The sequence below is a fragment of the Hippopotamus amphibius genome, chromosome 6 (genome assembly GCF_030028045.1).
Source record: "Hippopotamus amphibius kiboko isolate mHipAmp2 chromosome 6, mHipAmp2.hap2, whole genome shotgun sequence".
In the NCBI taxonomy this organism is placed as follows: Eukaryota; Metazoa; Chordata; class Mammalia; order Artiodactyla; family Hippopotamidae; genus Hippopotamus; species Hippopotamus amphibius.
The window spans coordinates 59,886,245-60,462,960 of NC_080191.1; the positions used below are offsets into that span (position 1 = coordinate 59,886,245).

Here is a 576,716-nt window from a genome sequence, read left to right on the forward strand (position 1 = left end):
GGCCTCACCTAGCTTATGTAAGAAATATATATTAGTGGAGTCCTGAATCACTCCACTAATACTTGGGCAGAAAAGTTGAACTGTGTGTGCTTCTTGGTAACTGTGCTACTGTAATTTTCTCCAAAACTGAGGTATCTGCCATCAGACAAAATGTAACAGCCTCACTCATTGTTGCAGGTTAATGTCACTGCTTGCGGGAGATGCTTCCTCTCCTCTTGGAGACTCACGAAAGCACAGCCTTTGATAATTAATCCTGATAACACCAACACAGAGACCCAAATCCTTGACATAGTACTCAGTGACTCAGCAGAAAGGAAAAACATCTCACTTGCATGTGATAAAATTCTATAAAAATGTGTATTTTTATTAATTTTCATGAGAAATTTAACTATTTGGAGAAATTTTATATTTTCCCTGGCTGATTTCCATTTGTACTTCAATGTTTGTTTTAAAGAAGATACATGAAAATGAGGTGAAAATATACAGTGTTCTCCATGACCCAAACCTGGGAGAGAGTAAATTTTGCCCCAAGTGAAATTGCTGAATTCAGTGGATTTTAATTACTTTTGTCCCCATGGGCTTCCCCCCCCCCTTCATTTCTTATATGTTCCCTTGTAGGTTGCAAGGATTAATTTGCAAGCTGAGTCCCACACTATCCATGAAACTAAGCAGAATGTATGACAGGTGAGGTGCCTAGGTGCCACCTTTTTTTTTTTTTTTAACTTATTTTTGGCTGCGTTTGGTTTTTGTTGCTGTGTGTAGGCTTTCTCTAGTTGAGGTGAGTGGGGGCTACACTTTGTTGTGGTGCTCGGGCTTATTGCAGTGGCTTCTCGTGGAACATGGGCTGCAGTGCGTGGGCTTCAGCAGTTGCAGCACGTGGGCTCAATAGCTGTGGCTTGTGGGCTCTAGAGTGCAGGCTCAGTAGTTGTGGTGCACAGGCTTAGCTACTCCGAGGCATGTGGGATCTTCCTGGACCGGGGATTGAACTGTGTTCCCTGCACTGGCAGATGGATTCTTAACCACTGCACCACCAGGGAAGTCCAGGTGCCACCTTTTGAGCAGCTGAGGCAGGTTTTTTCCAGCAGCAGCCTATGTCATCATGATGGAATGAGGGGCACCTGTGGTCATGCCATGGCTCTGCAGGCCCTGGGCAGCAGCTCCCTTTCTTTCCTGTCATTAGAATCCTTGTTTGTTGTAGAGACAGGCCGCTGGGCATCTTGTGAGGCAGGTCCCATGCCTTATTTTTCATTCCCAGTTTGTTCAGAAACCATATTTTCTTGACTCTGAAAACAACAGCAGCCCACAGACACATTTTTACAGGGCAGCAAGAACTTACCAGAATACATGCTTTTTTGTTTTTTTGAACGAATCCCAAAGCTTTGGAAGTTACCCCTCCCTCCCCACCACGTTTTCTCTATATGCTCCATACTGTTCTAATAGCTCTTGTGGTGGCTGAGATTCTAAATGTAAAGCTTAATGCTCAACCAGTGTAAGCAGCATTCTTACGGGAGCCGCCTTAATGTTGGCTTACACAGGAAATGGAAATGGCTTGTGTTATCCATCCTTTAAAAAATTTCTAGTGCTCAGCCTCCATGAAATGGATTGCTTATGGGGAGATAATGTCTGTTCTATTCCTTTTTAAGTCTGTGAAAAATGTCATCCTGGTTAATAGGGTGATTAAAACTCTTTATGCTCCAGGAGATAAATGTGATTATGTTTGTCATACTCTACCCAAGATAAAGACAGCAAAGAAGGCAAACTTGAAATTCCATAACATTTCCTCTCTTCCATATCCAGGAACATTCAGAACTCAGTACACAGATGGTACTTCACATAAAGAATAACATTATCTGTTAAACATTTTTCCTTTCCATTAACCAATTTAACAATATGCCTCTGGTATAAAAGGAACAGACAAATGACTACATCTTCTGATATCTGAGTTCTGACTGTAGGAAAAAACCACTTTAGTCATATTGCTTGTTTTTCTTCTAACTTTCATCTTTGTTACTTCATTTTTGCTTTTAAAATGCAGCTGGAGCCTATGCTTGTTGCCTGTTCTAGGGAATCTGTCCCCATCAACCTTTCCTCAGCAGGTGATTCACCATCATTCTTATGGGAGTCCCCCACCATCCCGCAAGGACAACAGATGCACATGGAACGTGTTTTGTAAACATGAGGCATGTCACACAAGCGTTCACTCCTTTCGGCCTCCCACGCCAGGCCCTGTGGGACCAGCACACACCCACCACCCACCTAGACTCAGACTCATAATAGAGACAAAGACCTGCTCAGTTTTGCTCCCGCCTTTCCTTCCTTCATTTCATTCAAAAGCAGAGAGTTAGTTAAAAATGAAAGGTGGGTGAAGCGTTTCTGCTACTCCACATACCCTGATAAATTTCAGTCCTCTTCTTTTAGTCTCGGATTTTGAACAGGTTACATGTGAATCCCAGGTGATGATTACACCCGTTCAATTAATTAGCACAGAAATTTTAACAGGGTAACATGGTCCAGAAAAAACGTTCTATCATGCACTTGACATTTCATTTAAAATTTTTTTCTTAAAATTAAAAGGTTTCATTATAACATAAGTTTCAAATGTACTTTATTAAACTGATTGCTAATTAGGGCCTAAGCAATTACAAAGAAAATACACAATGATATTCAACCAGAGGGTATTTTTCTAGACATACTGACAATATTAAAAGTACTTTTCTTAAAAAATTTTTTTAATTTACCTGAGACTCAATACTCAGGTATCTTTCTGGTTAAAAATATTTGTTAAGATAGGTGATAACTGGACTATTTTTGTATTGACAACAGATAAAACTATAAACTGTCTGTCAGTGTTTAGGGACCCAGAACCAACTTGTCAAAAAAGTACATTCTACACCCATGATGTCATTATTATTTTCTCATGATTATCCTTTCAGGTTATCATAATCTGTCACTGGCTTCTTGTCTAAGAATTTACAGGACCTTAAGGTGAGGCTGTCAGGTAAATAACTAGCACATACAAATGAAAGACTGTGTTCAGGACAACAGAGCCACGTGCACTGCCTGATGGACAGGATTCACCTATGAACCCGTCACACAGGAGCAAGTCCTCCAAGTTCTGACACCACATACTGACAAGAATGGCTGTTGAAACTTACTTAATCAGACACACTGGGGGACTACTGCTGTTAGGAGTCTGTTTATAAAGATTTTCCCATTATACGTTATAATTTTTTTTTTCAGGTAAAAAAACTTGGTTTCAACTATTATAGTCATAAAAGTATTTCTCCTGGGATTTCCTCCACATAGAGAATGTATCCATATAATTATTTTTATTTTTATTTATTTATTTTTTAAGCTCTTTATTGGGAAATAATTGCTTTATACTCTTGTACCAGCTTTTGAGGTACACCGAAGTGAATCAGCTGTATTTATACACGTAATTATTTTTAAATAGTCTTCCTAAATTTGGGAGAACTTTGCCTCCCTCCAACTCATCCCCCCCACCCCATATGAACGTAACCAAATCAGTCGTAAAGTACAGCACACAGAAATGACTGTCGGCTCCTATGAGGACACTGAATGCCATCCATCCCATAGGTTCAGTCAATAATCTGCATGTGTTCCCTTTGCTGCTGTGGCATCTCCAAAGCCAGCCTTTCCTATAACAATCGTTCAGGACTTCATCCACCACGCTCGTCTCATTTAGATTTCAATGCTTCCTCCCACTCAACAGCCGATTCAGAGTTCTTGGGAATTGCTGGAAATATTGATTGCATTTTACTTCGGAAGTCTTTCATCTGAAAGATGAAAAAAATCAGTCATCAAATGTTAAAAGATGGGGAAAAGAGCCAAAGCAATTAGAGACGGACCCCGTTGCTGACTGACTGATATGTTATTGCTGTGGGTACTAAGCAAAGGAAGACCAACAAAAGGTAAAGACTGTCCTCACTGCCTTGAAAGACAATGAGACATACTTCTTTTCTTCTTCCAAGTATAAATCTATTGGACCTTAAATAACATAAAACTCCACTCTAAATCTGAAGGGCAACATGCTCTAAATCATCAACCCTATTTCCTACCAGAAGAACGGTATGTGTTGTTGGCCTTCATATATAAAGATACAGATGAGAATGGGATTTCTATCTAAATAAGTGAATATACTGAGGCCATTCAAATTAGAAGAATTTTGGCACCAGACGGAAGGAGTGAGAAGAAACTTAGTAGGGGCTAATTAAAGAAGGAATCAATGAATGGTAGACAGAGTAGAATGTTTTTATGTGCCTGACAGAGTTGAAAAATCTCTGTAGAGGTTTTCCCAGCAGAGGGTGATTTGCAGTCCGAGAGTCAGAGCAGGAGGTTGGAAGATCCTGACATGCCGTATCAGCTCCACCTAAGTGCATACCACTCTGAGGGAGGGGACACTGATTTAGGGAGGCGGACAGTCTTTACCTTAGATAATACTAGCTCCACACTGTTTGATTCATTCTTTTCACCTAGGTGGTCCTGTCCTGAAGATAGTATTTCAGAAGCACTACAACACAGCATTGCAGTGTTTTCTCATCAGCCATATCCCAACCATTATTTCTCAAGGATACAGATCTCCTCAGATTTGTGAAGCTCCCTGGACTCACAGCAGCAGTAAGTCATTTCTTGGAGTGATTACTTTGAGAGTTGGCTAGTATTTTTTTTTTTTTTTTATGTTGATGCTTATTTCAATTTGAAGCTGAATCCTTATACTGTTTCCAAATTCAGGTGGTACATCCTATTTGGGACTTGTAAGTTCCTAGGCATTTACTCCAGTCATTGTAGCACCGCTGTTAGCACACTCTGATATCAGATAGACCTCTCTGTTCAAAGCCCAACTCCACTACTTGAGAAATCTGCTTACTCTCTCTGAGGGGTAGTTTCCATGTGTGCAGAATGGAGATAATTACCTGCTTACAGAGTTGTGAGGATTACGTGAGATAACGTACCTAAAGCACAGCACCTGGTAGTGCTCAATATTTATTAGCTGTTGTCACTACAGCATCATCAAAATATGTAGTATGTTCCAAGAATAAACCTCACATGGATACAAATATGGTATGTGTGTCAAACGCATTAATTTATAATTTTGGTTTAAATATTCTGATACTGGAAGACATATAAGGCTTCCCATCACATGTAGTCTGTAGGAGGTCCATTGCCAACCATCTCAACATTTGGGTCCCAGACACCAATCTTGAAGACATACACACACATCCACAGCATGTGTGTCTCTCCCTAACCCCCCCCCCCCTTCCGTGCAGCTCTCTAGTCTGTACTGTGATAAACCCTTCGTGAAAGGTTTTCAACTAAAGGCAGTACTGTATCCCTGGGGAGGAACTGAAAATGTAGTTCTAAATAACAGTTCTCAAATAGAGACTCCTGACAGTTTGGCGGTCACAATCACAGGGGATTAATGTTTGCACTGGGTGGGCGTGGGGTGGCGGGTGCTAAATGTCTAAGATGGCCCACAACAAGAACTGCTTTGTCCAAAATACCGAGCGTGCCCCTCCTGAAGACTCGTGCATAGACTTTTCTCAGCGGACAGACATCTCTGGCCAGGCTATGCTACAGGCTGCTTGGTTCTTTCCCTTCACCTTTCTGGTTGAACATCTGTTACAACTGAGCCTAAGGACAGTTTTCCAGTGGGATATCAGACAGCCAGGACATGAACAGAATCATTTACTGTCCCATCTTCTCAGGGATATGGAACAAGGTCAGTGGCTGAAAAGGCAGAAGCTGGGACACTTGGATGATGCCTGGGTAGGAGAGTGCAGAGTGGCTGCTCTACCTCAGCATGGGAGGTTGTGTTCCCATTTCCTCCTCCTGGCCCCATGTTTTTTCTTTCCACTAATTTCCCCAGTATTGCTTACTTGTTCTCAGGGTCATAAGTGAGTAATTGAACCAATGGAACGAATCATATCTGAAAATTAGCCAACTAGGAAGAGACAGGCTTCAGAGCAAGGAGAAGGAAGGGAGACAAGTAAGATAAAGAACACCACTGAGCCTGCTTTAATTTTACAGTTATGGGCAAGTTCAGCCAACATGGCAGAGTAGAAAGACCCTGAGCTCACCTCCTCTCACGAGCACACCAAAATCACAACTAAGTGCAAAACAACCATGGATGAAAAGACCAGAACCTACCAGAAAAGGTCTTCTACAACAAAAGATGTAAAGAAGGAACCAAAACGAGATGGATAGGAATGGTGGATATAGTTAAGTCCCATATCCCCAGGTGGGTGACCCACAGACTGGAGAATAATTACATTGCATAGGTTCTCCCATAGAAGTGAAGAGTTCTGAGCCCCATGTCAGGCTCCCTAGCCTGGGGGTTCTGCACCAGGAAGACAAGCCCCCGGAGAATTTGGCTTTGAAGGTCAGTGGGGCTTAATTTCAGGAGTCCCAGAGGACTAGGGAAATAGAGACTTTACTTGTAAAGGGTGCACATAAAATCTCACATGCTCCAGGATTCAGGAGGCAACTGCAGCTCACCCTGGGGACACAGACACTAGTGGCAGCCATTCTTGGGAGCTCCTTCTATCACTTGGATACTGGTGCTGATGGGGTCCACTGTGGAATCCTCCCTCTGGCTTATCAGCGCCAAGACCTGACCCAGGGCTGTGATGCCTCAGGCCAAGCAACTAACTGGGTTGTGGACACAGCCCCACCAATCAGCAGACAGGCTATCTTAAGACCTCCTGAACCCAGTTGCCTTTAGACAAGGCCCTGTCCACCAGAGGGTCCAGGACCCAGCTCCACCCACCAGTGGGCAGGCACCACCCCCAGAATGCCCTGGCCCTGCCCTCCAGAAAGCCTGTTCTAGCCCCTGGACCAGCCTCATCCACCAGGGGGCAGACACTATAGATGCAAGAAAACCACAATCCTGCAGCCTGCAGACTCAGCCTACCACCAGCAGGCCAACATAAGCTTTGGGACACCCTGGACCCTGTACCCAACTGTGTCAGGAACCATCCCCTCCCACCCCCCCAACCAGTGATCTGACACCAGCTTTGAGACCCTTGGGCCCTGTAACCAGACTCCAGCACTAACCCCAGGACCTGGCGTCATCCATCAATGGGCTGAACAACAGCCCCAGAATCTTCTGGCCCCTGACTCCACATACCAGCACTAGCCAGCACTAGCCCCAGGGCCCCCTGACCTTCTGCAGTCAGTTGCCTCAGGACCTGGCCCTGTCAACCAGCAGTTGGCTGCTTCCACACAAGGCAGGGTCTGGTAACCAGCTGAACTGGGGGCCAACCAAACCTACCAGACCACCCACACAGTCAGCCTGTCACAAGAGAAGGACCAACCGTAGGGGAAAATCCTAGAGCGTATAGCTTGGGTGACCAAAGGGTAATGCGTTGCTGGGATGCTTCTCCAAGGTCGGGACACATAACTAACCTGCCAAATACATTAAAACAAAACAAAACAAAAAACAGGCAGAATGAGGCGACAGAGTAACATGTTCCAAAAAAAGGAACAAGATAAAATCCCAGAAGAAGAATGAAGTGAAGTGGAGATAGGCAGTCTACCTGAGAAAGTGACCAGGGTAGTGACTGTAAAGAGGAACAAAGAACTTGGGAGATGAATGGATGCACAGAGCAAGAAGCAGAAGTTTTTAATGAAGAGAAAATAAAGAACAACCAGAGATGAAGAATACAATAACTGAAATGAAAAATATACTAGAAGGAATCAACAGTCAACTAAATGATACATAGGGATAGATCAGTGAGCTAAAAGACAGAATAGTGGAAATGACTGATGATGAACAGAAAAAAGAATAAAAAGAAATGAAGACAGTTTAAGAGACCTCTAGGATAACACCAAGCACACTAATATTCACATTATAGGGGTCCCTGAGGGGAAGAGGAAGAGAAAGAGAAAGGGGCTGAAAACATATTTGAAGACATAAGAGCTAAGAACTTCCCTAACCTGGGAAAGGAAACAGCCATAAAAGTCCAGAAAGTGCAGAGAGTCCCATAAAGGATTAACCCAAAGAGGAACACACCAAGACACATAATTAAAATGGCAAAAATTAAAGGTAAAGAGAGAATATTAATAGCAAGGGAAAAGCAACAAATAACATACAAGGGAATTCCCATGAGGCTATCAGCTGACTTTTCAACAGGTACTGCAGAAAGGAGTGACACCATATATTTAAAGTGATGAAAGGGAAAAACCTACAACCAAGAATACCCATTAAGACTCTTTTGCAGATTTGATAGATCAAAAGCTTTTCAGACAAACAGAAGCTAAAAGAGTTCAGCACCAAGAAACCACCTTTACAAGGATGTTAAAGGAACTTCTCTAAGCAAAAAAGAAAATGCCACAACTAGAAACATGAAAATTACAAAATGAAAAGCTCAATGGTAAAGGAAACATACAGTGAAGGCAGGAAATCATCCACACACAAAGCTAGTAGGAAGGTTAAAAAATAAAAGCAGTAAAATCATCTATATTCACAATAAGCAGTTAAGAGATACACAAAAAATTCAGATGTAAAATATGATATCAAAAACAGTAATTGTGAGGGGAGGAGGACAGAAATGCAAGGTTATTAAAATCCATTTGAAATTAAGGGGTCAGCAACTTATATATATATTTATATGTATATATTATAAATTTATATACACACACATACACACAAAACTATATATTTATCAGTATATAAAAACCTTATGGTGGGACTTCCCTGATGGTCCAGTGGGTAAGACTCTGCACTCCCAGTGAAGGGGCTCCAGGTTCAATCCCTGGTCGAGGAATCTGAAACCTGCATGCTGCATCTAAGAAGTCCACATGCCGCAACTAAAAAAAAAAAAAGATCTCGCATGCTGCAACTAAGACCCGGCGCAACCAAAATAAGTAAATAAAGAAGTAAATATTTACAAGGCCACAGTGATCAAGACAGTATGGTCCTGGCACAAAAATTGAAAGGAAGATCAATGGAATAGAATAGAGAACTCAGAAGTAAGCCCAAACACATATGGGCACCTTATCTTTGACAAAGGAGGCATGAATATACAATGGAAAAAAGACAGCCTCTTCAATAAGTGGTGCTGGGAAAATTGAACAGCTACATGTAAAAGAATGAAATTAGAACACTTCCTAACACCATACACAAAAATAAACTCCAAATGGATTAAAGACCTACATGTAAGGCCAGATACTATCAAACTCCTAGAGGAAAACATAGGCAGAACACTCTATGATATACATCAAAGCAAGATCCTTTTTGACCCACCTCCTAGAATAATGGAAATAAAATCAAGAATAAACAAATGGGACACCATGAAACTTAAAAGCTTTTGCACAGCAAAAGAAACCATAAACAAGACTAGAAGGCATCCCTCAGAATGGGAAAAAATAATTGCCTACGAAACAACGGACAAAGGATTAACCTCCAAAATATACAAGCAGCTCAGGCAGCTTCATACCAAAAAAGCAAATAACCCAATCCACAAATGGGCGGAAGACCTAAATAGACATTTCTCCAAAGACATACAGATGGCCAACAAACACATGAAAAGATGCTCAACATCACTAATCATCAGAGAAATGCAAGTCAAAGCCACAATGAGGTATCACCTCACACTGGTCAGAATGGCCATCAAAACAAAATCTGGAAACAACAAATGTTGGAGAGGGTGTGGAGAAAAGGGAACTCTCCTGCACTGCTGGTGGGAATGTAAGTTGGTACAGCCACTATGGAAAACAATTTGGAGGTCCCTTAAAAAACTACAAATAGAACTACCATATGATCCAGTAATCCCACTACTGGGCATATACCCAAAGAAAACCATAATCCCAAAAGAAACATGTACCATAATGTCTATTGCAGCACTATTTACAATAGCCAGGACATGGAAGCAACCTAAATGCCCATCAACAAATGAATGGATAAAGCAGATGTGGCATATATATACAATGGAATATTACTCAGCTATAAAAAGGGATGAGATGGAGCTATGTAATGAGATGGATAGACCCAGAGTCTGTCATACAGAGTGAAGTAAGTCAGAAAGAGAAATACAAATATTGTATGCTTACTCACATATACGGAATCTAAAAATGGTACTGATGAACTCAGTGACAAGACAAGAACAAGGATGCAGATGCAGAGAATGGACTGGAGAACTCGAGGTTTGGGGGGGTGGGGGGTGAAGGGGAAGCTGAGATGAAGTGAGAGAGTAGCACAGACATATATATACTACCAACTGTAAAACAGATAGCCTGTGGGAAGTTGCTGTATAACAAAGGGAGTTCCACTCGAGGATGGATGATGCCTTAGAGGACTGGGATGGGGAGGGTGGGGGGGAGTTGAGGGAGGGAGGGAATATGGGGATATGTGTATAAAAACAGATGATTGAACTTGGTGTACCCCCAAAAAAATAATAAGTAAATAAATAAATTAAAAAAAAAAAAACCAACCAGAAAAAAAAAAAGTAAATATTAACAAAAAAACCTTCATGGTAACCACAAACCAAATACCTGTAATAGATATACACATACACAAAAAGGAATCCAAACATAACACTAAAGACAGTCATCAAGTCACAAGAGAACAAAAGAAGGAAAAAAAAAGCCTTCAAAAACAACCTCCAAATAACAAAATGTCAATAAGAACATACATATCAATAATTACCTTAAATGGAAATGTTCCAATAAAAAAAACAGAATGGCTGAATGGATACAAAAACAAGACCCATGTACATGCTGCCTACAAGAGATCTGAAGACACATAAAGACTGAAAGTCAGGGGATGAAAAAAGAAATCAAAATAGAAAATAGAAATCAAATCAAAGAAATCAAAATGCAAAAAGAAATCAAAAGAAAGCCAAGGTAGCAATACTTATACCAGACAAAATAGACTTTAAAATAAAGGCTGTTATAAGAGACAAAGAAGGACACTACATAATGATGAACAAATCAATCCAAGAAGAAGATATAACAACTGTAAATATATATGCACCCAACATAGGTGCTCTTAAAGACATAAAGCAAATATTAATGGACATAAAGGGAGAAATTGACAGTAACACAATAATAGTAGTGAATTTAACACCCCACTTACATCAGTAAACAGATCATCTAGACAGAAAATGAATAAGGAAACACTAGCCTTAAATGACACATTAGACCAGATAGACTTAATTGATATATATACAGAACATTCCATCCAAAAGCAGCAGAATACACATTCTTTTCCAGTGCATATGGAACAAGATAAATCTATCTCCAGGATAGATCATGCTTCCACAAAACAAATCCTGGTAAGTTTAAGAAAACTGAAATCAGATCAACCATCTTTTTGGACATGAACACTATGAGACTAGAAATCAACTACAAGAAAAATAAAACTGCAGGAAACAAAAACACATGGAGGCTAAACAATATGCTACTAAACAACCGATGGATCACTGAAGAAATAAAGGAAATTAAAAAATACCTAGACACAAACGAATATGAAAACACGATGATTCAAAACCTATGGGACACAGCAAATGCAGTTCTAAGAGGGATGTTTATAGTGATATAGCTTACCTTAGGAAACAAGAAAAATATCAATAACCTAACCTTACACCAAAAGGAACTAGAGAAAGAACAAAGAAAACCCAAAGTTAGTAGGAAATAAATCATAAAGATCACAGCAGAAATAAATGAAATAGAGCTCCCCCCCAAACCCCTCCCCAACTCAACCAAAAGATCATTGAAAATAAAAGCTGGTTCTTTGAAAAGATAAACAAAATTGATAAACCTTTAGTCAGACTCATCAAGAAAAAGGTGAGGACCCAAATCAATAAAATCAGATATAGAAAAGTTACAACTGACACCACAGAAATACAAAGGATCATAAGAGATTACTATAAGCAACTATATGACAATAAAATGGACAACTCAGAAGAAATGGCAAATTCTTAGAAATGTATAATCTCCCAAGACTGAGCCAGGAAGAAATTGAAAATATGAACAAATTACCAGTAATGAAATTGAATCAGTAATTTTAAAAGGCCCAATAAAAGCTGGCTTCACAGGTGAATTCTACCAAACATATAGAGGAGTTAACACCTATTCTCAAACTATTCAGAAAAAATTGCAGAGGTACACTTCCAAATTAATTCTGTGAGGCCAGCATCACCCTGATACTGAAACCAGACAAAGATATCACAAAAAAAGAAAATTACAGGCCAATATCACTGATTAATATAGATGCAAAAATCTTCAACAAAATATTAGCAAAAATTCCTCAAGAAAACTGAATCCAACAATACATTAAAAGGCTCATACACCATGATCAAGTGGGATTTATCTCAGGGATGCAAGGATTTTTCAATATCCACAAATCAATGTGATATACCACATTAACAAATTGAAGAATAAAAACCATATGATCATCTCAATAGATGCAGAAAAAGCTTTTAACAAAACTCAACATCTATTTATAATAAAAACTCTCCAGAAAGTGGGTATAGAGAGGACATCCCTCATAATAAAGGCCATATATGACAAACCCACAGCAGACCCACAGGTGAAAAGCTGAAAGTTTCCTCTAAGATCAGAAACAAGACAAGGATGTCCACTCTCACCACTTTTATTCAACATAGTATTGGAATTGCACAGCAATCAAAGAGGAAAAAGAAATAAAAAGAATTCAAATTGGAAAGGAAGAAGTAAAACTGTCACTGTTTATAGATGTGGACATGATACTATACATAGAAAGTCCTAAAGATGCCACCAGAAAACTACTAGAGCTCATTAGTAAATTCAGTAAAGTTGCAGGATACAAAATTAATATACAGAAATCTGTTGCATTTCTATACACTAACAATGAACTATCAGAGAAATTATGGAAACAATCCCATTTACCACTGCATCAAAAAGAGTAAAATACCAATGAATAAACCTACCTAAGGAGATAAAAGACTTGTACTTGGAAAACTGTGACAGTGATGAAAGAAACTGAAGACAACACAGATGGAAAGATATACCATGTTCATGGATAGGAAGAGTTAATATTGTTAAAAATGACCATACTACAGAAGGCAATCTACAGATCAATGCAATCCCTACAAGATACCAATGACATTTTTCACAGAACTTGAACAAATAAGTTTAAAATTTGTATGGAAACACAAAAGGATCCCCGATAGCCAAAGCAATCTTGAGAAAGAAGAACAGAGCTGGAGGAATCACACGCCCTGTCTTCAGACTATAATACAAAACTACAGTAATTAAAACAGTATGGTACTGACAAAAAACAAACACACAGATCAATAAAACAGAATAGAGAGCCCATACACACACAGTAATACTAATCAGTCATAAAAAGGAACGACATTTTGCCATTTGTAACAACGTGGATGGACCTAGAGAGTATTATGCTAAGTGAAATAAGTCTGACAGAGAAAGACAAATATTGTATGATATCACTTATATGTGGAATCTAAAAAATACAAACTAGTAAATATAACAAAAAAGAAAACAGACTCAGATATAGAGAACAAACCAGTGGTTACCACTGGGGAGAGGGAAGTGGGGAGGAGAAATATAAGGGTAGGGGATTAAGAGGTACAAACTATTATGTATAAAATAAGCTGCAAGGATATACTGTATAACATAGGGTATATGGCTACTATTTTGTAACTATAAATGGAGTATAACATTTAAAAATTATGAATCACTATGTTGTACACCTGTTACTTACATAATATTATACATCAACTATACTTCAATGAAAAGTTTTTTTTAAAATAAATTTATTTATTTATTTATTTATTTATTTATTTATTGGCTGCGTTGGGGCTTCTTTGCTGCTCATGGGCTTTCTCCAGTTGTGGAGCAGGGGCTACTCTTCATTGTGGTGCATGGGCTTCTCATTGTGGTGGCTTCTCTTGCTGCAGAGCAGGAGCTCTAGGAAAGTGGGCTTCAGTAGTTGTGGCATGTGGGCTCAATAGTTGTGGCTCACGGGCTCTAGAGCACAGGCTCAGTAGTTGTGGTGCACGGGCTTAGCTGCTCTGAGGCATGTGGGATTTCCCAGCCCAGGGATCAAACCTGTGCCCCTGCATTGGCAGGTGGATTCTTAACCACTGTGCCACGAGGGAAGCCCCCAATGAAAAGTTTTTTTTTCTAATTTTATAGCTGTGGAAATGGAAACCTAGAGTCTATACTTACACCCTACTTACAAACAGGGCCTCAAGTTGCTTTCAACAATAGGGCTCATAGAAAGTTTTTAAGCTTGAACTATTTATACTGTATGGATAGTAAATGAAAACCTTCAGTTTTTTCCATCTGTTTCAACTGCTGATATGCAGATCAGAGGTGGTGGTCTTATCAGTGATACTCTAGCACAGGCCAATAAAACATTCCCCTGGTTAAAAATATGCTTGACAAAAGATTTAGGGATTGAGTACATTTTAAGTAAAAATGGTTATAAAATAAATGTACTGAATTCCACAATATTTACAGCTATTGCCACAGAACCATCCCCCTACCCAAACACCCCCCTAAAATTTGGTGAAGATGGGGCATGCTGGGAACTTGAGTCTCCATCTGGCAACTCAGTTTTACTCTGAAGCATTTTCCAAACTCTGGGATCTCCTTCTTGCAGTCCTCCTCTTCCTCCTTTCCTCTCTGACCAGGGAGAATTTTTCCATGGTTATGGATCACAAGCCTAACCTTCTAAACAGGGCCACTGTGTACTACACAACTGCAGGGGCTGTTCTCCACAAAGACTAAGACACAAATGGCACTTTCTAGGCAATGAGCCCACTGCTCCAAGAACTTCATCCTTAATTCCCAATGTTCGTGTCCAACAGTGCTAGGTTGTAATACTATCAGAAAGTACCTCTCTAAGGCAGCAGTTCTCAAAGGGTGTTATGACAGTTGAAAAATGTATTACAAGTAATTTGTCACTAATATGGACATTCTGATTGACTTTTTAGATATCAGAATAGATTCAAGACCATGTCTCTAATAATGTTACTACTTTCATTCACACTGCAACAGCTTTTTGAAGGGCGATTTAACCAGTATGCCAGGAGTGAAACATGGGATGTTGCTATACACATTTACCATGCATGTCTTGGCAAGGAAAAAAACAACATGAAAACTTTGGGTCTACTATATAGTGTGCTGAAAAATTACTTAAAAGCTGCGGCTATGTCCCCAATGTAATTAATTTGAGAAAACCCTCACACCATCTATTCTAATAAATAGACAGCTATTGGAATTAAAAGCTCCAAATTTTAAAATGTCTTTGCCATTGACTAGCTCATTTTAGCTTCAGTTTTCTCACTTGCAGGTACAGGTCTGCTGCCAGCCTCAGTGCTGAAGTTAGAATAAGGAAAGCTTTATAGGACCAACTGATGAGAAAACCTTCAGATATGCCAATAATTACAGTGCCAACGGTAATTTTGAAGAACCTGGAAATTCAGCTTCTTTATAAAACAGAATAAGATTATAAATGTTCCCTGAACAGGAATAATAATGTCTGCCATTTGAGATCATCTATGTGCCAGACACGATACCAAGCAGTAGGCTTTTATTTAGTCTTTACAATTCTTTTTGGCAGAAATGAGGACCACCACTTTACATATGAGAAACCGAGGTCAGAGAGGTTAACCTACCCATGGTGATCTGGTTTATGAGTACAACTGCCTGACTGATATCCAGGCTCTTTCCCCACAACCATTCTGGTTCTGTGACCTGGAAAGACAGGGCACCTCTACAACCTCTATTCATGTGCCAGCTTTCACTAAAAATGACTTTAAAAGCCCATAATATATACCTCTTGCAATGGTGACCATGTTATTGAGAATGCTGTGGCAGATTATTACCAATGTTCACTGATAACCAGCACTCATCTGCTTCTGGATACAAGGTGGTTATACTTCTCTACCCTCTTGAGGTTAGGTAACCATCTGACAATTCTAATGAAATATGAGTAAAAGAAATGTGTCACTTTCAAGGTGAAACATATAATTACAAGAGTTCGATTCTCCAGGGCTCTCTTCCCTTTCCATAGCAATCATGGAAACCTGTGTTGCTGCAGTGGTGCCTCAAGATCAAAGAAACTTGAGGTATGAAGCCAGCCTGTGGAGGGCAGCTTCCCTAGAGAGTTGCATAAACCCAGTGAATTTTAGGAGTGAAATAAACCTTTGTTATTTTAAGCTACACAGTTGGAGATTACTTTTTACTGTAGTATAACCCAGCCTATCCCGACTGACCTAGCTGGTGAAGAGAATTACAGAGCATATTTAAGGCAGGCTCTGATCTCCTTCAATATTATATTAAATTTGGCTGAAACATGGCTGAATAAAAACTCAAGGGCTGGACAAAGGGGAAAAGAAACTTGGTGCAATTAAGCTTAAAAAAGGTTTTAGAACCACTTGGAACAACCAAACCACCACTCTTCCCACCTTCAGGGAGCTTGGCACATCGATTAATCCAGTTACATGACAGAGCTTCCTGGGTAATCAGAACATTCTGACATTTTCAGTGAAATAGTATGGTTTAATGAAATAATATGGGAGCTCTGATCAGCATGGTTAAGTAAAGGGTTAGTTTTTTGGGGTAGATCACTGTCCTATGTACACTTGATAAAACTGAACTAAGCAGGACTGGCTTAGAGAGCACATGCTGGTACATTTCTACTTTGATTAGGCCTGTTGATATCCACATAAATCCTGAGATATGTTTGAACATACCATATAATTTATTTAATATTCAAATGTATTAGAAAGGCTAAAATCTCATGTTCTAAGTAATTAGTACCATTATTTGGGTAAAGGTCAGACAAGCATCTTTACTTTCTCCTAAACTTTCACTGTATCACATCCATACAGCCTAGAATCTGTAGTAAAGTCAATTGATTTAGGAATAAAAAGTGAACATATAACTTTCTGAGAAATACAATCCCTAAAGTACACATTAAAATGGTCAATTTTTATGACAATGATTAACAACAGGGCACATCAAAAGCAAAAGCCTTCTGTTAATGTGAAGTAAACTGAGCAACTGGGATGACCCTGAAATGTCTTAGAGCCAGGGCACACTCTGCAGCTAAGACTCAACCCAATAAGAACAATTTATAACATGCTTCTTGATTTAATGTGCTAACAGGTCAGGTTCACAGTTCTAAAATTATTTCAGTCAGGCTTTATTTTTAGTAACTGTACCACCTCTGACTGTCAGGCCTCTTTCTAAAAGCTTTATAATTTACTGCATTAAATACTTTATAATAGCTACAAACCAAATCACTATTATTTTCATATTTTACCTAATGATCCTGCTTCACTGGTACACATACATGAGCATATGTGCGCGCGCGCGCGCGCACACACACACACACACACACACACACACACACACACACACAAGCACACAAAGGACCTGCCTGCAGCTCCCATCTTATGATGTCTTTTTAAAAGCCTGGCTAATAGGTTGTCACAGGGGAATGAAGACAGCTGATGGCTCCATTACAGAAAGTGCTTCTGTGTATATGTTTATTTTCACATTGTATAGGAAGTTTTACAACTTTAAAAAAATAGTATATAAATGAACATAGGTTTAAGCTACCCAGAACAAAAGAATGAACATGTACTTAATGAAAAGAATCAGAATTTCTGTAACAAACAACTGCATCCTACTTCTTTCAGAACAACTGGCAACGACATATATATACACACATAGAAGGCAAGGACTGGTACATCAGTAGTACGAAAACACCTTCTTTGATTCAGTCACTTAGGAATTAAGAGAAAAAAAAGTATAATCCAGCATCTGGATGCTAAATAAAGGGGAGGGGGAGTGCTAAATAAACAGGGGGGGTCACTCTACCCCTTCCCCTGTTACCAACTTTTAGGAATTCAAGTTTATTCAAAAACTGGACATATACAACTCCGTAACTACTATCTTTTTTTCAATGACTTCAGAATGATAGCTTTAAACAACTTTAAAACTTGAGCTCCTTTTGAATTTCCCAAAGTGTTTTTGCACTCTTCTGCAGATGAGCCTCTTCTTCAGGGGCCAACTTTATTTTTATAAGGTCGGTAATACCACTCTCTCCCAGGATACACGGAACACTGAGGAATACTTCTTCATTTATTCCATAGAGACCCTTAATTCTGGTGGAAACTGGATGCACTCTCCTAAGATTCTTCAAAATACTTTCTGTTAAGTCAGCTACAGACAGGCCAATGGCCCAAGAAGTATAACCTTTCATTTTAATAATTTCATAGGCACTAGCAACCACATCTCTGTGAACATCTTTCCACTGCTCAGGATCTTTATCCGTTCCTATATCTAAGTTCAGATCCTTCAGAGGGACACCAGCGATGTTCACTCCACTCCACACAGGAACACTTGAGTCTCCATGCTCTCCAAGGATCCACCCATGACAGCTTTCAGAATGGATACCAAGCCTCTGCCCGATCAGGAATCGGAAACGGGCAGTGTCCAGATTACAACCACTTCCTATAATACGGTTCTGGGGAAATTCACTCAACTTCCAGGCTACGTAGGTTAAGATATCTACTGGATTGGAAACAACAATCAGTTTGCAGCGAGGGCTGTACTGAACAATACTGGAAATCATTAACTTGAAGATGGTCACATTTCGCTGGACTAAATTAAGGCGTGTTTCTCCTTTTTCCTGGCGTGCACCTGCTGTGATAATCACGAGGTTGGAGTTTGCAGTGACAAGGTAATCTTTGCTGGAAACAATGTTTGGCATTTTCACGAAGGAGCTGCCATGCTGAAGATCCATTGTCTCACCCTTCAGTCTGCCTTCATCAACATCCACCAACGCAAGTTCATCACTTAAGCCTTTTAAGAGGATGCTGATAGCACAGGCCATGCCAACCGATCCAGTTCCCACAATGGAGATCTTACTGCAACGAACAGGCTCCTCTGAAGTGAAATTCTTCATAAGCTCACACTTGACCGTCGCCATCTTGGACGCGGGGGCGATGGGCCAGGCGCCCCTGACCCCTGCCGCCGGGCGGGGGCTAAGCGCCATTCCCGGGCACAGGAAATTTGCTCTCACAGCGCCCACTCTCTGGCTGGCCCGCAGGGCTCCGATAGCCCAGCTCATGGCTACTCACTCAAGACGTGAAGGAAGCGAACGAAAGAAACCGACAGGCAGCCTTAGAAGCTTCAAAGAAAAGACCTGTGACGGTTGACCGTTTCCTCAGCCCGCTAATGCGGCTGCGCGGAGCCGGGTCCTTTGGACGCCCATCGGCTTGCTACTGCGGCCGCGCATGGCGGGCACAGCGCGCGTGGCCCCGAAAGGGCCCCCTGAAAGTACTTCCTGTCCTGATGTGGGGGAGGAAGCGTTTCTCTGGCAAATGAACTCTGGAGTTAAAGTTTTATAATCACGAATTCTCTCCAATACTTAGCATGTATAATGGGGCAACCCAGATCCTTGGGATTACTGATTTTCTGTTTTTACTACATATACCAAGTCAAAATATTTCCATTAAGTACAGACGAAAATAAGCTTAAATTTTCTTAACTGTTTTCCTTCCAGGAATAGTCATGTGCGTATCCTTTGTCTCCCAATGGCCTCCTGCACCATTTCCCTGCATCTGTTGGAAAACTGGGGCTCCTGTTTCCCGCTGTATCCAGTTCGAGAACCTTCTATCTGGAAAGGCTTGCACTGCCTTTATGCCAGAGGACCGCAACTGTGGGGAAGTCGCAGGATCCGGACAAGGGGAAGGAGCTGACTGTGACCTAGTCAAACAGGAAGAACTCATAGGGAGAGGCTGCTACGTCTCTCTCCTGACAAAGGAAGGCTCCCGATTCAGAGTACCGGTCAAAGGCAACTTCTCAAGTAGAAAGATGATGATGTAGCCTAATATTAAAATGAAGGTGTATCTTAAATGCCCTTAAAACAGCAAATTTTGACCAACGCACAAACCAGATTATTGATTAAAGTAGTAAAATATTAATTAGCCAGTACAATATGGCATCAGTAGATCTTACTTTCCTCTGCATTTCTCTGGTCAGTCTCGTGAACTTCCTTTTAAATTTTTAAGGAAATAAAAGCTTTACATCTGATGAAATGTGTAAATAAAAGTCAAAAAAAAAAATGGTACTCTCTCCTCTCTTACATGAACACAACTTTGACCATGTAATGATGTCTCAAAGCTTTCCTGTCCCTCCAAGAAAGCAATAGGCTCTCCCCTAATGGAGCTCTTGGTACACACAGCCTCCTCACTGGTCAGAAAAAAAAATTGTGTGTAAATGTATAGGTGTGTGTTTGTGTATATGTATACATATATATATTCCATTTTAGAATACCAAATCTTGATGAAATGAATATTTTATGTTCAGGACTTGAAAAGCTATTCTTATTCTTCCTGCCACTGAACTGCAGTCCAGAGAGGAACAATAAGCAAAGGAGTTGGTGAAGGGTGAGAAAAGTGTGGTGGAGTTCCTCCAATCCTGTTTCAGTGCAACCTGCTGGCACCCTGTTTAGATGGTACAGTACAAGCTCATGACACACAAAATGGTAAAAGCACCACATACATGAGTTCTCTCCACCCTGGTGGTCAGATTTATGGTAACCATTTGTCAAAAAGTAGAATCCTTTAAATGATCTTTATTTAATGGTGGCTGACATCTTAGAGGAATCCTCTTAAAAGATGAACTTTTGATAGCTATTGTTTCTTTTGTCCCAGTAACAGCTTGAAATGTTTTAACCTGATGCCTGTTCCCACCTTCTTCCTACAATGAATGATTCCTTTGACCAGTCAAGTCATTTTCCTTATAAGTGTTCTTGAGGATGAAATTCAAGGACATAAAGACTCAATTAGATGGCTTCTTTCTAAAGTAATTTTCTTTCTAGAGTTTGAACCTCTTCAGAAATACAATCACTGTGACAGCTGCCTCTTCAGTTTTCCCCCTTAGCCACAACTAAATCAATTTTGAGAAAAATAACACTCTCTAAAATAAAAATATCTCAAACAAAGCAGCTTTTTATTTAAATGAGTCTTGAGATAAGAAGAACTAAAAAAGATGAAGAGATGACCTAGGTCTACCCAAATATGTGGAAAGCCAACTATAGCTAGCCAGCTGCCTAATGACCTTCTATCTTAGGTGGCTCATTATTCCTTTAGAATGGAAAATCTAACTCAAATTATCTATTCAAAATTCAGTATAATATTATAGCTGATGGCAGGATTATGCCCTAATACTTTTGGTTACACTGCTTAGGAGGGAGGAAGCAGGAAATAAAGATGACCAGCAAGCGTCCAGCCCAAGAATGGTTGTAAACTAAGTCACTCTATTCCTTCTACCTGGACTCTCACCTCCAGCTCCCCATGCCCTTTTCCTGTCTAGTTCAGTTCAAATATTCCATCCTCTCCTAAGTCTTCTACAACTTCCCAAGGAGAAATGACTTTAAAAAATCCACCACGAGTGTATCGTGTACCTCTCTCCATCACATGATTTAATGCACACAATTAAAAGTAATTACTTAGGAATTTGTCACTCCAAAGGCATCACCTTTTATTTAACAGCATATCCCTATCCTCAGGAACAGAGCTTGGTACATAAATAGGGATTCAGTAAATGTTCGTGGTAGAAAATAATGAGGAAATAACTGCAGAAGTGAGTCAGGTAACGCTAGAGGGCTAAAGGTGAGTGAGATGGAAGGCAGGGCTGGAGCATCCACCTGGGGCTGGAGTTCTGAATAAAGGGGTAAAGAAAATGGTGCCTGTTTGTGGTTTCTTAGCAAGGTTGATGCATAAATTTCAGATAAAGCTATGAATAAACTAAAAGATTTCTTAATTACTTTCAAAGCTAATGCCTACCTTTACCAACTTAGAACATACAAATTAAAAAAAAAAGAAAAACTCTACAGTGCTAGAAACAGTAAAATAAATATGCAACGGCAGAAGGAATATTTTTATCCTTCAAAGTTATTTAAAATACTTTGTCCTATGGAAAGCTTTCTTAAAAAAATTCGTGCACAAAGCCCTTGATTTGGAAAAAAATAAAAAAAGAAGATGCAATGAAAGCAGTGTTAATATAAGCTATAAACTCACCAGCATGCAAGTAGAGCATTATATAAACAATTATTTTAAGTCTTGCAATTTGAAAACAATAAAATGCAAATTGTTTTTTTTTTTTAACTAGTGGGCTGTGATTCTACTGCTCATAAATACTAAAATCTATCTAACTTTGTAATCCTCGTGTGGGGGTCTTTACAAACAGCAGTACCTCAAAGTCTTTTCTTTTGTCAACAATACTGGGACTGCTGGGGGAAGGACAAAAGCAGGGCCACAAAGCTTTGTCTCCTGAGTAGAATAAAGGTAGAATGTCAATTCAAAAACCAACTGTGGCACTTCCTATTTATGGTATTCAAATACTGTAACATGAATTGCCAAGCTCTTCTAATAAGTTACCCAAATTTCACTTTTGTTCTTTAAAGGCATCATCTTACACATAATTTTTAATGCAATGTAAAAAAGCTGCTTTATTAATCATTAAAAAGGAAAAAAAGGAATTATTTTAATGTGGCACAAAACAGGAAAAAGAAATTAAAATTCATTAGTATATGTTTAAACATCCTAAATCGTATCTAAAAATTGAGAACGTTTAATTTTATCACTATAGGCTCTAACTGCATAGGTGCTGTTTTACTAATTCAGCTTATTTATTCTCTACAATTGAATTAATAGAAAAAATACTGTAGTCCTCAGTTACAATATCTTTACTCATCTGAAAAAAAAAAAGACACAAAGACTATCTTTGTGTATGGAAGTTACTTTCAACTTGAGGTAGAAACTTAAGTTACCATTATAAACTCCAAACTGCCAAAACAGGTTAACTCCACGTTGTAAAGGTTAAAAATGTGCCTCCAGTCTCCATCTAGGCAACAAAGAGGGTCAGCAGCAGCTGAGAACAGTGAAGAGAGGAAGGGATATTCCAGGTGGGGGATTAGCAAGGACAAGGCTCTGTGGCCAGAAAAAACATGGCCTTTCAGCATGGCTAGACCTCTGACCGTGACAAAGCCTGATTAGAGGAACAGCTAGACTCTCACCCGCAGCACTCCTGACATTCTGAACCAGATCATTCTTTGTGGGCCTGTCCTATGCGCTGTAGGATGTTTGGCAGCATCCCTGGCCTCTATCCATTAGATGCAAGTAGCTTCCAGGAGTTATGAGAGCCAAAAGTACCTCCAGAGACGGCCAAATCTCTTTCTGGGGTGGAGGTGGGCAGGTGGGACACAGCAAAACTGCCACACACACCTCCCCAACCCCCAGTTGAGAACCAATGAGTTAAAGAATAATCAGGGGACAGATCACACAGGGACTTATAAACCACTTCAAGGAACCTGGAATGTATTCTCAAGGGAAGAGGGAGCCACTGAAATGACAGAAGCAGTGTGATCGGATTTCATCCAACAGACGTGCACTAATACCTCCTCTGTGCTGGGTGCTGTTCAGGTGCTGAAGATGCAACAATGAACAGAGTAAGTGAGGCCGCCACTCTCTTAGAATTTATATTCTCTTAGCAAAGACAGACAAAATTTTTAAATGGTCAATATAACTTCATTTTACAACAAGTATTGTGAAAGAAAGAAAACAGGATAACATCAGAGAGGAACTGAGTGGTGGGAGTGTATTTTAATTAGATGGTATGGGAAAGCTTCTCTGAGGAGGTGAAATAAATTTGGGTTGAAACCCTGAATGGCAATGCAGAGCCAGCCATGCAAAGACCCAGGGAAGGAGTTTCCTGGGCAAAGCTAGAAAGGCCCTTTGCAGAAATAAGGCTGAAGGAACAAGGAGGCCCAGGGCCTAGCAGGGCCAGGTGGGTGTGGGGGGTGGGAGGGGTGATTGTGGTGGCTCAAGATGAGGTCAGCAAGGGAGGTGGGGCTACATCCTGTGAGACTTCCTCAACAGAGATGCTGAGGGTTTTTAAATAAAGGAGTGCCATGATTCGACTTATATTTAAAAAAATACCTGTGTGAAAAAAAAATTCTAGGGGAAGTAAAGGAGAGGCTGAGATACTAGACAAGAAACTATTTCAATACATCAGGCAAAAGATGAATGGAGGTGGAGAGAGATGAAAGAGCCAGGCTCTGTTTATCAGCAGAGCCAACAAGCAGGACTTACAGTTTAGATAAAGGGAATGATGGAAAATGAGAAAAATCTAAGATGATCCCCTGCTGGGTTTTTGGCCTGAACGACTGGGGGCATGGGAGTGGCACTCACTGAAATGGGAGAGACTAATGCAGGGGCAAGTTGGGGAGGAGGTGAGGAAACCAAGAGTTCTGGTTAGGATGTGGGGCTGTGACATGCCTACGAGATACAAGAGATGGACCATGTGCAGTTTCAAGGCAAATCTGAAGGTCAGTCTGCAGTATATATTTGAACATTATCAGATTGTGCAGATTGTTTTTAATGCCAGGGACTAGGTGAGAGCACCAAGGACTGAGGACAGATGAAGAACAGAAGAGTCCAAGTATGAAGCCACTGGACACTCCAAAGCTTCAAAGTCTGCCGGGGAGGAGCCAGCAAAGGAGATGCACAGAAAGAGCCAGTGAGATGGAAGGGGCAAAAGCCAAGAAACAGCGTTTCATGGAGGGGAGGATGCTCACTTGTGTCAAATGTTGCTGAGAGGTCAAGTAACAGAAGGAAAAAGACAGGACCTGGACCTGGCAGCAAGGAGAGCACTGACAACCCGACACCAGCAGTTTCAGGGGTGCTGGGAAAGAAGCTGGACTGAGGAGAAAAAGGAGAGGAAGTGGAGACAGTGATCACAGGCAACTCTTTCAGGAAATCTTGTCTATGACGGGAAGCAGGCAAATGGGCTGGTAGCTGAAGGAGGATGAGGAAGACCAAGAGAAGACTTCAGAGGTGGGGGAAACTACACACGTCTCTCCACACTGCAGCAGAGGCCAAACTGACCATCAGCAAAGGCTGAGGATAATTACGGAGCGAGGTCCTTGGGTAGACGGGGGTGGGAGGCGGCTGAATGCAGCATGGATGTTTCACCAATGGTGACATAAAGAAAGGCAGAGTGAGTGGTACAGCTGCAGGCGGAGGTGTGGGGAAGATGAAGGCCAGCACGTTCTTGCAGTCGTGTGGAGAAAGGACTGTGGAGGGGCAAGGTGGGAGGCAGGGAGAAGGGACATTAGCTGTGATGAGAATTTTGGGCAGGAAGGTGCCCCCAGCTACAGTGGCTGTGGGGGTGGAGGAGCAGCAAGACTCACTGACAGATCAGACACAGAGGTGAGAAAGAGTGTGGTCATGAGTCAAATCCAGCTTTTCTCTCCAGGCAGCACTGCTAGGTGATGGATGCTGCTGCCAGTCACTGCGAGGGCCCCAGGAGTACACTGGGGAGTGAAATGGGGGATAAATGACAGTTCAAGTGGAAACACACGACACCGGCAGGACATCCAAGCATCAGTGTCCAGTCAAATGGGCCCATGAGCTAGGAGCAATCCTGGCAGGTGTCTGCATGGGGATGAAGCCACTGGAATGGATAGAACCGTGGAGAAAATACAAGGTCAAAGAAGGAACCTGAAGTAAACAGGATGGTGGGAAGTGAAAAACAAGAGCCAAAGTAGGATCAGGAAAAAGTACAAAAAGAATAAGAACTATGAAAGCCCAGAATCTATTAGCACAGAAGCAAATAATAACTGATATATCTGAGTCATCAAGAAAAAGTGAAATTATGTTCAGCACAATTTGCCTTGTGGAAAGATATACAGCACATTAAAAAAAAATTGGTTTTCTCCTTAAAACTGTTAGAAGTATTTTAGTCAGGAAAATTCAAGAGAACATTTCATATTCTGATGTACTGATGAATTAATAATATATAAATATATCAGCATATGCATTTTTTCAGTTTTAGATATTTGTAAGTAACCAACCAGTAATAGGTACCTTTAAAAACAAAGCTTAAGGGAAAAGCATGTGCTATGAGGTCTTCACAATGTTTTGGTTAGAGATATCTGCTCACGTGAGTCCAATTTTCCATGCTCAGTATAAGAAAATAAGGACAAAGGAAACACAAGTGAAATCAAGGCCACCTTTCCTCCAGTGGAGTAAGACTGGGAACATTCTTGAGGTGATGAAGCCTGATTTGTGTCAGGCCTGGAACAAGAAGGCTTTTATGGCAAAGCTTATCTTTCCTGGTAATTGTTGCACATTCTTACTTCACAAAATGCTTAAAACCCTATTTTATTTATAAAAGGAAACTGGTGGGACAGTTTGGGTTCCCCCCAACCCTTGGCTAAAAAAAAAAGAAAGAAAAAAAGGAAAAGTACATCAGTCATTATCTCCCATTTTAAACTGAGCAAGCCCCTTCGATTCGGTCTCTCTGTCACCAAATTGCTGCTCCATATTCACACAGAGCGCCTCTCACCACCGGATGCCAAGCCCATGAGAGCTGCAATGGAATGGGAAATAAGGACTATAGAGATGTACTTGTCACCTCAGACCTGAATCTAACTGATGCACAGTGCCACTTCTGATTAATTTTAAAATGATTCCAGGAAAAACATTCCTCAATGCTTAAGCTGTTTGAAGGCCCGAGAGCTTGACAGAGCTATCTCTGCAAGATCGTGATGACTGAGTTCTGGGTGGTCTAGGAAGTACCATCAGGAACAGGAAGCAAGGCCACTCTGGCTGCTGACGCACGGTAATCAGAATAAGAAACTGAAGCTTTCTTCCTGGGGGCAGAACTGGTAGAAATCTTTGGAAGCACTGAAATTAGATTAGGCGCAGACACAGAAGGGAAATGTTTCAGCCACTTTTCAGACTTCCCCTGCAGAGCACTCAGAAGTGGCTACCATTAAACAATTTGCCAGGAGATTTGGATTTGTTTTTAATCTTTGACCTAAACCAATGAAAAGTATAGAGCATGAAGTCTACTTCCTTCTTAGATATCTTAGAAGTTAAAAACTTTTAAGATTTTCCATAGTTTTATTTTATACATGGGGTTCAAGCATTCATCCTACAATGCTGCTTTCATTTGAAATAAGTAAACACAATGTAAGAATAAATGTACTTAATACAAGATACACCAGAATGTTGGTAAAACTGAAATCAGCAAAAAAGTCAAAAGAGATTTGACTGTAATTAGCAAAAGCCCTCAAGCTGGTCACAAAGTAATTAAGAAGTGAGCCTAAATATTAATATAAAAGTATGCCTAGCAACAGCTACAAAAAAGAGCTGGAGAAAATGAATTTTATTAGTTTGCATCCAATATTGTCCCAGAGATAAGGTATAATATTACTTCTTTTAAAAGATATTTCTTAGAATACATACAGATAGCCAACAGGCACAGGAAAAGATGCTCAACACTGCTAATTATTAGAGAAATGAAAATCAAAACTACAACGAGGTACCACCTCACACTGATCAGAATGGCCATCATTAAAATGTCTACAAATAAAACAAATGCTGGAGAGGGTGTGGAGAATAGGGAACCCTCCCACACTGTTGGTGGGAATGTAAATTCATGTGGCCACTATGGAGAACAGTATGGAGGTTCCATAAAAAACTAAAAATAGAGTTGCCATATGATCCAGCAATCCCACTCCTGGGAACACATCAGGACAAAACTATAATTCAAAAAGATCCATGCACCCCTATGTTCATAGCAGTACTATTTACAGTAGCCAAGACATGGAAACAACCTAAATGTCCATCAACAGATGAATGGATAAAGATGTGGTATATACGTACAATGGAATATTATTCAGCCATAAAAAGAATGAAATAATGCCATCTGTAGCAACACAGATGGACCTAGAGCAAAGTAAGTCAGAAAGAGAAAGACAAATACCACATATCACTTATATATGGAATCTAAAATGTGACACAAATGAACTTATCTACAAAACAAACAGAATCAGACACAGAGAACAGACGTAGCTGCGGGGGTGGGGGGTGGGGTGGGATGGGCAGGGGAGGGTTGGGAATTTGGGACTAGCAGATGCAAACTATTATATAGAGAATGGATAAACAACAAGGTCCTATTGTATAGCACAGGAAGCTATATTCAATATCCTGTAATAAACCATAATAGAAAAGAATTAAAAGAAAAAAAAGATCTTTCTTTGAATAGGGAAGTCAAATGACAAATTTTAGAGAAATATTTAAAATATGTATGTTTTAACATGTTTTACTTTTAATTTTTTAAAGAAAAAGAAGTCTGGGCTTTTGAGAAAAAAGCAACCTATATTAGATGAGGAGGCAAGACTGTGGCTGGAGAGTATTCGTGACTCCAATCACAGATTATTTCCATAAAAGCCTTTACAGCAGCAAGGTCTTTAAAGAGAAGCAGTAAAGGAAGAAATTTTCCATCCATCAGATTGGCAAAAATTTCAAAGCAATAAAAGCTACTAATGGCAAGGGTGCTAGGAAACTTGTATATATTGTTGATATCTTCTAAACTGTATAAACTTTCCTGGAGGGCCATTTATAACAGATACCAGAAACATTTTAAAAATGCATTTTGATTCAACAATAACATCTGTCTTTAGAACACATTTCTTAACAAAGAACAGTACAAAAAGATGTATGCCTATAGAGGTTCACTATGGTGCTTGATAGTGAAAAATTATAATCTAAACGCTTTTGGCTAGAGACTGATTAAGTAAATTATAGCATACAATTGAGTACCACATAGCCATTAAAAGTGAGGAGATTTATATATTCTACTGTGCAAAGATGTTATGACTATTCAGTGAAAAAAAGTTCCAGAATAGTACAGTAAAACAACATTTATATACAATTATATGAGCATGCCTATAGGTCTAAAAGGATGTTTCTACTATAAGTGATTACAACTCAGGGAGATTTTCTGGTGATTTTTGTTTTTGAACTTTTCTACACTGATTTTTTTCTTTTTAAACAATGAATACATATTTTTTACAAAAAACAAAGCCATCTTTGTTTAAAAAAAGACACGTCCTAAATATATTTTTTCTTTAAAAATAAACACCAATATATGTAAATAAAAACAAATACCTCTTATCCCATGCTAAAAAACAAAACAAAACAAAACAACCCTCCACTTGTAAGTTAATTTTAAAATTTAAATCTCTGGACAATTTAAATTATTTCACAATAACTGAGAATGTTTCCATTCATAGTTTTATTACTATCAATGTTTATAGCTCCTGTGAAGACAACTGTAAATGACATGTAAATTTAACTGCACCAGATATCATGAATATATTCTATACAAACCACAGTAAACATCTGTAGTGGGTGATTCTGACCAGTATTTTGAGACAATCTCACTTCAAACAAATGTAGAACACGAATCCACTAGATATAAAAAGCTATAACAATTCCAATCATATCTATCAGGAATTTTTTGTACACCTTATGTTTTTCCTTTAAAGGGAAGAAAAGAAAAAAAAGACAGTCTAACCATAAATATGCTCAACCTCTCGATCAATACCTACTATAAATAATAAAAGGTAAAAAAGTTAACATGTAAATAACTGTAGGTGGCATGGCTTTTGACAACCGAGAGTTTACCAGTTAGTATCACTTTACTTTCTGCCTGAAGAGCATTTATCTCCACTATTCTCTAAACTTAAAACATCTTCTCTAATAAACTAATCACATCACCATGGTGTGCACTCACATGGCCTGAAAGTGTCAGTCTCCCAGGATCATTTGCACAGCTGCATTAGGGAACCATGAATCCACAGTAAATGTTCATTCTTTTCACAGTTCAGTTCCTGTGATAAAATTAATGCCGCCTCAATCATAATCACGTGATAAAATACCATAATTCAAAGTAACTGATGAACTCATTCTGAGCAATCAGGCCATGCCCACAGCTGGTCAGCAGGGTGGACCTGGTGCGGCAATGCCAGGCTGGACCTGCACTGATTCCTATACAAAAGCAGGAAGGATCCCATTTTAAATCCTGGGCAGCCTGATCTACTTCAATCAGCTGACAAGATAGCTTCCACTAGCTCTCCTTTTTTGGAACCTCTGATTAAAAGATCTACCATTGTGTAAATTAAAAATTTTTATTTATATCTGATGTATTAAACATGTTCCATGTGAATGAAATTCCACACTAATTATGAATAAACAAAGAGTAAATCCAAAATATTCCTAATAAACTGAAGAGCTTTGTTTTAAGCATTTTCAACATGCTCCCTTTCAGGCCAGGAGATGTAGCTGTGAATTAAAACAGGGAATGCAAGCTGCTCTCGGTCAGCCACTAGATGGCACCCTTTTTAATAGAACTGGTTTACATTGGAGATTTAAGCAACTATTTGACACTGGAATTGATTCTGATTTACATGTATTTTTCTAGAATGATCATCTCAATGACTTACTAAGTGCACAGACCAGGACCATTTTTTCTCAACATTTTTTGACTAAAACTTTTCCTTCCTCATAGAAACATGACATTTCCTAATAAGTGGTAGTAAATAGGGATAAAAGTTCATCACTGGAATCAGGGCAACAGTTATCATCAAAACTCTCTAACTGCATAACTGAAATATACTACACTGCTCTCCACAAGCCTCAGGGCAGGGTCATATAATAGGAATTTCCTTGGAAAGTCACCCATGATGCTTAAAAACCTAAGCCTTACATACTAACAGTCCACTGGGGAGCCCTGTCTTAGGTCAGTGCCAGGCTCAGAGAAGGCCCACAAATGTCTATTTTTTTTTAATTAATTAATTTATTTATCGGCTGTGTTGGGTCTTCGCTGCTGCATGCAGGCTTTCTCTAGTTGTGGCGAGCAGGGGCTTCTCTTGTTGTGGAGCACGGGCTCTAGGCACGTGGGCTTCAGTAGTTGCAGCACACGGGCTCAACAGCTGTGGCTCACGGGCTCTAAAGCACAGGCTTAATAGTTGTGCTGCATGGGCTTAGTTGCTCCGCGGCATGTGGGATCTTCCTGGAGCAGGGAAGGAACCCGTGTCCCTGCATTGGCAGGCAGATTCTTAACCACTGCACCACCTAGGAAGCCCCCACAAATGTCTTTTGAATAAACAAATTAATAAACACCACTGCTATCAAAAGATGTGTCCTAAAAAATTATCAGTGGGTTCATTTTTCTGTGAGACTTCTCGACGTGGAAATCAAACTGACGTGCCTAGTGACTTATATGTAGGGAGAAGATATGTGCATTCTCTTGTTTTGGTTAAAGACATGAAGATGCAATATAAAAGGATTCCAAGTCTCCATACACTCAACAGTGCCAATCAGAAAAGAATCCCCACCCCCCAAATATTTTATTTAGGTAATAATCCTCTTATCAGTGACATAAAACAAAAAAGTTCATATTCTAGAAACTAAAATAGCACAGTCTAGCCCATAAAGCCCAAGTTTTCAAGCATATAATTTAATTTAAATAACCAAATTTTGTTGGTCTATGAAAATTTGGATTGATTCATTATGACTATTCTAAATCAAAGACTTCATATTTTCAAACACCTTAAAACTTTACTACTCCATTTATGACCTACATTACTAAACTCTAGAAACATTACCTATCAATTCCATGCACTCAATGTGAAGTGATAATAGACTGTCATTTTTATAGAAACTAAATACTTAATAACTTTATTATTATTTGCATGGCCCCCCAAGCAGATTTCATAAGTAGTCAAGGAAGTTTCGTGGACTCCTAGGCAGTTGTGCTTTATAGTCAGCATAAATTAATAAAAATAAAATCTTGGACTATTTTTTAGAAAGTAGTATTATTGTTAAAGGAATACATATTTAAGAATTACACAGAAAAGTAAAATAAAAAATTCACCCGCATGCCCATAAACAATTCACATATTATCACCAGACATATTTCCTCCCAATCTTTTCCATTTGCCTTCAAATAACTGCTCTCATATAATATGAGGAAAGAATGGCTGGTCCTATACCAGACTGAGGTCAATTATGATGTTGGGAGATGAGGTCCACATTGAAGATACCCAGTAAAACCTGTCAAGTTATCAAGATTGTGTGGATCACACCACAATCAAAACCAAATTCACTACCTCTCTTCCCCTTGCCCTGGCCCCTTCTACCTACTCCTTTAATTCCCATCTTAGCTAAAGGAGGTAAAACTGGAAACAAACTAGGTTCTGCAGACCATCAGACCTGGCTTCAAATCTTGACTCTGCCAACTACACGCTGTGTGATCTTGGGCAAGTGCCTTACCCCGAGTCCCTATTTCCTCATTTATAAAATGGGGGATATTAATACCTGCTTCATAGTTATTGCGAGGATTAAATAATCTTCTATGTCTAAAATGTCTGCTACCATGTAGGAAATGGAAGAAGAGATTTTATATTGGTCAAAAACAAAATTGAGGTAACAATAAAAATCATCAAAACTCTTCAGTTACGGGTTTTCTCACTTTTTCAAGTAACCCCTACTTTATTGTTACAAACTATGACTAGCAGGCAGTTACTTTAAAAATAAAGATTAGTCAGACTAAGAAAAAAAGCAACATCTGTTTGTCTATCAGTTTATTTTGAGTGAAAAGTACAATAATGCCTATATAGTTATGATTAAACTAAATGTGAAAAATTCAATAATAATAATACCTACAACTCCAGCAATGGCCCCCTCCCTTGCATTAATTCCCCCCTCCACTGAATCACTCCTTTTAACAGATATGCTGTTAATTCTCCCAACTTAAAAAGAAAAAAAACTGTCTGGATTCCATTCACCCTTGTAGCTACGAACCCATTTCTTTCTTCCCCTTTACAGCAAAACTCAAGCCTTGCCCGTACACACTGCCTCCAATCTCTCTCCTCCATGCTCCTTCGGATCCACTCCACTCAGGCTTTACCCACCAATGACCACCACATCTCAGCGAACTACCAGTTCTCATCTTACGTGACTTATACCCCGCATCCACCTTCTTGAAACATTTTCTTCACCTGGCGTCCAAGTCACCATTCTTCTCGTTTCCCCTGCCTCTTCAGTAGGGAAACCTTCTCCTCATTCCTCAGCCTCTAAGCCTTAGGAATGCCCAAGAGCTCCTTCCTCAGACCTCTTCTCTTTTCTCTCTACATTCACTACCCATGTGAGCACATCTGATCTCATGGTTTTAAATACTATCCACATAGTGATGAGTCTCAATTTTAGATCTTCACCTTGACCTCCCCCTGAATTCCAAACTTCTATATCTAACTGCTAACTTGACTCTCCACTTGGCTATCTAAAAGCTACCTCAAACTCACAAGTCCCAGATTGAGCCCCTGACATGATCCCCTAATATCTGCTCCTCTCAGGTCTGTCCCATCCATTTTCCAGTCATTCTGACCAAAAGCCTGGAGACATCCTTGACTTGACTTTTCCTCTCACCTCCCACATTCGATTTATAACAAGTCCTTGTTGCCCCTACCTTCAAAATATATTCAGAACCTCTTTTCTTCAACTCTACTGCTGCCACCCATTCTAAGCCACCACCAATTCTCACCTGTCACAAAGATCCACAGAGCTTCCTACCAGTAGTTCAAATAAAAAGAAGCCAAATATTCCAAATATACAGTTTTTAGCTTGGGGTCTAAATTACACACACACACAGGCACTAGGATATTTTTTTCCAATAACGTGCACACACATTAATAATTTAAATAATAATTTTAAAATGCTTTAACTATTTCACAATGATGTTTATATACATGGATGTCAAACAGCAAAGAAAGTTGTTCCAAATTAAATAATTTTACTGAACAAGTAGCTCCTGCCAATTTATATAGAACAAACATTTGCTATGAATTAGTAATTAATTATATTCGGAGTTCCCACCACCTTTAAATATTTAAATTATTTATATGATTTACTAGTAATGAGAAGCTACCTAGTTATTAGTAAGAATTTAGTCAATTCTGTCATCACTTCACAAGACAGTGAATAAACTATATGCAAATTTGAAAATTTGGAAGATTTAGACCGCACAAAGTAGAATACACATTCCAGATACCAATTACAGGGCTGTAGTTACTTACACTGTGAACTCCTAAAGCTTTCCAGACTGCGAAGCTGATCACACCAACCCCACACCAGGCATACAGTGAGCCCCACCCCAGGGCTCGCAAGGCAAGGGAAGACCCGCTCTGTGGTAAGGCAGCTGTGGCCACACTTCCCTGCAATGAAGACAGAAAGGTTCAGGGAAAAATCATCACTCTGAAAGAATAAATACTTGGAGAGTGTTTGAAATTAATGACTCTCTGTGTCAGCACTATGATATTGGGAAGCCAGACCAACCCAAGTTCAAATAGCAGCTTTGCTACTTAATAACTGCATGACAAGTCAAAACTTCTCTGACAAATACTTGAGTCTGCAAGGCACTGTGCTAGGTACACAGAGCTACTTCTGACAAAACACTTCAAACCTGGGAGGGGGGAACACAGACACCTAAAACTTAATTATGATTGAAATAGAAAGGGCAATGAGAGAACTGCATATACATACAGGGCACTATGTGCCCAGAGAAGGAGGATACCTGATCTACTTGAAGGAAGGGGAAGTTTTAAGGAGAGCTTCCTGGAAGAGGTGAGCTAAATCTAAACTTGAGAAAAGACTTGTGATGTAATTCATTATGAGGACTTTTAAATATTTATGCAAAATGGCTGGCACATAGTAGAAATTCAGTTCCAAGCAACTATTAATGAGAAACTAGAAAATAAAGAGTAACCCTCCTCCCAAGTTTCAAGATATAATATTAAGGTAAAAATCTATAACTATATTAATTGGACAACTTGCAGACTATAGCATAACGAACCTGCCTAGAAAAGAATAAGAATGTGATGAGCACTGCAAAAAGGAATAACTGAGGGAGATCCCTGGTTGCCTAGTGGTTAGGATTCCAGGCTTTCACTGCTGTGGCCCGTGATACTGGGAAACTGAGATCCTGTGCACCGCCAAAGGAAAAAAAGAAATATCCTCCCCATCATGAAAAGCACTGCAGTGGGGGGAGGGGGAGGTGTGCTGTAAAAAGATACTGGGAGGAATGTAGTACTAGATTTCTAAAGTCTCTTTCAATTACATGAGCTGGTAATTTAAAATGTAAGTTGACAGTGTATTTTTATGTAAAATTTTAAACTTTGAAATAAAAAACAAAGATACTCCTCCACTGCACTGGTCATACACTCACTGGAGGACAATATCTAGCATTAGCGTCTACAGATTTAGAAGGAGCCCATGATAACAACACAACATTAAAGGTCTGACAAACATGAAACATGAAAGGAGCTAACAAATTAAGTTTTTGTAAAGTATGGTGATATCCTATGGATGTGGTGAGCTTTTTCCATATCTATTGTTTTATGAATAAAACTGCACAAGTGGTATTCACATGCTAAATGCTTTTTACTAATGACACATGATTAAATTAAACTGATCAGAAGGACCAAAGCCACATTTTTCCTTATACTGTTAAATGACCATTAATCTTATTTTAAATGAGATTTATTTTTAAATAAGATTGCAGGACTGAAATCTCCCAGGGATCCTATATTTCCAAATACTATATCATAGTCAATAATTTTATATATGTATATACACATAATTATATATATATATACTGCTCCTTTACTATATGACAAGCACTGTTCAAAGCATTTTGCATGTATTAATTCATTAAGCATTTTACTTAACCCCACTGTGTGAGACAGGTACTATTATCCTCATTTTATTAAAGACCAACTAAGGCAGAGAGAAATTAAATAACTTGTCCAAGGTTTCACAGCTTATAAAAGCTAGAGCACTTCAGCAGTCTCGCTTTACAGACTAAATGAAATTTGCCATTCAGTCATTTATCACTTCTGATTTTAAATAAAACACCATACAAAATGTAAATTAAAGTATCTTTTTAAGCGAAAACAAATTATGGTGTAAATTAGAATAAAAACCATCATTACTTAGGATAATTCAAATATTTACACTACTGAAAGTAGAAAAAGCAGTGACAATACTTACGGGCCTACTTGAAATTTAAACTATGGGGCATTCACTTATTCCCATTGTTTGACCTGAATATGAAATGTAATTTATCTTTTAAAAATTTTTAAAAGGAAACTGTAGAATATAGGAAATATTAAGAATTTATTATCTTTCCCTGTGAGCCTGTCTACTAAAACACATTAAATATCAACAAAAATAGCCAAAAACAATAAAAAATTTAACTTCCTCAAAATTTGAATCTTATTTTTTTCTGATTATGTCATTGTGGAAAATTTGGTATGTATGAAAAAGCATAAGAATGAATGAAGGGAATTCCCTGGTGGCACACTGGTTAAGAATCCGCCTGCCAATGCAGGGGACATGGGTTCGAGCTCTGCTCCAGGAGGAAGCTACATGCCATGCGCAGCAACTAAGCCAGTGAGCCACAACTACTAAGCCTGCACTCTAGGGCCCACGGGCCACAACTACTGAAGCCTGCGTGCCTAGAACCCGTGTTCCGCAATAAGAGAAGCCACCTCAATGAGAAGCCTGGGCACCACAACAAAGAGTAGACTCTGCTAGCAGCATTTAGAGGAAGTCCAAGTGCAGCAGCAAAGACCCAATGCAGCCATAAATAAATAAATAAATAAATAAATAAATAAATAAATAAATAAATAAATAAATAAAGCAAGCCTTAAAAAAAAAAAGAATGAATGAATGAAAAAAACCTCCATTTTATTATCCAGTAAACCACGGTAAAAGCATTTTGACATATTCTCCCTCTTCTTGATTGTCTGTGGACATTTTAAAAACAACACAATTAAAATGTTTTTAATCTTCAACTTTCATCCTCTCATAGCGTCAAGAACTCAAATATTTTTACTGGTTACACTGCATTGATTTATCATATTTACTTAGCCATTTGTTATTAATGTATACTAGTTTCACTTTTTATACTAATTTTTTATATTAAAAACTTCTTTTATATTAAAAACACTTATCTGCATTTCTGATTAAGTACTTGGGGAAAATTCCTCAAATTAGAATTACTAAGTGGAGAAGCATGACTATTTTATAAGCTGACAGGCACTACAAAGTGTTTTTCAAAAGGTTGTACTAAGTTACAACGCTGTTTTATGAGGACCATTTCAAGTTAGTCTGCATTAGATGGTCTCAGTAAAAATAAACACACAAAAAAGAAATCTTTGAAATTTACATAAGACTATTTATAACTGACATTTCTATTGTTACTAAGAATATCTGTCCAAGTTACTATGAGCCAATGTTTACACCTTTTGAATTGCATATTCATATTATTTGTCCATTTAAAGTTTTCTGCTTTGTATATTCTTCCTATTTTAATGTTCTCTGAAGCCCCTATACCTATCATATGTGCCATCACATTTCCCTAGTTTGGTTTACGTTTATTCTTTTATTTTAGCTTTTTGTTTGTTTTAGGTCAAAGATGCATTTTAATGCTTTTAACATTACTAAAACTTCCCTCATCCAAGTCACAGTCATTTCTCCTTCCTTCTAGTTGTATTGTTTTGTTTATATTTTTTTACCCCTAATTTTTTATTTCAGCTGGTACTTATTTTAGTTTTAATAGAAGCTGATAACTAAAGGGAGTTTACTTCCCCAATAGCTTAGCAACTGCCCCAACCATTCTATAGGTTAATCCTTCTCCCAATTTAGTTGAGAAGATTACAGATAGAGAAGTTTGTTTCTATTTTCATGCTATGAATTGATTTTATGCCAGAATCACACAGATTTAATCACAGAATCATAAAGTCTTAATATCCAGAAAGTACATCATACTCATTACTTTTTAATCAAAATTTCTATACTGTTTTTACCTATTAATTCTTCCAGAAAAAACCTAGGACGTTTGTCAAGAGTTCTCCAACTCCCATTCATTGGCATTTTCATTAAAATGACATCAAACATTAGCTAACTGGCAAGAGACAGCAAATTTATAACATCCCGTCTTTCAACTGGAAATACATTTCCATTTACTCGTCTTTTTCTTTTTAGAATAATTTTCTTTATATTGCTCAACCCATTACTTAATAAAGGTTTTCTTTCAACGCATGCATTTGTGATTGGGAACATTATTCATAGTACATGGAAACACTTTGTTTATCTGTATCCCCATGCCTAGACCTAGCAATCTTATCTAACGACACACTTTTTGTAGATATATCCTGGTCCCAACCAGATTTTCAAGAGATTTTTCTTTAGCCATTTTCTATTATGAAAACAATATACTACTCTCTAGTCTTATTCCTTTTTCTCATGTTGCTATAATTTCAGCAACAGATCTCACACAAATGTACTAATTTCTAATTGGCTTGCACTTTCATCCAGAAGCAGTATCATTAACAAAATATTACTACACCAGGGTCAGTTTAAGTGCTTTTGGCTTAAACTTTATCTTAGAAACTTAAATGAAAAATCCCTTATTTCCCTAAGAAAAACAGAAATGATATATGTATTATAGATATACATAAAATTTTAAAAGTCTACATAAACCTACATTTGTTTTGCTAAGTAAAAAAGGTAACTGTATAAAAATAACCCTTAACAACACAGCAATACTCCCAATAAAATCTTAGGTTTGCCAAACTTTCAGATTAAAAAAAAAAAAAAAAGGAACATGCTGTATTTGTATATCAGTCTCAGAAACTGATTGTGAGAGGAAATGAGTTATTATCAGTTACTGTCTACATACTTCCAAAAGTGAATTTTAGTGGAAATGATGTTAAAAAATTGATCTGTTCTTATTATTAAGTTTTTAAAAGTATAGTCACAAGCTTTATCTGCTGGAGTTATACATCACATGACCTTCATACATCCTGCTAAGAATTTTCAAAATGAACAGACTGACACTGACTGCAGGAAAAGACTGACTTGCCAACAAATAATGTTGCTTTAAAAGAGCTTTAGATATAACCACATATGCTAGTCACATATGTATAAATGAAAGCTACATTTTTCTTCACTACCACATTGTTTACTTTTTTCATTTAAATTAAAATGAAGGCATGTGCATATGGAAGTTGATTTAACAAATCACAATGCAGTTATGATACTTAATATCCAAAATAAAACAGAAAAATTATTTTCTATTATTTTGTATTTATAATACCTCTTTTGCTTAAAGACATGGGTGCCCCTTATCTTCTATCTATTCTTAACACAAATTAATCTGTTATTCACAGGTGCAGGACCTATCAAGAACAAATTGTTTAGTTTGTCAGAAAGTCAACTGCTTACCTAAGAATAAGGTTCATGTTTTTAGGGCTTTTTTTTTTTTTTTTTTTCAGCTTAATCCTGGGATGAATTTGATATAAATCAAACTAATATTTAAAAAGAATATTCTCCTACAGAACATTCTTATAGGACACATTTTGCTATATTCTTTACATCATAGAAATAGCTGTGCTGTTGGAACATAAGCAATATATATTTTTTAAAGATTTATTTTTATAATTTCTCAGAAGTTGTACCTGTATCAGAAAGATGACTCACCCTTACAGTCTGTTCATTACCTAAATGGGTCTTGAAATAACTCAGTTATGTGAAGGATATTTAACCTCCAAAACAGAGGTTCTCAAACTTCCTGGTCTCAGGATCCATTTATACATGGATCCCAAAGATTTCTGATTATGTGAATTAAAATAATCTTACAAAATAAAATATTTAGTGCAAAGAGAGGCAATGTTTTACACTTTTGTTAATCTTTTAAATGTCTGGTTTAATAAAAGACAAATGGACTTTCATATATATGCATCTATATTCAATCTGTTGCAATATGTTTTTTGGTTGAAGTGTATGAATGAAATCTATCCTCATACAACTACGTGGTTGGAAAAGGAAGGAGTATTTTAATAGCTTCCCTTCTTTGATACTATACCCAAACTCAACAAAGTTTCTTAAAAAATTATCTGCAATATGGAAAATCATAGCAATGAGTTTTGTACTTTATCACGTTAAAATCCATCCGTCGATTTTGCATTCTGAATGGAACTCTTGATTTTGCAAGATAACAGTTATCTTTCCACTGTTGACATCATTTATTAAATATTTAAAAATTACATCATTAATATCCCTATCAATCTCTTTAGAAAAGTCTTTAAGTGTTTGAGCAGCACAATGGCAGACACAAGTTTTCTAAAATCGAATTTTTACGTAAAAGCTGGGGTTTTATCAATGGCAACAAATGCTAACAACTGCTCACTTCAAGAGAGATTCATTTTGTTCATTTTGCAGAAAATGTCTACCAAATAACTACTTCTGAATAACTATAGTTTGTCAGTTGCTCTTTCAAGTGAAAATAATATGCCATGAAAAAAAGTGGCTAGTTCATTCAGTGTGTAACTCAATCACACAACTGCTTTTTCTTGAGAAAAACTACTTTGGTATAAAGCAGAAGTGTTTTATGTGTACTTCCCATTTCTTCACGCAGAATATTAAAGAGATTATGTTCAAGGGTCAAGATATTAAAAATAAATAATTGTACTGCTTCATCGAGGATACACTTATGCAATGATGGCTTTAACCACAGGTGCACAGGAAGGAAGAATCCAACGCCTGCTAGTATAATTTGGGGCCACCGCCTCGACAACAGCAAGGCACCAACAGTTTTATCCTCTATTGTTTCTGTACCATTAGTGCAGGTGTCTTAGCAGCATTATGAAAATAATTGACTTTACAGACCCCCAAAGGGTCTCAAAGATCCCCAGGGTTCTTTGGACCACAGTTTGAAAACCACTGTGTTAGATCATAAAGGCCATGTGTGATATCAAGTCTTAAAACCACAAAATAGAATATAAAGCTATGAACATGTTAAGTGCTTTTTTTTTTCCTGAGAGAGACTAGCTTTCATCAGATTCTCAAAAAGATCTGTGACCCAAAGGTTATCATGTTAACCTGGATTTAGAAATCAACCAAAACTCCACTATTAAAGCACCACTATAAGTCAGGTTTCACTGATTTCTGCCACAAGATATATATTTCTGCTCTGAAAATATTCCATGACATAGAGGGAAAATGACCATGAAGTTCATAACAGTGATTTGGGAAACTCCATATGCACCCTGAGTATTCTGAGGGGAACCCAAATGAACTTTAAATGTGGTCTCTTGCAATTCTTAAGGCTTAAATATGATTATTAGATTATTAAAGATAAATGCAAATCAAAAGGAATTCAACTGGTTTATGATTTTTGACATAACACTGTTCTTCCAAAGCAAAATCAAATTGTAATTACAGGACTTCCTAGGTGGTGCAGTGGTTAAGAATCTGCCTGCCAATGCAGGGGACATGGCTTCAATCTCCGCTCCAGGGAGATCCCACATGCCGTGGAGTAACTAAGCCCATGTGCCACAACTACTGAGCCTGCATGATGCAACTATTGAGCCCGTGTGCCACAACTACTGAAGCCTGCGTACCTAGAACCTGTGCTCCACAAGAGAAGCCACCACAACGAGGAGCCTGCACAACACAATGAAGACTAGCCCCTCACTCGCCGCACCCAGAGAAAGCTTGTGTGCAGCATTAAAGACCCAAAGCAAATATTAAAAATTTTAAAAAAATTATCAAAAAAAATTATAATTACATTGTTATTTGTGTGATTATTTGTTTAACACAAGAACTAGCTTTTTGAGGGGTACACATGTTTTGTTCATTGTTGTATATCTCTTGCACCTAGCTAGCACAGTGCCTGCAAATAAAACATTCCAAATAAACATCTGTTGAAGCAATAAATTAACAGATAAATAAACCACATGAGGCAGGTATGGCAGAGAGAAGACGATACAGAAGAACCACCACAATGGGAAGAAAATTTCTCATCAGCTGGGGAAATGACTTACATTTGTCCATGACAGCATGACTGCTCAATCTTGCTCATGGAATAAGGACTTTCTGCCCGGAGGAGGTTATAGTCATTTAACCAAAATGTATCGAGCATCTACTGTGTGCCAGGCAACTTTCTAGGGAGTGGAGTTGCTGCACTGTACAAGCATGGTTTCTGGGTTCAAGGAGCTGACCTATGTTTTTCATCTATATTAAGATGCACTGTGGGGACTTCCCTGGTGGCACAGTGGTTAAGAATCCGCCTGACAATGCAGGGGACACCAGTTCAATCCCTGGTTCGGGAAGATCCCACATGCCGAAGAGCAAATAAGCCCATGTGCCACAATTACCAAGCCTGCGCTCTAGAGCCCACGAGCCACAACTGCTGAGCCCAAGTGCTGCAACTACTGAAGCCCGTGCTCCTAGAGCCTGTGCTCCACAACAAGAGAAGCCACTGCACCAAGAAGCCCATGCACCACATCAAAGAGTAGCCTCTGCTCTTGGCAACTAGAGAAAGCCTGCGCACAGCAACAAAGACCCAACACAGCCAAAATAAAAAAAATAAAAAAAAAAAACTCAGCCTTTGCAATCTCTAAAGTGCCTAGGGAACATTTAAAACAAACAAACAAACAAAAGATGCACTGTATTTCATCATCCTAACATCTCTGAGACAAAAACTCCTCTTGCAATGCTGTCTCAAGAATTTAATTGGCATCTTTTTATCTTTTTTTTAGTGGTACATACAATACTGGGGCCTCTTACAACTGAGAATGATTTACCTAAATTTAGATTTAATGTCATGTTGTGAATAGGAAATGTACAGGATGAGCTTTCAAAGTCTTACTCTGCTACAAATTTAAAAAGCACATAATGGGTTTCCTAGGTGGGGAAGTGGTTAACAATCTGCCTGCCAATGCAGGGGATGAGGGTTCAATCCCTGCTCCAAGAAGATCCCATATGCCGTGGAGCAACTAAGCTCATGTGCCACAACTATCGAGCCTGTGCTTTAGAGCTCATGAGCCACAACTATTGAGCTCATGTGCCACAATTACTGGAGCTCACACATCTAGAGCCTGTGCTCCTCAACAAGAGAAGCAAGGGCAGTGAGGAGCCCGCCCACCAAAACGAAGGGTAGCCACCCCCTCACCGCAACTAAAGAAAGCCCTGCGCGCAGCAACAAAGACCCACCACAGCCAATAAAATTAATTAATTTTTAAAAAGGCAATGTGAGACTAAATTAATAAATCATCTATTATAAAAATTGATACAAAAAGTAAAAAGCACATAATTACTTCCTTTTAAATGAAAATAGACAGTTGATTAATTGTACACTTCTTGAATCTATGAGGTGCGTGTTGGTTTACTTCTTAAAGTAATATGAAAGGCCATCAACACTCTCTTTACTTTTCCTATTCAAAAGAGCTGCCATTGATCTGGAAACAAGAATAGTGCTATGAATGAATTTCCGTGTCACAAACCTTATTGAACCATTCAGGACTTTTCTTTTTAGCCAATGATAATGTTGTAAAAAATCCAGCTAGCATTCCGGCTGCAGCAACAGTACCAAGGAAAATTCCACCTGCCAAGAGTTTGGGGGGTAGGGCATGGAGGGTGGGGAGAGAAAAAAAAAAAAAACTGATGTTAAAAAGACGGACACAAGTAAGTTTCAGATACTATTTAAAAATCACTTTTGAAATTCGAGAAAGGATGGCTAAGCAGCTCTTGGCGAAGTTAAATGACAGCAGCTGTGAAACCTGCATGACCTCACGATCTCTGGCTCCTGAGGCCATTCTAAGGTATCAGTCCCAAGTGCAGAGAACAGGCGCAGGGTCCCTTCCCCTCTTCCCGGGACAACGGTGTGAAGTTTCTCCCGGGAAGGAAAAACAGACAGTGAGAGTTAGAAAAGGGAGAACACGAGAGAAACCGCAAAGTGAATGGGTGGAATGCAGCACTTAGAGAACAGCTCGCGGGACCACCCCACGAGCTAAACTCAGGGCCCCAAGGAAGGTCTCCCTGGGTGGGGTGGGAATGCCCGCTACAGCGCAGGCTAGGGCCCCGGGTGAGCTTACCCCGACACCCACACCTTACCACACCACACCTTTAACCAGGAAAAGCCGGTCGTCGGTGGACGCCGTAGCCTCCCGCCGAGAGGACGGCTCTGCAGTCACACCGGCCTCTGTCTCCATGCTCCCAAGCCTCCACTACTACATCCGGCGCCAACTGGGCCCGGGTGGAAGCGAGGGGGAGGCAGAGGAAAAAGGTTCCGCTGCCACCTCCCTCTGTGTAACCTGAATAGCAGTCCGGTAAACGACCTCTGCCCCCCACCAAACCCCCTTTCCTCCCCCGCGCGCCGACCGGGCAGATGCTGTGGCTGCACTCTCGGGGGGTGAAGGAGGGGGAATCTTCCAAGGCTGTTAACCAGGAAGGATAATTTGCCTGCTCCAAGGTGATGATCGCTGCACTTTAATACTGTGTGTACTAGAAACTGCTCAGCTCTGACTCTAGGAGGCAGTGAGGGGTCGCAGATTGCTAGCCCAGCCTGGTTAGAGAACCCGCAGCTCATTTTCCAGATCATCCTCACACTATGTCTGGGGATTTAGCCGGCGTTAACACTTCAGGATACTGAAAAGTTGGCCTCAGTCTTTTCTCTGTACTTTGCTGGCAAATTTCGTAATAGTTGTCACTTTAGGTGTAAATGCCAGGTTTTATCCCTGGAAGACTGCCAGCCTATCAGCCGTGTGGTGATGCGCTTCCTACCCCACGGTTTGATTGATCGGCCAACCCGAGGGGACTGGGTGGCCAGCATGCTGAACTGAAGTGAGTGGCACAACCCCAGCGGGGAGAGCAGAGGACCACCCTAAGGAGCTGCTAACACGGGACTTCAAGGCTGCCCTAGGGCCGCTCGACGCTGGCGGCCAGCAGACAGAACCGGTCTTCACAGACTGGGAGGCTGATTTGCAAACGGTGGTGGATTCAGTAAATGGCCATTGAGAGGAGGAGGCTGGTAGTCATAGAAAACCCTTTCAGCCTCTCAAACACAGACACATGACGTCATCTTTTAAAATTAAGCAATCTGTCATTCTTGTTTATTCTGAATGACAACAACTAAAGCCAAGAACTTCTTGAGGGTGGGGATGGAAATCTGTATTCATTTTTATATGCCCCAGCTCTCAAGGTATTACCTGGTCATGTGTAATAAATAAATTTGGGTGAATAAGTAAATGAACACATCAGTTACAATGCAATTAGTAGCCCAAACCTAGGCTCAGGTCCTTGATCACTTCTCAGCTATGTGAACTTGATTGGGTTATTAGACTCACTTATCTCAGTTTCCTCACCTGCAAAATAAAGAAATTGATAGTACTCACCTCATAGTGTTGCTGTAAGAATGAAATGAAGCAATGTAGGTAGAGTTAGCACAGTGCTTGGCACAAACACAGTGCACCTTAGCTCTAGTTATTATCCCCTTTGAATCCAGTAGCTGTTTTGCAGTATTGCCTATAGAGATTTTTTAAAAATTATAGATGCCCAGGGCCTACCACTGGAGGTGACGGCTCTGAAGGGCCAGGCAGAGCAGTTTAAAAGCTCCACGGGGCTTCTGATAATGAGCCAGGTTGAGCACTACTGCTCTGTTCAAATTTCTGAGTGGGAGGAATCACAAAGAATTTAACTTTGGATACTTTGGAAGCACAGTGTGAGAACCTGAAAGAGCCCTTTAATGTGGAAAATGCTGTTTTAATTTGTTGAAGGTCCCGAGACTTATCCTTTCCCCTATACACAATGGTGACCATAGCAGCTAACATTTATTGAGTGCTTTCTGTGTGTCTGGCATTGCCCTAAGTGCTTCAAATAAATTATCACATTTAATCTTCTCCATCATGGACAAAAAAAAAAAATGTTGCCAGCCATTCCTGTAAACAATGTTGCCCTCCATCAAGCCATCAGCCACTGCAGCCATCCCAGTGGTGTGCCCTGAGGGGAATTCAGGATGTAGAAACACAGGTTACTGGCCCTAGTTAGTTAAGGTGGGTATCAAAGGAATAATTTCAATGATCCCAGATGCTTGCATCTTCCCATACATAGAAAAGCACTAAAGTCATTAACTTGAGATGTCTGGGTTTTGTAATTAGCAGTAATCTTTTGATGTTTGACTGCATGTTTGTTTGTTTTTCAGCAATAACTCCTAAATATACCGCCTCCTCCCTTATCTCTTTCAAACAGTTCCTCAGAGTTATCTGAGAGGCTGAGTCCCAGGCTATAGTCCTCAGTAAGGTCCTCAAATAAAACAGAATTCAACTTTTAGGTATGTGTTTTCAATAACACCATAAACTCTGAAAAACTAACGTGCTCAATGCACTGAGCTGTTAAGTAGCAGAGCCAGGATATAAAAGCAGCTCCATCAAGTCCTTATGCACCCCTGAGGGGTCCTCAAGCTTGAGCTTGATAACTGGAATCACCTGGAAGAGCTTGTTGACCACAGATTGCTGGTCCTCAGTTCCAGAGTTTTTGATTCAATAGGGCCAGGGTGGATTTTAAGAATGTCTAACAAGTTCCCAGGTGATGCTGATACTATTGGTTCCACTTGGAGACCTTCTCTCTGCCTTATTTACAGTTTACACTTTTAAAACCCATATACACAGATCAATTAGCCATCCTGAAATCAAATTAGTAAATTAAAATACTTCCAACAAACAAAAGTCCAGGACTGTTTTAGCATTTGGAATTCTGTTCTCTCAAGACTGTTTAGAGAGAAAAAGTGCTGGCTTCTCAACTCTCCCTTCTTTGCTATTCCCCCCAAAAAGCACAGAAATGTTTTTATTTTAAGGATTATATTACTATTTACTGTTAGAAGAGAGAGAAACTTCTTTAAATTCAGGATAGTTACAGTGTCCTGGACTCTGGAGCCTGTCTCCATTTTGAGACAGTAACTATAAACCCTGTTGGATACCTGTCTTTTTATTCCTGAGGATGTGCTTCACAAATTTCTACCTCCTTTCCAACTCCCAAAAGTAAAGGACAGGACTTCCCTGTGGTGCAGTGGTTAAGAATCTGCCTGCCAATACAGGGGACAGGGGTTTGAGACCTGGTCTGGGAAGATCCCACATGCCAAGGAGCAGCTAAGCCCGTGTGCCACAACTACTGAGCCTGTGTGTGCAACTACTGAAGCACACCCACCTAGAGCCCGTGCTCTGCAACAAGAAAAGCCACTGCTATGAGAAGCCCGAGCACTGCAATGAAGAGTAGCCCCCACTCTCCACAACTAGAGGAAGCCCACGCACAGCTATGAAGACCCAACACAGCCAAAAATAAGTAAATTAATTAATTAAAACAAAAAAGTAAAGGACAACTTTCCTCCTTCCTACATGAAAGCTCACTTTCCCAGTAAACAGAAGGCAGAGAGGCGGTTAAAGCAAACCAAAGGGTAATCTTTGCCTTAGAGAGCACTTTGCATTTTGAGGATCCTTGTCAGATACATACCTTGGAGAGGAGGGGCTGAGAGCTACTTGGACAAGGCGAGCTTGTGGGGGGATTACAACACCATCCCTCACTGGCCCCAGCCTCCTGTGCCTTGTTCTCTCTCAGGTCCTGGGTGATGGTGATTCCAAGGCCTGGGAAACACGCCTGGTGCAAGCACAGAGAGTCCCTAGCCCAGAGATTAGAACCACATTCCAGACATCTCAAGTTAGAATGCTTAAAGAAAACATATTTTAAAGACAATGTCACTCGTATTTCTACAGTGCACACAATTAGGTATTTCAGGTGCAATCTAAGTAACTGGTCTGTTCTAGGAACCCTGAAATCTCACCTAGACTGTTTTCTATGGAAATGCATGATACAAGCTCCAAACAGGAGACATTTGGAGTGTCTTTGCAAGACAGTGACACTAGTTCTGAAACAGCTAGGCAGAGCATTTCCAAATGGAAACCAGTGATCAGAAAGTTCCTAAGTGGTGCACCATGCAATGCAAGCAGGACTGCCTTTTCAAAGGAAGTGTGAGTCCCTTTTAGAAAAATGTAATAGAACTGTCTTGCAAGCAAAAGAGGCAGCTGGGAAAGCAAGTTCATCTGAGACAGCCTCTGTTGCTATTTTGGTGTTTGTTTTAGTCAGCTCAAAGGCCATACCAGTGATGCCTCTGACCACATTCTTATTTCAAACCTTTTGGCCCCTGTAGATTCTATTTCAAATTCTGACAGCTAGAAACCTGTTAGTATTGCAGTTCCCAGAATCTGGGTAGCCCTAGCTGTAGCTAGTTCTAAACACGGATGGGCTTTCCCCACCAACTATTTTTTTAAAAAATATTTCTTGGTTGATTCAATTTCTCCCTGTTTAAAGTATGAGGTTGAATTCTTTTTAAAATCTGATAAGGATCACATAGGATCCTTGGTAGGATCATTCTTCTCACTGCTTCTTGGTGTAAGGTAGCTGTCAAATATGCAGTGCAGAGATCTTTAAAAATTATCACCTAATCAAGTGTGTGCATAGAAGAAAAGATCCACTGAATCTTACACTGATTTATTAACAGAGGTTACCTTGAGGGGAGGGGGAGGGGAGACTTTCTAATTGTATTTCTTCTACTTTCTTCCTTAATAAGTAAAATAATGACGAAAGCAGCATTTTTACATATTTCTATAACATTTGAATAATTTCTAACAAGGTACTCGTTATCTTCATGAAAAGGGGAAAAAAGGAAAGAAAACAAGTACTTTAAAATATATCACCTTATTTAAAAGATGGATTTTTCTGTTTAAGTAGAAATATTCTGTAGGATTCCAGAGTAACTCACCAGACTCTCCAGCAGGATATCCAGTGACAACACTCTTGGAAATCGAGGAGGGAAGAGTGAGAAGCGTGTGTCAGAAGGAGAGACTCCGGGCTGGCTGAGAACCCTGGATGGTATTTGCATCCCCCAGGGGACCACCAGGGTCTCTTGAACGCTTCCCAATATCTGCTCTGGATTCCCAAAGTGATAGCTATTTCGAAGTGCACGGCAATCAATATCATGCAATATAAATGCTAAGTATGGTAATAATTCCTCTTCAGTGAGCCAAAACTAGACTTCCAAAGCTTGAGTCTCGTTACTCACTTCCAGCATCTCACTCCTTATCTCTTAGAACTGTAGTCTATAACTGTCCCAGGTTGAATAATATGTCTATCTCCATCACAGTAAATGAAATTTGCCATTTTAGGTTCTTTCATTTTTTCTTTATTATAGAGAGTCTTTTTTATCTTTTTCTATGCTATCAGTTGAGTTGTTATTGCTAATGATAGACCAGAAATCGTTTTGAAAACTGTTATATTTCATCAACCACTAGATATTTTCTTATGAAAGAGTGAGGCACATAATTTCCTCTATGTTCCTTGACTTTCTTATGAGGATCAAATATGATCACATTTGTTCAAGTATTTTGTAAATTGTCAAGTATTCTGGCAACATAAAGCACGATTATTTTTAGTCCTGTGTGTGTATCCCAGTCATAGAAAACCCTTTAACATTGCCAAAAGTAAAATATCTTTCCATTTATGCCAGTATTATCATTTTGCCAGTATTTCATATACAGCCCCATGTTTCATTCACACTTACTAAGATCCGTGATACCAACCACTAGTGTCATTAGTGCTTATTATGTGTATCATGTTTATTTTTATTAATTATCCCCTCTTATTCTGATGTATTAAAGACCATAAACTGCCAAATGACTGAAAAACAGGTTCTCACATGTGTGATAAAAGAGTGACTACATGAACTAGAACAAGAAAACTTTCTTGACAAAATACTATGTTTAGATTGACTTTAGTTTTCATTTATCAGCAAGTATTAACTGAACACCTATTATGGTCTTGGCCCTAGATTTAGCGTGGTGAAGTCAAGAGGCAAAGTCCTTGGTTTGTTGGAGCTTATAGTTTCATGGCCCTCGATTTTCTAAGTAAGTGAGAATTTCTTCAAGGCATTTTTCAGTTTCAACCGTTGTGGTTGATATTCTTTCCAACCTGTATTTCTTCTACTTTCTGCCTTAAAAAGTAAGATATGGGCAGAAGCAACATTTTCTTCTCTTGGTTTTGAAATCTGCACTGCTTGAGGTCACCCCTCTGAATATTAACTATGATTGCCCAGGGAGCTGTCGTGAGCCCAGGAGATTGGTCAGCATCTGTGCTGAGCTGTGGGATCTCGGAATTCAGAGCCGGGCACGTGGGAAGGGGCTGGTTCCCAGAAGTGGGCTCAGCAACTGCGACCCCAACAAATGACTCAGAAGCAGGTAGGCTTGTTCTGGGGGACGAAGCACATGCCTAAGGGGTCACAGCGAGAGAGAGCTTCACTCCAGGTGGTCTAGCTGGGAGATGAAGTGGGAGGATTTCTAAATCATCAACATGGCATCATGAAATCCAAGGCAGGGGAAAGAGTTCAGAACTTCAGGCAGGAAGGCTGGCATTAGCAAGAAATTTGTCCATGGATAATAGGTCCTGACCTTGGGCAGCACTGAAGACCCAGAGATGGTAATTGGTCATTGCAAGGCACAAACCCAGTTAAAATAGCAAGGGCACCAAAAAGAGACCATGGTCAGGAGCCCTGCTATCAGATGACAAGTGCTGTGATAGAGTCAGTTGGACTCCATGCTGAGTCAGCAAAATGAGTTGAGATGCCCAAGGTCCATAAACAGAGCCTGATCAGGTCAAGATGAAGGCTGTCTTCAGCCCTACAGGCCTGGAGGGCTGGAGGAGAGGGAGGGAAGCAGACAGGACCCCTACCTTATTTGCTCGACTAGTTCATTTGCACAAGGTCCTCCATCTGCGGGGGACAGGTGGAACTGGAATCCAGTCTGCAGTCTGCTCGCCAAGACTGGTTCCCTAGTGCAGAGACGCAAATGCCCCCAGGAAGGGGCAGTTTTTCTCATTCACAAAAAGATATCACATGGGTCAGTACTGGCTTTGGAAACATATTTGGAAACTTGATTTTCAGAAGGTGGAAACCAATTTAAAATATCCCAACTGATAGGAGTATATCTCTTACCTTAAGTGTATTTAAGCAGAAAAAAAATCTTGAGAAAGATTTCAAAGTATCCAGGACTAGAGTCTCATAAACACTTGTATGACTAAATAAGTGCTAAAATGCATATATATTCAAAGTGCCTTTGGAATTCAGAGAATAAGTCAGAAAAATGTTGCTTCCAAAGAGTGCTAGCATGCTCAAACTACTTGCATTTACACAATTTGAAAAAATATACACGTGGCCTTTGGGTGACTTTTTATAATTTTGACTCACCAACTGTTGTGCTCTCTATTTAAAAGAAGTGTCTGTGGTTACTTCTCACTGGGCCGTATACTTTCATTTTAGTGACATATTTTACTGAAATTTGATCCTTTTGATTTACTCTCTCATATAAAAGTAATAACCTCTTAGAATGGGATTATATATAGCATGATCAAATATTTCACTATATAGTAAATTACATGTAATTTAAAAGAGAGTGTTTTATTTAGGTCAGCCGTACAGGGCCCGATGCCCTTTTAGAAACATTCAGAGCATTTGATGGATTCATTGCTGAGTGCGCTATAAATAAATACAACCTCAAATTCCAGACAATGAAAATGTGCTAGGGGGTACATCAAAGCTACCACCATTAATGACGCCTCTTTCAAGGTGAGAGAAAGAGCCTGGACAAGTTGTCTGGAGGCCAGGGTCAAGTTCCCAGCCCTGCCAGGCATGGGGCATGATTGTCTCTACGTCTTTTAATACGGGCTTCATTGTCCTCCTCTGTAAAGTGAGGGAAGGAGTGAATAGGCCAGCACTCTTCAAAGTATGTTTCACGGTGTGTCAGTTCCAAGAGCTGTTAGGTGCTACCTAGGAAAGAGGGGGGGAGGGGCTTATGTTCTAATAAGTTTGTCAAAAAAGATAGAACAGGTTGCTTCGCTTCAGGGCTTCCCAGAGTCTTCAAAAGAAGGACACATTAAGCAATGATTCTGTAGGAAATCTGACCATGGAACCCTTCATTTAGGATCATCCTGTATACTTTATAGTTTGAGAAAGTCTGAACTAGTTGGTCACTAGGATTGTTTCTACCATCTCCTCCTCCTCCACCCCCGACTCTATGATTCTAGCTAGGTTTGGAGAAATGAGGCTATTCCGTTTAGGGGCCAGAGAGCAATGCCTCCCTTTCTTACAGCTCAAGGTCAAACCTAAAATTTAATGTCTCCACCTTGCAGTTAATCTGAACCCAAAGGGTGGTTGGGTTAGTGAAGCCCAGATTTCACTCAGGGGTCAAAGTTTTAATTCTACTTGAGCCAAAAATAACATCTCACTTTCCCACGTCAAATTTAGAGCTATTCTTCATATTCTAAGAGAGAAGAAAGAGAGCTATTTATTGGGGGTAAGGGAGGGAAGCCAAAAGGGTCATGAATAATCTACTCATTCCAATCAATTAGGAAAAAAAATGCAGTCCCCAAAGCACATTCTGAATTAGTATAGTTGAGAAACCAAAAATAGACTGACTTACAGTAGAATTAGATTTACTATTTCAAGCCCTGCTATATATTTATCCTTATTTGGTTGCTTTTCACAGAGTTGCATGACTATGGAAATAGGAGTGACCTTAAGAGGTCATGTAGCAGATCATCTTGTATCCAGGAAGGATTTCACTCAAATTCTCCTAATTATAGATTCAGCAGCAGGTTCATCTTGGCTCCTGATTGTAGAGTAACTAGTTGGCTTTGGCACGTTCTACATTATACATAATTTCTCTTAAAGGAATGCTGTGTGCTTCAGGCATGTGAGTAGCACGTACGGGAGAAATCCAATTGTGTGTTGTATGCCAATTACAGCCTCAGCTTCTGGGGAAAATGACCACAGGAGTTCCACCTGCAGAGATTTCTATGTTTCATGTCACACGATCACGTGACCCAGTTACCCTGGCCAAAGCAAAATGGCCCAGGACCACCACAAGGCTCAAAGACCGTCATCTGTAGGCCAGCAGCTCTGCCCAACAGGAGTCTCATTCATTGCGTGGTTCCCTGGATCTGCAACACATATTAAAGCACATGATTTGACTACTCCCTCTCTCCTGAAACTGCTGCTCTCTCTCCTCAAGTCCTCAAGCTATCCTTCAAGGTCTCCTATTCAGCTCCCCTGCCTCTGGCAGCCACATTGTCACTAGAGTGACCTTTCATGGTGCTGTCACTAGCCCTGTGGCTTCTTTGCTAGAATTGGAAAATGTACCCCTCTCTAACACAAAGTTGTTTTCCATTAGTAGATCATTGAATAGCTGCACACCTGTGCCACATGCTTTCCCACTCACACGCGTTCTGGAAGCCAAGGTCCATGCAGTGGCCCTGAGCTGAGTGGCGCGCTATACTTCCTATTATTACTGGCAGTGAGCTTTCATACCCCCAACTCCACCTCAAGCCCGTCGTGAATTTCACTCCAGGAGTCATATCTTATTCCAGGGCCTGGCTTTCTCCCTGTTCCACTACAGCACTGCATCCATAACCCACCCACATCATTGATGGTCGAACAGAACCATTATTTACTGTAAACTTACTTCAGTAGACTTTTCACAAAGTTCCTTTTCCAATAACTTTATCAACAAGGTTGGTTGTATTTGAAGCTTGTGAGCACCTATGCCCAAAGAGTATTGATTTATGTCGCACCTGGAAGGAAACACCTGAGGCTACTCTGCAGCTCTCTGTCCTCAGCTCTGGCCATTTCAACCTATCTGTAGGTAACTTGGACCTAGATCTAGAAGGCATGTCTAGTAAATTTTACCTTAGGCACAAAAATGGAAGGTTTAATGATTTAATGAATGAGAGAAATGTCTCAAAATTGCTTAGGCAGAGTAGAACAAATGTCAAAAACAAGAAACCAAATTTTTCAGAAAATACAGAAGTACAGGATGGGAGTTTGGGCTTAAAGAATTTCCTGTGAAAAAGACATGCCATTTAGTTGGCAATGATGCTGAAAAAGTGCAGGTTGCGTGCCTGCCTGTGAGGGGTCTGCCTGTTCAGCCCTGGCACACCTGGTCCATCTCTGAAGGAGCAGCCTCAGAGAACTGGCAGGTGTAGGGGATGGTGACTAAAATGGATGGAAATCTTCACCATGTCATCTGAGAAAAAATCATTGAGAGAAAGTGCTAAAGGAGGAGATCGAATCTCCCAGAAAACACAGGGAAAAGGTAGACTAGGTAGATTTCACCACTATAGATAAGAACATTCTGAAAATTTGTAATGTCCCTGAAATGGAATCAAGAACCTTGAATTATATTGTTTCCTATCCCTAGGACTTTCCGAGCAGAAGTCAGGTTAATATCTGATGGAGATGAACTAGAAGAAATTCCTGCCCTTGTGACAGGTTAGAACTTCTAAGAAGCTTATGTCACAGGATATAGGCCAACTCAGCTCTGCAATCTCTGAAACTTGGTTTAGTCAGCAGAGCAAGAGCAGATTTATCTCTTGGGGAAGAATGACATTAATCAGGCTCATGAGTCCGAATACCAGTTTAACAGTATGTAATCAGAGATATGGTAAGAACCATAACAGGAAGCCAGATAACAATTGGGAGGTTATGTGTGTTTCTACCCCCTCGGTAGGCTCTGGGTGACACCCCTCCCCCCCACTTCAGGCTCTGGCAGATCAAGGACACAAATGACAAGTAAGGAAAACTTTTAGAATGAATCAAGGAGTCAGTAAGGTGGCCAACTGTATCATCAATCTTATAAATATCTTTAGCTTTGCTGCATATTAGTTATAACTGATTAAAGTACAAAACAGAGAAAAAAGACCCCACTCTGTGTTGATCACAAAACTTTACTGACACACGAGAGAAAACTTGAATATACCATATCTCTGGTTCAGAAAACTTACCTGTACAAGTTGTCAATTCTCAACTTATAAATTTAATGTGATTCCTGTTGAAATCCAAACAGGATCATTTAAAAAACTTGACAAAATGATTCGAAATTCATCTGAATAATAAACATTCAAGAAAGGTCAAGAAATTTTTGAAAAAGCAGTATCATGAATGGGGACTTGCCCTGAAATGTTCAAATGCATGGTAAGTTACTTTAGTTAAAGTACTAACCATAACAGGAATAGCTAACTAGATCCATGGAACAGAATAGAAGTGTATCTAATAGCTTAGTAAACAATTAAGATCGGGGAGGGTGGGGGGGACTCGAGGGAGGGTGGGGGGCGGACTCGAGGGAGGGAGGGAATTCGGGGATATGTGTATAAAAACAGATGATTGAACTTGGTGTACCCCCCCAAAAATTATAAATAAATAAATAAAATTAAAAAAAACAAACAAAAAACAAACAATTAAGATATTTCAAATCAGTGGAAAAAGTCCAAAAATGGTTTTGGGACAACTGCCTTGTTATCTGCAAAAAAGGTTTAATTTCTATCTCATGTTACAATGAAACCATAAACATAAATGAAATAAAATACAGATGACTATCTACTGGAATACATCTTTGAGCTGGAAAATTTTCTAAGCATGGACCCAAAGAAATAAATATAGACCAATTTCACCATATATGTCTTAAAACTGTTCTATGGTAGACACTGCAAATTTCTCACTTAATCCCATCTCCGCTTCACCCTTGTCTGCCCCTCACTTGCTTCTGGGAATAGCCATGTGACCCGTTCTGTCCAATGTGCATAAGTAAAAGTTAGCTAGTATTATCTCTTCCTCCTCTGCCTGGAACAGAGGCCAGATGGCTAGTGCTGCAGCAGCCATTTGGTGACCATAAGATGACACACAAGAGAGGGCAGAGATGTGAGCCCTCACACTGTCAACCCTTTGAACAAGTTCCAACAACTTCCTCTCTATGAGGTGCTTGTTATATGAGATAATAAGTCCTCTTTGTTTAAGCCAATGAAGTTGGTTTCTCTGCTATTTAAAATTCATTCCTGAGTCTGAGCTAAGGCAAAATACCATATTTCAATAAAAGGCAAATAAACGGGGAAAAATATTTGCAATATATGTCATAAAAGTTAATATTCCTATTGATGTAAAGAACTCTATAATAAATAGATAGATGGATGAAAAAATGGGAAAGAATATGAATAGGAATATAAAGTTCAAATGTCTAATAACTGCATAAAAAAAATTTCAGCTTCACTAGTACTCAGAAAAATATAAGTTAAAATAATAACCTAATGACATCATCTATAAAAATTGGCAAACACTGGAACAATTATAATATTTTCTGGAAAGCAATCTGGCAAAATATATCAAATGTCTTGGAGTGTCCGTGCCCTTTGGGAATCTGTGCAGAGAAGTGGTTAAAGAAGTCCAAAGATTTGCTACAAGGCTGTATCCTGCAGTTCTGCTGGTAATTGCTGGCATCCAAAATAAGGAAAACTTTCCTTTCTGCAAACCTTGCCTCTATCAGCTTTTGAGCGGTGAGCAGCTGGACCCCACTTTCGGTTATGCTTTCAGGCCAGCTAAAGACAAGCCTTACAGTTCTAATGGTCCTTCTGCTTTTAAGGTGACTGCATTTCTCTGTTCTGATCCAGTCCAAGTGACTTAAAGTTGAACTCTCTGAAAGTAATCTTATTTCCCCGATTTCCAAACTTCTGGGGGAAGATACAGGTATGCTTCATGGTAGCCCCTAAATATTGGCTGAGAGGCAGATGTTGGATTCCTATAGAAAGATAATTAGGACTTTGCCTTACAGTGGGAAAGCAAATGAGGAATAACAAAATGATCTTTTGATAACTTGATTCTGTGATCTCCTGTGCTGACTTCTAATTTCCCATTTAGCATATTTCTTAATACATCAAGCCATGAGCAAAGATTGTATTTCCTTTACTGTATTTCTCAATCTCGTTTCCAAGCAATACTAAAAATGCCTATTTCCCTTAAGGCAATTATCATCATGACCTTGCAAAAGCTGCATGTGCCAGCTGGAAATTCTTCAGAATTTCTTTTTTAATGATGGAAAATATTTTATTAAACTAAGAGCATGACTGATAGGGAAGTAGGTTGCATGGGAAAATATTGAAATGTGTTATAATTACATCTATCAACCAGGGTCCTAGAAGGAGAGAGAAAACCTCTCAGGTGGTTCAACAGAAGATTCCTTAATGAAGGGACTCTACAGAGGAGTGAGAAGGGTTGAGAGGTTGAGACACCAGAAACGAAAACAGTGGGAAGCTGTTATAGACCCTGGGCCTGAAGGGAAATGGGGGGCCTAGTGAGATTTGGACTCAGGCAGGAGGCGCTCACCCTGGCAGAAGGATGAGATGTCATGGAGGGATGTTGCCACTTGCTGAGCCAGGCACCAAAGCATGAAAGGTACAGGGAAAAATTGCCCTGCTTCCTGCCTCCAGAGTCCTCCGATGGCTCCCACTGCCAAATCCTTTCAGAAACCAGCTGAAAGTGACCCCACGAGAGCCCTTCGGAGCATGGAGAAAGGCAAGGAGGGAGAGGAATGGATCTGAGGGCACAAGTGGAGAATGACCATCTCCCTCCCTAAAGGGATGTTTTGTTCTTTGAAAGGAGATAACACATGAGGACCACTTTGGCGATGCTTAGCTCTGCATCCTCAAGTTTCATCTAGATATGTTTTCAAGAACGTATCATTTTCAAGAGATACTAAGAGAAAAAGAAAATCAAGCCTACTGGAGTCTCAGAGAAACATAGTCTGATGGACTGAATGTTTGTGCCCTCCCCTCCCAAATTCGTAGGTTGGAACCCTAATCTCCCAGTGTGATGCTATTTGGAGGTGAGGCCTTTAGGAGGAAATTAGATTTGGATGAGATCAGGAGGATGGGACCCTCAGGATGGAGCTAGTGCTCTTGTAAGAAGAGGAAGAGACCGAAGCTTGCGCTCACTCTCCACCACATGAGGACACAGTGAGAGGGTGGCCGTCTGCAAGCCAGGAAGTGACCCCGCATCCGAACCTGACCCTGCTGGCACCTTGATCTCAAAATTCCAAGTCCCCAGAATTATGAGAAATAAATTTCTGTCGTTCAGCTGTGGTATTCTATCACAGCAGCCCGAGCTGACTAAGACACATACCTAAAATTAAAAGTGCATCTATTGAAGACAGTAGTAGGTGTTTAACCAAGCACATGCTTGGTGCCAGGCACTGCCATGTGCTTTACCTGAATTCGACATGAGGGAAACCGTTGTCCAAGGAATTCTTCCTCTCTTGCCCCAGATCACATAGCCAGCCAGAGTGGAAGCTTCTATCCCTGGAGGGCAGGCTGTTGGAACCAGTGCAGGTGCTGCCAAAAACCAGCGGGCCCCACGGTGCTAATGCCCAGGCGCAGGGGCAGGTGTCAGGGTCCTCAGCCACAGGAGGGCTGTGTGGATCACAGAGACCACTGGGGGGCCCATGGTTGGCTTGTTATCATCTGGTTTCTCTCTCTGGGGTGATGGTAGGCACATGGTGGGTCTTGCCCATCACTCTCTCCACGTTCCCTGGCACACAATAGCTGTTCAATAATGTTTATAAAGCGAATACGTGACTGACACCTGATAGAATCGATGTTTGTAACTTACATCCTTTCATCCAAACACCTTGTGCTCCCTTTCATCATGGGCAAGCCTAGCTAAGTGTTTTTAGAGCGGTGGTTTTGGAAAAGGATTTGAGCAGGGAGAAAGGTTGTTGCTTCTGGTCTGGATTCCTGAGGTCAGTGGCCCACTAGATGGCTCTGCCAGGGTGCTGTGCAGCGGGGCCGGCGTCATTAGCACGATGACAGAACCAGATGGCAGCACCACACGTGCAGGACCAACCAGACATCATTTAAATGTCTGTAAGAGCTGAGGCCTGGCCATAAGGAAGATCAAAAGAATTCAAATTCTGACAGGCAGTGAGAGGTTAGAGAAGGTTAACTGAAACCTTAATGGGGATGCAGGTTTCCATTACACCCCATCAGGCAGTAATGTTGAAAGAAGATTCGGAATATTAGGTCCTGCTGCTAGGACCAGGGCTTCAAGGTTAACACCCTCTGGAAGGTGAGGACTTGAAGTATCTGACTACAAAAGCTCACAGGTCCACCACTGCTGCAGATAGGATTGTCTGGGGTAAATGTGGGCTCTGACAAATGCAGGCTCCTCCAGGACACACTGCCTGGCTAATAAGTGATTCCAACACCTTGAGAAGAAACCCAGGTTTGGGGGGATGATGAAATCATTCCCTCAGTGGGTGAACTGTATTTCTAGCCCTAGGAAAGTTTAGAATTAGGCATGGAGTTGTCGAAGTAAATCAAACCAACATATTGATACTTTTGTGTAGCTCAGGAATACATGCAAAATCATTGAGGAACTCTGGGTGTGCTTGGGTTTCACTATTTGTAATGAGGGAATTGGATGAATGAGCACAAAGACAGACTAGCCTTGTGATTTCAATTTTAAATGTGTAATTAAGTAATTGATTTTAGACTTACGATTTAAATTAAGTACAAAGATTTGATTAAATTTATAAACAATATTGGAATGTTTAAGTGAACTGAAAATCGCAGTATTTACAGGTTTAATTTATTAGATTTATTAAAGTTGTCTAAGTACTTGGAAAGGCTTTGCTGCTTAGGATAGGCATTTGAAGTAGTTCAAAAAAAAACTGAATACATTAAATTTATAACTGCAGTTTTACATATTTGAGGGAATTTAATTAACCAAGATGTAAATGGGAGTGATTTTTTTAAAGGAGTTTAGTCTGTGTGACTTGATATAATTGGTCATTAATGAAAGAAAAAGTGAAATTAATTATTCTTGTTTTACTAGATGTATAAATAGACTAAGAGTTATAATTTGAACTTGGAGGTGCAAGGAAAACTCAGTTTGAAAATCTGGCATAGCTTCCTTCTTTCCAGTTCCCTAACATCTTTGCCCAAGAGGCTCTGAGGTCCCTGAGGCTTTATAAGATCTGTGGTGGGGCTCTCCATGAGGTCTTAGTGACAGGCAGTGATATATGCCACCACCTCTCTAGAATGGATCAGGGACTTACACTGCTTACAAGGTCAAAAGGAGATCTGGCTCTGCCTCTGGGCAGGTGCACTTAAGAAAGCCACACATATTCTTCCTAAAAAGAAATATCCTCAGAAACAGGGGCCAGCATTGGATAAAACCAGACTACACCTGAGAGATCCCAGGATACCTCAGCCTACCAAACTTGCCCACTTTATGCTTTTGCCCAGATCAGAACTCTGGCCCTAGAGTAATATTAGCTATTGCTATTTGTCCAGACACCATGATCACTTAACTCAGAGGTCTCTAGTTCATATGGTAGCTGTTCTAAAGGAATTATAATTTGTATTTTAAAGACAATGAGCATTTCTCAGCTTTTAATCATGCATAGATCTGGGGCCTGACATGACATAACAGAAGGTACACTCACCTGTATCTCTCCTACCTTCTTTACATCTCTATCTTTTTTATGTTTCTATTTCTTTCTTTTTCTTTTCACACTACACTCTTCTGTTGCCCTGTCTTCTATCCTTTTTTAGTTTATTTTATCTTAATATACTTATAAGCAGTATTATTGGTCTGCTCTGTCTCCTTGCTTTATGCTCCAGATGACACACTGCTTTGGTAGTCATTTTTAGGTTTTGTCTATATCTTAGTTCTTAGTATGATTGTCTGATTTCATTCTGAGAATCTTCAGTCTGTCTGGTGGTACTCTAGCTCTTTATTATATTTGATCCTAGCTTTCAACATCTCCCTGGATTTGTGTTTGTGTGTGTGTGGTGTTATTTGTTTGTTTGTTTGTTTTTGCTTTTATTTCTGTTTTCTTCTGTTTTGGTTTTGAATTCCTGTTGGTTTTCTCTTTGAATGTCTGAGAGTATACTGGGGTTCTTCTGGCAGGTCTTTCTAGTGCCTTATGTTCTATTGGATTCAGTATTTGTGTGTCTTATACATGTATGCGTTTCCTTGACTTAGTATTTGTTTGACTCAACACTCTGCCATTAGTCTGGGGCTTGGACAGTCTTCTCTGAACCCCTTTATTGCCAGGACAAGCAACCTCTGAAGTTTGAACTACCATGAGAAAAAGAAACACCATGCAAGCAAAGGAGCAGGAAAAAAACCCACAAGACCAAATAAATGAAGAGGAAATAGGAAAAATGCCTGAAAAAGAACTCAGAGTAATGATAGTAAAAATGATACAAAATCTCGATAACAAAATACAGAGAATACAAGAAACAGTTAATAAGGACTCAGAAGAACTAAAGAACAAACAGAGCAATGGACAACAAAATAACTGAAATTAAAAATACTCTAGATGGTATAAACAGCAGAATAACTGAGGCAGAAGAACGAATAAGTGAGTTGGAAGATAGAATGAGGGAAATAAATGCCACAGAGCAGGGAAGAGAAAAAAGAATAAAAAGAATGGAAGACAGTCTCAGAGACCTTGGTGACAACATTAAGCACACCAACATTTGAATCATAGGCATCCCAGAAGAAGAAAAAAAGAAAGGGTCTGAGAAAATATTTGAAGAGGTTATAGTGGAAAACTTCCCCAAAATGGGAAAGGAAATAATTAACCAAGTCCAAGAAGTACAGAGAGTCCCATACAGAATAAACCCAAGGAGAAATACACTGAGGCACATATTAATCAAACTAACGAAAATTAAACACAGTGAAAAAATATTAAAAGCAGCAAGAGAAAAGCAACAAATAACATATAAGGGAAAACCCATAAGGATAACAGCTGACCTTTCCGCAGAAGCTCTGCAGGCCAGAAAGGAATGGCAGGATATACTGAAAGTCCTGAAAGAGAAAAACCTACAGTCAAGAATACTCTACCCAGCAAGAATCTCATTCAGATTTGACGGAGAAATCGAAAGCTTTACAGACAAGCAAAAGTTAAGAGAATTCAGCACCACCAAACCAGCCTTACAACAATTGCTAAAGGAATTTTTCTAAGTAGGAAACACAAAAGAAGGAAAACACCTATAAAGACAATGAGCATTACTCAGCTTTTAATAATGCATAGATCTGGGGCCCGACATGACATAACAGAAGGTACAATCATCTGGCTGGCAGTAATTAGAAATGGAGTGACATATTTTGAGCCAAGGAATTAAACAGCCCCCAAAGGGAAGAGTCGGTACTGTAAGAATGACACACCAGCTATATCTCAGTCATCCACTGGAATCTCCAGCTACCCTTACACTTGGATACATAAACTACAAGCAGCATCTCCAAATACACACCACAAGTCAGAGAAGGACTAGTGTGACATCAATGTGATAGGTATCCAGTAAGAACCTATTGAGATGCTTGGACACACAGGGGTTACACCTGGTCTCTCAGAGCTGGTTATCCACATAGTGATTTTACTTAAGTTGAGCAAAGGTAAAACCTAAATTATGTGGATTCTAATTAAATGGGCAGGGACTAAGTAAAAGATGCTTTCCTCCATGGACAGTATAATTTATTTTTGACCCAAAATTGGAGTGGTATAATTGATATGCATTTGAACAGACTCTCCAAAACTCACTCATATCCTTTCGAAGCACCACCTTGCTATAACAGATATGGAACACGTCTGTAATTTTCGAAGGCAATCTAAGGATTTCCAGTTGTTAGCTTAATTTCTTAAAAATGTACTTAACAGTAAAATATATATATATGTGTGTGTGTGTGTGTGTGTGTGTGTGTATCAATAAGGCCATCTTTTTCATCTACCAATTAGATGCACTTTCCTGGAGTAGGACGTGAGATGGGGGCCATCCTTCCCACGCTGGTTGCCGCTGCTGACAAGCAAAGTTGTGCACAGAGGACTGAGTTTATTCTGAAATGTCCAGTCACTAGTGTTACGAGTTTTGAGCACTTTTGTGAGATGGATGGCTGGTTTCTGGATATCTGGATTGCAGCTGTGGTGGGGTGTTTTTGAACTCAACACTTCCTTGATGGTCTCCTGCAGTTCACCTGCCTGATTGTGGCAGAGGTAGAACTCCCCAGGAGACCTATTTTGCTGGTCTTGCTTTGGGAGTCATTCCTGGAGGTCAGCCTGAAGAAGGCTCCGCCAGCCTCTCAATAATTCTTAAAGCCTGAATTCCCTGTATTGAATCTCTTTCTGCTTAAGATAACTGGAGTGGTATCTGCCTCCCGGCTCTGAACTCTGACACAATGGGAAGGAGAAAAGGAGCCAATTGAAGGAAAATCCAAAGGAAGTACTGATAGGACTAGACACTGTGACACGGAGACAAGGCAATGAGAGGTGCCTAAGGAGGTACTTGGAAATGAGCAGCACCGTGAACACATGGGGAGGTGAGGTTTGTTCAATTTTAGACTCTGCATTTGCCACGTTAATCGGTCATGTAAGGGCAGATGGCTATGGAAGGACTGAAGAGTGACAGGGACTGGGGACAGATATTTAAGACATCAGCAAAAATCTAGTAACTAAAAGTACGTGGGGTTAGATAAATTCCTTGAAGAAAACATTGTGGAGAAAAGAACTGAGAATCATTCTTTAATATTTTATATTTTTATGCTTTTAAAATAGGGAATTCCCTGGGACTTCCTAGGAGGTGCAGTGGTTAAGAATCCACCTGCCAATGCAGGGAACACAGGTTCAATCCCTGCTCTAGGAAGATCTCACATGCCATGGAGCAACTAAGCCTGTGCACCACAACTATTGAGCCTGAGCTCTAGAGCCCGTGAGCCACAACTATTGGGTCTGTGTGTCGCAACTACTGAAGCCCGTTCACCTAGAGCCTGTGCTCCGCAACAAGAGAAGCCACTGCAAAGAGGAGCCCTCACACCACAATGAAGAGTAGCCCCTGCTCGCTGCTACTAGAGAAAGCCCATGTGCAGCAATGAAGACCCAATGTAGCCAATTAATTAATTAATTAAAATGATAATAACAATAATAAAGATGAAATAAGACATTTCTAGGGAAAAAAAATAGGGAATTCCCTGGCAGTCCAGTGGTTAGGACTTGGCGCTTTCACTGCTGGGGTGTGGGTCTGATCCCTGGTCAGGGAACTGTGATCCCACAAGCCACATGATGTGGCAAAATAAAAAAAAAAATGTTTGTTTAAAATAAAAGTATAACAAAGTAAAGGGCACACATCTTTGATACTCAATTCAATGAATTTTTACAGAGTAAACTCAACTGAATAGATACACATATAAAACATTACTGTTACCCAGAAACCTCCCTCATGCTTCCTGCCAGCCAAAAACCTTTCCAAAGGTAACCATTACTCTGATTGCTCTCACTGCAGATTTTTTCCCAGTTTCTGAATTTTATAAATGAAGTCATGCAGTATGTATTCTTCTGTATCTGCGCTTGGGTTTGTTTTTTTTTTTAAACTTAGCATCGTATTTGTGAGGTTCATCCATGCTGAGCATTTACCAATAATTTGCTCATTTTTACTGCTGTATAATATTCCATTGCATGCCTATCCCACAATATATTTATGTATTCTACTCTTGATGGGTATTTGTGTTATTTTTAACTTGGGCCATAATAATGAATAGTGTTACAAAGAACATTCTTCTTGCACGTGTCTTTTGATGTGTTTCTGCTGGGAGTATAACTAGGAGTGTAAATTTTGGGGAATAGGGTATGTGTTTAATAGAGTCTGCCAAACGATTTTCCAGAGTGGTTTCTTCAGTTAACTTTTGCTGCATCACAAACCACCTGGAAAGGTGCTGACTTAAAACAATGACTTGTTGTTCTTTGGGTCCTCATAGCGGACTGAACTTATCTGGGATGGTTTGTTTGTGCCCTGTGAGTGTCGGCTGGACCCAGTCCTACATTAGCAATCAGCTGGTGGCTGGCAGCCTCATCCGCTTCTCTGGCAGTCGGCTGGTTGCAGGAGAGATGGAGCTAAGTGAACAACGAGTTGCTCGTCGTCTGGCAAGCCAGCCTGGGCGCATTTACTTAGGGATGGTAGCAGAGTTGCCAAGAGCAGTAAAGGAGAGCAAACTCCAACATACCAGCTCTTTTCAAGCCTGTTCTGGTATCACATTTGCTAATGTCCCATTGGCCAAAGCCTGTCACATGGCCAAGCCCCGGTTCAAGGAATCTCCATAGACCTTTTGGAGGAAGAAACTGCAAAATCAGTTGCAAATCCTATGTGTCAATTGCAAATGCACACACAGATGGAAAGAATTTGCAGCCATTTAAAAATCTGCCACAGTATTTGTTCCAATTTTACGTTCCTACCAGCAATGATGAGAGGTCAGTTTCTTATGTCCTCACCAATACTTGGTATTACCAATCCTTTTCATTTTAGCCATTCTGCTGGGTGAGTGGTGGCATTTTATTGTGTTTTTAATTTTCACTTTCCTGGTGACAAATGCTATCAAATACCGTTCATGTGCTGATTAAATATTTGAATGTACTTTTTTTGGAAGAGGCTTCTCAAGGCTTTTGTCCATTTTTAATTGAATTTTTTGCCATCTCAATTATTTATAGGACACACACACATTTATATTCATTGTTTATGTATTCTCACAGCTTGTTGCTTGCCTTTTCATTATTTTAACGATACTTCTGATAAACTGAAGTTCTTAATTTTAATAAAGTCCAATTTTCATCTTCTACTTTACATTTAGTGTTTTTTGTGTCTTATTTAAGAACTCTTTGCCTACCCAGGCGATGAAGATATTGTTATCTTCTAGAAGCTGTACTATTTTACCTTTCACAGTTTGATCTATGATCCATCTGGAATTGATTTTGAGGTGTAGGTAGATGATTAAGGTTAATGTTTTCCCATATCAGTCCACCACTATTTATTGAAAAGACTACCTTTTTTTCCTGAAGTCTCTGGTATATTCCGATGACTTCTATTTTCCTTCACCAATAGCACAGTTATTGAATTTAGCTTTCTAATAAATCTTGATATCTGGTAGTGGAAGTCTTCCAAGTGTTTTTTCTTCATCAAGATTGTTTTCACTTCTCTTGGCCCTTTGCATTTCCATATAAATTTAAAAATCAATTTGTCAATTTCCAACTTGTCAGTGACCTACAGGCGTTTGGCGGGGGTTGGGAGATTGCATTGAATCTATTGATTGTTTTAGATAGAATTAAGCCTTAAAAATTTGGTTCTTCTAATCTTTGAACTTGGTATATTCTTTCATTTATTTAGGTCTGTTTAAAATTCTCTCAGGAATGTTTTGTAATGTTCAGTGAAGAGACCTTGTGCATTTGATTCATTCCTATGTATTTCGTTCTTTTTGCAGTTATTGTAAATGGTACTGACTTTTAAATTGCATTTTTAAATTTTTTGCTGTCATAAAGAGAGTGTTTGCCTCAGAGCTGTTTTATTGTTGCCTCTTTGAGGGTAATATGTCTTTTTTTCTCTATTTACTATTAGGATTTTTTCCTCTTTAACTCTGGTTTTCAGCAATCTTACTATGACATGCCTAACTGCAGTTTGGTTTTGTATTTTCTTGCTTAGAGATTGTAGAACTTCTTGAATCTGTGGCTTGATGTCTTTTGTCAGTTTAGGGAAATAGTTTCTGCCCCGTTCTTTCTCCTCTCCTGGAATTTTAATTATACGTATGTTAGAATTTCCCACTGTGTCCCATATATCTATTTCACTCTTTTCATGTCTTTTTTTCTTCTCTGTGCTTCAAATTGGATTTTTGAACTGACCTATCTTCCAGTTTGCTAATTCTCTCTTCTGCTTTTAATCCATAATTAAATCCAGTTTTTTAATTTTCAATTCAGTTTATTGTATTTTTCAGTTCTTGAACTGCCATTTAATACTTTTTTAATAGACCCCAGTTCTTGGTGATATTCTCTGTATTTTTATCTATTTCCATGACCATTTCAATCATAGTTATTTTAAAGTCTGAGTCTGAGTGAGACAGGCCTGGGACCTGGGACCTTCTGCTGCAGTGCTACAAAGTTTGCACCTGGACACACCTCTTCTTGAGCTACAAAATACAAAGAAACTATATGGACTAAAAATAAATGCATGCATGCAGCAGTTGGGGCAAATTCTGGACCCAAAAGATACAAAAAGAACCCCCCCCCCCCCAGCTGCTATTTCTGAAGAGCCTGGAGCAGAAACTGGGTGTCAGGAGCAAAAGCAGGGTACTGCACATGTCCGTCTGTACTCAGCACCACAAAGCAGTGGGCAAAGCACCTAAGCCACCCCTCCAGCCCGATCCCTAGACACACCCCTACCCTCACCTCATGTGAGGAAGGAGCTTGCACCCCCCCTTGGGGAGCAAGCAAGGGAACCTGTTACTTGTTTCCGCTCCCTCCTGCAGGAGCCCCAGTAAAGCCTTGCCTGAATTCTATTGATTGAGGAAGGCCAAGAACCCCGGTAGGTATCATGAGAACCTCAATGTGTGGATCACATGTGATTCTCTTTCTCTTTCTATTTATTGTATTGGCTTTTTTTTTTTTTTTTTAATCTCTTGAAGTTGGGTCCTGGATCATATTTTCTGGCATACCTGGTAGTTTGGGTTGAATGATGCACATTGTGTATAAACCATCATAGAGACTCTGAGGATTACCTTCCCACGAAGAAGATGTACTTTATATCAACAAGCACATCGCCTTGGTCCAATCAGGGGCTGCGCTGACTAGAGGTGTTTCAGGTTTTGTAAGGGCTGTTTTATCTCTGAATTATCATACCCTTCCTCCCAAGGTGGGACCCTTCAGGAGCCTCGATTGAAAGTTTAGTTTGTGTGCCAGGACCCTGCATTTGTGGAGGGTCCTGAACTCCAAGTTTTGTCTTCTTAGCTCTAGGACCACTAAGACCATAGTGACTCTTTTAGCCTGAGAAGCTGTCTGTTGCTCGGTTTCTTCCTTTTGGACTGTGCCTGCTTAGTTTAGGAATCGGTCAATGCCTTGAGGGAAAATTGTTCAGGGACTGTGGGGCTCACTTCTCTAGGATGCTGGCTCCTCAAATCCTTTCAGTTTGATAGCCCTGACTTCCACTTTTTGTCTCGCAGCCTGGTAAGACTCCTGCAGCACTAGATTGTTTATCATCTCTGTATCTATGTATCTATCTATGTATGTATCTATCTATTCTCTACACCTTAGCAAATTCCCTGGGGAAAATAGCAGTGGCAACTATCTGGTTCGTCACAGTGCCTTTTTTTTTTTTTTTTCACTCCGGGATCTCGACCAGAGCTGCTTCAGTCTGGGCTACTTCGGTTACTCTCTGTTGTTTTCAAAACTGTTTTATTTGGAGGGGGTGTTTTCATAGATGTTTTTGTTGGAGAGTTAGTCTGATACAAGCTACTCATTTGTAGGTGTGAGAGAATTTTCCCCTTCCTTAATGTTTAAAGAAGAATATTATGTTATCAGAAATATGTATTATGCAGAGGGAAAGTTCTTCTGCTCCTGTGCAAGCATCACTCAATTCTTTTGTTCCTGTGCAAGGTTTCTTGAGATGCTTATGTGTCTTCTGAGCCTCACTGCTTTATTTGCCTTTTGACCTTAAGCAGATCTGGAGAATTCTGACAATTTGGTCACAGCTTTTGTAACATTCCATTAGTCACTGGGGACCTGAAGTTCCTCAATCTGCTCTCTAGGGAATAGAAGGGTTTCCATGGCTGCTTAGCAGCTGGCAGTGTGGCTCTGGAGCATTTGATGCTCCCCCAAGAGGGCAGAGATTCGTCTTCAGACGCCATTGGGGTAAAGTATGGGTTTGTGTCATCCAAGACTCAACAAGGGCAACTGGCTTAAATAAATAATTTCCTGTTAAGATATGGCCGTTGTTGTGCCTAGGGAAACGGTTTCCATAGGAAACAATAATAAAAATAGCATTATTTTTAAACTGAGAAGAAATGACACTTTGGTATCCAGATTTTAAAATAACACGGCATAGCAGAGAAAATGTTTGAAGATTCAGCTGTTTTGGTTTTACAGCATCCTTGCTGCATTCTTTAGATTACATTACATGGAACCACAAAGTGGATCATACTCCAGTGTTCACGTAGTGCATTCTGGTGAGGTTGGAAATAAGGGGTGTGAGTGGGTGGTGGTCCACCCTACTCTTAGGAACAATTAAAGTTGCAATCATTTGAGTATCTTATAAGTATAATTTAGAGATAAGGTTTTTTTTTTTCAAATTATGTAATCTTCACTGTTCTTAAAATTAAACTCCTCTTCTGAAGAGATAGAGAAGAGGCAGTTTCTTGTAACCTGTATATATTTGAAAGAGGTATTGAAACATCTTCAGCCTTTCCTATAGGTCAAAAATATGAAAGCGACACTGCAATCAAATGTTTCAAAGCCACACTGCAATCAAATGTTTCAATTTTTTGTCTGCTGAAAGGTTTTCTTAAGTTGTTGAGGTGTCTTTCAGCTGAGTTATCAACCAACCATCACGAGCTTTTCTTATCAAAAGAAATAATTTGTTTTTGATAAGAGCAAATGACTCCAACGTTTCTTCATTAGTTTTGACTTGTTTTCTATAGGTATCCAGAAATTACTCTCTGCTTAAAGAAATCATTCTAAAAACATGTCCTTTCCCTGCCAATTACGGAATTACAGACATCTGATTATGAGCAATGTGAATAGCCTTGTTAATATTTTAAAAACTGATTTATTTCAGTGATTACTTTCTACTTTTTGATGGAGCAACTAGAGACAGATTTAGAGGAAGCAGGGTCAGATATGGGAGCTAGAGAGTCCTGGGAGAATGTCCAGATGAATGGACTCTCCCATCAATGCTCATGTCACCCTATAAGAGGTGTGAAATTGACCACACAATCCCTATATCCTCCAACTTTAAAGAGACAAAGAATTTTAAATTTTTATTTAACAGACAACAATTGAAGGTAAATTCAAATAACACCTCCATCATGGGACAGAGCTGTGCTCAGAAATGACTCGAGGGTGAATTCTGGTTGCCTCAGACTGTGCCTCCCCTAGAAGCTGGTCCACACAGCACTCATAGATACCTATCCAAAGGGAAGGGGGCTCTTGTCCTTCACTGAAGTTGCATAACCAGGTTATCCTTGCCACAGCTGTTCGGCGATCAAAGCCTGCTTTGGCATCTGAGCATCTGAGCATGCCCAGCTCTGTCTGCTATTGCTAAAGAATTTCATTGCCCTGAGGGAGACATAAGATGATGGGAATAAAAAGAGGTTGGTGCTGGCAATGCTTGGCTGTTTAGGGATAGCTTGAAAAGAGCCTGGAAGAAATAACACAAAAACAGATGTTGTGATTTTGTGGTAAAAGGAATCTTCACATATTACAATTCTTCCTACGCCTCAAAAAGCCAGAGTGGAAAGCTACCTCGTTTCCGTCATCTTCTGGTTGGCCCAGCTAGGAGTGACCATCTGAACCCTCTCACAGAGCATTAATGTGCCGCTTTTAGGTGCTGATAGCGCTCGGTGTGCCTAATTTGTTTTACCAGGTGCAGGCTCCTCAGGGGGAGCTGTCATGTCTAAAGTCACTTTGTGCCCTCTGTAGATCCAGAAATGACCTTAATCAAATCATTTATGCGATCTCAAGCAAATAACATAACTTTTCTATGCCTCAGTTTCCTCAATAAAAGGGGGATATTAAGTACTTACCTAATTGGGATTTGGGGATTGTATAAAAAATTAAATAAAAAATAAGTGAAGTGTGTCGTATGCTGCTAGGCCCATGATACACAAATACATGTATTGTTATATATGTATATGATCGTGTGTGCGTGTGTGTATAAAATCATATTGTATATATATGATTGTCATACGTGGATGATATGCCATTCCAGGGCCACCTGGCTGAGATGAAAGAAGAAAGAGCAGTGCCTGGCACACTTTCTAAACACATACCCTCTCCTTCTCTCTCTTCTCTTTCTATTTAGTTTTTATTGTGTCCTCATCCCAAGGGAACCTGGCTAAGAGGTGTGGAAATGAGACAAGAAAGCATGTCCCCTGGTAGTCAAAGAAGCTTACAAACACTTTCTTGTGACATTGGGAGCCTTTCTAATAAGCAGTCTTGCTGGTTGCTGTCATCCTCTGTGCTGCTCTAGAGAGGCTACGAAGTGATCTCATTGTCAAGGCCTTTGGTTTATAGAAACATCTTTGCTATTAATCAAAGACTATAGGCTGATATCACACACTAGACTAAGTCCAAAAACATCTCAGACGCCATACAAAATAGCGCCGCTTGGTACGTGTTGCTAAGGTACTCTTCTCTGGGTTTCTAGGGTAACAGGCATCTCAACATCCCCAGGTTTGTATTCAGGCTGTTCCTAGTATGATGATGACAGTCTGCTGCTGTACCGGAAGAGCTGTAATTTTCGTCACTCTTCATGACTTTGCTGCCTTCCTTCCTTCCTGCCCATTCTTTCCGCAAACCCTACAAACTGCCCTCACCACTCCTTCAAACTGTTCTCAGAAGGCCGCATGACCTTCTCATTTCCAAGTGCAACATCCTCCTGCTGCTAAACTCCGTGCAGCCCTTCTCTGCAGCGTTTCACACTGGGTAGCGCCCTGTGCCTCCTAAAAGCTTGCCCTTCGTTGGCTTCTCTGGAATTATACTCCAGGTCTTTTTCCTCTCCGGATGATCCTCCCTTGCTGCCTTTGCTCGCTGCCACCTTCTGTCCCTTAAATATCAGCATTCCCCAAGGTTCTGCCCTGAGCTACATTCTTTCCTTGCTCTATATATTTATTACCACTTGAATGCATCCACTCACATGCTGATTAAAATAATAGACCAACACAGAAAAGCCTAACAGAGAAAGTATAAAAAAAAAAAAACACACAAAATATTAAAGGTAACGTTTGTCATCTGTCCATATTTATGATATAGTTGCACGAATTTATCAAAGTGGGATCATACTGTACATGTGTTTCATAGCCTGCTTTTTTCAAATCAATAATATGGTTTGAATATTATAGGTAACACAGGATTTTTGTCATCATTTTAAGTGTACCATATTTATTAGTTGTTTGCTAGGGCTGACGTAATGAAGTATCACAGACTGGATGACCTAAACAATAGAGCTTTATTTTTCCACAAATACGGAAGCTAGAAGTCTGAGATCAAGGTGTCAACAGGGTTAGTTTCTTCTGAGGTCTCTCTCCTTAGCTTGTAGATGGCCATCTTCTCCCTGTGTCTTCACACAATCTTCATGTGTGTGTGTCTGTAAAAATGAATTAGGACTCATCATTTTAAAGGCTATATCTACAAATACAAGCACATTCTGAGGTACCGGGGATTAAGATTTTAATATATGAATTTGGGTGGGAGAGGACACACTTCAGCCCATAACACATATATTTAAAAAAATAATTCTTCATACCATTTCCCCCCCAAATACTTAAACAATGCCATGAGAGTTGTCTTTCCTCCTTGGTTTTGGAATTTTCTTCCCTTGCCTTTGATTAAGGATGAGTAGAGTAAAGGTCCAGACCAAATGTCAGGTTCCACATTAGTTACAGTGTTTCTTTATCTGTGGCCCCTTGCTCTACTGCGTGCACTATCATTGTGACAATTGTCTGCCTTATGGGAGTGTCCTTGGTTACCTTCTGGATGCTACTTTTAATGTCAGAGACTAGTTCTTATGCATCTCTGCACTCCCATAGTCTATAGCACATGCCTAGAAGTCTAAGGATAGACGGATAAGATATAGTTCATTAATCTAACTCAAACTTATCTTGGGTGCCCAAAGCTTTTAAGGTTCAAACCTTAAATTTTTCATGTCATTTAGATTCCTCTTGTCTCCTTTTTTCTTCTCCATTCTCCTCTTCTATAGATTTTTTTTCAGCCTACAAGAGATTTTCCAAAGCTTTGCCTCAAGCTCACTGAACATCTGTGTTAATCCAGATAGTTAGATTGGTTTCACTATTAAGATGACAAAGCTAAAAAAATGGAATTTTATTACCTACTTTCCCTTTTGCCAGGAGGATAATAAATATTTACCAGAGGAAAGCTGATTGAGATCATGGTAAGTTTTTCTTGTGGTGATGTATTTACATGTGGACAGAGCCATCGTGGGGGCTTAACAATATTGATTTGTAACTTAGCACTTTAACCTATTTACATTTTTCTAGTAAATTAAACATTTCTTCCTTTCCAGGTATTCCTTCTTACCTGTGCTATTTTGCCTAAACCTCAACAATCAACCATGCTAATAAAGTGCTGCTCTGTTTCTGAGTATGTGGATGTTCCTCATCAACAGAGGACAGAGCCAGAAAGAGACTCACTAATTATAGAATAGGAAATGTCAAAAGAGAAAGTCCCTTACATTCGGTGGTTTCCAGAGGATAGATTTTTAACTGAGAAAATATATTCTTTGGAAATTCCCTCATTCATTTCAAAACAAACTGGGGTATGGAAATAAAAAGTAATCCTGTTCTTCCAAAAATTATTAAGAACTACTGCAGGAATATAAAAAAGTTCAGGTAATAATATAATAAAGATATAAAAACTCCCTCCTATCAGTCATACAGTTTGAACTCCTGATCCTCTTTTTCTTCTTTCCTCCCTCCTTCCCTTGTAAAAAGAACAAATATCCTGAATTTTGTGTTTAGCATGCCTTTGGATTTTGGGGGGAGTTTTAGTATACATTTATATATGTATATAATCACAAACTATATATTATTATAATTCATATAAAAGATGTCATATATTTGTGACCTTCAGCAAATTTCTTTTTTCACCCAATATATTTTTTGAAATTTATGTTATTCTTATAGTTTTAATTATTTCATTTCACTCTATATAATATTCTATTAAATAAATAGCTCACAATTTATTTATCTAGTCCCCTACTAATGAACATAAAGTCTATTACAAGTTTTAATTTTTTTGTTATTTAAAATACAACAACAATGCTTCAGTGAATGCTCTTGTACCTGTCTTCTTCCTAATACTACTAAAGGCCTAGATGGAGGCAGTATATGAGAATTCCATTGTTTCACTTCCCCACCAGCACTGGTATTGTTTCAGTGATGGTTTTTCATCATCATCAACATTTACATAAAGATTGTGACAAGTATGCATATTTTAATCCCTAGAAAAACTACTAAAAAAATAAGGCAAAGAGGAATAGATAAAAAGCCCATCAATGAGTTAAAATGGGATATTGAATTTTTTTTGATAAAACCAAAAGAAGGTAGGAAAGGAGTAACAAAGAATCAAAGTATAGATCAGACAAATAGAAAACAAATAAAAATGGTAGACCTAAATCTAATGATATCAGTATTTACATTAAATATAAATGTATTAAACACTCCCATTAAAAACAGAGACTGTCAGACTAGGTAAAAAAGCAAGGCCTAAGTACATGCTGATTAAAGGAATTACTTTTATATAAAATTTCAGAGGGGTTGAAAGTCAAATAATGGAAAAATATGTACCATGCAAACAATACACATAAGAAAATTGAGCTGGCAAATTAATACTATAAAAAATTGACTTCAAGACAAGGAATATAACCAGAGAAAAGAACACTTATAATAACAAAATAGCCAATTCATTGGAAATATTTAACAGTTAAACAATTATAAATGTATATGTTCCTAATTACAAGGCTTAAAAACATGAAGCAAAACTGACAGAGCTAAAGGGAAGGTACACAAATCCTAATCATAGCTGGAGATTTTAACACCTACCTCTCAGTAACTGATAAGACAACCAGAGAAAAGAGTAAGGGTATAAAAGACCTGACAAAATTATCAGCCACCTTGAACTAGTTGACATTTGAAGAACACCACACATAAGAATGGCAGAAACACATTCTTTCCAAGTGTACCTGGAACCATAATAGGCTGACCACATGCTTGAAAATAAAACAAGTTTCGATAAATTTAAAAGGATTGAAATCTTATAGAGTCCGTTCTCTGATCACAAAATGATTAAATTAGAAGTCAGTGACTCTAAGATATTCAGGAATTTAACAACTTAGTTCTAAGTAAACCATAGATAAAGTAAGAAATTACAAGGACCACTAGAAGATGCTTTGAATTATGATAATATAGATACAACATACGAAACTTTGTGGGAGGCAGCTAAGGAGGGTCTTAGAGGGAAATTTATAGTTTTAAATATTTATATTAAAAAAGAAAAAAAGGTTTACAATCAATATAAGTTTCTACCTTAAGAATCTAGAAGAAGATGAGCAAATTAAACCCAAAGTAAATAGATGGAAGGTGATTATAATGATAAGACCAGATATAAGTGAAATAGAAAATAATAGCTAACTTAAGGCAAAAATTTGGTTTTCTGAAAAAAATTGATAAAATTGATAAACTTCTAGCAAGACTGATTAAGAAAATTGCCAGTATCTACAATAAATGATCTTATGGACATTACATGAATAATGACAGAATATTATGAACAAATTTATGCCAATATATCCAACAACTTAAGTGAAATAGAAAAATTTCTTAAAAAATATAACTTACCCAAACTGACACAAGATGAGATGAAAAATAATAGTAGTTCTATATCTTTTGGAGACATTGAGTTTGATATCTTTTCCTCAAATAGAACTCCAGAACCAAATAATTAGTGGGTGAATTCTATCAAACATGTAATAAATAAACAATACCAACTCTTCCAAACCTTCTCAAAAAAATAGATGAAGAAACAATTCCCATCTTATTTTTATGAGGTCAGAAGAATCCTGAAATCAAAACTTGACAGAGACATGACCCCTTCCCCCCCAAAAAAACCAGTAGCCAATTACCCTCATTAACATAGATGTAAGTTTTTTCACAAAATACTGGTAATCCAGATCCAACAATGTATGAAAAGGACAATGCATTTTGAGCAAATGAAGATTATCTCAGAAATGTAAATTTTAGCATTCAGTTATCAGTCAATGTAATATGTCATATTAACAGAAAGGAGAAGCAAATCATCTCAATAGGTGCAGAAAGAACATCTTACACAATTCAGCATCCATATAGATAAGAACTCTCAGCAAACCAGAAGTAGAGGGAAACCTCCTCAACCTGATAAAGGCATCCATAAAAATCTGAAAGGTAATATCATATTTAACACTGACATAGTTGTTGCTTTACTCCCAACATTGAGAACATGCAAGAATGTGCACACTTTTTTTTTCTAAAATAAAATAAAATGAAAAGAATGGTAAACAGAAATTTAACTCTAGTTTGCTGGTTTGCTTTTCATCGTGGCACAGATTAGCAGTTCCAAAACCTCTTTTTTTTTGTATTCGAGACTTGAAGAAATGAATAAATACATTGAGAAAATGGAAGGAAGGAGCTTCAAGTACAGAAAGTGAGAAGCATGCATTATAGCCTGTAGTTTTCGATCAGAAGTACATGTTATCAGTTTGAAAACATGGTTTTTAGCATTGAGAAAAATAAATATCCATACCTATGTTTTACTAGATATAGAAGTAGACAGAGATATATAAACACATATGCGTTTTCCACTAAAAGGAACTAGGACCCCTTGGAGAAATGACAGATTGCAGGGCTGGGACAGGAAAAGTACAGGGGGAGCCTGGAACATCTGATTGAGTCAGTTAGGGAAGCAAGTGCTCAAGGAGTGACTGGGTCATGTCAAATTACACAGGAGTTAGCACGAAGGGGTTCATGTTAGCCAAATCTGGAACAGTTTGAATGTCAAAATAACTATTGATAGATTATGGTTATAGTTATTGTTTATAACTAAACAATAGATTATATCCTATTGAATAATAAAAGTATCTATGGGGCCATATTGATGTAAATAAACCAGTGAATAGATAAATAAATGGGGAAGAAAAGAAAGGTCTTTCTTATGCCAAGAAAAGTGGGTAAGGGAGAGAGAGAGGGAGGGGGAGAGAGAGAAAGAAAGGAAAGAAGGAAGGAAGAAAGGAAGGAAGAAAGGTAGGAAGGAAGGAAGAAAGGAAGGAAAGGAGATAGAATTAAGAAATCAATAGATACTAAAATTAGTAGGTGAGAGTGTGATGAAGAACAAGATATTTACAGGCTTTGTATTTATTAATTACAAAGAGAAATAACTTTATACTGGAGAACCTGGTGGAACCTCCTTACCCTAGCAACCAAAATGAACATTACGAACATTGGGAAAAACCAGCATCATGGACCTTTGGACCTGATGTGGAGAAAGACATATCACTTCCCATCAAAAAAGCATAACCTGATTTTTTTCAACATATCTAAATGAGCTAAATAAAAAGGTGGAAAACAATCCTAGCTTATTCAAAACAAAACACTTGTACCTAAGTTGTTCCTGAAAAGACATGACAGCTAAAGTAAAAGTTAACATTTTGAAATAATTTTAAACCCAGAAATAAGTCTGTACTAGAACAACTTAAACTGTCTCTCAAGGTGAAATATTACTACAGGAACAATAGAAAGTTATAAAATGAAAATTTCTTGAAAATATATTTGTACCCTTTGTCTTATTAGATCATCTATAATTAAGAATATCCCCAATAGTTTTACACCGAAAATAGGGATAACCTTCAGGTTTCACTAATGTACAGTTATGCAGATGTTTGTAGGAGAATAAGGACACACTGGTTTTCTAACTTAGCAATCAACTTATTGACCTCTTGAAGAAATCCTTCCGAGTAAGTAGACACACTTATAAAGGTCTCAATTTCCTCTTGAAAGAAAATGATATAAATGGTGAAAACTGATAAGAAAAGGGAAAATAATAAGAATACCAGTAATACCTGCTTATGAATTTACTATTAACAAGCACTTTAAGATATTTTTTTGATCTCACAACCAACATTTGAGGTGGGTAGGTTTCAGTTATTCATTCCAATGAGGTTTTTCTTTCCCACAAATGCCAAGGATGCCAAGGAAAGTTTGTTCTTGGATTTGGTTTCCATGTATTCATAAAATAAATAAAAGTCAAACAAGTTATTTTACTGACTAGCTTTAGTTCAGAAATAACATTAGACATTTCTCAAAATCCATTCTCTACAGAGGAGAAAAGAAATTTCTGAAATTCACTTTGGATTCTTTTGGAATTCTTTCTAAGCAGCATTTTTAGTTAAGAGAAGTGTTTCTTTGTTTTGCTCACATCCTTTGAGGAGCAAATGGGTGTTGACTGTCCAGATGTAGGTGTTTTGAAAACCAGGCTGGGCTCTCGCCATTGCAACCAGATTAGCAGAACTCAGAGCTTTAGTCTCCTGCGTCTTTCTGCAAGGGTTCAATCTGAGGAGTGGTAGAATTTTCTCTCACTGTCCATGGGAGGCTTCTCCTTTTCCTGTTATTTTACCGGTTGCTGTTCTGTTGCATATTTGACAAGTAATCAACTAAATAGTTTTGGAGGATTTGTACTTCATAATTTTTGTTTCTTTAAACCTGAGTGCATATATATTTTTTGCTTCTCAATTAATAAATGTCTGTATTTTGGGGTGTCGGTTTAGCCTTGGGCTGGAGGTACATTCCAGCTTTATCTCGCACCTGCAGCTGGAAGCAGTATGGACATGCTTCTTCGAAATTCTGTGGGGGAAATGCAGGCCTCAGGAGCAGCAACACGTGTGACCTAGGCAGGTATCTTGTAATTTCAGCAATGCTGCATTCATGCATGTGGCTAAAACCTGATGAGAGCCTCATCGTGGATTATATTGTGAAGAAACAGCAGACAAACCCAAATGGAGTCACACTGTACAAAATTAGTGACCTAAACGCTTCTAAAATGTCAAGATCAAGAACCTAAAAGAAAGGAGGTGGAACTGTTCCACATTGAGGGAGTAAGTGCTGGGTATGAACTTGGGCTAGATCTTGAACTAGGAAAGATGAACTATAAAGGACATTATTCAAACAATGGATGAAATTGGATTATGGACTGCATATATGTGTGTATATGTTTGCTTACAGTTATATGAGCCTGGAGAAGAATATATACTAACGTTGGTTACTTGGACAAGATTAGAGGTTGGGGATGAAGGAGAAAAATACCACACTTTAGAAAGGCATAGAGTGAAGAGCGCGCATGACATGATTCCATTTTTGTTAAATGATATGTGTGTGTGTGTGTGTGTGTGCATAAAATGAATTACATAAGGATGGTCAACAAAATGTTAGATTGTTATCTTAAGGTGATGGGAATTTGAACAACTTTTACACTTTTCATATTTATGTGTAAGGTAATTTTTTGTAATCCAGTGTTTTCAACGCACATGTATTATTTTTTATTAAAATCATAAAAAGTAATTTTTCAGTGTTAAAAGAGCCAAGGAAAAGTCACCGGGGAAATTATAAGAACATTTTGGATTAAATTTTTTTCTGCCTCATCCAATTTTTTCTTGCAGTGCTGAGTTTATTACTTTAAACATTTTATGTGTTTTGACCTAAGATGTTCCCAGATGTGTTGAGCACATGTAACAATTTGAGCAAACTCTCTGGATTGGAAGGAATTAGTGTGTCTGATTTTCTGAGGAATTTTGTTTGGTGTTCGAACTTTGGCAATTACTTCCTGCCACCCTTGAACTCTCAGAAGAAATCCCTTTCTGGCATTTTCAAAGTTCTCCTTCTAAGAACAGATACTTTGACTTACGTACTTTGACCACACAGGTGCACATTCATCTTGGCCTCGAAAGCTATACAAGTGATCTGTATTGGGATCTGAATGTCTTCTGCCTTTCTCCTGGCTGCCTGGAGGTATTCTGAGAATGATCCAGGCGGATTTGTGGAATGCTTCGAGCTTCTCATATGAAAGGAACAAAGCTCTAATTTTATTAATAACGTAACCCCTGTTGTTGGTAGACCCACCGAGGCAGATGAGAACAGGGAAAGACCCGCCGGAATCAAAGCTACCACCAACACTCAAGGTAGGGCCGGCTTGGTGCTCTTGGGGCTCACAGTGGTGATGGCTGTGGTAGCTTTAGGAAGGTGGCCCAGTGTAAAGTATATGAAGTGTTAATGATCCCAGAAGTAGCTGCCAGCTAATAACAAAGTTCAACTTCCTCTCCCCTCAGATGGGGAAACTGAGGCAAGTACTGCACCACCTCCCACAGTTGCCTGGAGGGTCTGAGCTCGAGCCGCCCACGATGCATGCAAGCTTCATAGGCTCGTCCCTCCCTAGCTCACTTCCTAACTATCTCAGCAGTGTTTTCTGGAATCCTCTCCCAAGTAAACAACTTGCCTTTGAATTCTTGTCAATTCCACTCTAACTGGAAACATGTGTTTTCCCACCCTTCTCATATCCTTGACATACTAACCTCTCTTGTCCTGCCTAACAAATTGTCAGAGTCCTGGAGTTTCACTTTGCTACAGTCTAGGCCTCAGAGATCTCCCTTTCTGCTGAAATCAAGATACTCTTCCCTACTCAGCTGGCAGTTAGTCAGACACAGCATACTCTTCCACTGTGTAGTGTAACCAAACACACATACCTGGCCGCCAATCCTGACTGTTACTTACCAGCTGTGAAACCTTAGGCAAATCACCTAACCTCTCTGATCTTCAGCTTTCTCCTCTGTGAAAGATAATAATCCTCGCCTCCTCAGGTTGGCCTCTTGATTTAATAAACTAAATGTATAAAGAACCAGGATATTGCCTAATACTAGAAGATATTCCAGAAATCATAGTGATTTTTATTACATAATTTTCTTCCATTATTTACTTTCTAATGTGTCTCCATCTTGCTTTCCCAAATAGACAGTAGCTTCTCTGCCATTTTCAACTTCTTTTTCACACTGCCTTGCACATGACAGGCACTAAATAATTATTAGTTATCAGTTTTCTAAAGCTTTAAATCAGAAGATTCACTCTTGCAATTCAAGATTCATTTATGAATTATTTGTTATTGTGAGGCATCCTCAAAGAATTTTTAGCAGGTTCCTTCTTTTCTGGGCCTCAGTTTCCTCATATGCAAAACAAGTGTTTTGGTCTATAATCCTAGATGCACCGAGGTCCTTCTAGCACTAAAGTTTGGAAGCTATAAACTCTCGAGGGCAAGTACTGTATGTTACTCTTCTTCCTGACACTTCCACACTTATGACAATGGTGGTCATAGATTAAGTGACTTCCCAGTGCATGGAGAATGGATTCCAGATGCCTCACCCAGCCTCCCCTCTTACCTTCATCCTGTCCTTCACTCTGTTCCAGACAGACTGTGTTAACTTTGCACCCCTAGAATTTTCTAGGCTTGATCTGCCTTGAGGTCTTTGCACTTGCTGTTTCTTACCGTTTGGTTCTCTGCTCAAATGTCTCCTCCATGGAGGTCTCTCATCCCACCCCGGTCTCTCTATCCCACAACCCTGCTCTGTTTTTTTGTCCATGTATTGTCTCTCTGAAATTGTCTTGTCATTGTCATTTATTTCCTTTTCTTGGTTTGCATTTTATTTGCATTTATTGTTTTTTCTCTCCACCTCTCCTTCTAGCCCCCAGATATAAATTTCTATCTTGGATCCTTTTACATCCCTGTTGCAAAAAAATACTTAGCACAGAATAGGCCCCTAAATAATTGAGAAATGAGTAAATAAACTCTACCACACCTTATAGTTTTTAGGTGGTGAGCTAAAATCCATGGTTGTCATGCCAGGTTCTAGTGAATTTCTTTAAGGGGAAGCTGAGATGAAGCGAGAGAGTAGCACAGACATATATATACTACCAACTGTAAAATAGATAGTCAGTGGGAAGTTGTTGCATAACAAAGGGAGTCCAACTCGAGGATGGAAGATGCCTTAGAGGACTGGGGTGGGGAGGGTGGGGGGGACACGAGGAGGGGGGAGTCAAGGAAGGGAGGGAATACGGGGATATGTGTATAAAAACAGAGGATTGAACTTGGTGTACCCCCCCCCAAAAAAAAAATGTGTCCGAAGCTAATTAACTGCAATAGGTCTGAGTAAACACGGAGTAGGAAGAAACAAGGAATTCCTAGGAAGAGAACTGCAGTCATATCAGCTTATCTAGAAACTGCTTGCAATGGGAAATTTAGAGATAATTTAATTAATTAATTAATTTTTGGCTGAGTTGGGTCTTCGTTGCTGCACACGGGCCTTCTCTAGTTGTGGAGAACAGGTGCTACTCTTTGTTGCAATGCATGGGATTCTCATTGCGGTGCCTTCTCTTGTTTCGGAGCACAGGCTCTAGGTGCACAGGCTTTAGTGACTGTGGCTCGTGGGCTTTAGAGCATCAGGCTCAGTCGTTGCGGCACATGGGCTTAGTTGCTCTGAGGCATGTGGGATCTTCCCGGACCAGGGATTGAACCCGTGTGTCCTGTATTGGCAGGTGGGTTCTTAACCACTGCACCACCAGGGAAGTCCCTAGAGATAAGTTTTAAAGACATGATTAGTTTCTTTTTGTTACGGAAAATTTCAAGCATAAACATGGGCTCTCTTGTGCACTGTGGTAGACAAATCCTAGGGTGGCTGCTCATCCTAGTAGTCACAGCCTGGCACTCTCTCTGAGTGTGTGAGAAACCTGTGACTTGCTTTCTAACCAACAGAACACGGCACATTTGATGTCACCCCTGTGTGACTGCTTTGTGTTATATGAGGTTCCATCTTGCTAGCAGTTTTGCTCTGGAGACTCTTCTTGCTGGCTTGATGAAGTAAGTGGCCATGCTGGGAAAGCCCACTTGACAATGAACTCCAGGTGCCCTCTAGGAGCTGAGGGCAGTCTCCAGTGGACAGTCAGCAAAAAGCCAAGGGCTTCCAGTCGTATAGCTACAAGGAAATGAATTCTGCCAGTGACCCAAGTGAGCATGGAAGCTGATTCTTTCCCAGCTGAGCCCCTAGATGAGTGTGCAGCTTAGCCATCACCTTGATGGCAGGTGTGAGACCCTAAGCAGATGACTCGAGTGCCTGGACACCTAACCCACAGAAACTGTAAGATAATAAATCTATGTTGTTTTAAGCTTCTAGGTTTGTGGTAATTTTCTGCCATAGATAATTAATACAGCTATATCTATCACCCAGCATTAACAATTTTCAAGTTTACCAATATTGTTTCATCTATATCCTCATGGTTTTTGGGGGTGGATGGGCTGGAGTATTTTACAACACATGCAAATACTTTAGTATGTCTAACAGAAAAGGACTATTAAAAAGCATAACCATGATGCCAGAAAAATTAGGTCTGAATTGAGAAAAAGAACAGAAATCTTTTTTTAAAGCCACCATGTCAATGCATTTAGTGTATATATATATATTTTTAATAAATTTATTTTATTTATTTATTGACTGCATTTGGGTCTTTGTTGCTGCACACGGGCTTTCTCTAGTTGCTGCGAGGGGGGGCTACTCTTCATTGTGGTGCGCAGGCTCCTCACTGTAGTGGCTTCTCTTGTGGAGCACGGGCTCTAGGCGTGTGGGCTTCAATAGTCGTGGCTCACGGGCTTAGTTGCTGAGTGGCATGTGGAATCTTCCCAGAAGCAGGGCTCAAACCCATGCCCCTGCATTGGCAGGGGGATTCTTAACCACTGTGCCACCTAGGAAGTCCTGCATTTAGTATATTAACTGGACACCTGGAAGAAAGGTGCTTGCAATAAATTGAATAACATCCTGTTAATCCCATGAGCTAAAGGATAGGAAAGCATGGGAGAGTTTTCATTTGAAATGTCTGAGGCTTGCCAATTGTTTTTTTAAAAAATACTATAGCCAGAGTACTTAATTGTCCCTATAATGTGCTTATGTCATACAATATCTAAAACGATTTGAACCCATTTCTGGCTAAGATCCTACCCATTTCCCTAATCTGCTTTAGAATGGACACTTGTAAATACCATTTCTATTCATAACTCCTTGTAATTTCACGTCATACTCTAATTGTCATACCCGCCACTTTTTCCTTAGCACAGGAAGCTCTTCTCAACTGGCCCCAGTTCTTTTCCCTTCTTGGATAAACCAGTCTCATCTCCCTTTGATACTGCTCACCTAGGCAGTGCTTAATAAGGGAAATTCTCACGGCTCTGAGTTCAATCCCATCTCTACCACCCGGGCTCTTTGTGATCTCTGGCAAGTAGTTGAGCGTTCTCTAAGCTGGATTCAATAGTGCCTCGCAGGGTTGTCGTGAGGATTAGATAAAGAACGTGTGTAATGTGTGATGTGCCCATCACAGAAAAGACGCAGCCGTCCCCCACCATTCTCTTTGTTGGTTTCCATCTCCAACCAAAGAACATCAGAACACTCAGCACCGCTCCTCTCCCGCCCTCGTCGCGGAGGATGCAGGGATTTGTAGTTTTTTGGTCCCCTAGTCGCATTTCCTTTCGGAGCCGGACCGCGAGAGGAAGAACTACATATCCCAACAGGCCGTGAAAGGAAAGTGGGCGCGGAAAACCGAGCGTCCCCGCCAGGCAGGCTTCGTTCTCGCGGCCCACCAGCTGTGCCCAGGGCGGGAGGGCTTAGACCCCGCGGCAAAGCCCGGGCCGAGCGCCGGGGCCGAGCGCCGGAGCCGATCCGCAGGGACAGTCGGGCTGGGAGGGAGACCAGAGCGGGCGGCGCGTCCGCCGCCGTGGGAGCTCGCGGGGGCAAAGGAGAGAAATAAAGCGAGCAAATTGTGAGCGCCCGTGTCGGAAAAGTGAGAAAGGGCAGGGATGCAGCAACCCACGCAGAACCTGACTGCCATAGGGTTTGTCCTCCGGGAGGGAGACAGGGGCTCGAGGGGACCCAGACCGCTTAGCTGTCCCCTCCTCCCCGCGGGAAGCCTGGAAGCCCGGCCTGGAGGCTGGTCGGACACGGAGACCCCCGCCCGCAGCCCCCATCCCGGAGTCCAGCCCGCCTCGTGCAACGCCTCCCCATCCTGTCGCCGGGGCACCAGCTCCCCATTCCCGGGCAGCTGTAGAGCCCCCGCAGCTCGACCACGCGCCCCGCCGGGGGAGGGAGAGGAAGAGTCGGGGCGGGCGGAGGAGAGTCACCTCTCGGCGCCGGTTCCTCAGGTCCCCCGGAGTCGCAAGAATGGGTTTGCGTGTTGCTGCGTGTATGCGTGTCCCGAGGCGACAGCGGCCGCCGGGAATAAACCCTGAGAGGCGGACAGAAGTCTGTGGGAGAGCGCGCGGCGGGGCAGCGGGTGCCGGGCCGGAGCGGCCCCCGGGCGATGCCGGAGGGAGCCCAGCGCCCGCCCCGGGGCCTCGCCTGGCACGCCGGTGGGGACAGGGGCGGGGGCCCTGTCGAGCCCGTGCGGGCTTCGCCGGCAAGAAGGAGGAGCCGGAGGAGGAGCCCGGCGGGCGAGGCGCGGGCCACCGCCCACCGGGCCGGGAGGAGGCGGACCCGCTCCGAGAGCGACGCGCGCGCCGGGGCTCAGCCTTGCAAACAAGTGTCTGTGGCGCTCGCTCCGCGGCCCTGAGACGCGCTCCGCCGCCCCCGGCGGCCCTCCTTGCTCCGCGCCTGGCTCCTATGGGGCAGGAGGGAACCAGGGAGCCCCTAGCCGCGCAGCCCGCGAGCCGCCGCCGCGACCCTCCGCCCAGGCGGCCTGGGCAGCCCCGCGCGGGGGCCGCGGACTCAGCTCGGCTGTCAGGCGCGCCGGCGCGGGGTCGCCGCGCGAGCAGCGCCCGGGCTGTCGCCGAGCCCGCTCCTGACAGAATAACGTGCTTGGTTTCCCCACCCCTGGGAGGGGTTGCCGGGGCCGCGAGCTGCCTCCCAGTTTCCATCGCTCTCTCCTGGGGAGGATCCGCCGCCGGGAGGAAGGATTAGAATAAACCTGACCGAGGCGCAGAAGTGGCTCCCGAGGAAGCCGGCGCCGGGGCCGCCGCCTCGCGTCCCCTCGGGGCGCAGCGCTCGGGGGTCAGCGGGCCGGAGCCGAGGCGCGGCCGGCGGGCCGGGGGCGGCGGGGCCGAGCGAGCGCCTGTGCGAGGGGGCGGGCGCGCGGCGAGCCGGGGGGCGGCCGTACAGCCCCCCGCGCCCCGCGGGGCCCCGGAGCTCCGGCGCGCGGGCTGGAAGCGACTGAGGATTGCCGCCGCGGGCTGCGGGCGAGCATCGTCCCTCTGGGCAGTGGATCCGGCTATGACAGCTGGGCTCCCCGAAGGGTTAACCTGGGTGTCTTCGGCAAAGTTGTCGCTGAGCCGGGAGCCCGCGTAGGGGCCGCGGCGCCGAGGCTCGCGGGGCGGCCGGGCGGCCGGCGGCGGTCGTGGCTCGGCGGGGCCCGCGCGGCCGGGGGGCTGCTGGGGGTGTGCGCCCCCAGCCGGCTGCCCTCGTGGATGCCTCCCGGCGGCGGCGGGCCCATGAAAGACTGCGAGTACAGTCAGATCAGCACCCACAGCTCCTCCCCCATGGAGTCGCCCCACAAGAAGAAGAAAATCGCGGCGCGGAGGAAATGGGAGGTTTTCCCGGGAAGAAACAAGTTCTTCTGCAACGGGAGGATTATGATGGCCCGGCAGACGGGCGTCTTCTACCTGACTCTCATCCTCATCCTGGTCACGAGCGGACTCTTCTTCGCCTTCGAGTAAGTGGCGGCGAAAGCTCCCCGACGCCTGGCACCCCTCGCCTCCCCGATCCCTGGCCCTCCCCTCGCTACTTTCGTTTTCTAGAAGCCTTTATTGTATATTGTTATATAATGCAGACCCGCTCTCTCTCTTCTTCTTTCAAGGGTCTGTTTGCTTTTCGGCCCCCAGGGATAACGCACCTCTGGGTCGGGCTCTGGGAGTGGAGGAGAGGGGAGAGGGGACACTCGGAAGGTGTGCCGGCCTTGTTGCTCCCCAGCGTTGAGTGGCACCTCGCAGGTGACTGATTCTTGGCGCTGGTCCCACTGAGTTTGGATACTAGCAAACCAGCCCAGGTGCAACCTTGTGTAGGAAGCGGAGATGAGGCAGATCCCTAAGTCAGGGATAAGCAGAATCGACTTCCTTTCCTGCTCACGAGCTGTAGGGCATGTTGTTAAGTTCATTTTACTAAATCTTCTACATACCTTCGCCGAATAACTAGAAATCCTGGTGATTTTAGGTCTCAGAGTGTAGGCCATCCCATGTGGCTTGGAAGGATAATTTCGTTTTTCATTTTCCTTAGATGTTCACTCTTGATCAACTATTTCTCGTTTACTGTCAGGTTTCTGAACTCTTCACTTTGAAAAAAGTTTCAATAAAAAATGTTTCAAACAAACACTTTCCTCTCCCCTCCCAATATTTGGGAACAGGTAAAAGGAGACTGTAGGCCTGTTCAGGAAGGGTATGACACTGCATGGTAACTTCTGATTCCAGAAGCAATACTTTGGGACTTTAGGGCTTTTATCTGGAAAACAGTGCATGGACGTCTTGGCCTTTTTCAGGAAAATCAAATTGGCCGGTAATAACTATCCTCCTGCCAACTAATGAAAGATCTTCTTACTTATTAATAGTATTAGATAAAGTAGTTTAACCACATTCCAAAATCAGTTTCATTTGCTCTTATTGGGTCCAACATTTGCAATGCAGCTTCTTATGTAATTCTTGGTACAGTATCTTATGGTCAATGAAACTTGTAGCTACTACCCCCTCCCCAGTTAAAAAAAAAAAGCAACATATTTATTGGGAGCTCTTTGCTTTTCCCATATCCTGGTTATTATGGGGCAATATACTGCTTCTGCTTCTGTTGGCTAGGGTTAATTAAAACCTTTTGTGTATAGTTACTTTTGTCTCTGGTAAGTGTTAATAGGCTCTGATTTTGTGCCCGGTGTTTGATATTCCAAATGCTGTCTCAGTCAGAAATGGATGAGCTGTTGATAGTGTAATACTTTTCACGTAAAGCCCTCTGACTCAGGGGAAACATTTTGTATCGGGACATTGTGCTATGATGAATAATTTTAACAGGATTGAGTTAGAACAGGTGAGGCGAGAGATCTCAGATATAAGCTATTCACCTCCCCCAGCCTTTCTTCCAGACAACACCTCCATTTCTGACTATGTAAAATTTCCAGGTCTCTCCTAGAAGTTTAACTTTTGTGCACATTTGAGACTAGTTGGTGGAGTCTATCGGGGGACCTGGGGACGGGAGGGTAAGAGTGTGGGGAGGCTTTCGGAAGGACCGGAGACATGCCCTGTTGCTCCTGCTGCTGCTCCCCTGTCCCCATCCAGAGCCACCCTCTTGTCCTTACAGACCCGGGGAACTGGAGGAAGGGGCCAGAGGTTCTGGGGGAGTTTGCAGTCTGAGTCATAATAAATTCCTGCACTGACATGATGATGCCATATGGTTGAACAGAAATGCCATCCTTCTAATGGTGGCTTTCATGACAGGTGGGCCCCTAGATAGAGCATATTCACTATATTCCTAATGTTGTGAAGTTTTGAATGGATCTATGTTGGCATCTTTGCTCTTTTTAGCAATGTGAAGAGTGGAGAAAATGGATTAATTTTGTGGTTGTGTTGCAAAGCTTCAGCCACAAGTGTGTTTCATGTAGGATCGTGGCTATTTCATTTTCTCTATATACCCACATCCCCACTGTATGATTAGGGGTCCCCTCCAGTTATTACTCACCATCTCTTACTTTCTTCTGTCAAACATTGCTTTTAACCAGACCATCATAAATTCATTTTTGCTACTTCATCTCTGTGTGTGTTTCTTCCAAGAGTTCCCCAAAGTCCTCACTAGCAGGTTGTTAGGGATCTTTTTCTGTGTCAGCTTTGTGTTAACGGGTGGCTGTAGGAATAAACATGTGCGCTGGGATTTTATTAGCTACTGTCGGCAGCTTCATTTGTAGATCGGCTCCACGTGTATGCGTGTCTTTGGTGTCCATGAGCATCTCTTCAGTTAGGCAATTTGAAATTTCAAGAAAAGAGGCTCATCGTAGCATGATTCCTCAGTTGCAAAAAATCATAGGGCTGCTCAAACCGTAGAATATTATGTTTTGGCAAGGATATTTGCCATTGCCATTGCTTTTAAGTTCTTTACCATTGCTAACGCCAGAGTGAAATGAAATAACTTTGACCCAATTAATTTGATAGAGACTCAGAGAACCAGTTAGTCTCATGTCACATGCATAGGAAATGAAATGCCAGCAGGCTAAGAGAGATCAAGACAGAATGCCAGTTTTGTCTCTCACTGTCTGCCTTCCTTCTGTCATTCCTTCCATTATTTATTGAGCATATACTATGTAGTTGCCTATTTTGATTAATTTCATGTCTAAATAACTTTAATATTAGAAGAATTTGTTTTCAAACATTAGGGTCTGTTTCTCTATACTGCAACACAAAGGCAAGTATGAAATTTGAAAAGAAGACATACGACTTCTAAACTTAGCTTTAGACCTCCTCTTCCTGCAGCTCTTCTCCACTCCACCTTTCCTTCCTGTCCTTAAACAGGACAGGGAAATTTGCCCAGGAGAAGTGGACTTCTTAGAATGCAGCAATAGGTGTTGGTACTGTCTTCAGTCCTGGGAGAAAGGCAGGGTAGAATGATTGTTCCCACCTTGAAGATGAAGTGACAGCCTTGGAGAGGTTAAATAATCACTGAAGATCACATACTAATTAGTGGTGGGGCTTCTGACTGGAAAGCCTGTGCCCTTTCTGAAGCTCTGTGCTGCTCCTCCTCTGAGTATAGGCTAGTGGTTACAGGCATGTATGCATTTTGGAAGGACAGAATCCAAAATTCTTCCCAGAAGTATGACCCTAGACAAATCCGTTGACTTTTCTAAGCCTTAGTTTCCCAATCTGTTAAATGGGATTAATAATATCTACATTTCAATGTGAAGATTAAATGAAGTGTATTTAATACAGCATCTGATACGCAGTACTCATTAAATGGTACATACTATTGGAGCAGAACTTAGAAACAGCTTCCCAAGGACTCTGGTCACCCTGTTCTGAGAGCCTGTTGAGGAGGGAGTGTGTGGATTAGGAAGTAAGCATGACAGCAAGCAAGCGTGACAGCAATAGCATACTAGGGCTGAAAAAATGCAGAACTGTGTAGCCTGCAGTTAAAACAGAGACCTTTGCCTGAGTCTGAGGAGCAGCTTTGCTCTTACCCCTCTAATACAGACACTGAGCAAGGGCAGTGAGGAAGCCTACAAGAAGCAGGGACTGGATTTTATCTCCATTTTTGGAGCTACCATCTCAGGATGGGGAAGACAGTAATAAAGTAACTAGAAGCAACCTGAAGCAACTCTCCAGTCTTTGTCAAGTAGGGTGGGGCTGTTTATCTTTGGGCATCTTTTAGTCACCATATGGGTTCCTGGTCCAAAGTGACAGCCTTTCACGGCTGCGTTTAAGAGGCAAGGGTGGGAGCTGGTTGCAGTGCTGTCGAGACATCTCACTGCTCCTTGCACTTATTGAGGGGCTGGCACATCAAAGACTCCCTGCAATGTCCTCATTCTCACACCCCCTAGAATTGCCGTTTGAAAAGATCATTGAGCATTATCAATTCCTTTCTCTCTGACATACACACACATACAGCTCACTTTTGTTTAGAGTTGAAAATTTGAAAAGAAAAAAAGTCTTTGGTCCTAAAGTATTGACCTTTCATGGTCTCTTGATCACAGGGGCAGAAAGAAGGAGATGAACTGGGATGCAGATGAGGTTCCTGTTTCCAGAAGCATCCCCCAAGACCAGGGGAGGCCTGCTCAGATCTTGGACTTGACTGTCTCCCAATTCTGTGCTGTCGGCACAGACAGTTTGGAGATGTTACTAGGGAGGAAGCGCTTGAGAGTGTGGCAGCATTCTTAAATTTCTCCTCACCTAGAAGTCCATTGGTGATTCTTTAAAAAAGCCATATTTTCTTCTCTCTTGTCCTCCCTTCTTCCCGTAGTCTTCACTTCTTTCTCTTCCTCTTCCTTCTCTTCCGTTTTCTTCTTTCTTTGGCTCATCCCCTCAATAATTGATAAATAGCTGGTAGTCAGTGGAACTACAGTCAGCTTGCCTTGAAGATGGAACGGGGACTGTCCCCATAGACAAAAGTGCCGTTTCCAATAATAATGTCTCCCTTTTAGATTGGAAATCCTTTACTATCTAGTAGAGGGTACTGCCCTTATAATAGGTAAAGATCTCTCATCTTTTCTCAACTGTCCTATTCCGAACTGCATCAAGTTTTCTATCATCTCAGAAAACGTCTGGAAAGTGTCCCATCTTCGTCTGGCCAGCTGCTGGCCATGCTGTTCATCGTAGAATACCATGGGGTTGAGAGTAGGTGAAGGTAGGTGACCATCAGCACCTTACACAGAACCTTCCCTGATAACATAGTAAATGGTGTCAAGGGCACTCTGTAACCCACTGTGGCTCCACAAGAATTTTAGGTGGCTTCAAAACCTCATTAATGGCCTCAACATGCGTACACTAACCCATTCATTTATGTGTGATTAACACATGTAAATTCCATGGGCGTAGGGGCTCCATTTGTTTTATTCACTGACGTTCCTCCAGCAGCTAGAGTAGCACCTGGTACGTAGCAGGCTCCCAGTAAGTATTTACCGTTTAATGAAATAATGGTAAAATTGAAACGCACTGAAAAATAACTTCCATGTGCTTCGGCTTTTCGTTTTGTAAAGTTGGTAACAATAAAATGCATGATTAATAATATCTTATAGAACATATTTGCCTTAGAAATGTTGATTAGCAATGTAATTCTTCTGAATTCAGAGTCAAATATCATCCCTTTTCAAACGCATCAGTTAAAGCAGAAGAAATAAAGATTTTCTTAGTTACTTAGAAAACTAATGATAGAGTTGTGATGGTCTCTTCACTAAGACTTCTTTCTATTTTCTCTTTATTTTTAAACTAAACACTTTAAACAAATAAAGCACTGTGTGATATATAGGAAGGTGACCCAACAACCACCAGCATCTAGAATAATTTTGCATTTTATAGGTTCTTGACTTTGGATACTTGAATTTATGTAATAGGACTTTTAAGGATTCTGTTGACTGCTTATATTTCACTGTCTTCTCTCAGCTAGTGGGAACTAACATCAACTTATGCAGAAAGGACTCCTGTAGATTCCTGTAACAGGGTAATGATGGTTAATTATTCAATGGGCTATATCTACATAACCTGGAGAATTTTCTTTTGCAGTACAATGCTGCACATAATTTATTCAAGGCAGAGTTATTGTGTCTTAGCAAGAGAACTTAAATTAAGGATTTCAAGGAAGTGTGTTCATTGTTTTGTAGCTGAGGTTATTAGGAAAGGGAAAACAGTGGTGGTCAATAGATGCTTATATTTAGATACACCCAGAAATTTGAATCTGATAAAATGTCGATTGGTTCAAGTAAGAGTTGGGGACCTTCTGAATGCTTTTGTTTAGTTCTTCAGTAAATATAGAAGTTGGTCCCAATTCAAACTAATTTTTATAAACTAGATGATTTATTTCTTCAATTTCGCCCATTTAAAAAATATAATATTAGATTGATACAGCCGATTATATGTAACCCACATGCAAGTTTGAAATAAAATACTATAAAGAGCACCCATGAAACTACAAGAACCACATCAATACCAGGGCTTTTGAATCTACTTATATCCTCTGGGTTTCAGCCCTGTCTCATCTTCCTGCCCCTGCCAGGCGACATCACTACCTAAGCTAGCCATTTTTAATGCCGTGCCTTTTTCCCTCAAGATTGTTGAATGTATGCATTCCCAAACAATAGGTTGTTTAATTTGGCTTATTTTTCTATATAAAAAATATAAAGAAAATGTTCTTATATATAAAAAAGTAATGAAAATCTTTTATTTTAAAAAACTCTCTCTTCCTCCTCTCCTCTCCCTCTTTCTGACCTGTTGAAGAGTAAGTTACAGGTCACACTTTTTTATATCCTTATTTTTCAGCATGTAATTCTTAAGAAAACGGATGTTCTCTTATTCAAACACAGTATTAGTATCAATTTCAAGAAATTTAACATGGATACAATAGTCCACATTCAAATTTTGCCTTTGTCCCAATACTAGTGGGTTAAAGTTTGTCATCATGATATTTGTTTTCTATTTATCTAATATGTTTTTTTCCTCTTTTCTGCCTTCTCCCCTTCTTTTAGGTGAATTACATATTTTTAGTTTCCATTTTATTTCCTTTAAAAAATGTGGGCTGTGTTTCTTTGTATTTTTTCAGTAGTTGCTTAAGAGATTAGAATATGCATTTTTACTCCTTAGTAGTCTACCTCCAAATAGTGATATTGTACTTCAGAAATAATATAAGAAACCTATAATGTTATAATTCCACTTCTCCTACCCTTTGTACTCTTATTGTCATATATTTTATATCTGTGTATGATACAAACCCAGTAATATTATTATTTAAAAGCAGTCAGTAGTATTTAAAAGAAACAGAAATATATATACATATATAAAATAATTATACTTTAAAACAAAACCTATACAAACATATAAAATCTAAAACTCACATACATTTGTACATATATGAAAGAGATAATTTTAAATAGAATTTTATATTTATCCTCACATATTTATCATTTCTGATACTCTTTATTTCTTTCATCTGTATTATTTCCCTATGGCCTAAAGTACTTCTTTTAGCAATTTTTGTATGCAGGTCTGCTGGTGACAGGTTCTCTTAGTTTTTGCTTTGACAATGTTTATTTGGCCTTTATTTATTTATTTTAAAATTTTTATTTATTTTTTGGCTGCGTTGGAACTTCATTGCTGCACGCAGGCTTTCTCTAGCTGTGGTGAGCAGGAGCTGCTCTTCATTGTGGTGCATCAGCTTATTGCGGCAGCTTCTCTTGTGGAGCATGGGCTCTAGGTGCTCGGAATTTAGTAGTTGTGGCTCGCAGGCTCTAGAGCACAGACTCAGTAGCTGTGGCACATGGGCTTTGTTGCTCCGCAGCATGTGGGATCTTCCTGGACCAGGGATCAAACTCATGTCCTCTGCAGTGGCAGGTGGATTCTTAACCACTGCACCACCAGGGAAGTCCCATTTTGCCTTTAAAGGATATTTTTGCTGGATATAGAACTCTAGTGTGACAGTTTTTTTCTGTCATAACTTGGAAGATATTGGCCCATTGTCTTCTGGCCTGTTTTGTTTCTAATGAGAAGTTAGCTCTTATTTTTTTGCATTCCCCCCAGTATGTAATGGGTGAATTTTTTCCCAGGCTGATTTTCTCTTTATCTTTTGTTTTTTGTTTTCAACAGCTGAATGAGGACATACTGAGAGATCTGTGGATTGATGTGTGGAAGTTTTGGACATTTTTCATCCATTATATCTTCAACATTCATGTCGTGTTCTCTCTCTTCTCCTGGAACTCCATTTATTTATACATGATACCATCTTATATAGTTCATCACATCTTGGATTTTTTAAATTTTTTACTGTTTTTTTCTTCTATCTCTTTTGTGTTTCAATTTGAATAATTCCTATTGGTTTGTCTTCAAGTTTACTGATCTTTTGCTCACTGTGTCCTGTCTCTGATGAATGCTTTTTGATACCTTATTTTTTATTTGGAGCATTTCTGTATTTGAAAAATTAGTTTTTTAACACTAGTTTGAAAAAATAATTTTCATTCTTCTGTGGAAATTTTCTGTATATTTATGTCTATATTTTCTACTGGATCCTGTAACATTTTTTATAGTTATTTTGGAGTCCTTGCCTAATGATGCCAGCATTTATCACCTCTGGGTCTGTTTCTTTTGGCTATTTCTTCTCTTGACTATGGCTTACAGTTTCTCCCTTCTTTGTGTTTCTCATGATTTTTGATTGCATGTTAGGTATTATGCAGAAAAGAATTGTTGAAACTTCAGTAATTTAAAAGGGCCAGTAGAGTGTGGGCTGAGTCAGTCTCATTTGTAATTGAAATGGGTGTGGGCTTTGGTGATGCTTTAGATTCATCACTGACTTCAGGTGTTTTGAGGGAAGAATCAGAACTTTCCCTTTAGCAGGGATTGGGATCTGAACCCTGGCAAAACTCTTTATGCTTCACAGCCCAGCACCAGCTTACTGACCTGTGGAAGATTTGCTTTTCAGCCAGACGGCCAGCTTTTTTGGATTATTGGAGAGCTTTCTTTGCAGTCTTGCCCCAGCTTTCTATACCTAGGACATCTTTTTTGCCCAGCTATTTGGTCCCCACTTTTGGACAGCTGCTGCAGTGCCCTGAGTGAAGGCCTGAAGTGCCTGAGAGAGATTTTCTCATTTTTCTATGCTCTGACTCCTGCCTTACCCTTGGTGAAGGTCCCTTAGGAGTCAGGGCAGATGTCTCTCAGCTCTCCTGCCCTATCCAAGCCTTTGGTGTATTCTTGCTATGTGTTTGGTGAAGATCTGTGGGGAAGGGTGGGTGGTGGTGCAGACCGACTCTGTGGCTGGGTCTCCTTGGAATTCTAACCCACATAGCAGTCCACATGTGGCCGTTAACCTAACTAAAATTTTGCCGGTTTCTCCTTACCCCTGTCTATGGTGGATTCCTATTCTTCCTGCCACTTCTCTAGGAATGAAAGCTGCTGTTGGCCTTTTTTCTTTTGGGAAGGGTTCAATACGTTGAGACTTCTTTGCACCCTCAGCTCCCTGATATATTTTTAAAAATTGCTTTTGTAGCATATCTGGCTTGTTCTCGTTGTTAGAGTGGAAGTGATTGCTCTTATAACTTTCAATTTATGGGGTTTTTTTTAGCTTAATGTTGTGTTTCTCATTTATGTTGTTGTGTATATATGTAATTAGTTTTTATTGCTATAATATTTGGTTTGTGTAAATATGCTCAATTTATTTTCCTCGTACACTTTCTAATATTTCTTTCCTCATACTCTTTCTAACATTTCTTTTTCTGACTTCTCACTGATTCTTGGCATTTACTATCACTTTATAGGGTAGAATATGCAAGGCTGCCTCTGCGTGGGTTTTGATTTCTTCTTAAGGATGTCCCAGCAATGACTATGACGTCTAGACCCAAATGCTTATGCCTGGGTAACTGAGAGAGTTTAGCATGGGATGCAATCTATTATGCTTTTACATGATGATAAAATACTTATCAAAATGATAAATCATGACTATCAACTTGTCATTGAAGTTGTATACAATTAAGAGCAATGTTTAAAGAAATATATATCCTTATGATGAGTGAGGTAACTTTATCACAAATTTCATCTTCATCTTCATAGTTTGGTTTGATGCTAGTTGTCATTGATTTTAAGAGAAAGCTTTAACTTTTCCCCCTCACTTACAATACTTTGGGTTTGGAAGCTCTTCTCTCATCTCATGCCTAACTTAGATACAGAGCCTCAGAGTACCTGTAATTAAGATTCTGTTACCAGACTCTTCTCATGTAGCTGGTTTTTGTTGACAGTCCTGCTAGAAGGATTTCTGCTGTACTTGAGAGAGAAAAATCTCTTCCCCTGCCATGATCAGGCCCAGGATGAAGAGAAACGTGACAGCTGTGTGTGTGTGTGTGTGTGTGTGTGTGTGTGCGTGTGCGTGCGTGTGTGTCTCCTTTTCCCTCGACTCCATTTCTCCAATTTGTAGAGGTTGTCCTATCCTTAATTTAGGCCTGTTTTGGCCCCTACCTCCTTGACCCTTCATCCGAGAGCTGTCATACCATTAGAATAGACTTCGCTGTCCCTCCAGGAGATTTTTGGAGTAGACTTGCTTTCAATTGTGAGACTGTTTTATTTTAGAACATTTTAAGGAAATTTGGACAGAACGAACCATTAAGAAATGTGACTTTCCGTACATCTTCAAATGGGCTTTGCAAACTTCTGAGTTCATAGATCACGGGGGCTGATCTTGCTGTTGAGTCATCAGAAAACGACAAGGCTGGCAGGGTGGCTGATAGAGGAGGGTGTAGCCAACGGCCCTCTGGGCTGGATGTGGTTTGCCTGGAGATAGTCTTATCAGTGGAGGAATGGCTGGCTGTCTAACTCACTTGGGAAAGAGTTTAAGCTTTATAGTCTGCTCTCTTTTGGTGGTTTTCAGGCACTTCTCATAAAAACAGAGAAACAGCTTATTTTAGCACAAAACACTGGAGTCTGTTAGGGGCGTTAGTCCTACTTACTGCAAAGGGAAGTTACTGTCTCTCCTGTACAGACAGCAGAACTAAAAAGGGTCCTCACAATGTGTGTTCCTGGCTACTTCCTTGACAAAATCCAGTATCCCTTTTTTTCAGTTTTTCTTTTTCCTTTTCTCTCAGTGGTTTAAGAGCCTGTGACTACTTTTACTTTTTTTGGAAACTTTTTCTTCCTTTAGCCTCTAGGATGTTCATCTTCTACTTACCTTTAGTTACATCTTTTTCTCCTGTCTTACATCTGTTCTGTCCTCCTTGCCCTTAATTACCTTTGTCCATTCCCTGTCTGCCTTTTTTACTTTCTCAAGCACGTTTGAGTCATCATGGTGACACTCTTACCTCTTCCAATGTGACTTCATTTCTCTCTCTTCCCCTGCTTAAAGCACCTGCCCTCTCAACTTGCATTTCCTCTGGCCTGTGGAGATCTTTACTCAGGTGCCCTCTGATGCCCAGAAGGCCAGGTGTTGAAAACCAAATGCATTGTTCATGGCTCCATCACTCTCACTAAAGAAAACACTCCTGGTCCCCAGAATTCATCCCGGAAGTGTTCTCCCTTTTCACCCTCCTCACATGTAATACTTTGTCATCACACTCTACTAATCTTTTTCTTTAATGTCTCTTAGGCTGTATTTTTCCTACTTCCATACTTAATGTGGTGGGTTTCAAACATATTCACAAAATCTTTAACTCTCTTCCCATTAAAAAAAAAAAAAAGAATGTATTTCTTCTCCCCTTGAATATGGTCCAGCCTTAGAGACTCAGTTGTAAAGAACAGAACATGTCAGAAGTGATGCTGTGTGATTTCTGAGGCTAGGTTAGAAAATGTGGTAAAGCTTCCGCTTGGTGCATGGGTGCTCGCACTCTTGCTGTCTCTCTCTGCCTCTTTCTCTCTCTCTTACTTGGGACAGTGTACCTTGCAGCCCTGAGCTGCTGTGTAAGAAGTCTAGCTACATAATATAGAGACCATGCACAGAGACTCTAGGCCACATAGAGATAGAGGTGCCACAGATGCCCTGCTGTTCCAGCCTCTGGCAGTTTGTGTCTTGATGGCTCAGAGGCCAGAGATGTGAGTGAGTGAGCCTTCATGTGGTTGCATTCCCTGCCTCCCCTGTCTCTGAGCTACCCTAGTGGAAGCTGAAAGGAGCAGACCTGAGCTATCCCTGCCCAGCTTTGCCTACATTGCAGATTCGTGAACAAAATAATGTTGTTTCAAGCCAGTACGTTTTGAGGAGGTTTATTAGACAGCCATGGTAACTGGAAAACTTCACCTCCAGAACTTCTCAAATGAAGTTTGAGACTGGGCTGGAATATGCAGCCGTCAGTGTGTGCCTGACAGTGCTCAAGTTCTAGTGCTGGAGTTAGAGCCTTTAAGTGGATTCAAGGCTAGCTGCTCTCACTCACCTCCATTCCAGCGTGCCCTTGAGCAGGAGAGAAAGGAGTTGCAGCTAGATAAGGCATCCACAAGTGTGCCAACCCCAGATCTCCCTTGGGAGAGGTGTCCTTTGTGGGAAAGCAGTTTGAGTCGCAGTGGCCTAGGCCCTCATCACCCCGGGCCACTCCTGGCTTTGTTTCTCAAGTTCCCTTCCACGCTGTATTCGTTGCATTTATAGTGATAGACTCACATCCCCATTATGTGGAAAAGTAAATCCACACAAAACTTAAAATTGGTGTTCAAGGACTTTCTAGATTTCTCCCAATTTATTGAGTAAATAAATGAGAACCTCTATTCTCTAAGAGCTCCCTGTAGAGCATTCCCATCTGTTGATTTTGGAGAGGGTTGAATGTGGAAACTCGGTCATGGTAGGGATGCCTCCCTGACACTGTTGTGAGCCAGCATGTTTACTCTTCCCTGTTATTGAGAAGGCCAGGGACCTGGCTAACCTGCCATGCTTTTGACTTACCCAGGTCTTTCCAATAACAGCCAATGGTGACCTTGTATATGCAGAGCTGTGTTGCCCTAGAAGTGGGCACTAGACAACCAGTGACTTCCAGTGATCTGATCTTCCAGATTTATATGATCAATGCCATTTATCATCTTGAATGGTACTATTTTGGGGTCTTTTAATGCCATGAATTTCCCATACACACATCCTTGATGGCAGATAAGGGCATATTTGAACATATAAGCCAAAGTCAAGTTAAATTCTGCAGCTATATATAGTCTATTTGTCTTTCTAACCAGGGAGAAGAATTCTTTACTCAGATTATCTCACAGTTACCAACTTGGTATAAAATTTCCTGCTTCTTTTTAAGACAGCAACTCATGCAAATTAAATTCCAAAATGGTCCCAACACACACATTCAAATGATAATTTCTACTCTGTTTAGGAGACCTACTGAGTTTGTGTTTATGTTCCTAATCCATTAGCTTTAAGCATACTTTGCACAGATACTTCAAAAGATATGCTCTTGTCTTTTTGAAAATAAATTGATACTGAAAGTTAGAGAACTCTTCATCATAAAATTATTTAGTCAGGATTAACATTGAATAGCATTGTACAAAAAGAAACTTTCTTCTTTGGCTCAAAATTTTAAAAAAGGTAAAAAGCATTATTTTAAAGCTATATGCCTTTATTGAAGTAGGAAACGATTTCCATTCTATTTTTTATTTAGAAGTTGAAGTGGCAGCCAGAGTCCCATTCATTTAGAACTGAACTCTTCCGCCTCCTGGCTATGGGTGGTTACAATTGATCGGGAAAATGTCATCTCCTAGAACATGAGATTAATATTCTTCATTCTAAAGAAGGTGTGAAATTATTGATTTCAGAATGCTGTGTGGGTTTATTCCTACCACCCAGAGTTGGCCCTGATTGTTTTCAAGAAAGATCTTAAGCTTTCCTGAGCAGGAGCCCCAAATAAGCATAAAAGGGGAGAGTTGAAGTGTGGAAATAAGTGAAGACTTGTATTCCTTTCTTCTCATTCCCTTTCACCCATATGAGTTTTCTATTGCTGTCATAGCAAATTACCACACATTTAGTGGCTTAAAATGATACAGATTTATTATGCAACCATTCTGTGGGTTAAAAGTCCAACACAGGTCTCCCTGGACTAAAATCCAGGTGTCAGCAGGGTGTTCTCTTCTGGCAGCTCTAGGAGGGAGTCCATGCCGTTGCCTTTTCCAGCTTAGAGAGCTGACATGTGGCCCCCGCTCTCTGCCTTCAAGGCCAGAAACGATCCCTCTCTGGGTGCCTTCCTTCCGTAATCACACCTCCTTCTGACCACAGCCAGGAAAGGCCCTCCACCTTTAAAAGCCCATGTGATTAGATGCGCCCACCCAGATTACCTAGGACAACTCCCCCACCCCAAGGCCTTTAATTTAATCACAGCTGCAAAGTCCCTTTTGCGATGTAAGGTAACATATTCACAAATACCAGGGGTTAGGACACGGATGTCTCTGGGCGGCCATTATTTTGTCTGTTACACCCCCAATCCTTATAATTTCCATATTAACTGGACTTGAAATGCTGAAGACTTTTATACACCCTCAGAGAAGGGCTTGTTAATCAGACATCGAAAAATGGGTGCATGAAATAGACCCCTTGATTATTTGCAGAATTCTGAGGAATTCCGAATGAGATGAGGCAGAGTATCTCAGGGATGGGCCGAACTTGACTCACCTGGTTCATGCCACAGGTAGCGTCCCTCGGGAAGCCGACTCTGAGACAGGTTTGCCTGTAGAGCATTCAGCAGGGAGCACTCTCGGATGAACACCCGTGGGGAAGCAAAGGGAGGAGCACCGGGCAGACAAGTCACTATAAAGTCTCCGCCAATCTTGCCAGCCAAGGGAACAGGCCTTTATACCCCTGCATTAACCAGCAGTAGATGTCAGCTGCCCCAGGAAGGGGGCAGGATCTCTGGTGAGACCATTCTCTCCAGCTGCAGGCGGTTTTCTGAGAGAGACTCGGCTGCAGGCTGGCCCATGCCAACATTCCCAGCAGCTGGGGGAGTGCGTGCTTCTGTCCTGAAAGAAGAGGTGGTGGGGTGCGGTCGGGGGTTTGGGAAGGTTATCTGTCTGCCTGATGAGAGCATCCACTACAGTTAGGCACAGCTGAGTGTTGCAGATGGGTCAGCAGCCTCGTGGGATGACCCAGGCTTTGGGGACAAGCCAACTGCAGGGGTAAAAGGGAATCCAGCCTGGCGGGTCACAGACGGGATCGGGGTGGCCCAGTGATGTAATTCTGTAGAGTTTGGAAACAGAGACGGGTGTCAGTGGAGGGCAGGGTCTCAGGCCCAAGGCTGAGGTTCAACAAGACGCTTTGTGCCAGGTGGGGCTCCGGTGCTGGAGGGTTGCAGAACAGGGTGTCAAGCACAGGGAATCGGACGAGACCAGGGTGGGGATGTGGTCCTAGGGCTGCGCGCAGTGTCGGCGTGGAGCAGCAGCCTGCTGGCAGAGGGGAGAGCCCCTGATGCTGGGGCGCTGCTGCTCTGTCCCCTCTGCGTCTGCATCTAAGGGCCAGCCTGCGTTTGAGGGTGGAATAGGGAAACGAGGCTGGAAACCAGGCTGAGCTTGGCACATAACAAAATTTCTTTCTCAGTGTGTGATAGACCTGTCTCCTCCAAAGAAGATTTTTGAATATTTCATTGTTTTCTTCCCCTTTCTCTACCCAAGACAGGATAATGGGAGTAATTAGTGATGCTCTAGAAAAAGGCTTGAAGAAGTACTTTCTCTTCTGATTCAGGAAGACTGTGGAAATATTTTATAGGAACACAGTACATTGTATCAAGTGAAACTATTTCTTCTTTGCTTTAGAACAAATGTCGCCCTTCTTATTTTGCATTAGAAAGGCATTTTGTAGTTACGATGATTCCACTGTCAATAAGGCTGCTCTTAGCATTTACATTGACCGGCTCAACGGAAGAGGAAAAGTTCTGACTGTGTATTTGTGTGATAAACATAAAGTGCAGGTTTGGCAAATAGCTTGCTTACTTTCTCAATATCCACAGGTTAATTCAGCCTCCAGAGAAAAAATGGTTTTACGTGAAGTGTCTAGCCTGATACGTTGAGAAACATAATGGGGACATGTGTGAGCCTGGGTGCTTTTTTAGAGGGAACCTAAGGGGATGCTCTCTGCCCGCCTGGTTGCTCAGACCTTGCTTTCCTGATCACAGCACTTAGGCATATAGATAAAATCATCCCTCTTCACAGGAGCCTCATTTCCATTCCTTCAGGCCACCTATTTTTTTCCCATATCTTTCTTCATGAATATTTCATTCTTATTTTACTTTTGCTAGTATTTCTTGGTCTCTTTACTCAACAAATATTTTAGTAATTTATTTCATGCCAATTACAAGGTGCCATGTGTTGGAGTTGTGTATAAGACATATATATAGGTAAATTAGGGTGCTGTTATCTGTTGTCAGGGCCCAGGTTAGTATTTTCTATATTTAGAGTATAGAAATACCACATTCTAGTGTTTTCAGTAAGCACCATGCCATGAGATAAGAAATAAAGGTATTTGCATCATCTACCATGTGTAGCTGTGTGTACCGTTGGTCCTCCATCCGTTTCTACAGAGTCCACATCCATGGATGCAACCAACCGCAGATAGAAGATATTCAAAAACAAATTCCAGAAAGTTCCAAAATGCAAAACTTGAATTTGCCACATGCTGGCAAATATTTACATAGCATTTACATTGTATTGGGTATTATAAGTAAATCTAGAGATGACTTAAAGGGTACAGGAGGATGTGTATACTGTACCATTTTATATAAGGGGCTTGAGCATCCTGGAATTTTTGTATCAAAGGGAGTCCTGAACCAATCCCCCATGGATACCCAGGGTTGATTATATATGCATTTTCTTCAGATAGGCTTAGACCTCTTCTCATTATTTATGCCTTTTCCCTCTTAAGATTCTTGTTTCAAAGGTACAAGGGCAGCTGTTGTTATTGTCACTCGTATGAAGAAAGCGGACCCCCCCAGAAGGTTAATGGATTTGTGATGAAGGAAGATTGGAACCAGCATCTCCTTGTCTTCCGTGTACTTTGCTCCACTGGAGTGGGCTTCTGTGCCCAGCTGGTGCTGACCCAGACCAGGACTCTCCCACAGCTGCATTCCTTTGCAGGTCACAACTTTCTTGAGGCCTTGCCGGATCTTCCCCCTCCTCCATGGACCCCGTCCCAGGGAGCAGGCTGTCTGGATGGCCCCGATCCTGACATCACACACTGTGCCTGCTGTAGGCCCAGGCCCAGGGTGAGCCCCCCGCAAATATTAGTCAGATTACTTTGAAAAGGGATAGGGATGGTGGTGTTTGGTGCAAGGAGAGTTTTGCTCTGAATCAATTGTGTTGTCACCATCAGGGCTGGATTAAAGAGTTTCAAAAGCCAGAAACACTAAGAGGTTTACGTGGCCAGCCCCCTTCCCCACCACCGAAAGTAATGTGTATACCAAAATAAATTGTAAGACACAAAACTTATATTTTTCCAATTCCAGAATTCTGAGTAAGTTCGTTGAAGCTGAACTTTTCTCGTTTTGTACTCCCTTGTCCCAAGGACATCCCAAACCATTGTGTGGTCTGCCCTCGAGGTAACCCGGTGGAGGTCTCACCCTGGAGAGTTGTGTTGGGTGGCGCCAGGGGCCAGCACAGCCCTGCAGGGCTTTCCTGGGCTTCAGTCCTGCTGCCACGCTGAGCTCCCACCTGGAAGGCAGCGATGGGGGTGACGCCTGGATGTTCCCCCTGTACCCGACACCCTGAACTGCGGCTTTTTCAACCTTTAAGAGAGTGACCTACACCCAGCAGTATGTCATTGAGATCCAGGACACACACACACAGATGAAAATTTCACAAAGCAACGCTTCTCTAACCAGGCACTGTGAGCTCTAGTCTATTCTACTCTATTGTTTTATTCTAGAATATTTCACTTAAAAATGCTTCTTGACCCACTAAATTGATTTCATGACCCACAGCCTGCACTCTGAGAAACACCATGGCCACAGCCTAGCACCGGCCGTACACTGCTGCCCCGGGTGCCGGGTCCCCATGCCTCCTGTCTTCATTCCCCCTCTCTCACCCCACTCCGCCCGTGCCCTCCACCTGAGTTCCTCCCACTTCCAGCCATGCCCTGGGGAGGCCACACACAACCCATCTTTCCTGCTCTTACTCAAGCCTGCTGTGTTTCTCAAAGCCTTCCTGACGTCCCAAACGGTGACTCTTCCCCCGTGTCTGGCGGGGTGCGGTGCACGCCTTCCTCTCTGCGGCTGTCCCATTGCCTGTCCCACTGCTCTTCTGCTTCTGTGCATCTGGACTGGTGGGTGGCACACAGTAGGCACTAAATCAGTGCTTCCGGAACTGCATTAAAACACTAGTGTCCTTGTGTGGAGGGGCCAACAGAAAGCTGCCTTTCAAGCTTCCTACATCCATTTCCAGGTCTGCGTCCAGGCGTGGAGTGTTTGCACTAACCTCCTTCATTATTTATGGGTCTGATGCTGAAGCCTTTCCTCAAGAGGCATTGCAGTAACACTTAGCAGTGACACAACGTTTAGATGTAGAGGTCAAAGATATAGAAATGTTGGTGTTTCAAATAATGGACTTTAAAAAATTTTTTTAGAAGCACAAAAACATGTAAACATGTGCTTTTCAAAATAATGCTTTTTTCATGACTATTGTTGACTCTGGTCAATCTCTTGGTAAGCTGTGTTCTAGAATTTTACTAGCTATATCCAGGAATTGTTTTCTTTTACTTCTGATCATATAATGGCAGAATTGGTACCACCCCCACCCCCACACCCCATTTTGCAGATGAGAAAACTGAGGCCCAGGAGGCTAGATGATTCACGCAAGGTAACACAGGAGGCCTAACAGCAAAGGCAGGGTGAGAATGTATGTCTTCTGATTGCCAGGCCGGGGCTCCCCTGCCCGTCATCCCTTCTTGACATAAGGAAGGTAGTGAGGGGGAGTGTGAATTTCTCCACCCTCATAACTATCAATAGATCTTGTCTTCAACATGAAATTCTCTTGAGAACTTCTCGTTTTAAGCTTATATTTCTTCCTTGGGAAAAGTGATGAGCGAGTCACTATTTCATCCCTCATTTGAAGTTATTAATATTCTCAGACTGGTGATGTGTACACATGGTTGCTTCCTGAACTTGACTTATCACTCTGCACAGTGAAAAATCATGTTCCTCTTCACCTGAGTTCATAGATTTGTCTTTATTTTAGAGCACCTACTTTCATTAAAAGTCTAAGCACATACAAGAAAATGCAAATACAGTTCCTAATAAGCACTCTTGGATGGGAAGGGGTTTTAACAAAATTTCTTCGTTTTGTCCTTTCCAGCAAATACCATTTTCTTGTTGCACAAGCTGTGATGAAAGTAAATAACCTTCTAGGTGATGAACCAAAGAATACATTAGGTGAAATTTGTGGTCATTTAGTTGGGTTAGGATGAAATAGTCACTGATGCTTCTTTATTTTTTCTTCCATTTTTGTTTTTAACCCTTACCCAATCTGCGAAGGAGTCTGTTTGTTTCTTCCCTGCCCCACAGACCCACGGCTCCTAGAACCCGGAATTCCTTCACTGTTGTTCCCTGCCTTAAAGATTCAAAAGGGGCATGGGGCTGGCCTGAGAACTCTGCCTGCGTTCATCACATTATTTCTGTGGGAAAATGCATTCCCACTTTCAAACAAGCAGCATAGGAATTAACTTTGGGGGCTGCCTATTCACCAAAAAAGAAAGCTCATTTCTTAGGAGCTGATTAGCTAAGCAGAGCTCATTAGCTTAGCTTAGTTTAGCAAGTATGATCTCATTAGCTAATGTGACACCATAACATATACACTCTGAACCACCACAGTAGATCGCGGAGAATGAGAGGTGGCCAAGGAAGGCAGTTTGCCAGCTGCGAGGCTGCAGATTCTGGGCTTCTGCTAGACCAGCGCCAACCTGTGCCCAGATGGACGCCTGGTGCAGAGGCACAGTGCAGACACAGCCTGAGGACGGTTCACGGTGGGCCTGCCTGTAAATGCCAGGTACCTGCGAAGGGCTTTTGTGCATTATCTTACTTAATCCTCACACAACCTCGACAGTAGGTACTGTTATCAGTCCCATTGTACAGGTGAGAAAACAGATTAAGTCACAGATCATTAGAGCCTGTTGTCCATAAAAATAGTATTTGCTGAAAGTGGCAAATGGATGTTTTTGGGGCTGAGGGGAAAGGTTTGTGTCCTTCTATACTAATTAGCAGGGCCATTATTCAATATTCTTTGCTTTCTTAAGACGTCCCAGTGCTGACAGAAGCCTTAGTAGATATTGTGAGTTGCTTTATTGAGAGTCTGTCCACATTTCTCTCAAAAGTGCAGCTGTCTGACTCTCAGTTTTCTCCTCTAAAAATGGGATAGCAGTAGCCTCTGGCAGTTTCCTGGCAGTGATTGGCAGAAACTGTTTCTGGAGCATTTAGCACCGTGCTTAATTCACACACACAGATGACTTGTTTTTTAGTATATTTTTAGATTTACAGAAAAATTGTGAAAATAAGTAACTCCTTAGTTTGCTTGTTCATATTTCGCCTCTTCCTTGTATGCTCTTTAGGCATTGACAGACTTTTCTTATCGGGAGGTAGGAGCTCATGAATGAATTCTTTTTTAAAAAATATTTATCTTATTTATTTATTTGGTTGCACTGGGTCTTAGTTGTGGCATGCATGTGGCATCTAGTTCCCTGACTAGGGATTGAACCCAGGCCCCCTGCATTGGGAGCACGGAGTCTTTTTTTTTTTTTTTAAAGGTTTGTTTGTTTGTTTGTTTGTTTATTTTATTTTTGGCTGTGTTGGGTCTTCGTTGCTGCGTGTGGGCTTTCTGTAGTTGTGGCGAGCTGGGGCTGCTCTTTGTTGTGATGTGTGGGTTTCTCTTGCTGTGGCTTCTCTTGTTGTGGAGCATGGGCTGTAGGTGCTCGGGCTTCAGTAGTTGCGGTGCGTGGGCTCAGTAGTTGTGGCTCGCAGGCTCTAGAGCACAGGCTCAGTAGTTATGGGAGTACAGAGTCTTAACTGCTGCACCACCAGGGATGTCCTCACGAATGAATTCTTTATGCACTGCTGGCATTTCAGGAAAAAAGATATACCCAACTAAATTAGAAGTGGTGGGTGAAAAAAAACAATTCTCCCAAGTCAGTCCATGCAGTGCATTCTTACCCATATGCCTTCAGAGATGGTGGAGTTCAGCCCTGGCGTGTGAAGAGCAACGAAGCTGAATCTCCTGTTTCATTTACTTATTTTCCCAGCTAATTAAAAAAATATATTTGAGGTCACTCAGGAGTATTTTATCTTAGGGTCTGAATCCAGAAATGTGAAACAAGGAGAGAAACCCATCTGGGAACGTCTTTGCATTGCCAAGATCCCATGCAAAACCTTCCCCAAGCGGGTTCAAAAATGTTTTCTAGTGTTCTTTCCTTGTTTGGGGTGTAGAAATTTGGCCAGTAAACCTGACCAAGAGACTATACGGATGGTGATCATGATTTGCAAAGTGTGTTGTGTTGTTAATAACTACACTACACATTTACATAAGGAACTGAATTGCTGGAACTTTGAGCAATGATTTACACGAATAGAAATGATTTTTTATTATAACAGGCTAGCAATGCTTTCACTTTACAAGTGAGGCTGTGGTTCAGTGCTTAGGCATAATGATCGACTTGAAAAATAAAGCACTGTGCAAACAGGAATTTTTTTATGATTTTGTAATAATTCAGTGTTGGGGAGAACAGGTGTGCACTGCTACATGAAGACTGAGTCTTAGATGGGGTATCAATTGAGAATTCTGGATAATTGCTTCCCAGCCCCACCCCTACTCTGACCCCAATCTTTTCCTCTTTATTCCCTTTTCTGTTTGGAATTTGTCACCCTTGGCATCATTTGTTGAGTTAAGCCTTGTCCTTTTGAGGGCATGCTCTTTTAAATATTAATTCCCAATGGGAGAGGTAATACATTAAGTTTGTATCATGCCAGCTCCAGAGTGTGTGTTAGTTTATCACTTTCTCACCAGGCCTGAGGCTCTAAATAGGAAGCTGCTTTGGGGGATGGTGAGGGCTGGTGCAGAGTTTGATTTGGGAGGGAAGGGCACTGAGAGGTGCACAGGAAGATGAAGAGGTGGAAAGAATTCCAGAGTCAAAGAGACTTTTGTGTCTGTTTGGCCATTCCTGACCCTGTGATGGGTCCACAGGTTTTACTATAAGTGGGATCATGATTATCATGTTGAGTTTATAATGTTGATAGACTAGGACATTGAATTCATATGCCTTTGGTTGAATATGATTTCATAAAAATTCAGCTCCAAGAGCTGGATAGAATTTGGCTTGCTGAGTTAGTAGAGGGCCTATTCCCAGACTCAGAAGGAACACTTGTTTAAGCCAGAGGTTCCCCAGCAGCATCCGGATTGATTCATTACTAACTTATAGGGCACCTTTGTGTAAATTTGAGAAAGTCATTCCTTCAAGATAATTTACTTCTAGCTGTCAGAAAATTATCATTACATAAATATTTTTATTATAACAGACATTTCTCTGCTAGAAAATTATCAAAATAAAGATATAATTGTATGATATCTACAGTGTAAATAGTGCCTTTTAATTGTAGTGCTTTTGTTCAGTGTGCGAACTGTACAACTGGACAGGCAGCCCCGCTTCATTTTTCTCTAGTCTTCCTCTTTCTTTATTTCTTTGGCAGCATTGACTCCCCAGTGACCTAACAGCCTGAAGTGCAGAAAAGACTGTGCCTGTCTGAAGGTCAGAAAGACAGGCAGGGAGAAGGAAGATACCTGCTTGTCGAATACCCAGGTATCAGTCATTAATGTATGTGTTGGCTTTTCATTTAAGCAGAACCAACCTGAAACCTTGGCTTAGAAATGCCCTGGACATATAATAATATTTGCCTAAATGTAACAGGCACCCATTATGGGCCAGGAATTTGGATACCTATCACTAATCCTTCCAACAAGTGGCCCTACAGTGTAGGCAGTTCCTCTGGCTCAGAGACAGTAGGCAGTTAGCTCAGAGACACCCATCTAGTAAGTGGCAGAACTAGGAAGTGGGCTGCAGACCTGCTGTCATCCCTTGTGGACATCACCCTGCCTTCCCCACTGCCTGTGCCAACTCAACAAGGCTGAGCTGTCCTGTAGCCACACCTCTGGGACCAGGGTGGTGCCTTGCCTCCCCCTTTCCTGCATCGCCAGTGAGTACAGCATCCCAGAGGTGGTCTCTGGGTAGGGAACCCTCCGCCCTATAGTCGTCACTTGGATAAAAGTCCCATTGCATGTTCTTCCTAGATTTTTGCTGGCCTGATTTCCCTTTGCTAAGCCAGAATTTATTGGATGCAAGAAAACTTCCCAGCAATCCTTTAGGAGGAAAACTAACTCTTAGTGTTCTTCCCATTGTGAGATTAAACTCTCCAAATAATTTTTTTAGACTGCCCAGACCAAGCCACTTTTCATCTGAGAGAACACAGTAGTTGTCTCAGCCCTAAAGTAAAAGCAAAAAAAAAAAAAAAGTGACCTCGGGGTGTTTTGGCCACATGATTATAATAAAATTGATAAAATTCATCCTCAAGAAGGGCAGACCTGGGTGCTTCTGTGTTCATTTAACTAGTCTGATGGGACAAACACTTCTTGTTTGCCTGGCTCCATGGTCCATATTTATTCCAGGTTGATTAGGATGGCATGTGAACTTAGAAGTAGGTTAACTTTGATTGGGTGGGTCGCCTGGCTAAATAAACTCACCATCTACTTCTCAGAAATCAAATGATCAGGAAGTAGGTCGTTTTTATGTGAGTCCTGTATGCTCTAGTAAGTATTGTCATGTCTCTAGGAAATATGAAAGTCTTTCCTCAAGAAATGATAAGGGCCAAATGTAGAACTAGGCTCAAGAAGGGGTCAGATTTTTAACGATGTTGAATCTTTAAGAAGTTGTTTTGTTGGAAGGATCTGATGTGTAGGATATATGTCTGTTTTATACATCAGCTGGGATTAGGTTTGCTGTGGATAATAGAAAACACCCATATAACTGACTTAATCAAGATAAAAGTTTATTTTTCTCCCATGTAAAATGTTGTAGGTCAGCTGTGCAGGCTGGCCAGGCAGCTCTGTCCCACAAGGTCTGCAGAGACCCAAGCTCCTTCCTCTCATTCTTTCCTTATTCCCTGGGATGTGACCCTTGTTCCTGTGATCAAGATGGCAGCCAGAGCTCCGGCTATTGCATCTGAGTTCCAGGCACCAGGATGGAAAAGAGAAGAAGAAGGGGCAAAGAGGAGCCCCCAGCTGCCTCCTTTAGAGCTGCTGCATGGCCTCCCTACTCACATCCCATTTTCCAGCTGCTGGTCACCGGGTCCTACCTAACTGCAAAGGCAATTGGGAGATGAGTCTGTCCTGAGCTTCTTTGTGCCCTGCTCGACCTCCTGTTTCCGGGGAAGAAGAGGCAAACAGATTCTGAGGAACGACCAGTCTTCCTGGTTTGTGTCTGGGGAAGTGGCTGGGTTGAATTCATAGGGCGGCAGTGGGTGGCACCTTCTGAGGCTGGGCTGGGTGGGACATGAGATGGGCCCTCTGTGGCTTTAATGCGAGGAGCTCCTCAAGCATCTGATTTTGGAAGCTCTGATTGGATCCCGCCTTCCAGAGGCCAGGCAGCCGCAGGTTACCCTCCACTGTGGCTGGTGCAGAAAGCCCTGCTCCCCTCTGCTCTTCTCAGCAGATGCAGGTCCTGATCTCTGAAGTGACCTTCTCTCCTCCGCCCAGGAGTCTGAGGGGGCCCGGCCCTCGCGTAGTCACTGCCTTCCTCCACGGATGCTGACGGAGCACTAGGGCACAGTGGGCGACGAGAACCACGCGTCTGCCGCGGAGCTCACGTCCCCGTGGGCAGGCTCCGGAATCCGGGGCCTCATTGCCCTCAGCCTCCTCCCTTCTTCCTTCTCTTCACCTCCACCATCATCCCATGAAAGTGTTTCTCTAGGGGCGCGGTGGCTGCCCCGTGGAAAGGGTTTCTCTCCCCCTCCTGACCACAGTCCTAAGAGGCGCCTGGTGCTTCCGGGGAGCGGGGCTGGCTTGTCAGCGCGTCCCCAGCCGCGCTTCACTGGCGGCTTCTGTTCGTGGCCAGGAGCCTGCCGGACCCTAGGGCATCTGTTTTACATTTCTGGTTTGGGGTCCTCTGCGTCCCAAAGGTCAGCCAAACTGCAGTCATGAAATATGTTGTACTTACTGTGTAATCACGCTCCAGGGAAGGTGGGAAAACAAGGGTAGGACGCGCCACATCCTTTGAGTGCTATTCTGGCATAGGGGATACCTGTCTAGTCAAATCAGCTGGATTTGTTACAGTGCATTTGAAAGAAGTGATTTCTGAGTGAAAAAGTAAGAATTTGTGTATAAAAGTTTGCAGACCTTCGAGCTAAAAATAGTTTTTAAAAAAACCTCATCACAAACTCAGTTATGAGGCACCTTAGAAGGAACAGGATCTGGGGACTTCCCTGGTGGCGCAGTAGTTAAGAATCCGCCTGCCAATGCAGGGGACGTGGGTTCGAGCCCTGGTCTGGGAAGATCCCGCATGCCGCAGAGCAGCTGAGCCCCAGTGCCACAACTGTTGAAACCCTGTGCCCAGAGCTCATGCTCCACAACAGGAGAAGCCACCACACTGAGAAGCCCACAAGGAAGAGTAGTCCCCCCCACCCTCCTCTCTGCAACTAGAGAAAGCCTGCGTGCAGCAGTGAAGACCCAGAGCAGCCAAAAATATAGAAATACATAAAATAATAAATAAATATTAAAAAAGAAAGAACAATCTCTGCAGTAATAGCTAGTAAGGAAGTAGAGCGTCAGAGGAGTCCAGTTCTCTTGGAAGCCTGTGTGGGGTGGCAGGTGAAGGAACTGATGGATGTAATGTTAGCTGCCTTTAGCAAGATACTTGACTCCATCTTTAACACCATTAGCTGGGGAAACCGCCCAGGCCAGTGGCTCATACACTGCAGTTGATCAAGATTCCTGGGAAGCTTTTCTTTTTTTCTTCTGTGTTTTCCACTTATATTTCTGGCCACTCCTTTTTGGCTTTCTTCAAAGATACTGCTTCTTCCAAGAGCAACTTAAATGTTTATGTTCTCTTAGATTCTGACTTGGCAATCCTGGTCAATTTCATTTTTTATTTATCAAATATCTGCTTTCCCTCCCGGGAGAGGATTATACTTCTCAACCCTTCAGAAGTCAGAACTTGTGACTTGCTTTGACCATGGAAATGTGAGCAGAAGATTTTTTTTTAATTAATTTTTATTGGAGTATAGTTGATTTACAATGAGGTGTTAGTTTCTGCTGTACAGCAAAGTGATTCAGTTATAAATATACATATATCCCATGTAGATTCTTTTCCCATGTAGGTCATTACAGAGTATTGAGCAGAGTTCCCTGTGCTATATAATAAGGATCCAGTAGTTCCTTATTAGTTATCTATTTTGTATGTAGTAGTGTGTATATGGGAAGCTTTCTTTTTTTTATTAATTTTATTTATTTATTTATTATTTTCGGGGGGGTACACCAAGTTCAATCATCTGTTTTTATACACATATCCCCGTATTCCCTCCCTCCCTCGACTCCCCCCCCCACCCTCTCTTGAGTCCCCCCCCCCCCCCATCCCAGTCCTCTAAGGCATCTTCCATCCTCGAGTTGAACTCCCTTTGTTATACAACAAATTCCCACTGGCTATCTATTTTACAGTTGGTAGTATATATATGTCTGTGCTACTCTCTCACTTCGTCTCAGCTTCTATGGGAAGCTTTTTAAAATTCCATCTTTTGGGTCCCACCTTAGGCCTAGTGAATCAGAATCATGGGGCTTGGGTTGTCGTAGTAAGAGTAGTGATAAAACTCAGGAGATGCTATTTATTAAAAGCTGTCAATGAGTGGAAAAATTATTTTCAAAATCCCCATGGGTTATGTACTGTTTGATGCCATTTATATAGCATTCTTTTTTAAAAAAATATTTATTTGTTTTATTTATTTATTTTTTTGACTGCGTCAGGTCTTAGTTGCAGCACGCGGGATCTTCGTTGAGGCGTGCATTGCGGCGTTCCGGCTTCTCTCTAGTTGTGGTCGTGGGCTCTGTAGTGTGCAGCATGCAGATTCTCTCATTGAGGTGCTTGAGCTCAGTAGTTGTGGTGCATGGGCTTAATTGCCCCTCGGGATGTGGGATCTTAGTTCCCCGACCAGGGATCAAACCCACATCCCCTGCATTGGAAGGCAGGTTCTTTACCGCTGGACCACTAGGGAAGTCCCTATGTAGCATTCTTTTTTTTTTTTTTTTTTTAATTATTTTTTTGGGGGGGTACACCAAGTTCAATCATCTGTTTTTATACACATATCCCCGTATTCCCTCCCTTCCTCAACTCCCCCCCACCCTCCCCATCCCAGTCCTCTAAGGCATCATCCATCATCGAGTTGAACTCCCTTTGTTATACAGCAACTTCCCACTGGCTATCTGTTTTACAGTTGGTAGTATATATATGTCTATGCTACTCTCTCACTTCGTCTCAGCTTCCCCTTCACCCCCCGCCCCCCCAAACCTCGAGTTCTCCAGTCTGTTCTCTGCATCTGTGTCCTTGTTCTGGTCTTGTCACTGAGTTCATCAGTACCATTTTTAGATTCCATATATGTAAGTAAGCATACAATATTTGTCTTTCTCTTTCTGACTTACTTCACTCTGTATGACAGACTCTAGGTCTGTCCACCTCATTACATATAGCTCCATCTCATTCCTTTTTATAGCTGAGTAATATTCCATTGTATATATATGCCACATCTGCTTTATCCATTCATTTGTTGATGGGCATTTCGGTTGCTTCCATGTCCTGGCTATTGGAAATAGTGCTGCAATAAACATTATGGTACATGTTTCTTTTGGGATTATGGTTTTCTTTGGGTATATGCCCAGTAGTGGGATTACTGGATCATATGGTAGTTCTATTTGTAGTTTTTTAAGGAACCTCCAAATTGTTTTCCATAGTGGCTGTACCAACTTACATTCCCACCAACAGTGCAGGAGGTTCCCTTTTCTCCACACCCTCTCCAACATTTGTTGTTTCCAGATTTTGTGATGATGGCCATTCTGACTGGTGTGAGGTGATACCTCATTGTGGCTTTGACTTGCATTTCTCTGATGATTAGTGATGTTGAGCATCTTTTCATGTGTTTGTTGGCCATCTGTATGTCTTCTTTGGAGAAATGTCTATTTAGGTCTTCTGCCCATTTGTGGATTGGGTTATTTGCTTTTTTGGTATGAAGCTGCATGAGCTGCTTGTATATTTTGGAGGTTAATCCTTTGTCCGTTGTTTCGTAGGCAACTATTTTTTCCCATTCAGAAGGTTGCCTTCTAGTCTTGTTTATGGTTTCTTTCGCTGTGCAAAAGCTTTTAAGTTTCATGAGGTCCCATTTGTTTCCTATATAGCATTCTTAAAATGATAGCATTGTAGAGATGAACAGGCAGGTGGTTAGGGATGGGGAGGGAGTGTGTGACTGTGAAGGGCAGCAGGAGGAGTTACTTTGTGTTGCCAGGACAGTTCTATATCTTCATTAATCTATACATGTGATTAAATGTCTTAAAATTATATGCAATGACACATCAAATAAATGAGTGCATGCAAAAATGGTGCAATCTGAGTAGCATTTGTAGTCCAGTTCATAGTACTGTGCCCACCGCCTTCCTTTAATTCTGTAAGATGTCACTATCAGGGCAGGTTGGGTGATGTGTACTTTCTTGCATAGAAAGTAAGATCTGAGAAAAGAAGGTTAAGGAAAACAAGAAGAGGAGGAAGAGAGAAATGAAGAGGTTGAGTACTCTCTGCACTATTTTCACAACTTCTTGTGAGTCTATAATTGTTTCAAAATAAAAAGTTAAGTACTTTCCAGCTGCCTGTGATGTGCAACCACTGGTTTAGAGCCCACAGTCACTGGATGTGTGTGCCCTTGGTGGCTGGGGTGGATTAGTGTGAAAGTGGGGAGGGGGACAGGAAGATTAGCCTTGGATCTGATGTTTGTCGAATATATTGTCAATAGAATACACTTTGCAGTGGGAATTGTCTTAGCCTGGAGTGATCATTGCCTTCAAAATTCAGGTGAAAGTGATGATACAACTAAAGTGGCTTCAGTCTACTGGAGAGTGAAGGGTCATAAGTTCGAGAGCAGCTGGGGGTGGAAGGAGCCCAACTGATACACACAGGTTGGAATCCGAGCGGAATCGCATGTCAGATTTTGGATGTGAAGTTCTGGGAGTCAGTTTGAAGGACAGCACCAGTGAGCATGAAGACTTGGAGAGGAAGGTCTCCAGGAAAGGAAAAAGGGTATGGAGATGAGTATTTTTTGCCCCAAAGGTTACAGATCTAACAGCTCCCAAATCTACGTGTTTTAGAGGGCCAGTGGGTTAGCTGTTTGGGATTGTCACCAAAGTGAAAGAGATTAGCTGACACTTCTGAGTGACATTAAAGTGAGGCCTCAAGGAATAAAAGTCTTGGAAATGAAGTGAGAGTGAACGAGGGAGGGAGAGAATCCTCTTTTGGGGAAATGTTTAAAATGCCAAGAGCAGTGCCTGGTGTACAGTGAGACATTAAATCTTTATAGAAGCAATGGTTATAGGGGGTCCTACTGGGGGGAGGGGAGGGGCAGCCAGATAATTGAGCTGCCTATCAGGTCAAGACTTCGTCTTCACGGCATCCAACCCCTGGATGACATCTCTCTAAAATACAGAGGTTTGCCTATGAGATGCCACCAAAGATCTATGTGCAGAGAGTGAGTGAGAGCTGACAGACACCCCCTCTTCACACCTCATCATTTTCATCTCATGGGTACTTACAGTTTCTCTGATTCGGTTTTACCAATACTCAATGGTGTGATGTCACTGCCTTAGACACTTTGTCTCAGGAGGGGAAATTCTTAGTTCATAGCTTTAAAATTACCTGAAATAGCAGACAGTGTTCTTTCAGAATGATATTTTTTAAAAATTCTTTTTAAGGTATCTCTCTTTTAGAGCATTTTTTTTTTCAAGTCAGAACGCAGCCAAAAACTTCTCACATTCAGATACTTAGTGGGAAGGATGTGTGGGTGATGGAGAGCTTTCTACACTGCTTTTTCTAAAATGTCTTTTTCTGTCTCCATGGAACCTCAAAACTCTTCTTTATCCACAAATCATTCTTGTCTTTCTCCAGAAGTGTTGTGCCTGTACTCGGGGTTTCACCAGTGGTGATTTCTCACGGACACTCTGCTCGATATGGGTCACAAGTTTTCTGTCTATTAAATGCCACCGTATTCCCTGCCCTCAGGCAAGGCAAGGGAGTGCAGTAGTGTGGAAGATCCCGTGAAGGTTACCCAATGCATTTCTTTCTGTGCTTGTCTACTGTTCACAGAAATTAATGCACCACTCACATGTGACAGACGGATTGGGTTCCATGGTGACTCCCCGCCCGTGACTTGGGAACTTGCCCGCATTCAGTGATTGCCTTGCGAGTTTACTCGGTATTTTAATGTAAATACCTGTGGCACTAAGGAAAGCGCATAAAGTCAACAAGAGGTTTTGGATGTTTGTATTCTAGGAACCCTCACAATTATGCGTTTGATCTTATTTGCGCGAGGCATTGGAAATTAACTAGCAACCGAAACAAGCAGGGTCCTTGCACTCGTGGGGCGTATAGTTTGAGGGTTGTGTTAGTCTGTAACCTTGGAGAAGGAGAGGAAAGGGATCCAAAGTACAAGGAATTTATTAGGGAAAATGCCCTAATAGGGGAGAAAATGGGGAAGGAGTCAGAAACATGGGAGAGTCTTTGGACCTGCAGGTCTGACCCCAGTGAAGGTAAGAGGGAGATAGGCTTGTGTAGAAGCATCCTGTATGGTCTAGGCAGGTTTGGCAAAGCTGTTGGAGAGTCCTTGAGTCAAAGTCAGAGGATGGGATGCCAGGTCTCCCAGGAAATGGTGTGTCTTCGTGTTTTTGCTGCTCTCAGCCACTGACTGGGGCGGCCCCCTAGGAGCCGTGGCCCCCGGCATGCCCACACCCAGATGGACTTCCAAGGGCAGCAGCTGGGGGTCTCCTCAATCCATTATGCTCCCTTTGTGGGAAGTGCCTTCTCAAGGCTGCCATGGGATGGGCAAGGGTATTAACAAAAAACATATGAAAAACTGTAAAATCAGAGCTGCCATGAACTCCAGCAGAAGCCAAGCATGCAGTGTTAGGTAGAAGCATGCAGTGTTAGGAAAATGCTGTGGGGCTATCTGACCTGCGGGGCCTGGGGAGAGGGGGCCCGGCCAGGGCAGGCTTCCCCCAGGGTGCTGAGGTCTGAAGAATAAGGAGGAATTAACTAGGAAAGCTGGGGAGGGAGGAGTGCTCTTTTTGTGGCACTTGGCAGTGATGACTCTGGTCTAAGTGTGGGAGCTGACTGGAGGAGCAGGAGTGGGCGGGGGGTGGGGGGAGAGAATCAGGAGGCTGTGGAGGAAAACCAGGTGCGGCATGGAACAGGTGGGGCAGAGGAGATGGAGGGGTGATGGCCTCTTGGAGGAGGGAGAGTGGACTGTGCTTAGATTGGATGTGGGGCTGAGGGTCACAGATGACTTGCAGGTTCCTGCTTTGTCAGTGGATGGTGGGGGTAGTGGGGTGGAGGGGAGAGAGAGAGCGAGAGGGCGAGCATTTGGACTTGTTGAGCTTGAGATGCTTTTGTCTAACCTGTGAGTTATCTGTGTCTTGCAGGAAGCGATGCATCTGAGGAGAAAGTTTAAAATGTAGGCGAGGCCCCCTGGGACGTGAGAGGTTGAGAAGGGGAGGATGTCACAGATACTGAGAAGTGGCAGAGCAGGAGGCGGAGGATAAGGAGGGGCTGCCGTGGGACACGGACAGGGAAGAGGATGTTTCGAGGAGGGGTGGTCAGCAGAATTGAATGCCGTGCTGAAAAGGACTGCTGGATTGGGTAGCATGAAGGTGACCTTCACCAGGGCTGTTTCGGTGGAACGAGGGTGGGGACTCCAGCTTGGAGTGGGCTGAGGAATTAGCGGGAGACTGGGAGCAACGAACCCTTTATAAGTTTGGCCGTGAAGGGAAGAATAGCAATAGGTCAGCAGCTGGAAGGGGGAAGAGGCCGAGAGGCTTTTTTTTCTTTTTTTTTTTTCCTTTTTTAAACAGTAGAGACTGAAGTATGTTTACAAAGATCCAGTTGACTCTAAGAGGACGAGTAGGTTTATTTGGCAGCGTGGGGTTCCTGAGAGGGAGGAGAGGCGGGGTCCAAAGCCCAGGTGGAGGGCTTGGCCTTGGGAAGAGGGACACGTCTCTGTGAAGCCAGAGAGAGAACACAGATTCCAAATATGGAGCTGACAGCGGTCAAAGGTTTACTTTAAAATTCCCGTGACGTTCTCATGTGCCCTCTCTGACCCGGTACATTTACCTTGGACTTGAGCCTGAATGATGATAACAGTGTTTCGTATTTAGTGCATAGACCCAACTGCATATGAGGAAATTATCCTGTGCTTTTCGGGGAGTATTTCCTGTAGCTGTTAACCTTGGTGATGATGCATTAGACAAAATTAAGCTGTACAGTTATACCTTTAAATACTAAGTGCTAATAGTGTTTACCAAGGAAGGGGGAGTAAGAAAGAGAAGGAGAGGAGGAATGTGGTGGACCTTTTCACACTGACCAGAGCAGAGGGCAGAAACATGCTAATAGACATCCACTCCCACCCGGTTGTTCAACCCGCCAGCCTGGTTTCAGGGGATGGGGGTTGGGGGGGTCACTGTTGAGCTTTAAATGAACCTGGGGCTGAGGCTGAATTGCCCTCACACTTGCTGGAAGCCTCTGTGGTGAATGAATTACCTGCAGATTCTGCAGAGTGGTAGCCGGGTACCCCATCTGCCTTGGGCGCGGGCCTTCTTGGTGGAAACTGAGCCGGTTCTCTTGTTTGCTTGGACTGACTTGACTGTGTGAGGAAAAGTCGTCACCTGAGATAGGAACTTCCAAGCACCTTGATCAGCCCATCGATTTCCAGGAACCAAAGACGTGGGCTTGTTAATGTGACAGAACTTTGAGCTGTGCTTCCTGCCCTTCTTTCGAAAGTAAGGGACTATGATAATCTCTAGTTGCCTCCTTGTTGCTGCAAGTTGGGAACAGACTTACCGACTAATAGAGAACAAACTTGTGGTTGCCAAGGGGGATGGAGGAGGGAGAGGGATGGACTGGGAGTTTGGGGTTAGTAGATGCAAACTATTACATTTAGAATGGATAAACAACAAGGTCCTTCTGTATAGCACAGAGAACTATATCCAATCTCCTTGGATAAACCATAATGGAAAAGAATATAAAAAAAGAATATATGTATGTGTATAACTGAGTCACTTTGCTGTACAGCAGAAATTAGCATAACATTGTAAATCAACTATACTTCAATAAAAGTAAGGGAGAAGGTCTAGAGATTGCTTCAGAAGTTGGGATGTCAGGCACTGGGCAGGAGACGAGTGTTTGACCTGTTTCTCTGAGAATAAAATCTAAAGCGACTTCAGAGACTCGAGGGAGTGCTGGGTTTCAGTCCTGGCCCTGCCGCTGCCCACCTGTGTGCCTGTGGCCAGCTCCCTTTCCCACTCTGGGCTTTGCTTTTTTAATCTGTAAGAATGACTGAATGGGAACTTCCCTGGTAGCACAGTGGTTAAGAATCCACCTGCCAATGCAGGGGACATGGGTTCGATCCCTGGTCCGGGAAGATCCCGCATGCGACAGAACAACTAAGCCCATGCACCATGACTACTGAGCCCGTACGCCACAACTACTGAAGCCCGCGGGCCTAGAGCCTGTGCTTCACAATGAGAGAAGCCACTGCGATAAGAAGCGAGCGCACCACAATGAAGAGCAGCCCCCGCTCACCACAACTAGAGAAAGCCCATGTGCAGCAATGAAGACCCAATGCAGCCAATAAAAAAAATTAGTTAATTTAAAAAAATGACCAAATGGCCTCTGCTATTGTCAAACAATCTGCTGATATTGCCTTTATTGCCCATTTATCAAAGAGCTTCACAAGGGATAGGAAAGTAAAAAAACCACCACTCTCAGATGAATTGATGGAGGCAGAAGGGGAGGGGGAGTGGTAAATAAAGGATTAACAGACCCCTCCAACATGCTTCTTGAATAAAGAATAGTAATTGGGTCATATCAGGGATTTTATAGAGCAGGTGGGATGTGCTTCATAAGAGAAAAGCTTACTAGAAAAGAACTTGTCAGAAATCTGATGTCCATTTTGTAAAATCCTGAAAGGCTTTAGAAGGATAGATTAAAAGTTGGTGGCCAAAAGAACTCCAAGGGAGGTATACTTTTCTAACCTGAAAAAATACCAAAGACAACGTATTCAGTCCCTCCGTGGTTCCAATCCTGGGACAGGAGGCAGCCCTGGACTCAGGGAGCTTGTCTCTGTGGTTTATGAAGCCGTGAGTGCAGGACTTGAAATTTTAGGCCTCATCAAAGCAGATGACATTGTGGTTTAAAAAAAAGTGTGCATTTTGCTATTTCTTTTCACTCTCCAACTCCTCTTCCTCTCTTTAACATTCAAACCAGTCTTGCTTCCTTGGGAGGTTTTTTTTTTTCCTTTGCATATAATCGGGCACACATTTTCAAATTTCCAAAACTGTTTATTTTTCTTGAATCACTCAGAGGTACTGCAAGGAGGCAGGTCAGCTCACTGTACAGTGAACCTATATAAAGCCATAAAGTAGGTCACACTGGCATATTGGGTACAGCTTTACCTGCCTCTTCTCCGCTATGGAAGTAATTGATCCAGAAGGACCCACGTGGAGTTCTTAAGGATTGTTCCTCCTATTCCTAACGATCCTATACATTAAATAATTTCACTTAGATGGGAGATGGTGTGGTGGGAAAGGGGAGGGGTTGGGGGGAAAGATGCCTTTCTGCTTTCAAATGAGCTTCTTTAAGGCCCGCGCACAATTCTTCGACGAAGGCTAGAGAAACAGTTCTTGCCAGCCAGCATTTTAAGTATGAAACCAGCGAAAGAAGAACCAAAAACGGTTGAAGAGGTCACACTGCTTTGGAGAGCTGAGACTAGAGGTCTGCAGACAGATCACGTGTTACACACCCTTCGGTGTGGCTGGACAGTGAGTCAGTTACTTTCACGTGGCCAGGACTTTCATGTGGCCAGGACTGTCTAAGGAATCTTCAGATGGAACTTCTTGTTGATGTGATGGAACCACTGGCTGAAGTGGGATGGTGGAGCCCTACTGTATGAGATACAAGGCCATTTAGACGGGTTTATTCAACGGGCAGTTGTTTTTATCCTCATTATTACCTTTGCTACTACCACCACTGCCCCGGGACCAACTATGAACAATATATGATTACTTCCGTTTGGCACGGGAGGACACCCTGACTCAGAGTCACCAAGGCCCTCATCCAAAATCACTCGCGCTTGTGAAGGGGCAGGCTCAGAATCCCATCGCAGATTTGTCTCTCTGCAAATTGCCAGACACCTTGCTGGGTTCTGGGGACACCCCAGGGAACAGAACAAGCCCTGGCCCCCAGTGGAGCAGTGTGGGGGTCCAGGAGGGGAATGGAGGTGCAGACAAATGAGCAGCGCAGAACTAGAGAGGGCTGAACTAGGAATGGGGGCGGGGAGAGGCTCCTGGGAGAAGGGGACGCCCCAGGAAAGGCATGGAGTCAGAAGAGAGAGGGAAGTTCGGATGAGAAAGCTGATGCGAGAGCTTCAGTCAGGAAAGCTCCCTGCAAAGTGGGGATCACAGCCCCCACCCCCAACTGTTACTATGCATTGGGGCAGGGCTATTTTTTTCTCTGGTGAGTTGAGCCACTGTGTTTATAATAACTCCATTGGAGCATAATTCAAAATTGTTATCTGTGCCAAGTGAATGTAGTTATAAGTGCCCCATGTGTAAGCTGCGCTCTAAAAGTGAATCTGGCAAACCAAGTAAAACCTGGATTGTCTTAAAATTATTCTTAAAGTATTATAGGCAACTCTTGTTTCTCAGGGGGTAACAATGTTGTGGCTCATTGGAAATAGTTTTATTTGGCTTTGGACTTTGTGTGCATTTGGAGTGTATCTTTTAAGTTTATTTTGTGTAGGGTATGTGAAAATTAATTGGTAGTTCCCTGATTCATCCTGACAGCAGGTAGCCAGAAAGATTATAAGGTTTTTGAGGACAGGGACTAAAAGGGCTAAAAAAATGAACATTTTTCTATGGCTAACCTTAGAATGCATACATAAAGTCTGACTTGGATGAACTTCTAGGCACTAATTTTTTATACGTATATTATCCATGCAAATTTCTGTGGATTGTCTGATTGAGTCCTTTGGTCTTTTTGAAAGTACTTTTCGTCTTGATTTTAAAAATTATGATTAGTACCTGCTACGATAAAAAATTCAAACAGTCCAGAGGCTATCAAATGAAAACTAGTTCACCTCCCCTTTGCTGCCTCTCCCTCATTTGAAACCATTAGCAGTTTTACAGTGTCCTTCCAGAAATGTACATGCGCGGGCGTGTATGTATGTGCATGTATATATAACCGTGTGTGTGTATGTGTATATGGGTGCATACATATATATATAATGCACATGAGATCATACCATATATACTGTTCTGTACCTTGTTTTTTGTCAGCTAATCACGTATTTTGGGTATCTTTCCCTATTCCCACATATAGAGCCCCTCTCTTTTTAGGGACCGCATAACATTCCATAGTAGGGACGGACCATAATTTACTTAGCCAGAAAGGACTTCTAGGTTTCCAAGTTTTTCAAGCTATTATTAACTAGGCTGCAGTAAACATTCATGTACATACACACTGGCACATAAGTGTGACTTTTACTATAGGACTGTATCAGCTAGTTCCATTTTCTGTAACTAGGACTCCAGCTCCTAGTTACAGAAAATGATGCCTTGCATTGGCTTATGTGATAAAGAAGTCTGTTATCTCCACAAGAAGAAGCAAGGTCAGGCAGGCTCCAGGACATGTTGGTTCATCCGCTCCATGATGTCTCAAGGGTGCAGGCTCTTTCCTCCTTTGCACTCACTCTCTGCGTGGTCCCAGGGTGGCCACACTGATTCCAGGGGACACATCCAGGGCAGTGGTGAGACCCTCGATTCCAGCACGTCCTTCCCAGGATGGGGAAGCCTTCCCTAGAAGATGCCTAACCCATCCCATTACCCAGTCTTATACCGCTCACCAGCCATGGATGGGGTGGGGGTGGAATGTATGTTGAGAGGTCAGCTTTCATACTCACAGAAAGGATAGAGTCCCACAAGTGGGGTTACGGGGTCAGCAATTTTAATGCTAAATTTAAAACTTGGCAGTATATTCCCAAACTGCCTTATGAAGTTGTGGCCCCAATTTATACTTCTGTAGGCATAAGTCAGGGTTAGGCTGTTGTTCAGAAAGTGTTTATGGAGCCAAGAGCGTCGCACTTTGCTTTTTGGAGCGTGTCTATGAAACGCGACATCTTTTTATTTACCTGTTCGTTATCAAGTGTGTGTGCCCTTTATTTGGAAAGGATGACCAAAGCAGTGGGGGAAAATGACAGGTTAAAAACTGTAGGACTGGACGTGTGGGTGGACAAGACTTATTGGTACTTCAAGGGCAGAAAGAGGCCTTTAAATTACTGATACATGAAATACTCCATGACTTTGAGTGCCTTTTTACTGCACAGGGAAGAACAGACTACTACTCCCGTCCTGCTCTCCTGCCCTCTCCCCATCTCCACTCAGTGTTCCAGAGACATTTTAGTGAGTTCTTCAAAGATACCCATTTTGAATAATTCACCAGGTGTATGTTTCTGTGTCAGTCAGAGCCCCACACATGTGGTCCGAGATAAGAGCACTGAACTGAGTAGGGAGTGCTGGGGGTGGGGGTGGGGCACACTTTAGTGATTAGATCGCCGCGTTGGGGTATTGAAGAGTTCTGAGTGATTGAATTCTAAAATTCTAGGATGCCATACATAGTGTAGTCCTTATGCTAAATTTAAAATGCGCTCAAGGACTTGGAGGCCATTTTGTGGAGCTGCAGTCTCGAACAGGCAGGGAAATTCAAGGGTTTCTTTGCTGTTGGGGTGGTAGGCTCCCCAGGTGGGCAAAAATAAGGAGCTTAAATTTTCTAGCTTCTTCCTCCTGGGTTGTCCCTCCAGTCTTTGGTCTGTGATGATAGTGTGGTACATTTGTTACAATTGATTAACTGATCAACCCATATGGATACATTATTATTAACTGAAGTACCTGGTTTATGTTAGGGTTCACTCTTTGTGTTGAAGTGTTGTATGGGTTTTGACAAATGCATGACATTCCAATGTTTGAGGACCTTCAGTTTATCATTAGTGCTGCTGGTATTGTAGAGCCTAGAATAGAAGTTAAGAAGACTTTGTACGAAGAACTTGGAGTCTAAAAGTTTTCTATAAACCAAGGTACAAGCAAACTGCCTGCTCAGTAGACTGTGAATTGTTAGATTACTATGTGCTTTGAGAGCTTGATGGAAAAGTATTAAAAGAAGAATAATAACTGACATTTGGGTTGTATTTGACATAATTATCTCATCTGAACATTCATTCATTCAGCATTTATTGAACCCCTTCTAGATTTCAGGAGCCTTTTAACAAGTCTTGGAAGAGATGATGTATTTCCACTGTGCAGGTGAGACAACTGGATGAAGGCGAGGAGTAACTTGAACCCATGCTCCTGGTTCTCAGTACAGAGCCCTTTCCAACGGGCCACACTGCAGCCTGGTGGGAGAAGCATTTTTCAGGCAGCTGGAGACCCTTCTTGGGATACTGTTAGCTCAGCGGTCTTAAAGGGATAACAGTAGCATAGGAGGGTGGGGTGAGGGCAGAACCTCAGAAAACTCTCCATGTTAAGATGAATGTGGACATCTGTCTAAGTGTTACCGTCAGAGGAGCAAAACAAACTTTTTTCTTTGCCAGACGTTTCCCATACCTGTCTAATGCATGTTTCAGGATTTTTTTTTTTTTTTAACTGCATCTCCATTTCTGAATTTTGTACCTCCATCACACCCATCCCAGATTTAAATGAATAGTAGGAGACCAGTTCACTCTTGGCGGAGTTAAACTCAGTCTCTGGTGTTGCGTTACCCAAGGAAGCAATTAGCTCTGATTATATGGTGGGAAGATGTTCTGTGGAAGGTTACTAGTCTTAATAAAACCAAAGTTAATTAAAAACTTCTCGTGGGTCATTATTTGAGCATGCTATGTGGTCTATTTTCATTTAATGGTTTTTAAAGATGGCTGGTGTTTTTCAGGTCGTGTGCCGCCCACCCTCGCTAACAGAGTGGGCAGAGTAAATTATTCATGATAACCAGGAGGAGGAAAAGATAGTATGTATGAGGCATTTGCATAGACCTATTCTGTGCTTTTCTGTATTTTTGTATTTTCATTTTGTGTTTCTAAATTTTGTACCTTTTTAGTCTGTCTTTTGCATATTTCCTTGTAAAACAGAGTGGCTCTTAGCATAAGACTACACTGGTGGCCTTTTGTATGCAGGAGCACAGATCTGTGTAGTTTTAGGAAGAACACAGCTGAAATGTGTGCACTTTCCTTACTTTACTTCCCTCTTTTTAAAAAGCAGTTAATTTACTTTCTTATGCATTCCTCTTTTCAGTTGATAAGGAAATGTTTCTCAAGGCCAAACAACTAGACTGTGAGATTATGTGTTTGTAAAGAGGCACACATACCTTCCCTCAAGGCAGCTAGTACTTGAGTGGGGAGAATTTATTGCCATTGACATTCCTTAGCTTAATAAGGTCCTGAAAAATGGGATTGACCTTGAATTCTGCTGACGTCTCCTGAGACTGTAGGCCTTACTTTTTCCACCTCAAAAACGGGTTAAATGAAGCCAACTGACAGGAATGCTTTCTAATGAAGGAACTGACACTGACATTTAAGTGTTAGAGGCTTTTTATTTTGCGTGCAGGAGGACTTTTGAAATTCCATTTCCTTTTATTTAGAATTTGTGATCATTCACATGGGGCCTGGGAAGACTGAGGCATTTCATTTTTTCCTAGATTGTAAATAAAATGGGACAAACATGATCCACAGGGGAAGTATATGAAATATTTAAAAGAGCAAACTGTTTTCAAACTCCTGAAGTCTGCTTACCCCCTGAAATTGAAAGTAATAAGCCTGATTGTATTTTTTTTAAATTTTATTTATTTATTTATTATTTTTGGGGGGGTACACCAAGTTCAATCAACTTTTTATACACATATCCCCGTATTCCCTCCCTTCCTCGACTCCCCCTCCCTGAGTCTGATTGTATTTTTAAAATACATAATTAAAGCTTCCCTTTTATTTAATTCAAGTGGGTGAGGCTTTACTGAGTATTGCAGGGTTTCCTAGGCATGATTCTTTTTAGCTAATATAGCATCTAAGTTAGATTGGATGGAGTACTCTGATTTCTAGATATTGGTGGAAGTCTGAAGAGACTTTAAAGCATTCACTTGTTACATCTGAGGTTCTTTGACTTAGGATAGTGGCAAAGTCTCTGTTTTGTAAATCAGGAGAATGACTTCCAATCTGCCGGTTAACTTCAGAGAAATACAGCTTCCAAGTCGCTGAGTCCGGCTAAACTCTAGGTACTCCAAATGCCATCTGTGGGTCTGCATCACCTAGGAGCTCATTAGGGCTGCCACCTAGGCCTGCAGAATCTCAGGCCCCACCCTGACCTGCAGACTCAGAATCTGTACTTACTAAGACCCCCAGCGACCTGCATGCAGGTCAAGTTTCAGAGCACGCACCAAGGCACCTCGAGCCCAACCTGGCAGACCTTTGAGGTAAGCTGGGTCTGAACTTGCACTAGCTTCTTTCACCTGAGTTTTAACAGACACATGCCTTGTGCTGAAAACAAATACACTTCTTCTTCATATCAAATAAGACATTCACTGAAATAATTTCTGTAGATGTTTGAGAGGCAACCACTGTGTGATGTATTTAAACTCACTTTGTTCTGTTTGAAAATGTGTTGGAGAGAGTTCTGAACAGGGTAAGAAAGCAAATCTTCAAGGGAGACTGCCGCTGACAGAATGACAGACAGTGGAGGTAAGGATTTTTGTTGAACATTAAGGATTTATTTGTATATTAAGTAGGAAGGGTAAAGATACACTGATGGTGTCCAGCCCCAGTGAAAGTAAACATTGAGTCCGATGAGGTCAAACTCAAGCATAATCACTGCCCTATTTTTTTCTAGTACAATTTTGAATTGCAAGGGAAAAGAAAAGGCAGACAGGGAAAGAACAGGGTCAGCAGGCTTTCTGAGGCTGAAACCATCCTGTCCACCCAAGATCTATGCCGAACACCTAATTAACAGAGTCAGAAGGCAAAATTGGTGCTTCTGTCAGCTGTGGACAAACAACTAATTACAAAGCCTTTATGCAGGGCATTGTTAAATCTGTTCTAGGCCCAAGTCCCAGAAATACTGCCACAAGCAGTGATTTTTAGTAAAGAGGGGATACATTTGTAGGAGATTTGATTAATCATTAAATATGCAAACCCTAAACCAGGAGTCATCATTGGCCATCTCTCTCGCACCTCCCATGTCCAATCGATCAGCCATGTCCTATGAATTTCACCAAGTTAATATCAGATACACCCCTTCCCTGCATTCCACTCACCCAGGCCCCGCTTTCTTCAGCCCTCACTGGGACCACTGCAGAGTCCAGCTCACCGCCCCCGCTCCCACCAGCTCCATCCACTTCACTCTTTCAGGCCTAGCCACACTATAGCCAGAGGGATCTTTTCATATACACTCTGAAATCACATTGTTCTCAATTTCTAAAAATTATTTTTTAAAAAAATTAATTTAAACATATCCCGTTATTTTTATTGGGATTATGTTATGTTTATAGATTAATTTAGGAAGAATCAACATCATTATGTTGTTGATTCTTCCTGTCCAGGAATAGACTTTTCAAGTCTTCTTTTATGTCTTCCAGGTTAATTTAAATTGTCTTCATTTAGTTTTTGTTACTTTTATGCTTAAGAATTTTACTGTGTTGTTCCTAATATAAATGGAGCCTTTTGTTTCCAGACCTCTTCTAACTGGTCATTGTTTGTATACAAGCAAGTCATTGATTCCTACCGTCTTGCTGAATTCTCTTATGGTTTGAATAGTTTCTTAGTAGGTTCTTTTGGGATTTTAGCTGTATGAGACTATCACGTGCAAATAGTGACAATCTTACCTCTTTTTTCCTGATATTTAAAACATTGTCTTTTGCTATGTGACCTTTTTAAAAAAAACATTTTATTTATTTATTTATTATTTTTTGGCTGTGTTTGGGTCTTCATTGCTGAGTGCAGGTCTTCTCTAGTTGTGGTGAGCTGGGGCTACTCTTCGTTGCAGGGTATGGGCTTCTCAACGCGGGGGCTTCTCTTGTTGAGGAGCACGGGCTCTGGGGCATGCAGGCTTAGGTAGTTGCGGTGCATGGGCTCAGTAGTTGTGAGTTGCAGGCTCTAGAGTGCAGGCTCAGTAGTTGAGGCGCACGGGCTTAGTTGCTCCGGGGCATATGGGATCTTCCCGGACCAGGGCTCGAACCCGAGTCCCCTGCATTGGCAGGCAGATTCTTAACCACTGCACCACCAGGGAAGTCTCTTTTCCTGATTTTTAAATCTCTTAGTTCTTTCTCTCCCTCAGCTGTGTTGGCCAGCTCCTCAGAGACCAGTGATAGTGGACATTCTGTCTTATTCCTGAGTAGTGGAACATTACTAGTGTTCCCATGCTAAATGCAGAGTTTCGGGTTGAGATAAGCTTTATTTTGTCATGTTAGGGAAGTATTCATCACTACTTCATTAATGAAGCATTTTTACAGAGTGATTTTAAAAATTCTGACCTGATTATGTCACTCCCCAGCTCTGAGGAGGGAACTATTCTCACCTGTGTCCCAAGGGCCGGGTGCTCCCCAGACTCATCCAGCCAGTTGCTTCTAGAGAATGCCTTGCTCCTTCCAAACTTAAGACCTTGGACACCTGTTTCTTCTGCCTGTAAGGGTCACCGCTCTTCTTCCCACCCCAAATATCTTTGCCTGAACAGCTCCTATGATCTTTCTGAGCCCATGTCAGTAGTCACTCTCCCATGGAAGCCTCTTCAGTCCCTCAGCCAGACCAGATCCTCCCCCCAGTGCCCTGCCCCCTTCCTGGAGAGCCAGACAGAGTCAGGTCATGTGGTGCCTCAGGCGGTGAGTCCCAGGGCGGACCAGGGTTAGGAGGTCAGGAGGAGGCCATGATGCTGGTTCACGTTCTAACAATGAGAGCTGGGTGTCAGGTGATGGTCCTGGGGTGGGAAGGAGGGAACCAATGTGCGAGGTGGTGTGGAGGTAAACGCTATACAGCTCGACCACTGAATGGAGACAGAGGTGGGGGACAGGAAAGGGACACCTAGGGTGCCCTGAGGTCACCTCTTGGATGACTTGATGATGCCGTGTGCTGAGATGGGGATTTCAGAAAGAGGAGCAGATTTGAGAGAAAACGTGGTGAGTTTGGTTTGGACGTTATTCCAGCAGGCATTTACGGAACAGCTTCGGTCATGCCAGGTGCTGTGCCAGGCGCTCAGTGTTCCATGGGACATGACAGACACGGAGCTGTGGACCCGCTGAGTTGGAGGGGCCTGTAGGGCCCCTGAGAGGAGGAGGATGCCGGGGTGGCTGGGTCTGCGGGTCTGGAGCTGAGGGGAGGGGTGGCTGGGGAGTCGTCTGCTCTGAGTTAGGATGGGGAGAACCCAAGGAGCGTGTCGAAGAGCCAATCAAAAGAGGATTTTGGAGAAAAACAACTTTTAAGGTGAGGGAGGAGCAGAGCCTGCAAAGGAGTCTGGAAGGAACTGTGATGAGAGAACAGGATGACGAAGAGGATGGGGACCTGGAAACCAGTGAGGAGGGAGTTCCTCGGAGCAGGAAGTGGAGCCCAGAGTCAAGTCCTACAGAGGGGGTGAGCGAGGAAAGGGCTGGAAGGGTCACTGTGCTGGCAGCTTGGAGGTTACCGGTACCCACAGCAAGAGCGTTTTCAGTGGACGTGAAGTGGGGGCGTCACTGTAGGGGGTGAAGAGAGACGCTGCAGGCCGAGGGGAGGAAGGTGGGGGCTGCAGATCCTGCTCACACTAGGGCAGGAGGAGGCTCAGACAGCATCGGAGGAGAAGGTGACAGTCAGTCTAGAGGAAAAGGTAGAGCAAGTGGGCAAGGGAGGCAAGAGCTGGAGAGCAGGGGCCCCAGGGAGGATGGAGGGAGCGGGGGAAGGTGTCCAAGGCAGGAGGTGGGGAGGGTTAGCCTTAGCCGGTTAGGGCCACCCCTGCACTGAGACAGGAGGAAAGGGAGACAGGAGAGGGGATGATGGAGGGGCGGCTGATGGCGTTCCCACCTCATGGCCTTGACTTTCTCAGTGTTGTCAGCGGCCAAGTGAGAAGAGGTGTGAGGGTTGAGGGTTTCATCTTTTGAAGCCTCCCTTCGTGGAATAGGGAGGGAGCTTTCCAGAAGCGTGGCAGGATTCCTGGGCCTCCAGGATTGGAGACTGTTCACATCTGGGGGAATCTGCTCTGCGCTCTGTGGTTTTCCCCAGCAGGGGCTAGAGGCGTGGGATGGTGTGTAGATGGGGATGGTTGGCTTGATTTATTCAAGGATGGACGATTTAGCAGAGAAAACGAGGGACCAGGAGGCTGGAAAGCTGAAGACAATGGCAAGAGAGAAACCAAAGGGATGAAGCGTGGGGTGCAGGCCGGCAGAGGGAAGTGAGGAGAACAGAGGGGTCCACAGGCCTGGGGAGTGTATTGAGATACCAGAGTGAGAGCCGAAGTGGAGTGTACTTCAAAGACAGCAGATGTGCCAGGGTTATTAATCCTGCAGAAATACGGTGTGAACCTGACCACCGTCCATTAGCATGTGGAAGCATCTTTTAATCAAGATCTTGTTTACGATGTTGTGGGCCATGATGAGAAAGGACTGTGCGTGGGGTGGGGTGCTCTACTCTTCCTCTTTCCTCGGTGGCGGCGTAACGGGTGAGTCTGGTCAGACACTCCTGGGAGGAGGGCCAGTGCGGTGAGAACCCCGAGTTCCTTCTGGGGAGTTGTTCTGCCACCAGTGTGCACCGTTTTCAGCGCCCCGCCAGGACAGCTGCTGGGAAGACTGGCAGACCTCTGCGGGGCCTTCCAATGTGGCCGGACACCGAGGGCGCCACTGTGGGGTTGGCTTCCTCCCCTCGCGCGGGCGGCACCGCACAGGGCAGAAGGGGAGAGGGCTTCCTGCTCCCATCCTCTGGCACGCCCGGCCTGGTCAGCTCTTCTGTCGTAGGGAGCTGCCCGGGAGAGTGGGCTGGGTTTGCAGAGCAGGGTAGTGTTTTGCTAAACCAGTGATCTGTGAACTGGTATCCATCTAAAATTAGCCTGTGAAAAGATAAGCTTTAATATGTGTCATTAGGTGGCATGACAAGTAATTGAGAGTGAAATTTCTCATTAAAAAAAAAATCTCTGTGCAAATCAGGCCCTCTTACATAAAAGAAAACGGTGGGGGTCTTTCTCAGCTGCTCTTTTCAGCGGCCCCTGACGCTGCCGGACAGCGGCCCCCAGTGGGTGAGCGCGGGGAGAGGCCCCTCTGCTTCGCTTGCTGCCTCCAGCTCAGGCTTGAGGAGGTTGTGGACGGAGAGCAGCCCTGTTGCATATTCACTAGTGACCGTCCCGTCAGTGCTGGATCATTCCTGAAGTTCATCGTGGCACACGTTTAGTCATTTGGTGGTCTGGCAAATGTTCTGTGTTTCTCCCTACATCAGGTCTCATCTCCTGACCTTGACTGGGTCTTGACCTTGGTTGGGTCTCCGCAGTCAGAGGTCTCCACGCTCAGTGCTTGTTTGCCAGGCGCTGGTCTTCATTGTTCTGGCCCCTGGCTTCCAGCTTGAGTGATGTTCGCACCTGTGTACCTGGGTGACAGGAAGAGTGAGTCACGGTTTCAGTTTCCCACATCCAGTACCTTTAATTCCTTCCCTTCAAGGGATGACGAGATTGTGTGTGTGCCTGGGAGCGGGGAGGGGAGAGGTGGGTGAAAGCTACAGTCGAATGACTGGGATCTGAATGGTCTGAGTCATGTCTCCCTGTGTGGATCGTGGTGGGCAGGGAAGGAATGATCTGGGGGTGACTGAGGCCTGGAGGAGGTTTCTGAGGCTGCCCTCCTTGGGGCTGGATGGTGAGCACTTAGACACGGCCATCGAGACTTCTGGGTCACATTTTTCCAGCTGAGAGGTGGAATGCAAAACTGGGTCATGAAATCAGTTTAATAGGTTGCTGGTCACAATTAAGAATGGAATAGAATAGAAGAGACTAGAAGAGAAGAGAAGAATAGAATAGAAAGTAGAGTACATCTCCTTTGATAAGGGTAAGAATTGTTTTGTAAAACTTTGTTTCAGTTGTGTGTGTGTGTGTGTGTTTTAGGCTGTGATGTAAAAATGCATTTATTGCTATGGTTAACGGTCCCAAAAGTTTGAAAACCACTGCTCTAGATGAATGGTTGTCTTTAATGAGCTGTTTGGATAAGGATTGAGGAGTATTTATTTATGTGTGTATTCCCTTCCCTAATATATGTAGCATATCTTAGGTACTTATGTAGACAGTTATTTGTGGACAAAAGAAAGGAAGGAAAGGATGAAAGAGAAGAAAGGAAGAAAGGGGAAGGGAAAAGGAGGAAAGGGAGGAAGCTCTGATTTCATAGCCCTGAAGGGTTGGAATAAGGCAGATGTGGGGATCATACTTCATTCCTCAAGCTCATGCCAAGATCTCAGCAACCATCTCCCTTCTTTTTAAAAACAACTTCCTGAGAGACCTGGAAAGTGACTCAAAGAAGACGCCATAAGGATGGGTAGGGGTAACCAGCTCCAAACCAAACAGCCGAAGGTCAGTATAGTAGAGGACCATCGGGGCAAAGGAAATGTCTGAGATGTTCTTGCCCAGGGCGTATGTAATCTCTGCTCAAGAGATCTTGATTGGGGGATACGGTGTATTAAGTTCCTATTGCTGCTGTAACAAATTGCCACAAATTTAGTGACCAAAACTGCACACATTTATTATCTTACAGTTCTAGAGATCAGAAGACCAAAATGGGTCTCTCTGGGCTAAAATCACGATGTCGGCAGGCTGCGTTCCTAGTGGAACCCCTGAGGGGGATTCTGTTTCCTCGCTTTTGCCAGTATCTGGAGGCTACCACATGCCTTGGTTTGTGGCCCCTCCCTCTAGTTTCAAAGCCAGCAATGTCCGATTGAGTCCTTCTCATGCTGCCTTCTCTCTGGTTCTCTCTTTCAGTTTTCTCTTCCACTTTAAAGGACTCAGAGGTTACATCTAGGATGTAACTAGACGGGATAATCTCCCTATGAGCTGATTAGCAAACTTCATTCCATCTGCAACCTTAATTCCCCTTTGCCATGTAATCTAACATATTCACAGGTTCCGAGCATTAGGATGTTGACATCTTGCAGGGGCCATCATTCTGCCTACTGCGTGTGGTTCATTCTAAGATTGCCAGTCTTTGGTGGCCCCTGCCAAAGCTTTTGTATTTATGTGGAGTACAGTCAGCCTCGGCATATGTGCCATGCGCATCTCGTGGATGTGATAAATAGTTCCATTCATTCCGAGCAGGGTAGTGGTCCCAAGGGAAAGGCTGATCTGACAGCTGAGCTTGGCTGGGTTAATCATACAGCCAGGTTGTGCGATGCTCTTGTGTGGTGCTTGGCAGAGCTGTCATAGTATTGCTGATCTGCTTGGTGAAGTTGATTGTAAACAGCAGCTCTCTTCACCAGGCTCACCTACTCCCACCTGCCAGATTATGTGTGGAACACAGGGTGAAACGGGTGTGAGTATGGGTAGTAGAAACTGCCTGCGTCAGGCTCTGGGCAGTGTTACTTGCATTTAATCTTCAGAACAGCTGTCCGAGGTTGGTGTCATTACTATCCCTATTTAGAGAAGAGGCAAGCAGGGTTCTAATTCATCCAGTAGGTGACTCAGCTGGTCTCAGCGGCAGGGCCTGGGTTCCAGCCTAAAGTTCTCCTCTTGGGAACCACAGAGAGGGGAGATGAGTGCCAGGCTCCTAGCCCTGGATAGGAGTTGTTGGGTCAACTGTGTACTCAGGTTTCCCACCGCCATAGAGGGGTTGATAGTACCAGCATCTGTATCCCATGCAAGGTGGTGTGTCAGTGATGGGGGAGAATGAAGGGGCTGCTCCATGGATGAGAATCTGTTTTGATGCCTGAGGATCAGTGGCCTAGCAGATTTGATGGGGGTTAAGGAGCAAGTTTCTACATTATTACTGGTATGACATGTTGAAATCTCTTAACTGTTGAGAGTATCCGGGGTTACTTCAACTTCTTAGGAAATTTAGTCTGAACTAGTGATCACAATAAACCAAACAAGTTACCTGACATTTTCCTTTTGGCTTTACTTTAAAAGTAATTTTTATTGGAGTGTAGTTGCTTTACAATGTTGTGTTAGTTTCTACTGTTCTACAGCAAAATGAATCAGCTATCCCTTTGGCTTTTTAAAGAAATATTCCTTTAGGGTCTTCCCTGGTGGTCCAGTGGTTCAGACTTTGTGCTTCCACTGCAGGGGGTGTGGGTCCAATCCCTGGTCTGGGAACTAAGATGCCCCATGCAGTGTGGTAGTGTGGTGCAGCAAAAAAAAAAAAAAAAAAAAAAAGGAAGGAAATGTTCTTTTAATTTTTCCCGCTTGGACTCTTGGAAATGCTCAGCCAGTAACAATCTACTGAAGGGCTCACAAGTTGGCCTCGTGAGAAGCCATGGGAAGAAGCAGAGTTCACTTGCAGCTTCTTTCTGTTTGTGGTGAAATTTGAGTTTGAGGCTTCTTGTGCTGTGCATATTTGATTTTTAAAATAAGTGGAAAACATTTTAGGCAAACAAAAGAACCTTGGCTTACTCATCTTCGTATCTCCAGAACTTGACAGAGTGGATGCGTGACAACTGTGTTGAATGAATAATCACATTATTCATTCCTTTATTAGTAAAATATCACTTGAGTAAGAGGCTGTGGGCAACAAAAGAGAACAGGGTAGAGCCCTTACTCCAAGGAGCTTCCTGTCTCACAGATGTATTTGCCCAGTGCTTTTTCTAAGGATGTTAGTAGCTGTATAGAAAGTGGAAAGCTTATGGAAGGGTTCATAAGTCAACTGAGATTTGCCTGCGTTGCTGCTTTGCTGAACAATTTATTTCCTTTGTCTGGTAGCCTTCCAGCAGGAGGTGGTTTTTTTGATAATTTCCATTATAATGTAAATTATTTTTTAAAAAATATTTATTTATTTAGACTGCACTGGGTCTTAGTTGTGGCACGTGGGATCTTTGTTGTGGTATGTAGATTTCTTAGTTGTGGCATACAGACTCTTAGTTGCTGCATGCAGACTTCTTAGTTGTGGCATGTGGACTCTTAGTTGCGGCATGTATGTGGGATCTAGTTCCCCAACTAGGGATTGAATCTGGGGCCCCTGCATTGGGAGTGTGGAGTCCTACCTATTGGACCACCAGGGAAGTCCCTATAATTTAATTTAAATTTGACTTCCTGCGAGGTAGAATTCAAGGTGTTAAGATTGCACCGAGGCAGACCTGCTTTGTACTAGAAATCTAACTGACGCTATTTCCACGTGATTTTGTGAACAGCAGAATGGCTTTCATGCCACTTAAGCCACTGACACAGCCAAATGTTTCAACCTATGGTGACCGCTAGGGTAATGCAGAAAAATGTAGCAGGAAAAGCACCTTTTCCACGCTTCTTAAAGTTGCCATATACTCGACATTTAAGCATGTGCAATTTCTTGAGACCATTTTTATGTTTTTGAATCCAGATGGTTGTTCCAAAAGGAGCACTGTCCCTGCTGATCAAGTGGGAAGTAAGGAAAAAAGTTTCCTTCTGCATTAAAACCTACTTTGGAGGGCAGTCTACTGTTGTTGTCATGGGGCTGTAGCATCTCACCTCCCAACAGGCAGTGTGTCTCTTTCTAATGAGGATTTTAAATGGCCTGTGGTCACTTTTCTTTGAAAACCTTGTCATGTGCCTTAGCAGATGGCGAGTTTGCATTTGGGCATGAAATCTAGCACACTGCTGGCACGATCACTCTATTACTTGAGACTTATTTGGGTAATAAGAATTTATAATTGAATTAAGTTGGCCCTTATACCTAATTATTTTAATTTCATGGGGGCACACGTTTGCAAGCTAAATGCCAAATACCATTGTGTGTCTTTCCTGATAAGGAAAAGAGGGTAGTTTTCTTTGAATAATTATAGCCCCCTCTTGGATGATGCTTTTTATTTGCCTAAATGCAGAAACTCATAGATGTTCTCTAAATAATGGAAGAAAAAGGTTTCAAAGGAGTGACTAAGACAAAACCAGAGACTTAGGGCTCTCAGAGCCTGGCCTGGGGTGAGACATTCAAGAACAGTTGTCTAACTACAGCTAACTTTTGGGCAAATCAGTTAACCTTCATGGTACTATTTTGTCTGAGTTACAGTGGGGGGAGTGGATCCAGGGTCTCTTCCGGCTCTGAGGACTCTCTAGTTGCATGACTGTGCTGCTGGGAAGGACAGGTTTTGGTAACAGCAACAGGACAGAGTGATGTGTGCAAATGTGCACAGACGCACCCACTCATGATTCAGAGCACAGCTGGTGGCGCTCAGTGACCTTGACAAGCGTCCTTTCGGATGGAGACATTAACAAGCTGTGACATGACATGTGCTGTGAAAATGGAGGATGCTTTGATGTCTTCCAGTTGGCCGGCTTACATCTTTCCTGAGGGAGCGCTGGACTTATGGGTAAAGGAAATAGCAGCGACTGGGGAAAAAAAAAAAGAGGTCCACTCCCTTCCACACTCACACTTTGTTCCTGGTAATTGTATCCGTATGTGACTGAGCCAAGTGTACGCCTCGTCATAAATAGCTTCCAGCCCACGTGGTTTTCGACACTGTCCAGAGATGTGCTAAAGGGTATTGGAAAAACCCACCTCTGAGATGAGACAAACTCCAACAGCGAAAAGAAACTAGGAAAGGAAAACAGTATTGTATCTAACACATAATTATTTGCTGATAATTTAAAAGAGACGCTAGCTTATAAAATATATATTTATATATGATAGCTCTGTTATATTTTGAGTTGAGGGTCATGGAGCTATTCTGATGCTCTGAGTAGACTGAGATGAGGGGACTGCAGAGTTCCCATCCCCCGAAGCCAGGTGAGGACCCCCGGGAGCTGAGGCCTGCTACACTGGGCTGGCTGGTGGTTCATATCAGCCCAAACTGTGGCCAGAGTGATCCTAGCATTCTCCTTTCTTGTGCTCTGTAAGTCCCCATGAGGACTTACTCTGATAAAATGATTTCAGCCTGGTTGCCACTTCCCCTTAGCTCCCCCTGTGATGCTCCTAGGTGCTCTTAAACATTGTATGTGGGTCACTGAAAGCACAGTCCTGTGAATCATTTAGGCCACAGTAATAGCTGCAATAGGGCTTTCTTTTACTATCCCCTTGGTACTTTCGAAATGGATCTTTCACCCAGTTTTATTCAGTTTATCAAACTTTGGTCTGTGTGGATCAGGCCACATGAAGATGCACACTCAACAAGCTTTACACGATAAGGAAGAGCCAGGTTACAGAAAAAAATAAAAAGAGCAGCTCTGGCCTCCTCCATTTATAGTTCCGTGGAGCCATTTGCTTAATGAAACTGGACCAGCTCCACGACAGAGAGAATCCTTGTGACATGTTTTGTAAGAGACCTGCAGGGTTGGCTGTAGTCTCCGGAGAGGGGACCTGCTCGGGGTTGCCGTTCCTGGACTGCCAGCAAAGCCTTTACAGCTTCCTGGGTTTCTCCAGCAGCTTATTTTTTTTGACCTTCACACAAAGACATAATGCAAGTTGTTCTGCCATCACTGAGCACAAGGATCTCCACCCTGGGGCTCGTAGAAGTTTGTGCTCACGCAGGAAGGAATTGCCCCATCAGGTCCTCCAGGTGGAACATATGTTTATCCCTCTTAATTCTCATATTGATTTTAAGAGCTTTGCAGATGGGGAACTAAGGATCTGTGAAGTCACCAGGTAGCAAGAGGTAGGTCTGTATAGGGTGTGACTAGCATACACCTTGCTTGTGGGGAGCTTGCCTCCTAATCTAGGGAGATTAGGTAGGTATGTAAATTGGGGGAAAAATGCGTGCACATGTGGAGATGTAAGTGAGAGAGGGAGAGAAGGGGGTGTTCTGGAAAGTTCTCACGGAGTAGGTAACATTGGGATGAACCTTCTTCAGGAGAGGCGAGGACATAGACAGGTATGTGCTTGGCCAATGTCTGTCTCTGGGATTAGACTATGAGCTCAGTAGGCAGGCGACCCCCGTCACTCCTTTCTTCCTCTCTGCACTGAATCCTGAGGGCCTGGAGGCGAGGCAGTGAGCCCGGCACACGTGGGTGGATGGTCTGTGTGTGAATGGGCACTTGGCATGGATGTGGGCACGGCGGGTGTCTTATGCAGGGAGAACAGCATGGGTGTGAAGAGATGGACAGGGTCTGGTTTGTTTTTCCTGGTGTCTTGGGCAAGGAGAGGGTATGAGGAGTAGCGGATGAGGCAGGACAAGGGTTAAAGGGTCTCTAGAGGCCAGTCCGCAGCGTCCTGCCAGGGGTTAGCCGTGGAAGAAATCCTCCCCTTCTTCCTTAGTTGTAAAATGGAGATAAGGAAGGTACACCCTCTTAAGACTGTTTGGAAGATGAAGTAAACAAGATCTGGCAAGTGTCTAGCACATACTGACCCACGGTAGGCTACGTGCTCCACAGCAGCTCGCTGTGACTGCTGTTCTGAATTCACTGGCCATCGGGAAAGTGTTGCCTGCGTTGGTGAAGTGATGTGATTGGGGCTGAGCTTTTAGGTAAATTAGTCTGGCAGCAGCAGGATGGTTTGCAGTGGCGGCAGAGGCCCCACAGGGATGCAAAGGTGAGGTACTAGGCACTGGACTAGCCCGCCCAGGTGAGGAGTCATCAGGACTTGAACTGGGGGTTCTGGGAAGAAGGTAGTGGTGGGTACAGGTGCCTGAGACCTCACGGAGGCTGAATCTCCAGGACTTGGTGATTCGCTAAAGAGAAGGATGAAGGTTGGAATCTGAGCCCCGAGGGGAATAATGATCCTATTCACGCCAAGAGGGGACCCAGGCAGGTTTGCCTTGGAAAGATGATGTGTTCGGTCTGGGTTGTGTGGGTTCCATGGTGTGTGTGGACTTTCCAGATCTAGAAGTTCCGGCATGTTAGGAGATGCCATTCTAGAACTCTGGAGGGAGGTCGGACAGGCGAGTACAGGGAAATCACCTGCACAGAGCCCCCGGAGAGGGGGCTGAGGACAGGCCCGAGCTCCTGAGAAGGGGCTAGAGTGGCAGGTGGTGGGGACCAGGAGCAGAGGAGGCTGAGAAGGGGCGGGGGGACTGTGTTTGTGCATGTGAGACGGTGACAGCAACTGGCCCTGCTTACATGGCCCCGACCTGTGACCACCGTGGTACGTCCCAGTGCAATCCAGGCCTTTCTCATAATCGATGTGGCCTCACAGAGGGCCGGGGAGCCCGGGGCACTGCCTCGGAGCCCCACCGAGTGCCTTTTGCCGAAGGCTCATTGTTTTCCGGTCACACAAAGCTTTCCACTGGACAGCACATTTTCACTTTCAGAAGGCACCCACGCAGACAATACGGGACACCAAATTAGGTTAACGGATGTGTCCTTCCTTCCTTAAGGAGGCCATGTCCCCTCAAGAGGATACCTAGATTCTCTTTATAGAGGCGTCGTGTGCGCTGAGCCATGCTCACGGGCCGCTTGGACAGGTCTTCATTCCGTTCTTGCCCCAGGCTTGAATCGGTTTGTCTTTGCAGTAAGATTTAAGCTTTTAATATTTTTTAAAAAAAGTAATGAGCTCCCCTCCCAGAAAAAGTCCTGTTTGTGCCTGTACACAGCGCCTGGGTCATTGCAGTGGATTCACAGATCCCCTGAAAACCCCAGTTTAAGAATCTTTCCCTTAAAGACTCAGTCTCATTGTTTCCATGTCACTAGTAGAATGACCTCCTACCGTCAGGGTAAGATACACTAAAATTTTGCATTATTGGAGGCCACTAGCTCTTCTAGACAGCTATATTGTTGACTACAGTGGGATAATAAATTTATATATTGAAAACTGGGAAAAATAGTCCTGGCTAAATTAATAGACCTCACTGTTTCTATGGGATGGTGGAGTAAAAAAATACAGCCAGGTTTACTTCTTCTTTATTTTATAAATTATTTGATTTTTAAATATGGATTAAGCTAGTTAAAAGTTATGTGTACTGAACTATTGTGTAATTTGTTATTGAAGTAAAATATACATGACATAAAATTTATCATTTTAACCATTTTAAAGACTATAGTTCAGTTTTAATTAATTCTATTGTGAAAATTTTCTAAATCTTCAAAAAGATATGAGAAAGTGGAAAGAAGTATAAGGAAGTATTTACCTGGAAAAATATACTTCTTGAACTGAGTGCTAAGGTGTCACAAATTTGGGCTTCCCTGGGCAAGAAGAAAGGAAACAATTAAGTTAAGAATGCTTATGGGGACTTCCCTGGTGGTGCAGTGGTTAAGAATCTGCCTGCCAATGCAGGGGACACAGGTTTGATCCCTGGTCCGGGACGATCCCACATGCCGCGGAGCAACTAATCCTGTGTGCCACAACTACTGAGCCTGAGCTCTAGAGCCCGTGAGCCACGACTAATGAGCCCATGTGCTGCAACTACTGAAGCCCGCATGCCTAGAGTCCATGCTTCAATGAGAAGCCTATGCACCACAAGGAAGAGTGGCCCCCGCTCACCGTATCTACAGAAAGCCCTCGTGTAGTAACGAAGACCCGACACATCCAATAAGTGAAAATAAAATAAATAAATATATTTTTAAAAAAAGAATGCTTATGGGAAGTTCTCAGAGATTCTAGAAATAGAATTAGTTTTTTTATATGGAATGATTGTTTTTTTTTTTTTTTTTGCCAGAGGTGTAAGGAAATCTCTAAGGTAGCCAAATGAAGAGAATTTTAGAGATTGTAAGATTAAAATCTGGACTTTGAGTTGCATTTGGAAGTACGGAAAATCAGTGAGACTCTTGAAAACATATGTCAGCTGTAGAGAAATCTCTGTGTTTTTCATCAGCTGAAGTTAACAAATTATCTTCACATTTATCTGTAGCAGAGCACAATGCTAAAATCCCATGTGAATTTGCAAATGTGAGGATCACCATAGTAACATCTATATTAAACTTTACATTTTAACATTGTTAGTAAAAATGCTTGTGCCTTTATAAAAGGGCTTTCTCGGGGAATAAAGTGATATTTCCCCTCCTACTATACCACAGGATATTCCTCCCTTGTTCCAGGCATTGTTTTTGAAATCCAAAAGTCTGGATGTCATATTAGAAGCAGCCAAAATATTGGTGTTGGTATCAGGAAGTTGGAATGCTATTTCTAAAAGCAGTTTGAGCCAAAGTTATGGAATTTATGGATGTATTTGGCTAAGGGGAATAGTAGGGGATGCGTTGGCCAAATATATTTTATAAGTGATAAATTCAAGATTTTGTCCAGACTATAGTGAGTTCCAGGAGCTGAATTCATCTAGAACTGGGTATTCATGCTGAGTTAGCTGCTTCACTGCTCAAAGAATCGTATTGCCAATGGAGAGTCTTTATTGCAGTGAATTACGAGGGTCATGGAATGACTTTTTTTTTCTTTTAGTACCCTGTCACTTAGGGTTGGTACATTTCCCCATCCAAAGAAACTTTGTCATTTGCTGCATTTAAGTGTAGCCATTTACATCTCTTATTTCCTGCTAAAATTTTCCTTTGTTCATTTGCAGAACATCTTAGGGCCCTTCAAAAAATGGCAACTACTATTGCAGAGCACTGGAAATTACTTTTAAGAATTTATAGGAGATATGAGAAGCTTTGTAAAGATTGGAGAAGGACTGATTCTAAGATAACTCTTTTTAAAAAGAAAAGGAGAGCTGCCCATGGGTGTTGATTTATGGTTTAACTTTACTGGGGAAGGCATCAAATTAGGTAAGTAAGCCCTCTGCACACAGGGTCCTGAGACTCACCGCTCGGACTCCAGGAAGAGGTGAAGGTGCCAGCCTAACCCAGCATCTCCATAGGAGAGACACGTGGAACCCACTCAGAAAATGCTCCTCACTGGACCAAGCCCTGTGGAAGGGACAGGAAAGTGAAAGCAGGGTTCTTTCCTAGTCCATGCACAGAACCTACAAGACAAAGGAATCATGTGTGAACAACAGAATAACGAAAACTAAACTCCTTGGGATCCAACAGAGACGTGGGAGGGGGAGAAGCAGCCATCTACTTGGGGTTCACTAGGTCTTTTTAGTCTTCAGAGAGGAGAGAGGAGCTGTGGTTAGGAGCATGCTGCCTGGGTTCAAATCCCGGCCCTACCACTTTCCAGCTGTGTGACCTCTCTTACCTCAGGTGAACTACTTACCTCAGTGGAGATAATGATAGGACCTACCTAAGAGGACTATTGAAGGATTAAATTAGGTAATAAAGTGCCCAGTTCACAGTGTGTGGCATGTAAATATTTGCTAGAATTATTTTGTCACCTCATCACGTGCGTCAAGAAATCCAGACTTCCTACCTAAGGCCCCTGTTGCTAAGAGTGTGTTTAGCTTATTGATCTTCGGGATTCGGGGGCTTCTCCCAGGGAACCTCTACAAAGCTTGTGCCAAGTGGATTGAGGAGCCCTAAGAGACTACCCGTCACTCTCAGGGTTCTGAAATTTCAACACGCGTATTTACAGAGTATTCACTCCCCCAAATACTGCACTTGCCAAATATTGGTTATGTTATTTCTTGAGGGGTATTTCCTCATGCCTCCGATTTGCACAGAGGAGGAGCTATCTGAGCAGGCAGTTTGCATCAGAGTAAGGGAGACGGTGCCCTCCTTCCTCCCTCCCTCCCTCTCCACACATAGTGTGATGTGCTGGGTGAGCGAGAGTCTGGTTTCTCGCGTTATCCTGATTGACAGCTGTGTGACCCAGGGCATGGTATCCTTAGCCCATTGCGTGGATAAGCCTTAGTTTTCTTATCCACGCAATGGGCTGATAATGATGTTTACCTCATAAAATGGGATGATTAAAAAAAGATGAAGCTTCTGTAAGATGTTACCATCAGGGGAAACTGGGTGAAGAGTACACAGGACCCCTCTGTACTATTTTTGCATCTTCCCGTGAATCTATAACTATTTCTAAATAAAAAGTTAAAAAAATAGAAAAGCATGAAAAGAACTTAGCATTGTTCTTGGTCCACAAGTGCTAAGAAATTTATTGAGTATGCATGTGTATTTATTGAGTACGGATGTACTCTACTAAATATTTTATAGGTATTAACTCATTGCATCCTCAGAACACCCCTACGTGTAGGTCCTAGGGTTACCCCCATTTTGCAGATAGGGAATCTGAGTAAAGGGAAGAGTGGGCCACTTCACTTGGACCACTTCCAAGGTTACCCTGATGTGAGTGGCGGGCCTGGTGGCCGGCTGCGGAGCCCAAGCGTCTGCCACCGTGCTATGTGCCCCTCCCCGTGTGCCTCGCGTCTTCTGATGGTAGTGGAGCCCTCCATCTCAGAAGCTACGCGCGCATCTTTCATTTGTAATTCATGCAGGAGAAGCGAACCCTTTTACGTGCCCTAGGATTTGAATGTGCACTCATGGCTAGTGACACTTAACATGTTTTTGGTAACCTGGGTGAAATAAAGGTGATAAATGTGATAACATGTTTATAACATTTACATATAACACCATGGTGAACTTGTTCGTATTGTGAAAGATGAGAACAGAGTTCGAAGTGGCCTTGAAAACTATGTACTAGAAATTATTCATCAAAACAGCAGAGGCTTGACTGAGACTAGTTAAAATACAACTGCTACACGGAACGGGGGAGACGGGCAAGGTCACAGGTTTGCTCCGAGAGGTCTGGTCCTCTTGCTGGGTGCCAATGAAGTGCCTTGGGGTTTCCTTGAAACAAACATACTTAGTATATTAATAGCAGCGTGACAAGGCCAGATCGGGGAGTTATCTTCCCTGGGGCCATTATCAGGCTTTTATCATAATACTATGTTCAGTTTTGTTATGCAGTTTCAAAGGTAACGTGAAATTGTCCGGAGCAGAGCAGTAAAAGTGATTGTGGAGGCTGTTGTAGCCATGGCAGCAAGGAACCTAAGAGACAGTGACCTGCGACCCTGCTCTTACGCGAGGTGTGTGAGGGTTTCTTCTTTTCCAATTAGTGGCTTGAACTTTTCTTTAAAGAGCATCTTATTGCCGAGTTACCGTCACCTTGAAGTTTGTGCTCAGACAGCGCCTGCTCGTTTCTCAGCTGTTGAGCAGGAGCACGTGGGGAGGTCCCCTGGTGTTCCCCACGGCCCATGGTCATCGTCAGGTCTGATCACTGTTATTATCGTCTCTGCTTTATAAATGTGGACGTGGGTTCCCAGGTGTACTCCAGACGGCCCCGCTTCTCCGCACTTTCCTCCAGTGATTAAACACTGAAACACCCTCCATTCCCAACTCCAGGGAGTGGTGGCCCTTGGCAGTTCCCCTGTTGCGTTCATTCTGCTTCATCCTGCATTAGAGAACGTGCATGTGCATGCGACCGGCCCTTATCGCAGCCTCCCCTGCTGCCTTGCATCAGGCCCCCATCACTATCACCTCCTGGCGGCTCTCTGCCATCCCCTGACCCCGTCTCCAACCCTGTTCCCAACACAGTGTCCAGAGTGGTCTTTTAAAACAGAAGTCCAATCAGGTGGCCCCTCTGCTCAGAATCGTCAGAGCCCTTACGATTGCTGGGAGGTCTGCGTGAGCGCACCTGTCTGAGCTGCCCCAGGCGGCCTCAGCCCCCACCCTCCTGTCTCCACGTGTTCCCCAACACCCAGCCACTCTCCCACGGGGTCCGGGCACTTGCTGTTCCCTTGGTTGGGAAGCCTTTTGCCCCAGATGTCCACATGGCTTATTTCCTGTCTTCCTTCAGGGGTTTAGTCAAATGTCACCTCCTGTTGCACCCCCAGCCCTTGGCCACCCTCCCTGAAGTGGAAACCCCCCCCTACACTTCATAGTCCCCCTCCCTACTTATTTTTTTTAAGATTTATTATTTATTTGTTTGTTTTTGGCTGCATTGGGTCTTCATTGCTGTGCGTGGGCTTTCTCTAGTTGCAGTGAGCGGGGGCTGCTCTTTGTTGCGGTGCAAGGGTTTCTCATTGAGGTGGCTTCTCTTGTTGCAGAGCAACGGCTCTATGCATGCGTGCTTCAATAGTTGTGGCATGTGGGCTCGATAGTTGTGGCTTGCAGGCTCTAGAGGTCAGTCTCAGTAGTTGTGGCGCACTGGCTTAGTTGCTTGGGGGCATGTGGGATCTTCCCGGCCCAGGGATCCAATCTGTGTCGCCTGCATTGGCAGGCAGGTTCTTAACTATGGTTCTAGCAGGGAAGCCCCCCTACTTATTTTGAATCCTTTCTTCTGATCACTATCTAATATAATATATGCCTTACTTTTTTATCTTAGTACCTCTTTCCATTAAAGTGTATGCTTCTCAAGGGCAGAATTTTAAAAATCTCTTTTATTCTCTACTGAATCTTCAGTATCAAGAATGGTGCCTTGGAACAGTAAGTGCTCAATAAATATTTGTAGAGTGAATGATTAGTAATATTGGTCATAATCCGTGTAAGTCCCCTGAAGGCAGCTTCGTGGATGATTAATGAGACACACCTGTTTTTGTATCTCCTGTGGAACTTGGCACCATGCCTGGCATGCGGGCTGTCCTCAGTAAATATTTGGTACCTTCAACTGGCAGACAGGGCAGAGTCTCCAGGTTGGGAAGTTGACCTGTTTGCAGGGAGAGAATTGGGCCATTGACTTATTGGAGTCTTTTCTGGTTCCAGGGTCTTTAACGATTTCAGTGTCAACCCAGAGTGAACCTTACAGTCCCCAGAGTTCTGTTTCTGCCCTCTTTTTTGTGTCTGTAATAGTTTTGTGTCTTCAAGTAAGATGCTAGTGGAAGTTGGAAAGAGGGGCCTAGCAACCTTTTAGAAGGTGGAGATCATGGCAGAGGCGGAAATTAGATGTAGAATTTGTCTGGAAGTATTGCATGTGACTCGGATCATTCTGGGCTTTGCAAATTCTGCATTCTGTCCCAGCAGGTTTCTGATATTTGAGAAGAGAGCTCTTCAGCTGGAAGTTGTTTCCAGGCAGACACCAAATACTTGTTCTTATTTCCAGATTTCTGTTAATTTGGTTATTTGTTCTCTAAGGCTGTAGTCTCCCCATTGCTTACTGCTTTTGCAAGTGCTAGATTGGCAGATGTGCTGTGTGGGAGTAAGGAAGGAAAATCTCCTATGTTAATTTCTCTCTGACAAGCACGTGTGCAAATCTAGACACAGGCTCTGGTATAAAAAAGTAAAAGATGAAAGAAGAAAAAAGAGAAAAGTTTCCATTCTTGTGTGTGTGTGTGTGTGTGTGTGTGTTATTTCCATACAGAAAAGATCCCCTGTTTCATGGAATCCTATGTTCAAAACATGTGTGCACTTTATCTTTTTCTTCCTCACATGTAGGGTTTTATTAGGAGAGAAGGTCCCTCAGTATCTCAATTGCAGTAGCTTATTAATGGAGAACATTGGGAGAAGTAAAATTGTTAAATGAAAAATAAGATGAAGTAGCTCAACTTGAGAACCATGGGCACAGAACTATTAATAGTCAATAATGTATGTTGCATTCATACTCAATGTCAGCATCTCTGCCTGCAGCTTTATGTGCTTTTCTCATTTATTCCTCACAAAAAGCCAGTGAGGGGGGTGCTCTTACAGATATAGAAACTGAGGCTTAGAGAGGTCTTTGTTCAAGGTCATTCAGCCACTGAGTAGTAGCACCACATGTTCAAAGCTGGCTGCCTGATGTCAGAGCCTGTGTTCGTACTTACTGCACTACACTTCCCCAGTACGTATGGGAAAGACACATAGTGATGTGAAAAGTATTCTTCATCTAACACCTCTCCTCCCCAGCCTGCTTCACCACTTTGCACACCTAAACACACATAGCAGTAGTACCATTTACTTTGCAAAAAATGAAAATAACCTGTGATTACAGGGAAATTTACATATCTTACAGCAACAGGTTAGCCTAGCACATTCCTAGCATACAGTGGTGCCTAGTGAATACTTATGGAACGAATTTTTGGATGAACGAGCTTTGATAATGGTGAATACCAGAATGTCCAGATTAAACTAGAGAGGAAGCTTAGATAATTCAGTTTTACTTAGCACAAACTGGTGCAAATGATCCAGCAGTGCACCTATTTAAAGAATATTTCAAATCCAACTGTTTAATAATAAATGCCATTGGGACTTTCTGGGTGGTGCGGTGGTTAAGAATCCGCCTGCCAATGCAGGAGACACGGGTGTGATCCCTGCTCTAAGAAGATCTTACATGCCTTGGAGCAACTAAGCCCGTGCACCACAACTACTGAGCCTGCACTCTAGAGCCCGTGAGCCACAACTATTGAGCCCATGTGCCACAACTACTGAAGCCCGTGTGCCTAGAGCCCGTGCTCCACAACAAGAGAAGCCACGGCAATAAGCCCGTGCACCACAATGAAGAGTAGCCCCTACTCGCCGCAACTAGGGAAAGCCCATGTGCAGCAACGAAGACCCAGCGCAGCCAATACATACATACATAAATAAATTAATTAATTAATAAAAACAAACAAAAGCAAACAACAATAATAATAAATGCCATCAATTTTTGGTGACCATCCAGTTCTTTGTGTGGTTGAAAATAGTTCAAGCATGTTGAGTGTCACCGTTGGTCCCCTGGGCCCTTCCCGTGAGTCATTGCAGGACATGTGCAAGGAAGGTGAAGATCAAACCCTCTAGTCATGTGACTCAGGCCAATACATGGTCAACTTTGCTACTGTAACACACAGTTCCAAAAGCGCAATGGTTTTCAAGAGTGAATGTTTGTTTCTTGCTCAGGTAACACAGGGCTGCCCTTCGGGCTGCAGGTCCCCACATGGGTTTTCTCTTCCAGGAGCAGCATTTATCTTGATAGACTGTCCTTATGGGACAAGGCAGAAGCAGGGCACCACACAGAACCACAACACTGAATTTAAAGCTTCTCTTCTGAGGTGGCCAAGGTCACATTTGTTTGCATTCTGTTGGCCAAAATAAGTTCCATGGCTGGCCTGGACCGTGGGGCTGGAGGTATATTCTGGCTACAAGGACACATTGCAAGTCGAGTGACAAGGGCATGGTGTGACGTCTCCTTGGGGACGGACGGACGGTGGGAGGCGTGGTCTACTCGGGAGAGGCTGCCAGTCTGCACCTTGTCTTTGCCCGTGTCAGGGGAAGGTCTGCACGATGTCACCACTGGGGTTTAGCTATTTGATCTTGATTTGTAAATATGCTCAGTGCAACTAAGTTCACAGTTCCTTGCTCTCACTTCCAGTATTTGAACTCGCTGTGGGAACTGCTGTGGGAACTGTAGGAAACAGTGAAGTGATGGGTTCTCTGGTCTCTGGTGTAAGAAGCTCTGAGAACTGTTTTGGCTTGAGACATGTGACCATGACTTTCCCAATACTTGGGGCCCAAGTGTTCAGATAAGTGTGTGCTCACGCCATGCTGAGGCAGCAGGTGGCCCTGGACTAAGAGAGCCAGCGCCCGGGAAGGGAGGCGGTGGTGGGCCAATGGGACTCGATGGGCGCTGGCCGGGAGGGAGGCAGGTGGCTGCAGGGCAGAGCGCATGGCTGCAACTTAGGATCCCTGTGTCACAGTTAGGGCACTGGAGCTGATCAGGTCAAGTGGGAGCCACAGGATTAAGTAGGCAGGGTGGGAAGTGAACTCATCCTGGAGATCGCAGCTCTGGTGTGTGGATCTTGGGTGCAGACTTCTTTGGGAATAAAGCCATAATGTGCACTGCTGTTTAGCCGCAGGTAAACTTTTCAGAGCGATCTGGAGTCAACTTATTTAAATAAAAGTAAATGGTATTATTTATTCATTTATTCACAATGCTCAGAATTCAGAAGGGACAAAAGAATTTTCAGTGAAAAGTCTCTCTTCTCTCCCTGTCTCCCAACTTCCTTCATTTCCACTCATGAGGCCATTGTTAGTTTCTCATGTATCTGTCCTTCAAGAAACCCTTCGTGCATGTACACAGGACATGTTCTTTGTTGCTGGGAAAACTTCCTACAGAACAAAAATTACATTAGAAATGAATTATGCTACAAACATTATGTTGAATCTTCCAACAGGTGTTATGTTTGAACCTATTTGTTTCTCAGTACAAAAATTTTATTACTCTGTATACTATAGGATAAGTATTTTGTGGCAGTATAAATGTCTTTGCTCTCTAGTTAAATAATGTAAGAAAACAAAGTTTGTAAAAAGGGGTAGCACTAAAAATGGAACTACCATATGACCCAGTAATCCTACTACTGGGCATATACCCAGAGAAAACCATCATCCAAAAAGAAACATGTACCATAATGTTCATTGCAGCCCTATTTACAATAGCCAGGACATGGAAGCAACCTAAATGCCCATCAACAGATGAATGGATAAAGAAGATGTGGCACATATATACAATGGAATATTACTCAGCCATAAAAAGGAATGACATTGAACTATATGTAATGAGGTGGATAGACCTAGAGACTGTCATACAGAGTGAAGTAAGCCAGAAAGAGAAAAAAAAATACCGTATGCTAACTCATATATATGGAATCTGAAGAAATGGTACTGATGAACCCAGTGACAGGGCAAGAGTGGAGATACAGATGTAGAGAATGGACTTGAGACGCTGGGCTGGGGTGGGGGGCGAAGGGGAAGCTGGGACGAAGTGAGAGAGTATCATAAACATATTTACATTACCAACTGTAAAATAGATAGCTAGTGGGAAGTTGCTGTATAACAAAAGGAGATCAACTTGATGATGGGTGATGCCTTAGAGGGCCAGGACAGGGAGGGGGGGAGGGAGTCGCGGGAGGGAAGGGATACGGGGATATATGTGTAAATACAGCTGATTCACTTTGGTGTACCTCAAAAACTGTTACAAGAGAGTAAAGCAAATATATTCCAATAAAGAGCTAAAAAAGGAAAAAAAGGGGGTAGCACCCATCCAAGTACTGAGTGTGCTCAAGTTTACCCTTGGCTTTGCAGTTAACTCACCATACAAATCCTTTATCCTCTTGGTGCCTCAACTGTAGTAACTGTGAAATTGATGAAGTGATACTTGTTATCCAGCCTCAGAGTAGTAGAAGCAGGGCTCTGTTGAAGGCATATGTAATATGCATGAAGTTATTTGAAAATGTCCACATGCTACATTCATTACCGACATAGGAACTGTGGCTGTTATCAAAGAATTAGTTTGGTAGAAGAAAGATGAGTAGATTAGAAATGGAATACAAGAGCCCTCTTTCCCGTGCCTTCAAAACTCCTCACAGGTTCCTAAGCCCCTTTCTCCTGGTTGCCTGTTTGTCGATGGCCAAGTAAATATTATTTCCATTAACTAAAGAGAAAAAAAATGTTTGCAATACATCATTCCCCAGGCATTTTGCCCAGGGCTCTCTTTATCCTGATGTATAAAGCATTCCCTGGCGGGCACCAAATAATACGCTTTTGTTGCCTCTGCAGAAGAAGCCTGCAGTCACCCCAGCCCAAGGCCCTCCGGTCAGGTACCCCCAGAGGAACACTTTGCTCCCCTCTTTCTGGCTGGTTCTCAGCAGGTGCCCTCTTAGAGGTGCCCCCTGCCCTGGCAAGGCTTCTGGTGGGGGTTTTTAAAAAGCCACAATTCTGAAACTTTTTCAAGGAGGACTTATCCAGAACTTGGTAAAAAACAAAAACAGAAACATCGTTGGAGAAAAGCGAGGGGGTCATTTCCTCTGTTACCAGTTTGAGGCCAACTTAGGTAACTGTCCCCAGGCCAGGGTTAGGGTCACTGCCGCCAGAGTGAGGGGAGCCCTGTGGACCCTGCCTCTAACCCCACTCCCTCTGCTGTGCTCCAGCCCCTCATGTCTCAGCCTCAGCGTTCATTTGAGGGAGAGGAATACAGACTTAAAAGAAACCAGGTTGTGGACTTTGAACAAGATCGAAACATCAGCCAGGGAACCACCAGGACTGTTCACTGACCCTCAGTGGCTGCTCTCAGTGATGGCAAAACCCATCCATGTGGAGAAAATCCACACAGGTCCAGCGTTACAGTGAATGACTGAGAGACTTTTCCAACCCAACAAGCTGAGATGGATTAGCTGCTTGTGGATATTTATGGCTTCTATTGATCTGATAGCACTCTGTCCAGATTTGCTAGTGTCAGAATCCCACTTATGTCCTTACTGGCTGTGTGACTTTGGGTAGAACCCTAACCTCTCTGGGCCTCAGTTTTTCTCTTCTGTAAAGTACAGATAGATATCTGTACTTTCAGGGTTATGTTGGAAATTAAATGTCAACATAGGTGAAACTTTTAGAACAGTGCCTGGCGTATTGTATGCACCGAATGAATGTGCCTGCATGAATAAATATTATTTTATTATTTTTCAGAGTCAGCTAACATTTATAAATTTCTTCCGTATGCCAGGCTTTGTGCTGTCTTTATATAATACTTCATTTATTCCTCACAGTGATCTCATGAGCTTTATTTTTTATAAGTGAAGAAAATCAGGACTGGAGGGGTCAAGAAACTGGTCCAAAGTCAAACAGTGGATAAGTGGCAGAGTGAAAGTTTTAATTTGTCTCTGATTCCAAATTCCATGCTTCCAGAATATTATTGTGGACAGTCTCTACATCCACAATGAAACCGCTGTTAGTGTGACCTGGCTGACAGCAGAACCTCAGGGTGCAACTCTCCATTTCCACTTCTGTAAAGAGATGGGGGATTTGGTTGTGGGCACCAGGAAACCACTGTTGAGTCAAGCAGTTCTGAGAATGACACTACTTGTTCTGAGAAAGACTCTGAGGTGATACTCCAGTAAGGGGATGTTTAACACTCTTGCTAAATCCAGGAGAGTCAGTGAGAATTTTCCCACTTCAGTTGCAGAAGACACTTTATGGGCAGCCTTTGGTAGCAAGGCCTTCCTGGGCCATCGTTTCCCTATTGAGGGTTCCACCAGTGTCTGGTCGGTCCTACGAGGATGAGACCAAAGCAGGTGGAGGCGGGACTGGTGGTCAGAGAAGGGCCAGGCAGGAGGATCAATGCAATGACTGAGGCAGAGTCCGAAGGGAACACAGAGCCAGAAGTTGGGTTCAGCACAGAGGCAACAAGGGCCCCAGTGGGAAGAGTCCCTGTGCAAACCAGAGTTGAGGGCAGCGATTCTGAGCAGGTCGACAGAGGCGGGGCCTGCAGCAGGGACCAGGGGACACTGCCAGTGACTTCTGGCAAAGGGGGGGTGCACACACACACAGAGTTTATTTATATACTTTCTATAAAACTGTTTAAAACAACAGCTCCAAATTAATGGAGATAAATTACCCAGAGGGATGTTACTTTTGCCTCTGCCAGCTTCTTGCAGCATTTTTGATTGGACAAGGCCATCACAGTTTATTAAAAATAAACAAAAGCAAGTTGGGCTAGAAATAGATGAAACCTTGGTTCTTTTGTCTTGCCCTGTCTTCTTCCTGTTACGTCTCCATTTCATGTGGTTGTCTGGCCAAAACAGTTTCTATTTTTAAAGCAACAGAGGGTGCTTTTGGGCTTGGGTTAGAGAGGCCGGCACGGGTGTGCCCGCGGTGCCGTGCTGGGCTTTGGCCCAGAGTCCCCGCACAGCTTCTGCCGTCTTGGGGTAGAGAACGAGCCACACGAGTGCAGGGAGAGTTCTTTTAAGCCTAATGTCCTGGAGAAATTATTTGGAAAGTCTATTAAAATAGAGTCTGATCTAAACGTGAAATTCCCTTTTCCACTTTTTGATCCCAGGCCTTTAATGTTGTTTTTTTAAAAAACTATATTTAGATGCAGAAAAAAAAATTAACTGAGGCAAGATGGTTTTAGTTTGGAAAAAGCCTGATTGAGAGGGGGGTAGGGTTAGGGTGTAAGACTAAAAGCTTCCAAATGCCTAGAGTTTAGTAGTTATGAAACCAGGACATCAAACAATCTCCTCTCTCAGCAATTGCTCCAGCACGAAGCCGTCTCTGGGGCCAGCGCCCCTTCAGCAGCTCCGGCTCCACACACAGTGCTGACCCAAAAGACTGAGTCAGTGCGTGGGGTGGAGTGAGGGAGGGCGATTGCAGGTTTTAGCGATTACCTTTTAATTTGATGATACGTCTGTTTATAAGCTTATTCCAAAAAAACTTGGAGTGGCCATACTTCCCTTTTACTTCCTGCAACCAAGTCTGAATGTGGTGATAGTCACTGTGTTAGAATACTTGGCCTCTGTCTGAGTCCTTACCTGGGTCTAGGTACCCTGTCGTCTAGATACCACCTCCAGAAACTCATACATTATTACCTAACGCACACGCTGTGTTCACGCTCAGCTTGCAGTCACCGTGTACCTACGTCTTGTGCACAGACAGATTCTATCCATTCCTCAAACCCAGCTCAATCCCTACCTCATCCCAAATGTCTTTCTTGGCCCTTCCATTGGCAGATATCACTTCATTTTCTAACTCCTTGATATATTGTCTGCATCACATGACTTGCTGTCAGAATTATATCCCGATATAGTTACGTATACGTTTATAATTCATATATGTAATATACATGTACATAGATATATACATTTATAAACATGTATGGTCTGAATATAATACTGTTATACCTGCTGAAGGTTTTATTTGTGCATTTAGTCTCCAGTGCAGGCAAGAGAGGCCTCTATTCTGGGTTCAGGGGTCTCTGCTCAGGCCCTTCTGTTGCTGTGTGTCTCCCCATGGGATCAGATAGACACACCTCCCCCTTATTATAGACTGTACTCTGGGTACTCGGGACCTGGAATTCCTTGTCCAAATGACCTTGAGCCCACGTTCAGAGACCCTGCAGGCTTTTCCCCGTGCTCCAGGGTGTCACTGAAGGGCCTGGGGGCCAGGGTAGCTCTTGGAGAGGGTGAGAGGGGTGAACAGCACTTGAGTGTGCAGGCTGGGCTGTCCTTACGCACGGGAAAGGGAATGGGGCCACGGAGGGGAGGAAGGGGAGGAAGACCAGGGCTGGGAGCTGGGCCAGGAGTACCCGGCAGTCCAGGAGTCCTAAATCGGAACTTGGCCTTCCAGGTCCAGGTGGAGAACATTTGTGAAGGAAGGAGGAGGCACACATTTCATTTGAGTTTTTACCTTGATTTGTAACGTTTACATATTAGGTATAGGATGAGTGGTCCTCAACACCACAGATGGTGGGGCTTTTCTGCCCAGTGACACTTACAAGCTTTTCCAGCAGTGTTTAAAAATATTTTTTATTTGATTTCTTTTCATTGTGATGCCTAGTTCTGACTTTGAGTAACTGAAAGGCAATATTTGGGATAATTGCAGAGCGAAACTTTGTTCTACCATGAAGCTCATTTTTCTACCAAGTGAGTATTTTTTCCTGTCTGGAATATGTGTGGTGAGAGGATAAAATTCACTATACCTGTTAAATGATTACATTGAATAAAGCAACCTCATAAATAATAAAACAAAAATCATTTTGCTCAATATGCACTTCATTTCAACAAAAACTATTTTTCCCATCTATGTTGCATTCACCTCTGCTTACATATACCGATCCTAGTCTCCTGCTAGTCCCCTGCTAGTCTCATCTTTCACTGTTAATTACCCAGGAGTCGTTATTAAGCGTGCTGAGCATGTGATCAGGCCCAGTGAACAACACCTGAGGTCCCTGCTCAGCTTCTAGTCATGTGCTTGGAACAATGAAGGACAAATAAAAAATTTAATAAAACTTCAGATTTTATGGCTTCAGCTATTGATGCCAAAGTGGACTGTCAGTTTTTTGAAAAGATTATTTTCCTATTTTTTTTAAATTTGAGAACTTATTAGTATATTAAAATAATAAAAGTGAAAGTGCTTTTATTTATAATTAGCCCGTTTCATTCTCATAAATCCTTAAAGGGAGACACTGTTATCCCCATTTTATAAAAGAGAAAATTTAGGCTCAGAGAAGTTTAGTGACTTGCCCAAGGTCACACAGCTATGACTCAGAGGGCCAGGCCAAGAGTGAACGTCATTTGACTTTGAGAGCAGGCCTCTTTGGACGTACCTTGCCTCTCCCGGGCACCTAGGACTGCAGTCTTATCATAAATAATCATAAATATTTGTCAGAGAAAGATAAATTTCCTGTGCAGTGAGGTTAGGCTCATAAAGAAATAGGAAGCTTCAAACCATGAAAGATTTGGGTTCTTCAAGTAGATTCAAGAGTTTCCCACCAAACGTAGGTTTACTTGAAAATTAGATTAAAAAGGAATAGAAAGAAAATGCGTTGTATATTATATGACTAGTATTCAATTTCCTTTTAAACCTGCTTTAAAATAATCATATTTATTGAGATTTAATTGACATAAAATAAAATTCACCAATTTGCAGTGTATGGTTGGGTGAGTTGGACAAATACGTTCAGTCCTGAAAACATCCCCATGGTTACAGTGAAGACTTTCTGTCTGTCATCTTTTGTGCTCCTTTGAAGTCAGTCCCTCCCTTGCCCCGGCAACCAGTTTCGCTCTGCCACTGTAGTTTTCCTATTCCAGAATGTCACGTAAATGGACTCATACCAGATGTAGTCTTTTGTGTCCGGCTTCTTTTACTTACTTTGAGCCCACTTTTAATTGTTCTTACATTTACTCTTCTAGTCCTCGGGGCACATGAACTAAACCTTACTCTCCAGGGGAATCAGAAGGCTCCACGATGCCTTCTGACTTCTTACTGACGGGAAAATTCACTCCAAAGGGTCAGGCACCCCCGGCAAACCACTACTCTGAATTTTCTCCTGTACATTAATGGGCTTTGTTGTCAGGCAGATTTGCAGTTTAAATTGCAGCTTTTCCACTTTGTAACCATGTGATCTTGAGCGGCTTTAATTTCTCTGGGCCCTGGTGTTCTCACCTCCAAAGTGGGGATGATAATAGTATATACCGCAGAGGACTGTTTTGAGAATCAAATGAGATTTCCGATGTAAAGCACTTAGCAGAATGTGGCCCATCATAAGAATGAACATGTAACAATGATTATTTAGACACAGCCTTTACATCTGCTTTCTGTCTAATCAGAGACCTCTGACTAGGTGAGGTTAAGGAAATGACCCATTTATGGTATTTCTCAAGCCAAATGAATTTGCAGATTTTTCCATAACAGATCGTGAACCTTATCTGATGATACTTTATAGACACATGGTAACAACTTCAGTAAATATTTATAAACGTTAGCAAATAAATGTATTTGAAGAGGAATAGTTCCCCAGTCCATGAAATACAGTGAAATAAGAACTAAAAGAAGAAAATCACCAACTTGTTTCACGAACTTCAGGAATTCCCGAACACTCAGTATACCCCTCCTTTCATTTTTTTGTAGGCTATTTTCTTTGCAAACTGAAGGGCCTAGAACTAACTGGCCCCATGAACAGATCAATCTTACTACTTCAAGAGATAAATGAAAAAGCCAAACCAGTTTCTGAAAAAGTCACATATTCACTGCAAGTCTATTTGTGCCTCTTGACAGTTGCATCTCAACACCCCTCCTCACCCCTGACTCAGGTCAGCTAATGCAGATGTACAGATAACAATAAAGTAGAAGGCAGCTGTGCTTCCCATAAATGTTATCCACGGAGATTCTTGTGTCAGATTTCCTCAAGGCGTATGCATGATCAGCACTTTATTGAACCCGGATTTTAACTTACAATATTATGATTCTCTGCATGCAAAAATTTGCTGGTGTTTTTATTTCATAGTTATTGTCGACTGTGGGAGAGACTTTGATGTCAAAAAATCTGGTCTTCCGTTTGTGTGTGTCTGCAGAGGCTGATCGTGTCTTTCTTCCCGGGTATGATCTGACCTCCTGTCAGGGTGGAATGTTGAGATGATGAACTAGAATGCCTAGGCTTATGATTTTCAAAGAAAGCAATTAACCTTTGCTGTGATCTTGACCTTCATCAGAGCTTACAAATGCTAATCCTTGGTGCATCTTCCTTTGACAAATTTAGCACAAATCAATATGAGAAATAATAACAATTTTTGAGGCATTTGGAAAAGTGGCCAATGGAAGAACAATGACCTTGTCCATTTTCCCTGTTGTGTGGTGTCTGGAAGGAGAATGCTGAAGTCCAGACCTGCTCCTGAACAAGAAAGCAGAGTCATCCTATGAGTTGGGCTGTGAGCTCCACGAGGGCAGTGTATCCCCAGGTCCCAGCACCGTGCCATGCACATAGTAGGCTCTCTATTCAATAAACCTTTTCATAAATATGTCTTCATTCAGTGAGCATTGACTAATAAATGAATACATGGAATGAGGAACTAATAGATTTATCTATTGCTGGACTACAGTTAAAAAAATTATTTAAGAGAGCATTTGGTTTAAGTTAAACCAAACTCATTTCTTTAGGGCAATGGAAGAAGCATTTGACAGAATTGAAACAAAAAAAAAATCTCATACTCAGATTATTGTCTGGAAGCCTTGTTTCTTAGCTATTCGTTATTGAAGAGGGCACATGCTTTTAAGGGGAAGTGAAAAAAGCAGAGTGAGAGAACAGAAGGTACCTGCTGGAGTCCCCAGAAATGTGGGGGTCACAGAGGATGCTGACGGTCCTGGGCTTCTGTGAGCTCTTGTGAGTGGTCCAGAAAGTTGGATGGCCCTGGTGCTGCTGGCCGACTTAGCACCGTACTGATACTGGTCAGCACATTCTTCTTTTTTTTTTTTTTGGAGGTCTCCACCCAGACCTGACCTTGGACTGGACAGATTTCCAGCCTCTGACTTATATTTTACTGCTGTTTCTAAACTGCCTAGCTACCGCCTGTACTACTAATTTCCTAATGCACTTAGTTTTTCCCTACAAATGGACTCACTTGAAAGGACTTAAATTTGTCCATGAACTGCTTAAACCATCTGCTTTATGAGTCACCCTTTGGGGAACACTGGCTTACTCATCTACAACCTGAAATATCCCACCTTTGCTGAAACTCCTCTGTCTCTAAGCAATAATATCTCTGATGTAGGGTTTTTTTTTTTTTGGAAGAGTATATGTGTGTGCGTATGTTATATTATGATCTCGTATGGAAATTGCCTGACAATTATGGATTTTATTTTTTTTAAAGATTCAGGGTCTTATGCTAATTTTACAATACAGTACCCCCCCATGTTCTAAATGCTATAATTTCATTCAGTCTTTGCTTTTTATAGAGCTTATGATTTCAAGGAAATGGGCTTAGATTTCATAACCTAAATTAGAAATAAAAACGTTAGACAAATCTCATAAAAGATTGCTAAAACGTAGGAAGTGTTCTTTTTAATAAAGAAACTGCAGTTGATCCTTAGAGGAGGGTAGTGAACTATCTTTGTTCTCCTGCCCCTCCCCCGTTACCTGTTATATTTAGTTTTTTACATGATAGAAATCTCCTGTTCTACAGAGCTTCTCTTAGGAGCTGGATTCATTTAGGATAACAGCAGGCACTGTTGATCTTGGTATCTCCAGGTTCTAAGGGGCATTTTCTTCAGGCAGGAATTCCAAAGAGATCTCTGCTTTTCATCTATTTTCTTTTGATTCAGACAGACACTGTCTGCATGTTGATCTTTTTAAGCTTTATGAAATCAGAATGACAGGGTATCCGTACGCAGAAAACTTGACAATTCTAGATTCAGTCTTCTCAAATCCCTCAGAATAAAGCTTTAAATTCTCACGAACTGTTAACTTCTATTCTCTCCTGCCACTGTGTGGTGACTCTTGAACCATCCAAGGGCTTTGATTCTAAGGCACATTTTCACACAAAATTGAGTGTTTGACATTTTATTATTTTGTTCTGTACTAAAAGGGATCGTCTAATAATTGGTACCCTAGGCTTAGATTTTACATTGACTAGTTATCCTTGACTTCGACTTCATTTGTTCAGTAAGTATTTATTGAGCACCTACTGTGTCCCAGACACAGTATTAGGTAGTAGAGGTGTAGTACCTTTCCTTCAAAGACCAGATGGGTGACTAGCTGGCCCACCTGAACTTCTATTAGATTTCATTCATTCTAAGGCCATTGTTTTTTTTGTTTTGTTTTATTTTGGTTTGGGACCATGGTTGACTCACATATTTACTACTTACTTTTGGTGGCCAACACATTCTTTTCAATTCTGGCTCTGAAAATAGCCCTGCTTATTAGTTGACAGCTGCTGTTCCAAAACTTATGCTTATCTCAAGGGTTTTAAGTATGGGGTATATAACTTAGGTTGAGATTTGTGAGCAATAGAAAAAAGTCATTTGCTTTGCAAAGTCCTCAAGGCCACAGACTCCTTGTTGTTACTAGCTGTAGCTGGCCTACATTCCCAAGATTCTCTTGTAGTCCAAGATGGCTGCTCCAACTCCAGCCATCACATCTGCATTTCAGCCACCCAAATGGTGAAGGGTCAAAGAAATAAGGTTAAAATAAATGCATCAGCCATTTTTAAAGCACTGTCTACTTATTTTTCCTGTCATGTTCTCAACCTTTGCTACTTATGAGTGTACTTTTCTTCTAATATGAAAGAGTAATTTTCTGGCATCTCTTTAAATACTCTATGGTAATAGGTCACACACTTTAAGTCCAGAAGATCCTTGGATGTGAGAGAAGTTTATCCAAAAAAAAAAAAAAGAAGAAAATTGCAACATAATATTACAAATTTTTTAAAAGCTTCTAATGTATCTTTAAACATGAACTGACAAAACTAAAAGCAAATACTAGGAATAAATGCTCCCATTTTTCTTCCAGCACATTAAAATGCCTCTGAGAGTCTTGATAGTTTTCTCCACATTAACGAAGGAGTTATTTGATGGCACCTGCAGGCCAAGATGGTGTTTTCTTTTGCTAATGCTATATTTGATACTGGCATTGGGTTTAAATGCTCTCTAAGCTACAGCATAAGCACAATATTGATTTCAGTTGGACTAGAGAGCATCCTTTTGTAAGTGCCTTTGACAGCCCTGGGAGCAATGCCGTTGATTACTCTGGGCTAAAAACAGGCTTCAGTCTAGGTGTCACCCATCTTAACAACCTTATTTATCGCAAATTGAAGAGCTTTGCCTATACCATCTTTCTCCCTGCATGTCTATGGCCTATTGTTTCCTGGGGGTTGCTGCCAGCCACTTTGAAGGGCAGCAGAAAGCTTTTAGAAGCGAAACGAGCTGGATATTTACTGCAGTATCACTTTCTTCCGTAGTTCTTGAAGCATTTCCCAGTTTGCATTGGCAGGATGCAGGAGGACCACAGGGGTTCTGACGGCCACTTGATGCAGACAGTCTTGATCTTCCGAGACGCATCGTCTATGAGGCAGCAGAAGTGTGCCAGAGACTTGTGAAGAGGGCAGAGTGATCCGTGAGCATGTCTTAGGGGAGGAGGATTCAGGAACAAAAAAAGGACAAAAGCAAGGGAAGCAAGCATCTGGACCTTGAGGGGTCATGGTGGCAAGAGGGGTTCCTGTTGAACTGTTGTCCCTTTTTATCACCACCCTTCACCCCCCTCCCCAAATGAAGCAGGTGAATCACATGTGAAATTCCCACCAGGCTTCTTATAGAGACTGATTTTCCTCAAACGCTGTTTCTCAAGCCTGGAGGCCTTGATGATGCTGTCTTTTAGTTTGTTTTTGTTTTGTTTTCTAGCTCCCAGAGGTGCATTGAGGATGCCGGGCTCCTGGGCAGGAGTGTCAGAGCTCGTGGCTTCCCCACTGGCCTGCTGCTCTTTTCTGCAGGACTTGGGCCATGTCGGGGCGATTGTGATTTGCTTTGTGAGACACAGAATGTAATCTTTCTTCCTGTCAGCTGGGGATACAAGCGGCTCTTGTTAGAAGGAAAATGACTGTGGAACACAGCCTTTTCCCTCAGATAAAGCAGTTAGTTTTAGACGGGGAGTCAGAGGAACATGTTGGCCCATTGTGTGTCTGAGCGGAGCTCTCCCCGGCACTTATCTCAGTGTCAAATGACATTCTTTGATAGCTACCATGTACCAGTCCCCACCCTCTTAATCTGACTCGTGGGGGAAAGAAGAGAATTAACTGCAGGCCTCAGAGAAGGAACAGAGGAAATGGGAGTTTCACTGTGTTGGCGATGCCTTGGTTTCAATTAGAGTTCACTGATGTTTGCAGATTGCTGCTGCTGTTGTGAAAACACATCCTCTTCTTCAGGAGGAGGCCTGCTGCTGGCGGGCAGTGTTTCCGGATTTCTGCTTCCCGAGGAAGCCTCTCAGGCCTGTGGCCCTAGATTCTGAACAGAGGTGCTGGGTGAGGGCTTGAGCAAAGACTGGTCTGGTTGTGCATCAATTCTATTAGCCATTTGATTTTGTAATTGATCTCAAGGGTCTAAAAATACTCTCTTGGTATTATCTGTTGACTCGCTTTAATGCAGGTGCCAGTTTTGTAGTTTGTGGTCCAGGCTCATCCTGTAGTTGAAAGAGCACTGGGAGTATCAAGGCCCAGCTGGTGGCCTGGGCTCTCCGGAGTCGATACCATGTAACTGTAGGTGAGCCCCCTACCCCGTGGAAACTTGGTTTCTGCAAAATGGGCAGGATGGCAGCTGCTCAGTGCAGCACCCAGAGTTGCTAAGGGCATGCCATGATGTAATGTAATTGAGAGCACTTTAAAACCGTCAAGAATTAAAGAAAGGCAAAGCATCGCCACCCCCACCTTGGCCATCTATGTTTCTTCAGAGTACAGGTGTGGGTAGAGGAAGGAATCCATCGTCAGCCTGCTTTTTAATCACTTTTTTTTTTTAAGTTTGGAAATTTGCCAAGGAAGGAGGAGGGTTAAGAAGAGTTTTACAATTATTTGTAAAATATTTTACAACTATTTACAATTAACCATTTTTGGTTCTGTCCACCTCTACTTTAAATTTTCATGAAATAAAGTAAAAAGGCTGAGTTGTCATCGTCATTGATGCTTGGTTGGCAGCTGAGTTGGCCACAGGTGGGGACTCAGTGGTCGATGAGTCTAGTGGTCAGGGTGATGGGCCCTGGGCTTCCTTGACCACATGGAACATAAAGGGGGTCCAGAGCTATTCCTGGAGCTCAGAGCAGGAGTATTAGTTGGTATCATAAAATCTGTTTTGTAGATTGGGTTCATCAAAGTCATTTGGGAATGATATTTTCTGTAACTGGAATATGAAATTGGTGATTTGCTCTAAGGAGTCTAGAGGAGAACTCTCCTATAATGTTTTAAAATGGAAATAAAACTTGCACTATTCTCCCTGTAGCCTTTGCCTTTGCCAGCAAGCAACAATACATGGAATTAAGTAAAGTTATCACAGTATTCACGGGAATCCTTACCAATCATTTAAATGCTATATCTTCACTTTTTTTTTTAATCAACTTGGAATTATGGAAATGTAGTTTTTCTGTCAACTGCTAGTAGGTGATATTCATGTCAAAGATTATGCCTGCAAGTGAATTATCCTTGGCCCTGGGATCTCTTTGGGATCTGATTCCACACAGATTCTGTGCTTTTGGTTTTAGTTGTTCTGAGGGGGTCTCATCCAGTGGTCACTGCCCGGCCCCTCCTGCTCCCTGCCAGCCAAATGCACCTTTGAGGGAGGGACCCCAGTGACAGAGCCTGGGCCTCCATGCTGAGCTTTTACAGTTGGGGGCCTGAGGCTGTCTCTGTCATGGTGACAGACAGCAAATTTGGACAAGTTAAAACACAAGACCAAAGAAACCACCTCAGAAAACCCTCGTGAGTACATCTGCTTAGACTGGCTTTGCAGGAAAGATGAATAAACAGCTGGTGTCTGTCTCCCCACCCCCACCCCGTATACTTGGGGCTGTTTCTCCTCTTTCTGCAGTCAGTGTTTATGAGAGTCTGGTTATTGACATTTGTTTATGTTTAAGCCTAGAGGAGTGTCTTTGTAGAGGGATAGATGCAAGGAGTGTTATTCAGGGGAATTCTGTGTGATTGCTAACAGGAGTCTTTTTTCCTCTTCATAGTTCCCATGGTGATTTTTTTCATTCAGCATAGCATTGATCTTGTGGGTTTTAATTAGACTCTAATAGTCCCTAGGAGCAGAGAGTGTTGTGATTCATTAGTAACTTCTTGTATTTAATATTTGTTGACAGTTACATAAAATGGTAGAAAATCTGTTGATACCTGTTTTGTTGCTTAATATCATAACAGGAATATAAGGGTGCCATGAAAGGAAAACAAATTAACAGTAAACGATTTTGCTTTTTTTTCCTCTTGAAAATGTCCATCCAGAATTCCTTTGGGACTACCTAGTAAAATGCTGGTTTTTGAAACTCATAAAAGTAGATAGACCACAGAGGTCCTCAGTCTATGGGGCTTAGCCTGGGGTGGCTGGGGGTGGTGGGGTTACTGCAAGGGGAAAAGAATCCAGTGTTGTCTGTAAACAATAATTAGATACCATATGTATGTATGTGTGCTATTACGTTTTTTCAAGTGCATGTAGGTCCTGTTGTGACTAATAAAACAAATTCAATTTAAAAGCATCAGGGAATTCACGATAGCCTTCTATAATTATGTATTTTCTCATTAATCAAAAGATATAAAATATAACTACTACCATATGGAGATACATAATTTTTTAACATTAAAAACAGTTCCTATCCTTGAAATGGTCGGGAACCACTATCCTCAACTACCTACCAGAGTAGTAGTGTTGATCGCATGTAAACCTACAGATCCGTAGGATGAAGGTATTTCTCCAAAAGTGTCTATGGATAGGACTTTCTGGAAGACAAATCAACGCTCATTATTGCAGAAAACGTGCCTTACAGCTCCTGCTGTTTCTACATTTAGAACCCTGAATTACTGTTTGATGGTGGCCCCAAGCCTCGTAAGCAGAATGAGTCCCTCATTGGCTTCTCCCTGGGGCCTGTGCCCTCGCAGCTTCTACGATGTTCCCAAGTGTTAGTGGGGAGACAATTCCTTGTTTCTCTGGTGGTGACCAGAAGTTTGGAAACTTTATTGAAGGGGCGATGGGAGTTATAGAAGAATAAGAGATCTTCCATCCTGTGACAGGGAAGCTTGACCAGGCTTTTGCCATGTCTGGGCGTCAGCTGCTGATGAACGCTGCCCGGGATGTGGGAAGGGCTGGGGTTGCAGGGGAGCTTGGGGCAGAGGCAACTGGAGGGAACCTTGGGATTGGAATCTCCAGAATGAGCAAGCCCAGAGAGGCTGGCCGGGGCGGGTGGTCTGTGCGTCCCTAAATGGGGTGCAGAGGTGGCTAGGAGAGGGGCGCAGTTAACGGGCAGTAACTCCACTTCTTCATTCCTTCCGGTCGATCCGTCAGCATAGAGCTGTGACGTCTTTTAAAAAGATGTGTTCCTGTGTCTACTTCTCCAGAGGTCACTGTTGACACCCACATAGCAACTCTTGCATTCCTATGACATGGAGTTTTGAGGAAGCTTGCAGCTTGAGGAATAAAAATACAAACTCCGAGTCGGAAAGGAGTCATGTAGACGTCATTCAATTCAATTTCCCAGCCGAGGCAGAAATTCTTCTATAGAAAGGCTTCCTAGACGTCTGGAATCTTCCTAGGAGTCTGGAATCAAGAGCTCTGGATCGATTGGAATCAAGAGTGCTAGTTGTCACTTGCACACTTGAGTGATACAGAGGTAGAAAATAACATGACTAAAACTGGGCATCTGTGTAAACATATCCTGTTTGCTTACGACTGGGGAGGCGTTAGAAAACCTGAGTGGCAGGGTTTCAAAGGAGCTGGGCCGATGTGCCCAGTGCAGCGCGGAGCACTGGCCTTGTGCCTTCGGTCCATGGTTTTCTGCAGCTCTGTTTCTCTGTTAGCAGAGGGTGGTAACAACAGGAGGTAGGCGAGTAATTCCTGCATCTGTTTTTTCCTGTTTGGACAATGAATGAAATGTGCATGTGCTCAAGAAAGCCCCTTTTCCTGACTACCAGCCACAGTGATTGGCTTAGCAAGAAGCCAAGTTAAATGCTGGCTAAAAGGCACATGTAGTCTGTAGTGGAGAATCTGATGTCATTGCTATGCACTTTTGTTTTTGGAGTCTGAAATAACACACGCATTCCAGGGGCCTGGGAAATTCCCAGGTGGCCACCGCCATAAACACTATCTCATTGAATCTCATTAAGCTGTGGTAGGGGGTCCAGGCTTCTAACCTATATGGGATCTATCTGGGGGAAAATGCTGCTTGTGGGCAGAGTCTCCTGGGGCTCTGTGAATACATTTGATTTAAATTTCTCTTCCTCCTTGTTGAATGATGACTGTTACTAAAAATAGCCTTAAAAGGGACCTGAGGATACAGCTGTAGCAAGACACAGGAGTCAGGCAGATCACTGTGGATTTTGAAACTTTGCTTTCCTGAACTTGTGATTCTGCAGTTTATTATCGGCCCCCGACCCATGGCTCATGGTAGTCCCACAGGCAAAGGCATCTGGATTGGTAAGAAGCATGCTCCCTAGTCATGCCTCCCAGTTTCTAGTTATTTCTATAAAAGCAGCAATATTTTGGGTTAGGATCTTTACATTAGAGGCCCCCGCCCCCACCCTTACAGACACATTTTCCTTCTGGATATGAAATAAAATACGGGGTTGTCTGTTGTAGTCTGGGAATGTGTGTACCAATGACAGTGCTTCAAGATGGGAGGGCAGGGCAGGGAGATACTGACCACAGCTAGCCACCTCCCTGCTGTGAAAGACAGCTAAGGAGGACAGAGACAGAAGGATAATTTAGGATAATTAGGACAGTTTAGGATGATTTTCATGCTTTAGAAAAAATGTTAAAAGCCCTGTTGTATTGGGTCCTGGACCAGCAGGTGACATGGCACCAGGAACAGTATGGCAGGGGTGGCCCACCAGCAGCCTGATTTCCCTTGATACAACCCCACCACCTTCGTCGCAGCACTGCTCACAATTGCCAAGATATGGAAACAACCTAATCGTCCATCAGTGGATGAATGAATTTCTTAAATGTGATATATACACACAGTGGAATATTATTCAGCCTTAAAAAAGAAGGAGAGACTTCCCTGGCAGCACAGTGGTTAAGAATCCACCTGCCAATGCAGGGGACGTGGTTTCGAGCCCTCGTCCAGGAAGATCCCACGTGCTGAGGAGCAACTAAGCCCGTGTGCCACAACTACTGAGCCCATGTGCCACAACTACTGAAGCTTGTGCGCCTAGAGCCCATGCTCTGCAACAAGAGCCACTGCAATGAGATGCTCGTGCACTGCAACCAAGAGTAGCCCCCACTCACCACAACTAGAGAAAGCCTGTGTGCAGCAATGAAGACCCAGTGCAGCCAAAAAAAACAAAAAAAAGAAGGAAATCCTGCCATATGCAACAACATGAATAAACCTGGAGGACATTATGCTGAGTGTCATAAGCCAGACACAGAAGGACAAACATCGCAGGACACTGTTGTATGAAGAATCTCAAATAGACTCATAGAAGCAGAGAGTAGAATGGTGGTTGTCAGGGGCTGGAGGAGGGGGAAATGGGCAGTTGTTGTTCAAGGGGCACAAAGTTTCAGTTATGCAAGAGGAATAAATTCTAGAGATCTGCTGAACAACGCTGCGATGTGGTTAACAATACTGTGTTATACACTTACAATGTGTTAAGAGAATAGGTCTCGGTGTTCTTACCACAATTAAAAAACAGTAGCAATGAATGGATAAAGAAGATGTGGCATATATACACAATGGAATATTACTCAGCTATAAAAAGGGATGAGATGGAGATATGTAATGAGGTGGATAGAACTACAATCTGTCATACAGAGTGAAGTAAGTCAGAAAGAGAAGGACAAATATTGTATGCTAACTCACATATACGGAATCTAAAAACAGTACTGATGAACTCAGTGACAAGAACAAGGACGCAGATACAGAGAATGGACTGGAGAACTCGAGGTATGGGAGGGGGCGGGGGGTGAAGGGGAAACTGAGACGAAGCGAGAGAGTAGCACAGACATATATATACTACCAACTGTAAAATAGTCAGTGGGAAGTTATTGTATAACAAAGGGAGTCCAACTCGAGGATGGAAGATGCCTTAGAGGACTGGGGTGGGGAGGGTGGGGGGGACTCGGGGGGGGGAGTCAAGGAAGGGAGGGAATACGGGGATATGTGTATAAAAACAGATGATTGAACTTGGTGTACCCCCCCAAAAAAATAATAAATAAAAAAAAAATTAAAAAAACAGTAGCAGAACTCAAAAAAAAGTTAAAAAGATGCAACTCACTGTGGATCCATGATTTAAAAAAAAATTTTTTTTTTGCCACAGCAGGCAGCTTGTGGGATCTTAGTTCCCCAACCAGGGATTGAACCTGGGCCTTGGCAGTGAAAGCGCTGAGTCCTAACTGCTGGACTGCCAGGGAATTCCCCATCCCTGATGTTAACTCTTCTCTGAGCTTATGTGTAGTGTCTGCCTCTTCAATCTCCTATGCAATGAGTTTCTTGGCTTTTCCACCACCATGTAAAGTCAGCTCTTTTTCCTACTTATCTTAAATTTACCTCCTTCACTTCAAAGTGGTCTCCTTAGCTCTGTGATTTCAGAAGTGGTGGTTATGCCCTGTCCACACTTTCTATGCTTTCCTACCATATTTTCTGCTAGTGTGGACTGTAGCTTTCCATGAGATGACCTCTGTTATGTGTACAGTTGTGGATCCTGAGAATTTCAACAGCAAAATTACCTCAAAGCCATAAGCCTGTATTATGTTCTGACTTATAAGGTAGACTTTGTTTTTCTTTCTCTATGTTGCTGTTAGCCTGTCTTCTACCACATCAGGGAAACGAAGCAGAGCAGTCTCTTGTTCTCTGAGTTTTTACTGACAAGGGTGCTGATTCCCAGGACTTTTTTTATATATATATATAAATATCTGGCTCTTTTTGGTTACAGAAAGAAGTTTTATATTCTCTTTTTTAAAAAAAGTTTTTAATTGAAGTATAGTTGATTTACAATGTTTTGTTAGTTTCAGGTGTACAGCAAGGTGATTCAGTTATATATATTTTTTCAGATTATTTTCCATTATAGGTTAATACAAGATATTGACTGTTTCCCTGTGCTACACAGTAAATCCTTGTTGTTTATTTTATATATAGTAATGTATATCTGTTAACCCCATACTCCTAATTTATCCCTTCTGCCCTTCCCTTTTGGTAACTGTAAGTTTTTCTATGTCTGGGAGTCTGTTCCTGTTTTGTAAATAAATTCATTTGTTATTTTTTAGATTCCACATATATAATATTTCTCTTTCTCTGTCTGACTTACTTCACTTAGCATGATAGTCTCTAGGTTTTAGTGTATCTATATATCACATCTTCTTTATCCATTCATTTGTCAATGGACACGTAGGTTGCTTCCATGTCTTGGCCATTGTAAATACTGCTGCTATGAACACTGGGGTGCATGAATCTTTTCAAATTAGAGTTTTCGTATTTTTGGATATATGTCCAGGACTGGGATTGCAGGGTCATATGGTAGCTCTATTTTTAGTTTTATAAGGAACCTCCATACTGTTCTCTGCAGTGGCTGTACCAGTTTATATTCCCACCAACAGCGTTGGAGGGTTCCTTTTTTTCCACACCCTCTCCAGAATTTATTATTTGTAGACTTCTTGATCATGGCCATTCTGACCAGTGTGAGGTGATACCTCATTGTAGTTTTGTATATTCCCTGGCTTCTAAAGCTCTCTTTGAGAACTTCTTTGGAAGATTAAGCATATTTTTGTTTTGCTGCACAACATAATTCTCAGAAACAACAATTGATTGTGTTCATAAACCTGCCTCTGTTTGACGTGCCTCGCTGGGTATCCTTGTAGCCCTGCTCTGCTTTGGAGGGGTCAGCTCCCAGCTCTGTGGTGGAGTCACCCACTGTGAGGTGCCAGTTGTGTGCTATGCAGTACAGATAGCTGGTGCTGTTTTAGTTGTTTAATTGTGACCTGCACACAATTACTAAGAAGAAAATGGTTCAATATCCTTACTAACGAAATTTCCTGAAATCTCATGAGGATAAATGATGCTGGGTAGCAGTGTCTTTTCCAGAGCGAGTCTTGAGGCAGCTGAGTTCAAGTCGGTAGATGCACATTATATGAGAGAATGTTAATTATTATATTAGTCATTAGATACACAGACACGCATAAGAGCATGTGAAATGTCTGGGAACTAGATCCTTCGGTGGGAAATGCTTAGTTTGCAACATGGATACCTGAGACCATAAGAAAACAGAAAATGTCACAGCTGACTGTTGTCTCTTTGGTGTTCGGGCATAAGTAGGGATGTTGACCATTGAACGTTGTTTCCCAAGCCCATGACCTTGATCTTATACTATTGAATATTAATAGTGATGCTTTACTAAACTGCCCTCCTACCCCCTGCCCAACACCTCACCGGAAGAAAATGGTTATTGATCCTAGAGGGAGAATCATCCAAAAAGGAAATAATCCAAAGGATCCATCCAGCTTTCCTGCTCTAGATTTTTCCAGGTGAAGATGGCCATTTGGACTGATGTAAAATAATTTTTACATGAATGCTCTTAGATGTAAAATAATTCTCAAGCTGAGCAGATGTTGCTGGAGCTTTGTTTCACTCCCCCCACCCCCAGCTATTACTGATCAGATTAAAAAAACCACTAATGATAAAATGTTAAAAATCATAGTAAACAAAGATTTTTTTTTTCAAAGCAGTAATAGAAATTCAGTCCATGCTTAAATATTTCATCATTACAGCCACAAATATATGTTGCAAATCTTTCATCTGGAAGTTCTGAAGTTTTTAGAGATTGATTAGAATCGTTCCCAGCTCTTGAGAAGACTGCATCCTGGAATATTCAGTTTGTATGTATATTTTAACACATGTACTTTTGTAACTTTGTTCTTAAAATATACATACTGAATAATTTCTTTACCCTCTTCTACTCCTATGACTAAATATATTGATAGTTCATTTAGACCAGGAATTATTAAATTTTTCTTTTGATTAGATATTCCACTTTTCAGTTTTGTACATCGGGGTGTTCAGTAAATATTATTGACTGGTTTAATGATTACATCTACTCTTCAAATTACATTTGTAACTTATGAAGTAGATTTTAGGGTGAATGTATGTGAAATTATTATTGTCCAAATTCATTATTTTTTCCTCTTACCATGAATGAAGATTTATGAAAAATAATCACATTCTCTTTTCCTGTCTATTCAAATTATCTACCATTGTTTAACAAACTACTCCCAAACTTAGTAGCCCACAACAAATTTTGTCATACTGTCTCATGGCTCTTTTGGTTGACCTGATTCTGCTTTGGGGTTAGGATGTTTCACGCAGTTTCAGTCTGAAATTGACTGGGCTGTAAGCTCATGGCTTCTTTGTGTGTGTGTGTGTGTGTGTGTGTGTGTGTGTGTGTGTGTGTGTGTGAGAGAGAGAGAGAGAGGGAGCGAGAGGGAGCAAGAGGGACTCCTGTGTAGATATGACTGGAACAGAGGGAGGCTGTGTTTCCACGTGGCCTCTCCACATGGCCTCCCCACGTGGCTAGCCTCGGCTTCCTCACGGCTTAGTGGTCCTGGGTAGTCAGACTCCAGAGGCAGCATTCTAAGAAACCAGCAAGACTTCTTATGAACCAGCCTTGGGAATCCCAGATCAGCACTTCTGTGACATTTTTTTGGCCAAGCAAGTCAGTAAGATGGACCCAGATTCACGGGGAGGGTGGTTAGGCTTTATCTCAAGTGGCAGGGGCAGCAATCTTTAATCTACCACATGACATGGTGAAAAGTAGAATTAAAAAAAAAAACAAAACATTTTAACGAGATCGCTTATTGGGTTGGACCAATTAATGAAGAGACTTTTTGTTTGTTTTAGAAAAGCACACACATGTTCGGTTCTCCCATTGTGCTGTTAAATTTTAGATTATGGCAGTTTTAGATTATGTTTACCTAACCTGTCACAAGCCCAGTAGAGTACATTTAGGTGCCCGCTTTGAAACGGATACCATCGCATCAGTTCTGAGGTCCTGACTCACTGTCATTCATGAGACCCTTTCTGAGAATTTTCTCCTTGAAAACAGAATTTCTAGGGGGTAGAATGCAGTAAAAATGTCCAAGCCCATCAAGACAGTAACCACCCCATAACCACACATTTCCCCCAGGAACCACGAACATTGTGAAATGAAACAAAACAGGCTAGCTGGAGCCCTTCTTTCTGGGAGGAACTGCTTTGAACCATGATATCCAGAGAGTTAGCATTGTTTTATTTAGCAAGAGAGGGTCAGAAAAATAGAAATCTCCCAAGGCTGGTCTTTCATGAGGTATTCTGAAGCTGTCGTTAAAATGTAATGTACTAAGATATTCTGTCCCCGAGGGCAGCTTGGTCTCTGTGCCTCAGTCTTTCTCCAAAAGTCTGAGCTGGGCATTTTAGGCTTGTTCTGCCTGGCCTGGTCCACAGCCCCCTCTGAGCCCACTCACAGCTCTCTGAGGGAGAACTGGGCAGGGGCCTCTGCAGCCTCTGGGCTGCTGGCTCCCATCTACCTGTGTGAACCTCTCTGCGAGGAATACTGGTTCCCATGGCAACCCAGGGCCTCAGTTTGCCACACCACCCTCTTGGGACACTCGGCGCATACTGTCCAGCCATCTGCTCCACGGTAGCATCGTCCACATAGACAGAGAGCCTGTTCCTTGGGGCCGCGTCCCTGGGGCTAGGCCCGTGCCTGGCACATGGTAGTCATCCAGGCAGTATTTGCTGGCTAAGCAGTAAGAGGCAGAAGTCACATCTGTGGTTTTTAAAAATATTGAATTAATTATAAAAACCAAAATAGGAAAATTTCAACTAAAACTCAGGTATTTTGGCTTTTCCTGAAAAAAATATGAAAACCTGGCAACATTGGGCCTGAGGGGCAATAATTGGTGGGAGCTGTGCAGTGGCTTTTACAGATGGAAAAACTTCAGAAAAGTATCCTAAGTGCATTTATTAATCCACTGAAGAATTATTAAGGTAGTTTAAAGTTAGATACATGGATACCACAGTAGACGTGTGCTGTATAGGCTATCTCCTATTCATGAACCCCGTGGAAGACACTGGGCCAGAGATAAAATAAAATGTTTTTGGAAAGCAAAAACAATAGAGCATCATCTTTGGGCAGTAAAGGGTACTCACACACAGATTATGATGACTTCTGAATGTGAGGAGGGCTAGTCAAGTTTTGTTTTAGGAGGAAAGTTCTTCAGACCTTGCCTGGAGAGCTGGGTGAGCGGGCATCACTCGCCTTTGGTAACTATTGGTGGGTTGCCATGTGGGCCTCCCCCAGAGACGCGAAGGCCTTGTGTGTGAGAAATGTGTCCTGTCCATTTCTGTGATTCTCAGGTCTGTTCCCACACCTGACACAGCATAGCTCTAAGTCCTCACAATCTCCCAGAACCTAATTTAAAAGCTCCAATTTGTGTGTCCCCACACCCAGACTCCGAAAGTCTGGAGTAGGGTCCCGGAATCTGCTTCGATGCTTTCCAGAGCTTGTACCCAGTAGGAAGGCCTTCAAGCTAATAAGACTTATGAAGAATTTAGCTGTAAACACTTTCTGCCGGTCTGTGCTCCTCACGTTTTGCTGGTAATCTTTGTGTCTGCTGGACCTCTGGCCTCCAAGCCTCCTCCTCCTGCGGACCACCCCCACCCCCACCCCCCTCCCACCCACACACACCTGCTTCTCTCCTGGGGCTCCCCAGGGACACCGGGTTTACATTTCGCAACCAGCCCCCACAGAGGGATTCCAGCAGATGCCTAGAAGTGGGTTTGTGCTGGTTAAAGCTGTCTCATATGAGAAGGGAGAGATTATCCCAGGAGGGAGCTATTTAAAATTAAGAGTTTGAGGGCTCGAAATAGCTGGGAAAATGGCTGCTTTTGTGCAGGAAGCTGAACCTGCTTTGCTGAGCACAGTGGTTATAAAGCACCCGGGGAGAGAAGACAGTCTTGGAAGTTGTAGAAGAGGGAAGGAAACAAAAGTTTAATCATTTCAGCCTCGGAACACGGCCCCTCGGAGCCAGTGCGTGCACATTTTGTGGTCTGACACAGGACAGCTGATCTCGAAGATGCTCGGCAGCCCGCTGTGTCCATTTCCTTACCTGTAAAATGGGCCTTATTGGGGTGCCTCCTCGTGGGTCAAATGAAATGCTGTGGATGAAGCCCACCATGCTGTTGTTATTTTTATGATCAGAGAACACAGGGGGGATTCCTGCAGATGCAGACTGTCTCCCCGGGCATAGAAAGAGCACTCCCATCGCTGCCCGGCCCACTCTGCCACCAGCAAAGGAGCCTCTGGTCAGGGCGGCTCCTGTGTGCAGCCAGCTGGAGGGGTGGTGGGGGCCCCGAGCCCTCTGACTGGTGGGGGCTGACAGTGTGGCAGAAGCCACTGGACAGAAGCGGGTGCCCCACGGCCGCAGGCCCGTCAGCCTTGGAGGAGACCTGGGCAGTTAATACAAGCTTAAGACCAACATACCGTCAGCTGGGCATGTAGAGTTTCCATCCGGGGCCGTGACAGGTCATACACAGAGTGGTGAGTGTTTATTAAATGACTGTGTGTGTCTCCAGGACCAAGAGCTGCGATTCCTACTTTGACCTCAGACTATCCTGCTTGACCCAGCATATAAGTAGAGTGGAGGCTTGCTCTGGGGATAGAAAATACAGTTTTAATGCCAGAATCTACATATACTGTGTGAATTTAAAAAAAAAATCAATCTAGAGGTGATTTTCTCCTTTTGTCATTCACGCCTCTTTGCTTGATGGTACTTTTCTAGGAAAGGCAATTGGAAACACGTGCTCTGACGATAGCACATTTCACAAACTTTTTACAGAAAAGTGATGAAGGGGCTAATGGGAGAGGTGGTCCTTAAAGGTGTATAAAAGGGCGGCTTTGCTCTTAGGAACTTGTCAAGTTTCCCAGCATTTCTTGAACCAGGTGCAGACGAAACAAGTGCCACGTTTATAGCTGGCAGCGTTGATAGGAGGTGCTTTGCTGGACCATGGCATGCTGTGTCGCTTTTCTGAATCAAATTAATATTTTGTGCTTTGAAAAGCAAAGATAATGAGATGATTGGTGCTTTTGAATATCTATGGCTCGTTTTAAGATCGGTATTCATTTTTGATTTCTGAATATATTCCCAAGAATCCATAAATGTAGAAACTGCCCCAAACCATTTGTATTTTGTATTCCTTGGCCTTTATTGGGGAAATTTCTTATATTTTTTCAATACATATATATTTTTTTCTTTTAACCTTATAAGAGAAAAACTCTTTTGGCTAAACAGTCCATGTTAGGCAGATGTCGACAGAGATGGATTCCAATAAAGATAAAAGTTCCAAATAATTATTTGCATTTTTTTTCCTCTATTTTTGGCCTATATGGACCCACCACATAGCTCTGGATCACATAGCTGTCATGTTTATTTACATATAGGAGGCTGTAACACTGTCTTGTGGCTCTAGGATCTTTGTTATTTATTTATGTTGCTGCAACAAAAAAGGAAGAAGGGCTTTTCCCACTCTTTTCATTACTGTATTACTTTATCATACTGTTGTACAAGTGATATTAACTTTCTTTTGACATAGGCAAAATAATTAGCAATTCCTGTTGTATTTTGGTGCTGTGATTTTTATCCTACTAGACTTTAATTCAATACCCTTTGCTGTTCAGTTAATATATCTATTTACATCAGTTTGACTTTAACACAGAGCTCCTAGGTAATTAAAACAGTTCAGTGCCACATCCTGGATTAATGAAAAGATCCTAATTTAGGAGCATGTCATTGTACAACTTTGCATGAAACTTGGAGAACTTTGCTCAGGAGTTTGCAATATATTAAGTCTTCAGTAGCAGTCATGATGCAGAAAAGTTGGACAATCACAGAGTTTTGTATTATTATGTATTATTTGATAGCATATATGTAAGTTATGAGGCAGAGTAATAAAACGAACACTCATAAATCTACCGTCTGGTCCAACTAGAAATTTATCAACAGGCTGTGTTTCTGTTACAACAGTTCACAACCTTAGACTCTTACCTCTCCCCAGAGTTAAACACAAGGGTAATTTTATTATTTTTTTAAAAGAAGGTAATTGTAGGTTCAAACTTGAGACTTGTTTTTACTTCTCCTTCTGAATCATTTTGCTGAAGTTGACTTTCCATGAAGTAGATGATGTACACCTTGATCACTGGTTTTTACTAGCCTTGTACATACGTGAGATGGACAAAGAATGGTACCCTAACTATTTCTAGAGTTTCCATGAAGCACACTATTTTGTCAGGATTGTAGTGAAGTTCCTGTTTCTTAAATCTGCTGTTAGTAATACTCTGAGTATCAGAAGCACTAGAAAGTTTATCTTTGTGTCCATAACATTTAGTATAAGGCCTGGGACTTAGTAAAGGCTCAGCAAATGTCCATTATATTTAATAAATTAATAAAAGCTCATAGGAAATTTTTAGGTAGAAGACTGTTCCAGTACTGTTTCATTTAAGATCAGTTTGGGCATGTGAAATCAAATATATATACTGTATATGTGTGTTCTTTTAAACTGTGAATTATGAATGGTCTACAAGTGAGTCAAATCCATGACTCCTTCAACCCAGTGGCACCAAGGGGTGGCCTGTGGGGAGACTGCACTGGGTTGGAGACCTCTCCTTCCGTAATCTCTCTATAGTCCATCCATCAGAAAGGCAGCATGGTGTTGGGATTAAGAGCATGGACCTTGAAGCCCAACTTCCTGGGTTCAGGTCCTGGCTTAATTGCTAACCAGCTGTGTGATCTTGGGTAAGTTACTTAACCTCTCTGCACCCCAGTTTCCTCTCATGGGAAATGAGGCTATAGTACCTATCTCATAGGGGTGTTTTGGCGATTAAGGGAGTACAGTTATGTAAAGCTCTTAGAACTATGATTGACACAGCATAAGTGCAGTGTAAGGATTTGCTATTGCTTTATGTGCCTAACAATGTTATTTTTAGGTGGCTGTCCCCATCCTCGCACTCGCAGCAGGGGGAACGGAGGGGTTCTTCCTCTCGGGCACCCGGGGTGGCCTCTCGAAGGGCCCTGGGAGCGCCCTCCTGTTGGGCTCCAGGGGTTGGCATTTATTCCCCTCCTCCCCTGCCTTTTCTAGGTTTCCCTCAGTCCCTTTTACAGAAGAATCTCTCAGAGTTTAAATAGATTTTTAGCCACTGCTTTCGCCGGAGTCTTCTGAGCTCACAGGAGGTTGGTTTTCTTTCTTGAAGGTGTAAACAGAAGTGGCTAGGAGGTGTTTACCTTTGAACCTGAGCATGTTGTTAGGAGGGCAGATATGTCTGGGAGAGAGTTCACTCCACCACAAATGTGTATCAAGTGGGGTTGCACAGGGCAGCCTCATCAGACACGTCCCTGTCCCCTCCCGGCTCAGAGGAGCCCTGGAGTCTCAGGGGACGTGAGGATGGAGTAATTTCTGTAATTTCAACATGAATCTGATAAAGCAGGGCTTTCTACCTCTGTGAGTCGAAGCAGACAGGCCCTTATCAAGTCAGACTGTGCTCACAAAAGGAGGAGAAAAAAGAAGTGGCTAGTATTCTCCAGGGGACGAGGGGGCTTGGTTTGGTGACAGCCGCGGGAGGGCCACCTGCACAGGAGCAGCGTGGCTCCCAGGGGCCGGGGAGCAGGGAGAGGTGGCAGCAGGAAGGCCGCCGGCAGTGCGTGCTGAGGCAGCTGGTCCACCCACTCCCAGGAGTCCGGCTCCACTTGACCTGGAGAGGCAGCCCCCGTGGAGTGAAAAGTCAGGGCACTTGCTGCAGGGTCCAGAGAAAGCATTTTGTAGCTGATGCTTCCGTAACATGGGGTTCATCTGATGCCACCTTCTCTGCCTCGGGCACGGGCTGCTTGCTTAAGAGCAAATGAACTATTTTAAGAACGTGTGCTGTTGGGTTCCATGGTGTCCCAAGTGTGGGCTTTGGAGAGGTCCTGAGGCTGGGGGGAGAGTTTTGTCACTGATGCTTTTTCAAATCGCCTGCCCGTGGCGGCGCCAGGCAGCAGACACTTTCAGTTGGGTTCAGGGTTGGCCTTAGATTCCTCTTGGACGGCGAACCTGCTTGTGGCTGCACTCTGGTAACTGAGGTTTCTCTGGATCAGATGCTCTTGAAGGGCCCTCTGAGGAAAACGGTTTTAAGAAAAGCCCTCTCCAAGGGTAGCTGTACTGTCACTGGGCACATTAGTCCTCTTCGGAGTGTAAATAGCAACCACTTGGTGTTCCTAATTCTGCGTTAGACGCTCAGATGCAGAAGTTACATGTTTGAACAGGCTTCCCCATCATTTTTACGTGATAAAATAGGCAATTTTCATATTACAAGAAGAAAGGTGTAAATATTGTATATTCCTTATTCTCCAACCTTGGAAATAAAAATTTTTTAGGAGTTTGAAATAAAATTTGTTGTGCATTGTTTATTTTTATGTTATTTTGTTATGCGAGAGAATCATAAAATTGTCTATGTAGGTTGAAACAGGCTGGTGACAAACTCTGACGATGGACTGTTCAACCGAGAGCATGATTTTCTATTCTAGCCTGGAGCTGACCTCTGTCAGCCACAGAACCCTCTCAGCTCTGACATTTTGTGTATACATACACGTTTCAACACTCCCACCAATTCTTCCCACATACAATGCAGAGAGAGAGTTGATATTTTATTGTATTTCATCTAAATAATCTCTGGAAATGTGAGGTAATACTTTCTGAAGATGAGCAACTTGTGTCTCTTAAGGTAGTGTTTTCATCTTATTTTTTCTTCCTTTTCTCTGAAAGTCTGCATAGAAAATGGACAGTTAATGAGAGAGAGGTTGAGGGTTCACGAGGACCTAGATTGCCTCCACACACAGGGTAACCAGTTGTACAGTGAAGTGTTGGTCAACAGCAGGCCCTGCCTGTCTTCCCGGCCTCACCTCCTACACCCTGCAGACCTTCTGCTTTAATGACCTGTTCTAGTCTTTGCTTTGTGAACATTTCTCTGCACCTTCCCACAGAGTTCACGTTGTTCCTACACCTAGAATCGTTTCCCCCATTACTTTCCTTTTCCCTTCCTGCCAAACCCTACCACGTGTACTTGTAGAAATTTCCCTGTAGTAATTATACCTAACACAAATGTCACTTCCTCCAGGAAATCTTCCCTGCTAACTCCAAATGGAAGCAAGTATTAATTATCTTTTTAAGGACTTTTATTGAGATATAATTGATATACAGTAAACTGCATATATTTTAAGTGTACAATATGATATTTTTTTTCTTATTAGTAATGTGTATATGGCAATCCCAATCTCCCAGTTCATCCCACCCCCCCTTCACACCTCCCCCCACTCCAGATTTTCCCCCTTTGGTGTCCATATGTTTGCTCTCTGCATTTGTGTCAGAAGCGAGTATTAATTCTTGATACTCCTTTATTACCTGTTTTTTGCACCATTCTTAGTGTTGATAGTATCCAATGCTTGCAATTGCTGTTCAGTCTATCATCTGTCTACATCCATCTCTCCCATCTGTCTTTCAATTAGCTATCTATCAATCCATCAACTATCTATCACTTGTCAATCATCTCTCTCTCATTAGATCTTTTTTCTTTTTTTATCTGTATTAGACTAATAAGTGAAAGATTCATAATCTAATCACAAATGTAAATACACCCAGATTTCTACATGATTAGGATTAACAAGAGGACATTAGATCTTAAGCAGCTCCAGATACATGGCTTGGTCCTGAAGAGAGATGTCCTTGATTCAAGAGTGGGGCTGACACTGGGCTGTGCCCAGAGGCAGGGGTCTAGACTGAGGGTCTTCAGGGAGTATCTCTGGCTTATAATACCAGGTAAAAACACCAGAGCCTGCAGTGACCCTGGGGGATAGGCAGGCGGTACCCACAGTCCACAGATCGTGGGACCAGCCAGGCTGTGTTGGGAGCTGCACTCAGACAGGTGAGAGGAAGGAGCCGGGGTGACCAGGGCGTCCTCAGCTGCTGTCAGCCTCAGTGGCTTTTCGCTTGGGACAGCTCTGGGTTCTGGGGGCTCCCCTCCACCCCCGGCCAGGGCACCCCCCTACCCACGGGGCTGCTTTTGCCCTGGGCGAGGGGCTGGGGTCTTGGCCAAGGCCGGCATCCAGCTGTTTCCCCTCCCGGGCAGCTGGGCTTTCGAGAGCTCAAATGCTGGCGGCTCCATGGCCCCGAGCATGGTTCCTGGCAGCTGGCGGAAACGCGGCCCATCTCAGTTCCGTTACTACCTTTGTTTTCACCTGGACGAGCGTGTTCATTTCTGAGACGTGTGTTAGGTTCAGCTGCCCATAACCACTCATCATCAGGATACCTGACTAGTCCTCAGGTTTCAGGTACAGCCCTAAGCCACCTTGTCAAAGGAGAAACAGGTTTTTGCTTTTTATTTTTAGTTTCTTATGGTTTTTATTTTTTCAGCTGTATTTCGGGCATGTATCAACATATATACATATATAAATAAGCTTATATATATGTTATTTTGTGCACTCCTTTTCTCTCACATATGCATTATTCTGCACCTACCTTGTGTTACTTAATGAATTTGGAAGTCTTTCCTCGTTATTACTTAAAGATCAGTCTCATTTCTTTTTTTTTCATGCTGCATGGTATTCCATTGTGTTAAATATCCTATTAACTTGGAATTCTTAAGTTTATTATCTCCTTTTTTGTTATTATTCTAAACAGTACTACAAAGAACATCTTTGTTATATAGGTTTTTTTTTTAAACTTTTTTATTATGGAAAATTTCAAACATACACAAAAGTGGAAGGAGTCGTGTAATAAATCCCCATGAATCCATCAGCTAGGAAACAGTTTTCATTCCTTTTGCTTCTCTCCTGCTTGCTTGGTTATTCATTTATTTTCATCCATAGTATGGCCTGGGTTGCGTGGGGCTATAAAGAGGAAGAAGATGTGGTGCCTGGCCGTCCTCTGAGCAAGTCCAGCAGGCTCTGCCCTCCACAGGTGGCGTCTCTGGCTCCATCCTTGTACTGCCCCCTGTCAGGAGCCCCCCTGTGACCCTGAGCTCTGAGGGCAGGGGGAGCTTGGGCAGGCTCTACACGCCCCAGGGCAGGTTGTACACCTGTGTTCAGGGGAGCTGCCCCTGGTTCAAAGCCACGGGGCTGGAGGATTCCTGGAGTGTTTCCTCTTTCTGTTGGCATCTTCTGTGGCTCTTCATAGAGCAAAGCAGTTTTACCAAAGGTGTGATCACAGATGAGGTCCAGAAGGACTGAGGGCCTTCAGGTGGCCAAATACTGTGCGAGGGGCCAGGGGTCCTGGCCACACAGTGCTTACACTCCGGTCAGGGAGGCAGTCACTGAACAACTGAGGCGGCAAGGCTGTAATTATAACTCGTGATAAGAGTCACTAAGAAATGTAACAAGATGCTAAAGAGAACACCTGGGGAACTGGGCTTGAGTTCCTGAGGTCCTCCTGGAGAGGTAACATCATTTAAAGGTGTGAAGGTGGAGAGAGGCTGTGTGTGTGTGGAGCTGGGTGTTCCAGGCTGGGGGTGGGGGGTTGCATGCCTCCAGGACAGGCGGGGATGAGAGGACCGTGGCTGGAGCACGGAGCCCTGGGGTGGCCGTGGGAGACGACGCCCACCAGGGAAGGCCTTGTGGGCTGTGCTCAGGAGTCTGGATTTTATCTTAAGTAGGATGAAAAGCCATCTGATGGTTTTGAAAGGATCATTGTGGCTACTGTGTGGAGAACAGATCTATAGGCAGACGTGTGGGCTGTTGTCTGTCTGCCTCTCCCGAGTCGCGCTGACCCTGGTCCACTGTGCTGGCCTCCGTGCCGGCATCACCAGGCCTACGCGTCCCGTGGCTGTTGGGGGATGGGCCAGTGGGAAGCACTGCTAGTAGACTGGATACAGGAAGAAAGAGAAGTTGGGGGAGTTATTCCTGCGTCGCTCCCAGCGGGCAGCAGCCAGGCGGTAGTTGAATGTCTGCCACAGGCCCCAGCCGGGCAGGCGGCCTCCCCTGTGCCTGCTGTGTCCCTGAGTGCCTGTCCTCTGCTCCCCTCCGGCCCAGGGCTTGGAGTGGCTTCTGGTTATTGCCAGAATAACCTGGGGCCCCTCACCTTCTCTGGTTGGTCCCTTAATTCTGCCTACACACTAGTTAAGAGCCCCTTTGCTAAACTGTCCCCAGCTCCCCTTTTTGAGTGCCAGATGCTTCCCCTTGGGACCCTGCCCTGTAGCGAGGACAGGTGTGGCAGAAAGGAAATCAAGCAGGAGGCTGTTGCGATATCCCAGGTGGGAGATGCTGGCAGTTTGGGGCGGGGTAGGGACAGTGGAGATGCTGGAAGAGGGGTTGGATTTAGGGTACGTTTGGAAGGTTGATTGTGGCTAATGACAGCAGCCACCAGCACGGAGGTGACTGTCTCTGCAGGACAGGCAGTGGGACTTTGGGACTTTCCTTGGTTTCCTGACCTTGCGTTCCAGCTGAACCACCTCCTCTTCTTATGCTGAATCGTGGTGTGTGTTACTCCATTTTGGGGGTTCTCTACCCTTGACCTCGGCACCACAGGTCCCTAAAGTACCATACACCTCTGCATGACCTTGAAGCTCTTTGCTATGTTGATGTGTCTTTCAACACGGTATTATTTGGATGGTGCTATTCAAGTTGCTTTTAAGTTATCTCATTGTTTAGAAATAAGAGTGGTGGAAAGAATTATGTTTATAAGCTCTGCCTAAGGTTTGTGTGGCTTGTACAAGTTAGACTGGCCATGTCGTGGTGCTCCCTTCTTGCTTTTCAAATTTCAGCTTGCAGACATTGGTTATTTCCAATAATTTCCATCATTATAATTGAACTAGTCCAATGAATCTGGAGCCTATGAGGGCAAGGACCTTATCTGTCTTATTTGTTGCTTCAGTGCCAGCCCTTAGAACTGTGCGTGGGACGTGGTTGGGGCTCAGTAAATAGACTGAATACCTACGTGAGTTGGCCATGAAGCATCCTGCTAATGGGGTGGACCCACTGTTTCCTGTCACGCTCACGTTTTCATCCCACTGAGGGTGCTGGCCGGGGCGGGTTGGGGGGGGGGCCTTGTGGAGAGGCGTCATGGAAACTGCATTTCACAGTGACTACTGCCTTTCCACCACTGCATCACCAGTGTCCCTGAGTCAGGTGTTTTAGGACGTATGTGGGCAGAGAAGATTGGAATTCAGAGAATGCGTCTCAATGAACTGATTAAGCAAGGCAACCTTTTTGCTTTTCATAACTTGATCAGTTCTTGGCACGTGACATTCCCATGGATACTACTTCACCTAGAGAACACTCACAAAAAAAGTGATTTCACAATCTTTGTATTCTGGGAGTTGGGGTTTTCTGGGAAATTACGCCGAAGTGTACACTTGGCTCCTGAGAGCAGCCGATCGGAAATGTTTGGCCTGAATGCCTGAAGCAGAGTGAGGACACCTAAGAAGTGTGTGGAACATTCTAACGTCCGTATTTCCTGTGCTGTTTCTCCCCTAAAATCAGCTACCTACGTTCAGGTTCATCAGCACTCTCTTCACCAGCCTGTCAGTGCCCCAGCTTGATTGGCCTGACTTGTGGCTCTCCGCGTGAACCGTGTGCTCCATCCTCAAGTCTGGATCTGATGACATCTCATGATCCTCAGAGCGCCTCCAGGCAGGATGAGGCAGGGTGTGAGTGAAAGCCCGGAGCCGGGCAGCCGCCAGCAGGCTGACTGCGTTTGTCGTCACGTTCTTCCGGCCCGAGCCTCTTGCAGGGCATCCCGACGGTCCTGAAACAGTGTGTTTCCTCACAGCAGCGAAGCAGACCCCGCCATCCTAGCCCTTCCGTAATCACCTCCTTTTTAGAAATATTGGCTCCCTACCTGCTGATGCTCTGTAAGCACTTCAGTGCGAGCCTGGTGCTTTGCAGGAGGTTATGCCTAACAAAACAGCAGCTCTAATACACGGCATCTGACTGGGAGCCTCGGGCCATGCAGTATTTGTCCATGAAGTTCATCTTCCTAAGAGAACAACCCTTAAAATTGGATGACGTGTTCTCGTCAAGCTTTTTTTTTCTGAACGGGTGAGTTGTTTTCTTTTATACAAAATCACAATGGGAAGAGGTCCAAGCGATCATGAGCTCACAGAAATACATAATAGTGATGGTCCTACTGAGATGTAGTACCACCCCTAAATCATTTCATTACCGTGACCGGCCAGTTCCTAGAATCCCGTATGCTGGGAGGGCGATGATTACTGTTCCTGCCGGAAGTATGGAAGTATGTATAAGAGGAGCTGGTCAGGAAGGGAGGCTGTGGGTGGGGCCCTGTGCACCCCCCTTCCCTTCCCTGCTGCGTGTGTGTGGACACGCTTGCTCCACGAGGAGGCTAGGCTGCTTTATTTGGAGGCCTTTGAGATGATGCCTTAGTGTTCCCTTTATTTCTGTTATCTGCTAAAAATCTTTCTGTGTAATGAAAAGTGCAAAGGCACCCAAGGGTTTTGGGGGGCACAGACACAACTGGAGAAAACTGTGGCCAGAAACCCTCCCTTGAAAATTCCCTACGGCATTAAAATCAGACATAGTGAAGCTGAGAGAAGTGGGAAGATTTGGTTCCTTTCAAAATAACATTGATGTTAGAATATAGACCCTCAGACCTAGAAATGAACTTGAGCTCCACCCCTCCCCCCCCCCACCCCCACCCCATCCCCACCGCTGCCCTCCCAGTTAGGAACTTCTTGGATAGGTGGGGAGGTTTGGGCCTGGGGCAGAGAGCAGTGCTGGAGTATTGCTGCAGGCCCCTTGATCTGCTTTCTGGAGGGGTGAGTGGGGGGTCACTTACTGTAGAACTCCCCAGATCCACCCCAGGGAGGCAGTTTTGTTTGTAGAAAGGTTTCCACGAGGAAGTATAGGAGCAAGAAAGTTTAGAATGTAATTTCCCTTGTCCTACTGGTATTTCTTGTATTTAAAATGTTCCTTCCTGAGCCTTAGCCAAAATGTTACTTCTTTAGATTATTCCCATTTGTTTATGTGGTTAGGCTTTTGTTTTTGTCTTTTGTTCTGCTTTCCTGGCTTACCCTGGCCTGTCCTGGGCTGAAAAACATGCTTTTCCCACAGCGATTTTGTGTGTCTGTATATGATGTGCAGAGTTCCAGTGACTAAATCTTAAAAAGCTAAATCTTTTAAAAACTTATAATTAAAATCCACACCTGTATCTCTCCTATTTATGATCTCTTTTTTTCCTATTTTGGCACTTAGGAAATGACGTGACTGTATTTGTTTTCCAGCCAGTGGTATTATTTTTCGATGCTGCTGGTTACGTGAGGGGCCTGGGTCTCTGCATGACTGACTCCTCTTGTGTTCTTGGTGACTCCTCTCTTGTGTAAGAGCCGTCACATCAATACAGCCAATGACGTCACTAAGCATATCTGCCTAAGCCTGGCCACACAATGGTACTCAGCTGTTACTGGAGTTCTCTGTGTCCTGGTTAAACTTGCCAGGACGAGCATCTCCTGTCTTTATTATCTTGCTCAGCCGACAAACTAGTTGACACATCTTCCCGTTAAATGAAGGCCGTGAACAGGGTGAGTGTGCATATTCCTTCCAGCTGTGAAATCCTGCAGTTCTGATTCTTGCGCCTCTTTGTGTGCTTTAGTTCTCCAAGTGGGATCTTGAACCATTTATGTGAATTTTCATTCTCACTTCAACATAGAGAGTGCCTACAAAATGCTAGGAACCGGGGTCCAGAAGCAGGAGATGCCAGCTGTGCTCTCAAGGAACATAGTCCAGTGGAGGAGACAGGAACAAAATCGGCCCCGGGAGCGGGGAGTGTAATCAGTGCAGAGAGCAGCGTGCGGCTGCCGCCTTGGCACACTCAGGGAGCTGGAGGGAGAGCCTTTCCAGAGGAGGTCGTGCTGGAGGGACATCTTGAAAGAGAAACACGACTGAGCCAGGCAGAGAAGCAGGGCCGGGCCGGGATGGGAAGGCTGGGTGAGGCTCAGGGGACAGGATGTGCACTAGGTAGGGTGCTGCCCCTCCACGTCAGGACAAGGGGACCGTGGGAGGATGGCAGGAGTGGGCTGGGGGTCTGGATGAGAGCGGCTGCTGTTTACAGCATGCCTCAGCTGAGTGAAATAATCCAGGTCAACGTCATTTTGCAAGTGAAGATATTTTTTTAAAGCTATTTTATTTATTTTTTTGGCTGCGTTGGGTCTTCGTTGCTGTGCGCAGGGTTTCTCTAGTTGCAGTGAGCAGGGGGCTACTCTTCACTGTGGTGCGCGCACTTCTCATTACAGTGGCTTTTCTTGTTGCAGAGCATGGGCTCTAGGAGTACAGGCTCAGTAGTTGTGGCACATGGGCTTAGTGCTCTTGGCATGTGGGATCTTCCCAGACCAGGGATCGAACCCATGCACCCTGCATTGGCAGGCGGGTTCTTAACCATTGCGCCACCAGGGAAGCCCCTGCAAGTGAACATATTGAGACTTAGAAAGGTTGAGTAACTTCCAAAAGGATGTATAAGTAATAGTTAAAAGAACAGAATTTGAACTTGGGTTTTTGTGAGACCAAACCTCAAGCCCTTTCCTCCATGCAGACTTCTTTCTGTCCCTCCCTCCCTTCTCTGTGTCTCTGTCTCTCTCAGTCTCTGTCTCTGATGGGGGATGCAGAAACACCCCTTTCCCCCCTGGCCCTGGCTGCCTTGCTGGGAATGTGGGTTTCACCCTTCAGGTGATGGGGTGGATCTGAGAAGGACTGCAGGAAGTGGGAGGGTGACATGATTAGGTAGGAAGGTTGGTGGGGAAATGGCAAGTGATCTGGGTCAGCTGGTCTGTTCTGCTGGGGTGGACTCAGTGCCAGCCATGCCCTGGCGAGAGCGTGAGTGGCATTCAGGGTCGCACAGACCTGGTCTTCTGTCTCCCATCCTCCATTAGCCTTCTTGTGACCTCAGACCTCAGTTTCTTTGCAAACCTATGGGGGTGAAAGAAAATCGAAAGGGAAGAAAGAAGTAACATCCACCTGTAGTTATTGAGCCTTTGCTGAGCATCATACCAGTTAACCCTCATAACAGCTCTGTGAGGTGGAAACAGGGAGTGTCCCCAGGGCACAGACACGGACTTGCCTGTGACCACACGGTTTGTAAATGGTGGGGCTGGGATTAAACCCAGATCAGAGCTTTTAACCTCTGTGCCTACTGCCTTCTAGAAGCAGGGGGCCTGGTGCCTGGTTGGGAGTTAGAGCTTCTATCAATATGATTATAGTTGTTTATTATTATTCATTTTTATTATTTTATTTTTATTTTTATTTTTACTTTTTTTTTGGGGGGGGTACACCAGGTTCAATATTCATTTTTATTAGACAGAGGCTGAGAGCCAGGCGGGAGCTGAAGGAAGATGGCGGAACCCAAGCTAGCGGCCTTGTGACGGCCGGCCAAGGGTTTTCTCTTCCCCTGGACCCTCTCTCACCCGAGGTGGGTGCACCAGGGCTGTTTTCTGCTCCTCATTCCAGGCCTCAGAGGCTCCCTCAGGCACTTCCTCTGCCCATCCAGCTACAAGATGCCCTGGGCCGGGGGCTGCGTGTGGGTAGACCGTCCCTTCTGCTTCCTGGTGGAAGTGGACTCCTCAGGAGTGGACTCTCCCACCTGCAGTCCTCGTGGGATCTGAGATCCACACGGCCCCTTCCCAGGCCTCACCAGCCCCTGCCACGCACCCCCGCCACCTCCTGGGCGTCCTCAGCACCCACTTCTCTCTTTCCAGTCAGTCCTCACCTGGCTGTTGGCAGCTGACTTGCTTGTTTAGTTCTGGGGAGAGGAGTGTGGAAGAGGGTTTGGTTTGGAGACAGTGTTTGCTGCTCTTCTTCCCTCCACTGTGATCTGGCTCAGGCCTGGGAACCTCCCACCTCGGAGCCATGGAGCCAGACTGCTCTTTGACTTGAGCGCAGAGAATTCAGGGCACACTCTCTGGGAGTCTTTGCATCTGAAATCCACTTCCCCTGTGGCCCCCAGAATCCTGAATTGGGGTAGGTTGTAGGAGAGGGTGTAGAACTCATGTTTATTTAATAGGCACTATCTTGTAGAGAAAGCCAGAAAGTTTAACTCGAGATGTCTTGAGTAGTGTACCCTTTTAGAGCTTACTTGTCAGATCCCAAGTAGTCACTTCTTTCGTTGCAGTGGGTAGCCTGGCTTTGCAGGGGGAGAACCGCGTCTTCCTTGGCTCCTGCTGTGGAGGGCCCCCGGGTCATGCCATGTTATTTCAGCATTCACTGCCATGTGACAGTTACCTGCCTTCAGGTAGGTAGTGTGTGGCTGTCCACAAGGCTGATTGGACCTGGTAAAACATCTTGGAGTTTCTTTCATGACGTGGGTTGTGCTTTAAAAATAGCACATGCATTTGCCTGGACAGGCGTATCTGCCAAGCCCAGGTCAGCCTCTGTCTCCCCTCCCAGGAGTTTGCATTCTGAGCAGCGGTCATGCCACCTATTTAATTTCCATAAATTAAGTGAGTATGTGTGTCTTGTGAGCATGAGAAAGAGCTGTTACTCGTTTTGATGGGTTTACAGGCCAACCCGACCCTGTGCTGCATTTGTTTACTATAGTCACTTGACGGTGTTTGGCACACGTCCATGGGGGGAGGGGCAGGGCTGTCAGCAGAACTCTGTCCCGAAGGGTGAAGACGTTTACCGGTTGAGGCTGTAAGCAGCCTGCCTTATCCGGTTCACAACTAATTCTGAAAACTTAGAGGGAATCTCAGATGGCTCATTTTAGTTTTATCCTTGCTTTTCTCAAGTAAAAATATTTAGAGCTGAAATTTTTAGAAAATGAAAACAACGCTTGGAGACTTAAATTGTAATGTTAACCTGATATACAAAACATACTCATGTTGTGGCTGCTTTCTTTGTAAAAGTTGTAATAGCCTAAGGCATCACCAAAGAAAATCCCCTGACAGGAAGTGTTCATTCTTTTTTTTTTTTTTTTTTTGAAATTTGCAAGAAAAAAATGGACAAGAGTTTTTAAGCACCTTTTTTTCCCCCAGTTGTTTTCATTGAATGGTTTAAAAGTGTTATAATATTATTCTCATTTCTTAAACGTTTTAAATTTTACAAGGTGTTCAGGGTAGAATGTAATCTTGCTGAGGCATTCTGGTGTTGGTGGCACCTGGACTTTGAAATGGGGATGGTGGTTATTCTTGGGAAAGGGGCTGGATTTTGTAAAGCTAGAAGCCAGAGCACTGCCTGACTGCACCAGACCTGGCTGGGCACACTGGGGCAAGTCTGAAAATGCTTAGGGTCAGAACAGAACACCTTGGCTTTTTTAAACCCACATGTATTTCAAAACATTGTCATGAACAGTGTTTGCTGGATCCTACAACATCCTTGGTGAGGTGGTCAGAGCAAGTATTCTGTTTCTATGCACTGAATCTCCAGCTCAAAAAGGGCAACTGCCTTTCTCAAATCTCCAAGATGGGTCAGTCGCAGGGCTTGGATGCACTAGTGACTTACATTTATTCCATAAACGTTCGTTGAGCATCTTATGTGCCAGGAACTAGGCCTGTACAGAAAGTGGGCCTGAGGAACCTGGCTGTCGAAATGCCCTGCGAGGCTCCCCGATCCATGAGAACAAAGTTTCACAGCTTGGGCATCTTCATACACTCAACAGAGAGCTACTGACTGCTTCCTGGGGGGTTAGCAGGAACAAGACCCCCGCGAGCCACTCCCTTGTGGAACTCACAGTACAGTGAGAAACAGAGTGAGAGTAAGACCACACAGTGAGAGAAGGACCCCCACATGGGGATGACATAGTTACAAACATTTGGGGGTGGGGGTGGGGAAAAACCTCAGATAATCCATGGGGAAGGCCTGAAGGAGGAGCAGGGGCCGCAAGGTGGTGGCTGGTAGGTGGCAGTGTGGTCAGGGCTGAGAGTGCACAGGTGACGGGGCTGGAGCGAGGCTGCAGAGCTTTGGTTTTCCTCCCTGGGGGATGGGAACCCCTGAAGGATTTCTGGGGGAAAGCAGTAGGGTCTCAGATGTGTGGTTTTGAGAGCTCGCTCTGTCTGTTGAGTGAGGAGTGGGTTGGATGGGAAGAGGGGCTGAAGGTGACATTACAAGGCTGCTGCAGCTGTCACAGGAGGGGCGACAGTGACCTGAACAGGATGCTGGTGGGGGAGGGGAATGAAGAGGAGTGGACGGATCCGGGAGGTAGAGTCTGTCTACTAATGTCAGTGGGATGGATGGGGAAGTGAAAGAACGGCAGAATCAAGCGTGACCCTGGGTTTCTAGATAGAGAAACAGAGTGATGTTTGTGCCATTACTGAAATGAGGAAGTTGGTGGAGGAGCAGAAACAGATCTTTTATGGGGGGGGGGGAGATGAAGATTTATGAGGGTCTCAAAAATTACTTTCGGTGTCTCTACACAGATCGGGTCATTGTGTGTTCACAGTTTTCCAATTCTGTTTTACACGCTTGAATTTGAATTAGGAAAATTACTTGGGTCCTTTTATCCACTTAATAAACTTAGAAAGTAATTAAGCAAGCATGTATTCTACGTCTGGCTGCACGGCGCTCTTCAAGGCACCGGGGTCTGTGGGCCACCAAGAAGCAGCAGATGTGATCCTTGGCCATAAAAAGCTTTTAATCTAATTAGAAAGGCAAGGTGTAGCTACATGAAACCAACACATAATTTCTACTTGTGTGATCCAGAAAATTCTAAAGCAACACATAATCAAGTACATAATGTAGGTCGGATTGTATATAACATGTTGAGAGAACACACATGCAGAGGAGAGTTTGGGGCACATTTGTTAAGTCAAGAAGGGGCTCTTGGAGCAGTTGGGGCATGAGTTGGACTTTGAAGGGAATGTCCTCGTATGGCGGACAAGAAAGTTAGGTCCCCTTGGTGAGGGTGTGGAAGGGGGAGAAAGTGCACGAATAAAGCCACAGAGGAGGGGAACAGGCAGATGTGGGGACAGTGATGAGAGAGACAGTAATAACTTCCAGTTGGTGAGTACCCATAGATACCAAGCACTGTGGTGGGGGCCGTACCACAATGATCTCATTTAAATTTTAAACTAATACTGCAAAGGGTGTCCCTCTTTTACATGTAAGAAAAACAAGACTTAGAGAAATAAATTATCCAGGGTCAGGTAACTAATGACTTGTACAGCAAGGATGCTAGCCTTATTCCTTTGTAATTTCATTCCTTCCTGATGAGAAGAGGGGCCATGGTAGGACGTTCAGGAAGAGATGAAGATGGTACCCTTGCTTGAGGAAGGTGCGGGAGCTCCATCACTGGAGCTCCCTAAGAGCTCGTTGGAGGAGATTGAGTTTGGAGTTGATTCAGTAAGTAATTTGAAAACTTCCGGTTTCTAAAGCAGCACCATAACCCTGTGGCCAATGACATCCATGTAGGTAAAGTGGTAAAAATACAGACTGGATGATCACACAGGTGATCACAGAATGTCGCAACATTCTCAGTGAAGTTACGGGCAAGACAATGATGGTCCCTTGAGTGCTGTCACTTAAAGTTCTTCTGGAAGAGATTGCCAATTCAATTAGATAAGGAAATAAAGGTATAATGTAGTGGAAAGAAAGAGGCAAAATTATCATCATTTGCTAAAGGTGTGATTGCTTATCTTTTTCTAGGAAGAGAGTGAAAACTCAAGAGAACCGAAACTGTTAGAGATGACGTGAGAGATACCTCAGATGGCTACTTACAGACTTTTAAAAAATGCTTCCTTTATACATGACCAATGAAAAATATAATAAAAATCATTCAAAAATTTAACCCAATACCTAAGCAATTTATACCTAGGAAAAACTTTAAAGAAATGTTCAGTACTCCTGGGGGGGAAAGTATAAAACCTAATGAGGGAAATAAATATGTATTTGAATAAATGGAGAATTATATTGAGTATTTAGATAGAAAATTAAATGTAGCAAAGATGTCAATTCTCACCAAAGTTAATATATAAATTTAACAGAATTCCAGTTGACTTACAGCATGATCTTGGGGCAGTTGTATTTTTAAAATAATTCTTGAGTTCATCTCAAAGAAAAAAAACATGTGAGCATATTTGGAATAACTCTGAAAAGCAGGTAATGAGGAATGGGAGGATGGGGGCATTTTTGTTTTAAAATGATTAAGTTTTTAATTTAATAATAATTAAAGCTGCGTGGTTCTGCTTCCAGGAGAGACAAAAAAGCCAATAACACAGAATAAGACCCAGAAATATGTAAGAATTTATTATAAATTCAGTAGGTTTATGATAAACTATACATCAACTCTACTTAGATTAAAGTTTTAATTTAAATAAGTGAGAATATAAAAGAAAAATAGCAATGACTATTTATATGATATTGGGTGTGAAGTAGGCACTTACAGGCATTACATGAAACCCAGAAAAGTTTGGTAAATTTTACTACAGGAAGTTTAAAATTTGTGTAAAAAACCCTTTTAAGTTTAAAGACAACAAAGATAGGAAACTGTTTGCAAGATACTTGTTACACAAAAAATTAATATCCTGAGACCAAAAAGACAAAACATTCACTTAGTAGAAAAACAAGTGTATTTGAATACATATGGGCCAGTTCACACACAGAAAAGAAATGCAAATGACTAATAAACATGAGACACTGGTTAGCCTTATTAACAATCAAAGAAATGAAAAAGAGAGTCCACTTTTCACCTGTTAGGTTAGCAGGTGGCCACTGTTGAGAGCGTGGGGGAATGGGCACTGCTTCTGGGTAGATTTGTTGGTGCAACAGTTTTGGTGCACATGCAGCAATGTCCATCACAAGTTAAGAGGCAAAAAAAGCACATCCTTGACCCTAGTGTCCCATTCTAGGAATTTATCCTAAGAAAATACTGTTATTCAAATGAGCAATGCGATCTGGACGAGGCTTCTCACTGAAGTATTGTTTATAATAGAAATGCCCAAACATTCCCAATGCCTGACCAGCATTTAAATCGCAAGTTCCAACCCAGTACAGACAGAACGATGCTCCTCTTGGTTTTACCCAGCTTTCTAACCATGTCTGCCTGGTGCCACACAGTTGTGTCCACCCTCCCTTCCTCAGCCCCCAGCAGGGAGCCTGCAGGCGGCAGCGCTCTGTAATGTCACTTGAGCAAACCCTGCTTTGGCCGGGCCCTTCAGTGCCAGTGAGAGTGTAGCCTGTTGCCCTGAAACCATGTTCATGCTGCTGGCCTGCCTGCAGACCCGCCCCACCCTCTCCCACGTGAATTTCCCCCCATCTGCCTCCCTAGAACCTGCCGCATTTTATCACCCTGCATAACAGCCTGCTCCCCTAGTCTTTTACCACTTTCTGCCTGAAACTGCCTTGTTCCATGTGGAAAGATGGATGGGGTGGCAGCAGTGGGGGATGTGTGAGGTCCATGAGTGGTTAGAGCTGGGGGAAGTGGGTGAATGGGGAGGAGCAGAGCGGTGGGGGTGGGGGTCTCTCCTGAGGGTGTGTTCCCAGGGTCCAAGGTGCAGCGGCCACGGTTGTAGTCCTGATGAGTTGTCACTTCGTGCTACACCACCACATTCAGGGGTGTGTGTTTTCACCTGCAGGGGGGACGTGCACATGAGAGGAGGCCTATGCTAAGCAGGGCCAGGCATGCAGAAGGTCCCATCACTTTCTCCTCTGGGTGAGATTTTGTCTTTTGGTGAAGATAGAGACCACATTGGGAGCTTTTTCTGTATTCTTCTCAGAGTCAAGGGCAGGAACCACATTTCTTCTCTGCTCCCCCTACCCCAGCACCTGGAACACTGCTTTGCATGTAGTGGGTACTCAATCAATATTTATGGGGTGATTGATTAGACTAGGTCAGTGTCCCTGGAAACGGAAAGAAAAGAGAGGATGGTAAGGCTTCGTAAATGGAAAAACCATGGGACTTGATGCATACATTTATAATGAGATCATATAGGTTTCCTCTTTTACTTTTTTAAATCAACTTCTGTGAATGAGCTGAATGTGACTTCTATATTAAAATGTAATTTGCTCAACTCAGAAATCAAAGGCACAAATCAGCCATTTTGGTGGGGAGTCCCCAGGCCTTGGGCCCCTCCACCTGGCTCAAGTCTGTAAACAGATGGGCACTTTATTGACATGTGGCCTTGGCTGTCACCCCACTAACAGCTCTGGCTCAATAAATGGGCAAAGAAAAGGGAATTGGAGTGAACGTGATGGATGTGCGCTAGGCTGAGAGTGATTGTAACGGTAGCATCCGTGAGTAGCGAGAACCTCAGCTGTCATCCTGAGGATTCATTATTTTGATTATCGGATTATCTCTTGTGCTGATTTGCCACTTTCAGAAGCTCCCAGAGCTCACCCACTTCAGCAACTGCAGGGGCTCCCCAGTTTCTGCCACAGGGAGTGGCTCGCAGAAGCCAGGGCACACCTCCCTGCCAGCACCACCTTCCCCTTAACCATAATGGTGACACTTAAGGGTGAGACTTAACTGGGCTAAGTGTCACCTCATTTATTCCAGGCAGCGGCCCTCCAGGCAGGCCCCACCTCACAGGGGAAGAAAACCAGCCCCTCACTTTACCTCCCCTCCCAGCCCCTCCTTCCTAAGCACAGGTCTCCCCACCTCCACTCTGGAGCCAGGTGGGTCCTTTCCATGGCTGAGCCCCAGCTGTCACCTCCCTGCTCAGAACTAGTGGTGGCTCCTTCATGAGAGGTACTGGGTCCCATCTGGACCACCTCCTCTGCCCCGCCCTGCCTCCCCCTGCCCTCACTCTGAGTCCCAGCCGCCCTGCCCTTCTCTTATTCTAGAAACCTTGCCGCTGCTTCCCACCTTAGGGCTTTGACTGCCTGTGCAGCCTGTTCCCTGCCCTTCCCCTCAGCCGTCCCTTCCCGGGAGAGGCACAGCCAGGTCTAGAGTTGGGGGAGTGAGTCTTGGGGGCAGAGTCTGCTCTTATGTAGATTGGGGAGCTGACACCTGAAAGGAAGCTCTGTTCTTCACCCATTTAATTCACGTGCTAAGTGTCTGTGATGTGACAGACCCTGCTCCGGCTGCTGGGACTGTCACAGTGAACCCAGCAAAGACCCCGCTGTCATGCACCTTACAATCTAGGACAACGGAGAACTAAATTCGGGACAGGACAGGCAGGTGCTGAGACGGAAAGTAAAGCCGGTGAGGTGCTTTCGAGTAGCGGGTCAGGAGAGGGGCATTTCAGCTAAGATGGCCATGAAAAGGCCTGGAGGCGGCCTTGCAAAGGGACCTCTGTGGAATGAGGGAGTGCTCCGCGTGGCGCGCATGGCTAAAAGCAAAGGCCTGGCGTGTTCTTGGAGCAGCAAGAAAGCAGGAGGGGGCAGTGAAAGGATGTAAGGACATATGGCAGGATAGGAAGCTGTGCGTCAGAGTTAGAGTCTGGATTTTATTCTGAGAGGAATGGGAAGCCATTGGAGGGTTTTTAGCAGAGGAGTTACCTTGTAGGTGTTAACATTTCCCCTGGCCCTTGAAAGGGCAGAAGCAGGGAGACTGTTGAGTTGCTCTTGCAATAGTCCAGGCAAAGATAGTGGAGCTCGGACCAGGCCGTGTCAGGGGAGGTGGGAGGTGGCACACATGCGGTGTGGTTTGAGGTGAAGCCACAGGCTTTGCCGAGGGATTGGATGTGGGTGTGGAAGGAGCAGAGTCTAGGATGAGAGGAAACGCAGATCACTGATGATTCGATGGGATTTCTTACTCTGTGCCTTTCCTTGTGATTTTTCCCCAGTGCCCCGCGCCTCCAGGCTGGGTTGCTCCCTTGGCTTCACATCCCTTTTCTCAGGGCACTTACGTCAGTGTTTGCTTGTCTGCTAATTAGTGTGACAGCTCGACTACATCTCTCTTAGCGAACTGAGGTGCCTTAGAGCTGAGCTGCTGCCTCCCCCTCCTCCTGCCCTCTCCTCCTCCCTCCTCTTTCTCCTCCTGTTCCCCACTCCTCCCCTCCCTCCCGGCCCCACACCCTCCTTCAGTGTCTGGCTTTATGTCTCTAGAGCCTGACACAGCGTTTGGCACATAGCGGGTTTGCAGCAAACACTTGAATGAGTGAATAGATGAACAAGGCTTAAGAATGAGAGGTTAGGGAACTTGCCTACATCACGTAGCTGGTGAGTGTCTTTGGACACCGCTCTTCACCCCCACCCCCGCCCCGCCCCAGGACAGCTTCAGGGGCAGCAGTGGGATTTCCAGATGCAGGTGCGCATTTGTCTTTGCCCTTCGTCATAGCTTCGAGTCCTCTCACAAATGTGCGTGCTCACTCTCTGTCTCTCCCCCCCCACCTTCTCTCCCTCTGTACCTCCCTCCCTGCACCCCCATGTGTTACCTTCTGGAACACCGACCACCTCCCTGATGAAATGTTTGTCTTCCTGTGTCACCCTGTGATGCGCGATTGCTCCCCCTTTTAGGAAATCTGCCGAATGCATTCTGTGTCCCGTCAGGGCTGTAGCCTAAATTAGACCTTCCAGCTGTGTTTGGGTTTCGGGCATACGCATGGAAACGTCTATTCCCTTCGCTCTCTCTGAGCAGCCGCCGTGTAGGGGACAGAAGGTGGCCTCCCTGAGGCCTCGGTGCAAGGACCGCTCCTCTTTCTCCTCCTCCGGGGAAGGCCCAGCTGCACCCCCACCCGGGGTGGGGGGGCTGAAAGGGACACCGCTGTCCATGGAGGGTCCCACAGAAGGTGGCAGGCGGGCAGGAAGCTCAGGGTCAGGGTGAGGAATTCAGTCCCCCAGAGAAGGTCACGTCATGGGAGACAGGGAGATGGGCGCCAGGCCCTGTGTCAGAGTAACCGCGTCCCCCTCGGACCAGAGGACAGGGTGGGGGCTGGCGCCCTGCGCCGCAGGGGCCCGCTCAGGTCAGGAGAGAACGGAGGTCAGGCCCGTGACCCCGGGGTGGGGCTCTGCAGTGACCGTCAGGACACACAGAGGAGGGAGCTTTGTTCCTTTGCTGCGGCTGATGGATTCAAAACTCCCTGAAGTGTGCCGATCAAACATATTTTCTGGGGAGAACAGTTAACTATATAAAGCCCTCCCCCCGAGGGACCTGTCCCTGTGAAACTCAGCAGAAAAGCTTGAGCTGTGGATGTGACCCTGGGGCCGGGGCCACCACAAGGAGGATTTCTGAGTCAGCGGCTCTGGAAATTGGTGGAATTCTACCAGGGAGCTCCCCTCCCAGTTAAGTGATGCCATCCCCGGGGGTCCTGGGTGTTTGGGGTGCAGAAGCCTCTTCTGGGAGGCGGCTTCTTGGTGTCCACAGCTCCAGGTCCAGCCCTCGGTCTGGGCAATAGGCTGGCACACCGTCAGCCGCCTGTCCTCGAGCTGGCAAGTCTCCGGAAGTTGTCCCGTCGCCAGGCAACTTCACTGGCTCCTCTTGTTCAAGCCCAGTTCACGGGTCTAATCATCAAACCACAGCAGCAACATATTTAGGTATCAAAGCTTTAATGCCTGAAAAGAGCAGAATCAGGGAGTGTGCTTTGTTTGTAAAGATGCGTGGTCCCTACCAGAGCCTGGCAGGGTGCTGACTTTCCAGTGGCTGAGGACATGTCCTCAGTTGCTTCAGCTCTAAAGCAAGTGGGTTAAGCCTGATCATTTCTAAGGTACCTTAAAGTCCCTCAATTTTTAAAAGGCCAGAGTCTGTGGGAGGTTACCTTCATGCTCTTTGTGACGTGATGGACCCTGCCCGCCAGCTGGTCCACAGGAGGTGGGAGATACAAGGTCCCTGGATGCCTGTCCCTTCCCTGGCCTCTCCTGCCCCCTCCTCTGCCCCCACCCTCCCTGGAGGCTCTGCAGGCCTCTATGTAGACATCCGGCAGCAGTGACGGCGATAATATGGATTCTTCTTTGAATCTTTCAGCCTGGAGGGGCCGGGCGTTTGTTATTCTTTCCTTTTGAAAGATGGCGACCTGAGATTTAGAGAGGGCGGCCAGGAAACAACACGTGGACTGGAATCCGGGCTCCTGAAGCTCTTTCCCAATCCAGGCAAAAGGCCCACAACTGGAGGCAGATTTTTATAAAGAGGACTATAACTTACCTTCCTTACAGATTGGAGCCCCTTTGAGAACACTCATTCCCGTCAAATCTTTTGTTGCAATGCAGTTTGCTTTGTTTCATTAAGGAAGTTCAAAAGGAAATAACTTTCTAAAAAATCCAATAAATTTGAAAAGAGAAAATGTTAAATTGCATTTTGTAGGCTGTAAGCTCTCGAATCTATTTCATTTCCTGAATGTATAATCTCAAATGCGCTTTATATCCTGATTACATATCCTGTGTTTAAATAATACCAGGGACAGCCAAGCCGATCGGCAAGTGATAATATGCTCGTTGACAACTTGAAAGTTTCTTCTTGTCTTCCTGGCCACAAAAGACTGTATTTTCCTATTTCATGTTTCCCTAGAAATAACATAACTTGGAACTGGTATCTCAGCTTCTCTCTATAGCAGTGTTACACTATTAAATGGGGCTAGGGCCTCCTAGAGTGCCTCTTTCGGTTTGTTTTTCTTTCCTTTTTAAATGGATGTGGGAAAAGTGTACCCCAAAGGGATTGAGAGGTTTCGCAAACACTCTGCCGCTCTGTCCAAAGCTTCTGCTTGTAGATTTCTTGCCAAGCACCGAAGTGCAAACGTATATTTTGGAGCATTTAAATAAGCTCTAAATTTGTTGTCATAGGTAACTATGAGATTTTTTTTTTTAAAGCAGTCTAAAATTGGAACAGAAATTTTCTCCTCTTTCATTTGTTTAACAAATGTTTGTGGTGCATGACCGCTGAGGTACTCAGAGAAGGAGGTGTAGTGGAGGTGCCCTCTGGGGGGGACTCAGGATTTTATCAAGAGGAGGAGGCAGAAAAGGATGGCATTAATAAAGGTATAGGAGGAGGACAGTGCAAGCATTATGGGGAGATGTTGTGAAGTCTGAGTTAATGATTGTAGCTTAATTACGGAGGTGGTCCTGGAAAGCAGGTTGGGGTGTAAGGAAAGCCAAGGAGCCTGTGCCTCATCTGGCAGCAGGGAGCAGTTGAGGGGTTTGGAATAAGGGGGAATAATGACCAATATGCCCATTAGTGAGAGAGATTTGGTTCTGAACCCTGAACCTCGCCTGGGCGGTGGATCTTCTGCTGCTGGGACCAACCCCAAGTGAGAGGGAGAGGGGTCCATGGGACTCAGCTGAACCAGCCCTCAGGGGCTGCTGAGGTGGGATAACCAGGAGTGTGGTTGAGAAGAGATAACGGAGGGAGAACGTGGACGCGGAGAGAATGGGACAGGATGGGGAGCAGCAAGGCTCCAAGGGGATGAGGCAGCAAGGAGGGGCCACTGCAGGGTACGGGCTGGGTCGAGCGTTCAGACCTGAGGCTGTAGACAGCAGCCAGTATGTGTTCACTAACCCGTGGGCCTTCTAGGACTGGGGCCACCTCTGTGCCGCCTTTGGGCTGCTGGCCCTTCTTCCACATATGTCCACAGTGGCGCTCAGCTCACGGTGCTATGCCAGGCTCTCTTCTGATTCAATGCTTGGTGTATCTGCAGTGGGTGGTGCAGGCAGCATGGAGGCTTGGGGGGCCCAGGCTGGACAGGGAGCGCCTCCTAGGGTGCTGTTTTCTAGCACTGTCCTCCTTATGTTGTGTCTTAGTCTGTTCGGGCTGGTATAACAAAAGTACCATAGAATGGGGGCTTGCAAACAAGAGAAATCTGTTTCTCCCAGTTCTGGAGTCTAGGAAGTACAAGATCAAGGCTCCAGCAGATTTGGTATCTGATCAGCGTCCACTTTCTGGTTCTTTTTGCTCTGTCCTCACATGGCTAAAGAGGTGAGAGCTGTCTGGGGTCTCTGTTATAAGGGCACTAATCCTGTTCACGAGGGCTTCATCCTCATGACCTAAGCACCTCCCAAAGGAGCTACCTCCAAATACTATCGCACAGGCGGTTAGGTTTCAACACATGAACTTTGAGGGCAGACACCATGTTAGGTGGTGGATAGGCTTATGGATTGCTAAACTAGATAAGCTTTTCTGAAAAACAGCATTCTAAAATTTTAAACCAGTGTTTTCACTAGGGAAAAAAAAAAGAGGTTTCAACATAAAACACTGACAAAAAAGAAGCCTGATTCCTTGCTATTCATTATGAACCATGTATTCAAAAATGTATATAATGATGATGAGCTAGACTTTTATATTTTCTCATTCTAAATCTGCAAATACATCTTGAATTAAATTTCAAACGCTCAAGTTCTCCATAGTCATTTTTGCAGACATGCTTGCAGCAAGTCCACGTTTTGTGTGTCACTGCCTCGTGTGGAACTCTGGAATGTCCTGAGACAAGTAGAAGCTAACGTTTCTTTCCACTGTTTCCTTTTTTTTAAAGGAGAGATCAGAGAACCTTTAAAAATGTTTTTCTCAGGGTGAGCTCCAAGTTTGCATCATCGTTATAAACATTCTGTAATGAACCCACCAGTGTTTACGTGACTTCATTTTTATTTGAGTGTGGCAGGTGGGTATGCAATAAATGTTTCCTGGATGTCTTCATGTGAGATTTGCTTTAAGAGCAAATTGCATGAACTCAGCAAATAAAGTAACCAACATTCTTATTCTTTAACATCTATAACATTCTTATGCCAGTAAAGGCTGCACTTAGAGAAGACAAAATAAGCTTGGCGCTTTCATCTTGCCTCTTTTCTCTCTCTCTCTCTCTCAGTAAAAGATAAACGAAGGAAATGCCATTTTAATGGTTCCCCACCAGTCAGGCAGCATGGGGGTGGAGGGTGTTTTAAACATTCCCACTCACCACAGAGTGCCTGTGAAAGGGAAGAAGCTGCACAGATCACCGCGATGCCTACCGAATTGGAGCTGGTGTAGTCAGGAGGGGCTGCTTCAGTAAGAAGGCACCAGCAGACACTTCTGTGCTTCTGTCAGACCAAAGATAAGGCCACACCAAAAAGCATCTGTGGTCTGCCTGCTCCTGAAGCACATCTCTTTGTATCCATCGTATCACGTCTATACTTTTCATGGCCAGGAGTGCCTGTTCTCCTGGGAAATCTGGCTTCTCTTCATGCTGTATTCTTTCTTGGAGCCAAGAATCACAGACCAGGTCCCTGCAACTTCTGGGACTCCTTCTCTATCTCCCTAGTGTCATTCTGAGGGACAGAAGGTCAAACCAAGCACAGTGACCACGTCGATCCACCCACAACTGTCCCAGGGCCTATGCAGGTAGATCGTGTGTGGCTTGTAGGGTATGTGGGCAGAGGAATGACATCAAGGGTGGGTCCACTGCCACTCTGGAGAGTAAGTCGCCTTCCCTCATGCTGTCAGGGTTGAATTGTGTCCCCCCAAAAAGATAGGCTGAAGTCCTAATCCTTCGAACATACTCTTATTTGGAAGTAGGGTTTTTTACAGAGGGAATCAAGTTAAAAATGAGGTCATTAGGTTGGGCACCAATCTATAATGACTGGTATCTTTATAAAAAGGGGAAATTTGGACACAGACACAGACATTCACAGAAGGAAGACCATGTGAAGGCATACGGGGTGCTATAGTCTGAATGTAACCCCTCCCCCAAATTCATGTATTGAAATTCTCTTGCCGCGTGTGATGGTGGTAGAAGATGGGCTTTTAGGAGGTGTGAAGGTCATGAGGGTGGAGCCCTCATGAACAGGATTAGTGCCCTTATAAAAGAGGCTTCAGAGAGTCCCTCATTCCTTCCACCATGTGAGAACACAGAGAGAAGGGGCCAGCTATGAACCAGGAAGCGGGCTCCCACCAGAATGTGACCGTGATGGTGCCTTGATCTTAGACTTCCCAGCCTTCAGAACTGTGAGAAATAAATTTCTATTGTTTACAAGCTACCCCGTTGGTGGAATTTTTTTATAGCAGCTTGAACAGACTAAGACACAGGGAGAAGATGGCCACATGACTAAGAGTAACACATCTACAAGCCAAGCAACCCCAAGGACTGCTGGCAAACACCAGAAACTAGAAGAGGCAGGGACCTGTGCTCCCCCAGAGCCTTCACAGAGAGCCCGGCCCTGCCAACACCTGAATTTCAGACTGCTAGCCTCCAGAACTGTCAGACAATAAGTTCTGGTGTTTTAAGTCACCTGGTTTGTTGTACTTCGTGATGACAGCCCTAGGAAACTAATATACACACCAACTTGCTAAAGCCTGCAAAGGGCTTCCTTTGACACAGATCACAGACACCAGGCTCATGATTTCCTTCACCACTTCCTCTTTATCTCTTCTTATCGGCCCTTCTTGTGAACACAATGACATACAACATTTTGTGGGTGTAGAGGTAGGGCGGTGTAGCAAAGCGGAAAGCCAGAGGTTATTCTCTCCGCCGTGGGTAGCATGGACCAGGGAGAGTGGTGAAGAGTTGCTGGAAGCCTGCTGCATACAGGGACCAGGCACCAGGGGCCTTGGAGGGTGGAGGCTGGGTGGGAGAAGCCTGGCAAGAAGCCAAGAGTCTGCTCAGAGTAGAGTCAGATCAGGCAGGAGACTGGGGGCAAAATACAGAATAACTTCATGACTTTGAATTTCAAGCCTCTCTGGTTTTGAAAATTATTCCTTGCCCTGGAGAGTGAGGAGGATGATGGTAATGAGAAAAGTGGGAAGGAATTTACATTTTAGGAACAATTGTGGGTTCCATTGCCAACATTATTAACTTCAAGAATCGGGAAGGGTGGAGTTTTTAAATCTCTGGAAGTTCAGTAATTATAGAGAGCTTGGAAGGTATATACAATTATTTGAAAAGATGATGGGATTTGGGCTTTTATGGATTAGGATTCAGAGTTTTTACCATGCTGTGAGTATTTCCCCCTCATTTTGGCAGATGAGGAATCTGAATGTCGGTGACTTGCCATCAATTATACTGACAATAGTGAGTCAGAACCGGAATCCAATTTTCATGGCTCTTCTACCTGCCAACAAATATTTTAAAGTAATTACCGTGTGGCCAACACGGTGAAACCTACTTTCTTCTTTCCATAGCTTATAACCTCATCAAAGGGGCAAAGCCAATCTCCCAGAGTGTTTGATGAAGACAGTGAGGAAATAGAAGGCAAGAGGGTCTCTGTAGATCCTTACACCAGAAGACTTAGAAAACTCGCCTTTTGCCATCTGTATCCTGGAATCATAATCTTTGTCTTGTCTCCTGAACTAGTGATAGGAAGAAGCTTTGAAAGCTGTAAAATGCACTATTAGTGGAGAAGTGTTATTAGCAATAAGGAGTTCAGAGAAGTGAGGAACTGGTGTGGACTTGAAGAGGCAGATTGAATGCAGCCTTTGTAGTGGGTATGATTTTGACAGAAGGTATTTGTGGCTGAGGAGGGCGTCCAGGACAAAGGACCATGAGCAGAGTTGGGAAAGTGTGAACTGGGGACTATTTTGATCAGTTGACCGGTTTGGCTGGGGTGGGGAGTTACTATGCCTCTTCCAGCCAATATTTGAGGTCAAAATCCAAGTCAGAGTGACTCGAGGGACTTGGGGCAGAAAAGCACCATTGTAGATATCATCATTGCACTGATGATTATTTTTTATTTGTGAAAGGTCTTTAAGGCACATTATCTCTGGAATCTGGTAGCAAATGTCTGCCCCGCTGAGCATGGAGGAAAAGCATTTCACTGCAACAGATGTCACCACTCTACTCGTCCTCCCTCTTGTCCTCCTTTGTTTATTTCTTTTGCATGTATAAAACGTAAAAATAAAAAGTAGAAAATCAAATAAAGGTGATAGTGTATGTAAAGAATAGTGCCAAAACATCTGTTAACTTAAACTCGGGACTTTATTGTTAAAGCTACCCATTGCTTCTATCTGTGTTTACTTTGTGTTGATTTTAATGACTGTTATACAGGGATAGCCGGGCAGATTTTGACCCCATATGCTCAATGTTAATTCGATTCACATGGGTTCCTAATAGCTTTGGTAAAGTGGAACTGTGTTTGACACTGTTTTTGTTTGTGGTTAGATGTTGTATTCAGTTCTGAAAACTTGAAAAAAAAAACCCCCAGAAAATGCTGACAGCCTGCCCAGTTTTAATCTCATTCGCCTCCTGCAGCACATAAAGCTCTTGCAGCTAAACTTCCCCTGGGGATCAGAGAACACTTTTGGTGTGTGGGCACTGCTACGGGGTCCTTTGCCAAAGAGCAGCATTTGGTCTGACCCCACCAGTCCAGACTGAACTCACCAGAGGCTTCAGTTACTGACATTCCTTAAGGACGTCGTTCTTTACGGGAGGCTCACGGGATAAGAGCGGCAGGAAGGCTGTGTGCCGTGGCGCATGATGGACCGGTTTTTGCTATGTGGACCATCCTAAACATACAAGTGACCACCCGCTTACAATTATGGTATAATATAATATTCAGGAAGTAGAGATTTATTGGAATTTTGCAACTCTTAGGTCTGCAGGTTTTAGGAGATCAGAAGATTCATTCATTCGACAGATATTTAGTGAGGACTGGGCATTGTTCTAGGACCATGTGCTAGCAATGAAGAAGATAGTGTCTCTGCTTTCAGTGCGCTTACGTTCTAGGATGGGTATTACACAGCAAATCCACGGATAGATGTGTAATGTAACATCACGTGATGATGGTGACTGTCAGGAGAGATTACGGAGGCAAAGACAATAGACCGTGACTTGGGGAAATCGGGCTGTTTCAGATGGAAGAGCTAGGGAGGCACCTTTGAAGAGGTGACACTGAGCAGAAATACGAGAGAAGGGAAGGGTCCAGACTTTTGAATATGTGGGGGAAGGGCATTCTAGAGAGAGGGGACAGCAAGTGCAAAGATCCTGAGTGGGATGAAGTTGGCCTCTTTGGGGAATGGTAAGAAGGTCACTGTGACCAGAGTGTGTTGAATGAAGGGGAACGTGATAAAGATGAGGCCAGAGTGATAGCCAGAGGCCAGTTCAGGGAGGGCCTTATAGACCACGGTGAGGATATTAGATTTTGTTTTAAGTATAATGGGAAGTCATTGAAAAAAATCCCTAGCCACCGTGCGGAGAATAGAGTGTGGGGAGCACAAGAGGAAAGAGGGAAGTGCAAGAGCTGTTGCAAGATTCCAGAGGAGAGATGAGGGTGGACTTGACTGGGGCTGGTGACGGAGGACATAGGTGATAGTGGGAATGAGGAAAACTTTGGGGGTTGACGTGGTTTGTTGGTGGACAAATGTGGGATGTGGTTAGCCAGGGGAAGAGCTTTACTCTTATCCTCCAGTTAGTGATACCTGCAGGCCACAGTCACTAACCCCCACCCCACCCCTAGCCCATCGCCCTGGAGTGAATATGATGCATGGTAGCTGAGTCCATGAAGAATCATCAAAGCCTTAAATGGCTTTTGAAATTTTAAATAAAAATTTAAATTTTAAATATGATATATTTTCAGTGAAGAATAGAATAAAGATTTTGCTAGCTTTGTGTCACCTTTTAAAAAACCTTTCCTTAGCAACCTTTCAAAACCACAGCAGATGTTCCCTAGAAAAAGAAAGTAAATTGCAATTTCCAGGAAGAAGAGACCCATTATGGTGGACTCATTAAGAAGTTCATTATTTAGTGTATTGGGAAGACTGAGTTTAATTTACAATTTCTTCTGCTGGATAAGAATCGTAGACAGAATCAGGACAGCTAGTGGTGAAAAGAAAGCAAATAATGAAAATTCAGATTTTTCTCTCCTCAGTTCTGGCATGTGAAATTTTAAATCTCAACTCAGTGTTGGGTGGACTCATTTTGGATTTCCCGTTTCCTTTCCTTTTGTTCTGTTATTATTCCTTCCTTCCTCCAAAGCTGATTATCAGATTTTTCCCCTGCAAAAAATAATTCAACATACATTATATGGTTTCTAAATTTTCTAAGACAACTATGGTATTGATTTAGGATACTTTTGTAAAAAAAAATGTGTAAAATTGAAATAATGTGATTTGGGGGGTGAGATGGAGCTATATGTAATGAGGTGGATAGAACTACAATCTGTCATACAGAGTGAAGTAAGTCAGAAAGAGAAGGACAAATATTGTATGCTAACTCACATATACGGAATCTAAAAATGGTACTGATGAACTCAGTGACAAGAACAAGGACGCAGATGCAGAGAATGGACTGGAGAACTCGAGGTATGGGAGGGGGCGGGGGGTGAAGGGGAAACTGAGATGAAGCGAGAGAGTAGCACAGACATATATATACTACCAACTGTAAAATAGATAGCCAGTGGGAATTTGTTGTATAACAAAGGGAGTTCAACTCGAGGATGGAAGATGCCTTAGAGGACTGGGGCAGGGAGGGTGGGGGGGACTCGAGGCGGGGGGAGTCAAGGAAGGGAGGGAATACGGGGATATGTGTATAAAAACAGATGATTGAACCTGGTGTACCCCGAAAAAATAAAAAATAAAAAAAATAAAAATTAAAAAAAAATGTGTAAAATTGAAATAATGTGATTTGGGGGGTGTTAGCCACTTCTTAATCTTTTCCTGAATAAATAACCATCATGGGAATCTGCTCTACTCTAAATTAGCTGCATCCTTGAATGTTTTTTTTGTTCTTTAAGATTACATTTGTAGCCTGCTATTAGATACATTTCGTTGCCCTAAATGAAATGTAATATTTAAATGTGGATATTAAAACTGTCTCAGCTCTTGTTTTGTATCCATGAACACGTGACGTTAGAAAGAGTGCAGTTCATGTTCAGAGTGCTCCTGGGTGGGCGGTGCCAATATTGTTTTATTTGGGGATGCACAGAGAAGACCAGCCCCCTGGTGACTGGTTTCCTCACACACAGATCATGGATTTAGCCATTTACTGGTTCTTGGTGCTGGTAGCTTTGCCCACAGCAGAGTATCCGTGGTTGGTTTTACGATGAATCTGATTTGATAGCAAGGTCATCGTTCTTCAGCTGACATATGTGTTATTCAGATTCTCCTTTATTGATAAGAATATAATTTAATAAGGTTTTACTTCTCCCAAAGAGGGAAAAAATTTCCAGAGTCTTTAGGACGCAGTACTCTTCTGGGCTGGTAGGGATTCTGAGGCTGAAACTCACCTTTGACCACACCTGGCCACCGTGACCATCGGACACGTGCTCAACATCAGTCATTGACAACAGTGGCTCCATTTATGGACTGCTTAGTATGTGTTGTAAATCCCCCCAACATTCTTGCAATGTTGTTCTTGTGACAGAGAAAGAAAGTGAGACTCAGAGAGCAAATGGCTCTCTTAGGGCCCACGGGAGCTGCCAGCAGGACCAATGTCCACACTGGGTGGAAAGGAGGCTGCAAAGCAGAAGACAGCGTAATGCTTTCCTTTAGGATATATACACCCTAGAAGGGAAGACCCAGAAAGTAATTATATGAAGCTTCAAGAAGGCAAGTCTGTATAAGCAAGAACACCACGACTGTGTATGAGCTGCCTGCTTCACAGAAGTGCTGTGAGAGAGTGGATAAGAGAGCAGTCAGACTTTGGTAGCATCAGTCAGCTTTTTGAGGAGATACCTTGAGTGGAATTGACTTAATAACAACTATCCTGAATGATCCTTTGCAGGAGGTTTCAAAGCCTGCCTTGGTAATAACGCTTGTGCTCCATAATCCCAGGTTTCTGAATATCATCCCTGCACCTGATCCCCACCTCCCATCGGTCACCCGTCCGCTAACGTGGTGACAATAGGGGGTATCAGTTATTCTACATGCTCCCACCTTTTTATTTACAGTTCTTTGCCAGTGTCAGAAATGCCATTCGTGGCTCATAGTTTTTTGTTGGTTTTGTTTGTTTTTAAACCACATCACTTGTTTCAGGATGCTTTTGGTTGAAGTTTCAACCTGGTTGAAAGCCAGGTTGGAATTGGCGTAAGCAACAGGGAAACCTATTGGTTTGTCTAAACTGGCACCCAGAGATAGAGTGATCCAGTATTGATTCATCTGGCGGTTCAGCAGTGTGATCAAGGAACCAGGTTATTTCCATCTGTCTGCTCTGCTTCCACATAGACAACTTTATTCTATGATTAGTTCTCCTTGTGGGAGCAGGATGGCTGCTGGGAGCAGGTGGGTTCACACCCCTCCTCTTTCACATCTAGTGTCAGATAGATCCTGGCTTCTCATTGCTGCTTGTAAGAGTATGGAAGGATTTTCCCAGAAGCCTCCAGTAGTCTTCTCTTCGTATTTCCTTAGACGGACTCATTTCATATCTCCACTCCTGAACCAATTAATGGCAAGAGGGGTGGGATTGCCTTAGACCATGTATGGCTACCTTTTGAGCTGAGCTTAGATCCGCAAGCCACAGGTTGCTGCTTACTGGGGGCGGAGCTGAATGACTACAGAGTCAACAGCAAGGTCCGTTACACGAAGACACAGAGCCACCAGTGTTTTCTGATGTGCCCTGTTGTCCATCCTCACAGGCAGGATTTTGGACTGTTGAATAGTTTGATATGCAGTGCTACAAAATGAATGGCCAAAAATTATTAGCAGCCAGGTGGTAGACAATCTACAAACATCAAAACAGGCTCAGCCTTATTAGCAATCAGGAAAATGTAAATTAGGATCATAGTGACATACTATTTTGCCAATTTAAATTGGCAAAAATTAAGAAGTCTGAGAATATGAAGTGTTGGTGATGACGTGTGTGGGGAGACAGGACCTCTCACGTACTGCTAGTGGGAGTGTCCTCTGGGACCATCACTTTGGAAAAAAAAAGTTTGTACTATCTAAGTAAAGTGGAACATGCATGTACCCTTTGACTTAATGAAGGTAAATACACATTTATAGGTACATATACTAGAAAAAATTGCAATTTCTCTGAGACACATTTGAGAATGTTCATTACAGTACTTCTCATAACAGCAAAAAAACTGGAAACAATCTAAATGTCCCACAACAAAGGAAACCTAAAAAAAGAGAGAATATATGTCTACTTATCAGTGATTCACTTTGCTGTACAGCAGAAGCTAACACAACATTGTGAAACAACTATACTCCAATAAAAATTAATTTAAAAAAATAATAAATGTCCCAGAATAAGAGAACAAGTAGATGCACTGTGACATATTCACACAAAGGACTATTATGCAACAGTGGAAAATGAAGAAACTACAGCTGCTTGCAACAACATGGATGTATCTTAAAAACTTGATATTTAATTTTAAAAAGCGAGTTGCCAAAGACTACCTAAGTGAAATACCATGTTTATAAAACTCAAAAGCAAGCAGATTTTAAGCAGTATATTGTTAGGCTACATCCATATGTGGTAAAACTATATTTACAAGCAAGGGAGGGGGGACTTCCCTGGTGGTGCAGTGCCTAAGAATCCGCCTGCCAATGCAGGGGACATGGGTTCAAGCCCTGGTCCAGGAAGATCCCACATGTCTCGGAGCAACTAAGCCCATGTGCCACAACTACTGAGCCCACGTGCCACAATAATGAAGCCCACGCGCCTCGAGCTCATGCTCCACAACAAGAGAAGCCACTGCAATGAGAAGCCTGCGCACCACAATGACGGGTAGCCCCTGCTCACCACAACTAGGGAAAGCCCATGCCCAGCAATGAAGACCCGACGCTGCCAAAATAATAATAATAATGTAATAATAATAATAAGTAAAATAATTTTTTAAAATAAATAAATAAAAGCAGGGTGGGGGGGGGCTAGTTGGGAAGGCGAGATCCAGGAAGAGCATCACGTTACCTCCAATGGCTTTGATAATGAGATCTAACCCTTATTGTGGTAGAAACCGGGGTGTTTCATTTAGGGCTTCATAAGTTTGTATCCATCTATCTGTATTTCTATATGTCAAATATTACATAATAATTTTAAAAGTATAGGCTCCTGAGCTCTTAAGCAAATGTGATTGGTTACAGTAGAGTGACAAAGTAACACGATTCTTATAAAAGGAAGCCATGTCTGGTGGATCAATTAATATTCCATCAGGGAACAAATCATCATGTGGTTGGGCGCACCGGCCGCGGTCATCTATTTAAACCTTGGAAAAGCCTTTGATTAAAGACTGTCATAAGTTAAGATACATAAAGACTATCTATCTTGAGTTATTAAAACCCTGACATCATTGTGGGTTGGGGAAGTGTTTACTCATGGTTAGGGAGGCAGGGATCAGAAGTAAAAAATAAGTGAGTTTTTAAACAGGAGGAATAAATGAGCCTTCCTCCAGAAGTGTAAGTTTTCGTTTCTGTGGTGGCCAGTCAATAGTTACTCTATAGGATATTTTTAATGAATGATTTGGAAGAGGAGTACACAGGCAAGAGAATCCCCTGGTTAGAGGGAACGCTGAATGCAACCTGGTGAAACCCTGAGCAAGTAAGGTTTAAGCTCAAGATCAGGGCCTGTTTGGCTCAGAAATAGGGCAGGTGGGCCTTAGTGTAGACTGCCACCTGTGTGCTAATTTCCACTTCTTGTTCAGTTCCCCTGGGCGTAAATGCTTGGTGGGAAAACACTGTGGCTCCTGCGGTGAAGGGCTTTTGCCAACTTAACCTCTCGTAGAATATTCTATCCTACATGCTCTCAATGGTTAAATAACAAGTTCCAGTTCTCGTGAAGGTGGGTCTTCTGATGTCATTCACTTGATTCGGCATAGTCTTTCCACGTCCCTCTAGAAACTTTCCACGTCTCACCCAACGTAAGGTCTAGACCAAGCCGCGTTCAAGTCGCTGTCTCACACAAATGACTACATTGGACAAGTGTGATTTTGTCAGTCTCTCTCTCTGTGTCCCCATGAGTAAAATGAAAGGGTTGAACTAGATGATTTCCTTTTTTTTAAAAACAGGAGAAAAAAATCAAAGTTTAATAATGTGTATAAATGGAGAGACCCAGAAAAACTGAAACTGCTGAACTAGATGAATTCTGAGGTCACTTTGAAATCAAAGCTTCCGTGACTCTGGGAATCTCTTTGTCAAGGGCCACGTGTGCCCCCGCCTCTCCCAGGGTCGGCGCGAGGCTGGTGTCCCTTCTTCTGCCACTGCTGTTTGTGCTTCGGGTGACGCAGGCCTCGGTGACTCCCTGCAGACGTTACTTCTCCTTCACATGAATTATATTCCAGGGACCTCTCCCCAGACTATGCAATGATAGTAAACTTAGCAATGACAAGCTCGACCTTTCCAAAATCTTTCCGGAGTACATCAGATATAGAACTTAGTTGGGGTGGGAAAAAGCCCATTAGTGAGTCTTCATGTGCTCAATTATGCAAAACTAATCAATAGATGAGCTTTATTCGGGTCCAGGGGAAATGTCAGTGTGAGCTACTGTCAGTAGCCAAAGGGAAGCAACCCCCCGGGTACTGAGTAGTAGGTACCACTGTGCCTCCATAAAGCTCCCCAAACAGCTGTGTCTGTAGACCCAGAGGGAATGAGGTGCTTGAGAAGTGGCACCTAGGACAGCAGAGGTCTGGTTTGCCCTGAGCTTCCTGCTCTTCAAAGGTTCTCAATCCTTGGTGTCCAAAGTCCCGCAGGCTTGAGGCATGGGTGTACACATGGGCGCGTGTTAGTTTTCTGGTGAGCTGTCCTCCCTCACCCACATGTTACTTAACCCCTCAGCACTTGACTGTGTGGCCTTTTCCAGAACTTTCTCCTCCTGGCTTTCTGCGGCTGCTGCTCTCTTGGACGCTCCTCCTACTTTCCGACTGCTCTTTCATGGTCACTTTTCTTTCTTGGCCCGTCTCCCAAAGTTTGCTGTTTCCAGGGCTCTGCCACTGGCCTGCTCTGCAGTCAGCAAAAGGAGAAGCACATGCAGACTCAAGTGGGTGTCGCAGGAAGCAGAGGGTCACTGAGGACCATGGGCCTGTGCAGATGGCAGCAGGCACGGTGCATGTGCCATGTCCACTGTGTGACCCAGAGCCCTGCCTGGCAGCCACACCCAACGTGGGCCAGATGTGGCCCCCGGGCCCCCAGTTTCCAGCAGCATCGCACCTCCTCGAAAACCACTGGCACTTCAGTAACTTCAGCTTTATGCGTGCTGCCTATGTTTTTGCCATTTCCTTGAACATTTTTTTCTCTTTTTAGTATTAAAAAAATGAATGATATAAATGATAAATTCTTTAAAATCAAAATTGACCTTTGTGGTCTAAAAATCAAATCATGGACAGTGACTATCCCCAACTCCACCCTCACCAACCCCAGTCTTCATCTCAGAGCCGAGGCTCTTACCTCCTTTAACACAGTGTTGTCTGAATTTGCTTCTAAGGTTCAGATCTTTTTGTGTGTGAGTCCTAGAGCCACAGTGTGGGGGCACAATGGCTTGGATTACTCACCTTACATTTCTACCTGGATGGTGGTTCCATTTCCTGCTAGGGCCAGATGGGATTTTAAGGTGTAAAGCGAGAAGAGGAATCACCCTGGGCCAGATATTTCTCTCTGAATATATTTGCTTCCTGGTGTCATTTTCTACAAAACACAGCTAACCATTCTGCTTGGAGTGGAGTGGTGGTGTGGTGTGGAATAACCGGTTAGCGAGCAGAGGAGAAGAACAGTTTTATATAATAGTATATCCACTTGCAGATATTGTAAATGTCCAGCAGATTTAGTTTCCATGTTTGTTTAGTGCATATGTTGAGTGTCCTTATTTCTTTACATGTTGTGAATTTCTAGAGGACCCAAGGATGTGTGTTTCCTGTCGCAGCTAGAACAGTGTCATAAACAAATGCTATTTTAATAACGGTTGTGTGGTGTCATATTCATGATAACTGATAGAGAAGGTGTTGGTTGTACCTGTTAGTGGTCCTGATTTATTAGACACAGATGCACAGACGACGTGCTCTAGATACGGAGGTGATGAACTGGAATGTTTCAAAGGGAACAATAACCTACACTGAGGAAGAGAGTGATCCGCACTATTTTAAGTGCATTATTTGTATTAAGTAATACACAGTCCCCTCCTGCCTAGATCCGTTTATTTATCTTCATTTTAGAGTTGAGGAAACTCGGGCACATGGAGGTTAGGCCCCTGCTTAGCTCGTGGCCACGTATTCCTGGGGAGCATCGGCAGCTCTGCTCTGGATTTGGCCGTTTCCTTCCTTAGGATTTTTATGATTCATCATGGTGCGACATTTCTGCAGCAGGTAGAACACAGTCTGTGCTTCGAAACACATTCAGACACACACCGTGGGCTTCTTTTGGGAAAGAGCAATAATAAGTATATTGCTTACTTTGAAGTGGGTGAACTTGTTGGAACAAATCAAAATATATCTTTCAGCATCGGTATCGTCTCATTTCTGTACTCATCAGAATATAGGATTTAAGACTTCCCTGGTGGTCCAGTGGTTAGGACTCTGTGCTTCCACTGTAGAGAGCACAGGTTCTATCCCTGGTCAGGGAGCTGAGATCCCACAAGCTGCGCAGCGAAAAAACAAAACAAAACAAAGAATATAGGATTCGACTACACTAAATATTCTTAAAGTGTTCTTATCATCATTATTGATGAGTTACATATTTTACATATTACAGTTAAATATTTCTCCTGACCTCAGGAAATGCCTTGCCTGTGTTTCTGTCTTTGTATACAATTAGTATTTCATTGCCAATGACAAAAAGTTCAAAAGAACCCAGAAACAAAACAAAATCCTAGTATTTGGCACATTGAATAAGGTATGTGTGTAACTGTCATATCAGTGTTCCAAAATAAAGCTTATACGGCATGTCATTAAATAATGTATCCACTTCTAAATAAGGCATCGTTGATGCTGTTATTCTTAAGGAGATTCTTTAGCCGAGGACACCAGGAGAGACAGCCCAGCTTGTTTGTTACATCTTGCTGTTGAGCACAGATTGCTCTTAATAGCTCACTGTTCTCTGTAAGATGAAAACAAAATTGACTGTTCAGCACCGTTCTCCTTCTCTTTGTGTCATTAGCTTCCATAAACGTGCACTAAAATCTCAGGAACTGCCTATAGGAAAGATGTTTCACAGCTGCCAGTAAAGCCAGCGTCAGTCATTTAAAGAGTCAGGGTCAGATCTGATGGTAATTCAGCCATTTCTGAACATTCACACCATCACTTTAGCTGTTATTGCGTCCGATTACAATCTGTGTCCCACTTCAGATTCTGTCAATGGAAACAGACTCACGGCTCCTTTTGCCTTTGGCTGTTAATTATTTACACTGTACAGGGCACCTCACTAAATGCCATACATCTTTACTTCATCCAATCTTCCTAATTACTACTGGAGCATTACACTATTTGTGTATTATATACTGTGTTATCATTGTATATGATTATTATTGCGTTTGTTTCACAAGTTAAGAAACTGAGGTTCAGAGAGGTTAGGTAACTTGCCTGAGAGACACAGCTAGTGATGGAATCAGAGCTCAGAATCCTGGCCTTTTCGGATCTGAAGATGAAGCTCCTTACCTATCCATCATGCATCTGGAAGAGAACTTAGAAGCATCGATTTCCAGCTCCTCGTTTTATGGACGAGCAGTCGTGGCTCAGAGAAGAGTGGCATGCTCTGGGTCTCACTCGTGTCTCCCCTACGCTCTTCCCACTGTGGCACATGACGTCACAGTCCCCGCCCTTTCTCTGACAGGGGCTGATCGTTCACATCAGTCTTCCTGAATGAGTTTGCCTCACCAGAACTGGCTCTGCCTATAGGAGCAAAATGAGCTCAGTTTTCATTCGCAAGTGTGAAAAATGTAGATTCAGAGATTAAAAGAAACAAATAGCTGGGATGTAACATATAGAAGGCAAGTGGTTATAAATGGATTCTGGGCTCTCAGATGCCTTTGGGAATAAGCAAACAAGCAAGCTAATGGTTGTTAGGCCAGCGCTGCCTAAGGCTGCCCTCCCCACTCGGGGTCCAGGGTGGCGTCATTGCCCCTGTGCAAGGGGGTCCCGCCCGCTGTCTCTGTGGGGATTTCCATCTCTATGGTCAGAACCTTGGCATGACATAACTTTGCTCTTTTCCAACGTCCTTGGTCACTTTCACCTGTGCTCACAGTCCGCTGTGCAAAGAGCAGACCCCAGAGGCCCCCCTGTGGCTGCCATGATTTTGGGCTTCCTGTAGGGGGCACGGATGGAGGGCTCTGCTTTAGGGGACAGTACAGCAAAAATATCCTCAGATGAGATTGTTGTTGTTATCCGGATCTCACCGAGAAGTCGGACTGGAGAGGGTGCCTAGGATCCGCAGAGTAGTACTTAGTTTCTCTGTTCATTTATGGGCAGTGGGACAGAGGAGCGATTCATGACAAATGGCACACAACTTGAAGGAACCCCTGAGGCAAGAGGCAGACCCCTGACTCTGGCTGTTTGAGCCTTGAAGCCACTAAAGTCTTGCTGACCTTGACCTTGGGTAGGTTGACAAGCTCTGTTGCTGCAGGGCAGTGGGGAGTGGCCACCTATGATACCAGTATAGAAAACACACCTTGAGTAACTGGTTCCAAGAGGATGGGCGCGTCTGGGGCGGGAGCTCAGGGGAGCTGAGCTTTGGTGGCGTCTCCCCCGTCCAAGGTCTAGTTCTTGACCCAGCAGGTCCAGGAGCTCCATTTTGTCACTGTTTTCAGAAGTGTTTGCGTCAGGAACCTTGCAGGTGTCTGTGGTATCAAGAGGATGTCAGTCAGTTTAGCGCGGGTGTTTTATAGTGACAGTATTCTTCTCACCTGTCTGGTGTGTCCCGGGCTGGGGACATTGAATGTGTGGTTGGAAGGCGGTTGGCAAGTGGGCAAAGAGAGCGAAGAGAGAGGTGACCTTAAATGACACGTCGTCCAAGGATGGCGAGGCCTGGTGAGCCCCCCTCCATTGAGCGTATCTCTACTGCCCAGAATAGTCCTGCCCTCCTGACGGACGGTGAGGGACAAACACCACAAACTTCCTCCCCAAATCTTTTTCACCGTTTTTTGAGCAGAGCACAGGGTAACTGATTGCTCTCTGACTGGCATGATTATAATCACAGGCCTTCTTTTCTGAGCGTATGCCAAATCACGCACAATGAACGGAGAGCATCCCAAGTTTCTCTCGCTGCACATTTCCAGACAGTCTCTTATGTTACTTCCAAAGCTGTCTCCTATAGGCACTGACTGCATATACGAGTGTACATGTACATATATTTTTAACTAAACGTTTTATCGGTATATAATACGCATCCAGAAAAGTGTACAAATTATGAGTACAGCTCAATAAAAGTTGCTGGTCACAGAGCCAGCAGTCAGAGCAAGGAAGAGACCACTGTCGGCACCTCACGAGTCCCCTGCAGGTCCCCTTAAGCCACGGCCTTCTCAAGAGGCGCTGCTCTCCTGCCCTCTAATAAATCGTAGGTTTAATTTTGCTTGTTTTTTGAGCTTTATATAAATGAAACTCACATTGCACTCTTTTTGCTCAGCATTGTATTTGTAAGATATGGCTGTGTTGTTGCAGTTGGTACATTGATACCATTGCTGTATAATCTTTCTTATCATAATATATAATTTATGACTACATCCTACTATCGATGTGCTCGTAGTGTTGCTATAAACATCTTGTATATGGAAGTATGTTCCTGTCGCCCCCAGGGACAGGCTACAGGGCCCCGAGTGCCCTTTCTCTGTGCTCTCTCTGCCGTACCACGGTGCCATTTGTGGACCTGCCAGACCGTTAATGCATGTACTAAGTAATCTGTAATTATTAGTTGAGTGAATGTTTTGATGAGGGAATGGGACCTAAAATATTGGACTGTGACGAAAAATGACAGTTAAGGCTGCTGACTTCTGTTTTACCATCGCCACTTCCTGCATGCTCCAGGAATAGTGTAAGGAAGACTGAATCAACGAGAAAGAAGGTCAAGTTTGAGGTGCAACAAAGCAAGAGAAGGGAAAGGCTAGCAGATGCAGAGGCTCGATGGGCCTTCCTGGGAGTGTGTGAGTCACCAGACACAAGGAGATGCGCTGAGTTAACAAATATCCAAACCACTGCAGGTGCAACCGTCATCATCTTCCAGAAGAAACCTGTCCCCGTGCATCCACCCCATCTGCCGTACACAGACACCCCAACCTGGCGGTGTCTGGGGAGAGGGGAGACGGCAGGGTTTCTTTGATTTTTTGCTTTCTGAAAGCTCTGGTGATGTCTGAGAGTGAGTACTAAGATTCCCGAATGGAGGGCAAAGGGGTTATTTGCAGCCAGGAAGCAGGCGTTCCTGGGCACCTGGCAATGGCACTGACGTGAACGTGGGGCCCAGGCCAGGGCCTCACTCGTCACAGGACCTTTGTTGCCTCAAGCACTATGTCCCTGAGCCCTTCCTCAGGAAATCGTGAGCCAAGAGCGGTTCCCTAAAAGCGGGGAACTGCTTTTCCTAGGGGGACTGGCTGCTTTCTAGGCAGTGTGATGGGGGAGGACTGTACCCTAAAGAGCCATCTCCCCTAAAGCACCCCCCGAGCAGTCAGCCATCTGGTGCGTCTTGAAACTCTGTCAGCTGCACCCAAAGCAGTGACCTCTGATCCTGAGGACATGAGCCAGGCTCAGCCCTGAGCCGGGGTCCTGGGGAGGGGCCTGCCCTACCTCACGCCGCACCCTTCATCCACAGAGCCACTCACAGTGTCGGAACTTAGTACATTTCAGAAACAGTGCTGGCATTTGCTTTTCCTTTTTTATTTTTCAAGAAGATAATGTCATCACCTAGAGAGGATAGATTTTTTTAAAGTGCTGCTGTAGGCTCTGCCTGCCTTCATCATCCAAGTCCCCTCACTGGCCACAGCTTGAGCTGGCAACTGAAAACGAACAGGTCAGTAGGAAAAGTCATCGCCTATGGACAACTTGAAAAGGTGTCTGTGTGCGTGCACGCTTGTGCGTGCATGCATGTGTGTATGTGTATAGGCACAACTGAGTACTTACGGATGTGGGCACACCATCTGCAGGAGGCTGGCAGGAGGGGGTCGGTGACCTTGCTGGCTTCTGCACACACAGCAGGCCACTTGCAGCTTTATTTTCCTGGAGTCTGAGGTTCTCTTGCCTGCGTGGGGGGGCTGCTAGAACAAAGACCACCCACCTGCCATTGCTTTTCTTTCCTTTTTTATTTCCACCGCAGCCCGGAGTCTTGTCCTGCTTCAGTATGAAGAATTAGGCTCCTACTTGCTCTTCCTTGAGCCAAGTCCGTGGGTTTGCCACTAGTAGTTACATTTGGGATTCCAGGAAGTGGTACCTAACGGTGGTCACTTATGGGTACCAGAAGTGACCGTGGCCGTCTAGCTCCTCCGGGCAGCAGGGAGGGGTGGGGGTATGTTACAACCAACCTGAACCAAGTTGGTGCCGGGCTCAGTGCCTGTAGAATAGAGGCCTGAAAAGCTGTGATGAGGAATGAGTCACAATTCACAGAGGACAGCAAAGGAATGAAATACCCCCTCGTTGCTCAAGAGCCTGCTTCGACGTGTAAGTGACCGCAGAGACCCTGGCCCATAGCTGACACAGCCCCGCAGCCCTGTTGCCAGACCTTCCCTCTGTCCCACCCCATCCCCGTCCCGAAACCTTTACCTGTTGTCAGTCTTTTCCCACATGGCTGTGGTTTTTAGAGTCCATCCCAAAATGCATCTTCTGGAACCTGGATTGAAACAGAGAGCCCTTGCGTTTGTGGACCCCCACGCCCCCCACGTCCTGGGCTCGGTGATGATTTCCACAGTGAATTCATCACGGTGCTCCTATGATTTGTGGTTTGTGGGGTGGGGGTGGGGGAAAGAGAGCAGGAGGAGGGCTACAAGCCACACAGCAGCCGGTGTGAGCGAGTCTGTCCAGGTGATGGGGACCAGCTGAGCATCACTCCTGTCGTCCCCTGTTGAGGCCTCCAGCACCCAGCATCTCCCCTGTGGTAACTAGTGTTCTGTTGGCTGACTCATGATGAACCTGCCCTGCTAGGCAAAGAGCCCCAGCATCTCAGACACATGGGTGAAGGTGTTGTTGTTTTCCCTGAAGTGTGGGTAAAGTAGCAACTAAGTTTCAGCCCTATTTTCTATGCTGTGTTTTTCCATTCCTGATTTTAAAGCTGCAATAATGTCTTTACTTCAAACTAGAAGCAAAGAGACAAATTTTGCTTTGAAACAGTCTTAGGAAACAATATCTGATTTTAATAAACACCAAGGCAAGTAGGACATTGCAAGGAAAAAAAGACTTTCCTTATTTGCCTCCTTATCTTAAGATGCTCAGTAAGTGTGTGCGGAGCAGCTTTTAATCTGCTTGTCCTGAGAGATGAGCTCGTAGGGAAGAGATAATTTTCTCAAAGGCACTGTCTTGGTTGTTCTAGAGACATTAATTGCCTTTACATTGATTCTGGAGGCAACTTAAACTGACCGAGTGAAGGTTCAGAACCATCTGTGTTGCCAGTGACCAGCAGGTGAAGGCCTTGGAGCCAGGAGACATGGGTTCTGGTCTCAGCTCTTGTCCTTGGGAGCCGTGTGGTCCAGAGAAGGCTCTTCTCTTCTCAGATCTTCCTCTGTAAAAGGAAAGGATTCAGCTGTTTGGTTGATCAAGCAGACATCTGCAGGGCGCCCACCCAGCCCTGTCACTTTGCTGGGTCATGGAGATGAAAAGTAACCAACTGGTCGCTGCCCTCAGGAAACTCACAGGGCCCTGATGAGAAAGGGAAATGAGAAAATCAGCAATTAGAGTGCAGTGGGGATGTCGATGGCCTAGGGTAGGCACTAAGGAGCTGGGAGTGTCGTTTAGGAAAGACTTCTTGTAGTGGGCTGAGTTGAAGGGAAGGGCATTTGCAGGACAAGGTCACTTCTGATCTGAAATGTTGAGTCTGATTGAGGTGCTGGGTTTCCAGGGTTCCATCCCAGCCCTGTCCTGGTCTGGATAACACGAGTACTTAAAAGGGGATGGGGCCGTAGTGTAACATAGTTCACTCCCTGCCAACCTTGAAATGATATGGTTCTTGATTATTATTTTTTCTTAATTTAGAAGGATTTGGATTTTTGCACATAAAATGAAGCTGCATTAACACCTTTTTTTTTTAATATTTCAAATTCACATCAATTTAAATCCACATAAAATGTCCCTGCACTCTGTTTACCAGTATGAGTTGGGAAAGACAAAATGTACATGCAGATGTATATTTGAAGCCATAGAGTGTTCGAAATCAAGGGCTCACTGGGGGGTAGTCAGTCTAACTCCATTTACAGATGAAGAAGTGGGGACCCAGGGAGATAGAGTGAAGATCCCACACAGTGAGTCAAATCTTTATCGTTTTGCTTCATGGTTTGGAGTCAGGCATTTTAGCAAAGTGTAAAGTTACAGTAATCCCAGCACCATGCCTGTCCCGGAGCATAGGCTCAGGAAATTCTGCAGAGCAGCCTGAGTAAGGGATGCCTGTGGCTTCTACTCTGAACCTTAGCTTTAGAGCAGGAGGTGTCTTGGGTGTGAGGAGAGGCTACTCTGGTTTCTGGAGTGACAGAGGAAGGAAGGTGCTGACCGTGAAATTCCTGGTTGGGCCGTTGGCTTCTTGCCACACCGCTCCCCTACTGGGAGCCAGGGAGCAGCTGTGGTTCCTCCATTGACGACTGACCAATCAAGGCTCCCAGTCCACAGCGAGAGATGCTCGCTTTAGAAATTCCAAGGCCACTCATAAAGGGGAAACATTGGAGATGGTTGCATTAAAATAATTAACCTGAAAATTGCTAGACTATGTAACAAATTGTATTTTTAAAAATAGTCACAAAGCTGGGCTCCACAAAGATACCCAGCTTTGGAGTCAGGTGGTCCTGTATTTGCCCTTTTCACTTACTGCCTAGATGACCTTTGCTAAGTTTGCTTAGGGACTGATTTGTCATCAATCATAACACCTACTCGTAGGACTGTTTTGAAAATTAAATGCAGTCTTTGTTTCAGGTCCCTGGACCTATTCGTTAAAATGTTAGATCCTGCCTTTATAAAAACAAATATTTTGTCAAAAGCCAAACAGATAAAATGGCTTTGACAACTAAAAATGAGAAATTCTACCATCAGATAATTAGAGTTTAGACTTGATGCCTAATCTCAAATTAAATTCAGATGTTAGTGAGGAACTGGTAAATCTGTTCACACACAGGAATGGATTTGACACTGTGTCACTGGTTTTCACATCCGCTCTCGCATTAAGGGGGTAGGGGGTGCGATCTTGTTTGTGGCCCTGTTGTGTTGTTTTTCCCCATTTTCTGTTTTTGTGATCTTAGAGAAATAACTAACACAGGAAATATAGGCTTAGAAAAGGAAATTCAGTAGTCTATTTTTTTATACATCTTTATTGGAAGGTAATTGCTTTATAATGTTGTGTTAGTTTCTGCTGTACAACAAAGTGAATCAGCTGTATGTGTACATATATCCCCATATACCCTCCCTCTTGAGCCTCCCTCCCACCCTCCCTATCCCACCCTTCTAGGTCATCACAAAGCACCAAGCTGATCTCCCTGTGCTATGCAGCACCTTCCCACTAGCCAGCTATTTTACAATTGGTAGTGTGTATATATCAGTGCTACTCCCCGACCCGCCCTGTGACCTCAAGTCCATTCTCTATGTCTGTGTCTCTATTCCTGCCCTGCCACTGGGTTCATCAGTACCATTTTTCTAGTTTCCATATATATGTGTTAGCATACGGTATTTGTTTTTCTCTTTAATTTTTGATGGTATGAATTTTAAGGATATTATTTCTATTCTGATCTCAAAAAGATACCAAAATCATTTTAAATAAATTTTTATTATTTAAAAAGTAATTTTAAAGTAATTTAAAACGATTTTTTAGAGGTTTACTCACTAATTTTTTTCTTTTCTTTCTTTCCCTCCACCATCCTCCCCCCTCCCCTTCCCTCTTTTCACACAGAAAAGGTTTAAAAAAGAAGAGACCTTAAACTATCAGGCTCTGGGCACTTATTTCCAGACTGCTTTCTAAGAAGCCTGCACTGCCCCCCATACTACCCCTGGCAGGAGGGAGGACAGAGCTCTCTCTCTCTCTCTCTCTCTGAAGCCTTAGGGGTATTTGTCAATGCGAATCTACAAATGATATTTTTAATTTCCCTTTCTTTGATTACTAGGGAGGTTGATGGCCATTTTCATTTATCCTGAGTTAAGGTCCTTTCCTGCCCTTTGGGGGGCATCTGCTTTATTGTTTTCTGGTTTATGGACTTCGAGATGTGAGATCCAAAAATGCCTTTCTCAGCTCCCCCCCATCCACAGGGTATTAATGGGAAGCCCCTGGACTTTGGCCTGTGGTGTGCTCTTATCTTCAGCCTTCATTGCTATTGACATTTTTTTCTTTCTGTGTCATCATGAGAGTTCTAATGGGAGGCTGGGAGGAGGGGTATCAGACCTGTCTCGTCAGCTGCCATGCAAGCCCCACCACAAAGACTCTTGACTTTCTTTTTTTTTTTTTTTTAATGCCACTCACAATAATCTCAAACCACCAGGGCGTAAAAGTTGGCATTGCCTGATTCCGGAAAGACTATTCTTAAAACTCACTAAAAAACAAAGACTCACTGGTAAATGTTTCTCTCTTACTATTCTGTATAAAAGATGGAAATATTTTCTTAGGAAATAAAAAGAGGAGAGGAGATTAGATGTTTGGTGGTATCTAGCACAGGATTAAGGAACTACTCTGGGTAAATAAAGAGATTTAAGAGTATCTGTAGGAAATGCCAGAATGGTTTACTGGTGTTCATTTTATTATTAACTTCACTTCTATTTGCAGTCTTTCAGTAGGTAGCAGTTCTTTGTTCCCGAGTTTAATGTTAAGGTCTTTTCTGTGGCATGTGGTTGTGCATAAGCGTGTTTCCTCTTGCCATGCTAGTTCCTCATATGCATCTTTTTTTTTTTTTTACATATTAAGAAGTCAAATTTTCTTGGTCATTGTTTCTGTAAAATTCTTACCTCTCCTTGAGCACAGTAGTTAGACTGTGGAGAGGTAACTGAAGCTTCAGATAATTAGTGACAGAACACAAATGAATAATTCATAAGTTTTCCTTGCAGCTGGAAGAATCCCTGTATACTGCTTTTTTAGTCAGAGGAAATCACAGGTAGAAAGGATGCTCAGGATTTACTCCATTCCCTGATTCTGCTCTATTGCTATAGAAAGAAGAGTATTCCGTCTTATTTGGCATATGTAATTTCCAGATCTAGTTTGTGCCTGATAGAGCCATGTGTGTTAGTGAGCTATTGCTGTGTAACAAATTACCCTAGAATTTAGTAGCTTAAAACAACAAACATTTATTACTTATAGTTTCTGGGTCATAAATCCAGTGCAGCTTAGCCGTGTCCTCTGGCTCAGGGTTCCCATAGGGCTCAATCATGATGGGGCTGGGACTGCTGTCCTCTTAATGCTTGCCTGGGGAAGTGTCTGCTTCTAGGCTCACTCATGTGCCTGTTGGCCAGCGGCCACCCTCATGAGCTTTGCCCCATGAGCCTCTCCATGGGACGGCTCACAGCATGACATCAGGCCTCCCTCAGGGAGAGCCAGCAAGGGACAGTGAGCACGGGTGAAGGTACAGTCTGTTTTGTAACCTCATCTTGGAAGTGATGCCCCATCACTTTTGTTATTTTCTAGAAGTCACTAGGGCCACCCCCACTCAAGGGGAGGGGCAGTACCAGGAGACAGGGATCACTGCAGCCATCCAAGAGGCTACCTACCTCTTGGGATGCCGTGTAAGGACTTTTTTCCATGGAGTTTCAGATATAACGATTCTAGGCATCAGAAAGCATGAAAATATTGCCCCCTCTAGTCCCACCGCTGTTTAGTGGCTGAGGGGGATGGAGTTTCCTGCCAGCTAAAGCCACGGGGCCGGTGACTGGTTTCAAGATGCTTCCCCTTTCCACACACACCTCTCTCTCTCATAGACTTCTCGGGAATTGGCCCACTCACCCCGCCCCTTCCAGTGGCTACCAATCGCTTTTCTGCTTGAATTCCTGTCTGAGCTTGGAAGCCCACCTTCCTCCCAGCCCCACTGTCCTCTGAAGCAAATGTGCAGCTCACAGAGGCTTTTACTGTAAACTGTGGGGAAGCCAGCTGGACTAAACCAAAATGAGGAACCACAGGGAAGTGTGGAAAATTACTAGCAACCCACACAAGTGCAAGACTAGCTCTCACAGGAGGAAGGGGATAATATTTAGGGGTAATATAAGCCCAGAGGCTCTGCTGAAGGTCTTCCACACAGTAACTCATCAGCCTTCAAACCAACACTACAGTAGGGCTGTCGTCCCCTGTAATTCACATCATTCCAGTTTAATCCATGAGGACACTAAGACTCAGGCGAATAAGCCACGTTGTCGAGTTGACAGAGCTACTGCCAGACTTAAGATCAGAAGCCAGTCAGTCTGATTCCAGGCTCAAGGCCTTCCCACAGCGCCTTGGAACTTTCCCTGGTGGCCTCTAGACCCACCCCCCGGTTCTGGTGTGGACGTGGCTCAGGATCTTGTCTTAACTGTCAGTCTACTCCGTCTCACCAAGGTGAAGTTCTCAGATTCCAGGCAAGGCTGGGGATGGGATGGTGCCCTCCTCAGTCTCTTCCAGAACCTTCTTCACACTCAGGTTTGCCTCTTTTTCTTCTTCACACCAAAGTCCTTTCGGCATTTTGGTGTCTTGCCCACCCTCAGGCTCGTGGACAAAGAAGGGGCTTCACACTTGCCCCTGCTCGAGGACTGTGTGAACCCACCTTTGGTTGGACGGATGGGTGTGCACCAAGGCTCCGCTGGGGGGCTGGTTCCACTCCTGAGACCTATGCGCAGAGCTCATGGCCAAGTTGTTTAACAAGGGCTGGAGGCACCCACTCCACCTGGCAGACTCTGGCTTCACTTGCTGGACACGGAGAGGCCCCTGGGGTGTGGGGGAGGGGCTAGGGCAGCGCGCGGAGCAGGGGACACCGAGGCCCCAGGCAGCGTCTTCGCAGCCCGCTGGAATGTGTACTCCATGTAGGTAGATGGATGCACGTGTACCTCCCTGTGTAAGAGGAGAGAGCAGTTCATGGGACTTTTGGGGGTCACAAAGCCCTTGGAGAATCTACGGCGCTTCTCCCCGCAGACCGTGAAGCCCATAATCTCCAGGTAAGGCATGGCGTGAGTAAGGCTCGCCCTCTTCTCCCATTGCTGGGAGTCTGCTGAAGCCTCCGCCGAAAGCCGGTCACCATCGTCGTCATCCGGGCTGCTGCCTGGGCGCCCCTACCTCCTCCCAGACCCTCCTCTGAATGAGAGGCTGAGCTCCAGCTCATTTGTGGACCAGCCACGATTGATATTGCTTTGCTCAGTTTACCCGTTTTCCTACCCAGACATCCTATTCAAGAACTCATCTCGTCAAAAAAAAAAATTGTCCTTTTAAAGCCTGCTGTTGTATTTAGACAACATTAAAACCCATCCATGTGTGCAGCCACACACATTCCACTCAGGGAAGAAGAGGAGGCAAAACCCAAACTGATGGAAACTGCTGGTTGAAAAAGTCTTCAAGAAACTGGCCAGAATAAGCATTACAGCCAGGAGATTTTTGCCCCTGAGCGCATAGGCATGACTGGGGTGTTTAGAGCCTTGTTTTTTGGGGCCCCTCTCGATGGGCTCTCCTACTCGACGTCATTCCGTCTCACAGGTGCTTAAGGCGTGAAGTGATGGTTTTCTGGCAGCTGCAGAACAGCCCTCTCAGGTGGGTGTCTCTGGAAATCGAAAAGACCATCCTCAGAATGTGACAGCTCTTTTGGGCTGCACTAATTCTACTGACTGTTTAAACCAGCTGCACAGTGTGTGGCATCAGCCCGGCTGAACGAGGACTTAGTCCCGTGGGAGATGATGCCTTCTGATCTTTCACCTTCTACACTGTATTACTCCCCGGCTCCCTGGTTGATTCTCCAGCTTTGCCATCTGCTGGGCAAAATTCAAGGAATGTGGCTGCTGTCACTTAATTTATTATACCTTTCATGATAGTAACATCTTCCAAAAATTCCATCAGGGGAGCCAGGCATGATTTCCTTTGCCTGAATCCCTGCCGGAGAATCTCTCATTAAATATGCTTTTCCCAGATGTGGCTCCACTGTATCCCTTAAGGTTGTTTCCACGATTTTCCCTGGAACTAATGAACACTATTCTGCCTTTTGACCTCCTCTTTTTAAAAATTAATTAATAGTCATGTTTGCTGCTGGGCACTCCTCAGGAACCTGTTCTATTTTAAAATGAACTGAAAAGATTTTTATCTCAGAAGTGTGTGGCTTAAAAGAAAACAAGAGACAACCTGAAAGTTTAACCACAGAAGTATATCGTTGGAAAAGCGCAGTTGGGTGAACGAGGTGGTTAAAGCATTAACTGGCCAACAAGAACATGGTATTTTTCCATTTTTTTCCAATGAGTTCAAAGAGGTTCATAAAAAGTGTATCATTATACTTAGTAGTTTCCAGTAAAAATACTCAGACTTCCAGGTGTTACCTGGCACCTGCCACCTAAAATATTCCTCTGAGGTTCTTTGTCTCACCTGCTTCACAGGAGTGCATATCACAGTGTGTTCAGTTCCACACTGGCTTCTTAGAACTTGGGGGCTTTGGACTTTCTGCACCCCACCCTCTTCTCACAGGAAGCAAGTTACTTCTTGAGCATAACCTGGTGATTTTAGGAAGCTTCTCTTTTTTCATAAATGAAAATTTAGCTTTAGCAGTTACATCCATCAAACTCCACCCCTCCACCCCACCCCACCCCCGCAATATTGAAGCAAAACTAACTAGTACTATCTTTGTGTGGCATAAGGGTATTTTGAAATAACAGGAGCAGTCTTCAGCATTCTGTGTCAAAGCTTGGTTAGCAGGGACTCTGGGAATACAAACCCTGTTCTACGTAGAAACTATGGAGCTGGTTATATAGCAACTGGAATTAGGAAGCAGAGCCCAAAAGAAATAGTCTTGACCTTGGAGCGCTAAGGTGTTGCTCCCTCATTAGTTTCACTGAAGCTCAGGGAGCGTCCTGAGCGGTGGATGTCCCTGGAAGTGCAGAAACCAAGTGGTGGCCTGTGCCCCTTCCCTTGCGTCCCACACATCAGTGGCCACGACTCTCCGCCCCTCACAGCTGCCCCACACCTTTCCTTGGACGGAGCGGCCACTTCCCACTGCTCCCGCCCCACGTGTCGGGGCTCCAGCCCCTGCTCACAGCAGTCAGGATCCTGTGTTTAGCTGTGTTTTTGGCAGGACAGAGAATCGTTTCCTTTCCTGCCCATCTGCTGGCAATCCATCATTGAGAGGTGCCATCACCCCTGACTCCTGAGCCTTCATTCACCCCAAACTGGGCAAGGCACCTTCAAGCTAAATCAAGTTTCAGGTTTTCTAGGCATCTTAGTTACATATAATGAGGGTAATTGGGATCATTATAAAACGGTGGAATCTTTTTAAACCTGTGTTCTACCAAGAAAATGTAGAGGGTGCGAATCAGAACTGCAGACCTCATTGGGGTATAATTGAGATAATGTGCCGTGTACATGGGATCTGAAGACAGCCACATCTGATTTGAATGCTGATTCTGAAATTTACTAGCTGGGTGGCCTCAGTCAAATTAGTGAGCTTCTTAGGGCTTAGTTTCCTCATCTGTAAAATGGTCTCAATAATACCAAGGTCATAGACTTTTTGTAGAGAGTACACAAAATATGGTATCTGAAACTATTTGAAATACAAGTACTCAATCAAAAAAGGTAAATTTTCATCCTCTCCTTGCAGTCTCCCTGTCCAGCTGCCTGTTACTTTAAAAACTGTGTAACCACATCTGTGTCTAGCAAGGGCGGACCTTCCCTCTGTATCTGTCTGTTCTGACCTTGCCTTCTAATGGGCTGGATAATTACATAGTAGGAGTCCTCCCCACCATGAGGGAAGAGAAATGCATTTTTTAGTGCAAAGGCACTTGCTTTACAAAGAATAGTCAATACCATGGGTAGCGTTTTGGTGGGGAAACAGAATCATCTGTTAATGAACACTAAGTGCTGCCCATTTAGACAAGGGGAAGAATAAATCTGCAGCCCCCAACAGCAACCCAGTATCCCAAAACGCCTAATGAATTTCATGTTGTTCACTTTCCTGCCAATTATGCGCTCCTGAAGCTGTCTCTACCCAATGGCCTCCAACTTGGTGTCAGAAGGTTCATGGGTTTGTTCATCTGCTCACCTGATTTTGTTTTCATTTCTCTCCTTTTGGGAAAAAGTTTTTTTCTTGAATGCATTTGTAGCATTTTTCTTCTCTAGTCAAAACCATCATATTTCCATTTTATATAAGTATCATGTACTATTTTTCAAATTATGGTTTCTCTACTATTGAAAACATTGTTTTGTGAGTTTATGAGTGAAATAGCTTAACTATCCAGACTCATATGCATCTCTGTCTAAGTGATTGGCTGCTTCTAACCTGTATTTATCCTCTGTTATCTGCTTCTAAGAGGTTTGTGATGATGACTATATTAAAAACCACTCTTCAATTCCTCTGAAATCTTAGGGAAATATTATAAAGGAAAATTTACTTGGTAATTCATCTTCCTTTGTGAAAGGGAAAAGGTGCCCTCTTTCTCTTCCAGGGATGGGGGAAATTAATGATGACATTTGGGCGAAGAGAGCTTTAGCAGAGTAGGAGAGAGCTGTTGGCAGGAGTGGAGAATGCACGGAAATGAGTGCCTGCTCATCTCCATATATGCTTTCTTTAATTTTTTCAACTACAAATCGCCTTGCAGTTCACCACCCACAGCATGCACCCAGGTCTCTCAGGTCTGCTCTGATGATTCTATCAAATTCAACTCAGCAGACGTTTGCAGAGTGCCTACTCTGCAGCAGGAGGTGTCTTGGGGCTGGGGATACAGCAGAGACTATAAACGACCTGCAAAGACCCCTCCTGCTGGATTGCCCCTGCAATGGGGTCCAGGCCAGGTAGGTCTGATAAGGCTCCGTCTCACCCCTTGTCAGTCAACCACAGAAGATCTGGAAATTGTAAATACAGTGAAGGGTTTTGAGCTCCATGTCCTTGCTGACACCCTTCCTCTTTGCTGGTCTAACTCCTACTTAGCCATCAACACCCCACCCAGAAAACCTCTGATTCCATCCAGGCCCACTGAGCTGGTCCCCTTCCCTCATACGTTGTCTTTATCTCTGTCATCTAACTTGCTATTTTGTTTGTAGTTTACTGATTTCCACTCTGTCTCTCCTACTGGACTGTGAGTAGCTTGAGAGCCAGGATCTTATCTTGATCTTGTAGCCATCCCTAGCATTTGGTCCAGTGTGTTGGTGTGTAGCAGGTCCTCAATAAAAGTGTGCGGAGCGACTGAGTGAAGGAATGAATGATGCTTGGTGACACGGAATAACCACAGTATCCATGGTACTTGCTCTCTATCTTTGTAGAAACTTTCCAAAACTCACGCAAAGTCCAAAATGTTCTGAGTTATTGCTTCCTCATAACACCCAAGACCACTTTTTACAGCAGTAACTTCTGGATATTGGCAGGAATGGACTTAGCCCAGTGTGATGGGCGGGGCCGGGGCACACTCCATGGCAGAGGCCTCAGAAATGTGTGAAACCTTGTTCACTCCTTTACCAAACCTGGGAGGAAGACTGAAGCCCTAGGGGTGGAGCTGCTCAGAGCTGGAGCACTGGGAATAACAGCTAGCAGGAGGAAGGAGAAAACAGCCTGCACAAACAACGATTATACACTGAATGGTACCAGCAGCACCACACCCAAGGAATCCCTGAGCCACATCCCAGCAGAGGGCCTGATGCCCTGAGGGTCTCGGGACGGGAGCAGAAGGCTCACTGATCTTCACAGTGCAGTCTAAAACAGCACAGTGCAACTTCATCCCATAAAGGTTTCCTTGAACACACAATGATTAAACTAATTTGTATTTAGTTGAAAATGTCTCTGGGTTGAATAATCCATTCCCCAACGATGTTTGTAACTGAGATACCCAGGCTTTGGGTTCAAATCCAAGAACACTGCTAGTGTTTCGGGGTTGAATTTGTGTAGCATTTCATCCCTTCTCATTCCTAAAGATCCTCGTCCCCTTCCTGCTACCCTTGGACTCACCCCCGACCCAAGGAAAGGAAAGGGGAACCTTCAGTGAGTTTGAGGCTCTGGATCTCCAGAGGGTTTGCTGGGGGCCTGTGTCTGGTGCCTATCTCTTTGGGGTTGTTTTTTGTTTTTCACTGTGACATAGGGACACCAGGGTATGGTTGTCTCTGCCTTTAATCTATAAATGTCCAGTTTAAGATAGAAATCCACAGGGATGGCAGAAGAACTGCCTCCAGTCACATTCCTGTAAGAAATTGTGTATAGACTCAAGTCGAGATGGGAAGTAACTTGAGTTTTGTATTCTTCAATGTACGATACCCTAGACCTCAAAACACACCGATCTGATGAGAGGCAACCTGCAGAAATCAAGGACTTTAGCCTTCTGAGGTTTTGCTCTAACCTGGAATGTGCATTATTGTCAAGCATCTTTTTTATTGATAGTTGATTTTTTAAAAGCACAGAGACATTTTAATATTTTGGCAATGCCCACTTTTTTTCAGTTTAATGAGTATTTATACACTTATTTTCAATTATATATTTTTCCACTGCAAAAATAAGCCATGTTTGAAAAAGAAATTTTGGAAACTACCAAAAAGCATGTACGCACAAAATCACCTTCACACTTTTCACCATGAAAAATGAGGTAATACTTTGGGGCATATTTTTCCAGTTATGAATAGAAATGTGTATTTGAAACCAAAATGGCATCATCCCAAGTCTACTTTGTATCCTGTGTTTTCAGTTCATTCGACAGATAATTACTGCAGGCTACCGTGTGCTGGACTCAGTTCCACGCACCATGGGCTACATCTTTGAACCAAGTGGACAAAATTCCTCATTGCTTGGAGCTTTTTTTTTTTCCCTAGTGGGAGAGTCAGACAGTATGAAAGTGAATGTGTACATTCTGCCAAGTGATGGAAGGAAAAGGAGAGCCTGGAAGGGAACCCAGAGGGCAGGCGGTGCTGGAGGTAGCAGGGCTGTGATTTTACAAATCGAGGTCAGAGAAGGCTCTGCTGGGAACGTGATATTTGAGCAAAGACTTGCAGGAGGTGTGAAGCTCTGCGGATCTGCGGGAACAGCATTCTAGGCAGAGGGCACAGCATAGACAGAAGCCCTGAGCAGAGGCCTGCCTGGAATGTTCCACGCGCCACAAAGGGGCGTGAGGAGGGACAGAATGGGCAAGAGGGTGGAGTGGAAGGTGAGGGATGGGGTGGCCTGTGGGGCAGGAGGGGGGTCGGGAAGCTATGGCTCTGGGTGCACCCGGAGGGTACTGTGCCGAAACCCCAGGCTGCGCCACCTCTGAGTCAAAGCCTGGGTCCGAGAACTGTGAAGATGTTTTAGGAGTCCTTTGACCAATTTATTTCACTCACATTTTAAAAAATATATGTGCACCATTGGTGTGTGATTTTAAAATTGATGTCTAAATCAATCTAAAATAGCTCTTTCAATAAGCATAAAATGAAGATTCCCAGTGATTAGAGAATATTGTTTTATTTGGCAACCTCTTCCTTAATGGTACATCTTAAAGTTGGCTACCTTAGATTTGATGAAATCAGGAATTACGAGTAGAGCTGAAGTCCCAGTAAGACTTTCCTGTACAAAGTTGTCAAAATGGAAGGAGGGTGGACACCCTGTCAAATGTAAAACAGGATCAGAAGCAACCATACCTTGGAATTCTGCTTACGGCCAGAGCAAATCCCGGCTCTCTCCTCTGGCCCCTCTATATAGAGGCCTCACCCAGCACACACTCCCAGCGTGCCCCAAGGCGGGGAACTTCCCACAGGGACCTCTCTCATCCTGCTAATTTCTTACGGGTCCAGGATGCACTGAAAGCAAGACGATGGAGTTACTGTGGCCAATTAGTTCAGCAGCCATTCTCGCTCTGAAAATGACACGAACAATCATGTGAGTTAGGACTCTAATGGATGTATGGTCACCATGCCTAAGTAATCCCGTTGGGTCATTAAAGAGCCAGTTGGAGGCAGAGAAATACTGGCTTTTCTCCCCGTGATCCACACACTGGCCAGAAACCTTTGGCTTCTTGAAACTTTACATCAAACTCAAAAATCACGTGGCCAAAAACATTTGAAACACCACAATTTTCCCTAACAAGCCCTTGCACATTCTCAATAGTAGATGGGGAAATGGGGCTGTTTCCACACTGTGATTTGAAGCCTGTATTTTTAAACTACAACTTCCCAGTTTCTGGGTCTGTAGCTGGACCTGTCTGAGTGGTCTGGGAGGCCCTGAATTAAGAATAATGACACCGATTTTGTCACATAGCTCCACAGGCTTCAGGCGAGACTGTGCTGTATGGAGACATCCCCGCTGTAACCACATCTAGCCAGGAGGTCTGCGGGGAGAAAGCAGAGTCATTAGCAACTGTCCTCTCCCCTGTAGGGAGAGTTTCATTGGCCTTCTTCCCTTCATAAGCCCGAAAGCTGCAGCTCTCGTTGAGAAAGTAGACATAGCCTGCCGTAAAGATGAGCCGCGGAGTCTCTGATGACACCGTGAGTCATTGTCACGGTCCACACATTTCTACGTGGAGTTCTCCTCTCCCTGTCCGTTCTCTCTGCGTTTGAGCTTTTCCTCCCAGTCTCTTTTTGTTATATATTTTTCTCCTTTGGTCCCAGCGTTCATTTATTTAAACCCCCTCCTTCCGTATAATATTGATAGATTCATCGCAATGTGCAATTGCTAAGAAAGGGCTTTTCAAACACTGGGTGTTGCTGTAGGGTGTCTCGCGGCGGGTGGCACTCTATGAAATCATCTGGTCTTTCCCATTCTAGGATTGTGAGTGGATGTTATTTCCGAGTCCACTTTTTTTCTCTGTCTCCAAGTAATGTGCTTATCTTTGCCCTGTAGTGGTACATTTATTTCTAAATATGTGATTAAGGAACAAATCATAAAAGTAATGGTGTTTATGTCACTGCCTATAAATGAAAAATACAGTTATTTTACAGTGATTCACATGAAAAGGGAAAAGATCATTTTTACTACTGCCCTCACAATGCCACTCTGTTATTATTTCAGATGTGTGAGTCATTGGATCAGATTATTTCATTTTATGATCATTTGCCTTATCTATTTAGTATTGAAATGCATTGCAGTCCAGACACTGACGTTTAAAATAACAGCTGAACTTTGTGATTTCTGAAATGTAGAAACCTCCTTCGTTAAGTGTAGCATCAAGGAAGCAAGGCCACGCCCCTCCCCTTGGTACCAACTTTAATTGCGTATGTATAAAGAATAGTTATTCTCTTGTTTATGCTTTCATATGTACAGGACAGAACAAAAATGTCAAACATATGTCATGTTGTACTCAGGGGTCATGAGCTATAATTAACGAGGTTTTTTTGGTATGCATATTCATTTGCAGGCAAAATATTAAAAAATGACTCAAATTGTTTTGCTGTGGGAAAAGAGACTCTACTTTTTTGTTGTTCTTATGCAATATTAATACTATTATACGTTTACTATGTCTTTCTGCTCACCTTCCTACCATTTCAAAGGGTCAGTCATGGCCTGTGGGCAGGTAGATTCTACATCTGTTATCAATTGCAGAAGATTCTCTACTTTTTGTTCCAAAGGCCACTTGGTCTTCATGTCTCTGCTACGTCTTGTTAATATTGTTTTGTTTTTGTTTTTTAAGTAAACTAATCTTCTCCCAAAGAATATCCTGTGGAGAAACAGAGAGACCTAGCTACCCAATAATGAAATCCAGATTTCTTATCTGAAATGTTTAAGAAATTAGTTTAGTCCCAGGATTTTCATCCAAGTAATCAGTTTTACTGAGAGTAAATTATAACCTATAAGCCAGTTTCTAAATAGAAATACAGAATTAATGAGAGTATTGATTCTGCAGTGTCAATATCTGTTTGATGGTAAAATAATTTTGTCATAATTAATGACATAATACACTAATTGCATAGCCTCAGATAGTATAACATCTAGGAAATGGTTTCACCCTTCATGTATAAACATCAAAATACAAATAATTATTTTTCCTAAAGTTTTGAGAAGATTGCTATCAGAACTGAAAAAATTCCCTCTAATCTTTTGGCAATGCTGCATTTTCTAATTATTACTGGAAGGACCTTTCTTTACCTCTAATGTACAGTGAGTTGACAGTTTGCAGTAGGTATTTAATCATCATATCTAAAGGCAAATAGCTCACTGATGTATATGATAGAAGGAGGATTACTGTATAGGCTTTGCATCATGATAGCATTTGTTTCATGTGGTGCTAAATTAGCTCATTTCTCTTATGTTATGAAATGCATGCTTTCAGATTCTTTCTTTTCCTCCTGTCACTTTCCCATTGAGCTTTATGAAGACTAAGATGCTCGTAGCCTGTTATCCACACAGCTCTGGGTTGTATGTAGGTTACAATTCTTCATACCCAAAGAGGACTGCGTTTGGTGTTTATATCTTTGGCAGCTGCATCATCAGCTTGTATCAAATCCAGGCCCTCGGGGGAAGGAGTCTTCCTCATCACAGATGGCACTCAGAATTGGAGAGCCCATCCGCAGTTGCTCAGAAATGTGAAGGAGCCGTTTTCAAGTTGTCTGAGCTCAGGCTAAGAATTTTCTTTGCCGCTTGCAGCGCTTCGGGAATTAAGTCATGCCAGTTACTGTGGGTTGGCTGAGATTTTCCCACCAGTCTCGCCTCCTTCCAGAGGTCTGGTGATCACCTTCGTGGGCTGGGCCTGCTTATTGCCTTGTCTTTACCAGCAGGACTGCAGATGCTCTCGGCTTTTTCTGAGCAGCCGTTCGAAGGTGTTTGTGCAGCACTGATCTCGTTGTTTGCTTGGGGGCCTGAACTCTGCTGCTTTTATAAAGAGCAACGTCTAAGACTTCAATGAGTAACTCAACGTTGTCGTGTGAAATACAGAGGCTCGTAGGACGGGCAACTGTCACAGAGCACCTAGTATTGTCCAAAGTTGTACCAACACATGGTGCTTCATCTGCTAGAACTTTAGAGTGTGTTGCGCACGCTCAACTCAGTGTGTGCAATCCCACCTTTTCTGAGTGGTGGAAGCATCCTGGACAGGGCAGATCCTTAGCACCTGTTTGAAGGAGGTTACGAGACCTAGCAAGCTTAGAAGATAGAGAAGCAAGTTCTGGACACAGGGTACATTGTTGATGTTGAGAATATGGCTGATTTGACTTTCCTGCTCTTTTCTCTGTTACTGCAAAATTCAGGGAATATGTCCCATTCATTCAATTACTTGACAAGTACTTATCACATACCTGCCCTGTGTGAGGCATTGTGCCCGGTGCTGTGAAGGACACACGCTGCCCAGGGCCCTGTCTCACCCTCCAGGACCTCCAGTCCAGTGAAGTTCTTGAGGCATGTCCACAAACAGCCACAAGTACCATTGAGAGAAGCAAACAAAAATATTACGGAGGTTTAGAAAAAGAAGCCAGCCCTTTTGCTTGGGGGTGAGCCAAGAAAATCTTTTCACCAGGTCTTCATGGGACCTTGAAAGTTGGGGCGGCTTTAACAAGCCAAGTTGGGGGTGAGGGCGTTCCAGACATCAGGGCTGGGTGGCAGTCACCTTTCCGGGAAGGCCAGGGGTCAGGGTTGCTGTCTCCGTACGTGTGAAAAGGGGGGTGGGACAGGGAATGAGAAGGAGAGACCGGAGACCAGGCACAATGGGGAATGGATGCCAGAGAATGAGCTTGAAGGTGATTTGGCAGGAGAAGGGGAGTCGTTGCAGGCTCTGAAGTAGAGACGTGGTGGCGTGGTTGGGGCAGCCTGAAGTAGGGCAGGCATAGGGCTGAGATGGCTGTTCTGCTGTCCCCTGGGTAGGAAGAGAGAGCCAGGGAATTCAGGGCAGTACTCCTGAGGTTCCTGAGAGTCAGGGAATGGGGCCACAGTGAGGTGGAAGGATGGGACTCAGGGCCAGAGGAAGGCTGCCTCCTCTCTACCCAAGAAGAGGGAGAGAGGAGATGGGTACCCCCAGGGAAGTGCACTTAGGCTCTCTCAGGGGCTGCTGAAGGACTCACAGACTCCAGAGGGACCGGTTTAAACATCTGGTAGACCCGGAGAGTGCAAAGCTGCCTTGTAACAGAGCTTCCAAATCAGTGCCTCCGGCCCCCCTGCCTCCTGCCCCCATGTCTCTTCTTCTCCAGCCACAAAGGGGCCAGAAACTGCAGTTGGCCAGCTGGGGAGGGGCAGGAGGTTTCACACAAGACCAAGTTAGAAGTTTGCACTAGTAATTGGGATTGTTACACTTTGAATTACTTAATGAGACTGTCTGCCTCTTAAAGTGACTGAAGGACTTCCTGTTACCTTCATCTCATGACCAGAAAAGTCTTGATCGATCTGGGTTTTTCACAGGGTGGTAGGCATTTGCCTGTCAACTAGATTCCTCGGTCTTCCTCCTTTCATTCAACACTCAAGTGCAAACAGCTTAAACTACAGTGTCTTATCTCTGCCATGAGAACGCACCAGGGGACAGAAAAGTTAAGGTAAAGATATTGATCTCTAATTTTGAACATCAGATATTAGCAAGGGCAGCAGGCATCCTGGATGGGAGGTGGGGAGAGGCGGGTGGAGGCAACAGGAGGCCCGAAGCACCATCAGCCTGGAGGAGTGGGTAGCCCCACATACAGTGCACTTGGGACAACGAGAAGCTGTTTAGGACATGGCTTACCTCCTGCTCTGGGCAAACTCTGAGGTCAACCAATTACATCTCAGAACCAAAAGGGAAAAAACAAATACACCATAACCTAAGATCTACTAAATCAACCCCGCAGGAGGATTCCAGCAGCACTGAAGTATCCATCCTTGGAGAAGCCAAATGGAGCTAAATAAATTCCACCCCTAAACCTCCAAGGTGGATCACATCCTACTGACTGGTCTGTCCAGGTCATATTGTCCAGCTGTGACCCGGGTGCAACTGCTTAATAACTGTTCCAATTGTTTCTTATTCAAACTCATTAATAATTAGAAAGAGGAAAAAGTTGGCCTGTTGTCTTCTCTGCCTTTGTTCAAACAGGCATTCTTCTGTTGAGTTCTGAATTTAAATTCTGGAAAAATTCTCCTCTACACAATTGATCATTTTCCTAACATTTAAAATAAATAAATAAATAAATAAATAAAAGCCATCTAGAGTAGATTCTTTTAGACTAAAATAATAATAATAATAAGGCTAATCTATATAAGTAGAAATTTATTAGTCTCAGGGTCAATTTTATGCCTTCAATATGGACTGTGTTTATTTCTGAGTGTAGTATACTAGCACATTTTCAAGGCTCAATACAATTTCAGGTTGCTTTTTATGTAACAATAAGAGTAACAAAGCTATTGTCATATTTTATGGCACAAATACTTTTTAATGTTTAATTTTAGAGTTTGAGTTCCTTGCTGTTAATCTGACTGATATCACAGTCAGAGATGCAGTCAATAGACTTGCAGCGATTGACATTTACCACCACCTCTTCGCAGGAGCTCCCTGTCACAGTTCAGACATGCTCCATGTAACATAATAGACGTGCCTGAAAAGTTATCTGTTTCTGTAGCCCCGGGCACTGCACCATATCCTAGCGCTGGGAGGCAGCCACAGGAACATTTCAGTGCAGTGTGAATGGGATTTTGTTGTCACTTTATATTGAAACTGTAAAGGGAAGATGGTCATTTCCTGACAAGACTTTTATTCTCTACGTGTGTCAAGTTGAAATGCAAGTTCTGTGAGAGGCCGTAGGGCTGGCCTACATGTTTGACTGTATTTATTTCCCAATAAAAGAAGGGCTCCTAAAGGCAAAAACAAAAAACAAACAAAAAAAACCACACAACAAAAAAACAGGAGGCACCCCAGGAGGCACCATCTTTTAAGTGTTTTCTTTCTAATTTTCAGGACTAGTGGATTTCTATTGCAGGAAAGTGTTTCACTGGAAACTTTTCAGTACCTAAAATTATAAAATCAGATTTTTAAGGAAAACTGAAAACTCACTAGAGAGTATTAATTATGTTAGTGTTTGTCTGAAAAAACTCTAGGAAAAGCAATGACTTTTTTTTTTAATTTTCTCATCTTTACTGGAGTATAATTGCTTTATAATATTGTGTTAGTTTCTGCTGTACAACAAAGAGAATCAGCTATATGTATACATGTATACATATGTATCCCCATATCCTCTCCCTCTTGAGCCTCCCTCCCACCCTCCCTCTCCTACCCCTCTAGGTCTTCACAAAACATTCAGCTGATCTCGCTGGCTCTGCAGCAGCTTCCCACTAGCCATCTATTTTACAATCGGCAGTGTGTATATGTCAGTGCTCCTCTCTCACTACGTCCCAGCTTCCCCTTCGCCTCTCCACCCCCCCCCCCCACCGTGTCCTCAAGTCCGTTCTCTGTGTCTGCATCTCTATTCCTGCCTTGCCACTAGGTTCATCAGTGCCATTTCTCTAGATACCCTATATATGCGTTAGCATACGGTACTTGTTTTTCTCTTTCTGATTGACTTCACTCTGTACACAGTGAAATCCATTGGATTAAAAAAGTCCTTTCCATAATTAAAGCGAATGCTTTCCCCAAGGGGGTTTCTTCAGCTTAGACTCTCTTGTATTCCTTTTTTCCACAGCAAGTTCTGTATGTCTTCTCCTCTTTGCCAAATTCACTTGCCTATGAGAATCTCTGAGGATGTTCAAAAGGCTCCAAGTGTCTGGGAGTCTGGGCAGCGAGGGGACATTGCAACAGGAATGACAATAAACAGTGTGTTATGGTCTCCCATGAATCCTGTGAAAAGAAGTCACAATAGGCAGTCCAGCCCAGTGTGAGCTGATACTTTCTGTTGTTTGCTCTGTTCTGTTTCTGCAGGGGAGCTGGTGTGGGAAAGATGAAACAGAAGTTAGAAATGTCATATAGATTTGTCTCTCTAAATCAGGTGATTCTCTTGGAGACAACAGTCCACCCACCTGGCAGGAAATCTTACCTAGTCATGTTTGGGGTTGCTCTTCCATCTTCTTAAAGTAGCTGGAAAATCTCTGGGTTTCTGCAGAGCAGGCGATTCAGGACTTGGTTTTTCATTCACAGTAACCACTCCACATAGACCTGTCCGAGTCGCCAGCTGCTTGAAAATTAGATGTTCTAGCATGCCTGATGCTGGTCTCGGCAAATGGGACCATGGCCAATGGTCCCCGAGGCCTGGGTACTTGCCAGCGTCCCCTTACCATCCCATCACAGACTTCATCGCCTCCCTGCAAGCGCCGCACAGGAGTAGCCGGTTGTTCCCCACACCCCAGGAATGCTCCCCCTGCTCACCTCTGGAGCAAAGCTTTCCAACCTTTTCTTCTCCAGCTCCCTCTCTTTGTTTGGTCTTGAGTCTCTGGAAGAATATCCCCTGGTGAGGGAGACCATCTAGGAAGCGCTTTCTGCTCTGGATGTTACAATTCCATAATTCCATGTAGTGCTCCTCGACGCCCATGGTGTTGCTGAGTATGATGGCAATACACTGACCATGGTCATTGCAGGGCCATCCTTCGCTCGACTCCAGGCACTGAGCTAGTTTTCCCTCCACTTCTCACCACCTCTGCAGAGTCAAGGGGCAGTGACAGTGGGACAGGGTGGTGCTTAAAGCTGCCCTGTTTCCTGGATCCCCGGAGCCGGCTGTCATAGACGTCAGTCTGTCCCAAGGGCACCTCTCCCTGACTCATCACAGCCCCTGCTGCATGTCAGTTCACTCACTGCAGGACAGTGAAGGGGTTTCATAGAATCGAATTGGGCCATGTTCATCCGTTGGTAGCTCAAATGCCTTCTGGAAGAGCCTGAGACTATTATATTCCAGCTACCTAAATCCTTTTAATCCTCTTGGAAAACCAGCCTGCAAGTACATTTCCATAGCTTATTAACTTCTTTTGGATAGATTAGCTCAAAAATATTGAAAAAATGGTTTCTTGCCTTTTGAGGGTGGCTTGTGGGTTTCTGTATTCTGTGCCCTGTGTTGTCTGACCCAGGGAGGAAAGACTGGCTCTGATGAAGACAGTTCTAAGCTGGTGTCTTCCTATGTTATGCAATTCCAGGGATGGGTGGGGAATCACATAATTCATGTGCTGTGTTTACAGCACAAAGGGTGCAAGCTCTGTGCATCTTACATCGATTGGACAAGCAGGATTCTTTTAATTTTTCTGCCAGAGTCTTTCCTGAGTAGCACGGTGGGAGCAGAGGATTATTGTAGCTGAGAAGGGAGGGTTAAATTGTCCACAAGAGAGAATTGCAGACTTCCCCAAATGTAGATGCTTAAAACATAGATGAATTTTTAATGGAAATCAATTTTGCTTCTCCAAAAAAGCCGTTAGTTTCTTGGAAAATACAGACTGCTTCCTGTTGATCACTGACACTGTCTTTCCTTTCTCTCTCCCTCTCCTCCTGCCTCCCCACCCTGTTGGCAGCTGTCCGTATCTAGCAGTGAAAATCACCCCCGCCATCCCCGTGGTTGGTGGCATTCTGTTCTTCTTTGTGATGGGGACCCTGCTGCGCACCAGCTTCAGTGACCCTGGCGTCCTTCCGCGAGCCACGCCGGATGAAGCCGCCGACCTGGAAAGGCAAATAGGTAACCCTGAAGGTCCACCCTTAGTCTCTGGTCACTGCCCACCTGTGCTTAGCCCCAGTGCGGGAGGACAGGCGAGGAACCCCGGGCAAGAGGGGCTGGGCACTGGACAGTGCCGAGTCCCCGGGGAGGAGTCCCGAAGTCTTCATTCACTTGGGCTGAGGATGACCTGAGTAGGAGGTGGGATGTAAAGTGGTCAGAAGTAAGGCCAAGGGACCGGTGGCCATCAGGCAGGCCACCGCCACCAAGCTCTTTGAAACCTGAGTGTCCGAGTCTGCTCTGAGAAGGAGCCTCTGTTGTGAAAGCTGTAGTTCTTGGTGCCTGCTCTTTATTCCCTTTTATTATCATCGTAGCTTAACTCTGGTTTCCATAATATAAACCTGCTGTCCCATTTATCCATCCTAGGCTCTGGCATTTCCTTTATTAAGGCATAACAAATATATATATTTCTGATATATATTGAGATGAATGGCTTTATTTTTCCTTAGATATTAGAAATCCTAGGATTAAACATTTACAGCAATCCATTTTAAAGATATTAAAACCAGTCCTAATCCCTCATACATAGAGCCCTTGAAGTCCTTTTTTTAATTAAAAAGAGAGCTTCCTCTTAAAAGTTTGCCTTTGTGAATGTGTAGCTTTGCTGTGGTACAATGATAATTTGACAGGCGTGGCAGCGGGCTGTGATGACTCAATGTGAACATAAAGTTTAGGTGTGAAAAATCATTTGACAGAAATAGTTCTCTCCCAGTGGGCTTCCCTTCCCAGCCCACTCAGATGAAAGACCCCCACTTTCCACTGTATGAAGAGGTACAAGCGTGGGTCTTGATAGGCAGCATCTGCTCTGGTCCACCTCCCCAAATGCTGAAGCACAGCCGTGTCCTTCTCTGAGCATCAGCTTCCATCCTTCATCCCTGTCACCTGGGAGGGGAGCAGTAAAGGAGTGAATAATGGGAGTATATATGAGTTGTCTGCTGGGCTGCAGCCTGCTTGTGTCCTGAGGTAGGGAAGTGGGGAGACAGTCTCTTTCTTTGACACCACAAATTGAGATTTGAACACAGGGTATTATTTCTTAATTAAAAGCCTACACTTATAGCTTGTTAATAATTTGTAAAGGCCATCCATGATGGTCACTGAATTTGATCACATCCCAGCAAGTTTATGAAGAAGACTTTATTATCACATCCATTTTACAAATAAGCAAATGAAACCCCAAAGCAGTTAAATGGGAGAAAGTGGTAGAAACAGAGCCTTCAGCCCAGGTCTCCTGGGTCTCAGCTCTTGTTCTTTACGGGTTGTAGGGGAGAGAGAGAGATCAGGCCCGGTTTCCTTCAAGGAATAGAATGGGGCCTATAGAAACTGTGTAGTCTATGCCCACGTCACATTAGCACAAGCTTGAGACTCCTACTCAGGCAGTGTGCAGAGAGCCCAGCTCCCTGCACTGGCCATTAAGTATTTTCTTGCTGTGATCCTATTTTCTCTCCCACCTCCCCACTGGTGCTAGGAGCATCTGCAAAATCAGCAAGATTAGGAACTGTGGGGTTTTTGCCTTTCTTACAAAGTGGATAATAAAGAGTGCCATTGGAAGTCTCTGTTATAAATGCAGATTCTCAGAGGCACAGAGTTTCCATTATTCACACTGAGGAGGCTGAATGGTTCACTAAAAGTACAATTTTTTGTTGTTTTTTGTATTTTTTCTTAAAGCTGATAACCTCAGAGCAGTATTTTTCTTTTTTTTTTTTTTCTCAAACCATATGGAATTGCCAATATTCTCCCATTTTTTAATTTATAATCCAGTCCAACAGTTTGCTAATGGAGATAATGGAGATGGGATGAAGATCAAGGAATTTTGAAGCGAATATACTGACTGACTCATTCACGTAGATTCTGATAGCAGGCAGAGTGATTTTAGGAGGTCAGTGGGAAAGAGTGTTGTAACGCAAGGGCCTGTCATTTTTTTTTCCCCCCACGGATTTTATTGAGATATAATTGACATATAATAAACTGCATATATTTAAAGTGTAAGAGCAGTATTTTTCAACATAAGCAATTTTTTAAAAACCAGCTCTGCCTCTATGCCCTCTCCTTGCCCAGACACATAGATTCTGTGAGAGAACTAGATGGGGTAAAGGATGAAACCAAATTTTTTTCCTGTGAAGAAGAGAAAAGGGGCTGTAGAGACAGGGCTTTGATGTGGCAGAAATGAGTAGCCTGGTACATCCTTCCCCAAAAGGCAATGATAAGACTAGACAAAATGATCAGAAACAATCATTTCATGACCTGGAATTTGAGGAGGGGTTATTCATGAAAAACTGATGAACTTTGGGTAAGAACACTGGGAGTCTGTGGCATTGTGTCCTAGGGCTGCTCTAATCCCCAATTTGCATTCAGAGGTGAGAGAGTTCTACCTGGACAGGACAAGCTCTGAAAACCAGCAGTGTTCTGTCTGAGGGGCTGACTTGATTTGGAGTGGAGATGGAAAAAACCAGAAGCCGAAACTTTCACTTTAAGAAACTAGAAAAAGAAGAACAAAATTAAACTCAAAGCAGGTAGGAAATAAGGAAGTATTAAAGGTGGGGACTTCCTAGGTGGCACAGTGGTTGAGAATCCATCTGCCAGTGCAGGGGACACAGGTTCAATCCCTGCTCCAGGAAGATCCCACATGCTGTGGAGCAACCAAGCCCATGTGCCACAGCTATTGAGCCTGCGCTCTAGAGCCCGTGAGCCACAACTGTTGAGCCCATGAGCCACAACTGTTGAGCCCATGTGCTGCAGCTACTGAAGCCCATGTGCCTAGAGCCTGTGCTCCACAACAAGAGAAGCCACCAAAATGAGGGGCCCGTGCACCACAATGAAGAGTAGCCCCCACTCGTCACAACTAGAGAAAGCCCGTGTGCAGCAACGAAGACCCAACATAGCCAATAAATAAATAAATAAATAAATAAATATAAAGATGACAGTGGAGAGCAATGAAATAGAATATAGAAAACAACAGAGAAAATCAGTGAGCCTCAAAGTTAGTCCTTTGAGAAGACCAACAAAATTGACAAACCTGTAACTATACTCCCCTGACCCCCCACTCCAAAAAAAGAGAGAAGATACAAATTACCAAAATCAGGAATAAAAGCGGGGCACCACTATCAACTGCACAGAAATTTAAAAGATTTTAACTTTATGCTACAAATTAGACAGCTTAGATAAATGGACAAATTCTTAGAAAGCCACAATTACCAAAAAAAAAAAGGACTCAAGAAGAAACACAAAATCTGAAAAAACACATAGCAAGTAAAGAAATAGGTTGTCCATATTCGAAAGATGAATTTGAATCCTTACCTCACACCATACACAAATTCTAATTTAGAATGGATCATAGACCTACATATAAGAGCTAAAATGATAAAACTTCCTAAGGAAACGGAAAATTTTCATAACCTTGTGTTAGGCAGAGTTCTTAGATATGACACCAAAAACATGATCTGTAAAAGAAAAAGATGATAAACTGAATTTCACCAAATTAAAAACTTTTATGCTTCAAAAGATACCATTTAAGAAAATGAAAAGACAAGCCACAGACTGGGAGAAAATATTCTCAGATCTTATATCTGATAAAATATCTTGTACTTGGGACTTCCCTGGTGGCACAGTGGTTAAGAATCCACCTGCCAATGCAGGGGACACAGGTTCAGTCCCTGGTGTGGGAAGATCCCACATGCCTCAGAGCAGCTAAGCCCATGCACCAGAACTACTGAGCCTGTGCTCTAAAGCCTGTGAGCCACAACTACTGAGCCCGCATGCCACAACTACTGAATCCCATGCACCCTAGAGCCCGTGCTCCACAACAAGAGAAACCACCTCAATGAGAAGCCCATGCACTGCCACAATGAAGAGTAGACCCCGCTTGCTACAACTAGAGGAAGCCTGCACACAGCAACGAAGACCCAACACAGCCAAAAAAAACCCACATATATATATATAGTACATTTATCTAGAACATATTAAAATCTCTTACAACTCAATAATAAGACAAACAACCCAATTAAAAGATGGGTAAAGAATTGAACATTTGTCCCAGAGAAGCTATATGAATGGCCAATAAGCACATGAAAAGATGCTCAACATCATCAGTTATTAGGGAAATGCAAATCAAAACCTTAATGCAGTACCACTTGACACCCACTAAAATGGGTCCAGCCAAAAAGACTGACAGTGTTGATGAGGATATGGAGAAATTGGAACCCTCATGCATTACAGGTGGGAATGTAAAATGGTGCAGCCACTTTGGAAGACACTTCCTTAAAATTCCTCAAGAAGTTAAAGTTACCATATGACCCAGCAATTTTACTCCTATGTATATAGCCAAGAGAAATGAAAACACATGTCCTTGTATGTGCATTATACCTAATAGCCAAAAACTGGAAACAACCCACATGTTCCTCAGTGGGTGGACGGATGAACAATATGTGGTCAGTGGAATACTGTGGAATACTGTGAAGTGGTAAAATGGATCAAAGTGTTGACATCGGCAACAACTTGGATAAACCTTAAAAACACCATGTTAAGTGAAAGAAGCCAGACCAGAAGACTATATATTGTGTGGTTCTATTTATATGAATGTCCAGAAAGGGCAAATTTTTAGAGACAGAGAGCAGATCAGGGAATGCCCAGGCTGGGGGTAGGACTGAGGGCTGACCACAAATGGACGTGAGAGTACTTGTTGGAGGGATGAAAATGGTCTAAAACTGGATTGTGGTGACAGTTGCATAATCTAATAAATTTATTAAATCATTGTATTGTGCACTTACAATGGACGACTGTTATGGTAGGTAATCTATACCACAATAAAGCTATCAAAGATAAAAAGGAGGAAGAGGGGAAATGAGAGAGGAGGAGGATGGAGGAGAAGGAAGGAGGCTCTCCCATCTTCTGGTTTTGGGACTTTAGGCTAGTTGTCCACTTTCTAAACCTCATCCCACCATGTTCTTAACTTTAACATGGGAATAAGGACCCATAGCCTGTGAAATTCTTGTCAGGATTAGCTCAGTAAATAGTAGAATTTTTTAAGAAAAATTCTCTTTCCCCACTTGGTTCTCTCTTCACCTTCTACAAACATAGATTCTCATAAAAAGTGACCCGGTGTGTGATGGAAATAAACGGCAGAGCTGGTCTATTACTTTATAAGGAGTCCTCCCGTATATCACTTGGCTGTGGAAAATAAGATGATGTTTCAATGAAATCTTAGCACATTTATTTCATGCTCTCTAAAGAAGGAAAAATGAAAAAGCATTTCATTTCAGTTAGGGATAGACCTTTCCAGGGACCAAACTAGGGCAACGAGGTGCGTCTCCCTCCCGTTTTCCGTTCCACGTGCACTGGCTCTTCCCATCCTGAGGATACTGAGACAGGGGAGGCAGTCCTGAACCGAAGTGTGAACTCGGCTAGTTATTTAGGAAACTCTCTCTCCGTGTCACGGTAACCCAACACCAAATGAGTGATCTCATAGCTGCTTGGTGAGGGTGGAATCGGATCAAAGGAAGCCCCTGGTGGCCTTTAAAAAATTCACCTGTGCTGTGGCAGAATCTGAGGGATTATTGTCTTCCCTCTGAACCTTCCACTGGCCACCTAGAATGCCACTCTGCTGGACAGCGCCCGCTGCGCCTCCCTTCTGTCTGCTCTGACTCCGTCTCCCTCCTCCTGCTCCTTATCTCCTCCCGCTTCTCCCCACCCCTTTCCTCTCCTTTTCCTCCCTCCTCCCCACCCCCCCCTTCTTCCTCTCTCTCTCCCACACTCTTTTGGTCAAATTCTCATCATTCAAGAATTTTCCTTGTAGTGTATAGAACCAGTCACCATTTCTGAGACTGGAGTTTATCTTCCATTACCTCCTAAAGTCATCCTTGGGCTGGGTATCCTCCAGAGAAGCTGTGGCCTTGTCAGCAGCCCAGGTCTACACCGTCCCAGGGAGTGCAGTTCCTAGGAAGGGTTCTTAGGATGTTTTCACCACCCATGTGACTTGCTAGTTTTCTCCCCCAAAGACATCTTAATTATGTGTTTAATAGTAGAAACATTTTAATTGGAATTTTAATAACACTGATGGATTTTTGTTGAAGAGAATACTTTCTGAGAACATTCTTAAGCCAATTTAAGACCTTAATTTTCTCTATTGTAAGGCTACACTATTTCCAATTTTTCTCATTTCCATTTTTATTCTACCAAAATTATTTTTATAGGAGTGATTTCTTTTCTGCATAAAATTTATAAATAAGATTTTTTATTGATAAGGTTTTTATTTATATTATGAAAGTTGCCATTATGAATTTTCTCTTTTTTTTCAATTTTTTTCAATTTTTTCTTTTTCTTTTCTTTTTTCTTTTTTTTTTGGCTGCATCCTGCAGCATGTGGAATCTTAGTTCCCTGACCAGGGATCAAACTGCATTTGAAGTGCAGAGTCTTAACCACTGGACTGCCAGAGAAGTCCCAAATTTTTGTATAGAACTGTTATTTCTACTAAGACAAATTTTCCTGGTGATTTAATTTTTTACTGTGTGAATTTTTTAAGCCATGCTTGGCTTCTTGTTGTGTTAGTTATTTCTACTGATAATATTCACCATAAAATTGCTTGTAAAATTGATGATTTCATTTATTTTTTGCCTTATAACTAGTCTATTGGCTGTGATAGACCCACGATGACCTCTTCCATACATTTTGCAGTCACTTTGTGTGCTGTATACTAGACAGCCACACTTGAATATGCAAGAAAAAAAAAGGTAGGTATCAAAGGTGGTTAACTTGATTGGTTTTTGCCAGTTTTCTTTTCAGAAGGTGACATTTTCTGACCATTTCTCCAATTCTTATTTGCATCTCCCTACTCACCTCCAGAATTACCACAATTTATCCTTTGTGTAATTTTTATTTGCATTGTGGTCATTTCAGGACCTCATGAACATTCTGCTAGACCAAGAACTCTGTCCAGAATTGAACTGCGCCCGCCTCTGTGGGATTCCTTCCTGCTGTCACTATTCACTCTCCCTTGCGGCCTGCTCTCTGCCCTGTTCTTTCCAGTGTTATGATGCCCCTTCATTAGCTTTTAGACTTTCTCTTTCATGCACCAGCTTAAACATTTAACTGTGTCCACTGAAATAAAATATTCTCTACCCTTTTCCTGTAAAGTAATTGTTTTATTGGTCCATGATGAAAAAATAGAAGAGTATTAATAGCTATTTTCATTAAGTTCTTCTCTCATGCCAGGCATTATGCTAAGCTCTGTCTGTGTATGATCTCATTTAAGACTCATGACAGCCACTCCAAGATGTTTAGACACTTTTTTAAAAATATTTATTTATTTATTTTTAGCTGTGTTGGATCTTTGTTGCTGCATGCGGGCTTTCTCTAGTTGTGGTGAGCGAGGGCTACTCTTCATTGAGATGCGTGGGCTTCTCATTGCGGAGGATTCTTTTGTTGTGGAGCACGGGCTCTAGGCACGCGGGCTTCAGTAGTTGTGACATGTGGGGCGTATGGGATCTTCCCGGACCAGGGCTCGAACCTGTGTCCCCTGGATTGGCAGGCGGAATCCTAACCACTGCACCACCAGGGAAGTCCCGTAGACACTATTAACGTTCCTGTTTTATGTAAGAGAAAGCTGGTGCTCAGAAAGGAAAGTGATTTACTGAAGGTCATCTGGCCAGAGCTGGCAGTCAAATGCAGGTCCATCTGCCGTGACACCCTGTGCTCTTAACCACTGCCTGCTACTGCTCACCATCTTGTTGCTCCAAGGGGAGATTTCTGGGGCCCCTGGAGCAGGTAGCACTTCCCTTTGCCCATTAGTTATATTCTCTCTGCCCCCAAATTGTCAGCATCATCTGGTCCTCTAACTTCCCTGTCCCATTAGCTAAGTCTCCCCGCCATATCCACGGTCAGAAGTAGAGAGCCATGTACAGCACACTGTGGCTAGCGGGCCTGGTTCTCAAATCCCGAGCCCAAATGGGTGGAGAAGAAGAACTACAGGGAAACTCCAGACAATCTGATGCCTCTGTTGGAGCTGCCTTGCTGATGTCTGGATGTTCCTTGATGCTTGTGAAGGAGTTAGGGGAAGGGGGGAGGGGCCAGGGTGTCCTACCATATCTGAAATATATTCTAGAACAGGATGAGACAAAGGCTTTTGAAGAAAATGGCATCCTAGGCATTAAAAAAAAAGCAGATTCCTTGTCTGGGAGAAAATGCCAGAATCATCTAGTGTGTACTGATGCCAGGGAAGGGTAGGCAGTGAGTCTCCTACAGAAATGCGGAGTGGCTCCTTAGAATGTCAAAATTCCTGATTGTCTCTTTTAAAAAAAAATCCCAGCCTGGGAGAGCTGGAAACCAGATGTCACAATTCAGAATTATGGTATTTGGGGAAATACCACAAGTTTCCGAAGGAAGGAGCTGGAGATTTTGTTTTTCTGAAGGATTTGGAAGGATGGGTGTGTTTCGTCCAGGATGTTCATTGAAGCCTATGTTATTTCGTCTTCCCGTAGAAATCCAAACTTTGGGGAATGTACCATGTGTTGGAACTGAGGCCAGTTTCAGATGCAAATGTGTTTACTTTTTTGTGAAGTTAGGACATTTTACAGTGTGATGGTTGGAGTGGAGAATTATTATCTTCTCTCCTGGTGGATGCCCCTCACAGAATTGTCTTCACAGTCCTCCGGGTATCTTTGAGGGTGGCAAGCAGTATGTTTTTCTTCTTATCGGAAGAGAAATCGAGACAAGTCGGGGGGTGTATTTAATCTGTTAAGATCACACTCTTGTGCTCCCACTGCACTGAGCCTAAATTCCTCAATCTATGTAGGTATTTTAGTGGCCTCTGGATTCTCCATCCTGAATCTACTGGGTGCCTCTCTTAATGTAGTTGAAGATTTGACATATATGTGTGTGTGTGTGTGTGTGTGTACGTACAGATTGGGAAGTCTTCTATCAATTGATGAACTCCTCTCTAAAAGTAGTGCTATCACTTCATTTCAGGTAAGGGGAAATTTCTCTCTCTCTGTCTCCCTCTCTCTCACTGCACCAGGGTCACAGTCTTTAAAGAGTTTGTGTTAAATCAGCAAAGTGATGACATAGAGCAATGTTGACATGCTTTACTTAAAAAAAAAAAAAAAGTACCATAATTGTAATCATTTCTCATATACAAGGTCACAAAAGGGGGAAGGATGATGAAAGAACCAGGGTGAGGAAAAGGTCAATTTCAAGGGAACAGAGGAAGCCAGACACTGCAAGGAGGGGAAGTGAAGGATCAAGTGGCATGAAAGGGATGGGAACATTGGGACCACGCGGTTCAAGAATATGGCCAAAGGAAAGAGCAAGAGTCTGGAGCACATTCACGGAAACTAGAGGCCCGCCCTCACCCAGTCGGGGGCACTAAGAAAAATTCTGACCCATGGATCTCAGGGCTCCAAGCAAAGAGTTTTCTGAAGCCATCTCCCTGACTACAGGTAGGCTAGCTCACTGCAAAGCTCTGAGTCATAGGACATCCCAGCCTAAAGGGACTTCAGCCATCATGGAGACCATCCTGAACAAATCCTTTAGTTTACAGATGAGTAAACTGAGGCTCAGAGAGAGACAGGCACAAGTCCACCCTTGCTCACACAGAGTGAATCTGAGCCGGGCCTGGGGTCCTGACACCACATCCAGGTTCTATACCTCTCCTTTGACGTTTTTGCTTCTGAAACTGAATCCCTAAATCCTTGCTACTCAGTGCGGTCCATGAAAGAACAACATCAGCATCACAAGGGACCTGAGCAGACTTGCAGGACCTGAGCCCCCAGCCCTACTGAATCAGAATCTGTGGTGTAAACCAGATGCAAGTGATTCACACGAAAGCCGAGCAGCACAGCCCTAAAGCCTTTCCACCTCCCACCCTGTGAACAGTGCCCTGAACCTATGACCATCCTCTCCAGCAGTCAGCATTTGCTTCCTCTATTCTTCAGCTCTCAGGACCATCATATTTCCAGGAGTTTGGCTTATTACCACTTCATTTACTTTGAGCATTCAGTGTAACAACCTCCCTGCAGCGAATCTGAGAAGGTGGCTTCACATTCTTTATTATTACTTGTTAATAACAACTGGATCAATAAATACTTTCTCTTGAGACAGTGCTTTGCAGAGTTCAAAGTCCATCTGTGTTTTTATCATCAGTGAAGTGTGTGACTGTGAGCACCCGCTCTGTCACTTCGTTGACTGAACCTGCATCCCAACTGTTCCACTCGCTGTATAACCCTGAGAAGTGTTTTAACTTCTCTGGGCCTTGATTTTGATGCGTATAAAATAGATCCATTAAGTGCAAAGATCCATTCTAGTGTTATTCTGTGATTCCAGAAATAAACTCTTCTTCCTCCTGTGCTTGACCATGAAAATCTGGGGACCTAAATGTTTTAGAAGGTTATTAAGCCTATTCAGCGACTTAAACAGAAGGAGTGACATATTCTGTTAATAATTTTAGAACGCAAAGCTACACGCACACCCATGTAATTTCAACCAGTAAACTGTACTTGCTGCAAAATAAGTGAGATATTTAAATGACTCACTGGAATATTACTATCATTACTTGAACTGGTATGCTTGGGAGGATAAAGCAGGATGATGAAACAATAGCTCTTTTGAGTGAGGGAATGAGTCAGTCGGTCAATAGGTTTTAGAGGGAAGTCACGGATAAGGCACCTCATCCAAGAATCCGCAGGGCGTGTTGGGCAAAATAGGCTCTGGCGCGCCGGTGTGCGGGAGGGGGAGGGAGGCCAGAATGGCCTTTCAGGAGAGAAATCCCCCCGGAGGAGGTTAATCAGAAGAGCGGGCAGGCTTTTTGTGCTAGAAAGTGGGAGGCATTTTCTTATTACAAGGGTAGAGTACCATGAAAGGCAGCTCAGGAATAGAAGGAAACAAAGGACTCCGGGAGGAGAGAGGAAATAGACCGGCGAGGAGGCGGGGCGGGGGCTCAGCTGGGAGGAGACGCGAGAGGCCGAGCAGGTGCGATTCCGGGAAAGGATTACCCGCCACGCTGAGATGAAATTTTAGGGAACAAGTGCTTACGGTCAGAGAAGTAATAGGTCTGCCTTGAAGTTTTCTTGGGAAGCGCTTTTTTTTTTTTTTCTTCTTTCTTTTAAACAGCCCGGGGAGCCATCCCACATGCTGCTTTGTAACAAACATCTGCAGGTTTTGTGGCTGGAGTCTAAATTTAGGGATCCAATTTAACTGAGAGCTGCTTGCCAAGCAACCCACTCTCAGCTTATCCCTCACCTGTCAGATGCCCGTGCGTCATTTATGCGCAGACATACTCTGTGAACTTCGAACTTCGTTGTCATGGTACCTTTGGGGTCTGTGATATCAGTGAAACTATGTCACAACAATTACCCTCTGAAACTTTGATGTAATCCAACCAACTCACTGTTGTTTTCCAAGTGAACTTTCTTCCTCCTTTGGAATTTAATGCTGCAGTGTAGGGATTTACAGCTGATTTTGGGGGTGGGGGCTTTATCTCCCTTCCCTCCTGTGTCCTAGAAAACTCAAATCTAAGTTATGGGAGATAGCTCAAATGTTGTGTTTCTTGTAGATAAGTTCTGAGGCTAAGACTCGTTGCCTGAGAATATAAGTACATTCATATCTGCTGTGTAGCCCAAATTTGTGATGGACTTTAGCACTCAGAAGCTGGAAGGTACATGAAAGAGGACAGAGAAGGCATGAGGTGCTTCTATCCAGAAGAATAATGGGGCTTTTCCTGCCACCATGTTTGGTATGGAAAAAAATGCCTCGCATTTTTCTTGTATCCAGACTTATCTTCCAAGGCTCCTGTAGGAAAAATTTGGCTTACGTAGGTGGACAGACGTGAAGACCATTTATTTGGAAACTGTAGATTAACACTTTCGAAGAGAAAACAGAACTCCAAGTGGATGAATGCCATATTACATACCATCAGAGTCTGGAGTGTGCACTTGACAAAATCTCTTTATTTTCCTTTAAGGGTGGAAACTTGAAGTCCAAGGGTCCTTAAGTGAGTGAATGGATGGATTACTCTTTTCACTCAGTAGAAATCAATAGAACAGAAATAGGCTAAAATCTCCTGTGGCCCTCACAAAACTAAAGGGAACATGCTTGGAGCAATACTGAGTTCAAAAGAAATATAATGCAAACCACACGTGTAATTGCAAATTTTCTACTGACATTAAAGTGAAAAGGGATAGGTGAAATTAATTTTGATGGTATATTTTATTTAACCCAGTATATCCAAAATATTGTCATTTCAATGTAAAAAAGTACCAACAAAATCTCTTACGTTTTGGGTTTTTTTTTTGGGGGGGGGGGTATGAAGTCTTTTCAGTGTATATCTCGCGCTCATAGCACATTGCAGTTCCGATGGGCCACATTTCATGTGCTCAGTAGACACACACGACTAGTGGCTGCCATATTGGACAAACATGGACTTACAGAATGAAGATTGGACCAAAATAGTTATTGGAATCTCTCAGAGTTCTTGGTATTGTTTATCTTGTTTTGGGGTCACTTGAAAGAAACACTGGGGAGAATGTTTTTAACTTCACTTTTTTTCTTTTGGTTTGGTTTGGTTTTTGGTGGGTTTTTCTTTTTTTTTTTTCTGCACTGGGTCTTTGTTGCTGCAAGTGCGCTTTCTCTAGTTGTGGTGAGTGGGGGCTACTCTGGGGCTTCTCAGTTTGGTGGCTTCTCTTGTTGCAGAACACAGGCTCTAGGCATGTGGGCTTCAGTAGTTGCAGTAGTTGCAGCATGCAGGCTCAGCAGTTGTGGCGCGAGGGCTCTAGGGCACACAGGCTTCAGTAGTGGTGGCACATGGGCTTAGTTGCTCCATGGCATGTGGGATCTTCCCAGACCAGGGCTCGGACCCATGTCCCCTACATTGGCAGGCGAATTCTCAACCACTGTGTGCCACCAGGGAAGACCCCACTTTTTTTGTTTTGTTGAAGGAGAACGTTTCATTCACTCATTCAACATATGTTTATTGAGTGCTTACTGAGGCCTAGGCACTGTGATCATGGCAAAATACTTTTAACAGACTCCTTTTTTTTGTTCGTTTCTATCAATGTTAACTATGAAGTTACAAACAGTGGAATCATCTGAAATATCTAAACAGATTCATTTTTATTGTTAACTAACATGGTCAAATTCCATGCTACTTGATCAGGCCACTGGTTCTTAAACTTGAGCATGTCCCAGAATCACCTGAAGGGCCTGTTAAAACAGACTCTTGGGCTCACCTCTGGAGTTTCCGAGTCAGTAGGTCTGGGGTGGGGCCCGATACTTTGCATTTCTGACAAGTTCCCAGGAGTTTGCTGGTGATGCTGGTCTGGAGGCCACACTTTGAGAAGCACTGGGTTAGAGATTCGATTTCTGCTTTGAGATCCCCACCTTTTATGTATTCCATCTCAACACCCATCTCAAGGCAGAGTCTAGCATCTCCGGAGAGCTGAACAACCACAAAACTCATGCATCTCGGAGGGATTCATCGGGGAATGGGTGGCTTGTTTTCCTGTGGTCTGTTCTCTAAGATACAAATATAGTGACCCAAATGGGAAATTTAAGGTCAACACCCGTGGACTCATCTAAGGGAAGTGTCCTGTGTCTATCTTTGGGGACCAGCATCACAAATCATGGCTAAGCTAACCCCTCTCTGTGGATCCTCAGGACTGGGGGGCTGTCATTTAACACTTGTCACAAATTTCCAGAGCTCACCCTTGGGCTGGGGTGGGAGTATCCCAGGGTCATCAAAGCCTCTGAGTACCACGTACTAGCAGAAGGATGTTGAAAACTTTACTTCTGGTGCCTCACGGGAGAAGTTTGACTCTCACTTCCTATCAAAGTATTGTTGATTATCTAAAGCCAGATGGAGCTGTTGTCTGGCTGTTGGGACTGTCCTCTGTGTGTGTGTGTGTGTGTGTGTGTGTGTGTTTTGTGTGTGTGTGTGTGTGTGTGTATGTGTGTTGTCAAGGGTTGCTCCAAAGCCAAAAATCCCAGCAGGAGGACACGCAGGGCATATACTGATTTTACAAGATATGACTGCTCTGCACTCAGGGATAATGGATCCACTTGGGAGGGTGAGCGTTGGGCCATCGCATGTGTCAGTGAGGCCAGAACTTTCTAACTGGATCCTGGTAACGCTCACACTCCTTACGTCATATAGTAATTTTTTTTAAGTTTATTTTTTAGAACTTTTAGTGAAATATAACTGACATACAATAAACTGCATATATTTAAAGTGTACAAATTGATCATTTTTTTTCTTATTAGTAATCATACGGTTGGTTTGAATTCTGAAATTAGCCGGAGAAGAGGCCCACTTGAAAGGTGGCTTCTGATCCTTAGTTTATGTTTAGTTTGTGCAGTGTCACCATGGTTCAGGCCCATCTTATTGAACATGAATGTCATCTGAGCTTTACCAAAAAGGACAACTTAACACTCTCACGAAGACTTTTAATCTAATTATTGTTATAAATTCCACAGAGTATAGCGTGACTCTTTGAAAGACTGGAATTCTAGGCTTTTCAAGCCAGGGTGGTGTTTGGGGCGGGGCTGTCCCCCTGTTCTCCCGGTCACACTCTGCAGAGGGAGGTTGTTAAGAGCAGCACAAGAATGCCGGTGGCCGCCTCCAGCGTTCCTCAGCTTCCTCACCTGGGCAGGAGTGGCTAAGGGCTCGCTTACCTGTGCTCTGTATAAACCCCCACCCAGTTACGGGCGCTGCTACCAGAGGGCCGAGTGATGGGCTTTTCTTCCCTGTTAGCATCTTTTCAGGGAGGCCCCGTAGCAGACCAGGAGATAGATGCGGGTGTTTCACTTCCCTGCATGCTGTTCACCTGTGCCTTAATCCCCTCGACATCAATTTCAGCACTGATGCACCTTTCCCATCGCCACTGCCATGCTAGAAAAAGAAAGACACGTTTTCTCTTCGATGAAGATGAGAAGGTTTTGCTGTCATGTATGATATTAATCCCATGAATACCAATGAAAAGGTCCAGTTCTAAGAAAAGAACACAGAAATGAAAGCAGTCGTGAACCGGTCGTGTGTGTAATTGTGGCCAGTGTTGACAGGAAGCTGTCTGTAGTTGGACAGACTTTTGCTGGGTGACTACAGAGAGATGACTGCATTTTTCTCCCAATGAGCACAGAATTCTTTAAACATTTATGTGGCTATTTTTTATCTTGTGATGACATATCCCAGACACTTAATGAAAAATATTCCTGGCTGGCTGTTTAGTTAGAAAATTAATCATTATCAGTTAATCTATTTTAAGGACAGCACTATCTTAAGTACTATGGAAGAATCAAAAGAAATCTAGCTGGAGGCTGGCATACAGAGTGAAAACACTGAAGGCTTTTTTTTTAAAACAACAGAAATTTATTTTCTCACAGTTTTGGAGGCTCTAACTCCCAGATTGAAGTGTTGCGCAGGTTTGATTTCTCCTGAGGCCTCTCTCCTTGGCTTGAAGATGGCTAAGAAGGTTTTATTAAAACAAACAAACAAACAAACAGCATCAACAAGGGCAGGTGATTGTGATGCAGGGTTACAGTCTTTGTACTGTTTAAGGCAGAGAATTCTTTGTGGTGGGGGCTGGCCTGGGTTTGCAGTATGGCTAGAGCATCCCTCCCCTCTACCCACTAGATGCCACCAGCACCCCCCTGCCCCAGTTGTGACCATAAAATTGTCTCCTGACAGTGCCAAATGCCCCCTGGGAGGTAAAATCACCCTGGGGTCGAGAAACTGAACTGTGAGGACTGAGGGAGCCACCAAGCCTAGGAGAGAATCGAGAGAGATTAACCCTGGGGAATTGTCTGGAGAAAGCAGAATTGAGCAGAATTTCAAAAGACAAGAGGATAAGAATTGCCTGATGCGATGGTCCTAGGGGTGCAGGTGGGCAGAGAATAGGAGAAGGGAGACGTTTTAGAAAGTAGTGACTGAAAGGGGGTATAGGAACCCAAACTAGATTTCTTTGGCTCCCATGGGTGGTATAAGAGTAACAGGTAATAATGGTTGGCTGGTGTTTGTGGTGGGTCATAGCTGCTCAATCCAGATTTCAACAGGCAAGAAAACGGAACCAGGAGAGAATGAGAATGTCTCATGCTTTTATAGCACACACTGTACACGGAGCACTGTCTTACTGTGTCACAGATGCTAATTTAATCCTCTCAGCAACCCTAGGAGGCAGGTGCTGTTATTATTCCTATTTTACAGCTGGCGAAACTGAGGCATGGAAAGGATGAGTAACTTCCAAAAGTCTCAACCAGTAAATGGCCGAGCCCCAGTTTACCCCCCGTCCAGTTGCTAAGTGCATCCTCTCATCCATGGCACTGGGGCAGGGGTTAGTTCAGGTGGTTGGTGCCTGGGTGATGGAGTTCTCACCAGGAGGCAGGAGAGGGTCTGGAACCCAGGTGGTCAAGGTTTGAAAGGAATAAAAAACTCTACCCTTGTTTACAAAAACGTCAGGAATTTGTTGGAAGAGTCAAATAGACGCTCAGATTGTAGAGGAAAGCAAGGGAAGAAGAGTCGAAAAGAAGGCTCCAATCCATCAGCCCAGGAATCGGGACGGGAGTGTAAGGTGAACACTGACACCAGGGCTTTGAGCAGGAGAGGACAGGTGAGGCCTGGGCTTGGGGGAGGGTGGTGAGTGGACAAGGCTACCACCCAGTGAGGGCAGGCCAAGAGTGGGCCCAGGTGGGTCCCAGGTGAGCTGAAGAAGAATTTGGACTCAGATGGTGAAGCCAGCCCGAGGTGGGGTAACTAGAAGGAAGGTTGGGGGAGATGGTGTCTGGAATTGGAGATGAGGCTGGGCCTGTGTGAGGGAACTTGGGTGCAGAGGGATTGCTCCATGAGACAGGCCACGTGGTGGAAAGGCTGTGGGCCTGGAGGAGGCAGCCTGGACTCTGAATCCTCCATTCACGGCTGTGATCTGAGCCCACTGCTCAGCCCTCCAGCCTGGGGGTCCCTTTCTCAGGAACCTGTCTTGCGGGTTATTGGAACAGTTAAATGAGATGCTGTACACGTGAGGCCTAGTCTAGCAGAGGGAGATGAGGTCAGCTGGAGAGGAAGAAGGTGGAGTCGGACAAACCCGAGAACGCCGTGGAGTGGCAGTACCCGGGTGAGGGCCTGGTCAGGACAGAGGCTTGGGAGAGAACCACAGCGCTGTTAGCAGTCGTAGGTGCCGTTCAACTAAGAGAAAAGAAACTTGATTTTTGCCATGTTGGGAATTTTTTTCTCCAAGGGGTCATCCAGTACCTAATGGTCTTTATCTAAATGGACAGAAATTGAGCATCAGGGCTGAAGCACTGATTTTCACATTTGATAGAGGTATGTGGTTAGATGGTGTCCAGTATTGTGTTAGGTTAAAAAATCAGATAAAAGCAAACTTCCCTTCTAAGGGCAGGACTTCGGTGGTTCTTATTTGTGAATTTAGCTCTAAAAATGACTTCAGCATCCAGACACTTAAAGGGTTTGTGGTGTCTCTTGTGAGCTGGGCACAGCTCCGTCTGCAAACTTCTCAATTTCATTCCCTCACCACTGAGAAAAGCGTGAACAACAGATGACTCTGAGGGCAGACAGACCAAAAGCAATGCACCAGCGTGAGGCCTCGTACCGTACAAACCTGGGCAGAGTATCAGGAACTGCCCTCCCATCGCCACCCTAAGAAATAAATATAGAAATTTTTCACTGATTACCAATGAATGTTTTAACTGCCTAACCCAGTGCTGTCCAATAGAAATATACTATGAGCTGCAAATGCAAGGCACACGTGTCATTTAAAATCTTCTGGTCGCCACTTTACAGTAGGAAAAAGAAAGAGGTGAGAATAATTTTAATAATATATTGTGTTTCAGCCATTTCTTCACGGTATCATCATTTGAACATGTAATCAATATTTAGAGAGCATTGAGATATTTGACATTCTCACTTATGTACTGAATCTTTCAAATCGAGTGTATACTTTACATATCTCAATAAGACAAGCCACATTTTTAGTGCTTAAGAGCCACAGTGGCAGAGGCCACCACGCTGTACAGCAGAGGTCCAAACTCCCCAATTGCAAGGCTGCCTTTCCAGAAAAAAGCTGGTAATTACTCTGAGCTTGGTGACATCCACGTCACCCTGGTTCCCATTTGACTGATGCCCTTGGATAAGAATGCAGGTTTGTGGTTCATTTCCCACCTCATCTAGTTTGCATTGCCAGAGGGAAACAGTTTAAGAGCCATCCATCACCCAGAGAGCCCCAGATGGACCAATTAGTGACAGGAGCGGCCCATCCAGAAGGCTGACATCCAGCCGTTACTAACTCCAGAGGAAAACAAAACTAATAACTTCAGTGCCAAAGTGGAATGCAAGTTTGTGGGAAGAAGGAATTTCTAATACATGGAAGGCAACAGCCCATCAATAAAGAAAGATTGTTTTCAGAGTAAAGCAATGAAAGACTCAGAATTGTGTCTTTGGTTTTATTTCTTCCTCCTGAGATCCTCATTTTGGGTCCTTATGATTCCATTTTTCCACTTGACAGCGCACAGGGTGGTTCTAGGGAGTCAATACTAAAATAATAATTATTGGTTTGACATTTTGTGAAAATCACCAAGTGAACTTTGGGGGTATAAAACAATATAACAGAGTTCAAAGGATGTGGAATGGGGATTTTTCTTCCCTGCCGGAGGCTCCTTTTTCTTTCCTGGGCAAATGCACAGAGAGGGAGGGGCTTTGCTACAGGAGAGAACATCTGGAAATGTGACCTGTGGGGAGGGCTGCCCAGGGCCCAGACTCCTGAGGCTGAATTTCCCCTCCAGCTCTCAGAGAGAAAGGAAAGTGAGCACTTCTGATTCTAATCATACTTCAGAATTATTACAGCTCAAAACACACAGAGTGCTGATTGAGAGGTTCTCAGGCTTCCCATGAAGCTCTCCCGAGATAAAAGCAGTTAACAACGGCTTTTCCGGGATGATAAATGGTTGTTAGTTTTCTTTCATCAATATTTTAATAACTATTTGCGCATTTTGGCAATTATGGACACAGAGAGTCTGATGGTGATTCCAGAAGCAGATTGCGGGGGTGATTCACAGGACGCAGTTGGCCATCAGAAGCAACACGCAGGTTTCAGCCCCGGCACCTGGCTGCCTGTCTGCCTCACGAAACAGGTGTGTGGTGGCTGTCGGTGTGGCGCGGCCAATGGGGAGTGGTTGACCGCCTTCCCCTCGGATGCTGTGTTCTTCAAGACAGCTCAGCTCCCCAGCAGGAGCACTGAAAGCCCCACTCTAGAAGCAGCCACTTAGCTCTTTCTGTGGGTGTGATTGGCCATTGAATTCCGAGCTGCTTTGGCAGCATTCGTGCCTGTGCTGGGGAAGGAATCTGACAAAATAGGGGCTTGCCTCCCGCTGGTCCATTGGAGAGTGCTGGACCCCTCTGCATCTTAGAAGGCACCTTCTGGGAAGAAAAAATGCTGGTGGTGCTTCATGGATGTTTCTCATTTCTCCATTAAAGTAATATTCAAACCACTTATTTCACTGTTTTGTGTTCCATCATGTCAAGGTCCAGGCTGTCGTGAATACTATTTGGTAGCATACTGTTTATGATAGTTTTTTCCAGAAAAGAGTCTGGAAGAAAAGTTTTTAAAGGGCTGGAATTCATAAAAGGAACATTAGGAGATGTCTTTCAACATTGTAAAAGGCTTTAGAGATGAATGTGAGAACCAAAATAACAAGATAATAGAAGAAATCCAATCTGAAAGGAAATTGAAATAGGACCTGCTTCACGGAGCTTCAGGGAGCAGAATTTAAACCTTACCTGGAAAGTAAATATGAAGATGCTCATTGTAGAGTTATTTATACCAGTGTAAAGAATTAGGAGCAACTTAAATGTACAACAGTAGCAAAATGGATAAGTGAATTATTGTCAGCTTTTATGATGACTTATGAAGGACATCATTAAAACATTGGTTTCAAAAATAATGACATGAAAATGATCTTGATACCATGTCAAATTAAAATATGCAACGTATAAACTTGTATGTCCCCCACAATGTTAATATGTACATAAGCACAGCAAAATGACTGGAAAGATATATAAGCAGGATTTTTTACAGTTGGACTGACCACACATTTTTAATTTTTAATTTTTTCATTTTTTTCTTTGTGTATTTCTGATATTCCAAATTCTCTATGATGAGCATATATTACTTTTATAATCAGAAAAAAAAGTAAATGTCTTAGATAAACTCTAGCCAGTGTTCTTGAAACAAACGTGTACTGAGACTAGTTGCCTGACCTTGGCAAATCACGGCTCTTCTGCTGGAGCTTCATTTCCGCACCTGGGAATGAGATGCCGCGGCCTTGCCTGACGCACAGAAGCGTCACGAGGAGCGGAGGCATTAAGCTGAAGAGCCTGTGAGAACAGCCAACTGCGCCTACGAGCGCGACGTGCAGCTTTGTGTTGGATATTGTGTCTAATTGTAAATCTTCCAGGACATAAGAAATAAGAAAGCGAACGAGACTATAATGACATGTTTAGCATCAAAGCCCATGAGAAACTAAAGCTGACAAATGGCCGGCGCTTGACTGCGCACAGCACTGGGGATGGGGCGGGGGCGGACAGGTCCTCGGAGCCGGGTGCGTTAGCCTCCTGCTGTGAAGACGCCCCTTAGAGGAAATGGCTTCAGAACTGGTCCTGAGAGTGGCTCTTGCAACTGCTCCTGAGGTTGATGTTTACCCTGCTTCTCACAATATGCCCGTGAGTGCGAGAAGCCTGGCACAGATGGAGGGGGGGGGGTGTGGGGGGGCGGGGAGAGGCATGCCCTAGATGGATTGCTGGGGTGGGGGTGGGGTGCAGGGAGAGAAAGGCCGGAAGGCTTTTACTACCTGAGTTTTCATCCATACCTGCTGAACTAGGACTTGGCTGGGCTAAGGGTTTAGATTAGCATCCCCATGGGGGTTTTACAGTTTTACATGCTGTTTCTTTATCTTATGTCTTCTTTTTGAGCACCTTCCCCTGGACATTCTGACTCACCAGTTGGGTTCCAGGCAGGTCTTAAAGTCTCAAATGTGAGCCCCACTGTCCTACACTAGGGTAACTACAGGGGACACACATGACGAAGCAGCGACCCTCCTCGGTTTATAATCTAAGGGACATAAACCACACACAGGCAGCTGCACAGGGCAGGTGCTCTTATACACACAGTGCTAACTTGAGTTGGATGTAACAGCATAAACAGAAGCACATAATGTAAGCGCTTAATGTGTAGAGGTTCTTGGAGTCTTCTTTCTCTTAGTGTCTGAGGGTTTTGTGGGTTAAGTGAGAAACCTGGGTGTTTATCATTTACCAAACGAAATAATTTCAGTTCCTCAGCTCAGAGGACTTTTCGCTGGGCAGGGTTAGAAGGTTCCGTTTGAAAGGATCCAAAAAAGGGCGCCTCAGATGATGCAGCCGCAGACTGACATGTGCTGCAGGACACGCTGAAGAGTGTGCAGATCCACCGTGGATCTTGAGACCTGGGGTCTGGACAGCAAGGGAAGGAAGCAGGGTCCAGGCTGCCCTAACCCTGAGAGCTGTGAGAAGGACCAGGGCAGCTCCCAGGCCTGACCTCTAACTGCCCAGCTGGCAGCTCTTCCAGGGAGAGGCCCCCCCTTTGCCAACGCTGTGCTGACCCTCACTTTCTGTTAAGGACCTGGGGGGTGGGCGCCCAACAGGAGCTGCTGTTCAGGCTGTCCATGCAGCATCTCTAGAGAGACGTGGACTGGGGGCTCCCACGAGAGGGTCCGTGGAAGCACTTCCGCTTATACACAGTGGGAGGGAGGAGTCTTTAAGCTGCTGTCTGTCACCCTGAGGTCTGCAGACCCCCTGGGTGACTCACCGAAGCTGCTTGTTAAAATGCAGATTCCCAGGCGCCATCCTGAACCCACGGATCAGAGCATCTAAGAGACTATGGCCTGGCAGTCTGCTTCCAGCACGTTCCCCAGGTGAGCCTTTTACACAGTAGTGCTTGAGATTCACTGCCTTTAAATGTCAGCAATGCACATGGAGCATTTTACACCTGAGGCTCAGACAGCACCGGGGTCCTGATGCCCCCTCAGAGGATGGAGGTCATGTCAGCTAGGAAGCCATCGAGCCAGAATCCCCATCCTTGTCTCCTGCCCACCTCCCCCTGCGCACCACACCTCTCAAGTCAGGGAGTAGACTAGAACCCCTCCAGAGCTCCTCCATTCCTGGCAGGTGGCCGCCCAGGAGGTGAAAGAGAGTGAGGCAGGCAGGCAGACGTCTGGACCACTTGGACGTGAGGATCTGTGGTCTCAGGACCTGCTGGCTCTACGAGGACTCACTGAGTGTCTCCCAGGTGCCAGGTGCTGGGCCTGACCCTGCGATTTCTAGGAGAAGAGGGCAGAGTCCTTGCCCCAACTACCAGCCTGGAGTCTGGAGGCGAAGGCAGAGAGCTGACTCAAGGCCTGGATGGAGGAACCCCTGTCCCCCAAGGAACAACATGGCAGCATCTGGGCATACTTTCTGGGAAGACCCTGCCCCAGCTCAGCCTGGGCTGGGAAAGAACCTGCCTCTTCCCCAGCTCCAAACTGGAAGAGGAGCCAGGCAGGTCTGGGTGACATGAGATGACCCATATGGCAGGTTCTTGCACTGTCCTGCTCTGACTGTGTGGGTGGGGGTGTCTCCGCCCCCCAGCAGAATTTCTTCTGTGTAAAGGGAGAGCATGTGTTCTTGCCTTATTTCCAGGTCCTGGTTCTTGAGAGATGCTTATTAGACAGACAGACAGACACCCAGGGAGGAGTTGTCCAGGCCGGGCAGCTCCATGCATCAACACTGTGCGTGTCCAGGACAAATTTGACCATTTCTTTCCATTGGATGCAAAAAAGATGGGGGTGGGGGTTGGACCTGGCCCGCCGGTCCAGGACTGAGTGTTGAGGGGGAGCAGAGGCTCAGCCTGGTGCTGCTGGGGTCCAGATGCGCAGGGAGGGGCGTGGGCAGCAGGGGGGGGGGGGATTGCCCACCACCCATCGCCCCCTCTGTTTTAAAAACAAGCAGCTGAGGGCCTCTGAAAGCCAAACTTCTGGGCTAGTGCAGTTTGTGGGGCTGTACCGCAATTTGGGCACTTTTCTAGAAGCCTGAATAAAAGTGAAACACAAGGTGCTGTGGTCAGCTATAGGACTTCGGGCATCCAGTCACCCCAGAGGAGCCTTTCCTAGCGGCTCTGTCCAGTGGAGAAGTCGTTAGTGTGCAGGCCAGCTCAAGGCCACTGAACAGAAAAGCCTGCTGTGCTTCCCTCTGAGACTATCAGGGCCCTTGCAGAGATGAAACTGGGCTGGAACCTCAAAGAATTTCTCAGTTATATTTTTTCTAATTGACAAAAGAATTGAGAAACTCCTACCCTGCTGGCCAGATAATTAAAGAAAAAAAATCAGACATCACATTCTTGACAATTAAAACTGTTCTTTTGCGGTGGTCTCAGCTGGCGTCTGCCGACTGTGGGGTAGTAGGGGTGGGGCTTCCCTTGAATAATCAGAGTCAGATCCTAACTCACTCTTCATGCCAACCAAGCTTGGGGCCTGAGTGAGTCACTTGATTTGCCAGAAGGGAGCAAAAAACCATCATCACGTTCAGAGCTATTGATATGTCTGTGTGGCTGGAGAGAGAATTGTAGACCTTTAGGAATTGTCTTTTATATTATCCATGCTTTATTTTTTTTAATATATACAAACTGGTGACCAATACATGCTAATCTTTAGAACTGGCTGCTCAATTTCCTTCTCATCCAATCCAACCCAACAGATATTTAGTGAGCTGTTGACTTTCACTGCAAATCACGTTGTAAGCATTGGAAAGAACACAAAGAAAGATGACATTGTTTGTTTCCTTTTTGTCAAAGTCTAGACTATGCTGCCATTGATCACAAGGTGCTTGCTCATAAATAATTTACCTGAATTCTGTTCCACTCTTACACATTTTTATTTCACAGTACTCATAGTCCTTTATTAAAGTACCTTTGAGCACCAGTAAGATCAAAGTCACTACTGCCAATCCTAGGAGCAAGTGTACATACAGCTCTTCTTGCCTGATTTTCTGTGGCTTTGGCCTTTTTTCTGACCTGGCCCTGGAGAACTCATAGGTTTGGGCCTTTGAGGGCTTCTGTGGGCCCATCAAGGCAAGCGTGGGGCCCTAGAGGTGAGATGCTAGAGCTCTGTGGGTGAGCTCTTGGTGCTGCATTTGTTAGTAAAGGAATCACATCACGTCCTTGGAGATGCAACCCAGAGTAAGAGTATTTGAATAATTTTATTCTAATCGCTGTAAGTGGAAAGGTGTTAAATTGAGGTTATCGGTCTCATGGTGGACTAGATTCAGGTAAACAAGAATTTATCACGTGCTTACCTACAGTGTGCCTTCAGTCCATTTACCATTACTAGTGGGGCTAAGGCAGAAATACAGGAAATGAGTTCATGGAGAACACAGGCAAGTTATTCAGTGTTATTCATACTTACTTGCATGTTGAAAAGCACAAAGCAAAGTGGAATCAGAAAGTTGGAGAACATAAGCCCTCCACCTCAAAACAGGAGCCTCACTGGTCATCTCTCCAGCCCCCTGTTATAACAGATCTGAGTACAATATAACTTGGTCTCCTACTCCCAGGAAAAAAGCACTTTTCCCCTTGCTTCCCCACAGTGCAAATCTGGACAATTATCTTGGCAGATGAAAGAATGCAATGCCCAGTAACATGAAAGGCACTTTTCCTAGAGATAAACGTTATGCTGAGATAATCTGTGTTAATTAAGTGAGCTAATTTTGTGACTTGGCTCCATATAGCACTCTGCAGCTGCCAGAGGATCAGGAGGAGAATTAAAATTCTGAGAGCTGCAAGTGGCCCCCCATGAGTCAAATAACCTCCTTCTCGTAGAGTTTCAGGAATGAAAATGGAATCTAAAAAATGTCTTACTCACAACCCATCTTTAGGAGAGGTAGAGAGGACATCTTTTAAAAATTATTGATGAAACCTATGAATTCATAACTTTTTCAAAGCAGCAGTTACTTCCATTGTCTCAATTTGTGACACGTTGGGAGCCAAAGCCATCTCAACCTCTTTACAAATGTTTTATGCCTCTTTCGAAACTCTGTTTTAAAAGTAACATTTTTTTGTTCTTTACAAAGTAATATATGTTGATTGTGGAAACTTTGAAAAGCATAAAAAGAAAAATAGATTTTAATTTATTGAATGTATCTCATTAATCCTACCAATCAGGTATATATATCCTTGGTTAAGATTTGATGATCCTTCTAGCATTGTTTCTCTGCATAATGTAGTTTTACACAAACGTGGGCTCACATTGTGCATTACTGTTTTGAAACAGATTTTTTTCTCCCTCTTAATATGCGATGAGCCATTTGACTCCATCTATAATGGTGTATGGTAGTCCATTGTATGATTCTATGTTATAATTCTTTTAACCAATGCCCTCTAGTGACATTTAAGTTGTTCTCAGTTTTTAACAATAAAAAACAGTGTTGCAATGAATATTCATGAAAATGCCTGTAGGTCAAGTGCCTAAGAGTGCTGGGTCAAAGATTATATACGTTGCTAAGGTTTTGAGATGTGTAGCCAACTTGTTCCTTAAAAGGTTGCATTAATTTATATTCTCACCAAAAGTGCGTAAGATGCGTATTCTCCTTACTCTCACCAATGCTAAATGTTGTCATTTAAAACTAACCTTTGACTTCATTTGTTTGAAATTAGGGGGAGCAAATCACAAACTTCTTAAATATATTTACGGACATATTTCCTTCTCTGTGGGTGTTGCCTGTTCATCTTTTTTGCCCGTTTTCTTATTGGAATACTTGTCTTTTTCTTAATCATTTGTAAAAGCTATTTAAAGATATTACCCTTTGGTATATATGAAATGAATATGTTTGTGCTTTATCATTTTCATTTGATGGAGTTTTTTGACATACAGGTTTAAAAATGTTATCTAGTCAGAACGATCCATCTTTTCTTTATGGACGCTGCCTTGTCATATATTTAGAAGGGGCTCCCCAACCCCCAAAGCTTGTTTATGTATATTTTTCTAGTTCTTGTATCTTTTTATTTTTTATATTTAAATCGTTAGTGTAAGATTTGAGGTAGGGCTCAAACTTCAGATTTTTCCCCCTGAAAGATTAACTCTTTATCCTAATTCCATTTGTTGGATAATCTACACTTCCCCTAGTGATTTAAAATTCCATACTTATTAAATACGGAATCTTATAGAATTTGCATCTATTTGGGAATGTTCTATTTTGTTTCAATGTTTCATTTTTCCCCCAGAACAATTATTCCCCCCTCATTATTTTACTTTTGCAAATGTTGTCACCTTTGTATTCTTCCAGATGAAGCTTAGAATCACTTTTTTCCAGTTTGTCAGAATTTCATCAAATCATATTGGGACTTTGATTAGCAGTGTAATAGATACATAGTCATCTAGGAAGGATTGATGTATTTAAAATATAGACTCTTCCACTCCAGGATAGAGAATGTCTCTCCATGTTTTTCAAAATCTCCTGAAAGCCTCTATATTGCTTTATAGTTCTCTTCACATGAGACCAACCTACCTTTTTCTTCTTTTTTTGTTAGGTTTATTCCTAGAATTTTGTGATTGTTTTTTCTGTTGTAAGTGGGATTTTACCCCATTATAGTTTCCAAATGATTATTGCTAATATGATATATTTTAAAACTTCTGAGATAGATAGACAGACAGGTAGATAGATAGATTTATAATAGTCCTCTTACTCAGGATTCTTATTCACTTTAACCAGTCTGTGTTAACTAAAGAGAAAAATGGATGGGCATTTTTTTCATTAAAGTATAATGTATTTGTAAATAGTATCTACTAGTTCTGTCCTGGCATCCTTAATTTTCTTTTCCTCAGTGCTAAAGATAACATCTTATAACATTACTGTACAGAATGAGATATAAGCCAGTCCTTGCATTCGGGTCCTTGCTGCTGCTCCCGTATTAATGCCATTCAAATTTCAATAAAAGCCCATCAGATTTTCCTGGTGATAGTGGTGAAACATCGCCCTGCCCTCACATGATTTCTAGTGCCCAGTTTTTACCTTTGTTCTCATCTCCTTGTCTTATAATATTGCAAACACTGACAACCCAAATTGATCTCTATTGTTGTACAATATTTAGTAGCTTCTGACAATGCAGAAACTGTGCCCCGTGGAGTAGAGACACACACAAATGTTTCTCTCTCTGGCCTTCAATAAAAGAATTGATTTTCATTTATGCAGCACAGCAGTTTTGTGTGTGTGTCCAGAGAACTTGGACCAAATTGAGGGAAATTAAAACTTTGCAAGGACAAAGTCACCTTTATTTTGTTTATGTTTAAGGGCAAAGCTTTGGCATCCATGTGGGAAAAAAATAGTAGGGCAACAAAAAAGATAGTCATTAATTTTCATTTTGCTTTGAGCATGTTTTGGATTAACTCGGTTAAACTAAAAAGATCATAGCTACTAAGCACTTTCTTTGTCTTCTGTCTTTAACTGCATTAATTAGTGAGAGATATATATATATATGTATATACACATACATAGACAGATAGGTAGATAGATGATATAGAGACATTTTGCCCTATAGGATCTGGACAGACCTCCCAAAAAGAAATTTTGATAATTATCAACATCATAGCATTTGACAGTTTAAGGTCTTTCCATGAACTATAATGCCCTTGAACTACAGGTACCCAAATTATCATAGTTTAAACATGGAGAAACTGAGGCCTATTTTCTCCACTGGATCAAAAAAAAAAATCACTTTCTTCATCATTGCCATTCAATTTCCTATTTTCTGGAAAGCATGCTCTCAGAATTATTTTATTTTATTTTATTTATTTTTGTTTGCTTTTTTGTTTTGGCCACACAGCACGGCACGTGGGATCCTAGTTTCCTGACCAGGGATCAAACCTGCACCCCCTGCATCGGAATTGCAGAGTATTAACCACTGGATCGCCAGGGAAGTCTCCAGAATTATTTTTAAGAATACTGGATTTGGGACTTCCCCAGCAGTCCAGTGGTTAAGACGTCACCTTCCAATGCAGGGGGTAGGGGTTCTATCCCTGGTCAGGGAGCTAAGATCCCACATGCCTTGCAGCCAAAAAACCAAAACATAGAACAGAAGCAATATTGTAACAAATTCAATAAAGACTTTAAAAATGGTCCACATCAAAAAAAAAAAAAATCCAAAAAACAATTTTTTAAAATATATATTGAATTTATACTCACGGAATTGTTTTTGCACCAGAATGAAGGTTGATGTTGACCACTCCATAGTCACAGTTAGAATTCACCTTCACAGCCATCTCCTTAACTGTATGAGAGCACACAAATGAGGACCAAATCTCCCCTTTAATGAAATTTAATTTAATAGGCCTTTCTTACCTGAACTTGGCTTCTACTCCAGACCACAGCGATTGTCTGTCGTGGTATTTTTCTATCTGCGCCACCTGGAACCACGGCACAAGACAAGCAGGTTGAGAATCACTGCCCTAGGTGATCCTGATCATCAGCCAAGTTTGAGATCTATTATTAAACATGATTTGTTTGTACACTTAAATTATTAAAAATCCATACTCTGGGTCTACGTGCCCTCCCTAGAGTATAAGCCAGAAAGGACAGAGGACTGCTCTTATTCACCACCATATCCACTGCACCTGGAAGACTGTTTAGCTTAGAGTAGGCACCTAATACAAACTCAAATGAGAGAATGAACAAAACCAACAAGGAGTAGCAGCTGAAGCTTACCCCTTGAGGCTACTTTTTCTATTTTCTATTAAGTAGACAGAAAAAGGTTGCTTTGCCCAATTCTCTACAAATACTTCTGCTGTGTTTTTCTCAATTCCTTGTTAAAGTTCTAAGTGTTCAGGTGCTCAGGGTCTAAGAAGTGCCTGTTAACGTTCTCATCTGACAAATGCTCTTTTCTTGACAAAGTTCTCTCTGTAAGGAGATCCCTCCCACAAGCCCTTTGATGACCAAGTCTAGAATAAGCCCTAATCCCCTGTGGTTTCTAAGTGAAATTACCTCTTGCAACACGAAACCACATGCCGGGGAGGCAAGTTCAAGCCCGAGCCACGTTGTGAAACGAGGATTTACCCTTTGCACTCATCCTTTCCCCCTTCTTTGCCTGTCAGAGCCCCTGCCGTGAGCACTCCCACCACCTCTAACGTCTTAACATGCTGGCGAGGGGCTTGGGGCACGTCTTCGAGTCAGGACACCATCAGCACCGTTCACCTCTTGTCACTAGAAAGCATCACCTCTGCTCCGTTCAGTTCCTCAACGAGGACTTCACAGGCAGCCACGGTCCCTGTAGTAGGCCCTGCTTGCCCTGCTTTGCTAATGAAGGAGGGACCACCAGAGCAGGTTTGGGCCTCAGTGGAACTGAACACCACTGCCACCCACACCTCCAGCAGGGGCAGACAGGCCAGTCTCTTTACATGGAAGATGCCAGGTCCCCTTGCAGAGTCCCACCCCTGGGAATTTGTAGTAGGATCCCCCATCCCTACATGAGGATCCCTCTCTAGATCTCTGCATCTAGATGATTCTACCTGTTTGAGGGCAAATCTGTGGTCTCTCATGGTGGCCGGCCCCGTGCTCTTGCCATCTCTGTGCACGTGGTCCAACACCCTGGGCATGATGGGTTAAGCCCTCTCACCAGCTGCCAGTCCTGGCTTTGTCTCCAGTGATCTTGGTTCAGCCTGAATGGAACACAGTTCCTTCCTGTTCCACCCTGACATCCACTCATCTGTCACAGCGTCACCCCCTTTGTCCTGCTGTCCCCGCCAGCTCCCACTTCTTGCATCAGCATTTCCCCTGCTGGCACGCTGCACGACGCTCCTTGTCCCACAGGATGGGCGTACCCTTGGATGGCAGGAGAGCCAAGCGCATTGGGGAAACCCTGCGGTTTCCTTTCCAGCACCTTTGCTGTGCTGACGCTCCGTCAGCCTCCTGGAGGGAATCCAGTATTCGGGTTTTCCCAGGTGTGTTTGACACACCCTAAGGGACTCAGCCACACGGTGCCCTCCGTCCACCCCTTGGGCACGCCTTGCTTTGAAACTCAGGAGTGAGTGCCTCAAGGCTCAGCCCGTGGCCTTCTTGCCTTCCGACCCCTTCTGATGTCACCTTCTCTCCCCGCATCATTGCCGGACGTTTATCTCCAGCCTCGGCCCTTCCCCTGAGGTCCTGTTCTGTATACACACCTGCCCGTGTGATGTTTCCTCCCGCTCAGTACCAGCAGGTGACCTCCTCCTGCCCCCAGGACACTTTCCCCAAAACAGGCAGTGCCCCCTGCCTCAGGGGGATGCTGCCACTGGGCTCCCCCACCACCAGCCAGAGACCAAGGTTCATCCTGGTCACCTGCCTGTCGTTGACCACATCTATTGATAATTGATGTTATCATTTGAATGTTTCTGGAATGTATCTACTTCTCTCCATCATCACAGCCACCACCATGTTTCAGGCTAACATCATCTCTAGCTTGTATTCCAAATCCCTCCTAACTGGCCCTAAATCCATCTTGCTTCCCCCTCCTTCCCCCAGTCCATCTTTAAGACTACAATCAGTGTGATATTTTTTTTTTTTTTTTCCTTTTTTAATTTTTTATTATATATACTTTACAACATTTTAATGTATATACTTTACAAAGTCCAAAGTTAATCAACACCTATAACCTCCTTCAAAATATTAAAAAGATATTACAACACATAAATTCTGTTTGTCTCCTACCCATGTCCATGCTGTTGTTGTCACCTAGTGTTTTTGTTCTACCTTGTTTTTAAACTCAAAACATTTATTGTTTTTTATTGTAAAATATACATAATGTAAAATTTACTGTTTTCACCATTTTAAGTGTACAGTTCTATGACATTAAATACATTCACATTGTTGTGCAATCATCACCACCATTTATCTCCAGAACATTTTCATCTTTAAGACTACAATCAGTGTGATATTTTTTAATTCCTACACAGCACAGACCTCTTCTTGGCTTCTCTGTTAGGGTTCTCTGGAGAAAAAGAACCAACAGGAGCTACAGATAACAGAAGTTCTGGAAAAATATATCTATAGATTTGTTTTTAAGGAATTGGCTCATGCACTTGTGGGGACTGCCAAGTGTGAAATTTGTTGGTTAAGCTGGAAAGTCAGGCAAGAGTTGATGTTCCAATCTTGAGTCCAAATAACTCAGGGCAGCAGGATGGAAACCCAGACAGGGTTTCTTACATTGCAGTCTTGAGGAGAATTTCTTCTACTTCGGGGACCCTCCATCTTTGTTCTTAAGGCCTGCAGCTGATTGAATGAGCCCCCCCGCCACCATAGGGAGGGTAATCTTTACTAAGTCTGCTGATTTAAATGCTAATCCCACCTAAAAATACCTTCGAAGCCGCAGCTCGACTCGCGTTTGACTAGCATCTAGGCACAGAGCTTAGCCAAGTTGACGTGAAACTAACAATGGAGCTTCCTTTGGCGCTTGGGCTGAAGGCCAGCACCGCAGACCTGACTGCAGGGCTCTGGGCCGTCTAGCCCCTGCCTTCCTCCTCCCTGACTGTCTCCCGTTCACTCCGTATCCTGGTCACACTGGCCCCCCTTCGGTTCTGGATATACCACCTGCCTCCTGTCCCGGGACCAGGACACAGGCTGCTCCTGAAATGCCCCAGCTCCCACTCCCAGCATGCGTGTGTGCACACTCACACACACACAGGCAGGTACCCCACACACATTGCCTAGGGAAGCCCTACTCAGTCATCCTTCAGATCCTGGTTCAGGTGCCACCCCTTCTGGGAAGAGGCAGCCTTCCCTGCTCCTCTGGCTCGGAATAACGCTGTGCATACCGATGCGTGTAGTTGTTTGATCGTTTGATTCATATCTGTCTCCTCCACTAAACCGTAAATCCGTGAAAGCAGGGGCCAGATCTCCTTGAAGGTCTGTGTTGCCCACAAGTGTACCTCCATCTCTCGTAGGTATTGAGAGAGTGAAGGAACAATTTGGAAAGGGTACCTGGACCTTGAATGTCATACGTCGTCTATTCCTTGTAGGAATCATTCCAGCCACGATGTAGGGCCTGCCCTTGCCTGTGGCTCCCCCACGTCAGCTTCCCTTGTTCTCTGGCTCTGGCTTTGCGGACGCTCTCTGCTCCTTCTTGGGATGAGCTTCCCTAAGCAGAGGAGACCCGCTGTCTGCTGCCACGTAGCTGGGGTTTGAAACTCTGCCTGCCTGAGCCTCACCTCAAGCATCAGCTTCAGTCCTTGAACATGAGCATTTAAGACAGAGTGACTTGGCAAAGCTTTTAACTGGAGGAAGAGGCCCGGGGACTGTCACCCCTCCGTGAGTCATCATATGCATTTTCGTATTTAAGCATTTGTGGAGGCAAAGCTACTGCCGTTCAATATATTTGTGAGAAAATATTCACATTTTTACTCTCTTAAGTGGAAGCTTAACCAATATCTGTAGACAGTCCAGAATTTGCTATACCTTTTCCACCAAACACTTAAAATAATAGAAGTTGATTTGTCTGACATCTAGTCATTGTTAATATTTTCCTATAAACTCGAAAGTTTACAGACTGTAAGCTAAGAGATTGTCTTAAATGGCTCTAAAAATAACCTTCTTCCTTTGTGATAGATCAACCATTCCGAGGCTGGGTAGTTTGTGTCCCAAATGCCTCAGAGCATCAATGAAATGAGCCTTATGAAAATTTCAGATTCATTAGATCCAACAGCTGTCCTCCAGCACATGCAATCGATACAGTCATGAAGGCTTCGGTGTAAAGCAAATCACATTTTCCCTGTGACTTACATCCTAATGCAGAGATGCTTTATCTTCATTTTGGCTAAATGCCTATTAGTAGAGGTTCCTCCCGCTCTGGCGGACGTGCTGTCAGCTGGCGAATGGTCTGTAAAAGGCCAGTGCACCAGGAAATGGCACTGTTCTGCATCCTTTTGATAAAGGAGAAGAATCTTAATCTACATCTTTTGTAAATTGGGATGTTTTTCTCTTTGCATTTTAAAAAAGTGAGGTTTTGTTACTTTTTATGGTGAATTTCAGCGATTTTTAAAGTTCATCAACATTGTCCCTGAATTTGCAACAGGATTAAATCAGATGGCAGACAAATGGGTCTCTGAGAATGTCAGCACTTTGTTATTCCTCCTAAGAAAAGATGGCTTGTTTTTTGGAGAGTGGCTTTGAAATAGGCATATATTAACAACTTGTTTAAGACCTCTGGCAATCCCAGGATTTCTCTTTGAGTAAAAAACTTAGTGAGCTGGTAGTTTTGTGTCCCTGAACTTGCACGGAACAGCCCCTTCCCTTCTCCCCAGCTCTTCTAATTCTTTGCCCATTGGCTGAGTGTGAGGTTAACACTAGACGGAGATTCTGTGACTGGATCTGCCTCCGTGCCAACAACTCCCAGCAATTTGGAGGAGGGGGGATGTGGAGAGACTTTTTATGAAGAAGACCATTTCAACCTTTGAAGTTTTCTTTCAAAACGTTACTGTATAAAAATGTCCTTGAAAAATACTGACTCATATCAACATACCGAACTGTTGGAGGTTTTCTCCCCCCAAACTCCAGTGTTCTTTACCCGCTAGCTATTGGGGACTTCGATGATTCTTTTTTCAACAGCTGTATTTTAAACCACAAAGGACAGCCCTAAGAAGCAGGGGCACCACTGTTGCGAACAACAAAAGCCAAAACCCAAACTGCAGAGTAATTGAGGATTCGAACGGGAAGACCACCTTCTGGGCCCCGGGATGCAGGCCACGGGGGCTCCTCATCCTCAGGGAGGAGAAGCATGTCGTGACCGGCCATTGGTGCCAGTCTGAATGTTGAAAAGCATTCCTTTTGTCCTCAGGTGGGGGGCTGAAGCCTTGGGTTTCAAGGCGCCATTATTCCCGTCTGCCCTGGATGCCGGATGCCAGAAAGCCACTGGTCTGGGGCGACCGCTGAATGTATTATGTCAAAGAAATAGCGTTTGGGGGCTACCCCGAGGTAGACAGCTACCCGAATTGCCTGGCCCTCCCAGGTGGCACTGACCAGCTGTGTAAGATAGGGCTCTGGACCAGCAAAGGCTGTGGACACGTAAAAAGTAGCAGCAGCCTCAGAAGGACCTCTTGAGAGGTGTTCCTGGGGAGGGGCGAGTCACCGTGCTGTGTGACTGGCGGGTGTGGAGGAGCAGGGACACCGGTCCTGTGACTCCCAGCATCATCCCTCCCTACCTGCCAGGAAGACTGGCCTTCCATTCAGCGGACAGTTTCTGGGGACCTACAGTGTGCTAGACCCTCTGTGGGACGCGGGGACGTGAACGCGGTAAGGCGTGATCCTGGCCCTGATGCCGCGTCTGGGGGAGGACACCGAGATAAATCTCTGCCAGAGGGCCCGGGTCTTTGCTCAGGCCTGTGAACCCCACCAGCAGAGACAAGTCTGTCTAGTTCCTGCTGCTTCCCCAGCTCCGGGCACAGGGCTGGCACCTACGAGCGCAGCACAGATCTATTGACTGGATAAATATAGGAGCTAAGGGCAGTGAGAGCCCAAGGGAAGAAGGAAGTGACTGCTTTCAACACGTTTCCACAAGAGAAACTTGAACTGGACCTTCTAGGATGAGGAGTATCTAGAGGACAGGGCAGCCCGAGTGGAGAAGAGATGCCTGGAAGCGTGAACAGCGATGCCTGTTCCGGGGCTGCAAGAGGCCGCTGCCTCGGGCTCGGGCAGGGCAAGATTGCGCTGCAGGAAGAGAAGGGCCTTGGGCACCTCACCAGAGGCTGAGGTTTCTCCATCATTAGACTTGGACTTAGGAAGCAGGCTCTGAAGGCCAGGAGGAGAGCAGACCAGGGGTGACCGGGGACTCAGGGCTCATCCAACAGCCCTGCAGGACCCCTCGCTGACCGTTCCCCACGAGACATCTCTGTTCATTTATGGGCCCTCCACTGCCTCTGGTGCAGTATTTTGCATATAGTAAATCATGCATAAATATCGATTGATTATTTTTTTTCTTAGTTCTATGGTCCTTCAGTCGCTTCATGGCCTAGCTGGGCCCTGAATCCAGGTCCTCCGATGCTTCCATTCTTTTACATAAAGAGCTCTCCAAATACTTAGTCAAAAAGTTTTTGGCTTCGGTTTACCGTGTCTGTTGAATTCCAGCCTTCAGCTCAAATTTTTATCAAGGATTTCATTTTTCAAAAATGTACTTTAGAACTACAAGATCACTAGAGTTGGTCTTAAGGAGTGCGGGTAAATACTCACTCTTTAAAGTCATTGCTACTGAGAACTAGGCTTTTTTAGGAGTCACTTGTGTGGATAAGTTTTTCATTCCTGCTACCTAAAATATTTCTTTTTTTTTTTCTTTCAATCTTTATTGGAGTATAATAGCTTTACACTGCTGTGCCAGTTTCTGCTGTACACCAAAGTGAAGCAGCTATATTTATACATATATCCCCATATTAAAATATTTTTCTTGACAAATCATTTTTTAAACTTTTCTAGTTAATGTAACGCAAATATTATTGATTGGGTTAGTGTTTTTTTAAACCTCTATCTGACGTTCTAGTTTTCCTACCCATGTTTTCAAGAGCTAAATAGATACAATGGATTTCACAGCTGACATAAGCCTAGTGAGACACCAAGTCATAATTAATTTAGGCCTCAGTGGCATCCAGTTGGCACTGGAAGAGCTCTGACCTTATCTTTGATGCGTTCAAAGCCAGTTATTTTTACCCTGATGCTCCAGGAAGTACACAGCCACGTCGTCTCTTTGTTTTCTTATTACAGAATCAGTTGAGAGGCCCCCCTCTTCCCAGTGTATACGCTTTGGAAGCTGGTGCCACTCCAGGTGCCTGCTGAACTTAGCACTGTTTAATAGGGCAGCCCCTTGGGGTGCCAGGCAGGTGAGGGACATGCCAAGAGAGGGTGTCCCGCTTGTCAAGGCCACCCAGAGTCCTTGGGATGGTGTCACAGCTGTTTAATTATTCCAAGTGGAATGACTGTCCTCAGCAGAGAGGTAAAGCAGAAGGGCCGCTCCTTAGTCTCTCCACATCCGGGCTCTGTACCGCCTTCCCTCCCTCAGATATTCCTGCACTCTCCATCCTCTCCTTCTGCAACCTCCTTGTGGAACCTTAATTTTCCAGGAAGAGTAAATGGCTGGTAACCACTCAAAATGTTTCTCCTACGAAGGGGTTTCGTATCTTCACACATACCAAAGCCTTAGGCTAAAGGCCTAGGAGCAGATTTCAGGCCTCTGAGAGCCTCTTAAAGAAGACTGGGGTAAAGGGAGCAGGCCCTGAAATCATGACTTGTGAGCTGTGTGTTCTGTGAGTGAGAGCAGCCCTGAGGGGACAGAGGGTGCAGCTCGGCAGATGCCATCGGCTGTTCCAGATCACCAGGTTCTCCCTGTGAAAATGCTGCGATTTGTGAAGTGCCCCCTTCCTATGCACCGTGTCTCTAGGTTTCTGTGTTCTCTATGTTTAGCTCTCTATCATACACGTGAGTGTATCTGGGTACAAAGCAAAGAGGAATGTGAGAGTAAGAGGCCCATGTGACGTGTGGACAGGCAGTGTCTGCAGGCATCCGGGAGCAGGGTTCTCAAACTTTAAGGTGCATGACATCCCCCGGGGGGCGGTGGGGAGGCGGGGGTCTCGGTAAATGCAGATTCTGATTCAGTAGCTCCAGGGCAGGACTGATAGGGCATGTGCTTCTCTGACCAGCTCTGGGATGGTGCGGATGCTTCGTGAACCACAGTGACAAGGTCCTGCAACAGTGGTTCTCAGCTTTGGCTGCAGAGTCCCATACCTGGCGAGCTTTTAAAACCTCCGATGCCAGGCTGCACCCCACCAATGAAATCAGCATATCTGAGGGTGGGACAGTAGTATCAGTAGTTTTGAAAGCTCTCCATGCCGTTCTCGACCAGGTTGAGTTCGTGGGGGGCGGGCGGCAGAGCTGAGTGGATGACGGGACACATTCCTATAACTTTGGAAATTTACCAGAAGTATGTTGCAGCTGTCACTGTCTGAGAGTGTATGAATTAAAATGAATTAAATGTTACCAGCTCTGTTTTAAGAAAACACCATCAAGTTTCCGAAGATTTCTTCCAGCCACCAGGCTCTTCTCCGCCTGTGTTTATCAGCCACAGAGTCTCAGTTAAAGCCCTCACAGATATTTTTGCTGTTCTGCACTTACCCGTGGCCTCCTGTTCCTACTGCACAGTTTGCTGCCCTCAATTCTTTCTGGCTGTGAGGGGTCTAGATGAGAATAAAATGTTTTATCTTCCTGTAGAGCAGAGGTTCTCAATCCTACCGCCCATTAGAATCACCCTGGGCGATTCTGACTTATTGTGTCTTGGGCAGAGTCCCTGCACTAGGGGAGTTTGAACATCTCCCTGGGTGATTCTAATGTGAACTCAGGGATGAGAGCCAGGTTATGAGATAAAATGAAATTTGAAAAGAAAACAATATTGGTATTTTCTTCAACATTTAAAAAACTGGTTCTAAAAGGGAAAAGATGCTGGTCAGGCCATAAACAAAATATAGAAAAATTTTTTAAAATATATATGTAATGATTTATTTAAATATATATTTAAATCTGTATCCCCTCACCCAATATTGTATTTTTGAGGAGGCCAATATGCAAAGTGAGGGGACTCTTGAGCTGGATTTGGAGTGCACCGGCGGAGAAGGAAAGTATTCCTGACATAAACATCACTCACTGTGTTAATTAGGACCGCGCTAGCTGGGATAGGGTTTTGGTGCACATGTAACATGTGTGTGTGTGTGTGTGTGTGTGTGTGTGTGTGTGTAAGCGCGGCCCCAGGCCCTGAAGGAGCACGAAGGTTGAGGGCAGGCCAGCCCTCAGTGTCCTACCGCATCTGTGTGTCTGGGGTCAGGTGCCTCCCAGAAAGGTGCTGGCTGTGGACCCTGCAGTTGGAGACGCAGACTGCAGGCCGCCTGGGTGCGGGAGCCTGCAGAGCTCAAGTGCTACAGTTAAGCGCCTGTGCTCTTTTCTTCTTTTCTCCACAGATATCGCAAACGGCACCAGTTCAGGGGGGTACCGCCCACCTCCCAGAACCAAAGAAGTCATCATCAATGGCCAGACTGTGAAACTTAAATATTGTTTCACCTGCAAGATTTTCCGGCCTCCTCGTGCCTCTCATTGTAGCCTCTGCGATAACTGCGTAGGTGAGTAGCAGCAGAAGTCACCTCTGTCCCACCTCTAATGCTTGTGCTAAAATGTCTGTAGCTGATGCAGTAGCTGATTTCCTTTGAATAGACCTTGTGCTAAAGAGAATCAGCATGTATGTCTCTTTAATCTTTCAAAGCTAAACAACTCGATCATAGTTAATATTTCAACAGTATAGCCTCCTGCCACTGATCCCGTTCACTAAGCCTAGCGTTGCCAAATCTCTTTTTTATTTTTTCTTTGTACTCCTGCAACACCCCTAGGACAGCACAATGTCCTAGGCCTTCTCTTCTTGGGGCACACACGCCTGAGCGGGGATTCTTTGTTCCCTGGCACTGCTAGATGGGCAGACACTTGAAATCGAGGCCTTTCATCCCTAGATCCACCATTGCCCAAGGAGCTGGCTGCGAGCATAGCCAGGTTCTCCCAGCTCCTCAGAGGGCATTTTGCTTGGGGAGCTGGAGGCATCTGAAGCCCAGAGAGAGGAAAAGGGGAGAGGCCAAGAGACTTCTGGGCCTACAGTTAGGATTATTGCTCTTCCCAGAGACCGCTAAGACCTGCCTTCTCTGTCGGCTTGCTTTCTCCAGGACAGGCTAGGTAGCAGGCGGAGGGACACAGTGGAGCACAGAGGTCCTCAGCTGTAAGACTTGGCCCTGCTGTTAGGCTGCCACCACCCCAGCACAGGATTTCTACAACTGATGTGGGTGCCAACCCCTCGGAATTACTTGGCCAGCGCTTCCTGTCACTTCAGGCTGAGAGCTGCTACCACACCCACAGACCATCTTCTCCCCCCAGGGTGGAGCTTCTCAGAGATGAGGTTGTCAAGGAGCTGGTGAAGCCCCAGGTGACAGGAAGGGTAGTGAGAAACGGACCAAGGCTTTGCCACACAGGGGAAGACCCACATTTCTTCTGTCCCATAGCCTTCCTCTAATAGAAATAACCAGGGGTTTTCCTGGGTGAATAGGCATGGAAATCCTGTTAACCTCACACCTGAAAAGATAGAACACCTCAGAACACACCTTGTTTCCCTTAGTAACACATTATCAATACCCAACAGTTTTTGAGCCTATTAGAATTTACAGTCTCAATTCTTCTTCAGAAAAAAAAAAAGTTATATAATGTGTTTCCTGCTGTGCAAAGCTATTTTCCTTTTATTTGCCTGAAATTTACTTTATCCTAACTTTAATAATCCACGGTTTGGTAGAAAGCCCATGTTTTCCCTCTCGGGCCTTTTTTTGGTTTTATTCACTTGGAAAGATTACTTTTAGCCTTTGCCTCCCCAGCGAGACAGCATGGAATTTTGTTGTCTTTCCCAAGCAGTAAGAACCAGTTAAGAGCCTGGAATCTGGCACCCAATGGCCTGTGTACAAATAGTAGCTTCATGACTTAGACAAGCAACCTCAACTCTCTATGCCTTGATTTTCTCATCTCTCCAATAGTGTCAATAGGAGTGCCTTCCTCATGGGATGGTTGAGAGAGTAAATGAGTTAATGCATGCAAAGCACTTAGATCCACCGGTGTCTGGCTTTTGGCAAATGCCCTGTGATTGTTAGCTGCTATTCTGTTATTACTAATGCTCCCTTGACATTTTTGATTGGTTTGCTCTGGCCAATTTCTTGATCTACTGTAGTCCTCTACAGGTATGATGACCAAAACTATACCTGGTCCTCTACGTGAGGACACACACCAGGGTTTCTGCAAGGACACATGACAGCCTTTGTGTGATTTCTGATCCCCCTCCTGGTGACTCCAGCCCCCGTGGCCATCCCATGGCCATCTTGAGGATACTTTTTTTTTTCCCAGATCTTTATTGGAGTATAATTGCTTTACACTCTTTTGCCAGTTTCTGCCATATGAGAAAGTGAATCAGCTTTATTTATACATATATCCCCATATCCCCTCCCTTTTGAGCCTCCCACCCATCCTCCCTGTCCCACCTGAGAATATTTTTAAGCCAAAGCAGCACAGTGGCTTAAATATCTTCAGGGGAATAATCTATAGGGATTCACAGGACCCTTTCTTGGGTTGTAATTTTGATACTACATGATGAAATAGTATATGATGCAATATATCATCATATATATTCTTTCACACAAAATCTTTTGCATGTCTTCTCCTGGAGGTCTAACAACTTGTTCTAGTCAGCATTTATAGGAAGGGAATTGTTACCTACAAACCTGAAAAGTTTACGGGGCTTATCCTTCTATTTATCATTTATAAAATGTGTACCCGTTACTAGACACCTGACTGTTTCTGTTGGTTTGTTTGCATCAGTTGGTCTCCATCTCCTGTTTTCTGTCTCTAGGCTAGATTCCTAATCATGGTAAAACTTTCCTCTCTATCTCATAGTGTTTTAAAATTCTCTTCGGATTATATTGTAAAACACTTTCTGAAAGTTCATCTAATTCCCTCATTTGTTGCCCCCATCACCCATAGGTAAACATAGGTTTCCATATTCCTTAAAGAACCCTGATGAATTAGATGTAAAATGCTCTTACCAGAATTATTTATCTAGTTAATGGTGTACTTCTCCTATCGTATAACTGTCTAAGATGGTACCCTTTCTTATAGAAACTACCAGCTGAGAAGATAAGAGCCATCAGTCTGTAATATCCAGGATCCCTTCTGATAGGTTCTGAGCAAACTTTCTAATAAATCCAAGTCACACGCTAATCCAGAACTCCACAAGCAAGATGCTGTCCTGTAATGAGAAGATGCAGAACAGCGCAGGGAAAGGAGAGGAAGTGGGGAAGGTTGGGGTGGGCTCAGAGGAGGAAATTGGATGAAGAGCACATTGCCGATAGGTGCCTCTAAGCATCATTTGATGGTCCTAGGGCTGGAGGTTGACAAACCCTGATCAGGGTCCCGCTGTGTGGAAGACGGGTGAGATCAATAGCATACAGCTGGTGTAAAATAAAGCCACTCTCTGCACTCAGGGGACAACCACACAGCAACTCAAACCCACACAGTTTTGGTTTTCCAGTTCATTGCACTACATTTGGGCCTTTGGTGTAACCCATTAACTGACCAACGAATTGGACCTTATGCATTTGGGAAATCAGAGTGGAAAGCAGATGTCTCCAACTGAGAAGTATAATTGCAGAGTTTGTCACTATTTTATTTTTAGATAGAAAGTTTTTATTGAAAGAATTCTACTTTGCAGGCATGGGGAAAAAAATACAACGATGTGCTGAAAGCCAGGGTGTGCATAGGTGGCTTCCCTTCCCTTGTAATGAGTGGGTTTGGGTTGGTCCTTCCTAGGCACACAAATAAATGTCACTTTGCACCGGGAGGGCAGAGAGGAAAATGCAGCTTTCCGGGCAGTTCAGAAGCATATTTTTCTTTGTTAAATAAGTTTGAAATGAGAGCAAAGTCGTAGGGGCTCTGTAGTTTGAATTGAGGACTGAGGGAAGGGCTTCCTTGGGGAGCAAACTCTGTTGCTAACATAGAACAGGTTAGCAGAGCCAGGCGGTTGGGACCTGGCTGTACGGACACACAGACCCAGGACTGAATCCAGGTCCTGTCCTTGGATAATATTGGAACCTGGACAGGTTATCTGACCACCCCCAACTGTTTCCACATCTGTAAAATGGGGTGATCCTAGTACTGCCTCATAGGTTTCTCTTAAGGATGAAGTGAGATAGTGCCCAGCCAGCACAGACCTGGTGCACACCGAGGGCTCACAAAGGGCTTACGGTGACGTCATTGTGCGTGCCGGGAGATGGGCTGCCAGGGAACTGCACAGAACAACATCGTCTTCACAGAGCGTTGGGAATCCCCTTGTTTGCCTGTAATCTGGGAGGATTTTGATGATCTACAGCTGCAGGAATGAATATATTCTCTCTTTCTCTGTGTCTCTTTTTATCTCTGTTTCTCTCTTATTGTCTCTCTGTGTTGCCATCAAATCACTTCTGCACATGAAAACAGCGTATTTGGGGTTGTTTATTCATTCAGGCAATTTTTGATGTTATAAAATATTTTTAAACAACTGACAGCTGGGGCCAAGGAGCCACCTCTGCTCGCTCAGACCCTTAGGATCCCTTAGATCATTAAAGGGAGAGTAACGCAAGGAGCCAGAAAGCGAAACATACGCCGTGAGGTCTTCTCAAGACTCACTATGTATGTTCCAGCCCCTCCTGAGCCCTTTCCACGTCTCCCTGACCAGGGTGAACCCTTTCAGGGCAGTCTGTCCTCTTCCTTTTTTTAAGAACTTTTATTGAGATATAGTTAACATACAATAAACTGCATGTATTTAGAGTGTACAGTTTGGTATCCGAATCTCCCATGGAATTGGGTATTTTTAACACAACCTAAACCTGTAATAAAAAAGGGACTTACTTGAAAGTAATTTATTCGTACACTGTGAACTAAATTAAGTTTGCTAAACACTGAGAAGCAGCATTGCAGGCATTTGCAAGCCTGCTCTATGGGAGTCTGTCTGACTTAGACCAGCTGGGAGGCAGCTTCGCCTGGAGGCAGCAGCAGCTGGGTCCCAGGCCCGCTGCCTTGTCTGGGCAAAGGCGAGCCTCTCTGCCTCCGCGATGCCACATCTGGAGGGGCTGTGAAGACAGAGAAGGTGGTGCATCAAGCCCTTGAGCTGTGTCGGCCCCTGCAGAGCTCTCAGCGGCACCAGGCTCTTCCCTCACAGGAGGTGCCCTGGCCCTGTTTCTTCGTGTCCCCTTCTGTCATTTCTGGTGTGGATGGCGCAAGGAACCTCCAGACACCCTCTGCAGGGACTCAGTGCCTGGTTACTCTTGTTTTTGGGAGAGCTCAGTGGTCATCTTTAGAAGTTTGCTCCTTCTCTCCTGGGCCCTTTGCTGTGCCCTCCCTTCTGCTCCAGAGCCCGCCCCCCCCCCCCACATCCATCCAGCTGCTTCCTCTGTGGTGTGGGTTTCTGAGCTGAGACTGCAGATATCTGTTGTGTACACGCTGCTGAGCCCAGGTACTGCTTCGCAGCTGTACTCAATATCAACAGGTCTGGAATATCTGAGATTGATAATCACAGCTGCCTTCTGGCATGGGGTTGCACTCTGGAATTCCTTTTTAACTACTTGGGTATGGTGAGAAGGGTATTAGTTTTCCATAGGAAAGCATATCATTTGAAGGGAATGGAGCAAGCTACCATTTGTATCTTCCCAGGGACCCAAAAAACCCCAGGGATTTACTGTGCCCCTCCTAGTTTCCAGTATCCTTGCTTTTTACTGACATTTAATGAGCACCTGTGTGTCAGGCACTGTATTAGTATCTAGATGCATCAAAATAAAATACAGTCCCCAAGAATCATTATTAAGAACAGGCCAAAAAGAATTCGAGGCAGAACGCATTTTATTTATCATATTATGTGGATCAAAAAGAGGAATTTTACAATCTAAAGAGTATATTTAAAAATTCAGTCATCAGCATATACGCATTAAATAACATTGTATCAAAATACATAAAGTAAAAATTGTTAGAAAAGGCAAGGCTAATTTGATATGAACAATGCTAGTGAGAAATAATAATATACCTCTGGTTTTGTTGGCTCAGGTAAGCAAAATTAAAGTAAGAAAATAAAAGATGTCAATATATACTTAATAAATATATGCTGAACTTTGTTTCTACAAAGTATGTTTACCTTTTTTAACTGATTGTGGAACATTAGCAAAATTAATCACACTAGCTGCACAGAAATTCCTAACTTCCTAAAAGCGGATGCTGCAGTGTGTCACGTAATGATACAACAATAAAACTAGAAATCAATCACAAAAAATACACACAAACCTAACCAATTGTAATGTTTTTTTAAGAACCTTTTCATCCACTCTTGGGTGGCAGAGACTTCAAAACTGCAATTGTAGAATAGTCAGAAAATGACAATAAGAACAGTGTAAAATAAAACCCCATGCTAGGGACTTCCCTGGTGGTGCAGTGGTTAAGACTCCTCACTCCCAATGCAAGGAGCCCAGGTTTGATCCCTGGTCAGGGAACTAGATCCCACATGCATGTCCCATCTAAGTGTTCGCATGCCACAGGTAAGGAGCTGGCAAGTCACAACTAAGGAGCTAGCAAGCTGCAGCTAAGGAGCCTGCCAGCCTCAACTAAGGAGCACATGTGCCTCAACTAAGGAGCACATGTGCCGCAACCAAGGAGCAGGTGAGCCACAACTAAGGAGCCTGCTGCTGCAACTAAGACCCCAGTGCAACCAAATAAATAAATAAAAATAAATATTAAAAAAAAAAGCTCCATGCCAGCCAGAATTCTAAATTTTAAGCACACAAAATAGTTAACCTAAGCAGAAAAGGAGTTATTTGGAAAACTATGAGGTAGCTTGTAGAAATGAAGGAGGCTGCAGAAACCAGTCTCTGCAGCCTGGAAGAGCCAGGGGAGACTGGGTGGCTGAGCGCAGCCAGTCACACCTGCGATAGGATGTCCCAGGAGGTGCAAGCACCACAAACAAGATGTTTGTGGCACCACCACTGAGTTCTAACTCTTCTGCTGCCATCAGCTTGTAACCGTGACTCTGTCTGCAAGGACCATGGGCTGTGAATTCAGAGATCTGGGTGGGAGCACCTGGGCTTGTTTCGTTTCCACACCCAAGCAGCCAGTGAGGCGAGCGAGGTAGCTGCCCCGCTTTCAGCTTCTATAATGGGGTGGGAGGATGGGGCCTACCTCCCACCTATTTTGGGATTCTCTACAAACAGGAAGTTTACTTGGATGGTGGATGGCCAATGAAATTAAAAGTTTTAAAAAGTCTAGTACAAAAAACAAAACTGAATTTAGAAGCAACTAAAGGAACATCGCAGCCATCTCAAGAAGATAGAAAAAAGAATAGCAAAATAAACTTTAGAAAAACAGGAAGAAAACCATTAGTAACCTAGAAAACAGAAAAATAAACATGATACCAGATCTAATTCTTTGGCAAATAAACAACAAAAAGATAAACTTCTGGCAAGATTGAAAGAGAGAAAATAAGTGGAAATAACAGATTCAAATGAGACATTCTCACCACAAACTTATTTATAAATTTAATGCAATTTGAGGCAGGAGACAAGATAATAAATGTACAGTTTGATTACCAATACCATTTTGGAAAAAGAGATTATTGGAGGACTTCCTAGGTGGTGCAGTGGTTAAGAATCTGCCTGCCAATGCAGGGGACATGGGTTCGAGTCCTGCTCTGGGAAGATTCCACATGCCATGGAGCAACTAAGCCCGTGCTCCACAACTATTGAGCCTGTGCTCTAGAGCCTGTGAGCCACAACTATTGAGCCCATGAGCCACAACTACTGAAGCCCACGTGCCTAGAGCCTGTGCTCCACAACAAGAGAAGCCACTACAATGAGGAGCCTGCGCACCACAATGAAGAGTAGCCCCCGCACCACAATGAAGAGTAGCCCCCGCTCACAGCAACTACAGAAAGCCTGTGTGCAGCAACGAAGACCCAACGCAGCCAATAAGTAAATAAAATAAACTAATTAAAAAAAAAGAGAGATTATTGAAAACTGTTTACAGTTCATGTGGGGGCTGCCTCTAAACTTCTGTGGTAGCAGATGGGCTGGGTTCTTCTGCTTCTGAGGGCTTCCGGCCCATTTGTGTTAACCTTTGTTTCAGTTTTTTCTTAGTGTCTGGAGTTTTATCCTTTTTGGTTTAAGCAACAGTTCCTATAACTAAAAAACATATCAAACAACCTAATTAATGCTTTTGGATTCAAGCCATTGATCGTGTTTCCACCCTCTCCCATCCATTGACCTCTCTGGAGAGTTTGTTTGCCTTAGACCAGCAGGTAATTGTGTCTCCACCTCTAACTTTAATAAATACAGACGTCAGATTTTTAAGCTGAAAACAAACTCGGAGGTTTTTCTTTTCACAGATAATCTATTGTAGTGTGCCAAGGGTTTAATGAAACTTGCAGAATGACAGATAACTTCAAGGCATATTACTGTCATTGTCATGTAACTCGCACTGTGCAAGATTGTGGAGAGAGCCGGAATTCATTTCATGGCTGTGCGGAAGACTGCCATTTGCTCATAAAAGGTTTTATTCATTGATATGAAGAAACTCAGAGCCAAATGTAGCTGCCTCTAAACACTGTAAAGAAGACCTTGGGGTGTGTATTTTTGGCACTCTTATTCCCCATTTTCTTATAAGCAACTCAAGTCCTTTTCAGAAAGTGATGGGAGTTTTAATTAAGTCACTCAGTGAACAGTGGTTCATTGTTACTAGTTCAAGTGACAGATGGCAGAATTCCAAGTAACCTTCCTGACTCATTTGACCATAAGATGACATTCTTTCCTGGAAGACTTTTCATCTCCTCTTATGTCAAATGAAAACCATTCCTGGTTGTCAGTATGTTGTTTTTTTCTGTCTCTTCCTACCAGTTCACATTTCCTGTATTTCACTACTGATTCCCATTTGCTGGAAACCAATTGTTCTTCTGTTGGTTCTTCTGTAACCTCTTCCTGGCCATCCCCCAGCTCTTCCCTTCTCCCCTCATCCTCCATGGATTCTTCATGCTGTAGCTGGAGACACCCTTTTGTAGCAATCAGATAAGCTGGCCCCTTCTCTTTCTCAACATGTCCTCCTCACAATAAGAGCTGCTGTGTTCTGCCACCAAGAGTTTCTTGTAAAAAAATTAAAATTCAGAAAGTCTAGAGGTGCTTTTGAGGCAATAACCAAAATAAAATGAAATTCTACAAAGTCTCAACTTTCAGAAGAATTTTTCTTCATAACATGTTTGTCATAGGTGCAAGTACATGTAAGTAGATGTAGTCCTCAAGATAGAGTACCTGGGCCTGGGAGTCTGCATTTTGGCAAAGTAAAAGGAGGTGAGGAGCTTATGCATGGCCAAGGTTGAGAGCCACGGGAATAGACTTTCTCTGTCCCTCTCCGGGATCCGCCATCGAGGTCAGGCCATCTGGGTGTGTTGGGAATTGCTCACCTCTCTTGGAGGCGGCTGGCAGTAAGCCCTCCCGTGGGAGGTGCCAATGGTGATTTGCAACCTTAAAAAATTAATATTAGTAAAATAGCTACGATCTTTTGAGGCCTGTTGAAAGCCATGCATTACAAGTATAACTTTACAAATGAAAATTCATCAATACTAGTATTCTCTAACTCACCTGAGGGCCATAGTCCCTCTGGGTGTCTGAGGCGGACATTGACATGGTCTGACAACACGAGTAGAAGTCCACCAAGCCAAGGCCCAGGGGTGGATGTTGAGGGTCAAGAGGAGGAATCAGGCCATGTCTGTAGAATGCTTTGTAAAGCAAGCATTTGCAACTAATCCAAAAGTATTTCTTCATTGGCTGGTATGTGCAAGTAGAATGCAAAGTGTAAGGTGGGCTTCCTGTCACTGACAAGTTTTCAGCCAACTCATGAAAAGTGAACTAACATCATAAATACTTGGGAGAGTTCCCTGGTAGCCTAGAGGTTAGGATTCTGGGCTTTCACTGCTATGGTCCAGGTTCAATCCCTGGTTGGGGAACTGAGCTCCCACAAGCCATGACGCGCAGCCAAAAAAAAAGAAAGAAAGAAAGAACAAAAGAAAAGAAATATTTGACCAGGTTGTAGCACTCAGGATATCTAGTCTGACCTTAGGAGGGTCATCTTAGACCAATTTCAATAAAGAGGAGAAATGGGAGGAAAGGCTGGGAAGATTCAGTGGTAGTCACACTGAAGCCCTAGGATGCCTGTCAAGAAAGAGGGACTCAACTCAGCTACTAGGGTATCAGGCTTGAGCAGGAACCTGAGATCATCTGAACTCACATATCAGTGTAAAGTGAATTGATGAAATGTCTTACTTAGCTCTTGGCCAGTGATGCAGTGCAACAGATACCCTCCAGAATCTCAGTGGTTTTGAACAAACAGCATTTCTTTTCCTCATGTGCTTGTGGGTCATCTAGGGCAGCTCTGGCTTTGGCTCCAGGCATTGCTCAGGTTCAGTCTCCTCCACAGATTTGATTCCGGGACCCAGCAGAAAGGACAGCAGGTGCCAGGCATGTTCAACCTCATGGGGGGGGGGGGGTCACTGGACCACACGGTGGGGGCCAAAATATGCAGTATCTCTTACAGCCTCTGCTTACGGCACATCTGCTAAGACGTTAGCCAAACAAGGCACGTGACCCTTACCATAACCATGACCAGGACCAGTCAGTGGGCAGGGAAGGATACTCCCCCTCAAGAAGGGGAGCAGTGAGTATTTGCTGAAATAATCCAGTCTGTCACATGCAGAGAGACTTGAAGGCCGAAGATCAGTCACTTTCTAAGAAGCAGTTGTGTTTCTCATTCATCTTTTTAAAGCAGACTGTGCCTTGCAGAAGATGCCCAGTGATCCCTTGTTTAGTTGAATTGCCTAGAATTGAAATTGGCCTCCAGCAATGGATTTGGGAGTTAGGGAGGTTAAGGATGAAACGTACTTTACCAGCCTCGACGTTTCTTCTTCCAAGATATTTGTGGCTGTATCAGCCGATCCAGCTGCTCTCTGTTGGGTGTTAAACAATAAATGTTTCACCAGATTCCACCCACTATTTGTAGGAGTTGGGCAGGACTGAGTTGTTAAAGCCTGGAAACTTAAATAGTGAAAAATAACCTGTGTGCTTTAGTTTTGAAAGCTTAATACACGTTTGGACATTGTTTTTAAAAAGCTATAAAAAAATAATTTGGTTTGTTGGAACAGGTTAAGTTTTATCTTATTTTTAAAAGGTTGAAAAGTATTTTAAATAAAGGACTAATGGAAATTGGAATAAAGGGAGAAGAATCGTTTATATAAGAACCTAGTACCTATGAAAATGTAATATCTTTTTTGATTAAAGAAGTGAAATGTGTACATAGAAACAATTTCTACTAAAAAAAAACCTTTCATTTCATGATGCCATCATGTATTTATGGATGGCTTTTGACTTTTGGAGATAGTTTTTTTTTTTAAGATTTATTTTATTATTTATTTATTTTATTTTTGGCTGCGTTGGGTCTATTTTGCTGCTCACGGGCTTTCTGTAGTTGTGGCGAGCGCGGGCTGCTCTTCACTGCAGTGCGTGTGTTTCCCAGTGCAGTGGCTTCTCTTGTTGCGGAGCACGGGCTCTATGCACGTGGGCTCTAGAGGTCAGGCTCAGGAGTTGTGGTGCACAGACTTACTTGCTCCATGCCACATGGGGTCTTCCCGGCCCGGGGATCAAACCCATGTCCCTTGCATTGACAGGAGGACTCTTAACCACTGCGCCACCAGGGAATCCCCTGGAGGTAGTTCTGTATATGTATTCTCATTTACTGCTCACAACCAGCCTGGGCGTTAGGCGAGGTAGGAAGTATCATCCCATTTGCTACAGAACTCACATTCAGAGAGGGTGGGAACTGTCCATGACAGCTGGAACCAAAAGTTAGCCTCCCAGCCCCTGTATGAGAGTTCATAAACCACAGACTTAGAGCAGAGAGGAACCCAGCTGGGCCTGAAAGTCAGTAGCAGGTGGACCAGTAAGACTAAACACGTGAGAAAAGGTAATAATTTCCACCCCAGCCTGGGAGAGACGCTGGTCATCTAACAGTTCGTGTCCACCATGAGTGAGGCTCGGTGCCGGCCTAGGGCACCTAGGGGTGCGGCGTGCAGGCAGAGAGCAGGAAGATGAGTCGCACACGTCACCAGCCTTTAAAGCCTTATAAAAGCTGCGGGAGGGGTAGGGAAGGGAAGAGTCTGGCACAACCTGGTAGGGTCCAAACAAAATCATAGGTAAGCTCAGTGTGCTAGTTATTCCCCAGGATTATCAGGTTAACAGGACAGGATATGTGTGTAAGTACTTTAAATTTAAAAATCTCTCATCGATGCACATGAAGATTATATTCCCCTCCTGAAATTGTGCCGCCTGAGCATCCTAGCTTTTGTATAGCAGAGGCTCTCTGTACCTGGGGTCAGGCCTCCTCCTCCCCAGCATTCCTCTTAGTCCTTTAAGACCCCAGGGGAGAGTTCGTGGGTCAGCAGGTATCAGGAAGCGGATGGGACGGCAGCAACTTGAGTGGAAGCAGTGAGCTCCAAACGTGAGGAAGAGTTCCTTGATCTACCCTGTGGCCTGGACAGGGCAAGTTCCCCAAAAGGCCCAGAGCAGGAGATGAGATACCGTGAGGACAGACTGCAGGACTCCAAGCACAGGCCTGACCAGGGACTGAGACCCTTGCTTCTCAGGGTTGCTTAGAGCAGGGATTCCTGTCCTGGGCACCATGGATGGGATTTGCGGGGGGCGGGGGAGATCCATGAGCTTGGGTGGAAAAACTCTGACATCTTTAATCTCACTGACCTCTAAATGAAATTTAATATTTCCTTCCATTATGAACACAGGCAGCAAACCGTGTTAGTTGCGTTAGTCACCGCTAGAAACCACAGACGTTTTCATATGACACTGCAGACGTTGAAGACAGATCAGATCATTTACACATGCTGTTTGAAAGCCACAGCAGCTGATAAACTGGAGCTCTTATTATTTGACGTATGAATAAATAAGCATATATTCCACTGTGTCACAGCTTTTAAACTATTCTGAAAATTATATTTATTACTGGTTTCTTTTGTCACTGTGTGTATTTAACAACATTCTGGGAAGGGTGCGTGATTTCACGAGACTGCTCACAGGGTTCATGGCACACAGACTAAGTTAAGAACCCCGGTTAAATCTTGTTTAGATTCTGCAGTTGTTAGAAAATAGACTCCTTAGGATGACAGGTAACATCTCCCCACCCTGCTAGAGGGTTGGTGTGGATTTTTTTCAAGTAATAGGCAGTAACATTTATTTCAAGAATGCTGTTTCTAAAAGCTGCTTTTTTAAAAAGAAGAAAAACTATACTGGGCTCATTCCTCCTTCCTCTCTTTCTTCTTCTTTCACTCTCAACCCAAACACAGGTGCGCAGCATGCACGCGCGCACACACACACACACACACACACACACACACATAGCTTCCTATGCTGGGCAGGCAGGCCTGAGCCACCGCCGGGGTGCCTGTCAGCCCTGGTGTCCAGCCTGCTCCAGAGTCTTGGTTGTTTTCTGGGAGCAGCTGTGTCACACTTTCATTACAAAGGAGAGAACAGAGAGCTCAGGGGCAGGGCGAGGACTGTACTACCAGCCCTTCCCAGCCTCTTCCTCCCCACCTCGATGTCCTTGGGTGAGTGGAACCCTTCTTAAGAACTGTTGAGAATTTACTGCTTCCCACTGTTCTCGCCTCAATCCCTTTATGCTACTGAGAAAGATGGGGAAGATAAGACCCCTCGGTATAGTTAAAGAAATTTAAATTTTCCCTCCAAAAGTAAAACAGTATTATCTTAAATTTGAAGCCAAGATTGTTTCTAAGCCCTACATGGGTTTTCTAGTGGTTTGTATCACATACATTTTCACTGAAAGTCAGGGGACACAAGATAGTGTTACAGAGAATTCTCTTGGCTCTTACACGTTCACTTCACAGCAGTTTCACAGTAGAGGGGGTGCCACTTAGCGTGTGTTAGAAGTAACCAGTTTTCCTCCAAGCCTTTTGTGCCTGAAAAGCCATTGCCTGTTGTTAACTGATTTATGGGTTTGTTTTTCCATCCAATAAATTGGACCCAAAATGCATTTTTTCCATCTTTGATCGTGCTGAATATTTGCTGTAGGACAGGAACTCGCCAGAGCTGTGCTCTGGGAAGCGAGGAGCTTCTAGGCTAATAATCTTTTAGGGCTGTACATGTGGCCATGTCAGCACCTCACTGGCTCACCTGTTTAAGGAATATCTTCTGACTGTTGCTGGTGTGTGGGGCTCCTTGCTGTGCGGGCACTCAGGAAATGATGGTGACCGTGATCAGCCCCGCCCTGGGGAACCCAGGTAGATTCACAAACACCTATGATACAGGGTCATCTGGGAGCGTACAGGAGAGGTTCCTAACCCAGAGGAAGGAGCATCGCGTCTGAGACCAAAGGATGCACAGGTCATAGGAGGACAACCTGTGCAGAGGCCCAGGACGGCAGGAGGCGGGCAGACCCACAAGACTAGGAGAAGTGGAGACTGCAGGCAGAGAGGCTGAATCGGAGGCAGGACGACTTCCAAGCCACGCTGAGGAGCTTCAGTCTTATCTCAAGGGCAAGGGACAGTGGAGCAGCCTTATCAACCATGTGTTTCAGAAGGTGCCCTCTGTCTGCATTGCAGAGTGAACTGGGTGGTGATAAGACAGGGTCAGGGAGATGGGTGGGAGGGCAGCTGCTAGCCTATAACTAGGGAAGTAGCCGTGGAGATGGGAAGACAGTGTGGATGGATCCCAGAAATCCTCCAGAGGAAGAAGCCATGGGACTCGGTGCTGCATTAAATTCCTGGACTTGGGGCGAAGAAGAGTGGGTGTCTGATCCCTCACATGAGTGCGTGGTTACTTCCCTGTGTGAGACAATTGATGCTTTTAAAGAAAAATTGAGTTCACATATTTTCGGTGAATCATGACACGATGGCCTGAGCCTATAAGGTACATAATTCAGCTTAACCACCGGAACCCTCTGGCTCTCGGTCCAGAACTGGATCTGCAGCAACTTAAACACGAGGACCCAAAGACAGTAACGTCGGCTTCAGGGAACTGGGTACCACGTGTGTCCAGCTGTGAGTGGCTGGCTGGTGTCTGAAGTCAGACACAGAGAAGGAGCAAAGGGGGGAAGGAGAAGAAAGAAGTGCTAGAAAATAGTAGGAAAAGAAATACAGAAGGGAGGGAGCGAGAAAGGCAAATGTAGAGAGGAAGGGAGAGGTAGTGAGATAGATGTTGTGACAAAGGTGCTGAATCAGAGCTGCCCGGGGCCGAGGGGAGGCAGAGCTGTGAGGGAAAGATGCTCCTCACCTGGCACAGGGCTGCCCCGCAGCTGCTCAGGATGCCAGCCGTGCCCACGGGGCACACCCCACAGGAACTCAGCCCCCTTATCCAGAACGTTCCCCACCACCAGCATGACCTCTCCTCCCTTCTGTCCAGCTGTTTACAGTTTGCAAAGTGATGCTGTGAAGAGCACTGAGAGCTTCGTGGTGAGTGAGGTGGGCTGTTTAATGGTCTTTAACAAAAAGTTGTTTTGAGCTGCTGCTAATGAGGAGTCCATTCTCAATCCTGCTTTAAGCAGAAAGTGTCTTTTCCCCTCTCCTGGGGCCTCAGGACAGAGGACAGAGGAGGTAGAGACAATGGGGAAAGGAGGAAGCAAATCCTGCGAGAATCCACAGATAACAGGGACTGTCCGTGGACAAAGGCTGGACTCTGGGCAAGTGCTTTACCGAGCATGGAGCTTGAAGGAGAGCTGTGTCTCAAGATGTCAGGGAAGAAGCGAGGGGGACCCACAGATGCATCCAGGCTGGACCAGTCCAGTCTCTAGACTTGCTGGCTAAACGTCGTCAGCATTTCCTTGGAGAGAAAAACTCAGAGGTAACATCATGACACGCCTTTGTAGAACTTTTGCCCGTGACCTTGTAGGGTGAGTCCCCATAGTGGTCATCCCAGAGGGGGCTTCAGGCTTTCCCAACAGAGTCCTTCGCTGGCATCACAGAGGCCCAAGGAATGACCCCGCCCCCTTAAGTATGGTGATCCACAGGCCGCTGAACTGGGTGGACCCTACCTGAGTCAAAAATCTGGACCTAGAGTGAGAACAGTCAGGTGAACTGCCCGCCCCCACGGAGACTCGGTGAGCCTCATTGTGTTCACACCATCACCACGGGAGCCTGACAACAGCCCTGGGAGGCAGGCGTGGAGGGAGGGTGCCCACACACGAATGAGAAACGGCAGGCCAGACTGGCTCACACCCTGGGAAGCAGGGGCCACCCCCAGAGCCCTCTCAGAGCAGCCCTGCTCTTTGCGGGATTGGGTCCTCTTTTGTGGGCCGGTCGAGCTCAGAGCCACCCTCTGGGACAGACCCTGTTAGCCGGGCTCTCACGCTGAACCTGTGAGGCCAGGATGCCGACATGTTCATCTTCAGCACGTGACTCTAGGACTGATCCGACTGCTTGGGCAGCCAGTTCATAGTCAGAAGGCTAATTTGTAACTGCACAATGAGAAATAGAACCATCTGTGGGAAGCAGAACCAGCATGGCCATCGTGGGGGGATCTCTTGGTACTTGGGTCAGGTATTCTCATGTAAGACCAGGAGCCATTTAGATGTATTCTTTAGAAAGATGCTTTGTCAGAAGACTCTAATAATTTAAAACAATGTACTTAAAGTAAATTTTCAAACATAGGTCTTTTCTTATTCTGTGCATTTATTTATGTATTTTAAAACTGTTTTGAACAAAAGAAAGAGACTGTCTGGTGCAATATTTTGGAAAGTGCATCCTTCACCAACAGGAAAAGTCTCAACAACAGGATCTCTGGGGCGTCCAGGCACATGTTCAGGCTGTCCTGGACTGCTGCCACGAAATTCAACCCCAGAGTCCCTGCGCTGCACATAGGCCTACTTCTAATGCGGAGGCAAAGCCAGAAGCGAGCAATCTTTGGCCATCGTTTTATTTTTATCTGACCAAGAAGTGCTCGCCTCATTTCTGCCCGTAACTGTCAAACTGCAACTCTGCTTTAAAAACATTTTTCTTCGATACCCAAAAAAGCCACAAGCAATCACTTCGTGAAAGTCTGTTTCTGTTCGTCTCGCTCTCCCCGCGTGTGTGGCTCACTCTGTCTCCCCTGATTTGTGTGTGGCTCCAGCTTCGGGTTTCTGGGGAGTGACTGTGCGTATCTTTGGTCTCGCTGCCTTTTGCCTTCCTGAAGTCTGTCTGTCTCTCTCTCAAGGTTATGTCTCCCGCTCAGGCCTCTCCTCAGAGCTGCAGGTGTGCAAATGCATCTGCCTTCTGGGCATCTCCACGTGAGGAGCTCAGGGACACCCCAGATCGGCATCCCCACCTTGCTGAGTGCAGCATCATCCGTTGGTTGCACAAGGCGAACACCGAATGTTTCCCACTTGGCTTCTTCCCCTCCCAGCCTTCCCTGAACACCACCAGGCTCTCTACATTTTCTTACCAGGAGGGTGCATTTCCCTCCCCTTGCACTGGCGTGGCCAACTGAAAGCTACCATCGTCTCTCACCTTGCCTGGGCAGGGGTCTCCTCGTGGACCCCCACCATCCACTCCTCTCCCCATTCGGTCCACCTGCTACCATCTCAGACAGAATCTGCTCACACTGCCTCTCTCCTTAAATGTGCTTTTCTGCTGGTGGCTCATAAGAAGGAGGCCCTCATCCTTCACCTGGTCCAGCAGATCCACGCCCTCCCCCCTCCAGCTCTGCAGCACCTCATGCCTCGCTGCTGGGGCTCCAGTGCAGAGGGCCTCCTCTCAGTTCCTGGAAAAAGCCACGTCCTCTCTATAAGGTCCTGCCCATCTCTCACGGAGAGCTCTGGGGTGGTTCCTGGGCAAGCACATTCCTCCCTGGGCTTTCTGTGCTCGGCCTTCGCAGCTCTGACCAGTTATTTGGTGAAGGTCTCTGCCCCAGGGAGGCGTAAGCTCCAAGAGAGCAGCCCCGTCTGTTCCTCACCAAGTGTTCTCAGCAACCCACACCTCCCTGGCCTGCTGCTGCTCAGTTAACATTTGCTGAAGGAGGGAGGGAAGGATGAAAGGATGGAGGAAGGAGAAAAAGAATTTGATACTCCCCTGCCTGTATCGGCTTCATCTTTCCATGGTACCTTTCTCTCTTTAAAAAAAAAAAAATGCGGCGCACCCAGCCGCGGGTCGCGTCAGGACCGGGGTCCGGTGCGGAGAGCCCTTCGTCCTGGGACACGGGGCGCGGCCGGAAAGGCGGCCGCCCCCTCGCCCGTCACGCACCGCACGTTCGTGGGGAACCTGGCGCTAAACCATTGGTAGACGACCTGCTTCTGGGTCGGGGTTTCGTACGTAGCAGAGCAGCTCCCTCGCTGCGATCTATTGAAAGTCAGCCCTCGACACACGAAGAAAAACCACGCGGGAGGCCCGGGTTCAATTCCCAGCCCATTAAAAAAAAAAAAAAAATGTCTATTACGTTTTTAGCTCAGTGACTAGGTTACTGCTCTCACCTGGAACAAAAGAGTTTCCTTCCCCCAGTCTACTAAACAAAAGTCACCGCTCACACCCTCAGACGTTCCAGCAGTACAAATGAAAAGTTTTAGACTCTAAGAGGAATAATAATTTTTTTAATTGTCTGATCAAGAACTAGTAACCCTGATACAGTTCTGGGAGGACAGAAATGACAATTGGAAGTGACTCGTCATGTATTTAGGCCTATTGCAGGTAGAATTCATACAGATATTTATTCACTCAACAAATAGTTGAGGGCCAGCTGCAAATCTGAATAAAGGAGTAGCTTTCAAACTTTTTCGCCTTCCAACTCGCAGTAAGGAATGCATCTTACATTGGAACTCAATTTACACAAATACCCAGATAAAGTTTCATGAAGCAGTACTTAAAACTTGAGTATATGAGATGCCTTGATGTTTTCTATTTTATTCTTTTTTTTTTTAATGATGGTCATGACCAACTAAATTAATTTCATGACTCACTACTTGATCACAGCCCTTAGCCTGGAAAACCCTGAATAAAAACCATAGGCTTCCTGTACGTAAAGCAGCTCCCGACCTGTGGCCGATGACTGGCAGTTATGCTGGGTGGGCAGAGTGCCAGCCTCACGCGGGGCTGGGGTCTGGGGTGTGTACCTGCAGGACAACAGGAGGGCACATTTAGCAAGCCAATCAAAGGTCGGCGCCTGCCTGTCTGCCTTTTTAGAACAACTTAATTTGAAAATTAGTTGTTCAAATTAGTTACTTCAGTTTCAGCAAACTAAACCAATAGGTCAACCGTCCTTAACTAAGAACAGGCTGCAGGAAGTTGTATGTAAACAGCCGGGTGAGGGCGTGAGAGTGGAGGGACTGTCGTCTCCATTAGACTTTCAAAACATTAGGAAATAAAAAATTAAGAATCAGTGCTCTAGAGGTTAAAAAACAGAGCTTCTGATATTCGTGGAAGACAGTAGATGAGAGGGTGGGCAGTGTTAGCAGTTGCTGCCTCTGCCTCGTGTGTCCTCATCACATGGTCCTCCTTCATCAACCTCATCCCATCACACCTCACCCAGGCCAGGGGAACCCTGAGAGCCCTCTCCAGCCCTGCCCAGGGATGGGAGCTCGGTAGCTCTAGCAAGTATCACGCAGGAGGGTTTTGCTTCTTGCCCCAAGGCTCTCCCTGTGGAACGAAGTTAGCCTATTGTTACACTTAACTCCTAGATAATCGCAGTTTCCTCACTATACTTTGGTCTTAGCAGCCCTCCATAAGTCTTTCCAGACAACCCAGTGGAATCTCTAGCCATTAATCTGCCACAGATTAGAAAACCACATTCCCAAGCCATAAACAGTTAACAGGGCAGCTCCGTGGGTATGTAGGACCCAAGGCTGATTTAATGTTCCGCTCTTGCCATCTTGACATTCTGAGTAATTTTTTCGTAAGGATGCCCTATAGTTTCCTTGTACAGTGGACCCCACAGAGTCCATAGCCGGTTCTGACTATTAGACAGAATCTTTGGCCTGTGCTTTTGAGTGCCTGTGTTTAGAAAAGTAATTAACGATCCACTGACTAGACCATGGTGACTCAGTGAAGTGCTGGCATGGTTTGTACAAACAACAGCAGCAAACAAGAAAACAACACACTATATTTAGAGTCTAAGAAGCTGCTGACCTGATTCTGGTGGTGGGAGTATTTATGTAGTACTTGGTAGTCTCCGAATGCTTTAGGGCCACTAGTTAGCTCTGGGCCTACCCTGGGTCTGTAAGAGAGCTAGTTCTTATCAATTATTTATAGATTTTCTACTGCGGAGGCCTGCCAGCACTTCCTAATTTTGTGTAGAGTGGACACAATGGACTTCAATTCTTGAAAAGTTTTATTTCTCCATACAATCCTAATATTTGAGTGGGAAAGAATCTTTAATGGCATATCCAACTGCTGAGGCCCAGAAACCTGCCTAAATAGGCATTTAGGATTAGGATTTCAGGTCCTTTAATTTAAGAATCCAATATCCTTCCTACAATGCATCACCAACAGCACAATATTACGCATATTAGAAACTTAACTTGGGACTGCTTAGAACAATTACAGTAAACATTTGCTAGCTGATTGTAAAAAAATTTTTGGGTGGTTGTAAACAGTGGGCCATTTTAGGAAAAGTATATAATGAAACCAATATAGAAAACAGATATAGGTCAGCCTGCTCTAGTTGAAGGGGGAAGGAAAGATGGGCCTCCCAGGAACTCAGTTTGGAAACACATTAGCTCTGCAGACATCAAGGAGCCGCCTGGGGAAAACAAGCAAAGAGCTGCCAGAATCTTATTTGCTTTGATGGTCCCTCTCATGGCAACGTGGAGGACAGGCTGAAGGGGCAACCCAGGAAGGTTTCACAGTGGTTCATGAAAGAGGTGATGGGGTCTACGGCTGCACTGACCCTCAGAGACAAGGAGCAGAGCATAGAAAAGATAGCAGGAATGATACAATGAACAATCCTGTTGACCAGCTGGCTGGGAGTGGGGAGAGCCCAGGGCAGAATGAATGCATTCTCTCCCTCGGGCAGCTAGAGGCATGCGGGTGCCATTCACTAAGAAAAGGTGCGCTAGTGAGGCTTGAGGACAAGGGAGAATGATGGACACAGCTTAGGACCCGCCGAATGAGAGGCGGCTATGGGGCAGTGAGGTGGAAACATCTAGCAGGCAGTTGGAAAGATGGCATGAACTCACCCAAGGAAAATACATCAGCGAGAAGTTTAAAAGCCCGAGGCTGCACCCTCAGATAGTGCCCTTGCGCTCAAGAGGAATGACTGGGGTTATCCACCCCCCAGCGGCACCCTCCCACGCCTGGCTGTTTGTAGCAAATCACCAAACCTTGAGCCGAAGGGACACAGGGACTATGGAATCCTGAACACATGCCTTCAAATGCCACTCAGGCAGCTGGAGAAGCAGGGGCTCCAGGGGGCTGGACGTCTGGTCAGAGTCAGCGTGTGGTAAGGGTTTTGGAAAGCCCTCGAGATGACTTCTGAGCATCAGACACCCCTTCTGCTTATCCGAGTCTAACTCTACTTCTGTTCTGTGTACACAACGAGGCAGCCGGACTTGTCCGCAGAGCCGGCCTGAGCCACAGGGACCCCCGACGCGGGGCAGCTGGACCCTGCGGGTGCCTGAGGGTCTTCTGGCCACACCCCCCTTTTAGAAATGGGAAACCGAGGAAAGCTATGAACACTGTGAGCATGAATATCACCCTCATAAAAACATGCCCTCCAGGTGACTGTCAGAGCATTTACTGAAGCAGGGCTAGAGGGGGAGGGTGTGCCTCTCTCACTCTCCCAACTAACATCTGTCCACATAATCTTGTAACACACAGTACATATGTAATTATATTACCAGATGAGATAGGACACGTGTGAATAAGGCATAACATATAGCTGTGTTCCTTTCCATGAGCTCTTCTTATATTTTAATACTACTCATCATGAAGTTGGGTCTACAGTTTCAACTTAAGAAAAATGAAATGCCTCAGAAGTTTTGCAAAGAGGTCTCATTCTGGATAAAGTGTTTTAAGAGGACTCCTTTGGACATATCACAGTTTGCTTCTCAAGGCAACCATCATCAATTTCATTAGGCTGTTGTGTCCTGCTCATAGACACAGCTCTCTGCGCCTTAGATGGTGTAGATTCTTTGCTACAAGATCACAGGAGCAGGCTTATTTTGGAAAAGCATGCCCATCAGGAATATAATTTTTCAATTGTGTATTGTAGTCAAATTAAAAGGTTTTGAAGAGCCTTAGAATTGCTAGCTTTACATGTAAAATGTACCCATAAGTCAGTTATGAAACCTTCACTTTGAGGATAAATTGACTGGCTTCAAAAAACATAGAAACTGGCCATGAAAGAACATCTGTCCAAAGAGTGTGGGGAGGTGGGAGAAGCAGGGAGTAGACATCAGAAGCAGCTCTAGACCCAGACGTAGCACAGAGGAGCCCCGGGACTGTGGCCATTGCATTTAGTCTGAGATTCACTTTCTGTGTCACCTGTACTTGAGCATCTGTGCTGCCCACATCAGAGGTTCAATATGGGGCAAGTGAGTTAAAGCACATGAACTGGTATTGAAAACCAGAAAGCCCTACAGATGTTTAAGCCATTGTGATGTAAGGTGGTGTTGAAACTGATGGCAAGGCCTGGGATTTCTAGAGAGGAGCAGAGACGAGAGAATTCTAGAGAAAGCAGGATGTTGGTTGACAGCATGAGCTTGTTTTTCAGATTTGGAAGATAATTGTTTTAGTCTGTGGAGAATTAAGGAGAACTCCCAGGCATAGTTTCTGGTCCTGCAAACCCAGAGACGGGGTGGAGCTGTTGCTGTGAGGGGCCCAGAGGGGTCAGGGAGTGGCCGCCCCCAGAAGGAGACTCACTGGTATTCAAGCACTTGCATATAGTGAAGCGTATTTCAGAGTTTCACAACTTAGCAAGTTACAGCTACAGAACTACTGAGGACCACCAGTGTGCCAAGACTGTTCTCCTGAGGATGTACAAATTGGAACTTATATACTGATTTTATCATAATGATGCAGAGCCCTAATCCAGGAGCTAAATTCCAGGACGCTCAAGGACCTCAGTGCCAGGGCTCTTGTTCCGAGTCTAATAAAGGCAGAAAGCTCTGGGAGGAGCTGGGGGAGACAGGGGAACGTAATTCTCCTGCCCCGTTAGAATTTACTCTTCATTTGATGAAGCTCTTGGATCCACAGTGTGGGAATTGTAGGGTTTCTTTCTGCATCCCAACAGGCTGATTCACTTTTTAAAATGATCTCATTTCTATTCACTTCTTATATCTTCTTTCAAAAACTATTTATATTACAAACTAAACCTTTTCTCCCTTCTCCCTCACTTTCTTAGAAAGAGCAACTATTTCTCTTTGCGTCAAGACCTTTCTCCCAACCCCTTTTCTCAACAGCTCTATCTTTGTTTCTAATCAGCAAATCTACCTCATGGTAAAAGTTGCTTCAAAAGGCATCTCCAGTGCACCCTTGTCTCTCCTCCTAGAAGCACAGAATTTTCCCAACATTGGAAACAGGAGTTAAAAACAAACGTTAAACAAACCTAGAAAATTTGAGGGAATAGAAATATATAAAGTTGCCCTTTGGAGGAGTTGAAGGGACCTTAGTCGTCTGTTAGTCAAGCCCCCTCATTTGATGCCTAATGAGACTCAGCATTGTGCCAGGTAGTAGCAAAGCCAGGATGGGGACAAGTGAGATCGTGGGGGTGGGGGTGGGGTGGGAGGCATGGGCCAAGGTTATGGTAAATTGTAGTGTAAAGGTTACAACGATTCTACATTTACTAATTGGTTTTACATTGAAAATTTGGGGGGTTTTTTTGTTTGTTTTTTTAACAAACAGAGCTAAAAGCTGCAGAATCTTAAGTTATGGGACATTGGAAAGGACTCAAGACCAGAAGAATCTATACAGGTGCTAATAAAACACAGAGTTGCTTTACATTTAATCTTACTTCTCAAAGGTGTCTTGGAGCTTATTTAATCCAACTTTTTACATGTAAAGAAGTTAAGCCCCTGTGGAGAAGAGATGTATTAATACTTTAAGGCCAAAGTTAGTTAAGATGATTTCTTGATTTTGTTTCACATAAAATTAAGCAGATAGAACTCATTTTCAGAAAAGGAGCAAAGAAGTATTGGGGGGCAGGCAGTAAGAAACCTCCGATACATTCCTTTGCCCCAAATAATCCCCAAGCCCCACAATCTCAATAAATAGTATCTGGCAAGCAGGTTTATCACATCTGTATGTCTCCATAAGAAGTTCACTTCTTCTGATGTTCACTTTGCTGAGAATGAGGCCGTCTTTTCACAGGTTAGAGAACTTCTTGTCTGAGAGTGGGCACCCAGACATGAGCTAGGTCTTCTCCACATCTCCCAGAGGGTAGATACCGTGAACCAGAAGAAGCCCTCGGGGCCAGCGACACAGCTGCCAGTCCCAGCGTGGCCGTGGTCCACTCTCGTTCCCATTCCTGCTGCTGTGCTGTGCCTGCAGCTGTGGGTGCCCACCTGTGCTGCCCCGGGAGGGAGGGGCCGGGTCCTCAGGGCCCACCTGGCACAGTGACCAGCAGAGAACAGTCAGCGGAGGCAGAAACAGGTGGTGGTTAAGAGTACAGGTTAACACCTGGGTTCCAACACCAACTCCTCCATCTTCACGTTCCTCTTCTGTAAAATGGGCATAAGGGCATCGACCTCGCCAGGTTTCGTGAGAATTAAGTGACGCAATTCATGTGAAATACTTAGCCCAGTGCCGGGCACACAGCAAGGACTCAAGGTTTGGATAAAAGTGAAAAGAGGAGGAGGTGGTGGAGTAAGCAGCTGAGGTTGCTTTCCAGAAATCTCACCAGTCATTAAACACAGTGGCAAGGCTATAATTACTTAGATTTTACCAAAAGGTCTGGAACAGCATGAATTATTTAGCGTCTAAGAATGTGGTCCTCTAATACTTCAGCTAGTTTCATATTTAAATGTTCCTATTACATAATTTTTTAAATTACACAGGAACCATAAAGGCCAGGTAATAACACATACCACTACATCTCAACATTCCTCATCCTAAGGAAGCAAAGGATACCTCATGAGGCAACATTTTTCTAATTTTGGAGGTAAAAAAGTCCTAGGTTTAAAGAAAAAGTAATTTTCCACTTCATACCTTTAAAAACATTTAACTTAATTTAAATGTAATTAACATTTAAATGAGAAGTTTCACATCGCAGTTTTCACAGGATTCTCAAGACACCCTTGGAGAGAGAAGTTGGGACCATTATTCCACTTCTGCAGACACAGGCCACTGAGCCCAGGATCACTGTATGGAAAACTCCTATTTGCTTGGCCTGAGGATATGACTTTATTTATCTCATGAGGGCCTGACTTCTGGGAGATTTCAATTCTTAACATTTTCAAACATTTTCATTCCTTTTTCTGGCAACCTTCAAACACAACTTTTGCAAATATGTTTCCATTAATATTTCCCTTAATACTTCAGTGGATTTTTCTATCCCTGTCCAATTTTAATACGACTTCATTTCTCCTTATTTTTAAGGCCTCTTTTTCATACTCCATCTCTCCCGGAAATCAAATCTTCCTTTAGTTAGAGGAGTGGCCTAGTCCCTCAGCTTAGCCCCTGCGGTACCTCATCTGGCTCAGTGGCACCCTCCTCTGAAAAATGTGGGGATAGCACCTACCTTGTGTGGCTGAGGTGAGGGAAAAATGAAATACTGTAATGACAGAACAGGCACTCAGTGAACGGTAGCGTTCATCATCACTGATAATATTCTTTTTCATTAGTATTTTGAGTTGGGGGTTAACAAAAAAGGATTATAACTCCTTCACCTAGACTATGTTCCCACTGGTCATTTTAATGGCTTCTTTCCCCACTTAGGATCTGGTGACTTTGAAGTTGCCTGAATTCCTGCGGACTTGAATTCCACCCGAACCTTCGGGGTCTCCCGACGGCACCCTTCTGAGCTTTTAATAAAACCACCTCTGCTTCCCACCAGTAGCGAGACAGGCCAGAGGCGTCTTCTCCCTGAGCTGATGGACACTAACGACTGTCCCATCAGCTCTTTCAGCCTCTGTCAGCATCTTCCAACCATCAGCCTTCTCTGAACAGCTTCAGATTTCACAGACCCCTGCCCTTTCCTGTGGTTGGCATGCCCGAAATCTCATTTTTTTATCAGCATTTTCCCATCTCTCCACCTGGCGGCCACGAACAGGGATCACTTGGAAAACTACCAAGGGCAATTAAAGGCATTTCTTCCTTCACTTAGTGCATGTTTGTCGAGCGTGTGCTACATGCCAGGCGCTTAAGGGCCAGGGCCATCAGGTGACTAGAAACGATTTCTCACCTCAAGGCCTCACGTGGGGAAGGAAAGGGGAAAAGGTCCACAAGCCACACCAGGGCAGCGTGATGCTAACGGGGGTGTGGGCAGGGCACCCCAGCTGGCTAACTCAGACCTCACATTGTTTTACAGAAATGTCTAGGGTATCAGCCCCCACCCCGTGCCCCGTGTTCCATTCGCTTCCCCCCAGGCTCTGTCCCTCCATTAACACAGCTGCACACAGACCCCCAGCAGCCTGGTTTAGGGAAAGGCTCCTCTTGTGATTAAAGGAATCCTCCAGACAGGTTGCAGTGCAGAAACCGCCCCCTTCTGGCAGGATCCAGACTTCAGCGTCGAGGGACTTAGCAACAGGTCCAAAGCGGTTTTTTAAAGAACCCCCATCACACACACACACACACCCAGCCCACCCCTAGTGCATAGCACACCATTCCGTCTTTCCACACGGAGACCACGCAGTGCGCCCTCCAATAACAGTTGTTTGAAGCGTCTCAGATGCTGCGGCTGCACTTAACCACGTCGCCAGCTGGGGCCCCTCCTCCAGATGTTCTCTCTGCGGCCCGTCACCGCCTCCCTCAGTCCCTGGGAGCCACCGTGTGCCAGCGCGTGCCCAGCTCTCGTCCGCTCTTCCTCCCTGGAAGCAGAAACCAGGCCTCCCCGTTCGCACGGCCCCCGGCAGCTCCTGACTGGAGCCAGCGAGGGTCTGGCGAGCACCCTGGCCGGGTTTCTGGCCTCGACCCGCCAGGGCGGGGGCCGCGTGCTGCCAGCATCGCGAGAGAACAGACTGGTTTCCTCAGGCAATTCGGTTTTCCTCTGTTAGAGGCTCGTTCTTTGGGTCTGAGGAATGTTCTGGATTGTGAAAATAGTGTCCTCGCCAATGAGACAAGGAACTCCTGGAAGCCGTGGAGCGTTTGTTATGCTGGTCCTCTTCTTAGGGGTTCCAGCGCTTGACACAGTGCGCAGCTCACGGGAACACTCACCGCAGGTGGCGGGGTGCTTGGGGGCGAGAGTTCTGGAAGCAGCGAGAACCGGGCCGGCCTGGCTGCTGTTCGCTGTTCGGCCCTGGGCCACATGTTTGCTCGTGGGGGTGTCCTCATGGTAGCATGAGGGTTTGTTCAGTCTTTGACAAATGTTTATTAAAGGCTTAGTAGAGTTGGCAGACAAAAGCAAGTAACAATAAATAAGATGATTTTACATAAGGTGGATGAAGGCGGCGGCGGCCCTTTTGGCGTCATCAGTGTAGAGCTGGCATTGAACCCTGGGGGAGAAAGATTATTGTGTGAGAGAGAGAGTCCGCAGAGAAGAGATGCTGGCACAGCCCGGGGTGCAGCCCCCTCCCCCACCCTGACACCCCGGAAGTCAGGGAGGAGGGAGGAGGGTCCAGGGGTCCGGCAGGCAGCTGTGAGACAGGCGGCCCTGGGCTCTGAGCTTCCTTCTTCACAGAGGTGCGCACCCAGCTCTCAGGCTCCTTTACCACCACGTGTTCAACAGTCACAAAGGAGAACATGAAAACCATTAAATGGAAGCGTTTCTCAGCAAGCCTACATTGTTAGTGGGATTTTTGTCAACCAAAAAAAAAGTTTTCAATAAGACAGGTTTCCAAATGGAAACGGCTTCCAGCTCAGGGCTGCCAGAGAGCCAGGCGTTCGCACCCATCCTGAGACATCACTAGTTTCCCAAGAAGCCCCCCAGACCCCGTGCCCAAGGGTCTCGTGTGCATCGTCTGTTGCTTTCATGCCACAGCAATTCTGCCTCCCTCAGGAAAGCGCAATATCACAGCTTAGTTAATAGTAAACTTTCTAAGCTAAGAATACAACTACCACCTGCCCCCAGAGAAGTGATTACCGTCAGGCATAAAGACCTTGGTACTTGGCATCTGGAGATCAGCTTTCACAGCAGGAACCAGAAGTTCCCACCTAACCTGGGCTTCTGCGTCCCCAGCCTCCACTTCTCATTCCCATTTTCCATAGGCGTGTGCTAAGAAGAAGAGAGGTTTCTCAAAATGACCACCGCAAAGTCTTAGGAAAATTCAGCTGATTTCGATTTCTTTTCTCTTTTTGCATGTCTCATATAGACCTCTCCATTGTACTGCCTGTGAAGATCAGTGACGGGGAAATGAGGCTGTTTTTACACAGGGATTAACTTTTCCAGTTGTGTGGGGTTGGCAACACACGTTAACATGAAACACACATGGACATACCGATAGGAGTTGCTTTCCTTTGAATGTCAGCATCTTCTAGAAATTTCTCTCTGGGTGACCTCAGCTCAGACTGGCTGCTGCTTGTTGATGTCATTTGCAGACAACGGGGAATCTTACAGTTCTTCTGCCACCACTGTTTCTAGGCGTCCACATACCCTTTTCAAGAAATAAGCTTACCCTGACATAAAATATGAGATGAGTGATTTATGACAGGTGACCAGAAATAAAGGAAACACTGCCTTGTGTAACTTTATGTTCTATTTACATACATAGCCCTCTCAGTATGTTTTCAAAGCACATATAGACAGATGTGAAAATTGGGTAAAAGCTTGGCTTGGAAAAGAGCCCAAGTGAAAAAGCTTAGCATTTTCCTCTCTGCCCTGCGGCAGGCAGTCTGTTGTGAGTGGGTGTGTTAGAAGGACACTCTGGATAGGCCCTCTGAATGGAAGATCAGCTGAAGAGCAGAGAAGCTCTTAGCCATTACTTGCAAGGGGAAGAACAAATGAAAAATGCCTTGCAGACTTTGTGTGAAATCCCCAAGGTGAGAAGATGCGGGTTTGGCATAACAGTATAAAAATGCCCAAAGCCAGCACTGTCACTTATGAAGTGCTCGAGGAAGCCTGTGCATCAGCCCCGAGAAAGACCCGGCCTCAATTCTAGTTCCACTGCCTCTGAGCTTTACGGCCCCTGAAGGCAGTCTCCCTTTTAAGCCTCAGTTTGCTTATCTGTAAAATAGGGCAGCAGCATCAGTTTCCTCATAGGAATGTTTCAAGGCCAAATGTATTGATGTATGTGACACTTCTCGACAAGCTATAAAACACCGCATACTGTTTTTTTAAAAAAAAAAGAAAGCTTTCCCAGATGGTATTTAGCCTCACAAGACCCTCTACAGTATCCTTGTTTTACAGGTAAGGAAGCTGAGAATTGTGGACTAAAATATCAGGTGTATTACATTATTTGAAGATCATAGATAACTTAAAAATACTATCAATTCTCCTACGACTACTGAAATAGCAGAGACATTTTTTAGAAAACAGCTGTATCTGGGATGGGAGAACAAAGGATTGTCCCTTTGTCCTGTCCCTGGTCCCTAGTGACCTCTGTCTTGGCCACTTACTGTGAAAGATGGTCTCTGAGTACCACACATCCGTGAAAGGCTGAGCCCCAGCCCAGGCCAGCCGAGCAATCACCATCAGCAGGGTTGGTACCATCTTCAGGGAAGATTGTTCTATGAACCGGAGAGCTTTCTTGTAGAAAAGTGGGAAATCTTTACTTTTCTGTTGGAATGAGAATAGAATGCACACTCTTCGTCTTTTCAAAACAGCTAAGCTCTCTTGAAAGAATAATTATATTTTTGAAACGTCTTCATGTTAAGCAGTTCTCTGAGTGGAGAGTTTGGAAATATGTACATAAAATGATACCGTTTTGTTATATTATCAGACTATGGGGGGTGCCGCTCCCTAAAGACATTTTATTAATTGATTTTTTTTTTTTCTGCCTCTCATTTCAGAACGATTTGATCACCACTGTCCCTGGGTAGGCAACTGTGTGGGGAAAAGAAACTACAGATTTTTTTATATGTTTATTTTATCTCTGTCCTTTCTGACAGTCTTTATATTTGCATTCGTTGTCACCCACGTCACCCTTCGTAAGTATGCTGGCGGACGCAGGTTGCGCATGTAGCCATTTGCCTGACTTTAGTTTTCTGAGCTAATTTTGATTTCATATTCTGGTCATTCCGGGCTCTCTCTTTCTCCTCTTTCCCCTTCCCCCGCCGCCTCCTCACTTCCAGCCTGCCCCCCTTTTTGTTCCTCACCCCCGCTCCCAGCCTGGTCACCACCCCCTCTCCCTCCCACCCCCATCCCTATTCTTCCCACAGCAGCTGCCAGGGGTCCCCCTGGATCAGACTCTTTCACTTACAAGACTTTCTCCTTGATGCATGGTCCCTATTCCCACCTCGTGACTTCACTTTCTCTTCTGCTAAGGGATCCCCAGGAAAAAATCACCCCCACGTTGTCACAAAGGATAATGTGCTGTAAAGATACCCAGTGAACAACAGAGGTTTTTTTGTTTTTTTGTTTTAATGTGATATCTACTTAAGCAGGAATAGTCACCTCCTTTTTTAAAAAAATGGGGGGAAAGACTGAGCTTTCTTACACACAAATCTATAAATGTTAAAGATACACATTTGACAAGATGTTTAATTATCTGCCAGAACATTGGCAAGCTACCCCTGGCATATGAAGGAAGCAACTTTATTAAAAATGAAGTTTGGATATAAATGACTTTAAAATATATTTGCCTAAGCAAAGGGCGTTTTTCACTCCCCTTCCGAAGGGCATAACTTTGAATGGCTTCCGTCTCCTGGCCCCTCAGTTTCCTGTAGGAGGGCGTGATGAGAAGGAAGCCACTTGGCTTTGACCTGTAAATGCGAGCCTTTAAACTTCCATTACAGTCCCATCAGCAACACTGAAGAGCAGCATCTCCTGTGTCCACATTCCTGAAGTACGCCCGCCCCTTAGCAAGTACAGAGCCTCTCTCTGGAATGTTTCCAGAAGTACCTGGACACACGCCTCACTTGCTTCCCTGCGGCAGCGCTGAAGCCACGTGGAGTAGGCTAAGGCTGAACTGAAGCACATTCCCTGCCCCTGCTCTCCTGGTGGGGTTTGGGGGCGGTGGGGCGCGGGTGGTATGGAAGGTTTCACATGGGTTCTTTTTAAATATTGGTCAGTATGGGACATGAATGACTATCCCAAACTTTCTTAGGCATTTTAAATCCTAGTTCCCGTTCTTTCTGACTGAAATCCTTTCATCTGAATGTAGCACAAATTTGTAGTGTACGCTTGAGAGCTGTAACTTGGTGGAATGGCAAGAAGAGGATTAGCACTGGTCAGAGACCCCTCCCACACCACTTGGGAAGGATGCCTGCTGGGGCTCTGAGGCACCTGTTCTATTTTCAGAGTCTCAAAATGGCAAAAATGTAACTAGGGTCCTACCTATGTATTAATAGACAGTACAAGCAATTGTTTACACAACTACAGAAGACAGAAGTACTGATATTCCAGCATATGTGTGACACTGAAAAAATAGTCTTTAAACATTACATCTTATATCATCTTTAGCAACTTCAAAATGCCTGTACATATATAAATAATCACTTTGCATGTATGGCCTTGCCCCTACCTTCCGGATATCAAGCAGTATTCACTTGCTCAGCCTCGCACGTGAACTCTGGAAACACGCACACACACACACACACACAGTGAAGCTGACCACCTGCCACCACAGTGGCATTTTCATCTCCTCTAAAGGTTTACTCACTCTTGTATCAGCAAAATGGAGTTTGCTGTAGTGGATGCTGACGTATCGTTCATCCAGTCTTCCACAAAAAAGCATTCTGAATGTATCTGCCTGCAAGTTACACAAATATGTTGGACAAAAGCACATAAAGGTTTTCCTCTCCTCTGGTTCTGCACCCCCCACAACAACCCCCACTAAATAACCCCGCCCGGCCCCCCATTTGCTCTCAGGAAGGGCAGAGGTGTTACGTGGCTCTGTGATCCCGCTAAGATTCTGGAAGCCTTGGCAGAGGCAGAGAGCTGTTTGAGAGCAGCTGGGGGACTGTTCCCTGAGTCCTCCAGTCCTGCCAGGAAGTGGGCGCTGAGAGGGAACACAGGACAGCGAGGGGTGGCCGGGAAGGAAGCCCGTTATTGCAGAGATTTCTGGGAAAGTGATGTCTGGATTTCCTCACAGAGGAAGCAGAGTCTGGAAAAGCAGTACAATTTGGATTCCGTAGGGAAAGAAAAATAGTTTCTTTTCGCCCCTCCTTTTGCTTCAAGATTGTGTTTGCTCTAAGATCTGTCCACGCACTGGCTTCGCCATCCTGGCCTAGCAGGGATGGAGGAGAACACCTTTCCTTGTTAGCGCTCCCACCGGTTGGCATCCTAGCACATGGCACTACCTCGTGCCTCCACGATGGCCGGGGGCACAGAGAGGATGGGAGCTCAAAGAGGAACTAGAGCCATCATGCCCTTAGCCGCCCCGTAGCCAGCCAGCTTCCAGCTACACAGAAGCCAGGACCCTGTCTCTCACTCCCACGTGGCAGCCACACCAGCAGACAAGGCCGTGGAGATACACTAGGACCAGTCCCACGACATCCGTCCTCCCCGCTCATCCCACCACCGCCCCCGGGCCAGATTATGTCCCCAGAACATATGGACCCAGTCTTGTCACCCCGAGGGGAGGCCACCAAGAGCTCCTCCGTATGGGCTTTTCTTTTTAAAAAGCATTTAACACCCGTACATAAAATAAAAATCACTTCTTGTCAGATGCATCTTTACTCAGGCCCCTGAAGAAATGTTTTCTTGTGCAGAGAGTTCATATTAAAATGTCTCAAACCCAAAAGGAGTCAGTAATAAACATCAGCTTTGTGAGTTTGCTTCCTCTGGGTGTACAGAAAGATGCCTTTTATACGTAGCCTAGTTTACAGGATGCCCAGGGTCAAAAGTTAACAAACTTTGGGAAAACAGTCTTTTGTGAAATAAGAGAAAAAAATAGCATACGGCATTCTGTTTTCCTATTAAAATGAAGAAAACAAAGGAGTAATCAGAACTATAATTTGTGGGAAAGTATGCAGATATCCATCTGCTTTTATTGAAAAAATATCCTGCAGATGTTGGGTCTACTTATGAATCTGCCATTTTCTTGTTGAATAACTTTAGTGGAATCTCATTCTCTGATCAGTATACTGGGTGCTGTAGCACTATAAAATGTAATTATTTAATTGATCTTTAGACACCTATTATTTTTACGTAACAGAGAGATTTCAGCCTGAAGGCTGTTGTCTGGAGGTGATGTTTGGATACTAAATTCTGCTTTCATTCCCACAGGTTCACAGCAAGCAGGATTCCTAAATGCTCTTAAGGACAGTCCTGCAAGATATCCTTTCTGGCTCTTGTTTTTTACAATGTTAACGTGTTAAGTATTGGACTCGCCTTCTACTCAATAACCTCATCATCTTGTGCCTTGGCTTTCCTTCTCATAAATCGTGTTCCTTTTCCTTCTGTAAAGCATCCGAAGAACTCCCTAATACTCACTTGCGTGACTAACAGCCTCTGGATGCTTGAACCTCGAAGTGACTCATTTAGCCTTGTTTAAATTGAAGTGCTCTTTCGCTAGAAAACTAAGTGTGAATTCTTGCCCACCTCCAGAAACCCACAGTGATTTGCGTTACATCAGGTTGGTTTGGGGAGAAGTCAGGCTGAGTTCCAGCCGACTTCATTTTGATCAGCTCGTGGTCCACACAGAACATTTACGGATGCCCCTGTGAGGATCCCTTCTTGGTGCAGTTGCCACATGGGGATCCTCTGACCCTGTGTGTGGGATCTGTCTGGGGGTGCAGTTGGGCGTTCCTCTGGGCAGTAGGGATAACCCTGTATTTATTTGTAGGAACAGAACACCTTTTCATAGCCCTGAATGGATTAAAGATGGTAAGTCTCAAGTCATTTGGATGCTCCCAAACAGTGCATATGGGCATGTAGCATAGTGTTTTGAACTTCTTGAAAGAAAAATGTTCACCCGTGAAATGTTTGAATGGGCGCCCACTCCCTCCCCAGTGCCCCTAGGTCTGGCACTAATTGGTGTAGAGTCGGCCAGCTGGACCCACTGACCCGGCTCCATCTGGGACCCAGCTCTCTTTCTTCGCATAACCAGCTGGACTGGACTTGAACTCCTTGTTACTCCCAGGAGGAATCTTCATCATGTGGTAGAGAATTCTTAAAGAATGAAGAACTCTGCTAAGATGTACATATCATGCCCAACATTTAGCAGTTAAAACAAACCAGCCCGTGTCCCCAGAAGCTGGTGTGTGTGGTGGTGGTGGTGGTGGTATTTAGCTAGATCTAAAAGCACATGTGATTATATATATATACATATATATATATTTACATGGTATGAAACGTCTCCTTTTTGGCACCTCTGTGTTTATGGGCAGCACAGAATATTGGTTTTGAGTGCAGGTTCTGTAGTCAGCTGCTAATCTCATTAGAAGGGGACAGGGACCTATGAAGATGCACAAAGGCCCTTGGAGAGCACATTCCACAGGTGCGTCCTGCCTTCTGTTAATCATTTGAGAAGCCGGAGTTAGCGCGCAGTTGGCCAGAAGGAAATGTGCTGGGATGAAATTCTCAGCCTCGGTGGCTGCTAAAAGCAGGTCCCGTGGGAAATGCCATCCATCGTTTCCCTCCCCAGCCCTGCTGGGGTGACCACCCTTCTCCATCACCACCTCTCTGTGTCCTTCAGTTTTCAAGGCAGGTTGCTTTGGCCTATCTTACAGCCAAGCCTTGTCTTTTCTTCCCTGACGAAGAGGCTCGTTTAAGTCTTTCAGGAAATCAGTTTGATCATGAAAGCACACTGGTCTTGTTAAGTTTTATAAATGCAACTCAGAACTGGTATTGAGGTCTAGGCTGCCAGCTGGAATGCCTTCTGAAGCCTCAAGAGTGTGGCAGCCTCAGCCGCCTCCCCTCCCCTGTCCCCAGCACCCGCGCCTTTCCTGAGATCGTGGGCCCACGCTGGATGCCCGTGGAGCATTTCAGACAACGGCCGGCTGTCAATGAAGGGGGTACTCTCAGTGGGGAGGGAGGAGGAGGGCTGACCTGAGCCCTGGGGCATTTCAGCTGCTCGTACTCCTCACAGCATCACCTTCAGGCCCCGCACGCCCCGCTGGAGCAGAGAGGCACTGGGAGCTTGGGTTTGTTGCTGCTGGGTCTTTCTTCCCGGTATCTGCTTCAGAACTCCCAGTTCGTATCATAATCCCAGAAGGAGTCACAGGTATCGGATCCTGGTCTGGGATAAAAGTCTTTCAGTTCCTGCTCTACCACAATTAATGATGAGGTCTGGGGTCCTTTCTCTTAATTCTTTTGTGCCACAGTTTTCTGACCTGCAATAGTCAACCACTCTGACCTTAACAATGCTATACTGACGAAATAAATTATACGGAACATAAGTGAGAACGCTCAATGCCAAAACCTTGCTTCCATGCAAGGCAGGAGTGATTTCAAAGACGCTTCTTTTTGTGGCAGTATGTGCGATGGGCAGCTCTGCCAGCACGTCCTTCTAGAGCACGTCTGCTCGTTCTCCTGTGGCTGTGCTCGTAGTCTGTATAATCGAGAGCAGTGTGTTCCACAGGGAGGGGAGTAGACAGATGTTGCTGCGAGGAGGAGGGCCAGTGTACTGGAGTGGCATGCAGACCGTGCTGCTCATGTGGGAAGGGGAGGAAGGAGAGAAATGCTCTTATTTGGTTCAGAGCAAATTTTAACTTATTTTCCCTTGAAATATCATTCTCAAGTAGAGATAGAGAGTTTCTCCTGCGGCCCAGTTCTTGAAAGCCCACAGACATCCCAGCTGCTGCCTTTCCAAGCAGATGCGCCACATGCAGGGCTGAGCCTCTCCACCAGCAGCCGGGCGTTGTTCCCTTTCGTGGGTGTTACCCGCGCATGTCCTCCACACTCAGGAGCTTGGCAGCCACAGCTGCTCTAAGTGCACATCAGGCCCCTTACAGCCTCCAGGGCACCCTGGCACAGCCGGGCCAGGGCCTTCCCCAGCACTGCTCTGGCACGTGCCGGCGGTATCAGCTTCCTGTTGCTGCCGTAACACATAGCCACAAATGAAGAGGCTTAAAGCAACATAAATTTATTATCACCCAGTTCTGTAGGTCAGAAGTCCAGTAGGTTCGGCTGATTTCTGCTCTGGGTCCAAGGCTGAAGCCAAGGTGTGGCTGGCCTGGATTCTCTCTCTTTTTTTTAAAAGATTGATTGATTTTTGGCTGCGTTGGGCCTTCATTGCTCTGTGCAGGCTTTCTCTAGTTGTGGGGAGAGGAGGCTACTCTTCGTCGCGGTGCACAGGCGCCTCAATGAAGTGGCTTCTCTTGTGGAGCACAGGTTCTAGGTGCATGGGCTTCAGTAGTTGAGGTGCACGGGCTCAGTAGTTGTGGCTGGCAGGCTCTAGAGCACAGGCTCAGGACTTGTGGTACACAGGCTTCGTTGCTTCGAGGCATGCGGGATCTTCCCAGACCAGGGATCGAACCTGTGTCCCCTGCATTGGCAGGCAATTCTTAACCACTGTGCCAGCAGGGAAGTCCCCTGGCCTGGGTTCTCATCTGACGTCTCAGGAGAGAATCCTCTTCCGGCTCATTGGCTCACTCAGGCAGTTGACTAAGCTCATAGGGTATAGGACTGAGGGCTGCTTTCCTTGCTCCAGTCCCTGACTTCTGGCTCCATTCCTCTTGAAGGCCAGCAACAGGGGATCAAGTCCCTCTAACACTCTCTCTCCTGCCTCTTCCGCGCACCTCTCTGACCTCAGCCATAAAGGATCTCTGCTTTTAAAGAATGGCCACTCCCAGATCGTTCAGGAAAATCTCCTCATCTCAAGGTCCATGACCTTCAATCTACAAACTCCCCTCTGCCATGTGGATAATGTATTCACAGCCACCAGAGATTAAGGCATCTTTGGGGAGGCCATTGTCCTGTCGACCCCAAAGGCCTTCAGGTAGGGAGTACCCCAGGAATCAGGCACTCACGTGCAGGTGGATTTGAGAGGATTTCTCTCTGAACGCATCCAGGAAGCTCACTGGAAGTCATCAGGTCACTTCTGAGTCGACTGTGTCTTCCCTCCCTTCCCTGTCTGCCCTTTCTGTTAATAGGAGAGAGGAGAGGAAGGCAGAAATGGATGGGCTTAAAAAATATATATATATACACACACACACACACACATATATAAATAATATATATACACACATGTATATATGTATACACACATAAATATATGTATTATATATAAGTATATGTGTATGTGTATATATACATACATATATGTACATGTGTGTGTGTATGTGTGTGTATGCACACATATCGAAGAATACATATATATCTCATATATATAGCTCGTATATATATGTATCTCCTGCCCTGAGTTCAGGTTGAAAATGTTAAGGGAACGCCCCACGAGGTCCTTTTTGAATTAGCCAACCCTTCATGATTTAATAACGTTATCATCTAACTTTAGTCCTGCTGACTTGGTCCCCACTTGGTTTTGTGGCACCTCCTGATCCACTGTCATGCGGGACTCCTGCCTGGAAAAAGGTGACCTAAAGGTGAAGCCAGAATATCCCAGGGAGCTGCCCAGCCAACATACAGACCCGCTGACCAAAGCGCTCCTTTCCTCTCTCGGAGAAAAGCAGAACCAGGAGCAAGGCTCCGGAGGAATGTGAGGCACAGCTGCCCAGTAGGGAGGGAGGCGCAGGGAGGTGACGTGAGCAGTCTGGGCAGCACCCCCAACCTGGATCTTCTTTATTTTTTTTGGAAGTAGTAGAGAATTTCAGGAATGCCAGACATACCCATGCTTGAAAGTGAGGTGCTGGGTATTTTAATTTCAAAGCACAGAGACGTTTTATGGGTGCCTCTCACACCTCTCCCCAGTCAATGGTGTGAAGACCTAAGGCGGTCCGTTCTGACCGGGTGTCTTCTGTTTGAAATACATGCTTTGGGGAGGACACCGTCTTATTGAGTGAGTCTATTAAGAAGTGCTGCGTTCTGATGTTTTATCATAAATTCGTATTTCAGAAGAAAAAGTACGCTTTAGGTTCTACTGGGTTGTGATGTATTTTTGAAAAAAATATTGAGTCCTGGTTTAGGGGTAACATGTGTATGATAAGTAAGGCTGGCTTCCATCAGGATGCTTGTTCAGTATTTCTGGCTCCTGCTTTTCCTCTGGACACCTGTGTGGCTTTGGAGGCGCCATGGAGATGGCCGGGCAGAAGCCTCTAAGGGGCAGTTTTTAGCGCCTGAGAAAGGTGCGCTAACCTCGGGGGCTGCTCAGGAATGGCACGGCCTGGGGGGGACAGGTCACAGGGGCAGAGGTGCTGGAAAAGAGGATGCATCCTGCCGGTCAGAGTGGTAGGAGCTTCCAGCATCAGATACATATTAAATTCAGTAGCTCTAAGCTCCCTCTGCTGCTGAGGCACTAAGAGTTTGGGGTCTCTTCTGAGGTGGTCGATTTATGATGGATGAGACTGATCTGTGACATTTCACACTCACAAAGCCGTCCCCCGATGATGGCAGCGCTGCCCACGGCTCGCCCCCTCCAGACCTGCAGTCTGTGCGAGCAAGAATCTGCAAAGTACCAAGTTCTTAAAACAAGAGGAGATTTTCTGGCTGAATTGTCTGAGCCCAGGAATGTCCAGGGCAGTCTTTGCACGTGACACCTGCAGAGTGTTCTTGGGCAAGAAAATATATTTAAAATGTTTCAGTAGCCTCCAATCTGATCTCCCGAGGATACAAAAATATTTTGATGAGAAATGGGGACACAGACAAAGGTTTCTCATCGTGGATTTAATCTGCAAAATATCCAACTCAAAATGGTGTCGTTGATGAAGTAAGAGAGATTAGAAACAAAAATGGCTAATTAGCCAAGACTCCTTATCAGAAATACTGCCGTGAATGATGGGTTCATTGATAAAATGAAAGCTCTTCATCAGGCCCACATGTAACCAGCAGGACTTTAGGAGAAAGGCATCACCACCTCATTTAGGAAGTGAGTCAGGTGTCCGGGGGATGGTATTTGGTTACAGCGTGGAAGAGTTTGAGAAGGATGGATGTTAGCTCTTCTTCTAAATGTTTGATAGAATTCACCTGTGAAGCCATCTGGTCCTGGACTTTTGTCTGTTGGAAGATTTTAAATCACAGTTTCAATTTCATTACTTGTGATTGGACTGTTTATATTTTCTGTTTCTTCTAAGTTCAATATTGGAAGGTTGTACCTTTTCAAGAATTTGTCCATTTCTTCTGGGTTTTTCCATTTTATTGGCATATATTTCCTTATAGTAGTCTCTTAGAATCCTTTGTATTTCTGCAGTGTCAGTTGTAACCTCTCCTTTTTCATTTCTAATTTTATTGATTTGAGTCCTCTCACTTTTTTCTTAATGAGTCTGGCTAAAGGTTTATCAATTTTGTTTATCTTCTCAAAGAACCAGCTTTTAGTTTCATTGATCTTTGTTATTATTTTCTTCATTTCTATTTCATTTATTTCTGCTCTGATCTTTATGATTTCTTCCCTTCTACTAACTTTCTGGGAGGAGGTGGGAAGGAGACACAGGTGAGAAAGAGGGGGAGGGACAGAGAGAGACCATCATAAGTGGCTGTGGGTAGAATGCCTGGCTCTGGCTCAGTTGTGGGCACTCAGCAGGTCCTTCCCAGACTGTGGTGAGGAAAGGGGAAGGATGCTTGGCCACCAGGGTCACCTTTGGCAAGAGCATGTCCAGCCTCAGAGCCCCTGGATCATCCTCCATCCTCTTCTTCCTGCTCCCCTCTACCTCCCGTCGTCTCCTGTACTGGCTCCCCATGACCAGTGACCGTTTCCTCCCTTTCATATCTGCATCAGAGAAGCACAGGCAGTGGGGAGGGCACTGTGACGGCTGAGCCCTGACGGGGGGCGCAGGTCAGGACTGGTTGCTCTAGTGAAGGAGTGGGCGTCCTTCTTCCCCTGGACACCGGGGAACCGGTTAAGACTTTTGGTAGGTGAGTGACCTCAAGCTGCTTTTTGTTCCTGTTTTGTTTTTAAGAATACTCATCTTGAAGCAAGGAACACAATGGAGTGAGGTAGTGAGGAGGTGTTTGCAAAGGAAAGGCTCCTGAACCTGAAATCAGTGACAAGGGGACAGATCCGCAGGGACCTCTGCCTTCAGATCAGGACCTGGGAGCGGGGGGAGGGGAGAGGAAGGGGGGGTCCAAGCGCTGGGTGACCTGGGGAAAGGGGCACAGCAGAAAATGGAGACGGGTAGCACTGGTTTGGGGAGAAATGAACCTGGTTTGAGCTACTTTCATGAACAGAACCTAGGAGGTCGCACACGGAACCTCCATGTCATCCTGGACTGTCTTTAGGGCCCTCTGTGGTTATTGCATGAAATATGGAAGCAGGAAAAAAAACCGGGAGCCTGAAGTGAAATAGTCCAGACTCTTAGGAAACGTCACTGCTCACGCAGGGTCAGGGAAGCCGCATGGTCAGGTGCCCCTCGCAGACTTCTGAGGCTCAGGAGGTGCGGCCCCTCAGGAACAGGCCTGGCGGGGGGAGAGGATGCGTGCCTACTGTCACTTCAGTGTAGCAGCTTTAACATCCAATATAAAGGGTTACGCTCATTTCTAACCCTGATTTATTGTTCAGCTCTCCCAAAACGAGAAGCGTTTTCGGTGGTTGGTACACCAATTACTGATGCTACGTGTTGGAGGCTTTGGACAGAAAAGGGTTTTTTGTCCCCAGTTTAAGCTCATTTCAAGGCACCGTCTGACAGGCACCCACAGCCTAACAGGCACCGTTGTGTTTTGGTGGAATTTGGTAGAAGGCTTGAAGTCGGCCTGGGTGCTGTCAGAAAGAGGCACTGGGGGCCAGTGGAAAATTCACAAAGGCAGGACAGGCCTTCACTAACCCAGCTTTCAGGGCCCGTCCGTCCTGGTTTCTGCTGATCCTCAGGGGGTGCTCAGGAAGAGGTAGGACAGGTGCCTGAGGTCTCAGAGCAGGACCTCACTGAGAGGTGAAGTGACTCCGATTTATGCTCAGCGGTGTTTCCAGAGCTAGAGCCCGGCCCCCTCCACCCAGGGAATTCAGAGCCTTCCCCGCTGCCCCTGACCGGGCAGATTGAGGGAGTTCCATGAAGAATAAGCATAGATCACATCTCAGAAGATCACAGAGTGGGGGAGGAGGCACCCAAGTGATACAAGAACATGTTCTCACTGTAATAAATTTCAAATAGTCAGAAATGTCAGGGTGAAAAGGAAGCGTTGCTCTTGACTTGTTATTCTGTAGGAGTCCTTGTTGGGCTTCGTGGGTCTCTCCAGATGATCTTCTCAGAGTTTAAATACACATGTGCGTGCATTCCTACTCACACACCGGTACGCAGTGGGGGGACTGCTTTACCTAAAAGGGGTCATATGAACTCTTCGCATTGTTCTACAATTTGATTGTTAAATATTTCCTGAAGACATTTCCATGTCAACACACAGATGTACATCATATTCTTTTTTCAACTGTTTTACAGAATTCCGGGGTACAGATGAACTGTAGTGTATTCTTCTATTGATAGATATTTAGACTGCTTTTTTTACTGCTCAAAAAATGAGGTAGTGGACTTTCTTGTATGTATCCTTTGTGCACAAGTGTGCGTATTTCTCTAGGATTGACAACTAGATGTGGAGTCACTGAGTTAAAAGCTAAGCATAGTTTAAATATAGGTTAATGTACCAAATTGTCCCCTAAAGAGATTATACCAATTCATGCTCCATTTCTCCCCACCTTCACCTACTTTGGAGTTGTCAGTGCTGTGATCTTTGCCACTTTAATAGGGAGAAAAAAATCAGGTTTAATTTCCATTTTCTGGATAATAATCAGCTTGCACGTATTTTCATGATTGTTTATCTTTTTCTCTCACCTCAATGTGCCAGTTCAAACTCTTTGTCCATTTTTCAATTGAAATGTTTCTTCTTTTCCTATTAACATGTTCTTTATGTATTCTTAATAATAATCTTATAACTATCTTTTCCCAATATTTTTCTCTCAACCTGTCACTTACCTTTTAACTTTTTTTAATACAGAAAAGAATAATTTATTAACACATTCAATCTGTAAATCTCATCCTACATGGCTCCTAGGTTTTGCACCATACATCCTCACCCCAAAATGACGCAAATATTTCCTTTATTTTCTTCTAATACCTTTCTATTTTGTTTCCTAAGGTTAGCACAGTAATGGATCTGTAACATAATTTTGTGTGGGGGTGAAAGCTAAAGTTCTGGCTTCATTTTTCCCGAACGTTTAGTGAAGTGTCCCAGTACCACTTACTAGTCTATTCTAAGCAGTTCTCGAACTTTTTGGTCTCAGAACTCTTTTACACTCTTAAAAATTATTGAGGACCCCAGAGAGCTTCTGTTTGTGTAGATTATATCTATTTCTATATATCGTGTTTGAAATTAAAACTAAGAAATTTTTAAAAGACAAGAAGGCATAAGAGTGAATGAGGGCATCATCTTGCCTCACAGCTTCCAGAAGAAGCCACCACGTGGTAGGATGAGAGTGAAGCTGGGGTAGAACGTTTTGGTGATGACAGGAAAATAGTTTTGACCTGGAGGATCCCCTGAAAGGAACCTGGGGACCCTAAGTTTCCATGGGCCACACTTTGAGAACTGCAGGTCCATTCTTTTTTTTTTAATTAATTTATTTATTCATTAATTTATTTATTGGCTGCATTGGGTCTTCATTGCTGCATGTGGGCTTTCTCTAGTTGCGGCGAGCAGGGGCTACTCTTCATTGCGGTGCACAGGTTTCTTATTGAGGTGGCTTCTTTTGTTGTGGAGCACGGGCTCTAGGACCACGCGGGCTTCAGTGGTTGTGGCACATGGGCTCTATAGTTGTGGCTCGCGGGCCCTAGCGTACAGGCTCAGTAGTTGTGGCACACGGGTTTAGTTGCTCCACGGCATGTGGAATCTTCCCAGAACAGGGATCGAACCTGTGTCCCCTGCATTGGCAGGCGGATTCTCAACCACTGCGCCACCAGGGAAGTCCCACCCGTCTATTCTTTCATCACCAGTTTGAAACACCTCTTTACCCACATGCCCACAGCCTGTTTAGACTGTTCTCACCTTGTGTTGTTCACTAGAAAAGTCTCCTCCCACTCCCACCTCCCCGATATTTTTCAAAATTCCTTACCTGTTCTTGTGCGTTTCCTCTTCCTGACGAATTTTAGGGTCAGTTTGTCAAATTCCATTAAAAAAAAATTCTAGTTGGAATTTTGATTGGAGTTCCAGTGACTTCACAGATTGATTTGGGACAACTACATACCTCTATCACCTGGTATCTAAGCATTTAGGGGAGAGGATTTGAGAGACTGAAAGATGATGGTCCAATGATCCAGCCTGAAGGGTCCCAGGAACTTGATTTTCATAATGTCTGCCGTGTAAATCATCGGGGAGTCAGCAACCCTCACCCGAGACACAGTGGTGGGCTCTCAAGGGACAGGGGCACAAGCCGTAGTTTCTTATCCCTGTCTAAGGATTATAGGGTCATCCAATTGATGAGGAAAAGATGCTGACAAGTTCCCGAACCTAAATATCTAAAGGCATTAAATGCTGATGTAGACGCTCGATATAGAGAACAAAGGGGTCTATCGCTGAGATCTGCCCTTCCATCAAAGCTCTTCCTGTAAGTGAGCATTGCCCATCTGACTGTAGTTTTTAGGGAAAAAAAGAAAAAAGGAAAAGAGAGAAAGAAAAGAAATGATTACCAACATCTTGTTTCTTATATTTTCAACATCAGAATCCCAGACAGAGACCTGAAGCAGGATAAGATGCAGGAAGACCCAGGGGCGCGTGGCTGCTGCCCACAGAGAAAGGCCCCCTTGCACCGTGCAGCTCCCTGGCCACGTACGCCCAGTGCTCGGGGCGGAAAGGGCCCGAGACACAGCCTTGGACTTTAGCATTCCCTGGCCATTCAGGAATCTGGGGATTTTGGTCAATGAAGAAACCCACATGAAATACAGACTTTTAAAAATAAACTGTTATCTGAATTTGGCACTTGGCGAAAAATCCTGTCATCAGCCTGATTGTTGGAATGTACGGAGATGGGCGATGACAAATTAACAGAGACAAGTTCTTCGCCCAGGGGTGGCTCTAAGGCCGTGGGACTGATGAACAAGGTTTGATGTCATGGGCAGTCTCAGCCTTGCTGTCATGAGCACGGAGGCTCCAAAGTTAGGGCCTAACACTCCATAGTTTGGGGCCTTGGGAAGGGTTCTTTCTCTCCTAGAAGTCTGGAGACCAAGTTCTAGTTCTATTCTGTTATGAACTGCTGTGTGAGTTTTTATAAGCAGCTTGACTACTCTGGGCCTTAGCCCTTCATTTTACAAATAGGTTAAAATTTTACCTACCTATTTGTAAAATGAAGGGACTAGAATAAATCAGGATGTCTTACCTTGGGGTCCTTGTGTATCCATGCGAGGCATCAGTGGCATTTTTAAACCTCCTGAAATTATAAGAAAAAAATGTGTTTATGTGCATTTTTTCTGAGAAAAGCATAGGAACCCAATAAGGTTAGAAACCTTTGGTTCCATGACCTCTCACCTTTTACAATTCTCCAAATACTGAGGATTCTACCCAGCATTATTTCCATGTCTCTGCAAGGCCGTCTCCCCTTGCTTACCTTCCCACAGGCAAGCAGACCCCTATTCCCTGAGGGCGGAAAGCTTAACCTCCCCCACCATCTCCTGTCCTGAGTACAGGGCCAGGTGCCTAGAAAAGCAGAGCAGGCACTTCTGGGATTGCGTGGAAACCCAAGGGAGGGGCGCCTGCCCCCTGGCATTTTCTAGTCTTTTTCAATTCCATCGTCATCTAGCGAGTAACTCCGTGTGCAGCATTTTGAGCTAAGGGGGCTCCTTACTTAAATGTCATACTCCTGGCCGCAGAGGGGGCTCCCTGTCTTTTGGGGGTGCTGGGGGGGTAGACATGGAGGCTGGCAGTAGTAATGGCTGTGATTTGGAACCCATTTCTGATGCAATAAACACCCAGCTGCTTATTGAATTGGCTCCTACTAGAGCTGGCCTGTTTCCACGTATGTCTCTTTAAAAAAAAAATCAGTAAATGGGTTTTGATACAGTAAAGAGAAATTTATGTTTCTTGATCTCATGATGACATAGTTATTTTCAACATCAAGCTGTCAGGTCAGTGAGAAGATATATTGTTCAGATATTCGCACCTCCCTCTAAGAGTGAGTTTGAGAGGAATGGACTCCTTAAGATGACAGGTTCCAGAATCCCTGATGAGGAGGGTCTCAATCTCCCCCGGCAGAGGTTGGGGTCAGCCTAGAGCCACGTGTCCCTCAGCAAGAATTCAGAAAGGAATCAGTCCGTGGCTTTTCTGTCCTACTGGCAGACACAGACTTCCAAGGTTCAAATCCCTGCTCTCTTTCCTGAGCAAATTACTTAACTGCTTCCTGCCCCGGTTTGCCTATCGGTTAAGTGGGAACCACGCTTCTCACTGGGTTGCTCTGGGGATTCAGTGAGTTAATCCACGGGAAGCCTTTGGAACAGGACCTGACACACAACCAGGGATGCCAGCCATTGCCATGAACGACAATGACTCTTCCTTCAGACGTCCTGTGGGCCCAGTGGCGGCTGTCACGTGGGGGGCGGAAGGGGCTGCCTCTTGCATCCTACCTTGAACTCGTGTCATTTGGACACAGCTGTGAGCTGCTAATGAAACTGCATTCTGCTGTTTATAACATGTTTCCAAGGCACGGGAGATATTAATATAGAACACTGTGTATGTGCGGGGTTGCTATAAACCTTTAAAACGCCACGTCCACTGGTAACAATGCCTCTTTTGAAGGTAATCATGTAAAAATCCTGGTTCACACGAATGGAGGTTAGGTATGTTTTGACATGACCATCGTTCTGCCTAGGTTGTAAACTGTTGATGACATCTAAGTATTTCCGAGACCGACGTTGGGCTCTTCATGTATGAGTCAGTAAACAAATCTTTTGGTTCGTTCTTCATTCTCTCTTTTCTACCCTTGTTTCCGTTCCATTTGTCACCTCCTCTTTGACTTTTCTGCCTCTTGTCTATTCCCTCCAGCCTGTGCAAAGTCACTGCCAGTGTCATCCCCCTTTATGCAACCCAGTTCTCCGGACTCAGGCTTCCCACTGCCTCCTTCTCAGTTTCCCTGGGCTCCGTTTCACCAGTGCTTTCAAGCCAGTGTGGGCAGGGCCCACATGGCCACCTCCTCCCTCTTCGTCCTCCTGCGTGGGGCGTTGAGGCTGGGAGGAGGGGTTCCTGCGAGCCCTGACCTGTCAGGAGGCAGCTGAGAACAAGACCGTCTTTGCTGCCTGGGCCACCGTCCCTGTGTCCCCTCGTGCAGCGAGGCGTCTACCATAACCATTTGTCCCCCCCCCGGGGAACCCTGGGCGAGGTGAAGGTGTGGCCCAGACTGGTGGCAGCCCTGGGTGGTGGAGGTCTGCTTCTCTGCTTCTCTCTTATCCCCCTCTGGTCCACCCCACTCCTCCGTGCTTATCCACTTTTCCAGACTCCGCCTTAGTCTTCCTCTCCTTGGGAGGTGGAGCTCCTCTTCCATCACATTCACCTCCTTCCTCCGTGAGGACCAGGCAGGGGGCCCCAGTAGCACCGTGTGTTGGGTCTGTAAGACCCCGCTGCTCTGTGCTGTTTTCACCTTGGCCAGCTGGGCATCCTTCTCTTGAGATGTCCTTTTAATTTGTGGGCGGGGCTTTTCCGAGACCTTGCAGTTTCCAGAAATGTAAACCTTAGAAAGAAAAGTAAAGCATTTTTCCACTTTTCCAAGAGCACACCCAGGGGTTGATCCTGGCGTTGAAAGCCAGTCAACAGGCAGGAGCCCATTCGCCCCGTGTTTTGTACGCGGCCCCACGTGCCGGGTGGCGGCGCCTGTTAGCCACGGCGTGGCAGGTGATGGCGCTGCACTGCACCATACATTCATTTCTCTGCTCCAAAGATAAATGATCTCCAATCCTGAAAAACACATCAGTGATGATGTATTGCAGCATTATCTATAGCCTCCATCCTTGGAAGCGTTAGGGAAGCATGAGTATTTACTTTCTCTGGCCTGTAATTTATCGATGGGGGATGCGTGGTATATATTTAAACTCCCAGAGCTGTGATGAATGTTTTTTATCCTGAGAAACATCTGTATCTTGTAAATAGAATTTTATAAATATTTGTGGGACAGAAAAATCCTCTAGTCTTTTCAGATTGCCACACTCTTGGCTGATCTATCTCGTCTGTTGAAGAATGCCAGGCTTTTCCTTCTTTGGTTTTAGCGCATCTTATGGAACTCGAGAGTCCCCATCACTCAATGTCTGGTGTACATCCAGGTTTCCTAGTTGCCTGTCAAACAGCTGAGGATAGCCTTATGTGTCAGGGTTGGCTGAGAGGCTGAGATAAGGTCCCGTAAGAAAAAATACTGCTCACCCTGATGCCACACTGAGAAATGCCCCTGCCAGGTCAGAAGCCCGTCCTCAGTGGGGGCGGGCAGCCAACAGGTGGAAGGGCCATCCAGGGAGAGAGAAAGTCGGGAAGATAAACCCTGCCCCGGTTCCAGCCGCCTGCAGTCAGCCCTGCAAGTGACTGTCACGGCCCCAAATCAGGTCAGGAGAGAAACCTGTTAGTGCTACAGTCCCAGCTCTCAGAAGCCAAAGGTAGAGTCTGTGATTGAAGTGATGTTCAACATTGGGTCCATTCGTCGAAGGCCTGGGCCGCTGCCATCGCCAGCCAGCATGCTTCCTGGTTTTGCTGCCACCGCCTTTGGCTATATGGTGAGTCATGAGCACAGAGCCAAGGTTGGGCAGGGAGGACAGTCAGAGGAACTGTCAGCCATGAGAAAGGAACGAGGCATGTTCAGGGAGCCCACCGATCACTTAGCACAAATGCTGTGCCGTGAAGGAGAATGTGGCCTGGTGCCTGCCCTAGAGGGCATCCTCTGTCTGGGAGACCACCGATGCCAGGCTAGGTGGACACAAGGGCCTGCGTAAGGGCCCCGGGGTTGTTCCTGTCCAAATCTCAGTCATCTGGCTCCCCAGGGCCCTAAGAACATCGCTCTCCTACTGGCTCACCTCCTTGACTCTGGGTACCGTGCTGGAGGCCGTGGTCTGCTTCTTCTCCGTCTGGTCCATCGTGGGGCTCTCGGGTTTCCACACGTACCTGATCAGCTCCAACCAGACCACGAACGAAGACGTAAGTTCCTGGCGGGGTGGGGCACAAGCATGTTCTTCTGTGGGAAGCAGAGAAAGAAGAGGTGAGGGGCCCGGGTCTTCGGAGCTCCCTTTCCAGATGGGAGCTCCTGGGAGCAAAGAGCCTGCAGGGGAAGCACTTTCCAACATCAGTCTCCAGTTTCTCTAATGCAAATCTCCAGAGTGTCCTGCTCTTTGACCACGCCACTCAGATACTAAGATCGGCTGAGTGGCCCCCAATCTCAAGGCCCGAGGAGGGATTCTGTCCTATTCCTTTGCAATAGTTCTGTCAGCAGCTTGTCACCCTACCCCGATGAAGAGACACCTCACAGGCTGGCCTCTTGCAGATAACGGCTCCATTTCATTTTCGGAGGTGATTGCCCCGACCCAAAGTTTAGCTTTTTTTCCGGGATTATCTGCCTGTACTTAAGGCAGATGGAGAGGAGGTATAAAACCAGGAAACGTAATGTTGGAAAATGTTTTTTGGTGAGCCTGGTCCTTTTTGCTCTGAATATTTGGATTCTGACAGAAGTCTCTGTCAGTACATAAATTAAATGTCTTAGAATTAGTCACGTTGCCTCAAAGGCTTGAGAAAATCAGTGCTGATGAGATAGATGGGTTCAGAGACTATTAAGTCATTTGTATTTGGTAACTGAGAACACCGGAAATATCCTGCAGAATTATTTTGGCAATATGATGGGGCTGAATTCAGGCTATAAATGGGCAGTTAGGGACTTCCCTGGCAGTCCAGTGAGTAAGACTTCGCCTTCCAATGCAGGGGGTGCAGGTTCTATCCTTGGTCGGGGAGCTAGGATCCCACATGCCTTGGGGCCAAAAAACCAAAACATAAAACAGAAGCAATATTGTAACCAATTCAATAAAGACTTTTAAAAAAATGCTCCACATCAAAAAAATCTTAAAAAAAAAAAACGGCCATTAGGAGAGACGTGTTACTCCTCTCTGCTACCATTCATTTCACACACTAAGTGTGATATGAAAAACTCTCCACTGGCTTGTGTGAGCTGACCTTTAAGTACCACGTAGTACAAATAAGAGATTATTGTCCCCAGAGAATGTTATTTCTCCCCAATCTGACCTGCTGTTTGGGGATATTTCCAAGTTTGGGGTAAATGCCAGTTTTCCTTGAGAAAACTACCTCCGTTTCTTCTGCTGAAGAAATGAGTGAAGATCGTTGCCTTCTTTACGGGCGTCTCGTGGTCTGATGTGCCCGAACTGTGGCGTCAGTGTGACAGCTATTGTGTCATTGACTGTCCTTTTCTTTCAGATTAAAGGATCTTGGTCAAATAAAAGAGGTAAAGAAAATTACAACCCCTACAGCTACGGAAATATCTTTACAAATTGCTGTGTTGCCCTGTGTGGGCCCATCTCTCCAAGGTAAGATTCAGACAGCATGATGCCCTATCACATGCCTGGGGAAGCTCACACTCTAGGGTACTAGCACGGGCCTCAGGCGGCAGGGACCCGGCCACTGCGACGACCGCCCGCCAGCTCGGCGCTCTGCTCTGTGCTGCGGAGACACGGCCTTAACCAAGTAGAGATCTGGCTTGTGTTCTGCTTGTTGTGGTCTGCTTGGCATAACATTCCACTGAATTTGTGTCAGGTTTGGGGAGAATCCCCCCAGGATCAAAATAGACACTGAGGCAGGTAACCCCCATGCACTATTAGATGATGTTGAACATCTGTGAGGAACAGGAAGCTGTTGTGAGGGAGCAGGACATAATGTAGGAGGCAGTTAGAAACCTGTGGAAATAAGTGCTAAGAGCTGAGCTGTGCAGAATAGAAAAGCTAAAATAGTTCACAGGGAGAGAGCCGTGTGGGCTGAAGCAGCGGAGACTGTGGTGATGAGAAGACAGCAGTCATGTTAATAACGGCCGCGGCTGACATTTACTGCACCGTGTTAGGCTCTGCTCTAAGTGTTTTACATGGATTCAGTTTAAAACCTTGCTCTGTACCTATGAGGTCGGTGCTACTATATCCCATTATGTGGAAGAGGAAACTGAGGCCCAGAGAGGTTAAATAACATGCTCGAGATCACACAGCTAGTAAATGCTGCCTAGTCAGGACTCAAACCCAGGCATCTGCTGTCAGAACCTGTGCACGTCAATGGTGCACGCTGCCTCCAAGTCAGAATTATACAAAATACAGTCAACTCTTTTTTTTTTTTTTAAGATTTATTTATTATTTATTTATTTTTGGCTGTGTTGAGTCTTCGTTGCTGTGTGTGGGCTTTCTCTAGTTGCGGCGAGTGGGGGCTGCTCTTCATTGCAGTGCGCGGGCTTCTCATTGCAGTGGCTTCTCTTGTTGGGGAGCACGGGCTCTGGGCGCACGGGCTTCAGTAGTTGCAGCACGCGGGCTCACTAGTTGTGGCACACGGGCTTAGTCGTGGCATGTGGGATCTTCCCGGATCAGGATCAAACCCGTGTCCCCTGCATTGGCAGGCAGATTCTTAACCACTGGGCCACCAAGGAAGTCCCTAAAATATAGTCAGATCTTGATTTTCTGTGAGCTACACCCTGGAGAATATTTCCAATGGGTTAGCCAAACAATCATCAAAATTATTTACTGAGCACGTTTTCCAGGTTTCTAGAATGAGTGTCCAAGCCTCCCTCCCTTTTGGCCTCTGTGTAAAGGGAGAGAAACCATGAAAGCCACTGACGTGTCTCCACGGCGGCCCCGCTGTGCACTCGGAGCTGCACGGGCAGTCAGCCCTGACTTGTGCTCGTGAGACTCGGGCTGGGTTTGATCGTCAGCCTGGGTGAAACTTCATTAGGGAAGGGAGGGTGCTGCTTCTCCCCCACCTCCCCCAAAACAACCAAGCACATAGTCCAAGGCCATCTATTAATCGGTACTGGGGTATAGGTCCTGGTGCCACTGGGTAGTTGAAATTGATCGTTTTCCAGTTTGGGTCTAGAAAGTTGGGAGCCCAGTGTGCCACTCTCGTCCTGAATTTGGGGCCCTCGGGGGCCCTGGCCTGTCCCTCCCAGGCCTCCTCTGAGGACAGACAGCAGGAAGGGGCAGCCCAGGGCGCTGGATGGAACGGCCACCTCAGGCCGGGGAGTCACACATGCCTGGAGGGTGCCCCCTGCCCAGAGAGCTCCAAACTCACCCAGGAATCCCTCTTGGGGCTCTTTAGGCCAGAAAAACCCTCCGGAAATGCTTGGTTTTTCACAGTTTAGCTTGTGTTCCCTACTGGCGTGTGTATATTTGTGGATAGTGGGGACAGGCCACAAAATACGGAGTAGAAGAGGCAGAAGAGTCCTGAACAATCATCTTTCCAGTCTCTAAAATAGACATCTGAATCTAGGAAAGGAATTTAGAAGTCTCACGTTTTGTCCAAATCTCTCTTCTTGTTCTCATGTCTTTGGTTTGCATTTGCACGGCTTGGTATTATTTATAGATCAAATCTGTCACAGCTGAAATTATTTCTTCCACACCTGGATTAAATCTGATGGTTTGGCTGCGTTAGGGCTGTATTCTTTCCAAAACCCATATCCCTCCGGATGGGGAATTTCTCAGGGATGGCCCTCCCCTCGGAAGAGCTTGGCTGCTCGAGGGTTTGTGGAGGAAGATGGGGTGCTGCCCTGTCTCGCTTGCCCGCAGGCTCCCAGAGCTGACCCCGGGCAGAAGCGGGGGGCAGTGTGTGTCTTCGCCGGTCCCCACTGTCACCTTCCTTGCCCTAACCTCTCTCTGCTCTGCCTCACCCAACCCCTGTGCCCTAAAGAGCGCCAGGGCCTTCCACAGGCGTCCCAGACAAGCCTATAGACTCAGCAGTGTCCCCCGCCTCAGACGAGGGCTGAGGACCACCTGCGCGCCCAGCATCCTGTGCCTGGGATGCCCCTAAAGCGTTCTTCGTGTAATGAGTCCTCACGAGGGGGGAAGAGGGTGTCTTCGTGCTTCCCCATGAGAGCCTTGGAGCACAGGGGCAAAGACCCACGTTCCGTTCCCTGCAGTGTCCCCAGAGGAGTGGGGGCAGCAGGGTGGCAACAGCCGGGTTTGGGGGGAGGGGGCCCTCATGACAAGTCTGGCAGGAGGAATGGAATATTGGAAAGACAGAAAGTCCCAAAGTGGGGTCAGGGTCAGGCCCTATGGGCTGGTGCTGTGGGTCAGCCAGTTGTAAGAGTTCACTTGGCCACTGTTACTGAGCTCGTGCTGTGTGCTGGGCGCCAGGGAAGTGCCCAAGGGACCATCCAACCTCCACAGTACAGGCCCATCAAGGGCAGGTCTGTGCAGGGGGAGGGGCTGTGATGGGGTCACGGTGCAGGTTCCATGGGCCACCTGGGAGGGCTTCCCAAAGGAGCGGGGTGTAAGGTGTGAGCCCCTCTAAAGGATCAGGAGGAACTGGGGGGAAAGAATTGTGGGAGGAGGGGGGACAGCATGTGCAAAGGCCCAGAGGTGAGGGGAGAGCCCGACTTGTCAGAGGAGGAACCTGGGGAGTGAGAGGAGTCCCGGGGCAAGGCAAGAGAGAGGAGCCATTCTGAAGGCCAGGAGGAGACTTGGGGCCGAGTGTCACCGTCTTGGGTGCATGGCTGGTACTTCAAACAGGCTGAATGCATGGGAAGCAGGCCAAGAACAGCTTTTTCTATAATCCCTGCTGTCCCTTTAGACTCTCTTGATGACCTAGTTCTTTTTCTGCTCCTGGATGAAATCCCTTGCAAGTCTCTTAATTTCTCCTGTCAGTTGTGAGAAAAAAAAGGACTCAGGGCACTTTCATTTCCTCCAAAACAGTGTCATTTCAGTGAATCAGAACTTCAAAGTTCACTGCAAATTAACACTTTCCACCCCTTCATCGCTACCAGGGCCCTTTCACCTCCGATCTTTGCTACCCTTGAGGGCGGCTGCAGGCTTGACCTGGAAACCCCTTTGACAGTCCTGCATGGGGGTCCAGCACCTACCCTTTGGAAGATGGAGGTTCTTGTAGCCTCCTGTTTTTTCTAAACCTCAAGAAATTTGACTGAAACTGAAGCAGAGTGCCACTCCCAGATCCTGTCACAAGTATTTTTTAATGGCTTGTTAGACCTGAGGTGGTAGCTGTGGTGACAACCCCTATCTGCTGAAGGCCAAGCTGACGCAGGGAGCAGCCTTCAGCCTCCGGGCCCCCGACCCCAGGACGGGGAGCGTGTGGGCACGTGGACGTGCTCAGGGCGTCTCGCAGAGGCCCCGCCCCACACCACGGGAGGCCGTGGCGGGGAGCAACACTTACTGGCCGCACTTCCTGTTGCCCTTGGCGGTTCTACCCTTAGACCCAAGGTCAACACAGAGTCTTCACTCAGGGAGGAAAATAAGCAACCCTTTTGATGGCAAAATAAGCTCCACCCTTACCTCCTACCTGGGCAACAGTGCCATAGAGTAAAGACGGAAACATTGTTCAGAAAATTTGTCTGTGGGAGATCGAGGACCCATTTTAATTTCAATCAACAAACATTTGCTCAGCACCTGCTGGGCAGCAGCCATGGAGATAACGGTGATTAAGAAGACTCCATTCTTGGGGCTTCCCTGGTGGTGCAGTGGTTAAGAATCCACTTGCCAATGCAGGGGACACAGGTTCAATCCCTGGTCTGGGAAGATCCCCCATGCGGTGGAGCAGCTAAGCCCATGCGCCACATCTACTGAGCCCGTGTGCTGCAACTACTGAAGTCCAGGCACCTAGAGCCCATGCTCTGCAACAAGAGAAGCCACCGCACTGAGAATCCCATGCACCACAATGAAGAGTAGCCCTGCAGGCCACAACTAGAGAAAAGCCCACACACAGCAATGAAAACCCAGTGCAGCCAATAAATAAATAAATATTAAAAAAAAAAAAAAGACCTCATTCTTGCCCTCATGGAGCTGATGCTCCATAACACATGCACGTGGAAACAGGTGGCACCAGCATAATGTGATTCGGTGCCCGGGGGGCTCCGAGGGCAAGACGGGCCAGATCCTCCGGGGCAGGTGCCCTGGGGGAGACGAGATGAAGTCTGGCCTTGGGAGCTTGTGGGCTGCTCAACAGAGAAGACACTCATATAGATCACGGTGACACCAGGCCAACAGTGACATGTGCCACCAGGAGGATCACAGGCAGGGCTAAGAGAAGCCAGATGAGAGAAGAAAGTGGATATAGAGCCAAGAGCAGGGGCCGGGGCCGAGAAGAATGGACAGCGGAGGGGAAGGGGAGTGGAGGGTTTGGTCAGTTAAAAGCCAGAGCCTGAACAGAAGCACAGAGACAGCAAAGCAGAGAGTGCACAGCGTGTCTGCAGCTTCTGTTCGGGCAGCACACTGGCACATAGTAGGTGCTCAGACACGCTTGTTGAAGGAATGAAGCTGTGAATACCATATGCAATAAGATGTGGGTTTGAGGCTGCAGAGGAAGGTTGGGGACAGGTTGTGTGAGGCCTGAAGGCCAACCAAGAGGATCTGGGCTCTGATGGCAGGTGATGGAGGCTGTGCAGGCAGGAGTGGCGACGTGATCAGGGCAGGGTGGGAGGGCAGAGGCCGCAGCAGGTGGCAGGGAGGGAACAGATGCTCCGGGCGTTTTTAAGGACAGAAGTAATGGACTCGGGAGCCTGACCACATGTGAAGGCGAGCAGAGGTGTATTCTGAAGTGCCCGTCACAGAAAGGGAGACTGCCCCAGATGGAAATTAAAAGAGTGCTGTTGACGATTTTGGCTTTTTATTCACTGTCTGCCTCCTGCATTGTTCTGTTTTCTCTCATAGCCTAATCGACAGAAGAGGATACATCCAGCCTGACACCCCGCAACCAGCCGCACCCTCCAATGGGATGTCCGCATACGGGGCCACACAGTCACAGAGCGACATGGTAGGACCCGTAGCGCCCTGCAGAGGCTTCTCTCCCGCATCTGTGTTCACTAACCTGTAACCGTCAATCGCCTAGAAAGCTGCCCGGGCCACCCATGGGCTGGCAGGCTCAGGGAGGGAAAGGAAGTGTTAAATTAAGGTGATATCCTCCAAAGGGTTATACCCTCCCCCAAAGGGTGGTCGGTTTGCTCAGGATTGTGTAGGGGAACTACACACAGGACGGCTCTTCCAGAAACAGCCTGCGGCAGCTTGCTCCAGAAAGCCCCCTCATGCAGAACCAGACTGCTGTCTAGGGTGAGACAGAGCTGCCCCAGGCAGGGCTGGCTGTCTGGAGAGTCCCTGAGTCCCATGCTGTCCCTTTGCCTCAGTCTGTACCAACTTCCTGACCGCCTCTTTAAGTGTGCAGTGGACTCAGCTGCCAGTTCTCCCCACTTTCAGCCAAAATCTTAGGTCAGCCTTGCACACCTTAATGCAAATAATCAGACACGCTGTTCATTCATTCACAGCAAAAGCTGGCCGGTGCCTCTCCAAAGAAGGCCCCAGGTCGTGCTTCTGTGGAGGTGTGGGACAGATGCTTTGTTTTCACTCTGCCCTAACGGGGCAGGGGCGGAGTCTTTCCATGGGCACCTGAACTCACAGCCTGGCTGGCCCTGACCATCAGTGCCTTAAAATTCATCAGGTGTCTGTAAGGCAATGGCCTATCAGGAACATTTGTTCCCCAAAGAAGTGTTTCTGAAAGGGGCCCAGTCTGGCCCCCAGCGCTGTTTGCTCTCTGGAGACCTGAATTACACACAGCAGAGTCTGTGACAGACAGGCCAGGACAGCAAATGTGGGTTCAGAAAAGAGGCTGTGACAGGCCAGGACCTGGAGATGGAGTGAATGTGGAAATCTGGGAGCGGGGAGCCAGGGGTGCCTCCAGCCTTTCAGCTTGATGACAAGATGACCATACATATCACGGGAAATACAAAAGGAGGTGCCAGTTAGGGGGAAGCTGATTTCAGTATGTAGAATTGGGGTCCTTGGATGCCTGGGGTAGGGGAGGTGCCTGGCAGGTAGCTATATAGAAAGCTCAGGGAAGATTTGCTTCCCCATACTTAGGAAGGAATGACATGATTGGTAGAAATTGAAATAGTGGAGACGTGAATCAATTTTATTAGCTATCCTAGAAGTACCGGTCAATCTGGCATTTAAAAAAGCACCTATAAGATGTACTCATGTTTGTCATCTGAGATATTAATCCGATTTCATCTCACATGCTGGAAGATTATTTTTTGAAATCCGTATTTATTATCTTTTGCTAACTTTCCCTCCACCTGCCCCCGCCAATTCCGCCCCCACCCCGCCCCAGGTCAAATCAAGTTTCCTGATCTAATTGGATACTAGTGAGGATAATAGGATAGGATAATTCTGAAAGATAATGGAAGGAAAAGCTTTGCAAATGGACAGATTTAAGTACTACTGAGCACAGTAGGGAAAGGCAGAGAGTGTGGGATGTGGGATCAGAGAGGCTGGGCTTGCAATGACTGACTCGGGGCTGGGTGATCCCGGCATGTCACTTACTCCCAAGAGCCTTAAGTTCCTAAACTGTGAAGTGAGAAGGGGATAAAGATGTTCACCTCCCTCCCATCACCACTTTATAGCAAAGGGCCTGGCACGTAGTAGGTGCTGGTTAAACATTCACTTGTTGTATGTGAAAGTTCCCCTCATAAGGGCTTGCTTGAGGGAAGCTCTGAACAAATGTTATTGGGTTGGCCAAAAATTTCGTTCAGTTAGTGAGTATGTTGTTCAATAAAGTTCTTCGTGAAAACGAAAAATGTCTTTTATTGTTACTTAAAACCAAACGAACTTTTTGACCAACCCAGTAGTTTGTTCCTGCCTTCCTTTCCTCATTCCTTCCTTCCTCCAATTTTGTCACATCTGCAAAAGGCTCCACCTTGAGTGTGGAACTAGGTACTAGAGGGGAGGAGTTCTCTTTGGTGCCATGGCAATTTTGCTTCATGAAGTGATGGCCCTGGTAGGATGAAATTAACCCAAGGGCCAAGAGACAGAACAGGGTCATTTTACCCACTAGACACTGCAGGCAAAGTGCCTGTGTGCTTTTCTGAAAATTTTTTAGTCCTGAAAAAAAGATTATAAGCTTTGAAACATAAAAAGAAAACAGCAAAATCAAAACTAATAGAGGTTTAATGTCTACGAGACCCATGAATATGTCAACTTCATTAATTGTTAAATTCAGCTTTCATTAAAATTTCATTACATCTTAGAAATGATTTGTAGGTTGAGTTTTTCTCACTTCATAAGAATTCCCCAGCACACATGTGATTACAGGGAAATCATTACCAATTATAAACTGAGTTGCTCATAGACAGATACATTGAAAAGTTAACTGCCTGGGGCCCTGCACTTCCTGTCTGCCATGCTGCCTGTGTTAGGGGAAACCCAGGTTTCCACTGCGCTTAAAGCTGGGAGAAGTCTTTTTGGTCCCAAGGCTGCTACCCACTGCTGGGCATGCCCCCAAAATGTCAGAACATGTTCAGGAGAAGCCAGATCTGAAAGCTCTTTGGGGGACTAAGATGAGACATGTTCTTCACGGGGCCCCACAGGCCAGAACCAGGACCAGAAGGTGGGCCTGGGAGGCAGATCGTGCTCGATCCAAGAGGGAAATGCCCAACGCCCAGCGCCCAGACAGGAGCGCCCACGGCAGACGCGTTCAGGCCAGGGGAGTTGGCACCCCCAGAGATGTGGGACAGAGGAGTCAGCGTTGGCGGGAGGGCTGGACATAGACCCTCAGGGTTCCTTGCAGCACAGAGCCTGTCATCCAGGCCGCCAGCCTCATCAGCGGGGCAACATCACTGTGCTGGATGAGAGTCCGTTCTGCTGTGCATTCATGGCCACGCAGGCACCTAGAGCATGAGCCTTTTTATTATTTCCGTTGTTCTTTATGGCTTCTGTGGTGTAAGTACTGTGTAAGTGTTAACAGGGGTGCAGGGAGAGGAGACAGTGCTGCACGGGCAGGGCTGGCCCTAAGCAGAATGTGAAGCCGGACACGTCTCCGCCTCGCCCCCTCTCTCCAGTCCGTTCATGCTCACACTGGCTAGTGTTTACCAGCCCTCACACCTCACCAGCACACAGCATACCACATGCTCTCCCAAGGCTGTTATATAGATAACTCACGCTGACCCTGTGAGGCTGCTACTGACTTTATCCCCATTTTACGGATTAATAAAACAGAGGCACAGAGAACTTCAGTAAATTTGCCCAATTCCAACTTCACACTTTGACCGCAACAGTCCGCACTCTCCACCCTACACTTTGCTACACTGTGGCGGTGAATACTGACTGTGTGTAGGGTGACTCTCTCCCATAAGCTTTCAGTCTCCACAGCCCATTATCCTCACCGTCTCTCTCCTGTCAAAATTTGCTCTTAGGAAAGGATCTATTATCCATCATCTATGCATTAAAGGGAATTTAAGCCAAATCTCAGGATATCTGAATTTTAATTGTGAATGAAACTTTTTACTCTCTACTAAAAGCATTTCAGGCCATAATAATAGTAATAACTGAATGTTTAATGCTGTTTGTTCAGTGCTATATCCCCATTGTCTAGACTAGTTCCTGTGGTAGTTGGATTCAGTAAGTGTTGGTTAAATGAGAGAAGGAGAGAGAGAGAGAGATTGACTACTATGTGCCAGGCACTGGGCTAAGTGCTTTGCATACATTATCATCTCATTTAATCCTCACAGAACCACCTGGTGTGGGTATTCTAATTGCCCCTTTAAGGAGACTGAGATTCAGGGATGCTAAGTTTGTGACATAGCTAACCACTGGCTGAGCTGAGATTTCGTCATTAGCAGTCTGACTCTAAGGAAAGCACTCTTCTTAACCATATACCAAAAGTTTCCTAGGTGGCAAGGTCTTCTTATGGAGCAGAGTGGCATGAAGGCTCCTCCCTGGGCTGGAAAATCACATCATGCAGGCCTTCCATGCAGAAGGATGATTAATCTGCCGTGGTCGGTCACAAAACCAGCTGTGGAACTGACTGTAATCTCTCCATAATGTAACCTACAACTGCACCAAGCAAATATCTGTTGATATGAAGCTTCAGTTTCTGCTCTGTTACAAATAACAGTGATAACCAATGACACATTAACCCTTTTTTTTTCCCTCTTTACTTGCTCCCCTAAGCCCAAACCATTTAGCAGCACTTCAGGCTGTGTTAAAAGTTTAACCAGGTGGAAACATCCATACCCAAGTGAAATATTGACCTAGTCCAGGGTAATCTCCACTATTAAACTGCTCAGAGTTCATTCAGTTTTGGATCTGAAAGTTATCATTTTTCACCAAATTGGGAGATTTTGGCTTTCTTCAATTTTTTTCCCCCTCATCTCATTTTCTCTCCTCCTGGTTCTCCAATTACTCATATGTTAAACTATTTGATGTTACCCCAGGGAATAGGTCCCTGAGGCTCTGTGCATTTTAATTCAACTTTCTCAGCTCTTCAAATTGGATAGTTTCTTTTTATCTGTCTTCATGTTCACTGGTTCTTTCTTCTGCCCTCTCCAATCTACTGTTAAGCTCACCCAGAGAATTTTTCACTTTGGTTGCTATACTTTTTAGTTCTAGAATTTTCATTTAGTTCTTTTAATTTCTCTGCTGAGTTTAATTTCTCTACTGAGATTCCCTATCTACTTACTCATTGAAGCCATATTTTTCTATAACATTTGAACATTATTACATTGCTTTAAGTCTTTATCTGCTAAGCACATCTGGGCTGGGTTTGGTGTCTCTTCACCACTTTTTTTCTTAACTCGAATTACATTTTTCTATTTATTTGTGTATGTCTATTGATATTTTATTGAATACATTTTGGATAGTGTATTTGTAGACACTAGATTTTGTTATCTTCTGAAGAGTAGATTTTGTTGTCTTCTGATCCTTGTTTTAGCAGGCAGTTCAATTAGTGGCTAATCATCTTGCATTTGTGTAGGCTTGCATTATATTTTCTTAGTACAGATTTATGGAAAGTCCATGATTTATGGAAAGTACTGATTTATGGAAAGCCCCTCTAATTTGAAGAAGCTCAACCTGCAAATTCTGTCTCCCCCAGAGATCTTGTCAGGGTTTGATTTAACCATTGTTAGGGCTAGTCCAGGGGCTCAGTTTAGGATATGATTCTTACTTCTAACATACAGCCTTCTTAATGCCCTAGCTGGATGCCAGGCATGTTAACTAGGTATTGGGGGTGTTAATGAAGTCAATGTCCCCCAGCACTACTTTTTTCAACTTCTAGTATCTCTGTGCCTCTCTCAGCCCTGTTACAGCTGCTGTCTCATTAGCTTGAGGGGTGTGGGGCGGGGGGAGGTATGAAGGCGGAGGGGACTCATCCTGCATATGGACAGCACAGTTATTGGCTACAGACTTCTGTGGGAAACCCCCACTAGTATTTCTGGCCCCCATCTCTGCACAGCATCCTCTTCTGCAATGCCCTGCCCTATAGATCCAGCCACTTAAGCTTCCTTACCCTTTGATCTCTGCTTTCTCTACTCTGCAGGACTTCTGTGCTCTATTCAGACCCCAGCCTATACCATGGTTGGGAAAGTCTCCTCAAGGAAAGGGCTGGTTGACTGTGGGGCTCACCCTGTGAGTTTCCCTCCTCTCACAACCTTGCATTGTCTGTTGTGCACTATTGGAAACTGTTTGCCTCACATATTTTGGCCAGTTTTATATACTTCCTTGTGCACAGAGGGAATACAAGTCCAGTATAGGTTATCCACCATTCCTGGGAATGGAAGCCTTGTCTCTGTGATTAGAGGATACTTTGCAGCCAACATTGCCGTATTCCCCAGAAACAGATTTTTGCTACCCACTCTACCAACGGTAAATACTGATTTAGCCATGCAACATGATTCCTCTGACCTAAAAGTGTTAGGAGTGCTCACCTCGAAGGAGGGGCATTTGGAGACTTTATATTTAGCACCAGACTTGGCATGTTCATTTGCCGAGAAATGAAAGGCTGGAGGGAAAGAGATTCTAGGTATCTTGGGCAAAATTTTTGCCTGTTATTTTATTATGAAAGTGTAGATCAAAAAAGCATTTCCCAAATGATAGGAAAAGTGCTCCTAGGGGAATTGCACTATTTTAGAAATAAAGGTAAAGGCTTTAAAGTCTTAGATAAACATACTGATACTGCAGGACAGAAAAATTAGTTAAATATTGACAGTTGTTATCAAGGTCTTACTTATATGAAAAATGGGGAAATTCACTGTTAACTTACCATCTCACATGATTGGGGGATGAGAATGGTTATTTAGTACCTAAGTGATCTTCCCTCTACTACAGATTCCCAAGGAAGAAAACGTTAGAGAAGTGATGAAGTGACATCTCAAGTACTAAAATAGTGCATGTGACCCCGGGATAGCCCTTGTCATCTGAACACCTGTGAAATTCTGAGAAGCCCACGGTGGAATTTTGTGCTTATAACCCCAGTGCCAACTGAAGACCATGTTTTCGTTATTCCTATTTTCCTCATTATTGGCTTTTATTGTTACCTTTTACTGAGGGTCTTTCCATTACAATGAGTGTGTGCGCAGTCATGACATTCAATTATGGTCCAGTTTTTAGTGTGCATATCTCATTTGATTGTCAAATAATTTAAGTTTTGTATGACATCAGGGTCATAGTTTGTTTAAAGCTGGCACGTGTAGCTACAAAGATCCTTTGGGATCACATGCTAAACACAAAGACAGTCTAACCCTAACCTTAACATAGCACATAATTATTGGATTTTTTTTTTTTGAAAATCATTTGCTATATTTACTTAACCTCATTTTTAAATCTCCTTAATCTAATATCAAAGCAAGATTAAACCTAGAAGTTAAATGATTTATTAAACTAGTTTCACAGAACTCTTCATGCATAGTCTGAAAAATCAAATATAACCAAAAAAATAACTTGAGCAAACTTAAATGATAATGTTTAAAAAAAGAATAAAAAGGAAGCACTCCTCCTAACCTACATTTTAGGTGGATTTTAGAAATTTATAGTATTTTATTAAAGTAAATCAGCTTCACAAGACCCCAGAACACAGGTTCACAGCCAAGCTGAGATAACTGATGCACAATGCTAATACTTTTGACAGCACTGGAGCAAAGGAAGTAAATTTCATTTATTCTTAATTTGTATACAAGATGGTCTAGAAAACTCCTAGCTTTGGTTTTGGCAGCATTTAATCTGTACACTAGGTTTATTTCAGACAAGAAGTCAGCTAGAGTAAAATAAAATGTTATCCAACATGAGCAATTTTATTTGAAAATCTGCAGAAACAAAAATAACTTACCTCTATGGTATTTTTAAATCATAACATTAAGTGATAATGTATGTGACATCCAAACATATGAAACCATAAACTTCTTTGCAAGTTAAATGCCAGTGCTTCATTTGAGCAGTAAATCAGCCAGCTGCCAGTGACTTATTGCAACCACAGCAAATGTTCCAGCTCTCCAGACAGTGTTAGTTTTATGCTGCCAGCAGAAGGGTCTGTCCATAGACATTCTTACAAGCAGTCAGGTTTCTATTCTCTTAGTAGTCAGCATTTGGATGATTTTTGGCCTTAAAAAAAATGGCAATTTCATATGGTTCAACCTAATATTTGATAAATATGAACCTTTAAAGTGTTGTTTTGGAATGAAAACAGGAGTTTCTCAATTTCCTCTTCATAGTGATGGAGTGTCACTGTCCAGTCTCTGGCTGCTTGGTTGTTTTCCCTGGAGATTATATAACTGGTTAGATACATTGAAATATACATCATGGCTTCTTGGTGTTAGTGCTGGAATATAAATCCTGCTCCACGTTGTGAGAGAAAAAAGTGAGCAGTGATGTCTCCCTCTACTGGTTGAAGATAAGAGTCCTCAAGTGGACAGCCAGGAAGGTGGGTTGGTGGCGTGAAAAGGTCAGAGAGAAACGAGAGAGGGGAGAAGAAATGGAGGAGAAGAAGAAAGAGAGGGAAGAGGTTTGGGAAAAGGAGAAGCAGGAAGGAAATCAATGAAGGAAAAGATGGAGAAGGAAAGAGGAGAAGAGAATCGGTGAGGCCAGAGAGAAAGAAAATTGAGTAGAAAAATCCACAAGAAATGGGCAAGTAAGGATTAGAAGCAAAGGTAAAAAGGCAGAGGTGTAAGGACATTTTTTCATGGGTCATCTTCACAGTAACCCTGAAAATATTGGCCATTTTCTACCTTGAAGTTCTCACATGGAAATTGTAACCCTGAAGGCCTATCAGCCCATCCTCCTTGGAATTTTGGCAGTGTGCAAAAAGAGGAAAAGGCCTGACTTTTCTTTTTAAATCAGATATTCCCTAATCATTGCATTTCTTCTGAGAAGATGTCCAAAACGTGTAAAGTTAATGTTAATATCATGAGAATTATAAATTCCAGTGGGTAGAGTCATTGCCCTCTCCTTGGTTGGAACCCGTTTTAGTGTCCTGTTATGAGCCAATAGGAAATTTATATGGACAGTATCCTGTGGAAGAAAGCCATTCCCTGGGCACCCCCAAATGGGATTGGTCTTCAAATAGAAATCAGTTTGTGGCAAACTATTTTCAAAGCTATAGGTTACAGCAGGATTTAGACACTTAAGTTCATGGTGGTCCCAGCAATGTGCTCACTGATAAAATCTCACAAGGTAAACTGGGGTGGGGGGGACGACAGAGGGTGGGTTCATGATTAATATGAAAGCAGTACCTATAACGAGGGAAATATCCATAACTATACTCAGTCATCTTTTAAAATATTTAAACAAATTCCTATAGAAGAGGTGCTTGAAGTCAGATAATGCAAGTCAGCGTTCAAAATAGTCATTTTGAAAAGATTTGTGAGTGACATTTCAATTTTTTTTTCAATTAAATGGTTTAGGCTAAATGTTTTCTTTCACATATTTAAGTCCTTAATCTGTACCCCTGGGAAACTGGAGAGAGTTTGCAACAGGGCCCTGGCCAGGAGGCTGAGTATGGATTTGCTACAGTTTTAACATGTTGTCGGTTTGGCCACAGGAAGCACCAATAGGTGTGTGCAGGAGTGGACCCAGTATGGAGGGGTCTGAGTCATGCAATTTGGAGCTCTTTTTAAGAAAAAGAAAATAATATGCAAGACAAAACAATAAGCAAGGCCTTAGAATGCAAGCAAACATGAGGCCCTGAAGCTTACAGCTTCAGAGTAAACCCATCTCCGGTGTTACCTCAAGATGTCACTGCCCAGTGTGCATAGAAGCCAAGATGTGCATAGAAGCCAAGATGTGCGTAGAAGCCAAGACTATGGCACCAGCTTTTGAAGAAAGAGCTTTATTGCAAGGTTGACTCTCAAGGAGACGGGAGACAGGACTCAAATCTGTCTCCTCCACCTAGGTTTCAGGCGAAATTTAAGGGATTAGGGGAATTTCAAACTTGGAAGCTGATTGGCTAGTCTTGAGTCAGTCCATATAAGCTACTAGTGCTGCTGGAAGCCATGTGTTCCTTATTGAAGGACGTCTCACTTCCAAAAGGGCTCCATTGGCAACATTTCTATTCTTTGAGTTACTAAACTGAAAATTCCTGGTTCCGGGGTCATCCTGAAGACATGGGTTCCCGTCTTGCACATGTGCAGTGTTATCTCCGTAAAGAACTTGTTTGATTAATCAACAACCTATTTAAGGAGGCAAAACCAGTTAATCTGGTGCCGTTTCATAGGTGTCTCATTTAAGTCAGCCCAGGGATGCTTTAGCGCAAAATCTCAGAGGGCCCCTCAAACTCCACATCAACCTCCAGGTGAACTTGAGCTCTAAGGAACTTAACAGACCCTTTTATCCCAGGGTTTTCTGCTGGGTGCCCATGAACTCTGCTGCAGGCCACAGCTGGAGAGGCGTGACCAGGGAAGGGGAAAGGGCACTTGGCTGGAGAGACAAAGGGAGAAAGAGATAAAGAGAGTGGGGAGCCCGCCTCTCCCCTTAAGCTTGTGCCACCTGACCTTGGAAATCTTCTCCAGTTCTGACCTCTAACATATTGGGCTGGCCAAAAATTTCGTGGGGGTTTTTCCATATGATGCTACAGAAAAACCCAAACAAACTTTTTGGCCAACCCCAGTATTTTCCAGTGAGTCTGGAAGAGCCAGTCAGAATTACGTGGGCTGATCCCTAAAATAGAATTTGCCAATCAGTTTTCAATCAAAAAAAAAAAAGTTTATTCAGGTCAACAGAGACAAGCAAATCTACTTTGCAATTTCATCTTTCCCCAGATCTGAGGGTGTTGTGTGGACAGAGGTATTAGGATGAGTGAGAGCTCCAGAAGGAACAGTTGAGAACAAGATTCCATCATCCAGGAAGGGGCCTGCCTTGAGAGCAGGAGCTCTCTGGAGCCGCATCTCAGCCCCGGGGTCACAGGCGGGGGCGGCGGGCTCAGAGGCTGTGCCGAGCTACAGGAAATGGAGGCAGCGCAGCAGAAGTTGAGCTGTCCCCATCAGCCAGGACGCCAAATGGTGATTTTCATAAAACGTTCTTTGCAAAGCACAATGTATCCAAAGCCCCGGGTGAGTTTCCAGAAGATGAATGTTTAATCAGGAAGGTTGCTCTTCTCCGCCTCTGCTCTGTCAAGACTGAGCTGATGTGCTGAATGGAACTGACAGCACTGGAGAGCATGAGCAGACCAAGCGGTCTGCAGCCCTGACAGCCGTGCTGCCCAGCGTCCCCCACCAGCAAGGGTCCCTGCCCCGAGCTGAAATTCCCTGCAAAACAGAGAACCCTGCGCCGTCACCCATTGGATAAGTACTGCTGTGGCAAAAGATTGAAGCTATGATTGGGAAAATGCAGACACTAAATGACAGCCAATGCCTAACAATCAGCCCTTTGAAGCACTTTTTAATGGCATTTTTGTCTCATCGGAGTAGCCCTCCACCCACTCCCCAGCCCTTTCCCACTCTTCTCCTAGCCTCGTAGCATCTCGAAGTTGCCTTGGCTGAGATGAAGCCATGATAGAAAAGCCAGATCCTCCCTGAGATTTGCTTTCCCTTTTTAAAGCTCCATCGTGAGATTTACTCTTGTCTGGAACGAAGGTCTTTGAACTTCTAAAACCCGCAAATTCCTTAGAGACTGTGTCTCTTCCACCTCCTCATGGAGGCTTGGAGGTAGGCTAAGAGATGGTCCACCACTCATGATTTTACAAAGAAACCTATTTGGCTGGGAAGGACACACACACTGGAGCAAAAGAAGTGTGATATCAGGAAAACTCTGTTTTCCCCTGAAGCCTGCGTTTTGCATGGTTTGGGTTGCTTCTGTGCCTGAGTGGGTGAGTGATGGCAGTTCCTGGTGTGCCTCTGGGCAGGAAGAGGGCAGAGCCTCTCCATAACAAAGCTATGAGTATGTGGTTCGATGGTAACTCTAGAGTTCAAAATAGAGTGGGTATAATAGACAAATAACATTTATTAAGCACCTACTAGCTGTCAAATGTGCAGTGGTGAAAAGGGGTTTTCAGTCAGACAGTCCCAGTCCCAAATCCCGGCTCCATCCCCTGCTTTTATCTGTAAGTCTTGAGCAGGGCAGCCACCTATATGAGATGCATCTGTAAAAAGGGGAAACATGTTTATTCTAAGAACTTCTGCAGAAACAGAGTGGAGCGCCTAGCTTCTTGCTTGAAGTAGTCAGGATATGCTCCCCTAATAGCCACACCTGCTCCTGAAACTCACCGATGAGTTACCACACAGACTCAAGTTCAAGAGCTCCGAGTCACAAGAAGTCTTTTCTAGCTATTCTGAAAACTGCCCGCAGCTCGAGGGACGGGTTTCAAAGGTATCAGTGAGTCTCTGATACCCACTGGGTCCCAGCTAGAAATGTGTTTCTGCTATTTTCTTTGCCCAGTGGGTAAAGTGAAACGAAGGACATGAGATTAAGATTTAAGAACACTTAGAAGAAAAGGAAATATTTTGTAAAAATGTTGGCATTCTCTCACAGATTAAAAAATCACAGTTCAACTAATGGTTCTTGAAGCTGCTGAAAACTTAGCAGCGAGGAATTCTAGGGCTTTTACAAAGAGTCTGATCAGGCCCTAGGGGCTTCTGTTGCCCCTGTATTTTTCGTGTGTGTGTGTGTGTGTGTGTGTGTGTAGCACAATACACATAACATAAAATGTACCATTTTAACCACTTTTAAGTGTACAGTTCAATGGCATTAAACACATCCAACCCTCACTACCATTTATCTCCAGAACTCTTTTCTTCTTGCAAAGTGAAACTCCCCAACCCCCTCCCCCTAGACCCTGGCAGTTACCATCCTACTTTCTGTCTATGAGTTTGACTCCTCCAGGTACCTCATATAAGTGGAATCATATAGTATTTTTCCTTTGTATCTGGCTTATTTCACTGAGGCTGATATCTTCAAGGTCCATCCATGCCGTAGGAGCATATGTCAGAATGTGCTTCCTTTTTACAGCTGAGTAATACTCCGTGTCTGTATAGACCACATCTTGTTTCTCCGTTCACCTGTCGATGGATGCTTGCTTCCGCCTTTTGGCTATGGTGAATAATGCTGCTGGGAACATGGGTGTACAGGCCCCTGTATTTTTAAAACGATATGGTAAAAGCAGTTTTCAGCATAGAAGCAGCACTGGCTCCAGGCCACTACAGGTGGCAAGGGCTGTGCCTCTGTCCAAGAGATTGTTTTTAAATTAGGTGGTGTCTATGAACAGGGGCCTGGGCATCCAGCCTGCGGCTGTGCGGTATTCCCAGGGCATCTGTGGGTGACTCTTAGTTTCAGCTATTCAGGTGCCAGGCGTCTCCAAATGGAACTGGGCTACTGTGCACGCTCTCTGCCCTGTCTGACCCAGGTGTCACTAACGGGTTTCTCTCTCTCTCGTACCCCGCCCCCTCCTGCCCCCTGTGCCCCCTTCCCTCCCCACCCCTTGCCATCTCCTCTCGCCTCCTCTTTGCCGGTTCCCTTCCGTTCTCCAGTGCGACCAAGACCAGTGCATTCAGAGCACCAAATTCGTTTTGCAGGCCGCGGCCACGCCCCTGCTGCAGAGCGAGCCCAGCCTCACCAGTGACGAGCTGCACCTGCCCGGGAAGCCGGGCCTGGGCACGCCCTGCGCCAGCCTGACACTGGGGCAGCCCACGCCGCCCTCCTCCATGCCCAACCTCGCCGCGGAGGCCGCGCTCACAGACATACTGCCCTTGAAAGAGGAGCACGTGGGCCACCAGTTCCTGACCCCGGAGGAAGCGCCCTCGCCACCCAGGATGCTGGCGGGCAGCCCGCTGGCGCACAGCCGCACCATGCACGTGCTGGGCCTCGCCAGCCAGGACTCTCTGCACGAGGACTCGGTGCGCGGCCTGGTGAAGCTCAGCTCCGTGTGAGCGCGGCACCCCGGCGCGGGGGCTGCAGACAGTGGGAGCGGCAGACGGGGCGCCCCCCACCGCGACTTCCCGGGACCCAATGCCGGGGTGGCCAGGACAACTCCAGGTCCTGGGGCAGGAAGACGCCTGGGAGAGAAATCGGATCCCCCTCTGATGGCAGAGGGGGGCAGGACCCAAAGGCTGACAGCTTGGTTTCATTTGAATTTTCTTCCCCACCCTGACCGCTTTGATAACAATGAAAATGGAGACGTAGCTATTTTCAGGTGTTTGGAATATGAAGGGTGGGCGTGGGGAGGGAGGAGCCTCCAGGAGCCGCAGTCAGAGTCTGGGAGGAGAGGAGGCTGCCTGGGGGTGCCTCTTGCTGATCTGGGACAGAAATATGGGAGGGTTATGACACTTGTGGTCAGACTGAAATTGCACTTAAGTGTTATGCTACTAATATTTGAAACAGACATGCCATTCCATTTGTTAATTTTAAAAAACCTAAAGGGAAAAAAAAAAAGACCAGATATGGACTTGCATGCCACGCTACAGTCTGTTCACAGTGGTGATGGTATTGAAAGGGAACTGCTGCTTTCTTCTTTTTTTCTTTTTTTTTAATTTTGTGAATTCTCAAGTGCTGTTTTATGGGAAGACAGAGCAACAAACCAGGACTAATGGACCATGCCATCCGCCGCCAGCTTCTTCAGCTTAATTCTACATGGGTAGGTGGCGCCTGGGCTGCGGAGGGCTGCTGGGGTTTTATCCTATCAAGCATCAGTTAACCTTCTGTTTAGTAGTTAGCCGAGGTGTTGTGTTGTACCACACCCGCCGCAGTCTTCACCTCCTTGTGTGACCAAATTCCTGTGGACAGCCAATAAAATGATGTCCTCTGTTATTTTGGATCTGTGTACAGTTATCCTTAACAGCTGAAATGACAGCACCGTCTCCCAGATGCCCTGCGGAGAGTTCAGTTTTATTGAAGTATCTCTAGCAAGGAATGGTCCCAAAACAGTCAAAAATTCAAATCTTTGAATGGTGGGGGATTTATGGGATGATTTCTTAGATAAGAGAGCAGCTTTCCATCAGTTTTTTTTTTTTTTCTTTTCTTTAGTTATTTATTTTTGACACGGTCCTGGAGGAATTTGCTCCCCATTTCAGATTGGCCCGCGGCAGCGAACCTATGGCAGGTTGCAGGGATAGGGCTCAGGGAGAAGCTGGGCTCTGGAGCGTCTGCTCTGCTTCGGATTGTGTTTGAGTGTTGCCTGAGCTCAAGGGTAATTTGAGGTTCTGGTAAAGGTATCAAAAAAGAGGAGGAGAAATGAGCTTATTTTAGGCAGAGATCACGTAGGTTGTCATTCTTACCCAGACACTAATCAGAATGGAATTAGAAAAATCACCACTTTGTGCACGTTCATGTATCATCTAGAAGGGAGCTCAGTGGCTCTGTGCTTAGGGAGTCAGTCGTTTTGGAGGCAGCTGCAGGGACTCAGCTGGCTTCTGTCCTTCTTTCCAGATGATAAACCCAACAGCCAAACTGCCTCAAGTTTAAATCTTGCTCTGTTCCTCACAGCCTTGTGAAAGGCAGGATACACTGATCGGTGATACCAGGAGCCCCAGAAAATACACATTTATGGAAAAAGCCTGTTTCTCCTGAGAAAGAGCTGCCATTTTATAGAAAAGAAACAGAAAAGCACAATTTCAAGTCATATTTGGAATAAGGCCAATTCTTCATAGTTAAAAAAAATAATTTGTGCTGAAAATAACTGCAGAAGTCTTGCATCAGGGTATCTATGAACCATCTTTATGTTTCATGCTGTATATATGAATAGAAAATGGGAAAGGTAAATTATGTGCAGCCATTGTTGATTTTCTGGGCCTCCTAAGTACTTGTACCCTCTTGGAATTTATACTAAAGGTGACAGAGCTCCTCCTTACACAACCACCCACACTCAGGCTCACAGTCATCAACACGCAGGGACTCTCCTTGCAGGCGCTGCCTGTGAGCAAAAATCGACAGCCCCACAATGTGCCTTCACGACTTCCCAAATGCTCTCTGCTCTTTCCCGCCTTCCCTCTGCTCCCTAGGAACCCAGGGAGAGAGTTGGGCCAGGTGAGGAGAGAAGGGTGGCTCGGTTCTCACAGCTACCTGTGTGACCACATCCATTCCCGGCTTCTTCACCTGGAGGACAAAGACAATGGCCTTTCCATCTCTAGCATTCCCTAATTCAGTGATTGCAACTTCCCATGACCAGCCCTCTTCCCACCTCACTGTGAAAAAAAATCCAAGAAGCAAGGCTGCTCACTCATTTGTCTTTACGTAGTGAATATTTGCTTAATATTTACTGTCAACCCTCCATCCCACCTTCAACTCTGTTCCCTGTACACATTTGACATCTTTTATCAAAGAAGGAATTGGGGGTATAATAGCCCATCAAGGCTATTCAGGGTCCAAGAGGAAGATGAACTTGAATGGGCCAATCTGCTAAGACAATAAGCCTCTTAAAACCCCAAACCAAAGAGATACCCAGAGCCCTTTACTCTGTGGCTTGAAAAAGAATGGAGAGCCTGCAGGTTGAACAATTGTGCTCCCAGGAGCTTCCTTCTTCCTGTTGGGTGGAGGATTGATCTTAGGAGACTGACTTGCCCGGTGATGCGTCTGCATTCCCCATTAACCGATTATACATAAATATATTTGATATTGAGTGGTTCCGCCTTGATCTTTCTAAATTCTGTCAGTGTGTTACGGATTGATTATATGCTAGCTATAAAAAAATAGGATAAAGATTTTACCATGCTGTTAAAGCTTGGACCATTATCAAACACACTCACATACACACTCATGTTGTTGTTTAAAAATTCATCTGCTTTCATCCTCCCAGGACTGCTCAGGCACTTCAGGCTTCCCAGGCACTTGAAGGCTGCATTTAGCCTGAATGCCCTAGGAAGGCTGTGGGATGGAGCATCAGGGCAGCCGAGAGCCTGCCTCTGAAAGGGTGTGATGGCATGTCACTCTGTGCTTGGGGAGAATCAGCCTAGCATTTGTGCTATGCTCACTCGAAAAATGCTGATTCCAGCTTTCCGATTTAATTATTTCAGCCTGTGACAATGATGGGACATTCTCACCCCACGCCAGCAAAATGCCAAATACCTGTCCTGGTCCATAATAACACAAAGGAAGGATCTTTTCGGAGCTCTGCCTGACCCCTGGAAATGCACTGTGATCTTCCCCTGTTGTGTTTCGGATGTTGACCGGGGTTCAAAATGAGAAGCAAACCCCATATTATGATCTGTGTTCCTACTGAGATCTTAGTGGGTCAGGCCCTTTCTGTGGCTTTGAAAGCCCGTTAGCACTTCATACTCTGGACCTGGGTCTTCTGATTCGACAGCAAGAAAATGGGTTTGCCAAAATTGGCAGTGGAGTCTTTGATGCTGGGGCTTGTGATGGCATCTCCAGGGAAATACAGGAACCCGAGCTGTTTGGGGTCCCTGGTGCAGCCCTTTGGTGGGTGCAGAGGTGGTGACGGGCTCCTCTGTGGGTCTCAGAGCCTTCCAGCTCCCCACCCCACAAACAATTCTCTGTAACTTAACTGCTGCCTTCCAGAGCTCAGCCTACAAACTATCCTTTTCACCAAGAACCTGTGCTTCTCCACCTTAGCTTATGGGTTTTGAGTTAGCTGAAAGGGATCAGGGATTTGAGCTGATAGTATAAGGAATATTTCCAAAGTGAGTTGCCTTTCATTTATCCTCACTGGTTAGCCCATTTAGTTCTTGATCAGGTAAGAGAAGAGAATAAAGGGAACAAATGTTAAATATACTTTTCTGATTAATGCCTTACAACTGTTTTGAAGCTGAGCCTAACTCAAATCGATGTTTACATTTTTTATTAAGTACCTAAGAGTCTTGCATGTTCTTGTCCAAATGAGAGAGCCTTTCAAATGAATTCTTAATCCTCCTTGTCCCCCCACACCTGCCCGGGAGGCGTGCGTATGGCATTGTACGTTGTTTTCCATGTTACCTCGTTAAAAAAAAAAAAAACCTGCCTCTCATTTGTTCTCTTGAAATGTGTGTCTCTCTCTGTCTTATAAGAATAAGTTATCATTGAAATATTAAATAAGCTGAAGCATTGTTTTCTCTCAAATAAATATCAAAGATGCTAACAGTTTCGTAAATCAGTAAATCCTATCTACTTGCCCGTTGTATGTGGTCCTGATAAAACAGCCAAGATGGATTTTCAAACACAAGTGGTTAGTACATTAACCCAGCGATTTAAAATAATTGGGAGGTTGGAGATTGGATTGTTTCTGGAGCAACCGAATTGCAGCTGCCACAAAACTAAAGTGGCCTCAACTGGAATTATTTTATTTTTTCAGTCTCGTAAGCCCCAGGAGTTACATGCAGAATGGATTGGAAAGTGAGCATCTTGTGCTAATGCAAAGACTTTACTTCCATCAATTATTGACTTTTTAAAAGATACTTGGTATTGCTTATGAAGACATGAATGAAAAAACACTAATTGCCCTTGATATTTTAAGATGGATTGTTAAACCAAGAGGCTGTGTGGCACATCCAAAAAGACGTGTTTTCTGAGTTCTATACGAATGGAGGTGGTTTTAGCCCGCAGTTAAAAAAATAAGAAAAAAAAAAGTTGAAGCCTTGCTAATCATTTGCCCAGGGCATTCTGGGTTAGTATTTCACAATAGTCAGACATTTTGGCAGGGAAGAAGAAAAAAAAAGCATTTTAAACTCTAGTGGATTCAAAGCCCTAAATCTGAACAATGTTGAACACAACATAACACTGCATGTTTTCAGAGAGAATTTTGCTTATTTAAATGCCTTTCGTATTTAATCAATGTTTGCAGGAATGATCTTAAACCTGAAATGAATTCAGAAAGTATCTCGCTCTTTCAATAAAAACTGTTAATGGTATCAAATGTAAACCTCAGCCTTCATAGGATAGACATTGGGTGATTCAACAAGGTGTACAGAAGAGGAGGATTGACTTGCACTAAAGAATTTGCACTGTGTAGACACCATCTGGATAGTAATGGGGGGTTCTGATCGTGGATATTCAGATTGGTTTCCTACTGCTGTGATTCTCAACTTTTCATATTTACTCATGACTTTATAACGATGCAGAACTTCAACACCGCCTCCCCCCCCCATCCACTTGTTCTGTATTCCACCTTCTAACACACAGACAACACACACCAACTTACAACCTCACCATACAGGAATTGTGTTTGGCTACTAGGAACAAAACCCCCAAATAAAGATGTCTTTCCTGTCATGTGAAATAAGTCCAGAGGGAGGGTCAGAGTGATGGCTCCACAAGGTCATCAATGTCCTTACTTCTTTCTCTCTGTCTCTTGCCATTCTTAGCACTGGCTTGCATCCTCAAGGTCACTTCATGGTCACAGAATTTCTGCTGCAGCTCCAGCCATCGAAGCCACATTCCAGGAGGGAAAGAAGGAAAGAGAGAGAGGAACAAAATGGGCATATGAGACTTTAGACGGCTCCCTTTGAAGAACTTTGCTAGAAACCCATGCTGATTTCTCCTTGGTCAAAGTTGAGTCTCATGACCACCCCTGGCTACAAAAGAGGCTGGGAAATATGGTGTTTCAGCTGGGCACATTGCTGCTCCAAATAATATCAGGGCTCTGTTAGTGAGGAAGAAGAGGAAAACGAGTATTTGCTAAGTAATCACAATAGATAACCTCATCTCCTCCTTATGAGCTTGAGCTCTCTCAAACCTTCTCTCCTCCACAAAAAAAAGCTCTGTCTTCATCCACTTTGTTCTCCCTTTAGAGAGAGTTCCTACTTGCTAAAGTAGGCTTGACCCCTCTCTTCTATGACCTCTAGGATCCAGCCGCTTCTCTCTTGCATCTTCAATTTCATTCTATTAGTTGCTTTTTCTACGCCACCAAATCATCTTATTTAAAAACAAACGAAAAACAACAACAAAAAAAACACCCAAGAACCTCTTCCTTGTCCCTCATCCCCAGTTTCTCTGCCCAGCACACTTCTGAGATGGGCTCTCCAGGGTCTCCAGTGGCCAAATCCAGTGGCCTCACTCTGCGTTCTCTAACATCCCCAAGGCCGCTGAACTGTGGCACAGCTTCAGTGGGGTGAGCTGCAGGCGGAAGGCCAGCACACAAAGGGAGACCTCATGGTTCCTTCCCACGCAAGCCCTCTGTGCTTCTCCATGGGGCTCCCGCCCTTTGGCTCAGTGACAGGACTGTCTTTATTCTGGTTGGCATCTCCTTGCTCTTTGCTTCCTCCTCATGCCCCCTAAATGAGGACACGTGGCAAGGCTTGGTCCTCGCCCTCTGCCCTTTGCTCTTCTCCCATCATTCCCCTGCAGAGACTTCCCCACTCCCACGCCTTCTGCTCTTACCTCTGCTGTGGATTTCAAACTCCCCATCTCCATCTCGCCTCCCCCCAAGCACTAGCCCCACATCTGAACCAGCTTCCTGGTAGGAGAAAGAGTTTCAGACGTGATTCTGGCTCCAGCTTGCCTACAGCTATCTCTGTAACCTTGGACAAGGGGTAGAGCCTCTGAGCCTAGTTTCCAGGTTTGTAAATGAGCTGCTCCTGGTGTCGCCATGCTATTTTTGGCCCAATGTTCACTTAAGGTCCCATCAGAATGCCTAAGATTGAATTCAGTATCTTTGCCCCAAACCAGCCCTTATTTTAGTTGCTGCTTCCCTAGTAGGGTCCTGGGCCAAAAAGTCTAGAGTGGCCATTGACTCTTCCTCACTCTCCATATCCAGTCAGGTATCAAGTCCTGTTGGCTCTTCCTTTATAATAGCCGTCAAATTATTTTTCCCCACTGCATTTCTACCTTCACTGACTACTCCAGAGTGTTATGATAGCTGCCAAGAGCTGTCCTCCTCTTAAATCTTTTGCTTTGCTTGTCTATCCCATAAGACCAGGCAAATTAATCTTCCCAAGCCAGTGCTAGGCACATGTCAGATCCCAGGTGTAAGACTATCAAAGGCTTTTCTTGTCCACATGCTGCTTGGAGTCCGTAATCTGACCCCAACTTGTATTCCATCCTGCTGTCCCTCTCTTCCTGTGTGTCCCTCTCTGACCACCTGGCCTCTTCTAGCAGGACCCACATGTTCCATCCTCCCCACCTTCCCTCTGCTCTTCCTGATTCTCTCCTCTTCCCTCACTCCTTCCAGCTTTCAAGGCCTTGCTCAGGGACGAACACCTCCATGAGATCTCTGGCAGCTGGAGGGATGCCCTGCATTCCTAAATTCCTCTGTATTCCTAAATACTTGGTCTGTCCATATTTTCTTAAATTAAGATAAAATTCACATACCATAAATTCATCCTTTAAAAATGTACATTCAGTGGTCTTTAGCATATTTGTGAGTATACTCGCCACCATCACCACTGTCTAATTCCACATTTCCATCACACTTTTGATACTCTTTCCAGACCACATGAATGTCCTCTCTCCCAGTACAACATGGGGGACTTCCAGGCAGGATACCTCAGCCACAGGTGACACTTAAAGGCTCAGGAGGGCCGGGGGTGGAGGTGATGAAGATATAGTGACAATAGTTCAAGAAACAAAGACCCAAACTCCCTAAGAGGACCCCTATCCTGACCCAAGGGCCTCAGAGAAAAGTCGCTTTTGCTTTTACCCCCTTATATTTCCCTGAGATGCAAGTCCCTGCACTGAGATCAACTTGAGCTAGGAGCAAGTCCTATTGGGTGCTCATGACACAGCCAGCTCCCCTCCACAAGCCCGCCTAAGGCCTCCCCTTCATGTCCTGTGGCAAGACATGTATTCTAACAGGATAAAACTGGGGTCTTAACTCAGTTATCTCATATAATTCCAATAGAAAAAAGTTATAGAATTTTAAAAATATAAAATCCGTGATCAATAATAAGATAATTTGTATTATTTGGGGATTGCATGCTTTAAAATTTTTTTTAATTAAAAATCTATTAACTGGTTCCATTAACAAACATCTCTTGGACATGTGACACAGTGTAAGTCACTGAATAATGTTCATTGCTTTCTGTACCATAATACTACTATGTACTACATTTCATATAATAATACATATCATGTATACTTTTTACCAACAGATTATACTCCATAAATTGGCCTGGAACTTGGAATACATTTTCTCATGGAAACAAAATTTATGAAGAGTATTTGGATCTTAGGCCAGCCCACAAAGCAGTCCATAATTGAGCTGAAATAATACTAATGACTGTCCTAGGATCTAATCACCCCTAGGCATTCATGAATCTCAAACCTCTCTAAGTTCTGACCACTGAGCCTGGTTCTACAACCCTAGGAACCCTGGTCCCCATGGAGAATGGACTCCCTATCTGCTGCTCTTTCTGCCGCACTACCAAATAGATTCAAATTCATCTGAAGAAACACATGGAAATCATCAGGTTTCTTTAAAACTGCTACTAGAAACAAACCAAAAAACCTGAAAGCAATCCTTAAGTTTTCTATTTCCATAGATTCAGAGAGTTAAATTCTCCTTTGCAGTGCATTACGGTATCTCTTAAAAACAAGCTTTTTCTTTTTCTTTTTCTTTTTCTTTTTCTTTTTCTTTTTCTTTAGAGCCTTCAGGAATTTCAGCTGAGATGATTTTCTGGCAGAAATTCTAGATGACCCCACAGCTAAATCCAACTTGACCAAACATGAAGAACTCACAGGGGACTGAGAATTTATTTTTTTGCTAATATCCTGAACCAAAACATGCAGTGTTCTTTGAGGCATGTCTAGCTGATATTGAACATCATGTTGAAAAAAATATTATTTTGTAAAGGCTTTTAAAAAGATTTCCTTGACCCAATCAACACACTCTGGAAAGGTACAAAGGAGATGGAAAAGTTCTTCCAAATGTCCTTTTTGGAGAAATCTGGCCAGAAAACATCTGTTGGTGGCATCTGCATTTTCTGATTGCAATCTAGTCTGAAGATTAAATGTAATTAATTAGTTGGGTCAGTCTGGAAGTTGTGCTAGAAAACACAACTTCCAAGGATAATGAGAACAGATGGATTCAAAGGCCAAGGATTGTTCCAAACCCACTGTTCTCATTGGAAGGCCAAAAGGGGTTCTCCACATCCCTAAATAACAGCCTCAGATCAGCTGTGTTGAGGCCATAGCAAAGCCCTATCCCCTGATGTTCTGTTATCTCAGTGGGATCCTGAGGTGTCTTCCTAAGATCGAGGTGAAAATTAACTTCCTGCAATAAAACCTCATCTAGAACATGATGGAAAGTTATTGGAAATGTGATTCTGAGGACCCCTTTTATGAAGCCCATAACCACCTCAATTTCACCTGTTACATTGGTTCGAAGCTCACCTCATGTCCCCTCCTCTTCACAAGGACACCCCCTTGCTTCTGTCATGTACAGGATATAAGCTAGGGACTTGTAAAACAGACCCGGTCACCTCTGGACAGGCCAGCTTCCCTGTGACGTGACACCTCCTTGTGACTGACGGACTTCTGTCATTTTCAGGAATTCAAGTGTGAACATCTAGCTTCTTTGGCTGATCTGTTTTTAAGTTCTATATTAACAAAGGAAAGGGCTGGTGTTTGTTTCTGCCAAACACCCCCTCATCCGTTCAGCATCAGGTGGTATCTGTTGCTGAGAAAAATTCCTTAAACCCTTTTCTCAGCACCCTTTCCCTGCCAGGAGGGAGACCCAGACACTTTGAGATGAGTAGGAGAGTGGTGCTTTTTCTAAGAGGAGAACAGAGCTTTTTCTTTTTTCTTGTTTTTTTTTTTAACTTTTTTTTTAAAAAACAGTCTACGTTTTTGTAACCCAAAGTAACCAGATGAAATATATTCAGTTCTCATTGTTTTATAGAAAAGTCATTGAGTGTATAAATAACCCACAAGAAGACATGAGAAACTATTTGACAATAGACTTGATTCTGAGATGGTTTGCAGGGGTAAGAGAGGAAGAAAATGTATTTGAGGGGACTAGGTTACCCACAAAGCAAGGATTAGGCCCTCAAGTCATCCCAAGTTGAAAACACTTTTCTAAGTAAGACTCAGGCACACACTTGGAGATAGTTTCTCTCAATTCACAGACCTGGGACGTCCCTGACACACATGCAATGGTGAAGAGCAGTGACGATCTCACGTGAATATCTTGGGTTTTTAATTTTTTGTTCTAAGGCATAAAGGAAGATTCCCATGCAAAGTAGTCATAGAGAGCTCATAACCAGCTATGAGCATCTTGTCCTCAGAGCTCTCCCAGCCACAGGAAGCTACTTCCTGCTTCTCACCTCACTTGGTCCCAGGTTCAGACATGGGGGAATCTTGTTCAAGGGCCCTGTGGTGGCAGGAAGTCACTTTAAAGGCCACCTAACGAGTGTGTCCCACCTTGGGTTGAGTTCCACGAGCAGGTCATCAAGCAGTTTAGTGGATCTGAAACTGATAAAGCATCAGGTAAATCCATTTCACCTGTAACCTGCCTGCACTAATCAAGGTCACTTTAACTGTTGCTACAAAAGACATGTATGTCCTCCAAACAGCAAGTAGCCTAAACAATAAGATGTTTGCCTGAGTCATTTCCCAGGAACTTGGAGTCAGCTGCGTCTAGTTCAAGCTGAGCTGGTTAAGACTGGTTAGGAGCACTGACCCTCCAACTGGGCATGCGCAAATGTCCACTTGGTGACCTTTGACATCAGAAGCCCCCCCATAGTTTAGTTACATCTGCACAGAATGACAATTATTGCACGTTTTTCCAACCACCTTTCCCTACACTCCCCATGCCTCAGATCACTCTGCTGCTTTATTTTTCATGCCATAAATATCCCAATCCCCTTGCCTTCACAGAGGTTAATCTGAGATCTGTTTCCCCTCTCTGCACTTGGCTCCCTTTTGAATAAATCCTCTCTTTGCTGCAAACCTTGGCATCTCAGCAGTTTGGCTTGCTGTGCGTGGGGCAAAACAAACCTGGTTCAGTAACAGATGCAGACTCACATTCTTTTTAGAGGGAATGGAAGAGACTAGAAAGATTAGGCTAGGAAGTATCAAACTGCTTTGCTGGTAGCAAGCATAAGTGATGTACCAGATCCGTATATTGATATAAATATCTTCTCACCCTGGGTCCCATAACGACTCCACAGACCTACTATACCTCCCACACACAGGTCATAGCACCTAAAATTCAGTGTTGCAGACACTGAAGGCCTTTCTTATGGAGCAAATATGTTATCTGACCGTAGTAGAAGTCACAAACATTTTAGTAAACATTTTATTAAATTATACTAACTGCCAAAGAGCAAGATGTAGAGGGCAAATAGGTTTTAGTAGGTAAATGAGGACCTGGTAGGATAAACTTTTTGGAGGTATAAGATTTTAGGAATTTGGGAGTTTTGCGAAGAAAAACATTAAAAAAAAAAAAAGTCTGGAGCAAATGTAAATAAACATAATGCTGACCCTAAAAGCCTTTATACACCTAGACTAATTTGTTAGTTTAAAAACACACACACACACACACTTGAAAACATTGCATGTACCTTGGTTTGCTCTTAACAACTGTCAAGTTTAACAAATTTAGAAATATAAAAGATTGGGGGAATAAAGGCGGTTATTTGGGTTTTTTTCCTCCCAGTTTTCTAGAGAAAATGATAAAATCCTCTTTAAAAAAAGTAAATTGTTGCTGCAAATGTCAAGAGATGCTGCAGGCCTTGGCATTTTAAGATGTCAGCTGAGAGGAAGAAGCAGAGGGGAGCCTGGGTCTGGGCAGACCCCAAGCTTGGGCAGAGGGAGGTGGCCCCCAGCAACGAGCCTAGCGCCACATGTCCGTTCCCTTGTTGCCGCCTTTTGGGAAGCACACCTGTCTTCCTCCTGTTGCTCTGAAACATGGCAGCTTGCTTGGCTGTGAACTGATGGCCCGGCCACACTCAGTGGATGACGCCTCAGGACCTCGCAGGGCGTGCACAGGAAAGGCCTGTGTGTCACCAGCGTGTCCACTCGCATAGGGAACAGCTTCTCATTCCAAGGCCCTCCTTCAGGAACTGAAAACTTCTGTTGTGAAGGTCACATTGCCAACAACCAGGGATGGGGGACACACTGAGGGTAAAGGGCAGGTGAGGCGGGAATGCCCGAGGCATTTTCAGAACTCCCTGTGATGGAGAGGACGTGGCCTCCTTCAGCCTGGCTCCCCCACCCAACCCTGACACACCGAGCTGAGCCAGGGATGCTGCCACAGCCCTTGAAAGCAGCGCATCTCACATTTCAGGGGGTGCCAGAGTCGCCTGGAGGGCTGGACAGAGCACCGGGTGCTGGGCCCACCCGCAGAACTTCTGGCTCAGTAGGTCTGGTGTGGGGCCTGAGGATTTGCATTTCTAGTAAATTTCTGGGTGACGTTGATGGCCCGGCCCAGGAACACACTTTGAGAACCACTGCACTAAAGTCCGGCTGGTTGGTCTGTTTCTGGGGAAGGGGAGAGGGATGCCAGGAATCAGAGCGATGAAGAGCCCACAGGAGAGGGGAGAGCAAAGGGGATGGACTCCAAAACCACTTTCACCCGCCACCAATGCGGCCCCACCGAGGCGTCAGCCACTTGGCTGAGATTGTGTCATGGAGAATCAGGCGTCAGTGAGTGCTGGGCGAGCCGGACTTACACTTACTAGTCATGTCTCTGTGCCCCCCCTTGTTCCTGGAAGAATTTGCAGCAAGATCAAAGATGATCTACAGGGTGGAAAACAGGTGTGTTCTTCTCAATTCTTTGTCATGCCACCACCCTGAACTCATTGAGTTCATGGCCCCTTGAGGGAGTCCTGGCACAGCCCAGAAGACAGAAGTCGATTCTTTTTTTTTTAACTTCATTTTCTTTTTCTGGGCCATGCCACGTGTACAGCATGTGGGATCTTAGTTCCCTGACCAGGGATTGAATGCATGCCCCCTGCTGTGGAAGCATGGAGTCCTAACCACTGGACCACTAGGGAAGTCCCCAGAAGTCAGTTCTTATCCTGGAGCTTCTACACAGATTTTGTAAGGCCAGGCAGAGACAATAACTTGAAGAAACAGGCCCACTGAGTCCGGGTATAAACAAAGGTTTGGGAGGATACCAACTGGCCAGTTTTTTCCACCACAATGAAAAGAGTTTAGAATTCTGTCTAGACTGAAGGAAGGAGATTTTGGAGCAGTAGAGGGCAGCACTTGGCGGGGGTCTCAGTGCAGGAAGCCTGACCCATCCATGGCTTTAAGGGGAATCTGAAGGCAGAGGGGACCAGGACCTCGCTCCTTGGGTCAAGTCTAAGAAGACAGCTGGTCTCTGCCTGCCAGCATAACAGCAGCTAGCGGAAATCACAGAAGTTCCTCAAAAAAAGAGAGCGCGTGAAAGCCCCATCCCCCTCCCTCCAAGGCCCCACAGGAGCAGCCGGGTGTGTCCTGTGCCCCCAGCCAGGTGCAACACCTGTGCGTAGATTAGGAAAAGTGCCCTCAAGACCCATTCCTTCCATCTGTTGGGGAAATTCCTGATAACCTGGGTTTTGCAAGAAGACAGCTCTTTACTGCCACATGCCATAGATTTTTCTGAACAAACACACAGATCTGTAATGTTTCCAGTGTGAACATGACACTAGGATGGCAGCAGCCCTCCCTGTGGTCAGATGGGGTGGCTGCCAGCGGATAAAGCCTGAGCCGGGAGCCGCAGCCTCCCTGCTGCCGATGGAGACCCTGAAGACGTCTCAGGGGGCGGGGGGGGAGGGGTGCAGTTTACATCTCTGCAGAGACGTGATCCAGGACCAGAGGCTTGCTCCCAAAGCACACTGCAACCAGCACCACACAGATTCTAGAGCAGCCCCGGGGACGTTTAGTTTTATACCTGCGGGGGCTCAAATTTGGAAATTTGATTTTTCACACCCCGGTTTGAGACTAAGGTGTTTGTATCTGGCACAGAGAGGTTCTTGGTTCCCAGCTACATGGAGTTACTACCTCAGTGGCTCCAGGGCAACCTGGGGACAAATCAGTTCCCTGCCCGCCCCACCCCCCCCCCCCCCGGCCTTATTCTGGTGACACCAGCCTCTCCTCCTTGGTCCCTCTGCTTGGGATCCCACTTCCTCAGCTCGAATCACTGTCTCTAAAACACCCACCGCCTCTGTCCATCTCCAGCCCCTTACCTTGCTATATAAATTTTTCATAGCAGTTTTTGCTTCCTGACATTACGTTATATATGACATGGAAGTTGTTTATATCCTGTTTCCCCCCATAGAACATAAATTCCATAAAAACAGGGCCTGTGTCCTGTTTTACACTACTGTATCCCCAGTGCCCTGAGCAGTGCCTGGCACGTCGTAGGCGCTTAGTGTTTTTTGTTTTTGTTGTTTTTTTATTTGTTTGTTTTTATTTGGGTGTGTTGGGTCTTCGTTGCTACACTCAGGCTTTCTCTAGTTGTGGAGAGCGGGGGCTACTCTTCGTTTCAGTTTATGGGCTTCTCAGTGCAGTGGCTTCTCTTGTTGCAGAGCACAGGCTTCAGTAGTTGTAGCAAACGGGCTCAATAGTTGTGGCTCACGGACTCTAGAGAGCAGGCTCAGTAGTTGCAGCGCACGGGCTTAGTTGCTCCATGGCATGTGGGATCTTCCCGGACCAGGGCTCGAACCCATGTCCCCTGCATTGGTGGGCGGATTCTTAACTACTGCGCCACCAGGGAAGGCCACGCTTAGTGTTTTTAAACGGATGAAAGGCCTTCACGGAGAGGAGACTCCACGTCACAGCCACAGGAGCACAGACCCCAGAGCCGATCCCTCAGAGGCTGCACTTGCTGTGTTTGTCCTGCTGCCCTTGGCTCCGGCTTCAGAAGGCCCATCAATGTGTAATTTCCCTACTGACTTCAGGCAAGTTTGAGAAATACCAATATCCTGCATTTGTGGGAAAGATTTTACATTTCTCTCATTTATGGATTTTTTAGCATATTCATCATAATTGCTGGGCTTAATGGTGCGTCAATGCTGCTTTGAGTTTAAAAAACAAAAACAAGGAGGCAGCAGGGGCCGTCTCCCATTCTAAAGCGGATGAAGCTCCCCTGCCAGCATCCCCACCTCTCGACGGGTGACCTTTGCACAGACACTCACTCACAGGGATGCGGCACCGGCTCTGCAGTTACAGGGAGGCGCCGGGGGCCGGATAACAGCCGTCTGTCAGGGACCCAAGGGCAGTGACAGCACGTGTGGGTCCCTCCTGACGTCTGTCTATGGCCATTTCACGACTCATTGACCCTCCACAGGAGCGCGAGTCAAGGAGAGAGGGATGAATAACCTGAATCCAGCCTCTCAGAAACAGCCTGTCAGCAGCTCTGGGCCCAGCTCTGAGGAGTGAAGAGAACAGGTCTAAATCATCCCTGAGGCCAGAGTTTGGATAACCTGCTGCTAGACCAGAGGCCCTCCCAGGGCAGGGTTGAGGGCTTCGGAAGCATTAGATGGAGGAACGCTGGGCCCACGGAGGTCCCACCCTCCACGCCTACAGTTCCCTGCCTGCTTGCTCCAGAAAAGCAAACCCAGCCACGCCCCTTCCCTGTTTGAATCCTTGACCCCTCATCCTCCAACGGGAAATTCCAACAGCCCTGAAATAGCAACCTCCAGCCTCTAGCCTCTAACCTCCCTCAGAGGCTCTGCACCGCCTCCTGCCACGCCCACCCTGTCCCCTCCCCATTTCTCGGATTACAGGCCCCCCCTTTTAATTAATTAATTTATTATTTATTTATTTATTTTCTCTCTTTCTTTCTTGGCTGTGCCAAGGGGCATGTGGAATCTTAGTTCCCCGGCCAGGGATTGAACCCACGCCCCCTGCAGTGGAAGCGCAGAGTGTTAACCACTGGACCGCCAGGGAATTCCCCTACAGCCCCCTTTTGAGGTTCCATCCAGGAGTACAGCACTCCCCTGCCACATAGCTCTTAGGTGCTAATTGTCACTCCATTCTGGTCATTCTCCCCGATTGAGCTGTGAGCTCTTTGAAGACATGGAAAGCATCCTTTAGCCAAGACTCCCCAGTGCCAGGCCGCTCAAAACCATATTTGAGTAGTAAATGAATGATGAATGTCCGAGTTGGTTCTCTTACACTTTTATTCAAGATGATCCAACTGCAGCATCCAAAGTCAAAACCTGAAATATTGCCCAAAATGTAATGAAGAGGAAACACTGGCCTCCTCTTCATACCTATTAGGATGGCCAATATCCAAAACATTGACAACAGCAAAGGCTGGAAAGGATGTGGAGCAACAGGAACTCTCATTCATTGCTGGTGGGAAGGCAAAATGGTACAGCCCCTCTGGGAGACAGTTCGGTGATTTCTTACAAAACTAAACATACTCTTACCACAGGATTCGGCAGTTACGCTTCTTGGTATTTACCCAAATGGATTTAAAACTTACATCCACAGAAAAACCTATACACATATGTTTATAGCATCTTTATTCACAATTGCAAAAATATTATTTGGCACTAAAAGAAATGAGCTCTCAAGCCATGAAAAGACAAAGAGGAAATGTTTTTTCAATTTTTTAAAATTATTTATTTGTTTTGGCCCCATTGGGTCTTTGTTGCTGTGCACGGGCTTTCTCTAGCTGTGGAGAGTGGGGGCTACTCATTGTTGCAGGGTGCAGGCTTCTGAGTGTGGTTGCTTCTCTTGTTGCAGGGCACAGGCTCTAGGTGTGCAGTCTTCAGTAGCTGTGGCACTCAGGCTCAGAAGTTGTGGTGCACGGGCTTAGTTGCTCCGAAGCCTATGGGATCTTCCCGGACCAGGGGTCGAACCTGTGTCCCCTGTATTGGTAGGCAGCTTCTTAACCATGCACCACCAGGGAAGTCCCGACAAAGAGGAAACTTAAATGCACATTACTAAGTGAAAGAAGCCAATCTGAAAAAGCTACATACTGCATGATTTCAGTTATATGACATTGTGGGAAAGGCGCAACTATGGAGATAGTAAAAGAATCAGTGATTGCCAAGGGTTGAGGGGAGGGAGGGATAAATAGAGCACAGAGTGTTCTTAGGGCAGTGAAAATATTCTGTACAATATTCTGAAAATACTCTGTACATTTGTCCAAACCAAAAAAGAAAAAAAAGAAAAGAAAAATGACAAACACTGGCCACATCTTCTAGAAAGTAATGATAGGATATTAATGACCAAAGCAAATATATACATAGTGGATAAATCATGAAGCCAACAAAAGACATTCCCAAGTGTCTCTCCACGCAAAGTCACAGCAGGTACGAATGTCCCTTCAGATGGCCTCGGTCCTACATCAGGCCCTCGGCAGCACCAAGAGGCTCTGCTTCCCGTGGATTAACCCCACCTCCCCCTACCACCCCAGTTCCTGTCTGAAGATGGGATGGTGGATGGGATATTGAAGTCCATCGGTCTCTCTGGGGAGCTAGGAATGTTCACTGAATAAGCGGGCAGTCAGGAAAATCGGCCCAGGATTTCCCAGGTTGAGGCTATTTTAGGCTCACTATCCGGTGCTTGGTTTCCTTTGCAGAGTAAAAGCCCTATTCAGCCTTGCACACATCCAGCTGCCTGACCTAGAAGGACTTCAGGGCATCCTAAGAGGAAACGTGTTTGAAAAAATATAACGACGCTCCCGCTGCGAGAGGAAGAAGTGACTGAGCCGAGGCTTCCCGCCTCTGTGTGATGACCTCCAAAGACGACACGGAAATGAAGGCCTTCCTGCCCCTTTGCAACCTATGCCTCCTTAGAACAGTTTTTCTAGAAGCTTTGTAATACAAAAACACATTCTCTTCTACAGACGACTGGATTTTCCTAGATCCCTAGCAAAGGAGTAAGACTCCCTACAGTGCTGTGCTTCCCCCGTTGTGTCCTGGAAGTCCCTGCTTCTCAGAGGCCACGACGGCATGAAAAGACCACACTCGGAGCAAGTGGGGCTCAAGAACCAGGGATCCCCCTCTGCCTTCTCCACCATCCGTGAGTGTGGACAGACGTTCACTCTGTGTGCCTCAGTTTCTGATCCAGTGTCTCTGACTTCAAAAGAAGATAAAATGGTTGTGTAGAGTAATCACAGAAAAATTGTGATGAAGAAACAAGACCTTTACAAGGTAAACTATGATTCTAGCAAATTCCTCCGGGTGAACCTCCCTACCCCAGGATCTGCAGAAGACAACTAGAGGGATGAAAAGGACCTGAAAGAGCAGTCTGGAGCCCCACTGTCCCCAGAATTTGCAATTCCTCCCTCCAGTTATGAGCAGTTACCCAGCAAGGTGAGCAGGGTAAGCCAGGATGTAAGTTAAGACTCATTGGTTGCAAGAAACCCAAGTCAAAGTTGCTTAAGCAAAATAAAAGGATTTACTGCTTCACAGGGATAATCTAGCATGGGACCAGCTTGATCCGAGGGCCCAGTGTTCATCATAAGGGCTTGATTTCTCAACCTCTCTCTCTTTCCATTGCTCAGGGTGGTTCAGCAAAGGAAAGTTAAGGTGTACTGCCTGTGGGGCAGACAAAGCAACAATGTTCCCCCGCACTTCCTTCAGTGATGCCACAGCTTAGCCGATCTAACCTGGACTAGCAAAGACTGACACTGTGGCTGAGCACAGAACAGGAGCCTGCAGAGTAGCCAAGCCCCAGACCTGGCGTCATCACCTCCCTGACCTCACACGTGGCCAGCCACTGAGTTCTTTCAGCCTCGGAAATAACTCTCCTGTCTGCCCTTCCATCTCCATCCCCACAACCGCCACTGCGGAATCAGCCCTTCATCACCTGTATCCGTCTCCTAGGGCTGCTGTGATTGAGTACCACAAACCTAGAGCTTAGGACAACAGAGATGTATGCTCTCAGTTCTGGAAACTAGAAGTCCAAAATCAAGGTGTCATCAGGGCTGTCCCTCTGAGACGCTGGGTGGAATCCTTCCTTGGCTCTTCCAGCTTCTGGTTGGGCCATCAGTCCTTGGCCTTCCTTGGCCTGCAGCTTCATCACTCCAGTCTCTGCCTCTGTTGTCCTGTGGTGCTCCCCTGGGGGCCGGTGTCCTCACATGGCATCTTCCTCTTCTTATAAGGACACCAGTCAGATTGGATTAGGGCCCATCCTAAAGCCTTCGTTCTAATTATCTGCAAAGACCCTATTTCCAAATAAGGTCACGTTCACAGAAACCAAGGGTTAGGACTTCAACATATCTTAGAGGGACACAATTCAACTCACAGCATCACCTCCTGCCTAAATCATAGATGGTAACCTGCTCACGGCCCTTTCTAATTGTAATCTTATTCTCTCCAGTCTAGTCTTCAAACTACAGCCAGGATGCATTTCATAGAACACAAATCTGACCATGCTCCTCCCTTTCTAAAACCCTTCACTGGCTCCCCATGGCATCTACAGGACAAATTCAAAACTCCTTAGGATGACATTTGTGTGGGATTGTCTATGAACATCCTCTCCTCTCTGGGACATGAGCAGCTCCCCCAGCAAGAGGCACGGTCTTCCTCACCTCCCCTTGAGTCTGAGCTGAACCTGTGACTTGCTTTAACCAACATAATGTAGCCAAATGGATACTGCCCTGTTCCAGACCTTGACCTTTGGAGGGTTGGTAGCCCTGCTCTTGTCCTCTTGGAGCCCTGAGCCACCATGAGGGAGGCTGAATTCCTGACAGTGGGTCCCAGCGAGCCAGCCCTCAGCCAAGGTGCCAGACACCTGAGTGAGGCCATCTTAGGTGTTTCCTTTCCAACTGAGGTCCCAGCTACAGGCAGTCAACACCTCCTGGAACAGAAGAAGCTGCCCTATGAGCCCAGCCAACTCACAGACTTATGAGATATAATGAATCCCAGTTATTTTATGCCATTAAGTTTTGGGACAGGCTGTCATGTAATTGAAACTGACACTGTGCAAATCCTGCTTCTCCAGCCTCATCCATTGCTTGCATTACAAATGCTCTGCTCCATCCACACATCCTTGAGAGTGCAATACTTTCCCAGGGCTCCATTCACTTTTCCTGGACATCTCCTGATGTGCCTAACAAACTCCTATTCATCCCTCCAGACCCAGCCAAAACTCCTACACCATTTGCAGCCTTCCCTACCCACTCCCTCCCCGCCAATCCCTCCTTCTACCCTTCCTCTGGCATATTCCTCTAGTAAAGTTTCTCTTCTTTCAAGCATCCCTGGGAGGGACAGTGCCTTAAGGTCAGCCAGGCCCCAGGTAGAAAAGCATCAGAAAGACCTGGTTATGCAGGACGACACATTTCCTGTGTTTTGTGACCCTCCTGGCAAGAGTCTTGGTCTATGTGTTCTGGGCTACATTTACATCAGAAGCCGCTCCTTCTGTATGAGTGACATGAAGCCATTCAGGCACCTGGGGCAGAGCCTTTCCTGAGGCCATAAAATGTGCCACATCTAGTCATCAAGATGCCCCACTGGAGGACTCCATCCCATCCCACCCTCCACAGAAAAGGCAATGCAACAGCATGTCATTGAAGGCATTTCACAGCTGTGTGGAGGGCAGAGTCGGCACCTGGAGTGTGAGGGGCGGTGTCCGCAGCAGACCTTGAGTCCAGGTGTGACTGCACCTGGCAGGTGTGAGGACTGTCTTCCCTGCTTACACAGGTTTTTCACATGCCTTGGGTTTAGGTGAATCCGAGCAGTGTAGCAACAGAATATTGTGTATTTAAATCATATACAATGAGTAAAGAGCAAATGTGCCCTCAATCCAATAGTACAATATTGCTATAAAATTTCTGAGGGAAAAATACACAAAACTACGGCAGCAATTTCCGCAAGGGCTCCTCACCTTTTCACCCGCTAAGATTCCTTTTCTTAATTTTCTCTCCATGGATCCTGTGAGGCCCACAGTTAGATAATAATCATTTTATGTTCCCATTTTCTTATAAATCAAGTACCTGTATATCTACTGATCTTGCTTCTGGTCATCCAGAGTTAAGCAGTGTTTCCATGGTGAGTTTGTTGGATTCTAGCCAAAAGAAAAAGACCGTGATGTGTTTGCACGTGTGGTGTCATTGTGGGCAAGTGGGTGACTTCCCGCAAGCTTTGTTAATAAGCCATGAACTCCTATGGACTTACCCCAACGATGCCCTAGAGTTAAGGAATACATGTTTAGGAACCACGGGACTACAGCTGGAAAGGCCCAGAGTGATTGAATCCAAATATCCCTTGACCAATTAAAACATACCACCTGCCAGCTCCTCCACAGCAAGGTTTACCCCAGCAGGACAATAATAACATCCACATGTGTTCTACCCATCACGAGAAGCATTTTCTATGTATTTTTTTTCTGTGAATTGTCATATCAATCTTATGAAACAGGCTCATAGAAGTACAGTGAAACCCAGGTCCCCACTGAAAGGGAAGCCAGAGTGAGTCTTAGATCCCCTGACTTCAGAGTCTGTGCTCCAACCCCAGCATTGCATTGGAATGTGGGCTCCGAGGGCTCTAAAGAAAACTGTATTCACCTGCCATAACAAAATGCCACAGGCTGGGTGATCTAAACAGATGCTTCTTTTCTTACGGGTCTGGAGGCTAGAAGTGCAAGATCAAGGTTCCTTCTGGGTTGGTTTCTGGTGAACCCTCTTTTCCTGGCTTGTAGATGGCTGCCTTCCTGCTCTGTCTTCACATGGCCTCTTGTCTGTGTGTGCAAGGGGGAGAGAGAGAGAGAGGGAGGGAGAGGAGGAAGCTAGCTGGTATCTTTTTCTCTTCTTCTAAGGACATCAGTCCTACAGGATTAAGACCCCCACCATTATGACCTCATTTAACCCTAATTACCTCCCTAAAGGCTCTGTCTCTAAATGCTGTCATATTGGGGTTTGGGGCTTCAACATGTGAATGTGGAGAACAAAAGATCATAGCAAAAATCGCTTCACTTTTTGCGGATCCACTTGAAAGCTACCGCCTGGGGGCCAAGTGACGTGTCCAGGCTCTGCGTGTCTGCTTCCAGGCCGAATCACACTCACCTGAGAGGTCCAGGCACTGGATGCTACGGCTTACCAATATGGAGAAAGGTGATTTTCTAATCTTCATTCTTAGGGAGGTGGGCTGCCAGATGTGAAGAGAACTAAAGCCTGGTCCCTGGGATGCTCTAGGATTTCAGGTTAGAGAGGAGGACAAGCACCCCCAGACTGCGGCTGTTCTGAGCTGGCATCTCCTGGCCCATGCGGACAGGTCCTCTCCAACAGAGGATCCTCTTCCTGAAATGCCTGGTCACAGACTCAGCACAGGCCAGCAAGGCCACACAGTGGCTTTCCCTTTCGTGATTCGTACATTTCCCTCAGTGGGCAGATGGGGACTCCCCAGCATCCTAATCTCCCTTTACTGGTTCCTCCCTGGAGAGCAAGCAGTTGTGTATGAGGTAAAGGGGGGGGAAAGAGGTGTTTCTCTTACTCATTCCCTCTTGACCTCTGCTAGGCTTCACAATGTTTCCTTAACTCTGGCAGACTTAAAAGACTAAAGGAACCTCTGAGACCTTGAGACAAGGTTAAGGCAGATGCTGCCCACACCATGGCAACCAGAAAGAGGTTGTCTAGTGGCCATTTCTTGCTCACTGGTGGAGGAAGGAAGAAAGACAAAGCAAGCATGAGGCATAGTGGGGAAACCTTGCTCCAAGTACCTTACCCCAAAACATCCCTTCCCCAGAGGAGCATCTGATTGGATGATGCACCCGGACTGGCTATGCCTGGATTGATGACCCAATCGCCGACAAGCAGCGTAGGGTTACTATGATTGGTTAGGCTTCTCAGAATCCTCCTCTGAGACTGGATTCTCTTAGGAAGGAGGGAGGGAGTATGGCTGTTGGGCAGGTGACTGACAGTGTCCACTGCCCAATCATGGAAGCCACCTCAAAGCAGAAGAGAGCTGCCTGCCAGTGTGCAGGAGCTTGTGGTGGCCAGACGAGACCCCTTGTGCAGGAGTGGTCTGTACCTAGAAGTGCAGTCGGGTCCGGGTTATTTGCAGACATGGCAGGGAATGCAATGTCAGGGTCGGGGATTGGCCTGGCAGGCTCTTGGGACTAAGCCCGTTATCATCACCCACAGGTGCTGTGCTGTGGAGAATTCCTGCTCTGCCAGGAGGGGCAGGGAGTCAGCTGTGCCCTGGACCTGCTCACCTTTCCCCGTGTCTCATCCTCTAGTCCCCCCATTCACCCTTCCCTTCACCTCTGATTGCTTATGAAAGCTCAGTCCTGGAAGAGACGTTCTGCCTGCCAAGGGCTCCATCAGATCATCCTCAACCTATAAAATGGTGCCAGAGGACAGCAGTGTCCCCATGAGGGCCCTAAACGGCAATCATCGCAAGTGACAGCAGATGCCTGCTTCCTACCTGGATGAGCTTTGCTTTGATTGCTCTGTTTTATCTTTGGAATTGTAGTGGCTTAACTAATTGGGAATGCAAAACAATTTCATCAACTCGTCTCTCTAAAATGGTTTTCTGGGTCAACTACTATGTGAGAAACAGCTGATGGTTTATGTTTTAGAAGAGACTAGGTTAAGGACTTCCCTGGTGGTGCAGTGGTTAAGAATCCGCCTGCCAATTCAGGCGACATGGGTTCAAACCCTGGTCCGGGAAGATCTCACATGCCTCAGAGCAACTGAGCCTGCAAGCCACAACTACGGAAGCCCATGCTTAGGGCCTGTGCTCGGCAACAAGAAAAGCCACTGCAATGAGGAGCCCACGCACCACAACGAAGAGTGACCCCTGCCGCAGCAACTAGAGAAAGCCTGTGCGCAGCACAAAGATCCAATGCAGCCAATAAATAAATAAATAAATTTATTAAAAAAAAAAAAGAAAATCAACTATACTTAAATAATTTTTTTTAAAAAATGCTTTTCTACATTAAACCTCTTTCTAAGACCTAGGGTACGACTGCCATAAAAAAACAATCCTATCTGAATCTGTTATTATTCTCTTTTGTCAAGACTATGGGATAAATGACCCATAAACAGAAAAAAAAAAAAAATCAAGATAAGTTCTGAAAAATAAGCATCCTGGCTGGTTTTGGTCAACTCTTTTGTGTTTCTGCCATGTGACTCATCTGTGAGAAAAACTCCAATTACATTAAATTTATGAGTAACTTGATGGTGTGCAAGCAAGGAATGAAGAAATCTTGCAACACAGCTCTTTGTTTTCCAGAGCTGAGCGTCCCAAACAGTGAGTTCGAACAACCCTCATGACCAAACTGGCCCAGGCCCCACGGAGAGAACCCTGGGCTCTGAGCAGTAAGGGCGGACCTCTGCTGTTTCAGCCTGGAAAACAGCCCCACCCAGCAAAGGGAATAGGGAACCGTTCCCAAAAAAGGAGCCTGGGATGCTGGGAACCCATCCCCTGCCCAAAGCTTAACTGAAACCAGAGCTGGGCGGACCCCCACCCACTGGGACCATCTCCTCAAATGACAGGAAGTCATCATGTGTTTTATTATTTAATGGAGCAGAGACATTCCTTTGTGGGTTTTTGCCCGTCTCATAGAAAGGAGGAAAGGTAACGTAAAAATAAGGCTTCGGTATGAGGCTTCAGTGGCTGCCCTTTTCTCTCAGCCAGACGAGAAGAAGCAGTGGGTAAGGGAGCAGGGGACCTAAACTTAAAAACATGGTTTCAGGCAAGAGCTGTCCTAAGGCCTTTGTGACCTTTTCTCATTTATAATCACAATTGCCCTGTATAGGTCCATCGGATGGATGAGAAAACTGTGGCTCAAAGACTGGTGTTATTTGCCAGAGGTCTCACAGCTGGAGTGGCAGAGCCGGGTCACCACAAGGCAGCCGTGTCCTTCCTGCTGCACTTGGAGGTGAGCTCTGAATCTGATGGAGGCCAGCCAGCAGACAAGCAGTCAAGCCCTCCTAACAAGGAAGAAGGAGAGCCCTCAGCTTGGAGAATTTTACTTCAAAAATGTTCAACCTTGTGCACTTTGCTGGAGGGATTTCCCCCTGCCGATGCATTACATCCTAAATTCAATGCCCTGGAAGATATTGAATAGACAGGGCAAAATCCATTAGGCTTGTTGATTTATAGCTTTTCAGCATTTAGGAGGAGAGGCTTTCAATGTGAAATTGGTTGCATGCTGCAGCCCATTTTGGAAATCTGTCTCATTTTGTCAGTAAGTGATTTATGCCCTGCTTCCATTATTGCCTCTTTTTGGAAGGAGGGGAAAAGAATATCAACACAAAGCAAATTCAGCATGCAATGTCTCTGTGAATCTTGCTCACACTCCCACGGCCCATCTCTGCACTGTACTGACTGAACAGCAACAGCCGTGGCCTCAGGTGCCTGGTCAGCTGGAGGGCTCGAGCAGGGGTCCTTCTACTCCCGCGCGCTCTGAGCTCACAGGAGGAGAGCTGCTGGGGTTGGATGGTGGGTAGCGGGGTTGCTCTTCACCATTCCTCCTCATATGGCAAAAGCGGCCTGTGCTCTGCGGAGCAGGCCTTCCTCAAGTCCACATGCACACCCTGCCCTTCTCTCTGTCACCAGCCTGGTGAGGGACAGACACCTTTCTCTGCCCTTCCACACCTCCCCTGTCCCCCTGACAGGTCTCAGGGGTCGCTCCATCCTTGCGTTGTCGTTCGATTTATCGCCCGGAGCTCCCTAGACGGGAACATCCAGAAGGCAGCAGGTTTGCAATGAACAGCCGTGCCTCTCCCACCCCTGACGTGAAGCCTTGCACACAGGAGCTGCTCCATAAATGCGTCGTTAAAACAACAGGTCACGTGCAAGTCACTGAGGCTGAACCAGTCTGTCTGAGGATGGAGACATAGCCTTAGCTGCAGAGATGCCGCTTGAGTTTGCCATGGGCCTCTTTGAACTCAAATCCTGCCTCCAATAAATATACTCCAATAAAGACTGAGAAGAAAGAAAAAGCTAGACAGGTTTGGCTTCACTCATACTAGGCACGTGTAGCTGTTTCACTGAACAATCTTAACTTAGTATCGAACATTAAACAAATATGAAATGGCTTTATTTTTCGCATACATTTCCAGCCCTTTAATAATCCTATTCTGACTCCTTATTTCTCTGATGACATGGAGTTATTTTAAAAAACACAACTCTTGTCCAACCCATGATTTTTTGTTTGTTTGTTTGTTTGGCTTGCAGGATCCAGGGATGGAATCCAGGCCCCCAGCACTGGGAGCACAGAATCCCAACCACTGGACCACCAGGGAATTCCCTTGTCCAACCCAACCAAAGTCAACCCACTTCTGTTTCACATCTGCACCTCCTTCTGGCCAGCAACGACGAGGCCCTGGCTTCAGATATTCAATGTGAGGATGGGCATGGCTGGCTCTCTCCCCATCTATGCCTCCCCCCCGACCCCCCACCCTGCTCGTCTTCTTCCAACATGCTGTGAGGAGGGGGAAGAGGCAGAGGTGCCATCGTAGCCCCCCCTTGGCTGGAGGCAGTGCTTCCTCTGAGGTCCTGCAAGGCCTCCTCATGCCCAGATACCCCTGGCTTGGCCCACGCAGACCCCACCCCCAGGCCTTGCCCCCGAGGCACATCCCGAAGCCTCCTGCTTCTGTGGCAACAGCAAAAGGGCCCAGGTCTGGCTGCCTCCCAGGTATCTCTGGTCCCAGTGGAAATGCTCACCTACTGACTGGAGAGCAGTGACCCCGCCATTGACCTCTCCTCCCACTAGTCATGTCAGGTGGGCACAGCTGGAAGGATGATAAGACAAGATTTTCCAGAAGTGGCTCCAGGACCGAGAAAAAAATCGACTTCACCCTTTTCCAAGCTCGGGGCAAAATTATCTAATTCTTTCCCCTAAAATTATGAGGTTAGCTCTTGTATTAATGGATAAGAGCCAAAAGTCAGAAAACACAAAATAATGGTTTTATTCTGGAATGAAGTCAAGGATTCAAAGTCAGAGGCACATTTAGATGTTGTTGCAGGTTTGTCTTTTCCTGACCCAGTCTCAGTGTCTCCTGGGACTGAGAGAAGAGAATGCATTGAAGATAATGTTGTGAAGGCAAAGTCACTCTTAGGGATAAAATATATACCATGTCAGGAGCTCAGTGATGCCAAAACTAGGAAGAAGTGAATTTCAGCTTCCAAAATAGGAATCTGAAAAAGTCAGTACTTAAGTCTTCTGGTTCTTGGATGTTCTTGAATACTCTTGAGTAGGTCTGGTCACAAAGATTTGCTCAGGAGATAGATCATGAAGAATTTTGTTGTCCTTTAAAAGTAATGAGCTCTCCCCTTCCAAAACGCTGCAGTAGATGTGAGGGTGATCTGCCCATGACATCTGTCACCCTGTCGGTCCCCAGGGTTGGGCCAGCTGATCTAGCTGGCTTCAGGCGCCCTCCCTCCCACGGCTCTGCATGCTTCCTCCTGAGGCTGAGCACTCAGTGGGAGAGGACAAAATTCCCCAAAAGGGAGGGACTGTCTTTCTGTCCAGGACAGATGCTAGGACCTTCGTACAAGCTCCCCCAAACTCCTCAACAACAGAAGCATCCTCCTGTCCTAATGTCCTATGTTGTCCACCTTTGTTGATTGCATCTGGAACCTGGCCTCCCCCTTCGCTTTCCTAAGGGAATTCAGATTTTCATCCAAGTAGCCTCGCCTACCTCATGCAGCCCAGGGACTTTGGGAGAGGTGGACCCCCAAATCAGGAGGCCCCTGATTAGTCTAAGACAGAGAATGGGGTAATTCTATCTCACGCCCTGCAGTTGTGGGTTCAGACCCAGGGAGGGGCACTCAGACAGCCATGACACCGGTTCAGTGGTGGCCTGTGACTCAGTTTGGGCTGATGAGACACAAGCAGAGATTTGCTGGAAGACACGGCCTCTCTGGACGGTATGTTGTGTGCATGGGACTCTGGGGCAGCTGAGACAGTGTTGTCACCAGGAGGGAAGCCCGGTTGTAGACGGTGCTGACCCTCGGGGAGGCAGAGCAGAGACACAAGGACGGCAAAGACACCAGGGAGCCAGGTAACCAGCCATCGCTGGGGCTGCCCTCACTCTGGAGAGCCAGGCGGGCAAGTGGTCTGTTTGCTGTTCCATGACAGTGATTAGAAACATTGCAACGCGAACCAGCATGTAATTCACTGCCCAAGCTCAGCTACTTTTGAGAGTAGAAAAGGCGCTGTTAACAATCATACCACGACCACAGATTTAAACGGGGACTGCTTCAGGCAAACCGGAATCTTCACTGATTAAAACCGCAGCATTATCCAAATAAATCACGTAAGCTTGGAGAAGTAAAATCAGAGTTAGTCAAAAGAATAAAGTAACCTGATTGGGACCCATCACTAATTCATTCTTCAAACTTTAGCCAAAGTAATCTTTTCAACACCCTGATCTGATCATACCCTCCCCTGCTTACACCACTGCGACGGGTGTCCCGTTACTCTCGGGATGAAGCCTTAGAGCCTTGTGGGGCCTCTATCCTCTCCATCCTTCCCATGGGCTTTGCGAACACTCTGCTGGGAATGCCACTCCTCCCTCCCTCACCTCCACTAGACTTACCAGGGAGCCTCCTGCTCCAGCACCTCACCCCCAGGGCATTCTGCCCATCGCCCACCCCCAGCCTCCACCCTGACCTGGGCCAGTTCAGGCTCCTTTGTAGTGGAACCTGATAGACCCCGTTCTTGCAATTCCTAGTGCTTCTCTTGGCTATTCAGTGTGGTGACAGTGAGCAGGGATGTGTCTGTTCTTATTCCTGGTGGTGCGAGCCCCTTGCACTATGCCTGGTCACAGAGAGATACTCAAAACACATGTGTTGATTGAATTAACAGATGCTAGGAACGCAAAGACGGAGGCAGTGGCAGAAATCCTGGAAGACCCAATTTCAGAAATCAAAGTGGTCCCTGCCCTGTTCAGTGGAACCTTTCCAAGTTCTCCAGGAAGACAGACCAACTCTCCCCAATTACGGCTGTGACTCCAGGCACTGAGATTTGCAGTCTGTCTCCCAGGAAGCAGTGCTTATGAGCACACAGTTTCAAAGGCTCAGGGTGAGGAACAGGGCACTGGTGGAAATCCTTTACAAGCATCGAAGCTGATGCCAGCGCTTGAGGCTCCGGAGGTAAAGTATTGTAATGTTTTCTTCCTGTAACCTAAGCTGCAAAGGGACAGTTTTTTTCTTATACTTTCAGTTATCCAAGGGTCAGATCTATTTCTCCAGTAATTACCTCCCTTTTTTGGCTGGCGTAAGTGAAGGTAAAACTGTTTCTTTTGTTATCTCCGTCGGCTAATGAGCTCCCTTAGATTCCTTTAGAGAAATCAGTGTCAGTGCTCTAGACAAAAGACTTTTAAGTCTTGCCTGAGTCTGTGGTCACCATCTTAAATCTGTATTCTGGGAGTAACAGGGCTTCACATGCTCTATAATTACTTTTGTTGCAAATCACTTTTCTCTCCTTGTTCTCTTAACTCTAAGGATTACTGTCAGCTCCTCCTGCAGCCCCGTTTTTTGCTCTCATACAGCAATTTCAGCAAAGGCTTTCTCTCTGCCTTTGGTTACCTGGTGAGATTGGCAGGGTGAAGGAATAAAAGCTCAGAGAAGGCAAGAATCTGCTCATCCTGCAAATGAACACCAAGGCTTGCTCAAGTTTTCTTAGTCTGTTCTTTTTTTAAGCTTTTATACCTTTTACCAAATTGCTGCAAAGACATTACTCAAGCTACTCTCCAATATCCCTAATATGAAGATTCATCCTCCAAAAAGAAGAAACCCTCAGAAAATTCCGTACCTGGAAAATATTCATCTCTCTAGGTTTTCTCCTATCAGGCTATATGAACTGCAGAATCTGTCATGACCACGTTTACGTCCTGAATTAGTAGCTTCTAGAACGAGCACTAAATTTATCCACCTTGCCCTTGGCGCCTGGCTTCTGAGCTGCTTCTTATCTCTATTTTCACTGCCCTACTTTATACATGCTTTCATAGTTTAAGCCACCTCAAAAACCCTTTTTAAAGTAGACAGGGCATACATGATAAAAGTTCTTTTTTCCTAATATTGAAAGTTTCCTTAATCTTACAAAACCACATTCTCTTAAAAGAGTGGTTCAGAATCACATTTTAAAAAAATCCCTGGGAGAGCTAAACTCTCCCTGTGAACTAATAACTTCGGGTCTGCTGTGCAGCAAACCCGGTTTCTTGTCATTTAATTTCCTCAGACTCTGGGATTTACACCTCCTGTGCCAGATCTATCATTCAGACTCAGCCTCCAGGCACCAAGAAAACCAGCTTTCCAGAGGCTGCTGAGAGCCTGGCAGGCTTTTCCTGTTTTGGTTTGAATGAATATTTTACCTCAAACCTCTGAGCACCTTCCATAAATTAAGCCCAAGGACTCAAAGTCGAAGGAGAAATTTAACTCCCAATACATCCCAATAGCAAGGACATCCGTAGCCTTCAGGAGGATCAAACCGAGTCGGGGGCAAGTGCCCATTGGACACCCAACCTTGGGGACAGGGTCCAGGTCCCTGCCTGCTGATCAGAGCCCAGGGGGTGAAGCCTTCCAGGATGCTGACCAACTCCAGCTGGTCGTAGATGCCGTACTCATTACAACCCATCAATTCTTAACAGCTGCCTCTAATTTTTTAATCAGTAATTGGATAATCATGTGACAGGGGCAAAAGAAGTTGGAGCACCTTCAGTCAGAGCTTGTTATAATCAAAACTGTAAGTTTATGGCATAGGATTTAGATGTGTAATCATTATTTTGCTTCTGGTCCTACCGGACTGTAAGCTTCACGAAGCCAAGATTCCTCTCTTTATCATTCACAGCAACATGCGTGGCCCCTGACAAACAGCATGTGCTCAGTGTGTGTTTGCCAGAACAGTGGTCATGGTGATGAGCGGAAATAGTCATTGGTCCTCTTATAGCACTATAATCGGTATTGTTTTTCTACAGTAAAACCAAATTTTTAGTTTGTGTCTTTTTTTATTCTTGTATATCTATAAATGGTACCACTGTTGATAGATTTCCTTATGCTAGAGACAGGTTGATTCTACATAGTCATCGACCCAAGCACACACATACTGACTCAGCAGGAGATAAGCATCTTTGATACATTTCCCCAATATTCAGGGATCCAGGTCATCCCACATCTCCTCTTTTAAGCAGCCTGAGTTGACATTCCCCAAGCTTCCCATGCACCCACCCCCTTGTTCAGTGTAATCATTATAAACACAGTCTCTGGAGCCAGACTGCCTGGGTTAAACCCTCTCGCCTTCCTTTACTAGCTGTGCAATCTTGGGCAAGTTGTGTAACCTGTTACTGTTTCCTTCCCTGTAAGATAAGGATAATCACAGTATTAAACTGTGGCAGGTTGCAACAATGGCCACAGATTCTTCTCCTTGCACCTACTGCTTTGGTAGAACCTCCCACATCAAGGCTGGATTGGGCCACGTGACTTACTCTGACCAATAGGATGACAGCAGTAAAGAGCAAGCAAAAACTAGAAAAGCACTTCCCCTCTTGCTGCCTTGGAACTCTGAGCAGAGGCGTCTGCGACAGGCTAGTCCCAGTCATCCAGCCTTCCTACCAAGGCCACCAGAAACCAGCGAACCCCCAGTCAACCTGCCAACTGAGCAGAGATGCATAGGTGAGTCTGGCCAACGTCTGCCGAGCCCAGCTCAGACCACACAAACTGCCCGGCAGAATCATGAGTTAAACAGTTATTTTGAGACATTGGGTTTAGGGTTATGTGGCAGTGGTAGAATATGGCCTCAAAAGTATTTGACACTTCCCGTTGGAGGTGGAGTCTACATCCCTTGAATCTGAGTAGACGTTTGACTATTTCGACCAGTAGAGTACATCAGAAGTAAGTCTGTGTGGTTTTCAAGGCCAGGACACAAGCGGCCGTGCAGCTTCTCCTTCATTCTCTTAGGATGCTTGTTCCCAGGACCCTTGCATTAGGGATGCTCCCTCGGGGAACCCTAAGCGCCAGGCTGTGAGAATCCATGTGAGAAGCCACGAGCAGGTGCTCCAGCCAACAGCCTCAGCTTCGCTGAGACATTGTGTTCCCAGCTCAGGTGTAAGACATGAGTGAAGAAGTGATCCCAGCCTCCAGCCGTTGGAGTTTTCCACACTGAGATCCCAGACCTCACGGAGCAGAGACAAGCCATCTCTCACACGGATTCCATTCCCAGAACCTACACTTTTATTCTTGTGTAGGTTCATATTTCCCTCTGGTATGTTTTTCTTTCTGGAGGATTTCCTTTGACACAGCACAGGTATACTGGTGATGGGATCTTTTAGCTTTTGTGTCTTTGAAAGAATCTTTGTTTTGCCTGCCTTTTTGAAAGATATTTCACTGGGTATAGGATTCCTGGTAGACAGGGTTTTTTCTTTTAATGCTTTAGCTATTGTTCCATTGACTCCTCACTTGCACTGTTTCAGACAAGAAATTTGCTTTTATCTTATCATTGCTTCTCTGTCCATAGTGTGTCTTTTTTCTCTGGTTGCTTTTAGGATTTCTTCTTTATCACAGGTTTTGAGCAATTTGATTATGATGTCTTGTTTTCTTCATTTTATTTGTGCTTGAGGTTTGTTGAAATTCTTGCATCTAGGGATTGATAGTTTTCAAGAAAGTTGAAAATGTTCCGATTATTATTTTTTTTAATATTCTGCTCTTTCTCTCCTCCTCATCATAGACTCTAATTACAATACTTATAAGCTGCTTGAAGTTGCCTCACAGCTCACTGGTGGTCTGTTAATATTTAAATTCTTTCTCTCTCTCTCCTTTTTGTTTTTTTTTTTTTTAGAACTTTTGTTGAGATATAATTGACATACAATAAACTGCATATATTTAAAGAATTTTTTTCTTATTAGCAACGTATATATGGCAATCCCAATCTTGTGTCTTTTCTTTTGTATAGTTCCTATTGCTGTCTTGAAGTTTACTAATTTTTTCCTATAATCTCTACTTTGGCTGTTAATTCCATCCAGTGTATATGTCATCTCAGACAGTGTAGCTTTCATATCTAAATGGCTCCTTCTTATATCTTCCACGTCTCTCCTTAATTTTTTGAACATGTGAAATACAGGTATTATATTTGCTTTAATACCCCTGTCTGCTAGTTCTAACACCTGTATCAGTTCTGGGTTGGTTTTGATTGACTGATTTTTCTCTTTATAAGTAGTATATTTATGCTTCTTTGCATAGCTGGTGATTTTTTATTGGATGTGAGACATTATGAATTTTACCTTGTTGAATACTGGATATTTTTGTATTCCTGTAAACATTCTTGAACTTGTTCTTAGACAAGTTAAGTTACTTGGAAACAGTTTGATTCTTTCTGTCTTGCTTTTAAGATTTATTAAATGGACTAGGGTCATGATGAATCTTGGGCTCGTTACTCCCCGCTATTGAGGCAAGACCCAGCTGAGTCCTCTACACAATGCCCAGTGACTCATGAGGTTTTCTAGTCTGGCTTATGGGAACAGGGCCTATTCCTGGCCCTACCTCACTGTTTAACTACAATATTTTTAAAATAACACAGGAGTTAAATAAAATTCGGAAACCCCATAAGGTTGCTCTCACCAGGAGTTGTACGTGTATCCAATAAAATATTATTTACCAGCTAACACCAGAATTCTACTCAGGAAAAGAATTGCCTTTGTTTTCAAAAATACCTTGATAGGTTACTCTAGTTGGGAAGTGAGGCTTCAGTTGTTTGTCTGGAAGCGGCAGTGAAAAAAAAAAACAGAGCCCAAGTGCTCTGCATAAGAGGTTAGCAGAAATTTGGGTAAAGTGGAGAGAAGTGAATTTAGCAAGGAGAGAAGGTCAGGGAAGGGCAAGGGCACAGAAGTGAGGAGAAACTTGGGCAATGAGACAGCCCGTAGAGATCTTAATAAAATGGACAAAATACCAACTCTGGGATGTCCGATATTCAGTTCTAGATTTAATTCAGATTTGACTTCAGATTTAGATTCAGATGCTGATATAAAACTCCAATGCTGATATAAACCTCTCAATGACTTCAAACTGTCAGCAAACGTCAGTTACATACACAGCCTTGGTCGATGGCATTTTGGAAAACAGAATTACCCGAATAATGGCCAGTTAGGGCAGTGAGGTACAAGTTGTGGAGAAGAGATGTTTCATAAACTGAATTGATTTTGTGGAATTGGGATTTCAAACCTGGGCGTGACCAGGGGAAATGTCATACTTCATCCCTCAGCCTATGAATTCCTCAAAAAACCTGAAAGCGACACTAGGTCTCCAAGGACACTCAGGATGGAGGTACAAGTCAATTTCACTCAAAATTTTAAGCACAAAGTCCTCTCCAGTTGACCCGTAGGTCAACATAATTAGTTCTCAAATTAGTGACACCAACAATGAGTAGTGAGAAATCAGAGAGCCCGTGGCTATGACATGGTTTGGCTGCTTTCGTCTGTCTCTGAGCTACACTTTACCTTTGCCTCTGCATCTACCCGGAGAATAGTTGTTTTTTTAGCATTTGTGCTATATAAATTCATGATGTTACCTGTTCTGCACAGCAAATATGACATCTGCACAGCAGTATTGTCTTTTCCCCTCTCAAGGTTAGGTTGTTCCTATGATTCCTCTCTCTGGTCAGAGTCTTGGATTCACTGAGATTTGTTTAGAATGTTGCAATGCTATTTACAAAAGACTGAATGATTTCTTCTAAAAGGGACCTCTGTTATCGTCCAACAGCCCCTTAATGTTCTAAGGAGGGCACAGCTGATGCTGGGCTTCAGGCAGGTTTTAAAGGTCTTCCTGCCTGTTAATTAGTGATCCTAGCAACAAATGTGCAACTGTGCCCTGGGTTATTCTTCCTGGTGAAGATGAGGGATGTTGAGGCTATTTCCTCTTGCTTACTAATCTTCACACCTCTTCCACGGTGATCACTTTAAAATGCCCTTTTAGAAGCCTGAGGTTAAATTTTTCAGTTACTCCAATGTTCACTGAGGCTTGAGCAACCTACATTCAAAGTCAAGGGCAGCTGTGCCTCCCACCACCTCTGTGTTGAAGTGGTTTGAATCCCAGCACAGAAGACATGATGCAAAATCCTTCCCTGCTTTGCCTTTCTAATTTAAAATTGGGGACTCTCTTAAGAGACAGCATAGAGTGTTGACATATACAGTGGAATTTAGACTATAATAAAGATAGAATTCCCATCAGTCACGAATCAAAGGTGCTAGGAAAATGGATGGTGACATGGAACAAAACAAAGTTGCATTCCTAAGTCAAAGGTTTAAACATTGAAAATTAAACAATGAAAGGATTAGAAGAAAATGTAATAGTTTTTTTTAATAAACTGAGAATGAGGTAGGTCTTTTAGGCATAACCTAACTACCTTAGACACGTTAAACTAAGTGCAAGAAGACAGTCACAGAGGAGCACGTCATGTATTTACACAAAATGTCCAGAAAAGGCAAATCTATAGAGACAGAAAGTAGATTATTGTTTGCCTAGAACTGGATGGGAGTGGGGAGTAGGGAGCTGAGGGCTGAGTGGTGCAGGGTTTCTTTTTGGAGTAATGAAAATATTCTAAATTTGATTGTGGTGATCGGTGCACAACTCTTGAATACACTAAAAGTATTTGAATTGTACATTTTAAATGTCAACTACATGGTATGTGAATTATATCCCAATTCAACTCTTTTTAATGGAGGGAAATGAACCAAATTATCAACAGTGGTTCCGTCTGGGTAAAGGACTAATGGATGATTTTCAGTTTCCTTTTACTTATCAGTATTTTCAAAATTTTTCTGTAATAAAGAGGTGTTACTTGGGAGTGAGGGAGGGAAGGTGGTTTCTTTTCCTAAGAAGCAGGAAGTGGGTACTGTGATCTAGGTCTGCTCCTGGCTCTGAGGACAACCTTCTCGTTCTGTTGAAGAACGTGTTTCTTTAAGCACGTAAAGAACATGGTTCTTACATGTAACTAGGTTGATTACCATGTTAATTTATAAGATGTTGTAAGATGATGTTTGCTCAAATGAGTTACTACTCGTGAGAATGTAAGTGGGACCTCTGGGGATGCACCTGATGGTCAGATCAAGTGGTGAAACTTTGGGGTGATCCCTGTGCAGTTTAAATCCCTTGGGTTGTATTTAATCCCTCGTCTAAGTGTAAGATTTTGCTAGATCTGTTTTTAAATTTTAGAAAGGATATCCTTCCCTACTCACAGAGATATGCTTCCCTTCCAGCTGGGAGCCCGACTAGGTTTCCTAATGGAAATCTCAATCCTATGGATGGAAATCTAATCAGCTATGATCCCTGACCTCAAGGATCTCACAGTGTGGTGGAGATACAGCAGGAACCCAATCACCAAACACCACGCGTGCCAAGGTGAACATTTGAACTTCATCCTTTGTCAGCTAGGCTAGAAGGGCCCTGATGAAGGATTTCAAGCAGAGATGTCCTGTTTATGTTTGAAAAGACCACTTTGACTCCTGGATAGAGAGATGGATTGGTGCCAAGTGAGCCTGGAGGCAGGGAGGGAGGGAGGGAGGCCACTTAGAAGTTCCAGCACTGAGGTCAGATTGTAGATTGCTATGAAAACACCACCTACTCAACAGCTAAAAGTCGCCAATTCCTTTCAGCAGCAGTATAGGACTTCACAAAGCAGTTCTCATAGTGCTTAGCACCTTCCAAGATGCTATACTGTACTGTATTTACAGCACCCTCAGTGGCTGAGGCCTGGGCTGCCTGCCCATCTGAGGCTCTTACTTCCAAGAAGGGGTCAGGGCCTTGCTGCCCAAAAGGGACCTGGGGTGCTGTTTCCAAAAAGAAGGGGTAGTCGTTGCTAGTTATACAAAAAAAGAGAAGTGTTCACGATAGAGGCTGAAGAAACAGCTGTTCTGTTCTAAATCAAACCTTTTTTAAAAATAAAATCTTGCTGCCATCTGGTCTTCCTGGGCCCCTCCTGGTAGGGATGTCTTGGTTCCCCTGTCTTCACCCAGGGCTGCTGGAGGGCATTACCCTTGGTGTTTCCTGGCCATGGGTCGTTTCATGTTTTCCTTTGAGAATTCCAGCACTTAAAAACTTCTGAGTTTGGTCAAGTGGGCAGTGCCCTCTCTGTGTCTTGCAGGGCACCTCCAGCCCTGTGTGGCCACCTGAGGGGACGTAGTTTCCCAAGACTCAGGCTGTCCTAGGACGCCCTCTGTGCACGTTTGTGGGCAATGGCTGCTCCCAGGCTTCTACGCTGACTTAGAAAAATATTTGGGGGCTCTGGTGGAGGGTAATATTCTTTATTCCAGGTAATAAAGAGCAATTCCTTTGCCTCCAAGCTTATTTAGAAAAAAATGCACTCTCAGGAGGGCCAAGGGGACCATTCCTAACCCCTCCAAAGCTGCAGGAGCAGTTCCTGGGCCCCGCGTGGACTTAGGAATTTTGTGTTGGAAAGATTTGTCCTAGGACCGCCTTGCTTTGGCTTGTAGCCCTGCATATTCTGTTTAAAACAAACGAACAAAAAAATCCAACCAAGCAAATTTGAAGATCTAATTGGCTTTATTAAGCGATTCATCCATCAGTTGGGCAGCCTCCCATCTAGCAGCTAGAAGGCACTTGAAGGGGTTGTGCAAAATGGAAGGTGTTTACGGGAAGAAGGGAGGGGCAAGGGACCTGTTAGTGAAGGAAAAGAAAAGGATTGCTTTTAGGTTAGGACGGCCGAGGGGCGGGTTGGGGGGGGGGGGCGTTGGGGAACAGCACGGATTTTATCATGCAGTTGCCTCTTCTTCCTCTATTGGTGCAGACCAGAAAGTTCCAGACTGGTTAAGGAAAGAAATGATTACATTTCTTTTCTTTCTTTCTTTCATTTTTTAAAATTGGTTTTATTTATTTATTTAGGAGTATAGTTGATTTACAACATTGGGTTAGTTTCTGCTGTACAGCAAAGTGAGTCAGTTATACGTATACACATAGCCACTCTTTTTTAGATAAGATTACATTTCTGGTGAAGGTCAAAACTGCAGTTAGGTTAGGTATTAAATCTAGATTTTGTATCATAGGTTTTAGCATACGTGAGGCCATTTGGGGGCCGATGGGGTTTTTGTTTGTTTGTTTGACAATACAGTTGCTAGGATCAGGAGGGGAGGGAGGCTTCTAAATTTTTCCATAGGCTCTGGGAGGGACAGAGCATCCTCCCAAGTCTCTTCTGCAAGCATGAGGTGGTTCCTGTCTCCAAAGGGACCTGGACTATCTCAGGAGTCTCAACCTTCTAGGAGACACCAGGAGGTACAGTGACAGACAGGGACCTGTGATGTGCAGTCACGTCTTAAGGGAAGCCTCCTAATCATCCTTGTTAAATCAGATACCTTTTCTGCACAGAGAAACTCTACGTAATGTTGTATAACAACAACCTCATTAATGATCTATGACAACAATAATAACGAAAATAATGATGAATAACGATACTAGTCAGGCTCATCATGACATAAGTGGTAACAATTTTAATGGTGATAAAATATTAAACCGAGAAGATGGAAAAGAAATGAATAAATACTCAGCAGTAGTCCCCTCTGGGTGTCAGGATTACTTTGCTTCAGGATTTGCTTTCCGGCGTGTGTCTCCTTTGATGATCTACTCACTCTCTGCATTGAGCATGTATACTAGCCCTAATGGGGGAGGAAATCTGTGTTTTTAAAAACCATTTAAAAAATTATTTGCTACATTGTATTATGTTCAAGGAAAACGGTCAGCATCTTTCAGGAGAAATTCTAATCTGGATTCAGGCTGAGAAACTACAGCCGTTTGGCAGAGGCCCTCCAGGAAGTGGAGGCTCAGGGGGGTCAGGGAAGGTTCTCGCAGTGGAGGGACAGAGATCCGCAGACCTCCTCTGTTGACAAGGAAGCTGGCTTTTCAAGATGAGTATCCTGGGGAAGCTGACAATTAAAGGCCAAGGGGAAATGAGGAAACCGGAGAGCGGAGGCTTTGCAAGTCTGGGGCGGAGCTGTGCTCGCTGCCCGCAGAGGCTCGGTTGGTCGGCCAGGGTTGGCCAAGACCCAGCAGCTCCCTTCCAGGCCCGTGGCCTGGAACTGCTCCCTGCCGGGTAGCCAAGGTCCCGCCTGATCCTCCCAAAGATTCCAAATCCAAGATGTTTACCCTCTTATGAGAGCTTCAGGGTAAACTAACTTCAGATGACTCCAGAATTTGGCTTTTGTTAAATAGAGAGCAACACAGTATAACCAGCAAGCCTACTTACTGTGCCTACGTGTCTCTTTGTTTTCAAATCTTCATTCAGTTGACTGTAACCTGCAAACCTGAAATTGGAAATACTAGATGGTGCAAGTTTCAGGGAAACACTTCCTCCACGCACAGCCAAGCTGCCCAACTCCAGGGGGGCTGCCTTTCGCCTTGCTTTGGGCCTGAGCAGTAGCCCTCGTGCAATCCCAAGGGGCTCTGTCCACACAGAATCCCATGTGCTGGCGCCCCCTGGTGTTGTGCAATGTATTAGCCCAGCCTCTTCCTATGGAGCAGCTCAGACAGCTCTTGGCAAGGGAGCCATCAGACATCCCTCTCAGAAACCTCCCGGCAGACTTTCTCTCTCTCATTGACAAGAATTGGGTCCCTTGCCCATTGCTGAATCACTGGCAAGCAGGATGGAATTCCCAGTGTAATTTAGCTAATTAGGAATCACACGCCAGGACAGTGGTGGGACCCAGTCCCTCCCTGAAGCCACAGTCACCCGCCACGAGGAGGGGAGCAGAGGGGTGGGGTGGGTTCCCAATAGCATCTGCACGCTCTGCTTCTAATCACCCAAGTTTCCTAAAAGATGGGTGTCCAGGGTCAGCTAAAGCATTCTGTCCAGTAGGGAGCGTGGACTTCCGGGAGGTGTGAGACCCCCACCATTAAAAGGAGAATAAATATGGAAAAAAATACAGAGAAGAGAGGTCACAACGGCCATCAGCCTCCCACAAAGTTAGAAAGGGCTCTCCCGCCCCCATTCTGTGCTGTCTCTATGACCACAGATATCACAGGCCACTTCGATGGCCAGGCAGACGTGGGGCCTCCACGGGAATCTCGGGGAAATTTGAAGAGGGCACAGGCTTTAGAATTAGGTGGATGTGGATTTGAATCCTGGCTTCGCCATTGACTAGCTATGTGAATTTTGAATTGTTGTTCAACTTCTCTAAGCTTTAGTTTAAAAGGAAAATGATAATAATATCTACTTCGTAAGATTGTTGTGAAAATTTTCTTCTAATAAGATAATGTCTAACACATAATAGGTCCTCATTCAAGGACTCTTTGGAATCCTTAAGAGTCTCCTGAAAGTCTAGCTAAGCATGCAGATTCCTGGGCCTCACACCCCAGACATTCTGACTGCAGGTACCTGAGCCCAGTAATCTGCATTTTCAGCAACCACCCCAGGGGATTCTGATGTAAATGAATCACTGTCGCACAGCACATTACTGCTGGTGGTGTATTTGTGCAGTCATAAGGCAAAATCTGAGCCTGCCGAGTAGCTCATGCAATAAGAAAATCATCTTAATTTTAATTATCTATCTATAATTCCATTAAATTAGCTGCATTTAAAAATAATTAAATCTGCAGTTTTTGAGGTATGCCATGGGCCTGTTGGTAAATGCTGAGGCATTCTTCTTGCACAAATCAACCAAGCACAAGGACCTCGAGGGTGGAAGGCCTCTCCCAGGGGAGGAAGGCAGCCACCTTGACCTTTGCAGCCAAAATAAAACTCTTACTAAAATTACCAAGCATCACATTTCCAGAAGACAACCTCCTTCCAAACTCTGATGTGGATTAGTAAAGAGTCAGGCCCTACCTGGCTCTAAAATTCTGTGGTCCAATTCACTTCCTGCCCCAGGAAAGGTAAAGTACCCAGAAGTGCAAAGGTGAACCGCTCCCTCCCTCTCTTCCCTTCTCCCCATCCGCAATAACTCTGGCTCTGCTGATGGTCTTGGGATGTAACACTGCTTATTTCCTATTTCCAGTCTCTTGACCTTCAGCAAGGATAGAGCTCTTACCCTGAAATCCCTGCTACTGCCCATTATTGCAAAACGAGAATAGAAAACATATTGCAGAAGCTGTGACTTGGAACGAAAGAGCAGGGAAGAGCGGAGACAGGGCCAGCCAGCATCTGAGAATTGAGGAGGAAATTTAAGGACAGTGCAAAGGTGGGGGAAGGGCGTGTTGGGAAGTAAATTCTTAGGGATTGGGAGGGCTTGAGAAGGAAAGGGCTGGAGACAAAGCCATGTTTCACTGTTATGAACGGCATTGGGCTTATCCTGCCTGGCAGAGAAAGACTTGGCAGCAGTCAAATTCATGAAGAAATGTGGTCTAGATGAGAGCGATCAGCTGTTCTTTTCCAAAAGGGCAAACCAAGGGCGAAATGAAATGAGAGGGGGGAGGAGCTCTGGTTAAAGTCCTGTGGTTCCCAAATCTCGTCTGTTAGAATCATTTGGGGCGCTGATTAAAATGCCCATTCCCAGGCACCACCCCTTCCCCAGCGATTTGAATGATTGGGTAGATTTGGGAACCACTGGTTTTGTGATTCCCAGAGGTTCCTGGCTGGTGGCCTTTGGGGGCAATGGCATTTCTTCTGTAGATCTTTCCAAGTAGTTAATGCATTTTTCTACAATTCACTAATCACATATGTAAAGCCCTTAATCCTCATAGCTCAGGCTGTTTTAAGATCACCCTGGGTCCTCAGACTCTGAGTTTTGGAGCTTGCCACATCACATGTTGAAATGTACCCACATTCCACTTTAAGTAGAATTTTATCATATTACTTTGAAAGTTTTTGTTTTGCTCAAGTTATTTAATTTAGGGTCAGCGGTCATTTCTTGGAGATCATCTAGATTCTCAGGAATTTTTGCAAAGTAAAAAAACCTTTTAACCCACAACTAATTTTCTAATGTACTGAGAGTTTTAAAAACACTAAACTTAACTACTAAAAAAGTGGATCTAATGTTATATTTTTCAGGCATTTAGCTATATTCTTATTAAATTTGATTTTGAAGGTTTATTTGTATAATTTGGGTTTAATTATCTGGGCTAGGTCTCCATCACTTTTGGGGGCCTCTATATGAGTCCCAGGCACTGTGCCAGTGGTGTCTAATGGACCAAACACTCAGCCAGCAAAAACTCTGTGAGGTAATACTGCTGTAGAGATGAGATAAACCACATAAAGTGATGTCTCTATAATCACACAACCACCAAGCTAGGTCTTGTAATTCCGAGTGCTGTACTCTTTCCACTGGCAACAGAACATACACTAGATGGCTTCTGAGTACACACACACCCTTAGATAGCTATTACTTTCATACACTGTAATAGACTCATGAAAGTTGGTGTCAGAGCCTAAGGCCTGGGCAAAATGTAGGCTTCAAAATGGAGAGAAGTCAAGACTCAGTGAGAACAGTAACAGATGAACTTAGAGCTCACTGATCAAGTGGTTTTGGCCAGTATCTATTGATTCATTATATTTGCAAAACACATCATACATTGTTCACAATAGGAATTGATTTCATGGGATCCACAACTATTGGTATGCCCAACTGAAAGTTTGTTAGAAATAGCAAAGTTGGGACTTCCCTGGTGGTCTAGTGGTTAAGACTCTGCGCTCCCAATGCAGGGGGCCTGGGTTCGATCCCTGGTCAGGGAATTAGATCCCACGTGCCACAACTAAGAGTTCATATGCCACAACTAAAAAATAAAGACCGCACATGCCACAACTGAGAAGATACTATATGCCGCAACTAAGACCCAGCACAGCCGAATAAATAATTTTTTTTTAAATGGGAAAGTTACTATCTAGCGAAGACAACCAAACAAAATAGAGTAAAATGAAAAACAAGCAGGAAGAAACATGACTTAAGAGTTATATTGTTCGTTTCTTTGGGGGTGGGATATGGATGGCAGGACAGTGTGAGAATGTGAAGGAGGGCATCGTCGCATTCTCTGTGAGGGAGTCAGGAGAAGCTTCAGACTACCTGAGCTGAGCCTTCATGGGGGAAACTGCACCCCCAGGCAGCCAGGCAGGGGGCAGCCTGAGTTCTGGATAGATGACCTACCCAGGTCCCAAGAGACAGCCCTGTGGAGATATCCAGTAGATAGCAGGTTGTTAGTGCTGAGATCTTCTCTCCAGGGTCATGGACTCCATGCTCTTCTGGATGGTGTCACAGAGAAAACAGCATTCTAGCCCACCCTCTTAGAATTTCTTTACCACCTAGTACCTGTTAGCATCATGGGAGTAGGAGATATAAAATCCCAGGCTGAGCTCCAAGGAGAAAACTGACTGATACTGACAGGTGTTAAGCAACCCCCTCTCTGAAACATCTCTCACAATTCTCTCCAGGTTCATCCACAATCACACGAGAGAACTCATCCCACACTAAGTAGAAGGAACCTCTCTCAGGGAGAATCTGCAAATGAGAATCTCATCACCAGTTGGGAGAGGTCTGACTTAGGAATCCCATCTGTCAAGCACCTTAATGAGCACCAACATGTGAACCTTTGAAAAGTCTTGAGAGGAATGCAGGGTCACCTGAGATTTGGGGAATAATGCTTTCACCTAAATCCTGTGAATCCCAGCTCAGAATTCTACCAAAACTTTGATTTCAAAAGGAGACTGGGGACTTCCTAGGTGGCGCAGCAGTTAGGAATCTGCCTGCCGATGCAGGGGACACGGGTTCAATACCTGCTCCAGGAAGATCCCACATGCCACGGAGCAGCTAAGCCTGTGCCACACAACTATTGAGCCTGCACTCTAGAGCCCATGTGCCTCAACTACTGAAGTCCACGCGCCTAGAGCCTGTGCTCCACAAGAGAAGCCACGGCAATGAGGAGCCCGCACACTACAAGAAGAGTCGCCCCCGCTCGCCACAGCTACAGAAAGCCCATGTGCATCAACAAAGACCCAACACAGCCAATAAATAAATAAATTTATTTTTAAAATGTACATATATATGTACATTACTTTAAGAAAAAAAAAAAGGGAGACTGAAAAGCAGTTGGCCCAGGAGAGATCTGTTCATGGCTAAGGAGATGCCAGATAGCAGAGGACTGGGACACCATTGCCCAGGCACAAGGAAAAGGTACAGATGAAGCATCATCAGCGTATAGATGGCAGTTAAGTCAGTAGGGATGTGTGGACTGTCCACGGAGAGTATGGACCGTGAGAAGTAAAGATCTAGCCCTGGGAACACCAGCATCTCGGTAAGGAGAGCATAGAAACAGAGGACCCTTCCTCAAAGGAGACTCAGAGACTTGCTCAGACAGTAGGAAGACGACAAGGACAGTGTTTTTTAAAGTCAAGGAAGTTAACCTTTACAGGAGGATTTGTTTCTTATCCTCAATATCTGTTCTCTTTCCTTCCATTGCAATTAAATTTTTAACAAGGCACATCGCCACCAGAATAAAGGCTGCATTCCCAGGCTTCTGTTACAGCTAAATGTTGCTTATGATTGAGATCTGGCCATTGGGATAGAAGTGATTGCAGTAGCGCAGCAATTGGCAACATCTATCAAAATCAAAAACACGTAAATCCATTGATCCTGAATATTTTTAATAAAAGATTGGGAACAACTAAAATATGTGCATCATTAGGGGACTGGATAAATAAATTATGGCACACCCAAACCAGAACATGTTTTAGAGCAAATTTTCTTTAATGAAGAATCTCGTGTACTAATGTGGAATGATTGCCAAGTGCTGATGTTTAAATGAAAAGGCAAGGTCTGGAAGAGGGTGTAAAGTATTCTTACACTTATGTATAAATGTGAGTACCCATGTACTCACATGGCCTCTGTGCACGCACCGCACTGCCTCTCCCACCTCACTGCAAATGATCTGTATGTTTAAGGGGCTCTTATAGCATCTTAAGTATACCAGCACAATCTCCAGGTGTAATACTCAATACAATTTTAAGACAGCCCATGGGATGTATAATAAAATGGGTGAGAAAATTTAATTCCAGTGATGCAAATTAGTAGAAATGACAATCAGCAGAAAGGATATTTATTTTCTCCAGCTTCCAATATTCACTCCAATGCAATAGACTCGCCAGTGGAACCTCTTCAGACACCCTGACTCCTCACTCAGTCATCCCACACCATGGAAGATGTATGGCAATTTCAGGGGTGCATCTCCCCACCACTTGGATCCAAGTAGGGCTTGGAAGTGCCCATGACAACACTTCATTCCCTTGGATCCTCATTGGGGTCCCAATGGAGTCCCAATGGCACTCTCCTGGCTCCATCTGGACTCTGCTTGTAACTTCAAGGAGGACAGGGCCTCTGCAATAAGTAAACATAGAGGGGTAAATAGAAAGAGAAGAAGTTTTGAGTCAGCAGAGCTAACATCAAAGCCCAGTTTCACTATTTACTGTGTGTGATTTAGACAAGTTTCAAACCTCTCTGAGCCTCTGTCTCCCTCATCTATGAAATAGGGATAAAATTACCTTTTTTGCTAGGTTACTGTGAGGAGTAGAAGTTATATATGTCAAAAGTCTGGTATACAGTTGGTGCTCAGTTAACAGCAGCAATTTTTATAGCAGCAGCTGGGTGTCAGTGAAGGCTACAGCACGCAGGTAGAGACCATTTTTGGCTAACCTGAAAGTCCTGGATTTTTATTTTTGGCTTCAGAAACTTTTCTTCCTTCTATTCTCTCTTATCCAAACCTAATAAACTCTGCAGGCACAGAACCCTTTCCCGTTAAGCAACCCTGACGTTGCTCGCTCTGTGATTTGTTGATCCAAGAAAAGAGGACTTGATCCTTCACAGCCCCTTGATTTTAGCTCTGGAAAAGTTGACTTGCAGGTTTGGCATTTCCATTCTGCCTGCAGTCATTGCAGCTGAAGTTTCACTTGCCTGAGCTGAGGAAGGGCGAATCACTGAAAGAGCACATGTTTTTCTTCTTTTGATCAAGAATATGAAAGATTTACTTATAAGGAGGAGAGTAGAGGGAGCAAATGTGCGACAGAGCATGTCCCTGCTCAAATGCTTATCCTGGGTGCAGAGTCAGTGAGGCTTTTTAAATGTTGAACTGTTCCAACCTAAACAGTTCCTCAAGAACTACCTGGATCCAAAATTGCCTTCTTTTCCTTCTCCAACTATGCATTTGAAAACATGCAAACAAAAATCAATTTAGCAAAGAATTTTCAAATCGTGTGGTTTAAATATAACACTACATAAATACTTTGTTATTCTTTTTTTTTTTTTTTTTTATGGTCACACTGCTCAGCTTGGGAGATCTTACTTCCCTGACCAGGGGATCAAACCCATGCCCCCTGCAGTGGAAGCACAGAGTCTTAACCACTGGACCACCAGAGAAAGTCCCAATACTTTGTTATTCTTCATCAAAACCTACTAGCCCTGGAATTTTTGGTCCTCCTGTACATATGAGCCAAAAAGACAGATATAGAATCCCAAACAGGTATCAATAAAAATGCACCCAGTATCAGGGTTAACAAATGGGATCTGGAAATCCAATGTACTGGGAGTTACTTTTTAATTTGCAATTACTTTTTCTTTTTTTTTTTTTACATAAGCCTGTAAAACCCTGAAAGCTGTGAGAAGCATTTCACCTAAGAGCTGAAGTGTTCTAAGACTGAGCTGATATATATTTATGGCACAAGCTGTTTCTCCTTCTTTAAAAAAAAAAAAAAAAGCATTAAAACGGCAAGTATATAAAACAGGTGATTTGTGGTAGTCGAGCAGTTAGCAGTCACCCTCCTGGGCTTCTGTCTCCAGGCAGAACCCTTCATATTATCCTCAAATATGGAGTATCAAGGAGCCGTGTTTCTGCCCACTGGGGTAAGCTGTCTTCAGAAAGTTACCCTTCCTGCCAACGGAGAGCAACAAACACCCTCCCATCCTCGGCTCAAGGTGAGATGCAGAGTGAGACAGAGGCTGGCGAGCAAGAGAGAAAGGAGCTTTCCAGGTGGACCTGTAATAGTACAGACATTTCTGCAGAGATTTGGAGGGAAACAAAGGCTCCTTGGTGATTAGATTAATAGAGAATGTCCTTTGACATTTGAACTCTGAGAAAGCATATTCTCCAAAATACAGGCCAACCTGCAAGACAGTAATGCCCCAGCACAGAACAATCTGAGGGAACTGGACAAAGCACACGCATGCGTGCGCGCACACACACATTTTTACTGAACTGAAATACTGAAATAGACTGAAAAACAGTCTATTTCTTAGCCGTACCTGACCAAATAATGCCTTATAGCAATAGTCCACATTTTTAAAAAAGTGGTCATCAAATTGCACCTTCATAAGCATAGGGTAGAATTCAGTGGTTGGTACCCCGACCTTGAAAGCAGCCAGGGTTTTTTTTTTCCATTTTCATTTTATCAGCTTGCACTAAGTACAAGAGTAAACAGGGAATGCAAAGTTATTCTTTCATTAATTCCAGCAATAATTGTATTAACTCCTCGAGTAAGGGCAAATTTTGATACTGCTGCAAATTTAGCTTATTATCAAATGACAAGGCTGTTTTATACTGTTATTGAGTGACACCTCATCAGCATTTGCATCCAAGGATCATTTGCTAACAAATTGCTTAAATGTCAGGATTGATCATCTTAAATTTGAAATCAAAGTATTGAAATTATTAATACAAGGCACACTTATGGAAAATAGGAATCTTCTCAGTTAGCATTAATGCAGTAAGACAAATAACATCAGTAGTAATAGCTAACATTTATTGAGCCCCTATTATGTACTAGACACTATGCTAAGTAATTGATAGATTTTACTGTTAGGGCCCAGGGCAGGTGGCCCCTCAATGGCATAGATTTCTCCCATGTGAAATGTGCCCTCCCTGTACCAGGAGGCAGAGAGACATCCTTATCCCCAGAGATACAGAATTCAGGGCCAAGAACAAACCTTGTTTCTTTTCTTTTCTTCCTTTTTTTTTTTTAAAGATTTATTTTATTATTTATCTATTTTATTTTTGGCTGTGTGGGGTCTTTGTTGCTGCGCACAGGCTTTCTCTAGTTGCAGCGAGCAGGGGCTACTCTTCATTGTGGTGTGTGGGTTTCCCATTGCAATGGCATCTCTTGTTGCGGAGCATGGACTCTAGGCATGAGGGCTTCAGTAGTTATGGTGCATGGGCTCAGCAGTTGTGGCTCACGGGCTCTAGAGTGCAGGCTCAGTAGCTGTGGCATACAGGCTTAGTTGCTCCTCCGCATGTGGAATCTTCCCAGACCAGGGCTCGAACCCTTGTTCCCCGCATTTGCAGGTGGATTCTTAACCACTGTGCCACGAGGGAAGGCCACAAACCTTGTTTCTTCTTTACTAATTTACTACCCAAGTCCAAACTTTTCTTAAATTCTTTCCTGATTAAGCACCCAAACCTCAACTTCTTTGTCCTGTCAATTCCTCTCAAGTTTATTGTTTCTTTGTCTAAAAAGTATAAAAGCTGCCTGCTTTGGCCACTTCTTGGGTGTCATTTCTATGACACCTCTGTGTGCACGAGTTAAATTTTTCTTTTGCTCCTATTAATCTGTGTGATGTCTGTTTTGTTACCAGTGCCGCCACAGGACTCAAGAGGGATAGAGAGGGAAATTCCCTCCCCCAACATTATCATCTTTAATCTTCACTAGAACTTTCTTAGATGACTGCTATTATCATCTCCATTTTCCTGTTAAAAAAAAAGTTTTGGAGAGATTAAATAATTTGCCCACAGCCACAGAGCTGGTACGAGGCAATCTAGAATTGGAACTCTAAAACTTCCAGAATCAAATAAGAATTTTCCTTTGTCAAACCCAATTTCTTTTATTTCAACAAAACAACATCATCCATCATATTCAATTAATGTTATTAGTCTGAATGTTATTGGTTTTGTCATTTTGTTTTTGTCTAATTTGTAAATTTATCTCAGTTTTATAATTATATTAGATCTTCCAGTATAAGGACCCTGTACGTAGGTTTAGTTTGTTCATATTTAAGTAACATAATAAAAAATAATTTGGGTTGACATAGGATATCTGGAAGAGATGTGTCCTTTAAGAAAAGGTCCATCCTTTGCATGTTTTACAAATGTGTCTGTATGATAGCAACAATGGCCCCTTACTTCACACAACCTTGTCTTCTGTCCAGTGCAAAATCTTGCACATTAAAGAATATTTGACCAGTAGCTGAAAATTCATCTGCTTTCTCATTTTCATTTTCACAGAGCCTTTTCTCCTGAGAATTCAAGGAGCCATATGGAAAATTTTCCAACAAATTAAGATGTTCCATTACACGATGAACAACCTAAGAGTTGGGAGGAGTTATTAAAATCACATTAACAGTGGCCTGGCTTTCTGTAGTACTTTTCCCTTTCAATATTATAAAATGCTTTTAGATAAATTTTATCACATTTATCTTCTCATATCCTGAGGAAGTAGGCAGTGGAAAGTCTCTTTGTCACAACCTCACAAATAGAGGCTCTAAAGTACAGAGAGGTTAAATAAAACTCACAAGAGAATTCGTGTCGAACAGTGAAGATTATATACTTACCTTTAGAGTCTAGTTAGATTTCACGTCTCCCAGGGAATTTGTGTACTGATTCTGAGAAACCGTTGGGTGAAGAGGTCTCTGTCCCAAACGTGTTTGCTGTTCCCATGATTTGTGAGTGGGGGAGACTTCAGGGGTGATGGGCGAGGCTGTGGCCAGTCTGGTTTGACCCTTAGCTCTGTCACTAACTAGCTTTGAGACCTTGGGAAAATTAACTTTTGTGACCTTCAGTTTCCTCATCTATCAAATGGGAATAGTTATAGTCCCTACCTCATGGGGTCCTTCTGATAATTAACCAAGGCAGTGTATACAAAGGGCTTAGCCTTATACCAAGGATATGCTGAAGAAATGGGGGTAGTTACCATCAGTGGTGACAGTTGTGCTGATGTGTATGTCTGTGCTTCAAAGTGGGCTTCAAGTGGAGCACCCAGAAGAGAGACCAAAGGCGGGTCAGCGGAGGGCAGAGCAGAGAGATCCCCGCACGGAGGAGTCAGGCAGCATTCCCTAGTCAAGAGAAACTAATCTGCTCACCTGCGGAGGAGGTGGCGGCTGGGTGCCAAGGCTTGGGCTTCGGAGAACAGCCCCTAGGGAGAGCGCGGGGGCTGGCTGCATGAGAAAAGCCTGGTGGGCTGGTGCGCCAGCAAGATAGGGAGTTTGGGAAAAAACCTGGGACAGATGGAGAGGCAGGGGACTTTTGTTTCAGAGTGTTTGGGAGAACATCCCTCTCCGCAAACACACAGGTGGCAGCGAAGCGGTGCAACTCGCGGCTGCCTGCTCAAAAAGTCCTCAGCTCCGTCGCCCCACCAGCCCCGCACGCCGCTGGGTCTGCCAAATGCCCGCCCCCGCTGCCACGCAGCCAGCCCGCGGCCCATCCACCCACAGCTGCCAAGAATCCTGTGTGTAAGGCAGTTGGCCACACACTCCAGGCAGCAGGAGAAGCCCACCAACATCTCAGGCTCACACTGAACTCTGCTGCTGCAAGCAATCCTGGAGACTTCAGTTAGACTTCCCTCCCTACCTCCGCCCTGAAGTTGCAAGTGAGCCCCAATCACCTTCTTTCACCCCCTTTTGCCTGGGCGGGGAACTGACTCCTGAGAGCAACCCACACACAAAGTAGGGGCCGAAACCAAAACTGATACCCGAAGTCTGCAGAACCAAAGAAGAGAAAGAGAAACATCCGCAAGAAGAGCAGATTTAATGCCCACAATAGGCTTGAAAGAACCTGCAACTGTAGATCACCTGATTAGACGAGTGTTTCTACAATAGAGACTGCAGACATAGGGGACAACTGGGGCCTGTGGGGACAAATACACACAAGACTAACACCAGATCACAGTCTGAGCTCTCCACAGTGCTCTCCACAGCAGGGGCAGAGCCATTCCTAGAAGTATTGGAGGACTTTTTGGTACATTTATCTTGTGTCTGGTTTTAGGTATGTGTCGGTTAAACTTTTAATGTATATATCTGTATGTAAATTTGCTTGTAATTAGTATGAGTACTTTTTCTTTTCTTTGCTCTCTCGTTTTCTCTTCTCATTGGTTTCTTTTCCTCTTCTCTTTCTGCAAGTGCAAGTGTGCACATCTCCATGTGTGATTTTGACTGATTAGAGTTGCTTTTACCACCAATCTTGGGGACCTGTCTGCCCTCTCCCTTTCTCCCATTTTCTCTTTGTTTTTTTCTTTGCTCTCCTCCTACCTCCTTTTTCTCTGTGCCATCCCACAGATTTCAGTAAGACTGCCATATCCCTCCCTACCTGCGACCTGAAGTTTCAAATGAGACCCAAGCACCCTCTCTCACCCCCTCTTGCCTGGGTGGGGAAACAACTCCTGAGAGTGACCCACACACAAAGTAGGGGCCAAAACCAAAACTGACCCCCGAGGTCTGCAGGACCAAAGAAGAGAAAGAGAAAGAGCCACAGGAGGAACAGATTTAATGGCTGCAGTAGGATTGAAAGAAACTGCATCTGTAGGTTACCTGATTAGATGAGTGTTTCTACAACAGAAACTGCAGACATAGGGGATAACTGGGGACTGTGGGAACAAATACACACAGGACTAATACCACATCACAGTCTGAGCTCTCCACAGTCCCCTCCACAGCAGGGGCAGGGCCATACCTAGAAATATTAGAGGACTTTTTGTTATGCTTATTTTATTTCTGGTTTTAGGTATTAGTTAAATACTTACTGTACATATGTGCATGCAGATTTTCTTGTAATTGGTATGAGTACTCTCTCCTTTCTTTTCTTTGTTCTCCCATTTTCTCTTCTCATTGGTTTCTTTTCCTTGTCTCTTTCTGCAAGTGCAAGTGTGCACATCTTCTTGTGTGATTTTGACTGATTAGAGTTGCTTTTACCACCAATCTTGGGGAATCTGTCTGCCCTTTCCCTTTCTTCCCTTTTTTCTTCCTTTTCCCTTTGTTCTCCTTCTACCTCCTTTTTCTCTGTGCCATGCAGCTCCAGGGTCTTGGTGCCCCAGCCAGAGCCAAACCTGGACCTCTGAGATAGCAGAGCAGAGTCTAGGACATTGGACCACCCTAGAACTCCTGACCCCATGGAATATTAATCAGCAAGTGCTCCCCCAGAGTTCTCATTCTCAACAACAAGTTCCAAACCCAATCAAAGGCCAGCAAGCTCCAGTGCTTGACACCTCAAGCCAAACAGAACAGAGATAAGAGGAATCTCTACTAAGCAGAATAGGGAAAGGAGACAGCAAACACAATAAATTAGACAAAATGAGAAAAAAAAGAAACACCTTGCAGGCAAAGGAGCAAGATAAAAATCCACAAGACCAAATAAATGAAGAAGAAATTGACAAATTGCCTGAAAAAGAATTCAGAGCAATGATAGTAAACATGATCCAAAATCTCAAGAACAAAATAGAGAAAATACAAGAAACGGTTAATAAGGACCTAGAAGAACTAAAGAGCAAACAAACAGTAATGTACAACATAATAACTGAAATTAAAAATATTCTAGATAGTATAAACAGCAGAATAACTGAAGCAGAAGAATGAGTGAGTTGAAAGATAGAATGGGGGAAATGACTGCCACAGAGCAGGAAAAAGAAAAAAGAATAAAAAGAATGGAAGACAGTCTCAGAGACCTTGGGGATAATATTAAGCATACCAAGACCTTGGGGATAATATTAAGCACACCAACATTCGAATCATAGCTGTCCCAGAAGAAGGAGAAAAAAAGAAAGGGTCTGAGAAAATATTTGAGTAGATTATGGTGGAAAACTTCCCCCACATGGGAAAGGAAATAGTAAACTAAGTCCAAGAAGTGCAGAGAGTCTCATACAGAATAAACCCAAGGAGAAACACAGCGAGGCACATACCAATCAAACTAACAAAAATTAAACACAAAGAAAAAATATTAAAAGTAGCAAGAAAGAAAGCAACAAATAACATATAAGGGAAAACCCATAAGGATAACAGCTGATCTCTCTGCAGAAACTCTGCAGGCCAGAAGGGAGTGGCAGGGGATAATTAAAGTCTTGAAAGAGAAAAACCTACAGCCAAGAATACTCTACCCAGTAAGAATCTCAAAGGTTTGATGGAGAAATCAAAAGCTTTACAGACAAGAAAAAGTTAAAAGAATTCAGCACCACCAAACCAGCCTTACAACAACTGCTAAAGGAACTCCTCTAGGCAGTAACACAAGACAAGAAAAATACCTACAAAAACACAGCCAAAACAATTAAGAAAATGGTAATAGGAACATACATGTCAATAATTACATTAAATATTAATGGATTAAATGCTCCAACCAAAAGACAAAGATTGAATGAATGCATACAAAAACAAGACCCTTATATATGCTGTCTACAAGAAACTCACTTCAGACCTAGGGACACATACAGACTGAAAGTAAGGGGATGGAAAAAGATATTACATGCAAATGGAAGTCAAAAGAAAGCTAGAGTAGCAATACTCATATCAGACAAATTAGACCTTAAAGTAGACTATTACAAGAGACAAGAAAGGACACTACATAATGATCAAGAGATCAATCCAAGAAGATTGATTGTAAATCCAATTGTAAATATCTATGCACCCAATGTAGGAGCACCTCAATACATAAGGCAAATGCTAACAGCCATAAAAGGGGAAATCTATAGTAACACAATAGTAGTAGGAGACTTTAAGACCCCACTTTCACCAATGGACAGATCATCCAAACAGAAAATAAATAAGGAAACACAAGCTGTAAATGAGACATTAGACCATCTTGACTTAATTGATATTTATAGGACATTCCATCCAAAAACTACAGATACACTTTCTTCTCAAGTGCACATGGAACATTCTCCAGGATAGATCACATCTTGGGGCATAAATCACGCCTCAGTAAGTTCAAGGAAATTGAAATCATATCAAGCATCTTCTCTGACCACAATGCCATGAGACTAGATATCAATTACAGTAAAAAAAAAAAAAAAAAACTAAAAAATACAAACGCATGGAGGCTAAACAATATGCTATTAAACAACCAAGAAGTCACTGAAAAAATCAAAGAGGAAATAAAAAAATACCTAGAGAATGAATTGGGAGATTAGGATACCAAATTGTACACTCTAAATATATGCAATTTATTGTATGTTAGCTGTATCTCAATAAAAGTTCTTAAAAAATACCTAGAAACAAATGACAATGAAAACACAACGACCCAAAACCTATGGGACACAGCAAAAGCAGTTCTAAGAGGGAAGTTTATAGCAATACAATCCTACCTCAAGAAACAGGAAAATTTTCAAATAAACAACCTAACATTGCACCTAAAACAATTAGAGAAAGAAGAACAAGAAAACCCCAAAGTGAGCAGAAGGAAAGAAATCATAAAGATCAGATCAGAAATAAATGAAAAAGAAATGAAAGAAACAATAGCAAGAATAAATAAAACTAAAAGCTGGTTCTTTGAGAAGATAAATAAAATTGATCATTAGCCAGACTCATCAGAAAAAAAAAGGGAGAAGATGCAAATCAACAGAATTAGAAATGAAAAAGAAGTAACAACCGACACTGCAGAAATACAAAAGATCGTGGGAGACTACTACAAGCAACTATATGCCAGTAAACTGGATAACCTGGAAGAAATGGATAAATTCTTAGAAAAGTACAATCTTCCAAGACTGAACCAGGAAGAAAGAGAAAATATGAACAGACCAATCACAAGCACTGAAACTGAGACTGTGATTAAAAATCTCCCAACAAACAAAAGCTCGGGGCTAGATGGCTTCACAGGCAAATTCTATCAAACATTTAGAGAAGAGTTAACACCTATCATTCTCAAACTCTTCCAAAACATAGCAGAAGGAGGAAGGAGGAACACTCCCAAACTCATTCTATGAGGCCACCATCACCCTGATACCAAAACCAGAAAAAGATGTCACAAAAAAAGAAAATTACAGGCCAACATCACTGATGAATATAGATGCAAAAATCCTCAACAAAATGCTAGCAAACAGAATCTAACAGCACATTAAAAAGATCATACACCATGATCAAGTGGGGTTTATCCCTGGAATGCAAGGATTCTTCAAGATACACAAATCAATCAATGTGATGCATCATATTAACAAATGGAAGGATAAAAACCATATGATCATTTCAATAGATGCAGAAAAAGCTTTTGACAAAGTTCAACATCCATTTATGATAAAAAAAACTCTCCAGAAAGTGGGCATAGAAGGAAGTTACCTCAACATGATAAAAGCCATATATGACAAACCAACGGCCAACATCATTCTCAATGGTGAAAAACCGAATGCATTCCCTCTAAAGACAGGAACAAGACAAGGGTGTCCACTCTCACCACTATTATTCAACATAGTTTTGGAAGTTTTAGCCACAGCAGTCAGAGAAGAAAATGAAATAAAAGGAATCCAAATTGGAAAAGAAGAATTAAAATTGTCACTCTTTGCAGATGACATGATATTATACATAGAAAACCCTAAAGATTCTACCAGAAAACTGCTAGCAGTAATCAATGACTTTAGTAAAGTAGCAGGATACAAAATTAATGCACAGAAATCTCTTGCATTCCTATACACTAACAATGAAAGAGCAGAAAGAGAAATTAAGGAAACACTCCCACACCGCCTAAGGAGGCAAAAGACTTGTATGCAGAAAACTATAAGACACTGATGAAAGAAATCAAAGATGACACAAACAGATGGAGGGACATACCTTGTTCTTGGATTGGAAGAATCAATATTGTGAAAATGACTATCCTACCAAAAGCAATTTACAGATTCAGTGCAATCCCTAACAAATTACCAATGGCATTTTTCACAGAACTAGAACAAGAAATTTTATGATTTGTATGGAAACGCAAAAGACCCTGAATAGCCAAAGCAACTTTGAGAAGGAAAGAAGGAGCTGGAGGAATCAGGCTCCCTGACTTCAAACTATACTACAAGTGATCAAGACAGTATGGTACTGGCACAAAAATAGAAATATAGATCAATGGAACACAATAGAGAGCCCAGAGATAAATACATGCACATATGGTCACCTTATCTTTCACAAAGTGGCAAGAAAATACAATGGGAAAAAAGAGAGCCTCTTTTATAAGTGATGCTGGGAAAACTGGGCAGCTACATGGAAAAGAATGAAATTAGAACACTTCCTAACACCATACACAAAAATAAACTCCAAATGGATTAAAGACCTACATGTAAGGCCAGACACTATAAAACTCTTAGAGGGAAACCTAGGCAGAACAATCTATGACATACATCAAAGCAAGATCCTTTTTGACCCACCTCCTAGAATCATGGAAATAAAATCAAGACTAAACAAATGGGACCTAATGAAACTTACAAGCTTTTGCACAGCAAAAGAAACCATAAACAAGACAAGAAGACAACCCTCAGAATGGGAGAAAATATTTGCCAATGAAGCAATGACAAAGGATTAATCTCCAAAATATACAAGCAGCTCATGAAGCTTAATACCAAAAAAGCAAATAACCCAATCCACAAATGGGCAGAAGACCTAAATAGACATTTCTCCAAAGAAGACATGCAGATGGCCAACAAACACATGAAAAGATGCTCAACATCACTAATCATCAGAGAAATGCAAGTCAAAGCCACAATGAGGTATCACCTCACACCAGTCAGAATGGCCATCATCAAAAAATCTAGAAACAATAAATGCTGGAGAGGGTGTGGAGAAAAGGGAACCCCCTGCCCTGTTGATGGGAATGTAAGTTGGTACAGCCACTATGGAAAACAGGTTGGAGGTTCCTTAAAAAACTAAAAATGGAACTACCATATGACCCAGCAATCCCACTCCTGGGCATATACCCAGAGTAAACTATAATCCAAAAAGAAACATGGACCATAATGTTCATTGCAGCACTATTTACAATAGCCAGGACATGGAAGCAACTTAAATGCCCATCAACAGATGAATGGATAGAGAAGATGTGGCACATATATGCCATGCAATATTACTCAGCCATAAAAAGGAATGAAATTGAGTTATGTGTCATGAGGTGGATAGACCTAGGGTCAGTCATACAGAGTGAAGTAAGCCAGAAAGAGAAAAACAAATACTGTATGCTAACTCATATACATGGAATCTAAGATAAATAAATAAATAAATATAAATAAATAAAAATGGTACTGATGACCCCAGTGACAGGGCAAGAATAAAGGTGCAGATGTAGAGAATGGACTGGAGGACATGGGGCGGGGGGGTTGGCGGTGCAAAGGGAAAGCTGGGATGAACTGAGAGAGTAGCTTTGACATATGTACACCCGCAAATGTAAGATAGACAGCTCGTGGGAAGGTCCTGCATAACATAAGGAGGTAAACTCGATGATGGGTGATGACTTAGAGGGCCAGGATAGGGAGGGTGGGAGGGAGGGGGTATGGGGATATGTGTATAAATACAGCTGATTCATTTTGGTGTACCTCAAAAATTGGCACAGCAGTGTAAAGCAATTATATTCCAATAAAGAGCTTAAAAAATTTTATTTACTACTATAAATACCACAATGAAATGGCGTTTTCAAGTACAAATACCTCAAAGACATAGGTCTTTGAGCACATCTCTAGTTATTTGCTTAAAATAAATTCCTATAAATGTAATTTCTTAGTCATTCATACAGTATAAGAATATTCTCTAGCTTTTGATGAGTTTTGACAAATTGTACTCCAGAAAGAGCATAGCCCTGCATATGCTCACAAAGAGGGTATGAATATTTCATATTATCTACACCAATGTTGAGCATTATCTTCATATGGACAAATCATGCAAAAGCACGTACTCTTAATTATCTATTTTTTCCTGATTCAAGAATGATTTTTTATTAGCAATTTCAGCAACCAAATTCATACACACACACACACACACACACACACACACACACATAAACACACACATACACACATAAACATACATACATAATGGATTTTCCAGTTATCAGAATGTAACTAATATTCGAGATCATATATTTATTGTATAATTATCTGCCTTCATACACAGAGGAATAATTAAAATGTTTCTTAAAGTTTCTGGGTTATCATTAAGACAATATAAGATGCAATTTTCAAAGATCAATATCAATATTAGTGAACTTTCACTCTCTATGACATATTTCTGTACTGTTTGATTTTGCCCACCTGAAGATTTATTATTTTTATAATAAGAAAAAGTAGATGTAAATAAATAAATGCACACATTAATATTACATTAAAAAAAAAGTGGGCTTCAAGCATCGAGACCCCCTACATCTTAAAAGAACTCCTGTAGAGATGGAGGGTAGAAGAACTGATATAGGGGCAGAGGGATACAGCAACCTGTGAATAGAGTCGAGCTAATTATGGATTATCATTTAGGATGCTTTCAGATTTAACTCAGTATAGTCTTAACAAGGAGATTTAGTCTCATATGACAAGAAGTTCAGAGGTAGAGCTGGTAGATTGATTCAGTGACTCAAAATTCCCAAGGATCCAAGCAAATTACATCTCTTTAGTCTACCATATTCAATAGGTCAGTTTGGCCCTCAGGCTGGTTCCCTTCATCTTCACAAGATGATTGCTGTATCCTAAGATTATAAATAAAATAGATATGACAAAGTCCAGAGGAGGATGAGAGGCTCTTTCTATGTCTGTTTTTTAAGTAACAAAGAAACCTTTCCCAGAAGCCTCCAGATTTCCCCCCATGTCTCATTGGCCAAAACTGGTCATATATTCACTCTAACCCAATCACTGGGATCACTGTAATTGCCTCAGAGTCATCAAGATTCTGCTTCTAGGGCTGGAAATGGGAAACCCAGGACAGAGACTTGAACACAATCAGAATTCTCTTAGCAAGGAAGAGGTCAGCTTGGCAGTTGGGTAGGCTACTCACTAACAATGTCTGCATTATCAGATGCCTACTATGACTTGAAACATAAAAGTGCTTTCTTGAAACGGGGCCTTTACCTACATAGCATTGTGTGAAATGGGCATGCGCGTACATAGACATTAGTACATCATAACTCCATCCTATGCCTTTGAATTTCTGTAGCAAAATTTCTGAAAAAGAACTCTGCCTCATAACTCTACAGCCTTCAGAACCTCAAAGTTTCAAATGCTGTGGTCAGAATAAGGGTGCAAGGGGACGAGGGGGCATGCAGCCATCCAAGAAGGTAGACATACTGCTAGGGACCTGTTTTAAAGCCTTGTGCCTGATAGGCTGAAGCCCAAGACCACCAGAACAGAAAGCACCCGGAGGCAAGACTTGGGGGGTTTCTTCCCCATCTCCCAACTGGGCTCCCGACAAGCCCCACTGTTGCCCAGTGTTAAACATCTCCACTGGTCTGACTGTTCTCCAGTTGCAACTTCCGAGCAACTATTTCAGGAGGCTTAGGCATTTCCGGAAAGAGCAGCAATCTCAGGGAAAGGAAATGCTGCCCCATGCCTGATTCTACTGAACTGCAGGGACCCCGCCCGTCTCACAAGGCAGATGGATCCTGGAAAAAACAGACTCTGATTGTCCTGCATTCAGTGGCTGCCCCGTGGAAAGTAAGGTCAAAAGGTTCATTTTACTTCTATTGTTCTTCTGATCTCACATCACAGGACTTTGATTTTGGCTGAAAGTAAACTGAAATCTGGGTTGAAGTTATTCGGGCAATATCATTATTAACCCCAGGGACTGCCCAGGTGCCCTGAGGGGATCTTTCCACGATCATGGAGAGCATGTCATGGAGAGAGACCCAACAAACATTCCCTCTCCTACTTATTGTCAAGAGGGATCCTGGAATTGAAGATTTTCCCCATAAGACCATGAATTGTCCACATGCGCCCTCCAGGCGTGTCCTGCTCTTCAAATTTGGAATACAAATGTAATTGTGTCTGCTGTTTTGCTTTTACTTAGTCACCAAAGACCTTCAATAAGACGCAGAAAACCCTCTGACATGCCTAAAACCAAAAAGGACATCTGGTCTGGCTACCAATGTTTCCAGACACAGTATCCAAAATGGTGGTTAACTCCCCAGTATCCATTCTACCCCAAAAGAATGGTCCAAACCACCCACAGTAACCCGTTTCCCCTGGCCACTGGGTGATTTAGCAAGAGACGTGAAATAGACATGTGACCCAGCCCTAACCACTGGAATGTAAGGGAATCTGGGGACTCCTGGAAAAGGCGCTTTCTCTCCTGAAAAAGAATATTTCATGGTCTCCAGGGAGAAATTCTCTCTTTGTTGTCTCTTTCGCCTGGTGGCCTCTTTTGGCACCATATTCCTGAGTATTAGTCATACCTGGTAGGGAAGAGAATGCATCTGGGGTAGAAAAACACCAGCTCAGAGTTTGTGGAGATTTTTCTTTGAATGTGGGAAGCAATAGAGACTTCTGATATACTGGCATAATTTTGGAGTCTGCCTTTTTTCACGTCAAAGATTAAAGGAGGAAAAGGACACTTTCCCACTATTCAATTTAACTCAAATAGATGATAATGTGACAAATGTCATTGTGATTTTAGCTTGAATGTGAGGAATTTAAAAGCACTTGCCTGAAAAAAGTTGTTTTTCATCTTAAAAAACCCCACAAAACCCACTTCAGAATGATTTTGATTTTCCATTCCTATGAAAAAACAAAGCTCAATGCTTTTCATCCTGAAAATGCCCTTTTATAATTTTTAGGATCTTGGTTGCAAGACAGAGATTGAAAATCACCCACAGGAAACCTCTCCAGTAATTGTGTCTGTCTACCCCACGCTTTGATCTTCTCAGATGTTCCTGGTGAGGCAGGAGTAGAAAGCTCAGGTGCTGTGGAAAGATAACGCTGGAGAGTCACGCTCATGGGATTTTTTTTCCTCTGAAACTAGACTTTGTTTCACATGTGACCTCTGCGTTGAGACATAACATCAGCTGACTGACAAGACAGCTGTCAATAGCCACATCCGATACCAGCATGTCAGTCTATGATATTTTATTAATACCATTCTCACTGGTGTGGTTGACAGGGTTAAATGAGAAAATACATGCTGCGGTTCTCTGTTAATTGCCACGTTGTATATAAATACAATTCCTTGTGTGATCCTTGCAATCTCTCTCTAGGCACAATAACTTAGTCGTACAGTAGGGGTCTTCTGGGTTTCGGTCCTGATTTATGCTTTTCCAAGATTATCAAAGCTTCTAGCTCCTCGAACATGGACATTAAATACCTTAAGGATACGAATCACTTTGTTACCCCTGCAGTTTCTAATAGCACGCAGGTAGGAGATACTGCAGCCGGCAAGAAAATATTTATTGAAACTTGGGCCTCATCCATAGGGGGCAACATAGTCAAACACATTGGGAGGTGTGGCTGCAGCCAGCAGAGGGCGGTGGCCATGAAGCGGAGCCTCTCAGCAATGGAGGAAGTGCCAATATGCAAATGAGGCCAGGCTCCAAGCCCTAAAGCTTGGGAACAGCCAGACCATTCAGGTGGTTTGACAGCCTTTCTCCCTCGGATTTTAGCTGTTGTGTGTGTGCTACATCACCTCACACACCACCACACTCAATCTTGGATCTTTTACAACCAACCACCCCCCACCACACACACACACACACACACACACACACACACACACACACACACACCCCCAACCCCATCCCCAACCTAAGAGCCAGCAGTTAAAAATACCTATAGCATCAAGATTATGCCACTTCTCTAGTGAAAATCAGGAGATCAGCTCGATTCTTTGTGAAGATGTAAAGGGGTGGGACAGGGCAGGTGGGAGGGAGGCCCAAGAGGGAGGGGATGTGGGGATATACGTATACATATAGCTGATTCACTTTGTTGTACAGCAGAAACTAACACAATACTGTAAAGTAATTATACTCCAATAAAGATGAAATATTAAAAAAAAAAGACAATAAACACATTGATGGAGTCCAGAAAAGTAAACTGTAAAGAAGCTACTTCTTCTTTACAACATAGAAGCTCTATAACATAGAAGCTACTTAAGTGCCTAAAAATACTGAGTCATTAGGAGAGTTGCCCTTTGTTGCCTACATGTGGAGTGCTGGACAACCACTTTTCTCTCGTAAGCCTCACACTCATGGTCTGAAGTAGCTACTTTGTGGAGCGCTGTGCCCCCAGTCACTCTGTGCAGGAGAGGCAGCACCAGGGTTCACTCAGGGGCCTGTGCCCGTGGCCAGCTCACCAGGTTACCATGGACACACTCATTCATTCAACGAGAGTTTATTGACTGCTTATAGGGGCCTGCACACTGCTCATTGTCAGGAATTCAGAGATAAAAGACACAGCCTCCTCCTTCAAGAGATAAAAGACAGTCTCCTCCTTTAAGAGCTCGTTTTCCAAAGAAGCATGGAGACTGTCAAACAGATGATGACTGTATGGCATGACACAGCCTTGACAGAGAGAAGAGTCACCAAACACGGCCTGGGAGGGCCAGCCAACACCTCCAGGAGGAGGTGACAGGAGCGGCCCCATGGCACAGCCATAGGGTCACACTTGCGTCAGAACAAGTTTTGAAGGATGAGTGGGAGAAGCAGGCGGTCAAAGAAGGGTGTGGGGATGGGGTGGCGTGGGCGCGTGGAGGGCTCCAGGCACGGGGAAGTTCTGAGAAACATCCCAAGGGGAATGGGGACAAGCAGACCAAGAGGTGGACAGGGCCCTGTCACGTGGCCTTTCCATGATGCCGAGGAGCACAGCTTTGTTCTGCAGGCTAAGAGGGTATTTGGGAGAATGTTATACAGGGCAGTGGCCATATCATAAACGTGGTTTCAGAAGTATTGTGAGGCCAGGGTTATGGAGAAAGGATTCGAATGCAACGAGTCTCTGGCTGGAAAGACCAGTGAGGGGCTTCCTGCATAATCCAGGAGAGAACCGAAAAGGACCTGAGAAGACAGACAGCTGGGATGGGGGGTGTAAGAGGAGGAAGGGTTCCAGATTGTTCAGGAAGGAGAAGAGGTCAGATTTACTGACCAAATGATAGTAAATGAGTAACGTGGGAGAGGCAGGCGTCAAAGATGACTCCAGGGTTCTGGCCTAGGTCACTGGGTGGGTGGAGATGCCATTTCCTGTGAATACGTTCCACGAGGACTGTGGCTTATTCAGCACATGGCACAGTGACGAGCGTGTAGTAGGTGTTCAGTACGTATTTGTGGAGTGAATGATGGTAAGAATGCCTGGGTGAGGAATATAAAGAAGGAACAAGTGGTTGTGGAGGAGGAGTTGGAACAATGGTACAGGCTGAGCATGAGATGCTTATGAGATCGTCAGATAAAGATGTGCCGCAGACAGTTGCATCTATAAGACAGGAGTTCGAAAGAGAGATCTGGGCCAAAGGTGTGGATGTGGGAAACATCCACATTCACATCCAGAATAAGGGGAACGGAAGACCGAAAGAAATCATGGTCAGATCCTGGGAAGCATCAACAGTTAAAGGGGACTTCCTAGGTGGCACAGTGGCCACCTGCCAATGCAGGGGACACGGGTTCGATCCCTGCCCCAGGAAAATAACACAAGCCGCGGAGCAACTAAGCCCGTGCGCCACAACAATTGAGCCTGCGCTCTAGAGCCCGTGAGCCACAACTATTGAGCCCATGTGCTGCAACTACTGAAGCCCGCGCACCTAGAGCCCATGCTCTGCAACAAGAGAGGCCACTGCCATGAGAAGCCCGTGCACCACCACGAAGAGTAGCCCCCACTCACTGCAACTAGAGAAAGCCCGTGTGCAGCAGCAAAGGCCCAACACACCCAATAAAATAAATAAATAAATTTATTTAAAAAAAAAAAAACAGTTAAAGGGCCAGCAGAGGGACAGGAGCCTCAGCAGAGGTTTAAAAGTCATGGCAAGAAAGAATGGTGTTGTCAAGTTTCAAGATGGTTGGAGTGTCACTGGACCCTGGAAGGCCAAGTAGAACAAAGGCTGGAATTTATGCCTTGACTTTAGCAACCAGAACAGAAGTCACATGGCCCTGGCTGGAAGGAACGCTGAGGTCCTGCAGACTGCTGGCAGGGTGAGATGAAGTACAGCTGAAGCCGTGGGAGGGTGGGGCCCAAGAGCCACAGGGTAGAGCTGTGTGAGAGATCCGGCCCCAGACAGCAGCAAGTGAGCCACTTGCTACACTTTCAGGAATTCTGAGAGCCAGTGTTAAACATGGCCATTATTAAAAATTAAATTATACAAACCTGAAAATTGAATAAGTTATACTAAAGACAAAAATTATAAACACCTAAAACTCACGACTTCCTAATTATTTCCATTTTACTGTTTTCTCAGCTGTCAATGTTGTTGACAGCTATTGTCGTATACCCGTATGGCAGCAATACCGTGTAACCGTGTGCTGCTGTACATCTCTTTCCCACCCCACATTCAAGGCCGTCATGGGGATCGCCTGAGATCGGGAGTATTTATGCCAGGTGAAAATGCTCCCGTGTGGGGTTCTTTTCTTCCCGAGTGCTGGTTGTTACCATTTACCAGCACACCCCTGAAACCGGGCCAGCAGGCGCCTCCCTCTGGATTTCTCCCTCAGGGAGTGGCATGGAGCCAATCACTGTGGTGAGGCTGGTGTAGGAGAGGGGCTGACCGTGGAGGATTAGACAAGGAAGGCGCCTAGCTTTGGGGGATGCCCGTGTCACCTTTCTAGAGAGTTCTCTCTAGGTTGATGTTGGGGCCAGCCAGAGAGGATTCAGCGGACGGGGGACAGGGAGGAAGTGTGTGGCCAGGACTGGGGTACCAGTTGCCTGTGCTGACCCTCAGGGCTGGATCTCAGGGCGGGAAGAAACCCAGGATGGGGGCAGAGGCCGGGTGCAGGTGATACCACCCCCCCGCTCCCTGGTGGGGAAAGGGTTTTCAGTTTTCATTGCCTCAGGCCAGGCTGACAGGAGCCTGCAGGCAGCTGGGGGAACCAAACTAGGGAGGGCAGGATCCGGCAACCGCGCAGGGGGAAGTGAGATTTATTTAAGGGGGAGAAAAAAGACCAATTAAAATAATTCGGAACACATCTGATCTGATGGGTACCATGAATCACTGGTTACGCTTGATGGTGTACTGGGGGTGGGGGGGGGGGGAGCCGTGGGCGCTGGGGTGCACGGTCTGCAGAGAATTAACAAATAAGAGGAAAACCCACTAATAGGCCTGCTTTTTATTATCACAGATGCGGCAATTCTAAACAACCGCAGCGATAAAATACATCTCCTTTGGGGCAGACTCCTCCCATGGCCACCCTCCACACGTGTATTTTTGAGAACGTTCTAGGTAATCAGTTGATTGTATTAGAACAGCTGACACATGCTTCTTTAGTTCCTTTTTGCGGTGTTAGTTTCATAGAATCACTTATTTTGAGAGTGTTGAAGGCATGTCGTGTTTTTCCATTCAGACACCAACGTATATCAAGGGTCCCTGAGGTGCTGTCAGTTACACTTGGAGTTTAAGGGCATTCATAAAGATGCAATACGTTCTTTGGAAGAATTGGTAGACAGCCTTGTTTTGTATGTGTAATAAAATAAGTCAGAAGTTGGTTATGAGTCACCACTTTCCTATTATTCTAGCATTGTGCCCTGCAGAGCAGAAAGAGGTTTTAAAAAGACATAAGCACACAGGATGTGGAAGGGATGACCTAGAAGCACGTTCTGGTGCATTTCAAGTGTGTGACCTTAGAAGTGTTCTACTCAATTTCTCTGAGGCTCAGTTTCCCTGTTTGTAAAATAGGGCTAACGGTACCCGACTAGCTTCTTCCTGGGGCTGGTGAGACCAGGTGTAGGAAGGGGTGATGCACCTTATAAAGCTTAGTGCTGCTTTAGTTCCTCAGGATCCAGGAAGGGGCAGCACAGAGCCCACAGCAAGCCTCTCTGAGAAGGTAAAATGAGGTTTAGATCTGCAACTTCAGTTTCTACTGCTAATATAGTATGCTCAGAAATGTTTGGGGACATCAAAGTGAAAACTGGAACTTGGAAACTGGGAAAACAGCTCCGTGGGGAAAGGAGCCAGGTCAGGGCTCTGCCGGAGTGGCGCTCGCCCCAGGCAACTGTGATCACGAGGTAGGTCAGCACCCCTCACTGGCTCAGAGCTGTCATATCTGGTTGGGAGGGAAAAGTCAGGTCTAGAAGCGGCTCTGGGAGCATCAGCCCCAAAACCACTTGCCAACGGGCAGATTCAATTTGAACCAGAAGCCTCTTCTCTTTTCATTGTCTTGGCTACATTTCTGAAAAGTGGATGGTTCTTCTAGAAAGGAGGGTGGTAGAAATCCTTTGAACCCCACCAAATCTCCCAAATCAAATGGAAAAGAAAACACACAAAATGCCCAATGGCCTCTTTGCAGCTCACAATACACAGATTATATGCTGCAATGTAAAATACAGGCTTTTTCTTTACTACCTGAAAATAGATGGAAAGTTATTTCCAGAGGGTGCTGATATTGGCATGGTGATGATGGAGGACATACTGCCACCCCTCCCAGGCATGGTCCATCTGCCTTCTTTGATGCTGAGCAGGGGCTGGGGTCTTTGGCCATAAGGCAGGGAAGGAGGAGGGCAGGGGACCCGGTGCTCCCAGGTCAGACCTTCCCAACATGAAAGAGTTTTTCCACATAGAGCTCCAATACTTCTCCATGGAATTTAAACAACTAAAGACAAAGACAGAAAAGGGCCTTCTCCCCTTTCTACCTGGTGCTTTATAAACAAGGTAAGGCTGACAAGGGAACAGGACAAATCAGATTTGCAGAAACAAGTTTTTAAGAGGGTCCTGGCATATTGATTATTTAGAATTAAAGTTCCTTAAGAAATGGCCAACTCAGGAAGGACACTCTGACCTTCCTTTCTTGTCTCCCTGAAAGCGGGAAATAAGTCTCTCCTGTGAAAGGTTCTCTCCCTGTATCTGGAGGTAGAAGGACACTCTAATCGCCAAAGATAGGGAATTCAGGCTGAGAAGCCCATATAAACAAGCCTGCCACTTCTTTCATTTACTACTGCAGCCCAAATTCTGTTTAGATTCTTGACTAATTGAGCACCCAAAACCTAAGCTTCTTTGTCCTGTCAATTCCTCACTAATTCATTGTTTCTTTGTCTAAAGAGTATAAAGGCTGCTGCCTGCTGCCTTCTCCTCCTTAGATCCCATTTCCTTTTTTTTTTTTTTTTTTGGCTTGTGGGATCTTAGTTCCATAACCAGGACTGAATCCAGGCCCAGCAGTGAAAGCACCGAATCCTAACCACTGGACCGCCAGGGAATTCCCTTAGGTCCCATTTCTATGAGACCTCCTTGCATGGGATGAAAATTATTTCCTTTCTCTCCTGATTATCTGGTGTCATTTTTATTATTAGCCCAGCCGCAAGAACTCAAGAGGGGTAGAAGTGGACGTTCCTCTCCCCAGCACTGGTGACTTACTTTTCCTACCTGGAGAGACACCTGGTAAGCTTCCCTCCTGTGTGGAACACCCCGCCTTCTCCGTGAGTCATTCCCCTCTGCCCACCTGCCTGATTCCAGCAGCCCAGCCCACGGTGTCAATTAACAGCTTACATTTCCCAGAGGCCTGACAACCTGTCTTATTGGCAATTCCTCAAAACACCGAGGTGAGGTAGCGTGAAATTTTATCCTGGAAAATCTGCAGGCTAAGAAACGTGACCAAGTATCTCAATTAATTACTAGCAAACCTAGACTCACACATATCTTGTGTGTGTTACACAAACCACCCAGCCACGCTGCTTCTTGTTCTCCAAATATAGTATCTACGCGGCAAGCCAGAATCTCACCAGGCAGCATTTTCACAGCAGAGGAAGAAAGCAAAGCAGGTGTCAAGGGTCATTAACCTCACCCTGGTCCTTTTCTGAAAATTGACACACTGACATGTCCGGGCTACTTTTAAAGCTGTGTGTTTATGATGCAAATTTACACTTGCTTTGCCTATGCATTTTCGGGTCTGTCTTTGAGCCGGTTGCTTCCCTGAATCAAGATAGTTTTAATTCTGATATTCTGGATCTAAAATAACCTGCTGCGGCATTTCCCATCCCTGTGCCCTCTCTGAATCTGTTTCCAAACCATTATTCCACTCATGCTCATTGGCTTTCAAGGTTGGAATGGCTGATGGATGCAGAGAAACACAACCTTCCCATTTAATTGAGGCTAAGAAGACCTTTTCCTTGGTGACAGGAAAGTATAAATTACAGAAGCAGTAACCAGAAAACAGACCTTCTATCAGAAGCTGGCTCTCTCCCCCAGCCATGTCCAAAAACCTTCACTATGAATGTGTAGCGGAAGTAAACCTTAACCACACTGGGGCTAAAAAAATGACACTGGTTTCTGTATGTGGCTTTTGTAAATCAGTTTAGTTACGTCACATTTCCACCTCGAACGTGTGATAATAAGGTCAGGGTTCCCCAGCAGACAGCAGAAAAAGCCCCGATGTATCATCACACAGCACCTTCCTACACAGTCTATTTTTCCCTTCGAGCTGACAATGAATCATTTGTTGACATCAGTGGGGCCATCACATGGCAGATACGAAATGTGAATAAATGTGCCTGGTGGAGAAGTCATGTTGCGGGAGTGGAGCGGCCCTGGCACCGCCTTATGGAGGCCAAACGTGACTCTCTTTCTCTGTACTGAATGGAATTAAATAACGATGTGTCAAAAAAAGCTACAGCTCCTGCCTTGCAACACTAAACTGTAAACCTGTGCTGGCAGCGCCTAATACCTCTTGCAAAATGTAATTACAGATACCAATGCTTTGAGAGTTTGCATGGACATAATCCAACCCAACTTAAAATAGTAACGAAGGCTGCGTGTAAACCTGTGATTAGATTCTCTGAAAAAGGACCAGGAGTCAGGCCAAGAGCTAATAAACATTCTGGGATCAGAAGAAGCCTGCTCCTTTCAACGACAAGCATTACCCTCTGAGACAGCTAACCCTCCATCTCTGACCCTGCCCTCCACAAAGAATTAGCTCTGACATCCCTAAGTGCAAGTATTTTTACCCATATTTCCAGTCTCACCATTACAGAAATGAACTGAGGTGAACAGCTACAACCATGGGGGCTTTGAGGTGTTTGTTTTTTAATTTATTTATCATTTGAATGTAGTTTGGTAATTTCCTGGAGAGAAAGGACCTGGGGTAGATTGCGTAGCATCCACCATCAGGAGCCAAAAACTTCACGTCTGCTAGTCTTCCCTCCTGACTCTCCTGCAAAAACACTGTAATATTTATTCACGAGGGAGCTCTGGTAACAAGTCAGATATTATCGGGGGAAGTCTACTGCGGCAGACTCCTTTGTACCAAGAAACTTACCAAAGGTCTTTGACCCACCATCATAGTGGATTTTGAGTGACTGTAGCACATTTCCCCACTACACTATTGTGGGAAGACATTCGGGAACCTTTTTGTAACCTTGAAAATGTTGAAGTATGTGGGCCGAGCGATGGGATTCAGAATGTCCTGCTTGAGCAGTGGAGGAGCTGAGGGTGCGGGGCGTGGAGACTAATATCACCCTGTTTGGTCCTGAAGGATGGCTGGTTAGCCAGAGACGGGTAAGATTCCTCAAGGGAGGAACAACCTAAGACAGGCACAGTCGCAGAGGGGCCAACACGGGTGGGGCACAGACCCCCAATATCTGAGAGAGGTCTCCTGCCCCCAGGGCTGTTTTGCTCTCCACACCCAGCTCAAATCCACACCTGCTCAGCTCGGACCCAGGAAGTAAACAAAGATAATTGCCTCAGTCATGTGAGGCCTTTGATTGTTTATGAGTGTAACCTGAGAATGTTAGCCCACGAACTCAATAAAAGCAACCTGGGATGAGTCAGCAGGGCTCTTGATCCTAGAGGTCTTGAGTCCCCCGGTCCCATCTTTCTCTTCAGTCTGTGTCTGTGTGTTTTTCAAGCTTGCGGCACCCGTCACTCACCTCGAGTCGCCGAGTTGATCTCGGCACACTATCATCATGAAAATTGTTTGGAACTTTAAAAACAGTTCATGGCAAGAATAACCACAATATTAATAGTACATACATACTTTCTGGAAGATTAGGATGAATTAAATAGTTGGTTAAGTATCTTGTCGCTAATTCAGGCACTGTTTGTGCCATGGTAATTGTCTAGGTGTTACTATAATGCTTCATCCTAACTTAGTTTGAATTTTGACACCTGGACACATACTGGATTATCTGTCCGGCTTACAACGATGCCCAATTCTCTGGTAACCCTCGTCCCCATCTTCCAAGGGGTTGGGCTGGTCTTGTTTGTCCTATGTCCCCTGCCTCCTGTCTATAGCAGTGTGGACCAGAGGTGCCCAGCCCACAAAGGCTTCCCACTCACTGGCCCTTCTCCTGGAAAATAAAACGGAACGAAGAAATCTTTCCCATTAGCTGTACTTAAAATGTATAAACATGGGTGGAGCCAAGAACCATGTCCCACCCTTGCATCGAGGAGCAGGGGAAGCTGGTCTACAGAAACCAAAGAGAAAGCCCTGATTTCTTCCCAGGCTGTGCCCAGTTCCTTCCCAAGGCCCAGCTGCAAGCTCATTCCTGTCTGACACTCCTGAAAACGTACATTTTCCCTGCTGGTTTAACTCTGGGTGATTTCTGTCCTGTACACCCAAAGGATTCCTAACCGGTACAAATTCCTATCTGGGAATCACATCATCTCATAGGGCTTTGGGCTCCAGGCTGATTTGCATCTAGAGGCTTGTAGCATCTCACAGGCACTGGCTCTGTGTTCTCTATGCAGAGGCTTCTGGCAACTAGGGTGTGAGCTCTGGTCCTGTTACTTCTAAAGATGTCAGCTCAGCAAGTCTTTTTAGCCTCAATGCATCCTAGTTTCCTCACCTGTAAAATGAGAGAAACTAACTAAACATTGATAATGTGATAAAGCACAAAAAACTTGAACTTTGAGGTGACTCTCAGGTTAAAGTCCCAGCTCTGTCACTTCTCAGAACGTCAGTGTCCTCATTGACTTCTCAGAACCTCAGTGTTCTCATTGTACTGTTTTAAAAATTAGAAAAAAATAAAGGTAAATGCACCTGACATGTGACAAGTCCTCTATAACAGGCACTTTTATTATTACTATTACTGTTATTACTGCTCCTGCTCTCCTTCTTCTTCCCAACTAATGTGAAAGTTCTCCATCCTCTACAAAGAACAATTCCCTAATGAAAGGGTATACTTAAAGGATCTTTCTTGAGAAATATAAAAAGCAATTTCTGACATCTCTCTTAGCCAGAGGTGTTTAGCTCTCTGGCAATATAACTCCCAGCTCTGACTGGTTGATCTGGCAAGAGAGCTAGCATACAGGAAGAAAATAGACATTTTCCCCTCTCAAGAAGAGGAGCTGCAGCCTGGCAATCACGGGAATACTACAGACTGGACACAGCCAGGCCTGGATGCCTGTCCTTACGCCACTTAACTCTCTGAGTTTTTTCTCAGTAGAACCAGAAGGACAGTGTCACTACTCCTTGGGATCCTGGAAACATCAGAGGTAGTAGGTATGAAGTGCTGCTCAACACAAATTACTTTTAGGACAGCTCTCACTTAGAACTTACCCTAAGTTCCCAATCTTCCACCTACTGCAGCAGAAAAAGAAAAACCATTCTGCCAGCTGTGCAGTGTGGCTCTGTGTTAGCAGGAACCCCCAATGTGTTTTTTCGCAATTTTCCTACTAGGTCATCATTTTAGGGAAAAGAGATAAATCAAACCTCCTTCCTTTAATACATGTTGCATTATTTGGATTTTTTTAGGAACTGAAATTTGCATTCAGTGCAACTTAAAGGGAACAATTTTTGACAGTTCAAATGTATCAGAATCTCAGTTCAGACCAGGATCCTGTTTTCTCTTCAATCACAAATCATTTTAAAACAACTTTAGAGGGTTTTCATTCTAGAAAATAAAACAAATGACACGCTAAAGATAAAATTGTGGTCTGGGTTCCCAGCTTCAGGCCAGAGTTGATTCTCAAAACAGCCCTGGAAAGTGGCAGTGCTGTGAGGTCCTCAGGCAGAGACTGGGGAGGATGCTGAGCCATGTGGCATCACAGTGGGGGCATCACCCAGGGGGCCAGGCCTGGGAGAGGCACTGCTGAAACCACAGGCCATCAGGTGGTGGTAGGGTGATCAGCTCATCCTGCTTTGTCCAGGACCACCTCCAGTTTTAAGCCCAGAGACCAGATAACTCTTCAGTCCTGGGCAAACAGGGACACTTGGTTACCCCATCAGGTGCTGCTCTGAGCTGCCTCATGTGCATCTAACTCTTTAGCCTTCCTAGACATTCCAATCCCTGCCTAATCTATTCCATAGACTTTTCTCAAATTTTGTCCCTTTACTTTCCTTATCTATAGAGCAGAAGACAAACATAACAGGAGGGGGAAAGTGTTTGAGGACAGATAATCAGCCTATTAACCATTGCTTATACAGCCATGACCTTGGACTAGAAGGGAATTGCCCTCAATTTTATCACAGCTCAGGACCTCAGAAGTGATAAACACCATCCCTGGTGATCAGCCGCACTCATGGTCTAGCTTTATGGCTGTGTTTGCTTTCTTACTTTTATATAAATTTATTAAAAGAATATTAATCGGCAGCATTAACACTAGAGTTAACTTCCTCTTCATACCCTTTCTTCAGTGGTGTGTGAAGCAGAGGAGGAAGGATGTTTCCCCTTTCCAGCCAGAGGAAATATATTTGCAAAGAACCCCAAAAGGAAATTCCTCTTGCCTGGTACTTTTTTTTAAAAAAACAGAATTTGCTGGGGAGGGTTGGTTCATCATGATTATCAAGGTAATACTTGCATATTGTCACAAATGAGAAAAATAGAGGAGGAATAAAAAATCATCACACATAATCCCAGAATGGTACCTTTTAAAACAACTGAATAGGGATTTCCTAGGTGGCACAGTGGTTAAGAATCTGCCTGCCAATGCAGGGGACAGGGGTTCAATCCCTGCTCCAAGAAGATCCCACATGCCGCAGAGCAGCTAGGCCCGTGTGCCACAACTACTGAGCCCACATGCCTAGAGCCCATGCTCCACAACAAGAGAAGCCACCACAATGAGGAGCTCGCACACCGCAATGAAGAGTAACCCCCACCTGCTGCAACTGGAGAAAGCCCATGTGCAGCAACAAAGACACAACACAGCCAATAAATAAATAAATTTAAAACAACTGAATAGCCACACAAGCAGTGGACATATTCAATGAGCAGGGCTTGTTCAGATGGGTCACACGTCATTCAACAGAGCCACCAGCTGCTCAGAACATTCTCCACTCTACTGCCTTTTACACAGTAGCAGCAACAGCAAGCCCAGTGCCCTCATTACTTTTTTAAAATTAATTCATTTATTTTTAATTGATTGATTGATTTTTGGGTCTTCGTTGCTGTGTAAGGCTTTCTCTAGTTGTGGAGACTGGGGGCTACTCTTCGCTACAGTGCGCTGGCTTTCTCATTGCAGTGGCTTCTCTTGTTGCGGAGCACAGGCTCTAGGTGTGCGGGCCTCAGTAGTTGCAGCATGCAGGCTCAGTAGTTGTGGCTTGTGGGCTCTAGAGTACAGGCTTAGTAGTTGTGGCACACGGGTTTAGTTGCTCCTCGGCATGTGGGATCTTCCGGGACCAGGGATTGAACCCGTGTCCCCTGCATTGGCAGGCGGATTCTTAACCACTGGGCCACAAGGGAAGTCCCCCATTGCCCTCATTACTAAATAAGAGTACACACTCTTCTTCCTCCAGGATATTGAATTTGTGAGAGACTTGATTCAACAGAACTATCCACCAACAAATACTTGTAAAGTTTCTACGACGATGGTGCAGGTACCCTAGGAACATGGCAGGGGAGGACCCCACCTTCATGGAGAGAAAACACCCTGGGCAAGTGTAGTGAATTATGCCAACTGGCAGAGAGAGTGCTGGATGAGTGGGTAGCCAGGGGATCTATCCTTGTCTGAGAGACAAGGAAAGCTTCCTAAGGATGTTATACTTAAGCCAAGACCTGATGGTGGCTACGAGTGAGGCAGGTGAAGACAGATGAAGAATGATGCAGGCCGAAGAGGCAGCCCTAGGAAGGCACAGAGGTGGGAGCATCCTGTTTGAGGGGCAGCAGGAGAGAGGGCCAGGTGACTAAAACACCCAGGGCCAGGGAGGGCGAGTCATGAGTCAAGGATGCTGAGGAAGAAGGGGGGACAAAAAGGGTGAGGTCCAGAAGTCCATGTTCTGGTTTGGGGGGTTCCACCCAAAGCAATGAGAAGCTGCCCCAGTCTGGTCCACGGGGGCAGGACTGGACCTCTGCTGTGAGCAGGGAGGGCTGCAGAGAGCAGGGTGGGACGGTGTGGAAGGCAGTAACTGGAGGAGAGAGACATTTGAGGAGGGAGATAGGGAAGTGGGTGTGTTTGCAAGGCATTTAGGCAACAGAACCAGTAGAACTTGGTGACTGAATAAATATGGCAGTGAGGGGACCCATAGATTGCAGAAGGAGGGGTCTGAAAGCTGGAAGGACAGCCCCCAGGGCAGCGCCAGCTTCTTGGGCACGTGGCCTGCACAGTGGCACAAGCCTGTGCTCGGACGGACCTAACCCTTGGTCAAAGGCTCTGCTGTCACTGTCTCGAAATATGTAATCATTTTTGAACAAGGGGCCCTGCCTTTTCATCTTGCACCAGGCCTGCAAATTACATTGCCAGTCCCGCAGAGCGTTAAATGTCTGATGCATGTGTATGCAGAATCTTCGCTTAGCAAATGGGAACCTGGACTCCAACCAAGGCCTTGCGATTGACGATTTATCCTGTCAGGCAGGACATGAGTCTAAAGAAGGCTCGGTGGGCCCCCATCAGTGCAGTATGTGGCTGCGAGTGCATCGATGAAGGTCTGTGATTAAAGCTCAAGAGAGCAAGAAGAAGACAGAAGACGCACTGTGTACGAGCCTTGGAGAGAGTCAGGAGACAGAGAGCATCTTAATAACATGAGCTCCAAGTCTGTTGCTTGAGTAAAACGGGAATTTCCCTCACCCAAGTTTCATTTAGTTTAGTAATTCAAGCTAAAAAATTCTATCCGTTCAAGCCAAAGCTAAATGGGTGTACCGTTTGGCAGAAAAGACTTTTTTAAATGAGTGGTTTATTATTTTATTTGGCTGAAAATCTCGGGCTACACAAAATTTGCACTTGAAAGTAAATTATTATATTGTAAGGGTTTAAAAGAAAATTTGTGAATATTCCTATGTTTGAACTTCAGGGAAATAAAAAAGTCCTTTATGAAAGCTTAAGGTATAACATCATTAGCTGAGTATTCAAGGAGCCATCTACAGATAGGATTGCTATGCAAGTTTGTAGGCTCTGGACCAAATAACAATTATTATTTTCAGTATTAAATGAGAAAATAAACTATTAAGAATAACTGGGCTGTAGATCACCATTCTGAGTTTCTTTGGTGTCTTATATCCACTTACAGCAGCAAATTTCTATAAAATACCAATATTATAGGAAGAATAGGGGAAATCTGGCAAGCTCTTACAGGTATTTACAAGGCTGCATCTTTTGAAGTTGACTTAGTAATGTGCTTAAAAGGAAGGGCTTTGAAGTCAGATAGTTTCAGTTTAAACCTTGGCTCCAACTTGGAAAAGTTGTTTAACCTGCCCAAGCCTCAGTTTCCCCACATGTAAATGGAGGTAATCCCTGCTTGCTGTTTGTAATTTTCATGTTGTAGTCACTCAACAACTTGTATTTTTTTTAGCTGCATTTTTTAAATAGCTGCTAACGGATGATGAAATGCAGTTATCTGCGTGAACCTTTGTGTATTTCCTTACAAATAGCCTTTATTCCTTTGATAGGTCACTCGAGTGACTGTGAGGGCGGGGCAAGGCTAGGAATTGGCTACACTGCTCTGCTTATGACAGAGGGTGAGGGAATTGGTGTTTGCCCCCCAGAAGAGGAGAGGTAAAGAGAGGGACTGAGGTGGGAGACGGGGAAGGGAAAGAGGGGTCAGTGAGCTCGTGTCACCGCAGGCGTTTGCGTGGGGGAAGCAGCCTGGGACACACCCAGAGAAGCAGGTTGCCCGTGGATCTTTCAGGACCGAGATGTGTTTGCATTTCTTTGATGTAAGCCAGTGTTTCCCTAACTGTATCCCACAGATAAAGTGATACTACGCGTAGGGCCTCCGTATTTGTTTCTTGGGGCTTCTGCAACAACGCACCACAAACTAGGGGGCTTACAGCAACAGAAATGTATTCTCCCACAGTTCTGGAGGCCAGAAGTCTGAAGCTAAGGTAGCGGCAGAGTTGGTTCCTCCTGGAGACCCCGAGGGGACTCTGTCCCATGTCACTCTCCCAGCCTCTGGGGTTTCTCGGCATATAGATTCATCCCTCCAATCTCGGCCTCCGTTGTTGTCACACGGCCTTTTCCGGTGTGAGTGTTTCTCTCTGTGTCTTCAGGTAGCACCTTGAAATGTTTTGAAAATCGGGACCCAAGGGGGCTTGCAGTGGCCAGATCTTTCTCCTCCAGGCCAGGCCAATGTCGTGAGGCCCCGGGCCTGCTCCCCTCTAGTCTGCACTCTGGTGGCCAGCACCCTGCCTCCTCCTGAAGTGGGATGTGCCCCTTGGGCAGTCTCGGGGGTGGTAAGAAGAGCGGAGGAGGTGCTTAGGACCGAGTAGTCAGGGTCACGCTCACGTTTCACCCCAGTTCGGAGGGTGCTCACCACCAACCCCTTGTGGGAAAGCTGGTCCTTACCCACGTCAAGGAGCCTGCAGTCTGGCTGCAGACATAAAAGAAATACCTCCCTGTGCTCGTTTCCTTTTACTGTCGTAAAAAATGACCACAAACTCGGTGTCTTAAACCAACAGAAATTTACTCTTGCACAGTTCTGAGGGTCAGGAGTCCAAAGTCAAGGTGTCATTAGGGCCACGTTCCCTCAGAAGGCTCTAAGGGAGACTCCTTCCTCGCCTCTTCCAGCTTCTGGTGGTTGTCAGCAATTCTTGGCTCTCCTCGGCTTGGAGGTGCGTCTCTCCAATGTCTTCCTCTGTCAGCACGTGGCATCCCCCTGTGTATCTATGTGTTTGTGTCCAAATTCCCTCTTCTTATAAGGACACCAGTCATTGGACCCACTTAGAATCTATTCCAGTATGATCTCATCGTAACTTGATTACATCTGCAAAGACCCTATTTCCAAATAAGGTCACGTTTACAGGTACCAGGGGTTAGACTTGAACACATTTTTCCAGGGGGACACAGTTCAACCCACAGCACTCCCTAGTGAATATTTCTTGTATTTATGAAAAAGAATGCAAGGGAGCAAGAACTGGGTGCTGTGGGAGTAAAATTCATTTTAAATCTAGATAAAGGAGAAATTACCTTGAGCTGGTTGAAGGAGTAGGGGATTTTGAAGAATGGTTAGGAATTAAATAGAGATAAGGATAAGGACATAATAATAAAACCATTTATCAGTCACCTGCCCTGCACCAGACACTGTGCTGGGTGCTTTACATGCAGGCTCTCCAGTCCCCCATTGTCTATACTCTACTAGAAAATGGATTCTCCAGATGTAATGTCTTTCCCAAAGTCACACAGTTGGACAGTGGTAAAGAGAGTTGGAACCCAGTTCCCACCAATACGAAAGCAATCTGGCTTCAAGCCCGGTACACTGCACAGTACAGGCAACTGGGAGGAACCAGGCGGACAGAAGTGTGGAGGTGGGTTGTGTGGGCATCTTGTAGAGGATGAACACCACCTGTCTGGCCTGAATGAGATCTTCCTGCAGGGAAGGTAGGGAATGAGGCTAGACGGGTGGGTCAGAGGAGAGTGGTGGGGGGGCTTCCATGTCACACCAGGAGTTGCTAGAACAAGAGGGCCCCTAAAAGTGAATTAGCAGGGAGTCTTATCTCCAACTACCATGGAACAGGGCATAGAAAACATATGTGAAGAAAAAGTGTGTATTACTCAAATTGAGGATTGGGGACAATGGCTGTAATTTTCTCAACCTTTTGACAAGGACATGGCTAGAATCGAAAGAAGCATTTTGGTCCCATCTCTGGCCCTTGTGACCTCAGGCGAATCCCTTAATTTTTCTGCAAATAAGTTTCCTATCTCCCAAAGGAAGATAATGATACCTACTCGTTGGTTTTATTGGGAGACCTGCCAAGATAATGTTTGGGGAGAATTATTACAGATCTAGGAACCTTGGCAAGACTCTCTAGGTGGCTGTGCATGGCCCTTGCCCTGAGATTGCTTTAGAATTCATTAAAGAGACAAAACAGACAAAAAAGTTAATTTGAATAGTATTAGAAAAGACAAATAATTTAATTAGACTTGGGTGTGCTGATTTTTTTTCCCTGTATGTGGGTGGAAAGGTCTACCCAGAAAATGGTATGTGCACCTGAGTTAGGTAAGGCCTGGTCTTTAATCTCTCTCCTCCACTTAACAGCAGCGTGCATCTTCCAAGTCTCTTGGACCCTCTGAACTTAAACCTTCCCATCAATAAAGTGGGGACAGTCAGTACATGCAGACTTGTTGCAAAGGCTAAATTCCGTCAAATATGTAAACTGCCTGATACAGGCAATACTCAGTTAATGCCCTTCCTTATTACAGGCGGGACCATTTTGCTTCTCTTATTATCTTCTTTTTCCAGGCACTGACAAGAAAATTCACCGTTGCTTGGGGAGAAAAAAAGGGTCGGCGAGGTATTCCCTCTACTGGGGAAAAAAAATCTGCGTTCAACATTTCCCTTTCTACATCTTTTTGTTCTGGTCTATTTCATTTCACAACAATGGGGCTGTTTAGAATGTGGAGTTTTCACGAGTTTCAGAGGATCTTCTCTCTTCCTCTCCTCTGATTTTTATTTGGGCTGTCCTGTAGCTAGGGCTGGTCCTGGGCGAGCCTGCTTGCCAACCCACAGGATGGGGCTCCAGGCGCCGCCTGGGCTCTCCTGCCTGGCCTCTCCTGGCCGGCTGGGCTGCCCTGTGAGTCAGCCTCCTCCTCTGTCCCTGTTTACATCATTGCAAAATGAGGATAGTAGAATTATTTACTGACCACAACAGGATGTTGTAGCAATTAACAAATGAGTAATTATAGAACACACTCACATACAAAGCCCCTGATAAAGCTAAATATTATTTTTATAGGCGCTCTCAAAAGGAAGATTTTCTTTACTAGCATCCAGCTGGTGACTCTCTGGGTGGCTCATGAACTTGGCCTCCCAGCTGGCTGTGCTTCTTCCTCCCAGGAATAGGACTGTGAGCATCCAACTGGAGGCCCACTTTCCTATGACTGTGGCCTTCCAGGGCCAGATTTCTGTCCTCTTTGGCAGCACTGAATGGGAACCATGGAGTTGCCAGTTAAATTTGCCAGGATTCTCAGGTAAACTTAAATTTCAGGTCAATGGCAAATAATTTTTTTAGTACAAGTATGCTTCATGCAATAGTTGTAAGAGAAGCAAAACACTTATACTAAAAATTTATTCTCTGTTTATCTGAAATTGAAATTTGACTGGGCATCCTATTTTAATTAATGTGTTTATTTTGGCTAAATCCAGCAACTCTAGGGTTCACAGTGTTTTAGTAGCAACATCTCAGGACCATGATATTTAGACATCACTAAATATCAGAAGAAGTGGATATTTAGAAGTCGACTCTTACCTTCAGGAGTTCACAAATACCTGTTATTGGGGCTCATGTTAATGTATGACATTATATACACACACACACACACACACACACAATACATACATATATCTCAACAGTAGCACAAAGTGTGTGTGGGGTGTGTGTGTGTAGAGTGTGGCTGTGTTCCAATATATTTACAGTAAGAGGCATCAGGCTGGATTTGAGCACAGGCTGAAGTTTGCCAACCTCTGTTGTAGAAGATAAGACTGCACTTGCTTGGGAATCATACTGTCTGGGTTCAAGTTCTGACTTTGCCATTTACTAGCTGTGTGACCTTGAGCAAGTGACTTAGCATCACTGTGTTCCCTCACCGGTAACACGAGAATACTAACAGTACACACCTTCATAGGGTTGTTGAATGAGTTAATAAATTTAAAACTCTTAAAACCCTGCCTGGAACAGACTAGGTGCTCAATGTTAAATTGTTATTTTAACTTAAAGCCACTTACACTGCATACCTGATAAGTTAGGATTAGGTCTGAGTAACAGAAAACCCCAAATGACAAAGGCTGAAATAAGAGCGACTATATTTGGCCCTCAGGTCAATTATGGCAGAGTCGCCAGGGAAGCTCCACAACTGGCAGGGACCCAGGCTCCTTCTATCTTGCTGTTTCGCCAGCCTCAAGGTCTGGTCCCTCTGGTGCTTGAGTTCTAGCATCTTGCCCACATTCCACACTCTGCCAGCAGCAGGAAGCATGAAGGCAGGGAGGAAGGGGGTGCTCTCTTCCTTTGGAGATACCTCCTGGAAGTTGCACACCCCCCACCCCCCGCTTATTTCCCATTGGCCAGGACTTAGTCACATGGCCACAGGGAGCTGCAAGGGGTGCTGGGAGGTGTAGTTCTTAGTTTGGGTTTCCCCTGGGAGTTCCATTACTAAGAGGAAAAAAGAGGTATTGGGGGAAAACCATTGGTCTCTAACACAACAGTACTTTCCAGAATCTGCTATATTAAAATCAAAACCCTTAATTTAGCAAAATCTCCTCATAGCCAGTGTAAAATGGTGGCTGATAGAGAAGTGGAAATCTGAAACAAGAAGAACACGACAAAGAAGAGGAGAGGCAGGGTAAGGCCACACAGGTGGTTTCCTGGATTTTGTTCATTTGTGGTCTGCTTGTGAAGTTGACAGGGAGGGTCCGGGCCCAGGAATCACATCCAACAGCCTTCCTTCTCTGTAACCATTTACAAAGGCGTGGGAGACACTGGCATCTCCCCTGCTCCAGGTCCTCTCTTCCCGACCTAACCCAGGGTGGCCGCAGCTAAGCAGAAGTGGGTGTGGCCGCGGGAGGAGGCTCCCCGGAGAGGCTCCTGAGCTCTGCTTCCATAGTGCGCTTGGGGCTTGTATCTGCGACCACACACCCCCACCCCACCCCCAGCCCCCCCACCCCCCACCCCACCCGACCCCCATCTCCACCCGCCCATCTCCACCCCCCCACCCCCACCTCCACCCCACCCTCCCACCCTCCACCCCTCCAGCCAACTGTGCTGCTTATCCCGGAGGACAGCCTTGCCGTCCCCCTCGTCCTGGTCCACCAGCACTTGGGGGTGGGGCATGGGGAGGAAACTGCCTTTCTGGCTCTCTCTTCACTCCCTAAGGGGCGGTGACAGCAGCTTGCTGGAATAGTTAGATCCATTTAAATTCTATTGGTTCTAGCTCCTAATCCTTTGGATAATCATTGTTGGATCCCTTTGGGAAATCTTAAGATGAGAACAAATTTTATTGGAGTCACTTTGATGCGTTTTAGGTCCGTGACTGTGGGTTTTTTAGTAAGATTTTTTTTCTCCGTCATTTTGTTTTGTTTAAAAACAGACTTTTTAAGTGAGCATCTATCAGTTCTTACTTATGCTGCTAAATTACTTTGACATCATCTGTAATTCTTCACCTTCCCAAACTGCATGTGTGGTTAAATTAGTTCAGTGAGTCTAAATTACTGATGAGTCTTCTACTCCTATTGTCTGTTTCATTGAGAAGACATTTTTGTAGTCTTAATATATACAATGGAAATTGCTTTTCCTAGTAGTGAAGCAAGAAATGAATTTAGTCTCTCTCTCTGAATGTCAACCAGTCCCCTCTGGGACTATGCAATCAATCTCCTGTTTGGATTGACTGAGAACAGCTGAAAGTCATAAACCATAGGCCTTAGGCCTGGTTCCTGGTAGGTTTTCAATAACTTTTTGAATAAATAAATGAGAATCATTATTATGATAATTAAAGTTTTCAAAAAGCTGTGCCTGTCTTCCTCAACAAATATTTCTCCAGCACTTGGCAATGTGACACCTCTCTTCTTGGCACAAACTGTGGTGATACATCAGTAAGGTGACAAGCTGGGAGTCAGTCCACAACTATTAGCCCACTTCAGAGAAACACTTGATATGACCAGTGGGACAAGCTTCTGCACTGCATGGGGTAGTGATGGCTTTTCTCTTACCGGTTTCTTAGCTGGGAGTCAGCACCAAGTAACATCAACAAGTAACTAATTACTAAAATTTCCTGTCATTATAAGAGATATATATTGGTATGATTGTGAAGGAATAATTTAACAAAAGTTTTGGGGAAAAAAAATCCAGCAGAAATCTCACCCGACTGAAAACACGTGAACACTAGGATATTTGATTTGGGTTATCTGAAAACACAAAAGTAGCAAAATTCCTTAATGCTATAAACCCTTCAATGTTCTTGCTTCTTAAAAGAGCATTTATTAATTATTTAAATTATTGAGTGTATAATGTGTTTGTTTTGGCTTCAACCTTGCGGAAAGGATGCTCTGAACTTTTTAACTTCCAGCTATTGTTCATATCTCCACCCAGCGCCAGCCTGATGACACTAGAGTCACTTCTGATTAATATCAGAGTTGCTTTATCAGCCTCAAAATATAAGTTATGGTCTCCATCCCAAAGAGGTCCATTTCTCAAACCCATGGATCTTAGCTTTGGGGATATTAATGCTATGCTGAAGATATTCCCATTCCCCAAGTTTTCATTCTTTCCCTTTGATTGTTTTGTGCCATTCCTTCCCTCTGATCATTTTCCCTACCTACAACCAGATGGCCAGTTCTTTAACAGGCAGGAACTTTTGTTCATCTTAATCCCCACCCTGCCTTGGCAACCCCAGCTCCCAGGTGAGTTCTTCATGTAAGCAGCAAATCTGCAGTAAATGCTCACTAAATAAAAGAGAAGACATGGCCGTCAGGTAGTAGTGCTTATTTTACTGTATGGCTTGTAAACTGATTCTGAAAATATTTACAAAAAATGTTTGAGGAGTGGCAACATCGGGGAAAATAGTTCATGGCTCCAAAGGGCCTGCAAATTCTAGAATGTTACCTGTATATCTTGTCTATCCAATTAGGCCAAACTTTCTTATGAAGAAACCATGGCTCAAGGAACTTAGAATACTTATTCAAATCATTAGTTCATTGTAAAGTTGGGACTGAACCCAGGTCTTCTACCTCTCTAAATCTCTGCCAGTATTTTTTTTTTCTACCACTATCAGATTGCCTCTAGAGACTGCTAAAAACAAACAACATGTTTCTCTCTCTCTCTCCTTTTTTTTAAATGAGGAAACTTCTTTGAGGAATGAGTGAGAAAAGTCTTAATTCTGAGAGAAAGCCATTACACTTAAAGATTTATAATAAGTTTATTTTTCTGACTCGAACTTTGCAAACATGAAAAACATAAAACTGTCATACATCCCCCCCAAATTTTGCTTTTACTCTCTAGCTCCCTAGTAGCTATTTTCAGTGATTTACTTTAGAAAATTATCATTTGAATTATATATGTGCTTGTGTGTGTATATACATATATACATATATATATATATTTTTTTTTTTTTTTTAGAGACCGGTGGTATTGAGATACTTCAAAATGATACTAGATTTCCCCAGATGCAAGGTAAGAATATTGTCTTGCTCAAACTTCCCCCACCAAAAAAAAAAAAGAAAAGAAAAGAAAAAGAAGATTTAACAGAGTACCATAAAAAAATAGAAGAAAAGTAAAAGGAAACAAATCAAGATAATCTTTTTTTTTTTTGGCCGTACAGCATGTGGGATCTTAGTTCCCTGACCAGGAATCAAACCCATGCCTCCTGCAGTGGAAGCTCAGAGTGCAAACCGTTAGACTGCCAGGGAAGTCCAGGGGTAAATTTTTTTTTAAATAAATTTATTTATTTATTTACTTATTGGCTGTGTTGGGTCTTTGTTGCTGTGCATGGGGTTTCCCTAGTTGTGGGGAGTGGGGGCTACTCTTCATTGTGGTGCTTGGGCTTCTCATTGCAGTGACTTCTCTTGTGGAGCATGGGCTCTAGGCACATGGGCTTCAGTAGTTGCAGCACATGGGCTCAATAGTTGTGGCTCAAGGGCTCTAGAGCACAGGCTCAGTAATTGTGGTGCACAGGCTTAGTTGCTCCTTGGCATGTGGGATCTTCCTGGACCAGGGATGGAACCCGTGTGCCCTGCACTGCCAGGCGGATTCTCAACCACTGCACCACCAGGGAAGCCCCCAAGGTAAATTTTTAAATAAAGTAAATTGATGAACAGAGACTAGAAACTGAACAATCAAATGTAATATGTGACCTAGTTTAGAGCCCAAATCAAACTAAATATGAAATGAAATATAAAAATACATCTTGGGTACCTCTGGGATAATTTGAATTGGGGCTGGGTATTAGATATTATGAAGAAATTTATTGTTAGGTGACATTATGGTCATATAAGAAAATATCCTTTTTAGAGATGTGCAGTAAAGTATTTTAAGGTGAACAAAAAGTTTTCATTGTTTTTTTGAGACTTTTTAAAATATTTATTTTTGGCTGTGTCAGGTCTTAGTTGTGGCATGTGGGATCTTTCTTTGTAGCTCTTGGGCTCAGTTGCCCCACAGCATGTGGGATCCTAGTTCCCCCACCAGGGATCAAACCCACGTCCTGTACATTGGAAGGCAGATTCTTAACCACTGGACCACCAGGGAACTCCCTTGGAAATTAGTTTTAAAATACTTTATCAGAGGGAAAAAAGTAAAGCGCATATGACAAAATGTTAATTGTAAAATTGAAATGACAGTTTTATGAGATTCGTTATATTATTCTCTCTACTTTTATACATAAAATTGTTATAATAAATTTTCATATGAATAATATTAAAAAGCACATTAGGTGAAGGAAATAGCCTTCCTAATTCAACCTTAAATTCCATTTCAGTGTTGGACAACTTTTGGTATTAGCATAACAGTAAAAACATCTTTGATGTGGAAATACTAAGCTACCTTGTTGCTGGACAAAAGTTGTACTTCTCACCTTCCTTTCAGTGGAAAAGATGTTAGAACTTAAAACAACAACAACAGAAATAAAACTATGGACAAAATCAGTATTTTCTTTAAAGGGGAACTGTGACGTGGAGAATTGGCATAGCAGGAATACAGGAAGTTAGATCTGAAGTCACTGTCAAAAATGATTCACAGGAGATTACAAGGCAAGTAACTCTGTCGGTATGCCTTGAATTTCAGGAATTTGGGTGCTCTATTTATTTTTTTTTTTAAACTGATGTTCCTGTGCTCCTCAATGCTTCCTTTTTAGGTGAATATCCTTGAAGCAGTGTTTCTACTACTAAATATCACAACTGGCATTTGCTCACTCTAACAGCTCAGTTGTGTTTGAACTATTCGTTGGGACTATAACTTTTTTTTTCTATTTAAATTGTAACTCAAACTAGGAAAGAGAGATAAAGTCAGGATAGGCAAGGTTATGCTGCAGAAACAAGTTAACCTCAAAACCTCAGTGGCTTCAAAGTTTCATTTTTCATAAAAGATCTCCTGTGGGTCAGCAAAGCAGTGGGGGATGAGGAGGAGATAAACTTGGTGCCAGAACCTTCTGCGCCTTGTAGCTGCGCCATCTGGAACCTGGACTCTGCAGGACAAGAGTGACCAGGGCAAACCACAGGGGCTTTTTGCCAGGTCACCTCTGTTCACATTCCTTTAACTGGAACTGGTCACAAGATTCCAAGGGGGCAGGGAAGGGTGGCTTTCCAGATGTCAGTGAAGGAAAAGAGACTGTGTTTCTGTGAATTTTGTTTCTATCTCGTTATCACTACGTGCTTTGTGATCCTATAAATCATTCATTCACCCATGCAAAAACTACTGCTTGAATACCTACTGTGTGCAGGCACCATGCTAAGCACTGGTGATGTTCAGAGACTTAATTAAACAACTACGCTTCATAAAGGAGCTCTGTTACCTTGAGAAGATAGTAAGCTCTGCTGTTTTCTTTGCTGTTGTTGCTACCAGAATATAAAACATAAACTCAAAGAACAGAGATAAAACTGTGTTTCTAGAAGGTGTTATATATTGAAAATACTTAACTTTTAAAAATTAATGTGGAGGATGATCTTTGGAGTGCTACACATTAGGTTCTCTCCCAGCAGTGCCCCCCACTGTGAAACTCTCTAAGCCTCAGTTTCCTCCTTTATAAAATGAATAAAAGAATAATATGTACCTCAGAGAATGGTTGCAAGGATTAAATGAGCTGATGAGTCTAAAATGCACACAGTATCTGGCATGTGTCGGGTGCTCTGTAGTGTGAAGCACCTAAATAATTTCTTAGCTAAATAATTTTAAATAACACAAACATGGAATTAAGATTGTTAGGAAGTCTTCTTTCTGTTTGTCTCGTTTTAGCTTTCCCTCCTGAATGATTTGGTTTGAAAGTCACTAAGTGGGGGCCAAGTAAGGCAGCCCCCTATGCCTGGGAGCCTGGAGCCCAGGCAGGATGAGGAAGGGAGTGAGGGGGCAGCAAGTTGGTTACTTACAAAGAACGTTGATGCAATAAATAAACATGTCGAAGAAAAAGGGAGCCAGGTTTCACACTGTCAGAGAAGGAAGTTACAAACATAGAAAATAAATTAGAGTGAACTCGGGTGTTGGATCTAGAATTGGAAGTATTCATATGAACTCATGGTTTGTATTATATAGAGATAAAGAAATATGTATAAATGTAAATATCTGATATATACATGGTCTGTGTGTGTAGATAGATAGATAGATAGATAGATAGATAGATAGATAGATGATAGATAGGTAGGTAGGTAGATAGAGATAGAGCCCTAGCTCCGTCTGAAAACAGTGATACCCCATTAACAATGTGCACACCTAGGGTCTAAATCCTTGTTTCTAAATATCATTCTCTACTAAAAGGAATCAAGGATCCTTAGAAAATGGCTGATTCCAGGATTGGGGCAGGGAAAATACAAGATGGACCTAAAACATCTTGTGCCACAAAATCAGGAAAGGCTCAATGAATGATAGGGATATTTTAGAAGGACACAGAAACCAGCTCAGTGGGCCTCAAACTGGATAAATCCAAGACAAAATAGACAATTTGGCATCAAAATAAGTAATTATGGTAAGTGATGATAGCCCCTTGAACAAACAGGAATCCACGAGTCTATATTGATACAATGAAATGACATAATAAATAAATACAGTAGGAAAAAAAAAAAGCTTTTCCTTAAAGTGCAAACTAATAAATATATGAGGAATGATGGAATTAGAAAATCACTGTTTGACAACTTAGTGGTTATTAGTGCAGCCGCCAAACGTTCATGGATACTAAAACCACCTGGTAAAAATTTGATAAGGAAAGGAATATTTTCATAATCTCAAAGTATCTCCTCACAAAAGTCTTATTGATTATGAACAAAAAAAAAAAAGAATTGTTCCACCGTGGAGAAACCTGAAAGACAATATTTTTAATCAAATGATCAAAAGTAATGCTATGTGTAATGAAACAAATTGCAATCTTATGTGAGAAGGTACAATGAGAAAATTTCATCATGACTTCTGTGATATTCCTGCCAAAACAGCTTAGCCTGAATCTCATTGTTAGGCAACACCAGACAATCATATTGAAGGACACTCTAGAAAATAACTGGCTTGTAATCTGTGAAAATGTCAAGATCCCGAAAGTCAAGGATAAACTGAGAAACTGATTGACCAATGAGAAAGTTGCCCTTCCCTCCTTTCTGGCAGAAGACATTCCAGGTCCATCTTGTACTTTCCCTGCCCCGACTAAACAAAGTCACTCATCCTAGCTGAATCCTCTTCTATAAAGGACCTTGTTGGAACCATTGGTGAAACCTGTATGAGGTCCAAGGACTAGACGTTGGTACGTGGTCAGTGTCAATCTCCTGATTTTGATGGTCGTGTTGGGGTTATTTAGGAGAATGTCCTTGTTCTTAGAAATTTCACACCAAAGTGTTCCGGGGTGATAGGATATTATAGCAGCAACTTACTTAACTTACTCTTAAATGGTTCAGGAGAAAATGTTCTTTGTGCTATTTTTACAACTTTTCTCTAAATTTAAATAAATTTCAAGTATAAAAAAGCTAGAGATGGATGCTGGTGATGGTTGAAAAACAACATGAATGTCCTTAATACCACTGAACTGTACACCTAAGACTGGTAACTTTTCTGTTACGTATATTTTATCTCATATTTTTAAAAAGATAGGAAAATGGCAAGTGAAAAATAGAGACTAAAATGTTTGCTCAGGACACACATTGGGAACTAGTTTGTCCTCCACACCAAAATTTCACGTGTGTGTGTGTGTGTGTGTGTGTGTGTGTGTAAGGATTTGTTTATGCTGGTGCTTGCCTGTGTCCTACAGAAGGGAATTAAATTGATTACCCTACATAGTGGGTGTCCTTGGGGCAGCATCACCCTTGAGGGCTGTTTGGAATTTTGTGGGAACGTTTTCCTGTTGTCACTATTACTGGGGAAGGGGCGCACTACCGGGATGCGGGAGGCGAGGGCCTGAGATGCTAGACTTCCTGCCTAGTGGAAGCTGCACCCTGAGGTAAAGAATTGCCTCCATGTCTCCATGAATCTCAAGGGTCTCCACAGATGTTCATGAGGTGAAAAAAAGCTTTTTATAAATATCTGAGCCTAGAACTCCTTTTGGCATATAAATGCAAAGTACTTTTTCTCCACAGTTTCCACATTCACTGAATTTTCCAGGAATGCAACTACCATGTAAATTTAGAGAAGACTACATGTTTTGATTGAAACTTTACCAAGAAGCTGCTGGCTATTTGGGAAAAATGAGGTCACCTGCCCATGGTATTGGAGTAGCCAATATACACACAATATACACACTGCCATCACTCTGCTTTTGCACTTTTCACATGCAGCTATGTCACTGAACTGTTTTGAGTCTCCTTTTAACTGCCTTACAACCAAAAAATTATTAAATTAGTGGAGAGACATTCATGCAAAGATGTGGTTTAATGTCTCTAACAGGGTTCTTTTAGAGTATTTCATGGGATTCTTATCATATGTATATTGATTTTTTTCACTCAATGATAAGAAACACACTGTGAATTTGCATATTGAGATTATTTATTCTTTAGTTGCCCATTCTTTCTCAGTTTTCCTCTCCCACTATCCCCAGAGATCCACCTCAGGCCTCTCTGCCTCCTCTACCACTTCTCTTTCCAATCCAGTCTCCCCACCCATGGTCTACTGAAGCACGAGTTCTCCAAGATCAGTTACTACAGAGTGAATTTTTAGTGGAGTGTAGTTGATTCACAATGTTGTGTTAGTTTCATGTGTGCAGCAAAGTGATTCAGTTACATATTTTTTTTTCAGCTTCTTTTCCATTATAGGTTATTACAAGATATTGAATACAGTTCCCTGTGCTATACAGTAGGATACCTTGTTTATTTTTTATAAACATTTCTTTTTTTAAATTTATTTGTGGCTGCGTTGGGTCTTCGTTGCTGCATGCGGGCTTTCTGTAGCTGCGGTGAGCGGGGGCTACTCTTGGTTGCAGTGCGTGGGCTCCTCAGTGTGTTGGCTTCTCTTGTTGTGGAGCACGGGCTCTAGGCATGCAGGCTTCAGTAGCTGGGGCATGTCAGCTCAGTAGTGGTGGCTCGTGGGCTCTAGAGCATAGGCTCAGTAGTTGTGGTGCACGGGCTTAGTTGCCCTGTGGCATGTGGGATCTTCCAGGAACAGGGATCAAACCTGTGTCCCCTGAATTGGCAGGCAGATTCATAACCACCGTGCTACCAAGGAGGCCCCTATCTGTTTTTTATAAAGTAGTGTGTATCTCTTAATCCCAATCTCCTAATTTATCCGTATCCCCTCCTTTCCCCTTTGGTAACCATAAGTTTGTTTTCTATGTCCTACAGAGTGAATTTAAGGAGATCCAAATAGGAGATATGTTTCTGGCAATTCACTGTCCCATGTCAAAAGGCAGGAAATTATTTTGATAGTACGCTTACAGGCAAATTCACAATTTGCCTGTGAGAATATCATACTTCCTCATTTTCACCATTCTGTAATTTGTTATGCCACAGATCATGACTTTATTTTTATTTTTTTTCCGGGACCTTTTTTAATTTGTAGTAACATCAAACCATCCATTTACAAATTTTCTGGTCTCCAATCAGCTGGAATTAACTAGGCATGTCTTTGGGATCATGTTGTTTGCATTCACTTTGGTGGATAAAAGGAAGGAACAAACCAACCTCAGGAACAGAAGGGTAGCACACTGCTCCAGCTGGGATCCAGCAGGGTCACCTGAGCGTGTGGCACCTGAACACTTAGTGGAGGGAAGGAGGAGAGCTGCTCTCCATTTGTTTTCAAAGCAAATTCATTTAACAGTGTGAACAAGCCATCATCACAAGTCAAATGTATTATAATCGCTTAGACCTTCAGCTAAGAAACAAGTCTTTGTTTTTCTAATACTTTATCCTGAAATAAATTTACCAACAAATCCCAAAGATTTAGGACAAACAGTACAAATCATATTTGCTTTCCTCTTTCCTGTCTTCAAACACCAAATAAAATGCAGGTGAAGGAGATGAAACAGAACTGGAAGATGATCTAGAGACTTAAACTAACCCTAAAGAATCTAAAAAACTATATTGGTTAACGTGAATCTATTTAGAATAAAGCATTTGGGTATTGCTTTTCAAGTAAGTGACTGTCGTACTGCTAGAAAGTTTCTGGGTTGGGGGGATAGGATTGTTAAGAAGTAACATTTCCAAAACCCACAAGGCAGGTTGCTTATCCTTTATTTAGCTTTGATCACAGATACTATCCCAATTTTCCATAAAATCCTCTTGGTACTGCTACAATATCAAAGTGCCACTAGACTTAAGGACGAGTTCTTTTTAATGGTAAACCATGTTGCTGGGTAACGTTTGAGTGGGAACATTTGATATGGATGGTCAGATGAAAGATACCAAAATGTCATATCATGACTTTAAATAAGGCTTTTCCCTCTTTGTTTCATCATATATAAATAATTTTGGCCTTTATTTGTCTAGTGCATTCTTGTACCTTTACTTTTTCGTTTTCTGTACTTGTTCTGTAGAGGGTCTTCTAATCTTCTCACTTCTTATAAATACAAACACCAATTATAAGTAGGTGCAAATAACCATTTTATTGTGTCTTTTAATGTAGCTGTGCCTGAGCATGTACATATTATTTTTTCAGAAATTATTTTCCTTTTATTCCTTGTTAATTTTATAATTAGGACATTATATTTGTTTTAATTATGTGTGTAGGTAGCTGCATATATATTCATATACATGTCTATATATTATACATATATAAAAATATATGAACTTCATTTCTTGATAGTAGGGGAGGTGTTACAAAATATTTGTGGTGAGAAGGAGATGGGTATTGGGCCTGATAAAGATGAGATTTTGTGCTCTACCATAAATAACTGTCACATCAAAGATGTGACACAATCTGAGGTACGTTGTTAAGACTGGAAGCAGGATGATGGAGACACTTAAAGAACTGGGGGAACAGTTGAGGGAATTGAGGATGCCTAGTCCAAAGCAGCCACATTGGGTCCTCACATACATCAAAGGCAGTTGTACAGACTGAGGTTTAGATGGGCTCAGGATGGCCTCGGGGGACAGAAGACTGACCAGTGGGAAAACTGTCAGAGGCAGATTTGAGCCTAATATACAGAATGATTTGCTTAGTTAAGGCTGCCCCAAATGGGATCATCTTCCCCACTCTAGCCACCACTGAAGACGTTCAAATAGCTGCTGCAGGCCACAGAGGGGGTGACCCCTGAAACATCATCCTAATCTGGACCCACGGAGTATGGTACAAGTTAGGGGTATCAGCTCTGGAACCAGGCTGCTGATGTCCAGATTCTGGGCCTGTAACCTCCAAATGGGGTGATAATGGGGCAACTTAATTTCTGTGTCTCACTTTCCTCATAGGTATAGCAGAGATAATAAAACATACCTTTCTCCAAGGGCTCTCGTAGCATAGAATAAATAACCAGTAATAATCAGTGATTTCTATTAATCTTTATGAATCACCACATCAAGAAATAAAAATAAGAAACAGAGAGTCCTAAGAACTCTCCACTTTCCTATTAAAACCCAGTTACCTTTTTACGGTTGGGTTCCATGAAACTTTCCTGTATTCTACGATAGTTCCTTTTTTTTTGTTTATGTCAAGTCAAGTTAGTTTCAGTTATCTGCAACCAAAGAAGCTTGACTAATACAGATGAAGAAAGTCTAAGAATCTAAAATAGCCTCTGAAAATAAGGCTAAGAAAGTCAGAAGAGCCGACTAACACAGTACCAGCATTGGCGGCGACACAGTGGCAGACCCCAGTGCTCACTTGTGAGACCCTCTCTGAGCTTTCCACTAGAATATTTATAACGGTGCCCAAAAATATGTGAACTGGCAACACCACTGGACATTAGAGGAGAAAACCATGGGCCGGGATGTGGGGGAATTTCCACTATCTTCAAAGTGGATGAGGTTGGGTTGAAAATTACCCCTTCGAATCACACCTCCACGTCCTCTAAACCAGCAGTAACGGATGGCTGGAAAAAAGGTGGGGAGGGTCTGACTCACCTCCATTAGGAGTTCCTATTAATAGCTTGAGAACATATCTCTGAGCAAGCCAGCTTGTCATTCATGTGTGAAAGTAACAAAGATAGTCTCAAATAGGTACGCACTCAAATAAGTATTGAAACCAATTGAACATATATTTAAATTGGGGTTGGGGGATATGGTTTCAAAATTGATTAAGCAAAAAACAATTCTTTTAAAAATATTTATATGAGGGGACTTCCCTGGTGGCACAGCAGTTAAGACTCTGAGCTCCTAATGCAGGGGGCCCAGGTTCAATCCCTGGTCAGGGAACTAGATCCCACATGCATGCTGAAACTAAGAATTCACATGCCACAACTAATGAGCCCTCCTGCTGCAATTAAGGAACCCACGTGCTGCAACTAAGACCCGGCACAACCAAATAAATAAATAAAATAAAATAAATAAAAATATATTAAAAAAGATGCAGCTACATCTTTAAAAAATATAAATAAAATAAAATATTTATGTGAGCAAATACTTAACGTATGTTATACCGTAACACAAAAACCGAGGAGCGGGTGTGAGGAAAGCAGACCTGTATATCATGGTAAATGTTGTTCTTAACTTTAATAGCTAGAGAAATTGATTTTAACCGTATGGCTCCTAAACCTCTACCCACAATCAGATTTAAATGGGATGTCTATTTCCAAATTACTTTAGGAGATAAAAGCAAATAAAATATAGCATAGGTCCCAGATGACAAGAGATGCAAACAAAGAAAATAAGAAGGAAACATAACGAACAGCAAGCATACGTCGAGAGGACTGAAATAGCACCAAGCGTATCAGTAAGATCATCAGTAGTTAATGAGACGTCAAAGTGTTTTATAATAGAATGCTAAGTGAACAAACGGGGTAAAACACCATGCATATATGAATCAATTTTGTAAAACATGTATAGAAGAATCTGAAAGGAAAGTGGAAAAATGTTTAAATTAATTGTATCAGGGTATATGTGAATTTCTTCCATTTCTTTGTCCTTTTCTGCTGTTTGCAATTTGTCAACAATGAACACGTGTTATTGTATTAGGCAAGGCTCATTATTGCAAGCAACAGAAACTAACTCTAGCTGTCTTCAGTTTGTAGGACAGGTGGGCAGGCTGGAGACCCAGGGAAGGCTTGACATTGCAGCTGGCAGAATTCTCTTTGCTTCAGGGGGACATCAGTATTTTTTCTCTATAAGGCCTTCAACAGATTATATGAGGCCCACCAACATTATGGAGAGTAATCTGCTTTACACAAAGCCTACTGATTTAAATGTTAATCTCAGACTTCCTAGGTGGCACAGTGGTAAGAATCCGCCTGCCAATGCAGGGGACAGGAGTTTGATCCCTGCTCTAGGAGGATCCCACATGCTGCAGAGCAACTAGGCCCGTGTGCCACAACTATTGAGCCTGCAGTCTAGAGCCCGTGAGCCACAACTATTGAGCCTGTGTGCTGCAACTACTGAAGCCCTCGAGCCTAGAGCCCATGATCTGCAACAAGAGAAGCCACCACATTGAGGAGCCTGGGCACTGCAACTAGAGAAAGCCTGAGGGCAGCCAATAAATAAATAAATAAGTTTATTAAAAATAAATAAATAAATAAATAAAATCTTAATCTCACCTAAAAATAGCTTCACAGCAACATCTAGACTAGGGTTTGACCAAATATCTGGGTACTGTGGCCTAGCTAAGTTGACATGTACAATTAACCATCATGGCATCCAATTGGTTGAACCCAGGGTGTGAATCAGAGTCCTGGCAGCCAGAATGTGGGGGAGGAGGGAGCTCAGGTTCACTCCTACAGTAACAGGCAGTGCTCTGTGCCCCAGAAACAGGACAGGGAGCTAGGACAGCCTTTTAAAAAAGGCAAACATTTGGCACAGTTATATTCATAAATAACAAAAATGGTTTTTTCCTTATGAACAAGCTGCAAGTTCAGCAGCAAATCCTTGGTGAGAGACCATGAGTCATGTTAGCATGGTTTTGTGCCTTCAATCAGTCGCCTAGCAGCTCTGCACTGCCCTCCTCCCCATGCTTTTCACTTCCTGCCTCTTCTATATTGGGTAACCCACCCAATCACCCATGCCAGGAACCTGGGCTTCATCCTTGACCCTCCCTCTATCTCACTCCATCTAGCCAATCGGTCACCAAGTTCTATCATCTCAAATGTCCCTCCTCTCTGGCCCTCTGGCTACCATCCTGACCCAGGTATTTATCATCTCTCACCTGGACTATTACCGACCCTCCTAGTTGATCTTGTCTCCCCTGCTTCCTTCTCTACCATCTCTAACCATCCTCACCATGCCTTCAGAGTTGACTTTCTAAAAAACATGCACACCCTGCTATTCTGAGCCTTGCCCCTCTTCCTGCCTTCATGTGGGTTCCCAGAGTGTGGAGCCAGGCAGCAGCTACTTCAACCTGGAAGATGTAGGGGGCTCGTGATATAATTTTCTCGAGGTTTATAAGATAGAGGAGCTAGGGTGCATTGTATCCTACCACTAACGACAGAACGCATGACACTAATCAAAAGATGGAAAGTACAGAATTTTCAGTAAATCTGGTTTTCCCACCTGAGGAGGTAAACTAAAGCTCAGATTCACTCCACTTTACTCAAAGTGTTTTTCTGGATAAAATATTCACTCAATTTACAGCCCCTGTCGTATATCCTATTATCTAAATATATGTTCATGGTACCCTGGCCTACCTTTCTATACATTCGTTTATATATACATTCACTGGTTCAGCAAAGCTTCATTGAGCACCTGCCCTCCATAAGGCACCACGGCAAGTGCTGAATATACCCAAGTGTATAAGAAAAGGTCTATCTGTCATAGTTTAGCACATACATCAGTTCTTTCTGGCCTTAGGCCTGATATTAGGGTAAGACTATTAAGTGTCTGCAGTAATAGACACCCATCCCACTGGTAGTCTGTGAGTTAAAATTTGTGATTTGAACATTTTGTTCCACACACACAAAATTAATAAAGGCATATGTATCTCTTTCATCAGACTATTAAGACAGATAAACAGCAAAACAGTATTGGCCTAAAGTTGAGCTACTCTATGCTATTCATCATTTTCAAAAGAAAAAAACAAAAGGCATCTCTTTCTCTTGGCTTCATTTTCTGCTCAGTGTGGTAAATCCATTATCTAGGCTTTTTTCTGTCTCATTTTTATTTCTCCATTTCTGCGTATGCCCTAGGTTACTGAGTCACTTACCTTCAACAGATGTAGCAGTTACTCAAACTCTCCAAAATATTTGATAGTTGTGGAGAGACGCACATTTGTGAAACATTATTCCAAGGGGAAAATCTTGGCTATGCGACTTTTAGTGGGAAAAGAAAAGAAAACATCCTCAAGTTTCTGTCTAGACACCCACCATCTCCCTTTTTGAAATATAATGCAAACCAAACATCATTCTCTACTAAGTAATCTTAAAATCAAGTGAAAAATGGCAGGTGGTAGCAATCGCACCAACACTGTGTTTGTTTTGATATAGTTGGAAGCGGATGATTTGAATCAGCTGCCAAACATTTATTTTCTTTCTGAAATTTAAACTCACATCGTCATGGCAACAGAACATTTGGATGATCTGAAAATTGGGACGACTACATTTTTGGACCCAGTTGCCTTCATATGTTAATCTAAACAAAACATCCTTTTTGGCCTCTTCACTGGCAGAGCCCAGTACAGTGTTTACAAAAATGCTGTTAATAATCACCAACAAGGAGAAAATCTATATAGAATTAAATAACCTTTCCAATCATGTTCCTTTATGTTCCAACTATGTTCCACTGCCCGCTGCTTTCCCCCTTGTGTGGTCAGGCCATTCAGGATGGCTGTTCTCTTGCTCTCTGTCCATCCCCTGCCTGAGCAGTGCCTGCTTCACCTACACCTGCTCACATGACAGACCTTCTTACATACTTGCCCCAGGTCCCAGCTAGTGATTGTTCTAGCTTTAGATCAGAACATCTCCACTGTGATAGCTTATCAAAGGCACGGTGAGGGGGGCGTGTCCCTCTGCTGGTTTCCCTGGTAACTAATAAGCCAGCATGACATCAATTCCCCCTGTAATTGGTAACTTCCCACCCCTCCATCCCCTACCAACCTCCCAGAATCCTTCTCACTGGGATCCATCTTGGTTGAGCGATGTGCCTGCCACCAGGAAGGACCCTGAGTCAGAACGATTGGCCAGAGACAACCCAGAAGCTAATCCCATCACCATAAAACCTGAGACTGCGAGCCACGTGGCAGAGCAGTTTCCCTGGGCTCCCTTACCCTGCTGCTCTCCGCCTAGGTGCCCCTTCCCAATAAAGTCTCTTGCTTTGTCTTTAGCAGAGACTTGTGTCTCAGCACGTGTGTCTCTTTGGACATTTCATTTCCAAGTGTCGGGCAAGAGCCCACTCTTGGGCCCTGAGAGGGTTCCCCCTTCCTGCAACACCTCACCATCTGTAAATCTTGACTCTTGCGATATCATTCTAACTGATCCTCTATTATGAATCACTATCTTCTAAAACTCATCCTTAGATCTACCAGAGTTATTGTAAAATAAATTTGATCATGTCCCTCTCTGGCTTAAAATCTTCAGTTGTAGATTCTACAAGGATGAAAGATCTAAAACTCCGTTGCCAGAAACATGACATACTGAGCCAATGCAGACCCCACTCCCACCTTACCACCTTTCTACAAATGCATACATCCATTAGAGAAAATATAACAAAAAAGTATTGACATCCAAATGCATAAGTGGGTACAAAAGCTCCAGGTGTCAAAGTGAGTGGGTAACTTGTAACTTGAGGTCTCACTACACAGTGAAGGCAGGGATTGATCTGGATACAGGTCCTGAAGACTAGGGTGTGATTTTAAGACTCAAGCAAGGGCAGGAGATATAGTCCTGGGCCCACATGAAGCAATGAGCTGGAATTGAGACCCTTAAATAAACTAAGGTCCTGCACGAGCTGTCCTTTCATTAAAAGGGGCCCTAAAAGTCTCTCCCTGCTTTCTCAAGAAGGCAACAGTAAAGGGTACCCTGCCCAGTGTCCTGGAAGGAAAAATACCTCCCATGAACTATTGAAGTTCCAAAGCTACACACCATGCAGGAGTGTGGAGTTGAAATTTACAATACCTCCATTGTGTGGGAGTTTCCATGCCAAATTTTCAGTATGAAAATTAGTCTCAGACTGGTTAAATCTCTGGTTGCCTGGAAGAAGAAATACAAACTACTGTCCAGGGATATTTTCTTAGTCAAAAATGCAAGTGACATCCTTAGAAAAAAAAAAAACTTAAAGAAATGAATTCACAAACAAAAATCATAAACCACAGGAGAAAATGACTCACCACAGACATGGATATCCTCATGACATTGCAGCTGGAGTCCAAAAGAGAGACAGAGCTGTAGAGCATCAAAGATGGAAGCCATGGACTTTTAATAATCTAACCGTGGTGGTGGCAGCATCCATCTCTTTGGTCCTCTTCTGTTCAGCAAAAGCAACTCAATAAATTCAACCCACAGTCAAGGGAGAGGGGGGATTATACAGGGGAATGAATACCAGAAGATGCTCATTGGGGGCTATTTTAGAGGCTGCCTACCATAAAAGTCTAGTGGGTTCTCCATGACTAGGTGTTCAATGAATGAACAAAGTAGGAAATAGAGAAAGGGGAGTAAAACTGGGAGAAATTTTTGTAAGATGCGTTACGTATTCAGTTTTGACATATTCTATTTTGGTCTCAGTGTGTGATTATGACAGAGGCTGTGAGTTTACGAAACCCATTTCCTTTTTCCCTGGGCACATAGCTAGACTGCATTTCCAGCCTTGCTTGCAATTACATGAGGCCAAGCGCTTGCATTTGGCCAATATAAAGTGGGTGTAAATGTTTTCCCTCCTCTCCTCCATGCCAGGCAGATGCAGAGGACCCAGTGGTATGGTAAATCCACTCAGTGAAAAAGCCTGAATCCCTAACAGACTATGCAGAGCAGATGTGCTTCAGACTCCCAACTAACCCATATCTTGGTGAGTAGGGAAAGTCAATTGTGTTAATCCACTGAAATTTGGGGGTTATTTGCTGCAATAGATGAGACGATATTGTAAAAATAGAGTAGCTAAGACAATGTGGCATTGAGATAGGGATAGAAAGTACACCAAAATAGAGGGGCTTCCCTGGTAGCACAGTGGTTAAGAATCTGCCTGCCAATGCAGGGGACACTGATTCAATCCCTGGTCCAGGAAGATCCCACATGCTGCGGAGCAACTAAGCCCGTGCACCACAACTACTGAGACCTCGTGCCACAACTACTGAAGCCTGTGTGCCTAGAGCCCGTGCTCTGCAACAAGAGAAGCCACTGCAATGAGAAGCCCATGCATCGCAATGAAGAATAGCCCCTGTTTTCCACAGCTAGAAAAAGCCCGCATGCAGCAATGAAAACCCCATGCAGCCAATAAATATAAATGATAAATAAATTTATTTATTTATTAAAAAAAAAAAAAAGAATGGCATAGAGAAGCCAGAAGCACACCCATACGTGTAGTGTGATGGACCTGGCACCACAGATCAGAGAGGAAATGATTGCCTAGTCAATGAATGGTGATTAACCACATTTTAAAGATTGAAAATGAATTCCTGCCACCATGCACAAAAGCAGTCCCAAGACTTAAATGTTAACAAAGCTTTTGTTTGTTAGGATCGCAATGATCTGTGTGCTCATCTGCTTTTCCAAGTCTTCCTTGCAATTAGATTGGCCATATGATTATTTTTGGCCAATGGAATATGAGCAGAAGTAATATGTCACTCTTGGACTTCCCTGGTGGTGCAGTGGTTAAGAATCCACCTGCCAATGCAGGGGACACAGTTTTGATCCCTGGTCTGGGAAGACCCCACATGTTGCAGAGCGGCTAAGCCCATACGCCACAACTGAAGCCTGTACACTCTAGGGCCCTCATGCCACAATTACTAGGCCTGCATGCTGCAACTACTGAAACCCACATGCCTGGAGCCTGTGCAGTGCAACGAAGAGTAGCCCCTGCTGGCCACAAATAAAGCCCGTTTGCAGCAACGAAGACCCAACGCAGCCAAAAAAAAAGAAGTAATATGTCACTCTTAACAAGATACTTGAGTATTTGGTGGGCATCCTCAACACTTGCTCTCCCTATCAATTAGATGGGTGATTCTTAAGTGACCACAAAGCGACAAGATGGAGAAACCCCAATATGAAAGCAACCTGGGTCCCTGAGTCACACTTTGAGCAGATATGCCTTGGAGAGCTACCCAATCAGGGACTTTCACACTGGGCTTTGTGTGAGCAATACATAAGCTTTTATAGTGGTAAATGCTTAAAATATTGGGGCTTATTTGTTATTACGGTGGAGCATAGGCTACTCTGACAAACACAAATGTGAGAGGCAAAATGTTAAAGCTTTCAGGAGAAAATACAAATTACGACCTCAGAGTAAGGAAGAATTTCTCAAGCAAGACACAAAAATCATAAACTGCAAATGAAAAAGCCAGATAATTGGAGCACATTTAAATTAAGAAATTTTATTCAACCACAGGTATGACAGAGTGAGAGATAAGCCCACATTGGGGGCTTTCCAACTTGGAAAGTTGACAAAGAGATGATTCCCAGAATAAAAACATCTAATATGAATCAGTAAGAAAAAAGCAAATATCCCAGCAGAAAAATGGGCCAAAGTTATAAACAGGAATTTCATAGAAAAGAAAATGTGAATGGCCCATAAACAAATAAAAAAACATGCTTAGCCTGATTCGTATTAGGGAAAACTAAAAACACAGTGATAATACCGTACTATACCTATCAGATTGACAAACATCAAGTAACTGAACCATACTAAGTGTCAGAGCCAATAAGAACTCTTATACAATCCTTTTGGGAAAAAAATTGATATTTCCTGGTAAAATTGAAAACATGTATATTCTGGAACCCAACAGTACCAGGCCCAAGTGTATACATGTACAGGAAAATTCAAAATAGTATTGTTTATTATAGCAAAAAGTAGAGACAACCCTTGTCTGTTCACAGTAAAGTTGATAAATACATGTGGTACATTCAGTGGAATAGCATATAGCAGTGAAAATGAATAAGATACAGCTATGAATGAATCTCAAAAACATGTTAAAAAATAAAGTCACATTTGAAGACATGTATTTCATTTATTTAAAGTACAGAAACCAGGCAAAACTAAACAATATATTGTTTAGAGATACCTCCATAGGATAAGACTATAAAAAGCACACATGTATTTACAAAACTGAGGAAAGTGATCACCCCAGAGAGGGAATGCAGAGAACGTACTTGGGATGAAGCACATAGTTTCAGATGTGCTGGGGACACTGCTGTCTGAAACTTCATGGTTAGTTTTTAAACATTTTTAAATTTTTTTTTTATTGTGGTAAAATACACATAACAAAATTCGCTGTCTTAACCTTTAAAAAAAAAATAAATTTATTTATTTACTTTTGGCTGTGGCACATAGGCTTTAGTAGTTTCAGCACGTGGGCCCAGTAGTGGTATGTAAGTCTACTGTCTTAACCATTTTTAATTGTTCAGTTCAGTGCTATTAAATACATTTACATCATTGTACAACCACCACCACCACCACCCATTTCCATAACTCCTTAGGTATTTAAAATATTTTAATTTAAAATGTGCATACAGGATGTCCCTGGTGGCACAGTGGTTAAGAATCCTCCTGCCAATGCAGGGTACACATGGGTTCGAGCCCTGATCCGGGAAGATCCCACATGCCTCGGAGCAACTAAGCCAGTGCACCACAACTACTGAGCCTGAGTGCCACATCTACTGAAGCTCACACGCCTAGAGCCCATGCTCCGCAACAAGAGAAGCCACCGCAATAAAAAGCCTGCACGAACCGCAACGAAGAGTGATGCCTGCTTGCCACAACTAGAGAAAGCCTGGGCGTAGCAACAAAGACTCAATGCAGCCACTAAATAAATAAATAAATAAATAAATCTTTAAAAATAAATAAATAAAAGGCACATACATATTATATCCACTCTTCTGCATGCAGACTTTAAAATGGTTTGCATTTTTAAACAGCAAAAAAATCATTGTAGAACTATATTTATTGCTCTGAAACTACATCCATTGTATTTTCTAAAGATAAAATGGAATGATGTGGTGGTATATACATACAATAAAATGTTATCCAGCCATAAAAATAAATGAATACATGCTATAACTTGGGTGGACCTTGAAAATATTATGCTGAGTGAAATAAGCCAGACACAAAATGACAAATATTGTTTAACTGCACTTATATAAAATATCTAGAATAGACAAATGTATAGAGACAGAAAGTAGATAAGCATTTACATGAGACTGAGAGAGAGGAAAATGTGGAGAGACTGCTTAATGGGTACAGAGTCTCTATTTGGGGTTATGAAAGTTTGGTAAACAGATAATGGTGATGATTGCACAGTATTGTGAATGTAATTGATGATACTGAATCCTACAAGTAAAAATAGTTAAAATGGAAATATTATATAGTATTGCTGCTTGGTATTGAATTCTGTTTTAACAGATTTCTTTACCACATTAAAAAATGGCACTCCATTAATAGCTGTCTTATTTATGTTGAGACCTTAGCTATCAGCCTTTTTCTTGCTTATTTTCCCTCTGTGATCTCTAGTCTTTCTTGTTATCTTCGTTTTTAAGGTCATAGTTTATGTAGCTCATTACTGTTTCCTGTGTATTTACTTTACTTAGGGGATGCCAAGTTACTTGAATCTGTGGATTGATGTCTTTCATCAAATTGGACCATTCTTGTGATTTTTACTTCTAATATCAATTGCTCTCCACATTCTCTCTACTCCTTTTTAGTCACATCTCACTTGTCTTTTAAATCTATCATGAATTTTCTGATGTTGTTCACTCTGTGCTTTTGTTGAGATATTGGCTCTTTTTTTTTTTCAGCTTTATTTTTAAATTAAAGCTTTTTTCCAGCTTTATTGAGGTGTAATTGACAAGGAAAAATTATTTACATTTAGGATGTACAATATAATGATTTAACATATGTATACATTGTGAATTAGTGCTGCAACCAAGATGATTAACACATTCATCACCCCACATAGGTACCATTTTTGTGTGTATGATGAGAACATTGATCTACTGTAATAGCAAATTTTAAATATACAATACAATATCATTAACTATAGTCACCATGCTGTACATTAGATTAACAGAACCTATTCATCTTATAACTAAAACATCTCCCCATTCTCCATCCTACCCCTTCCCCAGCCCCTGGCAACCACCATTTTACTCTATGATTCTATGAGCTCAACTTTGTTAGAGTCCACATATAAGTGAGATCATATCGTATTTGTCTTTCTGTGTCTGGCTTATTTTACATAATATATTGTCCTCCAAATTGATCCATGTTGTTGCAAACGTCAGGGTTTCCTTTTCTGTGGCTGAATAATATTCCATCTGTCACTTTTCACGTCAAAGAACATTTAGGTTGTTTTCATATCTTGGCTATTTTGAATAATGCTACAATGAACATGGAATTGCAGATATCTCTTTGAGAATCATAATTTCATTTCCTTTGAATATATATTAAGAAGTGGGATTGCTGGATCATGCAGTAGTTCTAATTTTAACTTTTTGAAGTGCTTCCATACTGTTTCACATAATGGCTGAACCAATTTACATTCTCATCAACAGGGCACAAGGGTTCTCTTTCCTTTACACCCTCACCAATGGTTGTTACCTTTTATCTTTTTGATAACAGCCACCCTGAACAGTGTGAGGCAATATCTCACTGTGGTTTTGATTTGAATTTCCCTGACGATTAGCAATGTTGAACATCTTTTCATATACCTGTTGGCCATTTGTATGTCTTCTTTGGAAAAATATCTATTTAGATCCTTTGTCCATTTTAAAACAAGGTTATTTGGTTTTTTGCTACTGAGTTGTATGAGTTCCTTATATATTTTGGATATTAACGCCTTATCAGATATACATGGTTTGCAAATATTTTCTCCCATTCATAGGTTGACTTTTCATTTTGTTGGTAGTTTCCTATGCTGTACAGAGCTTTTCAGTTTATTGTAGTCCCTGTTCTTTATTTTATTTTATTTTTTATTTTATTTATTTTATTTTATATTATTTTTTTGGGTGAGCCACAAGGCTTATGGGATTTTAGTTCCCTGAATAGGGATTGAACCGAGGCCCTTGGCAGTGAAAGCGCATAGTCCTAAACTCTGGACCTCCAGGGAATTCCCTAGTTTCATTCTTTTGAAATTCTTTTTTCTTTTTAATCTTTTGGCTGCACAGTGCAGCATATGGGATTTTAGTTCCCTGATCAGGGATTGAACCCGCACCCCCTGCGTTGGAAATATGGAATCTTTACCACTGGACAGCCAGGGAAGTCCCTCTTTTGAAATTCTTAATCATTTTTGAACGTTTTCCTTTTGATCTTGGACCTGCAAGTTATGCTGTCAGGCCTGAGAACAATGCCCACTGAGAAAGAACTTGGATCCCTGTTTTAGGAGACCCAGTCCAGCTCAGAGCAGGGACATCTGATTTCTAACAGAGTTAGTGACTGTTACAAAATCATTCACTTCCCCTTCATTTAAATGTATTCTATCTACTAAATATTTGTCAGGTTGGTTTTACACGAGTTACCAATCGTTCCTTAATTCTCTCCAAAATACAATTACATTTTCAAAAGAACACGCTGAATTGGTCTCTCATTGTCCCAGTGGGAGACATTTGAGACAGGGGATGATTGCAAAGTGCACCAGCCCTGGGGTGAGCGCACTGGGGTTTGAAGTCAGAGCAGAGTGGTTTGACTGACTCCCCTAAATTGTTCTGCTTTTCACAACATTTCCCCTCTTTTTACTTCTGAAACCACAGTTTCTCTAAAACACAGGCATTTCTCCCAGTGGTTCTCATGGCAATAGCATGAGAGTTTTGTTTCTAGGAAGCAGCAGAGGGCATCTGTCCAATAAGAGTGAATAAACAGCCGGGACTGTGTTAAGACCTCAGAGTGTGGTAGCACTTGTGATATTTCTTGTGATGTATCCTAGTGATATTTCAAATTCTAGGGGTGCACAAAATACGTTTTTCATGACTTTAAGTTTATCTATCATAGCTCTTTTTTTTTAATTAATTGATTGGCTGCGTTGGGTGTTTGTTGCTGTGCATGAGCTTTCTCTAGTTGCGGTGAGCAAGGGCTACTCTTTGTTGCCATGCGCAGGTTTCTCATTGTGGTGGCTTCTCTCGTTGCAGAGAACAGGCTCTAGGCTCATGGGCTTAGTTGCTTGCGGCATGTGGGATCTTCCCAGACCAGGAATCAAACCCGTGTCCCTTGCATTGGCAGGTGGATTCTTAAGCACTGCACCACCAGGGAAGTCCCTACCATAGCTCTTTGCACATAGCTTTCAATAAACGTTTTGTGAATGAAATAAAAAGCAGCTAATAAAGCAAACCAGCTCTAAAAAGAACCACTGCTTCTTGAACACCTAGTGTGTGCCACGCACTGGACTGGGCCTCCTGTATGCATTACTCCAGCCAACGACCTGACAGTCGCCCCCTAAAGCCACACCATTACTTTACAAATGTTGGCATGGACAGGTAACTGGTAGGTAGCGACTGTTTATAAGAACCACATGTGTTTCTGAACAGTTCTTTATTTAATACTTAAAAAAATTAAACTTGGAATGTCTCCGTTTCTACAAAGTATTATATAACATTAAACTAGTTGCTTATTTTGAAATTACTGCAGAGCTTATATTTGTAAGAATTGTGAGTTTTTCTGTGCATTTATTTGCTTAGAGTAATTTGCATTTTGACATTTTCTGACTTAATCAAAGGTTTAATGATCTTAAGAAGCAGAAAAATTGCTGAGGTGCCTGTAAATACTCTGAGAAACTAGGGTAGAGGTGCTAGACACATAGGGAAGAAATTAAATATATCACGTGACTGAAATGAAACACAATGAAGATGAATGAAGAGGATGTTGAAGATAGAGAAGAATGACTGGGAAGGAAAAGAAGACAGAAATACCATAAGCGTAAACAAAGACAGATACTGGATATGAATCATAAAACAGCTGTAATCACTGTGGGTCAGCATATTAGGATATTTGTTATAAATCTGAGAACCACAATAAGAAACTGACACCCAGGTGTGAAGCCCACCAAATGCATGGTTATTGATTACTATTTCATGCAATCTTCTAAGTAAGCCTCAGGGCAGTATCAGTATAAATGCAAAATTTCAGGATCAAGATAAAAAAACCTGCTCAAATTCACACAGCTAGTGAGCAGCAGAAATAAGTTTCAGGCCAAGGACTGTCCAAGTCCTGGGGCCATCTGCTCACTATTCAGGACTCAGCAGCAGTGGCCTTTCTGGTCAAAGGCCTGGGGGAGAACAGGACTCCAAGGAACAGAGGTTATAATTCATGGTACCCAACTCTAAATCAGGGCAGTAGTGGCAAATGTACTACACTTGTGTCTCACAACCACTGTCACTAGAACTGCCTTCACAAAGACGGTATATAGGAGTGTGTGTTTGTGTGCTAGGCTGCTAGGTGGGACTTTAGCTTGAAAAGTAACTCTGCATAGCCTGTGACTTGAGAAATGACACATGAGCTAGCAAAATGTTCTTTGCCACCCAACTGTTCCTGCTCCCCGTTGTCCACTTTGTGCCCAGTCGCTGAATGTAAGTATGTTTCTGAGGACTCACACCAGCTTCTGTCCGTGACAGGTCAGAAAATAAAAGTGACATCCTAGGGTAAATTTTTAGGGGACACCAGTGATCCTGGAGGCTAGGAGCTCATTTGGGAAGCCAACTGGTCAGCCAATCTTAGCATTACTACCTCGATTTCATTCTTCTGTCCCAACCTTCCTTCTAGGAATCAGGGCTACCAAAACTGGGCAAACAGTCTTTTATAGATCCCAGAGCAAACAGTCTCTGCAGCAGCCCAACCCTGGCTGCCCATGCCCCCCCTGCCATCTGTGCAGCCTCAGCAACCTCCAGCCTCTTCCCACCGTTCCCTCCCACCCTTTCCTGCCTGCTCAGATCCTAGCAATCCGGTTCCCGCCACATCTTCAGTTCTGGACACTATGTCCCACTATTATAACACGGATCGTGTCTTCCAAACAGTGGAGAGAGAGAAGTGCCATAGTCAAAATGAAACAAAAACTAAAACCAACCAATTAGCCAACCAGGCAAAACAAAAACGCAAACATTTTTATACATATCGTTGGCTATCCTAACACCAAAGAAAGCCTTCTTCTATCAGTATCAAATAACCTCTGCCACTTCTCTTCACACCCTTGCCTGGCTTGATTTATCTTCAAAGGACTTGCTAAAGCACCTGACACGCTGGATACTTATTTGTAGTTTATTGTTTTCCCCACCCTCTGCAGAGTGTATGTTCTAAGTGAGCAGGGACTTCTTCTCCAACACCTGTAACAATGCCCAGTGTCGGGTACAGGGTGAAGGCTTAACACATTCATTGTGATTGGAAAGGCACCTGTCACACCCTTTTCTGCTGTTTATTTTCAAGGCCACCCCTGAGGTTCACTTGAACCTTGTTTAACTCATAACATGGGAAAAGATGTACCCGTGTGCTGGACCCAGGCTGACTCTGTGGTCCATACTGTTCTCCACTGTTCCCATCCTCCAGTATGCATAGTAGGTGACCATCACATGTTTTCATCCTGTTCACATTACTTTTCATAGTTTCACATTCCCACATTAGTTTCACATTAGTTGACTGTTGATTGAAGAAAATTGCACAACCAAAAAGTTGTGAGTTAAGTTTTATCCTGGACCTTACTGAGGACTATAGCCTGGAAGAGAGCCTCTCAGATCTGAGGAACTGCTCCGAAGAGGAGAGGGAGGGGCCAGGATGGAACCGTGCAGAACCCTGCGCCCCTCCTGGCGCAAGTACAAAGGCCCTTCATGCCTCCTGCCTCTTTTTGTAGAAAAGCTGAAGTCTCCCAGGCCTCCCTGAGTCACAAAAGAGCAGGCTCAAGCAGTTAATTATTAGGACAATAGTCACAGACTCAGTGTCTGATGCACATTCCTGGGTTGTTTTACAGATACTATAACTGCCACCAGAGGGAAAAAGCTAACTGCATGATGACCAGACTGCAGCCCTGACATAAACTGCCCCATTTTGAGCAGCACTGAATCCATGGCTAGCACAGTTCTGAGAACTGGCCTCGAGAAAATGGGGTTAACACTATTGCTCGTAATAACCTATATTTTTGTGACCATCGAAATAATCGTAGCTTGTTCTGCCCGTATATGTAAGCAAGCAGGCCACCGAAACTCTCAGCAAAGAGATGCTTCTACCCATGTCTGTGTCTTTCACTCTAAGACCTCGCTGCCCTTTCTCAGCATGAAGCAGTTATAGAAGACTGACCTTCATCCCTAATCCCACAGAAATGGAACTGATAGATTTGTAAGCAGCTCTTTGCAGGAAAGCGCCTTCAGCAGGAAACCCCTTTTCTCGGCAGTTGAGCAAAGCTATATTGTAACTAACCTTAAACCAGGCACCCCTGTGCTCTGCTTATCTCCCGCCCAAGCGTGCCTTTGTGCCTTTCAAATCTTTTGACGGCACAATACCTTGCCTAACCTGCTGGTTCTTTCCGTAGATCAAAGAAGCAGAAATGAAGAATAAGTAATTAACGGATGACCAGATATCTTCCCTAGCTCCTCTTTCAGTAACATCTCAAACAAGATAACATCTAAGGAAAGATCAGGAGAAGTGGGGTCAACAAGCCTGCCCACAGTGGGAGATGGTTACAGGTTTAAGCCTCCATCTGAATGGTTAACAAGATTACCTCCCTTTTCCCCTTTAAACACTTTCATGGCCCAGCAGCATCTTCGCAGTTGGTTTTTGGGGGACGTGAGTCCACCTTCTCCCCAGATTGCTGGCTTTCTGATTGAAAGCAACTTTCCTTTCTACCAACATTTGCCCCTCAGGTATTGATTTTTGAGTGGTGAGCAGCTGGACCTGAGTTCAGTAACAAATATATATAGGAGTTTTTGCTTGAAATAAAAAAAAAAAAATGTAGCCAAATATCAAAAAAGTACTGCAAAGAAAAAAAAAGATTACTGCTAATCACAAATAACAGACATCTCAAGTTAATGATTTTAGTGCTTTTCTATGGATGGGAAGATGCAAGAGTCTGGGCTCATTGAAATTGTTCCTCAGATACGTGTGTTATCTATCTGGGGCCAGTATCTCTCTAGAGCATAGAATGCTTCCTGTTGTTCTCCATCCTGAATTCCCCTCAGGGCGCAGCTATGGTGGCTGATGGCTTGAAGGTGGTAACATTCCTTGTTTAGTGGAAGGGCAGGCAACATTCCCTTTCCACATGACCTAGCACTTCGTTGGACTCTGAGCTATTGGAACATAAAGACAATCTAATTTTGACTAAAGAAAGAAACAAGAATTATAACTAATATTTCTTGAGTGCTTATTCTGCTAAGTCCTGTGAACTCATTAGTTACTTTAACCCACACAACAAACCCATGCAGTAGGTACTACTGTTATTCCCATTTTGCAGTTTCAGGAAACTAAGGATGAGAGAACTTAAGGTCACACTGTGTAAGTAACAGAATCCAGATCTGTCGTCAGCAAAGTCTGGGCACCTAAGGAAGAAAGGAGGGCAAAAGAGAGAAGGGAAGTGGGATGGGGACTGTACTTGTGTTTTGCTGAATCATCATAGCTGTATCTAAGAAACTTCAAGTTTTTGAAAGACGAATTTTAAAAATGACCATTTCAGGGAATTCCCTGGTTGTCCAGTGGTTAGGGCTCAGTGCTTCCACTTTAAGGGGCACATGTTCAATGCCTAGTCGAGGAACTAGGATCCTGCATGCTGTGCAGTGTGGCCAAAAATAAATAAATAAATAAATAAATTACTTTAAAAAGTAAAAAATAAAAACGACCACTTCAATGTAAAAAAAAAAAGTTTGGGGCTGGAGAGCTTCTGAGCCACAACAAGGAAGTTAATATCAATTTCTGCAGTTAAAAGTGCTTTAATTTCTTAAGTGTATACTCATAACTTACAACCATTACTGAACAACCCAGAGCAAGAATTAATGGCCATTGTTTTCCCATTGCCACCAGCTGTGTCACTAGCACAGGCTTCCTAGGAATCCTTATCACTCCCTTTTCCTGGGCATGATAAAAAGAGTGCAAAGCCCAAACAGAGCGGCTCTGTTGCTCTGGCTGCAGCTCATTTTTCTTTGGAAAGTGCAATCTAGTTATCACCAAAAGCATCCTCAGATGCAAATCAAATTTCTTAACTAATCAATTGTGTTCTCATCAACGGGAGTAAAGGAAATAACCGAACTTGGCTGTAGAGGAAATAACTGAACTTGGCATGTGCCAGGCTCAACAGCAGAGTCCTGGGATCTGAGGGCCAGGATGTAAGTCACCACCTCTGAGGGAGCTTGTCTAGGAAGGAGGAAGGGAGGGAAGAAAGAAGTATGAATGGGTGATCAAGGGAAGCAGAAGAGGAAACCACCTACTTCCCAACTTTGTCCATGGCCCTGTGATAATCCTGAGTAAAGTCAGCTTTCTAGTTTGGAAGAAGCCCCTGTTCCACTGGGCGGCTAGACTTCATGAGACAAGAGGAAAGGATGCTATGCCTTCTCTGTCCTTCTAGTGTTGATGGGTGGCTCCTAGCACAGCTCAGGACAGGAGTCCTTGTCCTGTTTTTAGCAGTGACTCTCTTGACTGTCACAAAACACCCTTCAAACCTCTTACCTAGAATATTATTAATTTAAAAATGACATGTTTTGGAGACCTGTGATAAGAGAACTGGGCTCTTGCCTCTGCTCTGGCTTAATTCATGGCCATGGGTAAGTCATTTAACTACCTTGGTCTCATTTTTACACCCATAAATGAGAGGATTGCCATTTTATCATTTCATGTATGTGGTAATTACATCCAAGACCAACAAATGCCAACCAATAACTAGAAAGTACATAGGAGATGTGCACTTCAATGATAAGTCACACTAAAGAGTATCTAAGGATATTATCTTGAACATAATTAAATCTTTCTTTATTGCATTTTTAATACTGAATTGGGTACTCCAGCTCCAGTAAATACTATTAAATTTGGCATTTTCATTTTCAGTTATACCAGTCAAAATCAACATTACCTTATAAAACATTGTCATAGAGGAATAACACTTCCGAAGAGTATTTTTTCAAAGAACAATATATTGAGTAATAAAACTTTCAGAAAACTTGTATTGTGCAATGTTTCACATTAACTGAGGTAAAGATAGAGATGGTGGTTTTCAAACATGTTTCACAGAATTCTGTGAGTCACTTGAAAGTAAACTCAGGCAAATGCTATATTGCTTAACTTGTGATTTGCAACCCCTCTCATCCATTCATTTATTCATTCATTTCACAAAGTATTAGTGGGGGCTTACTCTGAGCTTGTTGTGACGCTAGAGGTAGGTTCAAGACAGGGGCACCAGACCTCCTCTCCTTAACTTACTGCCTGATGGGGAAGGCAGGCAAATGGTTGCTCTAATGAATTACAAACTGAGATTTTCCAAAGGCAAGGAAACCAGCACTATGAAAACATATCAACAGAGCTTAATTAGACTGGGGACAGGGAAGATGTCCCTGACAAATTTTAACTGCTGTGACAGTTCTGGGGAGCTCTGAAGGATGAGTGGAAAGTTAGCCGGTGTGTGGGTGTGGTGGAGGGGGAGTGGATGGTTGGTGGGTGGCAGGCATTTCAGACAAAGAAACACCAGTAACATAATGAGTCCCAGTGCAAAATGAAATTGTGAAGCCCCTTGTTCAAAACTATTAAGAATTTAAAGATGGTGAGAGCAGAGCATGAAAGCAAGGACGGGGCCCTGCGAGACTGTGCAGGTCACATGTCCCAAAGCCAGTCCTGGTCCTCTCCATGGAAGGGTGTGTCTGTCAGGAAGATCGGAGTCAGGAGGAAGTGGGAGGCCAGTGCGGCTGGAGAAGAGCTCTGGGAGGGTGGTATGAGATGGAGCTGGAGATCTTGTTCACTGGAGGATTAGATCAGTGACTACTCTTCCAGGCTCTATCAATTAGTGCCCATGGTGTTTTTACCACCTCAATATCATAGGTAGTGATTTCACCTTTATTTAAATACTTATATTAATTTGCATTGGTCATTCTGAGTTTGGTGTCAACTAGGTTACTTCTAAAAATGAAACCAGGGTTAGAGAAATTGTTCAAGTAGGGAAAGCCTGGACTCTGGTCTTCCTGCTTTCTTGGTGCTGGGTGTCCAGGCTAATTCGTTGTCTAGAACTTGCCAAATAAGCATGCAGAAAAGCACAGGTCACAGGAGTGACCCTGACTTTGCACCTTCCTATCAAAATATGCATTGTTGAACTGCTGTAGGGAGCTATAGTCAGCTTTCAATTTTAAAAGAATAAGGAAAATTCATTACTTATAGTATTATCCAAGTTCAAATCCTTGCTCTTCCACATACCACTGAGGTGCTCTTCGTCAAAAAGATATTATTTAGTTGTTTGTTAAAATGTAAACTTGTTTTTTAAAATAAAGCAACACATACATATTCAAAAATTCTGACAATAGCCTCTGGTGAATCTTCTGCCATTTCCTAGGCACATACAACCTATTTTCATATTTTTTGCACAAATGGATTGCACTATACATAATGTTCTTTTAACTTTTATTAATACCTCTTAAAATATTAGTATTTTTATGGGCTTCCTAGTATTTCATTTGTATAGATATACCATATACTGAAACAGATTAACAAACATATAGGTTACTTTCTGTTTGGGGTTATTACAGAACAACACTTTACTGAACACCTTTGCTCATTTAGACAAGTTTGATGGCAGGATAATATCCTAGAAGTAGAGCTGCTAGTTCCAAGGTTATGGTCATTTCTAATTTTGGTAAGTATTACCAGATCAGCCAAGTGATTTAACTGAGCCTTGATTTTTTTTCATGTCTGTAAATAGTGGCCAACAACGACTTTCTCAAAGGTTTCCTACAAGAATTAAGTGAGATTAAGGCATGTAAAAGTCAACTTACTACATAGCAAGTAGGTTATCAATGAATGTCAGTCTCCAACTTTTACTTAGAAAGAAAGCCATTTATGAATATTATGATTATAGTTGTGGCCCTGGGCTCAGCAAACACAAAAATTCACAGAAAAGCTGTGGTACCATATTCAATTTAAACCCCATTGTTGAATCTAACCAATGAAATCTCTGGAGGTCTAAGTATTTTCTAAAGAACACAATTTCACATTAACTCTAAATACCGCTTTCCTGGCCTGAAGTTGATTTTCGATAGTTGCATCTTTTAAAATATGTATAGATATATGTTCTTGATGATATAAACAAAATGTACTATACTAATATATCCATCAAGATGTGTCTTCCAGTCATGTCTTTTGTACTTGAGTGAAAAATCCTGCTGCTCAATTTAAGTCATTCATTTCTTAATAAAGCCCATACATCCAACCCTGAAGAAAAACCTTTTGATAAGGAAATGGGAAAATTTTAGACCTCTCATTGCCATTTCGGGAAACCTGTTGTGTCTCCCCCAAACCTCCGGGGCCCTGAGACGTTTTTAAATTTATCGAGTCCAGAAGGAGGTTAATGGGGCGCCTCAGAACGAATCCCCAAGCGTCCGGGCCCAGAAGCTCCAGCCGGGACCACAGCCCGCGGTCAGCTCCAGGCTGGAGGCAGATCCTCCTCGAAGGGCCAGTCGGGCCAGGAAGCCATTGCTCCGCTCCGTGCGGGCTGCTTATCGAACACTCACTGCCCTCGGCCCAGAGCTCGACCGGCCCCTCAGCCATCCCGACGCGGGACAAAGATCCCGTCGGTGACTCGTGCCCGCCGGGGGACGCAGCGCTCTGGTCGCACCCCCGTGCACCTCGCACCGAAACTTCAGGCGCGGTGCACGGCTGGAGGCGGTCGGGACTCGACTCCCCGGGCGGGCGCTCCCTCACAGCGTGTCCCCACTCCCCTCCACCGTCCCCGCGGGCGGCCAGGCGGGACGCGGCCGGGGGCCGTGCCCCGGGCGCCGACCCCGGCCCCGGCCGCCCCTCGCCGACGCGGCCCCGAGCGCTGGAACAAAGGGCGCCCCGCGGCGCGGCCCCAGGCTGAGGCTCCGGGCGGGGGCGGAAAGTGGGAGAGGAGGCCGGGCCGGCCCGAGGGCACCGGGCGCGCTTCCGCCGGCCGCGCCGCGCACGCCGCGGTAAATGGGAGGCTCGGCCGGCGGGGGCGGGGGCCGCGCAGCCGGGGAGTTTCAGGAACTGGAGGAGCGGGCGGCGGCTGGAGTCGCCCAGAGCCGAGACTCGGGGCCGAGGCGGAGGCGGAGCCGCCGCCGCCGCCGCCGCGCCGGGGCCCAGCTGTAGCCACCACCGCCTTCGCCGTCGTCCGGCCGACTCGGGCCGACAGCCGCGGCACGGGAGGGGAGCCGGCCGTCCCGGGCCGGGGGATCCGTCCGCCATGGCCACCAAGGTGAGGGGCGCGCGGCCCAGGCCCGGCCGGCCGCTCGGCCCGGCGGCGACGCGGGGAGGGTCGGGGCCGGGGGCGCGGGCGGCGGCGCCGCCGGGAGGCCGAGGGGTCGCGCCGGGGCCCAGCCGGCCCCCGCCGGGCTCGGGTCTCGCGCGGGGCTGGCGGGGGGCCGGGGCTCGGGCGCCCGGGGGCTCAGGAGGGTCTCGGGGCGGCACCCCGGCCGCGAGCGGCGGCATCTGCAAAGTTTGCGCCTGAGCGTGGGCCCCGGCCGTCGTGAGGGAGGGAAAGTTCCCGCAGCCCCCTCGCCCGCCCGGAGGAGCAGCCAGACCGCCGGGAGCCCCGACTCTTTCGCGAGGGAGGTCCGCTCCTCACCGCCCCGCGCGTCCGGCCGCCGCCGCGGGAGTAGCGTCCCCTCCCTCCGCAGAGGGTGGGACCCCGGCGCCGCGGGCCGCTTTCGGGGGGCCCGACCCCCGCCGGGGAGGACTGGGAATTTAAAATCCAGGCCGGTGAGCGAGAGCTGCTGGGGAGGAGAAACGCCAGTGGAACGCCCCGCGCCTCCAAGTCCCTCAGTTTTCTTGTTTTTTTTTTTTTTGTTTTTTTTTTTCTTTTGTTTTGCTACCTTTTCGGTTTGAATGTTATTTCCAGCATGAATAAAGTACAGAGAGGGAAATGACTCTGCTTTCAATTACGTGTTTGCTTAAAAAAAGGTCCAGGCCCGAATTACGTGGTGGAACTTTGACTCGCGTTTGGTAATTGGCCAGAAGTGGTGGTTTGCTGATTTTACGGTGTTGTGGGTAGAATTAGCGGTCACCCTTTGCTACCTGAGTCTGCAGGAGCCTCTCTCCCACGCTCCCTGGACTGGGGCGTTTTCTTTACTGCTTGATGTGTACTAGTAATGGGAAAGCCACGCTCGCCGCCAGGAGCCAGTGACCGGGTTTGCGTTGACTTTTTTATTTGATGAATTTTTGCAAATAGTGTTAGTAATGTGCCCTTTATAAACATCAGCATCTTCTGCCATATTTATTTTTGAAATCTCGAAGCTTCTCTTGAGTTGCTGCAAACCTTAGATTGTTGTTTTTGATAGAGAGGGAACTTGGAAAATGATAAATTTCAAATCCTTTTGGAAAAGTCAGATTGATATTTCAGTCCGTGAAATTTTGTGTTCTGTATCTGCCTGGGTGCAGTTTTTGTTTGTTTGTTTGCTTTTGTTTTGTTTTTAATGGAGATTCTTCTCCAGGGAAACTTGCCTGCTGTTACTGAAATAATTACCTTCTTGTTAGTATATTATTGGCTACGCTCTTACTTGGTTTTATTTGATGTGCTAGAACTTTGCTGCCTTTTAACATATATCATTTTGTGTTGATCTTTTAAAAAACAAAACTTAAGCCAAGGATTTCTAAGGAAATTTGATTTTGAGGTTTGTTGCCAAACATTCTAGAAATTACCAATTACACATCCTATTTTACACTCATCTTGCAACCTTAAAGGCTGTGATATAGATACCTATTCAGTAGTGGTCAGTGTTTTGGTATTTTGCTTCCTGATCTACTGACGCATGTTACATAGACTGTCCTTTATGTGGGACCCAGCTTAGCAACTAGTGCTTGTATATGTAATGAAAATTTTATTTGATATAAACCTGGACTTAGTTTTTCCATAAAATTAGAAAGGAGAATAGTTCTTGTACTAAACTTGAAATGCCTGTGTCCTCACTAAGCACAAGCCTTAAAGCATGTGTTAGCACTTCCTACTTTATTGTCCACTCCTTTGAAGGCGAATTCCTGTAATTCCCAGTCTTGGTTTCTTTCACCTTTCTAATCACTATTCCACGTGGTACTCCTTTCCGTGTTTACAGTGTGACAAACCACTTCCGGTTTTTTTTTTTAAAAAGGAAGAGCAAGGAAGCGTTTAGTTTATTATATAGGAGCCTTCCTCAGTTCTCTGGTGTTCTTACTTCCTGGTGATTCTTACATCATTTCTCAGTTGTTCCCAGAGAGTAAATTTGTCCCTGTTTTCTTGTCCCCACCCACCCACCCCCAACATCTGAGTAGTTCGGGGTTTTTTCTTTCCTTTCTTTATTTGGGTAGGTACTTTTTAGTAAGAGAATATACTTTTAGTAATAACATCGAACTTTTTAAAAAATTAAAGACTCGTATGGCACTCAGGCTCCTGCTACAAGCATTAGGTGATAAGAAATAAATACAATATCTGGATATTTTAGGTAGTGTTGGATTTCCCTTTGAATTGACCAGAAAATGCCTTCAGTTCTCTTCAGATACAGTTTTCTTACGTGTTGCTCTTAAATGTTTTATTGAAGATACAGTTTGAACTGTCATTCTTTTTAAAAAACTACACTGGTATATTCACAATAGAAAGAAATTATCTTTTAGAAGAAAAACTTGAATTGGGCAGTTCTTCACTGCCAAAGAAAGTTAATCAGTAACTGCACATTTTGAAGAAATTATCTGTTCTTTGTTTCTAATGATTACTGAAGAGAATGCTGAATTCACTTTGATTCCCAGTCTTGTCTCATTTAATAAATACAACAAAAGGCTAATGTGAGTGTGTAGCCTTGACTTCTACTAGGAACTCCAGGTTATATTTTTACAGTCATATGGCAGACTTAGGAATACATAAATTATTTACTTTTTTATTTGAGTCTTGGGAAAGAAATTCTCTCTCTGTTTTTTTTGCCTGCATATAGCAAAAGGGACACGAAGGAAATAGTTAACGAAAGTTAGTCCATAGCTATATAATTTAGCTGTAATTTCCATGTCACAGTTAACCTTTGGTAACTGATTTGACTCCTTTTGTGCTTATGTGTCACTTTTAGGAGTAATTATTAGAACCAGATTCTAGGAGTCCTTGATGCTTTTTTTTTTTTTTTTTAACTTTTCTTTCCATCTCCAGTATCTGAAGTTGTGTATTTGTGTTATAGTGCTTATCTGGTTGAATGAAGTGAGCGTGGAATGCTGAAATTAGCATAGGAGATGAGTGTGATTTGCTCAGGACTGTTCCATGGTATACGTTAGTGAGAAGAGTTTAGAAAGCATACTTTGTAATCTCTCCTGAGCAAAAACCTCTTTATTGAAGAGGTTTATTGAAGAAAAGAGTAGAAATATCTTTCTAAAGGGTCTTAAAGGTTAAGTTGTTTTTGAGAGGTTTTTTTAACAGTATGGAAAATGGTAACCATTCAGTTTTGCATAACAGTAATATTTTAAAAGTTTCTTCATACATAGAGTATCTAGACGTTATTTATACAGTCACAGAAAAATTCTATGACAGTAGGAACGCCAACCGATTTCTTATTAAAGAAGGAATAGATGAGAAAGCATAAATATTTTGCAGTTCTCTACCATACTCTGTTTTTATATTGACCATCTGAAAATTTAATTACAATTTTACTCTGATTGCCCCCCCCAAAACTTTGTAACTTTGCATATGTTATTCCTCTTTTCTGGAATGCTGTTCTCTGGCCTTTTCCCCTACGTACCTTCTTTTACACATTATGTCTCAGCTCAAAGCATTATTTCCTACAGAAAGCTTTCTGATCTCCCCAACCCCTGTTACAGGGTCACATCACATGTACAGACTGCTGTTTTACTTGTGTCTCTTTTTCTAGTGGCTGTCTTCTTTAGGATGCTGTCAGCCCCAGGCGGCTGCACTGCGTGTTTGCTCATCTGTGTATCTTCTGTGACAGGCACAGATCAGACTCTTGATGAAGTGTTATTTCATGAATGAATGTCGAATTTTCTTGTCTCAATTCCTCACTCTCCAGTTTGAAAGAGCAAGAAGATTTTCCAGCGAGATAAGTGACTTAAAATTATTTCGCTCTACCTGTAAGCTTTTTTCTTTTAATTGTGCATTTTACTTATTTATTTATTGTAAAATTTATTTATTTATTGGCTGCATTGGGTCTTTGTTGCTGTGCACAGGCTTACTCTAGTTGAGGTGAATGGTCTTTTTTTGCGTTCCGTGGGCTTCTCATTGTGGCTTCTCTTGTTGCAGAGCACAGTTGCACTTGGGCTTCAGTAGTTGTTGCACATGGGATCAGTAGTTGTGGCTTGCAGGCTCTAGAGTGCAGGCTCAGTAGTTTTGGTGCACGGGCTTAGTTGCTCTGCGGCATGTGGGATCTTCCTGGAACAGTGATTGAACCCATGTCCCCTGCATTGGCAGGCAGACGCCTAACCACTGACCACCAGGGAAGTCCCTAATTGTGCATTTTAGTAACAGTTTTTTAAAAGTGTGCATGCTCAATGGAAAATAAACATCTACCACTTAGGTATTGGCAATGTTTTTTTAAAAATTAATTAATGAATGAATTAATTTAGCTATGTTGGGTCTTTTGTTGTACACAGGCTTTCTCTAGTTGTGACAGATGTGGGCTACTCTTTGTTGCGGTGTGTGGGCTTCTCATTGTGGTGGCTTCTCTTGTTGCAGAGCTCTAGGCACACGGGCTTCAGTAGTTGTAGCACACAAGCTCAGTAGTTGTGGTGCACAGGCTTAGTTGCTCCCAGGCATGTGGGATCTTCCCGGACCAGGGATCAAACCCGTGTCTCCTGCATTGGCAGGCAGATTCTTAAGCACTGTGCTGCCAGAGAAGTCCCTCAATGTTGTTTTAAATAAAATAAATCAGTTTTACTAAGTATTACATGAGAAATTTGTTCTGGTATTTTAAGGTAATTGGAACAAACGTCATACTCATGAGATTTTAAGAAGAGTTATCTTTAACCTATGAATTGTTAGAAATCTGTTTAATTTCCAAAAGTATAGGATTTTTCTATTTATCTTTTTTGTTAATGATTTCAAACTTAATTTCATCATGATCAGGGAGTCTGATTGATGCTGATAACCATACCTGAAAGTTTGTTGAGGCTAACTTTATACCCAATATATAGTCGGTTTTTATAAATGTGCATAAAAAGAATACATATATTCCCTAATCAATGTATGTATATTTTCTGTGTATGTTCATACGAAATTGTTAACTATGCTGTTCCCATCTGTAGCCTTACTAATTCTACTTGATCTGTTGCATCTAATGTCTTTTGCCTACTTGACAGAGATGTTAAAATGGTGAATTTAAAAAATTTCTTTAAGGTTAGCATTAGTATTATCTTCCAGGTGAATTGAACTTTTTAATGTTATGAAATGACCCTCTTTATAGTGCATTTTTTTCTTAAAGATAGTTTTGTCTAAAAGTTAATGTGGTTTCACTAGCATTCTTTTGATAAATATTTTACTGGTATATAAAAGCCTGTAGCTGGATTTTGCCTTTTCATCTTGTTTGGCAGTCTTTGTGGCTAGACGGTTTTGTCTGCTTTATTTGTGTCTGTTGATAAATTTGGATTTCTGGCTACCTAATCTTATGGATTGACTGAGGATTCCCCCGGCCCCTCAACTTTTTAGAAGGTTTGTTCCTTACAGGCATACCTCGGAGATGTGGGTTGGTTCCAGAACACTGCAATAAAGCAAGTCACACGAATTTTTAGGTTTCCCAGTGCATTTGAAAGTGATGTTTACACTACATGGTAGTCTGTTAAGTGTGCAATAGCATTATGTCTATAAAACAATGTACATACCTTGATTAAATAGTACTTTATCACTAAAAATGTTGTCATAGTACGATAGTAACATCCAAATTCGCTGATCACCATAATACATTTACTAATAATGAAAAAGTTCAAAGTATTGGAGAATTACCAAAATGTGACAGAGACACGAAGTGAATAAATGATGTTGGAAAAATGGTGTCAGTGGACTTGCTCTACTCAGGGTTGCCATGTTCAATTTGTAAAAAGCGCAGTATCTGGGACGTGCAGTAACGCAGAGCAAATAAAAGGAGGTATGCCTGTGTGTTACTTTTTTCAGTGGCTGTCATAAACATATGTTATTCTTTCTAGGTTAAAGTCTGAAAGTCCTCAGTATCATTACTCCCCTCCTGGGTTACAGAGACCTTAAGAAGCTTTGCTCCAACCATCTCTCCCAACAGTTACTGCCCAGTATTTTAATTCTGTCTTTTCTATCACAAATTAGACATTATTTTTTTATACAGTTAATGTTTACTTAGATTTAATCAACTTTTACCATATCTTTGCTTACTATTCCTTTTTACATTTCAGTTCTTTCTGGGATAATTTTCCTTTTGCCTAAAATGGATTCTTCGGAATTTCCATTAGGGAGAGTTTATTGTTGATAAATCTTTTATGTGTGAAAATGTATTTTGCCCCGTGCTTAAAGGATAGCTTTCTCGGTACAGAACAGAGTTCTGTTATTTCCCCTGTTTCCTACTGGCTCTCAAAGTTACTGCTCAGAAGTCAGCCATCTAATATTGTTCCTGAATAGATAGTCTGACTCTTCCCTCTGCCTATTTTTAAGACCTTCTCTGTGTCTTTAGTATTTTGCAGTTTCACCTTAGTGTGTTCATATGTGGATTTTATTTATATAGGCTGGGATTTATTGGGCAGCTTGGATCTGAGGATGGATATTTCGGTACTTCTGCAACAGTGCAGTTTTGTAGAACTTTCTGTGATGATGGAAATATTCTACATTTGTGCAGTCTTGTGTGGTAGCCACTTGCCATGCGAAGCTAAAGAGAACTTGAAGTGTGGTTAGTGGGACTGAGGAACTGTGTTTTTAATTTAAATAGTCAAATGTGGCTCCTGGCTATCATAGTGGGAAGTGCAGTTGTAGAAGGTTCCCACTGACTGCATTTCCTGAATATTGCCTCCTCCCTACTCTCTCTTTCTGGAACCCTAATTAGCATGGAAAGGTCCAAACAGACACAACTTCCTAACTTTCAACCTGTCGTGTTTTCTTTTTGCTGCATTCTGGATAATTTCTTTGATTCCTACCCTCAGGTTACTATTCTTTCTTTAGTTGGGCCTAATCTATTCTTTTATTCATTTAATTTTCAATTATATTCCATTTTTAGAAATTATGTTATTTGGTTCTGTTTCAAATCTGCTTGCTCATTCTTTATATTCTCTAATTGCTTATATTTTTAAGCTTCTCTTAAACACATTAAGCATTGATTATTTGTGCCTGTTCTTATACTGAGGTGTAATTCAGCAGCCTGTTTCTGCTCATTCCCACTCTTGGTGCCTTGTCTTCTGTGTTTTGTGATTTTATTTTCTTCTGTGAGTTGCTTATTTTCCTTGAAACTTCAACTGAACTGAAGTTACGTTCTTCCACAGAGAATTTGTCTTTGTGCCAGTCTCTTGAGGACAGACATATTTGGGATCACTGTAGCTTTAATTCCTGGCTTGATGTTTTTCCAGCCATACTCTATAGCACAAATATGGACCTCAGATCTCAGGGGAAATCTCCCTTATTCCCCTACTCTGGGTCAAATATAAGACAAGCTTCCTTGCTGTTCCCTTTTATACAATAGGTTCTTTTTTCCTCATGTTGAGGTCCCAGCTTTGAGCTTAATACAGGAGGCTTTATCCATCACCTCCTGCCTCCCCCAGGACAGCCTGCAGAGCCTACGCAAACTCAGGCTCTCCAGGGCTGGGAGGAGACTCCTGGGATGGAATCCTGTCTCAGCATGTTTTCCTCCCAGGGTTTCTGCTCGCACTTCCTCTGACCTCTCTAGATCCTTTCCTTTTGTGCTGACTCAGCAATGTGTTTTGAAAGGTGTTTATTTGTGTGTGGGAGTGTGTCTTTTGCTTTTAATATTTTATTCAGCACTTAAGTGTTTCATTCTGGTGGGGGTTCAGGGTATCAGCCTGCCATGGGTGCCTGAACAAAATCCAAGTCAGAGCATCTTTATAACAGACTGTAAAGTGAAGGAATGAAGTATCTGCACAGAAGTGTTAATCTGTTTTTCGGAGGGAAAAAGGTGGAAAAGCGAAGTTGTTAAGTATTTTAGTTGAAACCAAACCTTAAGCCATCAAAATAACAGACGGGGCATTTCACTTTCCAATTGGTATTTCTTTTCTTTTTTCTTCCCCTTTGATTATCAAAAACACATGATAGATTTAGCCCATCTTATTCATTTTTAGGTGCTGTAAATACAGTGCTTGAGGATGTTATTCAGTATGACTCAATTTTTCTAAGCTATTTTTAGTATCTGAAAACTGAGTCATATAGTAAGTAGTATTACCTGCAGAGGCAGAATTCAGAAGTCACCCGTTTGTGTCCGGCGGGGGGGGGAGGGGGTACATTTAAGTCAAAGGGACCTATGACTTTAGACGTGTTAACTAGGTGAAAAATGCACTTTGTTCTGGGATGTTACCCATCATCATTCACTGACTGCTTCATTTGAGTGTCACATGAGCTCAGTACCCAGTCCTCTGATCCACGTTGGGGTGTCAGCCTGCAAGGCCTGTATTGTCCTAGAGGAGGGCAGGCCTTCTGCAGGGCGTGGGGGCCTCCTGCCGCGGCTTCTCAAGCCAGCAAGTCTTTCCAAGGAGCTGAGTCTTGAAATGTATATTTTTTTCCTTAATTCGTTGAGTAAATTTTAACCCTTATTCAATCACGTCAGTCTTTTTTTTTTTTTTTTAACTCTTTATTGGAATATATTTGCTTTACACTCTCGTACCCGTCTCTGAGGTACACCAAAGTGAATCAGCTGCATCTACACACATATCCCCATATCCCCTCCCTCCCGCGACTCCCCCCCACCCTCCCCGATCACGTCAGTCATTTAAAAAATACTTACATGGTGCGTCTTGACAGTCTGCAAATCCAGACTGTCTTGTAGGATCCCAGATAGTCAGTTCAGCAGACAGTTTTAGTGGTTGCCTCTCTCATGCTGGAAGTAAGGCTGAGATTTGGATATTCGCCTAAGAGAGTAGACATTCAAAAATTGATGAGTTATTTAAAATGTACCAGGTAAATGCCAGTTTAAATGTATTTCTAATGCAAATTCACAGAAGAGGACTTAAAAATGTAAATTTGTGTGTTAATAGTAGTTGTCTGTCTCACACTTAGGAACTTTTTTTCATCTTTTAGCCTGTTTTGTATTCTCAAGATTTTGAGTAATGAATATTTATTGCTTTTGTAATAAGGAAGAAAACAAGTTAATTTTTTTAAACTTAAAAAAAACTTATTGTCATTAACCAGGCCTCTAAAGCAGACTCCCAAATTTATCCACCTTCTGTTAATTTGTTTTGAATTATGCTAAGATGAAAAAAAGTTTTTAATTAATGCTTATACATAGTAAGTGGCACTTTGGTAGAAAAATGCTAATGCATTCAGTATTACAAATAGAAACTTAAAACTTATTTTTCTTCCTTAAGCACCATATTTTCTTCTTCCAAAGGAGAAAAAGTGTGTTTCTTAAACTTTTAAAAATAACTAAAAACTTACTGAATAACCAGCACTGAACCTGGAGTTCTTGAAAATTGCTTTTTAAAGATTCATTTATGTTTTACCTGCCTCTCTGCCCTCTTCCCTCAGCAGCTCAGAGGACTCCTTTGTGTGTCAGCAGCAGTTTCATCACTCTTGTACTCTCCCCACCTTCCAACGAGTTTAGAGTCAAGAGTTGAATTTAAGATTTTACAGCCTTTTTGTTGATGTGTTGGACTTACTTTGTCTGATGATTGCCATTACCAATAAGTATATTCAGTTTCTTTTTTTTTAATTATTTATTTATTTTAGTTTAGTTTATTTATTTATTGGCTGCATTGGGTCTTTGTTGCTGCACAGGGGCTTTCTCTAGTTGCTGAGAGCAGGGGCTACTCTCCATTGTGGTGCACAGGCTCCTCATTGTAGTGGCTTCTCTTGTTGTGGAGCATGGCCCCCAGGTGCATGGGCTTCAATAGTTGCGGCACATGGTCTCAATACCTGTGGCTCACTGGCTCTAGAGCACAGGCTCAGTAGTTGTGGCGCATGGGCTTAGTTGCTCTGTGGCATGTGGAATCTTCCCAGAGCAGGGCTTGAACCCGTGTCCCCTGCATTAGCAGGCAGATTCTTAACCACTGTGCCACCTAGGAAGTCCCTATTCAGTTTCTTATAACCAAAAAACCTAGAAAATCAGTGGGCTTTAGACTACTGAGATCTGTAGTTACATCAGATTGATCCATCTTAATCATTTTTTAAAGCCACAATGATACCAAAAAAATATGGAAATTGTTTTTTAAAGTTCTGATATTTAAAGCTACTTCTGGTTCTAGTCTTTAGTACTATCTCTGTAGTGTTTAAAAACCCATCCCCTTTTTGATAAGTAAAAGCATCCCATGCTCTTCCTGTAGTTTGTATTATAAAGGTGATAGGCCTTTCTCACCTTCTGAGATGGCCCACACTCTGTCTGTGGAGTGTGTTTCTCTCTAAATAAATCCACTTCTTACCTATCAAAAGAAAAAAAAGTGATAGCCGATTCTCTAAAATTCAAATATTAAATACTTTCCCCCAAATTCCCCTCTTCTCTGACTCATTAGGAATCTCTGCTGTAAAGAAGATTATGGCAATGGTAATAAGCTTCCATCTAAGAGAGAAGTTGGACTCTTACTAAGGTGTATATTTTATGAGTGGTGATCATGTTTCCTGAGTTTAGGCATTAATAGTAGAGCTGTGGTACCCCAGCTGCATCACAGGCCCCCACCTGGAGAGCTCATTAAATCACAAATTGCTGTGCAGTTTCTGAGTTTTTAAATCAGGAGGTGGGACCAGAACATGCATTTCCACCAGTTCCAAGGTAATGCTGATACTGCTGGCCTTGGGACCACACTTTGAGAACCAATGTCATGGAAGAGTAAAAAAGAAAGTGAGAACCTGGAATGTGTCCTAGGCTCATCTCTAGAGTTCTGCGGACTATAAAATGGGTGGGCTGTAGCACACTGTGTGCAGTGAATCCTTGTTTCTTGCTTAAAGTATTCTAATATAACTGAGTTCAAGTGATGCTGAAAATTTAAAAATTGGTATCCTCAGTAACTGTTAAGCTTTTCGTCAGCTTGTGGTTTTCAGTAACTTTTCAGTATTGTACTGATTGGTTATTTGTGTTATGTGCAAAATAGCTTAATCTGTTAGTCTCTGATTATTATGGTGGTGGGGTGACTGTGACTGGTTATTTCTTTTCCTGTTGCTTTTCGGTTAGTTGGAAACATGCCATACAATTTTGAATATCATTATAGTTCACAGTAATCAGTCCAGACTTATGTGCTTTATATCACGTTCCTAAAATGATTGTATAGTGAGAACAATTTTAATTCACTAGGGGAGATTAATATGTAAAAGAATCCTGTTTTTTAATTATTTTGTAATTGAGATAATCTATGATATTTGTGTAGATCCAGTTTTTTATTGTATGCATCTATACTTAATTTTTATTTATTTATTTATTTGGCTGTGTTGGGTCTTCGTTGCTGTGCACAGGCATTCTCTAGTCGCGGTGAGTGGGGGCGCCTCTTTGTTGGGGTGCGGCACGGTCTCCTCATTGCCGTGGCTTGTCTTGTTGCGGAGCACGGGCTCTAGGCCTGCGGGCTTCAGTAGTTGCAGCACATGGCCTCAGTAGTTGTGGTGCACGGGCTTTGTTGCTCCACGGCATATGGGATCTTCCTGAACCAGGAATCGAACCCATGTCCCCTGCATTAGCAGGCGAATTCACAACCACTGCACCGCCAGGGAAGTCCTATACTTAATTTTGATGAATTTAAATTTCACCAGATTAAACTTTCCTGTTTGCCCACTTGGATGCCTCAAAGAAGTAAAACGACAAACGTTTTTAAAGCCAGAAAAAACAGTGAATGTAGTCCCTAAACTAGAAAAACCTACCTTTGAATAATTAAGTTGGTCTAGTACTCATATGTATGAAGGCAAGGGTGTGCTTTGGAAAATAGCCTGTGTTCATGTAACTTGCTTGTGCACTATCAATAAGAGTTAATGTATGTCTGTATATGAATAGTGCAGAAAAATATTATGAAATCCTTGTTGGCGTTTATATCATTCAGAATCTTTTTGCTGGTCCGTAAACAGCATACACCAAGAGTTATGGAAGGAATACATTTGATTTTCACATTCTGCAGTTAACATCAGAATATTATTACATAAATGTCAAGGGATATTTATGGGAAGTGTTAAGTGTGCTACCAAAATAAAAAGCATGTTTTTTCATTCAACAGTCTCTCTCCAAAACTTATAAATGCTGCAAGTGAACAGTGCATGCATTTTTCTACTCTGAAAGAATTTATAGTCTAATGGGGGAAACAGACACTTTAGTCTCTTCAGTTCAGAGTCCTCATTGCTATGGTAGATCTGCACGCAGTGTCCAGTGATGGCACAGAACCTAGGGTCGGAAATGAGACCCTTTCATGTGTTTTGCTGCATTTACTGTCATTGGAAACTTAAAACTGAGTTTATGTTAATAAAGAGGCCACAGTTTGAAAAGTTTACGTAAAAATAAAAACTAGTTAATTACTCATAGTGTAGAAGATCATTTCTCTACTTGAGATGAGGGATTAGCATTACATAAGTGAGGACACATTTAGTTTGCGGTCTTTTAAACAGTTCCTTATTATAGCAACTGCAGGGCAGAAAGTAGATTTCAAAGGCATACATTTCCAGTATGCCTAGTTGTGATGTAACATTTTATCTGGGACTAGACACGAAGCCACTTTTGGGAACCAGTGAACAACACGGCCATGCGGATAATCTGTTTCTTTCTAAATCTCTGTGGCCTTGGCATCTCAGAATGCTTAAAACGGACGTGCTCCTTTTGATTTCCACGTTTGCAGTTAAAATATTTGAAGTGTTGCGTGTGCCTGCTTTGCAACACTTAGAGTTTATTCTAGATTAGAGAGTCCCAGCTGGTGAGTTTTGGGGGATCTTTAAATGAGCAAACATTGTTACAGACTGTTTATCTTCACATTTGCAATACTGTTTTTAAAATATATGTATTTTATGTTAGTAATAAAATATGGATGCATTTGAAAATACTAATGACTTTGCAGTATCTCTTTGGCATTCAGTATTTCTCAATGAATTGTACTTTTATGTTTACTGTTGTTTGTGGGGTGACGTATGTATGTAATGATCTTGAGGTTGCTGGCATTCTTCTATGATTGAAGTCAACTATTACGTAAAAGCTATTACATTTCCTTTATTGCTGTTTGATTTACCTTGAATTTTATATTTGGAAGAGAAATTTTGCGTGTCTTCTGTTAGAGATGCAATGAAAAAAAAATTAGTTCTAGTGGTGCAGTAGTGGTGGAATAGCAGAGAGATTGGGAGTCTGGGTTCAAATCGCAATCAAATCCAAGTGTATTACTTTGGAAAGTTACTTAATGCTTCATTTTCCTCATCTGTAAAATACAGGTATTAATAGGAACTCAGGCGTGAGCTCCATTGCACAGTCCAGGTAGGGGGAAAAACAGAACTTCATTTTTCTGTAATAATTTACAACAAATTACGTCCTCATCCTACTGGGAAAGTGACCTATAACCTGTAGCTCACCACCTCCTCCTCTTGCCCAGGGTTAGGCGTAACTTGAAGGTGGGGTTGCTTTGGGGCGGAGGGTCCTGTCTTGCCCTCCAGCCACCTCTCCTGCCATCTGCATTCAGGTGGAGAGTCTCTCCCACTCCCTTGCTGTGCCTGAGGGAACCGGAGCCATTTTGCTGTTGTTGTGCTCTAGTGGGACACAAAGCCATAAAACCCAGACCCTTTTCATCCTGATGCAGTAAATAGCTCTTTCCCCTCCTGTCAGATTTGTTGTTTCACTGGGGTTCTGGCATCCGGCTGAGGGCTCTCTCCAGGTCTCACCATTACCTCTGGCCTCTGCTCTGCACTTCCCCACTGTCTCCCCGACCCCTGCTCAGATCCTCTTGTCCAGGCTTTGAGAGTGGAGGTGGGGGTGGGAGAAGCAGAGGCCATGCTTTGTCTCCCCGTTGCAGTATTTCTTACCAGTGCTTTCCATCTGGAGCCTAGAATTCTCTCTATTGTCGGGCCCTTTAGGGTGTTCTCTCATGTCATAGCCTCTCCTGGGACAGTGGACACAGTGGGCACTTCTGGTTCAGGTTGGGGAGGTGGGAGAAAAGATAAGGGGGAACTAAAGATGAAAAAATAACATTTCAAAAATATGATCTCTACCACATTATCTCAAGGATTAAGTAACAATTTATGTAAAGGGCTTACCAATGTGTCTCACTTTACAGCAGGGGATAGTAGTTATGGTTGGATCGTGTTATTCATATTATTATAAAAATAAACTATAAACTGGGATCTGTTAGACCCCAAGATCTAGGGTCTACCTTCACTGTATTTGGGGAATTGCAACAAGTTTCTCTAATTTCAAGTTACTCTTGTGGAGGTGATGAACTTTCTGTCAGCTTCTTATTTATCCCAAAGTATGTTAACCTACTTTGCCAAATCTGGGTGTCTGGCAGTTTGAGTTTGATTCTTTTTGCCATTTATTCAGTGTGCCTTGTTATTTCTGGTAAATTACCTTTCATACATGAAAACAAGATTAAAACAAGGCAGGATGTTAGAGGGAGGACAAAAGTATTAATGAGATTAAAAAGCACTGTTGGCATTACTGGAAAGTCTGTATTATAAAGCCACTACATGTGTTTAGCAGATCTCTTTATTAAGTTCGCAGAGTGTACATCTCATTGGATCCTCATGTGGTAGATCCTTGTTATTTGAGCACCTACCATGGGCTAGGGTAGAGCATCAGGAATACAGCATTAAAGAAAGTAATTTTAAATCCCTGCACTCAAAAATCCCCGCTGTCATGGGCCTTCCCTGTAATGGAGGAGATGGCGGTAAACAAGGTCAATAAGGGGAAAAATAAGATAAGGAGAAGTAAGGGGGGTGTGCATGTGTGTGTGCAAAGGGTGTTAGATGGGGTGGCCAAGGAGGCCTCTGGGAAGGTGACCCTCAAGTCCAGACCTGAGGGAAGGTTTGAAATTCGCATCTCTAAAAAAAGAGCATTGCCCTCAGGGAGAGTATGCCTGGAGGTTGATGAGGTCCTCCCGGCCAGCTGAGCTATGGGAGTGGCATTGACCCTCAGGTCCCCTCAGTGAGTGTGGCTGATGAGGAGGGCTTTGGCATTTATTCTGAGATGTGAAACCACTGGAGGGTTTTCAACACACCAAGAACAACTGTCTTTTTTCTTTTCTTTCTCTCTCTCTTTTCTTTCTTTCTTTTTTTTTTTCAGTTTGTTAAGCAAAAGCTAACTGCAAGGGGATAATGCTCTGTTCACTTTTATATTGGACTTAGGTCTTATTTGATCCCTTCTTGAAACTTTATTGATTTTATCTGATTAAAGTCATACTAGGAAAATCCTGTGCTCCACTTAAGCCAATCAGTGCACAAAAGGATCAATAGATTATGTTTTTATATACACTAGTATGTGAAATGTCCCAATTCAGTTTGAAAACAATTTTTAAATAAAATTTAAAGCATCTCTAACATACTGAATTTTGAATTCTGTTTTGTCTCCTGGATATCCTGAAAGTAAATACATAAACCTATCAGACCTTTTGCCCCTTTAGGCTATAAAATGCAGTTGGTTTGGCTGTCACCATCCTGTTGACTTGACCAGTGTTCACCCAGAGAGTAAGTAAAATAGTTCCAGACTGGCAGATTTTAAATAGATATAAAAATATTTATAGCCAATTACAGCCAACTTCATTCCTTTTCTAATTGGAATCACTGCTTGCTAAAGCAGTTTCTTATGTAAACTTTCTGAAGCCTCAGCAATTTTGAGAACAGTAGTGTAAGAAAGCAACTGGTACACTGAGAATTGGGTCAGAATGTTCTCACGGGCTTAGAAGAAACAGCCTCATCCTGGCCTAGGATTTTGAGATTCAGTGAATCTTTATTCTTTTCCTGGTTTCATTACATGTTTTTATTTTTTGTAATTTTTTTGGTATGAAATATGTTAATGAAATTTCATATTATTTGGGCTTAAAAACTCCATCTCTGGGAGTTTTAAAGATATTATCTAGATAGCTTGGTATAATTCAGTAATTCCAAACGTAGGCAAAAGACAAATAGTAAACTCCCAATGTACCCATTACCAGCCTCAGCAATTACCAACTCCTGGTCAATTTTGTTTCCTCTAACCTTCCTCCCCCTATTTCCCCATTCCTTGGTTATTTTGAAGCAAATTCCAGACATATTGTTTCATGATAAGTATTTCAGTATATACCTCCAAAAACAAGATTTTAAAAATACATAACAATTCCTGTCATCCTACTTAAAAATTTAGAATAAATCTTTAATATCTTGAAATATCCAGTCTGATGTTATGCAGGGTAAACATTTTCATAAATTAATAGTTTGCTTTATTTATGTGGCTTGGTATGCATTAAGGTAAAGACAGTGCCATCTAGTTTAGTTAGATGCTTAGGTGATGATATTTAAAACCATTGTTAATTGGCTTTTGTATGAATCTGCCATTGTTAATTTAAAATTAATTTTGCCCTAGGTATTATGACTACAGCTAACGTACTTTAAAGTTTCAGGATATGTGTGTGTTGCTTTCCTCTTATCAACTCCACACTTGAAATCCTGAGCAGACAATGCCCTTCTGAAGCCTGTCTGTACAGTGTGGATGGTGCAGGCACTAGGAGGATGCTTGGAAGTAGAGCTGAGAATGGCATTATATATGCATTTATCAGAGGTGAGAAGGACATGCGTGACCTTTAGCCTCCAGATGGTACCTGTAGTTGGTTAAAAAGCTGATGAAAATGAAGATTGAAAAGGAAATACTAACCATCTTATTTTAACTTAAAATATATAAATATACATTTATTTATCAATCCTTTGGTAGAAACCAAGATCTTTTCTTTGAGTATGTACCTTTGATTGTAGTTCTAAGTGATCCATCTTGTGTACTATAATGCATTGCCTATGGTTTCCATTTCTTTTAAAGAGCTTAAAGAATTTAAAAGCAATTTCAAAGTATTGTGAATACAAAAATCTTAAATTAAAAAAAATTGTTACTTCCTATTTGTCTTAACTATTTTCTCAGCTGTACTTTGCTAAAAAGTAAGCTTTTTAGCAACTTATTTTTTTAATCAAGGCTCCTCAAAACATTCAACTTAGTTTTCATAGAAATAGTTACTCTTTTATCTTGTTTCATTGGCTTATGTAATTCAATTGCTTAGGTACAACAGTAAGTACAGCTTCAACTGGTGGGATCAGAACTGCCTTTGTATATTAGGAAGTAGCCTACTCATTGCAAGAGTTCATTCAGTATGCTACGTGTTTTATACAGAGCATAGAGTGTGTGAATAAACTTGGCATATTGGTCGTGTGAAATACAGGCTGCATGATACTCTCCTATTAATAAGTCAGATTGTTGAGATTTGTGGCTGGTTACCTGGGATTGCTTAGGTTAGAGTATGGCTCTCAGGGACCCATCGGGCTTTGAGGAGAATTGGTGGTGGGTGATGAATTCTGGATTTGTTCCTTACTATTTTAACTTGGTCAGCTTCCCTTAGTAAGTCAGTATCCTAGTGCCATATTATGACTTAAACAGTTATCAGAAGTGCTTTTGTAACATTTGCAATGAAAATGGATTTTAGACAATTATCTAAAAAAATAACAAAATGTAGTTTACTAAAGTAATGTACCATTTTCAGTTTTACAGAAGAAAATGGTATCATAGCTCTTTAAATTTAGAGAATCTTACAAGTATGGGAAACTTAAAAGTTACAGTTTCTGTGTTATTCTTTCCTTCTACCCTAGAAGTAGGGAAAACTTAATCCTTTGAAAAAAATATATTCTGCTGGTGGTGATGGGACATGATCTTTCTTGGTATTTCAGTTTAGCTGATGTTCAGTACTTATTATAATTTACAACTAAGGTAACTAGGTTTACTATAGAGGATGCGAAAGAAGTAAATACATACATAGCTTCTGTTCTCGAGGTCCTCCTGGTTTTAGTATTTTAAAAAGCAACTATACATACGCAGTGGGAAAATGAAAGATATTGGCCAGATCATGAGGGCTCAGAGTACCCTCTCCCTGGCTTTCTCGGATTTGTGCCTCCCAGCCTCCTTCCCTGCCCACAGGTGAGTTCTTGGCATGCTGTGCTTTTCTTCTGCTTGTGTGTTGTCTTTATCACACTGTGTTCTGTTGTAACTTTTGCTCTTTCTCAACTAGCTTTTGAGGGCAGTGGCTCTTCCCTGCTTGTTTTCATATCCTCATGGAATGAGCGGTAGTGGTTATTCAATAGATGATTTTTTGGGTAAGAGCTAGGAGCCTGCACGGTGTACTGGAAAGGACAGTCCTGGGTTGCAGTCCCAGCTTTGTTACTTTTTAGCTCTGTGACTGTAAGCAAATTAATCACTCTGGGCTATGGTTCCTCAACTGTAATTAAGCCAGAGCCTGTCTTATCCCTTGCAGGGATATTAAACTTTTTATGACTTGCAGGATAGTCCCAGTATAAAGAATTGTCCTCCCTGTGCCCCAGTGCTAATTGCACCACTGTTGAGAAACACTGGCCTTGGCTAATCAGGCCTAGATAAGTCCCTAGAGCTGGACTTACCTGACTCACAAGAGGGAGGGATGAAAACCTGAACGAAATGGGGGGTTTTAGCCCCCCAGTGAAGAGGGAAGAGGAGGGCATGAGTGTTGTGAGCACGCTACCGTGCTGATTCCAGCAGTTTCTTACTGGGTGAGAGAAAAGAGTTGATTGGCACGGGTTTGGTGTTGTGGAGTGGGAGATAGGGTTACATTTTTAGGGTGGAGTTAGATTATGGAGGATGGTAAACTCCAGGGAAATGGATCTGAACTTGATCCTAGGGAACAGGGAGTCATTGGGACTTTTTGATATGTGACATGATGCCTGTGCTGAGAGAGCCTCTGGCAGCAGTGAGCAGGATTGACTGGCTGACAGCAAAGATCGTGGCTCGAAGATCAGTTAAGGGGCGGATCTGACCTGCCTCAGGGTAACTGACATCACGGAGGTGCAGGGCAGAGAGAGCTGGGTTAAAACTCCACTTCTTCCATTTGTCAGGCATTCTGCTTCAAGACAGGTTACTTGATGTATGTAATTAGTATGAGCGGCTATTTCTCCAGCAAAACTGAGTATATACCAGCATTGAGAGCTGTTTTGAAAATTAAGGAAGAACATATGTGAAGTGCCTCCTGCCTAGAAACACTTAGTCCCTTTCCTCATTTTCTTGGTTTTCTTTTTTTGTAGTGTTTTTTAGTTTGCAGGAAGGACCAACTAGAAAGAGAAAAGAGGATGCTGGCAAAAACCTGGCTGGAGGTACATTTCCTGTGTCATAGAAGGTGTCTGGTTAGGACCCACCAAGGAGCTTTTCGGGCTTCTCCATCTGCGCATGTGATGATTCCCTCATTGTGAATTTTTCCCATCTTTTCGTCGCTGTTTAGTTTAATTTCTTCATTTGGCTAAGTATGACTCATTCTTCCGTTTTTTGGTGTAGTAAACATTGTCAGCTCTTCAAATTATATTGTGTCTCCCTAACTTAATTCTCTTTGGCAGTCTTACTTTACTATAACTTTACACTTGTGATACAATATAAACCAGCCGTAGTTCTATGGTGAGTTGTATATTAGCTGTGTGAATTTAGAAGAGAAATTGCCCTAAAGAGGAACCACTGATAAAAATAAATCATAGCTGAGTACTGGCCTTCATCCAAGTGTTGGTTTAAAGCAGACACCCGTGTTCCTTCTGTAACCTAGTTGTATGTGTATTTATGTAGATGACTTTAAGGAGAAACATTTTGAGGAGTTTAATTTTAAAGATATGTACATTGCATTTAAGTATAGTAGTGTCCTTTAAATAGATTAATGTAAGATAGTTAATTTAAATTCTTTAAATAGCCCCAAAGGGGCTTGCAGGTCATCCTGTCATTTTTCATGTGTGAAAGGTGAGGCCTAGAAAATAAGTATCCAATGTCTTTTGTCTTATCCAGTAATACATGGTTATGATGGAGACTCTTGAGTCATTAAGAAAAGACTTTTCGTAATGAATTGTACTTTCAGGGTAATCTTTTTGAAACCAGGAAAATGTGCCATACTTATAAAAGAAGGACCATGAGGCATATATTCTTTAGCAGTTTTCTAACTTAAAAAAAATTTTTGTAAATTTTATCCATTTTGATTATTGCACTTTTAGGACAGAGATGGCAAGCAGAAGCTGCTAGGCGGGCATTGCTGAGAGGGACTGAGGCCGTGTACAGACTGTGCTGATAAATTAGTCATTGCTGCCATGGGCCCAGGAAGGAGGAGGGAAGCCTACATGATATACTACACAGCTTCTGCTCTGGTCTTAGTAGTTCTTAATTCCTGTAACTCTTTTTCAGTATATTTTATTCATAGATTATGTAAATAATATACTCTTTTTTTCTCCTGAATGCTAGTTTATTTACATAGACACAGCAGAGAAGCCCTGCTAAAAACAAAGTGTTAATTTTTAAAACTGTTTTTGTAAATGTACCCTTGTATTATTTGACCTCTGATTTGTATTTTTACACTTAGCTTTGCACAGCGCTTCTTCTGGGCCTTTGCACTTGCTGCTCCTTCTGCCATACCTGGCCTTGCGTCTTCCCGCAGTCCCTGTTCTTCACAAGCTGGCGCCCTCATTCATAGGTCTCAGCTCACATGACGCCTCCTCAAAGTGACCTTCCCCAACAACCTCATTTAAAGTAGCCTCCCCAGCCCGTTACTCTATCATAGCACCTGACTAAGCTCTTTACCAGCACTTGCCAGCACCTGCAAGTACCTTGTGTGCTGAGTGGCTGTCTCCTCCTAAAACAAACACTTCTGAGAGACACCTCTATGCTTTTCACCACTGTGTCCACCTAGGATGGAGCCTGGTGGCAGTAACTGCCTGTTACATATTTGTTACAAAATGAATGCATACCTGCCCCCTAGCTTAGGTCTGGTATCCAGTTGTCAGCTTCAGCAGCCACAGAGCACCCCAGAAGAGTGCAGACTTTAAACATGGCCTCTGATGGCTTTAAGCGGAAAAACCTAGGATGCTGGGGGGAAATTCTTCCCCAAAGTCATGGTAGAGATTTAGGAAAAGTATAGTTAAGAAGTGTTCGTGATAAGCATTGGCATTTTGCAAAACAGAGTTTAGTTTATGAACATAGGAGATAGATGATTGCCTGTTAAATGGTTTTTGGTTTGTTAGCTGGGGCAGTAAACCTAGACTAAATGAAGTTTTTCGTCTCAAGAAAACTGTACTTTCTAAATTTCAAAACTGAAATAGTGAGATGAAATTTATTTGGAAATAGCAATGAATTCATTAACTTGAACATCAAATACCTGTTAGGTAGTAGATACCATACTGTGTGGTAAATGGATTAATAATTCATTCATTTAACAAATATGCATTTGAGTGATTGCTGTGTCAGGTACTGTGCTGAACACGATAGAGAAGGAACTTACAGTTTAGTAGAGAATGCACCACAGGTAAACAAGCAAAAATAATCCTGTGTACGTACAATGATGGAGAAGTATGTGTAGGCCCAAAGGCAGGCTGTAGGGGAGACACACAACAGATTTCGGAGGTCACAGAATGTTTCCCACAGGTGAAACCTAAGTGAATTAAGGGGCCTGAAACATGAATAGGATTTGATCAGGTGAAGAAAGAGGGATTCATTGGTGTGAAGATGGCAAGTGGAAGTTGTCAGGACGAATATCATTCAGGAAGAGTATGTCGGCTAAGAAGAGAACAGGATCCTGGGGAAATGAACTTTTATAGGGTTGCCTGTCTCCGAAAAGAAGGCTGAGAAAGGAGAGAAGACAGAAAACCAGAAGATGTCACGTGTGGCGAAGCAGAGGGAAGAGTGTTTCAAGAGGGACGAAGCGGACGGCGGTGTCCCGTGCAGCCAGGAGGGAGTGAGCTGAGGGCCCTGCACGTCCACTGGGTTTCCCTACAGGAGGGTTGCTGATAGCCTTGGCACAGCCATTCCAGTGGTGTGACGTGGGCAAAGCTCAGCTGCTGTGGGGTGAAGAGTGAGGAGCGAATGAGGTAGACACAGTGAATGTGGACAGCCTTTCTTAAAATTTAAATTTCTTTTGAGTGGATAAAGAAGATGTGGTACATACATATAATGGAATACTACTCAGCCATAAAAAAAGAATGAAATAATGCCATTTGCAGGAACATGGATGGACATAGAGATTATCACACTAAGTGACCTAAGTCAGAAAGAGACAGACAAAGAGCATGTTCTGTCACTTACACGTGGAATCTAAAATAAGACACAAATGAACTTATCTACAAAACAGAAACAGACTCACAGATATAGAGAACAGACTTGTGGTTGCCAAGGGGGTTGGGGGTAGGAGAGGGGTGGATTGGGAGTTTGGGATTAGCAGATGCAAACTATTACATGCAGGATGAATAAACAACAAGGCACTACTGTACAGCACAGGGAACTATGTCCAATATCCTGTGATAAGTCATAATGGAAAAGAATATATGTATTTATATGTGTAACTGAATCATTTTGCTGTATAGGATAAATTAACATTGTAAATCAACTATACTTCAATAAAAAATAAAATAAATTGAAGTAATAAAAAATTCAGAATTCTTAGAGATGTTAAGAGAAGGCATTGGTCAAAGGAATATTTTGAGGTAGAAACTGTTTCTTTTTAAAGATGTGATGGACATGAGTGGTTTAAATGCTTATGGGAAGGAGAGCTCAGAGAAGTTTAGAATCATGGAGTACTTAGAAAGTGTACTGGCTGAGAGTGTCCCAGTGTTCAGTGTAGGGTGTGGTTATCTTTGTAGTTTGCTGAGGGCCTGGCCTCTTCCCTCCCTCCCTCCCTCCTTCCTCCCTCCTTCCTCTCTCCCTCCTCTCTCCCTCCTCTCTCCCTCCCTCCTGCCACACTGCGACTTGCAGGATCTTACTTGCAGGATCTTACTTCCCGGATCAGGTATTGAATCCATGCCCCCGGGCAGTGAGAGCATGGAGTCCTAACCAGTGGACCTCCGGGGAAGTCCCTGTTTTGTTTTTTGAAGTTAGAGCCAAGGTCATGTGCTTACATGTAACCCCCCAAAGTGCCCTAAAGCAAAAAAATTTAAGTGGTTTTACAATGTGAAGCACATCACATTTGCTCTGTGTGCTTGGTGTCTGTATTTAAAGTATTTTACTGTGTTTAAGGCTTCTGGCAAACCACTTTTGAGATTGTATCTTTGTTTCTTTGACTTTTCAACCCATATTACTGCTAGCTGCTGGTGGCTGCGAATGTGTTTGAGTGTACCATCAGCCACAGAAGGCTAATTCCTTAGAAGGAAGGCAGTGCAGTTAGGACACCATTATTTTTTTTCTCACAATTGTACTATTTATTTGTATGGACTTTTAAAAATTATGGTAAAATATATTAACATAAATTTACCATTTTAGAGGCAGTCATAAATCTCTTGAATTTATAAACTAAACTCTATTTTGTACAATGCTAATGCTTATCCCAAATATTTCTTAATTATACTTTTGGAGGTTGCTCTACATGCTCCTCCTGGTGATTTCTCCCTGGGCAGTTTTCTTGCTCCACACGCTGATCAGTTCTCAGTTGGAGACTCAAAGGGTGGGTCCCTCTGCAGATCTCCAGAACAGTCTCTGTGCAGCTCTCTCCTCTCCCACACTCTACCCTGTGAAAGCTCGCCTTTTGGCTTCCCCGTGCTCCCATCTTTGCGTCCTCAGTGCTGAGGTTGATGGCCTTTGCCTGGGTTTGCCCTCCCCGAGCTTTCGGGAAGCTGTGGCAGTTTTGGGGCAGGCGCCTCGTTCTCCCCCATCTCTCAGGGATCACTGTCCTGTGCGGCCTGTTGTCCATTGCCTGAAAACTGTTGTTTCGTAGACTTTGGTCCCTCTTTGAGTTGTTCGAAGTTGGAGAGTAAATCCAGTACCTGATGTACCATTTTTTTCTGACATTGAAGTTTGCCCACTATTTATTATGAAGTTTTTGTCTACTTTCTGAGGTATATTTTGTTAAATTGGCCTCTTTCTGGGACCATTTATCTTCAGAAAAAAAGGGCCCCAGTACACTGTCCTCCTTCCCTCTTCACTGCCCACCCTTTCCTGTCTCTTGTGTGGGTTGGTTTTGTAGTAACATCTCCCTGCCTGCTTCTTCCGCGCACATCGAAAAGTAGGCGTTTCAGACATCCTGAATCTTGGTTCTACTATTAGGCATGTGTTTGATGCAGTCACCCTGCCAGCTGGTGATTCAGTCCTGGTGGGAAGTCTGCATCCACTTCCTTCTGGTGCCCCATCCTGTATGCTAATGTGGGCTAGAGCCCCAGCAGTAGTACTGCCATCTGCTCTCACCTTTCATTCCTTTACTTTTAAGCTTTCTGTCTCTTTATACTTAAAGTGCATTTCTCATAGATAGCATATAGGCAGGGTCTTGTTTTTTTATCAAGTCGATAATCTTTCTTTTAATTGGAGTATTTAGACCATTTACATTTAATATAATTATTGATTTGATTTAGTTCGTGTACTCTCTTGCTGTTTGCTTTTTATTTGCCCCATCTATTCTTTGTTCCATTTTTTTCTTTTCCTGCCTCCTTTTTAAAAATTTTTTTAAATTTATTTATTGGCTGCATGGGGTCTTTATTGCTGCATGCAGGCTTTCTCTAGTTGTGGGCAGTGGGGGCTACTCTTCATTGTGGTGTGTGGGCTCCTCATTGTGGTGGCTTCTCTTGTTGCAGAGTATGGGCTCTAGGTGCATGGGCTTCAGTAGTTGCAGCATATGGGCTCAATAGTTGTGGCTCGAGGGCTCTAGAGAGCAGGCTCAGTAGTTGTTGCACATGGGCTTAGTTGCTCTGCAGCATGTGGAATCTTCCTGGGGCAGGGATCAAACCTATGTTCCCTTCATTGGCAGGTGGATTCTTAACCACTGCGCCACCAGGGAAGTCCCTTTCCTGCCTTCTTTTAGATTATTTAATAGTATTTCTTTTGGTCATCACGATTGGCTTATATATACATACCTACATGTTCATTTCCTTCCTTCCTTCCTTCCTTCCTTCCTTCCTTCCTTCCTTCCATCCATCCATCCATCCATCCATGATTGCCCTCAGGTTCACAGTATGCATTGGTATCTTAACACATTATAGCACTTCGAATATAACAACTCTGTAACAATGTATTTCTATATCTTCTTCCTGTCCTTTGTGCTGTTTTCCATTGTACATTTTATTTCTCAGTATTACAGACCCCACAATACACTGTTGTTATTCTTGTTTCCAAAGTCAGTTATCCTTTTAAAGTCAGATATCTTTCAGAGAAATTAAACAATGAGATTTTTTTTTATTTGGCCCACATATTTTCATTTCTGATGCTCTTCTTTCTTTTGTGTAGGTTCAGGTTTTTATCTAGTATCATTTTCCTTCTGGTTGAAGAGCTTCCTTTAACATTTCTTGTAGTGTGGATTTGCTGGTTACAAATTCTCTCAGCTTTTGTTTGTCTGAAAATGTCTTTATATCACCTTTAGTTTTGAAGGGTGTTTTTGATGGATGTAGAATTCTCGGTTGATAGTTTTTGTTATTTTTCACCACTTTAAAGATGGATTTTGATTGTATTGTTTCTGATAAGTCTGCAGTCATTTTTTGTTTCTTTGTAAGTCGTGTATCTAGTTTCCGCCCCCCACCTTTGGCTGCTTGTAAGATATTTCTCTTTATCGCTGATGTTCTGCAATTTCATTATATCTCTTTGTGTAGTTTTTTGTCGTGTTTTTCTTTTTGTGAGATTTATTCAGCTTCTTGGATCTGTGGGTTATGGTTTTTGCAAAATCGGAAAAAAAATTGCCATTACTTCCTTTGTCTATTCTGCCTCCCGATCCCTCTGGGATTGCAGTTTCATGTATGTTACTCTGCTTGTTATTGTCTCACAGGTCCCTAAGGCTCTGTCCATTTTTTCATCCTCTTTTCTTTCTGCTAATAATTTCAGTTGCTGTATCTTCAAGTTCACTGATCATTTCTTGTGGAGTATCTAATCATCTGTTAAGCCCATCCAGTAAATTTCTTTCATTTGAAAAATTATATTTTACAGCTCTAGTCATTCCATTTGGTTCTTTTTTATAACATGCATTTTTCTCTTTATTATGTTCATGTGTTCCTTTAGGTCCCTGAATATATTTATCATAGTTATTCTAAAGTATCTGCTGATTTTATTATGTCTGTTGTTTCTTGGTTTCTTTCTGTTGACTGATATTTTTGTCCTGCATTACATTTTTTTGTTTCTTCGCTTGCCTATTAATTTTTTGTGGATACAAGATACTGTGTTAGCATGTTGCTGAATGTCTGTATTTTGCTGTCTCCCTTTAAAAGGTGTTAAAAGTGTGTTTTGGTAGGCAATTAAGTTACTTGTGAATCAGTTCAGTTCTTTCAAGGCTTACTTTTAAGTTTTGTTAGGGTGGGTCCAGAGTAGCCTTATCCTGAGGTACATTTAGCCCTACCCCAGCCTGAATGGGGTCTCTACCGTGAATGCTTTGGGTGTTTTCAGTGGAATTTCCCCACTCTGGCTAGTCTGAACTCTGGTTTCTTCCACCTCTGCCTGACCTCTGAGAATTTTTTTAGCCTGCAGTTCCCTTGGAGTTGTTCTTTGCTCAGCCTTAAAGCAGTTTGCCCGACTGTGTGCAGTTCAGTGTTTATCAGCAGACTCAAGGAGACCTTTGTGCAGGTTTCTGGAGCTTTTTCTTTGAGTAGCTCTTTCTGGTAGTTTGTCCTCAGATTTCAACTCCCTTAGCCTCCTGGAATTCTGGTCTCTCTCTCTTCAACTTAGCAGGGCCTGTGCTTTCTGCTTGGGGCTGTCTGCTTCTCCCAGCATTTGGGTCAGAAAGTGCCACTAGGCAGAAAGCTGGAGGCTTCATAGGGCTCATCTCACGTTTCCCGTCTCTCAGCATTCCCTCTCCTGTGCTGCCCTTTTCCCCAGTATCTGGAAACTGTTATTTTGCGTATTCTGTCCAGTTTTCTAGTTGTTTTTGTCTGTATGTGGTAACAGAGCAAGTCTAATACCAGTTACTCCATTGTGGCTTTTTGCTATTTGCTTTTTTTTTTTTTTTTGCTATTTGATTTTGATTAATTGTTTTCTTTCTTTCTTTCTTTCTTTTTTTGGCCATGCTGTGTGGCTTGTGGGATCTTAGCTCCCTGATCAGGGATTGAACTCAGGCCCTTGGCAGTGAAAGCAGAGTCCTAACCACTGGACTGTCAGGGAGTTCCCTTGATTAGTTGTTTTCACTACTAGATTTTGATGTATCACTTATTCACCTTATGTTCTAGTTTTTCTCTTCTCTTTTTATTTTAGAGTGGTCTGTACTATAGCCTTTTTAATCCCTACTTTTTTTTTTTTAGAACAAAAACTAGCCGCTTTTTTTTTTTAATTTTTAAAATTTATTTATTTATTGGCTGCATTGGGTCTTTGTTGCCGCGTACAGGCTTTCTCTGGTGAGCAGGGGCTACTCGTCATTGTGATGGCTTCTCGTTAACAGAGCACGGGTTGTAGGCTCGCGGGCTTCAGTTGTTGCGGCACATGGGCTCAATCGTTGTGGCTCATGGACTCTAGAGCACAGGCTCAGTAGTTGTGGTGCATGGGCTTAGTTGCTCTGCGGCATGTGGAATCTTCCTGTAGCAGGGATCAAACCCACGTGCCCTGCATTGGCAGGCAGATTCTTAACCACTGCACCACTTAGGAAGTCCCTTAACCCCTCCTTTTAATAATTTAATCCTGAAAGGCCCTTGGTTGATTCAGGTTATACCAGGAAAATGATGAAGTTCTAGGGCACAAGGGCTTTTTTTTTTTTTTTTTTTTGCCATTTTGCATATATTCAGTGTTTCACAGTTTATCCACAAGGTCTCCAAATAGCAATAAAGACTGCACTGTAGCTTGGATCTCCTTTCCTGTGCTTTCCCCAGCACACAAGTGAGCTTTCTGAGACCCTTTGTATTGTTTGAAAAATAAAGATTTGGGGGCAATTTCAGTCCATGTAAGGAACTTAAAGTACTGAGTATAATAGAATATTTTGATAGATTCCTTTATGAGGACTTATTTGTCTTTTATGAGATAATGTGTTTTTTTCTATGGAATTGTTGGAGTATTCACTACAAAGTAATCGGTGTAGTAAAGGGCTGAGTAGTACTTGCTGGTGATCACTAGCATAAGACAAGAGACCCTAATAGCTAAAGCTAGAATTTGTTTTATGGGACAGTTTAATCTTTCAACCTAATGAGGAGAATAAATATTTTAAGGTAATTTGTGCTATTTTGGAAACTATGTTGAGTTTGCATTAAAGAGCTGGATGAAAATATTAAAAATCTTTAACATACGGTCTCTGGCTGTTGATTTTTGTTTGTGGCCTTAAAGTGCTAAAAATGAAGTTTTGTCATTCTTTGTTTTTCAAGTTATGGTATGTTTCAGGTACCCTTTTTTAAGTGAGCAGAGTACATTTGGGACAAGTTTATTCACAATTTTTCAGAAAAAAAAATCCCCTTGGGATTTTAGATGAAACTGTTATATTTATAGACAGACATCTTTATGGTGTTTTACCTTTGTTCTCAGGAACACAGTCTGATTTATTGATAAGATTTTCTTTACTAAGATTCTTCATGCTTTTGGTTATTTCTTCTGCTTTGTATTTTTGTTGTTGCTTTTGGGAATAACCCCCAATTATTTATTTATATATATATTTTTAAAAAATCAAGTTATTGTTTATAGAGAAACTATTTTTTTGTCAGTTTATTTTAAAATTGATCTGCTGATTAAATTTCATTGTTCTAATAGTTTTTCAAATGCTCGGGGTTGAGGGATTCCCCAAGGAACACCATTAGCATTGCTGGGTCACCCCTGCCTTCACACACATACTACACATGGTGGGGGGGGGGGTGCTGTTTCTGGTTGACCCCCCTCAGGTGGGTCTGGTTCTCGTATAACCTGGTACAGTAACAGACTGCAGAACCACCTTTTGTGGGAATAAGTAACCCAGCACTCAGCTTTTCCCTTTGAACCCTCAGGCCAGTTCCAGAACCCTTGGTGGGCTGGAAAGAGGATACAGGTAACAGTTTTTAGCACATGCAGAATGTATATATAGGGTTGGCCAAAAAGTTTATTCAGGTTTTTCCGTAAGGTGTTAAAGAAAAACCCGGACGAACTTTTTGGCCAACCCAATATAGTGTTCAGAAAACCAAAGGTCACTATAACTAAGATTAATGAGCCCTTTGTGTCAGTCACTATGCTAAGCACTTTATTACTTCATTTGTGTCGTGAGGCACCTGCTTGTTGGCCTTATCACATCTTGAGGAATTTGAGGCAGCGATTTTAAGGATTCAGCCAAGTTTACAAGGCTGGTGAAGTGGTACAGGGGGGAGTTGAACCTGAGTGGTCTGGCTCCAGAGCCTGCTCATAATCCCTGTGTTGCCAGTAATCACATTTCATCCCCACTGTGGGGGAGAAGTGAAAAATACTGTCAACACACAGTGCTGTGGGGCAGGGGTGGCATGGACAGACACAGGTACTGGGAATGTATATGTTTCTCACCTTTTGTCTCTGAGGTTTGGGATTTGAGGTAGAGTTTGCTGTTAAACTTTTATCTTTTTTCTACAGTGCACGTCATTTTATAATCAGGAAAAACAGTAAAGCTGTTTTAATTTGGAGTGGGGGTGAGCTTATTTTCTTAACCACAGCTAAGGAGGTTTTCCTGCACTTTGCCCTGGAGGTTGAGTAGTGGATTAGTAACCTTGCAGCTGTGATAAAGAACAAGGTAGATGTGTTGATATGAAGAGTCTTAAGATCTAGTAAGGGCTTCCTAGGTGGCGCAGTGGTTAAGAATCTGCCTGCCAATGCAGAGGACATGGGTTCGATCCCTGCTCCAGGAAGATCCCACATGCCACGGAGCAACTAAGCCCGTGTGCCCAAAAAAAAAAAAAAAAAAAAAAAAAAAGATCTAGTAAAACATGAAATGTACAGGTGTATGTGTACTGTGGTTCTCTGTGTGTGTGTGCAAATGCACGTGTCAAATGCAGAACCTTTTGAAGGATACTTTCAAATCTATTAGCACTTGTGCCCTTTGGGGAGAAGAGGAACATTTTATAACTCTTTCTTTCTTAACTTCATTGTATTTTTTTGTTATTGTAAAAGTGCCGTTTGTGTGTGTGTGTGTGTGTGTGTGTGTGTGTGTGTGTGTATAAAACAGTACTCAGAATGAGAACCGTAAGAATGTGTAGACTTTAATACAGATTCTGATTGCCTTTTTTTGAGTTAAACTCTGGAGCATTTTGTGTTCTGTTGTAACTGGGGAAACATTCTCAAATAGACTGTGGTATTTTCAACAAGATTCTGAGCTTTCTGTCTAGAGGTACAAGACCGTGCTTTTAATTTTTAATTTTTTTTTACTAAACAATAAATTCTTGTTAAAAAGAAAACACTTAAAAAGGTATTGATACAACAGGGATAACACTGAACATTCCTGTCCTATTCCTCCCTTCCCTCAGCCGGCTGTCTTCTCTCCTCAGAGGCAGTGTTAATTTTTTCTGTATTCTTACAGAGATATGCATTTTCCTTCCTTCCTTCCTTCCTTCCTTCCTTCCTTCCTTCCTTCCTTCCTTCCTTCCTTCCTTTCCACAATGTGTACCTTGCTTTATTTTCTCCTTTAATATATATACATTAGAGATGATTCCACATGTGAAAATAAGCAAACCCTTCTTTTTTGGAGTACATGGTATTCCATTCCATGGAGGTGCCCTACTTGACTAACCAATCCTTACCTGTCAGGCTGGGCCTGGTCCTTTGCTCTTGTAAACAGTGCTGCAGTGAATAACCTTTTGCAAATGTGTGAGTATTTCTAGGGGAAGAATTCCTAGAGGTGGAGTCTCTGAGTAAGAGAGCATGCATGTTTGTGATTTTGATAGGCATTACCAGGCTGCCTTTCACTGCCATCCACACTGCATAATTCCTATTTCTCTGCATCTACACCCTCATCCACACGATGTGATCAGAGTTTTGTTTTTGTTTTTTTGCCGATCGGTAGATGGAAAACATTTGTTTAGTTTTATAAGTGAGGTTTTATACTTTTAAGAGCCTTTTATTTCTTACTGATTTATAGTTACCCTTCACAGAGTAGGAGAACCAGCCTTTAGGCTGTGGAAAAAACTGCAGATATCTTTCCTGGTTTATCGTTTGTTTTTTTGTCTTGTTCATAATGGCTTTTGCCAGGCAAAGCAGGTATATGTTATTTTGGGAGAAGAGAAAATTTTTCTCTCTCTCTCTTTTAAGGACTTCAGGATTTTGTTCTGTACTTGAAGTCCTCCTCCATTGCAAGATTATTTTAATAATTCACTTAAGATTTCCTTTGGTACTTTTCATAGTTTTCTTAAAAACCTTTTTATTATGGAGAAAGTCAAACATAATGAAAAGTAGGATAGTGTAATGAAGCTTCTGTACCTGTCACCCAGCTTTGGCAACTGTCGACTCACCTCATTTTGTCTAGACTCCATCTGCTTCCTTTGCTCTTGCATTACGTTTGAAGAAATGCCATATACTTTATCACTTCATCTGTAAATAGTTTAATGTATATCTCTAAAGATGGGAAGTCCTTTAAAAATATAACCACAGTACCATTTTGATACTTGAAAATCGACTGCTTTAAAATATCACACAGTCCTTAAGTATTCAAATTTTCAGTTGTCTCAAATATTATCTTTTTTGCATTTTGCTGTACTTAGAATCCAAATTGGGGCGGGGGGGGGGAACTAGGAATTTTGGATTAACAGATACATACTACCATATATAAAATAGATAAACAACAAGGACTCACTGTATCACATAAGGAACTATATTTAATATGTGGTAATAATCTATAATGGAAAATAATATGAAAAGAACATGTGTAACTGAATCACTGTACACCTGAAACATTGTAAATCAACTATACTTAAATTTAAAAAAATGAAAAAAACAAAAGAGTATGACAAGGAGAAGTATATTTAAAAAAGAAAAGAATTCAAATGAAGTCTGTTGAAGTCATGATCGATTGTATAAGCCACTTAATTTATAAGTTCCCCCACTTCCTTTCCTCCTTCCCTCCATACCTGGGCTTGTTTTTGTCTTTGAGATTTGTTAGAGAAAATGGGTTCTGTAATTTCCTACATCTGGATTTTCTTACTGCACCCTCATTGCTCAGTGTAATATATTTTTTTGTATGTCCCCTAAATTGGTACTAGGATCTAGAGGGTCAGTAAGATTCAAATTCTTTTTTCAAGAAGGTAACTGGTATTGCATTCCATCAGATGGCAAGCAATGTCTGGTTGTCTTTCGGATGCACTGTGCTTAGATGCATTAAATTATTAAGGATTGAAAAATGATGTTCTAATTCTGTTATTCCTTTTCCATTTATTTCATTTATTAACTGTCCTCCCGGTTCATCCATGCTCTTGCATATGGCACTAAATAACGTTGTGCACACGTGCATGGGTGCATCTAGAGAATGGATTCTTAAAATGAGACTTCTGGATCTAAGGGTAAATGTATCTTGAAAACTGTATTGAGGGCTTGGCTTCCCTGGTAGCACAGGGGTTAAGAACCTGCCTGCCAATGCAGGGGACACGGGTTTGATCCCTGGTCCGGGAAGATCCCACATGCTGTGGAGCAACTAAGGCCGCGAGCCACAACTAATGAGCCCACGTGCTGCAACCACTGAAGCCCGTGTATCCAGAGCCTGTGCTCTACAACAAGAGAAGCTACTGCAGTGAGAAGCCTGTGCACCACAGTGAAGATTAGTCCCTGCTCACTGCAACTAGAGAAAGCCTGCGTGAAGTAACAAAGACCCAACACAGCCAATAAATGAAAATAAAATTAACTAATTTTTTTAAAAAGCTTTAAAAAAAAAGGAAAACTGTATGGAGGTAGAATTTCTCACTTACCAGATGAGGAAAATTGCAAAAGTTGGGTAATTGATTGTGTTTGTGAAGCTGTGGAGAACCATTACTTTCATATATATATATTGCTGGGAGAGGTTTAAATGGTACATTCCCCAATGGGGGGAAATCTGGCTACATCTACCAAATTAATTTGTCTTCCTTTATGTGTGGAATTGAGCATTTGTTTCACAAATAAATGGTGTAATGGCCATTTATATTTTTCTATGAACTGTGTATTTCTCTGCCCATTTTTTCTGATGGGTTGCTGATCTTTTTCTTGAATTTTAGATGCTCTTTAAGGTAAAACCTTTGTGATATGAGTTGCAAAGATTCTTTCCTTTGTAGTCATGTATATATTCGTGAGTTTGAGTAACAGTGATGTTATGTGTGATATGGCCAGTTTGATGCCACCACATCCAATAACTGTTACGCTTTTGTCTGATTGTTCTTACATACATAAAGAAGCTTTGATCTGGGTCAGTTTGGGTAGAAAGTCTCTTAAAATCATTCCAACCTCCAGCAGTTTGGTTACAACATGGCCTCAGTTCAGAGGATTCCCTTCATCCAAGTATTTCCAGAATTGTTGTGCTTGATTGGAATAGAGGCTGGGAGGAGTTATATGGAACTGGACGGTATGATTTGATTGGTTTATTATAAATATTTGGGATTTCTTCCCTTGTGATGGTATAATTGCCCTTTGTTACACACAGATTTAAGATTATTTGAAATGTTTCTTGGAAACATATTCCTACACTCAATGAATTTCTATTTCTATTTCTCTTTGTCTTGGAAGAGTCTCAAGCTACAGTACTTGTCTGGTTGACCAGTTAGAAAATTCCTCTAAGTGCATCATATTTCAGGATAACACCTATAAACCCATTTTAGGAAAAATGTTTTTAAAAGAACATATCCATTTTACTGGTAGTTTATTCTTGAAAATTTTACATAAGAAAATTAATTTTCAGCCATTCTTGATGTCTACTACCAACTCTTTATTTTATTTATTATTAAAATTTATTTATTTATTTATTGGCTGCATTGGGTCTTCATTGCTGTGCATGGGCTTCCCCTAGTTGCGGAGAGCAGGGGCTGCTCTTTGTTACAGTGTGAAGGCTTCTCAGTACTGTGGCTTCCCTTGTTGTGGAGCACGGGCATCAGTAGTTGTGGCTCTCGGGCTCTGGAGTGCAGACTCAGCGTAACGGGCTTAGTTGCTCTGCAGCATGTGGGATCTTCCTGGACCAGGGATTGAACCCGTGTCCCCTGCATTGGCAGGCGGATTCTTAACCACTGTGCCACCAGGGAAGTCCCCTAATTCTTTTTAAAAATTTCTTCTACTGGGAAAAGATCTTTTACTAGAACAACTGTTAAAATAAAACCTTAGCAGAACTCTATCATCTTCACTATAATCTTGAATAGATTATCAAACACATTGCTTGTGAACATTTATTTAAGGAAACACATTGTTTATTTCCTTACTTGGAAGTTTTAAGAGCAACATGCTCAAAACATAATTCATCCATGTCTTCTTGGAAAGAGTTTTTTTTTTTTTATCATGTGCGGCTGTCTTGGACCTCAGCCCTATAATGTTTTAACAGTTTTACTGATGGCACAGGTGAAACTATGGAAGGCATGCTTAGCAGGCTTTCCGATGACTCAGCAGAAAAGGATAAGGGATAATTGGATGATGGCTTCAGAATTCAGAAAACTCTTAATAGGTTGGAGCAATGGGCTGAATCTAACAAGATGAAATTTTACAGGGATAACTTAAGATTCCATCTTTGATTCAAAATAACAAGTGATTAAGCATAGGCCAGGATTTAGCAAAGGTTTTTGAAATCACAGAGTGATATAAACTGAAAAGCACTTAAGCCTTAACCACTTAGAGAAAAGACAAATCCATCTACATATATCAATGTTATAATAATGCTCTCAGGGTCTATTAGAGTGAGTTCTGTTTCTCCTGATGATCTTGTAGGTTAGGTAGAGACAAGACATAGGAAGGTATTAAATATGTAAGTTTTTTTTTTTTGGTTTATTTTATTTATTTATTTTTTATTATTTTTTTGGGGGTACACCAAGTTCAATCATCTGTTTTTATACACATATCCCCATATAAATGTGTAAGTTTTATAAAAAGTCATGAGTGTATTTAAGTAAAACAAGCTTGCCATTTAAGATAAATTAGCTTTACAGAAATATCACCTACATGCATAACTTCAAGTGTGTCAAATTAATAAGGGATCTTTCAGTCCCCAAATTTCTGAAGGTTTACATATTTTACTTATTTTTTTGATTGAGTGTCTCTGTTTTAAAGATAGGAGAGCTACATTGCTGAAGGTTTACGGTTTTTTCCCAAGATTTAATTGTGATTTATGTGAAGGAAGCAAATGTGTAAGAATGGGAGCTTGTCTTCTGTATTCTGACCGCCATATGAATTTTTTTTGCTGCCAGTTTTTTTTGCTATTTGAAACTGTTTATTTCTCTATTGTACATTTTAGGTTGTAGGGGTTTTTTTTGTTTTATTTTGCAAAATAGGAAATACAGCAGTGAACTTATATACAGCATTTATTTAGGATGTTTTCTTAAAAAATTCTTGGGTTTGGAATTATTGGTTCGTATCAACTTGGACTCTCTAGGTTGCAAGCGACGATCTGAACTCATAGTAGCTTAAGCACAGAAGGAGATGCACAGGTCCTGTGAATGAACCGTCCACAAGGGGAGAAATGGCTTCAGGCTTGTCTTCCAGGTGCTCTTATTAGGATACTGTTTCTCTTCCTCATTCCACTCCACATTCTCCCCACTTCACTCTTCAGACTTGCCCCATACCTCAGCTAGTTAGCCGCTGGCAACATTTTCAGAGAAAAAGACCCACTGTCCCAGTAACCTGGTCGAGTTCTGATTTTCCCTGTTTGGGATATATGCTTGCCAGTCATTTGAGTCAGGCAGGAAGTTTCCAAAAGGAAGGGATGTGGAGCAGAGTAACAGATGTTTACAATATGGGTTGAAAAGAATGATGTGTGTTCAGGATGATGGGTTCTGCACATATCAGACAGGCATGTGTGGCACACTTAGAATTGTGGCGCCTGCGGCTTCGCTGGTGGTGCAGTGGTTTAGAATCCGCCTGCCAATGCAGGGGACATAGGTTCGAGCCCTGATCTGGGAAGATTTCACATGCCGTGGAGCAACTAAGCCCGTGCACCACAACTTCTGAGCCTGTGCTCTAGAGCCCGTGAGCCACAACTACTGAAGCCCGTGCTCTGCAACAAGAGAAGCCACTGCAATAAGAAGCCTGTGCACTGCAATGAAGAGTATTACCTGCTTGCTACAACTAGAGAAAGCCCGTGTGCAACAGCGAAGACCGAACGCAGCCAATAAATACAAATAAATAAATATTAAAAAAAAAAAAAGAATTCTGGCACCTGGAACACTTAGTTTGAAGCTCTGAATCCACTAATGTTTATCTTACTATATCTGGATAATAGAACTTATATATAAGATTGCTATCTACCAGCCATTCACTTCCTCTATAATACTTTTTGAAATTGCTATTGAAGAGATTAATTGTGGTTGACAGTATGTATTCAGTATATAGTATGAAGTTATCTGCTGACCAGGAACTGTGTGGAAATTTAGCTCTTGAAAAACTTGGAGTTGTTTCTTAAAGTACAGCTAACATTGGAAAAGGCAGTGTACAAAAACGACCTTTCAAAACCACATCAGAAATAGTTGGGCAGGTTGGCAATTGAGGTCAAGGTCAGCATCTTTACCTGTGTGGGTCCTGTAGTAGCGGTGAAGGCTGGGAGGTGAGGAGACCTGGAAGCCAAGGGACGGACAGAAAGAGGGAGTGGGTAATGGGAGGCAGGCTGGAGGTTTCCAGTCTGGCCTGAACTTGTGAGAAGAGTTACTCCTCTGGGCTGAATGGCCTTTTTTTTTCCCCCTGTTGACATTTATGCTTATTTGGGGCTGTGCTTTTTAAATCTTTTTGTTCTCCAAAGTTCGTCTCAATTATAATTCTTAAGAAGCATCTCTAGGTTAAAAAAAAAAAAAAAAGGTCCTAAATCGACGTTTTAAATAAAGCTACAGTGTTTATAGACATTTTCCATGGGTAAGTGTTCAGTAATATTTAAATGTGTAAGGGAGTTTCCATTTTTTAAATTTTTGACTTGTTTCACCAAGTTGTAAGTTTAGTAAACAAGAGGCTTTGGTATTCTCTTTCTGTGGGTTAGTTGGATTTAATTGGCTCAAAAAAATGGTTAACCAGGATGCTTGAGGAACAGGAACAAAACAGCAGGTTCCTCATCTGGCTCTGGTCAGCGAGTTAGGCCCCACCCCCCCGGAACGCTCGCTGACCTGGGGGTGGGTCCTGGCCTGCGGACCCCCCTCCCTCCTCAGGCGTTTCTCTCCTGTCTGTCCTCATTGCCTGAGGGAGCGAGGTTGGTGTGACGTGATTTTAAAAACTAGTCCCCAGTGTGGCAAGCAGAGTTCTGTCTGCTTTTGCAGCTGTGTGAGGGACATACTTCGCCACCGTGTCGTCCTTTGTCGTGACCTAAGGAAAATTGTAATGCTTCCAGAATTCTCACTGTCCCCTTCCCTGCCTCGCAGCGTTAGAAGTGAAGGATCTGATGCTCTTTCTTGACTGACAGACTGTACACTACCATTTGTTTCTTTCCAACATTTTATTGTGAAAAATTTCAAGCATGGGGACTTCCCTGGTGGTGCAGTGGTTAAGACTCCGCCTGCTAATGCAGGGGACACGGGTTCGAGGCCTGGTCTGGGAAGATCCCACATACCGTGGAAAAGCTAAGCCCGTGCACCACAACTATTGAGCCTGTGCTCTAGAGCCCCCAGGCCACAGCTATTGAGCGCTTGTGCCACAGATACTGAAGCCCGAGCATCTAGAGCCCTGCTCCTCAACAAGAGAAGCCACTGCAATGAGAAGCCCGCCCACCACAGTGAAGAGTAGCCCCTGCTCATCGCAGCTAGAGAAAACCCATGTGCAGCAACGAAGACCCAATGCAGCCAATAAATAAATAAGTGAATAAACTTATTTTAAAAAAATTTCAAGCATGTAGAATACTTGAACTCATTTTCCATTGGACACCATAAACCCACTGTCTATTGTAGATTCTGTAAATAACATTTTACTTACTGTACCTGCTTTATCACATATTCCTCCAGCAGTTCATCTTACTATTTTTGATGTATTTCAAAATAAATTAGTATTTGGGATTTTTTTCCCCTTAATCTTTTATCATTGGATATGAATCCTTGATCCTTGTTATAAAGATTTCAGGCATCATTAAGCAGGTGTGGAGAAAGAGCCCTGGCCAGCAAAAGGGCCAGCACAGTTTTGCCATGTGGTTGGTGTATAGCAAATATTTGTTAAAGGAATGCAGTTCCATTAGGCTTATTTGACTAGCTCTGTAGGCAGACTTCACTTTGCCTCATAGGACAATTACTTTATTTATTTATTTAAATTTTATTTATTTTGGCTGTGTTGGGTCTTCGTTGTTGCGTGCAGGCTTTCTCTAGTTGCAGTGAGCAGGGGCTACTCTGTTGTGGTGTGTGGCTTCTCATTGCAGTGGCTTCTCGTGGAGCATGGGCTCTAGGCTTGCAGGCTTCAGTAGTTGTGGCACAGTAGTTGTGGCATACAGGCTTAGTTGCTGCACGACATGTGGGATCTTCCCAGACCAGGGATCGAACCCGTGTTCCCTGCATTGGCAGGTGGAGTCTTAGGCACTGCACCACTAGGGAAGTCCCAGGACAATTACTTTTACTTATGTATTTTTTAAAGATTTATTTATTTATATTTATTTATTTATTTACTTATTTATTTATTTGGCTGCATTGGGTCTTCGTCACTGCGCACAGGCTTTCTCTAGTAGTGGTGAGCAGGGGCTACTCTTCATTGTGGTGCGTGGGCTTCTCAGTGCAGTGGCTTCTCTTGTTGTGGAGCACAGGCTCTAGGTTTGCGGGCTTCAGTAGTTGAGGCACATGGGTTCAGTAGTTGTGGCTCGAGGGCTCTAGAGCACAGGCTCAGGAGTTGTGGCGCACAGGCTTAGTTGCTCCACAGCATGTGGAATCTTCCCGGCCCAGGGATTGAACCTGTGTCCCCTGCATTGGCAGGTGGATTCTTAACCACTGTGCCACGAGGGAAGCCCAGGACAATTACTTTTAAAATAAACCATGTTCACTAGGAACCTGTGGCCTCTTTTATAAGATAGACCTCCTTCTATAAGATAGTCTATGAAAGACAATTATTTAGAATTTGAAATGGAATAAACATATATTTATTATATATTATAAATTGTATATAAAGTATATGTATTTTTACAATAGTGGTTGTCTGTCTTGGAATACACGCTTGGCAATCATTTCAAGGAACCCACATGTGTGGGTCGGTGCCTCAAGGATCCGCTTGAGAAAGAGCCTGAAAGAGCAGTCCACCTCACATCAACCAGAACAGCTTCCTTTAGTCTGTTTTCTATGAAATTCAGATTCCGTTACAAGAAAAAGTTTGAAAATCACAGCTGCTCAGGTTACCTGACCAGTGTATACCAGAGCCCTAGGTAAGCGTCGTGTGATAGGAAGTATTCTGGTAGAAGAGTGTGAATATATCGTGCCACCCACATCTTAAATTCCTGCGCTTAGTTGGCTAGGGATGCTGCACTATCAAAATTTATCCTGGATAAAGCACAGTGAGTTTTCATAGCAGGAGGTTAATCTGAAGATGATGACTCTGATGTGTGTACGTGTTTGTGTGTCCGTGGAGATCCCTCAGTCTCTGAGAGTGAGTGTTCTCGGAATGAACAATATTTGTATTTCTGCTTCTCACCTCCTGAAAGGAAGGCCCTGTTCTTTTCCCCGTGGTGAAATGGGTTTATTTTGAGTACTTTGGGGGCCAGTGTCTAAGTGCAGTTTGGGCAGCTACCAGAAACCTCCTGTTTCCAAAGCAGAGCAGGGCTCTCACCATTGGTAACATTCTTCCTCAGAAACAGGGCGAATGAATCATTTTGGTACTATGTCCTTCTTTCTTCCAAAACAACTGTAGCCACGATCATGATGTGTTGTTCACACCAGCACGCTTACAAAGTGAATGGTATAGGTGGCTCTTTTTTCACTGTTACGTTTACATTTGTAACTTCCTCTTTTCCTCTCTACTTCCAATAGGCTCGGGTTATGTATGATTTTGCTGCTGAACCTGGAAATAATGAACTGACGGTAAATGAGGGAGAAATCATCACAATTACAAATCCGGTAAGAGAACTGTTAAGATTTAAATCTGTGCCTTAAGGACTTATTTTTAAGATTTTATTTTTTTAACAGGTTGATCATTCAGACTCACACAGATGTCTTTCCTGTTGCTTATGAAGTATTGATGGTGAAGTAATAATCTATTATATAAACACTGAGAACAATTAAGACCCCCCCCTAAAAATAGCTGGATGGGGTTCCTTCAGGCAGAACTGGAGTGGCATCCCGGACAGATCCCAGCTGGACACAGGTGTAGAGATTAGAAAGTGACCAGTGTTGCTTAGCAGCCTTAGCTACTGTTTATTCATGGCCTGCGAGCCAGGTGGTTGGCTAAGTACCATGCGTATATTCTTTGGTGTATTTTCTCTGTGAACTCTATGAGATAGGTATTTTTTTTTATAAATTTATTTATTTATTTTATTGGCTGTGTTGGGTCTTTTTTGCTGTGCGCGGGCTTTCTTTTTAGTTGTGGTGAGTGGGGGCTACTTGTTCGTTGTGGTGCGCGGGCTCCTCATTGCCGTGGCTTCTCTGGTTGCAGAGCACAGGCTCTAGGCACGTGGGCTTCAGTAGTTGCAGCACATGGGCTCAATAGTTGTGACTCACGGGCTCTAAAGCGCAGGCTCGGTAGTTGTGGCACACGGGCTTAGTTGCTCCACGGCATGTGGGAATCTCCCTGGAGCAGGGATCGAACCGGTGTTCCCTGCGTTGGCAGGCGGATTCTCAACCACTGCGCCACCTAGGAAGCCCCAAGATAGGTATTTTTAAGCTCTTTTTGCAAATGAGGGTAATGAGCCTTAGAGAGGTTAAGTAACTTGCCCAAGACCTTTCTGCTTGTAAGTGGCAAAACGAAATTCAAAACCACATCTAGTAGCCTCTAAGCCCTGCTTTTTCTTCTCTGCTGGGGACACTGCCAGTAAACAGGTGTCCCAGGAGTACAGGTATATACGCCAATAGGAGACTGGCTAAGAAAACAGGCTGTTAGAGCCACATCAGACAGGACCTGTGGGCCGGGCTATAGCCTTGGATTTCACTTGGGAAGTAGTGGATTCATTTAAGGGTTTCGCTTGGTATTATTGTTGATATTGTTGTAGGGAGGTGACATGATGAGATGTGCACTTAAGGGAAATTAATCTAGCAGAGGAGTATTGAATGAATTGGTGTGGCTGGAGCCTAGGATCATGACCCTGGGTGGTAGCAATAGGAGTAGAAAAAAGATGGATGCAGGAGGCTCTGGGGAGTCAGTCCAGGAGGGCTTGGTGACTGATTAGATATTGTTAGAACTAGTTAAGGATCCCTGAGTTTTTTGGCGTTCACACCTAAGAGCATGGTGCAAATGGATTTATTAAAGTATGTAAATCAGGAAGAAGAGCTTATTTTTTAAATGTTGAGTTTGAAGACTAATAGATAATCAACCCTGCCCTATAGCTTTGCATCAGTTTTGAAATAGAAATGCAGAGCTAGAGCTGAGGGCTGGAGATAGGCTGGCTCCCTGGACATCTTTGAGAGGAAGCATGTGAGGAAAGGTGCCAGGAAGGCCAGGGAGACTCTGAGAGAGGAAGGAAGGGATGCACCTGTTCCATCTGGTGGGCGGGAGCGGGGACCCTGGCAGCACAGAGACCAAGGAAGGAGAACGAGGAATAACCAAGAGGATGGTAGTTTCTTAATATTGATAGTATTTTTTTAGACCTGTTTTGTATGTCTTAGATTAAAAAAAAAAAAGAATTACTGGTTAGAAAAAGTATATGTGATTTTATATAATATGCCAGGTGTATATAAGTAAAGAGGTTCTATTATTAATCATAGAAGAGATTAAAGATTCTTTTATCTACTGTTGATTTTTTTTTTAATGAAGAAACATTCTACATTTCTTGGTAAAATAGTATCTAAGTTGCTGTTGTGGTCAAGAAATGGACAAAGTTGTGGCTTAAAGTGACTTTTATTTTTATTTATTTTTTATTTTGTTAAACTTTTTAAAATAAATTTATTTATTGGCTGCGTTGGGTCTTTTGCTGCACACGGGCTTTCTCTATTTGCAGCAATGGGGGGCTACTCTTCATCGTGGTGCCCAGGCTTCTCATTGTGGTGGCTTCTCTTGTGGAGCACGGGCTCTAGGCTCGCAGGCTTCAGTAGTTGTGGCATGTGGGCTCAATAGTTGTGGCTCTCGGGCTCTAGAGTGCAGGCTCAGTAGTTGTGGCACATGGGCTGTTTCTCCACGGCATGTGGGATCTTCCCAGACCGGGGATTGAACCTGTGTTCCCTACATTGGCAGGCAGATTCTTAACCAGTGCGCCACCAGAGAGTCCCTAAAGTGACTTTTAAAAAAGAATATGTTATCTAGATTCAGGTAGTTGTTAACTAATTAGGGTATGATTTATGAATTTAAATTTCCCTTACTATTTTAATGGGAAAAAGTAGTACTTTGGTAAAGTAACATTGAAAAATGGACATCCTGTTACAGAGTACATTATTATTGGGTTGGCCAAAAAGTTCCTTCATTTGGGTTTTTCTGTAACATCTTACAGAAAAACCCAAATGAAGAGTTTGGCCAATCCAATATTTAGTTTATTAATATTACTTATCCGGGAGAGCTAAGGAAGCATGGACCAGTTAGTTTTCTCAAATAACAGGCAATCCCAAAATTTAGTGGCTTAAACAAATAATCGATTGTTGATGCTTGGGAATCCACAAGTCCGCCAGGTGGTTCTCCTGACTGGGCTTGCCCTTAGGTCTGCAGTCACCCAGTGCGGGGCTGGGGCAGAGCAGTCCTATGTGGCCTCATCCGTTTGGCTTTTCTCCTGCTTGGGGGTTGGTGGCTTTGGGTGGGGCAAGGGGGAGATGGGGCCTTGTCTCTGTCGTCATCTGGCAACCCAGATTTATTCTCGTAGCAGCTCTTTTGGGAAAAAGTGAGCTGAAGTATACGAAGCCTCTTGAGGCCAGCTCTAGGCTCACCCCACCTCATTCTGTTGGCCAAAGAGGTCACAGAGCATAGCACAGATTCTGGAAGTGAGGATGTGCAATTCTACCTCTTGACAATCAAAGCTGCAAACCATTTTTGTAATCTGCCACAGACCAGTAAATAGAAAGAAATTACAAAATGACTGCATTCTATTAATAGAGTATTTTTCAATCTTTGATCAATTATTGTTGAAGTTTGATTTTTCTTGTTTTCAGATTATACCATTTTCTGACATAAAGAGAAGGCTTAAGAATTTAAAATTTTGAACAGCGTTAGCTCTGCAGGAATGAAAGGTTAATGTTAATTGCTTTTTATGTATAACAATTGCCAGAGCAAATTTCTACAGGAAATTCCAACTATAATCTTTTTTTTTAACTTTTTTGAGGATGTTGGTGGAGGATGGCTGGAAGGAAGAAACAGCAAAGGAGAACGAGGGCTTGTTCCCACAGACTACGTTGAGGTAAGAACTTACTGTCATTCATTAATTAAACCTGGTCTTTGTCATGTATCTTTTTATGAATTGTCAACATAAAGGACAGGACTGGAAGATAATGAAAAAATTCCATTGTAAAAATAATACATGCTGATTCTGTGAAATGTAGAAAATACATTCAAGTAGAACCAAGAAGAAATATTACCTGTAGACTTATGCTCCGAAGAGTGACTCCAAATATTTAGATTAAGTTCCTTCCAAGGATAGCAACTTTTAATTATTCTGAATAACAGTCTCTATTTTTCCTTTGCTAATATTGTGTAGTAGCTGATGCCTACAATACTGTTTACTGTAGAATTGATTCACAAAGTTTAAATAGCAGAGTGTTGGAAGTAGTCTTTTTCTCCCTGTGCTAATTTAGGACATCTCTCTGATTTCCTTCTCCCATTCCCAAGGACGGAGGGTCTTGAGTGAGCAGCTGTGAGCTATTGCCTGGTTTCAGCTCTGTTGTGATAGATGCCAAGAATGGTGTCACAGCCCCCAGATGAGCCCTCCCTGCCTGGGACACACCCATTCCGCTGACAAACCCTCTCTGAGTCAGCCTCCTTGTGCCCCCTGCTGGTTGTCCGTAGGTCACTCAGAACTGAGTCCTGGGTACATGGTGAGCTTGCCTCTCACCCCGGGCGATAGAAAGAAACTAAGGCTCCCTGGTGCTGTGAGTAAAGTTGGAGTGACATCAAGAACAAAGTTTCCCTGGGATCCCCTCCAGTAGAGAGAAATAGTGCCCTGGAAGGATGTGTTCAGGGTGCCATCTGCAGAATGGGAAGGCTGTCTTGTCTGCTGTTCTGAGAGTTGTTAGGTGGGGAGTTTTGAACACTGGAGAATCTGATGAAATCTCAGAAATATGTGCACATGCAGGCACCCCACCTTTTCAAAACAGTTTCAGAGAGTTCCACCTGAACCCAGTCCACATATCTTATGTTTATGTCATTTGACCTCTGTGCACTGTGCATTCGGGATCCTGAAAATGAACAAGAAAGAGGAAAATGTGAGAATGTAAGTTGATACTGGCGTTAATTCTGCATACTGACAGAAAGAAGTTGTTATGGCAGATGTTCTTGGGCCTGCTTACCCTTTAAGAATAGAAACCCCTCTTCCATAATAGATGACAGCTCTTGCTTTCCCTCAGGGGCTCTAACTCTAAAATAACTCTAATCTAGGAAAATAACTATGGTTCTTTCTAATGTTCAGATTTTGCCCAGTGATGGAAAAGATCAGTTTTCTTGTGGAAATTCAGTGGCTGACCAAGCCTTCCTCGATTCCCTCTCAGCAAGTACAGCTCAAGCCAGTTCATCGGCAGCCAACAGTACCAACCAGGTGAATCTTACTCCACCATCCTGCTGGATGCTACTGGCTTTACTGAGAGCAAAGTGCGTTTGTGAAAGCTTGTGATACATTGTAGCCATTCCCTGAAAGCGTAAACAAAATAGCTGCTAGATACTTGTGTGGCGTTTCTTGCTGGGTTTTAACAAAGAACTTGTCTGTTAAGCCTGCTAAAGACTGTTTTTAGAGTTGATCATTAGTGAGAAGGCGAGGTGTTCATTGAGAGTTGCTTGTAAAAGTCGGGCGTGATGTGAACATAGATCCCATAAATTGCAATATCCTCTCAAGTGAGGGCAAGGAAAGAAAAGGGTCCTCTGCTGAGGTGAGGCGGTCAGGGTTGAATCTCTGGCTGGAATGGGACATTATTTCCGTGACCTTGGCACATCACTTGCACTCTCAGCTCGAACCCCCTCCTCTTGCAGATGCAGTGCATGTAAGAGTGGCTGCAGATCCAACAGTTGGCACCATTATTGTACTGCTTCTAGAAAACTTAGAAAAGTGAGATAATTTGAGAAAAATATACTGAAATTTTACATTATTTTTAATGAATTTGACCAGTTTAGGTGACTTTGCCTGGTTCAGTTACTGCTAAATGATTATCCAGAGCCAGTGTCAATAAGAAAATTGAGAAGATGGATATGAAATGTTATTGTTTCCTACGTCTTTAGAAACGAATGGGCTTTAGGTGATGTTATTTCTTGATGTTTTTAACTACATAAAAGGTTTTAAATTATGTAAAGCCTAATAATCATGTCACATAATTATTTGCTTACAGGATATTTATATCTTAACGTTTTAAGAGAGGTTTTCCAAGTACTGTTACCATACATTAACTGCAGATTTTATATATTTTTAAATAACTTTTGGGACATCCTAAATTGCACATTAGTCTGGCTCAGATATTTAAAATTCAGAGGTGAGGTTATCATCATAGTTGAGCATTTTCCTATATTTTGTTAATCTGTAATGCCTAAGAACATTGGCCAGTTAAAGTTTACTCAAGATAAAATGTGAAGAAATAGTTTAGCCTCACTTGATGTTTTACCAGGGATTCTTAGCCTGGGAGCTGTTGACCTCTGGGGCCTGACGCGTCCTCACTGTGATAACTAGCAGCGCCTCTGGCCTGGACTCACTCGATGCCCATAGCACTGCTCCCCACCCCGCCGCCCCTTGGCTGCAGTCACCAAAATTGTCTCCAAATGGGCATAGTCAACCCAGCTGAGATTCACTGAGTTTTACAAAAACATCAGTGAAAGGGTTTGCATTAAGGAAGAGACAGCATTTCAATAAAGGGGAATTATAATGAGATGATCATAGAATAAGTGAAGGAAACAAAAGATGGAAATATTCATCTTATTTTAATTTGGGGACCTGTTTCCACCATTATCTCAGGATAGACCGAAGCACTTTAGCTCATAAACACAAATTCAAACATCAGGCTCACATTTTGTTATGTTATGAAGAAGACTCCTCAGTATTTAAATGTACTAATATAAACTGATCAGCATAAGTCTAATTTTTTTCCTAGGTTATTTAGAAGAAAATATAACCAACTTTTTAAAGTTGGGTTTTACTAATCCAGTCTGACATTAAATCTAATCAGGTCCTTTGAAAGCAAAGAAAAATTGAACTAAAACAAGGAGTAACAAAATACAGAAAGCATGACCGTAATGAATGAGCATTTGAATAAAAATATTTTCAGCAGCTGTCTGTGTGCTCTCAGTTATCCGGGGTGTGAGGACAATTTAAATGGGCCAAAATTGTGGTACGTTTTATAAATACCATTATTAATTGGTAGCTTTTAAAACTGTTGCTGTCAGGTTTGCCCATTATTTCATTTTCTGAATGTTAGTAAGAAAATACTGTTTTTGTTCCAGGGATATACCTCTTGGGATTTTCTAGTTATCCTGGCATCGTGTTAGCTCCCGGAGGACAGTGTTATTTGGAGGCAGGTGTGTCAGAGGAGCCAGGCCTCTCCTCTCCTCTCTGCCGTAGGTCAGGCAGGGCCCCCGCTTCAGCTCCGTACACTGCACACCCCCTGCTCAGCAGCCCTTTTGTCTCCTCAGCACCCCTTGTTTTAACTTTGGCTTTCCTCCTGCACAGGCTGGTTAAAGCCCCACATTCAGCTACTGGTTATCCAACTTTCTGACTGTTGTATCTTTCTTTTAAATCATATCTTTTTAGAAAGATCTCTCTAAAGGTTACATCTATCTGCAGATGTTCTTGAATAACTTATTTTGAACCTGTTATTTTTTAGTTTGAGTCTTCCTTGACTTTGTATTTTTAAGCTATACTGCATTTCAGAGTAATTAGTTTGTACATGTATAATTTAATGTGTAAAATAGTACTTCCTTTTGTTTTTCTTAAAACTCCTAATTTCAGGTTGCTTGGGGTACCTTGTGGTTCTAGCTTCTTACTGAGCAATCACAGAGGTAAGTGCAGTGATGGGTGTAGAGGTAGATAAGGTGGATGCGTCACCCCAACGACTCATTATGTCTTTTTCTTTCTTTGCTAGTATGTGAGGGAGCCCTTTACCTGTAAGACACAGTCCAGCGCTTGGCTGAGGTATAGACTAGAATCGTAGATGTCAAAGGAATATAATACAGTGTTCTTTAGACGTGTTGGAACAATTTAATTTGAAAAATGATAGAGCTGTTTATTTTTTTAAGTAGTTGGGAAAAATATAGGCAACATTTTTTTCCACTAACCTTGGAATATAGAAGGCCTTTCCAAGCACAACACAATTTCTAGCAGCCATTAAGGAAAGAATTGGATATGTTTAAATCAGAAAGTAATATTCAACTAGGGAAAACATTTCTGACATGCCAGAGATATCAGCTAATTCTATTAATATATGAAGAACTCTAGTAAATTTGTAGGGAAAAGGTGAACAACTCAGGAGAAGAAATGGGCAAAGGGTGTGAAGAGATTTTTCATTGGAAAAGAAATACACAGAGCCAGTAAACGTAGGAAAATGCTCATTTTGAAATTCTTCTATCAAATTAGCAGAGAGTTAAAATATTTTAACACCTAGTGTGAGGAAAAGCATGTTCAAATAGTTATTCTCGTACAAAACTGGTAAAGGACAAATGGGTGAAGCTTTTTTGAAGGACAATTTGATAATATATATCAATATCTGAAGGGCATCTACTCTCCAACCCAGCACTTCTGAGTTGATATTACAGCTTTACTCTCAGACCACAGCCATCTGGGCAGGAGAAGAGGTGTCCTGCAGCATAGTTGTAACAGCAAAGCCTGGAATGTGTGCGTTGTCAGTAGGGGCCGGCCAGAGAGACTGCAGGTCAGCTGCACTGTGGGAAGCAGGGCTGCTTTTAGAAGAATGAGGGTAGCTTCACATGTACAGATATGGATGAATGGACTTTTAAAAAGGCATATCGCTATGTGTAATGTTATCTTTCTTGTGTTTAAACGTATACACACCACAGATGCAAATTGTGTAGAAAACTTACTGAAGGATATCCAAGAAATGAATCAGAGTCTTGTTTTCTTTTCCTATTACAGATTTTAAGTTGGATGAGGACAGCTGTTGCAATACATTTAGAAAAGAAGAATAGCTTTTAGTGGTTAATACTGGTTTCATTATTAGTCATTTATCTGGTATTTTACAGTTTCAGGAGCATTTCCTGTTAGTAGCTGTGCCACTAGAATGAATTAACCTGCTGGTGGAAATGAGTCTCAGATATCATTACAAAAAACAAACATGTGTTAATAGTTGTCCTCATTTTGGTTTTCTCCCAGTTATTAGTTTCTAAGTTATATCATTGATTATAAAAGGTTATCAGTATAGATCTTTTTGAAAACTCCTAGATCACTGCCTTTCCAGAACATACTTTTGAGAAATTAATAAGAAGTTTTTGTTTGTACTTTCTAAGGAACAGTGGGGTTTAAACATTAATTGAAAGTTGTATAAACCTAGATGTTTTATCTGAAGGTTTTTGACTCGAGGGATTTATTTTTCTCTCCTTTTTAAACACTAGAAAGATGTACATACTTGGAATAAACTGCTTCTTCTGTTGTTAAAAATTCTTGTTGCTTTTTATCACGCCGTATCCCAGTTGCCCTCAGATGTATCTCTGTTCTTCTGTTTCATGGTTTCTTATCCCATCCTGCCTCCTCTCCGCGTGGGTTGGTGCAGTGGGAAGCCTGGTATGAGGTTTGGCGTTAGAGCTTGACAGTCTGGCTCCACTTCGTAAGAGTCATGGCTGCTTCCTGAACTGTCGGAGGACCAGGCCATTGGTACAAAGCGGTGTTGGACTTGCAGAAGACATTCTAGAAATATTTTCCTTCTTCTCTCACCTCTACCCTCTCCAAGAACAGTCTCAAACCACTCTCCTTTTTTGTTCCAACCTGTCTCCTGCCTCTGCCGTCTCTAACCACGCAAAGACTCTCTTATAAATCTCCCATCTTGAATTTTCTCCTCAGCTTGCTCGTGTCCAGCTTCTTGTTCAGCATTGCTATCTGCCTGTCTCCTCTGTATCTCAAACTCTGCGTGAACAGAATCACTCATTTCCCCATAAATCTAGTTTCTCTTCCCGACTTTCCCATTTCTGTTTCTCTGAAATGTTGCTTATTTCTATGCTCTTTTTCTTTTTTCTTTTCCTTTTTCTTTTCTTTTCTTTTTTTTTTTTAATTTATTTTTGGCTGTGTTGGGTCTTCATTGCTGCACTCAGGCTTTCTCTAGTTGCGGCGAGCAGGGGCTACTCTTCTTTGCAGAGCACGGGCTTCTCATTGTGGTGGCTTCTCTTGTTGCAGAGCATGGGCTCTAGGGTGCACAGGCTTCAGTTGTTGCGGCATGTGAGCTCATTAGTTGTGGCTTGAGGGCTCTAGAGCGCAGGCTCAGTAGTTGTGGCGCACGGGCTTAGTTGCTCAGCGGCATGTGGGATCTTCCTGGACCAGGATCGAACCCATTGTCTCCTGTATTGGCAGGTGGATTCTTAACCACTGCACCACCAGCGAAGTCCTCTGTGTTCTTTTAAATTCCACTTTAAAACTCTGAGTGCCTTTGTGAGCCATAGTTATTGATAGAGTATCCCACATCCTTTAGATGTGTAAGGGCAGGAAAACGCTCGGTTTTAATCCTAGACCTTGCCTAGGTTTTATTCCCGGATCTCATGCTTGCTGTGTGACTCAGGGTGAGCTTCTCAGCTTCTCTGTGCCTCAGTTTCCTCATCTATAAGACCTCACAGAATTGTTGGAAAGAGTAAATGGAAAAAAGTTCTAAAGTGTCTAGAACAATAGGTACTTAGTAGATGTTTGTTTTTAACAGTTTGGATATTAAACAAATGCTCAAAGTTAAGTGGGTATTTAGGGACATAATATCTTTTTTATTATGTAGAGATTTTCTGTGTGATGGTATTTGTTATGAATGAATTCTTATTTGTTAAGGAATGAGGAAGGCAATAGTAATTTTACGTTGGAACTACATTTGCTTTCGCATTTCTCAAAAAAAAAAGTCCATTTTTAGGCCGTTTTAAGGCCATTTTGTAGTCCATTTAAAAATAAATCATCAAAAGAAACCTTCACAAAGGCTTATTATTTCATTATCTCAAATAAGATATAGGCATTATAATGCTGTGGACTTCTCATATTTGCTTGCTGAGATTTCTGCTTTACAAAAGTCCTGTTGCAAAAGTTCTCTCCATTTCCCCACCCCCTCTCCAGCCCCACAGGAATCCCTTTTACTCAGTTACAGGGCTTTGTAAGAAGGGTTGTGCACATCTGTTTACAGGATTTGTTGACATTTTTCTTCAAAACTGCATTAGGCTGACAACGTTAACCTTCCATGCTTTGCTGATCCCAGACCCTTGCCTGATACAAGACAGCTTTGTGCATCTGGGACCCATTCAAAAATACACACTGGTGAAATTTATTAATGTTTAGGATGTTTTGTTGTTGTTGTTTGGTTTTATCTAACAGGAGACAAATGACAAAAGCAAAGGGTTTGTTTTGTTTTTTACCTTATAACTGCCCTAGTGAAGGGCTAGTCACCATTGTTATATGCCCAACCCATCATCACAGGAATGTCTATCAAAGCCCATTTCACATGGACTTTTATTAGACAGATCTATCAAATTGTCTTCCGCTCCTTAGAGCATCATCCTGTTCGGCACATAAATCTACATATTTTAAAACTTTGTGCTAAAAAAATAAGTAAATTCTCTAAGCTAGTACAGGTATTTTCCATTTCTTAAGGCAAATCTTATTCTTTTAATTTTCTCTATTTAAAAAATAAATACCTGGAGTTGAATTTGTGGGTTCAGAATGTGAATTAATAAAGGATCTGTTAAGCCATTTAAGCTTTTAGGGGACTAATTTTCAGTTGGTAGTACTGATGTGACTGGCTACAAATGGATTTAATCTGTCACTATGATCTAGCCTTATTTTTAAAAGAATGTATAAGTTTTATATTTCTGTAGGTGGTTTTTTGAAGTCAGTAGAGTTTCATCTGTAGAATTCGATGATGTCCTTTTAGCAAAAGTTCTATGAAGAACAAAATAGGAAATTTTACAAATTCTGTCTGTATTTTGAGCAGAAATCATTGGACTTTTTACGTAAGACAGTTTGATACCTTCTGTAGGCCTTTTTGAGAAGGAGAATTAAACCTCTGTCAGAAACTGATTGGAATGTTCCTGGGTTGTGGAGGAATCACATTATTTGCTTTCTAGTCCCACTTCCTAACACAACTGGCACATGGTTATTAAACCATGTGAATGAGAAATGTCAGATAAAGACATTTATGCCTTGGTCATGCAGATGAGTTGCAAAAAACAAACAAAAACATAACCTCAGCTTTCACAAAACCAGTAACTTTCCATTTATTTTTGTTGTATATCCCTGGCCAAACAAAGTCTTACTCTGGAAGTTCCTTCCTTCCTTCTTTCCTTCCAAGCATATACATTAGGGTGTGGCGGTGTAAGTGGCCATGGAAACGTGAGTGACAGGGTGTAGATGTGTGTGACTGAGGTGCAGCAGGGATTTCCTTGTGCGGAAATTCGAAGGCGGGCCTTCGAATGCTTCCAGAGCCCTTCCCCCGAGGTGGTAATACGCAAGCTGGTGAGTCCATGATCAGCGACCCTTCTTACCTGATGGACTTGTCAAACCGAATGATCTGTGTTGACATGTATTGAACTTTGGGCATCCTCTGTAAGGAACCAGGCGGGCAGAGGGAGCTCTGCCTACTCATCAGTATCATTTGAACCTTTATATATTCTTTGTACTCGTTTGCTGGTTTGGTAGAAAGCCAAACAGCAAGCAACCTTGATGAAATGTAGGTTATCTTTTTCATTAATTCCCAGACCTAGATCACCCTTGAAGTCTGACCTAGTTCAAGTGGACACAGAAATAAAGGCATCTGTTGCCCATCTCTCCATCCGCTCCCAGCCTCTCCCAGTGTTGTTAGTCTCATGATCTGTGCAGTGAAAGTTGTTCTTCTTAGACCATGTCTTGAAGAACTGGGAAACCAGTTGAACCAGAACTTATTTTCTCTGAAATCAGAAGAGCATACTGGGAAACCAGTGAATTCAGTTGATCTCACTATTGTTATCCAGACAGTCCCGTGCCCAGGTCTCGCTGCATTTTCGTTGATTCCTGTTGTCGAAAGTGAGAGTTTGATTCTTACTCACCCTGGTGGCCCAAGGATGTCATATAAGAACCAGAGTAGCAAAACGTAACAAAACCAGAACCTATTATTTTTGTGGTTGGCAGTTGCAGACTAGTGTTTTTTTTGTGGGGTTTTTTTTTTGTTTGTTTGTTTTTTTAGAGAAAGTTACTGGGACTTCCCTGGTGATCCAGTGGTTAATACTTCGTGCTCCCAATGCAGGGGGCCTGGGTTTAATCCCTGGTCAGGGAACTAGATCCCGCATGCTGCAGCAAGGATCCCACCTGCCTCAACTAAGACCGTGAACAGCCAAATATATAAATAAATACATATTTAGAAAGAAAGAAAGGTTACTTAGAAACACTTTAATTGTTTCAGTTTAAGCTTTTAAGAGTAGGACCAGAGCAACATTCACTTTAGGGATATTTTTGCCTCTCTGTTGAGACAAAAGCCTTTTCACTACTGTGCCTGCTATAACCCCTGTGAATCATGAGGTTTTCCATTCCTACTGGTGAGAACCGCCCTGCTGAGCATTGATACTTAACCCTTTCATATGGTAGCTTCGTCACATGTGTATGCTGATCAGTACTCAGCCTAAGACCTGGGGTCCTGTCCCCGTCCTCCCCGACGCCCCGCCCCATCTCTGGAGGTCTCTGTGCAGCTCTCTCCTTCTCAGTACTCTGCCCCGCACCTGCAGCTCTGTCTCCTCAATTCACAGAGACCAGTGGTCTTTGTGTGGGTTCCCTGTCCCCGATCTGTGGCCTGAAAAGTCTCTCTAGGCAGTGGTCAGGTCCTTTATTGCTGATGTCCAGTGATTTGAAGACAGCTTCGTATATTTTGTCTTTTTTTAGTTTTAAATGGCAGCATAAACTGGATCCCAGTTACTCTGTCTTGATTGTCTTCTTTGTGTGTTATTAGTTGATTTCCGGAACCAAGTTTATTTACACCTATACAATTTAAACAATACCACCACTTTCTTCACAAGAAAGTTGTACCTGAAAAGCGCATTCTCGTAACACTATATAAATGTTAATAGTAATGACTTCCCTACTAGATAGTGTGGAGCTGGGATTCGAGCCTGGAAACTGGGCTCCAAGGTTGTCCTCCTAACAGCGATGCTGATTTGGCCATCGCCTAGCACCACAGGGGTGTATCAGTTATCTGTCCTCACATCAGCGCTGCACACTGAGCCAGTCAGTGGCTCAGAGTTCGTGGCCTCGTGGGCCACTCTGTGCTCGAAGTCAGTCTTGGTGGGCGGGGTGCTCCGTGGGGACTCTGTGGCTCCGGGAGGCTTCGCTCATCTCACATGTCTGATGGCTTTCAGAGCACTGGTTCAACATCCTAACGTGTTTCAAAGCTTGGCTGTATTTTTCCTCTAGAGTTTTTTCACTGGCTGTGTGACTCGTGTGATGGTTGTTCCATTCCTTCTGCACTGCATGTAATTATTTTTAGTGCTTCAGTGATACTGTGTTACGACAACAACAGCCTTGAGAATATAAGCTAATGCCCTGAAGACAACCATCTACTGTACAGTAGGGGCTTTGCTTTTTGCATGTCATGTTTGTGCATGAGTGGCATGCTGAAATTTTCTGGTGAACATGGTCCTGCTGTGCCTTTGCTGTTAGGTTTGGTGTACTCTTTTTTTCTCCCCTTCATTTACTGAGCACCTTTTTTTGTTTTAAGGTGGATATTTTGGCTCAGATTGGTTGTGTTGAAAGTCTCAGCCAATCACCACCTTCCTCATCTTCTCCTTCTCCTTCTTCTCCCATAAATAAGGTAAAATTCAAACTTCAACACAGAAGGAAATAAATGTTTAAAACCCCTAGAAGTAGTCCTTTTTTCCCAAGTGAGGTGATTATTTCAGGTAAAGTATTTTACTGAAGCTCTTCTTGGGGGCATGGCAACATAGAATGTGGGACACTTAGGAATTGGAAGGGTAATTGGGATTTCTACCTTGGAGACCTTATAGCTGATCTTTCAGTGAGACTTCATTGATGGATTTATTCCATGGACAGCAGGGTCTAATGAAGAATTTTTAATCATGAAGTTGACAGAGTCTGGATGGCTTTTGTACTGTAAAGGGTGGGGAAAGGGGAGAATGATGGCTATGCTCAGTAGAAAGGAGAGAGGAGGGAGGGCTGGGAGAAAAGGATAGGAGAGGTCCCTCAGGGTTTGAAACCTTAGCAGAGGAACAGATGCATTACTGTACGACCACATGTCTGCAGGTGAAGGACAAAAAGGGTTTTTGGAATTGAGAGCAAAGAAGTCAGAGGCCAAAGGATCATTAAACCAAACTGTTGTGTAGCCCAGTTTGTTGCAGTAGGGGTTAGGCTGTGAAGAAAGCAAGGTCTCAGCATTTAGCACACAGAAAATGTGCCAGGACCCCTGAGAATTATGAGTTGCTGGCAAAACAGATCTGTCCTCTTCCTCTTTCTTTTATGTATCTGAAGGAAACAAATCTTTAGCTAAAATTGAATAGGAAGTATCCCAAGTGCCTGTAATCACCTATTTAAAGTTTGTCTGTTAAAGTGATCTGGCATTGAAACCATTTGGAAAAATAACTGATCTTTTCCTCTAAAGCATAAACTAATGAGATTTCACTCAAAGATTACCAGTCTTCATTCTTTTCTTTATATTCTAGATGAGCCCCATGTAGTAAGATAACCTCTACTGCAAGTGTTCTATGTGCCAGATATTGTGTTGTGTGCTTTATATGCCTCATGCCATTTAATCCCTGCAGAAGTCTTGTGAGAAAGTTAATGTTACTATACCCATTTTATGAGAGTGGAAACTAAGAGAGATGGAGTACATTGCCCAAGTTCATACAGCTAGTAAGTGGTAAAGCTGGGTTTCAAACCCAGATAGACAGCTCCAGAGCTTAAGTTCTTAACCACTGCACCCACGAGAAATTTGCTTCAGTCAAATTTCTGCTGTTTCATAAAGGGTTTTAAAATTCAACTAGTGGACCAGTGTTCTTATCCTTGCCCCCTTTACCCCATATTATGCATTTGTAAGATGCACAGCTTTCCTACAATTATCTCAACAACACCCGTCACTGCCCACCCGCCCCTGTGGCCACTCTGACTCCATTCTCTATCTTTCTGCTCTGCAGTCTCCTCTTAGCAGATACATTTAGATTGTCTCATGATGTAAAGACAGTGTGAATGTCTTTCTTTTTTTGTCTTATGAGGTTAGGATAGCGCTTTAATTTAGAGTACTTAATCAGCAAGTGTACTGACTACATTGCTCCTGTTCTTAGGGAGCATTCAATTTCGTTGGAGTGGGAGTTAGGGGGCGCGTCGGACATAATCAGCCAGTTTCAGTGCAAGGCAGGTTAAAATGCATTCACAGTAGAGATCCAGACGAATGCTTTGTGAGTGTTTTAATTTAACAAGTAATTTACTAAACACTTACTCTGTGCAGGCCCCATGTTCATAGGCAACAAGAAATCACTGGTGACCCTGATGGGCACAGACCTTCTCTGGTCCCTTGCAGGCATCCTCATGGAGTTCAGATAGCAGAATATTTGTATGTGCAAGTTTTGTTTGTTGGATTTTCCAACATTTGCTAGAACTTCAAGCATAGGAAAATTAAGTGAACTTCATAGTGAATAATTATATACCTACCTTCTAGATTTTACCATTAACATTTTACCGTTACTTGCTTTATCACACATATGTCCATCCCTCTGTCCATCTGTACCTGTCAGTATCTTCCAGCTTTTCTACAGTGTGCTGATACGCTTTTATAACTGGGAGGCATTGTTATTTTAAGAGTATGGTAATGCTGAAAATCACTTATTTTTTGGTCGTCCACAGCGGTTGTTTTCCTAGAAGAGACTCAAGTCATTATACATAGGGAAAATCTGATTTCCCTCTTTGTGAAATAATGATAAGGTTAGGCGTCTGACAAAGAATACCATCTACTTCATACAAATGAGTAAGAAGGGCATAGTTAACCACTTTAAGTAAAATTAAAAATTTGAGTCTTTGCCACTTTATGTAAGGCACTTTGAGAATCTTGTGGGGGAAATGTTTGCCCATGACTTGCTAGTGGGAATGACCAACTGATGTGCCAGTAACTCGAACAGAAGACTAACTTGGGAGAAAGTGGAAGGATGTGACTGAACGTCCCGGCAGGCTCCAGAGGCCAGCTCCCTCAGTGGGGTGGGACTGGACCAGAACTTAGGAAGGTGAGGAAGAAGGCTTTGCATGCAGATGGAGAGCAGGAGTGTGAGCGATGGCAAGAATATAGGAAAGTCTGGGAAACTGCAGATTGAAGCACAGAGTGAGGGTTAGTGGCAAGTAGTAAAGACAGGGAATGTCATGGAAGGAAAAGTTAGGATCTTGATCGATGGACTAAGGAGCTTGGAATCTATTCTGTGGTCAGTGAGGTCTAATGAATGGTTTTTAATTAATGTGGTTGATAGAGTTGGCAGGGGTTTGGTACCCTGAAGAGGAGGGAGAAGAGGATGAAGACATTAAAGGAAAGCTGGAAGAAAGTAGAGAAGAGGCATGGACTGTTGTGTGACCAGATGCCTGCAGTTAAGAGACAGAAAGGTTATTAGGAGTTGAAAGCAAAGGAGCCAGAGGCCAAAGTACAGGAAGGGTGGGTTCAGAGAGAAGCAGACCATGACAGGCTTTGTGAGCTGGTTGTTACGTACTGATAATAGAGGAGGGACCCTGGAGGTCACCTGAGAGAGAGTGAGTAAAAAAGTCAATGATGGAAGCTGGAGAGATTTCCAGTTGATCAGGTTTTGAAAGATTTAGCAGCAGGAGTCAGGTTGAAACAAGATAGAAGGAATGTTCTAGGAAAAAAAAACAGAGAGAAGCAAACAGTTATTAAATTTGCCAACAAGGATTTCATAAGCTAGGTAAGGGAGCTAAGATCATACACATAACCAAATAATATAGCAATGATTATAAACAGTTTATAAACAAAATAGTTTTTAAAAGAACCGGCATGTTATGTGTTTCTGTCCTAAGAAGTTTTAATTTTTTAAGGATACTTGCTTTGAATTTCACATCCCATTTCTTCCTTGATGTTGATGAAAACCTTCTTTGACAGTTCGCTAACACAATCTTACTGTCATGGCAGTGCTGAACTTTCACTCTTCCTGTTGTTCTAGTTTATAACCCTTCTGTTCCTTTTCCTCAGTAGTTGATAGAAAAGCTAGACAATACCTGTACTTATTGTCATCTTACTCTCTGCAATTTTTGTGCCTTTTGAAGTTTATAATTCTAAAAACACAATCTCATAGTTTAGTTTGGAGAGCACAGAGTATATATTGCTGAATAAAACACCCCCACTTAAAGAAAACCATGGAAGGAAGGGATTCTCTTAAATGAAGTGTGATTGGCAGGCTCTTAGTAGGTCAGCCTTCATTTCCGGTCTCCACTAGAGTGGCTTGAGGTTAACTCCTTGTCAGCCGTATGGTCAAGAAATTCACGTTCATAAGGATGAAATGTCTTTCTGCTGTTAGTATTTGATTTCAAGCAAAATCACTAGTAACTTCAGTTTTTTTTGAAGGTATAAGAGATGTTAGAATGAAATCATACTTCTTTTGTAAAACATATACTCTGTTTTTGATGCTTCTGGTAGGTGGCAGGCAGTTATCCACCCCCCATGTCAGTTGATGAAGAGTGACAGAAAAAAGACCAACCATGGTAGCATTAGAGAGGCATCTGAGGTCGTTTGGGTAATTTTCTTTCAAATCTCTCTCTCTCTCTCTCACTAACACCAAATTTTTTATGTGAGAAGGAAGACTTGAGTAAAAAGGGAAAATTTGCTACTCCATATTCTTGAATAAATAGATTCAGTATTGAGAAATTTTTTTTTAAGGCACTCTTTGTTTTCCCTGAATTTATCTGTAAATTTAAGGTGATTCAAATGAAAATCACGTTTTTTAAACTTGACATGCTAATGCTAAAACTAAAGATTGTTTTAGTTTTAAAACACGAAGCTAATGCTAAAGTTCATGTGTAAAAATAAACAGATAAAAGATGTTATGGTAAAGTACTAGCGGTATTCTAGGTATTCTATCTAGTGGACTCCAAAGTAGCTCGGTACTAGTATAACTAGATTACTAGGATAGGGTGGAGTCCAGAAATAGGCCCAAGTCCAGTATATGATAAAGGTGAATTTCAAATCAGTGGAGGAAAATGGATTATTCATTAAATGGTATTAGGGCAACAGACTGCATACAGGAAAAAATTAAGCTGGATTCCTGTATTATATACTGAAGTAAATTCCATACAGGTTGAAGATTTACAATTTAAAAAGTAAGGAAACAGAAAAACTGGTTGCCTCAGGGCTGGGTGAGCTGGGGTGAGAGGTGGGTTATAGGTACTCTTACTGCAGTGCTCCTTGAAATTGGGTGCCATGTATTGCCCATTCCAAAATTTTATTTATAATAATAAGTAAACTATAAAATTATGAAAGGAATAATGGGAGAAAACATTTAAAAAATAGTTCTGGAGTATGGTAGCCCCGTTTTATGCAAGACACCACCCCTTGGCATGTAGTAGGAGTGTAAGAATGTGACTGTACAATCTCTTCAGAAAACAGTTGACAAAAATCTGTCAGTTCTAAGTGCACACTTTCATTAGGCCAGCAATTTTTCTTCTGGGAATTTCACATAGGTCTATTGGACACGTGAAGAGAGATGTACAAGGATGTGCGTTGCAGCATTATTTACAGTAGCGAAGTACTGCAAACAAGATAGATGAGCATCAGCGCAGGCTGTCTAGATGATGGGAAGTAAACAGTGGAGTTCCACGGAGTCATGTACAAGAATGATGCCATCCATGTGCTGATGTACCTAGGAGAATGTTTTAGGCTAGTAAGTGGAAAAACAAATGTGCAGAGCAGAAAGTATAATTTGGGCTCACTTATAATACATTTAAAAGCAAAAAGGATCTCTCTGCATGGCATGTTTGAGTAAGTATATATAAGGAATTCATTAGTTGTTAGATCTGAGAGAATGACTGGCATTTTAAGGTGGTAGGAATATTTCTAAATTTCATATTGTTTTATACTATTTGAATTCTTTTTTACTGGGAACATACTACCTTTTCAAATAAAAATTAAAACAGTTAAAAATACAACTGATTATTATCAAGCAGTTAAAGTGAATAAAACATATCAGCAAATATAATCTCAGAAATGATGTTAAATGAAAGAAAAAGACAGCTTGCAAAGAGATACATACAGTACAGTGCTGTTCAGGTCAGTTTTTAAAATATAAAACAGTTGTTATTTATGAATATGTTACATATTCCATTACACACACGTGGAAGTATAAGAACATGCACGGGAATGAGAACAGGTTCAGGAAAGTAGTTACTTGAGGGGAGGAAAAAGAAGGGGAGTTTCTTTGTTATTGGTTGTGAAGTTCCTAAGCAAATATGGCAAATTGTTAACAATAAAATTCAGTTGATGCTGCTTTTTGTGCTTTCCTACGTTTCTGAAATTTTATTATTTAAATTTTAAATTGTTTTAAATTTCTGTCAATTTTTTCAGCACCCCTATTCAATTATTATGTGATTCCTACTGAATTGAGTGATGTTTTCTAGAAGTCACAAATCTTCTCTCCTTTTTTTTTACCCCTAACAACAGGTCAGCAGTGGCAATGACCCCTGGTCAGCCTGGAATGCTTCCAAATCTGGAAACTGGGAAAGCTCAGATGGCTGGGGAGCCAAGCCCGAGGGGACTGCAGCCCAAAGAAACACTTCCAACAACTGGGACACTGCCTTTGGTCATCCTCAGGCCTACCAAGGACCAGGTGAGGAAGAGGGCTCTGCTGGTGATGGAGCCTGCCCTTAAAGGGCATCAGAGTTAAAACAGATTTAATCAAAGGTGCTCTTATTCACTAATAGCAAACTTATTTTTCTGGATCCGAGTGTAGGTAGTTTTTAATTATGATCTTTAGTTCACTCTCAGTTATCTGTCAAGGAGTCTCAAATGCAAACGCTTTCAGGGGCTGGGTTCATAAAGCCAAACAACAGAGTGACCCTGTGGGGCCATGGAAGGTGGAGGGGGGCTGCCCTGCTTTAGCCGGCTGGTCAGTGCCTTTGAGAGAACTGAGTTAGTGTCCTGGACCGCCACAGTTCCAGAGAGACTGGGAATCTCAATTTTTTTTTTTAAAATAAATTTATTTATTTATTTATTGGCCTGTGTTGGGTCTTCGTTGCTGCACAGAGGCTTTCTCTAGTTGCGGCAGGCGGGGGCTACTCTTCATTGTGGTGCGAGGGCTCCTTATTGCGGTGGCTTCTCTTGTTGTAGAGCACGGGCTTTAGGTGCGTGGGTTTCAGTAGTTGCGGCACATGGGCTCAATAGTTGTGCCTCACGGGCTTAGTTGCTCCTCAGCATGTGGGGGATCTTCCTGGAGCAGGGATTGAACCCGTGTCCCCTGCATTGGCAGGCGGATTCTTAACCACTGTGCCACCAGGGAAGTCCCGGGAATCTCGATTTTTATCTTACCTTCCCACTTTAAAATCTTAGCTACTAACACACATTTGGGCCAAAAAAATGTGCACACGGATTGAATATGGTTTGTCACCTGCTGGTTTATGACCTCTGACTTAGCTGTTCTATCTTTTCCTTAACTACCTGTTTGACTCCCAGGTTCTTAATGGAAATAATGAGGCAAAAGAGAAATTTCTAAAAGGAGAAACAATTCAGGAATTAAGAAAGGCTATTTATGTCTGTTCTGAAATTGAGATCCGCCCATTATTTTTTAATGGTCCCTGTATGAGCACGTTGTGCCAAGAACTGAATGTGCTAAACGGCAGGAGACTTGCATGCAGGAGCCATAAAGGGCACAGGTGCTGTTTCCATCTGCCACTCGTGGACAGGAGCTGCGCTGCTGGCAGGACCTGGGATCATGGGCTGGGTAGAAACATCGAGACTAGACTGCAGACATCTGCTTCTGTAGTCACTTGGCGTGGCTCCAGGAATCTTGGCCCAGATCCTTCTAATACTTTCTATTCTCTTCTTTTTCATTTTGGCACTTGTCTCTGGGCTTCTCGTGGTGGAACTCTTAGGGCGTAGATCCCAGGGCAGTTTCCTGCCTAATGCTAAAGGGACACCTCAGGCCCTCAGAGGTGGGAGACAGAGGCACAGAACAGTGGAAGAGGCAAGGAGGGAGAGGGGGAGGCTGGCGGCACCCCACCTGACCCAGAGATTATTGCTAGAATAGTAGCTTCCTGACGCTGATTAATTTACTGCTTGTCTCCCGTTTCTTTCTCTTTCCCCTCCACCCCCTCGTCCTTCTCTCACCTTTGTTATTACTAGTGTTAAACAATTCCTTTTCAAAGATCCCACCCTTTTGTCCCCCTGCCAGTCTCTTGGCTTAAAGGGTATTTGATCTGCTTATTTGCAAGTTTATAAAGCTAGATTTATCAGTGTATAGGCCTCTAGAAGGCCTCCCCTATATACCACAGAACATTCTTATAGTTGGCATTTATCTGAAATTACTTGGACTGACAACCCTCTTTGTTTCTAACTTGTCTTTTGTGCTAAAAGGCAGAATCTTCAAGCTTCAAAACTGTCTGACTGCAGAGCCTATACTCTTTTATTACAATCATCACCCCACACCCTCCCCCCGCCCTTTTTCTCCCCTTTTTTAAAAAATTTGTTAACCCAGCCATTAGTTGTTATCAGAAGATCAGCCATCCCGTCTTTCTTCTGTCTTTCTTTTCGGACGGATCTTCTGTGCCCACCTCCAGCAGCTGGCGATGACGACGACTGGGATGAAGACTGGGATGAGCCCAAGTCGTCTTCTCCCTACTTCAAGGATTCAGAGTCGGCAGAAGCAGGAGGTGCCCAGCGAGCAAACAGCCGTGCGGGCTCCTCTTCCATGAAGCTGCCGCTTAACAAGTAGGTGTAAGGAGCTGGGGGAACGGGAACTCTCCGTAGAAACAGATACAAAGAGGCTTTTTCTCGTTTCAGTGATCTGCAAAATTTTCCATGTCATTTGATCATATTTCATTTTTATTTGGCTCTTGGCTTGGAAGCTTATTTAAAAAAAAATTTTTTTTTTTTTTCGTTTTAGAGTAAAATATATGTTCCATTTAATGATCTGCCAAATACTGTATTTACCTTTATTAGCTCATATGACATATTAATATTTCATCGCTGATGTCATAGGAAAGCTAAAAACAATAATGTTAATGATAAGTTTCTTTTAAACGTTTTACTGTTTATTGATCTTTTACCACGTGCCAGGCTTTGTGCAAAGCAGTTTGTGTTATTCTCTCATGCGACCCTCATATCCCTTTGTGGTATATGTAATCTCTATTTTACTCTGGGAAAAACTGAAGCCCAGAGAGGTTAAGTAACTGCCCAAGTTCACACAGGTGGTCAGTGATCCAGTCAAGATTCCAATCCAGTCCCTCAAGCCTCCTGAGCACACTCTTAACCACTATGCTTAATGTATTTAAGACTTTGTTTTCACTTAGATTATTCTTATATTTTTTTAAAAAAATGTTTTGAACAGGACTTGTAGAAACACTGCTTAGCAGGAAAGCATGTGGGAAAGGATAAATATGGACACATCTCTGTGGAATTCCCTGGTAGAGAGTTCTGGATGAGTCTGTAGTTTATACCAGTGTAGCTTGAAGGATGTACAGTTTGTGATTTATCTTTAAGTACTCTTACAGCAGTTATCTTTAAAATCGTTTTTCTAAAATTACTAATACTTTTTCTCAGTGTTCCAGGTTCATGGTTCCAAGCAGGTATCAAGGAATGTTAATCTGTGTCTGTAAATAATTGTAAACATGTTTGATATATATCTAGATACCAAATTTCTAGGTCTCGATGTACATGTGTATAAGTTTAATGAGCCCTACCAGTTCTCCTTAGTGTATTTAATTAGCTTCTGGTAATTAAATGAATTACCTTTTAGCTCACACTTTTCCTGCCTCTCTGTCCAGTTTCTCCCATTGTGTATTTTCATGCTCAGTGGCATGGATAATCCAGTCAGTCGTTATTGACTGTATTCTGTTTCTCAGAGTGAGGTTTGAAGTTCTCAGTATTATCTGTAGTGACATACCTTATCCTCAGTTGTTCTTTAAACCTAAATAGGAAGTATATTTAAAACCCATTTTAATACAGGGTATCCCTCAGCCCCATCTTGAAAATGAATAAGCAGAGCCTGTGAGACAAATGACCAGCCAAGTTTTTGAGTATTGGTAGCTGGTATGTGACGTTCTGGCTCGTGCCAGGCCTCTGACTCCACTTACCCATGGTTTCCGCTGCTCCACGCTTGCCTTCTAACTGGCCGTGTGATCGTGGGGAAGTTGGATGACCTGTTTCAAGCTCAGTTTCCTCATCTCTAAAGTGAAGGATTGGGGGCCTCCCTGGTGGCGCAGTGGCTAAGAATCCGCCTGCCAGTGCAGGGAACATGGTTTTGATCCCTGCTCCAGGAGGATCCCACATGCCGCAGAGCAACTAGGCCCGTGAGCCTCAACTGTTAAGCCCGAGCGCCTAGAGTCCGTGCTCCGAAGCAGGAGAGGCCACCGCAGTGAGGAGCCCTTGCACCACAATGAAGAGTAGCCCCCACTGGCCACAACTAGAGAAAGCCCGTGTGCAGCAACGAAGACCCAGCACCGTGAATTAATTAATTAATTAATTAACTAAAAAAATAAAGTGAAAGATTGGCTTTCATTAAGAATTCTTCCTGCTCTAAAATTTCAGTCTAGGTTGGAACCAAATCAAAGGAGTCCTAATACGCACCTGTGTCCCCGAGGTGTCCCTCTCTCTCTGGTGCTAGGAGCCGTTTAAACCCTACATATTTTTATTTAACTAGACTAATGTATAAATGACTTAAAACAGTTGTAAATTTTTTTTTAATATTAACACTTTTCAGAGGTTAATCCATTTTATATGACAGCTGTATTCCAGTCATGGAGTGTAAACCTTATGCTAGAAACAGGGATCAAACATTTTTAAGTATATTGAGCATTGCAAGAATATACCTGAAAATACTCAAAGAATTAATCAATTGCATTCTGGTTCATTAAGTATTAAATGAGTGCATAGTCAGCCCTAGAGTTTTGCTGTGGTCACTAAGATACCAAAAGAAGTGTGATGTGCACTCTGCCCTCAGAAACTTACAGTCTAGTCAAGGAATTGTTGCCATGTGTAATGCCCCAATTTCTCCATTAGCGTTTTCTAGCAAAAGTGTAGATTCTTTAATAAATATGTTCCAGGTTAGTGCGTTAAGTCATTAAGTGTTATAGTATATTCCCATAATTCCTCTAGGTCCTGGAAATACAAATACTTTCTCTCAGGTACTGCTAGTCTCCAGTGATGTGCAAATGGATGATGGCAATTCAGAGCGATAAGTTTTTTTGTTTTGTTTTGTTTTCAGTTTTTTTTTAAATAACTTTTATTGAGATCTAATTGACATGCAATAAACTGCATATATTTAAAGTGTACGATTTGATATTTTTTTTCTTATTAGTAATGTATATATGGCAATTCCAATCTCCCAATTTGTCCCACCCCAGCCCCCTCCACTTTCCTGCTTTGGTGTCCGTATGTCTGTTCTCTACATCTCTGTCTCTATTTCTGCCTTGTAAACCGGTTGATCTGTACCATTTCTCTAGATTCTGCCTATAGGCGTTAATATACGATATTTGTTTTCCTCTTTCTGACTTACTTCAGTCTTTATGGCAGTCTCTGGGTCCATCTGTGTCTCTTCAAATGTCCCAATTTCGTTCCTTGCTATGGCTAATATTCCATTGTGTATATGTACCACATCTTTTTTATCCACTCATCTGTTGATGGACATTTAGGTTGCTTCCACAGCCTGGCTGTTGTGAATGATGCTGCAGTGAACATCGGGGTGCATGTGTCTTTTTGAAATTACTGTTTTCTCTGGGTATATGCGCAGTAGTAGGATTTCTGGGTCATATGGTAATTCTATTTTTAGTTTTTTTAAGGAACCTCCATACTATTCTCCATAGTGGCTATATCAATTTACACTCCCACCAACAGTGTAGGAGGGTTCCCTTTTCTCCACACCCTCTCCAGCATTTATTGTTTGTAGATTTTCTGGTGATACCTATTCTAACCGGTGTGAGGTGATACCTTGTTGTAGTGTGTTTTTTTTTTTTTAACTTTTTATTTTTTTATTTTTTACATTAAACTGCATATATTTTGAGTGTACAATTTGGTATCCCAGTCTCCCAATTCATTCCCCCCCCCAACCCTCCCCGCTTTCCCCACTTGGTGTCCATATGTTTGTTCTCTACATCTGTGTCTCTGTTTCTGCCTTGCAAACCAGTTGATCTGTACCATTTTTCTATAGTCCACATATATGTGTTAATATACAATATTTGTTTTTCTCTTTCTGATTCACTTCACTGTGTATGACAGTCTCTAGGTCCATCCATGTCTCTACAAATGTCCCAGTTTCATTGCTTTTTACAGCTGAGTACTATTCCATTGTATGTATGTACCACATCTTCTTTATCCATTCATCTGTTGATGGACATTTAGGTTGCTTCCATGTCCTGGCTATTGTAAATAGTGCTGCAGTGAACATTGGAGTGCATGTGTCTTATTGAATTATGGTGTTCTCTGGGTATATGGCCAGTAGTGGGATTGCTGGGTCATATGGTAGTTCTGTTTTTAGTTTCACAAGGAACCTCCATACTGTTTTCCATAGTGGCTGTATCAATTTACATTCCCACCAGCAATGCAAGAGCGTTCCTTTTTCTCCCCACCCTCTCCAGCATTTACTGTTTGTAGATTTTCTGATGATGCCCATTCTAACCAGTGTGAGATGATACCTGATTGTAGTTTTGATTTGCATTTCTGTAATAATGAGTGATGTTGAGCAGCTTTTCATGTGCCTCTTGGCCATCCGTATGTCTTCTTTGGAGAAATGCCTGTTTAGGTCTTCTGCCCATTTTTTGATTGAGCTGTTTCTTTTTTTGATATTGAGCTGCATGAACTGTTTATATGTTTTGGAGATTAATCCTTTGTCGATTCATTTGCAGATATTTTCTCTCTTCTGAGGGTTGTCTTTTCATCTTGTTTATAGTTTCCTTTGCTGTGCAAAAGCTTTGAAGTTTCATTAGGTCCCACTTATTTATTTTTGTTTTTATTTCCATTGCTCTAGGGGGTGGATTAAAAAAGATCTTGCTGTGATTTATGTTGAAAAGTGTTCTTCTTATGTTTTCCTCTAGGAGTTTTATAGTGTCTGGCCTTACATTTAGGTCTTTCATCCATTTTGAGTTTATTTTTGTGCATGGTGTTAGGGAGTGTTCTAATTTCATTCTTTTGCATATAGCTGTCCAGTTTTCCCAGCACCACTTATTGAAGAGGCTGCCTTTTTTCCATTGTATATCCTTGCCTCTTTGTCCTAGCTTAGTTGACCATAGTTTATGTCTGGGCTTTCTATCCTGTTCCATTGATATATATTTCTGTTTTTGTGCTAGTACCATATTGTCTTGATTATTGTAGCTTTGAAGTTAGTCTGAAGTCAGGGAGTCTGATTCCTCCAGCTCCGTTTTTTTCCCTCAGGATTGCTTTGGCTGTTCGGGGTCTTTTGTGTCTCCAACAAATTTCAGGATTTTTTGTTCCAGTTCTGTAAAAAATGCCATTGGTAATTTGATAGGGATTGCACTGAATCTGTAGGTTGCTTTGGGTAGTATAGTCATTTTCACAGCCTTAATTCTTCCAGTCCAAGAACATGGTATATCTCTCCATCTGTTTGTGTCATCTTTGATTTCTTTCATTAGTGTCTTATAGTTTTCTGAGTACAGGTCTTTTACCTCCTTAGTTAGGTTTATTCCTAGGTATTTTCTTTTTGTTGCAGTGCTGAATGGGGTTGTTTCCTTAATTTGTCTTTCTGATCTTTCATTGTTAGTGTATAGCAACGCAAGAGATTTCTGTGTGTTTATTTTGTATCCTGCAACTTTACCAAATTCACTGATTAGCTCAAGTAGTTTTCTGGTGGCATCTTTAGGATTGTCTACATATAGTATCACGTCATCTACAAACAGTGACAGTCTTATTTCTTTTCCAATTTGGATTCGTTTCATTTCTTCTCTGATTGCTGTGGCAAGGACTTCCAAAACTATGTTGAATAGTAGTGGTGAGAGTGGACATCCTTGTCTTGTTCCTGTTCTCAGAGGGAATGCTTTCAGTTTTTCATCATTGAGAATGATGTTTGCTGTGGGTTTCTCATATATGGCCTTTATTATATTGAGGTAGGTTCCCTCTATGCCCGCTCTCTGGAGAGTTTTTATCATGAATGGGTGTTGAATTTTGTCAAAAGCTTTTTCTGCATCTATTGAGATGATCATATGGTTTTTATTCTTCAGTTTGTTAATATGGTGTATCACATTGATTGATTTGTGTATATTGAAGAATCCTTGCAGCCCTGGGATAAACCCCACTTGATCATGGTGTATAATCTTTTCAATGTGTTGTTGGATTCCGTTTGCTAGTATTTTGTTGAAAATTTTTGCATCTAAATTCATCAGTGATACTGGTCTGTAATTTTCTTTTTTTGTAGTATCTTTGTCTGGTTTTGGTATCAGGGTGATGGTGGCCTCGTAGACTGAGTTTGGGAGTGTTCCTCCCTCTGCAGTTTTTTGGAAGAGTTTGAGAAGGATGGGTGTTAGCTCTTCTCTAGATATTTGATAGAATTCACCTTTGAAGCCATCTGATCCTGGACTTCCGTTTGTTGGGAGATTTTTAATCACAGTTTCAATTTCATTACTTGTGATTGGTCTGTTCATATTTTCTATGTCTTCCTGATTCAGTCTTGGAAGGTTATACCTTTCTAAGAATTTGTCCATTTCTTCCAGGTTGTCCATTTTTTTGGCATATAGTTGCTTGTAATAGTCTCTTAGCATGCTTTTTATTTCTGCGGTGTCCATTTTAGCTTCTTCTGTTTCATTTCTAATTTTATTGATTTGAGTCCTCTCCCCCTTTTTCTTGATGAGTCTTGCTAAAGGTTTATCAATTTTGTTTATCTTCTCAAAGAACGAGCTTTTAGTGTTATTGATCTTTGCTATTGTTTTCTTTGTTTCTATTTGATTTATTTCTGCTTTGATCTTTATGATTTCTTTCCTTCTACTAACTTTGGGTTTTGTTTGTTCTTTAGTTTCTTTAGGTGTAAGGTTAGATGGTTTATTTGGGAATTTTTTTTTCTTGAGGTAGGAATGTATTGCTATAAACTTAGCTCTTAGAACTGCTTTTGCTGCATCCCATAGGTTTTGGATCGTTGTGTTTTCATTGTCATTTGTCTCTAGGTATTTTTTGATTTCCTCTTCAATATCTTCAGGGATCTCTTGGTAATTTAATAGTGTATTGTTTAGTCTCCATGTGTTTGTGTTTTTTACAGTTTTTTCCTGTAACTGATTTCTAATCTCATAGCGTTGTGGTTGGGAAAGATGCTTGATATGATGTCAGTTTTCTTAAACTTACCAAGGCTTGATTTGTGACCTAAAATGTGATCTGTCCTGGAGAATGTTCCATGTGCACTTGAGAAGAATGTGTAATCTGCTGTTTTTGGATGGAATGTCTTATAAATATCAATCAAATCTAGCTGGTCTGTTGTGTCATTTAAAGCTTGTGTTTCCTTATTAATTTTCTGCGTGGATGATCTGTCCATTGGTGTGAGTGGGGTGTTAAAGTCCCCCACTATGATTGTGTTACTGTCAGTTTCCTCTTTCATAGTTGTTAGCATTTGCCTTATGTATTGAGGTGCTCCTATGTTGGGTGCATATATCTTTATAATTGTTATCTCCTCTTCTTGGATTGATACCTTGATCATTATGTAGTGTCCCTTCTTGTCTCTTGCAGTCTTTTTTATTTTAAAGTCTATTTTATCTGATATGAGTATCACTACTCCAGCTTTCTTTTGATTTCCATTTGCATGGAATATCTTTTTCCATCCCCTTACTTTCAGTCTGTATTGTCCTTACATCTGAAGTGGATCTCTTATAGACAGCATATATATGGGTCTTGTTTTTGTATCCATTCAGCCAGTCTGCGTCTTTCGGTTGGTGCATTTAGTCCATTTACATTCAAGGTAATTATCGATATGTATGTTCCTAGTACCATTTTCTTAATTGTTTTGGGTTTGTTTTTCTAGGTCCTTTTCTTCTCTTGTGTTTCCCACTTAGAGAAGATCCTTTAGTATTTGTTGTAAGGCTGGTTTGGTGGTGCTGAATTCCCTTAGCTGTTACTTGTCTGTAAAGCATTTGATTTCTCCATTGAATCTGAATGAGATCCTTGCTGGGTAGTGTATTCTTGGTTGTAAGTTCTTCCCTTTCATCACTTGAAATATATCATGCCACTCCCTTCTGGCTTGCAGAGTTTCTGCTGAGAAATCAGCTGTTAACTTTATGGGAGTTCCCTTGTATATTTTTTGTTGTTTTTCCCTTGTTGTTTTTAATAATTTTTCTTTGTCTTTAATTTTTGTCAATTTGGCTACTGTGTGTCTTGGCATGTTTCTCCTTGGGTTTATCCTGCCTGGAACTCTCTCTGCTTCCTGGACTTGGGTGGCTATTTCCTTTCCCATGTTAGGGAAGTTTTCAACTATAATCTCTTTGAGTATTTTCTCTGCTCCTTTCTCTCTCTCTTCTCCTTCTGGGACTCCTATAATGTGCATGTTGGTGCATTTAATATTGTCCCAGAGGTCTCTTAGGCTGTCTTCATTTCTTTTCAGTCTTTTTTCTTTATTCTTTTCTGCATCAGTGATGATCACCATTCTGTCTTCCAGGTCACTTATCCATTCTTCTGCCTCAGTTATTCTGCTATTGGTTCCTTCTAGTGTATTTTTCATTTCAGTTATTGTATTGCTTATTCATGTTTGTTTGTTCTTTAATTCTTCTAGGTCTTTGTTAAACTTTTCTTGCATCTTTTCTATCTTTGCATCCAGTCTTTTTTTGAAGTCCTGGATCATCATCACCCCCCTTATTCTGAGTTCTTTTTCTGGAAGGTTGCCTATCTCCATTTAGTTCTTTTTCTGGGGTTTTATCTTGATCCTTCATCTGGTACAAAATCCTTTGTCTTTTAATTTTCTCTGTCTTTCTGTGGCTGTGGTTTTCATTTGCAGGTGCAGGCTGCAGGGTTGTAGTCCTTCTTGATGCTGCCATCTGCCCTCTGGTGGATGAGGCTATCTAAGAGGCTTGTGCAGGCTTCCTGGTAGGAGGGACTGGTAGTAGGTAAGGGCTGGGTGTTGCTCTGGTGGGCATAGCTCAGTAAAACTTTTAATCAGCTTGTCTGCTGATGAGTAGGGCTGAGTTCCCACCCTGTTGGTTGTTTGGCCTGAGGTGACCCAGCACTGGAGATTACAGGCTCTTTGGTGGGGCTAATGGCGACTCTGGGAGGGCTCACACCAATAAGCACTTCCCATAACCCTCGCCTGCCAGTGTCCCAGTCCCCACAGTGAGCCACAGCTGCCCCCAGCCTCTGCACACAACCCTCCAACACCAGCAGGTAGGTCTGATTCAATCTCCTATGGGGTCACTGCTCCTTCCCCTGGGTCCTGGTGCACACACTACTTTTTGTGTGCCCTCCAAGAGTGGAGTCTCTGTTTCCCCCAATTCTGTGGAAGTCCTGCAGTCAAATCCTGCTGGCTTTCAAAGTCTGATTCTCTGGGGGTTCCTCCTCCTGTTGCTGAAACCCCAGGTTGGGAAGCCTGACCTGGGGCTCAGAACCCTCACTCCAGTGGGTGGACTTCTGTGGTATAATTGTTCTCTAGTTTGTGAGTCACCCACCCAGTGGTTATGGAATTTGATTTTATCATGATTGTGTGACTCCTGCCATCTCATTGTGGCTTCTCCTTTGTCTCTGGATGTGCAGTGTCTTTTTTGGTGAGTTCCAGTGTCTTCCTTTCGATGACTGTTCAGCAGTTAGTTGTGATTCCAGTGCTCTTGCAGGAGAGGGTAAGAGCGCGTCCTTGTACTCCACCATCTTTATCCAAACCCTGATTCCAGCGCAATAAGTTCAAGAGCAAACGTATGCTCAGAATGTTGAAGCAGACAGAGAAGGCTCCACCTGAGGCTGTAGGGACTACTTCCAAAGAAATGATGGTGTCATCAGAAATCATTTTAATTTCTGAGTGCATACTAGGGTCTTAGATTTATATAAATAACTTTTTATTTAAATCTTTTCATTTAATTCCCTTACCTTAAAAAGTAGTTTGTATTGGTCCCATTCTTCACATCAGGAGACACACTCTAAAAGTGACATAGCTATTAAGTGTTGGACTTGAAATTCAAATCCAAGGCCGTCAAGCTCCTAGATGCCTGTTTTACTTTGTTGTATGAGATGTGTTTTAAAGCAGGTCCAGTAGAAAGAGAATGAAGGGAGGTGAGTCCAGAATGAAGGAAAAGGTATGGGCCCCTGAGAACATCCCCATTGGCCTTTAACTTGGTATAGGAATGAAATCAGAAATAATGCAGCTGGGATTTGTAGAAATAAGATTTCTTTTCCTATTTTAGGTATTTTGCTTTCTTGAGGATTTTTTTTCCCCGTTTATTAAAAAAATTCTAAAAAATTAATCTCATCCTCTTTAGAAGTAGCACTTTGAATGGCTATACATTTATTCCAGCTTTTCTTCAATATTAGAACCTTGCTTTGGATGTAGATTTGATTTCTGGAAATAGCCAAGTTTATTATGTTTGGGATCTCTTTATTAAGGAGACTGGCTTTTGTGTATGTGTCTCATAAACTGGTTCTGGAGGCAGTTCCCAAAGAAGATGGCACAAGTACTTATGAACAGTGGTGGTTTCTTTGGGATAATTGTGGCCTCCCGAAGGAGAATGTTGAAAGGCAGCTTTAAATTTGGGTGTAAAAAGATCAGCGTTTGCCCCATGTGGTCAACTCAAATTGAGCTGGGGGACATTTTTTTCGAGTCTGCCCTTCACTCTTCATGTGGTGATGGTGTGTCTCAGATCAAGCCAATAGGGAACCATAAATATCACACCTTCTGGAGTCAGACTGTCCTCTTACCAGATAAAGCTTAATTAAATTACTAATTGGCCACGGAACAATCTGATTATATTAGGTTTCTAGGTTTCATTTACCATAGTTTCCTAGTTCTAGTACCTCTGAAAGACAGAATAAGTTCAAACTGTTGTATAGATGAAATGTGGACGAGAGCTGTAGAATTCTTATGAAGAAAAGCATAAGACTCACAAGCATTTATCCTCATGATTAGGTTTCCTGGATTTGCAAAACCTGGAATGGAACAGTATTTGTTAGCCAAGCAACTAGCAAAACCCAAAGAGAAAATTCCTATCATTGTAAGTTTTTTCTTTTTTTTGCTTTGTTTCTAATGAAGTTCTTTTATAATACCTTAAAGCTAAGAGGGTTATTAGTCATTTGGGAAGTATTTTTAAACACATTTAATGCTCCAAGTAAGTAACTGACAGTGTGTGTTAGTATTTTAAGAGTACTAAAATAATTAGCATAAATTAATGCCCATTATTTTATTGTTTAGATATTCTTTATGTTTACCTTTCAAACTATTAGTAATTGCACAAACAACACCCATAGTATATATGTATTTTTAATAACTTTTCTCAAGTGTCTTGAAATATCTTTTATGTACTGTTTTTCTGTTAGCTATACATATTTAGCTAATAAACCCAATTCAAATATGTAGGTTTCTACTTTGGCAAAGTACATGTATGTTATAAGAATAAGTTGCCTTTTCCGCTGTGTTGGTAAGGTTTTCCTTCTGTAAACCAGCTGCTGAGTCATGATAAGGAGCTAGCAAATAACAGCTGGGCGTTAACGGCACCATTAAGAATATCTGCCTTTGAATAGCTTATTACATAACGTGACACAGGCTCTGTGGTTTCACCCAAATGTTCATTGCTGGTAGATTTTCTATCTAAGTGTTATCCAGCTGTATATTTCTAGATGAAATTCTGGAAAAGAGAACTATAGCTATCTTCTGACCCTGTTGGTTTAATCCTGTAACTGTAAATTGGGGGCAGGGCAGGAGAGCAGGGGGCCTTTAATGTAATCACCCTGGACTCAAACCAGGAGGAAACATCTGGTCTTATTCTATAGTCTTTGGTCCTGGGAAACTTGATAAAATTGCAAGAATGATACTGAATTTTTTGTCTTACTTGTTCCCACTTCCTTGAAAAGCTTGAAATGCTAGAAAACTCCAGAGACAAGGGTTGTGACCAAGAGCCCGTTTAACCTTTTTCCCTCAAAGCAAACTTGGGGTGGTTATCTTCTGAGTGGTTAGGTTAAAGATTATTTGTTTTTTTCTTTTTCTTCAGACTTTTTTGTACATGCTGAACATATATGCTATTCGTCTCATTAAATTTGAAACTCCACAGAATTAAGAGCCCATGGCCCTGCCCCTCAGATTCTCACAGGGGACTTTGTCATACATGTGAGCGTGTTGGAACAGAGCTAAAGGACCTCCGCATTTTGAGTTGTCCCACACATTTTAGGTAGAACTGGGCCCGTGGACCCCGTAGACAGGCTTGCCTGTGTGGGCTTCTTCTGTGGAAAAGGAAGCTGAGGAAAGCCATTGAGTCTTCAGAAAACCAGGAGAAAGCAGAGACCTGATCCTTTGCCTTTAAGGCGCAGTAACCCTACCCACTAATAAAATGTGGCCCCGTGAATACTGGGCCCTAGTTGATCAGAATTGCCTCTCTTGGTCCCAGTCACTGAGGGAAGTTCCCAAGAGGCTCCTCTTAAAGATTCCTGCTCTGCAACTTTAAGAGAGTTTTCTGGATCTGGGCTCCCTCTTGGAGAATCATAATCACTTATTGTCAGAGTCTTTAGTCCCTTATTAAAATTCTCTGGGCCCCAGTCACCATCTTGACCTAATAGCCTCTGCACTTTCATACCTCACCTGACTTTTTCTTCTTTTTCACTTTTAAAAAGAAGTAGGACTATATAAAGAGTTAGGGCATACAGAAAGTGGGAGTAAGTGTTAAGGAGATTTGATGGCAATTTGGGGTTGCTGAGCCATCCAAGTGTGTCATTTTATATTTCACAGAACTATTAGTCTGAAATAGATTTGAAAGCTTTAAAAACTAGCCCCTCGTTACATATAAGACAGCTGGACTAAAGAGAGCAGTTGTGTTCCATCTGACCCTCCTTTAGAGGCAAGGCAGATCAGCATGTCTCCATGGCCTGAGATGCCCACATGGGAGCAGAAGGGCTCTCCCATCAAGTGTGTTCTTTAAGTATAACCTTAGTAGGAACAGAGAGCATTTGTGTGAATAACTTCTCAAAGAAGAGCAGAAATGACCCTCCTAAGGACTTCTAGTCCTAGGAAGAATCATGTGATGATTTATATCAATTATATTTACTATTTTTCCATGTAACAAAACCAACTCTCCCTGCAATGTTGTGTAGGTTGGAGATTATGGCCCAATGTGGGTTTATCCTACCTCTACATTTGACTGTGTGGTAGCAGATCCAAGGAAAGGCTCCAAAATGTATGGTCTGAAGAGCTACATTGAATATCAGTTAACACCTACTGTAAGTATCCAGGTTACCAAAGTAGAATCATGCTTGCATCACTAGTAACAATTTGCTTTTTTCTTCATTTTCTGTAGTTGGCATTGGTAACTTTTTTCTCTTTCTCTGTTTTGTAGAACACTAATCGGTCTGTAAACCACAGGTATAAGCACTTTGACTGGTTATATGAGCGTCTGCTGGTTAAGTTTGGGTCAGCCATTCCAATCCCTTCTCTTCCAGATAAGCAAGTCACAGGTGAGTGTGTACGACACTGAACCCAGGACAAGTGAAAGGACTCCAGTTAACGTATCCTCATGTAAATCAGAAGTGGCATTTTCCATCCTCTAGTGGAGCAAGATGTAGGAGTTAGGAAACAGAGGCTAAATACAGCCATATATATATAGTACATATATTTTGAAGTTACCTAAACACCTAACAAGAATGTTTCATAAAATTTTCTGTCCGAGTTCCTGTACACATATGTATCTTGAACTCTGGCAAAGTCACTGTGTCTTCACTGCTACACCGTTTCCAATCATTGTGTCTTTATTACTAACCCTTTCCTATAGAAGAAATATATGCATTTTTTAAATGTGAAAAATGACACCTGAGAAAAACAGAATTAATCCAGATAGTCTAAAATGGAAATGAAAATGTATGACCCAGGTGATGTAAACACATTACGTAGGACTTCCCTGGTGGTGCAGTGGTTAAGAATCAGCCTGCCAATGCAGGGGACTTGGGTTCGATCCCTGTGCCAGGAAGATTCCATATGCTGCGGAGCAAGCAACTAAGCGCATGCGCCACAACTACTGAGCCTGCGCTCTAGAGCCTGGGAACCACCACTCTTGAGCCCGTGCACTGCAACTACTGAAGCCCACACATCTAGAGCCCGTGCTCCACAACAAGAGAAGCCACCGCAATGAGAAGCCTGCGCACTGCAACAAAGAGTAGCCCCCACTCGCCACAACTAAAGAAAGCCTGTGCAGCAACAAAGACTCAATGCAGCCAATAAACAAATTAATTAATTAATTAAAAAACACATTACATAGTCCAGCTGTGTCATTTTCATTACAAGTCTGTAAACATCAGATGTAGAAGCCATGGAGCTTCTAAGTGTTAGTACCGGAAGTTACCAAGTTTTCTACTCAATTATTTTGGTGACTGTTGATATTTAAGTATTTTTATTTATCATTGATTATTACCCTCTCCCTTGTCTTATTTATTTAAATGTCATATTTCCCCCACCCCAAGTGATCTTCTAGTGAATAACCCACGGTGCTCCCAGAGCCCCTGGTAAACGTGCAGTTGGAGAGTATTTGTTCCTTGTCCGTTTTGGGAACTGTTACTGATCTTTTAAAATCTCCAGCCTAATCTAGAAACTGGAATGTTAGTACTCAGGAGTCAGTATATTTGTCTTGGAATAAAAGTTTATAAAGAAGCTGAGTTTTACAAAGAAATTAGAAAGAGTTTCCATATGTAGCTAAAAAATGTTTAGGTAAATGACACTGTAAGTATAGAAAGGAGAGGATCAAAGATGAGAGTAAGACTTAAAGGGTCAGAGCTAGAATGGCCTCTGAGAGACGTGCAGGAGGCACGGACAGGCTCACCAGAGCCCGCGGGGAGACTCGGGGAGCCCGCGTAGGAGGAAGAGCCCTTCTGCAGAAGCCAGGGGACCAGAGAGGGTTTAGTCGTCACTCAGCAGGAGTTGAGATAAATAGTTTAGAGAAGGACGGAGGATTTCACCAGCTGGATGGCAGAGCCCGCTCAGATGGTCCAGCATGTGGTGCCGTTGGTCCCTCTGTGCCAGGCATCACGTTTGCCCCGGCACTTCACACGTGCTCTCTCAACTCAGAGACACGTGCAGGCCCTGCTCAGTACTGCTAAGAAGGGATGTGAGAGTGATTCCAGAGCTCGCCCTGTTTACACTGGCTAATCCCCAGCTAGAATTAGTAACCTTAGGATAAGAAAGTTATTCTTCTTAAAACCCTACTTTGTGCTTTGCTTTGTTTTGTGTTTATGTTTCTCTGAAATTTTTTGAGGCGATAGAACCTTTGTTTTTAAAGAAGCTGTTTTTGATTTTGATTTGAGGGGGAAAACTTTTCAAAAATTTCAAATTGTCATAGCAGAACAGAGAGTGGGGCTGCATTGCCAGGACAGTAAACACACCCTAGCCCTCAGGTGGGGTGACTGCCAGGCAACCCCTTGTGGAGCCGGGGCAGCTGACAGCCCTGTCAGGTGGCATAGATGGCTGCTTCCTGCCACTCAGACATGTCACGTCACCCCCAGTTCTGTGCCCACTTCAGATACTCAACTGTCCCTCCTTTCTGTCATCCTTATTGTTAAGCCACAGCTTTCTTTTTAAAAATTTAGATTTCTTTCCATGAAAACTTAATTTCTGCCCTTCTCTACATTTTCAAATTTCAGACTGTCTCCTGAATTTTAAATTCTCCTTTATCAACTTGATTGGCATAATATGTTCTCCGTGGTGTTTAAATAGATGGATTAATGAGCTGTCTTAGGGCCGTGGGGGTTTCTCCTATTTTTTAGGTTTTAATACGTTGTTTATTCAGAATCAAATAACCCATGGCTATCTTAAAGCATCATAGGGTCACGGTTCTCCCATAGTAAGGTTTGTTTTTTTAAAACAAAAAGGTCAGACCTGAAGCCAGGGGGATGTCATAGTAAAACAAGGAAGCAGCAGCTCCTCAGTCTGAAGAAAGCTGAGCTTTGATTCACTGACTGGGACGTGCGCCGAGGAAACTGAAAAGCACAGAAGCCGCTTTATTCCCCCTTCTCTTGTCTGCCTCCTGCCTAAGATGCCCACAGGATCATTATTATACAGACTTCTGTCTCACTTAAATCCTGGAGAAAAGAAACAGGAATACCAAGTAGATGATGTCGTGACATTTTTGTGGATTTGATAATGCATCCATGAAAAGCTTACAGCTAAGATTTTTTATTTGTTTATAGATTTTATTCTTTGTGGAATAATATTGAATGAATCTGGTTTTATTTTTTGGTGCCAAACTGGTATATTCACATGGTGAAAACATAAGTAATCATAGAAAATGGGGAAATGGAAATCCCTCTTCTCCCTTTTTTAAATTCTCTGGGACCTGATAGGAAAATCCTAATAAGCACAAGGTAGCATCTGAAGTCACAGTTTGTAAATAAACCAGCTGTGCCAGAAAAATTTTCAGGAGGAGTAAGAGTCATTAATTAATTAATTCCAACCAATGAGTAGATTATAAACTCTAGGTATAATTTACTTGCTCATAATTCAGTGTAGCCCCTAGGTCCATGCTAACTTATAGGGTCTTTTCTATCCTTGAGGTGGGTCATCTTCTGCACAGCTTACACTTCTGTAGTACTTAATCTCTACTCATAGTAAGTGCAGAATTTGACGTGTTTTAATATATAAGAGGGGTCTAGACCCATCATGCTGTCCAGAGGCCACTTTTCAGGAATTTTTGATTTCTGTGGGTTTATAACTCTTCTCATTAAAAGAAACTTGTGCTTATTTGTACTTGTAATTTCTTAAGGAAAGTCCAGGCTGCTTTTTTTTTTTCTTTTACTTATATTTAGTCAATTCACTCCTTTTGTTGTGCAGTTCTGAGAGTTTTGACAACTGCTACCACAGTCTTGTAACCACCTCTACATTCAAGATACAGAAAGTTCCATCACCTCCCCAAATTCCCTTCTTCTGTCCTTTTACATTCAGCCCCTCCTCCTAGACCCAACCCGTGGCAACACTGCTCTGCTCTTTGTCTCTGTGATTTTGTCTTGTCTAGAATATCATTATAAATGGAAGCGTATAGTGTGTATGTAGTCTGGCTTTTGGGTCTTTTTGAGTCTGGCTTCTTTCACTCAGCATGATGGATTTGGGATTCATCTCTCCTGTTGTGAGTATCAATAGTTTGTTTCTTTTTATTGCTGAGTAGTACTTCACTGTATTAGCTATACCATACTCTGTTTATCTACTCACTCTTTGAAGGATGTTTGGGTTTCCAGTTTTTGGCATTTATAGATCTGCTATAAATATTTACATACAAGTTCTTGTATAAATATAAGTTTTCATTTCTAGGAGTGGAATGACTGGATCATATGGTAGGTATACATATTTAATGTTTAAGAAATTGCCAGACTGTTTTCTAGAGTGGCTGTACCATTTTGGAATCCCCACCAGCAACGGATGGGATTGTCAGTGTCAGTTTTTCTTTATTTTAACAAGTCTTATAGGCTAATGTAGTGGTGTCTCTTCATGGTTTTAGTTTGCATTTCCCTAATTACTAGTGGTGTTGAGCATCTTCTCATGTGCTTATTTCCCTTCCCATATATTTTCTTTGGTGAAGTGTCTGTTCAGATCTCTCCCCCCTGTCTTTTATTAGGTTGTTTTCTAGTCGTTGATTTCTTTTTAAGTACTTTTTAAAAAAATTATATACACTTTTCATTTTTATTTTTATTATTTTATTTTTTATTTATTTATTGGTTGTGTTGGGTCTTCGTTGCTGCACACGGGGTTTCTCCAGTTGCAGCAAGCAGGGGCTACTCTTCGTTGCAGTGCTTGGGCTTCTAATTGCTGTGGCTTCTCTTGTTGCAGAGCACGGGCTCTAGGCGCATGGGCTTCAGTAGTTGTGGCACGTGGCCTCAATAGTTGTGGCTCACGGGCTCTTCAGCACAGTCTCAATAGTTGTGGCGCACGGGCTCAGTTGCTCCGCGGCATGTGGGATCTTCCTGGAGCAGGGATCGAACCCGTGTCCCCTGCATTGGCAGGCAGGTTCTTAACCACTGTGCCACCTAGGAAGCCCCTCTAACCATTGAATTTTGAAACAGATTTTCTTTATATATTCTGGAAGCATGTCCTCTGTCAAATAATGTGATTTGCGAATAATTTGTCCCAGGTGTGGCCTTTCTCTTAACAGTGTCTTTTGCATAACAACACCTTTTAATTTTAGTGAAGTTCAGTGTATCAGTTGTTTCTTTTATGGATTGTGCTTTAAGTATCATGATTAAGACCTCTTTGCCTAACCCAAGTTTACACTATTTTCTTCTAAAAGTTTTGTAATTTTAGGCTTTACATCTAGGTCTATGATACATTTTGAGTTAAAGTTTGTATAAGATGTGAGGTGGTAGTGTTATAATACATCTGATTATCTAGTGGTTCTTTCACTATCTATTTATCCTTTCTCTGTTGAGTTTCCTTTGCATTTGAACATATTTGTGTGGGTGTATTCCTGGACTCTGTTCTGTTCCATTGATTTATTTATGTGCTGCCCTTTTGCCAATACCACACTATCTTTTTTTTTTTTTTTTTTTGGCACACGGGCTTAGTTGCTCCGTGGCATGTGGGATCTTCCTGGAGCAGGGATCGAACCCATGTCCTCTGCATTGGCAGGCGGATTCTTAACCACTGCGCCACCTGGGAAGCCCCCACACTATCTTGATGAGTGTAGCTTTTATAGTACAGTAAGTCTTGAAATCAGGCAGTGTAAATCTTCCAACTTGGTTCTGTTTCAAAGTTGTTTTGGGCTATTCTTTTTGTTTTGCCTTTCCATGTAAATTTGAGTCAGCATGATTATTTATAATCTGATACCTATAAATAATCATGTTTGGATTTTTATTGGAATTGCATTGATTCTGTAGACCAATTTTGGGAGAATTGAAATCTTAATATGTAGTCTAATCCCAGAACATATGTAGATCATATGTGATTTTCATATGGAGTTTTGTAGTTTTCAGTATACAGATTCTGCACATATTTTCTTAGATTGATATCTCAGAATTCTGTGGGGAGGGTTCTATTGTAAATGAAATAGAATGGAATAGAGGGAGAGGGGTGTAGTCCCAGGCCAGAACTGCACAGATTTCCACTATTCTGGCCCGAAGTTCAGCAGTTTGGGAACGTAACCACTTCTCACATGGCTGTTTGTCTTTGGTTAATTTCCAGAGCACTGATTTTTGTCGATTTTGTCCAACTTTATAGTTGCTTTTGGGGACTAGGATTAGCTAATTGTCGCACTCAGCTATAACCAGAATTTCCGTCTCCAGAAGCCTTTTAACGAATAGTGATTTTGTTTGTTAGGCTCATAAAAATTCTTAGTATTCACTTGATGTTTGGTATGTCAGGTTTGTTAAGCTGATTTTCTACTTTTAAAACAGAAATATCACCCATTAAGCTCTGTTTTTACGATGGTCATAAGTTCTGGGATCACTTTCATTATTGCATTCTTGGAAAAATTGCTTTTTCTGTTTTACATTTAAGTAGTTTAAAAAACAAGACAGGAAAAAAAACTACAGTTCTGAGTTACTTTTCATAAATACTAAATTTAAGTTTGTATATCTGAGATTATATTGCATTTAGACACATTTTTATCACCGCTTTCTTTCCCATAAGGCTTCACATGGCCACACAGGCACTAGCATGTTAGTTTTTAAGAAATAGGAAGTTTTCCATATTGAGATAAAATTTGCTTTCAAACTTGTTGAGTACTTTTCCTGTGGGTCTTTGAGCATCCACTATGTTGCTTGTCTTTAGGTTAGTGAAAAAGTATCATGATTTTTTTTACTGAATAACTCTCTACAGGTAGCCAGTAGCTATATAAACAGCCTTTCAGTTGTGGTAACAGTGATACAGCTCAGAGTTGCACACCACTCTCGGCGTGTCTCTTGCAGGTCGCTTTGAAGAAGAGTTTATCAAAATGCGCATGGAGAGACTCCAGGCATGGGTGACCAGGATGTGTCGTCACCCAGTCATCTCAGAAAGTGAGGTTTTCCAGCAATTTTTAAATTTCCGAGATGAAAAGGTAGGACATTTTGTTATGGTAATCTTAGAGGATATTGAGAATTGTCACATTCACACCAATTTTGTGTCTAAAAGAAGTTAAATCATGTTGGTTAGTTGGTTATTTCTAAATAGTAGGAAATTCGTCATGGCGTGTGAGAAGAGTTTGCCAGAATGGTTTCCTATAACCCGGGAGTGCATTGGCCCAGTAACGGTGGGGTGAAGGATGTGATAGGGGGAGGGACTTTTTCCTACATGCTTTTAAAGATAGAATAAACCCCCAAACTATGTAGGATATTATCAGCGTGAAGTTAGGGAAATAGTGTGAATGTTTTCTTATGCTCACATTTTGACCTTTCAGTGTAAATAGTGTCATGAAAGGAAAAGTAGATTCGGAATGGAATCAGCTCTCTCAGAGCCACGTTGTTTTTCCAGAAATGTTGTTGTGAGTCCAGGTCTGCCTCTGCCCGGTGGGCAGTCATTCAGCCAGCCGTCATCTGTTCTTTTTTGCAAATCAAGGAGAAATTGGCTGCTTGTCATCTCACTATTGTTATCTGCTTTGACAGTAGCCGTGTGTCACCTTAGTCTTCCACTGTATGCGATCATTTGTTTGGTCATGACTAAGGTAATTTATAGGTTAGAGATCATTCCACTTCAACATTTGTAGTCTTTTTGCATTTCACGGTGAATGATACATGTGAAAATGTAATGTAGTACAAAAACTATGGGAACCCCCTCCAAGTTGGTGCCTTACTGCTTACCCATAGGACTTTAACAAGGGCTTGTTCAATTGATTTGCCAAGGATTTTATTTAGGAAGCACTTCTAAAGATTGTGTTTTATGCAGAATATTATTATTAAAAATAATAAATCTAGACTTTTGGTGTTTTTGACATAAGAAAGAAAAGAAAGAACTTGGGGCCAGGGCACTGGGTTTTGTCTTTGCTCTGCTACTAACTACCTCTGTGACCTTGACCAAAGCATTTAATTTCTTTGGGCCACAATTTCCTCATCTACTAAATGACAGTATAAAACTAGAAAATTATTAAAAATTGTGATTCTCTGGACAACAGTAGCTCATATAGATGGTTGGGCATAGAAAACCCCAAAGAATCTACAGAAAAATGTAGATCTGCATAAAAAACTGTGAAACATCGTTGGGAGAAATAAAAGAGGACCTAAATAAGTGTTCCAGTACTGTATTTCATGGATTGAAGAACTGGAAAGTGTCATATATAGAAAATTAAAGCTCCAAGAATAGCCAAGATACTCTTAAAAAAGGACGAAGTGGGAAGAGGACTTTATTGGATATTAAGACTCTAAAGCTAAAATAATTTTAAAAGCAGACCAATAGAATAGAATAGAATGGACACAATTTATGACAAAGATGGTACTGAATACAATGGGGGAAGAACAGTCTTTTCAATCAGTGGTGCTCAGTTAATTGAGTGGCATCACTGGGAAGAATGAAGTGATGTCACTACCTCACAACAATCTCTTGATTTTGTTAGGTTTGATATTGGTATTGTGGTTATGTTTTTAAAACATGGCCTTATCTGTTAAAGATATATAATGAAGTATTTACAGATGAAATGATATTATATCGGAGATTTCCAGTAAAATAAACATGAAAAAAAAAAGGATGGAGGAGGCCTCCTTTGTCTGTTTGAAAGTTTCCATTGTATTAAGTTTTAAAATTAATTACAGATGGTTCATAAGTCTACATGTGAAAGACGACACGATAAAGGTTCTAGAAGGTAACATAGGAGAAGATCTTCATATCCTTAGGGTAGGGAAGAATTTCTGAAGTAAAACACGAAACCGACTAACCGTACAGGAAGAGACTGACAAATTAGACTACCGTAAAATTAGGAACTTCTGTTTATCAGAAGAAGTCATTAAAAAGGAAAAACAAGTCAAAGATATAAACATGTATAATGAACAAAGGGCTAGATTTTAGAAGTTGGGAAAACCCATGCAAATTGATGAGAGAGAAACCAGTAGAAAAATAGAAGATACGGTATTGTACCTCACAAAAGAAAGTGTCTGAATCCTCAGTAAATGTATAGAAAAGTACTTAATCTCATGAGTAATAAGAAATGCAAATTAAAACCACAGTAAATACACTTACCAGAAGGCTAAAATTAGAAAGATTGACTATACCAGTTGTCTTCCTGGTGAGATGAGGAATTTCTGGGACTCACACACACTGCTCATAGGTGTGAAAATTAGGAGACCAGGTTGGAAAACAGTTTGGCATTATCCACTTAAGCTTGAACAACTTTCCACGCCTGGGTATATAGCTACAGAAACACATGCACGTATGCACCAGGAGACTTGTACACAGCAGCTTAACCTGTAACTTGGCCAGGGCTGGAGGTGGCTACCAGTAGTAGAATGGGGTAAGTAAATTGGGGAACAGTCATTTGATGGAATATTATATAGCAGTGAAATGAGTGAACTACAGCTGTAACAACAGTGTGAATGTAGCTTCTCAGCATAGGTTGAGCAAAAGAGGCCGGACACAAGAGAATGCTTAGTGTAGGATTCTTAGCTAGTTCATAAAACTAGCAAGACCATGATGTAGGGACTCAGGTGGTGAAACTCTATAAAGTGAGGAAATGATAACCGTGGAGAAGTAAATCATGGTTACCCTTGTAGGGGAGGGAAGGGACGTGACAGGGGCTTGGGGAATGCTAGCTCTTTTCTCTTTCTTGGCTTTAGTGGCAGTTACACAGGAGTGCACTTTGTGAGAATTTGTTGCACTGCATATTTTTGCTTTGGGTACTTTGTGTGTGTATGTGTGCGTGTATATATATATATAACTTGCAGTAATTTTTTAATAGTTTATAATATTGATTCCTGTCTTATATTTTAGAAAAGCTTTAATATTTTGAAGGAAACAACCTAAAAACTTGAGGTGCTTTGTCACATTCATAGAGTGGGCCTTGGGGAAGAAAAAGTGCTAGGTCGCCTCACTCTGGAAGGACTTGGGTTCACAAGGACTGTTCCGTGCAGTGGCACCATTCATGTGGTGTTGGAGACGTGTAGGCGCCTGGCACATGTGCAGGGAGAGATGGCATGGGTGCTGCTTTCTGAAAATTAGGAGGGTAAAGATGGCCAGTGAGCCGATTCTAGGAGGGAATTTTAAAAGACCAGTTTGGCTCTGCTCTCCACTCTAACATTATAATCTTCCTATTTACAGGAATGGAAAACTGGGAAAAGGAAGGCTGAGAAAGATGAGCTGGTGGGAGTTATGATATTTTCCACCATGGAACCGGAGGCACCTGACCTGGACTTAGCAGAAATGTAAGAGATACTGCCAAACTTCCCTTCTCCCCAGACTAAGTCCACCTCCCTGCTTACAGGTCTCGGCCAGTCTGACCACACCTAGAATTCAAATCATCGGACTAGAGTGTGTAAAATGAGTGGGGTTAGTAGTCAGATGACAAGAGAGCATCGTTTGTACATACAACACTGTCTTTCTACCCATAGCATCAAAGTCCGCTTCCTTTTTGCCTTGAAGTCAGTGATTTCATAGTTATCGTTATTTCCAATAAAGTATGACGAAACGGGGTGGTGCAGAGCCAGCTCACACCCACAGAATAGTCTACAAGGCAAGGATCTGTTTGAACATTGCCTTGAAGGGAGCAATCCCAAACCTGCTTTTTCTGTTTTTTTAATCTCTTGTTTTTAATCTTGTCATCTTCTTTTTAATGTAGGCTCGGTTGAAAATCTGAAGTAGTTCCTTTGCTGCTTAAAGACTAATAAGAAATCTTGGGGTTTCTTTTAAATTTTAAGAGCCTTTTTTCTTTATGTAAAATCATTGCTTATATGTTACCAAATATATAGATAGTCCTCTCACTACCCAGAGAGCAAAATCAATGTTAACATGTTGACCTAGGTCTGTGGTCTTCCAAACCCTCCTCTGTTCATTTGTAAATGGAGGAAGAATTGTTTGTGTAAACAAAAATGACCTCACACTATGCCTTCTCTTTTATAATCTGCTTTTTTTCATTTAAAAGTATATTGTGATGATTTTTTCAAGTTGCTGAAAACATTTTACATCCTTAAGTAGCTGGTATGTTCAGTGTCACTTAGATGCTGTGCATCTAGGTTATTTTCTCTGATTCATTAAAGTACTTGTTGGAATGAATGAACAACTACTATTAGCAACCCATACTACATTTTTATAGATTCAGTGGTACCTGCAGTGATTGAATTTCACTAAGTAAGATATTCAAGAAATGAAGATTTTATTTACTTTAGAATAATTTTAGTTAAAATTTCACATGGAATTTGAGGGGGAAAGGAAGCAGAGTTAAAACGTAAGTGGCAAATTTTGAAGTAGTTCTTTAAAAACCTGAGTCCTGCCTGTTTTTAAGACAAATTTAGTGAAAGTGCAGTTGTTATAATGCAAGAAACGAGTTTTCTGTGTTTTCATTTGGTGTGAGCTACCCTGACCACGTGGACCTTTCTCATTGTACACCTCATGCTGTTTAGACGTTTGATAGTGAAGTCAAGGACACACCTCCTCATGTGTTTGCCCCACAGAGAACAGAAGTGTGACGCTGTTGGTAAATTCACCAAAGCCATGGATGACGGCGTGAAGGAGCTGCTGACCGTAGGGCAGGAGCACTGGAAGCGGTGCACAGGACGTAAGTGCTGTCCTCGGCTGCTGCTGGCTTTTGTGGTTGGTGGTGCAGCCTCAGTTATGGCCTTTGTCGCCCTGGGGAACCTCAAACAAAAATGCACTTAGTGAACCAAAGTAATGTCATACCCACAGTTCTTTGAGGAACCTCACTTCTCAACCCTCGTTAAACAACAGAAAATTGGCTCAAAGCCAGTTCAAGAACTCCCATTAAAAACACTGTGTTTACTTAAATGTTTCCAATTTTGGGGGGTTTGTAATCTGTGGAAATTAATCTTCTCTGTATGTTTAGAAACTGCCTGTGCATATTTTTAACTTCATGATTTAATTTTTAAATATTCCTCCATTTGGTAAGGTGGATGAATATTAGTAAGTTGTATATTTGACTAAGGCTCTAATTTTTAGGAAAAACAAGTGGTAGGTGGTAGCTGAAAGCATGTAACATGGGTCAGACTCGCGCACTGCTGAGAAGAAAGTGGCGCTGTCACCCTTGCTTTTTGCCTGCTGTTCTACATCCACAAGAACTTCCTGTCCTCCCTCCTTTCCCTTTGTTTGCAGACTGTCATTCTGCTGAACTGTTTTCCTGTATTCCCCAAACATACACCACTCTTTCATCAGATAGCCCAGGAGAGAAACACAGTCAAGTGTCTAGCTGTGGAGTTCACATGTCGGCTACTGTCATGTTAAGGGTGGTTGAGTTGAGTACTTTAAACAGAAACCTGCAGCCTGACAAAGCCTAAAATATTTCCTATCTGGCTCTTTGCAGGAAAAAGCCAGGCCTTTACACTGAATGGCCCTCCACCATTCACGTGATATTTTATATCAACAGAACCATTTGTCATGTACCAGCTGCTCATGTTTGAGGGGCAGACACCGGGAGTAATAACAGTTGCTCCTTTCTCATGGCAAAGAAATGCTAAAAATAGAACTGAGCCTGAAAACATATACGAATGCAACATCAGAACACAAAATCTGTTTCAAGCCTTTGGTCACAGGGACTAACTCATGGACACAAAGGGGAGTGACACTTCTCTAAAATGTAAATGAAGTAATTTAAATTTTAAAATAATTTTAACTGTAAACTCGGCTGTTTCCCTTTTTTTAAGAAAATTTAAATGAGTGCAGATCTTATAATAAAATTTTTTTAAGGAGATCACAAAAATCTGGAATTATGGCTTGTGTAGAGTCAAATCCCTGTGTCTAGCATCTGGTCAACTCCATGTCCTGTAAAATTCATAGACTAAAATTATGAAATAGTAGTAGCTTTAGGCTGCTCTCTTTTAGGGGGGAAGGGGATTGAAGTGTTTTGTTTAGAATTTGATTCAGGCATAATTTCTTTTCTCTCACAAAAGAGTTTTTTAAAATTCCTAGTCTGTGAAGTGAGAAATCCAGCACACACTCCACGTGGTGAAGCACATGACAGGTATTTTTAACCCCTGGTATAGAGGCGAAAACTGAGTTACAAAAAGATGAACAATTTGTTAAAATTAACTAAGCTAATGCAGTTTGAATTTGTATTTCCTGGTTATTACAGCTTGTTGACCATATGTCAAATTTTTCTGGCCTAGATTTTTTTTAAAGAAACATTTGAATCATTTTTCTTTATTAATATTACACTGTCTTCAAATGCAAGTAATGATTTCTTTTGAAAGGCAGCAGATGTATTTCAGGGGACTATATACAGATGCAAAAAAAAGTAGCCTAAGATACAGAGACTCTTCTAGAAAGTTCTCCAGAGTGATCCTAGAAGCCTAGAATTTTAGCATTAGAAGGAGCCTTAGAGATGATTTAATTATTATTATTATACAGATGAGAAAACTAATATCCCTCCTCTCTGGTCCTGTGAGGATCCACTGCCATTTTTCTCCACACCCCGTTGCCTTTGGTTGTGTCTTGTTTTGCAAGTGATCGTTCACACGCACGTAGCAGAGTAGGAAAAGCAGTGGATTAGGAATCACGAGTGCCCGGCCCACCGCCTTGTAGCCACGTGACCCTTATTTTCCTAAAGCTGTGTTGGTGGAGGGGGTTGTTGTGATGACCAGGTTGGGGTGGTATATACGAAAGGACTAGAAATCATCTTCTAAATGAGCTTCCGGTTCACTGTGGTTTCATTCAGTGGATGAGAATGTGGGCGCTGTTGTTGCTGTTCCTAGTAATAGTGTCTACTGTTAATTGAACAATTGATTAATTAAAAATTGAGAAAACAATCATTAATTTTCTTAAAAAATCATCATACTTCAATATTTTATTAAAGAATATAGACTATTTTGAATCATTTCAAATTTCTTTTATTATAAAAGTACTTTTAGAAAAAGGTTGGATCCATTTCATTTTGCTCAGAGGACTAGTTAATGATTTATTCCTTTTTCTCTTTCAGCATTACCCAAGGAATATCAGAAGATAGGCAAGGCCTTGCAGAGTTTAGCAACAGTCTTCAGCTCTAGTGGTTATCAAGGTACATCTGTATTTATTTATTCTTTGGGCCTTCAGTGCCTTATCCACACAGACCGGCCTCCTCAGGCTCATGCGGACACACAGCAACTGCAGTTAAGCACCCTTGTCAGTGACGTTTAAACTGGCTACACTGCTCCACTGAGGACTTTCACAACCTCACCTTATTACTTTTGAGAAAAGTGGTAGATTGTTAAAATTTGTCTTTTTTCTTGCTAGCTTCTTTGCCTTTCTTGGGCTCAGATAGCTCTTGTATTTTAGGTTTTTTTTCTTTTTTAAAAAGGCAGCTATGGTATGTGACACTCTGCTTTTGCTTTCATCTCTCTACCAAACTCTGAAGTCATGTCTGACTGTCAAAAGCCAGATGTTGTCAAGGTCATTTGGAGGAGAAGTGTTTGATTAAGTAACAAGTTCATGTTGCCTTATTCTCTGTAACTCATAACTGCTTTCAGCTTATCCCACATCATATATCTTACTTGTGGTATTTTGAGTTCATTATGTATTTGCATTGACAATACTTATAAGAGGAAATAGCTGTTTTCTTTTATATTTTGGCTTTTGTTTTCTTAATTTGGCCTGTGGTGCAGGTAGGGATTAGCACCTACAGGTGAGTGGCACCTGTTCTACTTGAGGGCATCCTGTCCCTTACAGAAATGATAGACTTGGTATTGTCATCGTGGTGTTTATCTTGATACCTAGGGAACGTGGAGGTCAATGCCTGAGTATTTTCAGGAACAAGAAATTAGTCTCTTACCAAAATGTAAGATCTGGGGCTCCCATATATGGGTATTTCTTGTTGGCCTGGCTGAATTGTGTCTCATGATCAGAACTTTTAGTCTGGGTGGGAGTTTTGAGGATTCGTTAGTCTGGCGCCTCATCTTCGAGATGAGGAGCCCGAGGCCTGGAAAGACAAGCATCTTGTGGTCACCAGGCACATGGGAAGCTGCAGCATCACTGATTAGAGAGATGCAAATCAGAACTACGGTGAGGTATCACCTCACACCACTCAGAACGGCCATCATCAAAAAGTCTACAAATAACACATGCTGGAGAGGGTGTGGAGAAAAGGGAACCCTCTTTTGGTGGGAATGTAAATTGGTGCAGCCACTGTGGAGAACAGTAAGGAGGTTCCTTAAAAAAGTAAAAAGAGAGCTACCAGATGATTCAGCAATCCCATTCCTGGGCATATATCCAGAAAAGACGAAAATTCTAATTCAAAAAGACACATGCACCCCAGTGTTCATAGCAGCTCTGTTTACAATAGGTAGACATGAAAGCAACCTAAGTGTCTATCGACAGATGAGTGGATAAAGAAGATGTGGTATATATATAAATGGAGTATTACTCAGCCATAAAAAATAATGAAATAATGCCATTTGCAGCAATATGGATGGGCCTAGAAATTATCATACTAAAAGTAAGTTAGACAAAGACAAATATATGATATCACTTATATGTGGGATCTAAAAACGTGATACAAATGAACTTACAAAACAGGAACAGACTCACACACATAAATATCAAATTTATGGTTACCAAAGGGGAAAGGTGGGGGGATAAATTAGAAATTGGGGATTAACAGGTACACACTTGGCTGTGTTCACTGAAAAGGCCTAGAAGCACCCCTAGCATCACCTGCATGGCCATTTCTAAACATGTGTCCCCCTGAGATAAACCAGAGCTCCTAGCAAAAGAACTCAGATGCCAATTTGAAGAGCCTTCCACTGTCCAGTGAAGAGAAAATTTGAGCATTAGTGAAAATAATAATTGCTGTGAAATATAGCTTATCAAATATGTTTAAATCCAGACTTGCAATGATACTTTTTTAAAAAGTTAATCTCAATAAAAACAGATGATTGAACTTGGTGTACCCCCCAAAAAATAATAAATAAATAAATAAAATTAAAAAAAAAAAGTTAATCTCAGTTACATTTGGGGGAATAGGAGAGAATCAATTTATTATTCTTTTTTTTTAAGAACTTTCATTGAGATACAGTTGACATACAATAAACTGCATCAATGTATTATTCTGAAAACTGTAATGAGAAAGAAGCATTTAACCCTGCTCTTCCTTATTCCTATACCTCAAGGTAACCAGAAAGTTGATAATGGAAAGTTTCTGTTTACAGAAGTATTTCAGCTAATAAAGAGGGAGTGGTAGAAGTAGAATAGCACCAATTTGCAAACCTGTACTAAAATAAAAGATCTAGACAATACAGGGAACAGGACTGTGTTATCACCACTGAGACTCAGTCAGCAAAACCCAGACTGTGGTACCAAGGTACATGACCCAGTTTCTTCAACACCTCCCAAAAAGAAATGTGCCAGAAAAAAGGATGGAGGAGAAAGAGCTTATGTAGGAAACACATCAGCTTTATGCCATGTGGACCGCCTTTGCATCCTGATTCAAGCAGCCAACTTGATTGGAGACACCAGGCAGCTGCACAATGGCTGGACAATTTATATCAGGAACAAGTGTCTTAGGTGTGATGTTGGTATTGTCCATATTTTTTTAAAGAGTCCTTATCTTTATGTAAAATGTATGGATGAAGTGTTAAATGCCCAGTGAAAGAGGGAGATAGGGAGGAGACTAAAATATAGGCCATGAGCTGTTAATTAGGATGTCAGGTGATGGGTAGATGGGGACTTATTATACTATTCTGTAGATTTTAAAAGTTGTAAGTTTTCTAAAATAAAATTCTAAAATAAAATAAATGAAAATATGTTATAACCACTCATATAAGTGTAATGATTTGCAGGTGAAACAGATCTCAATGATGCAATAACAGAAGCAGGAAAGACGTATGAAGAAATTGCCAGTCTTGTGGCAGAACAGGTATTAACATAACCACACAATTCCAATTAAGATTTTATGCTACCTCACCCACATGTTTCATTTAAAACCTATTTTAAGACAAACTTTCCAAATGGCTGTACTCTTCCATCCCTGTGTATCTTTGTTAATACAGTGGGTAATAGTATTTCTTAGGCTAAGCCAGAGTGATGGATAATTCATCATCAGGAAGCCTAAATACCTTCCAGTGTTGCAGCCGTCAGGGGATTAGAACATACAGGAAAGAGCTCTGCTCAGGTCCCTGTGTGGACTCTTGCTCAGCCTCTCTGGACCTTGGTTTCCTGGTCTGGTAAATGGCGATGGTAGCACCTACCTGGAAAGAATCTCAGGATCCAACAGCTAATGAAGAGAAAGCCCCTGGTCCGGTTCCCAGTACGTTAGAGTCAGATGGCTTTTATTAGAGTTTTTAGTAACCTGATTTCAGTTATGTTCATAGATAATAAGTTTCCTTGAGGGGAATAACCATCTAAGTTGTTTCAAATCTCTAAATTTAAAACCTTTTTTTTCAGATGACGACTTGAAATATGTTTGTGTGCATGTACATTCATGTGGTCATTAACTACTCTCCTGATACTTGTTTAAAAGAAAGGTTAACTTTTGTAATTGTGCATACCATGACTATTAAAAATTATAATCTAGAAAAATGGAAACTTTTAAAAATAATTTTTAAAAATTCTCTGCTAAAATTTAGACATTAAATTATAACATCTTATTTGCTTGTGTGTAAACATACAGTATTAACTAGTTTTCTTTTCTCACAGTGTTGTATTTTGGGCCACCTCAAAATAGCTAATTTTACCAACCAACCTAAGAATTTTCTGTCTTATTGTTTTCTTCACAACCTATGATGAGAGTGTAGTCCTTGGGGATTATTTTCTTATAGGAAAACTAGGCTGAATGCTTGATACTATAGACAGTATAGAACTCAGAACATCTTTGGCTGATACCATCCTCAGATAACAACAGTTTTCTCTTCCTTGATTGTCCACATTCCTTCGCCAATAATAACCAGTCTGTGTCTCGTTACAGCCAAAGAAAGATCTCCATTTCCTGATGGAATGCAATCACGAGTATAAAGGTTTCCTCGGCTGCTTCCCTGACATTATTGGCGCTCACAAGGTAACTTGATCCTAGAATTCGCAGACGACGTCCCGGGTGAATCAGAACCCAGGTGCACGGCCACCTATGCAGGCCTCACCCTTCAGTGCCCTCAGCCAGAAGCCGCTCTCTGACCCCAGCTGGAATGCCTTGGAGTGTTTAAATAGGGAGGTCCTAACACATTTAGATACATGGGTAGTTTTTAGGTTATCTTTATTCTGTAAAAAGATTATTTTGAGGAAACTAAAAGTATGATAAATACTCCTTTATGGATATACTTAGGTCAGGTATCAAAGATAACAATCATGGTGTTTGGTATTCAAGTCAGTGTCAGGACTGGTACTTTCCCTCATCAGCGAGACCCTGTGCACTGCCTGGGCAGGTCCCGAAAGGTCCTTTCTTGTCCAGATGAAATAAGATGTTCTGTCCCCGAGCCTGACTAAGGGCCTCCTAATTCAATCAAAATGGTCAATATCGATTTTATATGTTTATATTAATAAAAAGGAAACTGTAATTCCCATCACAGAGGTTTTTTTAAACTAAATAAAAGATTGGTTTGAGTTATCCTCAGATTTTGATTCTGGTTAATTTTTCTCTCTTTCAAAATCAGTGTATTACCTCTTACTGTGGATATTTTATCAACTGTAGTACCCCAGAGTATTGTGATGTACTTATTAAATATTTATTAAGGGAGCTTTCTAGATGGCGCAGTGGTTAAGAATCCGCCTGCCAATGCCGGGGACACGGGTTCGGTCCCTGCTCCAGGAAGATCCCACATGCTGCGGAGCAACTAAGCCCATGTGCCACAACTATTGAGCCTGCGCTCTAGAGCCCGTGAGCCACAGCTGTTGAGCCCATGTGCTGCAACTACTGAAGCCCACATGCCTAGAGCCCGTGCTCTGCAACAAGAGAAGCCACTGCAATGAGGAGCCCGCACATGACAACGAAGAGTAGCCCCCACTCACCGCAACTAAAAAAAAAGCCTGCGCACAGCAAAGAAAGACCCAACACACCAATAAAATAAATAAATAAATAAATTTATTAAAAAAAAATATATTTATTAAGGGTTTATTAAGAGAATCTCTACAAAGGACCGGCATCTGGGCATTTTAGCATTTGGCTTTATAATTGAAGTATCGTGAAGGGGTAGCGTAGGTAAGTAAGCTTTGTGCAACTTCTGGTAACTTAGTATAGAACTCAGAACATCTTATCCACTCATTCATCGAGGCACACTTAGATTGTTCCCTTATCTTGGCTATTGTGAATAATGCTGCCATGACCATAGGAGTGCAGATGTCTCTTTGAGATAGTGATTTTGTTTTCTTTGGATATATACCCAGAAGTGGAGTTGTTGGGAGAATAGATCTTAAAAATTCTCATCACAAGAAAAAAATAGTTTGTGACTCAGTGAGGTGATGGATATTAACATACTTACCATAGTAGTCATTTTGTATTACATACATGTGTCAGATTGATTATGCTGTACACCTTAAACTAATACGATGTTATTTGTCAATTATATCACAGTAAAACTGGTGGGGGGGGTAAAATAAATAAATAATATTAAAATTAAAATCTCAGAAACAACTCAGAACAGTTAGCTTGTTTTAGGAGTTTGTGCCTGCAGTCAGAATTGTAGGCGGGGAGCCTGATTTATGCACAAGTACAGAGTTTTTCTTTCCAGACAGCATCAATGAGCAACGTGATGAGACTCGAGTGGGAAATCTTTGGCAACTTTTACAGCTGTTTCCATCTAAGTATTAATTTAAAATTAATTCAGTGTTTCTTACAGAAACCACAGGGAAGCTTATGATCAGCACATTTAGGCACCAGCTTATGAAATACATTATAACAGAGACACAGTGCCCAGGTGCATGTGCTAGACTCACCCGGATTAAAGGACTTCCTAAACCTAGTGCCTGTTTTCCTATCATGTACTACTCTTATCATGGCAGTGACTTATACATACTGTAGAAAGAGAGTGCTATTTAGTTTTCTGCCTTGTTGTAGCATAAAACTGTAGATTTCAGCTTAGTTATATTTTGCAAGAATAGCAACATGTTTGTTTCCAAGTGACTTACAGGAAGTTACATCTAGATGCTTACCTTATGTTCTTATTTTGTGGGGACATTTTCCTATTTAGTAGCAAGTCAATTATAGAATGTGTTAGCTTTGTTATATTTTAAACAAATGACTAATCCTTGCAGATTTGTTTTATTAATACCACTGCATTTTGTGTTTCACAGGGAGCAATAGAAAAAGTGAAAGAAAGTGATAAGCTGGTTGCAGCTAGTAAGATCACCCCGCAGGACAAACAAAACATGGTGAAACGCGTTGGGACAATGTCTTATGCTTTGCAAGGTAAGAAGAAGAAAAGGTCTTTGCATAGCTAGTGGAGATTTTTTTCTCAGCAAATTTTCTATTTTCCTTGCTGGAAAGAAATTCAAATGTGAACAGCAGTTTAATAAGAACTGATTCAAAATATCTTCATAAGCCTGTTGTTTGCAGGATCCCAGTGTTAATGAAAAGCTGTAATATTTATTTACTTTTTCACACATTTACCTGACATGATGATGAACGACAGCTTGATTAAACCTGTACATTTTTATTATTTCTTGGAGACTTGAAGATTCCTTTCATAACCTTTCATATCAGCCCCTATCCAGATTATATTCCAGAGTTCTGCTTTTAGCAGCATATAACCTCCAGGCCCCAAGACTGTAAAATGTGAAGGAAATTTGGACATAGCATTTTTGGCATAGTTTGCCTGTTAGTAAAAAGAAAATATTAATTTTTTGAGTGTTTTCCAGCAGATAGGAGCAATGAATTGATTTTTCCTGTTTTGGTGGATGGATAAAATATACATGGGCAAAGGAGGAAGGGGAAGGATGTTCCAGTATGATCAAAAGCACACAAGATAGTGGGACCAGATTAGGTCATTGGCCTTTGGGAATAAGCCACACTTGCAGGTTGTTGGGGAAAGAATTCTGGTGATTGTGGAGGGCCTTGAAAGAAGAGTCTAGACTTGCTGTGGGCATTATGAAGCTGTTAAAAGGTTTTGATGGAAAAACAAAACAAAAAAACACTGCTCAAGGGAGAGGGTTCGCTAGCAACGGCTGTGGGGCGGGGGGTGGGGCGTTGCAAACGGGGGGCTGACGTTAGACAGCCCGACCAGAGACCTGGCTCCTGCCGTCTGAGGTTCTGAGAACCCAGAGAAGATGAGGTGCTGGGGGAAGAGAATGAAGGGTATTTGCAGGCTTTTCCAAGGGACATCCTTCAGGACTGAGGAAGAAGTGGGAGAGGAGAAGAACGTGTGAAAGATTTCCAGAACTAGGGCAGCTCGGGGCAGAAATGGGAAAGCCTGACGGAAGCTTTGGGCTTCAGAGGGTTTAAAATGGGGACATTGGTTTTGAACTTGTTGGGGGTTATCCAAATAGATAAGTGAGAAGCTTTGTATAACTTCAGATAACAGCATAAAACTCAGAACAGTGAGCTTTTTGTAGGAATTTATGCTGGCATTGGCTTTGTAGATGTAGAGTATAAGAGAAAAGGTGGGTGGGAGGCGATGAGGAGCCGTGATAAGGAGGCCTCTCTGGAGCTGGTGATGGGGTTGGGGGACGCTGAGAGACAGAGTTAGAGACGGGATTCATCCTTCAGCAAACATGAAGGATGGGCGTCCAGTCCTCTGCCTGGAAAGAGCCTGAGTCCTGGCAACCTTGGTGCGCCTGCGCACCAAGCTCTACTCTGAAGAGGGCCTTCCGCAGGTCTCACTCTTCTGCCCAGCCTCCCAAAGGCCCTTGAGAGACCTGCCTGGGCAGTCGCTGTGCAGGAGGGGGCGTGGCACCCCGCGGGTGCCTCGCTAGGCCCCCCGTAAACGGACTTGACGTTCTGAGCTGCAGTCATCTGTGGACGGTGGGACCAAGTCGGTTTCCTGCTCAAACAGTAGTCGCCATTTGGTGATTTTCTGTATTGGGCTTTATAGGATTTAACATGCAAGTCAGCAGTAATTGTCCATCTACTGGAAAGTGTTGTTGCCATTAATTGTTCAAATTGTCTTTCTAGCCTCTTTTTAGCATTTTGTCAGGAACTGGCACAGGCCAACCCGATGAATTCTGGTTGATGATTACTCTTAACCCAGCAGGGACACCAGTTGTCGTTTGAAGTCCGGGGGGCACTGACTGATGTCTTGGTTTTGGTTGTAGCTGAGATGAATCACTTCCACAGTAACCGTATCTATGACTACAACAGCGTCATCCGCCTGTACCTGGAGCAGCAGGTGCAGTTCTACGAGACGGTGAGTCAGCCTTGCTCCCAGGCCTCTGCACACACAGGGAGAGTGGGGTTCCTGTTCATTTGCTTTGACCCAGTGAAGTTAATCTGCTTGGTTTTTTTTTTTTGGCTTGTATTTTTTAATCCTAACTAATAATAAGCCAAAGGAGGCTAAATATCGAGCAGGGTTTTTTATAGTCTCTTTTAATCATATCTGCCTTTTCTTTTTGAATAACATTGGTTTAAAGGGGGTTTGTTTTTTTAAGAAGAAGGGGTACTGGATGCTGGTTGTGAGTTCAAGAAGCCCTTATTGTGTGGTCCCTTCCCCTCCCTCCAGCCCCTCTATGCACAGGGAACACTGTGAATGAGATGAGGTCACCCTGCCGTCCCTGCTGGCTCCCAGCTGGGGAAGGAGCCTGGCACCGCGCAGGACAGCACAGGCCGGCTTTGTTTGTGAGTGAGGTTTTTGCAGTGTACCAGAGGAATTTCAGAAAGAAAACAAAAATGAGAGGGAGAGTGAAGCCTTAGATATTTTCATTCAGGAACCAGAAATGAAAATGTAAACTTTTGTACCTCTGCACAGCAATTTTGTTATTTACCAAAGTGTACAGAAAACAAGGATCTAACATGTAAATGGAAACTCAGACACGCGAAGACAGGTTCTGTAACTTAGCGGACCACGTGTTGCCTGCCATGTTTCTTAGTTTTCCACTGTTTCCATGGTATCTTCTCTTGTGGGTCCAGGGATAATGATAGGCAAGCCGCAGGCCCACATCCATGCATGCCTCATCTTATCTTTGGGTGGACACTGCCGCACGCCTCTCCCGCAGTCAGTTCTTGGAAGGGAGCTGTGGCTGATGTGTTCTGTGGATATTGTCCATCGTGTGTTGGAAACAGTTGACTTCGGAGACGAGTTGAAGGTGCACCCTTTCTCCACACTGTGCAGCAGCAGCAGGGCCTGGTCAGGAGGCTGCTCATCAGCCGAGTCTCAGGAGTTCACAGGTGTCGGGAAGGCAGGGGAGTCTGGGCCGGCACAGAGACAGGATCCCCCGGATCTCTGGAGGACAGGCAGACGGTCTAGAAATGATGCTATGCAGAGAGGCGGCAGCTGTGCTGTGGGAAGAAGCCGGGCTCCCTGCAAGGCGGGCACCGCCGCCGGCAGCCATGACCAGGGTTTAGGAAGGTCTCGCCACTGCCCAGAGGCTGGGTTGGTGCTGAGAGACTAGGAGCATCAACCAGTTAAAGGATTTGAAATTTTTGCAATGTTTAACTCAGGCGAGATGGAAATAATAAAGTACCATGAAGTCATGATGGGAGAGACGTCTTACGGTTGTTCTGTTTTTCACCAGATTGCGGAAAAGCTGAGGCAGGCCCTCGGTCGCTTCCCGGTGATGTAGGACAGACAGAACGAACGTGAAGAAACGCCGAAGTGCTTCCTTCTGACTTGGGGCAACACAATTTGATCCCCTCCCCCATCATCCAAAAAGAAAGAAAGAAAGAAAACCAAAAAGAAATAAGAGTTGGAAAAAACTGCATTTCTTTTAAGTGTTTAAATGCATCAGTTCTTTAGGGATAGTGTTTTGTTCATTTCCACATCCGTTATTTAAACCAATGGAAGGAAGTTGTCTATTTTTGGAAAGTAAAGTGATCAGAATTTTGAGTGGAAAATTAGGGACTTCCCCACTGATATTTTACATAAACTTGTAATTTATGAGTCACCTACAATCTTCCAGTTCTTACCCAATGTCAGATAATTACTAATTGCTTTCTTAAAAATATGAAATATGCCAGAGCAAAAAATATATATGTTTGTATATTTTTATAACTCTTCAGCCCTTTGGGATTCCTGTCTATTTAGGAAAACCTACATGCCTTTCACTGAGATATTTATGACTCAAGTTCTTATGTTTTTCTGGAGAGAGGAAGCAAAGAGGGGCTCCCAGGGCTGCTCCACCTCATGTGCCTGTGACACATGCGTCCCTTCAGAGGACAAAGGTTGGCCGAACCTGGGGATCAGAGCCCCCGCACCCACTACCCTCACGTGCCACCTGCTGGGAGGAGTGCCTCCCTCCTCGGGCTTCTCCCTGAGCCCGAGTGAGGCTGGAAGAATTCACCGAGAAAGCTGGGGGCAAAGCTGGGGACATGCTCTGGCTCTGCTCCCGGGGAGGGAGCAGCCGCGCTGACCCTGCACCCGGGGAGGCAGGCTCTGTGGGCAAACACTCCCAGGCTTTCTACTCATTTTTAAGTCTTGAGCTGTTCAGTGAGACCTTGGGAGAAATGCCAGGGAAAGCGTGATTTGCCACTTGATTTGAATTTAGACTAGCGGGCCAGTGGGGATTATCTGAAAAGATAAAGCGCAGGGTAGCAAACATCTCCCGGCCCCACCAAATGGAAGAGTTTAGTGGCAGCCTGCATAATGTGCGGTCACCGCCGAGCTTTTACATTCGAGCAAAAGTACAGAGCCATGTTCTTCCCAACTGTACCCTGAACTTCAGACAGAATTTTTCTCATCGCTCGTACTTCCCTTAATGGCATAAAGCAAAACAGGATTTTTGCAAACCGTCAGCTTTAAATCTGGACGCTTGCAGACACAGTCTCACTCCCGCAGATGTCAGCCTCCCGCACAGCTGCCTTACTGCATCCTCTCCCCTTGCTTTCACTCTTCTGACCTGGTAGTTACATGATAGAAAATGGAAATTTTGGGCCAGCACAAATAAAGTGAAACCAAAAAATAAATAGAAGAGGAAATCAAATGAACATGAATATGAGAACTTCTTGTTCTTCAATATCACGGGTTTTTTGTTAATGTTTTATAAGAAATTTTCCCTACTTGATTTTTCTTTTATAAAATCTCATAGAACAGTGTTTATGATACAGCCATTTAATATATGTACAAATTGTAAAGAATATGTATAAATGTTTTACACAAATGTAAGAGCATGTAGAAGCCAACATATAAATAAATTGTTAAAAAACTGTACAGTAAATTCTCAAGCACTTTTTCAAAACATTTTTTGATGTTTTTGTGTGTTTTTTTGTTTGTTTTGATCATTGTTTCCTGTTGCTGGCTGCTGAAAAGAGTCCAGGTAATGAGTTTTGCCCCAAAACTCCTGACATGAATTAATAATGCTAGTTCCTTAAATCAAGAGTTAGCAATCCAGGAAGTATGTCATGGTCACCTGGAGAGCAGTAAGAACAAGCATGATGCCCAGTGTGTTAGGGTTTTCTGGAGAGACAACCTACTGGGTGTGTGTGTTCATTCTTTAAGTGAAGTTTACTCTTCTTGATAACCCATATCTTAATTCTGTGGTATAAATTCCATCACCTTGTCCTTCAGGGATGTCCAGGGAGGGGCTGTGGCTGCAGCTGTCCACTGGGGGGCGGTGTCCGCACATTGGGCAGAACCCAGGCCCAGTCCTCTTCCTCTGCAGCTCATCGCGGGAGCTCCCGGTTATGCCATAGGTGCGGGCTGGGAGGAGAAGGCGGTGCAGCGGGAGTGGGGGCCATGGCATTCGGGCCGCTTCCTCGTGTGACTCTCTGAGCCTCCAGGGCCTGCTCGGGTGGATCACGTATGTGCTAATTCCATTCGGTGACGGGGCGCTGCTGTGCACGCCTGGCCTTACGGCCGAGGGTCAGAGAGCACCCAGGTCCTGATGGGCAGCTCGGGTCACGGGGTGACTTGTTGGTCCATGGTTAAGCGTTCAGTCCGTTTCAGGCCAAGAGCTGTTTCTCACAAGGAGAGTAGCTGTCTGTGGAGGGTGGCAGGGCTTTGCCCCCAAACCCTAAGAGTCTGACAGATTCATCCTCCAAAGGCTCCAACAGCATCCCTTTCTGCCGTCGGTGCTTCAGGCACCCTTGGATCTACTGGACCACGTGACCCGAGTGGCAGCACCCCTCGCACGGCAGCCTGACCTGTGCACAGCCCTCTCTTGTTCTGGGCCCCCCTCAAAATATCTGGGCCCTGAGTGGCCTAGTTAAGGTGACACAAGATTAAGCACACACAGTGTCCACCTCCCATATATTCTGACTTAATTGTCTGAGGAAGGGGCCAGGAAAATGAAAAAGGATTTTAAGAAGATGACATGGGTTACTCAAAATACTGTCAGCTGATGGTGAACCGGGAAAGGGGATTTGAAAGGAGCTGAAAAAGTATCTATTAGATGTTGATATTTGAAAGGTTCTCCAAGTGGCAAAATGTTAAGGACCTAATAATGTATATTTCATTATTAATGGGTTCAGACACATTGTGTGGTTCTTAGATGATATTGATATTTTAATTTTTAATTATTTGCATCAACATTTAGCTATCACAGAAGACCTTTAATTATAGAATAATTTATCATTTTTATAAATTTTGACAATGTAAAAATAGTAGATAAGTATCTGGAGAGGAGAGGTAAAGGCAAAGTGGAGGAAAATGTCAGTCTACTTGTTGAGTGTGTGACACCAGTTGCCCATCCCCAGAAACACCAGGTCCAGGATGTCAACCCCCTGTAAGGTTTGTAGCTCTTGAGGTCACCAAGAAAGACACAGCAGACTCTGGATGGAACGTAAGGAAGAGACAGAGTAAGACCAGCTCCAGTAATGAGCATCGGTCCCCATGACCAGTGGGAGATGGTCTGTACCCTCCCTTCTCCTGCAGCAGGTGACGGACCCCAGCCCTCCTCACTGGGAACAGAAGGAGCAGAGTGTCTGGCCAGGTGATTAAGCAGAGCAAAGAAGTACACGTCAAGCCCAGAACAGGGTAAGATATTCCCGAATAAAGAGAGAGGCTTGCACAGGCTGTGAGGTCTCTTTATGTATGGAGATGTTCCAGGCTCACTCTTTCGTGGCGGTGCAGGGGTGGAAAGACTGTGCCTGAGAGATTGCCTTTCCCACACTCCTGGTCCACATATTCAGTGGAGACCTTCCTAAAGGTTGGGAATCCAAACTATTAATATCCATTATTTAAAGCAGTAAAGGCTCTCAAGTAACTTTTTCTGGTTGAGTAATTGCTGAGTGGAACTAATGACAATAATGAGGGGGGAAGGTACTTTTTTCCTTTGCATGCTTCTTAATTTTTTTCAGTCTGTTTGGTTGAAAATTCTTTTCTCCAAGGAAGTAAGGAGAATTTGAGTTTCTTTCCCTAGGTTCTCTTGCACTCCCGCTGGCTTTGCTGGCTGTGCCGAGAATGCAGAGTCCTCGCTGCTTTTTACCCAGGCTGATTGTCAGCACTGTTTATAGCAAATATCCTTGGTGGATGAGGTAAGGCTTCTGAGAAGAAGAGCCAGCTATTCCTACTGCTTGCTATAAAATGTGGGTTTCCCAAGCTCCAGGTTCCTTTCCATGAGCAGGTGTCCCTTGGGCGCCCCCCTAGTGCCTCTTGGATGGACTTGCAAGGTAGGGAGGGGGAACCAGCCACTGAGCTGAAGCTCCCCTGCCAGCTGTGCTGCTGGTAATTGAGTTACCTGTTGTTTCTGGCTCGGGGGCCTTATTCTCCTGCTGGCATCCATGAAACAGCAACAGACTAACTTAATAGCTTGTCAACAGACCAGAATCAAATCCCAGACCCAGCAGTTACTTCTGTAAGAAAACATCTTTTAAAAATTTGCTTTATTGAGGTATAGTTGATTTACAATGTTGTGTTAATTTCTGCTGTATGGCAAAGTGGTTCAGTTATATATATTATTTTTCACTTTCTTTTCTATTATGGTTTATCACAGGATATTGAATATAGTTTCCTGTGATATACAGTAGGACCTTGTTGTTTATTTTATATATAGTAGGTTTTATCTGCTAATCCCAAACTCTCAATCCATCCCTTCCTCACCTCGCCTCCCCCTTGGCAACCACAAGTCTGTTCTCTATGTGAGTCTGTTTTGTAGTTAAATTCATTTGTGTCATATTTTAGATTCCACATGTAAGTGATATCATATTGTATTTGTCTTTCTCTTTGTGACTTACTTCACTTAGTATAATGATAATCTCTAGGTCTACCCATGTTGCTGCAAATGGCATTATTTCATTCTTTTTTATGGCTGAGTGGCATTCCATTGTGTATATGTACCACATCTTTACCCATTCATCTGTCAGTGGACATCTAGGTTGTTTCCATGTCTTGGCTATTGTAAATAGTGCTGCTATGAACATTGGGGTGCATGCAGCTTTGAATTATAGTTTTGTCTGGATATATGCCCAGGAATGGGATTGCTGGATCATATGTTAGCTCTATTTTTAGAGGTTTTTGGAGGAACCTCCGTACTGTTTTCCATAGTGGCCGTACCAATGTAATAAAGCATTCTTAAAAACAAAGAATAAGGGACTTTCCTGGTGGTCCAGTGGCTAAGACTCTGAGCTCCCAATGCAGGGTTATATCTCTGGTCAGGGAACTAGATCCTGCATGCCACAACTGAAAAGATCCCATATGCCATAATTAAAGATTGGGCGTGCTGCAACTAAAGATCCTGCGTGCTGCAACTAAGACCCGACTCAGCCAAATAAATAAATAAATATTAAAAAAAAAAAAAGAAACCCAATCAAAAAATGGGCAGGAGACCTAAATTTACATTTCTCCAAAGAAGACATACAGATGGCCAGTAGGCACGTGAAGAGATGCTCATCATCGCTAATCATTAGAGAAATGCAAACCAAAACCACAATGAGGCACCAGCTCACACCAGCCAGAATGGCCATTGTTAAAAAGTCTACAAATAGTAAATGCTAGAGAAAAGGGAATCCTCCTACGCTGTTGGTGGGACTGTAAATTGGTGCAGTTGGGAACAAACTGAAGTTTTAGCAAGCAGAAGATTTTTATCCCCAGTTTTACTGAGCTATAATTGACACATCACCTTGTGTGAGTTTAAGGTGTACAGCACCATGATTTGACCTGTGAATACATTTGCGAATGGTCACCAAGGTTAGTGAGGTTAGTGAGCGCGTCCATCACCTCGCATACTTGTGTGTGTGAGGCAGGACGTTTTAAGGTTTCCCCTCTTACATAGCTTTCATATATATAACACAGTATTGTTAACTGTAGTCCCCATGCTGTTTGAATGCTGTTGACAAGTCAAAGGCCAACAGTGGGCGAGGTTGTCTGAAGGCCATTAAACCTCTGTGGAGAAGATTGTTAAGCTTCTGAGTCAAGAGTAAGTTCAAAGGTCTTTAGGTGGTAATACATGTCCATATCTTAAGCCAAAAAAAAAAAAGTTTCAGTTAAGCAGTAAGTTTGTCAGATTTGCAGAACTCTGTAGGGAGAGAGAGAGAGATGTGTGTACCAGGAACCTGGGCCATGCAAGACCAACTGCCTTTTAGTTCGAAGCACTGTTTTGTTTTGTTTTGTTTTGTTTTTTTAATGGTGAGGGCTTCTCACCTGGCTCATCTCTCGGAGCTGCCCTGCAGAGAGGAGGTGCCTGGAGCAGAGTCGGGGAGGCCCGGGGGTGGGGTTGATGGTGAGTCATCAGTTCCAGAGAAAAACCACCGACGTAACTGAAAATGATGTTGGTTCACCAGAAAGCCAGAGTCCTGTGCTTCCCTGGGTATAAAATGGTGTCAGGCCTGTGGGGGTGAGCATGGACACAGCAGCCGCCCACGGTCAGATGCCTGAGCCCAAAGGCAACACATAACCCCATCACTTGTCCTGAGAGCATCGGTTCTCAGCCAGAAGTAACCTTGCCCTTGGAAGACACTGGCAATGTCTGGGGATATTTACTGAGGACTTACTGTCATCTGGCAGGTAGAAGCCAGAGAGGCTGCTGAACAGCCCCCACGAAAAACTATCCAAAGTGTCAACAGTATCCAAACTGAGAAATGCTGCTTTAAAGCAAACAGACAACTGCGATTTGCCTGGGGATCGAAAGGTGTTTTCAGGGACACACAGAAGGCACTCAACAATTGCATGTGGATGAGGATAAAAAGTTATTATCAATAAAATCTAGACGTGCCCAGGCAGTGCTAGAATTGAGGGCAACCGGAGAGGCTTTAAGGCCGAGAACATAGCACTTGGGCCAGGAAGCAGGGTGAACTAAGACTGAGCTTCTCCAGTGGTTCTTTGGGGGTAAGGTGATGAGTGATCTTTACACAAAATTATATTTTTCTGAGTTTTTTTTTAACAATGAGCTTGTGTTATAATTCAAAAAAATGTGTAATATACAACATGACGACTCTGGCTAACACTGCTGTACAACAATGTATAGGAAGATTATTAAGAGAGGAAGTCTGGAAAGTTCTTAGCACACGGAGAAAACTTCTTTCCCTTTTTCTTTTTATTGTGTCCATATGAGATGATGGATGTTAGCTGAACCTATTATAATCATTTCATAATATGTATAGATCATGCTGTACACGTTCAACTTTTACAGTGACGTGTATCAATTATTTTTCTATAAAACCGGGAAAATGAATAAAAATGCATCTGACATTACTGAAAAACCATTTTTTTAAAGCTGTTGGAATCATCTAGTTTCCCAAATCATCTGTTTCCTGGGCATTATTAGTACCAGCCATTAGAACTGGGCTGGTTCCCCCTACACGCTCAGACCTCAGCTCCTCTGCTAGGTACCCCACCCCCCCTGCCCCCCAAGGCGGGAGTCATCAACAACGTGAAGACCTTCCTCGCAGGGAAGAAGCCCTTGGTAACGTAAAGAGGTCTGAATTGTGAGTCGCAGCCCTGGGCGCTGGGCCCACGTCTGACACCCACACCTGTCACCTTTGAACAAGTCACGTGCGCTCCTCTGGACTTCAGTCCACTCAGCCACAGAGTGGCCGGGATGAGGACAGATGTGCCCCAGAGCCCGTCCTGATCCCGGGTCCGCCCCACGTCGCTCACGCAAGAGCAGGAGGCCGGGCGCAGCCCTGCGACTCCGCGGCGTGGGTGGGGGCAGCCACCCCTGCGCTGCCTCCCGAGTGACCCTGTGGGACCCAGGGAGTTTAAGGGCAGGGCAGGGTGTGTCCCACACTCAGCTTTCATCACTCATCAACGCTGCCAGTTCAAAAGCAGGACCTGGCCCCAGCTTCCACCTGCTGTTCCAGGCACATCACGCCCGGCAGGAGACAGAGGTGAGCTCATGAGCAGATGCGATCCGGAGTGGGTGTCAGGACACCCTCTTCGTTCCTACAAACCTTTTTGATCTCGAGGTGGTCAGCAAGCGTGAACCGACTCCGCAGCGGTTGGTGAGGGAGGCGCGGCTGCCGATTCTTGATTCTTCCGTGTTGGTCATTGTCACCGGGGGGTACACGGACCTGCAGGAGTGACCCCTCCGCTCCAAGCACCTTCCAAGTTTCGAGCGTCAGTCAGCACTCACTTGTGCCCTTTTCCCTGATAAACTCTGATCCTTCACAAAATCATGAGCCTCTAAAATAATGCGGACGTTCTGTGATCTTTTTACTTCCCAGCGCGGACGTTACTTGGGCTACAGGAGAGGAGACTGCTCGTCTCTGAGGCTTTTAAAGTTATTGCTAAATAGAGACACAGATGTAGAGCACAGGCATATAGACACCAAGGGGAGAAAAGCGGGGGGGTGGGGGGGGCTTGCGGTGGGATGAACTGGGAGATTGGGATTGCCATATATACATTACTAATAAGAAAAAAAATATCAAATTGTACACTTTAAATACATGCAGTTTATTGTATGTTAACTGTATCTCAATAAAAGTTCTTAAAAATGTGAAATGTACACTTTAAATATATAGTTTATTGTATGTCAATTATATCTCAATAAAAGTCCTTAAAAAAATAAAATAAACAAAAATAAAGTTATTGCTAGCACTTTGGCTCACAGCTTCCTTCTAAATAAATAGCACAGTCTCTCAGCGAAGTCCTACATCACGGAGAGGCTGTGAGCTTACTATTTGAACAGTAAATCCAATATCACGTGACGCACTTTGGCTGGAAAGCTAACGGGAAGCACGTGACAGGCCCTGAGTGAGGCCCAGGGCTTTGAGGACGTTGAGCCCCATGCTGGGGGCAGGGCCAGACCTCCTCCCGGCTGGGCGGGCAGCTCTCCGCTTCTCACTCCTGCTGCCTAAGGTATGTTATTCTCTACGTTGATTCCCTTCTCCGAGAGGCACCCATATACGTTTGACAGGCAGATACTAACAGTGGCATTCTATTTTGTTTCTTAGCTGTCAGATGTAACTAATTCTTCAGTGAAGAGGCGAAAGGGCAGTTAATAATGGAAGGTTGGGCTCAGGCCTGCCCCTGGAGTCGTCGTGTGTAGGCTGTTTCTTCAGTCCCGGTCATCCTGTTCCCTGGCTCCTGCCCACGCAGATATGGAAACATCTCAGGCTGCATTCAGTTCATCCCTTCACTTAATAACATTGACTCTTACCATTATTGATTCACCTGGACCTCGAGGAGATGTCGTGTCTTAGCCACAGAGGACCATGATCAGCCCAAGGAACAGCAAGCAGAGAGGCCGCGGGCGGGAAAAGCAGGCTGGATGCAGGGAACTGAAAGGCCGTAGGCAGGAGAGATGACACGTGGCCCGGCTGCAGGCTGACCATCCCGGCCTTGCATCTGGAGGAACCAGAGCTCCGACTGGACTTGGGTTTTTGATGCTCCCTCCAGTCCAGACAGGACACTGGTCATGGAGGACCAGCGTGAGCCCCTCCTGAGGGGATGCCTTTCTGACGACCCTGCCAGATGCCTGTAGCAGGATGTCTTCCCCCTCTGGCTGGTGACTCTATGACGTGTTCCCAGCCCCGTGTGAGTCCTGGGAATTGTGTGGCCCATTGATTTCTGCTGGTTGCATCACTGTCCTCACATGGTGTCCTCACAGGGACACATGGGCCAATATTCAGCCAAACCCTTGTCCTGCAGCTCTCCAGAACTCTCTCTCTCTCTCTGTACCTCCCTTATCTCCTGAACTCTGCCCATCTAATCCTAGCCGCCTTCATCTCCCAGAACTCTGATCTGTCTCTTCAACTCAATGAGACCACAAGCAACTATACGCCAATAAAAATTTAAAAAGAAAGAGAGACCACAGAGCTCTATTTGGTTTCCCTCTCCCTGTACTGGGCCTGGAATCTGCATTCAGGCAGAATCTGCATCATGGGGCTCACCTGTTTCTCTTCTCTCAGTGATCAAAGCCCTGTGCTGCCTGTTGTCTAAAGTCTGAACCCATTCTTCATATATTCTGTTTTTCTCTTTATTTAAGGAGAGGTAACCTGCCCTCTGGTACTCCATCAAGGCTGGAAGTGGAAAGCCTATCATTTATTTTTTAAGTCTGAGGTGGTGGTAGTTCCCCTTCCACAGAGAACATCTCGGCACATGTTCCTCAAAATGTACTTTAATTTCCAGCCATGTTCTAGGGGTCCCTGCAGCAGACTTTATAACTCCATCATCGTTTGGTTCTCCTCTTCCTCTGTGCCCACCGAGGGCTCATGCGTCCCCATCTCCATGGAATTAGGCATCACTGTATGACTTGCTTTGGCCAAAGAAACATAGTTGGGAGCATCGCGTACACTTCCTAGTGCTCAACTCTCAGCCTTACGCAGTGACAATGGGAGTAAGTGTTGACATAAGGAGCTGAAGAGTTGAGGCGCATGGAGGAGAGATGGCCTGGAGAGCAGCAGGGACCCGCAGCAGAATTTGCATGACCGAGGAGGAGACTCCTGCCACATTGAGCCCCTGAGGTCTGGAGTTGTTTTCCGAGCATCGTGAACTACACCAGCCTGTCCTGCCTGGGATAATCCCTCTTCACTGAGCCAGAGTATGTGTTCACTCTGACCCTGGACACGTGTCTACAAATATGTTGGTTTGATGAAGCAGGAGTTTCTTTTGTTTGTTTGTTTGTTTGTTTTTAAACAACTGTTTTTGTTGTTGTTTAATTTATTGGGTGCACTGGGTCTTGGTTGATGCATATGGGCTTTCTCTAGTGGCGGAGAGCCAGGGCTACTCTTCATTGCGGTGCCTGGGCTTCTCATTGCAGTGGCTTCTCTTGTTGCAGAGCATGGGCTCTAAGCGTGAGGGTTTCAGTAGTTGTGGCACAAGGGCTCAATAGTTGTGGCTCGCAGGTTTGGTAGTTGTGGCACACGGGCTTAGTTGCTTCTCGGCATGTGGGATCTTCCCAGACCAGGGCTGGAACCTGTGTCCCCTGCATTGGCAGGCGGATTCTTAACCACTGCACCACCAGGGAAGCCCAGAAGCAGGAGTTTTTGAAAATATACCATTTGGAAAACTATCACTCCACCAGAAAATGAGGAACAGGAAGAAGCAAAACTTTACGACAGTAAACAGACCATTTTTTTGAGATTGAGTTCTTTTGTTGATATCTTTTAACCACTTCCAGATGAATCAATCCATTGTAATTCAGAAGGGTTTATACTTCCTTTGCCACAAACCTAAACAGGATGGAAAATGAATTAGCATAAACAGTAGGTGTTTGTCTACAACAGGAGACTTGGCCCCCGTGAACTGAAATTTTCCTGTGAGGGCCCATCTGTCCTCTGTCTTCTATTACATGAGGTTAACTTTGCTTTTTTCAGTGCCAGAGGAGATGCCTTTGTGGTTAAGATTTACTCCCCAACCACCTGTAGAGGTGCTTTTCCCCCTAGTTTTACTGAGATATAATTGACATATAGCATTGTGTGAGTTCAAGGTGTACAGCAGAATGATTGATATGTGTATACTGTGAAATGATCACCGCAGTAGGTTTAGTTAACATCCATCACCTCACATAGTTACCAATTTGTTTTTTCTTTTTCTTGTGATGAGAACTTTTAAGAGGTACTTTTGATAGCAGCTTCTAAGTTGCTTCCAAAAGAGGAATTCTTAATCTTTGGTCCATATATTACTGGTGTGTGTGTGTCAATGAATCACATGCGATTGTAGGCAAATTATGTGCGTATTTTACACTTTTTCTGGGAAAAAGGATTTGCACCTTTCATCAGATTCTTAGAGGTCTAGGTGACTCACTTTAAAGACAATGTCAATTTCCTCACCTAGGCAGGCTCTCCTCTCACATTTCATCAGCCCGGTCCTGTTCTTTTTCTTGGAAATGCCCCTCCTTCTCTTTCCTTTTCCTTATGACACAGGAACTGAAGGAATGTCCTGAAGAGGGAGGGATGAGTAATTTCACAAGTGGATGGGCGGTAGTTTCCACTCAGCCCTAGAGGTTCTGGCTGATCAGCCAGCTCAGCTGTCTGGTTTTAATCCCAGCCGTCTTTATGCGAAGTCCTCAGGGGCTCTTCAAACTCAGAACCACTGTGGTAAGTGATGGCAGAGCAGAGACCTACTGTCACCCTTTGGCCAAAGGAGGGGAGAAATGGGAAGTCGCCGAGCCTTGAGGAGAAAGGCGAGAAAGTCCTTTCTCTCACAGCTGACTGCCCTGTTTGGCTCAGTGTGGAGTTTTAGATTTTTGTATAAGGGTTTTGGAATGGGCGGGAAAAGCTGTGGCAGAGAGAATGAAAAGAGAGGCGAGAGGAAGTTATAAATATATCCTCACTACTTCCCGGTGAGTCCTGGCACTGAGAGGCAGATTAGCTTATTTAACTAACTGTGAGCAAACTTCCGGATATAAAGAGACTGAAAAAAGCCTGGCTGTCTAGTCAATATTACTGTCTAAATAAATACGTGCAGGCCCCCAGGGGTCTGCTGGGCGTTGGGAGGCCGCAGGCAAGTCAAGCTGAAAACAGCTGCTGTGACCGAAGACCCTCTGCTCCCTGGAGGCGACTTAGAAGAAGCCAGGCGTGGAGCCTTCTACTCACACATCACAAACATGCCTAAAAACACAAACACTGGGACATTTTTGAGGTACAAAAGTCGTGTCCTCATGGAGAAGCAAGCAGAATACCTCTTCTAACCTTAAACTCATGTAATGTTATATGTCAATTACATCTCAGTAATATTAGGGGCGGGGTGGGGGGGAATGTGATTGAGAAATTTAACTACCAAGGTATTTCCTCTGGCACTAAAAAATGCAAAGCTAACCTCGTGTAAAAGAAGAGGATCCTGAGGTGACAGCTCCTTTATTCTTTTTATTGTGCTCACTAAACCGTGGCAGGTCCATTTTTAGTTACCACTTTTGTTACATCTTACATGGATTTACGTTCACTTGTGGTTGAAATAGTCACATAGCGTGATCTGCAAAAATGGTGTGATATTTTTCTGGTGGCTGTCAGCTTTTTATCTGACTCCACCTTTTTCCTCCACACTCCCTGTGGAAACATGTCCGCGGGGAGAGCGACAAGTTGGCGTCCAGGTTCCAGAGCTTCGCTGAAAATACCAGTGATCTGTACTATCAGCAGACAAGGAAAACCACCTAAGCCTGCTGAATTTGTCAGCAACCCCGTGGAGAAACAAGTCCTCTCAAATAGATAAAATATGAAATTAGAGAGTCAGAGGCAGTGAAGCCAATAGAAAAAAACAGCGGGTAAGAAGTTTGGAGACCTGGTGTCTAATAGCAAGTCCTGTTGAGGCTTCGGTATTCAGTGAGCAAGTCAGAAATCCTTCCTGTCCTTTCTATTTCACCATGATTGCCTTGGGGAGAGACACATAAGGAAAAATTAAGATAATTTATAACTGTTTCTAGGCAGCATTAAGCTAAAATAATCAGGTGATCAGATGCTGGCTGTGCCAGACATGGCAGACATTGCTGGTCATCCAACACAAAACCCATTCATTGTCAGCTCCTGTCTCTCTTGTCCATTTCAACGGAAGAGACTGGAAAAGTTGCTGTTGTAGCTAATGGGGGTCATGTGACACAATTCTGACCAATGAGTCTTAAGTGGAAGTTGTTAGGGGCTTCTGGGGAAGCTTTTGCCTTTTTCTTATAAAAGGGACAGATACAGCTGACCTAGATTCCTCTCTTCTTTCTACAGTGAATATTGGTGTGATGCCTGGAGCTGAAGCAGCCATTTTGTGATCATGTGACAACAGGTCAATATGTTAAGAGTGATGGAAGAGAAAGAAGGACCTTACCTTGATCTTTGATGACATTGCTGAGCTGCCAGCCCAGCTCTAGATGACGTATCTTGAGATTTCTTGCTTATTTAAGACTCTAATGGATAAGTTTTCACTTACTTCCAGCCAAAGCATTCCTAAGTACCTTCGACACACTGGCTATAATACGTTGTTACAGAGAGATTTAAGTTAATTTTATTCAAAAGGGAATTACCATATAGTAATCTGCAGTTTCACTTTAATTTTTAAAACTAATTATACAATAAAGCAAAATTTAAGAGCAACTTTTTAAAAATTTGTATTTTAATAATTTTTGAGCATTCAGGAAAGTTGAAAGAGCATAGTTTATTTCAGATGTATATTTTATTTGTAAAATTTGTATTTTATTTAAAATTTATATTTTATTATATTTTACTTTGGGTTCCATTTAAATTTTATATTTTGAAAGTTTCCAAACATACAGAAAAATAGAAACATAAAGTTTCTCCTTTCTCACACACCCACAGGATGGGGTCAGTGGCACATCCCTCCAGAGATGGGGAGCTTACTTCTACACAGGCAGCCTTTGCTTCTTTTCTTTTCTTTCTTTTTTTCTTTTTTAAACTATAACACACGTCTAACTGCTAAGGTCTTCTGGATATTGAACCAGAACTTACCCCTCTGTAACTTTTTTCTCCAGCCTCTGGAGTGACAACATACAGGACTTATTATTAAACACTGGATATTTTCTCTCTTGATGTGTCTTGTAACCCAGCAGTCCCCAACCTTTTTGGCACCAGGGACCAGTTTCATGGAAGACAGTTTTTCCACCAACGGGTCGGGGGAGATGGTTCAGGCGGTGACTCGAGTAACGCGAGCGATGGGGAGCGGTAGGGAACGGCAGATGAAGCTTGCCCGCCGCTCACCTCCTGCTGTGCGGCCGGGTTCCTAACAGGCCACAGACCAGTAGCAGTCGATGGCCTGGGGGCTGGGGACCCCTGTATGTAACCCACTCAGAAAAGGGGGATTTCTGGAGAAGAGTTAAGGACAGAAAGAAGGTGGGCCTCCCCATCCTGAAATGGGAGGATTACTGGGGAGGCCTGCTCTTCCTCTTGTGCAGGAACACTGGGGAGGAGGGCTCAGCAGCCGTGCCCTCCCCCGCCCCCTCCCCTGCCCATCTATTATTGGTCCAGCTCTTGTGCAGGGCGTGGGGGTGCGGGGGACAGACTTGCATTGTCAGAGCTTCTTCAGTTGACCGAACAGTCAGACTCTAGTCTGAACAATCGTCCCGCCCCTGGTAGGTTCTCCCTGAGTGTGGAATTGAACTGAACAACGGACAGGCTGGCCCTACCTGTTCTTGGCACGGGAAAGGCCCCACCCCGACCTGTGACAGGTGTGCCTTGGGCTGTTTTTCCAGTTGTAATGCTGGGTGGGGCCCAAGGCCCGACGGGCAGCCGGCACACCTTTGTGTGGAGCTTGGTCTTGGCCACAGAAGCGAATAAAGCTCCCCTGGCCCACAGGCGCCCCCGCAAACCCATCTCCGTATGACCCACCTAACCTCAGGAGTCGCTGGCTTTCAGTGGGAGACCAGGAGGAAGGGCAGGCGCCGCACAAACACACGCGAGATCCTGCATCACCGGGGCCTCTGGAGTTGCCGAGCTCACCGTGTCTGCGGGGCAGCCGGGCTCCCAGGCCCACTCTGATGGGGGCTCAGTTGGTGTCTGGGGGGCTCAGGGGCAGTCCTGCGAGAGGTCACAGTCTTGGGGTGTGAGGAAAGCTGATGAGAGCCTGGACCCAGTTATCCCGACCTGAGGTCCAGTCGTGTGTGTGTGGGGGGGGGGGGTGTGGTTGTGTGCATGGGGTGTGTGTGTGGGTGTGTGTGTGTGTGTGTACGTACACAGATCAGTGCCTCACGCTCCTTGTTTACAAAAGAAAATACCTTAATGAACTTCAAAGCAACCCCTCCTATTAACGATGCCCAACACCCGGCCCACGGCCAAGGCCAGCAGAGCCAGGTGACTCCAGGCCTCGCCTGCACCGAGAGACTTCCCAACCCCGAGGGGTGGACGGTGGCCGAGACACACAGCTGTTTCTGTGACCGCGACACCAGAGAGCTAGAAAGGCCCGCACAGCTGGGCAGCCCTGCTCTCCTGGGCGGTGGGCTGCCTGCCACAGGAAACGCAGACCAGCCTCCCACTCCTCCCGCGACTGTGGCTGCTCTCTCTCTCGTGTGTTTCAGCTCTAGCCTCTGGGAATGAAAGACAAAGGCCTGCGTCATCTGAGCTGCCACGGGCCCAGCATCTACATAGGAGGCTCAGTTTCCCGGCCAGCTCTATGCTGGTGTCCATGCATCCTTCATTCCTTCACGCAACAAGGACCCCAGGACGCCGGGCTCTGGCGTCCCACGGTAGCTGTACAGACGTGGCCTGAAGCCTGCGGGGCGGTGGGGCACGTGCGGTGATGAGTAACCGCAGGGCAGGGCCGCCGTGGGGCAGGCACTGTTCCACACCCTCTACGTGCGTCTTAACGCTCACAGTGTCCTTCATCCTCACGTATAAAAGATGAGGAAACTGAGGCACCAACAGGTTAAGTAAATTGCTCAAGGTCACCCAGCCTGGAAAGCGTGCTCTAGGGTTCAAACCCAGGCTGCCAGGCTGCTGAGTCCTTGCATTTAATTCCTACCTGATTCTGTCCGCGTGAAGGTGACCAAGTAAAGCACAGATGTGTGAAGGATTCAGACGTGAATCCCGCCACTGAGGGAAAGAATAGGGACACATGGTAGGGAAGGAAGTAGTGTGGTGGGCTCCCTCTGAGGCGTCCCGTGTAGGCTGAAGAAAGCAAGCTGAGACGGACTCAGCCAGTGGATGACCGTTCACACTGGCTTCCTGAGTTGGGGCTTTGCGTGGTCAGGGGACCACTCGAGGGTGGCGTGCCTGGAACTTGGGGGTGAGGGGAGGAGGGGGGCGGGTGGGAGGACAGCAGGGGCAGAGGGAGGACCACACTGACGAGGGGGTGACACACCTCACCCTGCACGCTGTGAGGTGAGGTGAGAAAGCAGAAGGCCAGTTACTGCCAGAGTCCAGTGAAGGATGGTTACATGGTCCAGCGGAGAGGTGGGCCCAGGTGAGGCTTATCTGTTCAAGCTGGACAGCTCCAGCTTGCTTCCAGCACCCCTCAACCATGCTGGGAACCCCCCCCCAAATCCTGCGGACCTGTTTCAAGTTCATGACCATCTCTGAGAAGGGATGTGGTGAGGGGGCCGTGGGGTGGAGGGAGGGTCTCCTCTTCAGAGTGGGAGACACTGGAGCACATTTGTACCCTGCAGGGAGTGATCCAGGGAAGGGGGGGAGAGGGGTGACCTGGGACAGTGGGGCTAAGAGAAGGAACCAAGTCCTTAGGAAGGGAAGGTGGACGGGATCTGAGCATGTGGAGGGAAGCAGGGACTTGTATCGACGTTGAAACTCTATTTCCCCCTCAAGACACTGCTTTTGCAGCTGTCTGAACTTTCTTTATTTTCCGTACTGCAGAGCTTACACACAACTGAAGAAGAATGTTAATGTTCAAATCTTCCTCCCTGTCACTGCAGGAAAGAAGACAATGAGGGAGCTTGGGTGATGGAAGATGAGGGCATTCTCTTCTCATGACTCTACTTTCTCAGGGACGTATGAGGCCAGGTAAGCTGCTGAGAGTAGAGGGTAGAGGAGATGGGGTGTGTGAGGAAGGAGAAGGTTGAAACAATTGTCGTAGAGAAAATGAGTGTAACTGGGTAAAACTGACGTGGATAACAGGCAGGTAGGTTCTGAGGTCATCAGGTTAAAATTTATAGATAACCAACTGTGGTCTTGAAATTCCTTTTTGCACCAAAAAGAATCATGGCTTCTTGAAGAAATGATTAATTCCAGGTCTTAGGAGCAGAAAATGTACAAGATGAGCCTGATGTTGTCATACCAGAAGGCAAAGAACCCCTCAAAGACCAGTGGGGTCCGGTCAATAGGACCTCGGAGCCAACTCAAAGATGCTCCCGTTGGCCAAAGAGGGAATATTTTGAGCATCAATAAGGATAAGACTGCAGTGGACTGGAACACATCGTCTGTATAAACTCAAATATGAGTTCATGATGTAAGTGAAAAAAACTAATTGTCACCATTGGAGAATGTTAATAGACCAATTCACTGAGTTCAAAATAACTTATTTTGAACACTAGTAAATAAAGGAAAAGAATCCTATTCTATGTCTTTTGTTTGTGTTACCATTGGGTAAACAAATAGTAGGTGGGAATTTTCTGATTTTTTTAGAAGAATTTTCGCCACAAATGAAGAAAGTAATAGAGCATAACTGTTTTGCAAGGACTACGGCATTCATGCTCAATGGCTGCTACCTCACAAAGAGAAACAATCAGACCTGTGCTTCCCGATGGGAGACAGCAGACAGAATCTGCTAGAGCTTCTGCATCCAACCACTGAGCTATATTATAGGTCATGCAGAGAGCAAGGGAGCACACTAAACACCACCACAGGGACGCTCAGCAAAATGCAGCCTGTGAGGCCTCTGGGAATGCAACCAAGCTTTTCTTAACAAATAAATTGCAAGAGAAAAAAGAAACGGAAACCTGTGTTTTTAAAGGGGGTTAAGAGACACATCAGTCACATTGTGTAAACTTGTGTGATTCACACAAACTGTGGACAGCAATTGATGACATTTACGAGACACTCGGCAATGTGAACACTAACAGAATATCTGCTGATATTAAATAACTTGTTCAGAAAAATGACACTCGTCTGCAAGGTTATGCAATTTCTCCGGTGACGTTGAGGATTCGGAGCTAAGGGAGCGAAAGGCCACTGAACAAGTTTATGGGAGATTGCAGTCTGGGTAAATGAATTAATTTGCAGTCTGGGTAATTAGCTAATTAATAACTTGAGAATATTAGCTTTTAGCTTTAAATATTCAGCGTCATTAATATCTAATGAAATAATGCATATGAAAAGTACTTTGAAAAACTTTCAAGTTTTATCTAAAAATTAGGGCTAGAAAGCCAGCCAGTCAGTACACAGAGAGACTCAATAAAGCTCATTTACTGATGGGCTGATTTGCTTTGCCTGTATACTTATGATCACATTCTTCTGAAACCCCTGAAAGGGCGTGTGGGGGTTTAGGATATTTTCTAATTTGTGAATGCACTTAGATGAAAACTTTTACTAAGGTATAAAATTTAAGTCATAATTAGTTGTATGTTTAATGAATCCCTTTTAAGGAAAGTACAAAGGTACCTGAAATCGAGACGAACTCAGAAAAATCCTATGTATCATCGCCTTCATTATGTACCACGGGAGTCAGAGCCTTATTAGAGAACTGTGTCTGGTGTGCGCACCACATTTTCAGAGGCAGGGAAACAGGAAGACAGTCCAAGTGTAATTAGAGTGATGGAGTGTTTCATGGGGAGAAGTTGAGGGGGTTCGGAATCATGGTCTCCAAGTGTCTTGCATCCTTTTAATCACCTGGAGTCAATACCTAGATCCTTGGCTCTACAGAGGGCCATGCAAGAAGAAATGGGCTGTAAAAAAGAACTACTTGTACCCTCCCATGTCCCCAAACTGCTCTCATAAGGGGCAACGGTGACCACGTGATGAAACTCAAAATACCAGCCCTCGTCCTACTGGACCCAGAGCCTTTGCCATCATTGACCGCCATCTGCTCCCTGGGACGGTTCCTTCCTTCGGATTCTAGGACAGGTGACTGCTGGTTGTCCCCTACCTCGTGGGCCCCCTTCTCCCCCTCCCCACCCCAGATCAGGGCACCCCTGGGCTCAGCCCCCACTCCTCCCTTTCTGACCAGCACTCGGCCCTTGGTGAACTCACCCAGGCCAAGGCTATAAACACCATAGAGATGCTGATAGCCTCCACATTTACATCTCTGCCCAGACCTCACCCTTGGACTCCTGACTTGCATAACCTGCTGCCCACTCGACACCTCCACCTGGATTTTTAACAGGCATCTCAAAATTAACATGCCCCAATCTGCCCGCCCACCCAGCCACCTGCTGTTCCCACAGCCGCCCTTACTCAGCTGAAGGCAATTCCATCCTTCCAGGGACTATGGCCAAAATCATGGCACCATCCAAACTCCTGCCTTTTCCTCT

At 43.5% G+C, this 576,716-nt stretch overlaps 5 protein-coding genes, 1 long non-coding RNA gene and 1 pseudogene across 12 annotated transcripts; 3 read left to right on the top strand and 4 right to left on the bottom strand.

Annotated features, from left to right (window-relative positions):
• Window positions 1-2,546: 2,546 nt before the first annotated feature.
• Window positions 2,547-43,993, bottom strand: TMEM242 (transmembrane protein 242). Its single transcript, XM_057739850.1, has 4 exons — window positions 43,876-43,993; window positions 43,256-43,356; window positions 33,983-34,120; window positions 2,547-3,797 (listed from the first exon to the last, which is right to left on the bottom strand). The coding sequence occupies exons 1-4, from the start codon at window positions 43,961-43,963 to the stop codon at window positions 3,699-3,701; spliced, it is 426 nt and encodes a 141-aa protein (XP_057595833.1). The 5' UTR covers window positions 43,964-43,993; the 3' UTR covers window positions 2,547-3,698.
• On the bottom strand, window positions 17,875-19,195 carry LDHAL6B (lactate dehydrogenase A like 6B). 2 transcript variants are annotated; one of them, XM_057739849.1, is made up of 2 exons: window positions 18,732-18,973; window positions 17,875-18,557 (listed from the first exon to the last, which is right to left on the bottom strand). In XM_057739849.1, the coding sequence occupies exons 1-2, from the start codon at window positions 18,971-18,973 to the stop codon at window positions 17,975-17,977; spliced, it is 825 nt and encodes a 274-aa protein (XP_057595832.1). In that variant the 3' UTR covers window positions 17,875-17,974. The 2 variants fall into 2 exon arrangements, with proteins under 2 accessions (XP_057595832.1, XP_057595831.1); XM_057739848.1 differs by having other exon boundaries at window positions 17,875-19,195.
• A 33,560-nt stretch (window positions 43,994-77,553) lies between the features above and the next one.
• On the bottom strand, window positions 77,554-80,666 carry LOC130854901 (UPF0711 protein C18orf21 homolog; annotated as a pseudogene).
• A 2,820-nt stretch (window positions 80,667-83,486) lies between these two features.
• On the bottom strand, window positions 83,487-84,286 carry LOC130854902 (translation initiation factor IF-2). Its single transcript, XM_057737766.1, is given in 2 exon segments — window positions 83,487-84,131; window positions 84,134-84,286. Coding segments are annotated over 2 exon segments (798 nt in total).
• Window positions 84,287-84,832: 546 nt separating this feature from the next.
• On the top strand, window positions 84,833-345,466 carry ZDHHC14 (zinc finger DHHC-type palmitoyltransferase 14). Of its 3 annotated transcripts, none has more exons than XM_057739593.1 (9): window positions 84,833-85,962; window positions 238,657-238,817; window positions 276,846-277,004; window positions 306,536-306,673; window positions 309,915-309,963; window positions 324,716-324,818; window positions 326,100-326,209; window positions 331,529-331,631; window positions 344,593-345,466. In XM_057739593.1, the coding sequence occupies exons 1-9, from the start codon at window positions 85,718-85,720 to the stop codon at window positions 344,989-344,991; spliced, it is 1,467 nt and encodes a 488-aa protein (XP_057595576.1). In that variant the 5' UTR covers window positions 84,833-85,717; the 3' UTR covers window positions 344,992-345,466. The 3 variants fall into 3 exon arrangements, with proteins under 3 accessions (XP_057595576.1, XP_057595577.1, XP_057595579.1); XM_057739594.1 differs by having other exon boundaries at window positions 344,638-345,466; XM_057739596.1 differs by having other exon boundaries at window positions 306,635-306,673.
• Window positions 345,467-458,447: 112,981 nt separating this feature from the next.
• Window positions 458,448-557,508, top strand: SNX9 (sorting nexin 9). Of its 4 annotated transcripts, none has more exons than XM_057738359.1 (18): window positions 458,448-458,722; window positions 498,671-498,757; window positions 502,096-502,170; window positions 503,395-503,520; window positions 518,762-518,927; window positions 520,873-521,023; window positions 531,339-531,423; window positions 533,510-533,635; window positions 533,752-533,869; window positions 540,290-540,420; window positions 543,603-543,706; window positions 544,952-545,055; window positions 547,426-547,503; window positions 550,259-550,335; window positions 551,383-551,472; window positions 553,698-553,812; window positions 555,654-555,745; window positions 557,070-557,508. In XM_057738359.1, exons 1-18 carry the CDS (start codon window positions 458,711-458,713, stop codon window positions 557,115-557,117), a joined length of 1,785 nt encoding a protein of 594 aa, XP_057594342.1. In that variant the 5' UTR covers window positions 458,448-458,710; the 3' UTR covers window positions 557,118-557,508. The 4 variants fall into 4 exon arrangements, with proteins under 4 accessions (XP_057594342.1, XP_057594343.1, XP_057594344.1 ...); XM_057738360.1 differs by having other exon boundaries at window positions 520,876-521,023; XM_057738361.1 differs by lacking the exon at window positions 557,070-557,508 and having other exon boundaries at window positions 555,590-555,725.
• A 15,325-nt stretch (window positions 557,509-572,833) lies between these two features.
• On the top strand, window positions 572,834-574,737 carry LOC130855060 (uncharacterized). Its single transcript, XR_009054220.1, has 3 exons — window positions 572,834-572,984; window positions 574,164-574,251; window positions 574,480-574,737. It is a non-coding gene; the product is annotated as an uncharacterized LOC130855060 (long non-coding RNA).
• Window positions 574,738-576,716: the final 1,979 nt, after the last annotated feature.

Coding starts and splice junctions, on each gene's coding strand:
- TMEM242 (XM_057739850.1), bottom strand. CDS start 43,963: ATGGAGACAGAGGCCGGTGTGACTGCAGAGCCGTCCTCTCGGCGGGAG. Junction 43,357..43,875: donor CCGGCTTTTCCTGGTTAAAG/GTGTGGTGTGGT, acceptor AACTCTTGGCAG/GTGGAATTTTCCTTGGTACT. Junction 3,798..33,982: donor AAGCTTTAGGAGTTCACAGT/GTAAGTAACTAC, acceptor TTCATCTTTCAG/ATGAAAGACTTCCGAAGTAA.
- LDHAL6B (XM_057739848.1), bottom strand. CDS start 19,114: ATGAGCTGGGCTATCGGAGCCCTGCGGGCCAGCCAGAGAGTGGGCGCT.
- SNX9 (XM_057738359.1), top strand. Junction 531,424..533,509: donor AAGAGAAAATTCCTATCATT/GTAAGTTTTTTC, acceptor AATGTTGTGTAG/GTTGGAGATTATGGCCCAAT. Junction 533,870..540,289: donor TCCAGATAAGCAAGTCACAG/GTGAGTGTGTAC, acceptor TGTCTCTTGCAG/GTCGCTTTGAAGAAGAGTTT.
- ZDHHC14 (XM_057739593.1), top strand. CDS start 85,718: ATGCCTCCCGGCGGCGGCGGGCCCATGAAAGACTGCGAGTACAGTCAG. Junction 238,818..276,845: donor CGACCTGGAAAGGCAAATAG/GTAACCCTGAAG, acceptor TTTTCTCCACAG/ATATCGCAAACGGCACCAGT. Junction 324,819..326,099: donor ACCAGACCACGAACGAAGAC/GTAAGTTCCTGG, acceptor CTTTTCTTTCAG/ATTAAAGGATCTTGGTCAAA.